Raw genomic sequence first — 576,716 nt, 5'->3', positions numbered from 1 at the left:
ATCAGGCTGGCTGAAGGTTTGCTGGCTTCCAGCTGTGCTGAATCTGAGCAGCCCCCTGCTTCCTGATCCAGCCCCTCCTCTGCCAGGCAATGTGCAGGGAACTGGAGTGGGGGGAGCTTGGAGCAGACAGAGCAAAGGGGATCATTTTGAGGAGGTTAGGAGGGTCTGTGGAAGATCAATGGAGGATGAGAGAAGATCAGCTGGGGAACATTATTTTATATGAGAGAGGGAGGGGGGAATGGGGAGGGAGACAGTGTTTTTGTGTGTGTGAGAGATGGCATTGCTACTCTCTGCACGTGTGTGTCTATCTCTATGCCAGATTGGATGGGAGGATGCAAGGGATGCAAGGGAGAGCACAACCAGAGCACATTAGGGGGACACTTGTATCTCCCCACTGCCCCACTGCAAGTCACATCCTCTTTCCTTTCATCTTGGATTATGTCTCTCAGATCCAGGAATCTTCAATCCTTCATGCTTCTCCCTTCTGCCTAGAACCTTGCCTTTTCTCCCTTCCTCCCCCCTTCCCCCCAGATTTCTGATCTTTCCCATCTTCCATCTCTGGTTCTCTCACCTTCTCCTCTCCCCAACCCCAAGATCTCTTCCCTGTACTGATACTTGAGATCCTTTTTTCTCACCCAGTAAAGGGAAAATTATACAAACACAAGAAAGATTTATAATCTAATATAAAAGAAAAATGTTTGTCAACATACTTCAGAATTTTCACTTTTTTTTTTTTGCCACAGAATGTACCCCTGAGCTACCACAGGAAACTGTAGGACTGTGTCTTAGACCTACTCCCTGTTGTCTGACTTTACTGTGTTGGGGGGGGGGGGAGGGGAAGAGGTGATAGCACTATCAGTGCCTAGGGGAAAGAAAAACCTAAATCCGTCACTACAAGTAAAATCCCAACAAGGGACAGATGAGCCAGGAGCTGAGAGACTGAGAGACTTCCTTTCCAGACATATCCAGGGCCAGGAGCACATGGCTGGACCACCCTCCTAAGAGAATGAGTTAAGTAATCTAAACTTTGCACAGAGAGTATCTTAGCAGAGGAGGAAGAAGGTTTATTTCCTTGCCTTTTGTCACAAAATAAGTATTTCGCCTTAACTGCTTTAGCCGTTCAGCTGATGTCAAGCGTAAACCCTTCCTGGCAGGTACTGGGAAAGAAAAACTGGTGAACAGTGGTCTTTTCTTTTTGTAAGAGAATGAAACCAGGCACGCTTTCTGTTTAGCACCAAGTAAACCATTTGGGGAAGTTCCCCAGGAGAGAGAAAGAGATCTTCCATACACTGCAGTGCTCATCTATTTGGTTTGTTATCTAGGCAGCTCCGCCATGAAGAGGGACTTCTTCATTTTCTTGATTGTTTTTTTTTTTTCACACAAATTTGTGTGACATTGGGATGGATCTGTCCCTAGCCCCTCTTTTGAGTACCCAGAGGTAAAGACAATTTTTGAAAGTTGTGTACTTCACTGCTTTCCCCCCCCAATCTTTCTCTATTAACATTCCTAATTTTTTTTTTTACTATCTATATATGAGTATGTTGGTTTCCCTAGCTTACCCAGTGTTATTTTTACATTGCTTGATTTAAAATAAGAAAACTGTAAGATTATATTATTCTTCACTACTGTACTTTTCCCATTTAATGTTCTGGATGGATTTACTGTCCTCTTGCACAATACTAGTAAAAGGGTTAATTACTGTTTTTTCTGGTGTGATGATTTTATCTGATCTGTGGGGCCACAAGTGAGAGGTTGTTTGGAAAGGGCACAGACTTGTGGTATCAGGGTGACCAAGACCCTGTCTCATCTCCCACTCAGGCTATGAACCTGTTGCGTCCGTCGGTCACAGACGGCTGCAACCGCTCTGCCTTACCTCTTTTCTACCCTTTTCCTTCTCCTTGGGCAAGATGGCTGCCTCTGGTGCTGCATGCCGAAACCCTCGGCGTCTCCAACTCAGCATGGGCGTCTCAGTTCGCCATGCTTCTTCCCATGGCCTCCTAGGGTGCGCGTGCGCACGTTGCCTACACTTAAGTACACGTCATGGCGGGAACCTCTGGGGCGTCCCCACCACATGACGTCAATACCTCCGGGTATTTAAGCCTCCTCTACGCTACCTTCTTTGAATTAGCAAGGACTTCGTTTTAGCTACTCTGACCACTTTAAGCTGCTCGCTTAGATGCCTCGCTACCCTCCGGGGATTCTCACTCCTAACGAAGCTCTCGGCACTCGCTCCTTGGGGTCCTCTCGCTTCCACCAACCCTTCGAGGTTTTTACTAACTAGACAACCGCTCCTCGGGGGGTCTCTCTCTATTTATTTCAGGATCTTCTGTGCTATCAGGTACTCGCTCCTCGAGGGCCTATCATTTCAGTGTATTCTACACCATGGACCTTTGGTCCCACCATCTCCATTGCCAGGAAGACGTCCGCACTACGTTCCTGTGAGTACCTCTATGATCCGGTTCTCCAACTCCACCCACCAGGTTTAGCTTTCCCGCACTGCGGACCTCTATCCACCTTGAACATCTGGATGATACTTCTACATCTGAGACTGTCTGAACGTATTGGCACCTTGCCGGACTCCAGTGCCTTTCCTTCCTGCCTCATACCATCTATCTACAGCAGTACAATAAAGCTTTCCACCTACAAGTGTCTGCTCTCTGAGTTTAGCCTATCGCTGTGGTTCCCCACGGGGCTTCTCCCCGTGGGAGGAGTCATCTCCACTGCGACTAAGGGTCCACACGATGCCACAAACACAACAGAACCACAAGATAAATCATATTAGTAAATGTAATTTCTCATGTGGTGCTCCCCACCCCAAGCATAGGGATAATTCATAGTCCAGACCAAAGGGGGCCACAACAGTATAATGTTAATATCCTAAGTAATAACATGTTTGTTATGTCACATCATTCTCCAATAGGTATGAATACATCATTACACGGAATTGACCAGGTAACCAATATTGTGGCCCCTATAATAGTTGGCCAAATAATGACTTTTGGCTCTGTGGTGAATGGCTATAGATTCATTGCTGGCTGGAACTTGCTGTCAATGTGCGCGGAGTATCTGCTGCTCTGGAAGGTTTACCAGAAGAACTCAACCCTCGCTGAGTGGAGCAAGAACTGAAGGAACTGAACACACAGCAAAGTATCATGAATATTAACAACCAACTTTAAAGAACCTAGTAGTGGTACTGCCTAAGAACATAAGAGTCAGACCAAGGGTCTATCAAGCCCAGCATCCTGTTTCCAACAATGGCCAACCTGGCAAGTACCCAAAAACTAAGTCTATTTCATGTTACCATTGCTAGTAATAGCAGTGGCTATTTTCTAAGTCACCTTAATTAATAGCAGGTAATGGACTTCTCCTCCAAGAACTTATCCAATCCTTTTTTAAACACAGCTATACTAACTGAACTACATGTCCTCTGGCAACAAATTCCAGAGTTTAATTGTGCGTTGAGTGAAGAAGTACTGGGATGGAGTTTTAATTAGATTGAAGGAGGAGTTTATCTGATTTATATTCCACTTTTCAGCACTTCAAAACTGATTACATTCATATACTATTGGTATTTCTCTGTTCCCAGAGGGCTCACAATCTAAGAGCCAGATTAATTAAATTAAATTAAATGTGAAAGTGATATAGTTTGTCACTGAATATATCTGCCCCATGGTTTATAATCTTATAGCTTAGTCTGTCATGTCCTTTGCAAGTACCAGAGTGGACATTTTACAACCTTTGTCATAGACCCAGGAATATATTGGAGTTTATTGAAATCCCGCCTCTCCTGACTCAGCACATGACTTTCCAACTAATCCTTATAATACAATATGCTGGACATAAAACAATTGTGCAGTATTCTTAACTAGTTAAAAAAATATAAAAGTAAAAATAAACAAATATCAACTAAATAGATTACTTCACTATACTTTCTACCAGGTTACTAATTTTATTTTTCTGAACCTTGGGTTACTTTCAGAAAAGCTTAAACTCCTCCTTCAATCTAACTAAAACTCCATCCCAGAAAAAAACAGACTTTTTAAGAAAGCACATTAACTTCAATAAAACCATGCACTAAGCAACGCTGAGCTGGATTCACTGCTTTGCTGCACAAAGAAACCACTTTTAATTTTTCTTACTCCCATAATACAGTTGGAAACTCTTGCCCAATTCCCACATGATAGTTCTTTCTCCCAAAGGAATGGCCTGTTTTTATAATAACATCTTCATAGGAAAAGCTATTCATGGTTAATTTGCTTATTAATTATTATTCCCTTGCCTCTTATTGGCTAACAGAGTAGAATAATTAATATGAGGACACCTAATGACTTTCATGTCCTAAAATGCATTAGATTAATTTTAATAAAAATATACTTTTTATGGTTACATCTGCTGACTGCTTGGAATTACATTTTTTTCTAGAAATATATTGGATCATTTTTATATTTCACAAACGTACATATGGTGATAACAATATCAGATTATCGCATGCACTCTCTGGTGCATACAGTTAGTGGTAGGGTTATAATTAAAAAAAAGGGTTAAGGGCTGGCCCAGTGATTCAGATGGCAAGTGATCCTGAACAATTCCCGAGTTGGGTCTTCCACTCCCTGTGCAACTGAGGATGCCTAGCCATTAACTTAATGCACCCTAATCCTAAACCGAACTGTAATCTTAACCCTAACTGTACTCTAAATCTTAACCCTAACCTAATTATAACCCTAATCCTAAAACTAACGCAAAATCTAGCTCTTACTCTTAACCTATACCATATCCTAGATTTATACCTTACTTCATCCCTTACTCTAAACCTAATATTTATCCTATTCCAAACCATAAAAGTAATCCTAGCCTTAACTCTAAACCTAACCCTAACCATATTACCTATAAACCTAACACTAATTATAAAACAAACGTTAATCTTTACACTACCCCTACCCTAACCCTATCCATATCCTTAATAGAAACATAGAAACATAGAAACGACGGCAGAAGAAGACCAAATGGCCCATCCAGTCTGCCCAGCAAGCTTCACACATTTTTTTCTCTCATACTTATCTGTTTCTCTTAGCTCTTGGTTCTATTTCCCTTCCACCCCCACCTTTAATGTAGAGAGCAGTGATGGAGCTGCATCCAAGTGAAATATCTAGCTTGATTAGTTAGGGGTAGTAGCCGCCGCAATAAGCAAGCTACACCCATGCTTATTTGTTTTACCCAGACTATGTTATACAGCCCTTATTGGTTGGTTTTCTTCTCCCATGCTGTTGAAGCAGAGAGCCATACTGGATATGCATCGAAAGTGAAGTATCAGGCACATTTGGTTTGGGGTAGTAATTTTGGGGTAGTAATATTAATGCTAAACCTAATTTTAACTCTATCTTTATCTCTAATCCTAGACTTTAACCTAAACCTAACTCTAGCCCTAATCCTAACCCTAACATTAATTGAAGAATCACATGTAATTCAAACCCTAACCCTAATTCTAGAACTAAAGCTAATTCTACTCCTAAAACCTAACCCTAATCATAAACCTAACCCTATCCCTTACTCCAGATAACATCTTAACCCTAATTCTAAACCCATTCACAATCCTAACTTCTACCCTAATTCTAACCTAACACTAATATTAACCCTAGATCTAACCAGAATCCTTGATTTAGTTCTAGCTCTAAATTTAACTCTTAACCAAATATGAACCCTCACCCTAGCCCTAACTAACCTCAACATTAGCTGTAAACTGAACCCAGTCTCTAAGTCTAACCCTAAACCTAGCTGTATCCTTAAGCCTATTCCTATTCCTAAAACTTACCCTAACCCTAACCCTAATCATTTCTTGAAAGCTAACCCTACCCCGAACCCTATCCATATCTCTTACCACAACTTTCCCCTAAACATAGCCTTGAACACAAACCTAACCCTAACCCTAAATTTAACTATGGCCTTAATCTGGCCTCAGACCTAAACTAACCCTAACCTAGTTCTAGCAAAAGCTCTAGCCCTAACCCTTACCCTAAATCTAACTTGATCCTATCCCAAAACATAACCCTACTTCTATCCTTAAACCTAGACCTAAACCTAACCCTCAATTTAAATCAAACTTTATCCTTAACTCTATTGATAACCCTAATCCTTGCCCTAAACCTAAACTTAAACCTGATCCTAGAAATTAACCTAGCCCTAATCCTAAATCTAACCCTACAAATTCCTGAGTCACAAACCTAATCTGAAGCTAATTCTGGCCTTAACCGTAAACCTAGCCCTAATCTTCACATTAAAATTACCCCATCCTAAACCTTAGCCCTAGCCCTAATCCTAATAAATCAGTAACATTAACCCTAATCCTAATCCTAACTCCAACCCTAAATTTAAATGTATCTCTTAATTTAACCTTAAACATAGCATAATGAATCCTAATCTCAGCCCTAACTCTAATCCTAATATTAGACCTAGCCTAAGCCCTAACCCTAACTGTAAACGTAAACCCAGTCCTAACCCTAACTGTAACTTTAAACCTAGCCCTAACCCAAACCTTAACCCTAGCACTAAATCTTATAAACCTGTTACTATAGCTATTACCCTAAACCTAACTTTATTCTAACCCTAACCCTCACCCTAACTGTAACCCTAATCCCATCAATAACTATAAACCTTACCTAACTATACCCTTAAATCTAACCCTAATTGTAACTATAAACCTAACCCTAATCTTAACTTTAATCCTAATCTTAACTATAACCTTAACCCTAGATTTACCACAAACCCTAAAACTAATTCTACAACACTGCAACTGTTACTGTTCTGGCAGTGGACCCTTGGTCCAAGGTAGAGTTAGCGCTACCTAGGAGAGTAAACTCTCTTAGGTCCCTACTGTCGGAAGGCGAGGTCTGATGATGTAGACGTGGAATGAAGACTTCACCCTGGAAGCTCGCGATTCCCCCAGGAGGAGCCTGTAGGAACCCAACTGCTGGGACTTAGGAGACTCCCTGGAGACCGAAGAAGATCTGGATGCAGGCACCTCCTGCAGGTCGTGTAATCTAGATAGCTGGCGCCTACAGCAGGTCGAAGTCAATTCAAATGTAGATATCTGGAGAATGGTCCGAAGCCGGTCTGAGGGTATAAGCCAGAAGAATGGTCCGAAGCCGGTCCAGGGGTTGAAGCCAGAAGAATCCGTCCAACGAGAGGAGAATCCGGAACAAGGACCAAGAAGAACAGGAACCAGACGAGCAGGCAGCGGACCAAGAACTCGAGGCACAGGAACTCACAGGACCAAGAGCCAAGATACCAAGGCAAGGTCTGAGGAGCAGACCTTGCCTTAAATACAGGATACCAGGAAGGTGTCCCAGAGAGGAGCCATGACCATTTCCTGTAATGGTCCCTTTAAATTACCCCAGCAGCCGTGTGCGCGGCTCTAGGAGACCCGGCGGGGGAGGAGTCAGCAGAAAGGAAGAGGCAGCCATATTGGAAATGGCCACAGCTGCAAAGAAAACATCAGCGGCAGCTGCCGGCTCCCGTGGGCGTCCCAAGAGGAGCCCAATGCCATGGGTGAGTGATCGGCTCCAGTTGCGGACCGCCGCGCCTGGCGGCCATAACAGCGACACTAAATCTAACCCTCATTGTAACTTTAACATTATCCCTAAACCTAACTCTAACCTTAACTGTAAACCTAACCTAGATCTAACCTAATTGTAACCCAACCCCTAATCTTATCCTTAATTGGAACCCAAACCTTAACCCGAATCCTAATGCTAATCCTTATACTAATCCTAACCCTAGCTCTATCCCAGAATTTACTTAACTGAAACCCTTATCCAAACTATATCCAGAACTCAAACTATCTCCCTGACACTAACTGTAACCCTAAACCTAAGCCTATCTGTAAATCTAACCCTAAACATAAATCTTATTCTACTTGTACCCAATCTGTAACCTTAACCAAAATACTAATCCTAATTTTAACCCTCTGTAACCCATATCCTAACTGTAAATTTAATCATAACCCATCCCTAACCCTAATTCTACCCTAATACTAAGCATAAATCTCTTACTCTAACTGCAAGCCTAACACTAACTGCTTCCCCAACCCTAATCCTTGCCTTTTCCTTATGCATAAATACAATTGCAACACTAACTGCAACTAAAACTCTATCATTAACTTTAACCTCAACATTAATTTTAACTCAGTCACTAACCTTAGCCCTCTCTGCCCACCTTAATTGTTACCCTATCCATAATTGCAATTATAACGCCAACATTAATCTTATTCCTAATTCTTACTGCAACCTTAAATCTAAATCTAAGTCTAACCCCAACTGCAACCACTACTGCTACCCTAAGTGCAACCTAATACTATATGGGTCCTTAAACCTAACCTGACTCCTAACCCCTACTGCAACCCTAACCCTAACTAAAACTGCTACCCAGTGAACAACTTTTAAAAGTTTTTACATGGGTGAGGACAAGTATATTGGACTTAAAATGGCTCTTGAAAATTGACCACTCTTATTGCTGGCATAAGTACAAATCCTGTTTCACAGGCTGTGCACTTTTAGCCACAGAAAAAAGTAGGAAATTTTAAGTCAAGGGGGAAAGTACATGCAGAGATTTCATTTTGATATATCCACATACTGTGTACTTTCACATGTGTACTTTGAAACTACTAACAATCATGTGCAAAGTACTCGATACAAAAGCACCCGTGTTCCCTTACCGCCTTACTTTTCTAAAGGGAAACACCATGGGGAGTTTTTATTTACAAATTAACTTGTGACCTCAAGTATTCTGAAAACTACCATCCTAACCAATACCCTAACGCTAATTGCAATCCCAACCCTACCTGTAACCTTTAACCTACTCTTCTGAACTATTTTGCCATGCTCTTTTTTTAAAATAAAAAAAAGTAATTCATTACAATTAAATTTTGGATTTACTACAACTCTTTTTTTGCAGTTGAACTGAACACTTGCTATGACTGCTTTGACCCTCCGCTTGTCTACAATGTATTTGGAAAGATGATTTACGCGTGCAGGGGTTTTAAAATCCGCCCCTATTTGTGTCTCTCTTTCTCCTGTTGACTCCCTTTACTTTTTCTGTCTCTATTTGATTTTGTTTCTTTCATCTCCTTCTTTCTTTCTCTCTCTCTCACTTTCTGTTTGTGAAGTTCACTGTTGCCTTTCTGTTTGTGAGTATCTTTTCTTTTCCTTTAAAACTCTCTGAAGGTATAAGTATTTTTTGGTCTAGCTAGACTTTCTTGTGGCTGAAATAAGAGTGTACACTTATCTGTGTCCTTATTTGGGTAATTTGAGTGTTAGAGTGCATTGGTTCTTCGTCCTCTCGCCGAGCCTAGGGTTCAATGATAAGGAGTGCTGTTTGCATTTGCTACTTGATTAGCTAAGAGACACTGGTAAATGCTATCTCAGGAGCTCTTTTTGTCAAAATGTGTTGATCTTCTCCTATGCTGTACTTTAAATAAATGTAAAACAGGATTTCTAACTGTGCTAATGTGATAAAGTCTTCCGGCCAGGGAAACTAAAATATATACTAAGTAGGGATGTGCAGGAGAAAAAATTTGTTTTCGTTTTCAGTTCATTTTCAGGAGGTTTTTTCCCACAAATTTCAGTTTGTGAATTGTTTCATTTGTGAGAAAAAAACAAATCAAACAATTAAAAAAACCCCAAAATGGCCCAAAACGAAAACGAGGTCTCCCGGGACCTCCCACCCGCCTGCCCACCCGAAAAAATGCTGGGACTGGGATCCCCTCCCGGCCCCCACTTACCTGGTCTGGTGGAGTTCCACCGGCTTTGGCCTAGATCCAGGTCAAAGCCTCAGCCTTGCATAGGCCGAGGGCACAGTAGGTCACTATGACCTCAGCCTACTCAAGGCCAAGTCTTCGACCTATCCTGGAGGCTGGGTCTAGAGGCCTAGGCCAGGACCCAAACCCAGGACCAACACTGCGATCTGGACTAAAGCTTGGTCCCTATGCCGGGGCCTTGGCCCGGACTCAGGCCTGACACCATGACCCAACCTGTGGGCCAGATCCCAATGCTGGGGCCTCGGCCTGTACCCAGACCCCAATGTTGTGACCCGACCGGGAGGCTGGGTCCCAACACTGGGGCTTCAGTCCAACCCCAGGCTTGTCACCATGACCCGACCCGGAGGCTGGGTCCCGATGTCTAGGCCTCAGCCCAGGATCAAGCCCAGGCCTTGGAGCCTAGGCCTGGGAACCTCTTCTTGGTTCTCTTCCTTTTTTGGCATTTGCAAGTCAAATGAGGCTGTCCAGAGAGTTAATTAACTCTGGCTCATTCACCCCAGTGGATAACACCATTTTGATGTATGGCAATGTGTAAGTTAAGGTAAATTTTTTTTTTGGTTTAATTTTCGGGAGTTTTAGCCAAGGCCCTGGCATTAGCCTGTGCCTCCGCTGAGACCCCGGTGTCATGCTCAGGCCTAGATCACGGCCCCTGCTTTGGGCCTATGCTCTAGGTGAGGCCCCAGCTTCAGGCCTAGGCTGAGGCACTGGCGTTGTGCTCAGGCATAGGCCACGGAGCCTGATTTGGGCCTTGGCCTATGCCCTAGGTGAGGCCACAGCTTCAGTCCTAGCCATAGGCCCGAAACATTAGTTTAAAATGAAATGAACAAATAAGGTTTGTTTCATTTGGGGGGGGTCCCCTATTCAGTTCAGGGCTCCAGAATGAAACAAATTAGCCTTATTTAATATAATTAAAATTATATTAATATATTTAACACTAAGTGTTGTCTTGCCAGCTTGGTGTCACTTAATACTAGCTATGGCTTCAAAAAATAAATAAGTATCCCTATTTTCTATTAAGACAAAAAGGGAGGTTTTGGCATATATTTTCTGACTCAAACACACAGAAAATTTCCTTTCATTCTGTACATTTAAACTGTCTCAGTTCAAGGTTGTCACTAGAGTCTTAAAGTTGTAATCTATACAGATAATACAAGTGCAGCTTTCGATTGTGATGGGACCTTAATGTTCTGTCATTACAAGTTATCCTGCACCTTTTCCTTTTCCAGACATACAAGTGTTTAATCTAGAACACCTTTGATCCTTTTATACTGAAGCTGTATAAAAGACAGGAATCACTGTTTTCTCCCTCTCTATGTTTTCTGTTTCTGGTATAAAAAAAAATTACTTTCACATAAATCTTCCTTTCCTGAATTTAATATATCAGGTTTACATAAGTTTTATAATTTTCAGTACACAACCCAGCTGTAAGATTAGGAGTGCTTATTTAAAGAAGAGGTGGGCTCTTCCCTTGCCTGGTCATATTTATTTTACCTGGGATTTTACTGGCAATAATGACAATATTCCAGAACAATACTCCTTCCAGGGAGTTAAAAGGTATTTTAGCCCCAAATAATGATTATAAGCTAAGGTATCACTTTACCTCATAGGTAAGAGACTATTTTTTTTTCAAAAATGACACCTCTTACACTTCCAGAATTCTTTATCCTTTCACACTTTTTCTAACAAATGCCAAGAAAATATCCTATGGCCTTGGTTAAAATTTACGTTTATCTGATCTTGTCCTGTCTCTTACCTGGGCATTATAAATTTGCATTAACCACTGTAAGTTTCACACACACACATCTCATTCAATCTTAAATGTGTTTATACCTTTCTTCACTGTCCTTTTTCCAGGAGAAATGGCACTGTCCTTTTTCCAGGAGAAATGGCACTTAACTCCCAAAAGTGACATTGCGCCCTTTACAGGTTCTGCAAAACACTACAGCTCGTATTCTTTCAAATACTAGGAGAAGGGATCACATCACTCCAGTCTTAAAGGATTTACATTGGTTGCCAGTCGAAAGCAGAATAATGCATAAAACATTATGCATTATCCATAAAATACTGTACGGTCATATGTCTGCATGGTTAAACTCTATGATAAAATTACATATCTCCCAGCGCAACCTCAGGTCTGCTAATAAAGCCCTTCTGACAGTACCTACAGTAAGGTCCGTGCATTTGAGCGAAGTAAGGGACCGAGCAATCTCTATCACAGGCCCGTTCCTCTGGAACAAATTGCCACAAGAATTATGGTTACAACAGAATATGAAGAGATTTAGACAAGATCTAAAAACTTGGCTTTTTAAACAGGCATTTGAAATGGTCACTGAGGTATAGGCCAGGTCTTTTCTTGTTCCATGTTCTCCTTTTAGTCTGTTTTTATCTGCTTTTATTATTAATTTTAGCCTCTATTTAGTAGCTTTATGAATCTTATCTTTAAATATCTTATGATGTATTTGTATTTCTTTTTTCCTTTATTAATGTCGTTTTAAACCATATATTGTAAATCGTAGATATAGAACTTGTTTCTGTGCAATGGCATATAAACATTGTATAAATAAATAAAAATAAAATAAATCCCCAGATAAAGTTTGTATCTGAGGCAATGGAGGGTAAAGGACTTGCCCATGGTCACAAGGAGCAACAGTGGGACTTGAACACTGATCTCCTGGTTTGTAGCTCACTGCTCCAACACAAGGCTACTCCTCCACTGATAAAGTTTTACAGTGATACAGTCAGGTCAATTTTATTGGTTAAACTGCCTACCCTGAACTTTATCTGAATTTACTTTGTTTTTTTAAAAGAAATATTACAGTAACACAGTCACTCATACTTCAAACAACCATACAAGAGATGTGTGCCTTCCTCTCTGTGTTCCACTGTTGTGCATTTCTGGGATTTTAGAGCAGTCTCTGAAAGAACTGGCCAGGTGCCTTCTGCTCTCCCACTTAGTCAAACCCAGATTAACTGAAATCTCCAACTGACACACGCAGAAGGATCAGTGCTCCTATGATGACCTCAGCAACAATAGTTGTAAGAGGTATTTTAGGCCCAGTTTTAATACACTTTTAACCTAAGGGCACCCCCCATCTTTGTATGAAGTTGTAGAAAAGAAAATTTTGGAATTTTGAGAACTATTTTGAGGCTGAGATGGAATATGAATTCTTTTATAAGTGAGAAACTTAAATATATAAGTCCGCCAGCCTCTTTGCAGCATTTTCTTCCAGCACTGGCTCACAAAATGGTGTTACTAGCTCATTTACAGAAACATAGACACACTTTCCTCAGAATTCCAGTCACAAAATGGAGTCTTATTTTTTTTTTTTTCTGAGAAAATTAGCTTGGGAATACACATTTTCTTTCTCTTCCAAATAGTTTGGAAAGGATTTTGAAGTGGTTTACATTTTTTTTCTATGTCATAGAGTCTCATTATAAGGCAAAATCCTTCATATGCCCATTCAATAAAGTTCAAGTCCTTTTCTCCCAAATTTTCTCTAAAAATGAAATATTTAGAAATATTTGGATGGTCCCCGTAATCCTCATATTAAGGTTTATGTACCTTTGATCTTAGAGGTTCCTTGCTTTTGTCCCATTTTGAGACATCTCTCCCCACTTTCATAATCATCTTATTAGGGCTCTCAAGATTCCTTTAACAGACTTAAAACATGGGATGAGTATACAGAGGTTTCTTTCCCCTCTCCTTTTTTTACAAATCAAGTCTATCTTGGGCACCTGTTTAAATTGGGTATTACATTCTGAGTCTCCAAACAACCTTTGGCTACCAGGAGAGGTCTCCCCCAGAAAAGCTTCAATGCTCACTTTGTCACAATTTTAGCTTTAAAAATAATTCTGGGAACCCCCCAAAATCAGGTCAGGTGACCCCCCCCCACTCAAGCTTTGAAAATTAGGTGGGAGCATCATCAAGGTCCCCCTGTTGCGCCAGGAGGTGGACCTTTGGCCTAGTGCAGGATTGATAGGCTCCCTGGTCGGACCCAGAGAGCGCCTGCCACCAGGAGGCGGAGTACAAGAGGAGACAGAGGCTAGCTGGAGCTTTGCCACTAACAACCCTAGGTACCCCCGGGTTGAGCCCTTGGGTACCCGGGCCGCCTGGTCTTAGGTGGGCCTCGCAGGATCTCCTTGATAGGAAGTTCAGGGGTGTGCCCACCACGGTCAAAGGTGTGTGTTCGATACTCAGGCCAGAAGCCCTGGGTGCCTGAGAAGGCCAGAAGAGAGTCTCTGAATGTATGGCAAGGATCAAGGCCAGATTCAAGGAAGCATGGTCAGACAATGTAAGGGTCAGAGCCAGTAATCAGTCCGTGGATAGTCAGGCAAAGCAGGGGTCAGGTTCCAGGCAGCGTGCCGATGTGGTCGTAGAAACAGGCAAAAGGCCAGAGGCAGGCAGCGATCAGGGTAGTCGGAGTTCCAGGCTGAGGTCGAAAAACCAGGCACAAGTTCAAGGAGAACACAGACAGATGAGCCGGGGAAGCAACTAAGCCCAAGGAAGGGAGAAGTTGCTAAGGCAACTTCTCCCTTCCTTGGGCTTTATCTCTTCGCACTTGTTTATGTTCTGTTTTTGTGCACACCCTCTTGTTATTTGTAAACCGGCATGATGGGGTTTCTAATCTCGAATGCCGGTATAGAAAAACTATAAATAAATAAATAAATAAGGCGACTCCTAAGTGTCAGGAGCCGCCTTATATAGTTCTCTAATGGTTATGTCATCGAAAGGGGCCAGCAGTCACGATGCACCGCAGGCCCTTTAAAAAAGGGGGAGGGGCGCGGGAGCTGCAGAGAAGAAGTCTGCGGCAGCATCTCCGCCGTGAAGCAAGGCCATGCAGTGCAGGGGAAGGCCAAAGTTGTGCCAACACGCGCCGAAGTGCCTCTCCTACCCTGCTCCAGAGCAAGGCTAACTCTGGAATGGAGCGGGTGGGCAGGGAGTAGGGCCGGTCACAAACCCCAGACCAGCCATCGCAACAATACCCCCTCCTCAAGGGCCCCCTCCAGGGGTTTGAGAAAGTTGAAATACATCGAATGGTGGTTCTTGGCTGGAGTACCGGGTTGCGCCCCTCTCAGAGTGGCCATGATGGAAGACTTGAAGGAATGATGGAGTTGTTCTTCTTTTGTTCCTCCAAGTGCAACTGAGTCTGCAGACTCAGAACCTCCTCTTCCTTATAGGCCAGGAGAGACACAAAGCCATTCATGGCCTGCTTGTGCCCCCTCTTGAGCATCTCAATCTCAGCCTTCTTTTGTGTCAGGTGCTCTTTCAGATGATTGAAGACTGTTCCCAAGATGGATCTCTGAAGGGAGGAGGGTTGAGTTTGAGCCTCCTGGAATCTCTTTTCAGGAAGGAGAGGATTGGGAAGAACAGTTGCTATGGTTAGGGTCTGAGGTGGAACTGCCATTTTCAAACAGCAATCTGAACATTGTGGACCCCAAAGAACTGAACAGCCGGTGGTCCAATCAAGGTATGGTTGATGTCTCTGCAACCAAGGCAAACCCAGGATTACCGGGCTCACTGCTGTAGGTAGAACATGAAGAGAGATCAACTCCGAGTGATCTTGGCCGATCTTCAGAGTAAGGGGTTGAGTGGCCTGAGATATGACCTCGGGGAGGATGTCCCTGTGGACCGAAGAGAGAGCCAGAGGTGGCGTTATCGGGCATGTGGGAATCTGATATTGATCTGAGATCTTGTCGAATAAAGTTTGCTCCTTCGCTGGAGTCCACTAGGACCTGAGTAGAGAAACTGATGGCAGGTATCTCCACTGAAGCAGGCAGCAGGAATAATGGTGAAGTCATGGTAAGACCAAGAGTGATTGTTTCAGGCATCTCTTGTCGTGAGGTCGTGCTCCTCCGAGGACACTGTGGTAAGATATGGCCTGAATTGCCACAGTACAGACAGAGGCCGAGCTGACGGCGACAAGCTCTTTCTTTATCTGGGAGACGGGTATAACCCAGCTGCATGGGTTCTTCAATGGGAGTCCTGGAAGGCAGAGGACGATCATCTGAAGGGAGTGGGTCCCTAGCACGGCTTTTTGGGTTAGCACGGTTCTCCTGGGAACGTTTCTGGAGACATTATCGATCTTCCCTGATAGGTCAATAAGACCTTCGAGAGAAGTGGGAAGTTCACGTGCCGCCAGTTCATCTTTAATTCTGGGGGCTAAGCCTTCCAAGAATAATGCATGCAGGCTGTTCCCCTGACAATTTAGTTCTGCAGCCAGGGTGCAGAATTCTATCACATAGTCGGAGAGAGAATGGGAACCCTGGTGTAGCTGAAGATCTGACCCCATAGTCGGAAGCCTGCCTGGCTCCTCAAAGTCTTGCTTGAAGGCGTCTTCGAATTGTGGAAGATTGGTCAGCATGGGATCCGAGCGCTCCCACAAAGGGGAGACCCATGCCAGTGCCTTACCATAAAAAAGAAACAAAATAAAGGTTGTCTTTACCAGATTGGTTGGGAATAGTGTCGCGACCGTCGCTGCCCGATGTCTCCACTCTGCCCACCTTACCGCATTGGCGACTCCCTCCAGGGTTGATGGAAGGCTGGCTGCTGCAGTGTCTTTTGGCCGTCCTCGTCCGGCGTCCCCAGATCGGCCCGACGCTGCAATCCGCCATGTTGACCTGATACCTAGGGGCGTGCACTTGGCGCGGCCCTGCCTCAAGTACCAGAAGTGACCTGAACCTCAGGGGCATCCCCCTGAGATGACTTTATCCGCTTCAGATATTTAAAGGTCTCTGAATTGCTAACAACTTGAGTTAGCAAGGATATGGATAACAGATACGGATAAGGATTTGTTCTATCTACGCTACTCTGCCTCCTCGGACTAACCAGGGGTACCTGCTCCTCGGGGGGCTCGTTCTCTCTTACTTTGTAGGCTGCAGTCTTGAACTGGTACTCGCTCCTTGAGGGCCCTCGTTCCTGGACTTCTTCAGAATTCACTTCTGCCTGGAAGTCATCGCTGTCTACTACATCTGTGAGTTACCATCGCACTCTCAGAGCTTTCCCTGGAACCAGGTACTCACTCCTTGAGGGCCTACTTCATTCCAGTTCCTGGGCTTCTATGAGACATTGTGTGAGTGTTACCATCAGGTTCTGTCCATGAACTCTGCATACCCTGCCTACTCACTATATTTCAGTTTCTCTACAGCTCTGCCTCCAGGGATTGCTGTTCCAGTATCTGAGGGACTACAGCCCAGCCGGGCATTCCAGCTCACTACTGCCACCTCTGGTGGTTCAGTATACTGTTTAATAATAGAACTAGTGTGTGTCTCCTAACTCTGAGCGTGACCGGTGGTCCCTCTCAGGATCTTCCTCCAGGGGCGTGGTCATCTGCCACTGGCCCAAGGATCTACCCACAACTCTCCTAAATAATAACAGATTGCTAACTCCATGGATCCGGCACAACTCAGTGCTTTCAGGCCATACTGAGCCTGGCCCAGCCCATTGTGGAGCAGCAAGACGCCTTGGAGAAACTTACTGCAGCATTTCATCAGCTACACACACACACAGAAGGTTCAAGGCACAGCCTCCAACCAAGAAGGTCAGTTACCGGAGGTAACTTTGAATACTGCTGTACCACTGGCTGCCCGATGTCTCCACTCTGCCCACCTTTCCGCATTGGCGACTCTCTCTGGGGTTGATGGAAGGCTAGCTGCCGCGGCGTCTTTCGGCCATCCTCGTCCGGTGTCCCCAGACCTGCCCGACGTTGCAATCTGCCATGTTGACCTGATGCCTAGGGGCGTGCGTGCGGCGTGGCCCCGCCTCAAGTACCAGAAGTGGCGCGAACCTCAGGGGCATCCCCCTGAGATGACATCATCCGCTTCAGATATTTAAAGGTCTCTGAATTGCTAACAACTCGAGTTAGCAAGGATAATGGAATGGATATGGATAAGGATTCGTTCTATCTACGCTACTCTGCCTCCTCGGACTAACCAGGGGTACCTGCTCCTCAGGGGCCTCGTTCTCTCTTACTTTGTAGGTTGCAGTCTGGAACCGGTACTCACTCCTCGAGGGCCCTCATTCCTGGACTTCTTCGGAATTTACTTCTGCCTGGAAGTCATCGCTGCCTACTACATCTGTGAGTTAACATCTCTCTCTCAGAGCTTTCCCTGGAACCAGGTACTCGCTCCTCGAGGGCCTACTTCATTCCAGCTCCTGGGCTTCTATCAGATATTGTGTGAGTGTTACCATCAAGTTCTGTCCATGAACTCTGCATACCCTGCCTACTCACTATATTTCAGTTTCTCTACAGCTCAGCTTCCAGGGATCGCTGTTCCAGTATTTGAGGGACTACAGCCCAGCCGGGCATTCCAGCTCACTACTGCCACCTCTGGTGGTTCAGTATACTGTCTAATAAAGAACTAGTGTGTGTCTCCTAACTCTGAGCCTGACCGGTGGTCCCTCTCGGGATCTTCCCCCGGGGGCGTGGTCATCTGCCACCGGCCCAAGGATCCACCCACAATGCTCCTAAATAATAACAAATAGTACCACTTGAAGAGTAAAATTCATATGGCATTGGTTCAGGAACCCTCGTCAACGTTTGTGATCCCCTGAGTAGTGTTGTGGAACTGGCATGGAAATGACTGCCCATCCACCATTGAGGTGGGACGGGCAGTAGCTGGCTTGTTACGGCAGTTACTACCCCAAACCAAATAAGCCTGATACTTCACTTTCAATGCATATCCAGCATAGTTCTCTGCTTCAATGGCAGGGGAGAAGAAAAACTGATACTTCACACATCCAGCAGAGCTCTCCGCTTCAACGGCAGGGGAGAAGAAAAAAAAGGGTTCGCACTCACAAAGCAGGGAGTAGCTGGCTTGTTACGGCGGTTACTACCCCAAACCAAATGTGCCTGATACTTCACTTTCGATGCATATCCAGCATAGCTCTCTGCTTCAACGGCAGGGGAGAAGAAAAACAACCAATAAGGGCTGTATAACATAGTCTGGGAAAAAACAAATGAGCATGGGTGTAGCTTGCTTATTGCGGCGGTTACTACCCCTACTACCCCTAACTAATCAAGCTAGATATTTCACTTGGATGCAGCTCCATCACTGCTCTCTACATTAATGGTGGGGGAGGAAGGGAAATAGAACCAAGAGCTAAGAGAAATAGATAAGTATGAGAGAAAAAAGGTGTGAAGCTTGCTGGGCAGACTGGATGGGCCATTTGGTCTTCTTCTGCCGTCATTTCTATGTTTCTATGTTTCTATGAGGTTCGGCGCAGGGCCAGTGTGGGGGATGCCGAATAGGGTAGTGGGACGTTTAACTGGCTTAGAAAATCTTGCCGAACCGCAAGGCGATTCACATCCGATACCACCTGGTCCAACGTAGACTGGAACTTCTGGATGACCCCGGGGTAGGAATCCAGTTGAGCATGCAGACGTTCCAGGGAGGAAGACAGAGTCTCGAGGCATCGTTGTTGTTCCTGAAGTTTGGAGGCCAGGCCAGGTATGGCCTGCAGTGCAGAAGACTCCGCCGATTCCATGGACTTAGCAACCTGTTACGCCACGAGGTGGACCCTTGGCCTAGTGCAGGATTGGTAGGCTCCCTGGTCAGACCCAGAGAGTGCCTGCCACCAGAAGGCAGAGCAGAAGAGGAGACAGAGGCTAGCTGGAGCTTCACCACTAACAACCCTAGGTACCCCCGGGTTGAGCCCTTGGATACCTGGGCCGCCTTGTCTTAGGTGGGCTTCGCAGGATCTCCTTGATAGGATGTTCAGGGGTGTTCCCACCACGGTCAAGGGTGCGTGGTCGATACTCAGGCCAGAAGTCCTGGGTGCCTGAGAAGGCCAGAGGAGAGTCTCTGAATGTATGGCAAGGATCAAGGCCAGATTCAAGGAAGCATGGTCAGACAATGTAAGGGTCAGAGCCAGTAATCAGTCCGTAGATAGTCAGGGAAAGCAGGGGTCAAGTTCCAGGCAACGTGCCGACGTGGTCGTAGAAACAGGCAAAAGGTCAGAGGCAGGCAGCGATCAGGGTAGTCGGAGTTCCAGGCTGAGGTCGAAAAATCAGGCACAAGTTCGAGGAGAACAGCAGACAGATGAGCCGGGGAAGTAACTAAGCCCAAAGAAGGGTGACTCGTGTCAGGAGCTGCCTTATATAGTTCTCTAATGGTGATGTCATTGGAAGGGGATGGCAGTCCCAATGCGCCGTGGGCCCTTTAAGAAAGGGGGAGGGGGGGGCGCGCGGCTAGGGAACTGCAGAGAGGAAGTCTGCGGCGGCGTCTCCGTCGTGAAGCAAGGCCATGCAGTGCAGGGGAAGGTCGATGACACGCCGACACGCGCCAAAGCGCCTCTCCTACCCTGCTCTGGAGCAAGGCTAACTCTAGAACGGAGCGGGTGGGCAGGTAGGAGAGGCCGGTCATGAACTCTGCAACCAGCCGTCGCAACACCCTCCACCCAGAATCACCATTTTTTAATTTAATTTCACCTTTTAGTTTTTATTTTATAAGATCTTGAAGTTTGCCCCATTTTTGTTGAAACAGGAAGTGCACATTTAGGTTACTTCCAGGTCACAGCCCGGCCCCACAGCAACAGCAGGGACCTTGCTCATGGTTCCCACCACTTAAAAATCACTCCTATAGCATTAGCAGCCTTCTCATCTGCTGCTACTGCTATACTGATAATGTTAAGGCTTTTTTTTCTCTCTTTTTTTCTTTAGATGCAACAATGTGGCCAAAGTCCCACTCCCACCTGTCACTCATTCCTCCTGGACTGGGACACACAGGCTGCTTGCTCTCCTTCCCAAGCAGCTTAGATCAGCTGATACCTATTTTTGATTTCTAAGATTCAGGGCAGGAACCCCTCCCTCTCGCTTCCTTTTATCTACAGTACCCTGCTGCTAGATAGTGCTGCTCGCCAAGGTAAACAAAGAGCAAAAAAAAAGAAAATGCTGCTCTTCTCATGACACTGCCTCTGCTCAACAGTACAGCATGAGCCAACAGCCAGGTAAATGTATTTTAAATTTGTTTTCCCAGTCTCTTTCTTCTTCCTGCTACTTTTTATGAGCCTGGGATGGCTCAGCATAACCTCTCTTCACTGAGTGGGCTATAATAACTCTCACTCTAGTCAGATAAATAAACTTTCAGTCTCTCTCTCTTTTTCTTCCTTCTTGCTTTTACAGCAATAGACTAGCTGCTTTTGATTTCTTGACTTTCCCCAGGGATGTGAAAGTCTCCCAGGGTACTGCAGCCCTGTCCCAGTGGTTCTCTAGAGCCCAGGTCAGTTATTATTTAAAAAAAAGAAAAGAAAAGTCATACCCCCCTTCTTTAATTTTTAATCCAGGGGTTACACCTGCATACCCCTAATATACATGCACTATTAAAAGTTTGCAGATTTCCAGGAATACCCACTGGAAATGCCATTACTTTACTCTGAATTGCCCATAAGAGTTCATTACAAATGTACAGTACACTGTTCTTAAGGATATTAAGCTCTTTGCAGGTTTGTGCTGTTTGTGTGTGTGTGTGTGTGCTTGCATAAGTTTCAGGAAGAAGGAAATACTTTAGTTCTTTAAACGTGTTTTTATCTTGATATTGCCAATCTTTTATCAGTTATTTATTTTACTATGAGCTCTTTTTTTTGTGTATTGAATCAAAGATGTATTTATTGGTTTTATTATCTTATTTTATTTATTTTTGTATAGTTTTTATTGTATGTATTCTCTATAAATGCTTTCCTTTTTATCATACCTGCTTTCATACATATATGCATGTTAGTGTGTGTATATATATATATATATATATATATATATACACACACTAACATGTATATATATACACACACACTTTACATACATACAAACATACTAACTGCCACCTGTTGACAAGTCAAGGGAGGATATTAGACCTACCCAGCCTGATCCCAGCACTCTCTCCTCCCAGCTTAACCAGACTACCATTCCCATTCCCTCCCCTCTCCCACTGGCACTGCATCCCTCTTCCAGCCCCTGTGGGAGAAAGCAGTTGTCAAATGTGTTTACCCCATCAGCCAGCCAGAGCTGGCTGCTGTTTTCTAGCTCTGCTGACATGCTTCCCTTTCCGTCCTCTTCCTGGTTGCTATGTGTGTGGACATGTCACCTGGCCTGTGCATGTACAATGACCGTCTCTGCTGGACTTTAACAGACAAGTGCCACCTCAATTATTAAGAGGGTTAATTCATTTACCAGGGCAAATTAGCTAGCTGAAAATTTCCCATCCTTTCCATGGGAAAAAGCACTTGCAGAGATCCACTTGTGGGAAAAAATAGGTGGGCTTGAAGGCATGGTGGGACAGGGATGCAACAGTGCATTGTAGTTTTGCAGAGAAAAAAAGTACCCACAGAAAAAGAAGAGGCAAATCTCTGCACATAATTTTCCCCTATGAATATATATGAATAAATAAATAGAAATCTCTGTCTCTCTTTCCCTATATATATTTGAAAAGTGAGAGTATGGGGTGTATATTATGTGTGGTTAGCTGCATTCTGGTTGCATCCTACCCTTGTATTTCTTTTGGGTGTTTGGCTGCAGAACCAAATAGTTTATAAACGGAGATGAATAATGTACAACTGTGTAATCACAATCACGTTATAATTGCATATAGAGAACTGACTGCTGAAAGCATATGTGTGGTTGCATAGCTATGTGCAGTCTTTAGCAATAACATTAAGCATGCAATAAGCCACTGTGCTGCATACATGTGAAAATATATGAATTTTGTTTTATTTCAGAGACTGGCAAGGTACTTTCAAAGATATTTCTTTCCGTGTATGTTATACATGAGTTCTCTATGTCTAAGTCAATGCTGAATTTTGATAGGCTTATCTGTTTTTCCACTAAGATTTTGCTGAGGGTAAAGAAACAATATAACTTGACACAGCTGTGGCTCATACTAGAGCAATTACTCCATTATTGCATTACGTATAATGTGGAAACTTGGACAGCTACCTTGTTATTTTTTTTCTCAAGAGAACAAAAAAGAAGGGATCTGAAGAGATAAGACTTAGATAAGACTGCACCTTGATATGTTTTTGGGGAGCTTCATTAGTGAAACGAAAACTCTCTTTTCAAGAAAAACATCAACAGAGCCAAGAAAGCGCAGTGGCATGCTGGAATAAGTAACTTCATAGAGAGAAACAGCGAAGGGACTTGTCTGGGATTATAATTCTGAGGATATTATTTTCACAGAGGTCAATATTTAAAAGCCACAGTGCGACTAAAGATAATCAGGAAAACTTTTAATGCAAAAAAAAAAAAAAAAAGTGTCTGTGAACATGATTTCCATATTATTTAAATGGGTCAGAAACATAAATCAAAAATTGTGTGTTACCAATTCATTTTCAACAGAGCCATCTGTGGGTTTGTACATTTGCCTCCAATAAAGGGTGGGCAAGAACAGCAAGCAGTAACCAGCATAATTTGCATTCCATTTCATATTTATATACTGTACTTTTCCAAAAGAGAACCCAGGACAGCTTATAACAAAACAATAATACAATAACAGCAATATAAAATACAAACAAAATTAAATCAAAAATACATAACACCCTTCAACCACCTCTCTCCCAAGGGATGGGTGGGGGAAGAATAAAACGCACCCACTACTAATCCCATCCCAGACAAATCACCCATTACTGTAAACTATTAACTAGCACCCTTGGATCCTCCCAGTTGCTTGGTTTGCTCCTTTGATGATGATCTGCCGTTAGAGACCCCCAGCATAGGGTGGCCTCTTGAACCCCACCACCAGCTCTGATATCGCAGTGAGGTGGGGGCCAGTTAATTCAGGTCCAGACAGTGTGGGGGAGGGGGGCTCGCAAGGTGGCACACTGGCCCCCTAACTGGAAAATTACAGGAATCACTGGTGAATGGAGGTAGGGGTAAGGAACAGGAGCAGGAAGCAGAGCGCCTCTTCAACCCCATTACTTGCTCTGCTGTCATCTGGAGGTGCAACCATGAAGTCCAGGTATGGCCAGCATGGATGAGGATGCCATATCATCCTGAAATGAAAACCTATTTCCTTGCATAGAGAAGAGATTTGTAGGCTTATGCTGACAGTAGTATTGACCTTCAGCATTTTATTTTGTTGATACGCCAGGGCAGCTAAAAGTTAGCATTCATTTTTGGTGACTCATGAGCTGCAGCACTAGGAATCTGGTTATCTGTGATCAAGGCTGGCTAATGTTTGTTAAGAAAAGCAAATCCACCCACAGTTTAAAGGTTTAGAGCATATTTTTTCCTAATGTTTTAAGATTTGCATTGCACAGTAAGACATTTTATAACAAATTGCCGTTTTCATTTGAGAAGCACTACATGCTTACATTTCTGAAATAGAAAGGCAGTACTGTATATGTTATTTGAACACTGCAGGGTTAGATGAAAATGCATGTTCCATGTGGAGTAGAGGGAATAGTTGGGTGGATAATGTGTATATGTTGAAACGACAGATCTTTTTCACTATGATTCCTTTTCTACTGTCATATAATATCTTAACTATGCATTTTCAGATATTTCTGATGTCAATAAAATATATGAAGGAGACTGCCCTTGAAAAACTGCTCTTTAGGGCTACTGGCCTACCCAGATCATGTATGGAAGAAGCTTTGGTCATATTTTTGATTGTGACAGTGTCTTTGGTTTGGTGTGATTAGATATGAAAAACATTCACCGGTGATTCCTGCAATTTAACTTCTGATTTGTAGGGTTTAACATGTGACTATGGTTATCCTAGTCAGGCTATCAATCTTGTTTTTAGATTTTCAAAGGTATTGCTTTGAACCCATATAAAGAAGCTGGTGTAGCTCATGACAAAAAAAAAAGGGCTAATACTAGGATACCACCTGCAGGGATATACTGTGACTTTAAGCCCCAATGAAGGTGAGATCCCTAGAGCTGAGCTACAGAGAGATGCAGTGGTAGTCATTGTTGGAATTGTTTATTGTGAAGCTTCTGCTCTTACAGAAACAGAGCAATACTAGCCTCTGTTGTATGCAGCCTGAATCCATGATGGGAGTGATGTGCAGAGACATCTATCTCCTCAGTTATTAGTGGCCTGCAGCCAAAGTCCCTAGAAAGAAAATGAAGAACCTTGCCTAAGAATTCACCACATCTTAGGGAGTCTCAAATAAATCTCAACCTAGAGATTGAGTAAGTTGTATATTGGGCCGATCCTTTGGTTAGCAACTAGATGGCCCTAGGTCCCTTACCATCAGGACTAATAACAGCATAATGGGATTTTCCATTCCTTTTTCAGTCTCTCCAATGAGCTGACTGTGATTGGCTATCCCAAGGGCATAAGGTGGAGCTAAAAGTATAGAGTGTGTGGTTTTTTGAGTTGGCTCTTATAGAGTAAGGAGCTATTTTTCCTTTTCCCTATTGAGTTTGGGGCTACTAACCCAACTTGGTATTTTTCCTGCGTTCAGAGATTTCTTATCGGTACACTCCCTGTCTGAGAGGGTCTGCCTCATTTTGGAGATAGATTTTGGATACATTTTTCTCATTCTGGAGAATACCCTGTACTATTTGGAGAGGGGCAACACCCCAAATCCAAAGAGCAGAGGCTGGAGACCTGTGAGATACCTCTCTACTCCCTAGAGGAAGCAAGATCAGTAACAGCACTACTCAGGGTGGGATACTTTTTGGACTTAAGAGACCTTTGGATTTTTCCCTTTTTGTTAGTGTGGAAGGTTTTTTTCCCCCACTCCTTCTCACAACTTTATGTAAGGAGATAGAAAACTTTGTTAAAGACTGGAAACATCAGAATTTTCCCCCGGAGAAGTCACAAAGAATTGAAAGACAGAGCAGAGCAAAACATCAAGATCTGGAGATTCCCACCTGAATCTCCACCCCTAAGGCACCAGGACACCCGCTGTGGGCAAAAGACAGAACTTTGGACTCAAGATTTTTTTTGTGGCATGGGGCTCCACCCCTAGGATTCCCCAACTTACTGGGCTGTTTGTACACAGATGAAGAAACAGTGGCAAGCTCCCTGCCAGGAGCTAGAGAGAAGGACACAAGCACCCCAGCAGAAAGATTATGCAAATAGTTCAAATGGACAGTTTACTTTGTGGAAAGTATGGCGCTCAGAGATTGACATTTTGGAAATAATCAGTAAACTTTATTTGAACACCAAGTGCCCGAGGAGAACAGAATACCAGAGAAATACACACACTTAAGGAGATACAATCTATCACCTCGGCCAAGAAGGATTTCCTTCACCCCCGCAGAAAGACCTCTCTCCCTGAGATTTGCAAAGAGAAGGGGTAAGATGGAGAGAGCAGCCTCCACTAACAAATACTTTTATGGCCCTAGGGGAAACAGCAACCCCCCCCCCGGCAAAGGTTTACATATGTTTATTGGAAGGGAAGGAGCGCTGGATTTCCAGACGTTGGACTTGTAAAGGAAGGAGTGGAGCTATTATGCTTTTTTAAAAAAAATTTCTGTACTGATTCTGCTGTATCCTTGTTTCCACTATGGAGTCTGTGGTAATAGACTTTAAATAATTGTTTCTTCTTTTCCTGTTCTTATAAATAATTTCGGCATCTTGGAACCATCACCAGCATGGCCATTGGATTGATTTTTGTTCGTGCAGGGTTTGGGTTCACCAGAGGTGGTAAGAGGAAAGAATTGTCACCAGCAAAGGGTTCTGATTGTGCCATGAGGGCCTGTGAAGAAGAGAAATTTCCATCTACAGTATTCCCCGGACAAGGAGATTTTCACCTTGGGCCCGGTCCACTACTACAATTCCGTGACCACTTGCGACTTGAATCAAGTATCCAGGGAGGGATTTGAAAACCATCCACCAACAACCAGTTACACTGGAAATAAGTAAGATTACATACTGTATATGGGTTCAGCCACACTTCCACACTACACCTCTCATGGCTGCCACGGCACCTCGATATCCTCCATCCACTGCTTCTTCCCCACACTCCTCGCTCTGCCACCACTGCTGCCCCATCCACACCTCTCAGCACTGTTGTCCCTCCACTGGTGATTCCTCGGCTCACCTTCACCCTTCTCACTGTTGCCACTGCTGCTCCTCTGCATCCACCACTGTTGCCTCACCCGAGTGCTGCTGCTTCTCTGTGCCTCTCTTTCCTTCCCCAGTTCCTAGGGTCATGTACTGCTGATCCCATTTCCCCTCCACCTTTGCCCAGTACTGCTCTTCTCCCTCCTCTTTTTCCCAGTGCTGCTTCTCTCTCGTCTTCTTTCCACCTGTACCCTCCTGGACCATACAAACTCAAGTCAGTTCTATGGCGCCGGTAGTCTCACGCCATTCTCAGGGTGCGGGAAAATCAGCCAGCACTGCTTTAATGGCACGGGATGCTGGTGCCATGCAACTCAAATATAATCAGCTGAGTGCATGACTCCAGGAACTGCAAAGGGGAAACATGAGAATGGGATAGAGGCGGAGTGAAGGGGGAGATGCAATTAAGTAAGAAGAAGGAGTGGGGAAGGTGAAGGGAAAGCAAGCAAATGTAACTCCCTCTCCGGGGCTCTCCCAGGGCACACAACAAGTCCCCAGGGCCACCGTCTCTTCCGAATCTCTCTTTCCCTTCTCACGCACAGCCCACAGCTTTCAGTAGGCCATTGGGGTGCTGGCATTCTTCTGATGGGGAGGAGGACTAGCTTCTGACACTGTAAGCTCACAGGCGTGGGGACCTCGACACAAAGTCTCTCATTCTTTCTGAAGATACAAACTCCCTTGTACTCACTCTTGGATGTCCTGCTTTGAGGGCTTCCCAGACTCAGAAGAAACAGGCTGGATACTTGAAGAGGGTGTTAAAACGTGCTTACTGTAACCAAAATCTTTAACGTCCAACTCAAAAGAATAAATCCTCATAGAATGTGTCTTCACTGTGAATCAGTGTCTGTTGTTAGGAGGAAAACCAAGAATCCTATTCCTGAGGTTAGGAAGCAGACTCACAGCAGGGCAAGGATTCCCTGTCTCTTATCTGATGTTGAAAATTCACCAGATGAGCTTCTGGTGACAGAAAGCCCAAAATACAATATACTCGGTCCACAGGAAAAATTCTTTATTCTGGTGGGCAGGAATGGTGGTTAAAAGATTCCTCCCCAAAACTATAACAAACTCTTTCAAACTATAAAGTCTTCTTCCTTCCCAGGGTACTCCTACCCCCCTGGTTCTCTGCAGCAAGGACGACAGCCCTTTCTCCTACTCTCCCTCAGGCAGGGGTGACCTCCCTTCTGGGTAATTGCAGGTTTCAAAATAAATTCTTTGTAAAAGGACAACATTTTCCCAAAACACTCTCTCTCTCTCTCTTCCAAGAACAATCCCTCCCAGCCCTGTGGGGAGACTGATAAGGGCAGGATCCTTTTTTTTTTTTTCCCTTATTGGCACAGGCTGTGAGGCCTAAAGTTACATAGGGAACCACTCCGTCCTCTTCCTCTCACTGCAGAAATAAACTAGCACCGCACCTCTGCACGTGCACCACCAGATTATATAGGGCAACGGTTCTCAACAACTGTGCCGCGGCACACTGGTGAGCTGCAGCAAGATCCCTATTGTGCCAGAGCGGTTCCCCCCCCCCACCCCCATCCTTTTTCCAACAGTAGTGGTTTCCCTCCCCTCCCTTCTCCTTTGATCCTCCACAAGCCCCTACTGCCTACCGTGCTTTTGATAAGCTCAAGCCACCAGCCATTGTTTTCTTCCCACTGCAGCATCCTGCCTTCCAATAAGCTAGTTGCTCAGTGTGCACCCGCTGCACATGCAATACTGCCTTGTTGGTGGCAACTGCTGTTTGGTTGGTGCACTGCACTGCCACTGCTTTCTCTGCAACTGCTTGGCTGCTCAGTACCTCCTCGGTAAGTTCAAATACTCCAATGGCAACATCAAAATGCCATATAATGCATTATATCAAAATGGCGCCAACCACTGGAGTAAATGCGCCGCAGTTAATTAACTCTGGCACGACTCGGCAGACGGGTCACTTGAAGAAGAAAGAAGAGCAAGTCATCAAAGCTGCTCTGAAGCCCAGGCTCTGGGACTGAGCCTGACCCTAGGCCAAGGCCCAGGTGTCAGGAACTGCTCTCCTGGCAGGCTATGGCATTGAGCCTGGGTCCAGACTGAGGCCCAAGCTCAACCTCCTGGCCAGGCCCTTGCATCGGGCCTGGGTCTGGGTCAAGGCCCTGGTGACAGTGGTAGGCCTGGGCCTCGTCTCCAGGCCTAGGCTGAGGCCCAGGCATCAGGAGCTGGCGGGTCCTGGCTTATACTGAGGCCCAGGAGTCAGGATCCAGCTCCAGTGTAGAGCCTGGGTCCAAGTCAAGGTTCCGGTATCAGGACCCAGCCTCCAGGCCAGGCCATGGCATCAGGCTTGTGCCTGGTCTCTGGCCTAGGCCGAGGCCTAGGTGTCAGGAACTTGCCTTTCGGGTGGGCCCCAGCATCAGGCTTGGGTCTGAGTTGAGGCGCAGGGGCCAGGTTGCAGGGTTGGGTCCAGGCAAGAGCTCTGGCGTTGGCTGCAGCCCAGGCATCAGGACCCTGCATTGAGCCCGGGTCCTGTCTTAGGCCTCAGCGTAGGGACCTGGCCTCTGGGATGGGCCCTGGCATTGGGTCTGGGTCTGAGTTGAGGCCCCATTCTTGGGAACCAGCCTCCAGGCCAGGCCATGGTGTCAGGCCTGGGCCCGCGCTCCAGCCTAGGCCGAGACGCAGGTGTCAGGATCCAGTCTCTGGGCTGGGTCCTGGCATTGGACTTGGGTCCAGGCCAAGGTGGCGGCATCGGGATCCAGCTTTCAGGCCACGCCATTGTGTTGGATCTGGACCTGGACCTGTGCTCCAGCCTAGGCTGAGGCATTGGTCTTAGGTAGACCGAGACAGAGGTCATGGCAACCTACCATAACCTTGGTCTCCGCAAGGCCGAGGCTTCTGCCGGACCTAGGCTACACCAGCAGATCCCACTGGACTGGTAAGGGGGAGCTGGGGCAGTTCTGGCTCTGGAATTTTTCCAGGTGGGTGAGAGGGAGGGACAGGAGGCCTTGGGAGGCCCCATTTCTGTTTTTTTTGTCCATTACTTTTTTTAATGTTTCATTTGTTTTTTTTTCACATGAATGAAACTAATTTATGGAAAAAACCTCCTAAAAACAAACCAAAAAATGAAACCAAAAATTTTTCCCTGCCCTGCACATCCCTAATTGAAACTAAGCAGCAGAATACCTCATCTCGGTCACACATGCAGAATATAGACAGACCTTCATCAAATACAAAGAGACCAAAAAGTATAAATAGAAACATGCAGACAAAAACTGAACTGAAACAACAATAAGCCAGACTCTGTATGTAGTACAACAACAGATAAACAGAAACATTGCCATTCTTCATAAAACGTCAAACAATAAAATCAAGAAATATAAAACATTGATCTTAAAAGTAAAACCGTACTAATAAAATGTGTAAATATTTCAAAACAGCAGAATGATGAGCCATGAAAAAAAAGGGGGCTGGGGGGCAATAGTGGACAGCCGGCCGTATCGCGGCGGAGCATTTTCACCCGTCACGGTTGCAGCCATGCTGCCCACTATTGCCCGCATATCGCCATACCAAAAGGTGTTGCCCTTGCTCCATTCTTCTGACTGTGCGGGCAGACACTGCCCCCTGCTCCTTCTGAATGTGGTGATTGTTTCTTCTTCTTCCCATCCCCACATGGACACATGTAACACAACTTTCTCTTCTGGGCCCACATGGGTGGGAAGAACAGAGAGGAGTAATTGCTGTGGTCCTGCCACTGCTGTGCCATGCCCAGAACTGTGGCATTCTAGGCAGCTGACTGTTCTGCTTAGTGCATCTGCTGGCCCTGAGATCTGGACAGAGGAAGTGTCCAGGCTCTTCCTGCTGGGCATTAATAGGAACAGATGACTTCAGAATACTAAAATGTGCCAAATTTCTGGTGAGCACTATTATTGCTTGTTTTATACATTGCTTTTATTCAAAGTCTGCCAGTAATATATTACATTTATACATATTTATGTATATACAGTAAGTGCCAGTTGTATATTGTCTTGTATTTCTTAGGTGCTCATTTAAGCCCAAATTTTCAAATGCTGGCGCATGCAAAACCGGGGGATATGCACATGACCGGGCTGTGCGCACGCTGAGCGCATTTTAAAAATGGCCCTGCCACACGCGTATCTCCTGATATGCGCAGAAGTGAAAGGGGTGAGCCAGGGGGTGGGGTCTGGGTGGGGTGAGGGCAGGGCAGGGGCCGACCAGGACAGTGGCCATTAGTCCCTGTCCTGGGGAAGCGGGCGCCGGCAAGCAGCCTGCGCACGGAACTTGCTGCTGCTCAAAGGAGCACGTAAGCTCTGAATCAAAACAATTTAGAGGAGTTAGGGTGGATTTAGGGGTCGGGGAAGGTAGGGGGATAGGAATGTTCTCTCCCAATTCGCTCCTTAATTGGAGTGGACTGGGAGGGAACTGGGAAAGGTCTACTCGCGTGGCCATGCGTATTTTTTTTTTAAATCCCTCCCCCTTGCGCTCATGAGATGCCACTCGCCTACCCAGACATGTGCATATTATAAAATTGGTGCGTCCATGTGCGCGCATGTCTCTTAAAATCTACCCCGTGGGGAGCAATTTGCAAGACTGCCTACATTGATGCAAAGTTCACGAGTACTTTTACTCATGGACTTTGCACCAATTCTCAAAGGGAAAGTATGAGCATATTTTCCCTTTGAAAATAGTACCGAGAAAAAGTTCCTACAGAGATTTACACCTGTATTTTAATGCGGATATTTTTTACTGTACAAAATAATGTATGCAAACTGGAAAATGTAACCTACGTGTGTCATTTCCTTCCTCCAACTTAAACAAGCCCCCTGAAATTCATACTCCATGCCCACATACAAGTTTGCAAGCTGTTGATCTCTGTGGGATTTTGTTTATTGTATAATGTTTTTAAAAATTTTTTTTAGTCATCTATAGTTTGTAATTGCATATTTATTATTTAGTATTATAAACCGCTTCAATTGTTTCTGAAATATTGTATAACAAATTAAAAATCTAAACTACCCGGGTTAGCAATTTTCAGACAGCCGTTTTACCCAGAAATGCTTTTAGAAAATTGCTTTCACAAGATACATAGAACGCTAAACAACTTAACATTGAAGTTCTGGGATTGTTTAATTTCCTGTTTCCTTGTGCTGTGGAATCTGTCAGGCTGCAAGTTTCAGAGTGCAGAGAGATGGGGGTCTAAAATTAGGACTTGCTCAACTTGCATGACCTTCTCAGTTAACAGACTTCTGATAGTCTGAGTCTTTTACCAATCCCTGACCATCTCTTTGATAGCAGCCGATACAAAGCTAGTGACCTTGTTCTTTGTGCTGCTAAATAAATAGCCACTAGGGGGCATTCAACTGCAACATAACCTCCATTTTTCTCCTGAGACTGAGACAGAAAAAGTAATCATGCAGTGTTTAATGTAAGGTGGTAGACCTAATTACTTTTGCTTTCCATAAGAAATATCTGCTGTTAACCTTTTGCATTTGTTTTTTTGGTTGCAAGACCAATATTTACAATGGGGATAAACTTTAGCAGTCACAGGATCATGTCTTCTTGGTCATACACAATGCCCTGTCCCAAGCTTCTGTTCCGAAAAATAAACCAGTAAACCATGTCCAAAGTATTGATTCTGTGGCACAACAGCTGGCAGCCAAAATCTAGCAGTCCAAACACTGCAAAAATAAAAGTTCTGGTGCATACTGCCAGGTGTCAAGAAAGATGGAGGTTTTATTAACCAGTGACTCCTACTTTTTTATGCTAATTGTTTTACATTTAAATTATCCCTTTTTTTGAAACAGACAGTATGCACCAGAATTTAGTTTGGTTTCAGCTAATGTTAGTGCATGGGGGAGTCTGTTTTTGCTCCTAGAAAACATTTTCCTTTCCCTTACAAACATGCAGTATGGGGCTTCAGCTGGTCTGAGTGCTCATCTTGCCTACATATGATATCAGCATAGGGTTAGCATGCCAGGGAGGTGCCACTCCCCGGTGGGAGGGGATGAGGTGAGGGTGTAAAATCCCTGCTCCCACGTGAAGCAGGGGCCAGAAAGGAGTTAGAGAGTCCAAGATCTGGAGTCTGGTTGGAGCCATCTCTCTACAGAGTGGCACCTGTAGGCCTGTTCCCTTCTCAGAGACATTTGAGGGAGGTTCCTGGAAGTCCAGAAGTTAAAGAAGAGGGTCCTGAAGAGCTGGAGATGAGTGCACTAGGAGGTGTAAGAGGAAGGACAGCCTGCCTGGGAAAGTTCACCAGCCTCAGAGATTCAGCTAAATCATCCCGAGATTCCAAGGGAGAGAGAGAGAGAAAGAGATGAGGAGCTTAAGGAAAAGATTGCAGCTATCATACAGGTACTGGGAGGGACCTGGGTGGAAGAGGTATCCGTCCTAGCAGCTGATCAGTTTTTGGTGAAGAGAGACTGAATTCTGTTTTTCTGATTTTAGACTGATAACTGCTGGGTGCACTGACTAAGTGTATTTTTTTGGATTTTGGTTTTGTCCTGCCTGCCATCCAGTTCATTAGTATTTAGTTTATTTTTGAACAACAGTAGTGTGTGGTGAACTGTTTTTTCCCCTTGTGCTTAACTGGTGAGCAGGAAGAGCCCCTGAGAGTACAAAACCCTAAGGGCCTTGAAAGGACTCCTCTTTTCTTCCCCCTGCGCAGGAACCCCAGAAGGTTAAGGGGACTTGCGTTGTCCATGCCCTCTCCGTATGCCCCCGTGCTCAGGGTCAGAATGGGGTGGGAGCTACATTAGTGCTAGAGGAGAACTATTTTAGCAGTGGTAAATGCATTCCCCTACATCAGAGCTTTCCAAACTTTTCATGTTGGTGACACACTTTTTAGACAAACATAATTTCACGACATGGTAATTCAGTCTACTAGTAAACCAGAGGTTAAAGGTTAAACGAACGAAACATATTTCGACAATTTATGTATGTTTCCTTAAATATATACATAAATAAAATGTTTCACGACACAACCTATCTCATGAAAACCTTAAATTTATATTAAAAATATATATTCCAAGATTCATGTTATTGTTATAATTTATGAGAAACAATAATAAAACAAATTGTCTGTCCCCCACACACTCATCTCTCTCCTCCCCCCAGCACATGTCTGGCCCCCACACTTATGTACCTCGTCTTTTTGATTGTTGCCAGTTAAGTGCTTCACTCCCTTCCATGATCACCAGACACTGCTGCTTGCAGTCAGTACTCCTCATGGCCAGGCCTCATCGGCAGCAGCAGCCAATGCAAGGATGTCTGGGCTCGTTCCACCCACCAAGCCCCCCAAAAAAACGCGATTGACAGCAAAAATCACCCAATAATAAGCAACCCATAAAATGAAAAAAAAAAGTGAATCTCTAGAAAAAAAAAGCCCAAACTCGCATCAGAGTTGACCGGGCTTGCGCGACACACCTGCACACTGCAGGCGACACACTAACGTGTCCCGACACACAGTTTGGAAAGCTCTGCCCTACATCTTCCCTTAAAATATTAAATACCTGCCTTTTTAAAAACCCGGTTTCTCTCAGTTTTTGACTTATTCCTGATTCTTCCTTGCTTTGTGTCCAAAGTTTTCTAAATGTTGTCTGACTATTTTGCAATAAGATGCATATGCAGTTTGTTAGGCTGCGAGGTTAGCTTCCAGCTGCTAGCGACGCATTACCTTCACAGCGTACACGGGCTGCATAAGGGTGTGTGCACTCAGATCCATCCGATACGGGTAAGAAGAGTCAAAATTCCCCAACGAATTTCTGTAGGCGAATCAGATAAAAAAAAAAATCTTTTCCATCCTAAAAGCGAGAAAGGGCCACAGTTCTTCCATTTAAGCAATGAAAACATGAAGAAGCAGTGCTGTCTTTTTAAAACCGGTGGAGGTTAGCGCTGCAGGTGTTCCAGCTGCTGCGGTATTTTTATTTGAGCGTTCAGAAACTGGGAGGTTTGGGGAAGGGCCTTGCAATAGCTTCAGCCCGGTTTTGCCGTGGAAGTAAAATAAACTTTCTTGTACAACGTGAGTATAGTGAAGTTTGTTTTTTTCTTATCATTCCAGTTGTTAATTTGATTGCTAAAAGACAGTGCCACCATGGCTTTAGGTGGAGAGCCAGTAAAAGTAAAAATGTTTTTCTTTTGGCGAGAATAAATGTTTTTTTATTAATGTGGGGTCAGAAGTTGAAGATCAGTGAAACTCAGCATTGCTGACTCTGTTCTGTAGAATTTTAGGAAATCTTCCAGGTTTTTTTTTGTGAATATCTGGCAAAGAGAAGAATACATTTTATCCAGTTTCAGTCCCTTCTTTTTTCTGATTGCAGTGCAGTATCTGCAAGTGCTCTTTTTTTATACTGATAAAAATGTCAGCTATGTCCTACTCAAGAGGTGCCTTCATAGGGGCTAGTTTCATAAGCTGCACTATTGAATAGCACATGTTTCACATACTTTTTCCCATACTAACGTTACTTCTGATGTAACTACAGATTTTAGTATGGATAAAAGTGTGCTAAACCCTGGTGCTGGCACTGCATTAACATAGCACACATCCATGTAAAAGAAGATGCTGAAAAGGTTTAGCACAGAGATCAGCTATTACTCCCTAAATAAAAAGCAGTGCTAAAAATTGTGCATTAAAAAACTTCTGATATTAATGCAGACGTTTTACTTCAGGGTAGGAGGTGAAGTTCAGTTTTTTTGCTGAGATTTTACTTCAGGGGTCAGAATTATTCTAATTTTCCGCTGGGCTGTTACTTGGTGTGCAATAGTAGATAAATGCTGCGCTGTGACACTGCTGGTATGACACAGGTCCCTCTGTTTTTTCTTGAAAATGGATTATATTGCCATATTTTTCATGATGGAGGTTTTACACCAGGAATTGATGGTGAGAGAGAAAGAAGAAGGAGGCTCAGGCACCTCCTGTTCAGACTCCAAGCAGGACACGAGGGGCTATATATATTTCATTCACTCACTACACTATTAGGGCTCCTACAGGCAGATGTAGTGCTCAGTTCAATGGCTATTTTGGACTTGTATGAGGTACTTAAGGCCAACATAGATTCTTGGATGGCTCATAGGCCTGGCATACAGGCCTTGATTTGTCAAGAGGCACACTAGGCCTGTGCAGGAGAAACCTGGGGGGTTGCAGGCTGGCTGAAGATTTGCTGCCTTTCAGTTGTACTGAATCTCACTCAGTGGAGAAAGCCCCCTTCTTCCTGATCCAGCACCTCCCTTCCAGGTAGCATGCAGGGAACAGGAGAGCCTGCAGCAGACGGATCAAAGGGGAATCTGGAGAGACTAAGAATGGCTGAATCTAGAACATTGGAGGGAGGGAAAAGAGGTTGGGGGATGAGAGGGGGATTGACTAGGAGACATAAGACCTGTGTATGAAGAGAAGTGAGTGTATGTGTATGTATGTGTCATATTGGGGGATGCAAGGAGGAGCAAGACCAGAGCATCCCTCCTCTCCTCCCAGCACTGAAATTCAAATCCTCCCTCCCTTCATCTTGGATTCTATCCCCCAGATGCTTGAACCTCTCTTCCTTCCTTCCTACCCCTTCTCTCCAGATCCTGAAACCCACTCCCAACCCTTCCTACTCCCTCTTCCCCTTCCACTGTCTCTCTGCTAGATTCCTATTCTTCCCCGTCTCCCATATCCCTAGTCCTTTCCTTTTCACACTCCTCCCCCTTTCTCCCCACCCCATTCCTGATCCCCCTCCCTTCTTTCCCCTCCCCCTCCCTATCTCCTCCCTGTACTGATGCGTGAGAACTTTTCTCCACCCAAGAAAACTAATATAAAATTATACTAATTATAGTTATGACGACTTTATTTTTATAATGTAATATAAAAGATGGAAATGTTTGCCAATTTACTTCTGAATTTTTAAATTTTTTCCCCAACAGAATCTACCCCTGAGCTGCCACAGGAAACTAGGGGACTGTGCCTTAGACCTTCTGCTCCCTGTTGTCCAACCTCGGGGGGGGGGGGGGGGGTGTGTGACAGCGCCAATGGTGCCTAGGGGTGCCAAAATTCGAAATCCATCACTGATGACATAAGGCCTGATCAAGCACTTGGGAGCACTGCTTTTTCTGGACTCTGGATCCTTCCAGAATACTGTGACTGTCATGGTTAAAATGGAGCAGTCTACTTTCTTCTGTCACTTTAGGCAGCAGCCGCGGGCAATGAAAAAGAAGATTCTCACAGTGCATTTTGTAGCTTCAGGAAAGGATGGAATGGAACATGATGACGCAGGCCTTCTATGCTACTGCAGACATGCCAAATGTGAAGGAAGCAATAGTCCTCACTCATGCTTCCCTATTACCTGCATTGAATAGGAAACGGCCTCCCAGGGCTTTCAGATGTATGTGCTGGAAAACTTCACCCGATAAGGTGTGTGTATGCACAGTCCTTATCCAGGACTAGGCCCCCAAGAAAAAGTAAATTAACTCCTGCACTCACAATCTTATAACTCTATGTCTATCCTGGGCTCCTCTCTTTGTTCAGGATTATCCAGGAATTTGTAATTTCCATTGTACAGGTGCTGGTCCTCCTCTTCAGTGGCAAACTGTATTCAGGGTTTGGCTTCTAAGCATTCTCATGCTCTTTCCCTTTTCTCGGGCTTCAAAGAAAGAAGCTTTACACAAAATCTGTTACAAACCTTCAGTAAGTTGGTGAGTCCCGCAAGCACAGTCTATAAACCATCACTAGCTACATGGGTGCATAAATGACTTTTAGGTGTTTCTCTGGAATCTGTAATTTTACCCTCTCCCTTTCATGAAATACCTTTGAAGCAGAACAAAAGTTCTGCTTTTCAAGACTCATAATTTTTTCTAATCACAGGGGCTCTTCTTGCACACTAGTCCAGTAAAAAGTCACAAAAACAACAAACACTCTCAAAGGCAAAAATTAAGTCCTTTATTGTAACTGATGGTAGAGTAAACAAAGCAACCAATATACCAGTAGATAGTGTACCAGAGCAAATAAATTCCAAAAATGACATAAAACATGTCTAAGTCTTTTTCCGCAAAATTCCTCCACCTCCCACTGTAGTTAGCTCTTATGGGAAGGAAGCCTTCTTCCCTGGGCCCTCTCCAGTATTTTGTTGGTAGAGCAGGCTGTCTTCTGTCTCTCAGAATCTCCTCTCAATGGAACCTCAGGCTGATCGGAGAGGTCAGTTAGAAGCTCCCTAGGGCCTTCCTCTGGCAAGCAGCTTCTCTCCGATGTTCCCAAAGAAAATCCTCTTGATTTTCTGTTTCTGAAGTGATCCTTGCTTCCTTGGACCTTCATTCCCAGACGTCCACAAGGACGCTTCTCTCTGCACACAATGGAATCCCAGTTCTTCACCTCTCCAGGACTCCTGAATTTCTTTCTCTCATAGGCACTGCTTTGCCAAAAGAGAGCTCACTCTCTATACCTGGGGAGGGGATAAGACCCACCCAATGGCCTTCAGAAGGAGAGAAACTTGCAGCTTCAACCTTGTCCAAAGGCTGGTTCTGACTCCCCCCCTGTGTCTCATAGGTGCAGGAATTTTTTGAAACTCAAATCCCTCCCAATGGGGAGTGGTACATCTCTCTCCATCACACCTATACTACCCTGACCTCGCAACAGGGGCAGGATCTGATTGAGACCCCTGACTCAAACCAATTAAAGCCACAGCTGCCATATAAGTGAAGGGCAAACTGCGTACAGGGTGCAGAATTTGACACCCTGATACAGGAACTTGTGCATAAAGATTCAGAAATAATCTAGTACCACTATTTCTCCTTAAGCATCATTTCAGTATACAATAATCTTGCTGGGAGGAGGGGTGATGAGAGGAGGGGATAAAGAGTAGAAGGCTCAAAGATTTATTGTATGCTCTTTTTACAAAGACATTTGATTGCTGTTACTCATTTTGAGCTTGATTCACTGAGTTTCCTTTTCCCACTCCACACAGAATGTTTTTGATGATTTTGTATAGTGCTCTCCAGTCTCCACTGCAAAGTTAGGAACCACTAGGCAAGCAAGACCAGATTTCTGAAGCTTCCATTTAGGCTCAGGAAGTGGCTTATTATTGTACAAATGAGTCAAAGCAGGTTCACTTATTCCTAATGTTAGTCAAGTTAGCAGCAATGCATTTTGGCACACCTAATGCTCCTTCCCCCGGTCTCTCTTAAATTCAATTAGAAAGATGTTCTCTTACATTTTTCAGTACAGACTACAACATCCAGAGTTAAATATAATATGGTTTTACTGATCATGTCAAAGTTTGCCACTCTTTGAAGTTGCAGAGGATGTGGTACTGTATATGGCGGGTTGAAGGGGCTGGCTTTTCTGTCCTTCATTGCATGCCTATATAGTTAATTACAGACTTTAAGAGCAAGTTAAAAGAGGACAAGAGAAAGGAATTTACAGTTTTGGCATGAAGACCAATAAGCCTACACACAAATATTTGACTATAATACAATGCTCTATCTTGTTTGCAAGTATTTCCATCAAACACAGTCAGAATTTCATTCTAGTAATAGCATTAGATCCCCAAATGCCTTAGAGAAAAATCCTGACTACATGATGTATATTTGTTAGAAAGATGCTACATATATTACATCATGTTGTACTGTGTCACATATAAAAATAATGCATTATTCTACATGTTAAACATAATTTTGTTCATAAGACATGCATAGATACAAAGTAAGGCAGAATATTTCTATACCACTTAGGACCGGATTCACTATGGGTTTATTTTTTTTACCCTCCTATGTCTGTGGGAAGGAAAGCTTAGTGAATCAGGCCTTTCATGATGATGCAGAAGAAAGCTGCAATTCTTGCGTCTGTTCTAGCTTTGGAAACCTTGCAGAACAAAAAAAGTGAAAATATATCAACAAAATGCACAATTATATCTAGGACCACGGATTCTACCATGGAAATTTCTGCTAAAATCCAGGGAGAGAGCTGGGGTGCAAAAAAAAGAAAAGAAAGAAAGACCAGCAACTACACGTATCCTCCAGTGCAGTGGTTATCTGGGGGCCCCATTCAGTACCAGGGCTTAGTCCCAAATCAGTCCTGCAAACCTAGCATGGATTTGCCAAAAGGAGGGGAGGATTAACTCTGGTGCCCTAGGTGTTTAGATGGTATAACACCAAGGAGACACTCAACAAATTATAAATAGTGTTTCAAAAATAAAAGTCTTTACTGAAAAAATAGTGCCATTTAAACAAAGTGGCAATTTACAGTCTTAGGAATCCAGAATACTGATACTGTGGAAACAAATGTAATAGAGTCGTTAATGAATGATTTGCATTATGCACACTCTGTCCATGGAATGGTAATCCTAGCTGTAGCAATTTAATGCATGCAATTGGACACGCTTTGAGTGTTGACAGACATAAGTCAATTTTCAGATTTTTTGATGCAGTTAGGCATATGAAGATGCTATTCAAGGAAAGACATTTTGCACAAAGCCAAGAACATTTTAATGTGGTCTTTTCCATATCTGCTAAACTGAGATATGATTTCTAAGATGCTGATATTCAAAAAATCTAGGCACCTAAAATAAGGAGTTGGGCATCTAGATCTGGCACATTGAAAATTCTCCCTATCTGAGCGCCTAAAAATAGGCACCTAAAAAGTGGGTGGAGCTAGAGGAAGGTTCAGTTTGGGGTTTTGAAGTTAGGAGCTCACTGATGATTTCCAGTGCTAGGTCCCTCACCTGAACAGCAGTCTAAATGTAAGTACATCAGTTTCAGACTCCTAAATGTAGGTGCCTATTTTCAGCCAACCTGGGATCCTAAGTTTTAAAAACTTAAGGCCTGATTTTTCAAAAGCATTTACATGGTAAAACTAGGTTTTACCCATGAAAATGCACTGTACCCATGTAAGTGGGCTTTTGAAAATTACTATAATACATGGCATTGAATTGTCAATAGGTGTTACGGTCGTGGAACCTTGAGCTGGTTGAGACTGTAGATAATATACTGTGGGACCCCACAGGAAGCGTCTCAGCCGGGAGGCGGCGCTGAAGATACTCTAGAGAAGACTTCACCACTGGAAGTCCGCAGTCCCCCCAGGTAGAGTCCGTAGGAACCCGGACCTCTTGGACTTAGGCAGGACCCTATGCAACCAAGGATCCGGGCAGCGGCCGAAGAGGTGGATGATGAGGCCGACTGGGCCCAGGAGGCTGGAAAGATCTTCACCCTCAGAAGCCCGCGGCTCCCTGGGAGGAGCCCGTGAGAGCCCGAGCCGCTGGGAATTAGGAGAATCCTCTGACCAACGGGTACCAGATACCTGAGGAGGTGGAAGAGGCCGAAGATGGAGTCCAAGAACGAAGCCGGGTCAGAAGCCAGAGGTACGAAGCCAAAGCCAGGGGCGTAAGCAGGAATCAGAGTCGTAGGACGGAGCCAGGTCGGAAGTCAGAAGTCAAACCAAAACCAGGGGCGGGAGCTGAAGACGAAGTCAGGAGACGAAGCCGGGTCAGAAGCTAGAAGTCTGAAGAAGTGATCCAAGATCCGGACGCAGCAACTAGTAGCTCAGAAGACTGAGAGAACCTCGTTGCAAGGCACTGAAGATGTCCAGAAGCAGGGTTTAAATACCCTGATAGCGTCTGACATCATCCAATGCAGGGCTAGGGTTTTCCCACGCTGGCCCCTTTAAGAGGGACTCCTCCTCGCGTGCGTGCGTGCGTCTAGGGGGCGGGGCCAGCCACGGTGGATCATTGGCGTCTCTCCCGAGGAGGGAGAGACGCGCTGGAGGCCATGCAGGCCCGAGGAGGACCCGAAACGGCCCGGGCCGTCCCCGAGGTAGGTGGAGGGACCGGGGCACGGCCCGGGACCGCAACAATAGGTTTTACCCGCGTTAATTGCACTTAATGTGAATAAACAACTTTTGAAAATTGCTATGATAGTATGCAACATTTACAAATGTAACTCCTTTGAAAATTCATCTGTTAGAGATTTATAGTCACTGTGCCAGTGAGTGAGAAAGTTAACTCACGTAACTTTAATTGGATATTCAGCGGCTCATACCTGGATAAGTGTTCTGCTGAATATAACTTACTAATGCACAGTAAGATTGCTTCAAATTATACAAATTTATGCTGCTCATATATTAATGGGTCCAAACATGAGCGATCATATCATTCCTCTTTTCTGTTCACTCCATTAGCTTCCTGTCCAATGGAGGATAAAATGTAAATTTACTATGGTAATCCACATATTATGACATAATATTTCTTATACCTGTCTCATGTCTACGTTGCATATTTATAATTCTATATTGTCACTAAGGTCTGCGCACTGTGGCCTGGTCGAGGTTCCCTCTCTGAGCTCAGCTCATCTGGCAGAGACTCATGAACATGCTTTTTTGATTGCTGGATCCCTCCTCTGGAGTACTTTGCTGGAGCAGCTAAGACCGATGACTGATACTGGGGCCATTTAAGGTTTTAAAATCATATTTGCTCCAGGACTGCCTTTGATCTAGATTCATAGATCCATCTGGTTGAGCTTTAATTGAGATTGTGCAGATTTGTGTTGTATTTTGATTTTTTGAATGCTTTGCTGTACCCCACTGTGAACTTTGAACCCTGTGATTGTTAAATCCCTTAAAAAAAAGTAATAAAATTATTTGGGCAAGTTTAGGACATCTTTTTTTCCTGACCAGACTTACTCAGTTAACTTTAATCACATAGGGGCCGATTTTAAATTTTACGCGCAGGGGGTACATTTGTGCACGCTTCCTGGCGCGCACAAATGTACACCCGGTTTTATAACATGCGCATGCTTCCGCGCACATGTTATAAAATCCAGGGTTGGCACGTGCAAGGGGGTGCACACTTGTGCACCTTGCGTGCGCTGAGCCCAAGGGGAGCCCCAATGGCTTTCCCCATTCCCTCCAAGGCCCCACGAGCTGGCCCCGCCCCTGGACTACTGCCACGCCCCTGCCCTGCCCCAGATCACCCATTTTCGAAAGCCCCGGGACATAACGCACGTCCTGGGGCTTGCGCACGCAGGGACATGTTTTCGGGGGTTATGCGCATATCTTACGCGCGTAACCCTTTGAAAATCTACCCCATAGTGCTGAATATCCGTGCTCACCAGCTGCATTTTAGCTTTGTCCCCTGAACGCTGGCTCTATTTGCCCAGCTCCCTTTTGTCTGAGTAATGAGTTACCCAGACAAAATGTTGCTATGGAGCAGGAAGAAATATTTAAGGTTTGGGTTTTGTCCGGTAACTCCAAAAGAATATCGCCTAAGTTGGGTTGAAAACTGGTTCCTAACTTAGGAACCTAACTTAGGTCTCTAAAATCTAAGAGCCGAGCATTTTTTTTTTTTTTTAATATCGGCCTCCAAGAAAACATCCCAAATGCTCAGAAAACAATCAACATTATGACATCAAGAAAAGAATCACTTATAATCTATGGCCAACCAATAGTTCATTCAACTGCAATGACTTCACAATGAAACCTATTAAACACTGTTATTAGAAACAGAGAAAATGTTAGAGAGCATAGACTACTCTTTCATTAGCAATTCTTCCCTTCCAGCATACACTGTTGATTTTATGTTTATTATAAAGTTGATAAGAGACATCTCGTCAAGCTTAAAGATATGTTTGAAAGTGTGTGGTAGTATTGTACTCAAATTTGTAACTTGCAGCAGTTTGACATTATCTTTGTGAAAACACCATCAAAGGACACATGATAGACAGAGGATACATATGCCAAATTCCCTAGAATTAGGCATATTGATTAATATTCCTTTCCAGCTTCAGAAATTGTAGTTATACCTATATCAGTAGCAAACAAAGGAGATCCAAAGATCAGGAACCAGGCAAGAAGTTCAGAAGCATGAACCAGGATGAAGAGATCCAGAGATCAGGAACCAGGCAAGAAAGTCCAGAAGCAGGACCCAAGAATGTGAGAAGAAGAAGACGTCCAGGGCCACACGAGCAGTAGATATAGTGATATCACCAGGAGTCATGTGCCAAGGATAACAGGGTTTTTTTTATAAGGGGGAAACAAGCTACAGAGGCAGGATCCAATAAGCACCTGGATCAGCAACTGCCAGCGCCTCCTCCCATCTGTACTGTTCCTAAGAAGATCACTAGTGGAGCAGCAAAAAACAGTACAGTGTTCTCTCCATTTTCCTGCTCAGCAGTGTCAGCAGGATATCAGAAAGTACTGATTCAGATGAACCATATCCTGGATTTTTAGAATCAGATAATATTCAACAGTCTAGATATAAATGTGCTATTCAGTGAGTAGCCACAATAGGCATTAAATGTTACTGCCAGGGACAAGAGCACCTTTCAGAAAGAGAAGATAGTGGAGAGCGTGAAAGATACCCCTGGCTTTGAACCTTTTCGTATACTCTCAATTCCATCCCCAGCAGTCATGGATGTAGAGAGGGTGAGTGGATCCCACAAGACATCAGAGGTGTGGAGGCACGTCACAGTTCTGGTGGCCAGCGTTTTGCAGAATGTATTCACTATTGGAAGGCCTTCTATAGAGAAAAGATAGTGCCATGCAGCATCATCTGCAAAATCATTTATTAGCCTTGGTTTCAGGAGAGGCCACCAATACTAATATGAGGGTCTTCAGCTTCCACTCAATGCAACAGCAGCAGAAAAGCCAGAGAAAAGGGAAAGTCCAGCTTTCAAGCCTGCCCCCAGCTCCTTCCTCCAGTGAGGTAACAATCAAGCAGCCCTCATGCCGACATCAAGCCACTATGGTGCAGATGGTGTGTGTTAAAGCATCTTTGTCTTGGTTAAGAGGCAGGCAGCATGAAAGGTGATGGCATGGTGCGTTTGGGAAATGGTTGCCTCAGTAACCATCTCCTGAAGATCATGGAGAACATGAGATTTAACAACATTTAATAGACAGATTGTCCCCACCCTGTACACTCGATGCTGTATTCACATGCAGGCGGAGCTGGCTAAGGTGGAGAGGAGTAGCATCCATTTCACCAGTGACAGCTGGATCATCCAGAGCACTGGGCATGTCTACATCTCCCTATCACATTGGTGGCAGCTGGACAAGGCAAAAGTAGGCAGCGGCTCTACTGGGGGTGGACCAGTAGGGTATAAGTGGGCTCTGTTGCACATTTGGGTGATGGATGAGAGCCATATTTTGGTCCATATATTAGCAGAATAAGAAGGATGATGGAGGACTGGCAGCTAGGCCAAAGATGCAGGATTTTTGTCCCTGGATGTTTTTGTTATAGTCAGTGATGCTAACATGAAAAAGCAGTGTAAGATGGGGGCTATGAGGGTATTTGTTGCTTTGCACCCACAGTAAGGGACAGCCTTAAGCTGGAGGCCAAGGAATGTGGCAGCTCAGTCATGAAGGAACTGATAGAGAGGTGCAGGAAAATAATGGGGCATTTTCACTGGAGAGTGAAGGATGGTTCACGTCCATGAGACACAGGAAGCAGCGGGGGCACCACTGCACCAGCCTTTTCAGGATGTAAACACCAAGTGGAATTATAGCTTTCTGATGAAGCAGAGTTTAGTGGAACAGCAAACAGCCCTTCATAATTTGACTCTGGAAACTGACATAGGTATGACTCACCCCTGGGGTCTCATGAGTGATTTCACATGGTGCAGATGGTACAAGTCCTGAAGCCCTGGAGGAGGGTTTCAGGTAGAGACGGGAACTGGCACCAAAGGCATTGCCGCTCATGGATTTCTTGCCACAGCAACTACAAAAAAGCTCAAATCCTTCACCTAGAAGAATACTTAGATGGTAGTCATGCTATGTGAATGTTGTGTCCGTCGCTGCTCGACGCCCTCACTCCGCCCTCTTTACCTCTGTGGCGACTCCTCCAGGTCTGATGGATGGCTGGCTACCACAGCGTCTCCATGCCGTCTCCTTCTGGCGTCCCCAGACCAGCTCGACGCTGCAAATCCGTCATCTTATCCTGATGCCTAGGGCGCGCGCACGTCCCGACTCTTATACCACGCAAGGGTGCGAACCTCAGGGGCGTCTCCCTGAGATGACATCATCTGCTTCCAATATTTAAAGGTCTTTGAAAACACTAACAAACCGAGTTAGCAAGGGCGATATGGGGATTGCTTTGGCTACTCCTCCCAAGCTACTCTGCCTCCTCGGACTTACCAGAGGTACCCGCTCCTTGGGGGCCTCACGCTTTTCTTTATTTTCAGATTACAGATAGGAACCGGTACTCACTCCTTGAGGGCCCATGTTCCTGTACACTCTGAAGATTCTCTACTGCCTGGAAGCTATCACTGTTACAAACAATTGTGAGTTACCATTGCTCTCTCAGAGCTTTCTCTGGAACCAGGTACTCGCTCCTCGAGGGCCTAATCCTTTCCAGCTCCTGAGCTTACTTGAGACCTTACGTGAGTTTTGTCATCTAGTTCTATTCATGAACGCTGCCTACTCTGCCTACTCACTTTCTACAGTTTCTCAACAGCTCAGCCATCCTGGGATCGTTGTTCCAGTACCTGAGGGACTAAAGCCCTGCTGGGCATATCAGCTCACTACTGCCACCTCTAATAACCTGTTTAATAAAAGAACTAATGTGTGTCTGTCTCCATACTCCAGCCTAGCCGGTGGTCCCTCTCAGGGTATCCTCCCGAGAGCGTGGTAATCTGCCATCGGCTATATCAGATTCATTACAGATTGCTACTCCTTAGCAAGACGATATCTGAGACTACAAGATCGCTAACTCCTTAGCAAATCGCTAACAGATTGCTGACTCCTCCCTCTCCAGGAGCCCACTACACAGAGCTTTCTCTTCAGATTGCTCCTCCTATCAGATTGCTCCTCCCATCAAGCATCTTCTCCATAACAGATCGCTAACTCAGCATGGAAATTCCTAACAGTGAACCAAGAAAGTAAAATCTCCAATCTATTGCTCCAACTTATTGGAAGGACACATTATTGGTTAAGGTGCAGGAACAGGAGCACTAGAGGCAGAGGGACAGTAGGGATGCTCTGCAGGAAAGAGTGGTCACCTCACACAGTAGTGCCAGCATGAGCAGCACCCTGTCAGTTACCACATTTATCCATCATCCTCTTATAGTCACTGCAAAATGGACTCTCTTGACATAGACCATAGTTACACTGTTTGGCAGCAGAGACTCTAGCACACTTTTCAGTCACACGCTACCTCACAGAGGCCATCGAGGACATCACCACAGACCCTTTGCACACTGGGCACATACTGCTGCTGTCTGGCCAAACCTGGCCAGGTTGGACCAGCATTTCTTTTCCTATCCACCAACCAATGTGCCTAGTGAACGGGTATTCTCAAATGCAGGGGAGATCAAGATTCCATATCATTCATGACTAGCACCAGAATTGGTGGAAAATAAACCTCCCATTGCTAGGTTTCCTTAAATTTCTATGTGAATGGAGGAACCAAATGTACAGCTGCAGTTAATCAGTACCCCCATTTTTTTTCCCATAAGTGACTTATTGTGTTGTTGCCAGTTGCCTCTTTTGCCATTGCTGCCTTGCTTGCTTCTCATGTCCTACCTCTCTTCTGGTTCATCTCCTTGCTGTCCTGCCTACTTCTCCTTCCCTTTTTCTCTCTTGGTTATATTGGGGTGTTTTGGCTCCAAAACAAAAAAGTTTTAAAAGCAAAACCTTTTTCCTCTGCACCTCTTTCCTGTGGTGTTCTACCACTGTTACTGCCTGTGCTGCTCCTGCCCCTCCTGTGCATTGAAGAACTCCTGCAATTCTGATACTGTTTCACTCCTCTCACGGTGCCTTGGGGTGTTCATGCCACTGCATTGGTACTCTTTGCTTCTCTTTTAGTGTCTTGGGGTATTCTTGTCATTGTTGATGGTTCCCTTTGCTCTTCTCAAGATGCTTGGGATATTCTTGCCACTTTTGATGGTGCCCATTGCCCCTTTTTCAGTGCCTTGGGGTATTCTTGCCGTTGCTGGTGAAGATATCTTCCTTTCACAGTACCATGGAATGTTCATGCCTCTGTTTAGGCTGATTTGCCCCATCGTGGTGCCTTGGGCTATTCTTGCTATTCTTGGTGCTGTTTTGCCCCACTCTTGGTGTCTTGGTATACTCTTACCTCTGCTGCTGATTTCTTCCTGCAAATTTCACTAAATTTGGATATAAAACCACAAATTTAGAGACCATGATAGGATGAACTGTTTCTCCCATTCTCTTTAATAGAAAATGAATGCCGAATGACACAAATATACAAATATTTTCTTTGGCCCCAAATCAAATGAAATAAATAACCAAGTCAAATTGAATGAACCGAATCAGCATTTTTTATGCATATTCCTACCTCATACAGATGAACACTGCTGTTATTAATGAGATTGCTATGGAGGCCTATTAGAGGGTCTCGTATAATGGGCCAGATTTAAGTTTAGGCAAAAGGCAAAAAAGTGTAAAAAGCCTGCTAGTCAATTAGTTTCACAAATCTAAAATAACACATCTTTGTCTAAGAATGGAATTTTCTGCAACATTTAGAAGAGAAAAACATGCAGATTTAAAAAAAAAAAAAAAATAATAATAAAATCAGTCACTTGGAATTATGTTGCCATGCCAGTTGAGTTCCAACTGTTTTAGCCCATAGTAACTCACCAAGTTGGGGACATGATACTTAGAACACCCAAGAAGGTATATTTTACTGTATTTTTCTATATACAGATTTTGGTCAAGGTCAAAAGAAGAGGAAATGAAGATAGATGCATCACAAAGTAAACAAGGAAACACATCCACTGTAAGGATTTATAGCATGGATCTAGGATGCTCTTAGAGAATTTTAATGTACTTGCTGGCAGAGATTCAGAAAACGTTAGCTGATAATTGAAACAGATTTGGGAAGTTTCTTAGTAAGAGAGAGATTATAAAGGCCAGTAATGCTACAGGTCGGTTGAATTAAAAATTCTCCTTGTCCGGTTACCTTATGACATAAAGGGGCCTACCTATTAAGCAGCTTTAAAACTGGCCATTACAGCTGGTTAATGCATCCGTTTTTTAAAAAATGTCTTCTTTAATATAGTTTACAGTAACAGCCAAGTAACCCCTTCAGCAAGCAAAATAATGAAAGCGTATACATAGTCTAGCAAAGGAAAATGCAAATACAAAAGAAATTAAGGTGTATCATTCGCATAACTCAAGTCCATAAAAGGTAAAAAGGGGGGTGGGGGAAGAGTCAAAAAAGAAACTGTAATAAACCAGCATGTTCAAATAGATTAGGAGGGTAATCTTCAAACAGCCTGCATAGGCACTATTCCCCCCGCAGACTTTCGCCAGAAGTTACAAAGTGGATTGCTGCGCATTATTCTGCTTTGAAAATTCACATGAGTGGTGCTGACATGCACGCCCAAATAAATTACACTTTGGGCTTGACATTAAGAATTTCATTCTTCTATATTCATTTTACTACTCATTCTTGTTAGCACAGAGAGGCAGAAGAGTGATTTTAAATAGTAGTTGCAAATACTGTTTTATTACCCTGATTTTTCCTGGCCGGTTGGGGTAAAAAATGAAATAAGCTGATGACATGATTAGGGCCATTATTTTTAACTTCATTTTAATGTGCCCCATCAGGAAACAGCCAGTTGATGTCACTTTCACGTTCTTATTTATATAGGGGCGGATTTTAAAAGGGCCGCGCGCGTAAATCCTTCTGGATTTACGCGCGCAGGGCCCTCGCGTGCCGGCGCGCCTATTTTGCATAGGCTGCCGGCGCGCATAAAGCCCCGGGACGTGCGTAAGTCCCGGGGCTTTCGAAAAGGGGCGGGAGGGGGCGTGTCCGTGGGCATCCCCGAAATGATGCGGCGTTTTGGGGGTGTGCTGCGGCGTTTCGGGGGTGTGGCGCCGGCCCGGGGGCATGGTCGAGGCCTCCGGACCAGGCCCTGGGACTGGAGGACGACCCTGGGACTGGAGGACGGCCCTGGGACTGGAGGACGACGCGCGCAAAGTTCAGCAGACGTAACTTTGCCGACAAAGGTAAGGGGGGGGGGTTAGATAGGGCCGGGGGGGTGGGTTAGGTAGGGGAAGAGAGGGGAAGGTGGGGGGAGGGCGAAGGAAAGTTCCCTCGGAGGCCGCTCCGAATTCGGAGCGGCCTCGGAGGGAACAGGCAGCGCGCGCTGGGCTCGGCGTGCGCAGGTTGCACAAATGTGCACCCACTTGCATGCGCCGACCCCAGATTTTATAAGATACGCGTGGCTACGCGCGTATCTTATAAAATCCAGCGTACTTTTGTTCGCGCCTGCTGCGCGAACAAAAGTACGCGCTCGCGCAAGTATTTAAAATCTGCCCCTTAGGGTTCAGTGTGGCATAGTTAACCGGTTAATAATAACCGGATCACTTTGGTTATTCAGCGGCAGCTAACTGTCTAAAGTTGCGGTTAGATATACGGCAGTCATTTGTGCGGCCACACTTAGCTGGGCAAATTGAGCCAGTTCGCACTGAATGTTTCGCTACCCATCTAAACTGGAAACTCCCCCCTCCCCCCAGGATGCCCTGACCTGACCTTTTTTTCTGTTTGGTTAAAACTGCACGCACAGCAATTTTCCTATTGTGTGGGCAGATTTTAGTCAGATAGGGGCAGGGGAGGGAAGGGATTACATTTGTAACTGCTTAGATTTATGGGATGAAAAGCCAATTTTCAACTTCATCAGTCTTTTCAACATTGACCTCCTAGGAACCACATCTGCCAGCAGCAGCATTGCCTAAAACTGTCAAAACAATGCTGAGCGATGTCCTGTACCAGTGGATATTTCACGGATGGGTCGAGCTTTCAGGATATCCCCAATGAATATACATGAGCTAGATTTCATACGATTCAGGTGCTGTGCATGTAAATCTACCTCATTCATTGTCGCTGAAACGCTGACCCATTTGCAGTGTTTGAGGACTCTTAGCGAGTATGCCCGTCGTGCTCATCATGGGGGACATTTTCAAACTGTTGGCTTTGGGACAAATTCCGCAGGTGCTGACTGGCACCAAGTTTCAAAGCAACAGTGCACGTGTTCTTTCACTTTGAAACCTGCAGTGAGCACAAAGTGCTCACCAGCATTTGCACCTGCTTTGTGTGCAAGTACTTTCTGCATGACACAGAATGCGCGAGGAGTTGAAAATGCAATCTCAAGGTGTTCTTTCTTTTTCTCCCCTGACGCCCCTGGAACACCTCCTCTAAAATGTGGAGCGATGCAGCATACTTTTAGTTGCACTGAGGCGGAGTAGTTTTCAGATGGTCGATTTCCTCATGTAAATCACTATTTAGCCACATGACCGGCACAGTTACTATAAACCAAAGCAAATAAAAAAGAAACAAATATATTGGTCTTTAACACCTCACATGGCTATAAGCACATGTCCTTCAAAGTACTCTAAGGGTAAAAAGGTTGCGGGGTGAAAGGAGGATGATAGTCACATTACTGCAGACTGCTTTTCCAACATCTCTCACATCTAGGAATGCAGAGAAAATGACCTCGATAATGATAGTATGCATCACTTTGCCTATAAGTAAAACCACATGTGAGTCTAGTAATGTGCCTGTTTGACTTTAAAACCCATGGAGGTATTGCTGCAGAAGTTGAAAGCAGCATCTATCATGATGCCTCTAGACATACAGATGCTATATATATATTTATTGTATTCATTCATCCATTGCCCATCTTACCACAGAAGTATTCAAGACAAGGAACAATAAAATATAGTCAAATACCATCATAAAATTAGAACAGGATCATAAATGATAACAATATTAAAATCCCAACATAAACCTAGTTAAAACTAATAAATGACATCAATATATATAATAGGGAAAGTAAAAATAAACTGAAAACTAGACACTTAGATAAACAGTGATTGAAACAGCAAAGCCTAGTTAAACTAACATTTTTGGAAGAGGGGTTGTACCGGAGAAGGCTTGCTTGCATGTTCCATTCAATCTTACTTCAGTCAGGGGTGGGGTGTACATTAAGGGGGTTATTTTGTAATAGCCCACTTAAGTAAGTTGGCAATTATGCAAGTAACATTTACCAATTTTCAAACCAAACATATGTACATCGCTTCATTTTGAAAATTACCTCAGGGAAACTACCTGTGTACAATTAAACCTACTAAAATGTATGCAGAGAATTTTGGAGAAAATGTACACGCATTTTTTTGAAAATGCAAACGTATGCATGTAAAAGCAAAGCTCTCCCAAACTCCACCCTCAGGAATGCCTCTGATCGATCAGGGTAAACTTATGGCATACAGAATTTGAATTGAGTTTGAATTTATTAAAACTTTTCTTTTGTACTTTTCAAAAAGTATGACATGGTGAATTACGGATAAAACATACATACAATAACTAAATATATAATTACAAATCAATACTTACAACAATAAGCATGACATTAAATTTGGCTGAACCTGGTAAATACATAGGGCTGGGTACATGCAAAGGAGCAAATTATGACTGATTGCCAAGTTTAAATGTTTGCTTAAACAAAAATGTGTTTAGAACTTTCTTAAATGTTTTTTTACATTCACTGGAGCGAATGAAGTCCAGAAAAGCATTCCAGAAATGAGGGTCCAAGGCTGAAAAGGCCTCTTTTGGGTGATATCAAACCGTGTGAGCTTGATTGAAGGTCAGTGGCGTACCGAGGGTGGGGGCAGGGGGGCCAATGCCCCTGGGCACAGGGCCATAGGGGGGCGCTGATGGCCAACAGAGGGAGGCCCATGTGGCCACTAGAGGACCTCATCCCACCGGTGGCTGGCCACTGTTCCCTCTAAGCTGTGCACATGTATGTGAAAAAGTCTCCTCCAAACCTTCCTGCCTATGTGGCCCCAGAAGAAAAATGTTGCCGGAGCCATGCAGGCAGGAAGGAGGAGGAGCATTGGCCGCATGCAGAAGAGGAGTAGTGTTTCTGGTGGGGCTGCTGTGGATCCCACCTCACAGCTGCTTGAGAATAAGAGGCTCGCTAGCAGGGCTGCTGCGGATCCCATCCCACGGCAACCTTTGAAGAGGAGGCAGAGAGGTGAGAGGGAGTCTAAGGCCCTGTAGAGTGTGTGTGTGTGCATGAGAGTGATTTGAGAGATTGTGTGCATGTATGAGAGTGAGTTGAGAGATTGTGTGTGTGCGTATGAGAGTTGAGAGATTGGTGTGTGCGTATGAGAGTGAGTTGAGAGATTGTTTGTGTGTGTGAGAGTGAGTTGAGAGATTGTGTGTGTGCGTATGAGAGTTGAGAGATTGTGTATGTGCATATGAGAGTGAGTTGAGAGATTGTGTTTGTGTGTGTGTATGAGAGTGAGTTGAGAGATTGTGTGTGTGCGTATGAGAGTTGAGAGATTGTGTGTGTATGAGAGTGAGTTGAGAGATTGTGTGTGCGTATGAAAGTTGAGAGATTGTGTGTGTGCGTATGAGAGTGAGTTGAGAGATTGTATGTGTGTGTATGAGAGTGAGTTGAGAGATTGTGTTTGTGTGTGTGTGTGTGTGTGTATGAGAGTGAGTTGAGAGATTGTGTATGTGTGTATGAGAGTGAGTTGAGAGATTGTGTGTGGGAGTGAGACAGCATGTGAGAGCCTCTGTGGGTGTGAGAGACGGCATGTCTAGCAGTAGAAGGTGTTTGTGCTGCTGCTACTGTGAGGTGACACAAGAATTTGAAAATATATTTTTGTGTGATGCGTTGTAAAAGAAACATTCAAGCTCTGTTGTTGGGGGAATTTCTGTGGATGTGCAGCGGGCTACAGAACTGGAGATGCAGGATTTATATTGGCATTCTTTCCCTTCATGTATACATGTCAGACTTTACTCTCATAGCCATATAGAATTAGTTGAATGAGGCTATCAAATAATTTTAATAGTAGTTTTTACTAGAAGTGTGAAACTAGCCAGCTTTTTAAAATTATGCAGAAGACCCTTTGAACTTTCTTATTATGACTTTTTTTTATAACCAATTTTAAAGCAGAGGATCATGCTATGGAGGTGGGTGTGATAGGAAGAAATGTCATTTTGGCTCCCCCCCCCCCACCCCCAAATCCTTCTTTCTAGAGATGCCACTGATTTTATGTGACCTTAAGCATTAGTACAAGAAGGATAGAGGGGGGTGGGGGTGCTGGAGAGGCACACATGCATTGGCCCCCGGGTGCTGGAGACCCTCGGTACTCTTGTTTTCAGACCTTAATGATGAGGAGGCTTGTAAATCCTTAGTAGAGTGTTTATCCGACAGTCAGAGATTTCGTAGATAATAAAGTGAACCACTGACACTGACACTGCCCCTTTGTGCGCCCCAGAACATAAAAGTAGAAACTACCCACTCTGACACCTTCTGGAATTCCACGCACACCTAACCCAAGCTCTCCTACTACAGCTCTCCTCCAGCGTCCATCCAGCCACTCCAGCATTCATCCAGCACACACACACAGATGCTCACATTCTTTCTCACACACACACATAGAACACATGGTCTTTTTCACACATGCACACACGCTCATGCTTTCTTTGATATATACCCAGGCATATGCTCTCTCACAAACACACACACAGTCCCTCTACCTCACTCATACAAGTTTTGTCTTCCTTTATTTTTAGCTGCTGTCGGGATCTCCTTTTCAAATTCTGCCTCCGGCGAGTTAGGCTCCATTGGCAGCATGTGGGACCTCCTCCTTTCTTGGCCGCTGGTAAGGGAGGTGGGAATCCCACCGACATTTTGCTAAATCTGTAATCTAGTGGCATGATGAGGCAGCTGCCCGGCGTTTTGGGGGCAATTTTTGCCGCTCCAGAATTTTGCTATTTGAGGCGGCTGCCTCATTATAGATTCACCTCTGGTAAGGAGTTTTGGGGTGCGCACACACGTTCCAGCCTCTTTTGCTGCAAGGAGTGTGGGGCCTCTGGAAGCTGGCGCTGTGGAGTCTGAAGTGTGGGTAGCTCGCTGCGATCCCTGGAGTTCTCTTCCATGGGCTGCTGGATCAGGTATGCAGATGAGCCTTCCAATCCCAGTTGATGATTTAGATATGAATGGCTTCCTGCAAAATATTGACTGTAGTGAGGAAAATTCAGCCACACCAACAGTCCAAAGGAAGGAAGGAAGATAAATACAGAACAAAACTCTTTCCCTGAGAAATCACAAACTTTTCACCACATTCTTTCTTTGAAATAGATGGACCATCCTACGAACAACCAACTTGAGTTTGCATCCGTAGTGGTTCAAGGTTTTTAAATCATCAGTCCATGTAAGTCAGTGTAATCTGTAAATGTTTAACTTGAAAATAAAACACACTTTACCTTGAAGCACTGCTGCACTTCTAACTACGTATGTTCTTCAACCTATAAGATGAACTTATGTAGTTAGTTATTTATAATGCTGATTGCAGATAACTTGTCTAATCAGTTTTTACATTTATTGTTAGGATAAGGTAATTTTACTATTATATATAGTGATGGCAATATTCCAAAGACATTTGCCTGGGTAAATGGCTATTTACCCAGATAGGGAGGCTAATTTTATAACAGTGCAGGTAACTTGTACACACAGATTTTATTTAGCATTTTCAAAGTGAATTTATGCACATAAGTTTGTTTTGAAAATGCTTGGGAAATTGGCTTGGTATATGAACTCGTGAAAAGTTATACCTCCTCTTCGGAGGTCCATAGGTGGGGGCGGACTGGGAATCTGGTGGGGACTGTGGTGCTGTCAGTGCCTACAGGTGGCAAAAATCAAAATCCATTGCTGAATATGTACAATGATTATGTTGTAGAAAATGGCAGAGTGCTTGCAGATTTCTACTATGCTATGATGTGAGTGAGAAGATAGATGCTCGATAATTGATGCAGTTTGTGACAGATGAGGATGCAGTGGCCAGTGCCTGTAGCCTTACTGGCCTGTGTAGTAGGGGGATCGGCAATAGCAAGGCAATTGCAAAGATCCAAGGATGGCGGACTGCATGTTAAGGGAAAGGTGTGTGACTGGTTTCTTCGTGGGGACAACAGCTGTGAGTGAAGAATGCAAAGGAAAACTTGTGTAGATGAGAAAAAGTGCTGTTTCTTTATATAGACACATGCTAGCCTTGCATTCCAGCAATTCCTCCTACCCTGCAGCTTGCTAAAACAATGGTGTCTCATTACCGGACTATGATAAGCAGTTTTTGATCTGTGTGTGCATGCACTAGGGTGAATAACTGTTTTATTCAGTATGCAGATAAGGCTGTGTGGTGAATAAGAATGTTAAGAATTGCCATACTAGTCGGGCCAAGGTCCATCCAGCCCAGCATTCTGAGGGGAATGGAGGGCTGAGAGTGCACAGGCCGGTGAAGATTGACATGGATCCTCTCTCCTCACCGGCCTCCTGAACCTACCCAAGAGAAAAAATATTGCCCCTATCATAAGCCTGCTCTCTCTTCTCACCAGTTATCATCCACCTTTGGCCCGAGGCCCAAAGGAAAATGTTGCCGCTGGCCCTGACCAAAGGTATGTTTGAAAAAAGGAGCTGTTAAATTAAATTTAATTAAATTTTATAGCCAAAGGTTCCACAGTTCCTAACGGGCTACAATAAAACATACATAATAAATAAAATAACAAAATCTAAAATGAATTAAAACAACAATACATACAGTATATATATTTTATTTGAGTTGTTAGGTTTTATGCCTTTATGTGTATATCATTGTACCCCACCTGAAACTGAGGGTGAGGGTTAGAAATCTTTTAAAATAAATAAATAAATAAATATAAAATAAGAATATGCAAAAAGAAATATAAATGAGTTTAGATAAGCCAGTAGATGATATTTAAAATAAGCTTAAATAATCTGTATGCAACCTAGACTAGTGTGAACAGGTTAATAAAATTATAATTAAATAAATGTTACCTGGGCTTTGCAGAAGCAGGGCTGGGAAGAGACAGCATGCTTTCCCCCCTGGTGTCAGCTGTTGGGGCAGAGAGAAGGGCTGCTGCCTGCCTTCAGTAGCAACCCTGCAATGATGATCTCATAGCCTGGACTCTTAAAGGGGACAGGTTACATCAGCACTGCACGGGCAGGCACAAAAGTAAAATAAAAGAAATCAAAGTAAAACAAAGCTAAAACAGAATAAAATAAAGGCAAGGGGGAAAAGAACAAGCAGCAGAGGGCATTTACCAAACTCCTGCAGCAGTGATAAGAAACTTCAGCACCTCCATAACAAGCTACTACAATCCCTCTCTCTGGGAGTGCAGGGGTACATTGGAGCACAGAGCACAGCAAGGACAGCAGCAAGGGATGCTGGGATAGCCTCTGCTACTCGGCTGTAAGAGAGGGGGTCTTGGAGAGAAAGATGAATCCTGGTAAGCAAGTCCATGTAGACCCCAGTGAAAATAGTTTAAAAATAAATGTTTGAACTAGATTGATGGTTGGAGTGATCAGTACTAGTTCCCATTGTAACCGTCTCTTTTCAGTCCTTGAGATCGATGACACCATCACTTGTGCAAAGCTGGTTTGGTGTGTTTTTGTGGCCAGGGAAAGGCCCTGTGCTGGAACTACAGTCTATGCAAGAATACAGTTCAGGATTTCACTGTGACTTCATTGCTGAGATTCAGGCCTGGCAGCTTGCCAAGTAATTAGAAATTATATTCGGGTAACCAATGTGGCTAACTCTGGTCTGCCCATAGGACTGGCCTAAAGTTAGCCAGTTTGACATAGGATAACTTTAAGATAGCCGGGGATATTCAGCAGCATGGCCGCTCCGCTGAATATCCCAGTTAAATTAGCTGGATAGCTATATCCGGCTATCTTAACTAGCCATTCTACAGCTGAATATCAACCTCGGTGCATTTAGGAAAGAGCTTCTCAAACTTTTAGCTAATGTGACCCTATTTTAGCACTTAAAAATTCAAATCGCTCCAGAGGACGACAAAACAAAATTAGGAAGGGCACAGTCCCCCTCTAACAATCAATCCAGCTGATCCCCTCTCTCTCTGTACCCTCTCTAGTCAATCCTCTCTCTCAACATCCACTCCCTCCAGAGGACCTTCTTTCTTAACCTCCATCCCTTCTGTTGATCCCCTCTTACATCCCCCAGCTAATCTAACCTCCCCATCCCACTCCCTCTCTTGCACTCCCTTCAGCCCTTTTCACATTACTCCAGCTGATCTTCTCACCCTCAAGCTCTTGTTATAACTCACAACTGGTCCTTCTGTCATCCTTGCCCTCTCACCCCATCCCCATTTCCAGCTCTCTCTCATCTTCCATCCCCTCTCACATCCCAGCCTCACCTCCTTCTCTCTAACCTTTTCTCACAACCTCCCACCCCAGCTGATCCCCTCTTACCTTCCAGCTCCTCTCTTACATCTTCAAGTCAGTCTTTTTTTCATTCCCTTCTCTCACCCTCCACAGCCAATCCCTCTCTGACTGATTCAACCCTCAAACCCCTCCTGGATCTGCGCCATCTCTTCAAACAGCTCTCATAGTTGCTGGGCTTCCTGCATGGAATACATTACCAGAGCAAGTGTGTATGATGTCATGTCAAAAAACATTCAAGAAAATTTTAAAGACTTGGCTGTTTAAGCAGGCATTTAAAACTTTGACTTAGTGTAAACTGCCCTGCCAGGGGAAGTCTCTTCTGCTATGGTGTCTGTATGTGAGCTGAGGGTATAAAAGGCAGAGACTTACGATGGAGCTGGCAGGGGACTCTCAGAAGCCCTCTCTCCAATTGGGTGTTGAAAGTGAAGGGATTGGACCCTACTCAATATCATCATCTATAGGTAGGGAGGGAGAGCAAGGGTAAAAGAGGGAAAGGGAAAAAGAGTACTGAATGACTGGATTTCTTCTGCCATATAGTAAACAAGATTTATTAGCAAGAACAGCAATAAAATGCAAAGAGCCATAAACAATGTTGATAACAATGCTGAAAATTTCTTTTATATTCAAGACATTTTTATATACACTAAAGATACAACTATTCATGAGATGGCAATATGTTCACTGTCCTTCAATTAAGAATGACTGTTCAAGAATAAAACTGTCAGATAAGTATTCTGTAAGTACTGTAAGGTGATAAGTATTCACCTAAAATATGAAGAGTATATTCAAGAATTTAATGCTTTGTATTCACTATCCTTTTGCAGGTATCCTTGTTCCAGCTGCCAGGCAGTAGCAAGAAGGTAAGTATCTTTTGTTTTAAGAATGTAGCTGCGTCTTGTTATTTGTGGTTTCCTATCTTAAACCTTTTCTGCTCAGAGTTGTCTAGTAGCTGTCTCTTTCTTTGTGTAAGTGTACACTCTTTAGGGTAGATTTTAAAAAATTGCGTGATTGCGTACTTTTGTTCGCGCACCAGGCGCAAACAAAAGTATGCTGACTAAAATCTGCCCACACAATAGGAAAATTGCTGTGCGTGCAGTTTTAACCAAACAGAAAAAAAGGTCAGGTCAGGGCATCCTGGGGGGAGGGGGGAGTTTCCAGTTTAGATGGGTAGCGAAACATTCAGTGCGAACTGGCTCAATTTGCCCAGCTAAGTGTGGCCGCACAAATGACTGCCGTATATCTAACCGCAACTTTAGACAGTTAGCTGCCGCTGAATAACCAAAGTGATCCGGTTATTATTAACCGGTTAACTATGCCACACTGAACCCTAAGGGGCAGATTTTAAATACTTGCGCGAGCGCGTACTTTTGTTCGCGCAGCAGGCGCGAACAAAAGTACGCTGGATTTTATAAGATACGCGCGTAGCCACGCGTATCTTATAAAATCTGGGGTCGGCGCATGCAAGTGGGTGCACATTTGTGCAACCTGCGCACGCCGAGCCCAGCGCGCGCTGCCTGTTCCCTCCGAGGCCGCTCCGAATTCGGAGCGGCCTCCGAGGGAACTTTCCTTCGCCCTCCCCCCACCTTCCCCTCCCTTCCCCTACCTAACCCACCCCCCCGGCCCTATCTAAACCCCCCTTACCTTTATTCCACGATTTACGCCTGCGAAAAGCAGACGTAAATCTGCGCGCGCCGGCCGGCTGCCCCGCTCCGTGTTCCGGTCCCGGGAGCTGGTCCGGAGGCCGCGGCCACGCCCCGGAACGCCCCCGGGCTAAAACCACGCCTGAGTCGCCGCCCCCAAAACGCCGCGTCACGCCCCCGAAACGCCGCGTCATTCTGCCACGACCCCTGACACGCCCCCTCCCGCCCCTTTTAAAAAACCCCGGGACTTACGCATGTCCCGGGGCTCTGCACGCGCCAGCGGCCTATGCAAAATAGGCGCGCTGGCACGCAGGGCATTTAAAATCCGCCCCTTTGAGTCTGTGTCTTTCCTGTGAGTTGGTCTAGCTAGACTGTAGGCTGTGGTACAGACTTAGCTCAAAGTCTGTACCTTGGTTTCTTTATAGCTGGTTCCTGTATCTTGATCCTGAAATTTTGGTTCTTCCAGGTCCTGCAATCGATGCAGATGCTGGATCGGCAATTTGTAGATCTTCTTTCTTCTTTCATCAATGTGTTACCTATGCTTTAATTAAATAAAATGGGGAGGGTCTCACTACACTGTCCATGACAATCATCTGAAGGTGTACTTAAAAGCAGTGCTAACTCACAGCCCGATCCAGTAAAGTCCGTGGGAGAGCGGACTAACGCCCGCTCTCCCGGCGCGCGCACCGGCCCCTCGCCGGTGCGCGCGATCCAGTATTTAAATTAGGCGACGCGGTGCAAATGAGGAAAAGGAGGCGCTAGGGACACTAGCGCGTCCCTAGCGCCTCCTTTTGGCCTGGAGCGGCGGCTGTCAGCAGGTTTGACAGCCGACGCTCAATTTTGCCGGCGTCGGTTCTCGAGCCCGCTGACAGCCACGGGCTCGGAAACCGGACGCCGGCAAAATTGAGCGTCCGGTTTTCGGCCCGACAGCCGCGGGCCGAATTCAAAAATTTTTTTTTTTTTTTTACTTTTTTTTTACTTTTGGGGACCTCCGACTTAATATCGCTATGATATTAAGTCGGAGGGTGCACAGAAAAGCAGTTTTTACTGCTTTTCTGTGCACTTCCCTGGCGCCGGAAGAAATTAGCGCCGACCTTTAGGCGGCGCTAATTTCTTAGAGTAAAATGTGCGGCTTGGCTGCACATTTTACTTACTGGATCGCTCGGGAATACCTAATAGGGCCATCAACATGCATTTGCATGTTGAGGGCGCTATCAGGTGCCGCAGGTGGGCCGCGTGTTTTCCTCCCCTTACTGAATAAGGGGTAAGGGAAAACACGCGTCCAGAGCAGGGTGACAGTGCGCTCCGACGGAGCACACTTTACTGGATCGACCTGTCAGTAAGGTCCTGAAGACTTGTTGGTAAAGGGAAAAATAAAAGAATAAGCAAGTTTTTCCATATTCTCTGTATGGAAAGAATAAAAAGTTAGTGTCTTTTACAGCAGTTGCACTGACTGTAGTTGCACTGTAGTTGCACTGACTGTAGCCGTGCGTATCTTATAAAATCCAGGGTCGGCGCGCGCAAGGGGCTGCACATTTGTGCACCTTGCGCACGCCGAGCCCTGCGCGTGCTGCCCGTTCCCTCCAAGGCCGCTCTGAAATCGGAGCGGCCTCGAAGGGAACTTTCCTTCGGCCTCCCCCCAACTTTCCCCTCCCTTCCCTTCCCCTCCCTAACCCATCCCCCCAGCCTTATCTACACCCCCCTACCTTTATCACGAAAGCTACGCCTGCCCTAGGCAGGCGTAACTCGTGCGCGCCAGTCAGCTGCCGCCACGCGATTCCCCGGCCCGGGAGCAATTTTGGAGGCCTCGGCCATGCCCCCGAAACACCCCTGGGCCGGAACCACGCCCCACGGAACGCCCCAAACGTTGCGCCACTACGCGAAATGCCCCCTGGCACGCCCCCCTAGCAAAGCCCCGGGACTTACATGCGTCCCAGGTCTTGCGCGCACCGCCGAGCCTATGCAAAATAGGCTCAGCGCGCGCAGGGGGGTGAAGCACGGGTAGCTTTGCTGGTTCTCCAGTTAACTTGGATTTCCTTTGCTAAGGATTATTAAATTCTACTGTTGTCCTGGGTAAAGTTTAACAGTTTCTGAGGTTGCAGGATGCTGCAGCCTTTACCACTGACTAGCTGTGGTAAAACTCAATCTCACACAATCTCAGAGATAAATTCTTAAACTATTCTAGAGTAACAACAGTAAAGAGTTCTTTCTGTAAAGGATTCCCAAAGATAAAATTGGATCTCTCAACAGAACAGGTGGTATCAAATTGTTCCAGTTGTTTTTCCTTCTTTGCTTTCTTTCTCTCTTTGAAGCTGTTTCTTTCTCTCTAATACTTTCTTTTTCAACTGTGGCTTTATTTCTCCAACCGCTTCAACTGCTGCCTTGCTTCTCAGATGCTACCTTCTTTCTGGCAAAAGCACATGAAACCAGATCATTTTTTTCTGACCCAGGGTATCCATCCTCTGCTGATGATTATCAGAGAAAATAGTACTCAGGGGTCCTCAGGGGTAACATTTATCATTACAAAAGCTTTCTCACCCCCCCCCCCCCCCCCGCTTACAATAGCCAGCAGGAATGATCATTTTTGGCATAGTCTAGATCAGTGGTTCCCAACCATGTCCTGGGGACCCCCCAAGTCAGTCAGGTTTTCAGGATATCCACAATGATTATGCATGAGAAATAATTTGCATGTTATGGAGGCAGTGCATGCAAATTTTCTCTCATGCATATTCATTGTGGATATCCTGAAAACCCGACTGGATGGGGGTCCCAGGACAGGGTTGGGAACCACTGGTCTAGATCATTGAAATAACTTTCAGTAACCTTAATTAACATGATGCACTGCAGGAAATAGGGTATCATTCCACTGGTCTCTTCACTTCATTTTCTCATGTGGAGAACACCTTGTGGAATTTCTAATTACTTGTCAAGCTGCCAAGTATGAATCTCAGCAAGGAAGTTGCAGTGAAATCCTAAACTGGATTCTTGCTTAGACTGGAGTACAAGCACAGGGGCTTTCCCTGGCCACATAAACATATCAAACCAGCCTTGCAAAAGTGATGGGGCTAGCACTGGTGACCCCAACACTCAATCTAGTTCAAACATTTATTTTTAAACTATTTTTTGTTGCAGGCTAAATGGACTGACTTACCAGGATTCATCTTTCTCTCCAGGACCTTCTCTCATACAGACGAGCAGCAGAGGCTATCCCAGCATCCCTTGCTGCTGTCCCTGTTATGCTCTGTGCTCCAATGTGCCTCTATCACTACAACAGAGGGGGCTATGGTAGCTTGTCACTGCTGCAGGAGCTTGTTAAGTGCCCTCTGTGCTTGTCCTTTCCCCCACTTGCCTTTATTTTACTCTGTCTTAGTTTTGTTTTACTTTGATTTCTTTTATTTTACTTTTTGTGCCTGCTCCTGTGATACTGATATAACCTGGCTCCTTTAAGAGTCTAGGCTATGACATCATCATTGCTGGGCTATTAGTGAAACTAAACTAGCAGCTCCGTATGAACTCTGTTTCAAACAGATAATACCAGGGAGAGACAGTACCAAAACAAAAGAGCAGCCCTGCTTCTGCTGCAGCCCAGGTAACTTTTTATTAATAATAAAAATGTTTAATCTGTTCACAGCAAGCCTTCCCAGATATGTAAGGGCATCTTATATATAAGCAGGAAACCCTTTCCAAAATATTGGAAGTCAAACAGGATATCAAACACTGCATTGATACTTCTTCCCCCTTGAGTAAAAACTCTAGATGTATCTTGTCATTTTATTGTTCTTATTGGGGCGGATTTTAAGAGCCCTGTTCGCGTAAATCCGCCCAGATTTACGCGAGCAGGGCCCTGCGCGCCGGTGCGCCTATGTTCAATAGGCCTACCGGTGCGCGCAGAGCCCCGGGACTCGCGTAAGTCCCGGGGTTTTCCGAGGGGGGCGTGTCGGGGGCGGGCCCAATGGGGCACCGTTTTCGGGGCGGGACGCAGCGTTTCGTGGGCGGGCCCGGGGGCGTGGTTTCGGCCCGGTGCAGTCAGGGGGCATGGCCGCGCCCTCCGGAACTGCCCCCAGGTTGTGTCTAGGCGCGCCAGCAGCCCGTTGGCGCGCGGGGATTTACTTCTCCCTCTGGGAGGCGTAAATCCCCCAACAAAGGTAGGGGGGGTTTAGACAGGGCCGGGGGGTGGGTTAGGTAGAGGAAGGGAGGGGAAGGTGAGGGGAGGGCGTTAGCGAATTCCCTCCGAGGCCGCTCTGATTTCGGAGCGGCCTCGGAGGGAACGGAGGTAGGCTGCGCGGCTCGGCGCACGCCGGCTACACGGAATCGGTAGTCTTGCATGCGCCGATCCAGGATTTTAGCGGATACGCGCGGCTACGCGCGTATCTACTAAAATCCCGCGTACTTTTGTTGGCGCCTGGAGCGCCAACAAAAGTACACCAACGCGCCGTTTTTGAAAATCTACCCCATTATGAATATCTTTTATTTACTTTTTTCTTGTAAACCATTTGTTTAATGTACTTTACTGATGTTATATTAAATTTAATAAATGAAATAAAATAAAACAAGAAAGTCTTACTCACAGTTATCCTGGTTGTTATCCAAATGAGCTTTTGGAAGAAAAGACCAGGCAGCAGGGAACAATCAGCTCTTCCAATCTTCCCCATTCTGGGGCAGGAAGTGTGGCAGCAAAAATCTTCTTTCCAGCTCAATGAAAACAAAGTCTTTACTCAAATGTCCAAAAATTGGAAATCTCCTGCAGTAGGTTACCATCGGCCACCATCCATGGGCTGTGAAATGGAGTGAGCATAATCTTCCTGTACCCCCGCTATTTTTGGACAGTGACTCTCCTGCTGCAGTGGCTAAGGTGCTATTAGAATATGGAGTTTCTGTTGTTACTCTGGCAGCCACTAGATCCACAAAAGAGGGGCTACAAGAGGAAAATTTACCCTCCTTCCTGTTGGGACTTCCAATAACAGGAACCAAGGTGACTGAAACCCACCCAACCACAACCAGTCTCCCAGGAGTAGAGAAGGAAAGAAGGATCTTTCAAGTATAACGCTCAGATAAATTCAAAGTTAGCTTAAAGAAAACAGTTTATTTACCCGTTTTCTTCATCAAGCAAGTACTGTAAATCAGCAATTCAACTTCTTGTGAACTTTTGAAAATAACATTCAAAGCAGAAAGTACTGCTGTTTTACAATAGTGGAATAACACTAAAGAACCTTTTTCTCTATCTCTTTTCCTTCTGGGATTCTTATTTCCTGTCTGGTACCGATACCTGCTAATATGGAGCTCTCATCAGATAAGGATATGTATATATATCTTTATCTCTGATTAGTAAAGTTTGTTCCAATTGAAACAATGTGAACGTAAAGCAGATGTTTATTTAAGAGCATATGATTCTTTTCTAATGCGCCACTTCACAGGTGTCTTTCTTTGCAGCAGATAAAAGAAAATATATCTCTTGTATATGCTCCTTTCTTTTTCGGCATTTCCTAAGTTTGTCTGAATCTGTAACACTGAGGCTTTGTCCCCTGTCTCTCCTTTGCTTCCACTGTGTGTATGTATCTCTTGCTTTCTTGTTCAGTCTAGCTAGACACTTAGGGGCAGATTTTAAAAGCCCTACACGCGCCGAGCCTATTTTGCATAGGCCCGGCGATGCGCGCAAGCCCCGGGATGTGCATATGTCCCGGGGCTTGAAAAAAGGGGCGGGGCGTGGGCGGTCTGGGGTGGGGCAGGGGCATGGCCAGAGGCCTCCGTAGGCCCTCTAGGCTGGGGGATCACGCGCCGGCACTTGGCCGGCGCATGCAACTTATGCCTGCCCAGAGGCAGGCGCAACTTGAAAAATAAAGGTCGGGGGGGGGGGGTTTAGGTAGGGCTGGGGGCGGGTTAGGTAGGGGAAGAGAGGGGAAGGTGGGGGGGGGGGGGTGGAAGGAAAGTTCCCTCCAAGGCCTCTCCAATTTCGGAGCGGCCTCGGAGGGAACAGGGAAAGACATTGGGGCTCCCCTAGGGCTATGCGCGCGCAAGGTGCACAAATTTGCACGCACAGGGTTGTATGCACAAATCTACACCCACGCGTGGGTATTAAAATCCGGCCCTTAGGGGCCAATGTAATAAGGTGCACTGAAGTTACCATGGGTTTGTGCGCGCCTATGTGCCCATTTGTATGCGTGTTTTTCCATGCAAAGCCCTATACAGGTATGTAATAAGGGTTTTATGTATGGCAAAAAAGCATGTACAAGCGCACTTACAGACTGGCATGCAGAGGAGGCAATTATCTATTCAAAAGTAATGCAGGAAGTCATGCTTGCAGGGAGATCGGCTTAGTGCGGATTTTTTAATGTGGGTTTTTAGCGCCTGGGTCAGGGCAAGGAGGTAAGTGAAAGCGCCGATGTGGAGACCAGTTTTTGTTGTTTTTGTGGGTCAGCCAAATGGCGGATGAAATGGGAAGAGAGAAGACAGCTTCTCAATGAGGCAGGATCACCGATCTTCATATAATGCTCTTGCCGGCAGTCGGAGTTCAGTCATGAAGTGGTTAGATATTGCTCTAGACACATTCAGATCAACTTCTGGACCACTAATTTATTCAATTTTTTGAGAAAGAAAGGGTTTTACCCCGAGATTCAATCGCAGGCGTTCACACCAAATGAGTGTCTGCGCAGATTTCTATGCAGATATCTGATTGTTTTACTACACTTAGCTCTTCATAATGGAGTCCAGTGTTGCGCAGTCTCCTCACGCTGTAGACCCTTGCCGATCTTTTCCTCTGGATCTTTGAGTGTGCTGTCTGTAGTTCGGTTCTCCCTGTCATCTCCATGTCCATCGCAGGTTTCCTAACTATCTTTAAATAACATAAAACATGTGTTCCCTAATTGCTCTATCGTGTTCCCCTCTTCTGAAGATGTACTACTAGTGTTGTTGCTAGATGTGGTGTCTTCACTGTCTAATTGAACTTGTTCTAACTTAGTAAAGAAATAAAAAATAACAGAGGGAATGATATTCACTCTTATGTTTTCTTGCATACTCTGTTACACTCTTCTCCTTTCACACTCTTTCTGCACTTAATTTCTGTCATTCAGAAGAGAAATGAGTTCCAGAATAGATATATTTTATTCCCTTTCTTTTCTCACTCCCTCATTTCTGTTGTTGTTTCTGTTATTCAGATGTTCCCTATCGTGATCTCCCCAGAAAAAGTGACTTTCCGTAATCCCTTCCTGGGCCCAGAACCAGAAGTCTTGGAAGGAACTTAAAAAATCATGAAAATCTTGGGAGCATAACACTGGAGACAACCCAATCAGATAGCTGATGTACTAAAAGGGGTTAAGTCTCCCACCTATCCTGGATTCCAAACCATGAGACCTGGAGTAAGAAAACCACAAACAATAAAAAGCTCCTACGCCCACACAACTTCAAAGTGTGCACTTCCACATTGATCAGACTGTCTTTATATAGCCAGGGGGGCTCGTCACTCCAGCAGATTCATTGGAGGTGCCGTTCCAGAAATGGTGCGCCCTTCCCTCTACTGCCTAAATTCTGATTTCTAACCCAGAGTCTGGAACTAGGACCATGTAGTGGTGAATCCAAAGGATCAAACAAAAACAAAAAAGACCCTATGTATTATTTTTCAAGCTGTGTCCACCAAAAAACAAGTGAAAAGAATAATCTTAATGATGAAACCGCATCAGCAAGCCAGACAACGGCAGTATCATAACTTGCCGTCCGGACCACTGGTCATTTGCGGTATGTTTGCAAAAAGGTATTTTTCAAGGTATTTTTCAAAGTCGCAACTATAATGTTCATTCCAAAAGACACATCTGTTCCCCGAAGTATAGTTGAAGAATCAAGCCCGATAACGGCCGGTGTTTCGCGATAACACTATCGCTTCTTCCCGGACGCGAACGTCTCAAAAATTTTTGATGAGTGCAGGACAGCTGCGGGGAACAGATGTGTCTTTTGGAATGAACATTATAGTTGCGACTTTGAAAAATACCTTGAAAAATACCTTATTGCAAACATACCGCAAATGACCAGGGTCCGGACGGCAAGTTATGATACTGCCGTTGTCTGGCTTGCTGATGCGGTTTCATCATTATTAAGATTATTCTTTTTCACTTGTTTTTTGGTGGACACAGCTTGAAAAATAATACATAGGGTCTTTTTTGTTTTTGTTTGATTTGGATTGAGAAGACTGGGTTTGGTTCTTTCTATTTGAGAATCCAAAGGATCACCACACTTGGAAGGGAATATAGTTTACCAATACTATGGGAACTTTGTTCCATCCTTAAATTTAGCCCTGGGGGGGAAAGTCCCTCCACTAATGTTTCACGTGCAGTGGGATAGCTATTATCGATCAGAATATTTTGTCCATAAAACTGAAGTAAAACATACGGGAGAACAAAACAGAAAGTTCCACTGTGCTCCATCTCATACATTTTGCTGCTGCAGTTCAAAGACATTTGTAACAAGATGCTAAATCCTTTTTTATCTTCAGTGTGACTGCTGGTTGCCAGTAGCTTGTATTGAGTAACACAGACATAACCACATCGCCAGTGCAAACAATCCAGAAGTAATATGAGATTTTCTGGCAACGTGGTTTTATTTGAAATATTCCGTAGTGGCAGATAGTAGTTAGGCGTCCAGCTGTGTCTATTTGTTCATAGCTCAAAGGGGGGAGCAGCCATGCCTAAGAAATGATAACAGACTACCAATACTTTTTCCATCACTATGATTTAATCACTTTGTGGCTTCATTTTGCTACGAGGCTATCAGGAAAAAAAAACGTGATAGAGAATGTAAATAGAGGAGGACACATTGACCCCTGGTGAGTTTTCTGAGGAATAACTGCAGGCCACTGTAATGTACTATGTTCTTAGGTGGCTTTTCATTGTGAGTTTCTAAAGAGCTTTGTTTGTGTTCTATACTATCAGTCATTGATCCACTATGTACTAATATGTTGGCAATATGAGAGAGATCAGTTCTCTCATTATCATCAGATCTAATTTTTAATATACTAGAAATAAAGTACTCAGAAAAGAATTGCATATTTCACGTGTCCTTATTGTAAAGCCATTTTACAGATCAAGCAATATATTTCAAGACATGTTAAGTAGAAACAAGGTTACATTCAATAAACATATATAAACAGGCCAAACTTTTACACTCGTTCTAAAACAGATGACTCTGCCTACGGGAGTCTAACCTCTTTCTTAGCATCAAGAAAGGCAGTAAATTGAGGGAGATCAAAGAAAACATATTTAGCAGACTGGAATTTAACAACACATTTACATGGGCAACGAAAAAAAAAAAGTGCTCCTAGTTGCGAAACAGCTGGTCGCATCAAGAAAAACTGTTTGCTCCTCTTTTGAGTAAACTTGGATTCATTGGAAGTTCTAACATTACGATTTAAAAAGGAAACATTTCTGAGTTTAAGAAATAGGTGTAGTAATAGTTCCCTATCTGAGTCTAAGGCTAAAGAGACCAGCAAGGTAGCAGAAGAAACAGAATCCCCTTCAGAAATTCCTAGAAAATCTATTAAGTAAATCAAACTCTTGACCAGGGATCGAAGATTAAACCTCAGTTGCTTCTCTCCTCATTTGAGGCAGATAGTATATTTTAGAAATAGGTGGAAAGTTTTGGTTCAGGATCTTCAACCATTCTTTGAGAAACCTCTTAAACAATTCCAGTGGTGAAAGGACTGCAATGTTTTTATAGTCTGTTTTCCTTGCCTATCACAGAAATACAGACGCTGCCTAATGTTTACTTTTACCAGGGGTAGAACTGCTGTTGTTGCACTTAGTACAGTGAACTGGGAAACACAGCCACAAAGGACCCATTAGAAGTTGGTAACAGTGGTGGCTCTATGTGAATTGTTTGCATAAGGGGAGCCACACAAGGGAGTAAAAGCCCCTTAGCTCATAAATGTGTCTCTTTTGCTGTGTGGGGCACTGAACAGAGTGGGCATTGTTGGTGAGGAAATTTTGTAATGCTCAGTGGGTGGTTTGAGCTGCCTCCTATTTTAATCACGGAAAGGGGCAGGAAGAGGAGGGGAACAATCCATGATTGGACAATCCTTGTGAAGATCTAGGAGACATTTCCAAAATGTAAGCACTGTGATGGATGACCTCTCCTCCCCCGGAGGCAAATGTAACCCTCCCAGTACACTCATCCACCCTCCAATCACCCCAACTCGCTCATCCCCATTCTATACCAATGTATTCACTCAACCTCTGATGCACCACCACCTCCAGTACAGTAATTCACCCATCATAGTCCCATCTCTCCTCTGTTGCACTCACTCAACCCAGCCCTGCTGGTCTCATTTGCCCTGCCCCTTTTACCCTGGCCAGCAAGCAGTGAGTGGAGGAATAGACTGCCTTCCTGCCAGCTGCTATTACCATTGCTGCTCAAAGCTTCTGGGTGGCATGAGGTGATTTATTGGCCCCATGGTGACCTAGTGACCAGGATTTGTTTAACCCTGTTATACATTATTTGTTGTCAGATCAAGATCGTGGCAATGGATCTGTAGATTGAAGTTGAAGAGGCCTGGTATCTTGCCTAACCAGGCTTTGCTGTACATTTCTTTACCTCCAACTCAACGAAGATCAAGTTTTGCCTGCACTGTTTTCAGTTCATGTAGGGTGACCATAGAGCTCCATGCCCAGGAGAACAAGCTCAGGCAGCCCTAGTTTTACTCCATTATATGCTTGAAAATGCAGGCTTGTTTTTGTCTGAGTACTCAATAAGAACATAAGAAATGCCATGCTGGGTCAGAGCAAAGGCCATCGAGCTCAGCATCTTGTCTCTAACAGTGGCCAGTTCAGGTCACAAGTATCTTGCAGATCCCCAAAAGTTGATTTATTTCTTGTATCTCACTCCGCACTGGCTTTCCCAAGTCTACATGGCTAATAACTGTTTATGAACTTTTCCTTCAGGTACTTTCCCAATCCTCTTTGGTAATAGGAACATCAGAACTACATCCCCATGCATGTGATAGGGTAAGCCAAAATGCAGGATGGGCTCAGCTTGTTACATGGAGCTATATGGTCACCCTAATGCTGTGATCTTGTTTGAGCTATTGCAGGGCATGGGATCTTCTTACGCAAGTAGGTTGACTCCAAGCTTTGCTAGTGCACCAGGAACAGATATCAGACAGAGATGCACATGCAGAAAGCAGTGAGGTACTAATTGCTTCAGAGACAGGCTGGAGATGCAGGCGGAAAACAGGCCTTAGAGACGCTCATATCAAAAGCAAAAGCAGCAAGATTAATTCTGAAATGGAAGTAATGTATCAATTTTAAATACAAAATATAAAGTAGAGACACAGCAGCGGTGCACAAGCAGAAAAAAAGGAGTATTTTGCTGGCACAAGGTTGGGGAACCTTGCACCTCTTCTCTATTTGAATACTGGACATTCATTAAAAATGGAAACTGTGCTATAAAGTATTTACGGTTTATATACTGACCCTCTCAAGAATAGACCTTTGCTGTTTCAGCAAAACACTCCTTTGAATCTTAAATACTACATCCCATGCAAGTACAACAATAAAAGTTTGAGATCTGATTTTGCAGATTTCATAATAAAGACATCAAAGGGGCCACTTGTCTTTAGACCTGTGATTCTCAGAAGTAGAAATAAGCCAAGTGTCTTTCAGAAGGAAAAGAAATTAAAAACATCTGCTAATTTAGGATTAAGTGGTTTCAGACACAGTCTGAAATGGCAGAATAGATACAACAAGAATAAAAAAGCAGTTGTCAGTCCAAGGTTTTATCGTAGTGAATAATATTATTACAGCAGTATCCTGGCTGGAAAGTACCTTCTGGGAACACTGTGTAAAATATTGTATGCTGATGCCCAGACCACTGACACATTGGAAAAAATTCCTTTGTTGGCTGCCTGACTTGATGAAAAAAATCAGATTTGGTTTGTGACCACATTCCAGATCTGTTTGTAAAAGGAGTCATTCACAAAACCATGAACTCCTGCTAAATGGACTAGTAGAGAGTTAAATGCTTTGCAAAAAAACACATTTGTTGAAAGTATTGCTTGAAGTTTTCAGTATTCCCAGGCCAAGGCTTTTTTGTGTTGCCGGAGAGCTTTAATTTTCCTGTGGATGACATTGTTTGCAAGCCTCTCTGCTACTGTTAACACTTTTATAATACTTTCCAACATACAGAGTGTTGGAAAGAAATATATAAAAGGGATTGATGTCCATCTGTTCATCTGTCTGTCCACAGGCACAACAATTCTGCAGAAAAAGAATGGAAATTCACCAAATTTGACATGCAGGAAGAAAATGTGAATATTTGAACAAGTTTGAAAACCAGAAACATTGGGTCAGTATTTTGGGGCATCCCAAAACAATCCCCCTTCTTTTCTATATGAAACTATTAGAGACTGCAGAATGTTGGAACAGTGCACAATTCCGGAAACAAACCCCTCCCCCATTACCCTTCCAGCACTTTAGCTCAGAGCTAGACAGGTAGACGTAGACAGGCAAAATAACTGAAGCACCTCTCCTGACACTTCCAAAGTCACACATGCAAACGCTATAAATACACATCCCTTCACACACACACTACTATACACACCATTCAAACACCTCACAACCCCACACCACCACGCATATACTTCTACACCCTTATATCCATCTCACACATTCATACACACACCCCACACATTTCTACATCTATTCTTTCACATACATCACATCTCCACATCCCAGTAACCCCACCCCCTCCTATGCACAATCAAACACACACACACACCCCTCCATACTGACAACCTACCAAGCACATACGTACTCTAATTCCTATACATATATCCAGCCACACCATCCAACTCACCTATCACCTACACAAATGCACAGACCCCTTAAATATACAACCCCTTGCACACAGCTCCTCCACATACTCACTCACATCCCTATCTACACATACACCTACACACCCCCCAATCACACGTCTACTGATACACTTTCACATCCTATCGTACACCCTCCCACACCATATATACACTTCCTGTAATTGCAACTCTCAACACATCTCATATCCACAAAAACATCCCCAACCCCCCCCCCACACTTACCATACCATTCACCCAATATATATACATATGCTCTGTTCATTTTAGTTCATTCCTATTTTTTGTAGAGCACCTCCATTTGTTTCATTCGTTTCAAAAAAAAGAAAAAATTAATTTGGCTTTGTAACCTGCCCCAAATATTCTGGAAGTTGTGGGATATAACTAATTCTAATCAAACAAACAAACAAATAAATACATTTATTTTAGTTGTTCATTTGTTTACCATTAAAGTCTAACGGGGGAAGCACTGCAGCTTATTTCAAAATTGGCAGTTTCATATTATTTCTAATAAAACTGGTGGGTAGACATGAGAAGGGTGAAGGCATGTCAATGAACATAAGAACATAAGAAAATGCCATACTGGGTCAGACCAAGGGTCCATCAAGCCCAGCATCCTGTTTCCAACAGTGGCCAATCCAGGCCATAAGAACCTGGCAATTACCCAAAAACTAAGTCTATTCCATGTAACCATTGCTAATGGCAGTGGCTATTCTCTAAGTGAACTTAATAGCAGGTAATGGACTTCTCCTCCAAGAACTTATCCAATCCTTTTTTAAACCCAGCTATACTAACTGCACTAACCACATCCTCTGGCAACAAATTCCAGAGTTTAATTGTGCGTTGAGTAAAAAAGAACTTTCTCCGATTAGTTTTAAATGTGCCACATGCTAACTGCATGGAGTGCCCCCTAGTCTTTCTACTATCCGAAAGAGTAAATAACCGATTCACTTCTACCTGTTCTAGACCTCTCATGATTTTAAACACCTCTATCATATCCCCCCTTCATCAATGTAGCACCAAACGTTGCATGAATAGCCTGAGGGACCATAAAGGGGCAAAGGGTACCTGGCATGGCAGTTCTCCAAGGATCCACAAAACCTTAATTACCGCGAACAGCAATGGATATTCTATTTGAACACTATGCAGCCTAATGGTTTGAATGCTTCTGTTGAATGGTACACCATTATCTAACTTTCTGTGACAGTAGTAACTACTGACGTCAATTTTTTGCATCTAACGTGTAATTTGCCCATTGGTTGAATGTCCTTTAAAAATGGTGCATGTGTGGCCCTTCTGGCAGAGGAAACATTACCGGCAGGTCGGTGAAAATGCCGCTGAAACTATCTAATGTAAGTACTGCATTGCATAGTGTCTTTTGAAACTGATGAAATATATTTCTTTTGCTTTGCAATTAACTTTTATGACGTTCACAGATATATTCGGCCCCTTGAAGAAGGCAGTTGCCGAAACATGGTCCGTGTCGGGCTGACACATCTTGAGCCTCTCCATACTTTGGACATATGGGCATTTCTTCGTATACATCAAGCTAAGTAGTAATGTTATTTAAAGAAGCTAATGCAACGTTATGCAATGAAACACAATAAAATACAATGAAATGCGAATCACTTTGAAATTTTTGTTACAACTGGACTTTGATTTCCCTGAGCATAAAAAATTCATTTAATGGCCTGTGATTATACCACTGGTGTAAATAAGTTCAGGCCATCAGCATTGACATGTATGCCCACGTATGAGGTCTATCAAATGATACCAAAAAAAATCGTGATCCACGGTGATTTATCTTGTTTGTAAACGTTTTGGTACTTTAGCCTCCTGTTAGTGCTATTATTGTATACGGCTATTACCTCCTTCTAATAATTTTCGAGAGAGTCTTTGTGGTTCTATTTTTAGTTCTCCAAGGCACCGTGAGAGAAGCAAAGAAGCAGCAAGAATGGGAAGAACATCTCAAAGCTAAAAAAGAGGGCACTAATAGTGGCATGTACCGTAAAAGGCAACATGAGAGACATAGTGGCATCAAAATCCTAAGGCACCATGAAGGGAGAACGAAGCAGAAAAGGTGGCAGGAAAATCCCAATGCACGGATAAAGGGACAAAGCAGTACAGAGAGTGGCATCAACATACTAACACACCATCAGGGGTGCTAAGCACTACCCACAATGGCAAAAACACCCCAAGGACTAGAGTCTGGGGTATGAGAGCAGGCAAAGTAACAGCAAGATCCTCAAGGTGCAAAAACTGGGTATTTGCTTTCCGATTGAAACTTTTGTCACAAACAGAATATAACAAAAGGTTTTTTATCAGTGGGTCTTTCCTGGTAATTTATTTATTTAATACTTTTTAAAAAAATACTTTTTTATACCGACATTCATGATACAGATCATATCATATCGGTTTACAAGAAACTAATTTGTGAAGTTTGATTTAATAAGCTTTAATAGCTTGACACAATCTCTTCCCTTTCTTGTTTTTCTGGTGTTGCATTAGTTCTTTCTTCCTACTGAAATCTTTCCCATATTCAGAACATGTAAAGGTCTCTTCTGTGCATCTTTCCTCTTGTGCCTGCATTTCTTCAGTCTGACTGAGGGGTTTTGGAGACAACACATCCCAGTGAGACACAAGCCAGGCCCTGCGGTGGAGCGCACAACGGCCCGACCTAGAGGCCCAGACTCTGATATTTTGCTAGCGGCAGGTCCGTCCAGAGGAAGGAGTCAACAACCAGGGCCTCAGGGGCTGCTAGCTTCCGAGGCAATGACACAAATATCTCAGATCCTAGCTCAGTTCTTGTCCTCAGTGGAACAAGGCACAGTGGAGAGTGAAGAAGACCGTTATGGTCATAGCCCTGCACCTACAGGTCTTCGTGACACCAGACAGCAGCTGGGGAGTCCCCTGAAGAGTCCCCACAGAGTCTCTCACTTTCAGAATCGGATACCACATCATAAGAACATAAGAACATGCCAAACTGGGACAGACCAAGGGTCCATCAAGCCCAGCATCCTGTTTCCAACAGTGGCCAATCCAGGCCATAAGAACCTGGCAAGTACCCAAAAACTAAGTCTATTCCATGTTACCGTTGCTAGTAATAGCGGTGGTTATTATCTAAGTCAACTTAATTAATAGCAGGTAATCGACTTCTCGTCCAAGAACTTATCCAATCCTTTTTTAAACCCAGCTATACTAACTGCACTAACCACATCCTCTGGCAACAAATTCCAGAGTTTAATTGTGCGTTGAGTGACAAAGAACTTTCTCCGATTAGTTTTAAATGTGCCACATGCTAACTTCATGGAGTGCCCCCTAGTCTTTCTATTATCCGAAAGAGTAAAAAAATGATTCACATCTACCCATTCTAGACCTCTCATGATTTTAAACACCTCTATCATATCTCCCCTCAGCCGTCTCTTCTCCAAGCTGAAAAGTCCTAACCTTTTTAGTCTTTCCTCATAGGGGAGCTGTTCCATTCCCTTTATCATTTTGGTAGCCCTTCTCTGTACCTTCTCCATCACAATTATATCTTTTTTGAGATGCGGCGACCACAATTGTACACAGTATTCAAGGTGTGGTCTCACCATGGAGCGATACAGAGGCATAATGACATTTTCCGTTTTATTCACCATTCCCTTTCTAATAATTCCCAACATTCTGTTTGCTTTTTTGACTGCCGTAGCACACTGAACCGATGATTTCAATGTGTTATCCACTATGATGCCTAGATCTCTTTCTTGGGTAGTAGCACCTAATATGGAACCTAACATTGTGTAACTATTAGAGATGTGAATTGTGTCCTCGATCGTCTTAACGATCGATTTCGGCTGGGAGGGGGAGGGAATCGTATCGTCGCCGTTTGGGTGTTTAGAGTATCGTTAAAATCGTTAAAATCGTGAACCGGCACACTAAAACCCCCTAAAACCCACCCCCGACCCTTTAAATTAAATCCCCCACCCTCCCCAAATGCCTTAAATTACCTGGGGGTCCAGCGGCACACTAAAACCCCCTAAAACCCACCCCCGGCACACTAAAACTCACCCCGACCCTTTAAATTAAATCCCCCACCCCAAATGCCTTAAATTACCTGGGGGTCCGTAGCGGCGGTGCGTAGCTTAAATTACCCCCGGGTCCGTAGCTAAATCGGGGGAAGGGGGAGAGCAGGAAATCCGGCACACTAGATCGTGGTGTCTTCAGCCGGCGCCATTTTGCAAAATGGCCGCCACAAAATGGCGGCGGCCATAGACCAATACGATTCGACGCAGGAGGTCATTCCGGACCCCCGCTGGACTTTTGGCAAGTCTTGTGGGGGTCAGGAGGCCCCCCCAAGCTGGCCAAAAGTTCCTGGGGCTCCAGCGGGGGCCCTGGAGCGATCTCCTGCCGTGAATCGTTTCCGTACGGAAAATGGCGCCGGCAGGAGATCGACTGCAGGAGGTCGAACGACCTCCTGCAGTCGAACGACCTCCTGCAGTCGATCTCCTGCCGGCGCCATTTTCCGTACGGAAACGATTCGCGGCAGGAGATCACTCCAGGGCCCCCGCTGGAGCCCCAGGAACTTTTGGCCAGCTTGGGGGGGCCTCCTGACCCCCACAAGACTTGCCAAAAGTCCAGCGGGGGTCCGGAACGACCTCCTGGGTCGAATCGTATTGGTCTATGGCCGCCGCCATTTTGCGGCGGCCATTTTGCAAAATGGCGCCGGCTGAAGACACCACGATCTAGTGTGCCGGATTTCCTGCTCTCCCCCTTCCCCCGATTTAGCTACGGACCCGGGGGTAATTTAAGCTACGGACCGCCGCTACGGACCCCCAGGTAATTTAAGGCATTTGGGGTGGGGGATTTAATTTAAAGGGTCGGGGTGGGTTTTAGGGGGTTTTAGTGTGCCGGGGGTGGGTTTTAGGGTGTTTTAGTGTGCCACTGTACCCCCAGGTAATTTAAGGCAGTTGGGGAGGGGGGTTGGGAGGGTGGGGGATTTAATTTAAAGGGTCGGGGGTGGGTTTTAGGGGGTTTTAGTGTGCCGGTTTTCCTGCCCTCCCCCTTACCCCGATTTACGATTTTTTGACGATAAATCGGGGGAATTGGTATTGTATCGTGGCCCTAACAATTTTTGACGATTTAAAATATATCGGACGATATTTTAAATCGTCAAAAAGCGATTCACATCCCTAGTAACTATAGCATGGGTTATTTTTCCCTATGTGCATCACCTTGCACTTGTCCACATTAAATTTCATCTGCCATTTAGATGCCCAATTTTCCAGCCTCACAAGGTCTTCCTGCAATTTATCACAATCTGCTTGTGATTTAACTACTCTGAACAATTTTGTATCATCTGCAAATTTGATTACCTCACTTGTCGTATTTCTTTCCAGATCATTTATAAATATATTGAAAAGTAAGGGTCCCAGTAGAGATCCCTGAGGCACTCCACTGCCCACTCCCTTCCACTGAGAAAATTGTCCATTTAATCCTACTCTCTGTTTCCTGTCTTTTAGCCAGTTTGCAATCCACGAAAGGCATCGCCACCTATCCCATGACTTTTTACTTTTCCTAGAAGCCTCTCATGAGGAACTTTGTCAAATGCCTTCTGAAAATCCAAGTACACTACATTTACCGGTTCACCTTTATCCACATGTTTATTAACTCCTTCAAAAAAGTGAAGCAGATTTGTGAGGCAAGACTTGCCCTGGGTAAAGCCATGCTGACTTTGTTCCATTAAACCATGTCTTTCTATATGTTCTGTGATTTTGATGTTTAGTACACTTTCCACTATTTTTCCTGGCACTTGCTGGGCTGTCTGGAGCTTGCCCTTGCCCCTCACTGTCTCAGACTCTATGTCACTCTCTGAACCTGAGCAGGGCATCTCCTCTCTCCAGTCTCCTGCCCCGGTTTCCTGACCACACCTAATCTTCTCCCTCCTCGATAGCAGGGAGTGCTGGTCTGTTTCAAACTCCCCTTTCACTCTTCTGGTTCCCTTTCTTTCAGGGATCCCTTCTCTAGTTTCAGGGTCACTCTCAGTGTTCGCTTCTAGTTTTGCCTCTTCTCCTTATTTGCCCCCCCCCCCCCCCGTCTTATACTTTGCAGCTGATAAATATGCATAAGCTCATGCATAATCACATGGTGGTGGAGGGTCTTTGCCACATTATAATTCTTTTCTCCCCTCCCCATTTCTTCGGGAGGGGGGATGTCACGCCTTTTTCCAAGCTATGTGCCAGAGTCAGTGTTTTCTCCATCTTAGACTGCCCCCCTTTCTTCCAAGGGTGGGGGTCCTTCTGACCTCTGGACTTGCTTGGCCGGTCCATGACTCCTGCTTAGGAGCTTAAGTTGTTGCATTGTCTCTCTGCCTTGGTTTTTATTTACATAGGCACTTACAAACAGGTAGATATAGACAGGGCCGGTGCAAGGGTATTAGGCGCCCTAGGCGAAACGTCAGCTATGCCGCCCCCCCGCCTCCACACACAATTAACTTACATTGTGCATTAATGAAAATAACGAAGTCTGTATTTATAACAGAACACTTATTTGACATTTTTATGCCATGTAAACCATTGAGATGATTTGTCTTATCGAGGGTATAGAAACTTTTATAAATAAATAAATAAAAATAAATAAAATAAACATAAACTAAAGCTATACTTGTTGCTCAAACAAAAAAAGCAGACACATCACATAATATTAAATAATTAAAATGGCAGTCAATCAAGAAAAATAAACTTAAAAAGCCATCTTTACTTACCCCCTCCAGCAGCTCTCTTACTCCTCTTCCATGCAGGCTGTAGTACACACCAGAAGCAGCAGTAGTGGCTAAGCTCTATACTCATGGTCCTCTTCCTTAAGGCCCATGTCTCTCACACACACACCATATCAGTCATGCCCCCATGACCAGTTTCTGTCTCTCACACACCAATCATCTCCCAAACAGTCTTTGACAAACACACCAGTCACCTTCCTGAACAGTTTCTCTCATGCCATACACACACAGGCTTCCCACTCCCGTGTTCCACTTACATATATGGGCTTCTCACTCTCATAATCACTTTCTCTTTCTCACACACACTCACCAGTCTCTCACTCTCATGCTTGTTCTCTCCACATGCATAGGCTTCTCATTCCCATAATCACTTTCTTTCTCTCACACACATACACAAACACACACACCAGTCACCTGATCTCTCTCATGCATACACACACACACAGGCTTCCCACTCCCATGTTGTCTTTCAGATATACAGGCTTCTCACTCCCATGCTGTATCTCACACACTCCCAGCTTTCTCACTCCCATGCTCACTCTTCACATGCACAGGCTTCTCATTCCCATAATCACTTTCTTTCTCTCTCTCACATACACACACCAGTCACCTGTTCTGTCTTACATATACAGACTTCTCCCTCCCATGCTGTGTCTCACACACACCCAGGTTCTCACTCCCATGCTCACTCTCTTCACATGCACAGACTTCTCATTCCCATAATCACTTTCTCTCTGTTACACACACACATACACCAGTCTCTCTCTCATTTCCATGCTCGCTCTCCAGGTGCACAGGCTTCTCATTCCCTGAATCACATTCTCTCTCTCTCACATTCACATACACACCAGTCACACCGTCACCTTACCAACCAGTCTCTCTCTCATACATGCACACACACACAGGCTTCCCACTCCCATGCTCTCTCTCACATAATCAGACTTCTCACTCCAATGCTTTCTTTCACATACACCCCCACAACACCAGGCTTCTTACTCCCATGCTTTCTCACATACCCAGAGTTCTCACTTCCATGCTTTTTCTCTCTTTCACACACACACACACACACACACACACACACACACACACATCAGTCACATCCCTGACTGTTTCACACATCAGTCATCTCCTTGAGCAGTCACTTTCATTGTCTCTCACATATACACATACATCAGCTCTCTGACCAGTTTCTCTCAATCACACACACATGCTCTCGATCAAATACATTCTCTCACTTACACACAGGCTCTCAATCACACACACATTCTCTCAATCACACACAAGCAGGCTGGCTGCTTTGCTCTCTTTCTCTCACTCACTTCCTCCCCCCCCCAGCACAAATGGTAGCTGCAACAGCCTCCTCCTCCAGCCCCCGCAGGCCAAAAAGGAAGAATCCCATCGGCCGCGGGAGGCTCATGCTGCTGACTCCTTTCCCGATTACCGGCTGCTTCAATTGCTCGGGGGCCGATGCTGCTGTCGCCGCTATTTTTTTCATGCGGCACCGCTCTTTCTCCTTCCCACGCATCACTTCCTGTTCGGGTCAGGTGGGGGCGGGAGGAAGAAAAGGGCAGCCGCGGATGCCACAGCTTTTTTTTTTTTTTTTTTTGCACTGCTGCCGTTCCCGCTGGGCTTGAACGTGCTGATAGCCCGGCGGCAACGGCAGCAGGGAAGAAAGAGCAGCGGGAGAGACCGGGAGCACGCGAACCACTGGGGGAGGTCAGATGGGTCTTTTGGGGCGGGCTGCCGGCAGCGGCTCTTTTATTTTTATCGGGGGGGGGGGGGGGGGGGCGGCGGCTTAATGCAGCTCTTTTCATTTTACCGGGGCAGCGGCTGAGCGCGGCTCTCTTAATTTTACCGGGGCAGTGCCGCCCCCAGGAAGCTGGCGCCCTAGGCGACCGCCTAGTTCACCTAGTGCTTCCGCCGGCCCTGGATATAGATAAAGTATCCTTCAGTGTAAATTCTCATCTGGGCAAGGTCTCTTCTTTTTCCACTGAGACAGAGTCTTGACCTGTCAGTATTTGGTCTGCATATTTCTTGGCTATTATGATTCATATTTGTGCTTTCAGTGGTAAAACATGGGATATCTACCTTCAGTTCAAAGCAAGATAGCCTGAAAGCCCTTATTTTATATTTCCTTTACCATATTTGCACCACAGTCTGTCATAAAGAACCAGCCTGAAGACTTCTGCCTCTCCGGTTTAGCCACCATCCCTCCAGCATCTTTCTTATTGCATGAGGTATGTGAGCTATGCACCAACTGGATGTGTAGCAAAGCCCACCTGCCCCCTGATGCTCCATCCCTGCTAGAGCTGCTGCCAGCCCCTGCCTCAGCCAGTTCCCACCAGTGTGCCCTCAGGGAGAGATAAAAATGCATAGCATTCATGGTGGTCCAGATATAGCTGGTGAAATACATACTACTCCCCTCTGCCTTAGCCAGATGTACCTGTGTGCAACTACAATACTGGTTGTACAGGGTGGTGATAACTTTCCGATTAAATGAAGTCCTGGAGCGTAATTTGTAATTGAGGGCTAACACATACAGCAAATGCTTAAAAGCCCACGTTCTCCACTACCTGGTTATCCAGGGCAATCATTTCACCGATGCTCTTTGTTACTATTTTAGATGCTGCCTGCCTCTCGCCCCAGGAGAATGCTACAGATTACCATTTCCTTTATGGTGTGTTGTTGCTTTGAATGCATGGCTTTGGACTGCTGGCCTGCCACCTGAATGCTAAAAATGGCTGTGGGGGTAGCTTGGGGAAGAGTCTTCCCCTTTTCAACCCCTTTCCTCTTGCTTTTATTTGGAGTGGCAGGAGGGGTCCCCTAGCTAGTACTGTCACCCTCTCCTTGTTAAGGAAATTTTAATGATAGATTGTTTGGATACTTAGGGGCAGATTTAAAAAAAACTATGCCCATGCGTACTTTTGTTCGCGCGACCGGCGCAAACAAAATTACGCCTGATTTTAAAAGATACGCGCGACTACACGTATCTTACGTGTGTACCCCTTTGGAAATCTGTCCCTTAATGAGTAGATCATGTATCCAAGAGTTTTAAGCCCAATTGGAGAATGGAATGACAGGTAATGTATACCCATGGACCATGTAGTACAGATTCACTCTGGAACCTTTCACACTCTCTGGCACAGATTCTAAGTCTCTGAGATAATATATATAACGGAATTTATTTATGTATAAATATGTATAAATAATTTTATATTTTCAAAGTTCAATTGTTCAGTTTTCAGTTCCCCATATTATATGAAATGCAAATAGTGGGCCTGATTTTAAAAAGCATTTACATGCATAAAACTAGGCTTTTGAAAATTGCTACAATATATGCCATTGAATTGTCCATAGGATTTGCTTGCGTAAGTGCACTTTATTTAAGTAAATGGCTTTTGAAAATGCCTACAATAGTTGTTGCATTTACATGTGTAAATCCTTTTGAAAATTCACTTGAGTGCTTCTAACTACCCAAAGTCCTTCCTTTCTTACTGCTACCTGAAGTGAAGTGTCTTGTAACATAGCCAGGAGTCCATATCGCCTCTGCATGTCTCCGTCTGGTCTTAGGCCCATTCTTCTGGTTACATCTCTGGGTGTGCTGCTTACATTTGCTTTGGGCTGGATCTGGGTATCTGGTCATATGCCCAAGGCTTGGTCATCTCTCCAAGTTGTCTGGATTGGGGCTGATGCCTTGCATTGCCTGGATACGTTGTCCTGAACATTTGCCAAGATATGTTGCGGCTCCAGCCTCACTATTTTATGGTGCTGTCTTATGCAATCAAGGAGCAAGATTGCATTAGGGATGTGAATCGTTTTAGGACGATTAAAATTATCGTCCGATAATTTTAATATCGTCTTAAACCGTTATGGAACACAATACAATAGAGATTCTAACGATTTATCGTTATAAATCGTTAGAATCGTGAGCCGGCACACTAAAACCCCCTAAAACCCACCCCCGACCCTTTAAATTAAATCCCCCACCCCCAATGACTTAAATAACCTGGGGGTCCAGCGGCGGTCCGGAACGGCAGCGGTCCGGAACGGGCTCCTGCTACTGAATCTTGTTGTCTTCAGCCGGCGCCATTTTCCAAAATGGCGCCGAAAAATGGCGGCGGCCATAGACGAACACGATTGGACGGCAGGAGGTCCTTCCGGACCCCCGCTGGACTTTTGGCAAGTCTTGTGGGGGTCAGGAGGACCCCCCCAAGCTGGCCAAAAGTTCCTGGAGGTCCAGCGGGGGTCAGGGAGCGATTTCCCGCCGCGAATCGTTTTCCGTACGGAAAATGGCGCCGGCAGGAGATCGACTGCAGGAGGTCGTTCAGCGAGGCGCTGGAACCCTCGCTGAACGACCTCCTGCAGTCGATCTCCTGCCGGCGCCATTTTCCGTACGGAAAACGATTCGCGGCGGGAAATCGCTCCCTGACCCCCGCTGGACCTCCAGGAACTTTTGGCCAGCTTGGGGGGGTCCTCCTGACCCCCACAAGACTTGCCAAAAGTCCAGCGGGGGTCCGGAAGGACCTCCTGCCGTCCAATCATGTTCGTCTATGGCCGCCGCCATTTTTCGGCGCCATTTTGGAAAATGGCGCCGGCTGAAGACAACAAGATTCAGTAGCAGGAGCCCGTTCCGGACCGCCGCTGGACCCCCAGGTTATTTAAGTCATTGGGGGTGGGGGATTTAATTTAAAGGGTCGGGGGTGGGTTTTAAGGGGTTTTAATGTGCCAGTTTTGCGATTTTACGATTTTTCGATTTTTCACGATTTTTCACGATTTTTCACGATATTTTACCCCCCCAAACGGCAACAATACGATTCCCTCCCCCTCCCAGCCGAAATCGATCGTTAAGACGATCGAGGACACGATTCACATCTCTAGATTGCATGTCTTTTATCTCATTGGCTGGATCTGATCATAAATCCACACACCTAAAATGTCAGGGCATCTGAGTTATTTGGGTCAAAAGAGACCAAAATGGTTCATCACAACATCACATGCTGTTTACCTCTTCTCCCATATGATCAGGGGATTGAAGAAGCTTCTGCATATGAGGCCTCCCCTCATTGGTTGTTTCTTCTCTTAAAATACATATGATGCTTATATGATCCTTCTTATTCTGCAGCTCTCATCAGTTGATCGATATCTAGCAAAGCTTAGTCTTTCAGGCTCACCTCCAATCATGTCCTCATTCTCGTCGATACTTGCCAAGTTCCAAAATGCTTCTGTTTACTTTGCTAGCACAGGGTCCACCTGCTCTGCAACTAACTATTACAGCGCTGACTTTTATATGTTGCAAAATATTCTAAAAGGCCCAAATGCTGGAAAAGTCTCTAGGCCTAGTATCTCTGGTTATTGTATATATTTAAATGTCCATTTTCTATAAAATGTCCATTTTTATCCATAGTATGCCCATTGTAGAAACTTAAACTGTTTGAATTTTAAATGTCCATTATTCCTTGCATTGTAAGAGGCTTATATGGTAGGCCAAAAATAAAATTGTCCATATGAGAGGCTTCTTAGAGACAAATAGGACATTTTTCAGGAGCTTATCCTGACTTCCTATCACTAATCTTAAATGTAATTCTCCACCTGAGCTTTAATCATAGCACTCCCTCTCATTATATTTGAGATGCCATAGGGAATTGAAAGTATAAAATCATATAGATAATGATATAGATCAACAATTAACTAATGTAAATACATTTGGAATAATTCCAGTATAGACAAACATAGTTGATTTTTCTCATATGTACTTGCTTTACATAAAAATCATCTGTTTGTATATGTATTTATAGAACATGTACAATCATTCATGGTTCCTCTTCCCAGCTACAGCAAGAGACCTGGAGAATAGTAATTAATAGGCAGCATGCCAAGCATGGATAGTTGGACCCTGCTTTGTTTGACACAGTGCACATGGCACTTCCTCATCTTCCCCCTCCTGAACTTCCTCCTTTGAGTGTTTTCACTCTCTCTCTTATTCTCAAGCTGAGTATACTATGCCCTGAGCAATGGATGTGGGACTCACTCTGAGTGTTGGGAGCAACAGCAATGGAGGAGCTCTGACAGCCACATATAACAGCCATGCTAACTGAGCTGTCTGCCTGCACCACACTGACTTCTCCTTTCTCCTGCACTTGTATATAGAAAGAACTGGCATATTGTAGTAAGCTCATGCATGTCTCCATCCCCCTATCCCCCTTTTTTTTTTAAGTTTGGGAAAGTAACTAGTGAGGCTTTCAGCACTTCCCTAACTTTTCTTTTCACCCTGAGTCCTCTTCATGTCCTTACTGCTTGCTCCATAGAGGCTGGTGTGCAAACAACAGTTTTGTTAATATAGAGTTTGCTTTTGATTTGAAAAGGTTGGAAAAAACCAGTTTACATAATGGGGCCGATTTTAAAAGTTTCACGCGCGGGGTACATTTGTGCGCGCCACCTGGCGCGCACAAATGTACACCCGATTTTATAACATGCACGCGCTACCGCGCACATGTTATAAAATCCGGGCTTGGCGCACGCAAGGGGTGCACACTTGTGCACCTTGCGCACGCTGAGCCCTAGGGGAGGCCCGATGGCTTTCCCCGTTCCCTCCAAGGCTGCTCCGAAATCGGTTAAGCTGGTTAAGTCTCCTGCCGATGTTGACAATGACGGGCTGAACAGAAGAAATGTGCTATCTTATATTCACTTTTACATAAGGCAGTGATCTAATTTGCAACAGTTGCAATGCCACCTCATTCGCACTAATCTACATGCAGTACATAAGAGGAATATTGTACAAGACCTTCATTTGTTGAAAGAACCCCTTCTTTATAGTGAAAATGAAGCTTTTGCCACAAGATGAACTGCTATTTTCAACAATTGTAGTTGGGATCTCAATATTTTGATCATGCATGCAGCATAGCAAACAACCAATGGTTAACAGATAAAGATCACAAATCTCTAATCTCAAAATAAAGCCTCTGTTACTACTGAGATCTCTAAAGGTTCATCTTTAAAGTTTTCAAGACGCAATGGATACTTTTTGAGATAATAGTAAAAAATTAAAGTTGGATAAATTCTGGTGAGACACACATGACCACATTCAAGATGCAATTTATTCAGGGATGGGGGTCGCATGCAGTCAGATTATCATGACGCCAGGTTTCAGAGGGCCTTTGTATGGGCTAGTAATTTCCAATGGGAGTGGTGGGATTTTCCTTCAGAAAAGACTGATGACAAAATCACTTGTGTTTTACCATTTTCTCCTCAGGTAGGAGAGAGATTAGGGCATCTATCTTTAAGCACTTATAATGTATTGCAACTCCAATCTGGTATTTGTCAAATTTTCATGAGTGGCCTATACACGTGGCCCTAATAATAATGATTTGATCATTCATTCAGATTTCTCCAGCATGGATTTTCAGGGCCACAGGCCACCAGATCAACATTTCCTAGGTAGCCATTGTTCCATCTGCACTGTTTCAATGGATACACAGACATTGACTTTCTCGCATATTTTGTTTACTTTACATCGAGATCATGTCACTGATTGTCAGTCTTCATGGATTTTATATGTTATTCACTGCCTGTGTGACTATTTTACCCATAGAAATACCTTTGAAATTTACCCTTTGAAAGGTGAATTTAAAAAGCCTGGCATGCATCAAAAACCGGGAGATACAAGCACAAGTTGGGTTGGAGCATATTTTAAAAGCCACTTGGATATGCGCATACTTGCTGCTACAAGCACAAATGAAATGTTAAAAAAAAAAAGTGGCAGGACGTAGTCATGGTGTGGGTGGGGCATGGGCGTTCCTAGAAGTTAACTTGAAAATAGGGCATACTTATGCGTACAGGTGTTAGGCTCCCCTGCCGTGTAACTTGACTTCTGCTATGGTTGACGTGCAGTTATAAAATAAAATCAACGGGAGTTTTAAGAGTCAGGGCTATCAGGGGAGAAGGGAAGCTATTAAACTAGGAGGTTTGGAAGTCCTATTCCTTACCAGGCAAACTGGGAGCAAACTAGGAAAACTGGTAATGGCATCTGTGCACCTGTCTTTTAAAATTCCCCAATTTATAATGTAGAAGCAGCATTTGTGCGTATAGGCGCATGTCCACTTAAAATTGCGTGCGGTCAGGCTATTTTATAACGTGTGCATATAGGCACGTATGTTATAAAATGGTTGCGTCCCTGGGTGCAGATCGATGAATGCGCGCACATGTGCAACCACCCGCCGGTTTAAAAGTTACCATCTAAGTTTAAGAGCATAAGAAGTGCCATACTGGGTTACGCCAAAGGTCCATCAAGCCAAGCATCCTGTCTCTAACAATGGCCAATCTAGGTCACAAATAGCTGGTAGGATCCCAAAGTGTCACAGATGTGAGCCCTTGGGCCTAGTGTGGTTGATTTAGCTTAGTAGGTTCACCTACTAGGCTAAATCAACCACGTTACAGCCCAAGGGCACATGCCCCAGTCCCAGTAGGGGCATGAGATGGGATTGGAGCTTCATCTATACCAGTCCCCATTCCCCACAGGTTGAGCTTCTGGGTTCCAGGGGCTGGCAGGACTTAGGCGAGTGTTCCTTAAGGGGCGGTCAGAGAGAGTCCAAGTTTGGGCAGTGGTCAGGGCTGGCAGCAAGGAGACAGGATCCTGGTACAAGCCAAGGTTGGGGCAGACAGAGTTCAAGGAGAAACCAGTGTCCATAGCAGAGGTAAGTACTAGGCAGCAGGCAAGAAAGTAGTTTGGATCCGTAGCAGAGGTCAGGGCCAGGTGGCAGGCAGAGACAGACAGACAGGTCAATACACAGGGGACCAAGACAAGGCAAGGCAGAGAAGCAACAAGGAGCAAGAGAACAATGAGAAGACAAGGAGGCAAGGTACAGGATACAATAGCAACACGTACTGCAAGGCAGAGGGTCCTGTTGCTGAGGCGAGCTAGGGGATGGCCAGAATTTAAATACCCAGCCACACTGACATCATCCAGGACTACTGCAAAAGTTTTCCTGCCACAAGGCCTTGAAATGCGGCATATATGCATGTACCTAGGAGGAGGCACAGCAAGAATGACAAGGCAGAAGATGGTAGCATCCCTGCCGCAGGGGGATCCCAGCAGCATCCAGGAGCCTTGGCGCAGTTGGTGGTAGGTGCGGTCAGTCGCGGGGCCACAAAGAATAAGTCTAATGCTTCTAGTTAATCACCAGGATAAGCAGTAGCTTCCCCAAGATTACATGGCTAATAGAGATTTATAGACTTTTCCTCCAGGAGATTGTGGAAATCCTTTTTAAATCCAGTTATTGTTTTCAGCACATCTTCTGGAAAATTTGTTCACTTTGTGATTTTGTGTGCACAAACCTATCAGGACAGAAGATGGAATTTATATCTGTTGGATTTATCTGACTAACTTTTGAAGTTAGCCAATTAATTTTTTGAACATTGACCCCCACCATACGCATATAGTCAGTAAAGAAACCTTAATGAGATATGACAAAATATTCCTCAATTAATCTTCATGAAACAACATAGATCATCTGTTTTCTGGGCCATCAGGGAAGAAGATACTTTTTATCTTGAACTGAATACTCACAGGAAATTGCAGTTTAGATTCTTTCACTGACTGCCATTTATCCTATTAGGAATTCCATATATAGTCCTAAATATGTTTTGCACAACTGCATTGTCTCTCTAGGGAAACCAATTTGTTTGGGGAAAATTGAAAAGCAAAAACCAAAAGCATGTTGCATGGCAATTAGATATACTGAAGGTATTATTATCTCTTCACCAAAACTACAAAGGATATATGAATGAGGTATAAAAGGTTACTGGATTTAAGGTTTTCACTATCTATCTTGTGCATCATACAGTATCTACAGAAGATCTGAAGGTGTGGTCAAGCTCTATATGACCAAGATTGCATTATTTTACTAAATGTGCAAAACATTTTTCTTTTTCTTTAAGAACGTACAACCACACAATTTTCTTTTTACAGAAAACAAATTTGCCTACTGGTAATGAGTATTCCATGTAGGTTCAGAATAATCAGCCACATAAATGCAGAGCCAATGCATAGCATTTCTTAGCAGGCTTTTCACAGCCAAGTAACAAGACTTCCAGCCCAGGGGCAGTCACACCAAATCTGTCCTGGGGACCTCATAGCCAGTCACGTTTTCAGGATAAACACAACGAATATGCATGAGATCAATTTACATACACTGAGTCTCCATGACATACAAATTGATCTCATGCATACTCATTGTAGATATCCTGAAAACGTGACTAACTGCGGGGTCCCCAGGACACATTTGGGAAGCCCTGGCTTAAAAAAAGAATTTCCAATGGGAGGAGAGAGAGAATGTATGGCTCATTATCTTGCTGTCCACTGAGAAGAAGACTCATTACAGATAAGCATCTTTATTTTCTCTGTAGACAGGTAGGATGAGTCAGCCACACAAGTAGGAATCTCTCGCTACGAGTTACCTTTTGGAGGTCCAAGATGGCAGCACACAGACAGACTGCACTCTGAGTTGCTCTTTATTTTCTTTTTCTGTCACTTGACTTTTGTCTGACTGTAATTAGTGTGGGGAAATACTTTAGTACATCTATCCCATAACTATTAAGCTATAAATTCAAATTTTCCAGACTTAAGAGACAGGACAGTGTGTTTCTAGATCTAAAATGTGCTTGACATAGACATAAAGAAAAGCTATGTTGTAATTATCAGAAAACAAAGTAGTATGTATTTTGTTCAAAAGCTCCAAATTCTTTTGCAAGAAAACTCCAGTGTCTCTGGTAGAAGTCATAATACCCAGCTCAGCTTGCGGGATTGTGGCTTCTAAGTATATGAACAATCTATTTCTAGGATTCCTCTTTTATTAGGTCACTGTCTGGGATACAGATTTTATATAAGCTGGCTCATCTGAATATCATATGACGGCAGAGTTCCTCCCAGTTTCTGAGAGTCCCTTGCTTCCTTTTGGCACTCATAAGTGAAGCTCCCTGAGTTGCTTAGTGAAATTCTTCACGTAATGGTCAAGCAAGCTTTACTTTCCAAGGCATTAATTAAATTGCTAACAAACTGCTAAAAAAAATATCTAGTCTGTTTTTCTCTTTAAGAACAGTTTGGTGCAAAGAATGTTTGTGGTTGAACTTAGAATGGAAAGAAATACCAAAGCTATAGAGGGAAGGGTAGCAAATCATTTGAGGGAAATGGAACTTTTTTTTTTTTTTAAATATTCCTTGTAATATCAAGCAACAAGTGACTGAATAATATTTGCACAGGTTGCATAGATCCTCATATTTTCAAGGCTCTCTCTTCTGGAATTCTAGGTAAATGTCCCTAGAGAAAAAAAAAATCATTTTGGTTCCTATCTTGGCTGTGGAACTGGAGACACCGAGGATTCAGATGATGAAGTGATGTAGCCTTGGAAAGAAAGTTCTGGACTCTTCAGCGAGCTGTGCCATAACTGTAGCCCCTGTCCTACCAGCTACCTGACCACAGGGGCTCATGTAGGAGTGCCGAAGCCATTTTATGCCCCAAGCTCCCTGGTTTCTTCTCCCGACATGGGGTGCGGTGGAAGGAGGAAATCTTCCAAGGCCCTTCTAGGGCAACAGCCCAGTATAAATCACTGTAAGTGTTAAAAAATAAATCCTTTTAGTAGTAAAACTTGATTGGAGGTGAAAAGTCACATTGGGTACATTGTTATTTAACGCACATTTACCACAGAAAAATAAAATGTCAAGAAATCACAATCTCAGTGAATTGCACAGCTGCAGACCCTGGCAGTCAGGCCTGGATTTGTCAATAGGAACATTAGGCCTGTGCATAGGGCAGCAAAAATCTGGGGGGGACAGCAGGCTGGCTGAAGATTTACTGCCTTCCAGCTGTGCTGAATCTCAATCAGCAGAGGATAGCTCTCTGCTTCCTGATCCAGCATGCAGGGAACAAATGGGAGAGAGGTTAGCCTGGAGCACAGAAAGAAAAGGGGGATCATTTTGGAACGATTAGAAGGGGCTGAATGGAAATAATTGGGATGAGAAGAGAGGCTGAGGAATGACAATGGATCAGATGGGGAGAAGTGAACAGTGTATGTGTGTGTGAGGGAGAAGGGATTGGTGCAGGTATGTGTGCATTAGATTAAGAGGTTAGAGAGGAGTTGTAAGAGAAGTAGGACCAGATTACAGTAGGAATACCTCCTTCCTCTTCTTCCCTTTTCCCCACCCACTGCAGTTCAGGTTCTCTCTTCCTTGATCTCAGATTCTATCTCCCAGATTATGGATCCTCCCTTATTTCCTCTCCCTTTGCTCTAGATCCTGGAGCCCACCCCCCCTTGCTCCCTTTCTCAATCCTAGAACCTCCCTCGTTATCCTTTTTTTCCCTCCCACCTCAGATTCCTGATTTCCCCCTTTCCTCTACCTTCCCCATCTCTCATCCTTCCCATCCCATTCCTTTCTACCTCTCCTTCCCCCATCCTCAGTCCTCTTTCTTTCTCTGCCATCCCCTGCCCTCATACTCCTTCCTCCTATTCCTAGTCCTTTTACCTTCTCCTCACCCTTCTCCTAGTCATCCTACTTTCCTCTCCCCATCCCTGGTCCTCTCACCCTCCCCTTGTCTTCTGTCCATCCCTGAGATCTCCTTCCTGTACTGATACTTAAGATCCTTTTTCCTCACCCAATAAAAAAAATAAATTATATGGACACAAGCAAAGTTGGAAAATGACTTAATTTTTAAAACATAAAAGATGGAAATGTTCGCCAACATGCGTCAGATGTTTCCAGTTTTGCCACAGATTCTATGACTGAGCTGCTGTAGCACAGTGTGGGTCTCTGCCTTACACCTCCTGCTCACTGTTGTCTGACCTTACCCAGGAGTTGGGGAGGGGATGGAAGAGAGGGCACAATGACAGCAACAGTGCCTAGGAGTGGCAAACTCCTAAATCCGTCTCTGCTGCCAGGAGATACTTTTGGGGAAGGAAAACAATCCTAGGCACGTCCCCTGGTAGTACCTACAAATCTGGATGCCGCTCGCTGGCAGTCGGTGAATTAGATTTAAATGCCCTTCTCTAGACAAAGACAGTTGAGCCTCTGATGGTTTCCTCTGGCAGCAATTCTAGGATGTTTTTCCCCAAGATTGACGATTCTCCACATGACCCTAGCTAGGAAACTACACAGCTTGAAGCAATCTTCCTGGACAGTTGGGAAGTCAGGAAATATCTCTTTCTTCCTTGAGGCCACCTTTGGATCTTTAATAAGTCCTAGTAGTCTCCTTGAACTCTGAGACAGCAAAAGCGTTCCCATGTCCTGACAAGCAGCGGCAGTTCTACCAATAGGCAGAGTGAGGCATCCGCCTTAGGAGGCAAAATTTTGGGAGCAGTAGAAAGTGCCCTAAAACACTCTTGTGGCAGCCACTTCACCTTGCTGTGAGATAAGTACTTAGTAATGTGCCCACGGGATTCCCAAGACCCCTTGAGGAGGAAGAAGAGCCCTGTGGCGGCACAAATAGATGATGTGCTTGCAGGATTCCCACCAGGCCAGAAGAGGAACCTCATGGCAGCCAAAAAATGGCATTGCTTGTGGGGTTCACAATATCAATAGTCCACAGCCTGCATAGATGTGTTCAATGGTAATTAGCAAAACGAACATCAAGAAAGCACCAGTCTTGTTATTACCACGTGAAATAAGGAACTACCAACATCTTAATGTGGTATAACAGGACCTTCACACCACCTCGCGGCAACTCAAACACTATGAGACTTTAGCAGTGCTGCTATAAGGGGCCACTTATAATCATCTGTCCAACAATATATGAATATTTTTTTTAGAATTTTTTCTTAGATGCTAATAAAAGTAAACTTCTCATTTCAAAGTTAAATTTCTCATTTCATAGTTAAAATAAAACAGGGATAGAACTTCCCTTAAAGCGTATTCAACGAAGTTCATGGAATTAGTCCACGTTTCCTCTGGGCATACTGAATGAGATCAGGTTCTAAGTATATGCAAAAAGCTATGCCTCTATGAATGAAACATGCCATTTAGACCTTTATGAAATACTATAGAGTGGCCAAATGGGCATTTACTGATACAGAATTTGAGCAATGACTCTTCAAGTCATTGTGAATCCTATTACATAAAGGGGTACATTTTAAAACATAGCGCGTGTGCGTACTTTTGTTCATGCACCAGGCGCGAACAAAAGTATGCCAGATTTTATAAGATATGCGTGTAGCCGCGCGTATCTTATAAAATCCGGGGTCGGCGCGCACAAGGGGGTGCACATTTGTGCAACTTGCGCGCGCCGAGACCTGCACGTGCTGCCCGTTACCTCCGAGGCCGCTCCGAAATTGGAGCGGCCTCGGAGGGAACTTTCCTTCTGCCTCCCCCCAACTTCCCCTCCCTTCCCCTACCTAACCCACCCCCCTGTCCTATCTAACCCCCCCTACCTTTGTCGCAGAAGTTACGCCTGCTCGAAGCAGGCGTAACTTTGCGCGCGCCGGGCCGGCTGCCGCGCACCATGTTCCGGTCCAGGGGCTGGTCTGGAGGCTGCGGCCATGCCCCTGGAATGCCCTTGGGCCGAAACCATGCCTGCAGCACTGCCCCCGTATGATGCGCCGGCCGCGTCACGCCCCCGACACGCCCCCGATGACACGCCAACCGCATCACGCCCCCGACACGCCCACCCCAAGAAAGCCCCAGGACTTACGCGCGTCCCAGGGCTTTGCGCGCGCCGGAAGCCTATGCAATATAGGCTCGGCGCACGCAGGGCTGTTTTAGAAGGGTTACTCGCGTACCTTATGCGCGTAACCCTTTTAAAATCCGGCCCAAGGTACTATAAAGTACTATGTTATGTCTCACAGGACATGATTTCTTGGGGGGGGGGGTTTTACAAAGGAAATGGGAATTTTCCTTATCATCAACAGCAGTGAAGACCAATCCTTCCATGAATGTTCTGGGTATGCTGCTTAGGTAATCACTACATGGCCTGAGGCAGGCAACAGGGCTACTTTAGTCAAGGCTTTTCTCAAAGGAGGAAGAAGACAGCAGGGCTCCAAAATATAAGGAAAAATGCCAGTGGCACAGGTGAAACAGAGGCACCATGAGGGAGCAAAGAATGACGTAGGCACGTGTATTTGGTGAGAGAAACTCAGGGGCACAAGATAAGAAGGAAGCCTAAGAAGGAAGAAAAATGATGTAGGAAAAATAGGGCAAGGAAAAGAGACTGTCATAAGATAAAAAATAAGGAAAGACATGCAGTCAAAGGTTCAAAAGAAAAATAAAGGCTAAACGAAAGAAGGAATGAACATCTAAATGGGAGAAAAAGAATGCAACAGAAAAACAGACAATAAAAATCAAAGACAATAAAGTGACTTGAATATAGAAAACAAGGAAAAAAGTGCAAGAGATGAGAGGAGATGAGAAAAAAACAAAAAATACCAGGAAATAATCCTCAAGAATTCCACCAAAATCGCAGTACTGACTGCTCAGGCTTTACTTTCTTGAGATGCTAGCACTACATAAGCAACTCCTCTCCCTCCGAGTATGACTTAACTCCCTAACCCCTATGGTGCTGCACACATTTCTCCAGGAAAAGCTCTGGAGTGCATTTGTGGAGGGAATGCAGAGTAGAAAACTATTTAGAAAAATGTGTTGCCAGCTAAAAATGTTATATGCCAGAGGAAAATAATTTCCCCTTATAATTTACTTTTTTGCTTGATTTCCAATGTTTTTTTTTTCTCCCTTCCCTTCCTCCAGCCTCATTCTCCCCTCTATGCCTCTCCCTCTATGCCCCTCCCCCTCCTGCCTCTTTCATCTCCCTCTTCCTTCCAGCTTCTCTTACCTTCTTACTAGCCTCTTCTTTCTCTCTATCCTCCCTTCCTCCCTTCTATCTTATTTTGCCTCTCCATCCCTCCCTCTTCCAATTTCTACTTCCCTCACTTCTTCCAGCTTATTCCTTCCCTCAACCATTCTCTTTTCTGTCCAACCTGTTTGCCACCCCTCCACTCTACCCTTCCTGGCCCACAACCTCTGTAGCCTCTTTCTCCCCCATTTCTAATAGCAATAACCTCTCCCTCCAGTGACCACATGAACTGCAATTGATGTCTTTCCCTTCAGTGGCTGTATAGACTGCTGTATAGACTGCATGGATCACAATTTTTGCCTCTGCTTGGTGGTGTCCTGGATTTGTTAATAGGCACACTAGGCCTGTGCCTGAGGCAGTATAAATCTGGGGGGAGGGGCATCAGGATGTCTGAAGATTTACTGCCTTCCAGCTGTGATGAGTCTCACTCAACAAAGAACAGCCCTCTGCTTCCTGATTCATCCCCTCCCCTCTCAGGCAGGTTGCAGGGAACAGGAGTGGAAGAGTGAGCCTGGAGCAGACAAAGCAAAGGGGATCATTTTGGGGAGATGACTAGGAACTGAATGGGGGTCAGCTGGGGGGGGGGGGCGCATGTGTCTTTGTGTGAAAGAAAGGGGAATGGGGGAGAGATGTAGTGTTTTTGTGTGTTTGAGAGAGAATGGATTGTATGCGTGTGTGTGTCTGTGTTAGATGGGGTAAGAGGTTAGAGAGGGGATACAAGGAAGTGTAGGACTAGAGCATGGTAGGTATACCAGCCTCTACCTCTCCCTCCATCCAATCACATTCTCTCTCCTTTGATCTTAGATTCTATCCTCAGATCCAGGAACCATCCTACCTCTCCCTTCTCCCCAGATCCTGGAACATGGCCTAAACCTCACCTCCTACTCCCTCCTGTCTTTCCTTAATCCAAGAATTTCCCACCCTCTCCCTTCTCCCATCCGTGCTTCCTGAGCTTCTCCTCCTCCCTCAGTCTTCCCCATCCCCTATCTCAGGTCCTCGCTCCTTCTCCTCTCTACTTCTCTGAGATCTCCTCCTGTACTGGTGGTACTTGCAATTTCTTTTCTTCACCCAATAAAAGGAAAATAAATTATACAGACACAAGCAAAATTTATAATGTAATATAAAAAATGGAAATGTTTGTCACTGTACTTCAGAATTTATGACACAGAATCTACCTCTGAGCTGCAGCAGGAAACTCTGGGGCTGTGTCTTAGACCTTCAGTGACTAGGGCTGTCAAAAGCATAAATCCATCACTGCTTGGTGGCCAAATGGATTGCAACTGCTACTTCTTCCAGTGGCCCATTGGATCATAAGTTCGACCTCTCCCTCTGGTGGACCACAACTTTGACATCTTCCATCCCACTCACAGTGACCTGAAAGCTGCTTGCATTTAGCGAGCTTGTGAGCAGAATTTTTGAAGGCTGAGTGCAAGAAAGAATCACAAAGGAAAGATGATAGGGATTTGGAGATATTGAGGTCAATACTCAAAAGGATCTGTTCATCTAAATTTGAGACTTAGCTGGACAAATCTGGAGTTTAAATATTTCTCCCCACTGTCTGGATACATTTTAGCCGATAAGTCATTATCCAGCTAAAACTTATTTGGATAAAAAAAGAAGCATTCCAGGGGCCGGGATTAAGCTTTTTCTGGGAGCATATCCCAGGAGAAATTTAGCCTTAGCCCAGCTATATTCAAATAACATAGCTGGTTAGGTGGCTAAAACTAGAAAAAATATTCTAGTGGGCCTACCAGCCCAATTCCCCCACTCATTCACCCTGTTTAAACCCCTTTTCTCAATCCTTCCAAAAAGATACAAAACATTGTAGACCTAATAGCCTGAGAAGCTTCACTCTCCCGCCCAGAATTTGTAAAATAAATCTTGAATCTAAGTCCCCTTCTCAAGCCCATCCTCCTCCCACCCTACTGGGTACCCCTGAAATCCCCTGCAGCTGCCAGGACAAGCGTCCATCTTCTGGCGGCGTCCAGCATTGCTTTGATGGCAATGCTGTTGGCATAAGGTATGTTTATTCTATTGAATATCCCTGACAACGTATCCAGCTAACTATAGCCAGAGAAGTTGTTCTTTAGCTGCTTTTCTGAATATTGGCCTCATTGTGAATAATAAAAGTAACAAACAGTACAAAGGTTTGAAAATGTCTTATTTTTATTGAAAATTGTTAATAAGTTAGATTACAAGGTTGAATATCAGGGAGATTGACCAGGGATGGGAGGATAAAGATGTGGTAGACAAGGGTAGCAGGGGACTGGGGAAGTTGATGCACAGTGTCTTGTGCACCTCCTTGAATATATTTGAGAAATTACTGTTGCATGCAGTGATAAGGTGTGAGCTAAATCCAATAACCAAATAGTAATACACATTAATTTTATTACTTTGAATGACAGGAAAAGTAACAAACAAACAAGTGTGCTCATCATGATGCAATTTTCTCATTCCAATCAATCAAATCCATGCGTGTTATATTAATTGACACAAACTCGTGTCTTAATAGAAATATGTGATTTGGAAACTTGTGTCTAAGGGAGGTCATTTTCAAAAGCATTTCTGCAGAAACAGGGTTTTATAAAAGTGCCTGGAGTCAAACTTATATGTGTGCTACCTGCTTACATTAAAGTACAAACTTAGATTGCGAGTCCTCTAGGGATAAGGAAATACTTACAGCTCCTGAATGTAATCTGCTTTGAAGTGCCGAAAAGCGAAATATAAAAATTTTAATAAATAAAATAAATAAATAAGTTTACCTGGACTGAGCAGAGGTGTTACTGGGGATGGTTTAAAATTAAGCACATATGCTTGAAAAGCAAAATGTATGTGTGTAAATTTTCTCCCCCCAATTTTTGTGCACATAATAGCAGAGTAATTGTGTGCAGGGAGAGATTATTTTCAAAGCGAACTTATTAACTTTGAAAATTGGTGTAACTTGGAGGAAGGGCGGAGCAAGATGGTGCACACTTGTTAGACCTCTCTTTTAACCTGCCTCTGTGTTTGTGGTATTTCTTACCTGATTATTGCTATTATGGTGAAGAGAAGAGGAAAGGTTTGCACTTTTCCATCTGAGCCGCCTTCTGTCCCTAGTTTGGGGCCAATAGGGCAGTTCCTTGTAAGACAGGTTGCCCAGTTGGAGACCTCCGTGAACATGTCTTGCAGGGGAGCGACTAGGGAAGTATTTTGCTGCCGCACTCTGTGACTTTTGACATCTTGCTGAGTTTGGAAGAAAGAAGGATTCTGGTGAACCCAGCTGGAGATACCTTTATGTGGCAAGTCTTGTGTAGACTGCGTCCCCAAATGATGACATCACTCTATCCGAGATACCTGGGAGAATTCAGATGGCTGTGGTGTTACCTGAAGTCACTGGCAATTCTGGAGAATCGACTGCTGATATCTTGGCGTTTGCCCAAGAAAGAGTCCCAGACGTCAGCCAAGATCAGAACAGAGCTGCTCAACAAGGTCTAGGTAAGAAGAAAGTGTTGGCGTTTTCTTTGATTCATCCACAGACTTTTATTATAGAGAAAATTTGGCTTGCTATCAAAGACTTGGGGAAATCTTTATCTGATCAGATGGCTCAGGTTACTTCCACTCTTCAGAGTCTAGATGTAAGATTTCAAGAGCAGGAGAAAGCTGAGACTGAATGTATTAATAGAGTGGAAAAGGTTGAGTAAAAAACTGAGCAATTGCAAACTAATGTAGCAGTCTTAATGAAGGATAACATGTTTATTCATCGAAAAATGGAACATTTTTAGAACATTTCCAAGGCAAAGAACTTGAGACTAACCAATTTTCCTAAGGTTGACATGATTTCTCCCAAGGAAATGTTCAAAAATTATTTCATAGAGATCTAGGTTCCAGCTGAGTCATTACAGTTAATTTTATGTGCTTTTTACTTGCCGTTAGTTAAAAAGAAAGGGGCCAATTTTCAGAGTTTAGGCTTCTAACTTTTGGAGTTAGGACTCTAAATTGACGCCTTTGAAAATTTACTAGGGATGAGTACTTAAATTTAGGATCCTAGTTTAATTAGGCTCCTAGATTTAGAATCCTATAATGTGGGTGAGTACGGGGTGGAGTTAGGATATGGAAACAAAGTAAGCGATTTAGCACTGATTTTCAGATCTAGGCACCTAATTTAGAGATCTAAATCTAGGTAAATAAATAGCAGGCCTAAATTTAAGGGCCTACATTTTTGGCCCATATATTTATGTGAATTTTCAGCTGAAAACTTAGGTACTGAAATTAGGCACCTAATTTAGAGAGCTAAATTTAGGAGCTTGTTTTTTTTTGAATATTTACCCCTAGAATCCTAAAATAACAGATTTGGAAATACTGTCATCTACTCCTTTAGATGAAAATAATTTAATGGTTTTTTGGAAGACTCTGGTATTAGTCAAATTAGAAAGGCTACGTTAATTGCTAATTTAGGCCTGGATTCACATTCTACCACAGAATGGTGAATTCATCGAAAACAGGGGGCGGGCCTGCGAAAGCCAGCAGCCATCGCACCACCACGGTGTTATCACTGCTGGCTTTTGCACTCAATAGTGCGACCGTGAAAGGTGGTGCTATTGGGCGCGCTATTGGTGACGATAACAGTCCTTACCTTATCGCCGCCAGCGAAGATACTGCTGCATCGCCTCCTCACCACCCCGACTCCACCCTGACTCCGCCCCTGGCAAGCTATCGCACGCGAAAAGGGACTTTTTGCGTGAGATAGCCTCTTATTGCTATGCGATACCGATAGAAAATGACCCCCTTAGTGTTGGAACCTAATAAAATGTGAACAATTAAACTTTTTCAGGCATCGAGATGAGCTTTTCTCTCAGTGTAAAATAAATTAGAACTTTTCCAGACTTATCTCATGTAAGGCAGCAGAGGAGGAAGCCATTTTTATTGTTAAAATCTAGAGTTCTTTTGTTTGGAGCAACATTTTTTTCTCAAGTTTTTTTCTAAATGTCTAGTTAGACACCTTTTCTTTGAATTCAAACAACTGACAACTTTTTTGAGCAATAAGACTGATCCAGAGGCTGGCCAAGTGATAGATCTTAGGACATAATCCTTCATAATGATATACTGTTGAACCAGCGAGTGTTTCTCCCAATTTTCTTTGCTGTTTGTAAATTTTCTTGTGGTTCCACTCTCTCTCTCTCTCTATATATATATTGGTGAACTTTTGTGTATTGCTTAAGAGTTTTCTTGATTTTTGTTTGTATATTATTGCACTATGTTTGCATTTTTCTACAAGAAGATTTATTCTTGGATTGTACTATATCTTTAAAAATACACAAAAAGGATTTCTTAATATTTTTTCATCCTAAAACTACCTTTTATTCTAGGCAGGGATTCTATTTACAATAAGAATAATATGTTGATGGTTACTTTAATCTGTGTTCAAGTTCTCATTATACTTGTGAAGGAGCTTTGATAGTAACTAATATTTTCTCCCAAGTATTTTTCCATCAATGGGCAGTGGGAGGGAGCTATTGATATTCAAAATTCCTCCCCTTGCCATAACCCCACCTTTTGGAGAGAAGGCATGTGTGGTATATAAAAATCCCCATGAGCATCCTCAGTCTTCAGTGGGAAGGCAACTGGAGAGTGGGTTGGTGGATTGGAGAGGCTAAAGATCATCCCTGGATCTTAAGCATCTGAGAATGATATGGAGGAGAGTTATTCACTTGGAGAAGAATTTTAGATTGAGATTGATCAGTTGAGAGGTAAGGACATTCCCCCCGTATCCTAAAAGGCTGTATCAAAGAATATTTTTGATCAGGTGACTAGTGAACAGCATGGGTGAAGAGAAGGATTGAGGTTTTTGAGAAGAGAACACAAGAGACTTGAGATTTTGAAGTTGGATTACAGTTGAATATTTTTTTTTCCCAGTTTGGGATTTTTTGAACGTGGAGATACTTTTCCATCTTGACCAGCCCATGCTGGAGCTGCACTCTATCCTACTCTACAAGGGGAGGTTATTTTTGCTATGCATGAAAGTGCTAGAGAAAGGAGAGTGTTGAGAAGATCTAGAATGGACATTGTTTTCATTGTAATATTTTTATTTTTTATTTTTCTGATTTTGGCCTGAATACTTTTAAGTTGCAGTAAATGGATTACTTTGAACACCACTTTAGACTCTGCTTATTTTTTTCTTATTTGTCCCAGTGCACTGGATGAATGGATGGACACTGGTATGATTATTTCTTTTTACCCCTTTTGATACTTTTGGCTTCCTCCTCTTATATTGGACACATGCATCTAGTGGTGATCATTGAGCAAGAGTGTGAACCGTTGACTATAGTTGTGACTGAACATACCAGGGGCCCAGGAAGACAGCTACTCCTCCATTCAGATTTGGATCCGGACCGATAGTGTCCCTGGATGATGTTCGTATGAACAAACAGGGTACCTGCTAAATAAAAGTGGTGCCAAAACAGTAACCCAGGATAAGAACATAAGAACATAAGAAAATGCCATACTGGGTCAGACCAAGGGTCCATCAAGCCCAGCATCCTGTTTCCAACAGTGGCCAATCCAGGCCATAAGAACCTGGCAAGTACCCAAAAACTAAGTCTATTCCATGTAACCATTGCTAATGGCAGTGGCTATTCTCTAAGTGAACCTAATAGCAGGTAATGGACTTCTCCTCCAAGAACTTATCCAATCCTTTTTTAAACACAGCTATACTACCTGCACGAACCACATTCTCTGGCAACAAATTCCAGAGCTTAATTGTGCGTTGAGTAAAAAAGAACTTTCTCCGATTAGTTTTAAATGTGCCCCATGCTAACTTCATGGAGTGTCCCCTAGTCCTTCTACTATCCGAAAGAGTAAATAACCGATTCACATCTACCCGTTCTAGACCTCTCATGATTTTAAACACCTCTATCATATCCCCCCTCAGTCGTCTCTTCTCCAAGCTGAAAAGTCCTAATCTCTTTAGTCTTTCCTCATAGGGGAGTTGTTCCATTCCCCTTATCATTTTGGTAGCCCTTCTCTGTACCTTCTCCATCGCAATTATATCTTTTTTGAGATGCGGCGACCAGAATTGTACACAGTATTCAAGGTGCGGTCTCACCATGGAGCGATACAGAGGCATTATGACATTTTCCGTTTTATTCATCATTCCTTTTCTAATAATTCCCAACATTCTGTTTGCTTTTTTGACTGCTGCAGCACACTGAACCGACGATTTCAATGTGTTATCCACTATGACACCTAGATCTCTTTCTTGGGTTGTAGCACCTAATATGGAACCCAACATCGTGTAATTATAGCATGGGTTATTTTTCCCTATATGCATCACCTTGCACTTTTCCACATTAAATTTCATCTGCCATTTGGATGCCCAATTTTCCAGTCTCACAAGGTCTTCCTGCAATTTATCACAATCTGCTTGTGATTTAACTACTCTGCACAATTTTGTGTCATCTGCAAATTTGATTATCTCACTCGTCGTCCGGCGCCTCGCTGAACAACCTCCTGCAGTCGATCTCCTGCCGGCGCCATTTTCCGTACGAAAACGATTCGCGGCGGGAAATCGCTCCCTGACCCCCGCTGGACCTCCAGGAACTTTTGGCCAGCTTGTGGGGGGCCTCCTGACCCCCACGAGACTTGCCAAAAGTCCAGCGGGGGTCCGGAAGGACCTCCTGCCGTCCAATCGTGTTCGTCTATGGCCGCCGCCATTTTTCGGTGCCATTTTGGAAAATGGCGCCGGCTGAAGACAACAAGATTCAGGAGCAGGAGCCCGTTCCGGACCGCTGCCGTTCCGGACCGCCGCTGGACCCGCAGTTATTTAAGTCATTTGGGGGGGGTTCGGGAGGGTGGGGGATTTAATTTAAAGGGTCGGGGGTGGGTTTTAGGGGGTTTTAGTGTGCCGGCTCACGATTCTAACGATTTATAACGATAAATCGTTAGAATCTCTATTGTATTGTGTTCCATAACGGTTTAAGACGATATTAAAATTATCGGACGATAATTTTAATCGTCCTAAAACGATTCACATCCCTAATAGCTTCCCCCCATCCTGACTTGGCCCCTCTGGTTGATACTAACAGCATAAACAGAGGATCTGCTACATATAATTTGGGATCAGTAAATACTGAACCCAAACATTCAGTGGTGAACAATTACAGCATGCATAAAAACCCACCAAGATAAGAAAAAAACACAGATAATTGTCTTTTGAGAATATCATAGAAAAAATGAGCTTGCCAAAACTTACTTAGTAGCAGTTACATGGTGTTAATATTTTACACCTTCACTTAAATATGTTCAGCTCAAACATTTAATCATAGATCTCTTAGGCAATGTAATTTAAAAATATTTTTTTAGTAAATTTTTGCATCTAAAATCTTCTCTCATTAATGAAAAAATTGACACTTATCTTTTCAGTTTTTGTGTCATGAGTCCATTAGAAGAGCCATGTAAAATGCAAGCCCACGCCAAGCCCGACATGATTCATGTTTCGTTTTTTACTTCTTCTACAGGGGTGACTTACTTAGGAAAACAATAGGCTCAAAGATCAATTATCACATCTAATAATTTTCTCACACACCAAAAAGCTTCATAGATGCCATGTGGTTGTTAAGAATTAATCAATTTGGGGCCTATGCCATAAAACTTGGGCTAAACAGTTTTTAGTTTGAATTTTGTAAAAATTTACCATGCAAAGTAAAACACCACGCATAGTGATGTGCAACACATTTTACCAGTTGGATATTAAACATTTTGGCACACTATCATGGCCACACTAAGTAGCATTTACAGTAACTAAAACTTCTATGTCGTGCACACTAGATTCTTGCTGAAATTGCCTATGCTAAATGGAATTAAAGAGATGATTAGCATGGGATATTCTTCATCCCAAAGGGCTTTTAAGGCACAATGTCTTCCCCTCCCCACCAACCCTGGCATGAAAAATAAGAAGCCTCCAAGCCCCAATCCTTCTCCCACCTCCTGGCACCAAATTGAGGGGCCTCTGAGGCCCGACACCCTCCCTTCCTTCTCCAGAAGGTCCTCCCACATCATCCAATGCTGACCAGGTGAATACTGGGACTGGAGGAAGTCCAGTTCTCTCTTGCCCTGACATTCATCTGGCCAGCATCAGATGAGCAGGATATGAGGAAAACCTTCCAAGGAGAAAGGAGGTATTACAGGGGAGCTTGGGCATCCTTTCTTCATGGGTCTAGGGATTGTAGGGGATGTCATGGCTTGGAGACCTCTTACTTTGATGCCATGGAGGTGGTGGGAAGGGGATAAGTATATTAAGCTCAAAGACCCTTTACTTTGGCACTGGGAGGGGGATAAGGAGGATCGGGCTCAGAGGTCCTTTTTCCTTGGTATGAAAGGGTTGGGACGGTGGAGAAACTGAGCCTTTTGGGCCTTGGCATGTTATGCTGTTGGTGTGGGGTGGGAAGGTGGGGCAAAATCCCTCTGCTCTTTCATTTTGGGTCTGTTAGCATAGGGGATTTCCTGATATCAGCCCTGCTATAAATTTAGCACATCTTCTGAAGCCAGTGCTACGTTTTGGGCATTAATGAACCCAAAGTAAATAACGTTTGAGGAGAGCTTTACATACGATGCTCCCTCATTGACATTTGGGTTTGCACTTAATTTTAGCACATGGATATTAGTGTACTGAGGAGCTGTCTTAACTTGCATGTTACGGCTTTATTGCACACTGCATGCTATTTTTAGTGTGCACGATTGGCCCTTAATGTGCATGTTAAGCTTCATTGCATAGACCCTTTTATATGTACAGTGTCTTGCTGTTCACCACTTAATTCTTTTCTTCACCTTCTTCTTCTTTCAGGATCATTTCTGAACTCTAGTTAACGTTTTCTTCACATCAGTGCATTCCCCTCAACTTTCCTCTTTCTCATTTCATCAATCCAGGTTGCAGCCTCTCTAACAGCGTTTCTTCATTTTGGAGCAATGTCTGTGTCATGACTCTGGCCTCCTAACTGCACATGGCAGTGGTCATCTCTCCCTGTGCTTTTGAAGAAAAGGTTTGTGGAAGTAAAGAATTCTCCCAGAATTTCCTGGGAAGCAATTTCTCTTTTACATATGGAATGATTGATGAGACTAATTCTTGTGCTGTAAAGAACTATTCTAAAACTTAAGAACATAAGAATTTAAAAAATGATGTGGTGAGACAGACCAATGGTCCATTGAGCCCAGCATCCTGTCTCCGATAGTGACCAGTCTTTCCCACCAGGAAACTCTCTTCCCTATTACTCACACGCCGAAGTATGAAGTGACAACACCCAAGTCTATTTGGCTAATCATTTTGTATGGACCTGTCTCCAGAAACTTGGCCAGACCTTGTGTAAACTCAGCTATGCTACTAGGCTTGACCACATTCTCTGGCGCCTTCATATTCACGTAAGAATGGCTTTGTTGTAGAAGGACAAAGTGATTTGGTGGAGTTCATCTAGATCTGGCCTGCACATTTGCAGTTTGAAAATGATAATTGTAAATATATCACAAAACAGGCAAAGGCATCTTTAGACAGAAATATTTGAGGGAGCATCAGTTGGGGGGAAGGAAGGCTCAAGCTAAGTATGGAAAGTGGCAAGCTAAAGTAACATTTACACACATCACCTCCACCCCCACCCCCACAGCACAGCCCCGTGCCTTTAAATTGTCTATAAAAGGCAGTACAAGAAAAAGTTCAAGGTCCTTCTATGCAATAAAACCAAATAACCCTGGCCAGTTTCAATCACTCAGTAAAACTACCTTTAAAATTATAGATAGCATCATTGAACCAATTCTTCTATATTGGAATGAAGTCTGAAGTCTGAAGTCTACATCGGATGGGATAAAATCACATTATAAACCCTGCTGCTCCATTTCTCTAAGGTACACTCTGCAACCACAGAACTTCCCCCAAAATTTGAGAGCAAAGCAGAACTAGCATACTTCTCCTTACAACTTACCATATAAAAAAATTAAATCAAATTCTGGTGTCACCTCATTAAGAGCAGCACAACTTCCCTCCACTTCCAGACACTTGTAAGTAACACAAAACCCTACAAAAGAGACACTCAGAACCTATATAGCAGACCTGCCATATCATAACAGCACAAACTCCCAGATTTCAAACAGGTACCAACCCTACCTATGACAAAGCAGCAATGCAAATATTACACCAGACCTTAGAGAACACCAATGTATCTCCTACTGGAAAACCTGCAGAGATGCTCCACGCTAACGGAATTCATCTCAGTCACATATGCAGAACATAGACTGATCCTCGCACAGCACCCAGTCCTTTTCAATTACCTCTCATCCCCTCTCCACCCTTCCCTAGAAGTCATTTTCTGCCAGGTCACCAACCCAGAACTGTTTGAACTTGCTTGTTTAACCCCATTGGGAAAACGTGGAAGGTGGAGGCTGCAAGTGGACACAACCCAGTACCTTTATTATTTAGAAAATAACCACTTCTCCTCCCCACCTTTCTGTACCATCACGCTCCACAGCCCATATCACACACCCCTTCTCATACCCACCACTCTTTCACTTCATCCCTATATCCTCAACTCCCCACTCTCCCACCCTGTACCTGAGGACTCTCCTTTCAGTCCCCAAGTCCATGCTTTTCCAGTCTCCCATCCAATTCCTGCTACCTCAACTTCCCCCGCCTTCCTATTTCTCTCCTCCCCTTCCTTCCTTTTTATCTCTCTTCTCCCCCTCTCCATTTCCCTCTTCCCTTCCTTCATTTTTCTATCACTCCCTTCCTCTTTCTCTGAGTTCTTCCTGTGTAACCACCCCAATCTCCAGCTGGCCCAACAGGCAGGAATAACAGTGTTGCTTACTCTCTTGGTCTGTTCTCAGCATGGACAATGGAGCGATCACAGCAGTCCAGGACAAGGGGACTCAAAGCACACACAGTGCTGCCTGCTCCTATGGTCTTTTCCTCCTTCTACTTGTGTGCTTCTGCTCCAGGGGAGGGAAGAGGGGGCTACAGACACCAGCAGCACTGCGCATGTTCTGAGTCCCTGCTGTACTGCAGCAATTGCTCTGCTGTTTGTGCTGCACTGCTAATCCTGCCTGTCTGGCCAACTGGGATCTGGGAGACGGGTGGCAAGCCATTTTGTGTGTATGTGTGTGTTGTGGGGGGGGGGGGGGGGGAGAGAGCACTTGCCACACCTTTCCCCCCTGTAACGATGCCAGTAAACACAAGATTTTGCAATAGGCCATTTACACATCTGGGGGATCAATATTTTTAAGTTCAGAATTTAACAAGATGAGCTCCATATTCAAAAGTCATTTAGACAGATATCTCACAAATGTGGCATATTCAGTCACTTATCTGGCTAAATTATAACAGGATAAAAAAGGGTTTTTTTTAGGGGTGTTCCAGGGAAGGGTTGAGTTATCCAGCTAACTTTGCCGAAAATCACATATAAGAACATAAGAACATAAGAAATTGCCATGCTGGGTCACACCAAGAGTCCATCAAGCCCAGCATCCTGTTTCCAACAGAGGCCAAACCAGGCCACAAGAACCTGGCAATTACCCAACCAAGTTAGCCGGATAACTTTGAACTTAACCGGCTATATTCAAGAGAATATAGCTTAATCACAGCTTGTCCCCCACCTCCCTCCCACCTGAGCTGCAAAGGCCCTATGGGGCTGAACTTGCTGCCCCCTCCCCAAGAATGCCCAGTTCACTCTTTAAAAAAAATGATTAGAGCTGGGAATACCCCCTTGCCCATCCCCTGCTCCTGCATTCTCTTTAATTGTGTTAAGCAGATCTCACCATCTCCAGATCTCCCCCCTCCCCCAATGCCCTCCACCCCATATCTTTATGTGTAGTTAGTTCTCCCGGATCGTGGTGGCTCCTACCATGATCCTGGCCCTGCGCTTCTGCTGGTGCTTCAGCCATTACTAGGCTTCTGTGTACAAGCAGCTTAGCAATGGCAGAAACACCAGCAGAAGCGCTGGGCCCGGATCACGGTAGGAGGATGTTTCTCCCATTGAATATGCAGGATAAGTTATCTGGCTTAACTTTAGCTGGATAATTTGTCCACCAAACGGCCAACTGAATATTGGCCTCAATATGTTCCAGAATGCAGTACAGCACTTAATAAATTAAGTATGACATTTTTTCATCATGCACTTTGCATCTTTTTTAAAGTCAGTGAAATATAGTTTATTATGTCATTAGTACATGGCAAAAATGTTATTTATCTTCTTGTTTAAGAAAGGATTACACAGTGTAAACGTATGCAAAACCATTGTCTTATTCAATCTCTTGCTCTTCCTAATATGTTCTCAGGAAGTAAAACTGCTGCACTGCTAAGATTTCAGCATTTGATCATACTGCTGTAAAGGATTAGTATTTATTCGTATAGTTAGTCAAATTTATCAGTTGCCTTATGTCTTTAAGAGCTCTAAGTGATGTACAAACTAGCAGGCCGATACAGTACAGTGCGCTCCGACAGAGCGCACTGTTCGCCTGCTCTTGGAAGCACGTTTTCCCTTACCCCTTATTCAGTAAGGGGAGGAAAACGCGCGTCCAACCCGCGGCACCTAATAGCGCCCTCAACATGCAAATGCATGTTGAGGGCGCTATTAGGTATGCGCGCGGGATACAGAAAGTAAAATGCGCAGCCAAGCCGCATATTTTACTTCCAGCACCGGAAAAGTGCACAGAAAAGCAGTAAAAAAAATTTGAATTTGGCCCGCGGCTGTCAGGCCGAAAACCGGACGCTCAATTTTGCCGGCGTCCGGTTTCTGAGCCCGTGGCTGTCAGCGGGCTCGAGAACCAACGCCGGCAAAATTGAGCGTCGGCTGTCAAACCCGCTGACAGCCACCGCTCCTGTCAAAAAGGAGGCACTAGGGACGCGCTAGTGTCCCAAGCGCCTCCTTTTGCTCGGATCTACCGCTGGACCTAATTTAAATACTGCATCGCATGCACCGACAAGTGGCCAGTGCGCGCGCCAGGAGAGCGGGCGTTTGCCCGCTCTCCCGCGGACTTTACTGTATCTGCCTGAAATTATATAAAGAACATAGCTTATAACACAGTAAAAAATCGAATAAAAATCAACTTAGAACAAAAAAACCCCACCATGACAATATAAAACATAGCAAATAAAAATTAGACTATACATAAAATGAGCAGTAGCCTACAAGCAACCTAAAAAGATAAAACTAATATAACCTCCTAATTAAGTACTTAGGATTGTTTTGATTGTACGGATGTTGTGGCCTTTTAAGAAGCAGCCTGAAGGCATCGGGATGTGTGTTAGCATCACAATGCCTAAAAGAAAAGTTAGCTACAGCTCCTGAGTTGTAACTAACTTTTCAGAAAATAACGAGGCTTGCTTGTTTGAGGCATGCCATGTTACTTTTATTTCCATAAAATGTGATATTTATGAGCTGCTTTGCATGCAATATAAATAAAATAAATAACATGTGTAAAGATTATGCATGCAAAGCAGCTCATTTAAATATGCACATTTTTCAGGAAAAATATTGTACAGTTATAGAAAAATATTATGTAATATTGCAATGAAAAGTATTTATTGCTCAGTAAATAGAGTTTTCATATGATAAATGCTGTTTTAAGCACATTAAATGCTTATCGTGTCTTAGTAAATGTACCCCTAAGTTTGGCCAACCTCGATATGACAATGGATACCTCAATTTATCTGGGCAAATTTTATCTGGATAAAAACAAAACTGCACCCAAAATGATTAAATTACATTATGCATGTGGAATTAAGAGTCTATGGAGGAATAATGGCCTGAGGCATGGAGTACCTCACGGGAATAATAACTAGATGACCCATCCTAGGTTGATTAGAGAAAAAAGGAGAAATAACTAGATGACCTGAAATGGGTTGAACTGAGGAAGAAGAAGAAACCTGTAGTCCTACTGTTCTGGAAAACCTTGAATTGAGGAGAACCAGATAGGCTTGAGCTGGAGATTCCAGGAAGTCTCTGTTAAGCCCGGAATGAGAGTTTTAAATGTCTTTATAGTGTATCTTCAATGTCAAGGGGGTAAGAGAAATTGATTGCTATGATGTGAGTATTTTATTCTTGAAATTAATTGAAGCTTCCATGACCATGGAAGTTGGGGGAAGAAGTCAAGGAGTAGCAAGTAGCCTATGTCTTTTGTAAAGTAACAGTTGAAAGTTTAAAGTTCTGAACAATACATTTTTGTCTTGAAATTGATGCTGCTGTAGTCTGGCTGTGGAAACCTGTGAACCCCTGATCTAAACAGTGTATGTTGAGTTCTTGAGTAACCGCACAAAAATAAAAGTTGGTTGTTTGACTTTACTTTGGAGTGAGTCCCTACTTTAACTGTGTGAGTTCCTGGGGAACAACACTGGAAGAACAGTCATAGAGGGGATACCCATGTTGTTTGTGTCCCTGTCCAACTCAGGAAAAAGAAATTCCCTCTCTTGCCTTTGGGCCCAGGTCCATACACTATCTACTTGACTCCGATTTCATTGAACCATACTGTGAGATCAGCATTGTGCTCCCAAACTGGCACTGGACCCTCTCATATTTTCTGTGCCTGTAACACGGCATGAGCTGTCTTTGGCTTGCTGGACAACAGAATAGACTGGACTCTGGCTATTCTTCTATAGACTTTTATTAAATTTTGCAGGCAAAATTAGACAAGCAAGAGCCTGCTTACCTCAACAGTTCTGGTAACAAAATGCAGTAGTTTTTCAGATAAGTAGCAAAGCTCCTGTTTATTCATTCTCATGTGTGGGGCCCACTATCCTCCCTGGGCCTTTCTTACCCCTCTCCCCAGGGAAATGTCCTGCAATCAGGATTCCCTTGTGGGCTGACTTAACGTGGACCAGGCTAAATGCTGGTCCTAGATTTTAAAGAGGATCTAACATAGTCTCCTTTATAGTGCCCTTCCAGGGAGGGTTACATTTAGTTTTCTGTATATCCAGACAATGAAAAACTCTATTTACTCAGCTCTTAGACAAAATACATGAAAATGTATTGCATTTGTATTCATTGTGAATTTTTGGGGGCCATTGAAAACCACAGTAATAATGAATTCCCAACAGGGTTAGTGTGAGGTATATTTCCACCCTGAAGAAAACCTTCAAATGACATCGCCTGTCATTTATTACAGTTATTGCATCCCACTGATATAGCATTGGCAAGAACATCTACTGGATGTTGAGCCCTATTAGTCATAGCCAGTACATCTTTGCCAATATCATCTTTCACCACAGGAGCCAGTATATCTTTGACCACTGCCACCAGAAGCACTGGGAGTCTGACGATGGCGCAGCCCAATGCTCTTCTCCCTGATGTCATCCCACTATGGCACTCTTGAGGAAGAAAGCAACGCTTTTATGATCTAGAACAGATTTTTCACTTTACCTCCTGCTGACAGGGCTTATACTGTTGTACTTCATTGGACTCATGCTATCTCCCTATTCTGCTACTCCTTTACTCTCCAACTGCATCTGATCTTACACGTCTCTCAGATATCTCAAAGGTTTCCATGCACAGGAGGGTGAGCTTTTTTTTAATGGAAAAGAAGCTCAAGAATGAGGGGTCATGAGATGAGGTTGAAATGGAGTAGACTCAGGAGTAATTATTGGAAATATTTCTTTAAAGAGAGGGTGGTGGATGTTTGGAATAGCCTCCCAGTGAAAGTGGTGGAGACAAAAACAGTATCTGAATTCAAGAAAGCATGGGATAATTACAGGGGATCTCTTAAGGAAGTGATGAGAATTATAATGCTAAATTAATTGGACAAATGGGCCATATGGTCTTTTTCTGCCATCTTGTTTCTTTCTATGTTCTATGTTTCTCTTCAGTCCTGCTCTTGAGTTTCTTTTACGCTGTAGCCTAGAACATAGGGAATTCCCCCAATGTTGTTGAGATGGTGAGACTTAAAGAAAGGAAAAGGTAACCGAATTTCTGCAGCTATGGATACACATTAGCCTCTTTCTCATCTCCACAACTCTAGCCTCCCTTTTTTCCATTAGCAGGGGTGGCGGGAGCCTATCCTTGACATTTACCACTCTCTCCTTTGTGTGTAGATGCTGGCTGGCCAGACTCCATGATCAATTTTTTAAAACTGGTGGGCAGTCTGGTTTTGCTTTATATCACAAAATCTGTGCTAACTGGACCCACTAACTTTAGAACTTACAATATAAATTGTATTTGCTTATACCATAACTCCCCTATCAAGTATCCCTGTGGGTGGCTTTCTGCACACACTGCTAAATCTGGCAGAATCGAGAACTCTATTAGTGTAGTTGGGGTTGCATCAGTTTTCCCATCCTCCCTTCAAAGTGCCTCTGAGTAAAATTCTTGGAAAATAAACTGTCTCAGCTCTCTCTCTCTTTAAAAAGTGGATCTTCCTAGCCTCCTTTTGGATACTTATGCAATGAGTCACAGTGTTGTGTAACCTTGGCTTTCCTAACATTTTCCATTCAGCGTGAATTATTCTCCTTTAACCATGCAGTAGCAATTTTCAACACTTTTGCTTGTAGAAGCATGAGGCAAAAACTTAAGTTCCACTTTTCTATATAAGTTGTGTTTTTTCATACTATTCTAGTGGTTTCCTGTTTGGCAAAAGGAATTATTGGAATTAGCAACTAGCCCATCCAGATACAAGTTTTTTTTAATTGTAATGTATCATGCATTATGTAGAACTAATGTGGAGTGATCTTAGTATGCTACTGAATCTACTTCTTGTGTTTATTAATGTGTAAAAAATTTTGAATAAGCTGGCGAGCCATATAGCCCAAGACATTTTAATATAGTGCAAAATGTTGCATTTATTAGATAAACAGATGCAATGAATAAAACAGAAAGGAAATATGAAAAGGACAGATTGTACCACAGCTAATGCTGAAAGCAGTTAAACTTTGGGATACGCAGGTGACAGAGTTCCTTCTGTTTATCCTGGTTCACTGAAATCTAGAAAAAATGTGGGCATATTTCTAGGGAATAATGTAAGAAATCTTGCCCACTGTGAGAATATGTTTATTAAACAGAGAGTAGATTTTACTGTACATAGGCATGATTAAAAAAATTAGAAGCTTATTCTAGTCATAGGTTTTGGACAGTCATGAAGAGTTTGTGATCCACTCCAGGATCTCAATAAATATAATCTTAAGGGTAAGGAGAGGGAAAGAGAGAGAGAGAGAGAGAGAAAGAGAAAGAGAGAGAAACTGACTTACTGACTTCTCCCATGATGCTTAGTAAACAGAACACGTTTTAAACATCTGACATGATCTCATGGAAAGTTTCAGCCAGAATTTAAAATATATATTATTGTGGTTCACATCATCTTAAATATCAAATACTTATTTAAATTTAAATATCTGTTGAACAAAAAAGCAGCTAAGGAGATGGAGACAGGCATGGGAGGGGCAATTTTAAAGCCATTTACTTGGATAAATAGGCTGTTTGAGAATTGTGCACCCTGTATGTGGATAAAAATATGTGTGGGGATCAACAAAGCGTGCAGTTTTACCAGTGGGGAAAGTAGGTGGGATCAGAGGTGGGGTTAGAATAGGGGAGGCAACAATGCATGGCATTTTGCGTTTTAAAAACCTTGTGCGCTGTTTTTCTGGGAAAAAGTGTTTACAGACAAAGCAGTTGAAAATCTCGGTAGGTGCTTTTTCCTGTGAAGAACCAGTGCAAAGCCTGCAGATAAAGGTAACCATAGTTTATGCAACTATACTCATAGTTTTAAAAAGTGCCACAAGGGACTAAGAAATTATTTATGGTTAACCTAAATTCATTATTTATTTATTTGTCGAGTTTTATATACTGTCGTTCGATATGATGACAATATAATAATCACACATAAATTAGTCCCCTTTACAAAAAAAATTAGAAATATAGCTTGTTTATATTATTTAATCTGGTGACTTAATAGAGATAATTTGGGAGATTTGGGGGGTTTTAAAGTTTATATGAAAGAATGCTTGTATAAAAACAAATATATCACAATTATAGTAAGAAGAAGAAGAAGAAAGGATTAATGTAGCAACCAAAGAACATCTCTGCTATAGAGGACCGGCATCATTCCTGGTGGTTCTGGACATGTGAGAAAATGCATTTCTGCAACCTCATGGAATGTTTTAAATACTAATAAATCACTCTGGACTCACTTCACCCTCATTCAGGGATTACAAGAATTTAGGGTCAAAAGTTATTTCTCATGTTGGATGAATACAAATAATTGTGTTCTCTGTTGGAAAAAGGCACTAAAGAGGCCCAGTGTTTGTTGGAGAAGCCACATAAACACCCTTTACGCAGATTTCCTAGACACTCTCCAGCACAGAATGCATTGTTCGTTTCATCGCAGTGTATATTAACCTCATTCTCCCTTTTTGGATGTGCTCTTCAGTCTCCAACATCTGGATCGGGACTGTGGAGAAAATGCACGGAGCATGTTCATGACAGGAAGTTAGCAAAACTCTTGTCCATACTTCAGTCATTACATTGCCTCATTTAAATTTGTTTTCAAACATGTAAGTGCCCTGCTGCCTAGGAGACAATGGGGGGAAAAAAAAAAGCAGAAAGCACATATTGAGAACTGGTTATCCCATATCTCAGGAAGATACAAAGCACTGCAGACTGCAGTAATGGAAGGAAAACATGTATCAAACTATTTTCAGGTGCCCACCCTACATTTTCCTTCGTTGCCTGAAATACTGACCAGCACATAAAGGCAGCAGCTTTAAACCTGTGTGCAGAAGTGCAAAATCTGCAGGTACTTCTTACTCACAGCATTTACGTCAATTTTGAAATGGAAAATTTCCCCTTTGAAAATTGACTCAGAACAGACCTGTTCCTGCTATGCTTATCTGAGAAAATATCTGCGGGTACTTTTGGATCCTCAGAGATACGTGCGTAAGTGGTAACTCCTCCCCAGCCCTGCCCTCGGGAATGCCTCTCCTATCTACGTGTAAAGTTATTTGCATAGTGACTCTATGTATAATTTATCTGTATATAAAGTTATGTGCCATTTTTAAGGACCCGCAGACTTTAGCCTTATGTGAGTAGTTATAAAATTACCCTCCTTGATGCTAGCATGCTGGAAGGCAAGTAATGTGTAAAATTAGTCTCTCGGAACGGTAAAAACTTGATAAGAGAAGGTGTAACTGAGCCTTTTTGCAAAGCAGTTTAGCAATGGCAGGCAGCGTTGGGAGTAGAAATCTCAGAGGATATTTCAAAACAATGCTATGAATTAGTGGAAAGTGCCAGACTGAGGGGATTTCATTTTAAATTAATACACATGCTTTCATCCACAATGGCATCTAAAGTTCCAAATTACTAACGCTGCAGGCTGTCTTAAATGTGGCTGTGCAGAGAGCCCACACATTCATTACATGTGGATATGCCCTCATCTAAAAAGACATTCTGGGATGCCATTTGGGAACATTTGGCAAGTTTATTAAAAGAGGAAGTCCCTAAAATGCTGAATTCGATAATAGGAAAAACATTTCCATACAGAACGCTTCTTTTTGCTGCTCTTAAGGAAATCCTGGTTAATAGCAAAGCTATGATTATTGATTCATTGGATGGAGAAAGATTCCCCCCAAATGTAACAATGTGGAGAATATAAATGCATGGATTACTAAGGATGGAAAAATGATCAGTGATTAACAATATTGTTGTCTCTGAAAATGTTTTCTTAGGATACAGGAGCCATTTCTCAAGTCTCCGACTGCAAGGGGAAGGAGTGAGCAGGTAAATACATTAAAGATTTAAAGGGCATGAGGCAGAACCACTTGGTATAGTTTTGGTGGTGAAGTAAGCACATGGCTACTTATGGATTATATGATGTTGGGTTTAAGGTTTGAGAGGATGGGAAGGGGATAAAAGAAAAAGGTCAATGTCTGTATGTGTATGGAAATTGCAGTCTTATGATGTATTTATGTATTGACCTTGTTGCAATAAATAAAAAGTTTGACATTAATAAAAGGTATGCATGCACTTTGCAGTAATGCAGGCAGTTTGAAAAATTGCCCCTCAAGGCTTAGTTTCTTGTACACTGGGTTAAGTGGTGTGAAAACTGGTCATCAGTGTGCATTTTTAGCCAATCATAATGCCAGGATTGTCTTCAGCAAAGCCCCAAATGTACTTAAGGGCATTAAACCCAGGAATTTGTGGAAGATAACACTGGGGCCTGAGGTGATTGGGCCGGACATCCACTACAGCAGCAGCAGTGGAAAATGAATCAAACGCCGGCCATTAAGATAAAGAGACTTGGAGAAGCTACAAAGGGACAAACCCCCCCCCCCCCACCCCCAAAGCTTAAGAAGACTGTACAGAGGGGAAAATGGAAGAAATAAAAAACATTTCTGAAGTAAGAATCAGACCGAGAAATAGGCAGTGCCAAAAAGGAGGGCATTGCTGAAGGAGGCGTCGGAACAGCTGACAGCAAAAGGAGAGAGGAAGGCGTGAGCTGGTGATGAATAGAAAGCCATGATCATACTGGCAGCCATGTGCACACAGTATTTGAGCACTGGAGCAGAGAAAGAGGGGGCAGCCCTGGCAAAAGCACCATAAGAAGAGTGGGAGGGGTAGGCCGTGTTGTTAAGAGGAGGCCTGGTGTGGCGAGGAAAGCCCTTAGAAGCGGCAACGTGGGATAAAGGAGAGAGAGATGAGAGGCTGGCCCTTCAAGCATACCTGAGCCACGTCAAGATAAAAGTGAGGGGAAAGCAAACATTGCAGAAGCAAGAATCACACCGAGAGTGCAGTCCGTAGCGCACCCAGAGAAAATCGCGGCAAAAAGAAATTAAGAGAAAGGGGCTGCCTGAGCACAGGAAGCATATTCCGGATGCAGAGAGAGAGAGACACCCAAAAAGGAAAAAAAACCCTGACTTGTGTCTCGGGGGAAGGGCTTACATATAGTAACATAGTAATAACAGCAGAAAAAGACCAAAATGGTCCATCTAGTCTGCCCAGCAAGCTTCCCAAGGTAGTAACTGCCGCTCCATGCAGGTTACCCCCATGTTTCTCTTAAGGGTAGTAATTGCCGCTCCATGCAGGTCACCCCCATGTTTCTCTTAGATTTAGCTTTTTTATTTATTCCCATCCTCTAGCCTTTTAAGGATCCATAGTGTTTATCCCATGCCCCTTTGAAATCCTTCACAGTTTTAGTCTTCACCACTTCCTCCGGAAGGGCATTCCAGGCATCCACCATCCTCTCAGTGAAGAAATGTTTCCCGACATTGGTTTTAAGTCTTCCTCCCTGGAGTTTCAAATCGTGACCCCTAGTTCTACTAAATTGTTTCCAATGGAAAAGGTTTGTTGATGACCATGGATCATTAAAATCTTTCAAGTATCTGAAGGTCTGTAACATATCTCCCCTGCTCCTCCTCTCCTCCAGGGTATACATATTCAGGTTCTTCAGCCTCTTCTTGAGGGAGTCGTTGGATCGCCAGTGCTGTCCCAATTTAGCTTCCACCCTCCCACATCTGCCTTCACGGACAGCCCTGAGGGAAGGGGGACACCAGGAGCCGGTGCAGCAGTTCTTCCCTTGGGAGGCAGAGCTCTAGTCTTGAGGACCAAGAGTTTGCTTTTCAGCCACACTGTGAGAGCACGGTGGTACTTCCTGGTGGATGGCGCCTATGGCGTGGCCGTATTGGCCATAGGCTAGCTACCGCTGTGGTGACCTGGAGCAGTCTTTGGCACAGCTACAGGAGAAACAGCCTGGAGCAGAGTCTTTGGTGCTATGGCACGCACAGCCTGAAGTGGAAGCTTAGAAACTGCTGTGGAGGGTGCAGCCTGGAGCAGAGGCTTGAAAACTGCTGTGGTGGATGCAGTCATGAGTGGAGGCTTGGAAACTGCTGCAGTGGGTGTAGCCTGGCACAGAGTATTGGAAACTGCTGCAGGTGCAGCCTGGAATGAAGTCTTGGAAACTGCTGTGGGAGAAGCAGCCTCTGATTTTTGGAAACTGGTACGAGTAAAGTAGCCTGGAATGAAGTCTTGTATGCTGTTGCGTGCACAGCCTGGAGAGGAGTCTTGAGTGCTGTAAAGATGGCTGGCATGGCCATAGGAGTAGTCTATTGCTGTGAGCCAAGATCCCATTCTGGGACCTTGGCCACCAATATGGCATCATACATGACCCCAGTTATGTGTTCTTCGGCCTTCCAAAGGTGACACTCATAGTCTAATGGTCTAGTTGAATAGCTACTTAGTTGCTGAATTCGATATGGCTTTTGTTTTTGCATAGAGCCATGGACACAAGAAAAGAACCCATAATACATTTTTTGTGAAGGACAAAACTTTGCTTGCCTCTGGTTTGGGCTGGTCCAAATTGCCAGGGAGTATCTGGACTTGGCAATCAGCACTGCCCTGGAAGGAAGGTGAGTGTTTGGAGAGGCAAGACCAATGTAGTTCAGAGGCTGGAGAAGAACCAAGGGAGAAGCATGAGGCAGGAACACTGGAACTGGGCACAAACAGGACACAAACATTGAACTATAAGACAGGAAGGTTTATCAAGCTGGAACATGATTACCAGGCAAGAATACCAGAACATACTTACAGGAAATTAGTAGTCACATGGAAGCACTTCTGCAGGTCTGACACCAAGAGGGTTGTTGGACCAACAAAGGGGTGGCAGGTTAGAGCTCTTTATATACAGCCTTCAATTTGGGACACACCTAATGCTGATCCAAAAGGGAGGCTGCAGGGGTGTTTGACTCTCCAGGAAAACACTAAAAATACTAGAACTTCCTGACAAGCGACTGCAGCTCTTTGGCAGGTCCATGGGCTGGAATCCTCAGTGCAGCAGGTTCACACCCCATTAACCCTCACACATGATCACACTATGTATCTTCCCCTTGGTAAGTTACATGCTCACACTATTTAACAGATGTATTTTTGGGTGTCTTGACATGATAATAGCAAGATCACATTATTGTTCACCTTTTTATTTAACCTTAACTGCACTAAATCTTATTGCACTGTATAGAATACCTCAGAAAAATCAATGTAATAATAATTCTAATAATTTTATTTCTTTTTCTTAATCCATTAATCATGTTCCAAATTCATTTAATTTTGGTTGTGCATAGGAATGTAATGATGTGAATAATAATAATCATAGTAGTACTATTTATAATTGTCCTAACAGTTAACAACAGCAATAATTATAATAATAATTTGCATTAATTTTATAATGGTTTATAATTACTTTTATTCAGAACTGTGAAAACAGTGACCTCTTAGATGAAGATTTTAGCAGATTTTTTTTTGTTTTGAGTGGTTGGACTTTGACAGTTTTTGAAAGGAAATCAGGAATGAGAGAGAACATAAGAACATAAAAAATTGCCATGCTGAGACAGACCAAGGGTCAATCAAGCCCAGCATCCTGTTTCCAACAGAGGACAAACCAGGCCATAAGAACCTGGCAAGTACCCAAATACTAAGAAGATCCCATGCTACTGATGCCAGTAATAGCAGAGGCTATTCCCTAAGTCAACTTAATTAATAATAGTAGTTAATGGACTTCTCCTCCAAGAACTTATCCAAACCTTTTTTAAACCCAGCTACATTAACTGCACTAACCACATCCTCTGGAAACAAATTGTGTGTTGAATTCAAAAGAATTTTCTCTGATTAGTTTTAAATGTGCTACTTGCTTACTTCATGGAGTGCCCCCTAGTCCTTCTATTATCTGAAAGTGTAAATAACCAATTCACATCTACTCATTCAAGACCTCTCATGATTTTAAAGATCTCTATCATATCCCCCCTCAGCCGTCTCTTCTCCAAGCTGAACAGCCCTAACCTCTTCAGCCTTTCCTCATAGGGGAACTGTTCCATCCCCTTTATCATTTTGGTCGCCTTTCTCTGTACCTTCTCCATCGCAGCTATATCTTTTTTGAGATGCGGCGACCAGAATTGTACCCGGTATTCAAGGTGCAGTCTCACCATGGAGCGTTACAGAGGCATTATGACATTTTCTGTTTTATTCACCATTCCCTTCCTAATAATCCCTAACATTCTGTTTGCTTTTTTGACTGCTGCAGCATACTGAGCCGACAATTTCAAAGTATTATCCACTATGATGCCTAGATCTTTTTCCTGGGTGGTAGCTCCTAATATGGAACCTAACATCGTGTAACTAAAGTAAGGGTTATTTTTCCCTATATGCAACACCTTGCACTTATCCACATTAAATTTTATCTGCCATTTGGATGCCCAATCTTCCAGTGTCACAGGGTCCTCCTGCAACGTATCACAATCCGTTTATGATTTAACTACTCTGAATAATTTTGTATCATCTGTAAATTTGTTAACCTCACTCGTCATAGTCCTTTCCAGATCATTTATAAATATATTGAAAAGCACCGGTCCAAGTACAGAGCCCTGATGCACTCCACTGTTTACCCTTTTCCACTGAGAAAATTGACTATATTTAATCCTACTCTCTGTTTCCTGTCTTTTAGCCAGTTTGTAATCCACGAAAGGACATCGCCTTCTATCTCATGAATTTTTAGTTTTCTTAGATGCCTCTCATGAGGGTCTTTGTTAGGGATGTGAATCGTTTTTCAACGATTAAAATTATCGTCCGATAATGTTTATATCGTCTTAAATCGTTATAGAACACGATACAATAGAAATTCTAACGATTTATCGTTAAAAATCATTAAATCGTGTTAGTGCGCACTAACTCGAGTTAGTGCGCACTAACTCCCCGTTAGTGCGCACTAACTCGATTTAGTGCGCACTAACTGAAAATGATACAAATAAACACTTTCCAGGTCACTGAAGGTCAGTTAGGAATGAATATGTGTTCCTATTGGCTGGCTGCCCTCTTATCTATTGATGTTACCAAGGTTACCACTGAGGTGATGGTTGGGGGGGATGGGAAATGGAACTGGAAACTAACGAACACCAACAGAAAATGAAACAAAGTGTTCACACTTCCCAGGTCAGTAAAGGTCACTTAGGAATGAATATGTATGTATGTATTCCTATTGGCTGGCTGTGCTCTTATCTATTGATGTTACCAATATGGTTGGGGGGATGTGAAATGGAAACAGTTGGAAGCTTGACAAAAAAAGTAATGTAATGATCAGCACTCACCTGACTAGAACTTGTTTGTTTATTATTTTTGTTAGCAGGCACCTGAAATGCTAGTGCATGTTGAATTTGCCAATCACTGTGCATTTTAGAAAGGTGGTCCTGGCTGGAACTGTACACAGTTCAAATATATGTAATTGATTGTTGGTAAGTGTATTTTTTAAGTAGCCACACTGGCACAAGTATGTTTACTTTTCCTCCTACTTAACTCACTAGCTCAGCTTTGTAAGAAGGGCTTCTCTGCTTGTGTGTTGTTTTTGTTTGGTGTGAGGAGAGCAGAAACATCAGATCTTTATTCAATCTACTACAGTCATCTCTTACAGTGCCCTATCCCTATTAATACCAGGAGTGTTGTGATCTTCCTGCACACACAGTGCCCTAACCCTGGCACCAGGGGGGTTGTGATTTTCCTGCACACAGTGCCCTAACCCTGGCACCAGGGGTGTTGTGATTTTCCTGCACACAGTGCCCTAACCCTGATACCAGTCTGAGACAGCTCCCTCCCTGCATTACTAGTGAGAGGCTGGCTTCACAGACAGGGGGGAGCTGCCTGACCCTCACTCCTGACTTCCCCCATGTCCCAGCTAGTGAATGGTGTGTGGGTGAGGGGGGGGGGAGGATGGTGAAGTCTGAGACAGCTCCCTCCCTGCATTACTAGTGAGAGGCTGGCTTCACAGACAGGGGGGAGCTGCCTGACCCTCACTCCTGACTTCCCCCATGTCCCAGCTAGTGAATGGTGTGTGGGTGAGGGGGGGGGGGAGGATGGTGAAGTCTGAGACAGCTCCCTCCCTGCATTACTAGTGAGAGGCTGGCTTCACAGACAGGGGGGAGCTGCCTGACCCTCACTCCTGACTTCCCCCATGTCCCAGCTAGTGAATGGTGTGTGGGTGAGGGGGGGGGGGGTGGATGGTGAAGTCTGAGACAGCTCCCTCCCTGCATTACTAGTGAGAGGCTGGCTTCACAGACAGGGGGGAGCTGCCTGACCCTCACTCCTGACTTCCCCCATGTCCCAGCTAGTGAATGGTGTGTGGGTGAGGGGGGGGGGAGGATGGTGAAGTCTGAGACAGCTCCCTCCCTGCATTACTAGTGAGAGGCTGGCTTCACAGACAGGGGGGAGCTGCCTGACCCTCACTCCTGACTTCCCCCATGTCCCAGCTAGTGAATGGTGTGTGGGTGAGGGGGGGGGGGAGGATGGTGAAGTCTGAGACAGCTCCCTCCCTGCATTACTAGTGAGAGGCTGGCTTCACAGACAGGGGGGAGCTGCCTGACCCTCACTCCTGACTTCCCCCATGTCCCAGCTAGTGAATGGTGTGTGGGTGAGGGGGGGGGGAGGATGGTGAAGTCTGAGACAGCTCCCTCCCTGCATTACTAGTGAGAGGCTGGCTTCACAGACAGGGGGGAGCTGCCTGACCCTCACTCCTGACTTCCCCCATGTCCCAGCTAGTGAATGGTGTGTGGGTGAGGGGGGGGGGGGGGGGGATGGTGAAGTCTGAGACAGCTCCCTCCCTGCATTACTAGTGAGAGACTGGCTTCACAGACAGGGGGGAGCTGCCTGACCCTCACTCCTGACTTCCCCCATGTCCCAGCTAGTGAATGGTGTGTGGGTGAGGGGGGGGGGGAGGATGGTGAAGTCTGAGACAGCTCCCTCCCTGCATTACTAGTGAGAGGCTGGCTTCACAGACAGGGGGGAGCTGCCTGACCCTCACTCCTGACTTCCCCCATGTCCCAGCTAGTGAATGGTGTGTGGGTGAGGGGGGGGGGGGAGGATGGTGAAGTCTGAGACAGCTCCCTCCCTGCATTACTAGTGAGAGGCTGGCTTCACAGACAGGGGGGAGCTGCCTGACCCTCACTCCTGACTTCCCCCATGTCCCAGCTAGTGAATGGTGTGTGGGTGAGGGGGGGGGGGGGGAGGATGGTGAAGTCTGAGACAGCTCCCTCCCTGCATTACTAGTGAGAGGCTGGCTTCACAGACAGGGGGGAGCTGCCTGACCCTCACTCCTGACTTCCCCCATGTCCCAGCTAGTGAATGGTGTGTGGGTGAGGGGGGGGGGGGGAGGATGGTGAAGTCTGAGACAGCTCCCTCCCTGCATTACTAGTGAGAGGCTGGCTTCACAGACAGGGGGGAGCTGCCTGACCCTCACTCCTGACTTCCCCCATGTCCCAGCTAGTGAATGGTGTGTGGGTGAGGGGGGGGGGGGGGATGATGGTGAAGTCTGAGACAGCTCCCTCCCTGCATTACTAGTGAGAGGCTGGCTTCACAGACAGGGGGGAGCTGCCTGACCCTCACTCCTGACTTCCCCCATGTCCCAGCTAGTGAATGGTGTGTGGGTGAGGGGGGGGGGGGGGAGGATGGTGAAGTCTGAGACAGCTCCCTCCCTGCATTACTAGTGAGAGGCTGGCTTCACAGACAGGGGGGAGCTGCCTGACCCTCACTCCTGACTTCCCCCATGTCCCAGCTAGTGAATGGTGTGTGGGTGAGGGGGGGGGGGAGGATGGTGAAGTCTGAGACAGCTCCCTCCCTGCATTACTAGTGAGAGGCTGGCTTCACAGACAGGGGGGAGCTGCCTGACCCTCACTCCTCCGGGGTATTGTGATCTTCCTGCACACAGTGCCCTATCCCTGATACCAGGGGTGTTGTGATCTTCCTGCATGCAGTGCCCTATCCCTATTAATACCAGGAGTGTTGTGATCTTCCTGCATGCAGTGCCCTATCCCTGATACCGGGATGTGTGCAAGAAGATCACAACACCCCCGGTATCAGGAATAGGGCACTGTGTGCAGGAAGATCACAACACCCCCAGTATCAGGAATAGGGCACTGTGTGCAGGAAGATCACAACACCCCTGGTATTAGGGATAGGGCACTGTGTGCAGGAAGATCACAACACTCCTGGTATTAATAGGGATAGGGCACTGTGTGCAGGAAGATCACAATACCCCTGGTATCAGGGTTAGGGCACAAGTTCTAGTCACATTGACTGATCACATTACTTGTTTTGTCAAGCTACCAACTGTTTCCATTTCCCATCCCCCATATACTGTCAGTAGGAAACTTGGTAACATGAATAAATAAGAGGGCAGCCAATAGGAATACATATTCATTCCTAAACTGACCTTAACTGACCTGAAAAGTGTCAAATTGTATCATTTTCAGTTAGTGCGCACTAACTCCCGTTAGTGCGCACTAACTCGAGTTAGTGCGCACTAATCGGAAAAAACGATTTTTAACGATTTTTTAACTAAAAAATCGTGCCTAAGACGATTTTCTTGCCCTGCCACACGATTTCTATCGTTAAGACGATATGGAAAACGATTCACATCCCTAGTCTTTGTCAATGCCTTCTGAAAATCCAAATACTCTACATTTATTTATTTATCTATCAGTTCACATTTATCCACATGTTTATTAACCCCTTCAAAAAAATGAAGCAGATTTGTGAGGCAAGATTTCCCTTGGGTATATCCATGTTGACTGTGTTCCATTAAACTTTAGAATAGTTTCCACTATTTTTTCCAGCACTGAAGTCAGGTTCACTGGTCTATAGTTTCCCTTATCGCCCCTGGAGCCCTTTTTAAATATTGGGGTTACATTCGCCACCTCCAGTCTTAAGGTACAATGGATGATTTTAATGATAGGTTACAAATTTTAATTAATAGATCTGAAATTTCATTTTTGAGTTCCTTCAGAACCCTAGGATGCATACCATCTGTTATTATTTGTGGTAGTTGTGGGTGGATCCTTGGGCCGGTGGCAGATGACCACACCCCCGGGGGAAGATCCCAAGAGGGACCACTGGTCAGGCTCAGAGGTTGGAGACAGACACACACTAGCAGTAGTGAGCTGGAAGCGCCCGGCTGGGCTGTAGTCCCTCAGATACTGGAACAGCGATCCCAGGATGGCTGAGCTGTAGAGAAACTAAATATAGTAGGTAGGCAGGTATGCAGAGTTCCAGTACCAAACCTTGATAGTAACACTCACACAATAGTCTCATAGAAGTAGCCCAGGTGTTGGAATGAATTTAGGCCCTCGAGGAGCGAGTACCTGGTTCCAGGGAAAGCTCTGAGAGAGAGATGGTGACTCACTGGTGTAGTAGGCAGCGATGACTTCCAGGCAGAAGAGGTATTCAGCAACCAGTCCAGGAACATGGGCCCTCGAGGAGCGAGTACCGGTTCCAGACTGTGATCTGAAAAACAAGAGAGAGCGAGGCCCCCAAGGAGCGGGTTCCCCTGGTAAGTCCGAGGAGGCAGACTAGCTTAGAAGGAATCCTTATCCTTGCTAACTCGATTAGTTAGCGTTTTCAGAGACCTTATATATCCGGAACGGATGACGTCATCTCAGGGGGATGCCCCTGAAGTTTGCGCCACTGCTGGTACATCAGTCGGGGCCGTGCTGCGCGTGCGCCCTTAGGCCCTTGTGAATCATGGCGGATTGCAGCGTCGAGCCACTCCGGGGATGCCGGAGGGAGTCGGCAGAAAGACGCCTCGGCAGCCAACCTTCCACTTGAGCAAGAGGGAGTCGCCAAGGAGGTAAGGAGGGCGGAGTGGAGATGTCGGGCAGCGATGGTCGCAACACCATCCGGTCCAGGTGATTAAAAAATTGTGATTTATAATTGTCAACTTGACTCATAATCTGTTTATTCATCCATGGATAGAGTTATTGAATTGTTATCACAAATCATGTTCATAAGGACCCAGGAAACAATGGAATAAATGACAAAGCCCCTATCATATTATGGTAGAGGCAGCCAGCTCCGGTACTCTAGAGCCATAAACAGGCCTAGTTTTCAGGATATCCACAATGAATATGCTTGAGATTCATTTGAATATAATGGAAACAGTACATGTAAATCTACCTCATGCATATATATTTTGGATACCCTGAAAACCAGGACTGTTTATGGTTCTTGAGGACTGGAGTTGGCCACCCTGTTATTGGGGAGTTTGCCAGCTAGTCCCTGATTTCCTGGGTTCCTCTCCACATGTTTTATAATTACAATTCATTTAACTCTAGCAAGGAATTTGGTCAGCCATTACAACTGTCATCATACAAAACTATTTTTTACTCATTTCTAATTCTTCTTCTTCTTTATCAATTAAATTTAACCAGTCTTAGGCATATAGAATCCTATAAATTGGCATGTATGATCTGGATTTTTTATTGTTAGTTTACCATATTTCATTTCACATTTTCGTATTGCAGGGTTTTTTATTTTTTTGTGGGTAGGGTGTGCGTGATAATGTTTAGATCACTGCAGATTAATGAAAGGGAAATAGAAATGTTTGTACAATGAACAAACTATGTGCCAGACATATGATCTGACTCCATATGGAGGCCACATTTCAGCTCCAAGAACATAGCATGCAATAATAATATTGGTCTGCTTTAAAGCAGCAGTAAATATCTGTTACATCTTACATACATAAAGCAAAACTGAAAACAGAAGTTCACAGAAATCTGCAGCTAAAAAAGTTTGATGCGTTTGTAAGAAAAAAAAAAAAGCCATTGTAGCTATTAAAAGTAAACTAAAACAGAATAATTGCGTCAACAAGTCTGTTTTAGACATTTGCTTATTAGTGCTCCTCCTGCCCTTGCTCTCCAGGTCTGACACGGAATACACATCACGCCAGTTTCAGAAGGCATGGTAGGACTCTTTGTTGTGAAAATAAATGAGAGCCACAGAGTGTCACTGAGAAAGGCTTCATGGGAAGAAGCAAACAAGCACAGCAAGCTTCAAGAGTGGAAATATGGTCTTAACCCTTACTGCGGTACGTCACAGTGTAGAGCGGTGGTTCACTGGTTCCCATCCTTTTCCAGATCAAGTCCCCCATTCCCCATAGATTTACACAGGCCTCCAGCCCCTCCCCCACACTTTGTGGGTTTTATTTGTACAGTATAACTTTCAGCATGTTGAATATTAAACAGTCTTAACTGGAAATTACAATTAACTGAAAGAAATACAGACAAAAACACAGGACAGCAAAAAAATATATAATTCAATTAATGTCCACAAAGCCCACATATAGAAAGAAGAAATTAAGCTATTAAGGAATAAAAGAAAGCAGTTTCATAGGAGTGATGATATGAGCTATAATATAGCGAGCATTAATTATGGTAGGTCTAACAATTCAGGATGACTGCCAGCAGATTATGGAGGCAGGTGGTTTGAAGGTTTATCCTTCAAAACATTTTTTAACTGTGATGGATCAAAGAAAATGCAATGGAGGTAATTTTCAAAAGGATTTGCATGTGTAAAACTGGGGTTTACATGAGTAAATGGGTTTTTGGGAATTGTTTTTTTTATGTGTGTAACTCATTTGAAGATTTGCTCCATAGGGATGAATTGTCAAAAGGTTTTATGTTCCTAAAATGCATAAAACTTTTGACAATTCAGCTCTATGGAGTGAATTTACAAAGGAGTTTCCCACATAAAAGTAGCGATTCAAATGCACATTTATGCATGTAAAGTGCATTTACATGTGCAAAAACCAGTTTTGTTTGCATAAATCCTTTTGAAAAAATAACCTTCAATGAGTATTTCCATAGGTAATAAACTTGGAAACTTCATAAACATTTGGGCATGTATCTGAACTACTTTTGACTTTAAATCCAAAAAAGCTGTACAATTTTTATCCATTGCCCTCACCACATCTGGGAACAATCTAACCTGCAAAATACAAAACAATACATTGTGATTTCAAAGGTAAAATTTCAATACCCAGTCTCAGTCAGGGTCCAATGTGAAATTATTATTATTATTATTTATTGTATTTGATACACCGCTCGTGCAAAACACATTTAAATGATTTACATTTTTAAAAACATACATAACCAGCAAAATTCACATAACATCAAAATCTAACATAATATGCAACAAACAAGTAAACTAAGGGGGTCATTTTCCAAAGCTATCACACGCGAAAAGGGACTTTTCGCATGCGAAAAATCTCTTTTCGCATGCGATACCTAGATTGGGGCAGGTTCTGGGCGGCGTACGAACCGGAAGAGGAGGTGTCGGGGCGGCACAAAGGCGGAAGCCGCAAAGACATTGCTGACGGCGAAAAGGTAAGGAGCCTTATCGCTGTCAGTAACGCGGCCAATAGCACCACCTTTCACGGTGGCGCTATTGGTTTACGAAAGCTGGCACGATAGCACCGCAGTGGTGCAATCACTGCCGGCTTTCTGTGAACTTAGAAAATCCAGGCCTAAGTTAATTATCAGAGTGGAGGTTTGATCCTCCTGATCAGTCTAAGGACACCTGAGGAACTTGCTGAGTTCCCACCTCTTCGGGCTTTTCTTTGAGAGAGATACTTGAGACTGGTGGAATTGCTTTAGAAGGTACAGCCAGGAGTTTTGGAAAGTTGGAGAACATTAAGCTCTTTCTTCTGACACTGTTCTTCCAGTTTTCAATTTTTAATTTACAGACTCACAGAATTTATATTAGCTTTTAAAGTGCTTCCATAGCAAAACTTAAAATACTGAAAAATACTGTGAAAATAACAGAAAGAAAAAAAAGACGAGAATAATAAACCCAAGAGTGAATAGTTAGTGTCACAAGCCCCCAAATAAGAAAAAAAGGAAAAATGAGGAGGGGGAGGTCCCTAAAAATAAGAAGAATGAAAAGAAAAACACGACAGCTGACAAACTGTCAACTAAAGTAATACATATTGGGAAATGTTACAGTATAACAATAAAACATCACTTCCTAGATGCTCCTCTGGGGAAACCTGAGTCTTGTGCATCAGGAATAAATTCCTCACTGGGCCTAGAAATAGCCTTAAGAAAGGCCTCAAACGGACTTGGATCAGAAAAAGTGTAAGTGTTCCCTTGCAATGTCACAACACATTTACATGGAAATTTAACAAGAAATGTAACATCCAGCACTACAGCTTGAGCACACAAGCTCAGAACGTCTTGATGCTTTGCTTGCATAGCCCTGGACATGTTTGAGAATAACCTAACTCCATGATCCAAAAACTCTGTATCACAATGAGAAAAGAAAATATGCTAAGTCCTGTACTGATCAGGGGTAAAGCCAAAGTAATCACAAGAGTTGCTTTTGAGTCACTTTCGTCTTGGGATTGTTCCAGTTTCTGAGTAATATTTAAACTGCAGGAATATGAAAGAAGTGTCAACCCTACCACAATAGCAAACATTGGGCTGGATTCATCATTCTTCGCAGAATGATGAATCCAGCAAAAAAGGGGGCGGGCCTGCAAAAGGCCGCAGCTATTCGCACCATGGTGGTGCGATTTTGCCGGCCGCAGCCTTTCACACAAATAGCACCAATTTGCCACGCTACTGCCGGAAATAATGTCCCTCACATTATCGCCAGCAGTGGTGCCGCGGCCGACTCCTCCCCCTCCCCTCCCCAACTCCTCCCCTCCAGCTTATTTGCATCCTATTGCACGCGAAAAGGCCCTTTTTGCGTGCGATAGGGGTTTATCGCGTGCATTAGGGCCTTATTGCATGCGATAAACATTTAGAAAATAACCCCCAATATTTATTATGTATGTATTTATTTTTTTTATAATAACAAAGTAGATTGGAGCTTTTTTATGTTTCTCTGATGCATGCTTCCGACATGCAGACCACAATATAGTTTTTGTGGTGTTGTCATCAGTGTGGGAAGGTGGACTATGTGTATGCCACAGCAATCACCCACTAGTGACCGTCACCTTCCAACTGCAAGGCAAAAAAAAAGCAATTTTGTAATTTTTAAAACAGTCTTCAAAAATTGTCTCTTACTATGGTACAGTGTGTTCACATAAATATTGCCTTGAAATGTTCTTTCTCTCATGCGAAGTTATGTCCATCAAATTCAACAAACTGCAGCTACTTTTGCGGGTCGTATGACATAGTGAGGGCAAAGGTAGCGCCGGCACCATTTTGAATATTGGCAATACGGCACGAGTGCAGGAGGTTGCTCCAGGACCCCCGCTGGACTTTTGGCAAGTCTTGTAGGGGTCAGGAGGCCCCCCAAGCTGGCCAAAAGTCCCTGGGGGTCCAGCGGGGCTCCGGGAGCGATCTCCTGCACTCGTGACGTCGGGAGCCAGGAACCAAAATGGCGCCGGCGCTACCTTTGCCCTGTCATATGGTAAGGGCAAAGGGCCACCGGTGGGAGATCACGGGAGATCGCGCCGGGACCCCCCCACTGGACCCCAGGTAATTTAAAACATTTTGGGGGGGTTCGGGAGGGTGGGGGATTTGTTTTAAAGGGTCGGGGTGGGTTTTAGGGTTGTTTTGGTGTGCCGGTTTTCCCGCCCTCCTCCTCCCCCGATTTACGATTTTTTGACGATAAATCGAGGGAATTGTTATTGTATCGCGGCTGTAACGATTTTTGACGATTTAAAATATATCTGATGATTGTTTTAAATCGTCAAAAAACGATTCACATCCCTAGTCTCCATATCTCAAAAAAAATATAGCAGAACTGGAAAAGCTTCAGAGAAGGGCAACCAAAATGATAAAGGGATTAGAATGGTTCTCCTATGAGGGAAGGCTAAAGAGATAAGGCTCTTCATCTTGGAGAAGAAATGGCTGAGGGGAGATAGGCTTGAGGTCTATGAAATCATGAGTGGAGTGGAACATGTAAATGTGAATCAATTGTTTAATCTTTCATCAAATAAAAAAACTAGGGGACACTCCATGAAATAATTAAGTAGCACATTTAAAACAAATAAGAGAAAATCAGAGTATAACCAAGAAAGAAGTAGGGTGGGAGAGCTTGGCTAGAATCCTAGAGGGGTACAACAAAACAGTTAGGTAGAAAACCAGAAAAGAAATGAGGATGAGGGAAAACCTGTATTTTATTATATTCACATTTTATTTTGGGTAAAAAACACCACAGTATAACCAAGATAGAAGTAGGTGGGAGAACTAGGTTAAGATCCAAGCAGCAAACAGCATGGAGGAATCAAAACCAAGAACTTATCCAATCCTTTTTTAAACACAGCTATACTAACTGCACTAACCATATCCTCTGGCAACAAATTCCAGAGTTTAATTGTGCGTTGAGTAAAAAAGAACTTTCTCTGATTAGTTTTAAATGTGCCCCATGCTAACTTCATGGAGTGCCCCCTAGTCTTTCTATTATCTGAAAGAGTAAATAACCGATTCACATCTACCCGTTCTAGACCTCTCATGAGTTTAAACACCTCTATCATATCCCCCCTCAGCCATCTCTTCTCCAAGCTGAAAAGTCCAAACCTCTTTAGTCTTTCCTCATAGGGGAGCTGTTCCATTCCCCTTATCATTTTGGTAGACCTTCTCTGTACCTTTTCCATCACAATTATATCTTTTTTGAGATACGGCGACCAGAATTGTACACAGTATTCAAGGTACGGTCTCACCATGGAGCGATACAGAGGCATTATGACATTTTCCGTTTTATTCACCATTCCCTTTCTAATAATTCCCAACATTCTGTTTGCTTTTTTGACTGCTGCAGCACACTGAACCGACGATTTCAATGTGTTATCCACTATGACGCCTAGATCTCTTTCTTGGGTTGTAGCACCTAATATGGAACCTAACATTGTGTAACTATAGCATGGATGATTTTTTCCTATATGCATCACCTTGCACTTATCCACATTAAATTTCATCTGCCATTTTGATGCCCAATTTTCCAGTCTCACAAGATCTTCCTGCAATTTATCACAATCTGCTTGTGATTTAACTACTCTGAACAATTTTGTATCATCTGCAAATATGATTATCTCACTTGTCGTATTTCTTTCCAGATCATTTATAAATATATTGAAAAGTAAGGGTCCTAATACAGATCCCTGAGGCACTCCACTGCCCACTCCCTTCCACTGAGAAAATTGTCCATTTAATCCTACTCTCTGTTTCCTATCTTTTAGCCAGTTTGCAATCCACGAAAGGACATTGCCACCTATCCCATGACTTTTTACTTTTCCTAGAACCCTCTCATGAGGAACTTTGTCAAACGCCTTCTGAAAATCCAAGTATACTACATCTACAGGTTCATCTTTATCCACATGTTTATTAACGCCTTCAAAAAAGTGAAGCAGATTTGTGAGGCAAGACTTGCCCTGGGTAAAGCCATGCTGACTTTGTTCCATTAAACCCTGTCTTTCTATATGTTCTGTGATTTTGATGTTTAGAAACTGAAACAGGTCTGCTTTAATTCTTTCTGCTTCTGGATACCCAGTAACCTTTCCTTTAGAATATTTACTATAGGGATGACCCTGTCCAGGGTGGCATTTCTGGAACTCAGATCCTCTGTGGCATCCTTGAAGGGTTTCAGGACTTGTATCAGTTGCCTCATCACTACCCAATCATGATGCTCCTGGGGGCAATCCAGATCTATCTCCATGTCCAGAGACAGGTCAGGAAGGGGTGCTCTGCAGCATCAGATAGATGGAATTCCAGCGGATGCCAACATCATGAATCAGTTGCTTATGAGGCATTTCAAATTCTTCCTACTTCTCACAGAGAAACTGCCCCCTCCCTCATGCTATTATGAAAATGTTCCACTATTTTCCTACACATTTCTATCAGGTCCTAATGAATTGGAATCCTGTGATCCTTGGGCCCTGTCCCAGGCCACCTCTCACTGCTAGGTGCAATAAATGTGCAAAGCAACAAATCTAAATATAGCCTCCATCTTCCACTACCCATATCATGTTTCCACCACTGTCTGTCACAAAAAACCTCTATGAACATTCATGTCTCTCCAGGCTAGCTGCTATCCTTCCAGCATCTTTCTTATGGCTGTTGGGATATTAAACAAGATATGGATAGTATCCATCATCTGGGTGTGCAGCACAGCTCACCTCGGCCCTGATGCTCGGTGACTGCTAGAACTGTCTGCCCCTGCCTCAGCCAGCTTCCTCCAGTGTAGGCAGGCATGTGGAGCATTCATACTGGTCCAGATGTCACTGATGAAATGCATGCAACTCCCCTCTGCCTTGGCCAGTTGTGTCTTCATGCAACTACGGCACTGATTGTACAGGGTGGGGATAACCTGCCTACTAACAGGTACATTTTAAAACCCGTGCACCAATTTTATAACAAGCGTGCGCAGTGGGGGGAATTTTTGTAAAAACCACGCGGTGACGCGAGTAGGCCTACCCCAGTTCCCTCCCAGACCGCTCCAATAAAGGAGCAGACTGGGAGGGAACTTCCCTAACCATAACCTTATTCTTCCTCCCTCTTCCCCTCTCCTCCCTGACCTCTAAACCCCACCTACCTACCCTAATTTGTTTTGTCATTGAACTTACCTGCTCCTCGGAGCAGGAGTAAGTTCCACATGCTGGCCGGCTGTTGGCGTGCACTTCCCCGGGACAGCACCGCGTGGCACTGTTCTGGCCAGCCCGTGCCCCGCCCCCTGCCCCCCCCCCCCTCGGCCCACCCCTTTTTTGCAGCCCGGCACTTCCAATGCGAACCGGGAGATACATGAGCGGCCGGGCCATTTCGAAAATGCGCTTAGCATGCGCACGGTCCGGCCACGCGCCTATCTCCCGGGATTTGTGCTCACTGGGCTTTTAAAATTGGGCCCTAGATACTATAGGCCATTTGTAATTGGGAGCTAAGATGTGTAGCAGAAACTTAAAGCCCAGGTTCTCCACTATCTGCAGGGGCTGCTCATCCAAGGAAATCATTTCCCTGATGCACCTCATCACTACTTTGGACGCTACCTGCCTCTTACCCCATTTTCACTATGGTGGTTTGCAGCTGCAGACCTTTGGCAGGGGGCTACTAGCCTGCTACCTGATCAGTGGAAGGGACTGTAGGTCAGCTTGGGGAAAAGTTTTCCCCTTTTCACTTGTTTGCTTTAGATTCTGCTTTGAGTGGCAGAGGGGGTCCACAGGCTAGTACTGCCATCCTTCCCTGATTCCAGTCCTAGAAGGTGGTGTGTCTGTGGGTGATGCTGCGTATCGGCATTTGTCAGATGTCCCAGTACCTTTCCTTGGCTGACGGCCTTACTGCGGTGAATACACTGAGCAAAATATGGGTCCCCACTCACTTTAAAATGCCTCCATACAACAGATGTCTTTTAGGATCTCCTCTCTGCATCCTTGAGGGCTACTGGTACTGGAGTTGGACCATGAAGAAAAAGGCCAGGGGAATTGCTCATGCTCCTTACCTGCTCTTTCTGGAGGTTGCTCTCAACACTGTCAGGATCTTCTACTTCTGTCACCCCCTCACTGAAGACTAAGACTCTCTGTCTAGAGCTCCCAAATTCTCTTTGGGTACTAGTTCTTTGGTATCTTCTGATCCATGAAATGCAGACATGCTTCTTTCTCAGAATCAGTTTTTGACAATACTGCCTTCATTACATTAGAAGCAGTAATCATGGAATAGCGCATGGCAGATTTTGAGTGTTGCACTTTTGCTGACCCTGTCTTTGCTCCTGTCCTGCTAACACTAGCCTTGGATGGCTTTCCCACCGTTTCCCCTCCTCCAAAGCATAAGGGAGAGGAATAGGTGGTGGTAGCACATGTTCTTCCAATTTTAATTTCTTTTGGCTTTAGCTGGCTTCCACCCCTGACTTTCTGTAGCTACAAAAGTTCATTTAACTTTAAGGGCAGAACTACCTTTTTTCTCATTGCTAATACTATTGCTTGTACTTCTAGGTAGGCTCTGCAGCAGCACCCAATCCTCTGCCTTTGCCATTCCCCCCTCTTTCATTTCCTCATGGTGGCATCATGAAATTGGAAGTGGGTACTGGGGGTTTTGATGTCACAATATACTTTATTGATATTGTACCACTCACGAGTACCAATCTAATATCAACTGTTTGTCCATCACACACACACAATCAAGTTGGCAGACTGAGTTCACTTCAGCAGCAAGCAGAGCTGACATGTCAAGTAGAGTTTGTCGCTTACTAGTGGCACAAAGTCGGTCTCTGTCTTTCTAGGGCTATCCTTCACAGTATATGCAAGTTCATGTATGTGATCTACTGACTGACTCCTTTTGCACACACACATACACACACAAAACCTGCCAGATAGAGAATAAACTGAGAAGGCTGACAAGACTGCTTTTCTCTTCACTGCGGCTGTCTGCAGATCACCAGTGCAATATACCGTGCAGACTCAGAAACAAAAAACCAGTTTTCACTGCTTCTGTATTTCCAGTCCACTATCCTGCTCCAGTGAATAAACAGAAAGCAGTACCCTTGTCTCTCTGTCACAGTGATTCAATGACTGTAGCAGTGAAGATAACAAAAAGCCCTTTGCCAATGCAATGCCTTTTCCAAAGATTTTCTTTAAGCTTTTCCAGCAAAATCCAACAGAGAAAATATAGTGATCCTATAGCTAGATGCCAGCTATAGGATCACTAACAAAAAGCTTCACCTCGATCGGCTCTCTATCCATCTACTTGCCTACTTCTGCTTGGCTCTGGCCATCTGCTACCTCATACAGGCAATGGTTGGTTGCTATAGTTACCAGTCTCACTACAGCATTTTTCAATGAGCCATATACTTAAATGGGAAACATGAATGAAATTAAACTTTTTGTTTAAATTCGTGGGCATCCTCCATTCATTTTGGGGGTTTATGAATGAGTGAAAATGGTCTCATTCATTGCATTTTATTGATATGTTTAAAACAAATGCATATCCCTAAAATTAATATGCTAAATACCACTAGGACTTTGTGTGACTGAAAGGTGATGTAATCACTTTGGGTAGATTTAATCTAATTACTGTTGCAAGTCTGGCTCATTTTCTTATGTTCCTGTGTTTCTAGACCCACATATAGCAAGGTTGGAAAGGTTACCTTTAGCAGCCTTTAACTATAGAATATGGAGAAGTCACATCTGGACTTCCCATATAATTTGGGTGAACCAGGTTGCCACAGACTGTCGCTCACAAAGGGCAAACCTTGTTCCTAAAACAGCATCCAAGAAAAGAACATGCTGAGCAGGATTTGCTCTGTATGACCAAATTGTAAAAATAGCACGGTCTGGAAACAATTTGGAATCTTCTTGCCACATGTACAGTTGCTGTAAGACATTTTTGAGGAAACCAACTAACAATTTAGTCTGAAAACTACACTTTAACCCCCTTCTGTACAGATCAAATATGTAAAGGGCTGTGAATGTGAACTGTTATAGTGGTTCTGAAATGTATGAAATATAATATTTCCGTTCCATTTAAATTACTTGAATGTACCTGGTGCTTTAGCACAGGGGCGAGCAAACATTTTAGCTTCACCCCCTCCCCACCCACCAAAGTCGGGTTACATTGTGTATAGAGAATAGATTTATATGTGTGTATTTATATATATATTTATATGTATGTATCCATATGTATTTATGTGTGTGTATATATGTATATATATATATGTATGTGTGTGTGTGTACATATATGTATGTATATATATATATGTGTCAAAGTCTCTCATCAAGCAATCAGCTGTTGAACCATCTGCCAAATAGGCAATCACGCTGCCAGCCAAAAGCACAAAATTCCAGTTTTGATTCTCTTCAGGGTGCTGATAGGAGCAATCAGATACACACAAACACAAAGAGAGGCAGATACTACACCACATCCAGATGGGCACCTCCCAGTAACAGCAGCACAAACTCCTTCCACAAAACCCTACAAAAAAGATACTCAAAATCTATACAGCAAACCTTTTAAATAACAGTATCAACAGCAAGAACTCAAACAAGAACCCTCCCTGTGAAAAAGCAGCACTGTAAATATTACACTGAGTCCCAGAATACCAATACAACACTTACTGAGGAAACAAAACAAACCTGATTGCTATAGATCTCTATACAGACGCTACACACTAGCAAAATCTCTCACCTTGGTCATATGCATAGAGCTGAGACAGACCCTATCAAATATAGAATAAAGGATCACAAATTGGAACTGCAATATGCAGACAAAAACTGAAATGGTGTTAGGATTCGTGGGTTTCGTGGACTCTTGACCCGAAGTGAGGGTTGTTACCACCTTTGGGGAGGAGCCCCACAGGTCCTCACCATCGGGAGGCGAGGTCAGCTACAGCAGGAAATAGTAGTGGTAGAAGAATAGAGCGACCTGCGTCACAGCCACGTGATCGCAGGAGCTTGTAAGAGTACTGTGAGGGATCCCGAGGAGCGGGATAAGAGACACAGTTCGGAGGGAAACCTACAGTACTCAGGCAGAACTGGAGATGCAGGTACCAGACCAGGAACCTCCGACAGAGAAGCGTTAGGCAGGCCCCAAGGAGCGGGGAGCACGAGACTGGAACTTCTGGAAGAATGCAGCAGAGACTGTCCCGAGGGGTGGGACTGCGTATTGAGAGAGGCTCTAGTGTAATGACGAAGGCTGTCCCGCGGAGCGGGGAAGCCCGAGTCGAATCTCTGAAGTAGTGAAGTAAGCAACCCTGAGAAGTGGGACTGCGCACGAAGGAATCTCTGATAGAGAAACGGAGGCACTACCCCGAGGAGCAGGGAGGCCGGTAGGCAGGACCTCTGGAAGGCACAGAGCTAGCCCGAGGAGCAGGGAAAGCCTGAAGACAAGGTCTCCAACTGGAGTGCAAGCAGGTCCCCGAGGAGCAGGTACCCGAGCCAGAGTCCAGAGTCATAGGAAGGTCTGATACAGGAACCATGGTCCGCAGAGACAGGAACAGTACCAGTAGCGAAGGAACTCGTTGCCAAGTCAGTTTGCAAGGGGTGAAGGTGGTGCTTAAGAATCCCAACCTTGTGATGTCATCAGTCGGGGACGCCCCTGAGGTTCCTGCCATTGGGCCTTCAAAGGGAGGCCCAGTGGTGCGCGCACATGCCTAGGAAGGCCCAGAATCGGCATGGATGGCGGCGGCATACCGGCTGCCACGAGGAGACTAGAGGAACCAGAGGTATGTGGCGGTAGCGGCTAGCCCCAGCCACGAGAAAACCCGGAGAGGAGAGCAGAGAGCACATGACGTGAGTTGAATCGGTCATAACAAATGGAGAACGCCAAGATGGAAAAACAGAACCAACATTCCTCATAAAACAATAAACTCACCAATCTTGCCTCTTCCAAAGCCCGGGCGCTTTCATTAGCTGGCCCTGCCTTATGGAATACATTGCCTGCTGATCTGCATCAAGAACTATGCCCGAAAAGCTTTAAGCAAAAACTCAAAACCTGGCTTTTCTCACAGGCTTACTCCTAGCATCTCCTAATATCTCCTAATAGCTACACCCACTCTCCTTTTCCACATACCCCCTCTTTCCCTTCTTTCAAACTCCCTAACTTTTCTCACAGGCTTCGCCTAATATCACCTAATAGCTACACCCTTCATCCTCCTCCACACACCCCCCTGTACCCCTTTTTTCAAACTCCCCTACTACACCCCCTTTAAAACCCTCCCTCCCCTTAGTCACGCTATCATTCCCCTCCTCTTGCAATCTTTATGCATCTTGCTGTGTTCATTATCATGTATATATTATTTAGCCTTGGTTATCTGTTATATATCTTATTTATCACTTATACTACCTCTTTAGTTTAAACTTATATACCCTTATCATATTTTATTGTCAAACGCCTCGCGTGTAATACTTCTGTTCAATGTACACCATCGTGATATCCTTGATGAACATTGGTATATAAAAACTGTTAAATAAATAAATAAATAAATAAATTCAAGAAACATAAAGCATCTATTATTATAGCAGAATCATGCTAATAAAAGAATAAATATTTCAAAACTACTGACAAATAGAACAGCATCTAGTAAAGTCATATATATATATTTTAAATTTCCCAACCACCCATAAAATATTTCAAAACAGCACACATATCAACTAGTACCCAATAATTAAAGCTAATGAGGATAAAAAATAGCCCCTGCTGTCCACACCTGGGAACTTGATTTCCAGTCACCCTGAGATTGTCGAGGTCTAGAGGGCTAGGGGCTCATCCAAAAATTATCCTCTCTCGCTCACACACACACTTGCATATTCATTCTCTCTCACACATACCCATACATACATGCTTTCATAATACCCACACACTCATACACAGGCTCTAAGTTCCTCTCCCCCCTCCCCCATGCACACAAAGGCTCTAATTCCCTCATAAGAACATAAGAACATAAGAAATTGCCATACTGGGTCAGACCAAGGGTCCATCAAGCCCAGCATCCTGTTTCCAACAGAGGCCAAACCAGGCCACAAGAACCTGGCAATTACCCAAACACTAAGAACATCCCATGTTACTGATGCAATTAATAGCAGTGTCTATTCCCTAAGTAAACTTGATTAATATCTGTTAATGGTCTTCTCCTCCAAGAACTTATCCAAACCTTTTTTGAATCCAGCTAAACTAACTGCACTAACCACATCCTCTGGCAACAAATTCCAGAGTTTAATTGTGTGTTGAGTGAAAAAGAATTTTCTCCGATTAGTCTTAAATGTGCTACTTGCTAACTTCATGGAATGCCCCCTAGTCCTTCTATTATCCGAAAGTGTAAATAACCAATTCACATCTACTCGTTCAAGACCTCTCATGATCTTAAAGACCTCTATCATATCCCCCCTCAGCTGTCTCTTCTCCAAGCTGAATATCCCTAACCTCTTCAGCCTTTCCTGATAGGGGAGCTGTTCCATCCCCTTTATCATTTTGGTTGCCCTTCTCTGTACCTTCTCCATCGCAACTATATCTTTTTTGAGATGTGGCGACCTGAATTGTACACAGATTCTCTCATACAAACGTAGGCTCTCACCCACTCAGACCCTCAGGCAGGCACCCATTCATTCTCTCTCTCTCTCACACACACACACATACACTCACACACACACACAGATCTCCAGGTAGGCACTCATTCTCTCTCACACACACAGACTGATCCCCAAGCAGGCAGTCATTCATTCTCACACACACATGCACACATTCACAAAAACGCACCCACACAAACTGACCCCCAGGCAGGCATCCATTCTCTCTCACACAACACATAGAAAGACTCCCTGGCAGGCACCCATTCCCTCACTCACATACACAAGCTCCCATTCATACACATACACACACTATAGGCAGGCCCCCTCTCTGTTTTGCTGGCAGCCTCGGAGCCTCTCTCATTTCTGCTGCTGCTGTCACTGCACCAGGTAGCTGTTGGAAAGAGCCGATCCCTCGCCGCTGCTCCTCGCACTGCCCACTCTGTTGCTTCCTCCTCAGTGCAGGCCCCGCGATATTAAAAACTGGCAGGACTAGCACTTTTTCCATGCTGATCTTGTGCATTACGAGATCAGCATAGAGAAAGTGCTATTACCACGTGCCTGCACAGACGGGGTGTCCTTTTCTTCTCAGCTGCCAGTGCGATGTGGTCCACTGGCAGCTGCATGGCCTCTCTCTCTGTTTTTCAGTCGTCATTGGGATTGGGTCCACCAGTGGTCACAGTCACTTTCCCTTACAGTAAGCCATTTGCGGCCCTCTGTAATCTCGTTCACGGTCCCGGGGGTTGGGCGCACCCCGCCCCTCCACACCCGTTTGTGCACCCCTGCTTTAACAGACCAATGAAGCAGTTGGGTCAAGCATGCTAGAATCTTGTTTTGAACGATTCAAAGCTGTTTTTTGTTTTTTTTTGCATAGAGGGTATGTTGAAGCCTAAGGCAGTAACATGATTTGAATTATCTATCTATCTATCTATCTATCTATCTATCTATCTAAAATTATATTATTAAAACAAAGAAGACAGATGTGAAAGAGGATATTTTATACACTGATGCCAAGGATGTTTTTTTTTTTCTTGTCTGTTGAGAAGTGGATGAATCGTGAAGAAGTTTTCCCATTCTTGCTTTTTTCATTGATATCGTCAATCCCAAAGGCCTGTCATTCACTATTTTGGTTGTGAAAGGATGTCTTGCATTCAGGCGCTTCTAAAATAGAGACATTACCTTTACTTACTGGAATGCAAGAAAAAAAGTACATTTTATGCATTGTAACAATTCAGCTAGTTCATCCTAACATTTAGGATGTGTGGCCCTGGATACATTAGAAGCTACTTATGAAGGTAATTTTCAAAAGAGTTACACATGTACATGTAACATACTATAGTAGCAATTTTCAAAAGGCATTTACCTGCATTAAGTGCACTTATTGCAGGTAAAATCTATTGACAGCTCAATGATATACAGTATATTGTAGCAATTTTCAAAAGCCCACTTATGCACGTAAAGTGACTTTACATGTGTAATACCCAGTTTTAAGCATGTAAATCCTTTTGAAAATTACCCCCAAAGTTTGCAGTTGTGATGAGCAATCTAATTTATCTTAAATCCAATCCCCAGCTAGATCTGGGGTTGGAGGCTAGAGTGGAAAAAAGTGGGGACAAGCCATGAATCAGTTCAAATAAATCTGCAGCTTCCTTGACTCGGCTTAGATCTTCATATTTATCCCATTCAGATTTGTTTGCACTGTTTAATGTATGAATATTTGCACATTTTCACTTACATTTATATTACTTGAAGATTTTCTCTATCAGATATTTAAATCTACAAATATTTTCTACATTAAAAAGGAATAAGAAAGTTCTATCAGGGCAAAACTGCCTCTGATTATCAGAATAAATTTGAACCAGATAATTGCAGAACTTAATCTGGTTTTCAGCTGGGTTCACCTACCTCAGGTTTGCAGTATTGAATCTTCAGCTATTTTAGCAAAGAGAGGAAGAGGGGATTGGGAACATCCTTCTGAAGCATTTACTTTTCTTGAAAATTATTTTTCCTTGAAAGCTTTTACTAAGGTAACACCAAGATTATATTTTATTGGGGAATGTTTCTGCAAGATCTGTTTATTCATTGCATGCTTTAAAGAGTAGGAAGGACATTCTCAAAGAATTATTTTTTGTAGTTGAGCAGTGTACTCCTGCATTGATTTCTTGGTAGTTTTCCAGAAACCAAATGATAAATCTCAAAAGCATGCTAAATATACATTCTTATGATACATAAAGTGAAATCTAGTAAGCTGACTGAAGTCATTTTTAAAATTTTAATGATCATTGTCCTTGGAATGAAAATTTGAATGATACTATATAATACATATCTTAGTAAATATTTACTGTAATATTTGAAATGTTATGTTTTTACTAGGGATTTGCAGGCAAAAAGTGTTTGTTGAAACGTTGATACATTGAAGGTGAGGGTCGATTCCGTTCAATATGGAAGTATGGAGAAATCCATAAGTTGTGGATCTGTCCATACGTTTCCCGGTTCCCTAAATAAAAATTTAAAACCCCCACCCTCCTTAATCCATGGCGCCATCTTGTGCTTCTACCACGTGACAGGTAGGTCATGTGGCAGGAGGTCGCTCCGGGACCCCCGCTGGACCGAACCAAAACTTTTGGCCAGCTTGGGGGGGCCTCCTGACCCCCCCAAGCTGGCAAAAAGTTCCGGTTGGGTCCAACGGGGGTCCGGGAGCGGAGGCGCGGAGGAGCTCGTGACGTCGGCGTCACGTGCTCCTCCGCGCCTCCACTCCGGGGGCCCCCCCAAGCTGGCCAAAAGTTCCGGTTCGGTCCAGCGGGGGTCCTGGAGCGACCTCCTGCCACATGACCTACCTGTCACGTGGTAGAAGCACAAGATGGCGCCATGACCATGTGATAGGGGCTGACCAATGGCACAGGCAGCCCCTGTGACACAGGCTATCGGCGCCGTGAGGAAATCGCAAAGGAATGCAGGGATGGCTTCCTGACTCCCCGCTGGACCACCAGGGAGTTTTGGTAAGTCTTGGGGGGGGTCAGGAGGGTGGGGGGTTTAAGTGTTTATTTAGGTTCAACGTATTCAACATAGCTATGTTGAATAAGTTGGAAGTCGCGATGCGTTGCGCATCAAACCTTTTTTTTCTCTTTTAAAAATATAAGTTGCGTTTTATATATGCATTCAAAACGAATGCACACCCCTAGTTTTTACTCTGCTGAGTTGTTATATTCATATTTTTATGTACTTACATTACAAGTTAAAACTTTGTTTCTTGTATGATTTTGTTACAATGTATACTTTGGTATATAAAAGAACGTAAATAAATAAATAAAATAAATAAATAAAATAAACACATAATATTAAATTTTATGGTACTAAATAAATCTAATATCGGCATTTCATCTCACAGCATAAATGTACACAATTGTGTTTCTCCAAATAACTGTCATTTATAGACATAGCCCTTCTTCTGGTTTGTGATCCTAGAGGACAGGGACACAGCAGGATCTTGGAGCCACTTCATCAATCTTTATCCCACTCCAACAAAGTCTAGGACCCCTGAGCAAGGTTCTTTTCCAGGGAGGGGGGCATAGATCCTTCAAGGCCCAAGGTAGCAGGGGTGACTCTTAGTTTCATTGTCCTGGGGAGGTATCAGGTCACTTTCACAATTAAAGGATGTGTCAAAAAATAATCTGGAGGCTCAGACTGACTGTATAGAATAAATATTTACCGGAAATAGTTTGTAATTGGATGTCCCTAGTCCCAGCCCTTGGGTAGACAGCTGCAGAGAGACAAACTATTCATTGTAACATCTCCCCCAGAGTTTGTCTGCAATTGAAAGTCCCTTAGGCACGGGGGGGGGGGGGGGGGTAGTTTAAGTGAGATTAGGGCAGATGTAGTTTGCTTTTAGAAGGGAAGGATGAGTATCATGTGTGCTCTCTGAGTTAGACCTGTTGTGGGAGTTGACCCTTGGACCAAGGTGGAATTGGTGCAACCTACAGGGAGGAGCCCAGTAGATCCCCACCATCAGTAGGTGGAACTACCTGGAGCAGAAGCCCAACAGGAACTTCACTAATACCAGCTCTTGTTCCCTTAGGTTGAGCACTTGGGTGCTCAACCTAAGGGAACAAGTCCAGCTGTTCCCTTAGGTTGAGCTCAACCTTAGGTTGAGCTCAACCTAAGGGAACCTAGGTCCAGCTGGCCCCAGCCGGGGCCAGCTGGACTTAGGCGCAGGCCTCTGAGGAAACGTAGATCTGTCACATACGGTGTTACAGGCCAGCATGGAGAGAAGTGAAGTCAGTACGGGCAGTAGTTGGGCAGGCGGCAGGCAGTGGAGACTGGTGCAGGCTGTGGTTGGAGTCAGGCAGAGATCGTTCAGTGTCATGGTTCGGGCAGAGGTCTGGGCAGGCAAAGTTCAAGCAAGACGATGAACACTCAGTGGTCAAAGGCAGGCAGAGGTCAAGCAGTGTCAAGGTACAATCCGAAGTCAAAGCCAGGAGTCCAAATTGAAGTCAAAACCAGGAGTCCAATCTGAAAGGATGAGGACAGATGAGATGCTGAAGACAGACGAGGGGAGGCAGACCACACAGATGAGAACTCGGGAGAAGACCAGACTTGTGAGGGAACCAGGAACAGGACACACAGTGGAACAGGAACCAGGAACGCAGAGGCAAACCACTACCCTATTACCGAGGCAAGGGAAGTGTTCAGGCAGGCTTTTTATAGAGAAGGCCCCATGATGTCATTAGTGGTCACTGTGATGGATTTCCTACCACATGCTCTTTAAACCCCAGTAAGTTGGGCATGTGAGCGCCTAGGGAAGCACTGCAGTAGGACATGCAGCAGCGTCAGCTTCAGCCCAACTGCTCCACGTAAGGCAGCCATGCCTCAGCCAGAAGGATCTGCCACATTGCAAGGAAGCTGATGAAACGGGCTCGGGCCGGAGGTAAGCCCAAAAAGCCATGGGGCAGACCTGTGGTCCACCAAGTGAAACAGTACCCCTCCTCTAACCCCCCCCCCCCTCCAATGGGTTTCAGTGTCTTGGGGTGTGAGGCGTGAAATTCCTTCAGGATATTTTTGTCCAATATATTGGAGATGGGCTCCCATGTATTCTCCTCCGGGCCATACTCATTCCATCATATCAGGTATTTCCACCTCTTGGCTCAACATCTTATGTCCAGGATTTATTTCACCCGGTAGGTAGCATCTTCTTTAGAGGATACTTCTTGAAGCTCTGGAGGTTTCCTGGAGGGCCATGTGAGAACTAGAGAAGAGAAATGTGGAACACGTTGTGGATTCTTGAGGAAGCTGGTAGGTGCAACTGATAGGTTACCGACCCCACCAGGTAGGTGATTTGGAAGGGCCCAATGTAATAAAGGGTGATTCTCATATGATGGGTGTTAAGTCAGACCTTGTCCCCTGGCTTAAACTGTGGCGCAGGTCTATGGTGGGCATCCGTGGTTGTTTTGGCTCTCTTTTCCATCTTCTGGAGCATCTCTTCAGTGCAGACCCAGAGTTCCTGGAGTTCCTGGGCAAACAATTAGGCCACAGGTGAGGGGATGGTCAATGGAATCAGTAACGGGGGAGATGGCTGTCTTCCATACACAATTTGAAAAGGGGATGACCCCATGTTAGAGCAGATGTGTGAATTATGGGAAAACTCTGCCCATGGAAGAAGCATGGTCCAATTATCTTGGCAATCATTTGCATAGGCTCTAAGGAAGCCATTCAGTGTCTGGCTATTAGTTTGAGGATGGTATGCCATCATATAATCCAGAGTGATGTTGAATTTTTTACAGAGGGAGCACCAGTACTTGGCTATAAACTGAGTCCCCTGATCAGAGATGATATGTTTGGGCAGGTCATGTAGGTGGAAGATGTGGTGAGTGAATAATTGGGCTAGTTCCAGCACCATAGGAAGGCTGGGAAGAGGAATAAATTGAGCCATCTTTAAGAACCGGTCGACTACGACCCAAATAATTGTGTAGCCATTAAAGAGGGGGAGATCTACCACAAAATCGGTATGGTTCCAGGGTTCCACATATGGTTTCAGGGTTCCACAACCCCAAGGGTCATCACACTAAGGGTTTCTACTGTGTGCAGGTGGGACAGGAGTCCACGTAGGCCCAGACATCTTACTGCATTTGGGACCACCAGTAGTATTGCTGGAGCAGTGCGAGAGATCAGGCTGTTCCAGGGTGACCTGTGACATGGGAATTATGGAACCACTTTTTCTTGGATTTTGCATGGAACAACCTTCTTCCCTGGCGGAATGGTCATGGTGGAGGCCAGGAGGATCCGAACCAGAGCAATAATGTGGCAGGGTGGATCCTGGATGTCCTCTCTCAGAAAGGACTGGGGCATCTGCTCAAACATTCTTGGTGGCTGGCTGGTACCTCAATTCAAAGTCAAAACATGCGAGAACAGCAACCAGGGTGCTTGGCGGGTGTTCAGTCATTGATCATGATGAAGATGATCTAAGTTTTTGTGATCAGTGTAAATAGTAGTGTGATTTTCAGTGCCCTCAAGCCAGTGGCACCATTTCGCAAGAGCAAGCTTCATGGCCAACAGTTTTCTATCCCTAATTCCATAACTGGTTTCCGCAGGGGAGAATTTCGGTGAGAAGAAGGAGCAGGGACGAAGGACCACCCCATATGGGAGTGTTGACTCAGTAATGCTCCTACCCCCAGCGAGGCCAGTATGATGGAGGCACAGTTCTTGTGGGAATGTGTTCTTTAATTCTTGGAAGGCCATAATGCCTCTGAAGGCCAGGCTTTGGTGTTAGCCCCCTTACAGGTGAGCACTGTGAGTGGAGCCGCAATCTGGGAATAGTTTGGAATGAAATGCCTAAGAATCTTTGCAGGGCATGAAGACCAGAGGGTTGCAGCCATTCTTGGATGCACTTGACCTTATCTGGATCCAAACTGAAGCCCTTGCTGGAGATGATGTATCTTAGGAAAGGAAGGATCTCTTTCTCAAAAAGGCATTTCTCCAGTTTTGCATATAGTTTTTTTTTTATCTTGAAGCCTCTGGAAAACTAGGCAAACATCCTGATGATGGGAAATGAGGTACTTAGAAAAGATGAGACTATCATTGAGGTACACGATGACACAGACCTAAAGGAGGTCTCTAAAGATTTTGTTCATCTTTTTCTGAAATATAGCAGGAATGTTACATAACCCAAAAGGCATCACCAGATACTTGTAGTGCCCATTATGAGTATTGAATGCTGTCTTCCATTCATTTCCATGTTTTATCTGAATTACATTGTAGGTCCTGGGGAGGTCCAGCTTTGTAAATACTCTAGATCCCTAGAGATAGTCAAAAAGCTTGGAGATGAACATAAGAACATAAGAACATGCCATACTGGGTCAGACCAAGGGTCCATTAAACTCAGCATCCTGTTTCCAACAGTGGCCAATCCAGGCCATAGGAACCTGGCAAGTACCCAAAAATGAAGTCTATCCCATGCTACTGTTGCTAGTAATAGCAGTAAAGGGTATCGGTCCTTCTTCGTTTTTTCATTCATCCTCCTGTAATCAATCAGGGGTGTAAGGAGCCAACTTTTTTGGACACAAAGAAGAACCCTGCTCCAGCAGAAAATGTGGAGGGTCTAATGAAACCCAGGTCAAGGTTTTCCTTGATGCACTCTGACATCGCTTTAGTCTCCAGAGCAGACAAGGGATATACTCTCCCTCGAGGTGGTTCAGTGTTGGATAGCAGATCGACAGACCAGTCGTACACCCTGTGGGAAGGCAGGATCTCAGCCTCCTTTTTGGGGAACACGTTGGCATACACCCTATCAAGGTTGTTGACAAGGGCAAGCACAGTAGTGGTTCAATGCTTTGTAGTCATGAATCATGGCACTAGGAGCCCCAGCTTGTCAGTTGTAGCGTACCCCAGTCAAAGTGAGGAGAGTGAAGTTGCAGCCAGGGTAGCCCCAGTACAATGGTATGTACTGCCTTGTCATGGAAGACTATATTCTCCACATGTAGGAAACTGGTGTGGAGGCGCAAGGGTAGAGTAGCCAAGTTGATCCAGCTGGGGAGAGGATCCCCATGAATGGAGGAGATGACAAGGGGCATCTTCCTGACAACTATGGGAAGCCGTAAGTGATTGATGAGGACTTTCATTATAAAGTTTCCCCAGCACCTGAGTCAACTAGTGCCAGGGTAAAAACTCTTGGTTATCCACAGTAATAGCCACTGGAAGGGTCAATTGAGGAGCTGGAGTTGTGAAGCCTAGGATTACATCCAAACTATATCCTAGGCTTGTTAGTTTCCCGGCTTCAGAGAGCAGTGCACAAGCTGGTGCTTGGTCTCGCACAGTAAAAGCAAGGGCCCAGCTGGCAGTGGTGGAACCTTTCCTCAGCAGTGAGGAGTCCCTGTCCAAGCTGTATCAGTTCTTCCAATTGTGCCTGGGCTAGAGCTATCACTGGCATGGGAGAAAGAGTGTATGAAAATGAAGGAGCCACCGTAAATTTTCTGCATTTTGAACGAAGCTCCCAGGCTCACTGCTGGAGTTGGCGGTCGATTCTCCTGGCCAGATCAATAAGAGTGTCCAAAGTTTCATGAAGCTCATGGGCGGCTAGCTCGTCCTTCTCTCTGGATGACAGTCCCTCTATAAAGATGCTAAGGAGGCTGTCTTCTCTCCAATTCAATTCTTTGGCCAAAGTCTGAAACTCAATGGCATAGTCCATTAAGGACCAATTGCCCTGATGAAGGTAAAGAAGGTCTGAACCCATTGTGGCCAGCCGGCCGGATTCATCAAAAAGGGGTTTAAAGGCCTTGACAAATTGTTGCAGATCTTGCAGAAGGGGATGCCCAGGCTCAACAAGGAAGAGGCCCAGACCAAGGTTTTTCCATCCAGAAGAGAGAGCATGAAGGTGGTCTTGACAGAATCAGTGGGGAACAGTAAAGACTGGAGAGAGACGTGCATGAAGCATTGGTTCAAGAACCTGCAGCACTGCTTCAGATCTCCAGTGTACCAGAGAGGAACTGGTAGATGTATCATGGATGCAGCATGGCTGGAGGCACTCCGATGGCTGCAGGAGGCAGAGAAGCAGCTGAAGTGGCAATAGCATCCAGGCAGGCACTGAGTTGCTCCATGGAACCCACCAGTAGCTCAAGAAACAGCTGCTGCTGCTAGATCTTCTATATGCCAGAAGTGGCCTGGAGGCCCAAGAGATCTGCCAAGTCCATGGCCTCAGCAATCTGTTGAAGGAGTGGACCCTGGAACTGAGATGGAGTTGGTGTAACCCAAAGAAAGGAGCCCTGTAGGTCCCCACCATCGAAGGCAGAGTTGGCTGGAACAATGTGTGCATAATTTTATATAGACTTGCGTATGTACATGCAAATGACACCTCTATCATGTAAGTAGGGGGATTCTAGTAGACAAGTGTGCCGATGCAATTACCAGTTTCCTCAGTTTGTTCCCAGTTTGCCCAGGTAAAGGATAGGACTTCCTAACCCCCTTAGTTAACTAGCCTACCTTTTACACTGTTGGCCCCAACCCTTAAAACCCTGCTAACCTCTTTAATTGTTTTTGTTTCAAGACTTATACGCCATCCATAGCAGAAATAAAGTTATACAGTAGGGGCCTCTGGCTTGCGCTTGTGTGCATAAATACTTATGTGCAGATTTCATTGAGATATCTAGGAAGACCATGCCCTGTCCAGACCACACCCATCCCCGCCCCTTGTTTTGGAAAAAAAGTTTTGTGCGCATAACGGGCGATAGTGTGTAATCGTGTGCTTTTTAAAATCTGCTTGGCACGCCCTGGCCCATCTTCTGCATGTATCTCCAGGCTTTGGTGTACATAGGTCTTTTAAAATTCACCTTTTTATATTTTGTGTCTATTGATTCTTTTATGAGGAATTACAGTAAACGTTAATTTGAACACCATCCAGTGAGTCCTGCCTGATTTTTTAAGTGTGCCTGTCCCAAAGAGCTATGGTAACACACACACACATGAGAGAATACTATTGCCTGGGCCAAGAAGGTTATCTTTTCCCCCATAGGGAAGAATCCCCCTGACCCTCCAGGTGAATGAAGAGATGGGGAAAGCATAGAGGAGCTAGCAACAGTTTACATCAGTTCTTGGCACAAAACAATAGGGAATCACAGGTCTCCAATCTTTTCTCAATCTGTGCAAGGATCTCTCAGTATCTGGGCCAGGAATGCTCTTACCCTTCCAGGGCTTGGAAAAGCAAGACTTCCTAGGTGGACAGAGGTATCCTAGGTGGTCAAAAAAAATCCCCTCCCAAAATACTGATGGAAAAATAAAAAGGCTCAGCTTTTGCACAGTTTCCTCAAAAGTACCTCACTCCTAGGGTGAGGATTCCAGATGGGATCCTCAGATACCTGGAGAAAGTACAGAGAAGGGTGACCAAAATAGTAAAGGGCATGGAACGGCTCCCCATGAGGAAAGGATAAAGAGGTTAGGGTTGTTCAGCTTGGAGAGGAGATGGCTGAAGAGGGATATGAAAGAGGTCTGCAAAATCATGAAAGAACTTGAATGGGTAAATGTGAATTGGTTGTTTACTCTTTTGGATAATACAAGGTCTAGGAGGCATTCCATGAAGTCAGCAAGTAGCACATTTAAAACAAATTGGAGAAAATTATTTTTCACTATACTTGCAATTAAGCTCTGGAATTCATTGTTACACAGAACTTATTGTACCCCAGTATACTTCTCTAAGTTCCTCCCTGGTTTGAGCCCTCTGTGTAGGTATAGTTGTGGGAGGAGGGGGCAAATACATACATATGTGGTAGTATTGTCCAAATGTGAATCAGTTTGGTTACAGGTAACCCAAGAGATATCCTTAGTATCCCTGGGCATGTCATGCCTATACTGGGTCTAATAGGCAGCTAGACTGGCTTACTTAGTCCTCATAAATCTCGTAAATTAGTGAATCAGATGTTGTTGGCAGCTAGGTTTACAATTTCAAACGTTTGGAAATTCCACCCAAGTATGGATCACTGGAGAGCACAACTACGTGATATGGTTGATAGGGATGTGAATCGTGTCCTCGATCGTCTTAACGATCGATTTCGGCTGGGAGGGGGAGGGAATCGTATTGTTGCCGTTTGGGGGGGGTAAAATATCGTGAAAAATCGTGAAAAATCGAAAAATCGCAAAACCGGCACATTAAAACCCCCTAAAACCCACCCCCGACCCTTTAAATTAAATCCCCCACCCTCCCGAACCCCCCCCAAATGACTTAAATAACCTGCGGGTCCAGCGGCGGTCCGGAATGGCAGCGGTCCGGAACGGGCTCCTGCTCCTGAATCTTGTTGTCTTCAGCCGGCGCCATTTTCCAAAATGGCGCCGAAAAATGGCGGCGGCCATAGACGAACACGATTGGACGGCAGGAGGTCCTTCCGGACCCCCGCTGGACTTTTGGCAAGTCTCGTGGGGGTCAGGAGGCCCCCCACAAGCTGGCCAAAAGTTCCTGGAGGTCCAGCGGGGGTAAGGGAGCGATTTCCCGCCGCAAATCGTTTTCGTACGGAAAATGGCGCCGGCAGGAGATCGACTGCAGGAGGTCGTTCAGCGAGGGTTCCGGCGCCTCGCTGAACAACCTCCTGCAGTCGATCTCCTGCCGGCGCCATTTTCCGTACGAAAACGATTCGCGGCGGGAAATCGCTCCCTGACCCCCGCTGGACCTCCAGGAACTTTTGGCCAGCTTGTGGGGGGCCTCCTGACCCCCACGAGACTTGCCAAAAGTCCAGCGGGGGTCCGGAAGGACCTCCTGCCGTCCAATCGTGTTCGTCTATGGCCGCCGCCATTTTTCGGCGCCATTTTGGAAAATGGCGCCGGCTGAAGACAACAAGATTCAGGAGCAGGAGCCCGTTCCGGACCGCTGCCGTTCCGGACCGCCGCTGGACCCGCAGGTTATTTAAGTCATTTGGGGGGGGTTCGGGAGGGTGGGGGATTTAATTTAAAGGGTCGGGGGTGGGTTTTAGGGGGTTTTAGTGTGCCGGCTCACGATTCTAACGATTTATAACGATAAATCGTTAGAATCTCTATTGTATTGTGTTCCATAACGGTTTAAGACGATATTAAAATTATCGGACGATAATTTTAATCGTCCTAAAACGATTCACATCCCTAATGGTTGATATTGAGAAACTTTGATTTGATTTAAAAGGGGAATCCTTTAAGTTAAAAAACGTTTGGGGTATATATAGCACCAATATTATGGCCAGCCTATGCCATTATCTGTGTGAAGTAATCCTATTTGACCTATAAGCCTGGGATTTTATCCTCTTCTATTATGGGCTGTTAAGTTATGACTTTGCAATACCTTGTATGTTGAATACATGTGCCCTCTTTATGCTGTAATCTGTTTCAGCTGTTATTACTGACATTTAATATATTGCATGCTGGAAAAATCTGTTAAAGAAAGAGTTTAAAAAAAACCAAACTTCACTGGTAATAACTCAGGAGAAAGCTTTCACACCCACAAAATCTCAGTTTTTCCAGGGTTTAACAATAGTCAATTTTCACATATCCAAGAAGAAAAAGCCAAAAGACATTGATTCATTCTGGTTTAGTACCTAATGGAACATAAATTGTATATCATTAGAATATATTAAATTTAGCCAGAATTTTCCCCAAAGGAGCCAAATATATAAATATATATTAAACAAGGTTGGAGATGCCACAGTCACTGGATCATGAGTTGGAAAAATTGTTGCCCATTAGTATTTTTTGACAGCAGCCCTTAAAAAGGAATTAAACCGGGTCAGAACCTTCTGTCCAAGCCCCATTTCTGCCAATTGGCCCAAAGAACATCATAATTTAATGTGTCAAAGCTACTGATAAATCCCATAAGTGAAGAATCACCTTTATCCATTCAACAAACCAATTTATCAACGAGAGGGAGTAATAAGTCTCTGTTCCAAAATCAGCTCAAAATCCTGATTGCCAGGGACTGAGCTAAGACAAAAGTGGTCACCTGCAAAAAGATCTCCTTCCAATTCATTTTCCAACAAATTCCAAATTAACAATCAGTCTATAATTGGAAGGTATCGAGCTATCCAAAGATGATGTCTTTAAAATTGGCTGAATAACAGCTAATTTAAAGCAAGAAGTGAGCAATTAATTATATATGTATGCCAATCCAGAAGCTTGACTTCAGCATTTTTCAACATAATAGAACGTCGAATATAAAGAGGGCAAATAGTAACCTTTAAGATTCTTAACAGGATCTGTGCCATAACAGATTTCAAAGGAAAAAATCTATTCTGAGAAGAATCTGACAGAGCTTCTCCAAATCCATGAGTGTAGAAATGTCTCAAATCTAAGCTGGACCTTAACTAAGAGATCTGAGAACGCAATGGTGTGTTCCTAGTCCTAAAGGCCCTGTAGCAAGATTTCCACCCTAGTGGGAGCCATTGTTTGATGAGGTATTGGAAGGGAGAGGGTTACAAGTTTTCTCATGCCTCTGTTTTATAGTGGAAAATAGTATTTTGATCATATTTAAACTATCCATGAAGATTTTCTTTGAAAATTCAGCCTGGTGGGGGAATGCATTACGAGTATGGGAAAATGAATTACCCAAGGAGGTGAAAATGTCCTTAGGTATGTTATATCTATGGCAAATTTCAAAATGAAAGTACATGCATACTGTTTCTTTGAAACTTGATGCAAAGATTGTGGTTAAAAAGATCTGTAGACATTGTCTCAGTGTGAACAGTTTGAAAAATGTCCCCATGAAAACCATGGAAATTAAAAGAGGAGTAAGACACACACATACACACACACACACACACACACACATATATATATATATAAGACTTGTAAGGTCTATGGAATTAGCTTGAAAATCAAGAAAATAAAAATTATGATAATTAGCCACAAGAATATTGTATAATAATCAGCCTCAAGAATACAATAACAAATAATTAATTGTCTGGGTCCCTCAGAAATGGTCCTGGGAAAGAGATAGTCAGAGGCACATTGGCTCTAATAAAGAGAGCCTGTGGCTCTTTAATTAATTAATCAATTAATTATATTAATTACGGTAATTGACTCATAGATCCATCTATAGGAAGGAAATGTATATACAGAAGCCAGAGCCAGCAAAAAATAAAAGAAAAAAAAAAGCACAAGAGCAAAGCCTGAGAACAGGGGAGAAAAGTAAACAAGATTTGAGCTGGGAGATAGCTCATCCCCACAAAACTTTAGCCGGAAGAAGGAAGGAGCAGAAAGCCTTATGAGACTGTTGGGGCAGATGGAGATATAACCTAGAAGGAAGAAGAAGCACTCCCAGTGTAACTGCAGCTAGTGAGAAAAAAATGTTTATTTTCAGTCAGAAAGTAAAAGAAATTATATGACAGAGTAAAACCCTTTAACCTTGGCAGATGTGGTTTATGTTCTAACCCAGTGATACAGCTCTACTAGAAAAAAATTTAGAGAAGAGGTATGCAAAAGGAGAAATTTGTGTGAAAGGAAATTTAGTTAAAATGAAATTTACCAGTAGAGTCATCCAGAACAATAGACTTTGTTGTAGTTAAAAGTTTGAAAGAAGAAAAGTTTAAATTGAATCTGTTTGATTGTGAATTTGGACACTAGATTAAAGGATCTGTTCAGTCAGAAGCTGGTGTTAAAACCAGAAGCTGTAACAACTGACTAGAATAAAGGGGTAGATTTTCAAAGGGTTACACGCATAATATATGTGCGTAACCCTTTAAAACCCCCTCTGTGCGCGCCGAGCCTATTTTGCATAGGGCAGGGCTGGGGGCGGAGCGGCGGTCCGGGGGCGGTCCAGGGGTGGTCCCGAGTCCTCCGGCACAGCGGCTGTGCTGGGGGACAGTGCACTGGCAGCTGGCCGGCGCGCGCAAGTTACACCTGCGGTAGCGCGAGCATGTTATAAAATTGGGTGTACGTTTGTGTGCACCAGGTAGTGCGCACAAATGTACCCTGCATGTGCTCCTCTAAAAATCTGCCCCAAAGTGTTCAAGTACTGGCTCTGCACAAGTACCCTGGCAGAGTGAACTGCGACTATAAAGAGCAATTTTTGAGACCCTGTACAGTTTTTGATTGGAACTAAATCTCCAAATTAATATTTGTGGAGTTAAAGTGGCGTTCCCAGGTGGGCAGAATCTCTTTAGATTGGTCAAAAAAAACCTTTCCAATCTCATAAAAATGGTAGAGTCTATGGCACAGTGAGTAAATCTTCTCTCTCTCTCCCCTGGGTAGTGAAAACACCTGAATGGGGTCCACAGTGATCTTTGATTTCCCTTACTCATGGTTAGCAGAACTTCAGGATCTCCTTGTTCTTACACAGTCTCTTTATTTCTTCTTTCTGGATCCCTGATGGTAGGGATCCCCTTGAAGCAAGCAGCTCTCTTTGTTTCAAACAGGAAGGAAGGGAAATCAAAACATCCTCTTGGATCTTGAAATCAAAGTCTGTTTTCCCCAATAGAATTTAACACCAGAGTTCCTCTTCACAACGGGTCACCACCACTTCAGGAGTAGGTCTTCCAGATCCCTAGAATCCCAGACACAAATGTCTAGGGGTGTGCATTCGTTTTGAACTTATATGTAAAACGCTACTTTTTTTTTTGTTTAACTTAAAAAAGTGATGAGGCGAAAACGATCAGATTTCCAACTTATTCAACATAGCTATGTTGAATACGTTGGAAATCGCGATCGTTGATCCTAAATAAAAATTTAAACCCCTCACCCTCCTTAATCCCCCCCAAGACTTACCAAAACCCCCTGGTGGTCCAGCGGGGAGTCAGGAAGCCATTCCTCTATTCCTTTGCGAGGAGCACGTGACGTCCGCGTCACGTCGGAGTGACGCGGCCGTCACGTGGTCCACCGCGGTTCTGCTCCCGGACCCCTCGTTGGACACAAACGGAACTTTTGGCCAGCTTGGGGAGGTCAGGAGGCCAGCTTGGGGAGGTCAGGAGGCCCCCCCAAGCTGGCCAAAAGTTCCGTTTGTGTCCAACGAGGGGTCCGGGAGCGGAACCGCGGTGGACCACGTGACGGCCGCGTCACTCCGACGTGACGCGGACGTCACGTGCTCCTCGCAAAGGAATAGAGGAATGGCTTCCTGACTCCCCGCTGGACCACCAGGGAATTTTGGTAAGTCTTGGGGGGGGGATTAAGGAGGGTGAGGGGCTTAAATTTATAATTAGGGAACCGGTGCACGTATGGACATAGACTCAACTTATGGAATTCTCCATATGTCCATATTGACCGAAATTGACCCCCCTTTTCGACTTATGGACTTATGAACATAAACTTTTTGTCTGCACATCCCTACAAATGTCCTCGTGTCCTGAGTTCAAGAAAGGTCCAGGTGTCCAGTGAGGCTCCTACCACTTAAAATCTTAAAACCTGAAAAAATAGACCTAGAGGGAAAATCCTAACCAGCCAAGGAATGGACTGGAAAAGGAAACCCCTCCGGATCCTGGCCAGAACTACCAGGCAGGGCTTGCTTGGCTCCTCTGAGTGGGCCTGAAAAAAAACCTAAAGCAAAACTCCTCTCTGTCTCCTATCTCATTGCAAACCTAAAGGGACTGCCATCCGAATTCTCTGTAGGGAGCTACTATATAGACTCTCAGGGAGACGACCATTCCAGACCCCTCAGAGGGAGGGGCTGCATTTGAATGGTAACTCCCCCTCACACTAACCTGCTAGCTGAACTGAGGGCTCACCCATGTCTTAATGGTGATCACATTATGTAATCTAGTAGAATAATAAAGGAAGAAAGAGGAAGGCAAAGAGCAGCCTGGAAAAGGGACATTAGAAAATAATCAAGAACTAGAAACACGAGTGAAAAAATGAGGAAATCTGAGTCAAGAGAGAACTAGCACAACATAAATGTCAACCTTTTCACAGCGAAGGTAACTCTTGATGATGATGATGATGATGATGATGATGATGATGATGATGAAAAAAGACCTATGCTCACTTTAAATTCATAATGCATCTCATAGCAGCAAATTGTTTTATGGTAAGAGCCTGGGAGAAATAGCATTCTTCAGATAGGAACCACTGGTTTAAAAACTGTGGAAGTGTCTAGGAATGGAGAAACATATTTAACAGTGCAATTAATGTCATGAAATTTCCTATGTTAAATAGGGCAAATCTCAGACAGAAATCCAATGCAATTGAGATGCTCTTGGCCTTTCTGAGCAACAAGCAAGTTCTACTTAATTCAACTGGTCAAATCTGAGGGATCTCATCTGAGAAATTTAGACTGAACAATTATAATCTCCTGCTTTCAGGAACTGCAATAAATGAAATCCTTCAGATTTACGCCTGCTAGTCTCTGCATAACCAGAGCACTGTATTAAAGAATAGCAGTTTACTTTTGCTGGAATTATTGCACATCATTTAATTAGCACTTACTTTTCGATTGAGCAGATTTTTGTTATATTTTGATTCCTATGTGAAGGAAGTACCAAGCCTCAACATTTTATGCATTGTATAATCTGCTTGGCAAATATAATAAACAATTAAAGAGTAAGTTACAAAAGAAGTCATAAAAAAAAATTATCTCTCCAGGTGTAGACAAAAAAAGAAAAAAATGTGCTATCATTTCAAATGAAGAATTACACCTCTAATGTTTCTTATCTAGGCTCTTTAAGCTGTGGGCATGTTATACTATTTATATACATATTTGTTTAAAAAGATGTTGCTGCAAGGGACGATTAGTGATGTCATTTGAGATTCTGAAGAAATGATTAAATAATACTATGCTTGAACTTGCCACACCTGTCTTATATAGCATTCATTAATCCAGAATTGTAAGATTAAAACAGTTCAAGGCAACTTGCCAAAACAATGTGTACTCTTCTTAAAATAATACCCCTTTTCTTTAGTTGGAGAAAACCTGCATATATTACTATCACTATAATTGAGTATATTATACATTTTGTCTTCACAACATTGCACACCTTCTCGTCATCTAAAGTTATTAGAAAATAGAAAGTCATAAAAGATAATGAAAACAGATTAATGCAAGAATATAGAATGTTGTATTGTCCTATTCCACAGTAAATGTGTTTAGTCCACACTACACCAGGGGATTGCTGTTTTTCCTTTTTGCTATTGTGACAAAATGCAGTCTTTTTCAAATGTAGCTCATTGTTAAATCAAATAATTGTTTGTTTGCTATTAGAGCATCAGAATTAGAGATTCCAACAAAAATGTGAAATCTAAACTTTTCCGCTCTGAGAAAATATTGTGACAAATGTTTATGTATCCCCTGTCTCAATCCAGGCAGGCAAACCACAAAGTCAAAAAATTAATGATATACCAATTGCTAGTACACCAGACTGCAACAGAGAGTCCAAAACAGCACAAAAAACAAATCTCAATCAGTTCCAGAAGCAATAACAACTGTCCTTCCAAACAGGTCAACTTTTAGGACAGGATCTCTCCTCCCTTCGTTCTTCCCAAGTTCCTGCTCTGCTAGATGTTTTTATTTTCTCTCAGCAGCTTCTTCAACTCTGGGGAGCTTCTGGCTGACTCCTCGTCAACCAGAAACTCCTTAGGACTACCTCCTCAGATGGGTAGCTTCCCTTTTCCCAAACTCCCACTGGGGACAAGCTCCCTTCTCAGTAAACATTTCTTCAAAACTTCTCCCAGGACAGATAGTGAATTTTCAACTCTTCTGCTCTCTGCTAACCTCTTCCCTTCAGAGCCTTTAGGGTTCTCCCTGTTGAACCCCAGCAATTCTTTTCCTTCCTGGTCTCAGTACCCTTCATGCAATCTCAATCTTCTTTTCTCCCTGAATCAGTGTCACATGGGAACAACAGTTTTATGAAACCTAGGACACCTCTCATGGGGCGCAACAAACCTCCTAACCCATTTCTACCTACACCGATCTCACTAGAAGGGGCAGGGTCTGTTGAGACCACTGATCCTACACTACTGGCATATCAGGTCTGTTGAGACCACTGTGGCCGTAAAAGTTAAGGGCAACCCCTTACATTTACTTAGGTGAATTTATTTTACCACAGATTTAAAGAGAGTCATTTTGATGACACAAAAAGAACTGAGGGCAACAAAGTATTAGTAAAAAGGATGTGTTCAGCTGAAACTCCATCAGTGAGAAAGATACTGGTCCCATCTAAAACAAGTTGAGATGGTCTCACTCACAGCATGCTGAATCAGATCAGAAAATTAATATTAGTTAATTTAAAATGATCAGTTCTCAGGATCTGGTTTCATCATTCCCATTAGGACCTAGGGTAAATACATTTGCAAGTCCGCAAAGTTTGAAGAATGTTTGTGTGACTATTTGCATCAAGAACATTTTACTTTTCACATGTCCTTAATCAGAACATCAGGTAAATTGAGATTTTGTACAACATGCAATTCAGATTTTAGCATTTAAAAAACAACTGGAAGCTAGGAATTTGTGCCTATGGAGCCAGAAGGTTGGGAGCTGGTCAGAGATGAGAGCCATGGGGCTGATAAGTGAAGATCCAAACAGCAGATGGTTGAGTCCGGCAATGGGCAGGCTGAGCTCTGATTGCACCATATATCACTTGTCTTGTGAGATAGAAGGAAATCGGAGAGAGCCTCAAGTCAAAGAACTTACTCTACTTGAATGAATAATCATGACAGCTTAATAACCTGTATCTGCACAGTAGTAAAATAAAAAATGGGAAATTTTCTCATAAGCAAGCATGAGCTTTTCAAACTGAATTGGTTAGAAGCCAAACATTTCTTCTGATTTTGTAGCAACTTGAGGTCAAAAGTTTACAGCATATCAGTTTTGCCTAATTTTGCTAATTCCAGTGCCAATAAGTAATAGTTGTACAGAATACGGTCCATTATCTGCTGTCTAGCCAGCTAACCCCTAGATTCATCAAAATGCTATAATAATGCCTTCGGCAAGAAAAAGGGGTGTGTTTATGGTAATTTTAGAATTACTGCACCACATGCTTTCCATAGGTAGAATTGTGGGGTGCAGTAAAGTTTTCACATCCTGCAATACTTCTATTTTGCAGCTTGAGAGACAGAGTGAGAGAGAGAGACTATTTAAAATGCCTTCATAGTAGTCAACTATTTATATTTCTATAGGAGGGCCAGCTAATAGCTCGAGGTGAGGTGGTGGTAGTTTAGGGTTTAGGGGCCAGTTTTATATGCAGAGTGAGATGTACAAACAGCACAGTACACCTTGGTGAAGATTTGACATCATTTGGAGTAAGGAAAGCCTCACAAAGATATTTCTATAATGTTCTCTCACCCTAGCTTGATGGACTCTATAACAGGTTACTATTAAGCTAGGGTGAGAGAACATAGTAGAAATCTCAACTTTGTGAGACTTTCCTGCAAGCTCTCTGTGGGTTAAAATATTGCCCCCTTGATATATAGATGGAAGATCTTGTAAGAAATTGAAAAGGCAACTTTGATATTGTCCACAGGACTGCAGGCCCTTTTTCAAAGGGAAACGCCTACCTTAGATTATTAAGAGATTCCAGTTGAAGGTATCTTTTGTGACCTGTTGATTAGTATGTAGCTTTGTGTCTGTTAAAGTCAGCACAAGAAGACTTATTGTAAAAACTGTATCTAGTTCTTCTGATTCCTTCTGACAAAAACTAAGAAAAGAACATTTTCTGGGTTGGGAGCTAGATTCTTTACTTTTTTGATGAAAAATGAAGTCCTGGTGGCCCATTTTCAGCTGCTGGTGGCTCGGCTAGTTAGCCGGACAAACATTGTTCCTGACCTAGTAAACATATCTGGCTAACTAGCAGGGTATGTTCAGCATCACAGTCACACCACTGAATATACCTGAATATCTTAAAGTTATGTCTAACTAGCTAACTTTGGGATATCCATACAGCCCGACCAGAGTTAGTCACATAGATTAAGTAGCTAACTCTGAATATCGGAGATAGCCGCATAACTTAAGAACTAACTCTGCTCTTCCCAGAAATGCCTCCTGCCTACCCCTAGAATGCCCCTGACTTATGCATCTAAATGGCTTTTGAATATCGACCTCCTGGTTTCTATTTTTTTATTTATTTATAAGTATTTGATATTCCATCTATTTCTAAAATTAGGCCAAGGAGGGTTACATGAATTTTATCTTACAAGCTATGATTTAGATTCTCTGTTTTTGGACAGGATCTTTTCATCTTATCTGTTTTGCGATTGTTTTTCATTTGTGTTAGAAGCTGCTTAAAAGTGTATTATTTTCTGCATATTGCCATTGAATTTAATGTTCCTGTACTGAAACAATTTGCATTTTGTTGTGATTCTGCCTGTTGTGCAGCCTCCCAACCACCAGAGGTCCTCAAGCAGCTGCTTCTACCCTCTCTCCAACTATAGTTTCTGTGACCTCATGTCTCAGTAGGGCCCAGCCTATTTAACCCCACTTTTGTATCTCCTCGAGGCCTTGCCATCAAGTCGGCTTGGAACCCTGTTTGACCCCATGTTTGTGTATGCTCTATGGCCTCCATAGGCCTTGCTTTTGCCTTGCTCAGTGGCTTCCCTAAGTCTTCTTGTTCCTAGTTTGCTCTGTGACTTTCCTAGCCTTTTGTGTTATCTGTCTGGTCTAGTCTTTGTCTTGCCCTGTCCCAGTATCCGACCATTGTTCTTGACCTAGTATTGTTTCAGTTATAGTCCTACACAGCCTCAGCCTCCAGCTCTGCCTGGTCTCAGTTTCCTATCAGTGTCCCAACCTGTTCCAGTGTCCCAGCCTGCTTTGGTGTGCCATGCCTCCCTGCACCCAGTTCCAGACTCTAGTTCCATGCCTGCCTCTGATTCCAGTCTCATCTCAGCTCTAGTCCAGCCTGACTTCAGTCTTCCATCCCGTCTAAGTCCTACAGGCCGCCAGAACCCAAGGGCTCAACCTGTGGGGAAGATGACTACTATAGGCTGAAGATTCCATAGCTTAGTTCTGTCTTGTCTTGTAGACCTGGACTGTTCCCAGGGTGGTTTCCCAGCCTAGCTGGGTCCTCAACCACAACACATTTTTTGTTTTATGTATTGTATAACTGCATTGAACAATTTTGGAGTTTGCGGTATACAAGAAATACACTGAAATTGAGAAAAGCTACCCAGTGAACACAATGTGGGCAGAAAAGTACCCATGTGCTTTGCACTTGTAAGGGAGCAGGTGCAAACACGTGTGTGACAGCATGCGTGGAGATTTCAAAATGCAATCTCTGTGCAAACTTTGATGCCCTTGCATCTCCCTGCCCCATTTTCACACAGGTAAAAGTATGCAGAAGCAACACATGCACTTTTATCTGCGTAGGGAAGGGCAAACACTCATTTACCCTGGGAAATCCCTTTGAATATTGCCTCTTTGAGCCCACAAGAATTCTTCATCACATCCAAAACATATCTTCTTAGATTAATCTGCTTATTAGGGATGTGAATCGTGTCCTCGATCGTCTTAACGATCGATTTCGGCTGGGAGGGGGAGGGAATCGTATTGTTGCCGTTTGGGGGGGTAAAATATCGTGAAAAATCGTGAAAAATCATGAAAAATCAAAAAAACGTAAAATCGCAAAACCGGCACATTAAAACCCCCTAAAACCCACCCCGACCCTTTAAATTAAATCCCCCACCCTCCCGAACCCCCCCCCCCAATGACTTAAATAACCTGCGGGTCCAGCGGCGGTCCGGAACGGCAGCGGTCCGGAACGGGCTCCTGCTACTGAATCTTGTTGTCTTCAGCCGGCGCCATTTTCCAAAATGGCGCCGAAAAATGGCGGCGGCCATAGACGAACACGATTGGACGGCAGGAGGTCGTTCAGCGAGGCGCCAGAACCCTCGCTGAACGACCTCCTGCAGTCGATCTCCTGCCGGCGCCATTTTCCGTACGAAAACGATTCGCGGCGGGAAATCGCTCCCTGACCCCCGCTGGACCTCCAGGAACTTTTGGCCAGCTTGGGGGGGGCCTCCTGACCCCCACAAGACTTGCCAAAAGTCCAGCGGGGGTCCGGAAGGACCTCCTGCCATCCAATCGTGTTCGTCTATGGCCGCCGCCATTTTTCGGCGGCATTTTGGAAAATGGCGCCGGCTGAAGACAACAAGATTCAGTAGCAGGAGCCCGTTCCGGACCGCTGCCGTTCCGGACCGCCGCTGGACCCGCAGGTTATTTAAGTCATTGGGGGGGGGGGTTCGGGAGGGTGGGGGATTTAATTTAAAGGGTCGGGGTGGGTTTTAGGGGGTTTTAGTGTGCCGGCTCACGATTCTAACGATTTATAACGATAAATCGTTAGAATCTCTATTGTATTGTGTTCCATAACGGTTTAAGACGATATTAAAATTATCGGACGATAATTTTAATCGTCCTAAAACGATTCACATCCCTACTGCTTATCATAGTATTGCATTCTTCACTGAAGAATGCAATACTATGATAAGCAGTAGGGATGTGAATCGGAATCTTCACAGAGTTGTAAGGAAAGTAAACTTTCCAAGTAGGGGCAATTAAGCCCAACGTAACACCCTGTTGGTAAATTAGTTAGGAGCTAGCTTCTTTGATGACATCCTATGGCTCATCTGTTGCAGTGGGAGATGTGCAAGCTTCTTCAAAATAAATCCATTGACTAATCTGACAAACCTGAGGGAAGTCTCAAGTTGTAACAGATTGGTTCAGCATTTCATTTTGAAGCACATTTATTGAATCTGCTGCAGAATGTGAAAAACAAGAAAAAAAAGAAGTGAATTGTATAGAATTTAGTAGAAGTTTTTGAAATTCTGAATCACATTTGTAAAACAAATTTCTGATATATTTTGAATTTTGTTCAAATGTGTTGATAAAATATGTAGAATTTTGTTAGTGGAACTCAAGAAAATCCCCCCATTTTCCATTGAACTCAAACCAGGCTGATAGTTGCCCATTTGGGGCTGATGTAAAACAGTGTGCTCAGCTGAACGCAGTGTTTACCCCGCGGTTGGACGTGCGTTGTGTAGGCGCGTCTCCACAGCCCCTTAGGCAATAACGGGATTAGCGCCTCTACAACCCGCCTCCAACGCGTTGCAATACTAATAGTGCTCATTACATGCAAATGCATGTTGATGAGGCTATTGTTATTAACCCCACATGCAAAAAAAAAAATAAAATTTGACCAATCCATACATTTTTACGCTCAGAAATTAAAGCCCGCCCAGAGCAGACGTTAATTTCTGATCACCCCAAACAGTTGTACAGAAAAGCAGAAAATACTTGTTTTCTGTACATCCTCCAACTTAATATCATGGTGATATTAAGTTGGAGGAGCGAAAAGTTTAAAAGATTAAAAATAAAAAAACAATTAAACAAAAAAAAAGAGTGCCAGTGGTCAGGTTAGGGAAACAGACACTCAGTTAACCAGCGTCAGTTTTCCGAACCTGTGGCTGTGCGCCGGTTAGGAAAACGAATGCGGATAAATTCAAAATCCATTTTCTTAACCCGTGGACAGTCGACCTCTCCTGGGTGCCCGCTGCCAAGGAGACACTAGGGGTGCACATTCGACCCTAGCGCCTCCTTGGCAGCGCGACCCCTAATTTAAATATTGCATGGCACCCCCAGGAGAGGTGCCTGGGTGCACATTAGGAACATTCAGCGCCTGCTTTTGGTGCATTTTTATTGCATCGGCCCCTTTGAGTTTTACCATGAAGTGCTTACATATCTCTAATCAGAGTGACAAACCAAATGAATGTTGCATAACATAATATTGTAAAGTTATAGCTGCTCTTGCTTTTCTTGGAGAAAAAAAAAAAAAAGCAGAATGTCTCATAAGAGTCATTTCAGGTTAAACTTGTTCTACATGTACAGTCCTCATTTCATGGTTTTCTCTCAAATTAAAATGACTAAAAATAGATTCAGCTCTTTCGGATGCCTGGAGTAGCATTCAATTAAACAGGCAGAAATGTATTTTGCCCACCTTCTGATTCTTCAGAACTGCTTTTATGTGCTACACTAAAGAATAATCCCTTTGCCAGCAGCGAATCAGCTGGCAAGAATAACCTTGTTTTAAATGATAAAACTGTTAGTTTGGTGCATACGGCATATATGTATAGTAACAGTGATCAAAGGCAGTCTCAAAATTATAGTAGTTCCAAAATGAAGAACTCCAATATCACAATGACAGGGTGTATGTCTCTGGAAACCATATGGTCAGATTTTACTAGTCTTTCTTTCCAGCCTGAAAAGTTCCCATATTTTAACGAGAGAACTGAAGTGTCATAGTTCATATATTTATTTACATTTATACACCACCCATTTAATAATATACAACTCCAGGAGGCCAACAAGAAATAATACAGTAATAAAAACAGCATAACAAAACACATGGTAACCCTTTCCCGGGGAATGTGTCCAATTCCAAAGGGCCATAAAAGAATTTATTAACTGTGGCTAACTCTTCTGTCCTTTCCCTAACTCCTCTTTCTCCCAGGGGGGGGATTCTTCTCTGTGGGGGGAAGGATAACCTTCTTGGCCCAGACAGTAGCGTTCTCACAAATGTGTGTGTGACCATGGCTCTGTGGGACAGGTACACTTACAAACCAGGCAGGACTCACCGGATGGGTGTTCAAATTAAAGTTTACTGTAATTCCTCTTAAAAGAATCACTAGATGCAAAACATAAACTATCCAGTTATGTTCAGTGGTCCCAGATTTACATGAGACAGGATTTAAATGCTCTCTAACTCTGTGGAAATGTCCCTCCAGGCAGGGTCTGGGAACATGAGTATCCTCCATGGTAAGGAAAGATGCCTTTCCACGGTACCTGAGGTCCACGTTGAATCCTGAACTTCATCTGGCGTCCCAGCGTGGAAACATCGTGGACTGTCTCCATATGTCCTTGATGATTCCTCTTCAAAAATAGAAGCTGACCTCCAAGGAAGAAAGGCCTGTACTGAAAACAGTTACCAAAAGTCTCCAGTTTAGGGGAAAAGAAGGGGCAGAAAAAAATCTCCCTTTCCCCAATGGTGGAAAAATACAAACTTGAAACAACTTGAATCAGGATCTCTGCTCACAGCTGGGTGTTGCAACCTCTTCTTATACTGGTTGAAAAGGTGTACAGTCCCTCCTGACCCTCCTGAGCAGGCATAAAGCCTGCCAGGAATGGAACAGATCAAAAATGTAGAAATCAATTTCTTTGTTTTTATTTCAATACCATATTTCTATGCAAAGTGTATGCTTTGTACGAATGTTGTAAAATTAATAAACAATAAATGGAAAAAAATGTAGAAATCAGAAAAAATGTTTAAAACTTTGTAAATATTCCTCTTCCTTCCAGCCCTTTTACCAGAACTGCAAGGCATGTGCCTGCTTTCTCCTATGTGAAATTAGTGTGCCTAACTCAGAGAGCACATATGATACACATCCCTCCCTTCTGAAAGCAAACTACATCTGCCCTAACCTCACCTAAACTAGACCCCCTTTTGCCTAAGAGATGTTCAATTCCAGACAAACCCTGGGGGAGATGGTGTAATGAATGGCTTGCCCCTCTGCAGCTGACTATCCAAGGGTTGTGATTATGGACATCAAGTGGAGACCCCAAGAGGTCTCCACACATAAAAATAAAACATCATAAAATATTCAATGAAAATAAATAAAAATCTAAACATACTATCATATTAGTTAAAAGCTAGAGAAAAAGCATGCTTTACTCGATTTACAGAAACTCAAATAGTCACTCAAAACCTGGACCTCTTTGGGAATAGAGTTCTATAGGTTCTGCCCAAATAAGAGAAAGAGCAGAAGCAAAGTAGAGCAACTGAACACAATTTCTATCATTGGTTAGGGCTCCAGTAAATGAAAATTAACACAGGTAGATTGTATTCCATGTATTCACCTTTAGGAATGCGTCATAAGAGCATAAGAATATAAGAAATGCCTTACTGGGTCAGACCAAGAGTCCATCAAGCCCAGTATCCTGTTTCCAACAGTGGCCAATCCAAGTCACATGTACCTGCCAAGTACCCAAACATTAGATAGATCACAAGCTACTATTCCTTATTATCTTAATAGCAGTTTATGAATTTAACTTCTAAGAACATATCCAAATCTTTTTTAAACCCAGTAACACTAACTGCTGTAACCACATCCTCTGGCAATAAATTCCAGAGTTTATCTATGTGCTGAGTGAAAGAATTTTCTTTGATTTATTTTAAATGAGCTACTTGCTAACCTCATGGAGTGCTCCCTGGTCCTGCTATTATCTGAGAGAGTAAATAACTGATTTACACTAAATTGTTCAAGTCCTTTCATGATTTTGTAGACTTCAGTCATATCTCCCCTCAGTCATCTTTTCTCCAAGCTGAACAGCCCTAACCTCTTTAGCCTTTACTCATAGGGGAGATATTCCATGCCCTTTATCATTTTGGTCGCCGTTCTCTGTACCTTCTCCATTACAATTAAATCCTTTTTGAGATGCAGCGACCAGAATTGCACACAGGGTCAGAGGCAGGTGGCAAGCAATCAGTGTCAGGTCCAAGCAGCGATCAAGCCGGAAGTCCAGGCAGGTAATGGATCAGGTGGGGGCCAGAAGGACACACTGAGGAAGAGCAGACCACGAGACAATACTGACCACAGGAGGATGGGACTGAATTGCCAAGGAGAACAGAAGGACACTGGAACACGAGGAATGAAGACAGGGATGAGGCTGACACTGTTGAGGCTGGACCACGGGAACACGCAATTTCAACTCACTCTACCCAAAGGAAGTCTACCTATTGCTAAGGCCCTGGGAGAACAGTGAAGGGGCCTTATATTTATTTATTTATTTATTTATTTAAACATTTTTATATACCGGCATTAGTTGTGGACATCATGCCGGTTTACAATGAACAGTTAAGCTTAGAAATTACATTTTAACAGAGAAAGCAAAACTGGGAGAAAAGCCCTGGGATGCGCGTAAGTCCTGGGGCTTTCCTGGGGGGACATGTCAGGGGCGCGTGTCGCGGTGGCGCGCCATTCGGGGGCGTGGACGTGGGCGTGGTTCCGGCCCAGGGCGTTTCAGGGGCGTGGCTGAGGCATCCGAAATCGCTCCAGGACCGGGGAATCGTGTGGAAGCGGCCGGCCAGCGTGCACGAGTTACGCCTGCCTGGGGCAGGCGTAACTTTCACGATAAAGGTAGGTGGGTGTAGATAGGGCTGGGGGGGGGGGGTGGGTTAGGTAGGGGAAGGGAGAGGAAGGTGGGGGGAGGCCAAAGGAAAGTTCCCTCCGAGGTCGCTCCGATTTTGGAGTGGCCTCGGAGAGAACGGGCAGCACGCGCAGAGCTCGGGTCCTGCAAGGTGCACAAATGTGCACCCCCTTGCGCGCGCCGACCCCAGATTTTATAAAATATGTGCGTAGCCTGGTGCGCGAACAAAAGTACACACGGGCGTAGTTTTATAAAATCTACCCCAATATGAGAGATGTAACTAGACTTGGGGGCAGATGGCAATCGATTGCATGGATGGAAGCGGGCCTGCAGCTCAGTTTGCTCACCTCTGGTCAAGGGTGTGTTCTACTATTTAGTTATTTAGGAAAAATATGAAATTTATGTTGCAGATTTCTTGGCTTAATTCTGCCAGGCTCCAGGACACATGATGTACCTCTGAAGGGTCAGTATAGTGTGCTTTTGGAAACTGTTGAAATACATCTTGAGGGGAAAGTGCCCAAGTGAGTCAGACAGATACTAAGTGGGCCTGTTTTGCAAAAAATCCCCCAGGATGATATTTTCCTGCAATCCACCCCTGAGCACTATTCTCAATATTTGGGTATGGAAACTTTGCAATGTTGGTTTCATATGGAAAAGAAACAGTCCTATTGTTTCCCTTCTGTGTTCTGTATATTATTTAAAACAGCCTTATTTTTTGTAGAAGTTACCATAAAATAAGTTTTCATATGTTGGTTTAATAAAAATTCCCAACACACAGACTCTATAACAAGCTAAAAGCTAACCAGTCCGAAAATATTTCACTGAAGTAATGATGAATCATATACAATTCCTAGAACTGTCTGGTTCTAATATATGCTGTAATGTCCTGTTTAGGATCGATGCCATATGATCATATTTTTGGTAGATCTTCCATCAGGAGGTGAAACAGTTAGCTATTTCCATCCCTGGGGATGACATCAGGCAGGTTTGTTTTGGCCAAAAGCCATATCACAAATGGCAGTTTCAAGACCACAATTACTTTTGTAAGCTCCTCTAAACCATGCTCCCAGTGGATCTGGTTGCAGAATATTAAGACAGTAATTACCTGATCACTAAGGCCTCCGGTAAATTGCAGTAGGGGCCTAATGTTGCAGGATCTGTAATGTTTGCAAAACTGTGATTTAAATAGGGTCTTACAGATCAGCTGTGTCCTGCCGCGAGGCCAATGATCACCTATTTCACACAAATCTACTCCTATTACTATTACTACTACGACTTCTACTTAACATTTCTTAAGCTGTTTGCATTATCTGCTACTCACCTACAACTATTTGCAATTCCTTCCACAATTTAGGAAGGACTCTACTAATCACTCCTATTGCAGTACATGAAACCCAACTGCTTCCTTTTATTGCTTAGATAAAAAAACATAATTCTCTGAGCAGAGGTGTCTTCTTTAAACTGGATAGATCTTCTCACAACTTGTTGTACAATTTAGAGTTGATTTTCAAAGCCATTGCTGCACATAAATAGCACTTACAAAATAGGCAGGGGCTCTGTGCAAGTTGTGGAAACTGGACCAGCCCAATTCCAGGAATCCAGAGACCTTGAGAGGTTTTCCCCAGCTTGAATATAAAACAAGGGCCACACTCAGAAGTTCTGGTAAGACTTGGTTTATTAACACAGAGCAATTCTTGTATAAGAGAGAAGATGAAATACTGTTATAACAAGATAAGGAAGTGCACCGTCTTTTATAATGACATACATTTATAGCCCTTAATTTCAGGATAAAGATCATACTGCAAATCACCAATAGATATCTAACACATCCTAGCCATGTAATAACTCATACATATGTATTATTCAACATGCTACATGCAATTTTACTGATCCCTTATGAAAGTTATTGTTGGACCATTAGCTTAACTTCTCCTTAATATAAGTAAAGTGAAAACAAGTTCTCATATATACTGGTTTCATCTAGCTAAGGACCAGTGTTACCTTCTGCTCTGACCTCTCACCTACTTAGTATCTCTAAATTTAAAGCATTACTAGCTATGATTCAATGATATATACTTTGCATATGTACCTTACACTATTGCAAGTAGAAAAGCATAAATTAGGTCAAAGGCAACAAGCCCAAACTAAAATTCCACAAAAACATACTCCTATTTATGCTCTGAGACTTGCGATATATAACCTCATCCATAGAACCCACAAATCAGAATCATACTCTACAGTGAAACAGACATATAGATACTGGAAAGGTAGAACAAATAAGGACGATGCGATATTGGTGAACTTCTTCCAGCAAGAGGAAAGTAACCATCTCCACAGGGTTGGTATGAAAATACGTATTACCACTGTGGAATACTTGTTCTACTAGAGGAAAGAAGACAGATATAAAGGCACAAATATACAACTTCTAAAAGAATATGAATGATCTTAAGTAAATAGAGAAGCCTCATTAATCCCTGTAAACTTTAAAATTATGAAATCTTGACTGTATTGCTACAACAGTAAAATGACAAGCCGCCATCCCCCATGGTCATTCTCAAGGCCTGTTTTCCATGGAAAAACACATACTGTACACATCTCACTTATTAGTAGTTGCACGGAGCTGTTTCATGAGCATACAAGACAACCTTACTTCATTCTGAGCATTCTTGGGTTCGAAAGAAGAGATGAACTGTTGGGCTTGATGAAATTAGATTCGAAAATTGATTCAAGCCGCTCCTAGCAGAAATTCAAGCTGCTCCTAGCAGGGAATCAGGATCACACTCGATGATCTGGGAGAGGAATTACACAACACACTGATGGCAGAATAATGAGTTAACAATTTCCAAGAGTAGGCCCAGCACTACTGCCACTACACTCCCCGCTGCAATCATGGATGGAGGGTTGGAAATAAACATCTCATCTGTGATGCAAAGAGCTACAAAAGTCTGAGCATTCTTTCTGACAATCTGCTTCATATCCTGGCTAAGGGGCATTTTATGTAGGAAATATTCAATAAAATCATGAGAGTTATAGAAGCCAACTCCCATTTAAATTTATTGAGAACCAATATATACCAGTTCAATGGGAGTGACAAATTTATCAGTGTAAGAAGTCAGTTTTCCAATGGTCAAGGGGATGGTGTCCCTGATCTTGAAGACCATGAGCATGCAGGTAGCCCCAGTACCTGCAGCTTGCACTTCTTCAGGTGCATGATATTTAGAAACCAATCCAGATAAGTCATTGTCACCAGGAAGACCTCCTCCTTGTTTTTCTTTTCTTCATCAACCTCCAACATCCTGGTCGACACTGTCATACACATACAAGGCAAACTCTCAGGCTTTACTCATTCGAAGTAAGACCCTGAGAGAAGGTAGCTCTCTTCCACATGAAGCAGTGTCAGCAAAACATAGTCAATTAGGAGGTGATCGTCCAAATAGTCTTGAAGAATTGCCTCTGCCTCACAGCAAAGCAGGTGAAATGCCATGACATATTTTCCTTCCTTTTGACTCAGAAGTTTAATCTTCACTGGGAGCCAATGATAAGGGTGCATAATGTAAGGAAAAGGACATCTGACTGTACCAGACTCGGAGGAGCATGTCCCAGCAGAAATCAGGGAATACTTCAAGGAGTTGGGCACTAATAGCCTTCTGTATCAGACAGAGTAGAGACTTTCACTCAGTTTAGTTCAGGTAACAATTGATCAGTGAATCTTGATGCATTCAACAGACGAGAGATGTTGGTTGTCTGTCTACCACCAGACCTTGAGGGGCATGTCCCATTGGACTTCAGGCGTGCCTCGTCTGTATTTTCTCAGAGCTAGGTCAGCAGTCTTTCGTCCCAGTCCAATTGTTGTATCTTTGAGGTGGAGGAGAATATCAATAAGACCTTACAGGGCCTTTCCAGATAGGCCATAAACTGTTTTGTTTATAGTATACTTTGAAGAGAAGAAAGGCTCTCAGTAGGATATTGGAGACTGGAGAGGTGGTAGATAAAGCTTCTTCTATGCCGCAGCAACTATTGGAGAATATTTCTTAAACTGTTGATATAACTAAGGAACAAAACGTGAAGTAAGTTTATCTTGCACGAGCTTGATTTCTACACAGGATGGGGCTTAGACATATGAATAGGGGGTATAGATTCTCTCATTGATATTTCACAAGGGATATAGCAATGCTGATGATTATGTGTTTCTGGACACATTTTAGTCTCTATATGGTTGAAGTGTGCAACAATACATGAAAATATGGGCACTTCCAGTAGTAATGCGCTTACATTCTATCAATTTTTCAATACAATCAGAAATACTGAAATATGGAATCAATTCTTTCAATACATTTTTCGAAACAATTTCTAGTAACCATACCTACAATAATCTGTAACATTTCTATAAAGTCTATTTACAATCGCACAAATAAGCCCCAAGGGGCATTTCATTTTCATTTATTAAATTTTATATCTTGTTTGCAAAACATGTTATCCAGGTGGTAAAACAAAACAACATTCAAATCTGTTAACAAATAGTATAATAAAACAAAAAATAATTAAATTAAAATTAAAATTGATTCAACAGACTAATCAACAGTGTGGAGCAAAAATGAAACACTGGCAACAGAAAACAAATTACTATTTGTGTTGGGCTGATGCTAAGAAATCAAAGTAATTAAGTTAAAGAAAAATTACCTAATCTAAAATAATTATACAACTGTTGCGCTCAGGAGTGGACCCTTGTCCTGGGGCAGAGGTGGAATGCCTCCTGAAAGGGAACAGGAGGTAGCTGCCCCCAGGGGGTGGAACACTGGAGGAGACAGAGGCTAGGAAGAGCTTCACCACTGGAAGCCCAAGGTTCCCCTGGGAGGAGCCCGTAGGGACCTGGGCCGCTTGGACTTAAGTGGACCTCGCAGGGTGTCCTAGGAGAGTGAAAGTCTGGCTTGCCCACGGAGACAGAAGGAGTGCAATCAGGTTCAAAGGTGGCTGCTGGTTGGAACAGGGAGAACCAGAACGGTGTTGGTGAAGACAAGGCAAGGAACAGAGCCAGAATCTGGAGACGAGGTCAGACAGGCAAAGGTCAATGTCCAGAGGTCAGTCTGAGGAGTGGTCAGCAAAGCAGAGGTCAGATGAGGTCAAAGGCAGGCTGAGGTCTTGAGGCAGGTGGCAGGCAGGCAGGCAGGTCAGGAACAGGCTGTGGTCTTTGAGGCAGGTGGCAGGCAGGCAAGCAGGTCAGGAACAGGCTGTGGTCTTTGAGGCAGGCAGGCAGGTAGGTCAAGAACAGGCAGAGGTCAGTACCAGAAAGTCAGTCCGAGGGTACTGCCTGGGTAGACAGACAGACGAACACAGGAACGAGCAGGATACAGGAACTAGGATGCAGGAACGAGTCAGGAACAGAACTGGAACAGAAGGATCCTGGAACAAGACTAGGAACAAGCAGGAACAGGTACAAGTGCAGAGGCAATCTTAGAACAAACCAACCCGATTGCCAAGGCAAGGAAGCAGAACCAGGAACTTCCTTATATCGGGGAATCAATCAGGACACCCTGTGGAGCTAGGATCTGCCCTTGGCCCTACATGAGTCCGGGCAGTCCGCTCGTGCGCACGTATGGGCATGGCCAACATGGCCGAGGATGCCAAACCTCGGCTTGAGGCTTGACGTGCAGTGGAAGGCCCAGCGACCGCAGCTGCGGGACACTGGGGCCTAGCAGGACTGGTAACTACCACGAGGGAGATCGCCCCGGGACCCGCTGTGGAACCATGAAGGTGAGCAGGCCTGCGCACGGGATGCCCGCGCACGGGATGCCCGCAGACGGGGTGCGTAACAAAAACAAAGTTATAATAAAGACTGAATGAGCCCTACAACAATAAAAAGTTATAGCATTTTCTGAAATGCCTGATTAAAAAAACAGGTTTGACTTCTTTTCTAATTTTAAATAATTAAATTCCATGTGAATGTCTAGGGGCAAAGAGTTCCAAAGTAATGGGGCCTGATAACTAAAAGATTAATCCCTAGTAGATGACAACCTAAATACAGATGGAGGAGGAATATGGAAGAGACCCATTTGAGAGGAATGAAGATAACATGATGGAGTGTAAGGAATTAATAATCTAAACAGATAAAGAGGGAGGCCATACTGAAGAACATGAAAGACTAAGCATAGAATTTTGAATCTAATTTGAAATTACACACATAACTAATGTAGATGTTGTAAAACTGGGGAAATGTGATCGAACTTATGAAGGCCAAAGATCACCTAGCAGCCATATTCTGGAGTAATTGAAGACGTTTCAATAAGGTAATTAGGGATACCCAAAAGCAATGAATTGCAATAATTAAATTTGGAAATAACAAATGCATGAGTTAATAGTTACAGGTCAGGTGGATCTAATAGGGGACATAGCCATCGAATATATCTCAAACAAAAAAATGATTTTTGAACTATCGAGGAGATATATGGTACCATAGAAAGCCCAGAATCGAGTTGTACTCCCAGTTTTTAAAGAAACAGGATTTTCTCAAATAGCTAGAGTAGCTGATGGGGTCATAGATTTCATGCTGAACCACATTGCCTCTGATTTTGTTAGATTAACCTATAAGCCATGTTTTTGAAGCCAGGTTGCAACACGATCCAAGCACTGGGTTAAAACTAAGGAGGTCTGGAGACGATTTTGAGCTCATAAAGGCAGTAACCTGAATATCATCAGCAAAAACCACAGTTCCGTATGAGGATTGCTAATGGTGAGAGGAAAAATAATAAAAGAGATTATAGATCCCTGGGGAACCCCAAAAGGCAAAGAAGTTGAGTCAGAAGCTTCTTGGTTCCATTCAACCTGAAAAGCCTAGTTGAAAGATAAGAAGTGAAGCAACGTAAAACAACATCATCAACACTGATTTCCTTAAGATGCTCAGAAAGTAATACATGACTGTGTTGAAGGCCGCACTCATATTTGAAAAGACTGTGAGGGACTTTCCCTGAATCCATGTTAAGTCATTGGTTATTGACATGAGTACAGTTTCAATACTCTGAGCTCTTCGAAAACCAAATTGAGATGGATGAAAAACATTAGTCTTGTTAACAAAATCATTCAGCTGGTCAAAGACCACATTCTCAATTATTTTAGATAGCACAGGTAAATTAGAGACAGGGCTATAGTTTAGATAGCACATTAGGATCAAGAGATTCCTTCTTGAGAAGGGGAAAAACTCTAGCAATTTTTAACTGATCATGAAAAACGCCAGAAGAAGTGAGTTATTAACAATCCAAGAAATAGAAGATGAAAGTGCGAGTGCTGGGTTTCTTAATAATTTTGATTTCATAGCAGAGATAGGACTGAATGAGGAAAAACCGAACTGAAAATTCAGAAGTAGCACAAGATGAAGAAGTGAAATCCTTTGTAGCACTAACAGTAAAATTGCTGCAAATAGAGTTAACTTTATCAGAGAAAAAAAGAAACAAAAGAACTTGCAGAACAATTCACATAGGGGTCGATTTTAAAAGGAGCGCGCGCATGTCCATGTGCACGTGGTTCCCGGTGCGCACACATGAATGCGCCGCATGTTATGAAATCCAATGGCCGTGCACACATGTGCTCTGGATTTTAAAATCTGCGCACACATGTGTGGGCGGCCCGCAATTTGCACGCATGGGGGGGGGGGAGAATTTTACAATGCAACACACGGCGACACAAGTAGGCCTTCCCCATTTCCTTCCCAGTCCACTCCTTAATTGGAGCAGACTGGGAGGGAACTTCCCTATACCCTTATCTAACCTTCCTAAATTTCCCCCTTTCCTTCCCGACCCCTACCCTCTACCCCCTACCTAACTCTTAGAAGTTTTTTTATTTTTCACTTTTGGAGCAGCAGTAGATTCCGTCCCGGCCCACCCCTCCCCGCCCAGACCATGCCTCCTGGCCCACGCCTTTGGAGAAGCCTGGCAGTTTGGCGCGTAACGGGGTTTATGCGCATGGCTGGGCCCTTCTGAAAATGCACACGGCGCACACAAGACCTGGCCATGCACATAATCCCCTGTTTTTACATGTATGGCTCTTTTAAATCGGGCTGATAGAAGGAAAAAGCTGTGGTGAATTAGATAATGTAGAAATAATTTTAAATAATTGCTTAGGATGAGACTCAGCTGCATCTTGTGAGAAATGAATTTCTTTTAACAGCTAGTACTTCTAACTAATAATGATTATTGGCCTTAGACAAACACTTTATATTTTCTATTGATTTCTCTTTGCACCATAATCTTTCAAAATGGTGAACTTGCTTCTTCAAAAGTCTGAGACCTGAATGATACCAACTATTTTTAAAACAAGAGGTAGCTTTGCAAATATGAAGTGAATCCACTTTATCAATAGCATGGAAAGGACATTATTCCAAATATTGACTTGTTGATAAGGAGACATTGATTCAAATTCTTCAGGGAAAGAATCCAGTTCTTTAGCCAATAAATAGATATTCATATATTTTTTAAATCTCTAAAGTGATAAATAGATTCATGTGACACAACTGAAGAAAATGTTCAATGTAAACAAAAAGTAATTAGTAAATGGTCTGACCATGGGAAAGAAAGAGAGAGGATAGAACCAGAGATCAACAAGTTATGCTTAGTAGAAAAAAATGAGACCTAAAGTATGGCCAGCATTATGGGTGGGAAAATCCACCCATAGACGAAGGTCTAATTCACCAATTAAAAATAAAAATTTCTATCAGAGACATGATCTAGCATATTATAGTAGAAATCTCCTAAAATTAAGAGATTTTGAAATTGAGTAGAAATGTCAGAAATCATTTCCAAAGAAGCTAGCATGGAGTCAGGGGATTTTAAATTAAAAGAAAAGCCAGTTGTGAGCGTGCATCCAAATGTGAGCATATAACTTATAATCTTTTACAAACATCATGCACTGCACATGTACTACCTCTATTTGTGACTAATCCTGCAATTGGGCCTATGGTTGGGACCCGCCACTGGCTTTAAATTTCCTCTCTCAATATATATATTTTAAGACCCGCGCAAGGGTGCACATTTGCGCACGTTTGCTGGCTCGCGCACATGGACGCAGCGATTTTAAAACGTACATGTGTATATGCATGTATATGTGCACACATTTTAAAATCAGCTATTCATGCATACATGTGCACACAATTTCAAACTGACAAGTGCATGTGCATGTAAATGGCGCCTCGCTCACATAAGTGTGTGTGTGTGGGGGTTTACTAGACACATGCGCCAACGCAATTACCTCTTTTCCCAGCCCATTCCCAGTTCTCCCCAGAAAAGGAGAGGACTTCCTAACCCCACTCGCTAACTCAGTTCCCGTTTACCCTTTTAGCCCCAAACCTTAAAACCCTGCTGACTACCCTAATTTTTTTTTATTTCACTACTTACACGCTGTTCATAGCAGAAGTGTTGGGTTTGTGGCATATTGTGGACTCTTGGTCGAAGTGGCGATGACTTCACCCACGGGTAGGGGCTCCGTGGGGAACCACAACGATTAGCTAGACTCTAGTAAGCAGACACTGAGGAAAGAAAGCCTTATTATACTGCTGTTGAAGAGTTGAATCTTGCCCAAGGAATGGACAGTACTGTAATCCAGCGATAACACAGTAGGCTCAGACAGTCTCTGTAGTTGATGGTCTCACCTAGATGTAGCAAAGGTGTGACAGTGTTCCGCAGCGCGGGATAAGCTGAGCACCTGAAAGGTGGAATGAAGAGAGCTGGAGCGTAGTGATACTCATAGAATAGCAGTGCTGATAACTTCCTTCAGTAGTTGAATGAAGAGAGGGACCCAAGGTCCAAGATGCAGGATACCCTGAGTAGAGTAGGCCCTTGAGGAGCGAGTAACTAGGAGCGTTGAGGGTTCCTGAAATAAATAGGTTTAAATACCTGGAGGTACTGACATTATGCGGTGGGGTCGCCCCCGAGGTTCCCGCCATGATATATTCAAAAACGTAGGCAGCGTGCGCGCGCGTGCCCTAGGAGGCCTCAGGAAGAAGCATGGCGGATGGGGGTGCCCATGCTGGCTCAGAGACACCGAGGGTTTTGGCAAACAGCAGTGGAGATAGCCATCCTTCCGAGGGAGGAGGAAAAGGGTAAAAGACAGGTGAGGCAGAGTGGTCGCAGCTGTCTGCGACCGACAGACGCAACAAGAAGTAAAGTTACGTGGTAGGGGACCCCTGTGTGCGCTTGTGCGCGTAAAGACTTACGTACAGACTTCATGCTATAGACCGAGCCTGCCCATGTCCTGCCCATTGCCCGCCCAGATCAAGTCCACACCCTGCCCCTTTTTACGAAAAAAATTTATGTCTGCGTACCGGGAGATACACGTGTACCAAGAGGTTTTGAAAATCCACGCAGCACATACTGGGCCGAGTCACGCGCATATCTCCCGGCTTTGGCCCCCTTAGGGCTTTTAGTGTCCAGAAAAAGAAGAAACAGCTGGTCAGGGAGCTGTATCATTGAAGGCATCCATGTAGCCATAAACACATCCCAAGAAACATGGGCAGGGCATGCAATCAACATCCTAGAAAGACTGAAAACTTATAGGGGTGTCACCTACAACCCTGACAGCACCCTTTGGCACTTCGTCATAGGGATGTGAATCGTTTTTCAACGATTAAAATTATCGTCCGATAATGTTTATATCGTCTTAAATCGTTATAGAACACGATACAATAGAAATTCTAACGATTTATCGTTAAAAATCGTTAAATCGTGTTAGTGCGCACTAACTCCCCGTTAGTGCGCACTAACTCGATTTAGTGCGCACTAACTGAAAATGATACAAATAAACACTTTCCAGGTCACTGAAGGTCAGTTAGGAATGAATATGTGTTCCTATTGGCTGGCTGCCCTCTTATCTATTGATGTTATCAAGGTTACCACTGAGGTGATGGTTGGGGGGATGGGAAATGGAACTGGAAACTAACGAACACCAACAGAAAATGAAACAAAGTGTTCACACTTCCCAGGTCAGTAAAGGTCACTTAGGAATGAATATGTATGTATGTATTCCTATTGGCTGGCTGTGCTCTTATCTATTGATGTTACCAATATGGTTGGGGGGATGTGAAATGGAAACAGTTGGAAGCTTGACAAAAAAAGTAATGTAATGATCAGCACTCACGTGACTAGAACTTGTTTGTTTATTATTTTTGTTAGCAGGCACCTGAAATGCTAGTGCATGTTGAATTTGCCAATCACTGTGCATTTTAGAAAGGTGGTCCTGGCTGGAACTGTACACAGTTCAAATATATGTAATTGATTGTTGGTAAGTGTATTTTTTAAGTAGCCACACTGGCACCAGTATGTTTACTTTTCCTCCTACTTAACTCACTAGCTCAGCTTTGTAAGAAGGGCTTCTCTGCTTGTGTGTTGTTTTTGTTTGGTGTGAGGAGAGCAGAAAACATCAGATCTTTATTCAATCTACTACAGTCATCTCTTACAGTGCCCTATCCCTATTAATACCAGGAGTGTTGTGATCTTCCTGCACACAGTGCCCTAACCCTGATACCAGTCTGAGACAGCTCCCTCCCTGCATTACTAGTGAGAGGCTGGCTTCACAGACAGGGGGGAGCTGCCTGACCCTCACTCCTGACTTCCCCCATGTCCCAGCTAGTGAATGGTGTGTGGGTGAGGGGGGGGGGAGGATGGTGAAGTCTGAGACAGCTCCCTCCCTGCATTACTAGTGAGAGGCTGGCTTCACAGACAGGGGGGAGCTGCCTGACCCTCACTCCTGACTTCCCCCATGTCCCAGCTAGTGAATGGTGTGTGGGTGAGGGGGGGGGGGGGAGGATGGTGAAGTCTGAGACAGCTCCCTCCCTGCATTACTAGTGAGAGGCTGGCTTCACAGACAGGGGGGAGCTGCCTGACCCTCACTCCTGACTTCCCCCATGTCCCAGCTAGTGAATGGTGTGTGGGTGAGGGGGGGGGGAGGATGGTGAAGTCTGAGACAGCTCCCTCCCTGCATTACTAGTGAGAGGCTGGCTTCACAGACAGGGGGGAGCTGCCTGACCCTCACTCCTGACTTCCCCCATGTCCCAGCTAGTGAATGGTGTGTGGGTGAGGGGGGGGGGGGGAGGATGGTGAAGTCTGAGACAGCTCCCTCCCTGCATTACTAGTGAGAGGCTGGCTTCACAGACAGGGGGGAGCTGCCTGACCCTCACTCCTGACTTCCCCCATGTCCCAGCTAGTGAATGGTGTGTGGGTGAGGGGGGGGGGGGAGGATGGTGAAGTCTGAGACAGCTCCCTCCCTGCATTACTAGTGAGAGGCTGGCTTCACAGACAGGGGGGAGCTGCCTGACCCTCACTCCTGACTTCCCCCATGTCCCAGCTAGTGAATGGTGTGTGGGTGAGGGGGGGGGGGGGAGGATGGTGAAGTCTGAGACAGCTCCCTCCCTGCATTACTAGTGAGAGGCTGGCTTCACAGACAGGGGGGAGCTGCCTGACCCTCACTCCTGACTTCCCTCATGTCCCAGCTAGTGAATGGTGTGTGGGTGAGGGGGGGGAGGATGGTGAAGTCTGAGACAGCTCCCTCCCTGCATTACTAGTGAGAGGCTGGCTTCACAGACAGGGGGGAGCTGCCTGACCCTCACTCCTGACTTCCCCCATGTCCCAGCTAGTGAATGGTGTGTGGGTGAGGGGGGGGGGGAGGATGGTGAAGTCTGAGACAGCTCCCTCCCTGCATTACTAGTGAGAGGCTGGCTTCACAGACAGGGGGGAGCTGCCTGACCCTCACTCCTGACTTCCCCCATGTCCCAGCTAGTGAATGGTGTGTGGGTGAGGGGGGGGGAGGATGGTGAAGTCTGAGACAGCTCCCTCCCTGCATTACTAGTGAGAGGCTGGCTTCACAGACAGGGGGGAGCTGCCTGACCCTCACTCCTGACTTCCCCCATGTCCCAGCTAGTGAATGGTGTGTGGGTGAGGGGGGGGGGGGGGGAGGATGGTGAAGTCTGAGACAGCTCCCTCCCTGCATTACTAGTGAGAGGCTGGCTTCACAGACAGGGGGGAGCTGCCTGTCCCTCACTCCTGACTTCCCCCATGTCCCAGCTAGTGAATGGTGTGTGGGTGAGGGGGGGGGGAGGATGGTGAAGTCTGAGACAGCTCCCTCCCTGCATTACTAGTGAGAGGCTGGCTTCACAGACAGGGGGGAGCTGCCTGTCCCTCACTCCTGACTTCCCCCATGTCCCAGCTAGTGAATGGTGTGTGGGTGAGGGGGGGGGGGTGGATGGTGAAGTCTGAGACAGCTCCCTCCCTGCATTACTAGTGAGAGGCTGGCTTCACAGACAGGGGGGAGCTGCCTGACCCTCACTCCTGACTTCCCCCATGTCCCAGCTAGTGAATGGTGTGTGGGTAAAGGGGGGGGGGGAGGATGGTGAAGTCTGAGACAGCTCCCTCCCTGCATTACTAGTGAGAGGCTGGCTTCACAGACAGGGGGGAGCTGCCTGACCCTCACTCCTCCGGGGTATTGTGATCTTCCTGCACACAGTGCCCTATCCCTGATACCAGGGGTGTTGTGATCTTCCTGCATGCAGTGCCCTATCCCTATTAATACCAGGAGTGTTGTGATCTTCCTGCATGCAGTGCCCTATCCCTGATATCGGGATGTGTGCAAGAAGATCACAACACCCCCGGTATCAGGAATAGGGCACTGTGTGCAGGAAGATCACAACACCTCCAGTATCAGGAATAGGGCACTGTGTGCAGGAAGATCAGAACACCCCTGGTATTAGGGATAGGGCACTGTGTGCAGGAAGATCACAACACTCCTGGTATTAATAGGGATAGGGCACTGTGTGCAGGAAGATCACAATACCCCTGGTATCAGGGTTAGGGCACAAGTTCTAGTCACATTGACTGATCACATTACTTGTTTTGTCAAGCTACCAACTGTTTCCATTTCCCATCCCCCATATACTGTCAGTAGGAAACTTGGTAACATGAATAAATAAGAGGGCAGCCAATAGGAATACATATTCATTCCTAAACTGACCTTAACTGACCTGAAAAGTGTCAAATTGTATCATTTTCAGTTAGTGTGCACTAACTCCCAGTTAGTGCGCACTAACTCTCGTTAGTGCGCACTAATCGGAAAAAACGATTTTTAACGATTTTTTAACTAAAAAATCGTGCCTAAGACGATTTTCTTGCCCTGCCACACGATTTCTATCGTTAAGACGATATGGAAAACGATTCACATCCCTACTTCGTCATACCTACTTCAATGATGTATGGAAAGTTGGTGTAAGCTAACACTGTTCAGCATGGTTCAAGGAAGGAATAGGCAGCGAGGAGTCAAAATGCCGTGGAACCAAGGCAGTGTACTAGTGCGGTACAAAAAAGGAGCAAATGGTATGACAGATAAAAATGTTGCTAGACTTGCTGAGTTCTTCACAGGGGATGTGGAGAAAGGGAGAGGAAACATGGGGAAGAGAAAAGAATGGGAAGCTTGAGCCAGCGTCACAAGAGCTTGGCAGAACAACGACGTGCCTTGAAGAGACTAGCAATGCCAACAATCTAAGGACTCTCAAAGAAAACGGGAACTGCAGGGAAAGACTGTCTCCACAACGTGAAGCTTGAGGCGTCAGGGCGTACAAGACACTAAGGACGAGAAAAACCCCAGACAGTAAATGAATGTAAATGCAAGATATTAAATAACCCATAGGGATAGAAACTTAACCCTACACTTCAACAGTCAACACAAAGCACAAACAGGCAAAGAGCCTTTGCCGCAATATTTAGTTTTGCAGATGAAAATCGCCAGAGGACGCTGGCGATTAACCAAAAGAGAAAAGGAGAACTTATAACTGTGGTGAGGCAGGGAAAGCCAAATGACAGATTGAAATATGTGGAAGAAAATAAGGAAGCTTCATGTGAAATAAGCTGTCAGGGTTAAAAAATAAACTGGGGAAAGGCTGCAGACTAGAATCCCCTCCTGAAGACAAGGTGGCAAAGTGGTCACTCAAAGAAGCCAAACTGAAAAAGAGACAGGGGAAGGGCGGCAAGGTATTAAACTTGAATACACCTTCCCCAAAGGGTTCAGAGAAGAAAAAAAGAGGAAGTAACGGAATATCCTATACACAAAAACTGACTCAATTGGCTGCCCGGTTATCAAAACTCACTTAATCAAAACTACTTACAGGTAGATTTTAAAACCCTGGTGCGTGCCAAAATCGGGAGTTGTGCATCCAAATCAGGCTCGTGCAAGCCAACTGAATTTTAAAAGCTGCCCAGAGAAGCACGTATCTCCTGCTGCATGCACATCTCATTTGATTCCGAAAAGGGGTGTGGTGTGGCTGTTTTGGGGCATGGCCAAGAGATGTGCGTGTAAATACTTATGTGTACTGGTCCACTGCTGCATAAGTTTACTTTTGCTATGGAGGACGAGTAAGCTGTAAAAAGAAACAAACAGAATATTCATTTTGGAGGGGTTTAAAGAGTCTGGAGTAACTGGTGGGAGTGCAGGCTATTAGACCAGAGGGGTTTGGAGGACCTAGCTCAACCCTGGGTGAACTGGTGGATGCACTGGTAAAGCTGGTCATGGCATGGACGTGTGCCAGTTTTAAAATACCCTGATTTACATGGTAGAAACGGGATTTATGCGCTTAGGTGTGCTCCCTTAAAATCAGGCACACATGTGTGCGTGCACAGGATATTTTATATCATGCACACATATGTGCACGCAAGTTATAAAATCGCTGCATCTCTGGACTTGCGCCGATGTACACACGATAATGTACACCACATGCCATTTTGAAAGTTACAGTCCCCGTGTCCTCAACCGAGCAGCTTTAATTTTTCTTTTTTTCTTGTAGATTGTAAGCAGATTGTTTCTTCTTCAGCTATTTTATTCACAGCTGGATGCTTTGGTATTCCAGAAAACCTCTGGACATCCTACAATGAGCTCCTCTTTTAAGAATAAGAGGGTTCACTCTTTGTTCCTCTACTGAGGCTAAGAATTCCTTTCTCTCAGGAAGGAATGTTCCTCCATGCAAACTCTCTCCTAAGGATCTCTCTCTCTCTCTCTTTCACTAGTCTTCTCTCTCTCTTTCACTAGTCCCCTCTAGGAGCACTCCACTCCAGGTTAACACAAGGGGTTGGCTTTATCTATTTATTTATTTATTTATTTATATTTATTTATTATTTTTTATATACCGACATTCGATCTAAGATATCACATCAGTTTACATTCAGGTACTGTAGGTATTTATGCTTGGAAAATGCCATTAATGTCCCTACAACAGTAAAAATTTAGAAAATCCATTGAAAATATTTAAAGGGCTGTCATGCAACACGTAAAAGCTGAGTCTATGCTGCAACATCACTGCCTTGAGGTGTTCCACATCATCTTCCAATTTCCCTCCAGCACCGTTCCGCCAGAAAACAGAAACTGACACAATATCCTTCAAGCCAGGCCCAACTGTGGCTCTGATTCATTGCTGCCTAAACCATGTGGAGCTGCTAACTGTTGCATATTAATAGACATCACCTGATTGGGCGATAATAACTTAAGAAAGTTTTCCATATGCCTTGGGATGTCTATTTTGGTTTTTTTGTAATGTTTTGGGAGTTTAAGATGATATAAACTGGGGTAGATTTTATAAATGTATGCACGGGCGTACTTTTGTTCGTGCACCAGGCGCCAACAAAAGTACGCTAGATTTTATAAGATACGCGCGTAGCCACGCGTATCTTATAAAATCCGGGGTCGGCGCGCGCTGCCTGTTCCCTCCGAGGCCGCTACGAAATCGGAGCGGCCTCGGAGGGAAATTTCTTTCCACCCCCCGCACCTTCCCCTCCCCTCCCTTCCCCTACCTAACCCACCCCTCCAGCCCTATCTAAACCCCCCCTTACCTTTGTTGGCAGATTTATGCCTGCCAAAAGCAGGCGTAAATCTTCGCGCGCCAGCGGGCTGCTGGCGCGCCATCACCCGACCCAGGGGCTGGTCCGGAGGCCTCGACCACGCCCCAGGGCCGGCGCCATGCCCCTGGTCCCGCCCTCGAAACGCCGCGTCACTCGCGGCATGCCCCCCGACATGCCCCCGACACGCCCCTCCATGCAAGCCCCGGGACTTACACGTGTCCCGGGGCTTGCGCGCGCCGCCGAGCCTATCCAAAATAGGCTCGGCGCGCGCAGGGGGGGGGTTTGGGGTAGGTTTTCGGGGGGTACGTGTGTATCATACGCGCGTACCCCTTTGAAAATCTACTCCACTGTGTTTTATTGCTCATTGTATTTTTAAGTGAACATAATCTATCATGGAATGACTTTTTGGTGGCAGAAGGTGGAATATAAATTCTGTAATTAAATACATTGACTGAAGGATAAGTACCTATAGAAAATCTGAATTCCAAGTTATGAAAATATAATCTCAGTTTCTGGCCATTATTTTCTACCTATGCCTGAAAACATAAATAAAGAGCTCAGTAAGATAGGGAACAATGAGTACATCCTATCTCAACGGGCTAGTAGATCCACTACTGGAAAAATGCAGCAAGTCTAAAAAGGCGTAACTCACTACAAAAGCCAAAGAGCAAACATGGTTAAAATAAATTCTACACATTTATATTTTATTTTTGTTTTTCTAATTTAACTTTTTGTAACTTGAGTGTGTGTGTATTTTGTGGGAAGGAGGAGACAGGGGAGAAAAATGCTGTGAAGTTTATTGTAGTGGCCACACTGAGAAGTGCAGTCTAGGTATGTCACACAACTGCAATCTAAAACTTCAGAACTGCCCTCCTGATGACCCGAACCCAGAAGAATGCAGCAATAACTCAAGAAGAATAATTCAAGGCTTTGTATCCTGCTGATATATTTCACATATTTTCATGAATTTTTTTTTTTTTTATATAATCACTATCAGTCTGATTCAGACTTTTGAATAGAGGTTGTTAGAGAGTTCGTGGAAATACAGTGCTATTTCATAGGAAAAGATAGCAGATACTCATTTTCTTATCTGCCATCATGGAAAATTCAGCCTTTCCCAGAGGCGTAGAACCATTCTGTATTCTGAATCTTCAATTTGATTGGAATAGTTAGCAGATCTGTCCCTGCTCATGTTCTCAAGAAAGAGATGGGAAATGTAGGGTGCAAATGTAATTGTAGGCTACCTCCAGGGAGGATAACTTTCAAACCTATTTGTGTTATTGAATGTAAGTGCTTAAGTGGATATGCAGAGATTTATCATAGTATTTTTATAAACTGTGTAGCCGGAGCTGTGCAGTTTATAAAATGGCAGGTACTTATGCTCCAAAAGTATGCGCATACATTTCCAGTGCAATAAAAGCACTTACTTTTCCTATCTATACATGTGTATATTTTAGGTGTGTAAAAAAATAGAACATGTATGCGTAAAACCAGGTATTTTGTAACATATGCACATATGATTGCTTTCTTACTTGTGTATTTGAAATCACCAGTTTGCTGATACCTCTGCCAGTTCACCTAGTTTTCTCTAGTCCACCTATACCCTCTACACTTCATCCTGAACTCCCAACAGTTCACTCAGACCTCCCACACAAAAACTGCAAAGACAAGTGTTACATTTAGCGGCTCATGGAACACCCCTGCGAGCTGCCTCACTCATTATGCCACCAGCTTCTCTCGCAACCAAATACCTCCAATGCCCACAGACGTCGCCATGCTGCTCACCCCCTGGCTTCCTTTAAGTGCTTAAAGGACATGTGGCAGGGACTCAGTTGTGGTACCCTATGATGAAATCATGGGCATCTTGCTACTTAAGGCTCCTTCCTGGAACAGCAGACCCCGCAGCAACAGGTGTCCTGTAGTGCCCTGTGCCCCCAGTGCATACTGCTTGGGTTCTTGCCTTGTTCCCGCATTCCTGTATTCTTGTTTTGCTCCTGTGTCCCTGCTTTGTATTTCTCTTGCCTTGCCCCGTCCTGCCCTTGTCTTTGGTTGTCTTGCCCTCCCTCATCTTTGCCTCCGTCTTCCGTATCCTTCCTTGGCTTGATACCCCAGTATTGATCTCTGCTTTGACCTGACCACTTCTTGCTGGCCACCTAGACCTGACCTTAGCCTCGGACTTGACAATGTCTTGTGCGCTGCCTGCCCCAATCTCTGGCCCGCCTCTGGTATCTCCTGCCTGCCGCCAGCCCTAACCTCTGGCCCGCCTCTGGTATCTCCTGCCTGCCGCCAGCCCTGACTTCAGCTTGTCTTTGGATTTTCATCTGCTTGACCCCCCCAGTGACCCACCTAAGTCCTTCCAGCTGCTAGAACCCAAGGGCTCAACCTGCAGGAGAGGCAGTTGGTGCAAGTGAAGTTCCAATTTGTCCCATTGCAGGGCGCGTCCACCAGCTGTCAGCATGGGCCTTGCGAGTTTCCAAGCTAGGTTGCACCAACCATGCCACAGTGCTAAGGGCCCACAGATACTGTACTCTTTGCAACAAGTTCAATATCAATTACACTAGATAATTATCAGGAATAAAATTGTGTGAATAAATTAGATAATTTATATGCGACTATCTCTTATAAAATAGAAACTTCCATGCATACCTCTTGATTTTACCCTTTTTTATTTATAAAAAAACAAATCTAACTGGAGATTTCACTTTATACTGTAGAAGATCTACAGAAAGAAATAATCTTTTCAGGTTTGATAGCTTTCATCCATAGAGTCTAAGGTCTGATTTACCTGTGGGGGAAATTTCTATGCACAAGACCTTTGTAGCAGATTTCTTACTGATGCGAGGGTATCCTTTTTCAGTAACTAGAAAAAGCACAAAGAGAACGGTTACTTCTTGACAAAAATGCCACATCTTCGTGTCTGGTGTGTACAATTAGGTATTCAGCAAGAGCAAAAGCAATTGCTTCATTAATTCATAAATAATGGGACATTTTAAAAGTGCACACTGTGTTTGAGACATCTCATGGGAGATACATGGCAAGATCCTACAACTGGCAAAATTTATAGACTGACTGGCGCAACCATTTTCAAGTCCTTGTACGTACCATAGTTTATTTAATCATTTGTCATATTCTAAAATTTATGTCGGGAGAACAAAGCGAAAGATTAGAACTTAAGTAACTGAACATTAAAGTTGTCTTTCTACTAGAAAAACACAGGCACCTATTGTGCAACATTCTATAGATAATTTTCATTCATTCAGGATTTGTAGTGGGTTATTATTGAACAATTAAAATCATTCCCTCGAGGAGATGATAGACAGTCTATATTAAATTTAAGGAAGTGATTTTAAATTTACACACTGCAAACAATTACATCTCAAGGTTTAAATATTGAGATAGAATGGTATTCTATAATTTAAAGAAACTAATATGAAAATAATTTTTGTGATTTGCCATCATTGCAGGGGCATAGGGTGACTACTGAAATTGGTGGTGCATCAGAAAATTTGCTGCTGCCATGTGACCAACTCTCTGAGCTGCCTCCCCAGCTTGACATCATCAATAAAGGCCAGGCTCAAATTGTCTCCACTGACATGCTAACACATGCGGCATTGAAATGGCCTTTGATGATGATGTCAGACAGTGGGAGGTAGTTCAGAATGTTGGCAGCCTAGAGCAGGAGCAGAGCTTTACTTTATCGGTAACTGACGCCAAGAGTTAGGATCAGCTCATGGCAATCTGTTGCCTGAAACAAGGAACAGGATAGGATGAGATGCCCACCACAACCCTTGCTCAGGTACCCAAAAGGTATATACTCTCTAAGAGACAGCCCACACCAACTCACCATACAAACGTAAATTCAAATTCTGGTGTCATCTCAGTAACAGCCACACACAAACCCTACTCACTGCCAAGAAACCTTTTGGTTTTCAGTCACCCTAAGATTGTCGTGGATTGGTGGAGAAGAGCAAGGAACATACAAACTTTATTCTTTCTCACATTCACACATAAAATCATTCAACCCTCTCTTCTTCTTACTCCCCTCTTCTACTTCTTAATGCCCCTTTCCTTTCACTCACTCACCCCCTCTTCCCTTCCCTCTGTCACTCACCCCTCCCTTTCCCTCATCTTCCCTTTCCTCTATCATTCACCCTTCCCTGCCACTTACCCCATACCTTCTCTCTCAGTCACTTATCCTCCTTCCCTTCCTTCTCAGTCACTCATCCCTCTCTCCCATTCACCACTGCGCAGGGTCTCTTCTCACTGGGGAGGGATGGGAACCCCTCTAGCGCATCACGACAGGGCGTTGCTGCGCAGAACCAGTGCAAGCGTTTTTGCTGCCCTGTGTGAACAATTATTGTGCTGGCTCCTCCTCATTTGATTTTTGTTTTTACTTTTAATTTGTATTCTTTTTCTAACCAGTATTAGGCACCCTAAGTGAATCTTACAGCTTTGTGCCTGGCCCTCGCCACACAGAATTTAAAATTATGCATTTATAATACAAGTTTTTAAATGAAAAAGGACACTGAAAGTACAGTCTTTTAAAGTAAAAATATAACAGCATGTATATTATATTTACACGCACTGCTGTAGTGTCAACCAGAAAACTGCATAAAAGTCAAAAAGACAATTGGAAAACATATGGTATTAGGACTATTGTAACAAAAACCCTACAAAGATGTGACATGTTAGCAGAATACTTAACCTCAGTCACACATACAGAACTGAGACAGACCCTCACCAAATACAAAATAAAGTGACCATAAACTATAAATGGAAAAGTGCAGACAAAAACTGAACTGAAACCGCAACAAGTCAGACTCTGTATGTAATGCACCAATGGAAAAACAGAAACATTATCATTCCTTAGAAAACACCAAGCAATAAAATCAAGAAAAATAAAGCATCATTCATCATAGTAAAATCATACTCATAAAAAAAATGAATATTTCAAAACAGATAATGAACAGAATAACATTGAATAATTTTAAACTCATATAATCTATTTTTTAAAATTTTCCAAACATCTATAAATATTTCCAAACATCATACAGATCAAATAACACTTGATTAATTAAAATCAATAAGAATAAAATAAATCACTCTCTCTCCATACCTGGAAACTTTTGACTTCCGGTCACCTTGAGATTGTCATGGATTATTGGAAGGGGAAGGGGAAGGGGAAGGGAGGTACACAAACTTTCTCCTTTCTCATATACATATGTTCATTCTCATGCTCACACAGACATAAAACAAATGCTCTTTCAAAAATCACACACACTCACAGACATACAGATACACACTGGCTCTCTTCCTCCCTCTCTCTCAGGCGCACACACACACACACATACACACACACTGGTTCCCTCTCTCTCAGACACACACTAGCTCCCTCTCTCTTAGGCACACATGCATGCACAGACACACAACACACACAAACACACATGCTGGCTCCTTCTCTCTCAGGCACACACATACACTGATTAAGTTTCTCAGGCACGCATTCATGCACACACACACATGCTGGCTCCCTCTCTCTCAGGCACACACACAAACACACATACACACACGGGCTCCCTCTCCCTCAGGCATGCACATGTGCTGGCTCCCTTTCTCTCAGGCACACACAGACACACACTGGTTTCCGCTCTCTCAGGCATACATGCATTGCACAGACACTGACTCCCTCTTTTTCAGGCACATACAGACACACTTTTTCCTCTCTCTCAGGCACACATACTAGCTCTCTCCTCTCTCAGTGTGCTGCAGCAGTCAAAAAAGCAAATAAAATGTTAGGAATTATTAGGAAGGGAATGGTTAATAAAACGGAAAATGTCATAATGCCTCTATATCGCTCCATGGTGAGACCACACCTTGAATACTGTGTACAATTCTGGTCGCCGTATCTCAAAAAAGATATAGTTGCAATGGAGAAGGTACAGAGAAGGGCAACCAAAATGATAAAGGGGATGGAACAGCTCCCCTATGAGGAAAGGCTGAAGAGGTTAGGGCTGTTCAGCTTGGAGAAGAGACGGCTGAGGGGGGATATCATAGAGGTCTTTAAGATCATGAGAGGTCTTGAACGAGTAGATGTGACTCGGTTATTTACACTTTCGAATAATAGAAGGACTAGGGGGCATTCCATGAAGTTAGCAAGTAGCACATTTAAGACTAATCGGAGAAAATTCTTTTTCACTCAACGCACAATAAATCTCTGGAATTTGTTGCCAGAGGATGTGGTTAGTGCAGTTAGTGTAGCTGGGTTCAAAAAAGGTTTGGATAAGTTCTTGGAAGAGAAGTCCATTAACTGCTATTAATCAAGTTTACTTAGGGAATAGTCACTGCTATTAATTGCATCAGTAGCATGGGATCTTCTAGGTGTTTGGGTAATTGCCAGGTTCTTGTGGCCTGGTTTGGCCTCTGTTGGAAACAGGATGCTGGGCTTGATGGACCCTTGGTCTGACCCAGCATGGCAATTTCTTATGTTCTTATGTTCTTATGTTCTTGGGCAGGCACATATGCAAACATACATACACATATACTGGTTCCCTCTCTCAGGCAAACATACACTCACTGGCTCCCCCTGTCTCAAGTACACACACACCCTCACACAGGCTCCCTCCCCCTCTCGCACACATACCCTCACACAAGCTACATACTCTCTCTTTTAAACACATACTTACATAAGCTCCTTCTCTCTCTTGCACACTTGCACACCCCTTCATATGGGCTCCCTATCTCACACACAAACATGCACCATCACAAAATCTCTCACTCATACACATCCTCATGCAGGCTCTAAATCACAGACACACACAGACACACACACATACCCACACACAGGGTCTCCATCATCTTTGGCCCAAAGGGGGATGGGCTCTGTTTGCGGCCACTGGACCTCCCTCAACTTCGGCTGCAAGCTGGATGGGTTCATAAGAACATAAGAAATTGCCATGCTGGGTCAGACCAAGGGTCCATCAAGCCCAGCATCCTGTTTCCAACAGAGGTCAAACCAGGCCACAAGAACCTGGCAAGTACCCAAACACCAAGAAGATCCCATGCTACTGATGCAATTAATAGCAGTGTCTATTCCCTAAGTAAACTTGATTAATAGCAGTTAATGGACTTCTTCTCCAAGAACTTATCCAAACCTTTTTTGAAGCCAGCTACACTAACTGCACTAACCACATCCTCTGGCAACAAATTCCAGAGCTTAACTGTGTGTTGAGTAAAAAAGAATTTTCTCCAATTAGTCCTAAATGTGCTACTTGCTAACTTCATGGCATGCCCCCTAGTCCTTCTATTATCCGAGTGTAAATAACCGATTCCCATCTACTCCTTCAAGACCTCTCACGATCTTAAAGACCTCTATCATATCCCCCCTCAGCCATCTCTTCTCCAAGCTGAACAGCCCTAACCTCTTCAGCTTTTCCCCATATGGGAGCTGTTCCATCCCCTTTATCATTTTGGTTGCCCTTCTCTGTTCCTTCTCCATCGCAACTATATCTTTTTTTAGATGCGGCGACCAGAATTGTACACAGATTAATCTCCAAGGCCATGGGCATTTTCTATCAGTCTCTGAAGTAACCAGTAATAAGCATGCTGTAATTTGGGATATGGTTCCAACACATCTTTACTGATAATTGATATTAAAGTGAAGTGATTGACAAAGTACAAATCCTGGTTTGATACAGTCTATTACTGAAAGACGTTGATTACAAAATTTAGTAAATTCAATAATCCACTTCCATTCAATTTTTCAAATCCCAATTACCATATGTATATTTTTATTTTCACTTATCGGACCTTCTTAACACCCCGCGGATAGAGAGCACTATTACTCAATATTTTACCGCTTCAGAGTAATCTTTAATCATCGGTCCAACAGTCTATAGCCTTTCTGAATTTTTCTCATTTTTTCAATTTTATAATGGCTATAAGCCTTTTCTTAAAAAATCCTAATATATTAGATTTGAAGTAAATATGAACCACTTCCCTTTTAGTGAAAATTCAAAGTCCAGAGTCTAGTCTGACATGATCATGTTTCGCGTCTCGCTTCATCAGGAGCCCTCCGGTATCCAACTTGGCACTAGGGATTATTTAACTCCTTTATTGCTCTCCTAGAAGAAAAATATTCATATCAACACCACACATTTCTGGGACAGCATACCTTCACTTTATATATTAGATGCTTACCCTCACTCGACCATCTCGTTACTATTACATGGCCTGGGGAAGTGAAAATAAAAATATACATATGGTAATTGGGATTTGAAAAATTGAATGGACGTGGATTATTGAATTTACTAGATTTTGAAATCAACATCTTTCAGTAATAACTTTTTGATTTGTTGATCAAGGAAGGATTATTATTTTTTTATAATATTGGTACAGTCTATTACATAATTCATTCCCAATAAATCTGTGACTAAAAATTTGATACTATCAGATTTTTCCTTCCATATTCCTTCCTAATTTCAGGGGTAATTAAGGAGCTTTCTTCCGAAATGGTAGATATGTTACTTAAATTGGGCTAGATGTCCCTTTTTATTTATCATAGCTTAATCAAGATGTCTTTAGTATACTTCCTATTGTTTCTCCAACCTTGCCAATTCCATTGGTGGTACCTGGATGGCACCTCTCAGCTCCTTTCCAGAATATCCTGATGATATTTCAAGTGGTTAACACCAGATGGGTGCCACTGTTCTCCTTCCTTTCTCCTTTCCTCTTCAGGGACATGGTTGGATACCCCAGACTCCTTCAACCTCCTGGGATCTATATTCTTCTGGCAAGGGGAATTTAGTTGACAACAAAAATAGAACCAGTTTCTAAAAATGCAAAATGAAAGAAAGAAGGGTGTATAAAACTTCCTGTTGTGTAACAGACGGCCTCGGAAGGCCTTGCATTCTGTTACATTGTGGGGTGTTTAGTGTGCCCTTGGGCCTCAGCCCGACCCAAGACGAATCCAGGACTGAGCCGAGGGTTGGCGACATGTCCCAGGATGGCAGAGACACGGTCTTACCCTCTGCTGGGTCTGCAAGCTCCCAGTGCCAACAACAAGATGATGTTGGTAGGTGAACGGTCCTCCGACCGTTTCGAGCCCTTTCAGACCTGCTGCTTGGATCGGCATGGAGCAGCAGGCTGGCCTGAGGATGAGGGCAGACGGAGTCCTTGACATGAAGACATGACACCAGGGTTGAAGCGACGGCATTACAGGCAAGGGCTGATGCGAAGACATGACACCAAGGCTGAGGAAGACATGACACCAAGGCTGATGCAATGGTACCAGAGACGAGACAGGAAACCTGAAGTCCAGACTAGACGAGAAGCTGGGAAGGTGGACATTGGCACTGTCTCTCAGGGCGCCCTACTCAGCCCACCTTCACAGGTGGACCCAAAGGGCTGGTCGCGGACCACCCTGTCCCACTACGCGCCCTACACAGCTCAAGAAGGCTGGTCATGGACCACGAGGAGAGCGGGAAGAGCGCAGGGAAAAATCCAGCTGAGGCAGAACTTCGACGACTGAGCCAATGTCATCTGGAGCTCCACAAAGGCTGTCAAGACAGGATGGCTCAGGAGCACAGGACACCAGTCCACTGCCGGCATCTCCACAGACGGAGAAGCGTCACCCTGAGATCCACGGCCGGCAGAACAGAAGGCTCAGGAGCTCTGGATCAAGGAACCAGGAACATCAGGAAGCGGGACGTCCAAAGATGAGACACCAGGACACCTGGACGAAGACCTCAGGCATGAAGACATGGTACAAAGCAGACGAGACGAGGAGCTCCACGAAGAAGATCAAGGACCTGTCGGAGCGCTGGCAGGTGGGAGCCTCCAGGGCTGAAGTTACTCCGATGCAAGGCCACCAGGAAATGCAGCAACAGCCCTTTTATAGGGCTAGCACAGGAAATAGTCACTAGGTGGGGCCCAGGGCATATCCAGCCGTGGGCCCTTTAAATTCAGAAGAGAGGCACGGCTGCGCGCCTAGAGGAAGCAGGAAGCAGCAGGACTGTGCAGGACCGTGGACAGTGGTCCTGCACAGACGTTGATGACACAGACGCAGGGCTGGGCCTGGAGGAAGCACCGAAGATGGCAGCGGCTCCAGCCGCTGTAGGAGGCCCCAGGGACAGCTCCAGCCACCAATCCAGACCGGGGCTTGCGGCCTCTGGCCACGAAGATGTCGACGATGTCGGCGGTGGCTCCGTGCCGCGAGATGGTAGAAAGTCCGCGGCTCCAGCCGCAGTGAAGCGGAGCAGGAAAGGCGGCCTCCGGGCCACAAAAGGGAACACAGTCTGCCACGCGGGAAGGCCCAAAAACGGCGGCATCCGGCTGCATCGGGGAAAGCAGCAGTAGCAGGGTAAGATGCCTGCTCGCGGGGGGACCTGCGGGCAGGGTTCCTAACACTTCCTTCCAAAGAACTTTAAAAAAAATAAAAAATCAAATTCCTAACCAAAAGGAAGAACACCTTTTCTATTTTCTAAACCCTGACCTTAAAACAGAAAGCTCAAGGATCCTTCTTACCCCACCTTCCCCCCCCCCCAAAAAAAAATGAAGGAAAGAAAAAGAGGAGCAGAAACAAAAGCATCCTCTCTCCTGAAAAGTTTAACTAAAAATCCATACCCTGAGATGGGGTATTGTTTTTACAAAAAAGTACTACCAATTTTATAAGACCTATCATATGATAAACATCACATAAAAATCCCCACTATGTTGTGCAACCTCACATATATTCCATAGAACTCACAATAACATGAACAATCTTATACTTTCTTGGCATAACCAGAACAGACAACCCCCACACATCCACCCCATACAAACTGCATTACATTAAAAAAAAATACATATCTCAAACCAAACAAAACCAGACAAATAATTCACCTGTATCAATTTATAGAAAAATGTATTATCATCCTTATATGCCTATAAAGTTTTACACTAAAATCTTATATATGCACATTCCCCTTCCCATCAGTAATTCCCAAATTTACAATGTAAACTGAGGGTAAAATTTCCTCTCTTGATCCCTAATCAAAGAACTTCTCCAAATCCTTTTGTTCTTCCTGACAAGGGTCTCTTGTTTTGCCACAACTATTGTAGCTTCTTCAGGGGAAATCTGTGAAATTGAAGATACCATATTTTAGAACCTAACTTAAGCTCATCAAAAACAACTGAAAATGAATAAATGAGGTTTACCACCATTTTAAAATATGGGGGAACAGATGATTACACTCACATGTGTTCACAAACCAATATATAAATAAGTAAACTCACTTGACTTCCTAAGGATTCTAAAAATATTCATGTCCTATAGACTGCCTTATAGCTGATCTCAAATCTTCATGCCCCCTCAACAATCTCCCACAAATTGCTATGCGATGTTATATAACATAATTGTTCTCACTGTGCATTAAGAAGTCTTATGTCCAAAAGCATTATTGAGATCCATATAGTTCCCGCACATCATCCCATCAGCCAATTAAACTGGCTATTATATACTCCGGCATCTAAAATAAAATCCATCATGTTACTTTAAAATTAAGTACCTACAAAATTAAGTACCTACAAAACATCAGGCAAACCATAGTCTTACCTTTCTGAACCCTTGACATCCTTGACATACCACCATTGATCTTAAAGCCGGTCACAGTGAGAGAAAGAGGAAAAAAATGCCGTTGCATGTTCACTGATTACCTCCCTTATAAAGGAGATTTGTACTATCACCTGATACTTCAACGACCAATCACAAATACTTATAATATATCTGAACCAATGAAATATGTCAGAGAAATGCACCCCACTCAATCTCTCTATTTAACCCACGGGCTTATAGGGTCTTCCAATAGAAACTAAATCTTCCAATAGAAACTAAATCTATACTAGCATACGGGAAATATCCTGTCCCAAATGGCCCTAATCTGATGGATCACAAAGAATTTTACATCCTGAATTGAACACTTGCTAGAGAGCCAATGGGATACTAGTGGTGCATCCATTTTACTTGTCTTTATACAACTTTTAATTTTTTTATTATGGGAAAATTATTGTGTGACTACTGACTGATATAAATAGCGCTATCAAACTTTATAGAGCCAAGCCCTGTAATTTTAGTCAAGAAGGGAAAAGAACTAATTTTCATGAGGTATATATGCCAGCCAAATATACCATAAAAATACCATGTTAAGAAAGCTTCTGACTGCAAAACTTTTCAAGAGAAAATGAAAGTATTTATCTTTTTGTAAAATCATAACTACAGGTCTTTTTGTCTCAATCTATAGATAGAAAGGACAATTTTCGAAGGAACCTAGCCAGGTAACTAAGGCGTGATACCCCAGAGTGAAAACTGCGGCCCTCAGAATGGCTAAATCTAGCCGGCTAGTTTCACTAGGCAGCAACTGTAACAAAAAATGGGCCGTGTCAGGGCCAGAGATGGGTTGGGGTGGGAAAACATGCATGTAGATTTGATTTTCAAATCTATTCATGTATTTTCAAGCAAACCTTTCTATTTGGCAATGAATAAATATTGGTGGTACAGCAAATACAAATCTCTCTAACATTAAAGACACTACGGATTAAAATTAGCACAAAATCAAATTATAAGACATTTTTATTTAGTCAGGTTTTTTTTTAAATGTAATTGCATACCAATGTTTATCCAAGATAGTGGAAAAAAGTAGTTTACCTTCAACTCCTAGACTTCCTAGAAGAGTACAACATCCCTTGGGACCTTCATTTTCAGTTTTTATTTTATTTTTACTGGGAATTTCAATGTTAAAACAAGAAAAATATCAGTGGAAAACTTTTTCCACTGTTTTTTTCCCCAAGAAATATAAAGTAAAAACTGAAAAAGTCTCTAAACATCCTATACCATTATCATTCCAGCTTCAGAAAAGGCCATGGTACAGAATCTGTCCTGTTGGCCATCACCAACAATGTTTACTTACATGCGGACCAAGGCAATGACTCCCTCCTAGATCTTTTCTGCTGCATCACCAGCTCCTGATCTGACACTTAAGTGACATTGGTATCAAAGGCACAGCCCTCAAATGGTTTGAATCATTCCTGACTAACAGAACCCAATCTATTACATGGACAAACAAACCATCCAAACCCAGAGATCTCACCTGTGGAATGCCGCAGGGCTTGGTCCTCTCCCCAATCCTTTTTCTTTCTTTTTTTTTTAAATAATTCTCTTTATTAAATTTTTACTAATACATCAAGAATACTTTCCAGAAATGGTAAAATAGTCACACCACAAACAAAATTAAATTTAGGGAAAAAGAAACTAACAATTTAGTCCTCAGTATAGAGAGAGGAAGGAGAGATGAAATGAAGAAAAGAATCTATAACAGCTGACTATATCATATGAACTTGAACTATACCCAGATTATTATGTAGCTACAGCAGGAGTGTTGGTTCTAGTAATAAGAAGAACTTCAAGTTGTTTAAGATCATAAACTGTTGCGATCCCTCCTGTTGCTGTGCCACAGGAGGCATCTTACCTTTTTCTTTTGGAGGCCACTTCGAAGCCAGGGCCTTGCCTGTGTACTATCCAGGATTTGCTCCAGGGCCTGGGAGGCCTCGATGTTCTGGGGCCTGCCTGTGGCTTGCTTGGCTCTGCTTGGACTTCCTGGTTTGGGCCACGCCCTCTCCCTAGGGGCCGGCCCGCAGCACTCTTCCTCAGTTGTAGGGCTAGAGAGGGGCGGTGCATGTGTACTCCTCCCAGGGAGTTGCCCGCATAATGCAGTATAAAAGAACCTTCACTCCAAATCCTCTTTGCCTTGCAATGGGGTTTCTTGCGGTTCTCTGTTGTGCCGTGCCCTGGAGTATGCTATTGTGTTAGCAACTCCGGTTCTGCCTGGGACTTGTTTCACTCCGTGCCCAAGTCTTGCGTCTGTCTGTCTGTCTTGCAGTAACCTGTTCTACTTCAGTTTGAGCTTGGTTCCAGGTTCCAGTAGCCAGTCCTGCTTCAGCTCCTGTCTGGTTCCAGTAGCCAGCCCTGCTTCAGCTCCTGCCTGGTTCCAGTTCCGAGCCTTGCCACAGTTCCTGCCCGATACCAGCTCCAGCCCGCTTCAGTTCCTGCCTGAGTCCGGATCCCTGCCTGCCTGCTCCAGTTCCAGCTTCCGTGATCTCCTACATCCCAGCGGCTGGGCTCCTATGGGCTTCTCCTGGGGGAGTACCGGCTTCCAGGGTGAAGCTCACCTCCAGCTCCTGCCTGGTATCCGCCTCCTGACCTGTCAATCATTAGAGACTATAGTACACCTCTCCCCAGTCTCTCACAGGTCGGCCCAAGGGTCCACTAAACAGCTCATTCACAATAGATTGCAAGGCCATGGACTCAGCGGATGTGTCGGGCCTTCGGGCCATCCCAGGAATGGCCCAACGCCTGCAGCAATTACAGCAATGCTTTGATGGGTTGGCAACTATGGTGGAACAACTAGCAGCCCGCCTAGATAAAATATCCACGAATCCTCTGCCCACCGATAGCTTGTTCCTCAGGAGCCAACCCATCTCGACAACACAGTTACCTGCACCTTCCCGTTACGCTGGAGATGCTAAGACCTGCCGTGGGTTCTTGAACCAGTGTTTCCTATGGTTCACTCTGTTGCCCTGGCAGTTCCCCACCGCCTTGGTGAAGGTGGCCTACATTCTTTCCCTGCTCGATGGAAAGGCCCTATTGTGGGCCTCCCTGCTTTGGGAACGTCATGACCCTTTGCTGTCTTAATAGAGAGATTATTAACAGAAGACATGACATTATCAATCCTAATTGTTAAAGAATGTTCCAGTCCTACTATAGCCAATTGTAAAGCCTTTAGTGGGTAATCAACGGTGGTTTAGGAGGATAAGCCAATGGGAATTTAGATAAAGCCCCAGGGTAGATGTTGAAACAATCCCAGGTACTTTAGAATCTGTAGGATTACTCCCACCATTGGATGGAGAAAACTGAACACTATGGACTAACAGTCTCTCTGCCAAAGAACCTGCAGATAAATCTCCTCTCAGTTGAAGTATATGTCGAGCAACAGGATTCAAGGAGAGATGAGCCTCACTATGGATGGAGGAAGAACCCCCCAAGTCCTTTTTGTCCTGTACTGTGTTCATCCGGGTGAAAAACAATCATAAAGCTACCAATAGTGGTTTGTAAACTGGCAGGAGTAGAAGCAGACCCAAGTGGGATGGGACACACCACTCCCTTCCTCTTCTTGCCCATATCAACCACGTAATGACTTAAATAAGCTGGATTCTCATGGAGTCCTTTTCCAAAAAGCACCAAAGGGTGCGCCGCTTTGGCGTGTAGCTTTGACAGCGTGCAGGCAGCAGGTCACTGCAGGATGCCTATCAATGATGTCAATCACACACTAAAGAAGAGATTATTTTTTATAATAGTTTTTTCAACATTTTATTTAAGCCACCGCATATTAAACACCTGTCTAGTCAATTAAAATCTATCTAGCTCACACTCTCCCCCTCATACATTCAACACACATTTCCCATAAAATCATGTAGATACACATTTCAGATTTATCATAATTTTTATAACATTTAAAGCAAATATGTATGTATGCACAAGTAAATGAGGAAAAGTATAATATACAAATGAGAATTTAATGGGTGCCAACTAAATAGACTGGTATGCTCTCTTACAGAAGCTATTTAGTTCATACTTGCTATTTGCCAGGCTGTGCTGAACTAGTCTGTAGCCAATTTAATGCTTTGGACCACGGACAGGCCCAGGAGTTGAGACAAATCCTATACTCCCTACTTGAGTCATCATAATGACTCATAAAATGTAATTCAGAGTATGGGACTTAAGCCAGACAAACTGCAGGGCTTGAATTCTTTGCCATATCAACCATGTCTGATTTATCCTGGTAAGTTCATAATAGGATAAAACATATCCAGATAAATCAGAGGCATTCGGGGGACATTCTTGAGCAGGGCTAACTTAACCAAATAATTTAGCCCGATAACAGTTATTAGGGTGTCTGTCTGATCATGCCATAGAGCAGTCCTAAAATTATCTGGATAATTTATTTATTCTTTAGTTGCCATAACTCTCCTAGTGTGAGCTTGCTTAACTCCTTATACCGATGAAGAACTTCAAACGTATTTTACTGAACGCTGTAAACGGTCGTTGTTTCAGACAAATGCTTCTTAATTAAAATAGTAGCTCATGTCCGCCCAACACTGGCCATGTTTCGATGCTTTGCGTCTGCTTCAGGGGCTGGAGAGTTGGTTACAGCATTTTCTTCATCTGGCAACTAAAGAATAAATTTATTGGACGTCATGAGAGATTTTTATTGTACAGAAAAATTATACAAAAAAATATAAGAAAACACATTTAAGTAATAAATAAAGTAAAAACGGTGTGGGTGCAGTTTGAGTTTTAGCCAGTTCAATAGTTATTACCCACAAGATCAGTACCGGACATTAGAGTTCAGAGCATGATGATTGTTTGATTCCCCGTTTTGTTTTGTTGTTACATAGGGGGCTTTATGATAGAGGCTCAGGTTTATTTATAGTTAAGTTCCATACTTACAGGGTCATTCATCAAAATGTGTTAGGGCGTTATGGCCCTAATGCCTGTGATAACACATGCATTATTTTTCACATTGTGTGCTGCATATGCAAATTTTGTCAAAGGGAAGGAGTTTGGGTGGGGTTTATGAAAATGAGGAGTGTTTAATGTTGTGTGTGATAGTGTAACACATGTTATAACACCAGAAATAACTATACCTTTTTTTCCTGGCATTAAGCTGTGTGATATGCCTAAAATGGGATTTGTGATATTTATTGTGAATCCTTTTTTGGGTGGGGGGGGGGGGGGGGGGGGAGAGAGAGAGAGAGAACCTCTGGGGTGGCACATATATTTATACTCTATTTAGACCACTGTAGGAGGGTGAACTAATAAATCGAGTCTAGGGTTTGGGGGGCAGTTTTACATGCACAGTCAGACATACGAACAGCACAGTACACTAGGGATGTGCAGAGGGACCGCATACGTTGCAATAGGTATTCGTATTCGTCGGGGGGCAGATACGTTGCATTCGCAAGAGGGGCCCCCGATACGTTCATGCATTCATTCTTATTCGTTTCCCAGCTAAACTTTAATTAACTACAACCCCCCACCCTCCTGACCTCTCCAAGACTTACCAAAACTCCCTGGTGGTCCAGCGGGGGGTCCGGGACCCATCTACTGCACTCACGCCGTCGGCTGCCGATATTCAAAATGGCGCCGATAGTCTTTGACCTTACTATGTCACAGGGGCTACCGGTGCCATTGGTCGGACCCTGTCACATGGTAGGAGCAATGGACGGCCGGTGCCATCTTGTGCTCCTACCATGTGACAGGGGCTGACCAATGGCACCGGTAGCCCCTGTGACATAGTAAGGGCAAAGGCTATCGGCGCCATTTTGAATACTGGCAGCCGGCGGCCCGAGTGCAGGAGGTCGTTCCCGGACCCCCGCAGGACCACCAGGGACTTTTGGCAAGTCTTGGGGGGGTCAGGAGGGTGGGGGGTTTGTTTAAATTCGCTCCTTTAGATGGCCGAATAATTCGGTGAAGATTCGTTGTATTTGTGGGGAATTGAGATACGTTTCGCTTCCCCACGAATACAACGAATATGGTCCTATACGTTGCAGATTACCAATACATTGCAAACGAATGCACACCCCTACACTACACATCAGTGAAGATTTGATGTGATTTGGAATGAGGAAAGTTACACAAAGATGAGATTTCTACAATGTACTCTCTCTCTCTCTCTCATAAATTTAGCACACATTGCAGTAAATACCTAAGCAAAGCATGCATTGTTATAACTCTAAAATTACCCTAACCATGCCCTTTTTTTTTTATTGCTATTCATGCAAAAATATAGCAAAATTATAGCAAAATGATGAATCTAGGCCTTAGTCAGGCAAATCATTTTAATATGGATCTCTCTGATTTCTTTCTGCACAACTGACTACCAAGTTTATATGGTCAACCTTTTGAACAGACATGTGTTTTGTGATAGTCAATGCTTGCTCCAAAGATTTGTGACATTATTAGAAGACATTGGCATGTGCTGGGAATTTATGATATTTTTGCAGAGGGTCCACATGTAGTTTTTCAAAGGGTTGCAATATTAAAAAGAGAGTAATTCAAGTTTCATTACCTATCCAGACCACCATGTCAACCAATCTGGATGCTGCCCTGAGGGGACATATAAATGTGGCAGTTGTTCTATGATATAGACTGCTCATTATGTACATCAGGCCGCAAGTGACATGGTACAATTATGTTTTTTCCCTAATTGCAAACCCATATTTGTAGTGTAATAGATCTGATATTTATGTAGATTGGGCTATTTTTGTAAGACAAAGAGAATGATGCATACAAGGTTGACAGAACATTATAGTTGCCTTTGCATGAAGAAGGATGAGGCTCCAATAGCTGAACATTGTTTACAGCATAACCATCAATTTGAAGATCTCCAGTGGTTAGTTTTGGATCAAGTGTGTTTGAATTGATGAAGTGGCAATTATGAGATGTTATTAAGTAGAACGGAGCAATGATGGATATTTTGGCTTCAGACACTGGCTCCATAGGAATTAAATGTAGACATTGATTGAATTGCCTTTTTGGGATTTTTGTTGCTTCTTTCTTTTTCTTTTACTTCTTCTTTTTCCTTTTTTGTATTTACATCTCAGGTCTAAATAACATGATAAAGAATAGGAACAGGCATGGAAACATTTTTTCATTTTGATTTGTAAATTAATTTTGTATGCCTCCACAATTCATTTTGTTCATTTGAATCAAAATAAATAATTTGTTTATTTGTGTCATCTATTCATTCATTTCCTATTAAGGTCAATGGGGAAAGCAATGTATCCTATTTTGGGCTACAAAATTGAGGTTTTCTATTAATATCTAATGAAATTTGCAGGTAGATATCATCAAAAGAGGGAGGAGCATTCCAAGACTCCATGACACCCAGACAGGGGAAAAGTGGCACTAAAGGTTGTGGGGCAGAGTTTAAAACCGCTTCTGTGCGCGCCGAGCCTATTTTGCATAGGCCCAGCGACGCGTGCAAGCCCGGGATGCGCATATGTCCCGGGGCTTGAAAAAAGGGGCGGGGAGTGGGCGGGGAGGTCTGGGAGTGGGGCAGTCCGGGGGTATGACCGAGGCCTCCAGCACAGCGACTGTGCCGGAGTTTCTCGCACCGGCACTTGGCCGGTGCGTGCAACCTACGCCTGGCCACAGGCAGGCGTAAATAAAAAAATAAAGGTGGGGGGGATTTAGGTAGGGCTGGGAGGCGGGTTAGATAGGGGAAGGGAGGGGAAAGGGGGGGGGGGGGGCGGAAGGAAAGTTCCTTCTGAGGCCACTCTGATTTCGGAGTGGCCTCACAGGGAACGAGGAAAGCCATCGGGGCTCCTCTAGGACTCGGCGCATGCAAGGTGCACAAGTGTACACCCCCTTGTGCGCGCCGACCCTGGATTTTATAACATGTGCGTGGCTGCTTGCGCATGTTATAAAATCGGGCATAGATTTGTGCGCACCGAGTTGCGTGCACAAATCTATGCCCACACATAATTCTTAAAATCCGGCCCTGTATGAATAGCACAAAGCATAAAGACAAGGCAAAGCAGCCAAAACAAAGGCAGCAAAACCCCAAGGCATCATGAGAGGATCAAAGCAGTACCAAGAGTGGCATGAAGAATCCAAGGCACCAAAAGAGGTGCAAAGCAGCACCAAGAAGGGCATTCCAGGCATCCACTACTCTCTCTTCACGGAGAGAGTGGTGGATGCCTGGAATGCCCTTCCAGAGGAAGAGGTGAAGTCCAAAACTGTGAAGGACTTCAAAGGGGCGTGGGATAAACATTGTGGATCCATCAGGTCTAGAGGACGTGTATAAAGAGGAGGCAGCAAAACACTGCACGGAGTGGCAGTAGCCACAGAGGCATTCACGGAGCGGGATGCCAGTGGCCAGTGGTTGGTGTTCCACCTTCACGGAGCGGAAGGATGGAGGGCTGCCATCTCCAAATTAAAAAAACAAACAAACAAAAAAAAAACAAAACAGGGGTGGGTAAGAGTACGTAAAATTAACGGAGAGTAATGCATAGCCAGCATAGCTCTCTGCTTCAACGGCAGGGGAGAAGTAAAACTAATAGTTCACGCTTATCCAGCATAGCTCTCTGCTTCAATGGCAAGGGAGAAGAAAAACTGATACTTCACGCTTATCCAGCATAGCTCTCTGCTTCAACGGCAGGGGAGAAGAAAAACTGATACTTCACGCTTATCCAGCATAGCTCTCTGCTTCAACGGCAGGGGAGAAGAAAAACTGATACTTCACGCATATCCAGCATAGCTCTCTGCTTCAACGGCAGGGGAGAAGAAAAACAACCAATAAAGGCTGAAAAACATAGTCTGGGTAAACAAATAAGTATGGGTGTAGCTTGCTTATTGCGGCGGTTACTACCCCTAACTAATCAAGCTTGATATTTCACTTGGATGCAGCTCCATCACTGCTCTCTGCATTAAAGGTGGGGGTGAAAGGGAAATAGAACCAAGGGTTGCTAAAAGCCAAGAGAAACAGATAAGTATGAAAGGAAAGAAGTGTGAAGCTTGCTGGGCAGACTGGATGGGCCGATTGATCTTCTTCTGCCATCATTTCTATGTTTCTATAAGAGTGGCATTAGTAGCCAAGGCATCCATGAGAAGAAGAAAGAAGCACCTAAAGGAAATATCTCACAGCAACAAAAGAGGGTCAAAGCAGCACACATTGTGGTGTGAAGACCCAAAGCACTATGACAGGCACAAAGCAGCTACACACAGTGGCAATAATACCCCAAGGCTCCAAATGAGGGGCAAAGATCACCAATAAAAGTGGTATGAAGACCCTAAGTCATCAAAATTGTGGCAAATGCTACCAACAACAGTGGCATGAAAACTCTAAGGAAGCATGTGAGGGATATGTGGCTGTGATACCTGTCACCCCATTGATCACTAATATTGATCTGGCTGGGTACGTGGGTGGGTGTCCCCTTCCTATCTCTTTGCTTCATACTAGTTCCTCTGGAAGCTGTTCATTTGATCAAAGAGGATGACCTTCCCCGATAGAAGTACCTTTCTTCATTCAGGTTTTTATCAATCCCTGTGCTCCACTGCACAACAACCCCCATCTCCCCACTCCATCTGCCAATTCACAACAATCTCGGGACATCTTGAAATCAAATGTTCCAAGATAGAGAAAGCCAGTAATATTTTTTAAACCTTGTTGGGTTTAATCATTGGGTATTATTTGATGTATCTGTTGTTTTGAATTTGTTTTTGGTGTTTGGAACATTTTTTAAAATTTTTATATGAGTTTTTAATGTTTAAATGTTATTCTATTTGTCACCTGTTTGAAATATTCTTTTTATTAGTATGGTTTTACTATTATTGTTTTATTTTTCTTGATTTTCTTGTTTGATATTTTTTGTGGAATGGCAATGTTTCTGTTTTTCCACTGCTGCACTCCATAAAGAGTCTGACTTGTTGCGGTTTCCAGTTTAGTTTTTGTGTGCACATTTCTTTTTATTCTTTATGGCCTTTTTACTCTGTATTTAGTTAGGGTCTTTCTATATATTGCATGTCTGACTTAGGTGAAGTATTTTGCTAGTGTAGTTTCTGTGTAGGTATCATTAGCAGCTTGGTTTGTTCTGTTTTCCTAATAGGAGATGTATTGGTGTTTTAAGGCATGGTGTAATATTTGCAGGGTTGCCTTTTCATAGGTAGGGTTGTTAATATTTAAGTGCTGGCACTTAGCGAAATTTTGTTATGGGATGTTTACTATATTGTAATTATAATTCAGTTTACTCATGGCTTTCTGAGCAACAAACCCACAACCACTAAGTGTTGCAGTAGGTCTAATATCATATGGTTCCAAGCGTCTTTTTTGCTTTTCTTTGCAGGGTTTTCTGGCTGATGCACAGCAAAGTCTGCAAATATAATATACATAATGAAAGTGATATTTTTACTTCAGAAAACTGAACTTTGAATATGCTTTTTGTGTAAAATTTATTATAAGTACATCATTTGTTATTGTATGTTGAGTGGGCTGGGTGGGTGGATGGGGTTGAAGTCAGTTGAGGGGGAGTGCAAGGCTGTATGGTTCACCTAGGGGCCTAAAACCCTTGCACTGACCCTGCTGACTATGACAATGTCAGCCGTTTCTGTTATTAGTATTCTCAGACAGCCTCCAGGTACAGACCCCTGACTGACTCAGTATTATTAAGACTGCCTCATCCGTCCTTCTCTTGACCTAAACATTAGAACCATTGACACTGGTAATATTTGGGTTGACTGTCAAGTTTAATAGTCTGTTCCTTTTTATTAGGAAAAATTCCTTCTCCTCTGTTTCCAGAGTTGAAAGTAGAGAAGAGCTACAATTAACAGTCACATTCATTATTCCTGCCTATAATAAAACAATTTGACTATGGATAGTTTATTGGATTGTGTTTGTTAAATGTGTTAATGCAAAAAACTAAAAATAATAATCTTTGATTGTCTCATTAACATTTTTATCCTGATTTATAATGTTTGCATTATCATAATCAGCTAGTACCATCCTATAAACCCCATCCATGAGTACATACATGACTTATAGAGGAAGTTTATGATTGCAATCATTTTTCCCATCTCTACATAAACTCTTATCCTTAATCAGCTTCAGAAATTTTCAATAAATTGTGAAAAATAAACTAGGTTATTGATTATTGTAAGTCATAGCCCTACCATTCCTTACGGCATAACCAATGAAAGTGAGCAGTACAATAGCTTTTAATCTTTAGTGATTTAAAAGCACTGAAACAGTAAGTCATAATTCTCAGTGCAGCTATTTGCATACATTTGCACAGATACAATCCATTAGTGGGAGCATTGTGATAGCTTGTGGTTGTTATAATATTTAATAACAAAGCCCAATAAATGGAATATGAGCTCATCCTTACACACCAAAAAATATGCACTGTACATTGGCAGTTGAAAAATAGACTCAAAGATTCAGGGGGTATACAATTGCAATAAATAATAAATATACCTCAGGACATCAGTGCATATAAATTAGACATAATCTGATACTGTTATACCATTACTTCCTAGGTTTCATATAGTGCTAAATTAGTTTACTGACAGAAGTTTACTACCTTTCAATGTAAATATATGTGTGGAATGGTTTACAGGCCTCCAAATCAAAAGGAAGAGCATGACAGAGATCTGGTTGAAGACATCCAAAAGATGGGAAAGAAGGGAGAAGTGGTGATCGTTGGAGACTTGAATCTGCCGGATGTAGATTGGAGAATCCCTTCTGCAGAATCTAACAATAGTAGAGAAATAGTGGATGCCCTGCAAGGGGCTTTGTTCAAACAAATGGTAATGGAACCCATGAGAGAGGGAGCTATACTCGATTTAGTGCTCACTAATGAAGATAATGTCTCTGATGTCCAGGTGGGTGCCCACCTCAGCACCAGTGATCATCAAACGGTATGGTTTCATATCACACAAAGGATATGTAGAAGAAGCATGGAGATCCGAGTTTTGCAGTTCAAAAACACGGACTTTGATGAAATGGGGAAGTACATGGAGGAAGAACTAGAAGGCTGGGAGAACAAGAGAGATGTGGAACAACAGTGGACCAAACTAAAAGGAGCAATTATCAAGGCAACTACTCTATATGTTAGAAAAGTAAAGAAAAGCAAAAGAAAAATGAAACCTATCTAGTTCTCAAAGGAGGTGGCTGACAAAATAAAGGCTAAAAGAACAGCATTCAAGAAATATAAAGGATTCCAAAGGGAGGAGCACAAAGAATATCTTGTAGAACTGAGGGAGACAAAGAAAGTAATCAAGACAGCAAAAAGTCAAGCAGAAGAAAGGATTGCCAAAGAGGTAAAGAGAGGTGACAAAACATTTTTCAGCTCCATTAGAGAAAGGAGAAAAGTTCAAAGTGGTATAGTGAAATTGAAAGGTGAAAAGGATTAATGTGTAGAGAGAGACAAAGAAATGGCAGAAATATTAAACAAATACTTCAGTTCGGTATTCACTAAAGAGGACACAGGAAAAGGACCATCGCTAGTTAATAAGAAACTGGAGGGGAGTGGAGTAGATGTAACTCCGTTTACAGTGGAGAATGTGTGGGAAGAGCTGGGGAAACTGAAAGTGGACAAAGCCATGGGGCCTGATGAGGTTCATCCCAGGATACTGAGGGAGCTCAGAGATGTGCTGGCGGGTCCGCTGTGTGACCTGTTCAATAGATCCCTAGAAACGGGAGTGGTACCGAGTGATTGGAGAAGAGCGGTGGTGGTCCCACTTCACAAGAGTGGGAGCAGAGAGGAGGCTGGTAACTACAGGCCGGTTAGCCTCACCTCGGTGGTGGGAAAAGTAATGGAGTCACTGCTGAAAGAAAGAATAGTGAACTATCTACAGTCAGAAGAATTGCTGGACCAGAAGCAGCATGGATTCACCAGGGGAAGGTCCTGTCAGACAAATCTGATTGACTTTTTTGACTGGGTGACTAGGGAATTCGATTGAGGAAGAGCGCTCGATGTCATCTACTTGGATTTCAGCAAAGCTTTTGATACGGTCCCGCACAGGAGGCTGATGAATAAAATGAGAAGCTTAGGAGTGAGTGCCAAGGTGGTGGCCTGGATTGCAAACTGGTTGATGGACAGACGACAATGTGTGATGATAAATGGAACTTACTCTGAAGAGAGAGCGGTGTTAAGCAGAGTGCCGCAAGGATCGGTGTTGGGACCGGTCCTGTTCAATATCTATGTGAGCGACATAGTGGACGATATAGAAGGTAAGGTTTGTCTGTTTGCAGATGACACTAAGATCTGCAACAGAGTGGACACGCCAGAAGGAGTGGAGAGAATGAGACGGGATTTAAGGAAGCTGGAAGAGTGGTCAAAGATATGGCAGCTGAGATTCAATGCCAAGAAGTGAAGAGTCATGCATATGGGGTGTGGAAATCCGAAAGAACTGTATTCGATGGGGGGTGAAGGGCTGATGTGCACGGAACAGGAGAGAGACCTTAGGGTGATGGTATCTAACGATGTGAAGTCGGCAAAACAATGTGACAAGGCGATAGCTAAAGCCAGAAGAATGCTGGGCAGCATAGAGGGAGGAATATTGAGTAAGAAAAGGGAAGTGATTATCCCCTTGTACAGGTCCTTGGTGAGGCCTCACCTGGAGTACTGTGCTCAGTTCTGGAGACCATATCTCCGAAGGGTCAGAGACAGGATGGAGCCGGTCCAGAGAAGAGCGACCAAAAAGGTGGATTGTATTCATCAAATAACTTATGAGGAGAGATTGAAGAATCTAAATATGTACACCCTGGAGGAAAGGAGGAGCAGAGGTGATATGATATAGACTTTCAGATACTTGAAAGGTTTTAATGATCCAAAGTTAACGACAAACCTTTTCCACTGGAAAAAAATCAGCAGAACCAGAGGTCACGATATGAATCTCCAGGGAGGAAGACTCAGAACCAATGTCAGGAAGTATTTCTTCATGGAGAGGGTTGTGGATGCCTGGAATGCCCTTCCAGAGGAAGTGGTGAAGACCAGAACTGTGAAGGACTTGAAAGGGGCGTGGGATAAACACTGTGGATCCAAAACGTCTAGAGGATGTGAATGAAGAGAGGGTGGCTCGCGGGAATGACGGCTACTACCTGGAGATAATACCCTTATTCAATAAACATACACACGGTTAATGCGACTCCAACATTGCTCTAAGCTTCAATGGCAAGAGGAAATGTGGAAAAAAGGATTAGCATTCACAAAAAAGTGGGGAGTAGCTGGCTTGTTACAGCGGTTACTACCCCAAACCAAATAAGCCTGATACTTCACTTTCAATGCATATCCAGGTAGCTCCCTGATTTAGTGGCAGGGGGAAGTGAAGAAAAGTGAATCTATATACAGACAACAACCAACAAGGACTGAATTACATAGTCTGGGTAAACAAATAAGCATGGATGTAGCTTGCTTGTTATGGCAGTTACTACTCTGAATCAATTAAGCCTGATACTTCACTTGAAATACATATGCAGTGCAGTTCAGTGCCTCAATGGCAGGGGGAAAGAAGAAAAGTAGATTTATATTCAGACAACCAACAAGGACTGAATTGCACAGGCTGGGTAAACAAATAAGCGTGGGAGTAGCTTGCTTATTGCGGCAGTTACTACCCCTAACTAATTAAGCTAGATATTTCACTTAGATGCAGTTCCAACACTGCTCTCTACATTAATGGTGGGGGTGGAAGGGAAATAGAACCAAAAGGTTACTAAGGGCCAAGAGTAACAGATAAGTATGAAAAAAAAAACCAAGTGCGAAAGCTTGCTGGGCAGACTGGATGGGCCGTTTGATCTTCTTCTACTGTCATTTCTATGTTTATATATATATACACATACAAATTCATGTTCGCTATGAGGTCAATAATCAAAGGCATTTCCCTGGAAAAACAGTGTTTTACATGTAGAATTGGGCTTTTTGATTATTGTGCCATTTCGTTTCCAGGTAAAAGGATGCACATTTTTCAACAACGCACATAATTTTATCCACAGAGGGGCCGATGAAATTCAAACACGTTGAAAGCGGGTGCTGAGTGTTCAGCACCTGCTTTCCTAACGCACTCCCAGGCACCCCTCCTGGGGGCGCCATGCAATATTTAAATTAGGGGTTGCATTGTCAAAGAGGTGTTAGGGTTGATTGCACACCCTTAGTGCCTCCTTGACAGCGGGACCCCCGCGAGCGGTCGGCTGTCCGCAGCTTTAAAAAATGGACGCTGAATTCATCGGCATCCGTTTTCCTATTCGACACAGAGCCGGGGTACAGGAAACAGATGCTTGTTAATTGAGCGTCCGTTTTCCAAACCTGACCGTGGGCACTTTTTTGAACTTTTAAAAAAACTTTTTTAAAGTACAACTTTTGGGAGTTCTCAGCAATTAACGCCTGCTCTAGGCAGACTTTAATTTTTTTAGCTTAAAAATGTGTGTTTTGTTGCACTTTTTTTTTGCATTGCGGGTGATTCCCTAATAGCCTCATCAATATGCATGTGATGAGTGTATTAGTTTCACCACGGGTTGGATGCATATTGTGGAGGTGCTAATTAGGTAGCACCTACACACCCCGTGTCCAACTGCGGGTTAAACCGTGTGCTCGCTGTATTGCATCGGCCGCAGAGTGTGGAGATGTTCCCAGGCACAAGGAAAGGGTGGCAACTGGAACAATGCACATAGTTTTAAGTGATGCAAAATTATGCATTTAGTTTTGTACAGAAAAATTACACTCAGAGAAAGCAGGTGCAGATCTCTCTGGATAATTTCTCCTTAGGCAACAATCAAATCAATGCTGCTGGCAGAGCTTTGCTTTCATGCCAACGGTTTGGATCAACGTGCTCCCATTTGACATTAATTCTACACTCTTGTGACAGAAATAATTATTTTATTTTATTTAACAACTTTTTAATATACCGACGTTCGTGGGGCACATCACGCCGGTTTACAAGTAACTAAAGCAGGCAGAAATTACAATGAACACGGGAGGGGTAAGGGGAGCAGGCAAGAAAGGGGAAAAGGGGGGGGGGGGGGGGTAAGAACATCAGAGGGAAAGGGCAGAAAGGCAAGAAGTGAGAAGAATCAACAATAAACAATAGGAACGGTTAACATAGAAACATAGAAATGACGGCAGAAGAAGACCAAATGGCTCATCCAGTCTGCCCAGCAAGCTATGCACATTTTTTTCTCATACTTATCTGTTACTCTTGGCTCTTAGTAACCTTTTGGTTCTATTTCCCTTCCACCCCCACCATTAATGCAGAGAGCAGTGTTGGAACTGCATCTATGTGAAATATTTAGCTTAATTAGTTAGGGGTAGTAACCGCCGCAATAAGCAAGCTACACCCATGCTTATTTGTTTTCCCAGACTATGTAATTCAGTCCTTTTTGGTTGTTGTCTGTATATAGATCCTCTTTTCTTCATTCCCCCTGCCGTTGAAGCAGAGAGTTATGCTAGACAAAACATATCTGCATCGAGATTCTTAAATGACAAAATAAGGCGTGGTACATATTTACAAAATTTCGTTAGCTTGGCTGTATGGCAGAAGGCGTAGAGAGGAAACAGAAGGATGGAGGGCGAGAAAGGCACCTAGTGGGGCAGAGGGTGTAATGTTGGGGGGGGAAGAGGGGGGTAATGCCAGGGTGAAGGATAGTGAAGGAGAGTTAGGTAAGATATAAGATGGAGGACAGCGGCCGATATGAAAGGGATGAGGGCTATGTTTGATTGACATCTGGGTAGGCTTGCCTGAAGAGCCAAGTCTTGATGCCTTTTTTGAAGGTGTGTAGGGAGGGTTCAAGTCGTAAATGGGGGAGAAATGAATTCCAGAGGGTGGGGACAGCAATGGTGAATGCTCTTTCTCTGGTATTGGAGAGGTGAGCGGTTTTAATGGGTGGGGTGTGCAAGGTGCCCGCCAGGGCAGTTCAGGTGGGGCGATTAGAGGTACGGAAACGTGGCATGTCTTTGAGCCATGCGGGATTATCTTTATGCATGGCATTGTGCAGGATAGTGAGGGTTTTGCATTGGATGTGGAAGGGGATCGGAAGCCCTTCCGAAAGAGGAGTTTAAAGAAAGGGGAAATAAATCTTTCTATAATTCTTATTACAACCTCAAAATAAATAGCAATGCACAAATTATAACCTTAATTGTTAAGCATATTCTACAAAATGGCCCCAAAAATGGTATGTAGTATATGTTGCCTTCTGGAACAGTCAGGGATTGTTCATAGATTTGCTATAATAGTTTATTAATGAAATAAATGGCATTAAAAATGATTTGTACTTCTTGAGCAACACATAAAACCGTCTTTTCTCTACTAATCAAAAATCTAATTCCTTTATTTATCCACACTTGTTTACATTATTCATATGATATAATGAGAAACATTCCCTGACAGCATAAAGTGCTTATGAGGATAAAACAGGAAAGAGGAGTTTAAAGAAAGGGAAAAGGAGCTCTGATTTGCTTGTTTACTATCAATCAGACCGTTGCCTGGCAGGGAGGGGATGACTATGAGCCTGAACAAGCTGAAAAGGGGCAGGGAAATCAGTGGAGGCAGCATTCTTCCTATTTAAAGCTGCATCCCTTAAAAAAAAAATCTGTTTGCACACTTTGTCCCGGAGCTGGTGCTGAAAAGAAAGGCGGACACTACTGGCTTAATGGTGCTAAAAGAACTTTAACTTTTTACACCTCTCATTCCACAAGTGGACCCCCACATGTCTAATAACTAGACATGATGATTCCGTTACACACAAGGAGTTTCCTAGTTCTTGCAGTTTTAATAGGGCAGCTTTTTACAGCCAGAGGACAAAATGAAGAAGACGATGGTAAGTGCTTAGCTTCTCCTTAATCTGCACTTGAAAAAAAATGTAAAGTTTCTGATCAGTTTTTCTGAATAGTTCCTAGTTTTTAACTACTTTAAGGTTGGCAGCGGTGGAGCCAGAAGTTTCCTACTGTGATTTAACAGATGAGAAAACAGAAAAAGCCCTGACACAGAGGCGTAGGCTGGGCAAACCTCAGAAGTTCCTCGCGTTTGTTTCCCACTGTTCTTTCCTTTAAACAGGGTAGGGGGGAAGTAATTTCCAACCTTGTACATTGTCTATAGATGATACTTGAGCTGTGTGCATCACAGTGACAATGAAACACTATAAAAGAAAACTCCTGCGATGGTATAGACAGATGACTTTTTTTTTTTTAAAGCAAGAACAGACCATATCTAAGCAGAAAAAGTGACTGAGCTCTGAGCCTGTCTGAAAGAGTTTGGGCAAGCAACGGAGCAGGCTTTCAGGGTGGAGCCTTTTGTATTTCACGGAGTTTACTTTTTGATCTGGGAAAGAACCATGCTCAAGCCCTGAAATATGGGCTGTATGTTGTTTAGTCATGACACTGTCTGACTTTAGACCAGTTTCTTCTTGCTTTAGGGACCAGGCTGGGTGCACTGCGTTTGGTTTATTTTATAGTGACAGCTGGGGCTGATAGATCCCAGACTCCTTGTTCGTCCCCTGGGATTTTCGTAGCCTAGCCTTATGAGACATGGTTATCTAGACCCTGGTGGTAATGCACCCTTTTAGACGTTCTGAAGACAGGAAGTTTACATGCCACTTATTTGGTATGCTCGTGTAACCTCGGTTTTTTTTCTTCCCCCTTTACATTCAAGCCATAAAAATGTTTTGAGAAATTTGCAGAAGCTGTGGGACTCTACCTTGCCAAGTTTGGGTGCTTCTGAGGCTTGAGATTTGTTCCTTAAATGATGTAAATAAATACAGCTGACAAGGAAGAATTTTTTAACTATACACTGATGATCCCTCAAGCTTCGCTGCGCAAGATCAAGACATTATAATTTAGAGATTAACACAGGGCTCGGTATATTTTTCTTAACTTAGTTTGTATTGCAGATTTGTTGCATATCTCAGTGTTAGGTAGGCACAATGAAAACAATATTACTGTGATAATGTCTTGATGTCTTCCACAAAGTTATAGATTAAAAAATTTCAAGTATCAGTTTTCCAGTTAAAAACTACCGATTCAGGCTTGAACTGACAGCGAATATTACCAATACCACTCACAAGTGTCAGATGTCTCTTTGTACAAAAAAAAATTCTATATTCATGATTTCCCTAGAGAAATTCTTCTCACATGAAAAATGAACCGGCTCACATTTCCTTTAGTTTATAGCCAGCCTTTGAGAAGAAAATGTTCTTTATGAAACATTTGGTGGTGTGGGAAAAGGAATTGATTACAAATGTTCAGAGGGAGCAAATCCAGCAGTTAAGCACATTTGATTTAAAGGACAAAACATTCCTGAAGAGTTAGCCCTCTGCTGGTTGGTCACTGCTATTTCATTTTAGTACTTAACGAGAGAATTCATTATCATTCTGCAGCATTCATTGCAAGACAGCGAGGAAAAAATATCATTTATTAGAATTAGTGGATTGTTTTCGCCTTTTCTTTATCTAGCGTGATAAAACATTTCAGCAGGAAAGGAACTCTTACTGGGTATTAAAATATTTAGATGGCTGGAAGTTAAATAGAAGAAAATTTGTCAGCAGCCAGAATGTAGAGAAGAATTCATGTCTTTTTGTTGTAAGACGTTTCGTGTCCCATTTGATGGAAAAAGTAATTTGATGCTTTTTTTTTTTTTTTACCAAATTTCTTTATAATGGTTGCCATACCTTACTTGTCCGAGAAGAGATGAGGCCTCCTTCAAGGCCAAGTCATTCTTGTCTATAGCACTATTTAATTGGTAAGCTGGTTGGTGAGCACAGGAGATCTGAAATCATTCTCATTAACAGTTTTCATACACTGTTCACTTTAAAAAAAACAAACCCAAACAAACAAATCTATTTATTTGCATTTTGGTATTGTTGCTATTTCCTTATTCCCAGAGGATTTACAACCTAAGGGCCTGATTTACTAAGGCTTTGCTCCCCTTCTGTGTCAAAAATGCTTAGTAAATGAGGCCCTCAGTTTGTACCTGAGGCAATGGAGGTGAAGTGACTTGCCCAAGGTCACAAGGAGCGGGAGTGGGATTTGAACCCTGGCTTTACTGCCTCAGCCCATTGCTCTAACTACTAGGCCATTCCTCCACCCTCATTTATTGTAGTCCTTATTTTGAAGCAAGTAATGCTTCTCTGTGATTGGCAATGTATAATAGAGATTCCAGTATTTGAGTAAACACGCATTTATATTTTTGGTTAGATTCTTAGTTTTTCTCTTATTATGAATGTGAAGTTCTATTTAGAAATCATTTCAAAGCTTTAATCTAACCTGCCAGATTTAAGCCAGCTAGATGTCAGCTCATTTTCAGCTGCAAACCTAGGTGTGTTTAACTCAGCCAGTAAAAATCAGGCTAACTTGGAAACTTGTGCCCTTTTTGAAAACTGAACTCTTAGCTCTTTCAGAAGAAACCTCCCTTCTCTGCTTTACCTATTATTCGGGTCGATCCTGTAAGGCCGCGGTAATAACAGTGCGGCAGTGTCAGGCGCACCCTTCCTCCCCGCACGCACAGTACTCTTCACTAACTCCCCGATACTCTCCTCTAAATGCATGCCGCGGCTTTAAAGCGGTAGGGAAGGGTTATGCCCGCGTAACCCATTTTACTGTATAGGCGCTTAATACAGCGCCTATACAGTAACCAGGGTGCGCTGGTACCTGTCATTTCAAATGTCATTTCAAATGACATTTGAAATGACAGGCACCATGAAGTGAAAAAAAAACAAAACCAAAATATGTAAAAACCTGAGTGTTCAAAAAAAAATAAATTTTAAATACCTGTTGGAGGGCCGCGTGGGTCCAGGCGGCTGGCGGGCGGTGGCGGGAGCCGGGTGGTCGCGTGTTTAATCTAGGCCGCGGGCGGGTGGGCGCCTGTTCCAGGCGGCGGCGGTGGGGGCGGGTGGACACGCGTTAGTTCGAGACGGCCGGCGGGCGGGCGGTCGCGTGTTAAATCTAGGCGGGTCGCACAGGCGTGCATTCATTCATCCAGGCGGAGGAGCCGGCGGCTTTCGCCGCCGGCTCCGCCTCAATGAATGCGCGCCTGTGCGACCCCTGCGATTCGGCGCTCAAGGCAGTCACAGCATTCATTCACTGCCGGTGGGGGCTGCCGGGGCAGCCCCCACCGGCAGTGAATGAATGCGACCCCTGCGATTCGGCGCTCAAGGCAGTCACATGCCGTGACGTCACGGCATGTGACTGCCTTGAGCGCTGAATCGCAGGGGTCGCACAGGCGCACATTCATTCACTGCCGGTGGGGGCTGCCGGAGAGGCAGCCCCCACCGGCAGTGAATGAATGCGCGCCTGTGCGGACCCGGCCTAGATTTAACACGCGACCACCTGCCGCCCACCGACCCTCTCGAACTAACGCGTGTCCCGCCGCTGCCGCTGCCGCCTGGAACAGGCGCCCACCCGCCCGCGGCCTAGATTTAACACGCGACCACCCGGCTCCCGCCACCGCCGCCTGGACCCACGCGGCCCTCCGACAGGTATTTAAAAATTTTTATTTTTTTTTCTGACAGGTTTTATGTGTCCCACATCATTACATTTTCTCGATCATCTCTGTATCGCTTTTTTTTTTTATTGTGTTTTATTGTTTTTGAGTGTCTTAAGCGGTGTCGATGGATTTGTTACTAGACTCACAGTCCTAACTCCTACTAGGGGGAGGCGGTAAACTAACACGTTACGGCCACGGCAAAACAGTGCGTTACTAATGAGATAACCTGAGCGCGCGTTATGGTATCGGAGGGGAATAGCTAATTCCTTCATTATACAGCTAATTCGTTCATTTACATGCCGGGTGGGGAAGGGTTACGCGTCTGTTTTAAGAAGCGCTACGGACGCGCAAAACTGGAGACTGTATCGCTGGTTTGCCTTACGCGTCCGAATTGTGCGCAGCGAGCTCGTTACAGACGAGAAATCTTCAAATGAATGTTACTGTATCGAGCTGTAAATTGTAGTATTGTATCCCTATATTGACTTATTTGTGTTGGCCTCGTTGTAATAGGTCACAAACAGTGAGTGACCTATTAGAGGTGTTTAAAATCATGAGAGGTCTAGAACGGGTAGATGTGAATCAGTTATTTACTCTTTCAGATAATAGAAAGACTAGGGGGCACTCCATGAAGTTAGCATGGGGCACATTTAAAACTAATCTGAGAAAGTTCTTTTTCACTCAACGCACAATTAAACTCTGGAATTTGTTGCCAGAGGATGTGGTTAGTGCAGTTGAGTTAGTATAGCTGTGTTTAAAAAAAGGATTGGATAAGTTCTTGGAGGAGAAGTCCATTACCTGCTATTAATTAAGTTGACTTGGATAATAACCACCGCTATTACTAGCAACGGTAACATGGAATAGACTTAGCTTCTGGGTACTTGCCAGGTTCTTATGGCCTGGATTGGCCACTGTTGGAAACAGGATGCTAGGCTTGATGGACCCTTGGTCTGACCCAGTATGGCATGTTCTTATGTTCATATGACCTGCTCGGAGCATAAATTCAATCCCCAAAACAACACCCTGGCCAAGCACTTCTTGAATAAACAGTACCTTTATTTTCCTTCAGTCTATGTTTATTCACAGATAAGAGAACATAACAATTCCATGCTCCTGAGGCACCAGGATCATTTAAGATATATACAGAGGGTATTTAAACACAGGCTGGCATAAACTCTATACTTCAACCAAAGGCCTTCAACCCAATATGTCCTGTCTATCTCTGAGTGCCTCAAACTGCATGTTCTCCTATTCCCTTACTGGGATATTCCCACCTGGAGTGGTAGCTCTCAACCTTCCACTGTCGCACTGACTGCACTATGCCTCTTTACTAGTCTATTGTCCCTCATAGTCTGCTCTCTTGTAGATCTTTAATCACTCTCACCTGTTTTCCTCAATTACTGGCGTGGTTCCTCTGAGGTCATTTCCCTTCTGCATGGCTTGATTTTTCAAACCATATAATCATTGCCCGGGGGAGGGGCACCAGCCCACTCTCCCATTGGAATAAAAGGCAAACACCTGTGCCCTGCATCTCGCAGGACACACTGTGTAACAAACTAAACTGCGCCCCGCATCCCGCAGGGGACACAGAAAAAAATGGCTTGAACAAGAGTCACAAAGTTGTGACACGGCTGCTCAAAGGTGTTCGCACATGCCCTGAGGCCTGGGGGAAAGGTAAGGGGAAGGGAGGAGGGGGGAGGAGAGCCCCTTCTGCATGGCTTCAAATTCAGACTTCTTGAAACTACATCTCCCAGCAGCCTCCTGTGCTCTGTGCTTCTTGAGACGGCAGCTACCAGCAACCTCCTGTTTTCTGTTCTTCCTTTCTTAAAATGGTACTACCTCTGGAGTTTTCTTCACAGTGACCACTGTGTTTCTGGCTGGCTACCTTCTATCTATCTCTGGGATGTTTGTCATTGTATGAGGTATTTCCCTCATCACATACCACTCCCTTTTCAGAAAGTGCACTAACACCCAGCATAAGTCACTATTCCCCCTTTCTGAAACAAAAACCTACTGTCCCGCAGCACGGGGCAAGGAGTATTCTTGCCGTTCTGCCACCTCCAAGACTTCTTTTAGCTCTACCACCATATTAATATTGCCTATGCTGAGTCCTACAGCATTTCCCTTTCCTGTATCCTAAGGATTCACCATCCTATATATTTAATAGTTCTACAAGCTAGGATATAACACATATTTCAGTACTTTGTTCTACATTTTTCTTTGACCCTTTCCAATGGATATTCATATGGAAGTCTTATAACCTGTAGTATTCTTGCTTTTCTTTACATTGTCTCCCTTATAACTTCTTGCTGCCATCCCTGGCTTTAGCCACTGCATTTTAGAATGAATCTTCCTCTTTCTGTTCTTTTCTTTGCATCCTAAACTCAGGATCATTCATAGTACATATTATTCTATTTATCATTTGTTCTGTTCTTCCCTTAATCTGTAAACAAACACCCTCTTGGATGGACCTACTATCAATCATCAGATTTTGGCCCATTTCCTGGCCTCCCTGCTCAATAGGAATTGCAAATTTGACCTTTCATGGTACCCCCACTAATCCTATTGTTTCTGGCTCATCCGCTGGTCTTTTTTAGCGTAATCTTAGTACCTATTGTGCTTTATAACCTATTATTAATAAACCCCTCTGTAGCAACTGCAGCATCTGTTCTATCCTGGTTTCCTATATGGTTTTGTCACTTATTCCCTTTTTCTCTTACTTTCCCCTGCTCCCTTATTATTTTCCGACCCAGCAGACACTATAAGCTCTCCCTATGGCTTTCTTTACCACTTGTGGTGCTACTCACTCCGGTAACCTTCTCTCTTGCCTAGGATATCTCTCTAGGCTTCCTCTGCCCAAATAAGTCTCCTGTATCTCATGCTGGGCCTAGATCTTCTGCTTTCTTCTCATGCCCACTTATGTTCACCTGGAGAGATTCCTCCATGTCCTGGGAATAGTTAATTTCTTCTTTACTCAGCTCTGACTCTATCACCTGCCGTTTCCTGTCCCACTCAGTACCATTCCATCATCATTAGCATTCTTTCATCTCTTCCTGAAAGAGTATTATGGTCGTCTGTGACTTATGAAGAGAAGGTGGAAACCTATAACATCTGCAGGCTGTACATGCTTTTGCTTCCTTCCTGTAGCTTATTTGTTTCCTTCACCATCTCATCTTCCTTAAATTTGAGAGACTTTTTAAAATTTTTTTCCTTCATTTCCTCTTTCTGTTGCTCCAGAACTTTAAGTTTCTTCAGTTCCTGGGCTTTGACCCTGGAGCTCCTACAGTCCTCCTATTTCTGTCTCTAGTTGTCTGTTCATTGTCTCAACTTCTTCCCTGTTCTCTAATTCTTCTCCCAAAGCTTGAATCAAGGATAGATTTTTGGTATCCTTTTCTTGGTCTTTTACTTCTATGGACTGTCTCCACCCTGTCTATATCCATTTGGAGGCCTCAAGAATTGTCCACAATATTCTAGGTGATGTGTGACCAATGTACAGAGGTAGCATCCCCTATATTTTGCTGCTGGTGGTTTTGCCTCTTTCTGTGAACTCCAACATGGGTCTGGAATCTTCTTTCCATCTCTTCCATGCAGGTTGCATTCAAAAAAAATGCTGCTTCTGTTACTCCTCAGGCAGCTTATCAAAGAAAAAGAAATCTTCCTTTGGGGCCCTACACTTCCACTTTGTATCCTGGCAGGACTAGCAATCCCCAGGTAGGTTTAAACAGGCTTTTAGTTTAGATGTACCCATATCTTCCTTGGTCAGTTGGGCTTCTAATTTTCCCCAGTCCTTGTTCCTGAGCCTAGTCTCAAATATCCAACCCCAAGGAGACAGACATACCCCTAAGTACGTATCACTAACACTTGACACTCAGCCACACAAAATAACCTAATGCTTGGAATGGCTGGAGATTAGGAAGAAAGAGAATATTTTTCCTTAAACAACCATACCAGACTTTCCTTTCTGGGAAAGAAACTTTCACGGCTCCTCTTGGTCCTCCCTGCTTGCTTGTTTCTCAGGCTGCTGAAATCACAACTCATTCTGGAGTCTGTTTCATGAATCCACCACATGAGAGAGGCAACTTACAGTGACCTGTTCTGAATGTCTTCCAGACTACCAAAACAGAAAACCTGGCTGTTCGCAGAAGCCTACCGCTGAAGGATCTCCTCAACCATCACTGACTCTCATTCTCCCACCCCTCCCCTTCCCCCCCACCCAACCTCACCCTTTCCTTCTCCCACTGGACATACCATGCTAATAACTGCCTAGGATAAATCTATGTTTACGTATCTTATAGTTTTTGTTGATTATATATTTATCTCTCTCTAATTGTTTCTTAGTTTAAATTCTGTACTGTCTTCCATTGCCCAGGTTTTACGCTCCCTGTTTAATGTAACTTTACTTTCTACCTTGATGTTAATTGGTTTCCCCTCAGTTACATTGTAAACCAGTACGATAAGACCTAGTCTTGAGCATCGGTATAGTAAAAGAAATTAAATAAATAAATAAATAAAAAATAGTCAAAATACATGCAGTAAAACAATTTTTTCCCTTCAGTCTATGTTCCTTTACCAATAACAGCACAATTCCACATTAATAAGGCATCCTGGCCATTTAAGATTTATATACCAGACATTTAAACAGTGGTTCCTATAAATTCTATGCTGTAATCAAATGCTGTATCCTGCTTTTTCCTGTCTCCCTCTGATAGCCTTAAGCCACAGACTCTGCAGTTCAGTTACTGGAATATCCCCACCTAGAGAGGTAGCTCTCTGCCTACCATGGTCCTATCCAAGTGACCCTTTTTTCCTCTGGCTGTGCTGTACGTCTTTGGCAACCTCTCTGCCCCTCAGTCAGCTCCAAGAAAAAAAAATCTGATCTTTAGATCTTTAATCACTCTTGCCTGTATCCCCCAATTACCGATACAATCTGCTGTGATCAAGTCCATCTGATTGGCTTCAGGTAAGTCTTCTTGGAACTACAACTCCCAGCAGCCTACTGTTCTCTATCCCTTCCATCTTAACATGGCACTGTCTCTGGCAGGTTACCTTCTCATCTCTGGGCTGTTTCTGACTGTGTAAGTTATCCACCTCATTACACTGTTATAGTACTACAGACCCTATCAATGTCGCTGAAAAAAAAGTTTCCGTTATGACATTCGAAAAGTAAAGATTAAAGTATTGGCAGAAGAATTTTCAGGGCCTGCAAGCTGCTTTTCAAAGGGAGACTCGTGATTCAGTGGGCTTGCCCCATTTACTTCCAATACTGTCCCTTTTCCCCATGGGGGAAAGAATGCTGGGGAGAGCACACATTCTTTCTCTCAGAGGGAGGAAGGCAATTTTCAAAGAGGGTTTTTACCCATGGAAATTCCTTTCAAAATTGTCTTCATAATAAAAAGTTCACTATGACTGTTAGCCTTAGTTTCTGACATTTTACTATAAAAGATGCTTTCTGTAAGACAGATCTTTCTACTGCAGGGCATTGGGCTTCTGTAGAACTGCTTAAAATACATATTTCTGGGTATTTTTCCCTCTAAGGAGACTTCAGTAGAAGTAATCTTTCTGCCTGTTGGGTTTTACAAACTTTTTTTGGCTGCACTTTTTCTCAGTCAGATTCCACAGCTGGAAATGTCGTTGATATGGAAAGATTTACAGCACATTTCTCTTAACTCAAACAATTCTTTTCTTATGATCCACTCCCCCATCTCCTTATTGAAAGAAACCTTCTCAATGACATTTATTCCACTGACGCAGGATCATGAAGAAAGTTTTAAAAAATATAATGGCTTAAAATGATACACTTGGCAGGTTTCTATCCACAGCACTGAGCAATGTAAATCTAGCAGCATGATTTATCAAGGTCTCTTCCCATGGACACAGAATGTGAAAAAAAAGCCTTAGAGACTGATATTCAAAGATTGCTCAGAGGTCCATATTCAATAAACTGGTGATGGGGTTATCCAGATATTCATCAGAACTTAATCAGATAAGCTTTCTGCTGAACGTCCAGGTATATTTTTTCTGGATAATTTTAGGATTGTTATTTGTGATCCACATGGTACTATCTGCCTGGTTAAATATGTTAGTCTCCCCTCACAATGCCTCCAGCTCTGCTCCCTGTTTGGGTAATTTTGTCCACACAAAAAATGTGTGTGGACAGTTGTCTGGACATAGGGGTATATTTTTAAAGGGCCAGATTTGAGGGTAAACTTCCTTTTTTACCCACATAAATCTTTCAATATGGACCTTTGAATGCCTCAGTTTAGGTTTCTAAGTTAGCTACCTAAGGGGGGGGGGGGGGGCATTTTCTGTCCCTTTTCGTGTGCGATAGCTAGATAGGTGCGGAGTTCGGGGCAGCGTCGGCAACGGAAGAGGAGGAGTCAGGGCAGCACCAGGGCAGACGTGGCGGAAACTTCGCTGAGAGCGAAAGCTTGGCAGTGATGACACCGCGGTGGTGCGATCGCTGCCAGCTTTCGCAGGCCCGCCCCTTGCTTCACGCCCCCCCTACCCCCGCATGATTCACAAACCAGTGCGAGCTTAGAAAATCCAGGCCTAAGTTAGATGTCTATTTTCAGCAGATTTTAGGGGCCTAAGATTTGGGCTGAATATAGACTCTTATTTTAAACTTTGAGGGCTAAAACTGAAATTCTTAAATTGAAGACCCTGGTGTTTCACTTAAATTATGCTGGAAATCAAGCCTAAGCTCTTAACATCATTCACAGGTCATGGGTCTACCCCTTGCACCACCTACTTTTAAAGTGCCTACATTTAGGCATGAGCCGGCCTTGCCTGTCAGTAAGATTCTCCTGGATTTTTCTAGTATAGACAGCGGGATTGGGTTTTTTCATTTTTTTTTTTTTTTAAATCTGCCACATGCTTTAGCTCCACCTTTTTTGTGGATTGTGGCTCAGGGATGTATAATGTACCCATGAGCATGCTCAGATTCAGAGGGAAGGTGACTATTGAAAAGGGTGGGCGAATTGGAAGAGAGAAGTAGAACTTGAGCTCATTCCTGGGACTCAGGAGAAGAGATATTTGGAGAGGATTGGATTTTGAAGATTTTGGAAGTTGGGATTTTGTGAACTAAGTTCCTGAGACAAGGGCAAACCCCCCGATATCTCAAAGGGCTGGGTGCTATGTCTTTTGCCTTTGCTACCAGCAACAGCAGAGGGTGAAAATTCTGATCTTTTGGAGATTTTCTGAGAAATATTTAAGTTTTGGACTGAGAGTTTTGGAATTAAACTGTTTTGAGATCTATTTTTGGACAAGAGGATTTTCCCCTCTCCAATCCTTATTTTATGCGGGAGCTTCACAGGGAAGGACTATTTGAATGGACACTGGTTCAGGTGGGAAAAGAACACCCAAGGGATATACCAGGGAGACATTTTTTTTTTTTAATGATTGTGACTTTTCTGATGCTTTCTTTTGATTTTACCATACTGATTGGGACTTTGATTTTTAACTGCAAGTAAACTCCTTGGAGCCCATAGTTCTTTTTGTACTTGGAGTCCCCTGGTGAACCTAATTGCCAGATGAGCATAACCTCTGACCATTGCCAAAGCTACTAGCACGTGGAGTGAGTAGAGAGAAGCAAGATATCCCCACAACAGCACCTATGGCCCAGGAGGTTATATATTCACCACGTCACCAGATGACCCCGGCTTTATGTAGCCCCCCTGTTCCAGCCAACTGGGGAACCCACTACATAGGCACCCAATAAAAACAGGGGCCTTTATTTAGGCACTCAGCAAGGGTGATTGTTTTTTATTTCGGAAGATGTAGGCACCTAACTCTTAAGTTAGGCACCAAGATTTCTTTTTGTATATTTTTGTTTATTATTTCAAAAACAGATTTACAATAAGCAAATCAAGAAGACTCCCCAAGTTACAACAACACATTCTAAAGAAATTAATATTCAGGAAAATTACATTAAACAACTAGGGGAGGCCAGCCCACAAGAAGAAAAGAGAAGGGGTAGGAAGGGAAAAAGGAAAAAAAAAACAAGGAGTAAATTAAAAGACCACCAGCTCTCACCACAAGGAAACATCTAGATCTTTTGAATATCAGCCTCTGAGTGAGCAGCCCCTAAAAGCAGATTTATGGCCATCTTATAATAAATATTGCAGTCTAGGCCCTAAATTAAGGTTCTGTGCCACTCATAATATGCCTTTTACTTTGATCCAATGTTGCCACTTACAGTGTACTTTTCGTTATGTTGTGATTTTGTTGTTACAGAGGAGTATCATTCTATTTAGCCAAGGGAAGTCTTGACTCACCAATCTGCTACTTTTTTTGAGGGCATATATAAACATGAGGATAAAGGTTGACAGTTGATTTAGTGATTCTAGATTTCCAGAAAGCATTTTGACAAAGTCCCTCATGAGAGACTTCTTAGGAAATTAAAAAATTATGGGATGGGGGCAGTGTCCTATTGTGGATTGCAAACTGTTAAGACTGAAAACAGAGAGTGGGGTTAAAGGGAAAATTTTCCCAATGGAGAAAAGGGATTAGGGGAGTGCCCCAAGATCTGTTCTAGGACCAGTGCTTTAAAATATATTTATTAATGACCTGGAAATGGGAGCAACGAGTGGGGTGGTCAAGTTTGCCAATGATACAAAATTATTCAAAATTGTTAATTTACAAGAGGATTGTGATAAAGTGCAAGAGGACTTGCAAAACTGGGAGACAGGGCATGCAAATGAAATTTAATGTGGGCAAGAGTAAAGTGCTGTACTTAGGGAAGAGTAACCCAAAATACAGCTGCACAATGCAAGGTTCCACATTAGGTTCACCATTCAGGAAAGGATTTAGGTGTCATCATTGGTAATACATTGAAATCATCTGCTCAGTGTTCAACCGCAACCAAGAAAACAAAAGAATGCTAGGGATTAATAGAAAAGGAATGCAAAATAAAAAAGAGAATATCATCATATTGTGTGTCCTCATCTTGCGTATTGTGTGCAGTTCAGGTTACCACAGCTCAAAAAAGATTCAGCAGAATTAGAAAAAGTACAGAGAAGGGCAATCAAATGAAATAGGGGATGGTTAGTAGTTGTCTACACAACTATATACATTTCTAGAAGATAGCAAGAACATTTTAATGTTTGGCAATTTGGGGTTGTTGGACCCATAGTGTACCACCATATAGAAGAGAAGGGACCTCTTGTGTTCCCACTTACTCAAGTATTATTATTATCCTCCTCCTTTTTCCCAAGTCTTACCCATGTGAAAAGATGCAACTGGGCTGGTAGGCACTGTTGGCCTGGGAGAGGGGGGTTCTGTTGTATCTAAACCATCTCCTTCCACTTTGCCAACACTGGGGTCCACACCCTCCTTGGAGACCCAACTCTGCTTTACCTCTGGATCTGCCACTGGGTTACCCTTGCTTTTGGGGACCGCTTGATCTCCAGATCTGCTGTTGTCCTTCTTTTCCCCTCCCTTGTTAGGAGGGTTTTCCCTGGCTTGGGTGTTATAACTCCACTAGGCTCATGGCTGTTTAGCATTTAGTGACTCAGGCTCTCTGTAGTTTCAGTTGTTAATGATTTTAGTGCTGCCAGTCATTTGACACCCTGCCTGGATAAGTCACCTTCTCTCAGCCAAAAGGGCCAAGACCCAGGCAGGACTATGGAAAGAGACCATGTGCATGTTTCTCCAACCTACCCAGTGTCTGAATACACTTGTTAGTCAGGGTGAGAATCTGTTTGCTTCCTAGTACTGTTCCCCAGTACACTTCTCTCATAAATCCCTTTCCCAGTCATAGTTCTGAAATTTAGGTGTTTGAATCCTTTGATATTTAGTGATATTTCCTGCAAAATTATCAGCAGTAGTTCATGGGACTGTGACATGCAAATCTCCTACCTGAATCTCTGACTCACATATTCAATGGTCATTTAAGTACTTTCACAGTAAGGGGTCTAGCAATATTTTCAATTTCCTGGGCTGGTGTCTCAAGTTATATAGTCACATTGTCATTTTTATTTCTCTGCTGCAGTTCACTTAGATGGTAGCATACTCAAACCTCCATCTTTTGTGAAGGAGGGTTTCAGGCAGTTAAATGACTTTACATCTATGTGGGCTGTTACCCTTTTAGAGGACAATTTTTTGGCTTCCTGTAGTGCTTGAACTGGCCTAGAAGTTGATTTTCTATGACAGCTGGAGCTGGAAAGGAGTCTAACTTGTATACTTTGTACCTATGGGGAGGATGAAAATTAGTCCCTGGCTTTTCAAAGGGAAACTCTTTATTTATGTGACAAATTGATATGCCACCTACATCCACAGCTCTAGGCAGCAAACAATATAAAAATGTTCATAAACAAAGTACACAATACACATCACAACCTTATATATGCCATAACATAACTTTCTATAACAAACAGAAAATACACACCCCAACTCACAAACCTAAGCAGATACCTGCTGAAATAAATATCTTGGGCAACTTTCTGAATATTTTAGTTAGAAGCAGGGATTCTGGTAAGAAATTCCACAGAATTGGTCCGGCCACTGAAAACGCTCTTTCACGAGTCTCAACCAGACATGTGATGGATGGAGGGGACATTCAGCAGGCCTTTCTGTGAACATCTAAGCATGTGTAGGATTATATATTTGCAGCATCGAGTTCATCCATGAAAATTAGCTCTCATTCAAGATTTTGTGGCCTAACAGAGCAATCTTATACTTTATATGCCATTCTGTTGGCAACCAGAGCAATTCTTGCAGGACAGGGGTAATATGTGTCCTTAAACCCTGCCTTGAAATCTGTCACATTGTAGAATTTGAAGCAACCATACTGTAGAACTGTTGGCAAACTAATCTAGATAGAATTACAGTAATCTAAACTTAGAAGCACCAGAACTCGCACCACAGCACAAAACTCTGAACCCAGCAATGGTTTTAATCTGTACGGCAGATGGAGCTTGATAAAGTCTACTTTTAAAATAGCTTTGATTTCATCACTCCTACTAAGATTCACATCTGGGACGACCTCTGAGCTTTTGGCGTTACTATTGGTAGCTTCAGATTCTCAAAATGAGATGGGTGGGGGGAAACCGGTACAATATTACACCTCTGCGATGCAATGATTTCAGTCTTCTTCAAATTTAGAGCCCATTTGTTATGTGACATCCACTACTTCTCTGCAGATAGACAAATTGACACCATGTCAAAAGTAGCAGACCAAGATTGTAGTAATGGAATAAAGAACTGTATATCATCTGCCTACAATCTATAGCCATAGCTATCATAAAGCCCCGTTAACAGCTTGCACGTTGGTGCCATGTATACTTTAAACAGCAAATTTCTCTTAGGAAATTGACTTGCAGTCCTCCCAGCACCCTAGCAAGGCTAGCCCGCAGAGAGGTAAAATCATTTACTGGTGGACTTTCACACCTGTTTTCGGAGGGAATGTACGCATGTGCTTTTCCCCTTTGAAAATGATCCCACCAAAACCTGCTGCACACACTTACACCTGCTAATGAGGGCACATGGCTTTATCAGGGGAGAACACATGCATACTTCTGAAACTGGAAAATGAAGTGCATACTCTTCCCCAGTCTCACCCATGGGAATGTCTCTGCGCACTGCAAGTAAAAGTGCCCGCCTATAGGCCCTATCCACCTACATTTATCCTTGTTTTTGAGCAGGCGATTTTGCAAAAGCCCATTTCTGCGTGTAAAGCACTGGTCTACTTCTGGAAATGGCCCTCTGAATGGTTAAAACCAAATTGTTTTTCAATGCCATATATCATCCGAGTCCGATACAGCTGAAGTGCAGGTTTCTTTTTTTATCACTTTTTTTTTTCTGGTCAGAATCAAACTTCAAAGGGGAAAGTGGTGGGGGATCATGCAGGTATAAATGATGTTTCAATTAAATGGAGCAGGGTAACTGAAATCTTTCCTTTTGATAAATGCGTTTCTTATTTTCATGGGCCCACTGAGCTGCGTCGCTTGAAGTGTGTTAGTAATAGAAACATTCCAGAGCATGTTGAAAGGAACCGAGCGGTGCAGTTAAATAAGCAACTTCAGTTTTCATTTGTTTTGTATCTTCTTGGCCTTCTTGCAGCAGTTCCTTGTAGCTTTAATGGAATGGTTGGGCGAGATCTCTGGATCCTTGCTAGTAGCCATCTTAGAGGTTTCCGGCCTGGATCTTTTCACTCCTGAGCAGTGGCAAAAGCTGCTTCTGTCTTCCCAGATGTTGTTGCAGACTTCTTCAAGACTCTTTCAAGAGAACATGAATCACATTTCTGCATCTTCTCCTTCAAACAGAGGGCAGGAACAGTCTTCTAAAAAGTGAATACCTGCAGAAGCTCTTCCACCTCATGTCCATCAGGAAATAAGCTCATTAGCGCATCCCCTCCCCCTTCATAAATAGAAAAATTCAACTAAAGAGCCTTAAAGGTCATTTAAATATGCTGACTTCATTCACAACATCTATTTTGTATCTCTGGCCAAGATATTAAGCCATGAATACCACTTTTTTTTGTTGCAAAAATTCAAGTGTGAAGCAGGTGAGAGGACAACTTTTCTTATAAGAATGGAGCCGAACAGCAGAGAGGATTTTTTTTTTTAAGTCTCATTTTAGGAAACATCTGGTGCCACATAGATTAACTGTGATCCATGTAAATGACCAGTGGGCTTTAGTCTTTGATCTTCTGTTCTCTTTCCTTCTTCATGCCCCTAATCACCAAGTGAATGTGTTTAAACTGACATCTGATCTGCGGTCATGGATATGATAAAGAGAGGATAAAACTGAGCATTTTCTAAGTTTACTTTTTTCCCCAAAAATGAGACCATTTTGGAGAACTGATAATGAGTTGAGCTTCTTTACCATAGTGATGGTTGTTCCAGGGCCGTCTCTAGGTTAAATAGTGCCTTGGTGCCCTCTTCTCCATCTCCCTCCCTCCCTCCAGTCATTCTCTTCCTCTCCTCCTCCACCCTGCAGGCATTCTCTGCTTTTTGTCTTCCAACATCCGTTTTCTCTTTTCTCTGCCTTCCTCCAGGCATTCTCCCCCCTTCTTCCATCCATTATATCCCCTTTATTCAGTCAGTTTAACACTTCTGGCATTCTTTCTCTCTCTCTCCAAGACATTCTGCTCATCCAGATATAAATTTCTCGTTTCCTCTTCCTCCTCCTTCCCCTCCAAGCACTCTATCTCCCTCTTATCTCCCTCCATTCTCCACCTAGCCTCCTTCCAGGCAATTCAGTCCCCACTTTCCCTCCCTCCCTCTAAGTACTTTCTTCTCCTGTCTCCACCTCTTCTCCCTACCTCCATGCACTCAATGTATTTAATATACAAACTCTGGAGTCCTCTCAGTAAATGCAACACAGATTTTCCACTAGCAGGCAGTTTGGAAATAATACAAAGCTTAAGTAAAAAAAAAAACAAAACATATTCCAAAGCTATAGACCAAACTTGCCATATTAAAACCGGACTAATTCTCAGGACTCAAACAGCAAAAAGCCTACCTATGAAAAGCAGCCTCCAAATATTGCAGTGGACCCTAAAATACCAATATATTTCTGACTGGGAAAAGAGAATAAGTCAGACTGCTACGGAATCTAAAGACTAGTACAGGGATAGGCATTTCCGGTCCTCGAGTGTGTTAAATGGATCTGGTTTTCAGAATAATCACAATTAATATGTATGAGGTATATCTGCATGCATTGCCTCCACTGTATGCAAATATATCTCATGAGTATTCATTGTGGATATCCTGAAGACCTGACCTACTTGTGGCTCTCAAGGACCAGGGTTGTCTATCCCTGGATTAATAAAGTACCTCACCTCTGTCAAACATGCAGAACATGGACAAACCCTCACCATATGTAGACTAAGGGATCACAAATTAGAAATAGAAAAATATAGACACAGAAACCTCAGAAAGCAGTGCAACACTGGAGAAAGAGAGAGAAATGCATTTCCTCCTGTACTGTGCAAAATACAAAGACAGCAGAGATGCATATTTCCCAAAATTGACATAGTCCAATCACTAAACTTAAAATATTTTCTGCTTTTTTTTTGTTTGGGCATTTTATTTTTTTGTAATCATGTCGATCCTTGTCGTTTTTTTTATTTTTTATTTTTTTTCCTTGCCTTCCTGTTCTCCATTTTTCCTTTCCAAGTCTACGTATTCCGTTCCATTTTCTGTTTCTTCTCTGTCCTGTTTGCATCACTTCTTCCCCTATATCTGTCTGTGACATTGATCTTTTCATTTTCATTTGCCTCCTTTCCCTCATTGCTAGATTTCACCCCATCCTTGTCCCCTACCCAGTTCTTGCTGCCCTAGCTTTTCCCCTACCTTCTATTAGCCCTCTATCTCCTCCTCACTGATCTCCAGATATCTGCCTTCATTGTCCTTTCCACGACTGCTGCTTTCTGACTCCCAAACCCCCACCATCTGCATGCTGGCTCTCCCACATCCCCTTTCAAGCTTTCCTATGGTCAACTCCTTATCTCTCTCTTCTTGCTAATTCTGCATCCTACCTTTCTTACCCCACTGTCCTTCCCAGTCCTCACAATCTCCCTATTTTCATCTCTCACCTACCTACCAGAATTCTATCTTCCACTCTTATTCCCTTCCTTGCCCTTTTTCCCACCTCTCTTCCTCATCTCCTCCCCATTCTCCTCATTCTCTCTCCTTACTCAGTCTCTTATTTTCCCCTCTCTTTCACCCACTTCCTAGATCCCATTTCCAACCTCGGTATTAGTGCAGTTAGTGTAGCTGGGTTCAAAAAAGGTTTGGATAAGTTCTTGGAGGAGAAGTCCATTAACGGCTATTAATCAAGTTTACTTAGGGAATAGCCACTGCTATTAATTGCATCAGTAGCATGGGATCTTCTTGGTGTTTGGGTAATTGCCAGGTTCTTGTGGCCTGGTTTGGCCTCTGTTGGAAACAGGATGCTGGGCTTGATGGACCCTTGGTCTGACCCAAAATGGCAATTTCTTATGTTCTTATGCACCCTTTCTCTAGCCTCATCTACTTTCTTCTGTCTCTCATCTTCTCACTAACTCAAACTCCTTCCCTGTCAATCACCCTCTTTCTTGGTTCAAGTCCCTTTCTTCTGCCGTCTTAGATCCTCCCATCCCTAATGCTCTCTCCAGCTCCCTCCAGCTCTCTCTCTCCTTTATCCTGTTTTTATTCAGATTTGGTCTGCCCCATCCTGATTCCCTGTATACTCTGCCTTCAATCCACCCAAAAGTTCTCTTTCTTACTGTCTGTTCCACCAGTCCCAGTCTTCTTCTTTTTTTCCTTTTCCCTCCCTCCTCATCCTAGGTCTTATCTCTTTCACCTGGATCCTCTCTCTCTCTCTTCAAACCCACATCTTGAGTTCTCTCTCATTCTCCCTGCCCCCTCCTACCCTATTTACTCTCTTTATGTCTCTCTCCCCTACCACCATCTTATATTAGCCTCCCTCTCTCTGCTTCCACCTCTCCAAATGATGTAGGTGTCCTGCTCTGTGCCCCGGATTCCAAGTATTTTTAATCTCCCCACCCCTTCCAGCTATTCTTTGGGCCTTCTGCAGCAGGCAGGAGTGGCATATAATGCATCAGCTTTCTCTGCCACATGGGGCCAGTTTTGTGGTTTGAGCTGTGAGGTCCCGTAATCTTTCAGCTCATACAGAAAGACTGACCCAGAGCAGAAGAGGAAATCAATGTGCTATCAGGTGCCATTCCTCCTACCAGCTGCATACATGGCAAGGGAGACATGGAGGCAGACGCAGACCCAGTTCACCGGGCTTTTGCCAAGCCTTAACCTCCTCAACTCTCGTCTTATACTGGGAGCCTATGATCACCACTGCTATCTCAGCCACCAGCTGATCAGCACAATGAGTGCTGGCAGTGACTGAGGCGCCCTTCATCTCATGGCACCCCGGGCGACAGCACAACTCACCTTACCCTAAGGCTGACCCTGTTTATAATATTGGTACCAACTGTTTATAATATTGTCTTCCCAGGGTTTCCTGCATGGGGGGAAAGATTTTTCAAGGCCCTTCGCGTTGCATTCATGTAATTCTCAATTTAAAGTTCTTGCATACTGCATAGATAGCAGCATATATGAGCACTGAAGTCACCAAACAAGGAAACATACTGAAATCATAGGATGGTTTCCAACAATACGCTTTACTGATAAGTTGTAATTGATGAAAAAGTTCTTTACAGCTGATTAGTTCACTTTTAAATGGTACAAGTGCTTCCAAATAAATTTGTGACTTGTGCAAGACTTATGAAGTCTTGTATAAGTTCAAGATGATAAAGCCAATTAATTTAATTCTTTAATTTAATGATTTCTTCCTTCCCATGGAAACAGGGCAAGTTGATGGCTTCCCTCCCATTGTAGGCAAAATATCAAAGATGGAATTATATTACACAGTCATGTATCTCCTACCTCCTCCACATTGTCTCCTCTTATGCCATTCAGGTCCTGGGAGGAGAATAAGGAGCAAGTCCCTTCTCCTCAAGTCCATTTTAGTATCAGTGTGATACCTTTTGCTCCTCTTCGCCAAATCTCCAGTAGGTGTTATGGCCTCTACTACTGTGGGTCCATTCAACTCCTTTTCTCTCCTCTCTACTTCTCCCCAGGATGGCTGTAAGTCATCCTTCTCCTTGGATATTGATGATCTCAGGTCCCTCTTACATGAAGGGAATCTCTCCCATTTGATGGTAGATCAGAAATTCAATTAGTTTAACTGAGTCTTGAGTGCTCCAAACTTAAATAAATCAATCTACAAATATAAAAGGGATTGGGAGGATGGAAAGAAACTCCTATCCAAATAAAATGTTCCATGCAGACACCTAACTTAATATTTAAAATCAGAAGACAGCAAGGCCTGCTGCCCCCACAAAAGAAAATAGGGAATCCACAAGGTAAAATGGTGGTCAGGCTCTATAAACCAGAGGGTCACATCAATTACTAGTTCCACATAGGGAGCTGTAAACCCACAAGGTTACTATTCTTTCTCTCCACCCTCTAATGGTGTTTCCTAACTATACTCTAGTAGGGAACTGACAGGATCCCTACATATATTTTAGCATAATAATCAATATAAATATGCCATTGCAAGAATGGTGTAGGATGATACTGTAAGTCATTTGTCTAGTTACAAGCTCTTAGTTTAATATTATCAATACTAGTACCAACAGAACCAATATTTTATACAATGAACTGTAGCATATTTTGTTGTGTTATTATTTGCCTGTTGGTTTGCTGTTTTTGGCAAACATTCAGGATGCAATAAAACTGATTACTCACTGGAGAGAACTTGGCACTATTAAATAAGCTTGCATTCAGGTCTAATCATGAGCCTTCTAGTCATCTAACTGCGAGAGATCAGGGTCATCATGGAGGTGCCTGAAGATGGTGGGATGTTTCATCATAAAGGAATGTGTTTTAATAATACTTTAATGATATTGTGTTATACTTTGATTTGATAAGAGACACAAAAGAATGATCCTGACAATATTGGAAGATAGCATGTCTGATTTCATTTACAAGCACTTTAGTTATTTTTATTACACTATCATTACAGCAATAAATTAGGATAATGGAATTTATTCTTCTAAGTAAGTCTTATAGAATTAAGGTGGAAAGCTCATTGCCAAGGAGGAGAGGACTTTTTGTCAAAATAAATTTTCTTCTACGTTTCCTGTTACAGAAGAAATAAAATAATATAAATTGAATTTTAAAAGTTAGTTGCTACCAAATACCGTATTTTACTGATTGAGAGATGACTTGTCATTTCAACATCATTCCATGTCTTGGCAGCTACCATGAGGTGAAATCATACTGAAGAAATGTATAATTTTTTTGGTAGTCATGATACTATTTAAAATAATTACTAGCAACAGATGCATTAGAAAGCTATAATTCTACTCCACAGGCGTTGTTTATTCAGCAAGACATACAAGTATCGAAATCCCTTCTGTTAAGATTTAAAAAAAAAAAAATTGCATAAGAAAACCTGCTATTGAATGGCAGTAGACAATGAAACAGCACACATGAAACCAGTGTTTAAGAAAATCATGCAAAGTGTACTGTACAATTACCATTGGAAATGTATACAAGATTAAAAGTGTCTGAAACAACATATTGTCTTAATTATGTATCTGTGTTTTGTCACTATGAATATGGTTAACTAGGTACATTCGGGTTTTTTAAGTTAATCATTCAAATTTTTTGTAGAAATACACTTACTATTGAATTTAACAGAATAGCTGTTTGGCCTTTGTATGACTTTTTCTCTAATGCTACATATCCTATACATATCAAAATTCAAAGTCCTGGATTTTCATAAGATGGGGAAATAAAGAAGTGCTTGCAGGGTGAGAAGGTCTAGGTGACGTAGAAGAACAGTGGGTTAAACTAAAAGGAGTTATTGTAATAACACATTTGATATCAGAGAAGTAAATAAAAGTAAGAGGAAAAAGACCAATATGCTTTTCATAAGAGGTGGTTGAAAAAGTAAGGCCAAAACAATTATCATACAGAGAACCCAATTTTATAGCATAGGGCTCAGATTCGTGAGCCATTATTTTGAAAGTGGACTTATCATGTAAGCCGGCTTTGAAAATTAGTGTGTATGTGCAAACCCTTGTATGGCATACACATGCAGATTTACACGGGGCTGGGGCAGAGGCCTGGTTCCACCAGATGGCAGATTTTTTTTTCTATTTTTTTTTTTTAAATGCAATGAATACAAAAATATCTGAAAATTATTTACTTTGATAGGTAATCTTTTAAATTTACCGTGCATATTAAAATAGCCTTTAGCACCGATGTACTAAGCTAACGATATCTGGATTGTAGCACTGCTAAAATGGTCACATTGTACCAAGTGTGTGTGTGTGTGTGTGTGTGTGTGTGTGAAAAAGGGAGAGGAGTGAGTACATGAGTGTGTGTGAGTGGATGTATGTGCGGGGAAGAAGGAGAGAAGTGAGTGTGCATGTGTGTGTTTGAGAGTGCAAGTATGTGTGTGGATGAGGGAGAGAAGTGAGTGTATGAGAATGAGCATGTGAATGTGCTAGTGTGTGAGAGAGTTTTATACAAGCTGATACTGCCCCCCCCCCCCCACCCCTGGTGACAATCTCAGGGGGGGACAGAAAATAAAAGTTCCCAGGTATGCTGATACCGTGCTTTCCTAAATAATGGGAAAGTGTTAATCGGCTCATTATCCCCCTATTTATTTTGAAGAAGACAGCATGTTAAAATTAAAGACGGCCTTAATACCACTTGGGTAGATTTTTCAACTGTGTCAGATTAGTAGTACCCAACATAACCTTTAGTGTGCATGATGACAGAAGATCATAGGGCCCATCTGTACCAACTGCTCAGCTCTACAATCCCTACCACTCCCTCAGAGATCCCCTGTGCTAGACTACAGATCCTGTCCTTGTCTCCATCTCCACTGGGAGGCTGTTCCCTGCATCCACCACCTTTTCTGTAAAATGAATCTTTCCTTAGATTACTCCTGAGTCTACCCCCTTTCACCCTCATCTCATGTCCCCTCATTCCAGAGCCTCCTTTTCATTGAAAGAGGCTCACTTCCTGTGCATTCATACCTTGGAGGCATTGAAATGCCTCTATTCCATCTTTCCTCTAGGGTATATACTAGATATAGCTAGCCTATGGCTATAGGCGCCACTGTTGGAAGGGTGCTGGCTGCAATGTAAGAGCTGGCAGTGCTGCACCCCTCTCCCCTGCTGGCAGGCCTTTAGTTTAAATAATTACAAGTTGCTCCGAGTCTTATCACAGTAGGAACTGCACTGGAATGAAGCAGTGAAGGTGCACGGGGATGGGAATTGGTCTGCACATGCTCTGCTTCCAGGGCCCCCCACCTCCCAACAAGAAGGGGTGGGGACACCATGGGGCCTAGAACGAAAGCATGTGCAGACTCTCTCCCATCCTTCTGCGCCTTCACCGTTTCATTCTGGTGCAGTTCCTGCTGCGATAAGACTCAGAGCAACTTGCAATTGTTTACATAAAAGGATTGCTGGCAGGAGAGAGAGAGAGTGGGGGGTGTACTGGACGATGGGAAATAAGAAAATCAGAAGGCCAGTTTGGGCCTGGTTTGAGTCCCCTCCCCAGAGGAGTGCTGGATCAGCCTGATGATGGAGGAGGACCCAGTCCCTGAGGAGTGCAGAGGAAGGAAATGCTGGGGAAGGGAATGGAGATAAATGATCAGGAAAGGGGAGGTGCAGGAGAGATACTGGGAAAGGGGATGGAGGGAAGATGCAGGGAAGTGGGTGTGGAAAGGAGAAAGATGCTGGGAAAGGGGGGAAGAGGGGAGATATGTAGTTGGGGAGAGGCTGAGAGAAGATTTTGAGAGGGGGAGATGTTGCAGGGGAAGAGAAAAGGGGGATTGATGCTGGGAAGAGAGGAGAAAGATGCTGGAAGGAGAGGAGGGAGTTAGAGACAGGAGATGTTGGGGAGGGATTAGTGAAGGGAGGCAGAGAGATAAAGGGGGAAATGAGAGGGAGGAGGGGTGAAATCTATCAGTGAAGAGAGAAAAAGGTAGAGCGCAGAGAACTATTTGTACTTTGCTCGATACAGAAGAAAATGTATTTCTATTTGTATTTCTCCAGCAGTGTTCTACATGCTTCTTTGGTTTCCCATTTCAGTTTTTATCTGAACACTTACAATTTGTGATCCCTTATTCTCTGTTGGCTCTTGCTGGGCCCAGTGCAGTTCAACTGGGTAGGCTCCAGCGCCAAGATCCCTTTCAAAGGAACATTCTGGGGGGATGGGGGTAGGGGCCCGGTGAGGCCTGGTGAGGCCTTGGCTGTGCTTGGGGAGGCCCAGCTGAGTAGGCTCAAGCCTTGGGGATAATTTGGAGAACCATAAGAAGGTTATAGTTTAAAAAAAAAAGAAATGGAAATATTTGAACACTTTCATGTATTTCCGTGAGAGGCTGTTTTCGGGTTTGTTTCATTTGGAATGAACTAAAAATGGCCTTATTTGGCCCATTTATAGTGTTTGTTCTAAATGAATGCACATCCCTAATATTTGTTAAGCAATTCTGTGTTTTCCACATCAGCCTCTACATATTCCTCTCCTTTACCTAACAGTCTCAGAATGCCACTTTTGCACTTCCCCCTAATACTAACATATCTAAAAAAAAAAAAGGTTTGCCCTTCCTCCTTTTTGCTGTATTGCTATTTTTTCTTCTAATTGCATCTTCTTTCTCATGACTACTTTACCAGGTTCTCTTATCTTTTCCAGATATTGTCGCCTGTCTTCCCTTTTCTGAGATCTCTTGTGGTTTATGAATGCTAACCTTTTTTTATTTTTTTTTTCCCTTACCATTTCAGCTGTTTCTTTAGAAATTAAAGTGGCATTTTATTTCTCCTCTTAACCTTTTTACTAGGAAAGTAAAAGATATTTGCCCTTTAGTTTTGCTTACTGCTCTTCTACTTCCCCTAACTTTTCCTATCCAGCTAACGACTCCTTGAGGTACTCCCTGTCTTAACAGTTAGCTTTCCTGAAGTCTAGGGCTCTTGCCTTAGAATGAATCATCACTGCCTGGGCTCTCGTACTGAATCACACATCCAGTCATTATGGATCCCAGATAATCATCCAGTACGACATTGGAAACATTGTCCCCATTGGTAAGCGCCAGGTCCAGTATCACCTCCCTCCTGTGTGGGTTCCATTACCAGTTGACAGAACAGTTCTGCTTGCAGAGAATACAGGGTCTCTCTTTTTTTCTTGAAGTCACAGCTGGGATGTCCCAATCAACATCTGGCAGATTGAAATCACCTAGCAATAGCATCTTTGCATTCATAGCAATTTTGTGAATATCCTTCATTTAAATCTGTCCATTTCTTCTACCTCTGAAGAAGGTTTCTATCGATATGAATGGTGTGATTTATAGACCATAGTGCATCAGACCCTTAAACTACAAATGTTGGAAATATTGTCATTAATCTTTCTTGAGATCCTTTATATTTCATTCCGCCTTTATTTTTAACATGTAGCTCTAATCCTTAATGAACTCCTTTGTTTGGTCCCTATTTTCCCTTCCCAAGATCCAGCTATTAGTGATGTCATAAACATAAAAGGAGAGAATGGAAGAAAAGGAGCTTTGCTGTTCCCTGAGGGTTTAAGGGAGAGGCTGCACATATGTACTCTATGTACTCTTCTACAGGCACATCTGGTCATGAAAGAAAGTAATGCAGAGTATAATGCAACTTTCTCTGAGAAGCTAATCTAAGTTAGGGAAGCAGAAAGCTACAGTAACTTAATAAATAATGGCCAAAATGGTCCATCCAGTCTGCCCAGCAATGTTTTAGGGTTGTAACTGCCATTTTGTGCAGGTTGCCTGAGGGTAACCATGCCCGACCTCAGCCATAAAAGTAGGTTAAGACCAGGCCTCCCATTCCCAACTTTATTCATTCTTTTCTTGTGGTGCACAGAGAGCCCACCCTGGCCTGCCCTACCACCATCATGAATGAGTTTGGTTGAACACCTGATGGCTAAACCATTAGTTAACTGTAAGATATGTCCAGATGGACCCTTTGACTGCACCACTAGCTGGTTGTAACTGCCACTCCATGCAGTTTATCTCCATGCAGAAATGTTTCATCAAAAATTGCCATAAGTTAATCCCATTCTTTATTTCCATCTTCTAGTCACTAGGGAACCTCTTTATCTTGCTTTCTTTTGAATTCTTTTACTGTTCTTATTGTCACCACCTCTTCTGGGAGGACATTCCAGGCATCCACCACCCTTTCTATACAAAAATATTTACTGACATTAGGGGTCATTTATCAATATCAAACAAAATATCACTGCAAAACAGTGAATTATGTGTAATGTTGGCTCCCATTGCCCGGGGCTACCATCAGCTTAAAGGACTAGACAGCCTAAAAATGACCTGCCTATCAGAAGTTCCTAACTCCCCTCCTGGGCTCTTGTGTGACCCCACCTCCCCTTGCCACCTTTGGAGGTGGCGTGGGCCCAAAAAGTTAAAGAATAAAAGCCCTTGTGGTGATGTCCTGCCCCCCTTACTCTAACTCCTCCCATTAGATGCAAAATTATCCCCTTCCTCCCCTAGACCCCTCCCTTACCAAAGACAACAGCCCCTGGTATTGGACCACTATGCCTCTCTCAGCCCCCTCCCCCAATAAAATCCATAATTCCTGGGGTCTCATGGACCCGCCCCCCTCTTTCCACCATCCCCCACCTCAAAGAATACTTGTTTGGCTAGTGGTTCATCCGCTAGCTTTGGGCCTGGTTGATGGCATTTTCCAAAAGCATATGCTATGGGGCAATGGCTGGTCAATGCCATTTTGGAAAAGGGCATCAACCAGGCCCGGAGCTAGCGGATGCTCCAGGCTTCCACTAGGCCACCAATGAGTCTTCTTTGAGGTAGAAGGGTCCAAGGGGTAGGAGGAGGGGTCCGGAGCCTTCCTAAACCACCAGAGCTTTTTCTTTGGAAAAGAGGAAGGGTAGTGATGTCCACTAGACCACAGAGATTATGGTTTATTTTGGGAGCTGGAGACCAGGGATGGTGTTGTCTGGGATTCTGGGGCAATAGAGTAATTTTGCATCTAATGAGAAGGGTTAGGATAGGAGGCGGGGCATTGCTGTGTGATCTTCTCCTTCTTTTTTTTTTTTTTTTTTTACTTTTTGGACCCGTGCCACCTCCAAGGTGGTGGGGGTCATGGAAGCCCCTTCATGGGGGGGGGATCAGTTAGTTTTGGGCCAATGGGCCCTTTAGGCGGCATCTCAGGGACCTTGGAATGTACATTAGTATCTGGAGGTCCCCAAGAAATTAACTACACCTCTTCCAAATGCAATAGAATAAACCCAGCTGGTTTTGTTTTATGCCAGCTGTGTTATTGTATTTGAATTAGATTGATTAGTAATTAGCTGTTTTGCATGTATTAGTGAATTCTATGCCTGTATGCAAAGCAGCTAATGCACATGGGGGAGGAAATCTTTTGACGTCATATGTGTTATCGCCATATCATGGCTTAGTAAATATCTACATTATTCCTGAGTCTACCCCCTTGGAGCTTCATATCATGACCCCTAGTTCTAAAACTTCTTTTCCACTGGAAAAGGTTTGATTCTTGTGCATTAGTACCTTTCAGGTATTTAAAAGTCTGTATCATTTCTCCCCCCATCTCTCCTCTCCTCTGGCATGTACATATGTAGAACCTTCAGTCTCATCTCATACGACTTTTGGTGCAGCCCCTGCACCATTTGGTTGCCTTCCTCTGAACCACTTCCAAGCTGTCTCTAGCCTTTTTTAGATATGGCCTCCGGAAATGAGAAATAGTCTGTATGCCTCTATTCTGTGAGGTTGGCTGTTAGAAGCCTCAGTAATAGTAATACTTATTTACTATGTATCCCCAATAGTAAGAAGAATAGAAAATATTCTAAAGTTTGAACTGTGGCTTAATAAATGGAGTTCATAGAAAGTTAATTATATTTTAGGTAAAATGTTTCTATTGCAATATTAATATTTGCTTTTGCAATCCAATTATTCTTAGGGGCTAATTTTCAATGGCATTTTGGTGGGTAAAACAGTGTTTTATCCAAAGATTTCACAGTGCATTTTGTTTTTCCTGCAGGATTTTTATTATGCTTCAATCTATTCCATCCTTAATATTAGTACAGTATTCTGACAACAAGCAGCACAATGGCACTTTTATTTATTCTTGACAAGAATAGTAAGATTTGCAAGTAGGAGACCTCCTTATATATGTAATTTTTGCAAGCTTAACCACGATTCATATCAAGAATAATCCCACGAAAGGTCTGATTTTACTAAGCTTTATCCTATAGGCAAAATGGGGTAAAAGCCCTAGTAAATCAAACTCTAAATGTATTTAAGATGGAATTATAATAAATAAATCAGATTAGTATTAAGTCAGAGTCCTATTAAGGAACATTCCCTGATATTCAGACAGTTCCATTATGGAGAAGAAACTGTAATGGTTTTATTCTGTCAGTAGCTGGTAGTGGAGAACCTAGTAGGAAACGTTTAATCTATTTATATCTTCAGCTTACCGCACATTCATAAAGACTCCAGGCTGGTTTACAAAAACAGTATATCATATACACAAAATTCTAGGAATCTTTTTTTCTTATTTGTTCTTAACCATTTTTTTTTTTTACTTATTTCCTATACAAACGTATAAAATTGATCATTTAATGTGAATGATTTTGATACAACTTCAACATGTATGTGTTGGGTTTCTTTTTAACAATAGTGCTTTTACAACATTTTTCTCAATCACTTATGCATCCCTCAAACACCACAAATATTCTAAAATGCTGAACACCTTATCAGGATTGAGCTGTATAACAATCCTAAACCAGTGTTTTGAACAACTGTATAAAGATCCCAAACAATGCTCTAAAAAAACTATAACAAAAACAGAAACCATAAAATAGAATAAAATTATAAACAAAAAAAGGAAACAAAACAGGGCAGGAGCTATAGAGACTGGCTCCTGCCTTTCTTTGAACTCAAGAGACCTGTCCTAAGAGTGAGAGGTTTCTAAACCATGAGCTATGTCCACAAGGGGTAGAAGGAGGCTCAGAACTGAGTAAAGATCCTTGAAAGCACTTAAGGAGTCCATAAATAAAGACATCCTGAAATAGTATTTTAAAGGAGGGTGCAGAGGAAGTAACTTTAAAAGACCTGCTCATATGAAAGAAATTTGCAGAGGGAAGAAGTGAGCGTTTCTCTGAAGCAGTGAGGTCAATGTGAGATCAGAAGGAAAACGGGAGGCTCAGCCCGATTGTTCACCAGATTAGGAGGAGATGCTAAACTGTAAGTAAAACTTTTAAAGAAAGGTGGAGAACGTAAAGTAAGGAGCTGGAGCTTGTCCTAGTCTTAAAGAGTTCACCCCTTTCTAAGTTCAAGAAAGGAGAAAAAGAATGGGAAAAATAATCCAAACTGTAGTTTCATGATGTTAGGTTCCGTTTTAGGAGTAATCTCCCAGGAAAAGAATCTTAAGCATCATCGCAGACAATACATTGAAATGCATGAGACTTGCATATACTGAGTCTCCATGATATGCAAACTTTATCTCATGCATATTCATTGTGGATATCCCAGAACCCCAACAAGATAAACATTTTTTCCAGATTTCTAAAAATGTCTAATATATGCAGTTTAATGTGGTACAGTAATCAGCTTTTAACTTTTCCATTATATGGAATGCTGGAAAGACCCTCATATTCACATCACACATGCACACCTTTCTCCCACATACCCACATTTCTACACCCTTATACACATACCCTCACATATATCCCCTCCACACACATCATACACAATACTCCGCACCACCTACACCCCCATCCCACACCCAGACACGCTCCTTCTATACATCTATGTTGGAAAGCATTCCCCAAATCATGCCTCTGCATGCTTTCCCTATTTGTTCAGTGAAGAAATATAACATAATTCCCACTGATATTAGAAGTTCAACTTATTTAGATACTATAATAAAGAAACCTGACAGTATAAATTTGTACAGGGTTATGAATACAGGCAATGAATATTACAGGTGACAACAAGCAGCTTGAATATAAAGCCAAACATAATAGATGACATGTATCTTTTGGTCTGACCCCCATGTGACTGTAAGAAATTAGGTATCATTATACATGTATTTCTATTTTTACAAAAGGTAACCAGCTAAGCAGGACTTCCCAAACTTTTAGCCAATGTGACCACATTTTAGCACTTGAAAATTCACAAGACCCCAAAGTATGATGAAAACAGATTAGCAAGGGTGTAGTCTACTATCTGCATTGTAGCTTATTCCATCTCTCAACATCTACTCTTTCCAGTCAATCCTTTCTCTCAACTTCCACCCCTCTAGCAGACTTCCTCTTTTGACCTCTTCTCCAGCTGATCCCCTCTTACATCCCCAGCTCCTCTCATCTCCCCAACCCATCTCCTCTTTCTCTCTCATTCCTTTTTACATCCCTCCTGCTGATCTTCTTACTCTTAACCACTTCTTATAACCCCAACTGATCCTCTCACCTCCCAGTTTCCCCTTTCCCTTCTCTCACAATTTCCAGCTGATCCCCAGGTCCTCTTACATAACCTAATCAATCCTTCCCCTCTCTCACTACCTACAGCCAATCTCTCTCCAATAGATCCAACCCCTCCTGCACCTGATCCCTCCCTTCAAATAGCCCCTTCTCCAAACCCTTTGGCCAAGGTCAGCAACAACAAGTTTTTTGGGCCCTGCACCAAATGTGAATGACAACTGGTGAGAGGTGAGGGCAGGCTGACGACAGGGGTGTGGTCTCCCTTGGTCCAGACTATGAATTACCCTTATGCTTGGGATGGGGAATACCACATGAGAAATTATAGTGTAAGTAGACAGTAAATCCAACCAGAACATTAAATGGGAAAAGTACAGTAGTGAAGTATAATATAATCTTACAGTTTTCTTATTTTAAATCAAGCAATGCAAAAATAACACTGGGTATGGCCTGTTAGCCAGGGCAACCAAGATTCTCATATGGATAATAAAAAAAAATAAACAAGGAACACTAATAGAGAAAGGTTGAGGGTGGGGGGAAGCAGTGAAGTACCCAGCTTTCAAAAATTGTCTTTACCTCTGAGTACTCAAAAAGGTGGGGGCAGGGGAACAGATCCACCCCATGTCACCAGTTTGTAAAGGTTGCACCTTGTCCCAAACATAAACTTGTGTGGGAAAAAAACGGTGTAGAAGATTTCTCTCTCTCTCTCTCTCTCTCTCTCTCTCCTTCCCTAAATGGTTTACTTGATACTAAACAGAAAGGGGGCCTGGTTTCAGTCTCTTACAGAAAGACCATAGTCCACCAGTTTTTCTTTCCCAGTACCTGCCAGCAAGAGTTTATGCTTGACTTCTGCTGAAAGGCTGAAGCAATTTAGATGAGATATTGAATTTGTGACAAAAGGCAAGGAAATATACCTTCTTCCTCTTCTGTTAAGATACTCTCTGTGCAAAATTTAGATTACTTAACTCAGTCTCTTAGGAGGATGGTCCAGCCATGTGCTCCTGGGACTGGACATCTCTGGAAAGGAAGTCTTTTCAGCCTCTCAGCTCCTGGCTCCTCTGTCCCTTGTTGGGATTTCACATGTAGCTCAGTTATGAAGCAGGAACAGCTGTCTGTCTCTCTGATTCCTCAGAGCACAGACTTCTGTTGCTCCCTCTCTATAATTAACTCTTCAGGGTAAGAACTGGTTGCAAGGTTACCAGATGCACTCCTGGCTCCAACCCTTCGCCATCCCCACCCCGCACACATACACAGGCGGCCAAATTGTGTCTTTTCTACCTTAAATGGTCTCCCAGTATTTCTTTGGCTTCATCCTTTGCTGGCCATCTGGTGCTGTTCTCTGGGCAGGCTAAACAATATAGCCATTTTCCCCAATTTAACTCTGTGAGTGCCGGATGCTGGCTCTTGTAGAACATTTGTCATTCACAAGAGAGCACACATGTTTTATATATTTTTATATTCCATCACCTTGGCTGCGGTGGCTTGCAGTCTCTGCAGGTTTGAAAACCCATTTTTGACAGGTCCAAAACACATCATTCAGATGCAGACACAGCTTGGTTCACTTTGTAAGGCTCCAACACATGCTAAGCTTGTGGGGGCAGGAACCTGGTTTATAGCAGCTTGTTATAAAGGCAATATTCTTTGCTTGGTTAGGTTTAGTGGTGGGTGAGGCTAGCAAACCAGTGGCTATCTCCACCATCAGCCTATGCACATGAAGCTCTCTCCTTCCTCCATTAGCTGTGATTATAATGCCTTATGTACTAGAAAGCATTAAGCCTTTTTAATAAACCTGGTATTATTGGTGTGGATATCTCTCTCCAACATCCTCCTCAGTAAAAACAAAATTCTAGATTTCATTAAGTTTTTCTGCTATGGCCTTGCCCTCCCTGAGCGCTCCTTTTACCCAATGGTTGTTTAATGGTCTTGCTGAACCCCTTGCAGGCTTCTTGGCTTGCATGTGAATGAAAAGTTTTTTTTATTTTAATTTTTGCATCTATGGCAAGCTTCTTTCAAATTCTTTCTTGGCCCGTCTGATTACTGTTTTAGATCTAACTTGCCGGTGGATATGCTTTTCCCTGTTTTCCTCATTTGGATCTGCTTTCCATTTTCTGAAAGGTGTCCTCCTGGCTTTAATTGCCTCTTTCAGCTCACCATTTAATCATACTGACAGTCGTTTGTTCTTCATATGACCTTTTGGAATACATTTTACTAGGGCTTGCAATAAGTATTTTTAAATAATGTCCATGCCTCATGCAAACTTTTAACCTTTGTAACTACTCCTTTTTTAAGTCCCCCCCCCCCCCAACTAATTTCTTCATTTTATTATAAACGTCCTCTAAAGTTAAATGCTTCTGTAGTAGTTTTTACTTAAAAGTCCTCCCTCCTGTGATTATTAGGGAGGTGCATTTGTTTTAGCAAAAAGTAAAAAAAAAACCCACAATGAATAAGGGCCAATTCATTTTTCAGAGAACCTTGAAATAAATTGAGGAGCCCCCAAATTAAACAAATCCTATTTGTTTAATTTGGTTAAAATCTCCTGTTGGGCCTATGCCTAGGCCCAAAGCCAGGACATCACCTAAAGCATAGGCTGAGGCTTAAAGGCGGGGCTGCAGCCTATGCTCGAACATGACATCGGTGCCTCGGCTTAGCCTAGGTCCAAGGCTGTGGCCTTGCATAGGCTGTGGCAAAGTCTAGTTGCAGCCTATGTCCAAGGGCGATGCTGGGTTCTCAGTCTAGGCATGGGCCCAATGCTGAGACTCAAGCATAGGCCTAGGCCTCCTCAAACAAATTTGCCAGGGTTGGGAAATTTCCCAACTTCCACTTACTAGATCCATTAGGGTTCCAATGCTGTGGCCAGACCAGGTACCAATGCCTGGGCCTTGGCCTAGATCAAGGCCTGTGCCCAGACCCAACACTGGGGCTCGGCCCAGAGGCCAGGTCTTGACACCTGGGCCTCAGCCAAGGCCCAAGCCGAGGCTCAATGCCAGGGCCCAGTCTGGAGGGCAGTGGGTGAATCATTAACTGAGAATAAGGACCAGGAACTTTTGGGGGAAGGGGATCAGTGGAGTAGTTAATGCCTTGGGAGGGGAATGGGAGGAATGAGCAGTGACTAGGAAAACAATATGTAGTGTATTTGGATTTTCAGAAGGCACTTGACAAAGTCCCTCATGAGAGGCTTCTAAGAAAACTAAAAAGTCATGGGATATGAGGCGATGTCCATTCATGGATCGCAAACTGGTTAAAAGACAGAAAATAAAATAGTATTAAAAGGTCAATTTTGTCAGTGGAAAAAAGTAAACAGTGGAGTGCTTCAGGGAACTTTATTTAGACTGGTGCTTTTTAATATATTTATAAATGATCTGGAAAGGGGTATGATGAGTGAGGTGATCAAATTTGCGGATGACACAAAATTAGGCAGAGTGGTTAAATCGCATGCAGATTGTGATAAATTGTAGGAGGACCTTGCGAGACTGGAAAATTGAACATCCAAATGGCAGATGAAATTTAATGTGCACAAGTACAAGATGTATATATGGAAAAATAACTTATGCTGTAGTTATATGATATTAGGAGTCACCATCCAGGAAAAAAGATCTAGGCATCATAGTGGATAAAGATTGAAATCATCTGCTCAGTGTGCTGCAGCAGTCAAAAAAGCAAACAATGTTAAGAATTATTCGGAAGGGAATGGTGAACAAAACAGAGAATGTCATAATGCCTCTTTAATGCTCCATGGTGAGATCGCACCTTCTGTGCAATTCTATTTGCTGCATCTCAAAAAAGATATAGTTGCACTGGAGAAGGTACAGAGAAGGGCAACCAAAATGATAAAGGGGGTGGAATGGCTCCCCTATGAGGAAAGCCTAAAGATGTTAAGGCTGTTCAGCTTGGAGAAGAGATGGCTGAGGGGAGATATGATAGAGGACTATAAAATCATGAGAGGACTAGAATGGGTAAATGTGAATCGATTATTTGTTCTTTCAGATAATAGACTAGGGAGCACTCTATGAAGTTGGAAAGTAGCACATTTTAAAACAAATCAGAAAATGTTTTTCACTCAACGCACAATTAAGCTCTTGAATTTGTTGCTAGAGGATGTGGTTAGGGCAATTAATGTAGCTGGGTTTAAAAAAGGATTGGATAAGTTCCTGGAGGAGAAGTCCATAAACTGCTATTAATTAAGTTGACTTAGGGAATAGCCACTGATATTAGGCAGCATGAGATCAATTTAATGTTTTGGGTACTTGTAACCTGGATTGGCACTGTTGGAAATGGGATGCTGGACTTGATGGATCTTCGGACTGACCCAGTATGGCAATTTCTTGTGTTAGTGTATGGAACAGTGGAGGCCTTTGGGTTGGGCAGGCAAAAAGGCAGGGATGTGGAGAAGTTGACTCTAATTCAAAAGAGGATAGTTGAATAGCAGTGGTGATGGGGGAAGAAAGAGTGGAGGATCTGCACTTAAGAGGGATTTATTAAAAAGCAAAGACCTTTGCAGTGAAGGGGGCAAAATGATGGAGTTGAGGATGGGGACCTGAGGGAATATATAGGATCAGAGGCTTTGGAGAATGGAGGAAGAGCAGCAGTATGCAGAAGTTTGAAGAGCAGAGGACAGAAGGTGTGGAAAAACTCCTGATGGGTGTGTGGTAATGGTGGTGGTTGGGGTGTGCGGGTGGGGGGAGAGGTGGAGGATAAAGCAATAGCTGCCATGGCGAAGGATTTTTGGAGACAACAATGGTGGACAAGGGAATGTGGAGAAGATATGTTGGTGAGGATATAGAGAATTGGCTGCAGCAGTGATGATGGTGTGGGTTGGGGAGAAAAGTGATAGTAGCTGAAGTGGACATGAAGGATCAGCAACAATAGGGATGCGTGTGAAGGAGAATCAGCAGTAGCGATCTGTGGGAAGAGGAGGCGGGACGATGGAGGATCAGGGTAATAACAGTGGTGTGTGTATGTGTGTGTGTGTGCGCGCGCAGAAATGAATGTGTCTAGAAGTGGGAATGATGGTGTTTGGACTGAATAGGGGACTGATAGAGCAGCAGTAGGTTGAGTCTGGCCCAGTTGCAGCCTTCCTTACTGAATATGTAATGATGGTTGTTTGGATGGATAAATCCCTGAGCCTACAGGAATGAGGTTATAGTACTCAGAGCAAGAGAAGATTTAGGCTGATTTTCTCTTCGTATATTGTAAGGGTCAATATGGGAATTTTTTTTTTTTTTTTTTTTAGGCAAATGAATTTTGTCAGTATATTTGATGGAAGATGATTTCCAGATGTTATATGCTTGTTTTGGCAACAATCACACAATTCTGAAACATAGCCTAGAATAAAAGAGAGGCAGTGAAGTGCTGATGCAGGAGAGACAAAGCTTAGGACTACCAAGGCAAAGAGAGCATGAAAATAGGGGAAATAGAGACAATAAATCAGTATGTGGATCCTTTAATTATAGTGAATGTTAAAACATTTCAGTATTCTGGAACCTGGCGTACTGCAGCATCACTTGTGTATCTTTCAAGTTAGGACAAGAATTGTCATTTCATTGTTACTGTATAGTGATAATGATGTTTCTTGCTATTTTATTTTTGAAGTGTGTGGTAGAAAGTCTGGATAATACCTTTCTACTGAACAAAGTTTCTTGTAAGCCAAGTGCATGTGTGGTTAAGCAGATAGTATAACTGAGCATGCTCAGAGAAGTGTCAGACTGCTGTAGCAGGCCAAATTGCCTGGTGCAAGGAATTTTTGCCTCCCTAAGCAATTACAACATTTGACAGTCCCCGGCTTGCTATTACTCCTTCTCCACACGCCTCCTGCCTTCTACCTTCCTTCTTCCAAAGCAGCAGGGCATCACTGAGGTCTGCTGTTATCAGTGAATGGTGCCAGGACGTCCTCCCTGAGCATAGGGACTGCGACCGTGCTAATTCCTATACATATCGGATTAATATTCTGCCACTTTTAACATTCCAGAACATGTCCTTGTGATTACAAGCAGAAGTGAAGCTGTGTGAATCACTTCTACAGTTCTGCAAAGCTTTTCCATGCTCTGTGAAATATTTTGAATTCTCATCCTACCATCAAGGATGAGTTTTTATTTTAATATTTTGATGAGCTTGACACAGTATATTGCCTGTGTCAAGGGATATTTATCTTTAATATTCCATGGAGTGGAATCATCTCATGTGATTTTTCTGGACTGGTGAGATAGCTTGTAGTAATTGGGAACAATGTAAGGGTACATATCGTCCCAACAGGGGGATCTGGTTTTCTTTCTTCCCTGATCTTGCTCTTGAGATCATTTGCAGCAGGTCTTATTTTCCTGATCCAGGATCTCACATAATGTCCGACAATGTATATTGTGAGAAGCAGTCTCATCAAACTAGTGAAAAGTGACACTGATACAGTCTGCTCTATTTTATAAGAGATTTTTATGAGAGTTGAGCTTCATGTTTTCTGCGGAGTATGTCAGCATCTTGTAGCCAGTTTGTAGGACCCAGAAATGACATCACTAACAAGCTGCTCATCCATTTTGCCTAGGAGTCCAAGCTGCGGCTGGTTTGCCAAACTTCTGTAGAATTGTGAGCGGTTGACTGTTGTGATGTCCCTTGCATTTTGTTCAGTGTGATGCCCTGAAATTCCGTCACAGCTTCAGTATCTCTTGTCGGCCTCCCTTGCTGTCCTGCGGCTTGCATTCTCTGCTCAAAAGCATGAATATACTTCAGAACTTTCTTTTGCACTTTGGATGTTGATTTCTCTGGGGCAGGCTCCATCAGCCACTCAATGGCTTCCACGTGACCTCATTTAAGGGGAGAAAGAAACCAGGCAGGGAGCAAACTTCCCCATCCCCTCATCCTATGCCTGGCAGTTCTCACTCCAAAATCCAGCCCTCCCTCCTGCTGTAAGGGTTGTGCTAGGCTTACTCCCTGATGCTAGTCATGCTGCAACATGAAGCAGCAGCCAGTGCACATTCACATCACATTCATTTTCTCAGGTAAGCAGAGGTGCTCCTGTATTATTTAAAGTTATGTTAACTAACGCCAAAGTATTTGTCTGGGTAAAAGCCAGGGAGAGAGAGAGAGGCAATGTGGTTGTTAGAGGCAGTGATTTCCGAGATGAGGGGGCTCTTTGCATGAGAGCCTGAGACTTTGGCATGTCTGAAAGTCCTGAACTCTGTCCTTCTCCCTGTTTCCAGCAGGGGCTGGGGCCAAAGCACGATTCACTCTGGCTCCAGTCCAGTCACCACAGATCAGGGGTCTTGGGCCAACTTAAGCAAATTATTTTGGGGAGACCTAGTCTCCCCAAGCATTTTTATATGTGCCATCTATGCACTATCCCTTCCTCCCCAAAAAGGCCCTGAACCACCATAAATCCTTCTTTAATGTATCTATCTCCTTTTCCCTCCAAAATAGGAGCAGCAGAGGACCAGAGCCTATCAGGCCCCTACGTCTTCTTGGCTACTTCCCGACTTCCTCTTGATATGATGTTTCTGCCATCACTCTGTTTTCTCTTTCTGGCCTCAAATGGTATGAACAGTGTTGGCTGATGTCCCCATTCTGTCTCTCAGATCTGATCAGTGGCTCCTTTCTCTTCTCACCTCATGTAGGCTGTCCCATTCTGCTTCCCTCTGATATTCTCTCTTGGCCACTGCTGCCTGCTCTCCTGATGGTTCTTATTCTGACCCAACCAATGGCAGTGGTGACCTGATACCATCATTCTCCTTCACTTCCCATGTGGGGCAATCCGTTAGAGTCTCCTGCCTTTTCTGCTGCAGCCGGGCCAACAGTGGAAGTATTTACCAGTTCTCCACTCCAAATTAACGCTCTGCCTAAAATGTAATCCCTGCGCCTGAGCCTTTAGAACCTCATACCATGACCTTTTATTCTAGAAATGTTTTCCACTGGAAAAGGTTTGTTCTTGTTGCATTAGTTTTATCTTTGAGGTATTTGGATGTCTCTTATCTTATCTCTTCATCTCTTCACTGTTCTAGGCTAGACATATTTAGGTCTCTAAATCTTATCTTTTAGGTCTTATGGTAGACAGTGAACCTTTTTTGGTAGCCCTTCTCTGGACCATCTCTAATCTGTCTATCATTTTATAGGTACAGCCTCCAGAATTAAACATAATATTCCAGATAAAATGGCATCAATGACCAGTAGAGATGCATTAGTATCTCCATTCCACTAGTAATGCCTCACTGTGTACTCTAAAAATAAAATATTCCACTATGTGGGTTAATCTCACGTCCTCATTGAAAAACCTAAAAAACCCACCTGAAATAATCCCATATGATTGTGTGGAACAAACCTGCTTATTACTTTAAATATTAAATGGGTAAATGGTGGTATTTTCATATATGCACTATTTTAAAGGTACCATTCTGGTAACCAAATATTGTATACAATTATAATCATAAACACACCACCAGCCATCATATTTTGTGTTTGCAATAATACAACAGTATTTTTTTTATTTTTAACAATTGGAATCTTGTGTCTGACTTCCTGTGTCACCATTAATTACAATAAGTCCAAAATGCATCTTCTCACAACACTCACTATGCTTAGCTTTTTTGGTCCATCGAAATACTTGAAAAAATTCTTACATAATTTAGAGATTATCCCCAATAGTGTCTTCTCTCAAAGAACGGTATATGCTTAGCTGTTTTGGTTCTAATGTCAAGGGTTCTTGATTTATGCATTTGTTAAATTTCAATAAAGAGATTAAATAAAGGAAAAGGTGCAGAGAAGGACAATAAAAATGATAAAGGAGATGAAACAGCTCCCCTGTGAGTTAAGGCTAAACAGGTTAGGGCTCTTCAGCTTGGAAAAGAAACTACTGAGAGGGGTTATCATAGACGTTTATAAAATTATTAGTGGGGTATAATGGGTAAATAAAGACTGGTTATTTACCCTTTCAGATAATACTAATACAAAGGGATATTCCATAAAAATAACTACCAGTAGATTGATTACTTTATTTAATTTTTTAAATACTGCACAAACTAGCCAAAGCCACCAGAGCAGTTTCCAATAAAACACATATAATAAGCAATACCTCAAAATACACTAATCAATTAATACAATCTGCATGCCTACCAACCACCTTTGCTTTGCTGTAACAATTTTTACTCACTCATCTTGTTAACTCAAAACCATGAGTTACAACTATATCCCTTTACTCATACCTAATCAATTTTCTTCTGGACAATCAAAATGAGGGAATAAAACTCTTTAGAAAAAATTCATAAATTTAGTAAATTCAACTCAATTACAAAAACCAGTAACTTGTTTCAGAGTACTGGTGCCATTAAGGTAATGCTTCTTTTCTGATCTGCTAACTTTTAACCACATTCACAATTTCGATCCAATGATCCTGAGAGGACCTGAATCCTCGCCCTGGCACATACCATTTTAACTCTTTCATAAATTTGGAACCTTACCCCACAAACATTTAAACACTGTAACTAGTAGTTTAAATTTTACATGTTCAACCACCAGTGACCAGTGAAGCTCAATTAATAGTGGCTTAGCACTGTCATAGTGGCTCCTTCCATAAAGCAAGTTTTCTGCACTATTTTGCAATAATTGCAACTTCTGAATTATTGCTTTAGGTGCTCCTAGTATTACAATATCTAATGAGCTCATAAACACAAACTGCCACCGTACGTAACACTGAAATATCTAAAAATGATTTCAATTGACAGTTTTTATAACTGTAAAAATGTTCTTTGTAACACTTGAGAACCATGTTCCCTCTGAAAAACTACATTCTAAATCCATCTCCAAACTCCTTACTTAGAAACTATCAAAGGACATCCTTCTAACTCTATCTGATATTGCCCATCCCTCCACTCCTCAAACATTGTTCCTACTCCCAATATCTCAGTTTTTTCCATATTCCACAGTAATTTACTTACCACCATCCATTGTACTATTTGCACTAAACACAACTTAAAAAATTAAATCACCTCTTAAACAGAATTATCAATAGCAATCCAAAACTGGATATTGTCAAATCATAGAAAGCACTTTATCAGCTGTGGAATCTGTTGCCAGAAGAAATGGTCAAGCTGACTAGCATAACGGGGTCTAAAAAGAGCCCTGGACAAGTTCCTGGAGGAAAAGGCCAGAAAACATTGTAATGAAGTAGATCTACTTTTTGGGATTTGCTAGGTACTTGTGACCTGGACTGGCCACTGTCAGAGAGAGGGATGCTGGGCTCAATAGAACTTCATCTGATCCAGCATGGCATTTTATATCCTTAATATAGTATGATTGGTCCTGATGACACTTCCCTTGGACCATGACGGGTTGGGCTCCATCGTGGCCCCACCAAGACCTCCCTCGGGCTGCACCGACTCTTCCCTTGGGCCACGATGGGTTGGGCTCCGTCACGGCCCTGCCGACACCTCCCTCAGGCTGCATCCTAGTTCTGTGGCAATCACTCAGCAGGAGCTGAGATTACCACTTGACCAGGGTGACCGGCACACTGGGGGATGCCTGGTCCCCCGATAGGCCAATCTGCCTCTGGATCCAGAGCATTTGAGACCATCCATTCCTCAACTGCAGTTAGAAAGCAAGTAATTCAAGGAAGAGAGGCCACATTACCAGTTATTGAAAAATACAATTGGATATTGTCTACATAACATCTAAAAAATACATTAAAAGAACTCGAGTACACAGTGAGAGTAAAACAAATGTTAAAAAGAACAGGGTATAAAACTGACCCTTAAGGAACAGCCACTGAAGAACCAAACCAGTTTGAATGGTACCTATCTTAACCTGTTGTTGCCGGGTACCTAAAAAGGACCTAAAGCACAGTAATATTTTGTCCCCAAGACCTAATTCTTTCAGCCTGGTTAATAACATAAGAATGACTGAGCTGAAGGATGAGGATATATCTAAATAAATGGCAATTACATTATCTACGAAATCAAATTTCCTTAATACAAATCATTGGCCATAATTAAATCTGTCTCTGTGCTTTGATGGTGCTAGAACCCACATTGATTCTCATGGAGGGTTCCCTTTCTGTCCAAAAAATCCTTAAGCTGCTTAAAGACTACCATTTCCAGTAAATTAGAGAGAGGCCTATAATCAGCAAGTTGGTCAGAAAGTGCATTCCCCCCCCCTTTTTTTTTTTTTTTTTAACACTGGATGAACTTATGATCTCTTAAGACACCTAAGAAAGGTTTATCAGATCCACTAAGATTCTAGTAGTTTTTTTAACAGAGAGAAAATCCACATTGGACAAAGGTTCAGGGCACAGTGAGAATTCTTAAGATCAACTAAGAACCTCAGTTTCTACTTCTGAGATATATTTGAAAGTATCCCAACTAATCTCATAAGTATCACTCTCTATTCCATTACTTACCAACTGCGTACCCTGAAATCTAGCCAGAAGGCTGTTGTACTTTGCCATACAATAATCTGCAAAGTCCTGGGCTGTAAACACTGGTCAAGAGCTTTTGATCCAAGAGTTTTACTAGCCCAATTATAATACTGTAAATAAGGGTAAAAATAAAATTACCTGCCCTGTCCTGGCATTGCTGGGGTCCTGGGAGGCCCTCAGAGGTGCCTGATGTTGTTCTGGGACCAGGGTGGCCTATGGACAAGTACCCTGATTTTTTAAATTTTTATTTGAGATCAGGAGAGAGCACCATGTACCTGCAGCCAGCGGCTCCAAGTCACACTTAAAAATGCAAGCAGCTGACAGCTGCAATCATGAGCAGGTGCCCTAGGGGCTTGGGAAGCTCCCTGGGAAGTTTAAATGGGGCTCTGAGCAAGAGGCAGCCTTCTGCTGCCAGCGGCGTCAAGTCACATTTAGAAATATAGAAACATAGAAATGATGGGAGAAAAGGACCAAATGGTCCATCCAGTCTGCCCAGCAAGCTTATGGCTGTAACTACTGGACATACAAGCCACCTTTATAATTATCAGTTTCCCAGACTAACAAAGTCAGGGTCCTTGTTGGTTGCTGTTTGAGTCCAATTCCCCGTTACCTCTTGCCATTGAAGCAGAGAGCAATGTTGGAGTTGCATCAACAGCATAAAGGCTTATTGGTTAAGGGTAGTAACTACCACACCAGCAAGTTATTCCCATGCACTCTTTTCTTCATTCACATCCTCTAACCTTAAGGGATCCATAATGTTTATCCCATGCCCCTTTGAAATCTTTTACTGTTTTTGTCTTGACGACCTCCTCCGGAAAGGAATTCCAGGCATCCACCAAACTTTCTGTGAAGAAATATTTCCTGACATTGGTTCTGAGTCGTCCTCCCTGGAGTTTCATTTCATGACCCCAGTTCTACTGATTTCTATCCAATGGAAAAGATTTGTTGATTGTGCATCATTAAAACCTTTCAGGTAGCTGAAGGTTTGTATTATATCTCTCTTCTAGGGTTTACATATTTAGGACCTTCAACCTCTCCTCATAAGTCATTTGATGGAGACCCACCACCATTTTTGTCTCCCTTCTCTGGACCGCCTCATCCTGTCTCTGTCCCTATAAAATTTAAAATTGAAATCGGCACTGAGCTGCAATAGGAAGACAGGCCAGCCACTTCAGGGATTCCTCCAACATGGCGGTGAGTCGCAAACAAGAGGTCGGCTGCTCTGGTGCCAGGAGGTATTGCGGGAGCCTGGGGAGCTTCCAGCGGCCTGAAGAAGTACTGCAATCATTTATTTAAAAAAACAAACAAACATGGGAGCCACTGAGTGTGGCTAGGGCCAGAGACATCAGCAGCGCTGGGGACGCTGTTGCTAAAAGATTGAAGGGGCAGAGAGCATCAGGGCTGTAAGCCACGCCCCGATGTGTACAGGTCCAGGGGTCCTCACTGACGTCAGTAATGAAATTGGCGAGAGGCTGTCCAGAGAAGTGCCTGAAGGAAAATTAAAAGCTTTAGTTTAATTGTTTTATAACTTTAATGTGTTTAAAAATTCACAAAGATGGTGTTTTTGGTGGGGAGCCATTGGAGAGGCAGACCATAGGAATCACCCTGGCAAACCCAATGCTAATAAATTTATTACGTTTTTAAATTTAATAAAAACTAATATCTTTGACAGTATTCGTCTTTTTTTAGGGATTCTTGTGACCTGACCACAATAAGAATTTGAGGATCAAAGATGAATTTTAATCAAGTTACCCACCTGTTTTCCCCAGAGGGTCTCTGTGATTAAAATTATTTCAGAAACTGGGTGATCAAGGGGTTAGAGTCACTTAAAGAAGATAAGGCCATCATGGAAAGATTAAACGATTTCTTTGCTTAAGTGTTTACGAAGAGGATGTTTGAGAGAGACCCGTTCCAGAGAAGGTTATCATGGGTGATTCAGATCAACTAAACCAAATCATGGTGAACCTGGAAGATGTGGTAGGCCTGATTGACAAACAGAGTAGTAAATCACCTGGACTGGGTGGTGTATACCTCAGGGTTCTGAATGAACTAAAAAAAGAAATTTCAGACCTGCTTCAATTAATTTATAACCTATTAAAATCATTCCATGTACCTGAAGATTGGAAGATGGCCAATGTAACCCCTATATTTAAAAAGGGATCCAGGGTTGATCCAGGAAGCTATAGACCGGTGAGCCTGTCTTCAGTGCTGGGAAAAATTGTGGAAACTGTTATAAAGAATAACATCACAAAACATTTAGATAGACATGATTTGATAGGACACAGCCAATATGGATTTACCCAAGGGAAGTCTTGCCTCACAAATCTACATTTTTTGAAGGGGTGAATAAACATGTGGACAAAGATGAACTGGGAGATGTGGTGTATTTGGATTTTCAGAAGGTGTTCAGCAAAGTCCCACATGAGAAGCTTCTAAGAAAACTAAAAAGACATGGGACAGGAGGCAATGTCCTTTTGTGGATTGCAAGATGGTTAAAAACAGGAAATAGAGAATAGGATTAAATGGTCAGTTTTCACAGTGGAAAAAGGTAAACAGTGGAGTGCCTCAGGGATCTGTACTTGGACTGGTGCTTTTTAATATATTTACAAATTATCTAGAAAGGGGTATGATGAGTGAGATGATCAAATTTGTGGATGACAATTATACAGAATAGTTAAATCTCAAGTAGATTGTGATAAATTGCAGGAGGACCTTGTGAGACTGGAAGATTGGGCTTCCAAAAGGCAGATAAATTTAACATGGACAAATAATCCTTGCTGTAGTTACACAATGTTAGGCTCTATCATAGGAGTTATCTACAATACATTGAAATCATCGGCTCAGTGTGCTGTGGCGATCAAAAAAGCAAACAGATATTAGGAATTATTAGGAAGGGAATGGCAAATAAAATGGATATCATAATGCCTCTGTATTGCTTCATGGTGAGACTGCACCTTGAATATTGTGTGCAGTTCTGGTCACCGCATCTCAAAAGAGATATAGCTGCACTGGAGAGAATGCAAAGAAGGGTGCCCAAAATAAGGGGCATGGAACAGCTGCCCTATGAGGAAAGGCTAAAGAAATTAGGGCTGCTCAGTTTGGAGAAGAGACGACTGAGAGGGGATATGATAGAAGTCTACAAAATCATGAAAGAACTTGTACAAGTTAAAAATCAGTTATTTACTCTCTCAGATAATAGAAGAATCAGGGGGCTCTCCATGAAGTTGACATGTAGCTCATTTAAAACAAATCGAAGAAACTTTTTTAAATTAATGCATAGTTAAACTCTGGAATTCATTGTCAGAGGATGTAGTTATAGCAGTTAGTATAACTGTGTTTAAAAAAGGTTTGGATAAGTTCCTAGAGGAAAAATCCATAAACTGCTATTTATCTAATGTTTGGATACTTGCCAATTACTTGTGACTTGGATTGGCCACTGTTGGAAACAGGAGACTGGGCTTGATGGATCCTTCGTCTGATCCAGTATGGCATATCTTATGCTCTTACATATAGTGCAGGAGTAGCTTAGTGATTAGAGCAATGAGTTATGAAGTGGGGAGACCAGGGTTCAAGTCCCCCTATTACCTGTTGTAACCTTGGGCAAGTCACTTTATTGACTCAGGGACAAACTTATAGGGTCATTCATCAAAATGTGTTATGGTGTTAACACATGATTAATACCATAACATGTGATAGTTGTGTAACTGCATGTCATGAAGTTAGCATGGGGCTAACTTCATGACATGCACTAATCGGAGAAAGTTCTTTTTTACTCAACGCACAATTAAACTCTGGAATTTGTTGCTAGAGAATGTGGTTCGTGCAGTTAGTATAGCTGTGTTTAAAAAAGGATTGGATAAGTTCTTGGAGGAGAAGTCCATTACCTGCTATTAAGTTCACTTAGAGAATAGCCACTGCCACTAGCAATGGTAACATGGAATAGACTTAGTTTTTGGGGTACTTGCCAGGCTCTTATGGCCTGGATTGGCCACTGTTGGAAACAGGATGCTGACTTGATGGACCCTTGGTCTGACCCAGTATGACATTTTCTTATGTTCTTATGAATACAATTTTTTTTGAAGGGGCAGGATTGGAGAGGGGTTTGGGCAAATTAATGAAAATGAGGGTCAATATCTCACCATGCAATAGCATAACACATGCTATTGCACACTTTTAACGCCAGAAATAACTACACCTTTTTTCCTAGCATTAAGCTGTGCAATATGCCTGAAACGGCCATAACTCAATTTGCAATAAAGATTACAAATAGCATTTCGGGGCTTGGGGGGGTGAGAGAGACAGAGAGAAAAGTTAAAGCTGTTCAGTTAATAACTTGAGTTGTGGTTTAGGGTTTTGGGGCCAGTTTGATATGCAGAGTGAGACGTACGAATAGCACAGTACACCTCAGTGAAGGTTTAACATCATTTGGGGTAAGGAAAGTCTCCCAAGATTAGATATCTACAGTGTTATAGAGTCCATCAAACTAGGGCAAGAGAACATTGTAGATATCTCATCTTTGGGAGACTTTCCTCACCTCAAATGACATCAGATCTTCACTGAGGTGTACTGTACTGTTGGTACGTCTCACTCTGCATGTCAAACTGGCCTCAAAACCCTAAACCGGCCTCAAAACCTCACCTTGCGTTATTAGCTGGCCCTCCTATAGTGATATAAATAGTTGACTACTATGAAGGCCTTATAAAGAGTCTTATCCTCTCTCTCTCGCCCCCTTTTTTTCTTATCGTGGGTGTTATCCATGCCAAATTGTAGCATTTTGATGAAATACCTTCAGTACCTGAATGGAATCTGCTTTGAAGGGCTGAAAAAGCAAGAAAAGCAGAATATAAAAATCTAAATAAAATAATGTACTAAATTTTTAAGGATGTTTTCCTTAAAGGGTTCCTAGGAGAACAAGAAGATTTCCTGAAGTAGATATTACTATTTCCAATAAATGACATTAGAGGAGTAGGGATCTTTGCTGAGGATTTTTATTCAGCATGTTGTACAACTACTGGGGGGGGACCATGTTTAGTAGTTTTTAGTTCCTGGAGAGACAGCCTAGCTATCAGGGCCCTTCTGCAACCACTGGGGGAGGGGGAGAGGGAGAGAGAGAAACTGGCCACTGTGCCTTCGTACTAGATAGGTATTTATAACTCTATAGGAGGCCCACCTAGTAACTCGAGGTGAGGTTTAAGTATTAGTGTAGGGGTTAGGGGCCACTTTGACATTCAAAGTGAGATGTATGAACAGAACAGTATTCTTGTGAAGATTTGATGTCCTTTGGAGTGAAGAAACTCACCCAAAGATGAGATTTGTGCAGTGTTACCAGTAACATCAAGTTAGGTTAAGAGAACATCAAATCTTCACAAGAGAATACTGTTCTGTTCATACATCTCACTTTGAATGTCAAAGTGGCCCCTAACCCCTACACTAATACCTAAACCTCACCTCGAGTTACTAGGTGGGCCTCCTATAGAGTTATAAATACCTACCTAGTATGCAGGCAATATAGCTAAATTCTCTCTCTCTCTCTCTCTCTCTCTCCCCCCCCCCCTCCAATGGGTGCAGAAGGGCCCTGATAGCTAGGCTGGCTCTCCAGGAACCAAAAACAACACAATAAAGCCCTATCACACAGCTTTACACAAATGAAAAAGGTATAGTTATGGCTGTACAAAACTGTGAACCCACTTCACCACAAAATCTTCTCATTTGCATCACATCATGCATTATGGTGCTTTCACACATGTTAATGGCATTTTCACATGCGCTAAAGGCATTTTTTGCTTTAGCACTTTGATAAATGACCCCCATAGTCAGTTGGATGTCCTGTTCTGATATAATTTAACTGAAGTACATTTTACTCAAAGGAAAAAATATTTCAGAAAGTCCCATAGACTTCAATTTGTGTACACTCCACCTGTAGATAAAGGTATTGCAGTGTTGATTACAGGACCTGTAGATAAAGGTACTTCTGTGTTATTTACTTAGAGGAAAAATCTTTGGAATTTGAAATGTAAAAAAAAATCCTATAACTTGTTCCTGTCTTTACTGGCAAATGTATGAGTGGAATGTGAGAGAGAGAGATTATTAAATATTTTTCTTACTCTATATGTTCTCACAAAGCAGCATAATTAGACAGGGTTGATATAATTATCTTTTGATTTCTGTTAGCAAAAACTCCGGTATCAATTAGACATCGAGACACATACTAGCAACATTGTAGACTGTGGAAGATTGGTGGTGTGAGGACGTCAGTCTTTATTATTGATTTGATTTGCGTTGGCATAGTAGGTCAACTACTGTATCCTGACTCTTTGTGATCTAGAGTGGTAATCCAGGTCTAGTTTGCGCTATCAAGCAGCATACTCTATTCCTCGATAACTAGCCACCAAGGCTTCACTTCATTCCTGAGCCAGTGCTCTTTATCCAGTGTTCACAAGCTGTACTTTCATAATTTATTACCTGGCAATGAAATAAAGGTAAGTGCACATCAACGAGCTGTGAAATTTGGTAAAATTGCACTAGTGCAACACATAGGCAAGAGTTCATAGTCACTGAAGAGTTAAACAGGGTTAAAGAGTAAAACTGTTCATTCTTACGTGAAGGAAAACCTGGAGGATTCCAGAATAGCCTGAAGAGTCTGTAATGATAAAAAAATTTAACACAAAAAATACTTATCTGATAGTATCTTGGTGAGAAGTTATCTTTGTAAAGGAACCTGTTTCTATTCAAAACTGTGTTTAAAAGTTAGTGAGAGTCACATATACAAAATTGTTTTGTACATCAGAATTAAATCATTTCTCATTGAAAATATTGACACTATTGAAATGTTCATTCTGTTCAATAATTACACATGTTTCTAGAAGTGAAGAACCTGAAAAAGGATCCATTTCCCAGCAAAATAAAGAAACCTAATTTGATTATAGAAGTGCCTCTGAGATTATTTTTCTATTTTGATTTATTTCCCAGTGAAAATACTCTGGGTGTGCAAACTATTTCTATATAACCTTTGAAAGAGGAAACCCCAATAACCTTACCATCTGGCTACCCACCTGACAGTGCCCAAAATAATTTTGTGCCAAAGGGTGTTTATAATACTAAAGAGTTCTTTTGGACAATTTAAAGAAGTCAATAGCCATGAGGAGGAGTAGCCCTTACATGCTGAATTTACCAGAGCCCTATAGTTTTTATGAAAATCTTGAACATATATCAGGTGTTCAGTTGTAGGGGCTCTATGCCATCTGCATTCTGCCTCCTTTTTTTTTTTTTTTTAGCTTGTAGGTCTTTATTAAAACTAGGGAACTCTCCCATTTTTAAATAGTATAGTTCTTTTTTTTTTTTTATCTGTATTGGGGCAATTATTTGGGTATAGCTGACATCAAAGACTGAATATACTTACACCAATAAGGCTGCTAGTGCTCCATGACAAAGATAATTGTTTTTGTTAATATTTACATATCCTGAGCCAATCACAAGTGCCTTTAATTACTTCTGGTCTTTACATTATAACTGCATCATTGCTGAATTTGGGAAGGGTAGTGTTTCCATTTGATTTCTCCCTTTCAGCACAGTCAAGGCAATCTTGAATATGGAATAGTCTCCTTTTCACCGTCTAAAAATGTTTAATACCAAATGTAGAACAATGACTTGCGACCTGGGCCTTCTTTACTTAGCTTTTATTATTATCATCAATGTAAATCTCAAAATATGGGGCAACAAATGAGTGGCACTGACCCTAAAACAGAGACAGTCAAACCCAGAGACACATTGTTTACTTTGAATCCATGTCCCTGACATCATTGGTCTTCTCCTCTTCTCTTGATCCATCTAACCACTCTTCAGAGTCCCCAGCAAGCTGCTATCAGGTCCCTCCCCATCCTGACTCATATTAGACTCTGATGTGTTTATAAGAAATTACATTACGAACATATATGAGCACCCCAACACAGTAGTCTGTCATCTTCTCTCCTTCAGACTCTCATACGGTTTGTGGTGGAGAACCTATGGCCTTCTCCTAAATCCATGCTGCCAGAGCCTGCTGTAACAATGTTTGTATCTGAGATAGAATCAGTAATAGCAGAGATGCAACATTTGTAAGAGAGAACAGGAAGTGGGAAGGATTAATCCTCAGATACCAAGACTGTTTACAAGTTAAAAGTTTTCTATACTAAACTCACTCTGTAGATTCCTAAACGTCATGCAAGCAGGACATCACACTGCTAACTAGGCAGTAAGTTGAAATCAGAGTGAAAAATAAGGTGTCCAATATGATCAGCCTGTGAAAACAGCAATTTAATTACCAACTTAGGGGGTCATTTTCTAAGCCTATCACACACGAAAAGGGACTTTTTGCACACGAAAAGTCCCTTTTCGCGTGCAATAGCTTGCTGGGGGAGGGGAGGAGACGGGGCGGCAAGGAGGCAGACGCGGCGATGTCTTCACTGGCGGCGATAAGGTAAGTTACGTTATTGTCGCAGTAGCACGCCCAATAGCGCCACCTTTCATGGTGGCGCTATTGGGTGTGAAAGCTAGCATTGATAACACCGTGGTGGTGCAATCGCTGCCGGCTTTCGCAGGCCCGTTACCGCTGGATTCACCTTTCTCTGTGAGAATGGAAAATCCAGGACTTAGGGGGCAACTTCCAAACTGTCTTTATCAGTACAAAAACTGCACCTATTCTCAAAGTGAAAGTACGTGTATACTTTCTTTTTGAACATTGCTGCATATGTACAGTATGCACGATCACTTGAGCCTTCTTTTTGCACAGGTACAATTTTGCTTGAAAAGTGCATCTGGATTTGAAAATACCATCTACATGTGTAGAGCTCCTCCCCAGACCTAAATAAACCCTTAGGAACATCTCCTCTTAATATGGCTAAAGGTCCACTTGTGGTTCCACAACACACGGACTTTTAGCTGCATCAAGAGTAGGAAAATTTCAGAAAACTGATTTGCTTGGGTAAAATGCTTTGAACCTGCAGAAATCACTTTGAAAATTCTACTCCCCATGTAGACCAATAAGATGGCTTAACAGTGCTACAATTTAATTGCAAGAACTGCACTATGGCATTAGCTGAAATATTCCTATGGGAACACCGTGCTAAATATGAATGTTATACTTCATTAATTGGGAACCATTCTTCTTAGGGATAAAGGTGAATGGAGTCTGTTAGGCACAGCTGAAGGTCAAATAAATCCCTAGCAAAGTTATTCTTCAAATTTTCTTGAGAAGCCTGCAATTCTGACTTGGTTGGATAAGAAATATAAATATAGGTTTTCTGCACCAGACTGGAGATCAACCATGCAAAAGTAGATGTGATAAGGCAGAGATAGTGTCTCCTCCAAACTTTCATAATGGATTTCAGGTTTGTTGACTTTAACAGAGTTGCATAGTTGGTTAGGACTTGAGGTTCATCCATTCCAGCTTCTTCCTGATTGCTTAGCAACTCTCTCTACAAGCCAGGGGCTGAAGAAAGTGCACTGTATCTATACTTCTGCAACAATGACACATTCCTTCTCAATCCCAAGTATGCTGATTGTTTTGAGTTTGTCTGAATTAGCAAGTGTTCCCCCTAGAATGTAAATGCCGTTTTAAGTTTCTTTAAGATACTTAAATTATTGAACAACTGCAATGGAAGTTTTGGCTTAACCTGCGCCCCTCTTAAAATTTCTTAGGTCGTTGAGAGGATTTCAAAGCCACTTATGCAGGTAAATGGTGATTTGTTTTCCCAGGTAAATTGGTTGCCAGAATTTGCAGTCTTCAGATCAGCTACCATGCATGAGTAGCACGGGATCTTCTTGGTGTTTGGGTACTTGCCAGGTACTTGTGACTTGGATTGGCCTCTGTTGGAAACAGGATGCTGGGCTTGATGGACCCTTGGTCTGACCCAGCATGGCAATTTCTTATGTTCTTATTTTGCCTCATTAAGAAGGGACATCCATCCTTTTGAGTGTGTTTTATGCTTGGGTAGTAAAATCATTGTGTACCGCCCCTCCCCCCCCCCCCCCCCCCCCACACACACAGACAGACATAATTAGTGCAAAATACATAAGTGCTTTTAGCATGCATACGTTATGCTAGCTATTTTTCAAGGAGCTTCCCTTTGAAATGTAGCTACAAAGTATGCATTCTAAAAGTACCTACATACCTTGCAGCTACATGGGCTACTTGAAATTGTCTTTCCAACCCCTCTCCCCCACTGAATGTTTTTGTGCAGACAGAATTCAATGTACCAGTAAGTGAACTTCCTTTGCCCTGGACATTCAAAATTGACTATACTGTTGCAGTAAGCTAAATAAAATTCATGTAGTGAAGAACAGTTTTCTATTACTGGAGAGAAATTCTATATGATATCTATCTATCTATGATTTATTTATTTAGGTGTTTTATATGCCTTCGTTCTAAAATAAGATCACAATAGATTACAAAATTAGCTTTCAGTTACTAGGTCAAACATCCCATTCTGTTTCAATGTTCATATCCTAGGTCAATATAACAACAAATACATTTTCTAGGTTATATTTATACATAATCTAATTCAACTCAACAGCAAATGGATATTCTGAGTCTATTTATCAATATTAAGTACCAGGTAATTAGGGTGCATTGATGTAGAATGATAACCTATCACTTCCATTTCATTATCCTTCTTATTATACTCAGTACACATTTAACATTGCTCAATACTTATTGCTCAGTCTGTTAGCATAGTTTAGGGGTCTGACAGTGATATTATCAGCATATTGGAGTTTTATGTTTGTTCATATGCATTTGTCTGTTATCTGGCGTAGAGACTCTGGAAGAGAGTTCCATAGTTTAGGGCCCGCTATGGAAAACATTCTGTCTCTTATTTGTGTTAGGTGTGTGGTCTGTGTTGTGGGCACCTTTAGAAGTCCTTTCATTTATGATCTCAGGGCTCTCTGGGAGTTGTATGGTTGAAGTGTCACTCCTATTAAACATGGGTTATTGTTGTTGATATTAAAAATGAGAGTTAATACTTTTATAATGAATTCTGGATTGTACAGGAAACTAGTGCAGTGCTATTTGCGAGGGGGTGATATGGTCAAACTTTCTCATATATATATTTTTTTTTAGTTAATTTTGCCTTACCTAAAATGTTAACTACTCGGAGCTCTTCTTATTTATATAATGGACTCTTATTTCCTTTTTTTAAAGAAGAGAAACATCTGTTCCTAGTCAGACTCAGCTACAGTACCGTCTATCCACGTCAGCAAGATAAGGCTCCAGTTTGGCTAGTCAAAGATTTTATATACATATATATCTGAGTGTTTGCGTGTATAATGCTCTCTGCTTATTTTGACCAGATGATTACATCATAAATCGTGAGTATAAAAGCCATCTGCAGTTTCTTGATCTCATTCTGCTTATGCTTTGGCTAATTTTTTAGAGCCTCCCCTCTGATCTGGGAGCTATAATTAGATATTGACAGTATTGGTAAGTGGTTTATATTAAATATATATATTTTTATTAGGTTGATCAAAAAATGGGAAAAAAATCCAGACAATCTGTTTTTAATATAGAATCATTAATTATAACAAAGTCTAACAGGAGGTTATTATAACTTAAATCTTATTCAACCTCCTAGAAGAAAACAAGGCTGGTTTTCTGAAAAAAAAATCTGATTATTCATCTTTCTGTCTTCTTTTGCAGTGTGCAGTAAAAAGTAGTATTGTGGTGAATGGTAGACATGGCATGAGCTAGCTTCGATGTAGTGTGGCTCGCTGAAACACTGCTGATGTCCTTTTCTTTTTGTGCATGTTATATGATAGTTTGATGTATGAAGTTATACTGAGTTCCCTATTTTATTGGACCAAAAGGTCCAAATAGATCATAGTAAACTGTCTTTTTATTCATACAGTTAAAAGCTGTCTTCATATGTTCATGAGATGTGCCACTTTGGCCCTCGTCTTCTGCTCTGACAGATGATTTGCCAGTATAGTCAACAGAACAGAGTTGCTTGGCATCTCTGCTATAGGTATCCAGGGAGGAACATCCCCCCTGTATCAAGGTCACAAAATCCTTTCTGAATTTCCAGCCATTGCTAATCAGAGTTAACACCATACCAACAAAATAGAATATGGAGCTGGCACATGTTCTCTCTGTCTCTAACGACCTCAGGCCAATCTTCTTCCTTACATACTTCCAAATGTACTTAGATGATAGCTTATGGAAATCAACAAAGGGAACGCAAAGAACTGTAACACACACAGCATGGAAACAAGTACGGCAGTACTGCAAAATGGTGCTGTCATTAGTCTGGCCGGTGCCATTTTGAAGTAGAGCACTGGTGGGGATAACTTCTGCCCCATTTGGATCCCATGGCTATGGGATAAGTTTAAAGAGCAGAGCATGTGGGAGTGGAAGGAATGTTTGGAAACCCAGGGGGAGGCTTTTTAAACATTTAGTGGCATGGATTTAGTCATGGGGGGGTGGGCAGGAAACAAAAAATGGATGAAATTGCAATCTTTTTTTTTTTTTTTCTTTAGTTTTGTTTCTATAATAAAAGTACATCTCTACTGAGAACCACATCCTCCTTTGTTAGCTTCAGCAGCCTCTTCACGGTCAAAGATTTCTCATTGGGGATGTCCCAGGACCCTGCTGGGACAGAGGGTGCACTAGTGCATTATGGATATTTCAATTGACTTGTAAGGAAAAAGAAGACAACCAAATAATTCTACCTAAGATATGAGTGGAATGTAAGGCATCGCCAAACTAGTTAAGTATGTGTAAATCAGTATTTCCTAACTTTTTTTCAAGCCACCTGCATTAGCAAGAATGTTGTGTGGAACACCAACCTCCACAGGACAGGCAATGCCGACATGGAGAGGAATCATATGGTCAAAGACACACATGAACTCACCACACTGGGCCAGTTCTTTCTATGTACAAGGGCAGGAGAAGGGAGAAATCTGTATGATGCAGGCAGTGGGATCATTTATTTAACTTGGCTGCTCTGCTGCTGCTCCCAGTACTCAGAGAATCACATCCAGTGCTCAGTTAATGATCTCCCTAACTCACTCAGCCTGGGGTTAAGAAAGGCTGGAATAACTCAAGCAGGGAAGCTCGGGAGGGGGAGGATGAGGAGGTGCTATGTGTGCTGAACAAAGGGGGGCCCGGCTCTGTCCTGCATGCTGCCTTATTAATTACCATGTTCTAGGATTAATACTGTAGCTAGGAAAAAAATAGACGTGCTTGATTAACACGTGCTCTCAGAAAAAAGCTCCTACATGTTTAACAGCCACTGCTGGTGTCTCTTGTAGTTGTGAGATGCTGAGAACAGAGCCCAGGTGCTGGTCTGGATCTCACCATTGGGCTGTGGTGACATTTTTTTTCCATGGCACATGTGATCAGGTCTGAAGTGGATGAGGAAACACTAGTGTAAACACTTACGTTTGTTAGATAATAGTTTACATTTAATAAGTTGAATAATATGCTGTCATTGTAACTCCAGTAAGATCCATTACTATTCTAACCATAGAACCCTGTATTTGCAATCACTTAAGAACAATTCCAGACAATATTTGGCTAAAAAAACAAACCAGTGAGTGTAGCTGGGTTTAAAAAAAGGTTTGGATAAGTTCTTGGAGGAGAAGTCCATTACCTGCTATTAATCAAGTTGACTTAGGGGCGGATTTTCAGAGCCCTGCTCGCCTAAATCCGCCCAAAACCGGGCGGATTTAGGCGAGCAGGGCCCTGCACGCCGGTGAGCCTATTTTACATAGGCCTACCGGCGCGCGCAGAGCCCCGGGACTCGCGTAAGTCCCGGGGTTCTCCGAGGGGGGCGTGTCGGGGGCGGGCCCGGTCGTCGCGGCGTTTTGGGGGCGGGTACGGGGGGCGTGGCTACAGCCCAGGGCGGTCCGGGGGCATGGCCACGCCCTCCGTACCCGCCCCCAGGTCGCGGCCCGGCGCGCAGGAGGCCCGCTGGCGCGCGGGGATTTACGCCTCCCTCTGGGAGGCGTAAATCCCCGGAGAAAGGTAAGGGGGGGGTGTAGACAGGGCCGGGTGGGTGGGTTAGATAGAGGAAGGGAGGGGAAGATGAGGGGAGGGCGTTAGAGGATTCCCTCCAAGGCCGCTCCGATTTCGGAGTGGCCTTGGAGGGAACGGGGGTAGGCAGCGCGGCTCGGCGTGCGCTGGCTATACAGAATTCATAGCCTTGCGCGCGCCGATCCAGGATTTTAGTGGATACGCGCGGCTCCGCGCGTATCTACTAAAATCCAGCGTACTTTTGCTTGCGCCTGATGCGCCAGCAAAAGTATGCCTATTCGCGGTTTTTGAAAATCTACCCCTTAGGGAATAGGCCTGCTATTACTGGCATCAGTAGCATGGGATCTCCATAACTTTCTGGTACTTGCCAGGTTCTTAGGCCTGGATTGGCCACTGTTAGAAACAGGATGCCTGACTTGATGGACCCTTGGTCTGACCCAGTATGGCAACTTCTTTTGTTCTTATGTAAATGGCTTCCTGTACACATTAAAAGTTTTAAAATCCCAAATCTGCAGCACATGACATAGCTTATGAATTAATCAGAGGTAGGTAGGAAGTACAAGTTCTTCTCATATTTAGAGGATTCTAAATAAATTAAAAAAAAAAATATATATATAGTGATGGTACCTTTAGAATATATATTTTAGTTACCCAAAACATATCTTTTACAAAGCTTTTTTAAAAAAAAGTTTTAAATTTTAGTAATAGTTTTAACATGTGAAATGTGATTAAACCATCATATTTATACATTAGACATTAAAATATAAGCAAACCATTCTCATATTATTCAACCATAATACAAAAAATACACACATTTCTAAATACTAAGAACAAAAAAATGCTAGAATGGTAACAAAAAAAACTACCTCCTCTATGAAAACACAATTAGAAATATATTAGTACCTAATATTTTAATCAATTATCTTCCAAAAATATATATAATTGTGACCTGACTTTGCTGTTAATTATTCCCTGAAGTAAATGCTCTTGTAACTTAACTTCAATATTTTCCAAAAATCTTTAAAACCAAGATGGGAACTGTTGTATCCCAAAGAAGTTATGTCCCAACACATACTGTGTTTCACTGACCTGCTATATTCTTAAATTGCAGGTTCTGCTGGAGTCACTGTCCATGTATCATTTTCTCTATGCAGGGAAAAGCCACTAGATCTATTAACACATGGATCATGAAACATGCATTTCTTTTTATGGCACAAGCAGGGAGAAGCACTGCTTGTTGTCCATTGGGAAGCAGTGACACATATGATTGAATATCTTAGATTATTTGTGATCAGTTGTATCCCCAAAGTAGAGGAGGATACAACTGCATTGTTAGAGATCTTTGGATACAGTTGCATCATTGGATCTTTTTGCATCATTAAAAAGGAAACAATGGTGGATATATACTTTACATAGTGTACACCTATGGGATCTTAATGCAGAAATAGAATAGGGTGCTCTATTTTGATTGCAGTGCTTATTCATGGGTAATTTAAATGCTATTTGTAATATGGTGTGAATGAAGAAAAATTGATTAGTGGCTTCTAGAAGTGAGTAGGTTTGATTTTGGATCAGAGGACAGTTCATTGGGAGATAATGACTTCCTAGGACTGATTTAGCTAGTCACCTGACTTCCCTTGCTTATAGTATAAAGGAAATGTTTAAAATGGAGGGCTCGCATTAGATTGGAAGTTGGAAAGGACAGACGTATTGGTCCTTTATGTCTATTTGAGTCGCTGCAGCATATAAGGGCAAGGTGAAAAGGGAGCTTTTTTTTGCCAATAGTTTGGTTTTCAATGGATAGCATTGTTACTGTGACTTGGTAGAACTTCCATTTATCCTGATTGATAGGTTTTTTGGAATGTTTTGGTTTGTTAGTTAAAACACAGCATATAGTACCTGTTGGAATTTGGGAGAGAGATTCTACATGGGGGATTAAAAGATGATGGTAGAGTCTGAATTTTTTTTATATCTGTGTTTTTCACATTAAAAATGATATTGGAAAGTGCTATAGCCTTTTATTGTTTGCATGTTTTATAAAACAATGACTCTGGTGGAACCTGTGGTTTAAGAATATGATGTTCCCCTGATGCAGCCGGTTGGTGAAAAAGACTGTGTTGGGAAATTAATTTATAAAGGAATATAGCAGTTCCTATTTTGGTTTTCAAGAATTTTGGAAAATATTGACGTTAGGTTATGACAGCTTTACCTCGGGGAATAGCTAAACAGCAAAGCCAGGTCAGAATGCTGTATTTTTTGGAAGATAATTGATGAAAAATTAAGCATTGCATATTTCATTGAGGAGGCAGTTTTTTGTAGTTACTAATCTAGTATTTTTTTTGGTTTCTTAGTTTTTAGATATACTTGGTGGTTGTTTTGTATTATGGTTGAGTGAGAATGAGGGAATGATTTGTTTTATTTAATGTCTAATGATAGTGCATGCATAAGATGATTTAATCACATTTCATGCTTTAAAGCTTTTCTAAGAATTAAAAAAAAATGTGAATAAAGTTTTTTTTTTTTTTTTTTTTTTTTGTTAGCTTTTTATTGAAAAAAAAAACCAAACTTTGGCTAAGTGAAATAGCCAATTGTGATGTTACCTTAGAGTTTGTGTACATGTTTAGAGAGGATAGTGTGAGTCCCTCTCTAAATATGATTGATGTGGATATTTTGTGTGTCACTTAGAAAATTGGTTTAACCTATTTTGGGGATTGGAAAGAAGTACAAACTACTTATGTTATTTGAATCTGCATAGCTAGCTTTGCATCTAACAAAATGCCCAAGTTACAAACTTCCTCGCAGTTTAGATTTCAATTCCCAGCACAAATGGAAAAACTGAGAACTCTTTCATAATAACGCTTCATTTATTTGGATTGAGTTTTAAATTTATGCCCAGATAGCCAAAAGGCAATTGCTCTTAAACATCCATGTAACATATTAATTGTTTCTATCTGATTCAACTTCATAGTGTATGGCAAGCTGAATGTCATTAGTGTAAAATTACAGAATCCCAAAGTTTTTTGAATTAAGGAAGCCAAGGGTGCCACATATAAATTAGAGGGGGGGAGAATGAATCCCTGAAGTACAGCACAAGTTATTGATCTCAGTTTGCAGCATTCAGTACCCCACATGTTGAGACCAATCTGTAAAAAAATGGCTTTAACCACTGCAATACAGTCTCTTTAAAATGCAAGTCAGATCATCTATTTAACAACAAAACATGATTTATGGTTAAATGAGCATAGATGATTCCATGCTTAATCTGCCAGTCAGCATCCCTCTCCTTCCCCCTAACATACCTACCTGCCTTTCTACCAAGTTTTTGTAATCTAAATCAGTCTTTCTAAAGCTGTTCCTGCAGTACCTCTAGCCTGTCTGATTTTCAGGATCTCCACAGTGAGTATATGTGAGATATATGCACGCAATGAAGGCAGTGCATGCAGATTTATCTCATGAGTATTCAATGGAGAGATCCTGAATATCAGACTGCCTAGGGGATACTTCAGGACTAACTTGAGAAAAGCTGATCTAAACAGTTAACAAACAGAGTCATTTTTCAAAACGCCTTGGGCCGTTATCGTGTGCAATGCCCTAATGCACATGATAACGACCGCATTGTGACAGCAACATTGAAAAGAGGGAAAGGGGAGGGGTTTGAGTGGGATTTTAAAAATTTTAGGCCTGGTTGCGCTGTGGGTGATAATGTGTTATACATTATCGCCAGCAGTAGTGCCAGAAATAACTACACCTTTTGCAGGGGCGCTATGGGGGCGATAGTGTGCGCTGCGGCCGCAACCACGGCAGGCAAAAATGCACCACCGCGATGACCCTGGGTGCACACTATCGCCCCTCTCCTGCCCCTTTTCTGGCCATGGCTCTTCATTCTGCTATATTTGAAGTGGAATGAAAAATCTAGGCCAAAGCTTTTGATGTTGCAAATTACTATGAGCATTTTGCAAATCTTCCCCATAATTTATTTATTTATTTAACATTTTTCTATACCGACCTTCATGGTTAAATACCATATCAGGACGGTTTACATCGAACAGGGGTAAAATAACTAGATAAAGGAAGAAAAAACAAAGTTACATTACAACGAGGACTGTGAACTTGGAAGCTTAGGAAGCTAGAAGAGAAATATAAAGTTAAGTTAAAGGGAGAGAAACAAATTCCGGACTAGAGGTAGTCCAGACTAGAGATAGTCCACATGTTAGAGTCGGTATCCATGCTGTCAAGGTATTCAGAGGAGGGGAGGATCCATTAATCATGGGTAGATAACGCCTAATGTGTATCCCAGGGTTCTGGGAAGGCTTGGCGGAACAGCCACGTTTTGAGTTTTGTCTTAAAAGTTAGCAGGCAAGGTTCCAGCCTAAGTTCTGCAGGGAGGTTGTTCCAGATGGCTGGGCCTGCTGTCGAAAATGCTCGGTCCCTGGATGCGATGAGTCGTGTGGCTTTGGTTGGAGGGGCTTGTAGCGTTCCTTTGGATATTTCTCTCATTGGCCTGTTAGAAGTATGGAGTTTTAATGGAATTTCAAGGTCGAGATAAAGGAGATTATAGATGAATTTGTGTATTAATGTTAAAGATTTGTGAAGGACTCTGTAATTGACTGGTAACCAGTGTAGATTTCGGAGGATGGGTGTAATATGATCATTCCGGTTGGTGCTTGTCAGGATTCTAGCTGCAGCATTCTGTATCATCTGGAGAGGCCTGATGGATGAGTTGGGTAATCCTGTGAAGAGCGCGCTGCAGTAGTCTATTTTGGCAAAAATCAATGATTGAAGAACTGTCCTAAAGTCGTGGAAATATAAAAGGGGTTTGAGTCTTTTTAATACCTGTAGTCTGAAGAAGCAATCTTTGGTTATAGTGTTAATCATACTCTTTAGGTTAAGACGGTTATCAAGTATAACCCCAAGGTCTCTAACTTGAGTCTCTAACTTCAATAATTAAGGAAGTAAGAATGGAATGGTTTCCTGTTTTCCTGACTACTGTTTATAATATATAGTTGCACTGGATAAAGTGCAGAGAGGGCCACCAAAATGATAAGGGGCATGGAACAGCTCCCCTCTGAGGAAAGGCTAAAGAGGTTAGGGCTGTTTAGCTTGGAGAAGAGACGGCTGAGGGGGAATATGATAGAGGTCTACAAAATCATGAAAGGACATGAACTGTTGGAAACAGGATGCTGGGCTTGATGGACCCTTGGTCTGACCCAGTATGGCATGTTCTTATGTTCTTAGATATAGCCAGCTAAGTAAGGGCCTGATTCACGAAGGGGTTTGTTAGCTGGCTAAGACTCATCTGCCTGATTTACACGGGATATTCAGCAGCATCATGGCTTTGCGTCTGAATATCCCAGTATTTGCTGCTACTTAGCCATATGTCTTATCTAAGTTTAGACCTGCATGTCTAACTTAACCTGTTAACTTAATTGGATAAGTCTGAATACCATTACATATCTGGCTAAGGGCTTGATTTATTAAGGCTTTTCTCCCATTCTGTGACTATGAGAAAATTGCTTAGTAAATGAGGCCCTGAGTTAGCTGGATAAGTAGTGCTGTCCTATTTCGTTCACTGCCTGCCCACTGACTATCTGGCTAACTTCTTAGCCAGGTAAGTTACTTATCCAGCTAAGTGGTGACTGCTGAACATAACCGGATATTCGGTGGTTGCCACTAAGTCTTACTTATCCGGCTAAGTAGAGTTTGAATATTGAAATCTATAGATAAAACTTCCATTATTGATTAAATTGTATGTATATGGTGTGTCTTTCTGAGATCCACACTTGAAATATCTGTCAGAGGAACACGTGATTAGGAAAATTTAGAATTAAATGAATCTAAACTATATTGTAATTTTCTTCTTTTAAAATTGAAATCAAATTTTCCTCTTTGGTTGTAGTATCTTCTTAGTCTGAAGTTTTTGTTTGATACTCACATTCACAATAGAACGCTGAGGAATAAAGTGTTTGTTTATTCCCTGGATTTATTACCTGCTTTTTTGAATAAGGAATTCACCTAAAGCGATTTACAGCATATTAGAATAGCAACATACAAAAAGAGGTCATTTGCAGCTTCCATATCAAAAGGTGTATAACAATTTGGGTAGAAGTAAATGTCGCATTACAACCTGACAGCTTAAACTAAACATACACTGACCAAGCTGTACTAGCAGCACAGCAGAGATACTAGTGATTAACTCAAAAAATAAATAAAACCATAACCAAACCATTAGTCTACCCCAGCACATTTAAGGGGGTAGCACCTCTGAGTTCATTCAGGGCATTAAAAGCTTGACAGAAGAGACAGGCTATTTGCCTCCTGAAGTGGGAATAGCCATGTATTTTTTGGAGGTCTTCTGGGAGGGCATACAGAGGGCAATGACTCCTCCCATGAAGGATCTGTTGCAGGTGTCTGATCTCTTTTGATGATGGAATTTACACTGAGGACCCGAGTGAGGATCTTAATTGTCTGGAGGGCACATATAAGAATAGCCTTTCACTTAAATAGATCTGTCTCCTCTTACAGCCTTCAACATTCACGTCAAAGTTCTGAATTTCAGTCTGTACAGTATTGGTAACCAGAGTAGTTTGTGTAGGATGGATATGATGTGGTTTGCATCCTTCTACCTGATGTGCAACAGAATTTTGTATTACGTGGAGTTTGTGGAAGGCCTAAGGCCATACCTGTTAGACCTTTGTACAGTGCGTTGCTCTAGAGCAGCCATGAAGTTACTGTGGCATAGACCATTGCGGTTAGGTTCTTTTTGATGAGAGGATACAGTCTGTGCGGGTTCCGTAACTGAAAGGGGCAGCTCAATATTTTGCTTGAATTTGTGGGAGCCTGGTGAGTTCCAAGTCCAGCAAAATGTTTTACTTGTGATTTAGCAGGAACTTGGCATAAATATAGATCCTACCTTAATTTCAGAGCTTATATTTCAAAAATTAAAAGTGACATCTCTAAAAACAAAATTGGGATATGTTCATTTTTTTTACTATTTGGTAATACTGAGGTACTTGTCATACTGTTGTGCTTCTTTACATAGATTAACTGCATTTCACTATAATCCTGTCTATTGGACTTCAGTGTGAAGTTAGCTTCTTTAGAACTCTGCTTCCAGGCTGCTCTGTCAGATTAGGTGCTAGGATCATATTACTCCATTAAAACAGAAAGAAAGAGGGTAAAAAACCTCCAGCTGCACTGACTCACAGCCAGATAGCAAGTTGATTTTTAAGGTTGTGCTGATTATTTTGAAGTCTTAGAAAGCTTTGCCCCCCTGCTGCCTTTCTGATTTGTTGATTTGCTATGAACTCTGTATTTGTGCTCTTCTTACATTGTCCAAGTCCTTTGATATCTTAGCTTGAGAGGATGAGTCATCAGGGTTTAGACTTTCTCACTGTGGCGCTGTCAGGGAAGGTCGAGGCTGCCCTGTCTCTTAACTGCTTATAGTAGGTTTCTAAATCAATTTATTTTGAAAGATGGGACACAGTTCATGTGCTCTTACACACTAAGGGGCCGATGCAAAAAAAAAAAGCGCAGAGAGCGGGTGCTGAAAAGTCAGTGCCCCCAAGGGGGGATGCCATGCTATATTGTAATTAGGGGGTCACGTTACCGGCGTTCTGCCGGTTATGAACACACTGATAACCTCTACTTCAGTTTCTATAACTGCAGTCAGCCAGTTGTGAAAACAGACGCTGAGTTTATCTGCGTCGGTGTTCATAACGCAGTCGGACATTTTTTTTTTAACTTTTAAAAGAAGTGCTCAGCGATGGAGGACGCCCGTTACAGCGCGGTTAGCGAAAGTGTGACTCTTTCGTCAGCGGGAGACGGGCGCGGAGAGAGGAACAGCAAGGCGAAGGATTTGAATGAAGTCAAAGTCTGCAATGGCGAAGCATCTGGAAGAATACAGGCTCAGCAAGAGAGCACGGGGCATGGGGCAGACTCCAATGAAAGCTCCGAAAATAAGGGATTTATATCCCAGGAAGGCACTGGGAATGCAGAAAATTCCAGGAGGAAGTATGTTACCCAAAGCAAGGCTCCTGCGGACCCCTCGGCCCGTCCTCGTCCTGCGGACCCCTCGGCCCTTCCTCCTCCTGCAGATCCCTGTGCAGACGGCTGGATCTGGTACAGAAGGAAATGTTACTTTTTCTCTGAGGACAGACGAGACTGGGACGAGGCCCAGAGCTTCTGCCTCTCTCACAACGCCTCCCTCGCTGTCATCGAGACCCGGCAGGAACTGAATTTCACCAATCACCATAAAGAAGTCTCCAATCACTGGATCGGTCTGAGAAGAGAGGAAGGGAAACCGTGGAAATGGCCGGATGGATCGGAGTTCAATAACCTGTTTAACATTTCGCAAGATTCTGATTGTGTCTTCCTGAATGATGCCAGCGCCAGTAGTGCCAGCTGCAGCATGCACAGAAAGTGCATCTGCACCCAGCCAGCACGGCCCCATTATAAGGAGGGTAGAGATCCTGCCAGACCTCTACCAGGAACCATGGAGAGAGACTTTTAAAGACATGGCTCTTCAGACAGGCCTACCCGTCCTCTACCCCCCACCATATAATTGTTTTCTGGAATCCCCGTTTTTGCCATTGATTCTTTGTAATTAGAAAATATAAGTTATTTAAATTTTTTTTTTTTCCTAACTTATGTACTTTTGGTTGTTTTTGTTCCTCCGTTTTTACCTGCAGTTATCCGTTCCATGTAAAGGCCCAGCCTATAATTTCCAAGTTAATTGTAAACCGATACGATGTGCAAACGGTTGTCGGTATATAAAAAATGCCAAATAAATAAATAAATAAATAAGTATAGAAAAGCAGTTTTTTCCTGCTTTTTATGTACTTCTTTTCAATGCGCTCCAGGCAGGCGTTAATATCTGAGCGATAAATGTGCGTCTGAGACGCACATTTATTTTTTTGCATTGGAGTGAGTGAGTAATAGCCTCATTCACATGCATTTGCATTAGGGGGTGGCTTAGCGCCTATTTAATCCGCGTTCGACTGTGGGTTATACAGTGCGCTCGGCTGAGTGCAGAATTCTTTTTGTTTTTTTGCCACAAGAACAACCATACGCTCAGTCCAAATGTTCTGAAGAACTATACATTCCCATGCCAAGCAGAGCATTCGGATATTGATAACTTAGATTGAAAGACCTCTCTGGGGCAGAGACCCTCCTACTGTACCTGAATTGTAAGTCGCCTTGAGCACAGGTGTGGGAAGGCAAGTAATTACATCCCAAGTCCATTAAATTGCAATAAGCACAGCTTTCTTATAAGCGGAATCTACAGTACTATCGCTATTACAATTTTAAAAGATATTTAAAAAGTAAATTAGAACCCTAGAGATGTATGCCCCATATCTCTTTATTTTTGTATATTTTGTCATTGATGTGAAGATGAAATTGTATGGGAAGGGTTAAAAAAACAACTTGCTGTAACTTTCAAATTGAAGCACTCTGTTTTGTCTGGTTCTGCCCTCTGAACGAGGCTGGGGGATTCAACATGGTGGACACAAAAGTCACAGGCACTTAAAAATTCTAGGGTGGCTGTATATGTACCAGTTACCAAGAGTATCGTACCATGGAGTGCCATGCCACAACCAGAATGTAAAATCAGCCACAATTTTCTGCCCCAGACTCCTAACGTTACTCATGATAGTCTATGAGCGCACATTGTTACAGATATAACCTTGCAATTAAACAAATAAAATTGAGTATAAATCTTATGGGAATGGCTGTAATTTTGCCCTCTGATTTACAGCTTCATGGTGAGACCGCACCTTGAATTCTGTGTACAATTCTGGTTGCCGCATCTCAAAAAAGATATAGTTGTGATGGAGAAGGTACAGAGAAGGGCAACCAAAATGTTCTTAGTGTTTGGGTACTTGCCAGGTTCTTGTGGCCTGGTTTGCCCTCTGTTGGAAACAGGATGCTGGGCTTATGGACCCTTGGTCTGACCCAGCATGGCAATTTCTTATGTTCTTATGTTCTAAAGGGGATGGAACAGCTCCCCTGCGAGGAAAGGCTGAAGAGGTTAGGGCTGTTCAGCTTGGAGAAGAGACAGCTGAGGGGGGATATGATAGAGGTCTTTAAGCTCATGAGAGGTCTTGAATGAGTAGATGTGATTCAGTTATTAAACTTACGAATAATAAAAGGACTAGGGGGCATTCCATGAAGTTAGCAAGTAGCACATTTAAGACTAATCAGAGAAAATTCTTTCACTCAACGCACAATAAAGCTCTGGAATTTGTTGCCAGAGGATGTGGTTAGTGCAGTTAGTGTAGCTGGGTTCAAAAAAGGTTTGGATAAGTTCTTGGAGGAGAAGTCCATTAACTGCTATTAATCAAGTTTACTTAGGGAATAGCCTCTGCTAATAATTGCATCAGTAGCATGGGATCTTCTTGGTGTTTGGGTAATTGCCAGGTTCTTGTGGCCTGGTTTGCCCTCTGATGGAAACAGGATGCTGGGCTTGATGGACCCTTGGTCTGACCCAGCATGGCAATTTCTTATGTTCTTATTATCCCACTCTGAAATAAACCAAATGTTTTAAGCATGTTTGTTAGCATGGGTTTTAATGACCCTTAGAGCTGGGTATCTTCTGTGGTTTAAATACCTCGATGTGCATTGGCTTTGGGCCTGCAGCTTTTCCCACAGGACATCGACCTCCAGGGTACGGCTTCATGGTTGGTTATGGTTATTACATCAAGGAGAAGCCCAGATGCGTTCAAGGTTCAGAAACAGAAAATTACAAATACACCACCGTATTAATCTTCAATGCAATGAGAGCTCTGGTTAGCTTTATTAAGTCAGTGAAATCCATGCTTATTTCCTGCAGACAGTTGCAGCAGATCCTGGACCAGCCATGGGAATCCAGATGTTTCTAAAAATGGCATTCTAATAGGGATGAGAGAACTGGTTAGGATTACATCCAAACCACATTATAAATATGGATTTTGGATAATCAGTGTTAGCTTGACTTGAAGTTCCATATTCATACAATTAAGATTTTTGGAACCTGCTTCCAATGTACATATTCACAAATTTTCATTTATCTCCATACATATATTTAGTATGCTGGTATGAGATGTTTTGTAATTATGCTGTATGTTGCTTTGTGTCTTTTGTTATGTTTCCTTGTATACCGCTTCAGGTATTTCAGATTGGCGGTTTATAAATAAATCTGGATTGGTTTGGATCTTTGAATATAGGTTATGCTACTATATTTAGCACCAAAAAGAAACATTAAAAAAAAAATATTGAAGAACCTTCTCCTCCCCTGTACCTCTCGGGCTGTCTCGAGATCTTAGAGCCTTGCTGCTGCTGCTTTTGCTACCTGGCCTGCTTCTCATGCCCTGCCTTTCTTCTGGTTTGGTGCCTTGCTGTGGTGTTGGGGCCACTGTTGCTACCTGGCCTGCTGCTCTTGCTCTGCCTCTCTCTTGGCTCCATGCATTGCATATATTGATGCCACTCCTCTTGCTGTCCCACTCTGCACTCTGTGCTTTGGGGTGTTGCTGCCATTCCTCTTGCTACCTTACCCTCAATGTCAGCGGGTTTTGATGTCTCTCCTTTTGCTGCCACACTCTGCACTCCTGTGCCTGGGCTGTTGATGCCATTCCTCTTGATACCTTACCACTCACTCTGTGTCTTGGGGTGTTGATGCCTCTGTGCATGCTACCATTCCTCTCACTCTATGCGCTGGGTCGTTCATGCCGCTGTTGGTGCTGGTTTCCCCTCTTTGATACCTTGGAATCTTCATGTCACTGTTTGTGCTGCTTTGCCCCTCTCTTGGCACCTTGGAATGTTCATACCACTTTAGTTGGTGCTCTTTGCCCTTTCTTGGTGCATTGGAATCTCCATGCCACTGTTTGTGCTGCTTTGCCCCTCTCTTGGCACCTTGGAATGTTCATACCACTTTAGTTGGTGCTCCTTGCCCCTTTCATGGTGCATTGGGATCTTCATGCCACTGTTTGTGCTGATTTGCCCTTCTCTCAGTGCCTTGGGGTGTTAGTGCCACTGTTGTCGGACACTCTCTTCATAGCTTGGGGTGATTATTTGCTGTTTTTGTCCCTTTTTTGGTGCCTTAAGAGTCTTTGTGCCACTGTTATTGGTGCCCTTTGTCCCACCTTTGGTGCTTCTGGACCTTCATATCTATTTGTGCTGTTTTTTGCTTCTCTCTCTGGGATGTTAATGCCACTTTTATTGGTGCCCTTTGCCTTCCTTTTTGGTGCCTTGGGCTGTTCATAACGCTGTACTGTTTTGTCATCTCTCAATGGGGCCGATGCAATAAAGTGTGCTCAGCCTAGCACACAGATTAACCCACAGTTGGACGCGCGTTTGGGACATGCTAGACTAACACCCAATGCAATAAGGCGATTAGCGCATCCAAAATGTGCGTCCAAACCAATGTTAGCTTATAGCGCTTATCACATATAAATGCCATGTAGATGAGGCTATTAGCTATTCCCCCAATGCAAAAAATCGCTGTGCACCTGATACGCACTTTTTAACACAAATTTAATGCCAGCCCCAGACCTGGTGTTAGGTCTTGCTGCGCTTCAAAGGCTGAACCACTAAAAAAACAAGACTGCTTTTCTGTGGGGAGGGCGGCCCTGCCAAGCACTGCTGTGAGAAGCCACACTTTCCTTTCTCAGTATCTTGACTCTTTGGGCTGGATATTTATATTTTATGTTTTTGTTTGCACTAATATAGATGTATTTTCTTCCTACTCCGCATTTGAGCAAAGGGCATCACTCTTCCCACTGCAATAAAGCCACCCCGCTCGCTCTCTCGTATTCCTGAAGGGCGAGAAAACGTACGCTTGTATTGATTGAGTGCCTGTTTTCCTAACGTGCGCTCAGCCACAGCTCCCCTGGGCACCCGGTGCTTTTTTAACGTGGCAGCTCATTAAAACATAGCATCATGCAGCCAGGAAAAGAGAGTGTGCATGTTGGAAAAAAGGGCGCCCAGTTTGGAAGTACATTTTTACGTGCGTGATATTGCATCGGCCCCAGTGCCTTTATCTTTATTAAGAATTTGGAGTGTTGCTTTGTCCCTCTCACGGTACCTTGGGTGGTCATACCACTGTTGCTGCTGCTTTACTGCTCTTATGGTGCCTTGGACTGTTAATGTCACTGTTTGTGCCTTTTCTCACTCTTTGTGCCTTAAAGCCTTCATGCTACGGCTGTTAGTGCCTTGGCATGTTCATGTGCAACTTTTGCTCCTTTTTTTGGTGCCTCAGGGTCTTCATGCCACTGTTGGTGCTATTTGCCCCTCTTCTAATGTCATGGAGTATTTATGTGGCACTTTTGCCCCAATGCCTGGTGGTGTTTATGCCACTTTTGGTGCCCTTTGCTCTACGTATTGCACCTTGGAATGTCTTCATCACTGTTTGTGATGCTTTGACTCCCTCATGGTGCCTTGGGCTACTAATGCTACTGTTGATGATCCTTTTTCCCTCATTTTTGGTTCCTTGAAGGGCCACTCTCTTTGCTGCTGATGCCTGTCTTCAAGTTTCATTAAACCTGGATAGAAAACCCCAGTGTTAGAGGGATGCTTTGCTTTCCCCATTGACTTTAATGGAAATGAATAAAATGACATCATAAATTAACTTGGGAACTGAAACAAACAAAATGATAAACTGGCAATCAAACCAAAATAAGCCAAACCAAAACATATTTTCTATGCACTCCCCTATTGGCTATTACCTGGATGGGAAATCACCAGGAAAGATATGGTGTTGTGGGCTGCAGAAGGCAATGACAAACCATTGCAATGTCCTGCCAAGAATGTTATGGTCAGTATGGGGAGCTGTGATTCAAGATGCTCACAGTCACCCCATCACAATTTTCATGGGCCTGTGCTTCTTTGCATGTGGGGATTTGCAGCATACACCTTTATAATCTCAGTTTTTGTTCATTCTAACAAATGGAATGTCATCTCAAACTGTATACTAGCTCTCATATTCTAATCTAAACCTGCTTTGCCTTACATTTACATTAGTCAACTCTTACTCTCACACATGTACTCTATCCAGATGTGCAAAATTCTAGTGCTTGACAGCTGCAAACAGGCCTGTTTTTCAGGATATCAGTCATGAATATTCAGCAAGCATATTTGCCTACACATTATAAATGTTTTCTTACACATTAAAATGAGCCTTAACATGCTATGCAAAAATGTTTATGGAGCTCACAGTAAAATTTTCTCATAGTAGCTTGGCCATGGGGTTAATATGGATGTTAACATAAAATCTAATATCTGTTAGCTGCAAACAAAATGCGCGTGCTGACTAGCTTTTCACTTTGGTCTGATTAATCCCCAAACAAGGCTTTTTTAATGGGATGGAGTGGTGTCTTTGTAGGAATACAGCTTTGCTGTGATCCCAGGGACCCCATCCCTGCAGCCAAGGAGAGTAGTGCACCTCCAGAGCTTTATGGAGGGCGTGCTTCCCTCAGAGCTCTAGGGTAACCCCTATCCAGAGAGGATGCTCTTCCTGGTGTTGACATAGGGTACCACAGGCACTAAAGCTGGCCCTGAACCCTAGGCAAGAGAAAGTGAGCCCTTTTTGAACCCACAGCATCATCTCCATTGGCTGCCCATCCATTCACGCATCCTATACAAGACTCTTACCCTCATCCACAAAAGTATTACTAATGAACACTACAACTGGTTAAGCCCACCCTTCCTCCCTCGTACCTCTACAAGACCTACCCGCTCCTCCCTTCGTGGAACTCTTATCCCCCCATCTATAAAATCCACAAGACTCATCTCCACCACCAATAGGGCCCTTTCCCTCGCAGGCCCTTCCCTGTGGAACTCCATGCCTCTTGACCTTCGCACCGAAACCTCCACACCCACCTTTAAAAAGAAACTCAAAACCTGGCTCTTCCTCCAAGCATACCCCCAATCACCTTCACCACCTATAAACACCTTAACCCAACCCCCATCTAGTACTAACACCCCCACCACAGGACCTACACCCATCCCCTCAAGACAACCTCAAACCCCTCACCTATCATGCACACAATAAATTATCACTTTTTAGCTCCGTAATTATCTCCTTACCCCTTTCACTGTTGCCCACGCGCATATTTCAAATATTGCACACAACCCATGTACATACCACTTGTTCATTGTTTCCCTGTACATATTTTCTCCTCACGTTTCCGTCTTCACCCCCCCTGCCCCCCCCTTTGTCTCGACCACTCCTTCCCATCCCTCCCCTATTTATTTAGTTATTGATCTGTTACTATGTTCTAGGTTACACAATGTTCCTTGTAAAGGCTTTGCCTATATATATCCTTGTTTTAAGTTATCTGTAAACCGGCACGATGTGCAAACGGTTGCCGGTATATAAAATTAAATAAATAAAATAAAATAAAAATAAATCTCCCTTGGCACACTATAGGCATCACACCTCTTCCCCAACCCAAGGGGCATCACACCTGAGAGAAGCACCCCTTCTGGCACATAGCATTATCTTGTGTTAACCCCCTGACGTGCCCCTTTTGCATAGCATCCCTGAAGCTCCATCCCTCACCAGCCATCCAGAGCAGATCTTACCAATCTGGAAGCATAGCCTTTTCACAGATAGCAGAGCAGTCAGAAGCGTCCTATCCACACCATAGTCTCCACAAATAGGGCTGTTTAGCGGGGAGGAGATTGGGAGGGATTCACTTTCTCATGCCAGGATGCATGAGGTAAGGAAATCCATCATGCTAATGGAATCACTGCTAAAACAGAGGATAGTGGAATTTTTTGAATCTAATGAATTGCAAGATCCGAGGCAGCATGGTTTTACTAAAGGTAAATTTTGTCAGACAAATCTGATCAACTTCTTTGATTGGGTGTCCAGAGTGTTGGATCAAGAGAGAGAACACTAGATGCAGTGTACTTGGAATTCAGCAAGGCCTTTGACATGGTTTCACACAGAAGACTTATAAATAAATTGTGCATTGTTGGGATGGATCCTTGAGTGACTGACTGGGTTAGAAACTGGCTGAGTGGGAGGTGACAAAGGGAAGTGGTAAATGACATTTTCTCTCAGGAGGGTGTGTTACTAATGGTGTGCCTCAGGGATTGCTCCTTGGACCTTTTCTTTCCAACATTATTGTGAGAGACATAACTGAAGGATTGTTGGGGAAAAGTTTGTCTTTTTGCTGATGATGCCAAAATCTGTAACAGGGTGGACATCTAAGAAGGTATGGAAACATGAGGAAGGATCTAGTGAAGCTTGAGGAATGGGTTAAGGTCTAGCAGCTAAGACTGAATGCTAAAAACTGCAGAGTAATGCATTTAAGATGCAAAAACTCAAGGGAAAGGCACAGTATTGGAGGTGAAATTCTTCTAAGCACAAAGGAAAAGCAGGATCTAAGGGTAATTGTATCGAACCTTAAGGTGGCCAAACAGGTGGATAAAGCAACCGTAAAAGCCAGAAAAATGCTTGGCTGCACAGGGAGAAGAATGGTCAGCAGAAAAAGGGAGGTGATATTGCCCCTTATAGGTCCCTAGTGAGACCTCACTTGGAATATTGTGTACAGTTCTGGAGACTGCACCTTCAAAAGGATATAAATAGGATGGAGTCAGTCCAGAGGGTGGCTACTAAAATGGTCAATGGTCTTCATTCTAAAGCATATGAGGATAGATTTAAAGATCTAAACATGTATACTCTAGAGGAAAGGTGAAATAGAGGAGATATGATAGACATTCATATATCTCAAAAGTTTCTATGCACAGAAGGTGAGCCTTTTTCAACAGAAAGGAGGCTTTAGAAAGAGGGGTCATGTGGTGAGGTTCAGAGTGGGTAGACTCAGGTGTAATCTTAGGACATATTTCTTTACAGAGAGGGTGGTGGATGTGTGGAACAACCTTCCAGTGGAAGTGGTGGAAACAAGAACAGTATCTGAATTCAAGAAAGCATGGGATAAATACAGGGGATCTCTAAGGAAGTGATGAGAATTATAACATTGGATGGATGGGCAGACTGAATGGGCCATATGATCTTTTTCTGTCATCATGTTTCTATGATTCTATAACCAGTCCAGTGTGAAATGAGTTATTGTAACCGCCAATTCAACCCAAGCTGAAAGAACATACAAAAATATATAACATGAAAATACAATTTACAAATAGTCCAAAACAATGTATGTAATAAAAGGGAATCAATTTTTAAGGTAACTCAGATACCACTAGCTATACTTTCAGTACTATGATGCAATATAGCAAACCCATGAAGGCTTTCTCAAGCACTTATACTAATGGCCATAGGAAGTACTCCAACATACATACTAAGCTCTAGAGCAGTTTTATTTTCAACCATACTTCTTTTGTCAAGCCTCATGTACATTGTCTATCACAGTATAAAATTCATGGGTTAATTTTAGCATGCAGATGTCCGTATTCAGTAGGTCAGGTTGTGGGCAATTTATCTGGTTAAAATTAGTCTGATAATGTGTCTTGTATATTCAGTGGGATAAACATCCCTCTGAACATAGGCGTCAGCTATATGGGTTCTGTGGGTGCTTGAGTACCTCCACTATTGTCTCTAGTATTCCTGTGAATCAAGAGCGGAGAACTCCATGCTTCAGGGCTGCGGGAGAGGGTAAGATGCAAGTACTTCTCTCTCCCTGCTACTTCTCTTGCTTGCCTGTACAGTCTAATGGCTGGCTGTGGAATGTCTGACCAATGGGCTGCAAGAGGACCAGAGAGTAGCAGCAGTTTAGGACAGACAGGCTTCCTGCCTTTTGATCCTTCCTGAGGTACAATAGAGATGATGAGGGATGCTGATTGAGGGACTGGGTTTTCCTGAGGTTCAATAGAGATGGGGAAGAATGCTGATAGAGGCACTGGGAAGAGGGACAGAGGAACTGTGAGGAGGGAAAGAGAGGGACTAAGACTGCTGGGAGAGGAAATGAGAGAAGGAATTCTGGCTAGGAGAGAAACTGAGAGGAAGAGGGACTGATGGTGAAGCTGTGTGAGAGGAGCAGACTGAGGATGAGAGGGATTGAAAAAGGTGACATAGGCTGAGAGAAAGGAGAAAGAGATACAAACTAAGAGAGAGGACATGGGCTGTGATCACCAGAGTAGCTGGCATAGGTATAGGAATGTGGTGGACCACCCAGGGCCTGGTCAGCCCAAACTTTATGCATTCGTCCTAGAACTCTAGCTGCTGCTGCTGGAGGCATTGCATGGCTTTCTGCCTGTCTGGCGCTGCTCTCATGAGACCTGCAGAACAGAGTAAGAATATAGGCACATGCTGGGGGGTGGAGCTTGGGTGCCCCCACCCAATCAAAAAGGCCTTCTGCTGCCCCTGGGAGCTGGGCTGAGGGGATATTCCCCTCCTCGGTCACAGGGGAAGGAGATTGATGGGGATGAGCTGGGTGTGGGAGAAGAGACACTGGTGAAACTTTCAGTGCTTCCAGGGATTTTGTTCTGACTACATGAATTTTCCCCATGTCAACAGTACCTGCCCCTCTCTGGATATTTAACTACAGCCTGGTCAGTCAAGGTCAGATCTCACTGTATATTTTTACTAATTTTTTGCTGGGGGTGCTCTAACTTTTGTTCAGTTCAGCACCCCCAATCATATTCAAGACTTGGCTCCTATGCTTATGAATATACTTGTTTAATGCTATATGGCTACATATAGCCGGATAACTTTAACCCCCAACTGGCCGTTATTTGAATATGGCCGATTAGACCTAAAGTTATCCGGCCTCATGTGACCGAATGACTAGCTACTTAACTGCTTACCTTCAGAGGTAACCGGGTAAGCAGTGCACCGTTAAAAAAAAAAAAAAAGTCAGGGGCCCCTCTACATGTTATCCGCCCACTGGCCCAGAATCCTGCACCAATCTCTAGAAGTGCTTTTAACCAAGGAAAATAAGATAGCCGCCTAGATGTTAATTAGCATGATCTTTTAACATCCATCTCCTACTATTCCTCTGAATATCATGAAGACTCTTTGGATTTAGTTAGCAATCTTCATAAGTCTAAGACATCATTTGGTATGCAGGAGATCTCCATAGCAGCTTTGGCCTATAATGACAAGTTGGAAGCTGTCATTCCTATAGATGTCGTAGTATCAAGACAAAAGTAGGTGTGGACAAAGGGTCTTTAAACCAGACAGATATGATGTCACCGAGGCAGTGCTTAGAGCTGGGCTGCGGGAAGTCTCAGGCAACAAAAATGCTGATGGAAAGACACTGCAGACGTGCTTAATTCTCCTCCGTCCAATCCACACTCACACTCAAGGAAGCAAGGTGCAAGATGCAGTCCAGTGCAGAAACTAGTGTCACTGCAGGGCCTTTAAACCCGGCAGAGATGATATCACAGAAAGGCCTTAGAGCCAGGCCAAGGGAAGTCTCAGCTCTGGAGCAGGCAGGCAGCGAAAAACACTGATGGAAAGGCACGTCAGAAATGGTTATGCTCCTGTAACCCCAATTCAGGGTAAGGGCTGAATTCTGCTGGGGCCATAAACATATCAGAGCGAAGTCCAAATATTACAATCACTATTCCTTTTGCCCTGGAGAGGGGGTTCTTGATCTCCTGTGGATGTAGATGGGCTCTCCACTAGATGTCCCTAGAGCCAGCTCTCGATGCAGAGGAACAAACTATTCATTACAGCATCTCCCCCAGAGTTTGGCTGGAATTGGATGGTCCTTGGGCACAAGGGGGGGGCTAGTTCAGTAGAGAATAGGGCAGATGTAGCTTATTTTCAGAAGGGAAGGTTGTGTTTCATGTGTGCTCTCTGAATTAGGCCCCCAGTCTGACAGAGGAGAAGAGAGACGCATGCCTTGCCAATTCCTGTAATGGGGCTGGAAGGATGAGGGATATTTAAGAAGCTTTTTACAGTTTTTCTGGATTTCTATATTTTGGCATGTTCCCCTGTATCCCCTGCTCAGGGTGGTCAGGAGGGACTTGTACACCTTTTTCAACCTGCACAAGAGGAGAAGAGATCCTGTTTTCAAGTTGTATTTTTCCACCAGTAGGGGAAAGGGAGATTTTTTTTCTGCCCCCTTTTACCCTGAAGACTTGTGGTAACTGTTTCCAGTATAGGCCTTACCTCCTAGGAGGCCAGTTGCTGTCTTTTGAAGAGGAATCATCAAGGGAGAAACATCAGGAGACCCCCCCAACTGGAGTTTCCACCCTGAGGCACAGGACACTGCCAGGTGAAGTTCAGAATTTAATGTGGACCTTGGATACTGTGGGTAGGGATCCGGTCACTGTTAGGATTCCCAGCCATCTTTCCTTACCATGGAGGATACCCCTGTTCCATCCCCTGTCTGGAGGGACATTTCCACAGAATTAGAGAGCATTCACATGTTTCATGTAAATTTGGAATCCCTGGAAGTATCTGGACACTGTTTTGCAACTATTGATTCTTTTAAAAGGAATTACATTAAACTTTAATTTGAACACCCATTCAGTGATTCCTGCCTGATTTGTAAATGTACCTGTCCCAAAGAGCTGTGGTAACACACACACACACATGAGAGAATATTACTGCCTGGGCCAAGAAGGTTATCCTTCACTCCCACAGAAAGGACTCACACCTTGGAGACTCAGGAAAGGGGAATGAGAAATGTGAGGATAACCCCACTTACAAATTCTCTTGTGGCCTTTCAGGATATGTGCCATCCATCAAGAAAGGGTTACAGAGGCAAAGGATATTCTTCAATGCCCAGGGCATAGCTGAAATCCATTCCTCATCTGTTACTATGGCTCTTTGGGGCAGGTACACTGACAGAACAGGCTGGACTCGCTGGTTGGGTGTTCAAATAAATGTTTACTGTGATTTGCTGCAAAATAATTTAAGATACATAAACAATATGATGTCCAGTAACCTCCAGGTTGTCTGGGAGTGCAGATTTAAGGTCTCTCTACCTCTGTGGAGGTGTCCCTCGGTGCTGGATTTTAAGACTGGCTTACCCTTCAAGCAATGAAATAAGTGTCCCACATTGGCTGGGAAGGCCTAGATGTAATAAGGTCCCTTTCCCTACAGTATCTGAAGGGCCCAGGGTACTCCCGATCTTTCAACCTGGCAGTACCCTGAGTCCCGGGGTGGAAACGCCTTTGGGGGTCTCCAGATTCCCTTTACTTCTCTTCTCTCCCTTGAACTCCTCTTCAGAACAGATAGCTGCAGACCTTCCTTGAGATGACGCCTCTCGCGTAAAGCTTTCCAGCTTTAAGGGTGGCAAGAAAAAGATCTTCCTTCCCCAACTCAGGTATACAAAAACCATAAACTTCTTTCTTCACCTTAAGGTCACCTCAACCCCCTTTTGGTCTGAGTGATGAGATATGCAGGACCCTCCTGGTCCTGGAAGTAACCTCCCAGAAGGGCACAGGTCTTAAAGAAAAAAGACTCCATAAACTTTTATAAAAGGTGGCACAACTCTCTTCTGCTCCATTCCTGTCCAGCCCTGCAAAGGAACTGGCTAGCTGTGCCTCTCTAGGTGTCTAGCTGTGGCCTAAATTGGGAGAGCACTTAATACGCTCTTGAGCCTCTCAGAAGAAACTAAGCTGTCATTACCATTAGCTAAACTCCTCCTCCCTTACGCTGTAGGAGCAGCCTTGGGGAGATGCTGTTAATAAATTGTATGCTCCTCTCCTAATCTCTCTACCCCAAGGTGTAACTAGTACCATCTAGTGGAGACCCAAAAGGCCTCCACACTCCTCTGACCAATCCACGCTCAAGGGGCAAGCTGACAAGGTGCAGTCCTGTGCAGAAACTAGCGTCACTGGGGGCCTTTAAATTCGGCAGAGATAATGTTATTGGGAGGAGGCGGAGCATCTATTTATGCTACTGTTAGTGCTGTTTTGCCTTTCTCATGGTGCTTTGGGTGCTTTTTGCCCCTCTTTTCGTGTCTTGGGCTTTTCATGCTTTGCCTCTCTTGGTGCGCCATGTTTGGTGTCCTGGAACTGAGCTGCTGATTCCTGTCTGCAAATTTAATAAAAACTTGGATGGAAACCCCCCAATGTCACAGTTTCCCCTCCTTCCCAGCAGTCTCTCTCAATCCTCCCAACCTAATAGCCATTGTGTCTTTTCTCAGTCCCCCCACCCCAGCAGTCCATCTCTCTCTGTCCTCCCTATCCAACAGTCACTTTTGCTAAATCCCCTCATCACTCAGCAGCATCCATCACCCCGGACTGCTCTGGGTGTGGAAGACCCAGTCTGGGAATCAAACTGGGCCTCGCTGCATGGAACTGAACACAACTTGCCAGTGAGCCACCAGGCTGGCCCAGATTTTTTGGGGAGTTTCTTTTTAAATAAGTGAGTCTTCCAGAACCTCTGTATAACCTTCTCTATTTCATCTTTATTAATGTGTTTTACAACAAGATTTTCAAGACACTTATTTGTTTCTCATTTCTTTTTCCCCACTGTTTCATTTGCATTTGAAACATCTAAATGTTTTTTTTTCTTTTTTTTTCTGTCTTTCTTAGGATAGCAGTAGATCTTAGATAACAAAAATGCAACTGAGTTTCAATGCTTTAAACTTTGGGTGTGGAACCATTCCATAGGCAGAAGAAAATAGTGCTGCACCAGAATGGCACTTATCCAATAGCATTTGAACCGGTGTACACTCTGCTTATTTAACATCACAGCGTTCAGTATAATCCATCGACTTCTACCACATAATTCCAGATGTTATGGTTATCATGAGTGTAACTCTGCAAAGGGATAATAAAATTATAAATATTATAATCAAGCTAATAATATGGTAAGCAGTTTGAGCAGGGGTCAGGCTAAATACTAATGTAAAGGGGGGTTTATTCAGTTTTCCCAAGATACTGAAGAACTCTCCAGTGATGGACTTAAGTTTATTTCCAGCCCTAGGCTCTGGCAATGAGTGTCAGTGAAGCAGCCACTTACCCTTCCAAAGCTGCAACCACCTCTCCTATTGCTGGACTGCCAATCACTTGCTTAAAGCTCCCAGCTCCTGTCCCTACAATGATTTGCCTCTAGCCCCTCCCTCATTGACCTCTGATCACTTCCTTCCCACCAGTCTCTGACTTTATGGCTACAGTTCCTTCAGCAGCAGGATGAGTGACCATTAGAGCTGAGCCAAGCTGTGCTCACAGGTCCTGCCTCTCCCAGGAGTGCCAGAAAAGGCAGGGGCACTGAAGTGCTGTGATTGCAGGCTGGCTCAATTCCTGTGATCACTCAGCTTGCTGTTGATATCAATCTCCACCACAGCGATGAAGGTCGGGGCAATAGGAGGGACATAATCAGAGGCTTTGGGGTGGCGGAGAAAGTGTTCAGAGGTCTGGGATGGGTAGGGAGGAACTTTGCTGCCCCAGAATTATTACACCCTAGGTACAGGCCTCTGCATAAGTCCAGGCCTGGGTCTCTGACTCTTGCTATCATTATTTTTAGGAATTTAGTTGGAAACGAAACAGGAAATTCTAACCAAATTTCCCATTTTTTTTTGTTTTTAATAGTTTGTTTTCCTTTTTTTGTTTTAAAAATGAAGGCTGAGCTCCACCACTGCTGCAAAAAAAAAATCTGGCCTTCCTTGATCATCCTCCACCCAAGTCATCCATCCCTGAAACCTCTTACCCTCGAAGATGTCTTCATTTTGTTTTAAATCTTTACGGGGCAGGAGCAACCCCCTCACCACAATCATTATTGAAAATGAATCTGGCAGACTGTAATGCTGCTCCAACCACGGTGCCCATCCTGCAGATGGCAGACTTTACCTCTGCCCAGGCCTCGAGACTCTGCTGCCACCATGCTGCAGGACACCGCCATCCCAACGCTGACTCCATCTCCCCTTAGGCATGTGCAACCCGCCGGCTCTTAAAGGCCCTGTGTTGCCATCTGATGACATCCCCAAAGCCTGGATATTTTAGCTTCAGTCCTGCACCTAGCTGACATCTCAGCAACAGGCCCTCCTATTTCCAACTGGTGTGCGTTGCTAGTTCCTGTCTTACTTCTTGTTCCTCGTCTTGTTCCAGTTCCAGCCTTGTCTTGCTCCTCTTCCTAGTCTCTGTTCCTTGTCTCTTGCCCTTTCCTGCTGTACTGTTACTGACTTAGACCACTGCTCAGATACCAACTCTTCATGACCGCCACCAGGCTTGGCCCTCTGCTCGGATACCGACTTCGCCTGACTACAGTCTGCTTTGACCTTCCACTGAGACTGCTGCCAGCCCTGACCACTGGAAGGTTCATCTAACTGTGGACCTTCTCCTATGTCCTGCTGGCCATGGAACTCAAAGAACCATCCAACGGGGAAAGGGACTGGTATAGGTGAAGCTGACTTCTCAGTCCCAGTCTGTGTGGACCCAGCCCGTGTTTCACGACCTGGTTAGTATCAACTCTGCAGCAGAACTAGGACTCCCACCCTGTGACACAGATGGAGGCTAGTGCCATTTTGTATGGAAGAAATGGAAAATGGTGCCAGCTTTGATCTGCTGACATTGATTGCAATAGCAGCTGCAGTTGGGCAGGAATGACCTGAAATGAAGACACCACTGGGGAAAGAGAACTCAGAGGCAGCTGGGGGGGATTGAGGAGTCTCCAGAGATGGGATTTTGGGGTTTTTTTGTGTTTTTTTTTTTTACAGCAGCCCAGCACTTTTTTTTTTTTTTACCTTGTTTCTTTTTAAAAATGTAATTTTTTGTTTTGTTTCGTTCATTTGAAATAAAATAAATGTGAAAAAACCCTCCCAAAGTGGAAAACAAAACAAAAGTCTGTACACGCACCTAAATAATTGTATTCACTAGCCTTCATGAATATCATTTTGCCGTAACTGTTTCTAAGCCTTGAATGTGTGCAAGTCCAGTCTGCAATTCATTACTGTGCAGTCCTCATTTCACTTTTCCCAGGATGCACTGGAAATAGTTTCCAGCCGGTTTTACTTCCATTCCAGGAGAGCTGAAAACAATGCATTTTTTTTGCATTTCAAAACCAATGTCTTTGGGCAAGAAATGCTAATGAAGGATTCATCTATAAAATCAGACCAGGAAACAAGTCTAACTCTATTCACTTCGGCAAATCCATGGCAGAGAAGGCTTTGCAGTACCCTCGCATAAAAAAGACAAACATAGTAAAACTCTAGGGGTTTGCACAGGTTTTTTTTTTCCATTTCCCTTGTTTGTTTCTGTTTTAATTTCAGATTTTTTTTTCATTTAAAATGAAAAAAAACAACCAACAAAATAAAAGCAGATGAAATAATAATAAAAAAAAAGAAATACTAAACAAAATGTCCCCGTGGGAGAAGTAACAAAAAACCCCTTCCAGGCCCCCACTTTGATCCTCCCTTCCCTCCTGAACCCTTGTACCATATTTTCTTTGTTCACAGGACAGAAACCATCCCTAGTCGCTCCTGCCCTGCTGGTGGTATGCTTAGAAGTGGGGCCAGCAGACTATGGCTGGTACCATTGTTAATTTATTCCATACATAATGGTATAGACCAGGGCCAGACCCAGGCCAGTGTCATTTTGTATGGAAGAGACTGACAATGGTTCTGACTTCAGTCTGCCAGTGCCACTTCTAAGTACGGTATTTTCTCTGGCAGGGCAGGTGCGGATAGGGCTTGCCCTTGTCCTCTAATAAAGAAAATATGGAAAGAGTTCAGGAGTGGGTGGGGATATTGGAGGGAGGGCCAGGAGGGATTTTTTTTGTCCACAACACTGGCAACATTAAAAAAACAAAAACCCAAAAAACAGAGCATGGGAATCATTACGAATTGGCCTTAGATCTAAATTCTTTTTTGAGATAGGAAAGGAAAGGAACAGCTCCTCCACTGAGACTGGAATGGCCCACCCCCTAGGGATATAAAAACCGCTTGCATCATTGCAAGGTGTGGTAATCTTTAGCTTCTAGAAGTATAGAATAGGGATGTGCAATCGTTTTGGACGAATTAGGCAATTTTAACAAAATTGCCTAATTTGTCCTGGTTTGGGGTCCCCAAAAAATGAAGATTTTTCCCACTAACCCGAAATTTTGAGTCTCCACAAAAGTCTGAACTGTGGGAAAAACTAAATTTCCCACTGTGGGCCGAAAACTAGCCCGAAGCAAAAGGTTCAGGCTTTGCACATCTCTAGGATATAAGTGACTTTTTGAGTTAAAGTTTATTCCCCTGTTTTGGCATTAGGTCCCCACAATCTGGAATCCTGTGTGAAATAGAAAGGGGGCAAGTACTTCACTGGTACTGGCCTGAGGGGTTGTTTATGTGCTTTTGTGTTTGTTTGGGGGATTTTCTCCTGAGAGAGCCCTGGTACCTCTGGCAGATGGATTTCAGGGAGTCCTTGGCCAGATTAGATCAGTAGGTAGAGAAGATTCCATTCCACACAGAGTCAGCTGGAACAGAAGGATTCCACTTTTGACTTTTTTTTAGTGAAGATTGTCTTGAGGAGGTTTCTTTTTTTTGGGGGGTGGGTGGGGGTGGGGCTGGGTTGTGGCCACCATTCCTGTCCTGAAAGGAGAAGATCAGGAGAGCTGCTAGTCGCATTTCATCTAAGACACTGTGAATCTTCTTGAAAGAACAGAACTGTGAGTTAGATCTTTGTTTCATCTGAGAACACCCACTCAGAGTTTTCACCCTGGGGAGAGGTAAATTGAGAGACTGGTGCAAAAAGTGAAACATTTTGAAGTCAATATTCAAAACTAAACATTTAAATTGCTAATTTGTAGTTAGATGGATAACTTGTGAGTTATCCATCTAAATGGCTTTGAATATTGACCTCTATATTTTTGGATACCAGTATTTTGGAAGGGGATTTTTTTTCCCACCCAACTAGGATATCCCTGTCCACCTGGGAAACCTTGCTTTTTTTTCTATGCCCTGGAGGGTAAGAGGTTTCTGGCCCAGATATTGAGAGACACCTGTACAAATAGATAAAAAGGCTTGGAGATCTGACTCTTCCATTATTGTGCAAGGAACTGACGTGAGCTGTGCCATTTTGTCAAGTAGGAACTTCTGCAGTAAAGAATTATTTTGAACCCTCAACCTGAGTCTCCCGAGTACTTTGTTGGCCCTCACATCCTTTAATAGTGAACTTGAACTGATACCTCCCCCAGGTTAGTGAAACTGAGTCACCCCTGCCACCTCAGGCTTTGGAGGATTTATTCCTCTCCCTCCCTCCCTCCACTGGAACAGAACCTTGCCCTGGGGTCCTACTCCCTCCCTCCACTGGAACAGAACCTTGCCCGGGGGTCCTACTCCCTCCCTCCACTGGAACAGAACCTTGCCCGGGGGTCCTACTCCCGCCCTCCACTGGAACAGAACCTTGCCCGGGGGTCCTACTCCCGCCCTCCACTGGAACAGAACCTTGCCCGGGGGTCCTAGACTGTTGGAGTAGAAGGAAAATTAAAGAAGTGGCCCCAGGACCCTCGTGTGCCCCTGCCCTCTAGGCTTACAGACCGGGTCAGGGGTTACATTGCTTTCTCGGGAGTAAACGTAAGCACATTGTGGTTCCCTGTGTGTATCTTTATCTGCATGCAGAGTGGGTGATTTTCAGACAGCTCTTTTAGGCCTATATCTTCTAAAACACTGCGGCATCGTGAATCGCGAGGTGCAGTGGGGCAGGCCTGCGAAAGCCGGCAGCAATCGCACTTCTGCGGTGCGATCGCTGCCGGCTTTCGCACCCAATAGCGCCATCATAAAAGGTGGTGCTATTGATCGCGAAATTGGCAGCGAAAAGGCTCCTTACCTTTTCGCTGTCCACACTGTCTTTGCGGCGTCCGCCACGACAACTCCTCTTCCGGGGTAGACGCCGCCCCGACTCCGCCCCTTTTTAGCTATTGCACGCGAAAAGGAACTTTTCGCTTGTGAAATGTCCCTTTTCACGTGCGCTAGCTTTAAAAAAATGACTCCCTTACTGAGTTAAATATTGTAGCTATTTAGACAAGTAAATTACTTTTGATAATTGCCCTCTAAGAAAAGATGAAGTAGTATGTGAGTTGTGAAAACCACAACCTTGAAAGCTCATCATGCACTACAACATATTTTTTTTGTTAGCCATTACATCTACTTCTGCATGCAGTTCAAGTTTCTCTTACTCATCTACAAGTACACTTACTCTGCAGCGTCTCATTACCTCTCCTTTCTTATCTCCTGTTATATGCCTTCTCACAAACTTCAGCACTGGGCAAGCTGCTCTTGGCAATGAAAGAGATGGACACAAGACAATTCCCAATGCCGGTTTCTATTTTGTTGTGCCGTATGCCTTGAAGAGCCTTTCTGAGTTACTGCACTATGCTCCTTCTCAGGTCTTATTCAAATCCCACTCGAAATCTTGCTTTGTGGAGGCTGCTTTCAAATCTTAACCCTTTCTTTCTCCCTGGTCAAAGCCCTTTTGATTTCAGCCATGTTTTCCATAATAAATACACTTACTGATGTCCCTTACTTGTGTTGGATTTATGAGCTCCAAAGGGCAGGGTTTGTCTCTTATGTGTAGTAGTGCTAGAGAAATGAAAGTGATATTAGTTGTAGAAGGAAGCCTCTGATTCTGGAATAACTTTTGATGATTTTAACCAGTCAGCAACCGGGGTTAAATAATCATTGAAATTGGAGAGTAAGTGCGGTGAAACTGTCACAGCTAGCAACGATCTGGATGTCATCAGTGTAAAGGTAGCCTGTAAATCCTAATCTTTGTATTAAAATGGCAAGCGGGGCTAAGTATAAATGAAAAAGAATGAGGGAAAGTATAGAGGCCTGAGGAATACCACAATTCAGAAGATAAGATGGCGAACTGATAAGCCTACTATCTGAAAAGAAGAAGGCTTATGAGTTTACCATGTCTGTCTGTCCATGTCACTGTAATGACCCTGGCTGCTGTGCGGCTCTCCTGCTTGCAGGGGCCCTTGGTGGGCTGCAGTCTGAACCTCACAGGCTTGCCTTGAAGGCACATGAAGCAGCCTGCTATGCCTTAAAAGCCTGCTTCACACACAGCCCACTGCCTTAACTACTCTTGCTCCTTGCTGTGGCCATCCTCATGCTTTTTTCTGCCTTGTCCTTTTTTAGGGTTGCCAACTGGCTCCAGATTTTCAGAACAGGCTGATCCAGTCCGGTTTTATCCCATTGTATGCAGGGACTTGTAGTTCTGACTTCCCTATTGCATTTCCTTATAAAAGCAAGACTACAAGTCCCTGCATGTAATGGGGTAAAACCAGGACTGGAAATCTGGAGCCAGTTGTCAACCCTATCTTTGTTCCTTCATATTGAGACTGTAGCACACCTCTTGGATCCCAGCATTTTGCCACCTCTCAGCAACTAATTTTGTACATTCAATTTTCCATTAACATGATGGGTAATTTATGTACCTCTAGAATCTCCTAACTTAAACTTTCAGATTCCCGCGGCCTTTACTGAATCGGCCCGATAGAGAGTGAGCACAGTCTACATTATTGAGTTGTTGACCATGGTAGCGGGAGGGTCCTCACCACAAGGGGGATGCGGTTTACACACCACCTATTAAGTAAGCAGAACAAACTAAACTGCCTAAAAATATCTGTAAAGTAAAAAATACCCATACCCACAAATATTGTACAAAAACCTTTAAAACTACATAGCTCCCTTTGTCAGATCAGAAACATTTACATCTAAAGACAGGTCCCATATCGTCTCAGTAGCTCACATATAGTATTTTTGGATAATATGTATATAGATCCAATAAAAGCTATTGCAATCTGCCAAGAATAGTTTCCCCCAACAGACAAATCTCTATCAAAACAGTAACTCCCAGGACTCGAAACAGCAATAATCCTACACAGGAAAAGGCAGCACTGGAAATATTACAGCAATAAAATATTTCAAAACAGACATCTCAAATAGCATCCAATAATTAAAACTAATAGGGATAGAAAAACAAAATCTGCTCACCATGCCTGGGAACATTTTATTTCCAGTCACCCTATACTGGATTAGAGGGAGAGGGAGGAAGGTGCACAAACTTTATCCTTTTTCTCTTTTCCATACTCACACTCTAACACACACATTCATTCACTCCTTTACACACACACTCCTTCACACTCACACACACACACACACACACAGAGGCACTGTCTCACTCTCAGTGGCTCTCTCTCCCTCCCTCACACACACACATACACACATTCTCAAACTCAGTGGCACTCAACACAGGCACTCTATCACTCAGTGGCTGTAATTCCCTCTCTCTCTCTCTCTCTCTCTCTCACTCTCACAAAACACACACAGGAACTCACATGTTCAGTGGCTTTCTCCCTCTCACATGTACACATAGGAACTCTCTCACACTCAGTGGCTCTCTCTCCCTCTGTCTCTCTCTCACTCACACACACACACACACTCTCTCTCTCTCTCTGCTCTCTCATTTACACATACAGGATTTCTCCTTTCACACTCAGTGGCTCTCTCTCCCTCCCACAAAGGTATTCTGCAGCACTCAGCTCTTATTCCCTCTCACATACATACACAGAGGCACTATCATATTCAGTGGCTTCCTCCCTAACACACACATGCAAACACATAAAGGCATTCTTTCATACTCAATGGCTCTTTCTCACACACATACACACAAAGGCTCACTCACTCTCTCACACACTCATTCTCTCTCTCTACAAGATCAAGATTGCCTCTTCTTCAGGCCACTGGACCATGGGTCTTCTCCTTCAGCTACCACAGGATGAGCTCCATAGTGGTCTGCTGGGTATAGTCTTCAGTAGCCAGTGGGTCACAAGGTCTCATCTCTACTTTGGCCGTTACACGATAGGCTCTGCGGCAGCCTACTGATACTTGCCTTCAACTGCCAGTGGGATCGGATCCACTAGCAGTTGTTGGTCCATAGTGGGACTCATCTTTAGCTGCCAGCAAGATGGGATCTGACAGCTACTGGGTAGTGGGTTCTCTTATGTTTGGGAGGGGGCCAATGCCACCCTACCTCACTCATGGTTCTGGTGTGAGCCAGATGAGGCAACAGGAGTCACATTAAAAATACATCTCCTGCTGCCGGGGACCTATCTCATAGTAAGAGCTGTGAGATTGGCCCCCGCATCAGCAAGAGATGACGCTCACTTAAATGCAATTCCTGCTGCCAGCTGTGGGAGCAAGGAGGTAGATCATGTGGTTGACTGCTGCATCTGCTCGGGCAGGTGTTTATCCCTGCTGGATCTTGTTTTTTAAATTAGGGTGGCACTTGCCACTTTGTAGAAATGCCTATGACTGTAGCTGGAAAAAAAACCCTGCAAAAAGGAAATTGATTAGGGCTGGTACTTCACTGGACCCATGCATACATTTTTACAACCCCTATAATGTAGAGCATACTTGTATATACAATCCCTATTACATCATGCATTTTTAAGCCCTATCCTCCAGATTCTCAAATGAAGCTGAAGTCATTAAAGTTCAATGCGCCACTTTTAAAGTGATATGTTGATTAATAGCTACTGTACATGAAATATTGTTACTTCACATGTTTGCTGTATTTCCCGGGAATTCTCTGGAAGCCGTTATACTTTGCAAACAAAGCAAGCAAACCTTATTCTTGTTTTTACTTTAAATTCACATATGATACTTCTTCTAAATCCCTGGCACAGATTCACCAACAGTCACAAACTCACAAATTATATCATTGTTGCATGCATGTTATACAGCAATTCTGATGACTTTTATAACATGTAGGGCTCACTATATCTTAAATTCTGAGTGCTTTCTTTTCCTGTGTGTGTAAAACACCAAGCCTCCCTAATGGCTGATCCCCATTAAGGCAGATCACCAAGAATCTGTGCCTAATAGAGTAAGTCTATTTATCATGCATTGATGGTGAAGTATTTACATATTTGTCCAGTTTTGATCTTGTTTCAATGGACATAGTATGAATCTCTGAATATCTTCAAATAATCTGATAAGCGCAAGTCTGCACATATTCACATAGCTCCAAACCACTCTGAGTAAATAAGGATTTTGAAAATAGTCTGAATCCTATTCAAACCAAGGTGAAGTTGGCTTTCACAACCCAAATAAATACACAGTTAATAATATAAAGATCTGAGCTTGGATTTGAAGTGAGTTGGCTGAAGTCCATCCATCCCTAATTTTAAGTCTGATATTTCATGACAGAGATTGCTGTTGGACAAAATGTATTAGACAGACTAAAAAAATTAGAACATAAATTGAACAGAATAGTCAATACAGATCTAGTAAGAAGCTGAAAAAGGACAAAGACTTTTTGTATGAGACTAAAACAAAACCTGAGCTAAATAACTTGTTTGCAAGGTCAAGCGATACTAGAAACAGTGGTGGATGATTCCTTTCTGGCTCCAGGAAATTGATTTTCAGTATGTGATAAATCATCAGATTTGTATCCAACCTTCAATTATAGAGTAATGTTCTACAACATCTTCTTGCAGTGCACTCATTTTTCCAGTTACACCTTTTCTACCGATTAACACTGCAGTTCTGGAGGACATTCCCAAGAGCTGGCTGGCACTACTTCAGGTATTAGTGCCTGGTGTTCAGCAGGCCACCTATTGATAATCTATATTAATAAGCTACATCTTTCATATGTTAATGTGAAGGCAGCAGTTGTTGATAAATTTGGCATATACAGAGAAACAAAGGGTAAGGATGTCATGTTTGAGCATACATCTTTTCTGTGTATACAGCTGACAGTGGAGCAAAGTCCGGCAGATTTGCCCAGCTGCAGTGCCTGATACTGGAAGTCTGTGTATTCTTGTCCAAAGGAGAGTCTATCTGAGACTGTAACAAGTCCCATTCCTTTGGAACCGCATTTTCACAACACTAAAATACTCTTGATTAGAAATGTGACTGTTGTGGTGGAGCATATGCCTTAGTATGCCAGACATATGTTTCATTTTAAAGCTGACAGACGCTAACATTTTTTTTGTAGAATCATATTAGTTTCTTTTTAAAACAGGGTTCTACAGCATGTAATAAAAGGAGAAAATAGTTTACCAGTGTATGCGACAATTGGGAATCTATTTGACTTTAAGAGATCGGACATGTGACAATTTATAGGAGGATAAATTCAGAATTTAATACTCTAAATAGGAGCTCCACTCTTACATTTCAAATGAATATATGCTAAATGATGCTACGGTATAAAAATGTCTATTTTTGTCTTTTCCCTCAAATTTTAATGAAAAACAATTACAAATTCCAATCTCAAAAATCAAATTGTTACATTCTTCAAATCTAAATGGAATAAACAGCAGTTAGAGCACTTTGAGCAATTCTGGTCACCGCATCTCAAAAAAGATATAGTTGCCGGAAAAGATACAGAAAAAGTGACCAAAATGATAAAGGGGTGGAACAGCTCCCTTAGAGGAAAGGTTAGAGGTTGGGTCTCTTCAGCATGAAGAAGAGAGTGCTGTGGTGGGATATGATTGAAGTCTATAAACTCATGAGTGGAATAGAATGGGTAAATGTAAGCTGGTTACTTATTCTTTCAAAAAATGCAGACTAGGGGGAACTCCATGAGGTTAGTAAGTAGCACATTGAAAACAAATCACTTAAACTCTTTTTCACTCAATGCACGATTAAGCTCTGGACTTCATTACTGGAGGATGAGGTTAAGGCAGTTAGAGTAGCTGAGTTCAAACTTTTTTTAAACAGATTCCTGAAAGAGAAGTCAAGAAACTGTTATTAACCAAGTAGCCTTAAGAAATAGCCATTACTTATTGCTGTCTGATAGCAGCATGGAATCTATTTACTATTTGGGATCTTGCCAGGTACTTGTGACCTGGATTGACCACTGTTGGAAACAGAATACTGGGCTTGATGGATCCTCTGTCTAACCCAGTATGGCAAGTTCTTATATATTCAGTCAAAGGTGAAATCAAAGAGGTATTCACCCAAAATATTTTTAAAGAAATATCATATTTCACAATGTGTTATTGTTTAAATCTAAGAATCACTTTGCTGGTCATAGTTAGTTTATATTATGTTCATAAATTATCACTATTAATGCTAAATTGTATGGGATACATGACTGAAGTTGTTAACTTTAATACTATTGAATTCACTCCTCAAATTTTTTATGGCAATCCTAAGTGACTTCAGATAAATCGTGAAATACATGGCCATGAAAGTTCATGTACTGCAAGATGCTTTTTTCTAACAAATTGTTATTAGTTTCTTATCCAATTCAGTAAAAACATTTTATGTAATGTAAGCATAAAACTACTCCAACAAAAAATGAAGCTGGTCACCTGAAAATGGCCTCCTATTCAATTATGATATTACAAAATGACTAGAGAACAGTGATTCTATTATATCCTATCTCTTATATGCAATATCAATACTAAAAAATGGAGAAAAAAATCTTGTAATAATACAAGGGTTGGCATCATTGGCAGCTATCCAAGGTAAAATCTGGAAGATAAACTATCACTGGATGTACAGTGTCTCATAGGGAAGATCTATAGTAACCAAGGATTTTACAGATTTACCAAAAATAAGCGCAATTTGAAAGAGCACAAAAATGGGCTTGCTGGACTTTTGGTCTGAGCTAGTATGGCAAATCGTATGTTCTAATGATTAGACTGCTTATTCGAAGTTTTGCACAAGGGATGACCACTGAAGCAGTGTGTTGCGCTGGTATATGATTAGAATTGGTGATATTCGGCCAATCGCGGTGAGTATTGATGGCATTTTATCACCCTACAAGGCAATGTTGGTGTGATTATTTGCAGTATCTCCTGCAGCTATCCTCACTGAGAAATTCTATTCTCTCTCAGAAAGAAAACTTTGCCACATCAATTCATAGTTCATAAATTTGACAAAGTGTAGTAGCCAAATAAGTCAGTGATTTTTTTGTGGCTGCAGGTTCTTTGGTGACTATGACTGGAGGTGTGCAAACAAGGGCCACTCCTGTTTACAACAAAATAAAACTGTGTTATATGATTCAAATATATCTGATTAAGTCTACCAATTAAGGCCAACATGGGGATCATTCCTTTTTTTTTTTTTTTTTTTTAAAGGAGACCTAAAAGCTTCCTCCTGCTCTCTTGGGCTGCCAGCTCAGTTGTCACTGACTACCTTAAGGACTCATTTACAGCTAGTTGGGTTTTCTCCCCCTTGCCTGCCCCCCCCCCCCCATTTTAAATCCCCTTTCTGTCTAGGTAAACCATGGTAGGCACAATCATCTGGGGACCTGGCTGAGATCACAAAGGCACAAACTGCTTTCCGCCAAAACCAAGCCCAAATGACGCCAGAAGCAGCCAGTAGAAGCCATTTTTGTTTGATTGCTGGGTCTTCCTTCTCCACAAGGTATGCAGGCTGCCCGAGTCTCCCAAGAACTTCCGATAGACTTCCAGGCTGACTGCTCGTCTCCCGCTTCCCACACTACTCTTTCTTCCAGCCACAAGCGTCTGGCTGTGGTCCAGAAACAGCAGTGTAGAGCAGCTGGGATGCCGCTGAATCAGCCATGCTGTTTGTGTCCCAAGAGATGCAACCCCCTTCTTTTTCTCTGCGGAGGCTTCTGGTGGTGTAACTTGAAGCCAGGAAGAGGGGGAGAGGGCCGTGGGGACACTGCATGGCTTTATGCTGACAGAAAAATAGACTTCCGCTGCTGCTGCTGCTGCTCTTCTTCTTTCTTCTGCTGCTCGCATAGCATTTGTACAGCCGGCTCAGCCTCCTCATTTTGGGTCTCCTGGCCACGGCTGTGGCTGTACTCTGCTTTGTGCTGCCAGTGGAGGGAGGAGATGTAGGAAGAGAGAACAACTATGCTCAGTCACAATTCGTGCTGCTGCTCTAGAGGCCTCTGCTCTAGGTAGGTCGAGGTGGTTACCAAGTAAGCGATGCAATAGGCTGAGAACTAGGGAAACTCCTTGTGTCCTTGTCTCATCTGCCCACTTATATTGTAAGTTCTTTGGGGATGGGCTTTATCATATCTGAATTCAAATATTTATTTAACTTTTCTCATTGACTGCTTCCCGGACCCAAAAAGGGACACAGAAGGCACCTTGAATACATTGGAAAGGCGGGTTTAAAATCTCCATCTCCATCCAATCTAAAATTCTTAGTCTAGAAAAAAAGGTTTACAAAGCTGGGAGGAGGGAGCCAGAGAGAAAGATGAAGTGTTGAGAAAGAAATGGGAGAGTAAGGGCTGTGAAGGGGCGTGGGAAAGGGCTAAGAGAGGGAGATACAAGCATGGGAAGATTTATTTATTTGACATTTATATAGTGCTAGGGATATACATTCATTTTAACCAAACTTGAAAAATGTAATGAATAAGGGCCACTTTGTTTCTTTTGGGGGTCCCCAAAATGAATTAAGGGCCTCCCCCAAATGAAATAAATCCTATTAGGATATTTTAACCAAATTAAACTATCTGGCCTACGCTTAAGCACAAGGCTGGGGTTTCACCTAGGGCATAGGCCAAACTGTGTCAGGCCACAGCCTACGTCAGAGAGTAATGCCAGGGTCTCAGTCTAGGTCTGGGCCTGATACCGAGACTTGAGAAAATACCCAGGCCTCTCCAGAATATTTTGTCAGGGTAGTGAAATTTCCCGACTGACACTGACCTGATCTATTAAGGATCCTGACACCTGGGCCTCAACCTTAGTCAAAACCTGGGCCCAAGCCCAACACCAGGGCTCGGTACAGGGGCCCAGTTCGGAGGCCACCTACACCCGTAGTTCTACTGTTTCCTTTCCATCAGAAGAGGTATAAATTTTGATTAAAACTTTTCAGGTATCTGAATGTCTGTATCATATCTCCCCTGCACCTCTTCTCTTCCAAGGTAAACATATTTAGATCCTTCAGCCTCTCTTCATACGTCTTCCAATACAGACCCAACACCATTTTGGAAGCTTTTCTCTGGACCACCTCCATCCTGTCTCTATCCTTTTTGAGATACGGTCCCCAGAATTGAACACAGTACTCCAGCTCAGGCCTTGCCAATGACCTGTACAAGGGTATTAACACCTTCTTTTTCTTACTGGTTATTCCTCTATGTAGCCCAGCATTCTTCTGGTTTTAGCTATTGCCTTGTATTGCTTCGCTGCCTTCAGATCACCAGACACTATCACTCCAAGATCCCTCTCCCAGTCCATCGACATTAGTTCTTTATGATTACACATCCCAGATGCATGACTGTTCACTTCTTGGCATTGAATCCCAGTTGCCAAATCTTTGACCACTCTTCAAACTTTCTTAAAACACTTTTAATTTTCTTTGCTCCTTCAGGCATGTCCACTCAGTTGCAGATCTTAGTTTCATCCACAAATAGACAAACTTTACTTTCTATCCCTTCCACAATGTCATTCATAAAGATATTGAACAAAACTAATCCTTGTGGCACTCCACTGAATACCATTCTCTCTTCAGAGTAGGTTCCATTTACCATTACACTCTGTATCCTGCCAGTTAACCATTTTGTAATTCACTCCATCACCTTGGTGCCCACTCCCAAGCGTCTCATTTTATTCACAAGCTTCCTATGTGGGATCGTATCAAAAGCTTTGCTGAAATACAAGTAAATCATATCGAGTGATCTTCTTTGATCCAGTTCTTTCGTCACTCTGTAACCAGAGGTAAAAATATGAAAATAAGATGGTAAAGATTTTTTTTTAAAAAGATCTGAGTCCTGGGGCTGAAAGAAAGCATTGCTGAGATGTGGCATGCTTTTTCATTTCTCTCTGAATGTTACTGCATGGAGGAGATGCACAGGCATCTGCGAGAACTCTCCCTCCCCCCCCTTCAGCCTGGAGGGAGGAACAGAGTTGCTGAGATTTTACCTTCATTTCTGCAAAAGCAGCCCCCCATCTTTTGGAGAGAAGAGCAGCACCTGCAGAGAGAGAGAGAGAGAGGTGGGGGCACAGCTACACTTTCACAGAGTCTGTTTAAGTGCCATTTTTCCTGGAAAAAGGACACTGAGGGAAGGTATGAACACACTTAAGATTGAATGGGGTGTGTGGTGTGTGTGTGTGTGAAACTTACAGTGGTTAAATGCAAATTTGATGAAGTTTGCCCAGATAAGAGACAGGACAAGATCAGATAAATGTAAATTTTAGCCAAGGCCACAGAATATTTTCCTGGAATTTGTTAGAAAGTGTGAAAAGCTAAATAATTCTGAAAGTGTGAGAAGTATTACTTTAAAAAAAAATAGTCTCTTACCTATGAGCTAAAGTGATATACCTTAGCCTATAATCATTATTTGAGGCAAAAATACCTTTTAACTTCCTGGAAGTTATATTGTTCTGGGATATTGCCATTATCTCTGGTAAAATCCCAGATAAAAACATAAATGGACTGCTTGACCAGGCAAGGGAAGAGCCCACCTCTTCTTTAAATGAGCGCTCCTAATCTTACAGCTGGGCTGTGTACTGAAAATTGTAAAAAATTAAATAAACCTCATATTTTTAATTCAGGAAAGGATTTATGTGAAAGCATTTTTTAAATATTACAACAATGAGCAGAAACAAACACAGAGAGGGAGTGAAAGAGAAAGGAGATTAAAGAAACCCTTTTAAAATCGCCCCTAAGTATCCTGGGATGAGCCCCATCTGGCCCCATGGGCTTGTGCACTTTCAGTTTTCCTAGTTCCTCTCATACATTATCTTTTGTAAATGGGGTTGCATCTGCCCCACTTCCATCCATGGTCTTGTCAACCAGCAACTGTCCAACTCCAGGGTCGTCTTTGAACTGCAAACTGAAGTATTTGTTTAATATTTCTGTTCTTTCTTCGTCTTTCTCCACACATTGCTCCTTGTCACCTTTTGATTTCACTACCCTATCTTGGGCCTTCCTCCTTTCTTTATGTAGGAAAAATGTTTCTCTCCTTGCTTTACCTCTTTGGCAATCCTTTCTTCTGCTTGACCCTTTGCTTTCCTGATTTCTTTCTTTGTCTCCCTCACTTCAGCAGGTGTTCTTATGGGATCCTATGTACTTTTTGAATGCTGTTCTCTTTGCCTGTCTGGTGTTACCCACAGTGGAGAGAACAACATTGGAAAATAATGAAAGACATTAAACATAAGAATTTAAAAATCAAGATGTACAGTATAGGAGAATGCCTATATGACCATAGACAAAAAAACCCCAAACATGACATCAGCAACAAATAATGTAGGTGGCTTGAGGGTCTTTAAAACTAGAAGGTGACTCCTGTACAAGTATAACTCAAAATCATACCAGCACTACGTACACAGATTTAAGTACAATAAAAATAATGAAGGAAAAATAATCATGAACCCCTTGGTGGGTAATAGGCCTGCAGGCAGTTTGACCAGCTAAAAAAAAAAAAAAGATATGTTCAACAGGTAACAGAATTTTAAATTTCGTTCCCAAATTTAAAGATTAAGCAACCGATCCTTAAAGACAATTATAGATGAGAGATCCATCATTTCAAGCCAAGGGAGAGAGAAGGGAAATATATTGCAGAAAGAACCCAATAAGCCATAAGATATTTCTACCCTTATCTATCTATCAGTTTAAAGCCTTCTTAACAAGCCAGGGTTTTGTCATATTTCTAAATTGACAGACTTATTCTAGAGGCAGCAAGTTCCACAATGTGGCTGCCGCACATGAAAATGCCTCTGCTTCATGATGGCCGATGAAACACCTTGAGTGAAGGAATTGGCAGAGGAGCCTTACTCATTCATGGTTTTCAAATTGTGGCCTGGAACATAAGGCAACACATGAGATTTCAAATACTGATGACTCGTGTCTTTCTGGACCTCAGATGTCAGGCAGACTGTCTTGAACTCTGTTCATCGGTGTATAGGGAGCCAATGTGAATTGATTAATACTAGGGTAATATGCTTCCCATGCCTGATCCTGGAGACAGTGCATTCAGTGGGATTCTGTACCAGCTACAAACTATGCAGTGAGCTGGGAGGGGGCACAATATACTGAGAACTGCAGTAACCCATGTAGGACAGAATTACCACATGAAGAATGGGGAATACTTATGGACTTATCTGGCTAAGTAGCGGCTGTTGAATATCCGGCTACATTTAGTGGTTACTACTTAGCCGGCCCATCGTGATTTGAAAAACGACCCCTAAGCTGGATATAACTTTTCTTAGTCTTATCTGGCTAACATACTGTTCCTAAACATTTATGTTTCAATATTGAGGCCCTTATGCTTAATACATTTTGGCACTATTGGAAACACCAAAAACTTAGAGGACTGAGCTCCTTGTCCACGAGTTTGGGTTCACCTGTGAGCTGTTGTGTTCCTGAAGAAATACAAAAAGTTAGATTGTTCATCCACAGATGGGAGTGGCTTTCCTGTCCAGCAAAGAAGAATGCTGTGAGCATGATCCACTATACCATCTGCTCAAACTTTTAAGAACCCACTCACCAATGCAAGGATCCTATTCATTGGCACCTGCATCTTTTTAATTTTATATATCCTGTTTGTAAAAAGGAGAAATACAGCTGAAGTTGGAATATATGAAGTGCTCTGCACTATGAATGAGAAAAATTATTGGACTCAGTGTAAGTGTGACCCGTCACTCAAAATAGTTGTCTTGTGTTGTGGATAAGTTCTTGAGGAGCCTATGTAAAATGGTGGTACACCATGATAGTGTGCCCTATGATGTTAAGGGTTATTGATTTTTTTTTTAAACTTTTTATTTATTATTTTAGAAATAATACAAAGCAAATGGACTTTGTACAGCAACTTTGGAGAGAAAATTATTTAGAAAAAAAGAAATTAAAGAAAAAAACAAAATTCAAAGTAACATAACATTTTCCTAAATGGAAACACAAATCCAAAGGAGGGAGGATTAGAAACTAGAGGAGGAGAATTTAAATACAGCAACAATAAGGAAAGGCGGTGAAATAGAACCCCATAGAGTTAGTAAGGATCAAACCCAAGAAGGTTCGTGGGTGACTAAGCGGGCATTTCTTCTTGGCCTCCAGAAAGTCCCGCAACTGGTCTGGTCTAAAGAAAACAAAAGTATTAGCATTTATCTTGAGAATACATTTACATGGATATAGAAGATGGAAGCTAGCGCCAATAGCCAAAGCATCTTGGCGCATATTCAGAAAAAAGGATTATTGATTTTATTTATGTGATATAAGGAATATTTCTGGTGAGATCTCTAGAGGTAGAGGTGGTTGTTGTTGTTGTTGTTGTTTGTTGTTGGGTTTTTTTTTAATCTGCAAAAGAACGAAGACTTGGAGAGAACCGTGTAAAGAAGCAGAGAGAGTGAGAGATTGGCTTTTGATGCTGCAGTGTATTTTTTGGTTTAGCTGCCAGCTGTGTTCCTGCTTTTTAAAAGAACCCTCTAAAAGGTATCATTGCCTGGAAAGAACTCGGCATCTACCACAAAGCCCCTAGGAGGACCATGGCCAAGTTCTTCAGACGTCTCACCATCTACCTGTAATCAAAAGACTAAGGAAACATAACTGGAATGTTTTTGGGGTTTTTTTGTCATTTAAAGTTTTATTATTATAAATATCAACAATACATGTCAGGCAGTGCTGGATGTTTCATCCAACGACTTCCCTTCTCTTGGAGGGCTTGTTTGATATAGACTTTCTAGTGTTGAGAGTCTGAAGCAATTTTAAGATACCGTGTATGGGCCAAAATAGAAGCTGGTTATGGGGGACGTTTTTTGCTTTAACATGCTGGGATGTCTGTAAGCTCCTGATTTTTGTGATTTTTCTTCAAAATAAATTAGCCTGCTCGAACTACCAGTATTGCCTTTGGCCTGAATGCTTTTTAATCTCAGGGTTGTGGGTTTGAGAGAAATAACAGGGTATGTGCCTGGTTTGCCAACTAAGAGATAAGCTCTAGCCAAAGAGAGGTTCAGCTGTCTAGCGCCTCCTGTCCAGTACGCCATGCACCTTGGGCCTGGTCCACTATAGCTGCTAGACCTCAATTTGTACATAACACAGGGAACCAGGGATGGGTCTGGAATCCACCTACAATTGTTTTCATTTTTGCCTTTAAACATTGATTCTTTTTCTGCTCTAAAATATTTATCTATACTATCATTTTAGTTTTACAGTTGGAGTGGGCAATGCAAATATCATGCTGGGCATAAAGTAATTCATATTGACATAGAAGGCTTTACATTGAGCATAACTATACAATGTATGCATATGTAAGCGTGATACGCCAGTGCACATCCTTCATCTGTACATGGCTAAGTTACTTTCTTGGGTAAAAATACAGCCCTGGCATGTCTGGAGTCAACCAATGTACTTCCCAAAAGAAGTCACAAAACCAGAATTTGAATGCGGTAAGAAGCTAGCAATTGTCCCAACAGAAATTGAACTCTTGCTATATTTTGCATCATATAAAAACTAGAGGTCTGCGACGTGGCACAACCTTCTTTCATTCTCTATGGCTGGTATATCGGAGAAAGTGATGTGGCAATACATATTGAGGGCACTTGCTAGATAGGCAATACAAGATGTTTGCGGGAAGAAAAACCACAGCTGATACAAACCTAGCATTTTCATCTGCTCAGTGAATGCAGCCAAAATGCAATGTCTAGTGTGATTAACCCAGGCCAGTAATTAAAGCAACAATACTGCAGTAGTTAGATTCCTCCAAAACTATCACCCTTCACATTTTCTGAAAATCTCAAAGCAGATCCCAAGGAATTTACTTTGGATTTTTCAGAGTGCCTTAAAATGTGATGGACCTAATGATGCTTTGAAAGTTTTACAGGTTTGTCGAATTGTTCGACAAACATATTTTGAAGACGTTTGCACATCTCTATTTCTGCTGTTACACACATGCCACATGTTGCTGGAAGCTGAGTTTTCTTTTATTTCCTTGCATAGTAAAATGGATTACTGTATTACCGTGTCAATATATTTTTCTGGTGATTGGAAGATTTATGGACTGGGTGAGATGTGATAGTACAAAGTTCTGTCTACAGAACAGTTACAGCATGGATCGGAGAGCAGTTCATGTTTTGCTACATTACCTGCCAAAGTGGCACAACCTTGTTCTATAAAACCCAAATGTGAATTCAAAAAGGCTGCGTTGGCACGCAAATCAATAATTTGGAGAGAGGGTACTGCACTCCTGTAGATACTTAAAGGCAGAAAAGCATCCCATAGGAGTGTGCAACTTTATTTTCCTCAGAACATCTTTTGTCTTCACTAAAGATGGTTGTAGTAAAGCTGCACAGTCCTAGGACTCAACAAAGGCTTAAAAGGACAGAAATTTAGACGCTGTGGGTTCATATGGACCACTTGGTCTCTCCAAATAAAAACTGGTCCCTGACTGATCCATTTCTTGCAGTTTCTATGTGTGTGTTTATGTTCTACCATAGGTTTTCTAGTTTCTCTTTCCCCAAAAGTTAATCCAGTAGAGCAGCAGAATAATGGTTGGCATGCAGGTGCTTGAAAGCGTTCACCAAACATAGCTTGACCTGTTCATTTCTTCTTGATAGTGTCCAAATGCATCGTGATAGGGTCGTGCTAAGCGATTGACTCTGGAAGCAGAGTTACCAGACTCAAGATGTAACTGAAAACTACTAGGACTCTTCTTCCACACTCATACTATAGTAGTTACTAAAAGTATTTACTAGAGCATCTACACTATTAAGTTTAGTAAATAATTCTAATATCTGTAGTTTTTTGCAGCTTTGCTTTGTTAGAGTTAGTCATCTAACTATGTGAAAAGTTAATTTATTCATGAGCTTTGATTGATAAAATGTAGTGGCTTTTCTTAGTGCACTAAATTTACTGCATCCTGTGGTTTCTGTTTCCCTGACGTTCTTTCTCCTCCCTTCCCCCTTTTAGACAGCTATCACAGTGACTTTTCTTGCTTTAGGGATAAGATGGAACTTCCTAATGTATATATTAAATGCTGCTTATTAGCCAGCCAGCCAACCAACATCCGAGAGGTGCTGGAACAAATTTCCATCCCACGGACTATACATTCTGAGGTAGATATTCAAGAGGAAATGACTACGTAAGTTAGCCGGATAAACCATATCCGGCTAACTTACATGAGATATTCTTCAGCACGGTTAATCTGCTGAATATCCCCATGTTTGCTGCTACTTAGCCAGATAAGCTTTATCTGATTAAGTTAGCCGGGGAAGTAGCGCTGCCCTAATCTACCCATTGCCCTCCCATTAGATATTCAGCTATCTATTTAGCTGGATAAGTGACATATCCAGCCAAGTGGCAGCTGCTGATCGCAGCCAGATATTCAGTGGCTGCCACTTAGCAGGATAAGTTGCCACTTATCTAACTAAATAGTGCTGCTTATTGGGTCCATTTTTCTGAAGCACCCTGTACTCTTACTGGTCCATGGAACAAGCTTCAGGCTTCGTTTTTCTTCTGGACAGTAAATGGCCTATCTCTGACTCATAGAATTGTTATTAATAGTTTAGTTTTAAAGCTATAGTTTGTGAACTAGACTTTAAAAAAAAAAAATGACACATTTATGCAATATCCTGGCCTGTAGTAGTAATGACAGCTATAGTCAGGCCTTCTAGAAGGTTAAAGAAAAGTGACCATGTAACCAGATCTAGTTATAAGTAGGAACAATTGTTGCTGGTCTTATTGCAGATTACCTCACTGATCATTTTTTTAAATTTGATGTTCACACAGTTATTTGTAGTTTTAAAATGAGACATGTTTTAATCTCCCATTGAAATGCAGTGGATTTGGAGAAATTTTAAAGATGAGAAAACACATGAAAGGCTTCTTTGTCTTCATCCAACCTTGAGAAACTTTCTCTTTTAGCTAGAAATTGAAATACTTGTTGGAACCTGAAAGTATTAAATGAAACAGTGTTTATAAAATTATTCTGCAAAATATGAGATTCAATTTTTTTTTTTTTTTTTTTTTTAGAAACAATGTACTTTGGAGATTAAACAAGACTGGAATCACTTTCTTTCCAACTTAAACTGTGTAATCGCTTTCTGATTATGTTTTGTCTATGAAGCTGAGGATAATTAAAGGGTCTCTGTTCACGTTTGAAGTGTGTTGCTAAAAGTCTGACGGCCCTTTGCTGAGCTGGAGCAGTCAACAAAGATTTCTCCAGCTTTCTGCCTGAGAAATGCAATGCAATCATTTTCCACTATCTTCAAAGCTGTTTTGGTGCCATTTCTTGAAGCCAAAAGAAAAGGGAGCACAGCTGAGGGTAGACGAAAAGCAAGGGTTTCTTGTTAAAGGAGGCGTGGCCCGGTGGTTGGAGCTGTAGGCTAAGCAATCCGAAGGCCAGACTTCATTCCCACTCATGCTCCTTGGGACATGGAGCGAGCTACTTCATTCTCTTTTGCCTCAGCTGCAAACGGGGGGGTGGATCATGAACTAAGCAGGGCTTAGGCAAACTAGGTGGTCACCAAGAGCACCAAAATTTGCAGGCAGCAAAATCCCACCAGCATGAAACCCAGAGGGGGAAAGCCAATACTGCCAAAGAAGGGAGTTGCTGTGTTGGAGCTGCCGCCAATAGGTAAGTTAGGGGTTCGCCTAGGGAGCCAAATACGCTTGCACCAGCCTTGATATTAAGCATTTTCCCCATAGCCACAAAATGGGAACAAACCTTTAGTAAATAGAACCCTTAGACAGTACGCCCTGTGGGGATGGGGGACACACCTACTTACCTGAATATGATTTGCCTTCAGCTACCAATGAAAAGGTGTGAGCTGAATCTAAATAGTGTTATATATAATACTTATTGCATCAGCCTGGAGACAAAAAACATGCAGGCTAAAAAAGTTACTATTTCCATATGTTGTAATTTGCTGCTGTGTCTGTAGAAAATTCAGCAAGTTAAAATATGGTCCCATATGGACCATGGCCCCTTTTGAGGATTTTACAGATCATAGGCATCTTATTTTAAATGTGGATTCAATATGCTGCAAGCAAACAACTGTCAGCTGTATTATGAGACACGTGAAACACACAGTACCTCCTCCTATGCACATGCAAATGTCAGCATGTAGCAACAGCTTGTCTGCTCATTCTGCTGTGTTACTATCTTGGAAGGAAACACCTGAGCTGTTTTTAAACAACGTGGCACATAAAAAGAACACGTTGCCTTAGAACTTTGACAAACATGTAAAAAATGTCTGCCAGTTATGAAAGCCAGCTTTCCAAACCACTGCAAACAATCTTCGTGATAAGCAGTGGCTTGTGGTATGCAGTAAGAAGCTACCTGCCGCATAGCTACCAACATCTGTTCAGCAAAGGAAAACAGACTCTACTTAACTGTGTGCAGGGCATACATATACTATGTTTATTCGTAAGCCATATATTATACCTCACTGTCACCCATAATATTATGTTTTTTTTATTTTTTTATAGAAAAGAGCATCTCCTTTTCCTAAAATCGCATTTTTGTTTTATCTGTTTGAAGAATGGAGAAGTTAGTTTAAGGAATGATGAACCAGCGCAGCATTATATGCTGCAATAACTTTTGAAGACAATATCATTTTTTTTGACCCTATTTTTTCAGGCTTCCAGCTCAATTGGAACCAGGACTGGGATCTGGCACCATGAGCTTTCAGTCACAACCACTAGGAGATTTTTTTCCCCCACATATTTTATATTCCTGGCCAACACTACAGCAACAGTTCTGGGTTAGGGGCCATGCACCAGGTCTCCTTTTGGAACCCTGCAATCATGAGCCCTAAATCTGACCACTAGATGTCACTGTTGCATGATGACTGACTTCCCCTGCTCCTTGGGACTGTGAATGCAGCCTTCACAGCACCTCTCTTTGACCCAGGGAGCAAAAGACCTGAGCCAGGAATTGAACCTAGGTATGGAAATGCATTGCACTGCTACTGAATCCTCAAATGGCATTATTTGTTCCATATGTTGATATGTCATGTTATATATAAGAAGCATTTTACTAGTGCTTGTTAGAAGATATTTCTGCCTATCAATCCTTAAGATCTGATACCTCATGAGAATCAGTCAAGTCCATGATGTGAATGGGAATGTCAAACTGATTGCTTTAAAATTATAGTTATGCACATTAACCATCTTGCCAGCAGGTAAGAATCAATTAACATATGACTTTATCTCCCATTGCTTCACATACTCACCAGACTGTAAACTCTTTGGGGAAGAGATGTCTTGTGCCTGAATACTTATCACCAATGTACAGTAATGTATATATCCAGTAGTGCTAAACATAAGTATTATATTAAGGATTACTAGTACTGATCATTTCTATAGCAATACTAGATGTGTATATATAGTAGCATACAGATATCTGTAGGAAACAGTCCCTGTGCTGTAGAGCCTGCCATCTAGTCAAGACCCAAAGAAAAGGAAGCTTCAGGAAATGCATTTATTATAGAAAATATGGTTAAAGTCCACAAGACTAGGATCAGGGAGAGCCACATTATTAAGATTTAAATACAACCTCAAAAAGGTGGATTTTTAGGTTTGACTTGAATGTAGCCAGAGTGAGAATGACACATCAACTCAGGTATGTTATTCTAGGCATATGTTGCATGAAGAGGGAGAGCAAAGAGTCTGGAGTTGGCAGAGGAGTTATTTGGTCTTAATGGCAGTAGAGGAAGATGTAACACAGCTGAATTCTGGATGGACCATGTGGATGGACCATGTGATATAGCCAGATGGTTCAGTGCCATATGCTTTGACATTTGGGTCAGAGTGTGGCGGGCACCATTTTCAAACTGGCACCTTGACCAGCAAGAGGGAGACTTGCTCCTTCCTGCCCCTGAAAAGCTGTGGTTGGAGTTTTTTGGGGGATCATAGGACTCTAAAGGGGGAGTTGAGGTCATCTGGGGGAAAGTCTACTGCATTGTTATAAGGCAGCCTCTCTAGCATTAGACAACATGCAGCAATGACCTATAGAGAACTGAGTAATGTAGCAGTCCTCCAGCAGAACAGCCTTACATCAGAGGGCATGCTTACAGGAAGCAGTCGGTGCTAGGAAGCAGCCACAGTAGCAGGCCTGAATAAAATCAAAGTTTTATAAACAAACTTGTGAACTTTTGATTTCCTGTCATCCTGAGATTGTCATGGGGGGCAGAGGGAAGCACACTAGCAGCATGCACACAAACCTTCTCACACACATACATGAACATTCTCACACACTTGCTCACTTCACTCTCTCGTCCACACTCATCACATACACACACACACACTTCTCTTCCTCTATTATACTCAAAGAGTGGTTGCACAAACTTTCTCCTCCATCCCTCCTACCCACATACACACTGACAGAAGCAATCTCCTTTTCTCTCACACATACACAGTAAATAGCACGTTCCCTCTTTCACACATTCACACACACAGAAGCACCCTCCCTTTTTCACAAACATACATACCCACAGGAGCACTCTCTGTCTCTCACATACATACACAAAGCACCTTCCAGATCTCACATAAAACACACACACAGAAGCACTCTCCAGATCTCACATACATTACACATACACAGACAGAAGCACCCTCCCTCCCTCACTTACACACACAGAAGAACCTTCCCAGTCTCATGCACACACACACACACACACACACACACACACTCCCTCTCAATCTCTCATACACACACAGGCCCCCAGCTGAGCTGCTCAAGTCTTCGGTCTCCCCCCCCCCCCCCGGCCTGGTCTTCAGCAGCAGCTCCTGTCTTCGTTCCTGCTTGTCTTGCCCCTGTTGCACATCCCCGTTCTTTTCCTTGTCCTCCTGCAGCATGCCTGCTGACGCTCCTCCTCCTTCGGGCCCGCGCTGCTTCAATCGTTTTTCCTTCTGCCCTTCTGCATAAGGGCGCCTGGAGTTTTCGTGTGTTGGCCTGGAGACCCGGTAATTCGTTCAGAATTCGGGAGTCTCCGGTCCAAATCCAGAGAGTTCCCAGGTATGGTTATAAAGCCTATGATTTTCTCTGGATTCTGCTACACAACCATCTCTGGGGGTGGGGTTATGGCTTTGCCAGGTGGTAGATTTGTTTTGTGGTGGGGGGAGGAGAATTGTTCTGTTAGAGGTGAACTGGCAGGGGAGGTGAAGCCGGAATGGTGCACTGCCAGGAGAGGGTCTTATGCTGAGGAGGAGGTCTTACCCCTCACTGAACATCAATGCCCACACTTTTTTTCCCCCACAATGCTTTGGAGTGTTGATGCCACAGCTACTGCTGTCCTGCTCCTCTCTCAATGCCTTAGGGTGCTGATACCACTGCGATGCTGCTCTTCCCACTGAATACCAGTGCCCAAACCTTTAGGGGGAGGGGGGTTCATCCCCACTGAACACCAGTGACTACTTTTTTTTTGCCCTCAGTTTTGATTCTTCTGCTTGCTTTGTTCCTCTCTTGGTACCTTAGGATGTTGCTGTTGCCCTGCTCTCTGTTTTTGTGCCTTGAGACACCTTTGCCTCTGCATCTGCCTGCAGAAAATTTCATGGAAAACCACAGTGTTGTAGGCAAAAATAGCATGCATTGCTTCCCCCATGGACTTTAATGGTTACTGCACTAACCATTGCTGAGCGGCGAGTGGCTTTCAAAAGCTTTTGATCTGAAAACCGATTTAAATGCTTGCTGTGAAATACTTCTCCGACTTAGCTATGTGATAGCTTTAAGGTGATCCAAGCCAATTTAAGTGGCTTCTAAGCCCCTGAGGCAGCTCTTCGAGCGAAACTCGGCTGGAGTCAGGCAAGATTCAATAAAGTCCTGTTTTATATCGATCCAACCACTTGTGTTTATAAATACCCATATGGCATTAGGCCTGTCGTAATACATGTTGGATTGGATGTGGGCTTGACCCTGTCAGAAAGCCACGAGTAAAGAATTACAATATAGTAAACCTCCCATACCAAAACAGCAATAACTGCCTGCACTCAAATAATAACAATCTTACCTATGAAAAAGCAACACTGCAAATATAACACCAGCTCCTAAAATACCAATACACCTCCTATTATGAAAACAGAAAAAGCCGGGCTGCTATACATCCCTACACAGAAGCTACCTGCTAGCACAATACATCACCTTAGTCACACATGCAGAATATAGAAAGTCTATCACCAAATATAGAATAAAAATAGGCCATAAAATGTAAATAGAAATATGCAGACAAAATCTAAAGTGGAAACCGTAAAAGGCAGACTCTATATACAGAGCAACAATAAAAATATCATTCGTCAAACATAAAAAAATAAAATCAAGAAATATAAATCAATCATAATATTAAAACCATTATTAATATTGAAGATAAATATTTCAAGACAGCTGAAAAATAAACATCCAATAATTTAAAAACTCGTATAAATTATTTTTTTAATTTCTTAAACACCAGTAAAATATTTCAAAACAGCAGCCACATCAAATAGCATCCAATAATTAAAACTAAGGTTAAAAATAAAATCTCCCACTCTTCATACCTGGGAACCTTTGGTTTCCAGTCACCCTGAGACTATTGTGGATTAGTGGATATGGGAAGGCACTCAAACTTTCCTCTCTATCTCTCTCTTTCTTTCTCTCATTAACAGAACTACCAAAGACTGCTTCCACAAATTACATATCCTGAAAAGAATAAAGCCACTTTTCCATGCGCATGACTTTAGATCAATCCTGCAAGCAATAATCTTCTCCAAACTAGATTATTGCAATTCTCTTCTACTAGGCCTCCCAGCTTCCTACACCAAGCCTCTACAAATGGTACAGAACACAGCAGCCAGAATCCTCACAAACTCCAGGAAAATCGACCACATCTCCCCCATCCTCAAAGACCTTCATTGGTTACCGATCCACTTCAGAATTATGTATAAAACCATCATGATTATCCACAAGAACATCCATCAACACATTCAACTGGACCTACAAATCCCTTTTAAAAAACATACATCAGACAGACCCATCAGGGAACACTACAAAGAATCACTACAGGTTCCACATGCCAAAACCTACCATCATAAATCCTACAGCTCAAGAGCTCTCTCATCAGCAGGTCCAATCCTTTGGAACTCCATCCCACCGGACTTAAGACAAGAACCATGCGCTCCAACTTTTAGGAAAAGACTAAAAACTTGGCTTTTTAAAAAAGCTTTCCCAGATCTGGATTAAATTCCCCACTCATCAGCATAAACACAAAAGTTAGGAACTGTAAAAAAAAAAAAAAAAAAAAAAAAAAAATCACACTAACTTCACACGCAGTCACAGCAACATTTTATTATACGTCACAACAATATCTTATCTAATCATTTTGCTACACATCTACATTTTATAATATTATACATATTTATTAATTGATACAGCTGGTTAAAATGCTTATAGTCGTTCTACAATTCTTCCCCTTTCATATCCAAGTTATTTTTCCATGTTTTTTGTAACTTTCTCACATCCAAAATATTGTTATAATATTTGTCAAGTTTCATACTATATTTGTTCTTGTATTGGGAAATGTTCTTTACTTTGTTACTCTCTGCCTTTACTCACATTGTTAATTGTAAACCGGGTTGATGTGATTCCTATCATGAAACTCGGTATAATAAAAATAACAAATAAATAAATAAATATCTACTCATGCTTCCTTTCTCAGATACACACAATCCCTCTTTCCCACACACGTGAGCATACACACACACACACACACACACACACACTCCCTCTTACACATATGCTCACACACAAGACACATGTTTTCTTGCTCACACACTCCCACACATTCATACTACCTCTCTCACATGCTCCTTTTGTGTCACACATACACATGTGCTCCCTCTCTCTCTCACACACACACACACACACACACACACACACACACACACATACACATGTACTCCCTCACACACACACACACATATGGACTTCACCTTCTTTTCTTCCTCTTGCTATTCCGACAGACCTGGGCCCGCCTCTTCACTTTGGCCTCCATTGGGTCGGGGATTGCAAGGTGGCCTCCGCTCTACTTCGGCTGCTGACAGCATTGGGTTCACTGGCAGCCCACAGCCTCTTCTTTATTTAGGCCACTGATGGATGGGATGAGGTCCACCAGACCTCACTATCTAAGCTCTTTCCCTCACTTCCCAACCCCTTCCCTCACTACCTCAGTTTTTCTCCCCCTTGCCTTGCTATCTTTCTCTTCCCCCCACTTTTCAACCCCTTCTCTCCCTCCATAGACTTTTCCCTCTCCCTCTATATTCTCCCCTCTTATCACACTACCTCAGTTCTCCCCATACCTGTCCCGCTAGAGATTCTTCTCCCTTTTCTCACCTTAGTGAGTCACTATCTCAGCTTTTTCTGTTCTCACCTTCTTTCCTGATTACCTCAGCTTTTTCCCACTTTCCCTCTCCTTTCCTCTAGAAGCTCTTTCTCCCCTCTTCTCACCCCTTCCTATACTTTCCCCACTTTCTTCCTCCCCTCTCCCTATACCCTTCCCCCACCTTCTCACCCAGTCACTCCCAGGCTCTTCCTCCTCCCAGTTACCAGTGCAGCTTATTACAGTCAGGATTCCCCTCTTGCCCCACGTGAGCCAGGATCAGCATTTGAGAGACGCTATCTTCTACGGTCACAAGGCTGGTCTTGCGGTAGGAACTGAGAAATCTCTTTGCTCCTCTTGTGAGACTGGCCCTGCGGCAGCAGGAAATGACATTCAAATGCTCCTGCTGCCAGTTTGCACGGGGATCTACGTGTTGCTGCATCAGATTGGGCAGGAGTTTGGGTTACCCCTGCCCAATCCGATAACTAAATTTGAGCTGGCAAGCATCCTTTAGCAGCTCCTATGCCATGGGCAGCACACGTCCTTTTTTTTACTTGCTGCCGATGTGGTGGAGAGTGCCAGGTGGGCTGCCTGATGCCTCCACTCCATTTTGGTCACTGGTATCCCAGACAGCCACCCCCTTGAAGCTGCTGCCCTGTGCAAGTACATGGCTTGTTCAGTGGGTTAGGCCAGCCCTGGGTGTGGGGGAATTGCTTTGGAAATTTGGAGTATTGATGTGTGTGTGTGTTGGGGTATGTTTGTTTTGGAGGGTGTTGAGTGGGTGTGGGTGTGTGGTTGCTTGGAGAGAGTGTGTGTGTGTGGAGAGGAGTGGGGATGTGCATGTGTCTTGGGAAGTATGAGACAGAGGGTTTGATAGGTGTCATCCTTCATTAGCATTGTCATGGTTCTTTTTCCCTTTCTGTCCACATTTGATAGCCTTTAACTACCTTCCAAAGTAAAGAAATAGAGAGATTTTTCAGAGACTTCATTCTTTGAAAATACTCTCCCAACGTTTTTGGTTTTTGAACTCTATCAATCTATTTCCATGTTATTCCAGTGAGACAAATTTTGAGAACTTTCCATCTCTTCTTTGGAGAGTTATTTGCCTCCAGACAAATGGATAGACTACAGGCAGATCTCTTATACATAATTCTTTCCAACATTCTATATGGTAAAAAGCCAAAAAAATAATAAATTATTTTTTAAAAATAAGATTTTCTTGGTTCCTATATTTTTAGCTGGTATCTAACTTTTCTAAATAGTGTTTTATTACTAATGTCAAAGTTCTCTATTTCTTTATATAACATTTGATCCAGATTAACAGGCTTATGCAATAAGATGCATTCGGCAGAACGCGCAGTTTAACCTGTAGCTGTGCACTCATTTTTTAGGGTAAACTTTACTGTCAACGCAGCGAGGAGGTTTATGCTCAAAATATGAGCGCACAACATTGTGCATTTCAGTTAGCACCCTTGCAGGGCAATTTGTTTTATTGCATTATTATATAGGTTTTCTATATAATTGAGTGTACACCGTTGAGATTGTTTCAGATTGACGGTATATATAAAGCAAACAAATAAAAAAAATAAATAATGAGGGCATTAGGGATTGCCTCCCAATGCAGAGCGGTGTGGTGGCTTAACTCTCATTTCCATAATGCTGGAAACTTTGCTCCTGGGCAGAGGTGGAGTAAAATTTCCAGCTATTAGTGGTAGAAATGGCTGGGCGAATTCCAGGAGCCTGTACTGAGAGTGTAAATGCCTAACCACCAAAAACCACACTTTAATATAAAATAGAGGGTGGGGATGTCTGCAGCAGTAGTTAGGAAACACTGTCCCAGAGCCCAGCTCCTGCTTCGTCCAGTGCTGACTGGCCAGCTCGTCTGCATCGGTCCCAAGCAAAGCGGCAGGGAGCAGAGCTAGAGGTGGCTGTGGAGCCAGGGGGTGCAGGGCCGCTCCCGCTCATCCTGCGGTGGCGGCAGCAGCAGAATAGGAATTTTTAGGTGGCAGTGGTGCAGGTTACAGCAGGGCTGCTGTCCTTCTGTCCTTATGGTGCATCCACACGGGGGAAGAAAGCACGGGGGATGGGGGAAGCGTCTTGCTGCCCCATGTACCACAGAACTGTTCAGACGTTTTCCTGAACAAATCTTCTGGGGGCCTGGATATGAAAACTGCAGGATATGGCTGCCATCAACCCTCTACCTGTACTGAACACAATTTTTAACTTGGTACACTTTTTAACATCTAGTGCATTAGCATAACATTAGCTTACTTCATCGGGAATTTAAAAAAAATAAAGGACCTTGTGCGTTAGAAATCTGTGTGCTGGAATTCAGTGCGCGGTCTGAATGCACAGCTTTTCTGCATCAGCTTGTAGCATGCATGAATTGCCTGCATGGCTTATGAGTACACTAACAGCCAAATTTCAAATCGGCCATGCGTGCAACTTCCGGCAGTTACGCAGGTGGCCGGGCCTCAAAAGGGCCCAGCCACGCGAGCAACTGCCGATTGGCGCACAAGGGCCAGGCCCTTAAAAAGGGGTGGGCCGGGGCCGTAGTCTGGGTGAGGAGGAGCAGGGGGCGGGCCAGGACAGGGCCATTGTGCAATGTCCTGATGACCCGCCCGCTGGCAGCTGCCCGGCGCGCGCAATTTACTTCAGCTCCTGCCCTGAAGTAAATTCAAAAACAAACAAACAAAAAAAAAAGGATAGATAGAAAGGGTTTAGGGGTGGGGAGGAGAGGGGAAGAGGGAGGGAGTTTAGGAAGGGGGGGTAGGGAAGTTCTCTCCTAGTCCGTAGTGGACTGGGTGGGACCTGGGGAAGGCCCGATTGCGTTGCCGCGCATAACTTGGAGACATTCACCCCCCCCTTTGCGCGTGCCCCCTGCACATGTGAGTGCAGATTGTAAAATATGGCACACGTGTGTGCGGCCACCTGATTTTATAATATGTGCACCCCGGCGCGTGCGTGTTATAAAATCGGCGCATCTTTTAAAATCTACCCCTAACTACTTAGCATTTTATGGTGCTACTAAACCAAGACTTATAGTAGCTTCTGCAGGGCAGGCACTGCACACAAGCATATTTTAGTTCTTGAGACAGTATGATAGCTCTCAAGTCCCAAAGGAAGGTTAGAGCGAGAGGGTGATGTAGATTGTTAAGATTTACGACAAAAATGCAGATTGAATTCTGGTGGAAAATGTGTCTTATGTTGGCAAAGAAAATGTACAGGAAATGCTCTCGGCCAAAACAATTCATTCACAGTGGTCTAGAGCTCTTTTTGTATGGAGAGCAAACCAAAGTGTATTAACAGACAGAACACTTGCTTTGCCAAAGCAAAGAGTTAGTTAACCATCAAGATCGTAACACTTCTTTTGATTTTGGGTATTATGTCAAGCATGAAAGTCTCTTTATAGGTCTGGTGAATCCCCATGGCAGCGTTGAAACATTCCTAGAGCCACGTGCTTGTGTTTTTTTTTTTTATCTAGAAAGAAAATTATAGATATTATAATATGCCACAGTCCCGTCAACAAGTGTCGGGATAGAGTGGAAACATTGTGTTTTTATTTATTTATTTAAAAAGCATTTTTTGTCCACCTAAGGTGACATGATCATGCTAAGCAGATCACACCATAACATAAAATAATAAATCACGTACATTCATTTACAACAATTTCAACAAACAACTTATTAAATAAAAGCTTCTCTGAACAGGAATGTTTTAAGTTGTTTTCTGAACAACTTTAGCCCAGACATCATCCACAAATCCAGCAGTAACGCGTTCCACAAGTTATGGCCTATAAAGGATAATGCTCTGCTCCTTGTGGACTGTAACTGACCTTTGCCCCATGGGCGGAGCCACTAAAAACCATTGAGTGTCAGATTCTAGGCCGCGAGATGGCTGGTAAAACTTAAAACATATACAGCACAATTCCCCTGTAAAACTTTAGAAGCCATAATTAATATTTTAAATTTAACCTGAAGCAGGAGTGGTAACCAGTGAAGTTGTTGCATGGACGTGAATGGACGTCTTGTAATTAAACGCGCTGTAGAGTTTTGCAGCAACTGTAAATCCTGCAGACGGTTTTGAGGTAAACCCACATACCATGAGGTACAATAATTTACGGAAGATAAAATGAAAACCTGGACCGCCATTTTCTCTCCATCCCTTCTGCTATCGAAACTTGACCGTTGGCATCCAAGGGCTAGATTAGAATAGGAGGTGTGTTCTAAGGCAGGGGTCCCCAAACCCGGTCCTCGAGGGCTGCAAGCCAATCGGGTTTTCAGGGATTTCCGCAATGAATATACATGAGATCTAGCTGCACGCACTGCCTCCAATGTATGCAGATCGATCTCATGAATATTCATTGAAAACCCACCTGGGTGGTGGCCCTTGAAGATCGAGTTTGGAGACCCATTTTCTATGGTTAACCTGCCAATGCTGTCTTCTAAGAACATTCTCGGGGACAATGTTTTGAAGTTTCTGCGTTGCTTGCAGGTCCTCGGTTACGTTGTGCCACGGCCCCCTTACAGCGTTCCCCTTCAGAGTGCATATCCAGCGGGTACTTCCAGAGCGTTGGACTTTGTGCCTGCTAACGCACATGCATGGATTTGAACATGAAATCCCCATCCCTGCCTCTCTGCCGCACAGATACTTACTTTAACCTGCAGAGTGGGAAGGCACGTTTCCGCCGACACTTTTAACCAGGTGTCTGCTCGGGGACCTGCGCAGAAGAATCTTTTGAAAATTGTCCTTCTCGTTTCACTGTCTGAGAATTTCCCCCTTGCGTGGTAGCCTCAAAAAATAAACTCGGTGAGCACTGGTTTGCTGTCCTTCCTTCTGAGATATCTGGCACCATTTCTAATGTAGCAAAGAGAAATGAAGCCTGGGATGAAAAATCAAGGCACAGCATATCAGTTACTCTATAAAATGAAGGTGCAGTGTTTTAAAAATCTGGGAAAGCCAGCAAAATTCAAAGATAAAAACCAAACATAGGCACTTGACTATTTTATTCAAATGATCAGAGACCTGCAAAATATTTGCAATCCAAATAATATTATGATTGTAACACTGCTTCAATACTTCTACAAAAACATTATTTCTAGCTATTCTTTCACAAAAGACTTTAATAGAATGAAAACTTTAGGGAGCATCCAGACTGGGAGGCCCAGGATTGGGCAGGAGGGAAGTCTCTCTCTCCCTAGGCTCTAGTTATGCTCTCCCTCACATCTCTCCCCCTCCCCCTCCCTACCCACAGTCATCTTTCTCGCCCTTCCAACCCCCATCCCTGGTATCCTTCCCCACCCTCCCATCCCTGCTACCCTCTCAAACACATACATTTTCCTGGTGCCGGTCTGTCTTTCACATCCCCTTGTCACTGATTCTCCCTCTAGCTCTCTCTCTTTCACACACATTCAGCCCTCTCTTGCCCTTCTCTCCATTGATTCCCTCTAACCTCCTCCACCCACAGTAGATCTCCACTAATTCCCACCTTTCAGTTCCTCCAGCCTGTTACATACCCACCCTGGCAACACACACATACACACACACACATGCTGCTCTCACCCCTCGGTCCCCCAGCTGATCCCTAACATCCCCGTAATCGGACCACATCCTCCACTGTGCGCTGCCAGCATGCCTGTCTCTGATGGGAATGCCGTCACCACTGAACCCTGGCCTACCGTTCCAGCGACTTAGCTCTCATTTTCCCCGCTGCTCCTGCCGCCCGACCAGCCCACTCAGGTGCCATGAGCACAAAGCTACAGCCTGTCTTTGTACCCCCGTGGCCCTGACTCTACATGTGGATGCATGTTCACAACAGACAAAAAAAGCCCTTATTCTACCAGAAGCTACTGCAGTGTCTCGTTCTTCCTAGACTAACAAAAAGTATTACCATGATAGACAAATCCCCTTCTTAAGAACTTTCAAATATTGACATGCAGGCATGGTAGGCAGGCAGAAAAACTGTGAGGACTGGAAGAGCATAAAAAGGATATGTTTTTTATTAAGTGGATGCACAGGGCATTATGCCCAATGAGCTACACATAGAAAGTCCCCACCAGGCCTGCTGGTACAAGTTTAGCAGACAACTTTAGGTCAGGAATACCAACAGTCTTGCAGCACTCCTGCATTTCAGCAACATCTGGGCTTTAAAATCTTTGCACTGGTAACAGTAGCTCTTTAAAGGGAGAAGAATGGAATTGTCAATCCCCTTTCCCCCCTGTCCTCCAGCAATAGCACTGATAACAGACTTCTTTGTGTGTTTAGGTGAATAATGAGGCGAGAGAGTTTTCCATCCCAGTGGCAACAGCAACAGGAAATGTCGCATTCTTTTATAAATGGGGTGACAAGGAAGGTCAGCAGCAACAGCACAGGGGTTGCATATTATCTTCCTTTTCTTGACCCCAGTTTCATTTGGTTAGATGATCCAATCAACTCAGATCATTTCCAGAGAGACACGGGGCTTGCGCTCAGTACTGGGGCTAAATGTCTATCAGTACTGCTCCATCTGTTCAGCTTGGAGACGAGACGGCTGAGGGGGGATATGATAGAGGTCTTTAAGATCATGAGAGGTCTTGAACGAGTAGATGTGACTCGGTTATTTACACTTCTGAATAATAGGACTAGGGGGCATTCCATGAAGTTAGCAAGTAGCACATTTAAGACTAATCGGAGAAAATTCTTTTTCACTCAAAGCACAATAAAGCTCTGGAATTTGTTGCCAGAGGATGTGGTTAGTGCAGTTAGTATAGCTGGGTTCAAAAAAGGTTTGGATAAGTTCGTGGAGGAGAAGTCCATTAACAGCTATTAATCAAGTTTACTTAGGGAATAGCCACTGCTATTAATTGTATCAGTAGCATGGGATCTTCTTAGTGTTTGGGAAATTGCCAGGTTCTTGTGGCCTGGTTTGGCCTCTGTTGGAAACAGGATGCTGGGCTTGATGGACCCTTGGTCTGACCCAGCATGGCAAGTTCTTATATTCTTATCTCTGTTAGCCTTGACAATGACAGGAGGGCAGGGGAAGGGAAGCTAAACCTCCAGGGCCCTGGGGGCATTAAATGTAGTCTCTTGAGTGCCAGTAAATAAGCAGGACACTGTGCTGGTGTACCTGAAAAGTGCAGCACTTGATACAGTTCTCTCAGATAATATCCATAAAGAAACTGCAAATAGTACAACTGTGGTTCCTTATCCTCTCCCTCAGGGTCTCTTCTTTATCCTTGGATAAACCTGTAAACCTGCCGTTCTCCTCTCCCAGTTTAAGATTTCTTCCACAATACCTGGGATGCACTGCCTGATCTTGAAATCTCCAATTTCTCCACTATGCTCCTCTCTCCTGGATGCCCTGAGGGTACTTTCTTAGCTGTCAGACACTTATGAGCTTCCAGAATGGTAGCTCAGATTCCCCTCTCTCCTCCTGGTTATGAATCCAGCTGGGTGTTCACTCCTCCATCAATTGCTGGAATGGTAAGGGAACCCCTTCAGCTAAGGGACACTGATGTCCAAGAAAGCGTCTTCCACTCTCGGTAGAAAGGGTGGATAAAACTTCTTCCCAACAAAGATTACACAGAGTAAATGTAGCCCCTACTCTTCCTGGGCACAGGAGCTTTCTCGGGCGTTCATTGGCCAGTACAGGACCCATGGGAAGAGTCAAGCTTTCAAAGATCTTTGGGGTTTTTTTTTTCCTCCTCTGGATCTCTTCTGCAAACAGTCCAGTCAAGGTCCAAAGAACCACACTCCACACTGATGTCCAAAAACAAAAGTCCTTTACTAGTTATTGATTGTCGGAAAACAAAATTCACATTCAGCACACTATGGCTTAGTGCAGCCAATACAGAAAATAAAGTCTGATAGCACAGAAAATAAACTCAGTCTTTCACATAATAGCAAAGGCTGCACACCCTGGCAGGTAAGCTCTCTGGGTTAGGCACCCCCTCCTTCCAGGCGTGACTCCTGGTACCTCTTTAACTCGGTAGTAGTCTGGAGCTTCCTCTGAATAAATCAGGAACTCTGGAGCTGATGCTTTCCTTCAGGCAGCAGCTCAGAGACAGATTTCCAAGTCTGGCAGTCTTCACTGGATTTAAACTTGAAACTCCACTCTTTTTTTTTTTTTTTTTCTCAACTTAAAAAAAGTGCTGTCCTGGCCAGATGAGGGGTAGGAACTTACACTTCTTCTCTACCTTGAGAGCACCTTTGTCTCTTCACAAAAGAGTCAGGAGTTCACTCTTTTCCGTTTTGAAGCAATTCCTTTGAAATGGATCTTCAGGTAACCTGGGAGTCTTCCTTTGGACTCCTCAGTAGAGCCTCTCTTGTCCTAGAGGCCTTGACAACCCAACCGTGGGCCCCAGCCACCCTTCTAGGAGGGACCACCCTCCCGTCAGCACCTCTCTGCTGAGCAAGGCGCCCCCTGAAGAACCCTGAACGGGAGGGCACGGGAGTTTTGTTAAACTGCTGACACCTCCCACTCGGGAGTGCCAAGAACCTCCCACCCCTGTTCTGACATCAGCACCTCATACGCTGTCTGAGACACTAAGGTCTCAAGGGCAGGTTTGAGACTCCCTAATGTAAAGAGCTGCAAAAATCACCAGAGATGCGCTACCAACCACTGGGTAAGAGATGGAAATAAATCTTTTGGGGCCTTTACGGAACAAACTTAAGAAAACTGAAAGGAAAAACTCCTTCTCTCTAAATCCAGACTAAAGCTCCACACAGACACTAGGGGGGTCACTTGCATATATGCAAACATAAAGAAACCAATATACCAGCTTCCAGCTGGGGTGCTGGAGCAAAGAGAGCACTTCCTCTACTCCAGGGTTTCTCAACTCAGTCCTCGGGACACACCTAGCCAGTCAGGTTTATAATGCGTATGCAAATCTATCTCATGCATATTTGTTGTGGATGTCTTGAAAACCTGACTGGCAAAGCATGTCTCGAGGACTGGGTTGAGAACCCCTGCTCTGCTCTACACCGCTTGACCTTGCTACTAGGCCAGAGGTTCCCAAACCTGTACTGGGGGACCTCCAGCCAGTCATGTTTTCCGGATATCCACAATGAATATGCATGAGATAAAATTTGCATGCTTTGTAGGCAGTGCATGCCAATTTAGCTCATGCGTGTTTGTGGTGTATCTTTGGATTAGCAATAGCTGCTAGAGCACAGGTGGGCAAACTATAGTCCACGGGCCGCCCATGAGCAATATCTTTAATGCTCTGGTAATGTCTCTTGAGCCCTGTCAGACTGCAATGACAGCACGAGGGCTGTAGGCAGCCATGTGCAAGAGCTAACTTTTCCCAGGGCACATCATGCAATGCAGTCCTAGTCTCTCTTCAGCCAGAAAGGAGCTGTGCAGCCACCCAAGGAAGGAGGGAAGAGGGGATGCTCCTGTGTTTTGGTGCTTATTGTTGGTGTTGTCTCCTTCTCTGAGAGAGTGTAATCTCTGTACCTGACCCAGGACACTTTCGAGTGCCGGCACCACAAGCAGGTTCAAAGCTCACAAGCTGACCCTCCCTGTCTTCTGATCTCGAGATCAGCAGGAAGTGCAGTTCCGTGAGGTCTGAGCCAATTTGCAGTGCCAGCACTGACCAGCAGCTGAAGGCTCTGCATCGGTTAAGAGCCACCAGCGCCATCACCATTTTAAAATGCCCCTCCCCCATCCTTGTGGCATGATGCTTGTCGTTGCACCTGCCCAGGGTCTTCCCCCTTTCCCCTCCTCACCCCCACCCGATGTGGCCAGCTATGAGGTCAGTTCTTCTGGTGTAGTTTTCTTTACCGCCCAGGGTCTGTGCCACCCGATGCTGGCTTAGGTGGGAGGAAGCCTGCAGCACCCTCTGTACAATGCGGAAGTGAATGTCAAGTTCTGGCTTGCTTCTGCCTTACCTCTGAGCCGCCCTACAACCCCCCACACCTGGAAACAACTTTGTAACTCAATGTGGCCCTCAGTCCAAAAGATATGCCCGGCTTTGTGCTAGAAAGCCAACTGAAACGGTTAAACATGATGGACTTCTGACCTCGCGTCCACCTAACCCACCACAGCAAGGCTCTCGTTTTGCTGTCCTTCCAATGCTTTGAAATGAATTTATTTGTTTATAAAAATTTGGAACCTGCACTGTCGACACTTCCAGGCGGCTTTACAGATAACATCCATAAAAAACATTTTAAACGTGTAATTATTTAAACAGCACATTAAACCAGAACATAAGACCAAATCAAAACATTAAAGTATTTACTACTGCCACAACCCTGCTGTGAACTCTTTTAGGACACGCCTCATAAGCCTTAACAAACAGATAAGATTTTGCTTAAGATGCAAATTAATGCGAGTAATATCTATTAAATGGGGACTCAATTCTTACTTAAGAGTATGTTGCAGGGACAGTACAGTTTCCTATTGGTAATCCGAGTACACGTAATAAGCTCATGGTATTGCACATCTGTTTTTACTAATTGGATACGGTTGCTGTTTTCTTACGTTAAGCACATTTTTTTGTGACCACAATTCTGTTGCCATGGAAAAAAATATTCCTGAAGGAAAAGCCTGTGCAGTTCCCTGTCTCACAGTGTTTCGTTTCTCCCCACATTCCCCCCCACTCCTGGATATTTTTGCTCTGTAGTAATATCCCATCCCCTTCATGTTGTTCACAATTCTTTATTGCCTATAGGCTAACAAACTTACTAATATGATTAAAGGGAATTATGGTCGGTAAAGTAAAATGAGAATTGCCATAGCTTGCACTCCTTCCTTGCTGCATTGTTAAGAGGATAGTGGCCAGGAGGAATGATCGGGCCTTAGTGGGTTAACTGAATGCTGCTGATTCAGGGGAATTGCTCACACGGACAGGAAAGCTATTAAAAAGTTAAGGTTTCGTATACAAGAAGTTCAATGGAAGGAACTCAAAAGTTACAAGACAGCAGAGACAGGGTGTGGTCTGTGAACATTGGCAGCACACAAGTCTGTTGATGTGAGCAGTTGTTAATGGTTTTTTACTGCCATCTAGTGGATGATGTGTAGAATAGCTTTCAGCAGTTTAAAACATTGATTTAACTCTGCTCCACTTCCATTTAAGTTAAATTTTTAATTAACTGTAATGGTAGTACACAGTGCTTCTAGATAGCTTTTAGGATAACGGGCCATTTGCTCATAATATTCAGCCTTCTTCTGACTGTCTTAGGCAATGCTTTTGTTCTTGGCCATAGATATTGTTAGGATCTAAGAATGTCTATGCCCATAACAATCTTTGTGGGAGCATGCCTTATAGCCAGTGATGTACTAGTCCAGATCTTTGTCACCCAGACCCCAAAATATTTCTTTCTATTTAATCCTTTTCAACTCTGCACTCTGGAATTACCATTTCTATCTAACTTTGGTAGTGTCTGGCATATCCATACTTATATTAATCACACTCAACGGCTCTTACACATCCAATGTACTCCGGGCACCGATATATAAACCATATAACAAACTGCTGATGTGCCTGGTTTCTCTTTAATTTCTTTTAATCCAGCTACCACACCATAAAGGACTATCTGAATTTTGTAGGACCACTACTCATAGGGTCAAGGTATTTTACCAGACTCTCTTTACGGTTTCAGGTCCATTTTACTTTATATATTTTTTTTTGTGAATTTTTAGTGAGTTTTACTTAATAATTTTTCAATCAATTTTCATATGTTTTTCTTATTCATACTGATGAAAGCTCCAAATAGTTACATTTAAGATGAAAGTCAATGCACTAACAATGTAATGAACACAGTCACTTTTTCAATCCCATGAACATAATTTTAGCAGTGATACTCATCTGCGCAGCCCAACACGATCGCGTTTCGGACCCCTACTCTCAAGGTCCTGCTTCAGGGGAAAAGATTTCCATGTTTGTTCCGTGACATTTCCAGGGCAATCATCACAAGTGTATTTTTTCAAAAGCTGTCTTCATCCAAGAATGTAGGTGCGAGTCCTGCTTGAACCTGCTTCTCTTTAAAAACCCCCTCCCACAACCCAATCTCCTGCCCCCCCCCCCACGCCTCTAATTGACCCTTAGCCATACATACATTCTTTAATACAATGGGATAACAAACACAAATATTAGATAAAAAGGCTGCAGCTTTATTTAACATATATATAGAGCCCTAGACAAACTGGTACCCGAGCCGGTATGGCATTTCCCAAAGACCGAGCTACACCATCATCTCCATTGCCCACCGTAATAACAGAGCAAGGCAGCATCAAACCTGGGGTCCCCCACCTTATCCCCAAACAAGGGGTCACCCGACCTGCGGTGTACGGAACTCCCTGCCCTACACCGCCCAAGGTGCCAGTCCACTGCTGCCCTGGATCATGATGCCCACCTGCACCACGTCCAAAATACCCCTACCGGCCCGAGTAACCACCTCCGCCTCCCCCCTTCTGCTGTGACATTAACCCAACTATTGCACATTTCACCATCGTGTGACTGCCTAAGACGTGCTGCTATCTGCCCCATTTGTGTTTTACAACCGTAAGCATGCCCCACTAGCTGACATTGGGTGCTATCTGTCAGATATACAAGCAGTCGAATACAGGTTAACCAAATGTTCTTACAACTACACAAGTGACTAACCTGAAACTGCTAATATTAATTACCTGACATTCCTGTTTAACAAGGCAAGCGGGGTGGGTGGGACGCTGGCTGGGAATAAAGAGGCCGGGTGCGCCTTGGTCGTGGCCCTTTAAATGGGCCGCAACATCATCAGCCCACGACCTCTCCTCCACGCTCCCCTCGCCCGGCTGCATCACCGTCACATCAAACCGGGCCAAGGAAGGAGGGGTAAGGGAAACCGTGCTGCAGCTCGCCACGACACTGGAGTCCCGCCAGCTGGACGCAACCGGGCTGCCACGCATGGCATGCGATTACGTGGTGGGCTCTGGGCATGGGGGTGCGGGCCCACTTATTAATTTGTAAGGTGTTTGAGGCAAAAAAGTCCATGCAAACTCATTATTACTATAATAACTTTTTACTTCTGTTAGAAAAATAAAAGGTGTGATAAATGAATACATGAAATCGTATTAACTGCCTGTTAATAGTTAACATTTCCACAGTCTATAATCTACATTTTTTAGTGTGAGGTAATGATGGATTTGCCAGATCCTGCCTTGCCTGTCACCAAGTGATTTTTTTTCCAAGATTTGCCAAGGGAGTTTTACCAGTCACCCAGAAATCAACAGTAAGCCATATTTACCAAGGCAGAGGAGACAAAAGGCATCATAAGAAAAGAATTCATGACCTCCACAGCAGAACTAAATGGAAAGACTCCTTGTTAATAATGCTGGCAATGATGACAGGCAAATACAGAATCATCCGTCCTCAAATGCAACATGAAAGGCCTTAGAAAAGGATAATTTTAGCACTGATGTTAGATTTCATGGAATGATAAACTGACAAGAACTGCATATTACTCTTTAGATTTCTAGTACAGACACAATCAGTGTGGGAGACAAAGTGATAGCTATGAGATGTTATGGTCTGTTTAAACTGAGTATGGCCAGGTTTGCTTCACCAGTGATTTAATGAATATAATATAAGTTTCCAGATTTCTCTGTCCAAACCGATGGGAATGGCTAGAGAATTTCAGTGAAGATTTGTGTATGGGTGAGATATGCCTACCTTCCATGAATCTTGGCGTCACAACTTGGGTAAGTGGGAGCAACCCCTAAACCCCACTTGAGTCCTCCCCTTCTTCCTTTTCTCTCTTTTCTTTTCAGCCAGTGAGGGGATGTGTTTTGGGCCCATTCGGTCAGTCATTTTCCCTCTGTTGGCCACAGCTTTGCCCACATTGGTTAAAGTTGGTTCTTATGTGGCACCCTTGGGAAGAGGAAGCCATGACAGATTTCATGTTGTGGAGGCCACGCTTTTCCAGCTTTAGAGATTTGTGAGTTTGATAAAGCTGGACAAATTGCAAAAAATCAAAGTGAATTTTCCACAAGAATCATAAAGTCTGGCATATCTCTCTGCGACTTTTATGTACATCTTAAGGGTTCTAAGCAAATTCATCAATATTCACGAGTGGATAAAACCATAATTTATCACTCATTTTTTATGCATGACAGGTCTCGCAGGCCTCCTTAAAATTTCGAATATCTGCATCTACATGGGCACTTTTAACACATGTACTTTACACAGATTTTCCAAGAGAAACAACATGGATAGTTTCTGTTTGAAAATTACCAAGTGAAAAGTAGGAGTGTTAAAAAGCGCCCATGTACTTTGCACTTACTTTTTGTGTGGGTGACCGAGTGGAGGCGAAATAGACTTGTTATCTGTATGTGCACTGTTTTACTTCCTTGAGTTTAATACAGTCGCAGGATCGCTTTTTAAAAATGTGGCTAAAAGTCCATGCATTATGTGAATATTTATCCATAGTTGATGATGGCACATTGTTAGTATTTGAGATAGCTGTGGGTGGATCCTTGGGCTGGTGGCAGATGACCACGCCCCCAGGGGAAGATCCCGAGAGGGACCACCAGTCAAGCTCAGAGTTTGGAGACAGATACACACTAGTTCTTTTATTAAACAGTATATTGAACCACGACGGGTGGCAGTAGTGAGCTGGAAGCGCCTGGCTGGGCTGTAGTCCCTCAGATACTGGAACAGCGATCCCGGATAACTGAGTTGTAGAGAAACTGAATATAGTGAGTAGGCAGGGTATGCAGAGTTCAGGAACAGAGCCTTGATGGTAACACTCAAACAATAGTCTCTTAGAAGCAGCCCAGGAGCTGGAAATGAATTAGGCCCTCGAGGAGCAAGTACCTGGTTCCAGGGAACGCTCTGAGAGAGATGGTAACTCACTGGTGTTGTAGGCAGCGGTGACTTCCTGGCAGAAGTTATATTCAGTAGCAAGTCCTGGAACGTGGACCCTCGAGGAGCGAGTACCGGTTCCAGACTGCGACCTGAAAAACAAGAGAGAGTGAGGCCCCCGAGGAGCGGGTACCTCTGGTAAATTCCAAGGAGGCAGAGAAGCAAGGTATGCGGAAAGCGAATCCCATCCGCAGCGATACCTGGAGGAAGCTAGGAATCCTTTCCGTTGCTAACTCGATTAGTTAGTGAATTCAGAGACCTTAAGTATCTGGTGAGGATGATGTCATCTCAGGGGGACGCCCCTGAGATTTGCGCCACTGCTGGTACTTGAGTCGGGGCCGCCCGTGCGCCCTTAGGCTTCTGGGAAACATGGCAGATAGCAGCGTCTAGCCAGTCCGGGGACGCCGGAGGAGGTCAGCGAGATGACGCCACGGTGGCCAAACTTCCATCAAGCAAAGAGGGAGTTGCCAAAGAGGTAAGGTGGGCATAGTGGAGACATCGGGCAGCGACAGTTGCAACACACATTTTCAAGTAGTGACGTGCATTTGTTCCGTTTGTTTTCAGGGATTTGTGTATGTAAATTGTTTATGCACACAAAATTAGATTTTGTGTTAAGTACAACTTATGCAAAAAAATTAAATTTTATGTGTGTAAAACAGCATTTCTGTGCATAAAATTAACAGAACAAATGGATATTTTCGAGCTCTAACACTAAATTTTCAAAAGGGAAAATTTGATAAAATGAGGAAAATAGAAAAAAAAACCTTTTCTAACTTTGTAGCTGCAAAGGTTAAAAGTATTCAACAGGCATGGACATTGTTTAAAAATACAATCCTAGAGCTGCAGTCCATATGTATTCCACACATTAAGAAAGGTGGAAGGAAGACAAAACAATTACAGTCATGGTTAAAAGGTGAGGTAAAAGAAGCTATTTTAGCCAAAAAAAATCCTTCAAAAATTGGAAGAAGGATCCATCTGAAGAAAATAGAATAAAGCATAAGCATTGTCAAGTTAAGTGTAAAACATTGATAAGACAGGCGAAGAGAGAATTTGAAATTAAGTTGGCCATATAGTCAAAAACTCATAAACGTTTTAAAATATATCCGAAGCAAGAAACCTGTGAAGCAGTCGGTTGGACCATTAGATGACTGAAGGGTTAAAGGGGCTCTTAGGGAAGATAAGGCAGTGGCAGAAAGACTAAATTAATTCTTTGCTTCCGTGTTTACTAATGAGGATGTTGGGGAGATACCAGTTCCAGAGATGGTTTTCAGCTGTGATGAGTCAGACGAACTGAACGAAATCACTGTGAACCTGGAGAATGTAGTAGGCCAGATTGACAAACTAAAGAGTAGCAAATCACCTGGGCCAGATGCTATGCATCCTAGGGTACTGAAGGAACTCAAAAATGAAATTTCTGATCTATTAGTTAAAATTTGTAACCTATCATTAAAATCATCCATTGTACCTGAAGACTGGAGGGTGGCCAATGTAACCCCAATATTTAAAGAAGGCTCCAGGGGCGAGCCAGGTAACTATAGACCACGTAGGGATGTGAATCGTTTTAGGACGATTAAAATTATCGTCCGATAATTTTAATATCGTCTTAAACCGTTATGGAACACAATACAATACAGATTCTAACGATTTATCGTTATAAATCGTTAGAATCGTGAGCCGGCACACTAAAACCCCCTAAAACCCACCCCCGACCCTTTAAATTAAATCCCCCCACCCTCCCGAACCCCCCCCAAATAACTTAAATAACCTGCGGGTCCAGCGGCGGTCCGGAACGGCAGCGGTCCGGAACGGGCTCCTGCTCCTGCATCTTGTCGTCTTCGGCCGGCGCCATTTTCCAAAATGGCGCCGAAAAATGGCGGCGGCCATAGACGAAAAAGATTGGACGGCAGGAGGTCCTTCCGGACCCCCGCTGGACTTTTGGCAAGTCTCGTGGGGGTCAGGAGGCCCCCCACAAGCTGGCCAAAAGTTCCTGGAGGTCCAGCGGGGGTCAGGGAGCGATTTCCCGCCGCGAATCGTTTTCGTACGGAAAATGGCGCCGGCCATACGCGTATGGCCGGCGCCATTTTCCGTACGGAAAATGGCGCCGGCAGGAGATCGACTGCAGGAGGTCGTTCAGCGAGGGTTCCGGCGCCTCGCTGAACGACCTCCTGCAGTCGATCTCCTGCCGGCGCCATTTTCCGTACGAAAACGATTCGCGGCGGGAAATCGCTCCCTGACCCCCGCTGGACCTCCAGGAACTTTTGGCCAGCTTGTGGGGGGCCTCCTGACCCCCACGAGACTTGCCAAAAGTCCAGCGGGGGTCCGGAAGGACCTCCTGCCGTCCAATCTTTTTCGTCTATGGCCGCCGCCATTTTTCGGCGCCATTTTGGAAAATGGCGCCGGCCGAAGACGACAAGATGCAGGAGCAGGAGCCCGTTCCGGACCGCTGCCGTTCCGGACCGCCGCTGGACCCGCAGGTTATTTAAGTTATTTGGGGGTGGGGGATTTAATTTAAAGGGTTGGGGGTGGGTTTTAGGGGGTTTTAATGTGCCGGTTTTTCGATTTTTCGATTTTTTAACGATTTTTCACGATTTTTCACGATATTTTACCCCCCCAAACGGCAACAATACGATTCCCTCCCCCTCCCAGCCGAAATCGATCGTTAAGACGATCGAGGACACGATTCACATCCCTATAGACCAGAGAGCCTGACTTCAGTACCAGGAAAAATAATGGAAACTATTCTCAAGATCAAAATCATAGAGCATATAGAAAGACATGGTTTAATGGAACACAGTCAACATGGATTTACTCAAGGGAAATCTTGCCTAACAAATCTGCTTCATTTTTTTGAAGGGGTTAATAAACATGTGGATAAAGGTGAACCAGTAGATGTAGTATATTTGGATTTTCGGAAGGCATTTGACAAAGTCCCTCATGAGAGGCTTCTAAGAAAACTAAAAAGTCATGGGATAGGAGGCAATGTCCTTTCGTGGATTACAAACTGGTTAAAAGACAGGAATCAGAGAGTAGGATTAAATGGTCAATCTTCTCAGTGGAAAAGTGTAAACAGTGAAGTGCCTCAGGGATCTGTACTTGGACCGGTGCTTTTCAATATATATATAAATGATCTGGAAAGGAATACGACGAGTGAGGTCATCAAATTTGCGGATGATACAAAATTATTCAGAGTAGTTAAATCACAAGCAGATTGTGATACATTGCAGGAGGACCTTGCAAGACTGGAAGATTGGGCATCCAAATGGCAGATGAAATTTAATATGGACAAGTGCAAGGTGTTGCATATAGGGAAAAATAACCCTTGCTGTAGTTACATGATGTTAGATTCCATATTAGGAGCTACCACCCAGGAAAATGATCTAGGCATCATAGTGGACAATACTTTAAAATCGTCGGCTCAGTGTGCTGCAGCAGTCAAAAAAGAAAACAATGTTAGGAATTATTAGGAAAAGAATGGTTAATAAAATGGAAAATGTCATGCCTCTATCGCTACATGATGAGACTGTACCTTGAATTCTGTGTACAATTCTGGTTGCTGCATCTCAAAAAAGATATAGTTGCGATGGAGAAGGTACAGAGAAGGGCAACCAAAATGATAAAGGGGATGGAGGAAAGGCTGAAGAGGTTAGGGCTGTTCAGCTTGGAGAAGACACGGCTGAGGGGGGATATGATAGAGGTCTTTAAGATCATGAGAGGTCTTGAATGAGTAGATGTGAATCAGTTATTTACACTTTCGAATAATAGAAGGACTAGGGGGCATTCCATGAAGTTAGCAAGTAGCACATTTAAGACTAATCGGAGAAAATTCTTTTTCACTCAACGCACAAAGGTCTGGAATTTGTTGCCAGAGGATGTGGTTAGTGCAGTTAGTGTAGCTGGGTTCAAAATAGGTTTGGATAAGTTCTTGGAGGAGAAGTCCATTAATGGATATTAATCAAGTTTAGTTAGGGAATAGCCAGTGATATTAATTGCATCAGTAGCATGGGATCTTCTTATTGTTTGGGTAACTGCTAGGTTCTTGTGGCCTGGTTTGGCCTCTGTTGGAAACAGGATGCTGGGCTTGATGGACCCTTGGTCTGACCCAGCATGGCAATTTCTTAAATATGAAAATTTTTTTGTTTGAACAGAAAACTAATGAAACAATCTTTCCCCATGCACAACTCTAATTTTCAGTCAGGTCATTTTGTCCAGGTAAATGCCTTTGAAACTTGCTTCCTCTCTTTTTTTTTTTTTTTTTTTTTTTACATTTCTGGTGAAAAATGTAAACTGTGGTTATGTGGAATGTGAAACAAGTATAATGATTTGGCAGAACTGCAAGTCTTAATGGAAACAATTCCTTAAAGCAGCTGCAGAAAATCTAAACCTTGTGAAAGATGTCCCTACCCCCACTCCCGAAAAATCCACCCAAACAAACCAACCTGCAGCTGGAAAAAAAACCACTGTGACTGTAACATTAAGAGAAATTTGTTAGATTTTTTTTACCCACATGGAGTGAGCAAAATGTGGGTAACATGCTGTTTTACTCTTGGAAATGGGCCCATACTCTATATAGGTGTTAGTTTATACTCAGGGCAGGGGAGGCAACTATGTGCATAGATTTGCCTTTAAAAAGTGCTAACACACAAAAAGCAGGTGCAAATATGTGCAGGTACTTTGGAGTGGGCAAAATTATGCTGGCAGTTTTGCTTTGATTATTGTGCCAAACCCCCAAGTACCTGTGGAGTTTGCAAAAGTATGGGTAGTTTAACTATCCCATACTGTTGTGAGTGCAGAAATGGAACACTTTTGCAAAACTTTTGCAGATTTCTAACATGGGGAATATTTACTAAACTGCATTAGGTTGTTACCGTGTGGTAAACGCCTTGTTGTAGTGATAATGCACGGTATTTTCAATATATGCATGTTATACACTAAATAGGCATGCTATATCAGTTAAATCAGTGAGTAGTTACTGTATTGTATTATTTTTAAGAATGTGTAATGTAAATTGTTTTATTGTTATTGTTTTATGTGTTTTTGTGTTGTAGATATGTTCATAAAAAACATATGTATGGAAGCCGCCCAGATCTTTGGATAGTGCGGCCTATAAATTTAAAAAATAAATAAATATAGCCTAAATGGTAATGAGCTGCTTTGTATGCATATGATTTGCAAATGCATTAACAGAAGCTCATTACTAGGCAATTTTATGGAAATAAAATAAGACAGCTTATCTTGAATATCAAGGTTCTGAAGCCACTAGGATTGCAGTATACTGCAGTCCTTGTGCAGAATGGGATTAGTGAGGGTGCTGAGTATGTAGCAGGATTAGGACTGTGGTGGGGAGAGTGGAGGAGGAGGGATGGAGAGGGGGACCTTGAGTTAACTTGGTGCCTAAGGGGGCAAGAGTAGAGGCCGGTGATGACCCTTTCTTTTCTCTTTTAACTGGACGTGGAGTGGTTAAGAACATAAGAAAATGCCATACTGGGTCAGACCAAGGGTCCATCAAGCCCAGCATCCTGCCTCCAACAGTGGCCAATCCAGGCCACAAGAACCTGGCAAGTACCCAAAAACTAAGTCTATTCCATGTTACCATTGCTAATGGCAGTGGCTATTCTCTAGGTGAACTTAATAGCAGGTAATGGACTTCTCCTCCAAGAACATATCCAATCCTTTTTTAAACACAGCTATACTAACTGCACTAACCACATCCTCTGGCAACAAATTCCAGAGTTTAATTGAGCGTTGAGTAAAAAAGAACTTTCTCCGATTAGTTTTAAATGTGTCCCATGCTAATTTCATGGAGTGCCCCCTAGTCTTTCTACTATCCGAAAGAGTAAATAACCGATTCACATCTACCTGTTCTAGACCTCTCATGATTTTAAACACCTCTATCATATCCCCCCTCAGTCGTCTCTTCTCCAAGCTGAAAAGTCCTAACCTCTTTAGTCTTTCCTCATAGGAGAGTTGTTCCATTCCCCTTATTTTGGTAGCCCTTCTCTGTACCTTCTCCATCGCAATTATATCTTTTTTGAGATGCGGCGACCAGAATTGTACACAGTATTCAAGGTGCGGTCTCACCATGGAGCGATACAGAGGCATTATGACATTTTCCGTTTTATTCACCATTCCCTTTCTAATAATACCCAACATTCTGTTTGCTTTTTTGACTGCCGCAGCACACTGAACCGACGATTTCAATGTGTTATCCACTATGACACCTAGATCTCTTTCTTGGGTTGTAGCACCTAATATGGAACACAACATTGTGTAATTATAGCATGGGTTATTTTTCCCTATATGCATCACCTTGCACTTATCCACATTAAATTTCATCTGCCATTTGGATGCCCAATTTTCCAGTCTCACAAGGTCTTCCTGCAATTTATCAATCTGTTTGTGATTTAACTACTCTGAACAATTTTGTGTCATCTGCAAATTTGATTATCTCACTTGTCATATTTCTTTCCAGATCATTTTATAAATATATTGAAAAGTAAGGGTCCCAATACAGATCCCTGAGGCACTCCACTGTCCACTCCCTTCCACTGAGAAAATTGTCCATTTAATCCTACTCTCTGTTTCCTGTCTTTTAGCCAGTTTGCAATCCACGAAAGGACATTGCCACCTATCCCATGACTTTACTTTTTCTAGAAGCCTCTCATGAGGAACTTTGTCAAACGCCTTCTGAAAATCCAAGTATACTATATCTACCGGTTCACCTTTATCCACATGTTAATTAACTCCTTCAAAAAAGTGAAGCAGATTTGTGAGGCAAGACTTGCCCTGGGTAAAGCCATGCTGACTTTGTTCCATTAAACCATGTCTTTCTATATGGTGGTGAGGGCTTAGCCTGGATAGGGCGTTTTTTTTTAAACATTAAGAGGTGAATTTTCAAAAGATGTGTGTGTGAAAAATAGCATGTGCATGCGTAAAATGGCAGATATGCATGTATATGCTATTTGAAAAACTGCAACATACATGCGGAAATTGAAGACCATAAGTAGATTTGCACCTGTAAAAAAGGGGTGTGCCAGAGGCATTCCAAGGAGAGGTGAACATTTACATGCATAAGTTTCTATTTTGCAACCTGCCAAAGTGACACATGCTGCTCAATATTTATTTATTTATTATTTTTATATACTGACATTCATCTCAATTGAGATATCACACTGGTTTACATTCAGGTACTGTAGGTATTTCTCTATCCCCAGAGAGCTTACAATCTAGTTTGTACCTGAGGCAATGTAGGGTAAAGTGACTTGCCCAAGGTCACAAGGAGCAACAGCGGGACTTGAACCTTGGTTGTCTCTTGAACCTTGGTCTCCTGGTTCATAGTCCACTGCACTAACCACTAGGCTATTCCTCCTCCCCATTCCTCCCCCAATATCTGGTGTAAGTGATTGTAAACATCTCAAAAGTGAAAAATGACTGGGTGGGGGGTCTGGGTGAAATGGGGGGGACTTCAGACTGAAAAGCTAGGAGGGTTTTCACGAGCTGCAGATGAACTGGGTGAACTGTCAGACTAGTTGGTAAAACTGGTTATTTCGTTGCCACGCACATGTTATAAAATCTCCTGACTTACTCATGTAAAAGCTGACTTACAGGGGTAAATGCATCTAAATAACATGAGTAAAATATATTTGCATATCCCTTTAAAATTTGAAGCACAAATATGCAGCTATATCATTTGCACACATTTCAGCTAAATTCCGACTTATCTGGCCTTTGCCGCTGCTAAGATGAACAATTTAGAACTTATCTGGATACTTTTCCTGCTATCATACATACCCAGATAAGTCCAAAAAGTGCTAATTAGATGGGCAAGTACTTTGCATTTTTCAGACTTATCCGGCTAAGTGCCTTTACTTAGCCACATAATTAGGAACTTATCCGGACAAGTGCCACTACATTTCCAGTTAAGTCTGATCTTGCATGGTTTGCAGTTTTTATGTATGTGAGCATGTATGCGTATATATATATATATATATATATATATATATACACTAATATTTTATAACTTGTGTGTATCATTTGCATGCAGGTTATAAAATACAGTAGTAAATTATGGTGCGCCCATATACTCACATATTTAAGTGCATGCGAGCAGTTTTGAAAGTTAGCCTCTAAGTGAAGGGGAGGGATCTGAAAGGGAGGGATCTGAATTGGACCAATAGGCCTGGGATCCTCATTGTTGTTTTTTTTAAAGACAATAGCCACTTAGCCTGCTATACTCTTTTGAATATAACCAGTTTAGTCTTAAGTTATCCGCCCACATATCAGCGATATTCAAAAAGAGCTGGCTAGGCTTTTTTTTTAAACTCTTTATTTATATCATTTCAATCTAATATTCCAATAAAACCCTGAAATAACATCACAGTGATAAATTATAAAATAAGCAAAAGAAACAATATTACACACTAAATTTAACAAATCACTGTCAGTACCATATGGGAAGAGTTACAAAAATATATATATAAAAAAAGGAAACAGCCACTCTCTGACACAGCCAGTTAAATTCAATCTGTGTCTAGCCAGCATCAGACTTACCATTCAAGAACCTTTTCAGTTGAATAGGATCATAAAAAATAAAATTAGATCCTTGCCATTTTACACAACATTTGCAGGGAACCTCCACTGGAAGGTAGCTCCGAGGTTTAAAATCCTCTACTTGTGTGAGAAAATTTCTTCCTTCAAAGCTGTCTTTTTGATGACATCAGGGAAGATACAAATCTTCTGCCTCAGAAAAGGGGGCTCTCTCATTCGAAAAAATAACTTCAAAGTCAGTTGCATATTGATTTCACGGGCATAGACAACCAACAAAGTAGCCCTACTTGAAATAGGCATATCAGAATTTTCTAGGAAACCAGTCAAATCAAATGTCTTGAACATCACTCACTGTTGCGGTTCTGGCCGCGAGCGCTGTGACCAGACCCTTACCTCCGTGTGTCTGGACCTGTTCCCCGCTTTCGCTGGCCTGGTTCCTGTCCTGCTCGGAGGTGTCCCGGCGAGGGCCGCGCCGCCGGGAAGCCTTCCATGAATGCCCGGTGTCTAGGCGCACGCGCGTGTGCCACTTGGGCGCTTTTCTCGGCCGTTTCCCGCCAATGGTGACTTCGCCCACTTCCTGACGTCAGACGCCGTGGCCTTGATAAGCCGGCCATGGCCACCCAGTCTTTGCCTTGCAACGGGCTTACCTACCAGATCCCTGTTGCGCTGTGCCCCGGAGCGTCCTGCTTTGCTATTCGCTCCATTCCTGCTTGCCAGCCACAGTACCTGCCTGGTTCCTGTTTACCTGCTACAGTTCCTGCCTGGTTCCAGAACCCGAGTCTTGCTACAGTTCCTGCCTGGTTCCAGAACCCGAGCCCTGTTACTGTACTGACCTACTGTCCTAGTCTGGTTCCAGTTCCCAGTCCTGATCCACTACCGCCTAAGTCCCAGCGGTTGGGCTCCTACGGGCTCCTCCCGGGGGAGCACCAGCTTCCAGGGTGAAGAGCACCTCTACGTCCTGCCTGAACATCTGCCTGTGGTTTACTAGAGACTTTTGAATACCTTTCCCAGTCTCCTGCAGGTCGGCCCAAGGGTCCACTAAACTGACATTCCCTAATACTCACAGACACATGAACATCGTTAACAGGAAAATAAGCTTTGACAATATTTGGGTATTGTCTCCTTGAAGACCCTGAGGACGTTCCAGTAAAACCTCCTCAGCATCTCCAGGGTAGGCATTGTAGAACAAAATGGAACATTCAGGAAACGCAAGTTAAATCGCCACAAATGATTACCCAAATAAACAGAGAGGAATTCAATTTGACATCACAAATAATAGTATAAGAAATATTTATTTTAGAGTTATGCAAAATTAAATACAAAGAGATTGAAATACCCAAACAATATATAGATTGCATGCATTACATATCGCCAAATTTTAAATTGTATTAGCACATCTTTAAAAAATGTGCATTTTATATATATGTTAACAGACAGAATTAAAATTCATATATGTCACATGCACACTCATTCATATACACCATTCACTCATATACTGCTAAAAGTAATGAACTATTGGTATCAAGGAGATAAAAAAACAACTCCCCTTCCACCGTTACATATATCAACCCATATATGGAGATCACAGGTATAACCTCTATTTTTTTTGTCTCATATGTAACCCCGTATACACGGAACCCATGGATAATGTCCCAACAACGGGCCCTATTGTTTCGCCTATATGGATTCTTCAGGGGGATAACTATTCGTTGTATTTCTAAAATGTATTCGTTGAATCAAGCAGTTTTATTCTGAGATGATACATTTATTTATTTATTTAACAATTTTATATACCGAAATTCTTGTAAAAGGTTACAAATCAGTTTGGTTTACATTGAACAGTAACAGTGCTTCCGAAGAGAGCAACTACATTGAACAATAACAGTTCGGATTACATTGAACAGTAACAATGCTTCAAAAAAGAGCATTAAAAGAACAGTAACAGTGCTTCAGAAGAGAGCAATTACATTGAACAGTAACAGTCCGGAATAAATTGAACAGTAATACATTGAACAGTAAATGCTTCCTAAAGAGCAATTCCATTGAGTGGAAACAGAGCTTCAGAAGAGCAGATTAAATTGAAGCAGTAACAGAGCATCAGAATAGAGTAATTACAATGATACTAGTATACAAGTTATTCCAATATCATACTTTGCTCTGTTTGCTACCATGGTTTTAAATGTGGATTAAGTCACAATCGCATTACTTCTCAATAGTATGTACTGGCAACAATCATTCTATATATCCAATGTTTCATCATCTATAAACACAGAAAATAAATATTTTACATACCGGTATATGCTTTATTCCTATCAATATACATCTGACTAACCTCGCACTTAACACTTACTGCCTGATTATTATACTAATATATATACACTTCCCACCACTCAAACAGTCACTGGATAGACAATCTAAAATGTAATAACATATCTGATAATACACAATTACAGAAGCAATTTATCAATACATTTTAATCTCATATAAATTGTATACTAACCTTACAAAATAGCTTTTATATTATTCAACAGTGCACGGTAAACCTTCCATGTTCAATGCAAAAATGCTGTACATGTGCATAGCTCATGCAAACCATTTTAAAGGGTATGAGCTTAAGCAAATGAATCACAGGAAAATGCTCAAAACATGGCTTTTTAATCAAGCTTTTAAGGATGGCATAGGCTAAGCGAACTTGGCATCATTTTTTACACGCATTTACATTCACTTGAACTGTGCTACGACAAATTGGATTGTTATGTTTTTATTTATTTTTTACAACAATCTTTTAATTTTATTGTTACTTTTAATACTGTAATAAGAATACTAATTTACATTAAAATTGAGTTTTATGTGTAACATTTTATTTGTACTGAATTTTTATTATGTTTTCCTATGCATTTTGATTTTATATTTAATGTAATTACTGTAAACCGATGTGACTGTAATTTCCGTACACTGTTATAGAAAAATTTAACAAAAATAAATAAATAAACAGCTCATACAACGTGTGATGTCACTTAGACAAGGCATCAAGCACAACCTAGTCTCAAGGCAACAAATGTAAATATAAATTGAAAAGTTTTTACTACATAAATTGATAAGTTAATATAATATGCTGTTTAAAAAATACATAATTATAAAAACCTGTATTTATAAAAATGTTGCCCACTCCACCTCACGATTTAAGCCATTGGGTTTCAATGTGTCCCGCTTATAAATGAATTTCTGTTCAGTCCGAATCAATTGTTGAGATATGTCACCCCCACGTTTCAGGTTTAAGCAGTAAAGAACAATAAACTTCAAATCCATAGTATGTTTAGTTAACCAATGTTTGACTAAAGGCACTTGTGTTCTACTTGTCTGGATGCAACTAATGTGTTCGCATATGCTTGTCCTTATACTTTTCTTGGTTTGTCCAATATAAATAAATTGGCAAGGACAAATAATGGCATATATAACGACTCAAATTGCATGTAAAACGGCCCTTCAAAATATGTTCACGAGACATACGCTGACCTTTAAAGGAGGATATACATAGTACATGGGCACAAATTGAACAGGAGACGCAACTGAAATGACCAAATGGCAACTGATCTTCCTGATTTCTAGTGGACATAGTAGATCTCACCAACTAATCTCGGAGAGATCGATTCCTCTGACGTGCAAAGATAGGAAATTCTTTATATCTTCCATCATCAGCTACTATATGCCAATGTCTATATATAATGCCCTTAATTAAAGCCATACAATTAGAATAGGGAATTGTGCACACAAATCTAGATATTTGAGTTTACGCCCTTCTAATAACTTTATTAGTATACCCTCTTTCTCGAAATCTCTCAGTTAATTCACCAGCTTTCTTAACATACACTGCAGCAATGATGTAAAAATTGTCCAATAGGTATATTTTCCTTTAACTGTTTCGGATGGAAGCTGGAAAAATGTAACAGAGAATTTCTATGTTCTTTTTCTATATAGTGTCATACTTAAACAATTCATACCCTTTCTGACCAAAATGTCCAGAAATGAAATTTCATTTAAATGATGATGAAATTCAAATTTGAAATTTTTATCTTGATTATTGAGCCAGTTCATAAATTGTACAAGGACATCATATGAACTTGTCCATGTAAAAAATCTCATTAATGAAACGTTTCCATATGATATACTTCATGAATTGTTTACTATATACATATTGATTCTTAAATTGGCTAACATATAGGCAAGCTACAGATGGGGCCTTAAGGGACACCATCGGTATGCCTTTAATCTGTTGGTATATGCTATGATCAAAAGAAAAATAACTATGGGTTAATACAATCTCAGCTAATTGCATCCAAAATTGGATGTGTAAATTGGACATATGACATTGCTCTAATGTATACTTAATGACAGACATAGCTGCATCTTGTGGGATGTTAGTATAAAGTGCGGTTATGTCCACTGTAACCAGCCACCAGTTATGCTGTATTTGATCAGTCTGTTCCAAACATTTAATAAATTGTGAAGAATCCCTAACATATGATGGAATATTACAAACAGTTGCAAAAATGGTCTAAATTTAGGTGGAAACCTCATAGATTTATGCATTTTAGGAACTAAATACAAGACTGGAGCTACTGGATGAGGTTCATACAAATACATAAACAATTTTTAATTGATAATCTTTTCTGAATACCTATTTTCAAAATGATATATATATTGGATTGAATAGTTAATGCAGGAACCAACTCCAAAGGCGTGTAAAACTGATCATCATTCAACTGTCATAATGCCTCAGATATATATTTTGCTTTGTCCATGATAACCACTCCTCCACTCTTACCTGCTAGTTTTATGACTATTGATGCTTCTTCTCTCAAAATCTTAATAGCAGACCATTCCTCATATGTTAAATTGTATCTGAGGGGGATATGTTTTTGTTCATTATTGCTAAGGTCCCTTAACAATAACCTTTCAAATACTATAAGTGATGGATCAATTGATTCAGGAGGCATCCATCTGGATGGCCTAGTGAACTAGGATTGTAAAGATTCACGATCCCCTGAAAAATACTTGGCTAGCCTTAAATGTCGGAAAAACTTGAACAAATCCACCCTAGTCAAAAATGGATCATACACAGTGGTGAGAATAAAAGTCAACCCTTTATTCAGTACATTGATCTCATGTGTCAAATTCCAGGAAGATAAAATAAAAAACTGAATTCATTCCAGAATGCACTACTGTCTGAATTGCCCCTGAAACGACCCAAAGTCTGTAATTGTGGGAATTGGTTTTACTTGTACCCTCTCATTTGCCATAGTAAAAAATATGTTGATTGTGACTATCTCCATACCTGGGAACTTTTGACTTCCAGTCACCCTGAGATTACCATGGATTAGTGGGGGGGCAGCTGCACAGTGGGACCGGATGCTCACAGATTTGCTCTTATAAACACTAGAGGTGTGAATCGTGTGATCGATCATCTTAACGATCGATTTTGGCTGGGGGGAGGGAAATCTTATCGTCGGGTTTTTTTGTTTTAAAAAATCGTTAAAAATCGGGGGAGGGTGGGAAAACTGGCACACCAAAAAAACCCTAAAACCCACCCCGAACCTTTAAAAGAAATCCCCCACCCCTCCCGAACCCCCACAAAATGTTTTAAATTACCTGGGGTCCATTGGGGGTTCCCGACGCGATCTCCCTCTCTCTCTCTGGCCACGGCTGCGTTGAGAAATGGCGACGGTCGCCCGTATGACATAGTGAGGGCAAAGGTAGCGCCGGCGCCATTTTGAAGATTGGCAATACGGCCCGCGTGCAGGAGGTCGCTCCCGGACCCCCGCTGGACTTTTGGCAAGTCTTGTGGGGGTCAGGAGGCCCCCCCCAAGCTGGCCAAAAGTCCCTGGGGGTCCAGCGGGGGTCCGGGGGCGATCTCCAGCAGGCGTGATGTCGGGAGCCCGGAAACAAAATGGCGCCGGCGCTACCTTTGCCCTGTCACATGATAAGGGCAAAGGGCCACCGGCGCCATTTCTCAATGCAGCCATGGCCAGAGAGAGAGAGAGAGAGAGGGAGATTGCGTCGGGACCCCCCCCACTGGACCCCAGGTAATTTAAAACATTTTGGGGGGGTTCGGGAGGGTGGGGGATTTATTTTAAAGGTTTGGGGTGGGTTTTAGGGTTTTTTTGGTGTGCCGGTTTTCTCGCGCCCTATTTAATGATACAATACAAATGCCCCTGACGATAAATCGGGGGCATTTGTATTGTATCTGCACTCTAACGATTTTGAACGATTTTAAAATTATCTGACGATAATTTTAATCGTTCAAAAACGATTCACATCCCTAATAAACACTCTTACATGTTCACTCTTTCACTGCTCATTCTCTCACATTCTCACATGTCCATTTACACCTTTACTTCTGCCATTCTTCCACCAACACACACACTCATGTCTCTCCCTCTTCCATACACACATGCCCACTCACTTTCACACCTTGCTCACTTGCACTCAGCTCTCTTCTACTCACCTACATTCAATCTCAGATCTCTTCTTCCTACACAAATACACACTCACTCTCACAGGCATGCTCATTCATTCTCTCTCCCCCACTTTCAAAACACTCTAGCAACAGCAGACTCTAACTTGGGCTCCTGGAGCAGCAGCGGCCTCTTCCTTCTCCTTCTGTGCTGCGGAAGTGGACGCTGCCTGTTTCTTACTCCTCATTTGATGCACGGGCAGGAAATCACAATGTTGATTGGCCAAGGCAAACAGGATGGAGCGGGCAAGTTGCTGGTTACAGGAAACAGGCTGTGGAGGAACAGGTGGTGTCACGATGAAGCGAAGTTAAGAATTAAAAAGGTCTGGAGATGGTAGAAATTAGAGATGTGAATCGGAACCGGAATCGGTTCCGATTCACATCGTTCATTTTTTTTTCGTGAGGCCTGATCGGGATTTTTTTTTTATCGTCTGCGCCCGAGCCGATAAACAAAAAGCCCACCCCGACACTTCAAAACAGCTCCCTTAGCTTCCCCCACCCTCCCGACCCCCACCCAAAATGTTTTAAATCACCTGGTGGTCCAGTGGTGGTCCCGGGAGCGATCTCCTGCTCTCGGGCCTTCGGCTGCCACTAATAAAAATGGCGCCGATGGCCCTTTGCCCTTACCATATGACAGGGTATCCGTGCCATTGGCCAGCCTCTGTCACATGGTAGGAGCACTGGATGGCCCACGCCATTTTTAAAGATGGCGCCGACCGTCCATTACTCCTACCATGTGACAGGGGCCGGCCAATGGCCGGGCTACCCTGTCACATGTGACTGGATGGCCTGCACCATTTTTAAAGATGGCGCCGACCGTCCATTACTCCTACCATGTGACAGGGGCCGGTCAATGGCAAGGACACCCTGCCACATGGTAAGGGCAAAGGGCCATCGGCGCCATTTTTATTAGTGGCAGCCAAGGGCCCGAGAGCGGGAGATCACTCCCGGGACCACCAGGTGATTTAAAACATTTTGAGGGGGGGGGGGGGGGGGTCGGGAGGGTGGGGGAAGCTAAGGGAGATGTTTTGAAGTGTCGGGGTGGGTTTAGGGTTTGTTTTTTGTGTGCCGTTTTTCCCGCCCTCCCCCAAAACGAAAAGAGAACCCCACGAACAATTTCGTGGGGTTTTCCTATCGGTTTCGGGGAGCCCCTGATTTCTGATGACTTTGAAAATATCATATGATATTTTCAGTCGTCAGAAATACGATTCACATCCCTAGTAGAAATCACTGTCGAGTTCCTCCTTTTTCAGCCGTGCAAGACCAATGACGTTCCTTTCTTTTTTCTGGGTTCAAGCAGATTGGTTTTGCTGCAGCACCCGGAGATTTCAGGTATTGGCCCAGAGACCCGGTAATTCTTTTAGAATTCCGGAGTCTCCAGGCCAAATCCAGAGAGTTCCCAGGTATGACTATCTACCAATGTGTCAGTCATGGGTGCAGCAAAAGATGCAAACTTTTTTTGTTTTTCACCAATATTTATTTCCTCAACCTCAGACAAATCATCTGAGGAGGATGAGAATGATTTAGGGTGATGTATTTTGCCCTTCTGCATCCATGGGTATACAAATCCCCTTGTATAATCCAATTGATCATGTTGAAATTTTGACATTTTTATCTTTTTGATATCCAATCAAAACTTCTCCATTTTACTCTGGAATGAATTCAATTTAGATTCTAACACAGTTTGCACCATAAATTGTTCTTGTAGAGGCCCCAAGGAATTTTTAATTGTCTCTACAATAAAAAGTATCAAATCATGTGAATATTTGAGTACAGCATTTATTTATCTATCGAGTTTTATATATCGTCATTCGGTTTCGTCAATACAACGGTTTTCAAGTTTCAATGGGTAAGATGTTAAGAGGTTAGGATGGGGATTAACATCGTATTCATATTGGTTAACACATTTTCTATGGATAAAGTGTTAGAAGGTTAGTAGATGCATTGACGTACATAGAGCGTTAATTTATACATACAGCGTTCATTTATACATACAGGGGTAGATTTTAAAAGCCCGGCAGGATTTACGCACACAGGGCACTTGTGCGCCAGCACGCCTATTTTGCATAGGCCACCGGCACGCGCAAAGCCCCGGGACGCTCGTAAGTCCTAGGGCTTCATAAAAGGGGCGGGAGGGGGCGTCTCCGGGAGCGTGCCGGCAGTCCAGGGGTGTGTCTGGGGGCGTGTCCAGGTCAGGGGGCGGTTTGGGGTGGGTCCGGGGGTGTGGCGATGGTTCGGGGGCAGGCCGGGGGAGCAGTCCCTGAACCATCGCCGATTTTGCTCAGCCTTGCATGCACCGACCCCAGATTTTAAAAGATATGCACGGCTACATGCGGCTGCGTGCCTATCTTTTACAATCCGGCGTACTTTTGTTTGTGCCGGTTGTGCGAAAAAAAGTATACTCGCGAGTACTTTTTTAAAATCTGGCCCACAGCGTTCATTTAAAGCGTTATTAAGATTGAGGGGGATATTCTTAACGTAGTAAGGGGAATATGGTGGGGTTCTGAATAAAGGTACAAAAGTCTTCTCGATTGCTAAATAACATGACCAGCATTTTCAGTTTTCCTAGAAAGAAACTTACTCTTGAATTAAAGAAACATAGAGGGGTAGATTTTTAAAAAGTACGCTGGATTTTATAAGATATGCGCGTAGCCGCTAAAATCCTGGATCAGCGCGCGCAAGGCTGCTGATTTTGGGCAGCCGGTGTGCGCCGAGCCGCGCAGCCTGCCTCCGTTCCCTCCGAGGCCACTCCGAAATCGGAGCGGCCTCGTAGGGAACTCTCTTTCGCCCTCCCCTCACCTTCCCCTCCCTTCCTCTACCTAACCCACCCCCCCGGCCCTATCTAAACCCCCCCACCTTTATCCATGGATTTATGCCTCCCGGAGGGAGACGTAAATCCACGCGTGCCAGCAGGCTGCTGGTGCGCCGAGACCCGACCCGGGGGCGGTTCCGGAGGGCGCGGCCATGCCCCCGGAACGCCCCGGGCCGAAACCATGCCCCCGGGCCCGCCCCCAAAATGCCGCGTCGTTCGGCCCCGCCCCCGACACGCCCCCTTCCGAAAACCCCGGGACCTACGCGCCTCCCGGGGCTCTGCGCGCGCCGGCGGCCTATGCAAAATAGGTGCGCCGGCGCGCATGGCCCTGCTTGCGTAAATCCGGGCGGATTTACGCGAGCAGGGCTTTTAAAATCCGCCCGTAATTGTAGAAATAGTAGAATATTGAGATTTTAAAGATTCCATCTGCTTAATGTGTTCTGAGAGAAAAGTAGAAAGTTCCTTAATCTGTGCAGAAGTATTACCAACAATTCCCAAAACAGAATCCATCCTCGTTAATGCTTACTCTAAGTTGGAGAGTGCAACCCTCAGGGCATCTAAGGTAATAATAGGAGGTTTGGACAAGGCAATATTCCTAGGGGTAGATATCAACACAGTCCACCTCATTTGATCTGCCCTTTGAGGAAAAAGAGGAAGGGCTTTCCAAGAGTGCATGACGCCAATCCCCAGATCCTGATATGATGCCACTGGGTGCCAAAGGAGGTGTAAGGTTTTCTGGACTCAGGGAAACCGAAGCCTCCTACTGAATGGAGCAAACTACTCCAAGTTCCTCTGAGCCTGCAACTTGATTTGGAAAACAAAAGGCATCCAAAATCAACTGGATTGAGAGAGAGGAAGCTACCTGAAACATGGAGGGTAACTGCTTCGGGACATCTTTCCTCTTCTTGCCTGTTTTATACAGAGCCAAAAATATGGAGAGGAGCAAGATGAAATCGGAACAAAGGGTTGCTCCTCTTTGACAGGCAGCTTTGGTGTGCGTCGGTGGCGGTGCACCACAGCACACTGCAGATTTATATTCCCTGGCCTCAAAACTCAGTTGGGGGGGGGGGGGGGGGTGCGTGGTGTTTCTCCCAGGAGCTCCCTCACGCAGTGTGCCAATGTTGTGGCTCCTCTCAGGCTCTCCCCCAGCCAGTTAGTTTTAAAGTTAACTGGCTAAATGTAGCTGGACAATTTTATTTGGTGAGGTTCAGTGGGACAATTATTTGGCTGAATATTCCGGATAACTTACCTGGCTAACGTTTTAGCTGAATAAGATGGCCATTTTTAAAGGATTTTTGAATAATGGGTCCTAAGTGACAGACTAATGAGAGAATAAAACTTTTTTTTTTTTTTTTTAATTCAAGAATGTTTTCATTTGTAACTTGTAAGACACCTTATGGGATGTCGATGTACAGTAAGTACCGTAGGAATTCTGCCAGTTCAAAAATGAACTATGACTGCTGAAGCTTGTAAAGGTAAATTTGGCATATTAATCTAAGCTAGTAACCCAGTGTAGTTGCCACATGGTTTAGGAAAGAACAGAATGACTGCGGTTTTCCACTTGCTTAGTAACTGCATGAATCCTGTCTGCCCTCAGCTGCTGAAGATGGTGACACACTACAGGAGACATACGCCAGACATCTGGGGAGAGTTTAAGAGTGCCAGATAATATTTAACACAATGAGCCATACTCAGTGGGGAGATCTGAAAAAATGCTGTCTAGTGTACATATTACAGCTGGGAAGTTTAACATTTCTCACAGTCATAAACTGGCAATAGCAACTAGCAAGCATTTTTACTGTGCATCGTCAACTTATGGTTTTCCATACTTTGCAAATGGATAGAAGCAACTGGCTAATCAATTTTGAGTTTTGCCAGAGTTCATCTGACAGTGGATATCTACTGGAATCTTCAAAAGTATTTGAGAGCAAATGAAATATTTTCAGAATGTATTTACTTTTCGTGTTAAAAATGGCAGTTGTTTGATAGGTTAACTGGAGCTCCACCTGGTGCTTATCATTCTTTCTGCGCAACATGTAGTAAACCTCCTGGAAAGGGTAACACTAATTGTGGAAAGAAAAGGGTGACAAAGCAGGGAAAGAAAATAATTATGCTGACATTGATTAGAGTAGATCGGGATCTCATACTAAGTCAAGCAGGGGAGGTGCTTCTTTACCTCGACAGTAGAATCCCTAGTGTGGAAACAATTCCCAAAACCCTGAGCAGGATGCAACTCGGCACTGCAGTGAGCATGGAATGTTCTTTAAGCCAAAAATGTTTACAATAAGTTGATCAATGTTTAGAATTAATAAAATCATTAAGGCCTTATTGATATCAAATTTGGAGGTATGCATAAAATGAAGCACAGGAATAGACTTTCTAAAAGAGCAATGTATCCCTGAACTTATTCACATATCTTGTAGAATAAGAAAAAATATGAATTGAATATATCCAGATATCAAAACTGATGTGATGGGGTGGCTGGTGCCATTTTGAAAAATGGCTGCCGCCGGGCCTAAAGCCTAAGGAGCACTCCGAGCTGCCGCTAGACCACCAGGGCTTCAATGGTTAGTGCTGTGAGGATCTGCAGGGTGGGTTAGAGTGGCAACAATTTGTATTTTAAGGAGAGGGGTTGGGGTGTGGGGAGCAAGGCCTCACCTGGGCTTTATCATTTTTTTAAATTTTATTTTAAAGCATGGCTGCCTCCAGAAGAGGCGGGGAGGAGCATGGGATGGGGTGGGACAGGGAGTCTATGGAGATCCCTGGGGTTTTGTTTTAACCTTTTTAGGGAGGCAGGGTGGGTACACACAGCTGAGTGGCTCCTTTAACCCATATCCCTGGGAGCATCAGGATGTGTGTTAATGTCTCGATGCTTCTGGGGGACGTTAGCTACAACACTTGAGCTATAGCTAACTTCATGTAAATTACGTGGCTTGCAATTTTTGAGTTAAGCTGTGTTATTTGATGTGCATGGTTTTGAGTATAATAAGCCAATTAGCTGCATTTGCATGCTAATCAGCTCCTTTAAATACATGTAGTGCTGGTGCAAGGAAAATGCAAGGCATCTCAAATATCTTGTGTTATCCGTGCCTTAGGCCGTTTACTGCATGGAAAATAGACTAATGTGGCTTTATGAATGAGACCCTTCAATTTTATGCTCTTTGGGGACAGGGAAATATTTTATCTGAAGTACTAATAAAATTGTAAGCTGCCTTGAACATTAATTGGACAGATGGGCTAAAAATCTAAATTATTGCTTTTGCTCCAGTTCTCTGTGACTCCTCTGAAGCGAATGGAACTAGTCACACGATGCCCTAGGAAAGCCTTTGTGTTGTAGCCGCCAACACCATACATTTAAAAAAAAAGAAGGAAGCTTTGGGCATTTGGCAAAGGAACCAAAGAACAGGCTAGCTGATATTTTGAGGAATCTCTTAATTAGTAGTGCTACTTAAAGTAACATTTTGTTCTGATTTTACTTTCCAAATCACGAGGATACTTCCCATTTTGGAAACCTGGATGTTTTTCTGTTATTTTCAAGCATTAAGATGTAACTGAATAGTGTTCTGGCTGCAGAACAGGGATCCAGCTTCTGTCTCCCCATTTCTCAGGCCTCAGTGAACTAAGGTCCAGGGAAGGGAGGGAAGATAAGGGGAACAAGGATGATATGATAAAAAGAGAGGAAACTTGAAAATATTTCACTGATTTCCTAGTTCTGACTTTGATACTTTTTCTCTTGAGCTGCTAAAACATGACTTATCTTTTGGCTCTGGATGATGTATAATATCAGAAGTTAATCATTTCTTGCATACAAATAGATCTAGTGATCTTCTGTGACTACTTATCTTTTTTTCAGTAGCTGACTATATTGTATGTGTGTATGGATGGAAGATCACAGAAACATTGTCACTGAGAAAAAACTGATAAGCAAGATGTATTGCCATCTATTGCGAAAAATCACCTTATTGATTTTATTTATGTATTAATCCCTGTGTTTGCTGTCTTTGCTGTGAAATCATAGAAATCCCCCACGGTGGGACTTTGATTTGGAGTAAAATTAGGGCAGATGCAAGAGTAAGACATTTTTAAGGTGAACCTTCAGCCTTATACTCTCTCCATCCACATTCATTTTCAGGCATGTAGGCTACCCTCCCTAAGATTACATTGATCCCATCAACACCCTTCCTAGATGAATTTTGTAAAAAAAAAACAACAAACCTAAAACAAAACATAATTAGACATAGGGAGAACAATGTTCATAATCCATTTATGCTAGTAAATATAGATGTACTTAGGTAAAAGGGCTTTTTGAAACTGTTCACTTTAAAATCACTGAAAAGTAAGCATGATTCAAAAGGAACGTATGCTCGTACTTTCTTTTTGATAATTGGTGCAAAGATACAGTTTTGAAAATTTCATCTATCCATAACTTTAAATATAAAATTTTGTTTTGTTTTTATGTATACACACAAACACAAATGTGTTTCAGACATCATGCCAGTGTCTGTCTGTATGCGTCATTTGTGATTTTTGTCAATAAAATGCAAAATATATATATATATATATATATATATATATATATATATATATACAATTAATAAATTAAAAGAAATTCATACTGCATGCATTGAAGATAATCTTTAGGTTCTGAAATGGCTGGTTGGGCTGAACTAGGTTTCCCCTTACTATTCGCCAAACAAAAACTTTTCAGATTCTTTTGTCACTTCAGTGGCAGAATTTGAAGTAACACAAAAACCTGCCATATATAGCAAACCTGTCATAATAAAACAACACTAACTGCTAGAATAGGAAACAGAGTAGGATTAAATGGACAATTTTCTCAGTGGAAGGGAGTGGGCAGTGGAGAGCCTCAGGGATCTGTATTGGGGCCCATACTTTTCAATATATTTATAAATGATCTGGAAAGAAATACGACAAGTGAGGTAATCAAATTTGCAGATGATACAAAATTGTTCGGAGTAGTTAAATCACAAGCAGATTGTGATAAATTGCAGGAAGACCTTCTGAGACTGGAAAATTGGGCATTCAAATGGCAGATGAAATTTAATGTGGACAAGTGTAAGGTGATGCATATAGGGAAAAATAACCCATGCTATAGTTACACAATGTTAGGTTCCATATTAGGAGCTACAACCCAAGAAAGAGTTCTAGGCATCATAATGGATAACACATTGAAATCGTCAGTTCAGTGTGCTGTGGCAGTCAAAAAAGCAAACAGAATGTTGGGAATTATTAGAAAGGGAATGGTGAATAAAACGGAAAATGTCATAATGCCTCTGTATCACTCCATGGTGAGACCGCACCTTGAATACTGTGTACAATTCTGGTCGCCGCATCTCAAAAAAGATATAATTGCGATGGAGAAGGTACAGAGAAGGGCAACCAAAATGATAAAGGGAATGGAACCACGCCCCTTGAGGAAAGACTAAAGAGGTTAGGACTTTTCAGCTTGGAGAAGAGACGGGTGAGGGGGGATATGATAGAGGTCTCAATTAAAGACCTCTATCATATCCCCCCTTTAATATGAGAGGTCTTGAACGAGTAGATGTGAATCAGTTATTTACACTTTTGAATAATAGGACTAGGAGTCATTCCATGAAATTAGCAAGTAGCACATTTAAGACTAATTGGAGAAAATTCTTTTTTACTCAACGCACAATAAAGCTCTTGAATTTGTTGCCAGAGGATGTGGTTAGTGCAGTAAGGGGTAGATTTTCAAAGGGTTGCGCACGTAAGATACGTGTGCAACCCCCGAAAGCCTACCCTGCCTCCCCCTGCGCTTGTCAAGCCTATCTTGCATAGGCTTGGCGGCACGCACAAGCCCCGGAACGCGCGTATATCCCAGGGTTTGCAAAAAGGGGCGGGGTGTGGGCAGTCCGGGGTGATCCGGGGGCGGGGCAGGGCGTGGCCTGAGCTTCCAGGCACAGCGGCCATTTGCCGCTGTGCCCGGGATCACGGGCCGACCGTCGGCTGGCGTAACTTCTTCAACAAAGGTAAGGGAGGGTTCTAGGTAGGGCTGGGGGGGGGGGGGGGTTAGGTAGGGGAAGGGAGGAGAAGGTGCAGGGGGGGGGGGCGGAAGGAAAGTTCCCTCTGAGGCCACTTCGATCTCGGAGCGGCCTCAGAGGGAACGGAGGCAGGTTGCGTGGCTCGGCGCGAGGAAGTCGCACAATTGTGCACCCCCTTGTGTGCGCCGACCCTGGATTTTATAACATGTGTGTGGCTGCGCGCGCATGTTATAAAATCGGGCATAGATTTGTTTGCGCCGGGTTGCGCAAACAAATCTGCGCCCGTGCACAAGTTTTAAAATCTGCCCCTAAGTGTAGCTGGGTTCAAAAAAGGTTTGGATAAGTTCTTGGAGGAGAAGTCCATTAATTGCTATTAATCAAGTTTACTTACGGGCCGATTCAGTAAAATCCGCAGGAGAGCGGACGAACGCCCGCTCTCCCGGCGTGCGCACAGGCCACTCGCCTGTGTGCACGATTCTGTATTTAAATTAGGTGGTGTGGTAGAAAAGGACAAAAGGAGGCGCTAGGGACACTAGCGCATCCCTAGCGCCTCCTTTTGACCCGGAGCGGCGGCTGTCAGCGGGTTTGACAGCCATCGCTCAATTTTGCTGGTGTCTGTTCTCGAGCCCGCTGACAGCCACGGGCTCGGAAACCGGACACCGGCAAAATTGAGCATCCGGTTTTCGGCCCGACAGCCGCCAGCCCATTTAAAATTTTTTTTTTTCCTTTTTTTTACCCTTCGGGACCTCCGACTTAATATCGCCATGATATTAAGTCGGAGGGTGCACAGAAAAGCAGTTTTTACTGCTTTTCTGTGCACTTTCCTGGTGCCGGCAGAAACTAGCGCCTACCTTTGGGTAGGCGCTAATTTCTTAAAGTAAAATGTGCGGCTTGGCTGCACATTTTACTTTTTGTATCACGTGGGCATACCTAATAGGGCCCTCAACATGCATTTGCATGTTGAGGGCGCTATTAGGTGCCGCGGGTTGGACGCGCGTTTTCCGCCCCTTACTGAATAAGGGGTAAGGGAAAATGCGCGTCCAAGGGCAGGTTAATAGTGTGCTCCATTGGAGCGCACTGTACTTTATCGGCCTGTTAGGTAATTGCATCTGTAGCATGGGATCTTCTTGGTGTTTGGGGACTTGCCAGGTTCTTGTGGCCTGGTTTGGCCTCTGTTGGAAACAGGATGCTGGTCTTGATGGACCCTTGGTCTGACCCAGCATGGCAATTTCTTATGTTCTTATGTGATGTTTGTAAGCCTGTGAATGAGAGTCTGTGTGTGAGAGAAAAAGACAGCATGCATATGTGTGATTGAAAGCCTGTATGTGTAAGCGTGAAAAGATAGCATGTGTGTAAATGTGTAATTAAGAGTCTATATAGGTGAGAGAGAAAAAGCACGTGTATATGTGAGTGATTGAGAGCCACTGTGAGCGAGAGAGAGAAAGCTGCCAGCAAACCATCCTTCCTCTTGCTAATTCAAAACAATCTCAGGTCACCTGGATTTCAAACATTGGCAGGTACGCAGAGCAAAGATTTTTTTGTATCCTTATTTTTCATTACTGGGTCTTTGTGTCTGCTATTTTGAAATATTTTATTGGTATCTAGAAACTTTTGATATGAGTTTTTAATTATTGGATATTCCGTTTATCAGCTGTTTCTAAATCTGTTCTTTGTTAGTATGGTCTTACTGCTACTGATTTTATATTTCTTGATTTGTTTTATAAGGCTGGGTGATGTTTCCTTTTTTCCTTTGCACTGCATACAGAGACTCTGGCTTGTTGCGGTTTCCAATTATGTTTTTGTCTGCATGCTTCTAGTTATACATTTTGGTCTCTTTATTCTTTGTTAGGTGAGGTCAGCTCATGTGATTCAGGTGAGGTTTTCTGCTGGCGTGTAGTTTGTATAGGGCTCTATAGCAGCCTGACTTGGTCCGTTTTCCTAATAGGAAATGTATTGGTGTCTTAAGGCCTGGTGTAATATTTTCTTAGGTAAGGTGGTTACTGTTAAGTGCTGGAAATTGGTGCTGTTTTGGTGTGGGATGTTTACTGTTTATGCAATTTCTGTTCAGACAGAATATGTATCTTTTCCTTGTGTCATTATTAACAATAAAAATAATACTGGGACTTTATTTTTTATTTCCGCCGTAAATTGTAACGAGCAGTGTGTCACCCATGTGAGCATGGTCTGTCAGGTGTGTCACGATGGGAAAAAGGTTGAGAACCACTGTTTTAATCTAAATATGTTTTACATGTAAACTGCTGTGAATGATTAGAAAAGCATGCATTATAAATATTTTAAAATAAATAAATAACAGAAACCTCCCAACAAATACAGAATAAGTGAGCACAAATTATAGAAAGAAATATTCAGCCAAAAACTGAACTCTTGTATACTTCATCCTCATCCCCTCCTCTCCTGTTTGCTGGAGGAGGTCGATTAGGGTGGGTTTAGGGATGTGGTGTGTGTTCGGTGCGCTACAGACCATTGCACTCTGGCCATGGGGGAGGGAATGAATCGGTAAATGTAAATTGGTTATTTACTCTCTCAGATAATAGAAGGACTAGGGGGTACTCCATGAAGTTAGCAAGTAGCTCATTTAAAACAAATCTGAGAATTATAAGAAAAAGAATTTTAAGCCCTGGAATTCATTGCCAGAGGATATGGTTACAGCATTTAGTGAAATTGGGGTTAAAAAGGTTTGGATAAGGTTCTTATGATTTAAACCCACCCTGAGTTGAAAGTGGTAGATGTATATATAGAGTGTCATATTCTCTCTCTTATATATGGTAGTTAAGCAATCTTGAAATTTCCTAAAACTTGATATCTCCAGACTTGCTACTCATCAGGACTAGCAGGTGTGGATAACACACTGCCGCACACCATGATCAGCTTTTCTAAAATTCGGAGTTACGCGTGTAACTCTTGGCTCCAAGCGGCTTATTAAAATTTGCATTGCTCACGAATGGCCAACATACGTGTGTATGGGGCTATTTTTGCATGAGCAACACTTTTAAATCTACCTGTAAGTAAGTAGATATATGTGAAACACATGACGGGGGATTTGAAATGCTACTCATTCTGTCCCTTTTTGGACTGATATTTAAGTCATCCAGCAAACACAAACTAAAATTTGTGGATCATGATCAGCAGAAATGTAATCATCTTTGATTTGTTTTGTTTTCTGATCCCACCTGGAAATTTGTGCCCTTCTAGGGTCTGCATAGACCCCCCCCCCCCCCCCCCCGTTGCTACCCCTGGAGACTACCAGAGAGAAAAAAATAAAGATTTCTTTTTTAAAGTTAAAAGTTCTAGAGCGGGTCCCACCTTGAATCCCCCAACCCTTCTTTTTCAGTATAATTTTCCCCATGTAGACCAGCCCCTCCACCCTCTGGCACCCCCCTGCACTTATTATTGTAGTCCTTGTAGTGTAGTGGGGGCCCTGATTGACCCTAGGCTTCAGGACTGGTGGTGGCTATTTTTCAAAATAGCATTGGCCTGCTGGACCATGTTCTATGAACGTCATCTTCTACAGCAACAATCCTGACAACTTGACTGGTCATGGAGGATAAAAACTGATATCAACCTTCATCTGCAAAGACCACTCTAAAAATACAAATCAGTCATCTGGCAAGACAAACAGACTACATTTCCAAACTAGTACTATGCATGAACCACCTAATTCAACTTTTGACTTGGTACGAAACTCTCCAAACTAGAAACCTAAACTCCTTCTACCACTTTGGAGGGCCACACAACTGAAGATTTCGTCAAATTCTTCACTGAAAAAATCCAAGTTATTTGTTCCTCCTTTCATCACTCCATCTCTTCTACCTCACCCCTGCCACCAATCAAGCCACGATTGCAACAATCTCACAGGCAAATTTTATTCAGCTCCCTCCAGACTTGATCCCATTATCTGACCAGGAAAATCCCTCTACTAGAAGCGGTAAAGATCCTGCAGCAAATCATCCAGTCCTTGAGCCCATTAGATCCAATTCCTTCAAGATTTGTCTGTAATCTGAAATATGACCTAGCCCCCTGGCTAACCCATATCTAGTAAATGTGGTAGGTGTCCACAGGGTGGGTTAGAGTGGGATGTGGGGGAGGCTGACCTGTTGGGGTTGGAGTGCAAATTATTCACTCAAAAGGGGAGGGGTTGGGGTTGGGTTCTGCCCCAGAACTTTTACCCTTTAAAAATCTTTTTTTCAAAACTGCTCCCTCCAGGGCTGATGGGGGTGGGGCTGGGACAAAGGGTTCTATGGAGACCCCTGAGGTTCTTTCAGTACCTGGAGGGGGGTTTGTTCAGGGTGGATTGACCACTTTAACTCATGGTGGTTCCCACAGTCCCAGGGCTGCCATCACATATTTTCTAGGAATTAAATAATGCCACATTATTCTGGCTGAAGGTATTTTACCACCGTGGAAATTACCACGCAATTCACAAAGTAGCGGGCGCCAAGTACTGCTGCTTTGTATGTTCCGTGGTATTTTTCCCTCTGGGAAAAATTCTGTGGCTAAGTAAATGAAGCCCTAAGTTTATATGTGAGGCAATGGAAAGTGAAGCGACTGCCAAAAGCTACAAAGAGTGTCGGCAGGATTTGAACCCTGGCTCACAGCCTGCTGCTTTAACCACTAAAGCTACTCTTCCACTCTTTGCAATCGTATTATAATTATATTGTGCAGTGCTCATGACTTTAAAGACTTACCCATAAGAGAGATTTTGTGAGGAGTGTGCTAATTTGGTCCTCATTTTCAGGATAACCAAACCATGTAAATGAACTTATTTTTTGTACTAACTATATCCAAATACATCTGAGTAATTTTTGTGGATATCCTGAAAATTAGGCCCTCCAGGACTGGCTTTGCACATCTCTAGCCTAGTCTTATGTTAACTCTCTTTAGACCGAAATCTTAAAGTAATAACATTACTAATGTATTCCAATGCAATTATTAAAAAGAACACCTCTGGATGTTGTACGTTCTTTCATGAATTAGTTTTGGTTTCTATCTTGCATACAGGGATGGTAACTTTCAAAGTGGCGCCCAGGCGCACATTGATGCATGTGCGTCGGCGTATGCCCGGGACACGGCAATTTTAAATGGGTGTGCGCCTAGGTGTGTAAATCCTGATTCTACTGCGTAAGTCAGGGTATTTTATAAAGGTGTGCATCCACCCCATTGCCAGTTTCACCAGTTTGTCCACCAGTTTGCCCAGTTAAGAGCTAGATCCTCCAAACTTCCCCTGGTTTAATAGCCTGCACTCCCCCCCCAGTTATCCCAGACCTTTTAAACCTATTAGAAATGGCTAGTCTGTTTTATTTTTTAAGTTACACCTCCTCCATAGCAAAGGTCAACTTATGCTGCACTGGAGCTGGGTGTGGGCCAGGGTGCATAAGTAATTACTTGCACATCTATTGGCCGCGCCCTGACATGCCCATGCCATTGTCCCACCCAGGCCATGATCCTTTTTGAAACTGGGTGAGATGTGTGTGCAGCAGGAGAAAAACGCGCGCATTTTGGGCGGCATTTAAAATTCGGTCATCGTGTGCAAGCTCAACGTTTGCATGCATCTCCCAATTTTGTCACGTACTGAGATTTTAAAATTCACCTTTAAGGTCCCACCAAATCCTATTTGACTTTGCCTTCATTCAAATAACTTAAAATGCAATGCAGTCCGGTAACAAAAATCTGACAGTGCTTTATTGTTTTTTTTTTATTTCTTGCAGATGTGGGTGATATAGATGATATCCCTTGCAGCCAGGATGGTCAGATGTACTTGAACCGAGATGTTTGGAAACCCTCCCCGTGCCAGCTCTGTGTATGTGACAATGGTGCCATCCTTTGTGACACTCTTCAATGTCGTGATGTCTTAGACTGTGCAAACCCTGTAATTCCCACAGGAGAGTGTTGTCCTGTTTGCCCAAGCTCAGGAGGCGGTGGTAACATACCCGGTGCAGGTAATAGTGGAAAACTGTGTTTGTGCTACAGTTGGCTATAGCATAAAATGGACTCGATACATCTCAGATATGTGCACATGTTGTCCTGATTATTTTGGAAGCCTGTGCCTTTAGCATTCTAATATATCCACCAAACGGTGCAGGCTGTTAAAAAGCTGTTGGTCTCTCTGGGTAACCTATTAATTTCTTACAAACACCTACGGGAAACTCCATTGTGTCACATGGAGCTAGTCACAGACTATCCCCCAACTGTCCTAGAGATGCTCACATTTATCTCTGCAGCATGTTATCTATACATGCACTCTGTGACCCCATCATGGATAGAGATAATGAATGCTCTATTTAGGGGAACCTTTGCCAAACAGAATCTGCATACTTCCAGACACAAAATTTACCTTGCATTGTATAGTTGGAAATACACAAATGCAATACTCATGATAGGAAAACACAGCATGGTGGTTGACAGGGAGTTTCTTGTATCCTGTTTCCTTATAGCAGGCATTCCGCCAGTGAACCATGCATACAGGGTATACTGTTAGTACTGTATAAAAACAAAGTGACTAAATATCACAAAAATAGTGTTCTCCAGTCCAAATTTTGCAAAGGAATTCAACGCATTACAGGAAATCACATTTAAAATGCATCTTGATTTTAAGTTTCTGAAACTAAAGTGATTTCTTTCTTTTCATTTGTAGGAAGAGGACCAAAGGTGAGTTCTACTTCTACAGTATCCTTACTGCTTTGCACATTTCATACCATTGACCCTACTTTCCCAAATGTTTCGGCAAAGACACAGAATGGATGAAGGGCTCATTTGTCACTGAGCAAATGTGCAGTACATTGGCATATGACTTTATAGTTCTGAGATAATATATTGATGAGTTATAACATTAAGCGTGTGCAGTAAAACTGTGCAAACTTTTAGCTTGGTTAAAGGAATTAATTTCCACATTTTGCATTATATATATTTATGTTGATCTATATTGCAGGGGCATAAAGGAGATCCTGGATCAATCCCAGTTGTAAGTACTTTTCTTTTTAATTTTTCCCATAGATATTAAAGCAGAAATGCTAACATTGATAAACAATGCAACAATTCAGCATGGATTTTATTAAGGTAGCAACCTATATTCCTGCTAACATGGCTAAATATTTAATAAAATAGCAAGAAACATTCAGCGTGGTCTAGCCCAGTGGCTGCCACTGTGGGAAAATGTTGGTTTAATCCTTGGGCTCAGCTTCTGCTCTCCAGGCTGGCTGAGGCCGGGGAGGCTCCAGAGGCCATGCTCACTGCACCTGTCGAGGGAGGGAGTCTCAGCCATTGCTCAAGGTTGACATTTGTAGAACTCATTGACATGGACACATTGTGGAAGCCAATAATATAATTGGGTCTAAAAAAAAAAAGTTTAGTTTAATCAAAGATTGATCAGTCAGAAGGAATTCAATACATCTGTCAGAAATATGCCCCTGGGTTTGGGTCTCCCCTAAACCACAACTGCCTCCCGATACTAAGAGGGGGGGATAGAGGAAAGAGGAGAAGACTGGGAGATGGTCCGGCGACCTCAGTGAAAGGTGGGACAAACTATGGGGGCAAGTGTTGGCTCCTTGCCTGATATAAATGGCTGGGATATGAGACACTGGACCAGTCTCTACCTCTTATTCAACTGGGTTAGATGGACTATTGCTGTTACTCAGTGTAACAGTATTTATGCCTTTATTCATTACGATAACAGCTATTGTATTTTGTTAAAAGTAGTACAATGAACTCTCCCGCTTCAGAGATGTGGCATTGGAGTTGATATTTTAATAAAAAGATATACAAGAATACAAATAACATATCTATTTCTATGCCAAAGATTAATTTAATTAAATGTATTTATAATTCGCCTTTTCCAATGAACAATCAGTACAGTTGAGGAGCAACATCTAATAAAAAAAAATCATGTACAATAATGTGAATAAAAGAGATTAAGTACAGCAGAGAGTGTAAACTAAAAAAAATGTTAAAACAGAATAACAGCATCCATTAATTCAGAGCCTTAAAAAGAATAATATTGCTTACAATAATAACATAGGCTAGCATTTCAGTAAATAATTTGATTTTAAAGGATTACCAAAACATCGTGTAATTCTGATATAGTTTTAACTGTAATGGCAGATCATTCCTAAGTAGGAGCCAGTCTACTAAAAGTTCTTAATTAGGATTTTGTTTTCTTACTGCCTTGACTGATGGCACTACCAATCTGGAATCCACATGTGAATGTAAAACTCTAGTGGGCACAAAGGAGGGAGTTACGCATGCAAATGTAAAATGCTAGTATAGCAATTTTCAAAACCCATTTACCCACATAGAAGTGCATTTATCACGGGTAAAACCTATTGACGATTCAATGCATATATTGTAGCAGTTTTCAAAAGCCCACTTACATGGGTAAACTGCATTTCCACGTGTAACACCCAGTTTTAAGCATGTAAATCCTTTTGAAAATTAGTGTAATATTTTTTCTTTCAAATATTTTGGAGCATTTCCCACTAGTGCTTGAAAAATCTGAATGCATATTTTAAATGTTATCTAGAAGGAAATGGGTAATGTATGAAGCAAAATCAACATAGGGGTAACATGATCCCACTGCCTAACTCCTGTCCAGATCATAGCTGCCGCATTTTAGACAAGCCTACCAGTAACCTTTTGGGCAGCCGAGTATTTGGGGGAAAAGAAGATAAGAAAACCAAAGAAAACAGATTTTTGTGAACTAATTATGTCCTTAAACTAGCAAAACTTCCAATCAATAAACTTAATGCCTGTTAACTTTTTCAGTTTTACTATGTTTTTGTATTTAAATATTTTATTTTGCTAAATCATTATAATTAATTCATTATAATGTCTGAAGAAGAATATTATATATTTCTTCCAGCATTAGTTTAATACAAAATATCATAAATAATCTACCTTCATCTGGAAATAAGTCTAATCCACTCAGTTTTTTGGGGGGTCATTACAAGAAAAAAATTATAATTATAATTTCAACAAACAATATTATATGGTAGATTCAGAATATTAATAACGGTTACTAAACTAGCTTAGGGTCATTGTGGGCCATGATTTATTACCCTTTTTCCAGTAGGTTCAGAATATGAAAAAATCCTTAGTAAATCAGGCCTTTTATACATTAGAAATATCTTATCTTAGCATACAAGGAGGGCAATTTTCAAATACCCATATAAGAGTCAACAAAAACACACAAAACGTACACCAGTTTTCAAAGCGGACTTATGCGCATAAGTCCACTTTCATATTTAGCCCATCAAACCCACCCTCGCAAAAGTTATAACTGCTTTTTTTGGTACACACACACAGGTTTCCTGAAAAGTTCCGCACAGATCTGCCAAACCCCTCCCGTATTTCTCCGCTCTGTCCATATAAGCTTTTTTGTGTTCATGACACATGTATGTAAGTTTACCTGCGTATCGAACAGACAGTTTTACAAAAGGCCTGCTTTATAAATAGATCCCTTTGAAAATGACACCCCTAGGTCCTTTGCCTGAAATATATAAAAAGAAAGAAATTAAGGAATAGAAAAAGCAATATAAGTTCATTTTATATTCAATAGTTTTATCTTTATCTTAGTGTTATTAAAAGAGAGTCCTGAGATATTTTCTCTAATGAAAGATTATCTATTAGTTTAATTTATTTTTTTTTCATTTAAGAGCATTTTAAGTTAATCTCAGTCCCAGAATATACATTTCTTCAAGAAGAAGTGTTGAATGCTTAAAAACTGCTGATCTTTTTTCCAAATTATAAATAAACAAAAACAACCACGAAAAATTCACAAGGTAGTGACTAAACCAAGGTGGTACTCAGCAGCAGTCTACATACAACACAGCACATGAACAAAAAAAACGGAAAGGAAGCATTATTGCTCAGATCCTTTTGACTATTGTGGGACATGCATTCCTCTTGTGATATCCAGTTCTAAAGGATGGAAGCACTGATTGTAAACTTGTACTTTTAAATCATAGCTTTAGTTAGAATGTTGCATAATTTCAAAAATGGTACACAGGTACCAGTGACTTTGTTTCTATTCTAAAATATTTACCTTGTGCTGTTTCCTTCTTTTATTAGGTGACAGGTATCCGAGGGCGTCCAGGACCAGCAGTAAGTAATTTCTTGCAATGGATATCATTAAAACAGTGTTTTCATAAACTCTGTTTCATTTCCCAAAATGTTAGAAAAAGATAAAATGTCAAAGATCAAAACAAAATATTTACAGAGGTATAGAATTGTTACTCACTGCCAGAATACAGTATTGATTTAAATTATTCTTCTCTCACAAACAACCTTTAAATAATGGCATTTTAACTAGCTTTTAAACTATCATACTGTGTCTAGCATAGGCTCAGAGACTGTACAATCACAGTGTTAGCCTTTTTCTGAAACTTAATAATTATGTTGAATAGTCAGTAGGGATGTGAAACGTTTTTTGACGATTTTAAAAAAATCGTCAGATATTTTTTAAATCGTCAGAAATCGTTAGTCGCGATACAATACAAATTCCCCCGATTTATCGTGAAAAATTGTAAATCGGGGGAGGGCGGGAAAACCGGCACACCAAAACAACCCCTAAATCCACCCCGACCCTTTAAAACAAATTCTCCACCCTCCCAAACCCCCCAAAATGTTTTAAATTACCTGGTGGTCCGGGGGGGAGGGGGGGGTCCCGGCGCGATCTCCCACTCTCGGGCCATCGGCGCCATTTTGGCTGCCACTAATATAAATGGCGCCGATGGCCCGATAAAAAAAAACAAAAACCCACCCGACCCTTTAAAATGACCCCCTAAGCCTCCCCCATCCTCCCGACCCCCCCCCCCAAAAAAAACCTTTTAAAATTATCTGGTGGTCCAGCGGGGGCGCGGGGAGCGATCTCCTGCTCTCGGGCCATCAGCTGCCACTAATAAAAATGGCGCCGATGGCCCTTTGCCCTTACCATGTGACAGGGTATCCGTGCCATTGGCCGGCCCCTGTCACATGGTAGGAGCACTGGATGGCCGGCGCTGGATGCCCAGGGACTTTTGGCCAGCTTGGGGGGCCTCCTGACCCCCACAAGACTTGCCAAAAGTCCAGCAGGGGTCCGGGAGCGACCTCCTGCACTCGGGCCGTATTGCCAGTATTCAAAATAGCGCCCACGCTACCTTGGCACTCACTACGTCACAGGGGCCAGCGGGGGTCCGGGAACGACCTCCTGCACGCGAATCGTGTTGCCGTATTGCAAAATGGCGTGCGCCAACCCCGGATTTTATAAGATACGCGCGGCTACGCGCGTATCTTATAAAATCCAGCGTACTTTTGTTCGCGCCTGGTGCGCGAACAAAAGTACGCGATCACGCAAGTATTTAAAATCTACCCCATTGTGTCTCTTCTCTCCCTCTCTCTCGCGCACGCGCTCCTTGTCTCTCTCTCTCTCGCCGGCGCCATTTTGCAATACGGCAACACGATTCGCATGCAGGAGGTCGTTCCCGGACCCCCGCTGGACTTTTGGCAAGTCTTGTGGGGGTCAGGAGGCCCCCCCCAAGCTGGCCAAAAGTCCCTGGGGGTCCAGCGGGGGTCCGGGAGCGATCTCCTACGCTCATGACGTCGGGGGACAGGAACCAAAATGGCGCCGGCGCTACCTTTGCCCTGTCATATGTCATATGTCATATGTCATGTCATATGACAGGGCAAAGGTAGCGCCGGCGCCATTTCCTATCAACGCACCCGTGGCCCGAGAGTGGAAGATCACACCGGGACCCCCCCACTGGACCCCAGGTAATTTAAGACATTTTGGGGGGGTTCGGGAGGGTGGGGGATTTATTTTAAAGGGTCGGGGTGGGCTTTAGGGTTGTTTTAGTGTGCCGGTTTTCCCGCCCTCCCCCTTCCCCTCCCCCTTCCCCCGATTTACGATTTTTGACGATAAATCGGGGGAATTCCTATTAAATATCGCCTCTAATGATTTTTGACTATTTAAAATATATCGGACGATATTTTAAATCGTCAAAAAACGATTCACATCCCTAGTAGCTTATACTACCAGTGTTGCTGTGAAACAAGGCTGGATACCACTAGGAGTGCTAAGATTGTACTGGTGGCTCTGTGGGTTTTGGAGGATCCTGAGTGGGGCGGGAGGATTTGCATTGGCATAGGGAGTGAATAAAACAAGGAGGCTGCTGATTTGGAGGGGTGCCCAAAGGCTGGATGTTTTTGTCAGAATCAAATGTGAGGGTTGGGGCAGAGGGTATGGGGAGGCTTCTTAAAAGACAGGCGTGCAACTTGTTGAACATATCATCATAAGGGATTTGGAGGGGAAGGGAGGTTCGGACATAATCTCTGACAGTTTTAGTCATTTAGGGGTAGATTTTAAAACAAGTGCACGGCTGTCCAAGTGTGCACGGTTCCTGGCGCACACACATGGATGCGGCAATTTTATAACACTCGCATGTTGCTGCACACGTTATAAAATATAGTTCCCGCATGCACTTGTGCACCGGATTTTAATATCTACATGTGCATGTGCGGGAGGGTTGGGACTCGCACTCATGGGTGGGGTGGGGATTTTAAAAGCCTCTGGGGTAGATTTTATAAATGTACGCGCGGGCGTACTTTTGTTCGTGCACCAGGTGTGAGCAAAAGTACACTGGATTTTATAAGATACGCGCGTAGCCGCGCGTATCTTATAAAATCCGGGGTCGGCGCGCGCAAGGGGGTGCACATTTAGGGGGATAGGAAAATTCCCTCCCAGACTGCTCCTTAATTGGAGCTGACTAGGAGGGAACTGGGGAAGGCCTACTCATGTCGCCACACTCTGGGGTAGATTTTCAAAGGGGTACGCGCGTACGATACGTGCGTACCCCCCGAAAACCTACCCCAAACCCCCCCTGCGTGCGCCGAGCCTATTTTGCATAGGCTCGGTGGCACGCATAAGTCCCGGGACGTGCGTAAGTCCTGGGGCTTGCATGGAGGGGTGTGTCGGGGGCGTGTCGGGGCGTGCCGTGAGTGACGCGGCGTTTCGGGGGCGGGCCGCGAGTGATGCGGCGTTTCAGGGGCGGGCCGTGAGTGACGCGGCGTTTCGGGGGCGGGCCCGGGGGCGTGGCGCAGGCCCGGGGGCGTGGTTGAGGCCTCCGGACCAACCCCCGGGTCGGGTGATGGCGCGCCAGCAGCCCGCTGGCGCGCGCAGATTTACGCCTGCTTTCCGCATGCATAAATCTGCCAACAAAGGTAGGGGGGGTTTAGATAGGGCCGGGGGGGGGGGTGGGTTAGGTAGGGGAAGGGAGGGGAAGGTGAGGGGAGGCGGAAGGAAAGTTCCCTCTGAGGCCGCTCCGAAATCGGCGCGCCATCACCTGACCCGGGGGTTGGTCCGGAGGCCTCAACCACGCCCCCGGGCCTGCGCCACGCCCCCGGGCCCGCCCCTGAAACGCCGCGTCACTCGCGGCCCGCCCCTGAAACGCCGCGTCACTCACTGCACGCCCCGACATGCCCCCGACACACCCCTCCATGCAAGCCCCAGGACTTACGCACGTCCCGGGACTTATGCGCGCCACCGAGCCTATGCAAAATAGGCTCGGTGCACGCAGGGGGGGTTTGGGGTAGGTTTTCGGGGGGTACGCACGTATCGTACGCGCGTACCCCTTTGAAAATCTACCCCAGAGTGTGGCGACATGAGTAGGCCTTCCCCAGTTCCCTCCTAGTCAGCTCCAATTAAGGAGCAGTCTGGGAGGGAATTTTCCTATCCCCCTAACTACCCTTCCTACCTTTTCCCTTCCCCTCCCTGACCCCTAATCCCTACCTATCTATCCCCAATTTTTTTGTTTTTATACTTACTGCCCCTTTGGAGCAGAAGTAATTGTCATGCGCTGGTCGGCTGCTAGCGCACGCTTCCCCGGGACAGGACTTAATGATTGCTGTCCCAGTCAGCCCCCAGCCCGCCCCTTTTTGATCTGCCAGCACTTCTGCATACACAGGCAGATACTCGCATGGCTGGGCTGTTTTTAAAATGCGCTTAGCGTGTGCTCGGCCCAGCCACGCACGTATCTGCCAGATTTTATGCGCGCCAGCGTTTGAAAATTCAGTCATTAGTGTAGTTGGGTGGGAGGGGAGTGATTGGGCTAGTAGGCTGGTTAATTTTAAAAGGAACATGCATAGAGAGATGCTTAATTTTTTTATCATGTGCTCAAGTACAGTGCAGTCATTATGCACATATTTTAATAACATACTTGCACAAGTGGCCAGAGAGAGAGAGAGAGAGAGCAATATAACACCCTAGGTATCTCCCACTATAAGAGGGGCACTTTCAACTCAGGTCAGGTTTTGGGGGGGATGGTGTTACAAGGGTCTACAGATCCTTGCTCCCTAGGCATATTGGGGCGGATTTTAAAAGCCCTGCGTGCCTATTTTGCATAGGCCGCCAGCGTGCGTAAAGCCCCGAGACGCGCGTAAGTCCCGGGGCTTTCGAAAAGGGGCAGAAGGGGGCGTGTCCGGGGGCGTTGCGCTGGCCCGGGGGCGTGGTCGAGGCCTCCGGACCAGCCCCCGGGACCGGAGGACGGAGCGGGGCTGCCGGCCGACGCGCGCAAAGTTACGCCTGCTGAAGGTAGGGGGGGGGGGGTTTAGATAGGGCCGGGGGGGTGGGTTAGGGAGGGGAAGGTGGGAGGAGGGCGAAGGAAAGTTCCCTCCGAGGCCGCTCCGAAATCGGAGCGGCCTCGGAGGGAACAGGCAGCGCGCGCTGGGCTTGGCGCGTGCAGGTTGCACAAATGTGCACCCCCTTGCGCGCACCAACCCCGGATTTTATAAGATACGTGCGGCTACGCGCGTATCTTATAAAATCCAGCGTACTTCTGTTCGCGCCTGGTGCGCGAACAGAAGTACGCGATCGCGCAAGTATTTAAAATCTACCCCATTGTGTCTCTTCTCTCCCTGTCTCTCGCGCACGCGCTCCTTGTCTCTCTCTCTTGAGCTGGTTAAGGCTAAAGTTTTTTGGGTGCACATACCTGGATAACCTTTGGCCTCCTCTGAGAACAGAAACACTTACTTGGTTAAACTTTGTGCTCTCCAGCTAAATTTAAGCCATGACTCCAGAAATTCTCTATTTTATCTGGATAAGTTTTAACTTAATCCATATTTAGGATGGGACATATATAAACCTCTAGATTTGAATGGCTAAATCCCAAACATAGCTAGGCAAATTACCTTGAATATTGACCTCAATAAGATTAAACTATTGGTTGCAATAGAATGTTAGTTTTTTTCCAGACTGGATTATTGCAATTCCCTTTATAATGGTTTGCCTAACTCTACAATACATCCCTTTCAAATAATCCAGAACTCTGCTATTCGCCTACTGACAGGTACTCACGTTCGAAAACACGTTCCACCCATCCTCAAGTCATTACTCAGGTTTCCAGTTCACTACCACATTCAACATAAAACTGCAGTAATTATACATAACTTGCTTAAAATATCTCCTCTTCCTGGACTCAGTCCACATTACGGATGCACACACTATCTTGCTCTTCACATTCCTCCAGACAATATCTGTTCGACATCCCCTCTCCTAGATTTACATGCCTCTCTGAGACAAGAGAGATTTCCTCTTCTATTTGTGGGATATATTATGGAATGCTCTACCCCATAACATTCATCTTACCCAAGATAGCAAGGAATTTAAGCAACTCCTAAAAACACACCTGTTCAGCATAGCCTTTTATGATATCAAATAAGGCTTTGACATCCTCTCCATGTTTTTTACATTTTTCTTTCTTCTTTTCTTTCTTCCCCTCAATGGGTCTGAAGAGTAGTCCCTTCAGATGAAATTTGTAGGATGATATTTTTGTCATATTTGACTGCGTTGTTGTTTTTATGAAAACTCCATTGTTTTTTGTACCCCATCTCAGACTTTTCCTGGATGGGTAGGTAATAAATACTTTTAACTCCATAACCAATTAAATAAATAAAAACAAAAATAAGAAATTGATTTATAGCTCATAAAATACTCATAAATTCTACAGAAATGGTTAATACATATTTTTGTACCCATAGCCCCATTTGTTTATTACTGATTCAATTACGAGATCAGAGTGAGGAAGATGTTATACTGTGATCTATGAACATGGCTGCTAGGATTAAAATATCATTTAAGGTTGTCCTGAGAGATGGGGGTAGAAGTAGCTGCAATGGAACACAAAGCTTCAGGTGATTGTGACATCATCAAACAAGGGGCGGGCACTGTCTGATAGTATCAGCCCCAAAGCAACCGTTTCTAGCATCCAGTGTATTTTTACTGTTCTGAAATTGAACAAGTAAATACAGGGATTTTAAATCAGTAAATGAAAACAAATATTTCCTCTAAATCACAGAAGGTTGATGTGGGCAGCCTGAAGGGGACCTCTTGCAAAATTATTTATTTATTTATTTTTTGCTGGAGATCTGCCAGGGCAGAAATAAGGAGCAGTGGTCTAGTGATTAGAGCAGTTGGCTAAGAACCAGCGAAGCCAGGGCTCAGACCCTACTTCTCCTGCTGACACAGCTTGTGTCCTTGCAAAAGTCATTCTATCTTCAATTGCCTTAGGTACCAAATTGTATGTTTCAGGTATAGTAGGTAGTTCCCATCAGCAGAAGGCTTACTGTCTAACTTGCCTTGAGCATAGGTTGGGAAAGGTGAGTAATAAATCCAAATAGCATTGTAGTACTTTAGTTCACAAGCAATTATGTCTTTCCCCAGTAGTTTTTTTTTTGTGTTTTTTTTACCAGGGTACGTTGTTGAAAATAACTCAGTCTGGAATATACATTTTTCTTCTTTTTGTTTTTTAAACATTTCTTATACTAAAAAGACGTGGGATAATTGATGGAAGTAATCAGAAGGAAACAGTAGTGTTACTCCTTGGTCATTAGCCTTTTTTGAACTTTACCTGGCTTGAATTAAGGTGCTGGACTATCTTGGACAAGCCCTGGGTAGGTAATCAATAGAGTGGATTGTTGCCACTTTGTAACTCTATGTATTTTTCAAATGGCAAGCAATATTTTTCTGTTTAAGCTTTCATTAAACCTTATTTGTTCAGGGATCTAGTTTCTTACATTATTGTAATCTATGGCTGGGCTTTTCCATCAAAGAGAAGTGATTTTATCAGAATACAGTTACACCTAAATTAATGTCAAACAAAAATGTTTAACTTTGCCTGGACACGATATGCTTTTAATAGATATCTAAAATAAATAGTTTTACTGCTCTAGAAAAGTGTATTTTTTTTATTCAACACGTTATGTTTCTTTCTTAATTTTAGGGACCTCCAGGCTCACAAGGACCACGAGGTGAACGAGGACCAAAAGGAAAATTTGTGAGTTTATGCTGACTAACATTAATTTATACGTTAGTATGGTGAAACTATTTGTTTATTTGTATGTTGCATTTACATCAGTCGACATTATCTGTTTCATGAGCTGTCAGCTACTGCACAGGTACTTGAATCCTCAAAGTCAGGGTTTACAGTAGGGGCTGATTCTGCTCCATGTTCCAGTCCTGAAGCATAGTCCAGCATTTCACAGTCCTTTGCTCTCTCACTTTCATCTTTGGCTCAGGGAGAGCAGGCTCCTTTAAAATTTGCTCTAAGAACTGAGCCTATAGATTTAGTCAGAATGCATTACTGTATATCTGACCAGAGATGCTGAAACCTCACTTTTCTCCTCATTTTTTTCACCTCATTTCAACTTAAGTAACAGGTTGAATGATTCCCCTAGGTATGTGGCAAATACAGTGGTATATCTACTAACTTGCAATGTGCATTAACGTGTGTATTATTAGTGAATAGGCCTCCTTGCTAATAATGGAAGCTGCAGTAAATATCATGTATTAACCAGCTTTATCCACTTGATGCAGTTCTCACCTTCAACAGGAATAGCAGAGTTCCTTAATTTTTTACCCACCCTGATATGGCCATATGGGAAAATCACTTTTTTAGGATGCTAAGCTGTGCACAGAGATTGGCTGTGGTGCTTACATTGGCACTTAATAATCTATACAGAAAGAAGGTAGAGCCAACTGGAAACCTCACAGGTACTCAGGGATATCCCTGGAAGAGGCTGCAGTGGTCTTAGAGTTTCCCGGGGTATTAAGACTTGAGAAAGGGAGACCATAAGTTATCCTGAATTATTTTAGAAATGATATTTCTGTGCTTGGAATGCAAGCTAGATTAAGCTGAAACCCATTATGCATCTTATTTGGAGATCAGCTGTGGTTTCTCTTGCTTCAGGGCTTTTTTCATCCAGAGAAATCTGAAGTTGGAAAAAGCAAGTGCAGTTTATCATGAGAACCACACTCTGGGTGGTTACTCTGGAAGGAAAGGAACCTTCAGAATGTGCATCCAAACATGTTTTCAATGATTGAAAACACCGCACTTTGCAGCTTATTTGCTTGTTTAAATGAGATTGGCAGAATATTCCCATAAATGAACCCTACAATCCATTAATATATGAAGCTATAATCTATGATTTTCAAAACATCATTTGTTTAAAAAAAATGAGGTATAATTTTGAGCTGGAAGTCCAAAGTCCTGGCAGTTTTCTCCTGTTCCTTGGATTTCCATTTTAGTTGGAATTGACCTTTACTGGGCTATGATACTATGAACATTAATTTGCAAGTATCTGAGGTGTTTACTCCATTTCATAAACCTTCTGCACTCCCATCTAGCAAAATGATCACAGTGACCGTACCTGATCAGGGACCACAGCCTGGTTCCTTCAGGAACATGGTGCATGTGCACCCTGCATCTGGCCACTAGGTGTTGCTGTTGAGTAGTGACACAAATTCTCTCTTCTTAGGGTCAGTGACTGCTGCATCTGCAGTATCCCCAGCTCCGGCCAGCCTAATTAGCAGAAGCTAGCGTGAATTAGACCTCAGTGTTTTCAATTAGTGCAAGGATGATATTGTTGGAGCTAAATTTCTAAAGTGACATTCACAGCTCAATTCCCACAGGATTTGTCAATAGGCACACTAGGCCTGTGTCTAGGATGGCAAACGTCTAGGGGGGAGAGGGGAGCAGCAAGCTGGATAAAACTTTGAATCTCACTCAGCAGAGCACAGCATTTTGTTTCCTGACCCAGCCCCGCTCCTCCAGGCAACATGTAGGGAACAGAAGAGGAAGAGGTGTGAGCCCGCAGGCCTCCCCAACTGCTCCTCTTCATGCTTTCTTTCTAAACAGGAAACATTCAGTAGTAGTTCAGCAGGCATAGGGTTGGGATCATATGCTTGCAGTATTTCCATGCTGCCAGCCAACCTATTGTGACTCAGTGGGGAAAATGGAGGAGCAAGGCCCATGTCGGTAGGGTGGGCTCTACTGGGCTATGCTCATTTCTCTTCTTCCTTTTTGAAAATTGAAGAAGGATGGAGAGCAGCAAAAAGAAAAAAAAAACCCATATTGCATGAGGTCTGTGTCCCTTAGAGCATGACTGCTAGGTCAGAATAGAGCTGATGAATGGTTCTGTAAAAGAACACCTAGCCAAGCTCCAAGTAAATGCAAACAGGAATTCTGTATGAGGAAGCACAAGGAGCTGGAGTTTTGGAAAACTAGGTCAAATTTGGCCTCTATAAATGTAAAACAGTTTTAAACATGTAAATGTTTTGGAAAATCAGGTCTTCATTATATTTGATTTTACATTTTGATTTTTATGAATTAAAGTTTAATATTTGAGGCACTCTCCAGCTAGTAGATGTCTGCTTCTACATGCCAGGTTGAGGGTATGTAGAATGGATACATAAAGAATGGCACCTTGTGTTATATCTAGGACAGTGATGGTGAACTCCAGTCCTCGAGTGGCATAAACAGGCCAGGTTTTTAGGATATCTACAATGAATAGGCATGAGAAAGATTTGCATACACTGCCTCCATTGTATCTCGTGCATATTCATCATGCATATCCTGAAAACCTGGTCTTTTTTAGAGATGTGCTTCGTTTAAAGATATCGGTTCGAGCTTCGGATCGGGCGCTCCGTGGAAAATTTCGTTTTCCCACGGTGGTTTTTTTTTTTTGGCAATTTTTGATGAAGTGCATTAGTGCGCACTAATGGGCCTTACTGTGCACTAGCAACCAGTTAGTTCGCACTATCTCAGCATTAGTGCGCAGTACACCGAACGAGATAGTGTGCACTAGCTAGATGTTAATGTGCATTAAGGCCCGTTAGTGTGCACTAACAGGTTAATTAGTAGGGATGTGAATCGTTTTTTGACGATTTAAAACAATCGTCAGATATATTTTAAATTGTCAAATCGTTAGAGCCGCGATACAATAGCAATTCCCCCGATTTATTGTCAAAAAATCGTAAATCGGGGGAGGGCGGGAAAACCGGCACACCAAAACAACCCTAAAACCCACCCCGACCCTTTAAAACAAATCCCCCACCCTCCTGAACCCCCCCAAAATGTTTTAAATTACCTGGGGTCCAGTGGGGGGGGGGGTCCCGGCGCGATCTCCTGCTCTCGGGCCACGGCTGCGTTAATAGAAATGGCGCCGGTGGCCCTTTGCCCTTACCATATGACAGGGCAAAGGTAGCGCCGGAGCCATTTTGGTTCCTGTCACCCGACGTCACGAGTGCAGGAGATCGCTCCCGGACCCCCGCTGGACCCCCAGGGACTTTTGGCCAGCTTGGGGGGGCCTCCTGACCCCCACAAGACTTGCCAAAAGTCCAGCAGGGGTCCAGGAGCGACCTCCTGCACTCGGGCCGTATTGCCAATATTCAAAATGGCGCCGGCGCTACTTTTGCCCTCACTATGTCATACGGATCTGAAACTAATTTCAAAGTGAAATAGATTTTAACCTCCACTCAGACAGGGCACATAAAATATGAGAGAATCTGACACCTGTGTGCCAAGTGCCGGTGTCTCGGGAAGGGTTCAGAGGGAAGGTGAGTTAAGCGGATGGTGTAGTGGACCCAGGCAAAATATCCTTAGCTGTTTAGGGATCTTGGGTTCCAAAAGAATCTCCTATATGACCCCCTCTGACTGGTGTCTCCTATTGATTCAACATTCACAATTATCAGGAAAAAAAAAACAGAACTCACTCTGAGGATATATTTCAAACATACACAACTTTTATTTCCTGAAATTACTAGTAGAATATGTGATAGAATAAGAAAAATCACTGATTAAATCAAGGCTCATAGATTTGTTCAGCTAGGTTGAGATAGTTGCAGTTTACACAGGAAAGATTAGGTGACTACAGGATTCAACAATTATATACACTTCTTCCCCATAGTTAGGAGAATCATGTAAAACTCCTTCTTTCCTACCCCTAAATCCAACAGTTTGAAGTACTATTAGCCAATACAATTATCACTTCTCAACCACTACTACTCTCCTTTCTATCTAAATGACCTTGAACATCACAACTCTGCCACTTAGTTTACATCATCAGTCATTTCCAGGACTTAGTACTTACCACACAGTCTTCTCCTCCTCGGATCAGAAGATTCTGTTCACTACAGAATCTTTTTCCCAGCTACCAGCCATGCTGTAGTCAGGAACTTCCTCGGATAAATAATAGCTCTCGCCCTTCTGAGGTTCTCCACTCCAAACTCTTCCCACAATATAGGCTTCTTGTACAGCTCCATCCCACCTCCACAACTCAGGTCGAGCTCACTGGTTCCTTGAAGAGAAATACCTTACACCTTCAGCCTTTCCCCCTTGAAGGAGAAGGTCCCTGCAAGGGAAACCACCTTGGGCTGAAATTGAGATAATGTTACCCAGATAATTTTAGATCAGTTCCTTTTCTGACCTAACTTTCCAGGCTAACCTTAGTTGGGGAGTGCTGAATATCAGCTTTCATTGTTTAAAATGTAATCACGCCCTGGGGATACTTTCATCACTGCCTTTTTTTTAATCTGCTAAATTTTGTGTGAGTAACTTATCTGGGTAACTTTATCCGGGTATATTCAGTGGAACTCTTATCCGGGTGTGTTCCACTGGGGAGCAACTTTCCCCAGTTAACTTTCTTGCTCACTGGCTTGCTAAATATGGACTGTTTTATATGTTTTCTTCTCTTCAGATACCCTCTTGGTTATCTGCACTGCTCACATTCCACTCAAACTCTTAAGATGAGCAATAATTATAGTACCTTAATTAAGGACATTAGGTGCCAGTTGGCTAATTACTTTTGGATTTATTGTGATTGTGGGTGTATTGATGACACAGGGCATTATCTTTATATCTGCAGAAGTGAATAACTGCTGCAAGGTCGGATGCTTCGAGTCACTTTACCAATCTGGAACAGAAACTTAGGAAATAAGTAGTTACTGCCTCTGTTTTTAGTGATATACACAGTAAATGCTGAAGGATTGTATCCACTTGTGTCACATATTCCTCAAGCAAGACCATGTTGTTGTTGTTCCATCATCTGTACCTGGATAATAAGTAGTTTTGGACCTAATCCCACCTGCCAGTATCTTGTTATTGAGTATTCTCCTCTTAGGAAAACCTCAGTTGTCTTTTCTGAGATTGTTAGCTCATAGTTTAATCTCTTACTAAGAAATGGAATGATACCATATAGCAGGGGTGCTCAAACCTTGGAGCCCTCCCAGCTAGTCAGGTTTTCAGGATCTCTCTAATGAATATGCATGCAATTTATTTGCATGAACTACGTTCTATGAATGCAAATATTTCTCATGCATTTTCATTAGAAATCTCCTGAAAACCCAACTGCCTGGCAAGGGAGGGGGGACAGAGGATCATTTTGAGCAGCCCTGCTGTACAGAAATCCACTGATGAATAAGATTCTCAGATTCTTCCCTTCCTTTGCTGGTTACTTCTAAGCAAAACTATTAATATTGGATAGAAGAAGTATACTGCAGGAATAAGCTTCCTAGGACCCAATTATTACCAATGTAATGTCTTCTTTCACAAATGTTGAGTAATTCTGTCCAGAGATATTTTTTGGAATACTTGTACAGTACATATGTATCTATTCTAACCAACCACTGGATGGCAGTAGCACTTCATGCAAATACAGAATATAAGACACTTATCTGATGATGAAAAAAAACATCATGCCCCTCAGAGAAGGCTCGGCACAGATAAGACGGTAACTTTTAAACAGCTGTGTTGGCACACATGTATGCGAGTATGTTGGCTCGCTCTACAGGATGTAGCCATTTTGTAACATACATACGTATATGCTCGCATGATATACAATAGGCGGAATGCGCATACACGTGTGCATAATTTTATATGCATGTGCGTATGTGCCTACAAATGCTGCCTCTACCGTGTAAGTGGGGGAATTTTATAAGGGGCACATGCCGACGCCATTACTAGTTTTCCCAGTTCACCCATTTAAGGGATGGGACTTCCAACCCCTGTAGGTTATTAGTCTCCCTGTTAGCCCCAACCCTTAAAACCCCGCTGACTAGCCTAGTTCTTTTTCATTTTATTACTTACATGCCATCCATAGCAGTAATAAAGTTATGCAGCAGAGGACCCTGGCACGCGCTTGTGCGCAAAAATACTTCCGTGCACATTTCATGTGAAAATCCCGGGATGCCCATGTCCCGCTCTTGCCCTTCCCAGACCATGCCTATCCATCATCACCCCTTTTTTTGGCTTTCACATTTGTGCACATATCGGGAGATATGCACGCACACGGGCCCCTTTTAAAACCCATGTGGCGTGCGCCGGCCAGACATACTTGTGTATCTCCCGGCTTTGGCAAACGCTGGGCTTTTAAAACTCACCTATAAGTGATTAAAAGTGTCTGATACAAATGGTTATGCTTGGGATTGTGAAGATATTTGAACTCATCAGTAATGCTTTCTTGTTCCGCTCCCCCACTCCCCCCGTTTAAATTCATGCTGATGTTGTGGGAGGATTTTAAGGGGAAAAGGAAAGTTTGATGAGATGGTACAGAAAATGTTTATCTTAAATGATATTGCATATCGCTGTGCCTTAAAAATATAAAACTACAAACTTGAGTATTTGACTATAACTGTGCGGAGTTTTAGAAGAAGAGACGAAGAAATTGTTAGCTTTGGTGCATCTTTTTTTAAGCTGACAATTCTCAAGCGTCTTGCTCTGACAGTATAGTCCATTCTTCAAGCAGCAGAAGAACTGGCCATGTAGTACATTGAAGAAAATAGTGTGGCTGCCATGTTAGACCACTTGCATATGCAGAATTAAAGGTCAAGAGATAATATTTGAACATATGGGGGAAGAGCCAGCTGTAGTGGTACATGTCAGTACCAACAGCATAGAACAGTATAGGAAGGATGCTCTGGAAGCCAAGTTTAGGATTTTAGGTAGGATGGCAAAATCCAGAATCTCCCAGGATTCAATGCTCAGAAATGCACGCCATGCAGCATGCCAAAGGCAAGCAGCGTCTCAATGCATGGATGAGGCAATGGACAGGGATGAGGGCTTTAGATTTGTTATGGACTGAGGAATATTTTGAGCAAGGGAGAGCCTATTCGATGGGCGGAGCCCTACCTTAACTAGGTTGGAACTCAGCTGATGGTGCTAACATTTATAAAGCAGACAGCAGTTTTTGAACTAAAGAGTGCCTGGCTAGGAAAAAGGCAATCTTCTAAGGATTAAGGATCTGCATTCATGGTACTTAAGTGGGTAAAACATGGTGAATGAATCATTTTTGGTTCGTTCCAAATGGAATGAATAAAAAACATATTCATTCTGAAAAATCAAAAAATTATTCAGATTTTACAATTTGATAATAGTGTGTGCTAGCAAATAGCACACCCTATTTACCAATATATCCATACTTCCACCATCCCCAAGCCTCCCTGCAATCTATCCTGGCTCATACCATCAGGGTTTTCAAGAGAAAACCCTGCCACTCCTACCCTGCTGGCTCTGATTTAAAAATGGTGACCGTCTCAGGGCTGACCTGTATCAAGTTGTTTTTCAGCCATAAAGCAATACAGCCTTAAAACATTATGACTGCAAAATATGTTTTAGGGCTGTAACATTTTACAGCTACAAAGCAAATTGGTGCTGGCTGGCCCTGAGACTGGCACCATTGTTAAATCGGAGCCAGTGAGGCAGGAGTGATAAGGGCTTCCTTCTGCCCCTTTTTACATTGGATACCCCCGGATGGGGTAAATGGGTTGGGGTTAGGAGCTGTGGGAGAGTGGGGGGGACATAATTTTTGTTTTTATTTTGGGGTTTTATTTAAATTACATATATATTTTGGTTCGGCAAATGAACTGAACCAAAAGAAAGATGAAAGGAAATGAGTTCTGATACTCTTGCCTATAGGTGAATCCCAGATGTCCATAAAATAAGATTGAAGAGTTAGAATTTATATCACCTGGTGAAAGGAGGATAACCAATGGAACACTGTGATATGAGGGTACAAATTATGCTAGGGAGATCAGACTGATGGAGGGGTGGTGCTATATGTCAAGGATGGCACAGCATAATGATAAAAATCTTGCAGGAAACAAAATGCAATGTGGAATCTTGATGGACAGAAATTCCTTGTTATGTGGACGAGCATAGCAGTGGGTCAGCATGGCCAGGATGAAGAGTCAGACTGTAAAATGCTAACAGAAATTAGGAAAGACATCAACAATATAACAAATGTGAGATTTCAGTTAGTCCAGTATTGATTGGGTAAATGTATTGTCAGGACCTGCTAGGGAGGTTAAGTTTTTGAATGCCATAAATGGCAGCATCATAGAGCAGCTGGTCCTGGCAAGAGGGAATGTATTTTAAATGCAGGACTCAGTGCATGGAGTAATGGTGGTTGGACCACTTAGCTATAGTGATCATAATGCAATAAAATTTACATAATCACTAGAGGGAGGACATGAAGTAAAACTACTGTAATAACATTTGACTTTAGAAAGGGAAAGTACACTACCATAAGGAAATTAGAAGAAAAACTAAAAGGAACCATTGCAAAAGTATTATTTATTTATTTCAGTTTATTATATAGGGATGTGCATTCATTTTGAACGAATGCGCAATCCGCAACTAATAGGTCCCTATTCGTTGCATTCGTGGGTCCGCGAAATTCATGGCAAACCCCCACGAATGCAACATATCATTAGTTTTATTCTTTTGGTTCACGCCATTTGAAATAGAAGGCCATGTGAGAGTAGGGGTGGATTGGCCTATCGGGGGATCAGGCTTTCCCCAGTGGGCTGGACTAGCGGATCACGTGGCCGCCTCTGCTCTGGGCCGTTGAGGGCACCGGGCCGAAGAAATGAAGAGACCAGGCTGACGGGGCTGGAGAAATAAAGATGGCCACTGCCAGCCGCCGCCGCTGGAGAAACGAACATGGCTGCTTCCAGCCGCCGCCGGAGAAATGAAGACCGGCGCAGTCAGCCACCGAAGGAGAGCAGGCCGGCGGGGCCGAAGAAAACAAGATCGGCGCAGCCAGCTGCCGCACGAGTAGGCCGAAGAAAAAAAGATGGCCGCTGCCAGCCGCCACCGCCAAAGAAATGAAGACTGGCGCAGCCAGCCGCCGACAGAGATGAGCTGTTCAGCTGGGGGCCTTTGTGTGTGTATATGTATTTGAGATTGGAAGGGTGCTTCTGTGTATGTGAGAAAGGAATGGTGCTTCTGTGTGTGAGACAGGGAGGGTGCTTCTGTATGTGTGTGGTGTATATGTGAATCAGGGAAGGTGCATGTGTGTGTGCATGAGAGAGAGATGGAGCATGTTTTTGGCTGGCTTGTGGCTGTGAGAGAGGGCATGGGTGTGATTGAGCCTGTTTGTAAGTGAGATAGAACATGTGTGTGATTGAGAGCTTGTGTGTAAGTGAAATAGAGAGAGCGTGTGTGTGATTGAAAGCCTGTATGTAAGTGAGAGCGAGAGCATTGTGTGATTGAGAGAGACTGGCCAGAGAGGTGACGTGTATATGTGTGAGAGAGACTGATCAGGGAGATGACTGGTGTGTGTGTGAGAGAGAGAGACTGGTTGGGGAAATGATTGGTGTATGCGAGAGACAGAAACTGGTCCTGAGGGTGTGACTGGTGTGTATGTGAGAGACAGAAGAGACTGGTTGTGGTCCGTAAGGAAGAGGACAGCTTCAGCATTTACTGCTACTTCTGGTGTGGCCTGCAAGGGAAAGGAGTAGGAGAACTGCTGGAGAGGGTAAGTAAAGGTGGCTTTTAAAGTTCATTTTTCTTGATTGACTACCATTTTAATTATTGGGTAGTATGTGATGTGTCTGCTGTTTGAAATATTTTATTGGTATTTGGTAAAGCTTTCAAAATTTGCATGAGTCTTTAATTATTGGATATTCTATTCATCAGCTGTTTTGAAATTATTTTATTAGTATGATTTTACTATTATGATTCATTTATATATCTTGATTTTATTGATTGTTTCATGAGGAATGGTGAAATTTTTGTTTTTCCATTGTTGCACTGTATAGAGTCTGGCGTGATGCGTTTTACAGTTCAGTTGTTGTCTGCACATTTCTATGTATACTTTATGTGGCTTTATTCTGTATTTGGTGAGGGTTTGTGTTCTGCATGCAAAGACTGAGATGAAGCATTCTTTTAATATGTGGTTTCTCTGTAGGGATCTGTAGTAGCTTTAACTTGGCCTGTTCTGTTTTCCTGATAGGAGGTGTATTTATATTTTAGATTCTGGTGTAATATTTGTGGTATTCTTTTTCATAGGTAGGATTGTTATTCTTTGAGTGTTGGCAGATAGTACTGTGATACGGGAGGACCATGCCGAAATATATCACAATAGGTATGATGCCATATGAATTCCAATATGCAAAGTTTTCTTGTTGGCATCACAACAGTGCATGAAATTATCACAATAACATATATATTTTATCTCAGAATGTCACTTTTCATGTAAAATATGTGTTAAATGCAAAATTTTAAATTGTGTATGGGGAGGTGGGGGTAGGGCGCCAGGCTATAAGGTTTGCCTAGGGTGCCTAATACCCTTGCACCGGCCCTGTGTACAGCAGCAACGCTTCACCCCACCCAGGCATAGTTCATCATGTTTCAGGTCCTAGCACGCATGTTAGACTCCTTGGTCTGTGTTTCAAGACAGGTCGGATGGACAGTACGCCCCTGTTGACAGTCGCGTCACATGCTGAGCCTCGTCTTGCCTTGCCTCCTTATCTTTCCCCTATCAACACCACAGCGACCTGACTACCTCCGCTCTGCCAGCCTGTCTTATCCTATCAACTTTCTGCCACTCTGCTTGCTGCCATACACCAGATGACTCACTCAGCTCCTTGTAGTGTTCTTGCCACTATCATGGTTCCTCTCAGTGTGTTTATGCTAGTCTTTCTGCTTGCTATGTTCCCCCTTCATTGTGCTGTAGGATGTTGATGCCACTTGCTTACCACTTTGCCTGTCGTGCTGCCTTCAAGGGTTCATGCAACTGCTATCGGTGCTCTCTTTGGAAGTTGTGCTGTGTTTTTGACACTCTTGCTGCTACTTTGCACCTCTGTTAAAGCACACTATCCACTCCTCGTACCCCTTTGCCCCTTTACAGTGCCTTAGGCTATTCATGCCACTTTGGTGCCACTTTGCCACAGTCTAAGTACCTTGGAGCTCTTTTCTCGTTCTGATGATTTCTCCCCAGAAATTTCATGAGAATTGATAAGAAAACCCCAATTCTGCAGCCAAAAATAGGCTGCAAATACTTCCACCATAGACTTTAATGGGAAAACAAATCAAATGAATTGTTTTTCCCCCCATGAAACGAATGCAACGAATTTGGGTCTTGGCGAAATGAATACAAATTGAAACAAATTTTTTCCTTCTGCACATCCCTATTATATACCACTTCAGAAATTCCCAAGACAAAGTAGAATGTGAACTTGGAGGAGCAAGGTCACCTGAATGGACAGCATCAACTTGGTGTAACAGGTGATTCATTATCCTCCCGCACTGAGGATGAGTCTCCAAGGGCTTGTGCCAAGTAGGGAAGGCTTAGATCGGCTGTCATAGTTGATGATTCAGTCATTAGGAATGTAGATAGCTGGGTGGCTGATGGATGTAGGATCACTTGTTAACTTGCCTGCCTGGTGGCAAATCTCATACATCATTTAGATAGGAATTTAGACAGCGCTGGGGAGGAGCTGGCTGTTGTGGTACATGTCGGCACCAATGACATATGAATGCGTGAGAGAGAAGTTCTGGAAGCAAAATTTGGGATTTTAGGTAGAAAGTTGAAATCCAGAACCTCCAGTGTAGCATTTTTTTTTAAATATTCCCTGTTCTATGCACAGGACCAGAGGCAGGCAGAGCTCCAGAATCTCAATCTGTGGATGAAAAGATGTTGTAGGGAAGAGGGCTTTAGTGTTAGGAAATAGGAAACATATTAGGGAACAGGGAACCTATTCTGAAAGGATGGGGTTCCATCTTAACTGTAAAAAAATCAATCTGCTGGTACTAACCTTTTAAAGAGGATGAAGAGCAGTTTTTAAATTGGAACATTGGGGAAAGCTGACATTCACTCAGCAATGAATGGTTCAGAAGTAGGTATCTTCAAAGGATACTAAAATAACAAGGAGTAGGGCATCCCAATAGGTTCCAATATATGTTCCAATATATGTAAGACATTGATAAGACAGGCTAAGAGAGAATTTGAAAAGAAGTTGGCTGTAGAGGCAAAAACTCACAGTAAAAACTTTTTTAAATATATCCGAAGCAGAAAGCCTGTGAGGGAGTCAGTTGGACCGTTAGATGATCGAGGGGTTAAAGGGGCACTTAGAGAAGATAAGGCCATCGTGGAAAGATTAAATGATTTCTTTGCTTCGGTGTTTACTGAAGAGGATGTTGGGGAGGTACCCGTAATGGAGAAGGTTTTCATGGGTAATGATTCAGATGGACTGAATCAAATCACGGTGAACCTAGAAGATGTGGTAGGCCTGATTGACAAACTGAAGAGTAGTAAATCACCTGGACCGGATGGTATACACCCCAGAGTTCTGAAGGAACTAAAAAATGAAATTTCAGACCTATTAGTAAAAATTTGTAACTTATCATTAAAATCATCCATTGTACCTGAAGACTGGAGGATAGCAAATGTAACCCCAATATTTAAAAAGGGCTCCAGGGGCGATCCGGGAAACTACAGACCGGTTAGCCTGACTTCAGTGCCAGGAAAAATAGTGGAAAGTGTTCTAAACATCAAAATCACAGAACATATAGAAAGACATGGTTTAATGGAACAAAATCAGCATGGCTTTACTCAGGGCAAGTCTTGCCTCACAAATCTGCTTCACTTTTTTGAAGGAGTTAATAAACATGTGGATAAAGGTGAACCGGTAGATATAGTATACTTGGATTTTCAGAAGGCGTTTGACAAAGTTCCTCATGAGGCTTCTAGGAAAAGTAAAAAGTCATGGGATAGGTGGCGATGTCCTTTCGTGGATTGCAAACTGGCTAAAAGACAGGAAACAGAGAGTAGGATTGAATGGGCAATTTTCTCAGTGGAAGGGAGTGGACAGTGGAGTGCCTCAGGGATCTGTATTGGGACCCTTACTGTTCAATATATTTATAAATGATCTGGAAAGAAATACGATGAGTGAGATAATCAAATTTGCAGATGACACAAAATTGTTCAGAGTAGTTAAATCACAAGCAGATTGTGATAAATTGCAGGAAGGCCTTGTGAGACTGGAAAATTGGGCATCCAAATGGCAGATGAAATTTAATGTGGATAAGTGCAAGGTGATGCATATAGGGAAAAATAACCCATGCTCTAATTACACAATGTTGGGTTCCATATTAGGTGCTACAACCCAAGAAAGAGATCTAGGTGTCATAGTGGATAACACATTGAAATCGTCGGTTCAGTGTGCTGCGGCAGTCAAAAAAGCAAACAGAATGTTGGGAATTATTAGAAAAGGAATGATGAATAAAACGGAAAATGTCATAATGCCTCTGTATCGCTCCATGGTGAGACCGCACCTTGAATACTGTGTACAATTCTGGTCGCCGCATCTCAAAAAAGATATAATTGCGATGGAGAAGGTACAGAGAAGGGCTACCAAAATGATAAGGGGAATGGAACAACTCCCCTATGAGGAAAGACTAAAGAGGTTAGGACTTTTCAGCTTGGAGAAGAGACGACTGAGGGGGGATATGATAGAGGTGTTTAAAATCATGAGAGGTCTAGAACGGGTAGATGTGAATCGGTTATTTACTCTTTCGGATAGTAGAAAGACTAGGGGACACTCCATGAAGTTAGCCTGGGGCACATTTAAAACTAATCGGAGAAAGTTCTTTTTTACTCAACGCACAATTAAACTCTGGAATTTGTTGCCAGAGAATGTGGTTCGTGCAGTTAGTATAGCTGTGTTTAAAAAAGGATTGGATAAGTTCTTGGAGGAGAAGTCCATTACCTGCTATTAAGTTCACTTAGAGAATAGCCACTGCCTTTAGCAATGGTTACATGGAATAGACTTAGTTTTTTGGGTACTTGCCAGGTTCTTATGACTTGGATTGGCCACTGTTGGAAACAGGATGCTGGGCTTGATGGACCCTTGGTCTGACCCAGTATGGCATTTTCTAATGTTCTTATCTTATGTAGCTATTTGCCTATAAGTAAAGAACAGTTTGAGTTAAAAGATTCCACATTATCCCTGTCAACTGCTAAAAACTTTGTATATAAAAATAAAAAATGTACCTTGAAATGCTTGCAGCTAATACTAGAAATCTAAAAAGTAAGATGGGAGACTGTATAGCACTGAATGAAGGGTAGACTTAATTTGCATCTCAGAGACTTGGTGGAGGAGGATTACCAATGGGAAAATGCTGGATCAACTTGGTGTGTGTGTGGGGGGGGAGGGGTGTCACTTTGTTAGGGATGGCATAGAGTTCAATAGAATAAAGAACCTACAGGAAACAAAATGCACAGTAGAATCTTTATGGGTGGAAATTCAATGTGTGATGGGGAAGAGTATAGTGATAGGGATATACTCCCACCCACCTGGCCAAATTGAACAGATGAACGATGAAGTGCTAATGGAAATTAGGGAACCCAACACATTTGGCAGCACAGTAATAATGAGAGATTTCTATTACTTCAATATTGACTAGGTAAATGTCACATCAGGACATGCTAGGGAGGTAAAGTTTTAGATGAAATAAGCAACTGCTTCTTGGAGTAGCTAGTCTGTCACCCAAAGAGAAGGGGAGCCATTGTAGATGTAATTCTAAGTGGAATGCAGGATTTGGTGCAAGAGGTAACAGTAGTGAGGCTGCTCGGCAACATATTCATAATGTGATGAAATTTGAGTTAATGACTGGATGGAGAAAATTAAGTAAATTTACTGCTCTAGCACTTAACTTTCAAAAGGGAGACTTTGATAAAATGAGTAGGGATGTGCAGGCAAAAAGTTTTCGTTGCGTACGTGATCCGTATTCGTGGGGGGTCAATTCCGTTTCATGCGGAAGTATGGAGAATTCAATAAGTTGTCGATCTGTAAATACGTTACTACTAAATTAACTACAACCCCCCACCCTCCTGACCCCCCCCCCAAGACTTACCAAAACTCCCTGGTGGTCCAGCGGTGGGGTCCGGGAACTCACTCAGACCCTCTGTGCTAGTTTCATCACGGCGCCGATAGCCTTTGTCACAGGGGCTACCGGTGCCATTGGTCAGCCCCTGTCACATGGCCATCGGTGCCATCTTGTGCTCCTACCATGTGACAGGGGCTGACCAATGGCACCAGTAGCCCCTGTGACATTGTATGGGCAAAGGCTATCGGCACCATTTTGAGTCCTGGCGTCGGATGGCAGGTCGCTCTGGGACCCCCATTGGACCCAAAGGGACTTTTGGCCAGCTTGGGGGGGCCTCCTGACCCCCACAAGACTTGTCAAAAGTCCAGCGGGGTCCGGGAGCGATTGGCGCCATTTTGAGTATTGGCGGGACGGCGATTTTGAGTCTCAAAATGGCGGCGATCGGCGCCATTTTGAGTATTGGGATCGGACGGCCGGCGTGAAAGGAGGTCGCTCCCGGACCCCCGCTGGACTTTTGGCAAGTCATGTGGGGGTCAGGAGTCCCCCCCAAGCTGGCCAAAAGTCCCTGTGGGTCCAACGGGGGTCCGGAGTGACCTGCCGTCCGACGCCAGGACTCAAAATGGCGCCGATAGCCTTTGCCCATACTGTGTCACAGGGGCTACCGGTGCCATTGGTCAGCCCCTGTCACATGGTAGGAGCACAAGATGGCGCCGATGGCCATGTGACAGGGGCTGACCAATGGCACCGGTAGCCCCTGTGACAAAGGCTATCGGCACCGTGATGAAACTAGCACCGAGGGTCTGAGTGAGTTCCCGGACCCCACCGCTGGACCACCAGGGAGTTTTGGTAAGTCTTGGGGGGGGGGGATCAGGAGGGTGGGGGGGTTTAAATTTTTATTTAGGCCGAATTAAACAGAAATCTGTTTAATACGTGGGGAGTTGCGATGCGTTTCGCCTCCCCACGTATTTAACAGATAGCAAAAAATAAGTTGCGGATTACAAATACGTGGAAAACGGATGCACACCTCTAAAAGTGAGGAAAATAAAAAAAACTAAAAGGTGCAGCTACAAAGGTAAAGAGTTTATTTATATCAGGTATGGACAATGTTTAAGAATCCCATCTTGTAAGGCCAGACCAGATGTATTCCATGCATTAGAAATGGCAGAAAGAAGGCCAAATTATTTCCAGCATGGCTAAAAGATGAAGTGAAAGAGGCTATTTTAGTGAAAAGAACTTCTTTCAAAAACTGAAAAAAGGATCAAACTGAAGAAAATAGGAAAAAGCATGAGCATTAGCAAGTTAGATATAAAACATTGATAAGATAGGCAAAAAAAAGAATTTGCAAAGAAGCTGGCCACAGAGACAAAAACTCATAATAAAACCTTTTTTAAATATATGCGAAGCAAGAAGCCTGTAAGAGTCTATTGTACTGTTAGATAATCAAGGGCTAAAAGGAGAACATAAGGAAGACAAGGTCATAGTAGAAAGACTAAATTAATTCTTTGCTTTGGTGTTTAATGAAGAGGATGTTAGGGAGATACAAGTACCGGAAAAGGTATTTAATGGTGATTATTTGGAAGTACTGACATGAATCACGGTAAACCTGTATGATGTAATAGGGCAGATTGACAAACTAAAGAGTAGCAAATCACCTGGACACCAGAGTTCTGAAAAAACTAAAAAATAAATATGTAGATCTATTACTAGTAATTTGTAACCTATCATTAAAATTATCTATTGTATTTGAAGATTGGTGGATGATCAATGTGATGCTGAACTTTAAAAAGGCTCCAGGGGTGATCTGGGAAAATATAGGTGAGCCTGACTTTAGTGCGAGAAAAACTGCAGAAACTATTCTAAAGAATATCACAGAACATAGAGAAAGGCATTGTTTAATGGGGCACAGCCTGCATGGATTTACACAAGGGAAGCCCTGCCTTACCAATCTGCTACCATTTTTTGAAGGGGTTACTAAACATGTGGATAATGATGATCCAGTAGATATGGTGAATTTTGATTTTCAGAAGCTGTTTGACAAAGTCCCCCATGTGAGACTCCTGAGAAAAATAAAAAGTCATGGGATAGGAGGTAATGTCCTAGTGTGTATTGCAAACTGGTTAAAAGATAGGAAACAGAGAGTAGGAATAAATGGTCCATTTTCTCAATGGAGAAAGATTTGCCTACATTGGATTTTACCTATCTCATGCATATTCATTATGAGGATCCTGAAAACCTGGCTGTTTAGGTGTGCCTCCAGGTGAAGGATGGGAAACACTGCTTTATGTAAAAGTGGCTACATTTATTGTCAGTTTTTCAGATAGTGGATTTTGAGTCATGATGGGATGGCAGTATTCCAGTATAGAGAGAGCCATAATTTTTTGAATGAATCCAATTGTCTTTGAATCAAGAATGAGTGAATTAACTTGATTCAGATATGATATAAAGCCGCCAACTTGCTGGGAATGGGAACTATGAATCACAACTGTACTACTGTAGTTTCAGTTTGCGTTTATCCATGTAGGCAAAGGAAGTGAGTCTCCCAGGCCTGTATATTCTCCTTTCTGCAATTGTAGGTTATAATCATTATACAGTTGTACATCTTTAGCATAATTATTCTTGCTCTTTCATCTGCACTGTATCTACCAATTACAATCCCTTTGAAAAAAGCATGCTGATTTTACTTAAGTTATTCTAAAATCATACCTTTATTAAACTAAAGGAGAGTTTCTTGGTTTATAGAAAAGGCACTGCACATCAAATGTTGGTAAATTCTAGATCACCTACCTTGCATGCTGTGAGGATATTTGACAGTTCCGATACTATAGTTATCTGTAATGCTTTTCTCACTGTTTTTGAGGCCCCCAAAATTTTCATGTGTAATTTATATATATTTGGTAACCATTTTGTTTTTAGATGATAGAGTTCTTCACTGAGGGATTAATATGTACCTCATTCTTTTCTAAAAGGTTCTTTTTGCAGCCTTTTTAAAGTTGGTATTTGTACCTGCGTGCACAGGTTTTGATACTCAAGCGGCTATTAAAATAAAGTTATGGCTTCTACTCACAGGTTCACTTTCAAAGGTTCTTCGTCAATGGGCCTAGTATTGTGCACACACAAAGTTACATCTGCTCGAAGCAATACGTAACTTGTGCATGGTAACTTACATGCATACTTTCAAAAATACAAAAGTATGCATGTAAATCATATCCTTGGCCCAACTCTGCTGCTGGAATGCTTATTCCTGATGGGCTGGATTTTAAAAAGGTTACGCACCCTGGGCCTATTTTCAAAAGGCCTGGCGACGCGTGTAAAGCCCCGGGACACGTGTAAGTCCTGGGGCTTTACCAAAGGGGAGGGAAGAGGGTGGGGTCAGAGACTCCAGGAACAGCGGCCATTTGCTGCTGGGCTTGCACGCCGGCAGTTGGCCGGCGTGTGCAACTTGCACCTTCCCAAAGGCAGGCACAAAAGGTAAATAAAAATTTTTTGGGAGGTTAGAGTAGGGTTAAGGGGAAGGGAAGTTCCCTTCCAGGCTGCGCCGATTTCAGAGCGGCCTGGGAGGGAACGAGGGAAGGCAGCGCATCTCGGTGCATGGAAGGTGCATAACTGTGCACCTCCTTGCATGCGCCGACTCTTGATATTATAACATGCACGCGCCTGTGCGCGCATGTTATAAAATTGGGCATACATGTGCGCACGCTGGTAGCACGTGCACATGTAGGCCGTGCGCGCTTCTTTTAAAATCTACCCCAATGTGTGTACAAGTACATGTGAAACTGAGTGGCATGTGTACTTTTGCCTGCTCTGGGCTCATTTGATTTTCAAAGCACTAGTTATGTGCATAAACCAAGGTTGAATGCACACAAGTTGGTTTAAAAATGCTTAAGGCCTAATTCATGAAGGTCTTTTCTCACACAGAATGAAAAAAAAATCAATTTGAAATATTGTCTGTCTCAAGAACAATTCTCTTTTAGGTCAGGAGATATGTTTGATTGTTAACAAATCTAGGCCTAGATTTATCAAAATGCAGTAAATATCACATGCAAAAAGAGAGAAAAAGTCACTTTCTCTCAATCTATCTACAAGGCTTATGTAGTAGTTAGCTATTTATGCTACTATAGGAGGCCCACCTAGTAACTCAAGGTGAGGTTTAGGTAGTAGTGTAGGGGTTAGGGGCCACTTTTACATGCAGAGTGAGACGTTCGAACATAACAGTGCACTCTTGTGAAGATCTGATGCCTTTCGGAGTGAGGAAACTCACACAGTGATTAGATTTGTATAATATTCTCTCAACCTAGCTTGATGGACTCTACCTGGGTAACATCAAGCTACATTGAGAGAACATTGTACAAATCTCATCGTTGTGTGAGTTTCCACACTCCGAAAGACATCAGATCTTCACAAGAGTGCACTGTTCTGTGGTACATCTCACTCTGCATGTCAAAGTGACCCCTAACCCCCTACACTACTACCTAAACCTCACCTCGAGTAACTAGGTGGGCCTCCTATAGTAGCATAAATAGCTGCTTACTATGGTGCCACCCCCAGAGGCTCTTTCTCTCTCTCTCTCCCTCCCCTCCCCCCCTCCCCACATCGGAGGCCCTCCCCCAGCCTAAAAATGCCCAAAACAGAATTTGCCAAAAAAAAAAAAATCATAAATTGTGTTATGGGCATATCACATGACATCACACAGCTTAACGCTATTGAAAAAGGTGTAATCACTTTCAGCATTAAAACTGTGCGATATTATGCGTTATGGCTTCATATTTTGCAAAGCCAGCCCACTTTTATAAAATTCCTGCCCCTAACTCCTCTCCAATCCCTCCCCTTTTAAAAATTTGCATCGCACCATGCGTTATGGTGCTTTTCGCATGCCTTAAGGCGTTTTTCACACGCGAAAATGCCATAACACGAGTTAATAGATGATCCTGCTAGTTTGGCATATATATATATCTTATTACATGTTAATTTTTATTTTAGGGTGCCCGTGGCCCTCCTGGTCTTGATGGTGAACCTGGTATTCCAGGTCAGCCCGGTGATCCTGGCCCGCCAGGAAACCCATCGCATCCTGGTCAGGTATGTGTTAAATGAAGCTCTAGATTGGATTATGAAGCATACTGAATTACACATTATCTTCTGCTCTGTCACACATGCAGACGTGCACAGATACTCTGTGCTAGAATACCTTTATAGAGCTATATTCAGCCACTGTCTGACTAGCATAGTTAGCCGGATAAGCTTATGCGGTTAACTTTGCAGGGATATTTAGCAATGTGGTTTATGTAGCTTTAAAGTTATCCAGCTGTATTAGCTGGATAGCTGGCTTTGCTCCTGAACATTCCCACCCCACTCTCGAGTTAGCTGCATAATTTATTATCTGAATAAAAAGTTATCCAGCTAACCAAGAGCGTCATTGTGGCTAGATTTTCAAATCCTGCCATTTGTCTGACTGGGTCCAAATTTATCTAGACAAATGGCACTGAAATTAGACCTCCAATTCTTTCTTCTTAAAGAATGTAAAAAAACGCTAACGTTGTAAGGTGCCATTCTAACAATATGATTCTAGACTTTATTATTATTTTCATTATGTCAGATTGCATTTTTGCTACTCTAGATGATAATTAAGCAAATTATGCACAATATGGAATGGCTAAATGAGTATAATGTTTGCTTTGATCTAGAGTTGTGATTGAACCACCTATTTTAACATGTAGGGCAAGGTGTACTAAAATATTTCCCATTTTGTGTACTAAAAATGATTTAATACACCTGGCTCTCAATATTCTTACATATCTAGCTGTTAAATAATAAAGAAAGAGTTCAATTATTAATATATTTTTAAATTTTCTTTGAAGTAGTGAAAGGTCATATAAAGTCATTTTTCCCATGTGTAACAGTGTGCTTTAGCTTGGTAAAAACGTGCTGAAACCTCACTGAAATTCCAAAGTAGATGAGGAGTCAGAATGTATCACAGTAAGGCAGTAGGCCTGTTGTAAAACACTGAAAACGAGTAGATGGGCATGCTTGAATAAATTTGTTTACTCCGATCCATCTACTCGTTTTCATTGTTAACAGCCACCTTGGATCGGCTACCGGTTTGTTTTCTTGGACCCTGTTGTAAAACACTCCATTTCTACAATGTGCTCAAGCAGAAAATAGAAAGTAACAGAATGCATATTAATTGATTTCTAATCATCACTTTTAAAATGATTATTTTTTATAGCCATTTTCATCACAGATGCAAGGAGGTTTTGATGAGAAATCTGGGCTTGGCTCTCAAGTGGGAATGATGCCTGGTTCAGTGGTAAGAGAATGTAAACTGCATCTATGAATTTATTCATATAAAAGCAAATACGTTTACACATACTGAAAAACCACGGTAATTACAGGTCACTAAGAGCCAGATTTTATAACATGCGTGCGGGCGTAAATTTGTGTGCGCAACCCGGCGCATGTTATAAAATCCAGGGCTGGCGCGCGCAAGGGGGTGCGCACTTGTGCACCTTGCGCGTGCGGAGCACTAGGGGAGCCCCGATGGCTTTCCCTGTTCCCTCCGAGGCCGCTCCGAAATCGGAGCAACCTCGGAGGGAACTTTCCTTCCATCCCCCCACCTTTATTTTGTGATTTACGCCTGCCTCTGGGCAGGCGTAACTTGCGCGCGCCGGCCAGTTCGAACCCCAGGCTGCTGTGCCGGAGGCCTCTGTCCTGCCCCCAGACCAGCTTCCCGCCCCGCTCGGCAAGCGCAGGAGCATGTTTTCGGGGTTACACGCGTAACCCTTTGAAAATCTGCCCCTAATTGTACATTTATACAGAGGCGTACCTAGAGTATTTGGCATCTGGGGCAGATACTTCTTTGGCACCCCTCCCAATATATAATTTTAAAATTTCCTAAACATCGATAAAATATTTCAAAATAGCAGACACATCAAATAGTACCCAGTTTTAAAAATCTCCAACTTTCCATATCATTCTAAGATTGTTGTAGACTGAGGGCACTCACACACACACAATATGCTCCCTCTCTCTCATACATACACACATACATGCTTGATGAGAGACAGAGGGAGCACGTGTGTGTGTGAGAGAGACAGGAGTGTTGTGATCTTCCTGCACGCAGTGCCCTAACCCTGATACCTGGAGTGTTGTGATCTTCCTGCATGCAGTGCCGTATCCCTGCTCAGTGCAGGAAGATCACAACACCCCCGGTATCAGGGTTAGGGCACTGCGTGCAGGAAGATCACAACACCCCTGGTATTAGGGATAGGGCACTGCATGCAGGAAGATCACAACACCCCTGGTATCAGGGATATGGCACTGAGTGCAGGAAGATCACAACACTCCCGGTATCAGGGATAGGGCACTGCGTGCAGGAAGATGACAACACTCCCAGTATCAGGGATACGGCACTGCATGCAGGAAGATCACAACACTCCCGGTATCAGGGATAGGGCACAAGTTCTAGTCACATTGAATGATCACATTACTTTTTTTGTCAAGCTACCAACCGTTTCCATTTCCCATCCCCCCAACCATCACCTCAGTGTGAACCTTGGTAACATCAATAAATAAGAGGGCAGCCAGCCAATAGGAATACATATTCATTCCTAAACTGACCTTAACTGACCTGAAAAGTGTCAATTTGTATCATTTTCTGTTAGTGCGCACTAACCCGATTAACGATTTTTTAACGATAAATCGTTAGAATTCCTATTGTATCGTATTCTTTAACAATTTAAGACTATTTTAAAATTATCGGATGATAATTTTAATCGTTGAAAAACGATTCACATCCCTACCAATTATCCAACTTACAATGCATGTTTCGACTTTAAAATACCCCAGCATTTCCCAACAGGCTCATATCGGTATGCTGATGACCATGAGGCCTGGTGAGGTGATGTCAAGAAAAGTGACAGGAAATTCCTCTCTTGAAAAATCATGTCGGTGCAATGACCTCTGGGCATGCTTGCACGTACCTCTTCAGACAAAACAATAAGTAATGCTTTAAATTTTGTATATACTGCTTTACAGTATTACTTATTACTAAATTTCAATTTATATTGATGAAAACCCTAATGCTGGAACCAGTCCCCTCTTTATAACGCTGTACTCTTGTGACAACGTTTCGACTTAAGACACTGTTTTCAGGTATCAGTTGTGTCTTCAGCCTGACTTCCTGTATTCTGGTGATCAGAGTTTTCAGCTGCCTATTTCCAGTGTCTGATCAGTCTTGGAACTCTGTACATGCCCTTCACTACAGGAGGAATACGTAGTGGCAAAGAGTGGAATGGAAACCTCTTCGTTAGCTCAAGTTACCCAACTGATAGCATAAATTAGTACTTAGTGGACCAAGCATATTTTAAAAATTTACTGAAGATATATAAAACAAAGAAACCTCAGTTTCAGTTTCAGTGTGGGAGATGAGTTGTGACAGATCAGTGTTTAAGGAAACTGCACATTGGGAGATGGACCTCTGTAGTGAAAATACCCATTGTCCTTGAAATAAAGTATGCTGTGTCAACTAGATAGAGTTTGAGACAATTTAAAATGATGCACAGGTGATGTATTTAATTTAATAATTGATTTAAAGAGTAATTATATATATTGACAATAAAAATGTCATGCGTTTCTTTTCAAGGGTCAAGTGGGACCAAGAGGACCCCAAGGTATTCCAGGACAACAAGTAAGTGATGTCATGAAATGGTATGGGAGTGGGAGCAATATTCCAAAGTCTAAATGTGTGTGTTCCTGCCTAAAAATGTGGTTTGGAAATTGCACCTCCCAGCATGCAGGTGAAACTGTGCACTTGTTTCACAGCCTGTGTACACTTACTGGCATGAAAAAGCAGGCGGAAGGAGGGAAAACATGCATGGTGATTTGCATATTTCCTGATTCCTTCTTTGCACATGCTCTCAAGCAGGTGCAAAACACCTGGGTATGAAAGTACTGGCATTGGGTGCACCACTGTAATTTTCAAAGGGAAACCGTATGGAGTTTCAAAATTGCCCTTCCAGTGCAAACACCCCAGGTACTTTTGCTGGATGGGTTTTGCACCAACCATCAAAGCAAAAGTATATGCCTAGGGAGGATAACTTGCAAAACTGCTAGTGTGCGCCCATATGCGCATGTATATGGATGCACAGTAATTTACTACTGTATTTTATAATCTGTGTGCAAATAATATTTGCAAGTTATAAAATATGAGTACTTATGTGCACATATATGTTTACATAGCTAAAAACCATGAGCTGCGCCAGTTCGGACTTATCTGGATAAAGTAGCATTTTATAGCCTTAATGGACAATGAAGGCTCTGCCATTACTTAGCTGGATACATTGGAATGTATCCGGATAAGTGCCTCTACTTATCTGAGTTAGTTCAAATTTGTCCATCTAAGTAGCGGGAAAGGCACTACTTAGCTGAAAAAGTTCGAAATTACCCGGTTAAGTGTGCACAACTCATATAACCATGCTGTTTGTCCTTCCAGTTTGACCAGGATACGTGTGTAGATTTTAATCACATTCATTTGATGCTTTCCCCCTCATAAGCTGGCTTTTGCAAGCAAAAGTCAGGGTATTTTTTAACATGTGTGCAGCAATGAAATAACCAGTTTTACCAATTAGTCTACCAGTTCACCCAGTGCATCTGCAGCTCGTGAAGACCCTCCTGGCTCTTCATTCTGAAGTCCCCCCAGTGCAGCCAGACCCTCTATCCTATCATTTTTTTCAATTTTACACTGTTTATAATCACTTCTATCTGACATTCAGCAGAAAAGTCTTACATGTATCATTTTCACAGGTTTTAAAATAGCAATTTACACGCCTACGTTTTGGTCCTTCCCTGGAACTCCCCGGCCCGCCCCTTTTCTGTTTGTGCAGTTTTTCTCACAATGCCTGATGTATGTATGTTACCATTTAAAACATGTTTAAAATATAAGCATTCTGCTATTGGATCATCATATTAAGCAGTCCCGGTCACAAATCTTCATTACTTTTCATATAATCATAGATCCTGTTTCATTATTTTTTTATTTCTATGCAAATAAAATTGTTAGCCAACTTATCTTTTAGTGATTGCTTGCTCTATTGTAATCCCAAAAAATCCTGACATGCAGCGTGTTTTGAAAACATATTCTGCATCAGGGGATTATCATAATACACGACTTTTCATCAATGGTTAGGAGCAAACTGAGCAAAAAGGACGCTCCTGACGACTGATGAGAAAGATATGTATTATGACAATCCCCTGATGCAGAATATGTTTTCGAAACTTGGTGCATGTCAGGATATTTTGGATTACAAAAGAACAAGCAATCACTAAAAGATAAGTTGGCTAACAATTTTATTTGCAAAAAAATAATGAAACAGGACCTATGATTTATATGAAAAGCAATGAAGGTCTGAGACCGGAAGTGCTTAATATGATGGTCCAGTAGTAGAATGCTTATATTTTAGATCTTGTTTGGGCATTGGTTGTGCAGGTATAAATACATAATTTTGATTGACTCCATCATGACAGCCATTTAAAAATATCACATATACACATGTGTGTGCCATTTTACACACACACGGGCTCATTTTTGCATGCACATAGTTGGAAAATCTACCTCATAGTTTTTTGCTTTGGTTATTGCCGCAGAAAAAGGAGCTGCCGAGATTTGTGCCTGTTTATTCTGCAGGTACTTCTTCTGGCGCAAAACAATGTACATAGTTTTAAAATTCACAAACTGTGCACATTGTTGCTTCCTCTAACTTTGTCCTGGCCCTGGGACCACCTCCATAGCATGCAGGTAAAAGTATGTGAGAATTGTTTGACGATGCATGTTGTACTTTTACTTGTATAGAGGGTGGTCAAGTTTCAAATAGCCCCCTTCTGCGGGTAAAACACTGTTGTTGCCTCCCCTGACCTGACCCCACCCTGGGAACATCTGTGCAATTAGGGGCGGATTTTAAAAGGCGCGCGAATAGCCTACTTTTGTTTGCGCTCCAGGCGCAAACAAAAGTACGCTGGATTTTAGTAGATACGCGCGGAGCCGCGCGTATCTGCTAAAAACCTGGATCAGCGCGCGCAAGGCTATGGATTTTGTATAGCCGGCGCGCGCCGAGCCGCGCAGCCTACCCCCGTTCCCTCCAAGGCCCCTCCGAAATCGGAGCGGCCTCGGAGGGAACTTTCCTTTGCCCTCCCCTCACCTTCCCCTCCCTTCCCCTACCTAACCCACCCGCCCGGCCCTGTCTAAACCCCCCCTTACCTTTGTTGGGGGATTTACGCCTCCCGGAGGGAGGCGTAAATCCCCGCGCGCCAGCGGGCCTCCTGCGCGCTGGGCCGCGACCTGGGGGCGGGTACGGAGGGCGCGGCCACGCCCCCGTACCGCCCCGGGCCGTAGCCACGCCCCCGTACCCGCCCCCAAAACGCTGCTGACACGCCCCCGAAACGCCACGACGACCGGGCCCGCCCCCCGACATGCCCCCGACACACCCCCTCGGAGAACCCCGGGACTTGCGCGAGTCCCGGGGCTCTGCGCGCGCCGGGAGGCCTATGTAAAATAGGCTTCCCGGCGCGCAGGGGCCCTGCTCGCGTAAATCCGCCCGGTTTTGGGCGGATTTACGCGAGCAGGGCTCTGAAAATCCGCCCCTAAGTGCACGCATTGTGGAATAATACATATATTTTCACCTGTAGTTTTCAAAAAGCCCATTTCAGTGGGTAAAATGCTGTTTTACCTGCAAAAAAAGGCTTTGCATATTGGCCTCACACTGTATAACTGGAAACATGTTGAGGGCAATAATCCAAGCCATTTCCACAAGTAAAACAACATTTCACCCACAGAATTGGGTTTTTGAAACTTGTCTATTCTTTATGCAAGTAACAGTAGGTACATTGTTCTACAACGTGTGTGCTTTTATCCTCATTCTGTGAAGGCATTCCCAGTGACAGGCTTAGGTCAGAGGGGGCAATAACTCACTAGTTTTGGATTTCCAAAACTACACACGTTGTTTTTGCTCAGAAAACGTACCCATGGATAAAGCAGGTCCAAATCTCTGCAGGAACTTTTTCCCAGGACAATTATCCAAGCAAAACTACTCGTGCAATTTTGCTTTGATTTTTGGTGCAATCCACTTGGCTAAAAAGTACTTGTGAAGTCTGTGCCAAGGCGGGCAGTTTGATTGTTGTTCCCTTTGCAAATTTATTTAAAACAAAAGAAATGTAGCCTGAGTTTGTGTATTCACATATTTCCTCTGCCTGCATCTGAAGATGGGACCATATAAGGTCTCCAAAGCTGATATACAGTATCTCTGTATAACTTTTATGTTCATACAATGAAAGTACACATTGTCCTTGAAATGCTGTAGGAATCTGCATTACCTATAAGGCACATAATGTCAAGTAAACACATCACAAGGTATCACAAACTGTAGAGAATCTAGGGGTTTTTTTTTCCCCCCCAGGATCAGATCTGCTCCTTGAATCCTAATTCCTCATGAATAATAGAAAATCTATTGTAGGATGCACACAGTTTTTTTTTCTATTGGTCTCATAATAGAACTTAAGTCAGAGGTTTCTGTCTGTATGGATTCTATATAGAATAATAATAATGGAGCACTATGCAAATATGGTATTACTTACTATGGGCCTGATTTACTAAGTTTAATTCCCATAGATAAAAAATGGGAAAATAGCATAGGTAAATAAGGCATTATATTCTGCATAATTAAAATAATTCTAATTTCCCTGTATTTTGTGTTTCTTTTAACTTTATTAGGGAAGTGTAGGTCCGCAAGGTGCCCCAGGAGAACCTGGTGAATCAGGATCAATGGTAAGTTCAAATATGTTTGCACCAACAGTTAGTTCTGCATTGTTGGTTAAGTGGGATGTTCAGGAATGGCTCTACTTATTTTGAATGGAAGAAAGGATATTAATCACCTAGAAATGTCCTGTTCATTGACTTAACTTTTCAGAATGTCATTAATACATATCCTGAAAAAACATTGTAAACAATAGATTGTAACTTTATATTGCCAAAGTTCTCTCTGGACAGGTCATTTTCTGTCAATTGACTCCATCAAACCCTAACTATGGATTATATAGTGAACCACTGTAACCTGTGTTCCTTCAGTGGAAGAAGATCAGAAGTATATGAACTTTGTCCGGAAATTCTTTTAGGACTAGTAGACCTTGACACTTAACTCCTGATCATATTAGCAAATGAAGAAAAAAAATCCTGTCTGGTTAAAGTCTTTGGTTTCAACTTGAGTCTTCAGCTCTTTCAAGCAGGGCATTTAACTGCCGATACAGTCCATTAGGGACTGTTGCTTTAATCAAACTCTTGGTAACTTGTTTGCTATGTTCATCATACTAGAGCAATTCCTCATTACTGAGGGAACCTGAATGATACATGCAGATCGTTTTGAATTCTGAAAATACCTTGCTGAGAACAATAGTTCTCTGAAGACAAGCAGAACAAATTCACACAAGTAGGTCAGGTGACCACTGCATGTGTTGAGCAGAACATTTTTCCTGAACTTCTGCTAAAGACTAAATAGTCTTTACTAAACATAATCAGGGTATCCCATACACTCGTTCCCCCCCCCCCCCACCTGCCTCAATTTTATTTTGTCTGCTGGCAATAACAGATGAGTTTATTCTGCTCCACAACTTAGTGTGTTTTATTGCTAAGATTAATACTTTATAACTTTTTAAATACTTTGTTTCCATTCCCTTAGTTTTCCTAGTTAGGTTTTTGGCTATTTTTGAGTTTCATTGTATTATTGCTACTCCCTGCATTCTGCTGATTCCAGCGTTTTTCTTCAGCAGTGCTGCATGCTCTTAGATCTGCCTGACCAGTCTCCCTTTTATCTTTCATGGATGTCTTCTCTATGAGAATTTCTTCCTTTGATTTTCTTCATTTATTTTTCTCACCATGTTGGAGGAGCTGGATAGCATCCTCAAACAGTAGCCTAAGTGCACACAGAAAATATTGTTAATTGATCATCGTAAAGTGAGCTACAAGCACGGTATTTGGGATGACCCATGATGTCCCTGGCTGTGAAATATGAGGTTGGGGCATTTAGATCCCAAAAGAGTAAGCTTCAAGTTTATTTCTCTGGTGAGATTAAGGTTAGAAAGAATCTAGCCTTGAAGGTTCATCACAAGATCCAGGGTGTTGACCAAAGACATGCTAGAGGCCAAGTTTCACCAAAAAGGTCTTTAACCTCTTTGGCGCCTTAGTTAGCTAGGTCAAAGAGTTGAGCTGTCTAGATCACACTACTTGAGTCTAAAGAAAGGCTTGAAAACCTGAACCAAGAACAGAATCTTCAGGCCCTGGACAGAAGTTTTGTTGCAGTGATCAGCTCACCAATGCATAACTCAAAGAACTTGGACATATTGAATTTTCCATGTGCTCCAATGTGCCTGTGCCTAGACGCTCCTTCAACCTCCTTCTCTGAGGTTTGCACTGGTCTTCCAAGGATTAGTTTTCCTATCTCTGCAACAGAAGATCTTCTCATAGGGGGAAGGTTAAGGTTTTTAACAAAGCTTTGGCCTAATGTAACCTCAGAGAGCTTTATTGTAAATGTGCTGGGCATGGGGAATTGTTAGTATAGTTATAAAGTTTAGAATATATTATTTTCCAAGAAATATTATATCGTAAGCAGAGTACTTTGAATTAACTGAAAAAATGTACTGAAGGAAAGTTGTCACAATATAAAAACACTGATTTTTTAGCACCCTCAAAGAACCTCTAATATGGTGAGAAGTAAACCCCTAATATCTGAAGCCATGTATATAAAAGTATAAAGGGTCTGCCCATAAAAAAGATGTCACCTGTTTTTGGATTTTGCTTCATCTTTTCATTATTTGTTCAAGACAGCTCTTACCTAGGGAGTTCTACTTATGACATTGACTTGCTTGTCTTCAAGGAAAGCAAAGTTGCTTACCTTTTAACAGATGTTCTTTGAATATAGCAGATAATCCAGTCACACAAACCCACCAAGCCCTACTTTGGGAGTTATTGTCTATCTTCCTTTCTTCCTAAACTTGACTAAAGGGAAACTGCGGCACCTGCAGAGCCATAGAGGTGCAGGAAGTTACTTGCATGTTCAGTAAAGACTTGACTTTATCACAAGGCTCTAGAAAAATGTTCCACTTGATTCATGTGATGCTCATGTGACCCACGTCTGTGACTCGCTGATCTACTGTCTTCAGAAAATACATAAGTACATAAGACTTGCCTTACTGGGTTAGACTAAAGGTGAATCAAGCCCAGTATCCTGTTTCCAACAGTGGCCAATCTAAGTCACAAGTACTTGGCAGGATCTCAAGAGATAGATAGATACCATGCTGCTTATCCCAGGGATAAGAAGTAGATTTCTGCAACTCTACCTTAATAATGGCTTATGGACTTTTCATCCAGAAACTTGTCCAAACCTTTTTTAAATGCAACTACACCTGCTTTCACCATATCCTCTGGCAGCAAATTCCAGAGCTTAATATATGTGTTGAGTAAAAAAATATTTTATATTAGTGTTAAATGTATCATCTAGTAATTTCATTGTGTAGTCTTTGTATTCTTTGAAAGAGTAAACAACCAATTAACATTTACTCATTCCAGTCTACTCATTATTTTATAGACCTCTATCTTTTTTCCCCTCAGCCATCTCTTCTCCAAGCTGAAGAGTCCTAACCTATTTAACCTTTCCTCACAGGGAATTGTTCCATCCCCTTTATCATTTGGACATTTTTCTCTGAACCTTTTGTAGTTCTACTATATCTTTTTTGAGATATGACCTAAACTGCACACAATACTCAAGATGTAGTCACACCATGGAGCGATACAGAGGCATTATGATATTTATTTTATTCTCCATTCCTTTCTTAATAATTTCTAGCATTCTGTTTGCTTTCTTGGCTCCTGCTGCACAATGAGTAGAAGATTTCAACCTATCAACAATGAGATCTAGATCCTTTTCCTGAATGGTGACTCCTAATGTGGAACCTTGAATTGTGTAGATATAATTTGGTTTACTCTTCCCAAAGTGCACCACTTTGCACTTGTCCACATTAAATTTCATTTTCCATTTGCATGCCAGTCTCTCAGCTTTGGAAGGTTCTCTTGCAATTTCTCACAATCATCTTGTGATTTAACAGCTTTGAATAATTTGGTGTCAACAGCAAATTTGATCACCTCACTTGTTGTTCCCATTTCCAGGTCGTTAATAAATATTAGAGATGTGCAGTGATACTGCACTTCAGTTCGGGCTTTATTTTCGGCCTGCCATGGGAAATTTCATTTTTCCCGTGGTTTGGGCTTTTTTTTTGTGGGGGACCCTGATTTTCGGGTTAGTGCACTAACTCCCCATTAGTGCGCGCTAACATTTTAAAGTTAGCGTGCACTAACCCGAAAACTGAATTTTTCCAAAATTTCAGAAAAATTGCTTTAGTTTTTTGGTTCTCCTGAACCAGGATGAATTAGACAATTTTGTTGAAATTGTCTATAATTCATGAAAAACAAATGCACATCCCTAATAAATATATTAAAAAGCAGTGGTCCCAGAACGGATCTCTGGGGCACTCCACTATTCACTTTTCTCCATTGAGAAAATGTATCATTTAGACCTACTCTCAATTTTCTATCTTTTAACCAGTTCCCAATCCACAATAAGACACTGCCTCATATCCCATGACTTTTTAATTTCCTAAGAAGTTGCTCATGAGGGACTTTGTCAAATGCTTTCTAGAAATCCAGGTACGCTGTATCAACTAGCTCACCTTTGTCCACATGGAGATTGATATTTAAAGGCAAGCTGGCTAGCTGGACATAGTTTATCCAGCTAAGTTACAAGGATAATCAGCAACATGGCTATGCCACTGAATATCCACGTACAAACACTAATAGCTGGATAAGTGCTATCCGGCTAAGTCTAGATGTGCTCAATAGCAGGTCTAGACTTGGTCAGTTAACTTATCCAAGAGATGATTATATATGATTTTAGTTTACTCTTTCGATTTATGATTTTATGTCGATTCTTATGCTGGGTTGTGTTGTCTAATATGTTGACTTTTATTCAGTTTGTTAATTGTATTTATTTTCATTATTGAATTGTATTATTATTTTCATGGATATTGTATTGTAAACCACCTTGAGTGTTTTGTTGGCAATACATAAGCAATTTCTAAATAAATAAATACATTCTTAACTTTTGCAGCTGCTTCTTTAAGCTCCTTTTCCTAACCATTTTCCTCAATTTATCATAGTCACACTTCTGAAAGTTAAATGTTGTCGCAATAGATTTCTTTAGTGTCCTCCCTCCAGTTATTAAGTCAAATTTGATTATGTAGTGATCACTATTGCCAAGTGGCTCCAATACTGTTACCTCTCACACCAAATCCTGTGTTTCACTAAGTGGAATAATTTTCCCTTCCTATTGGTTCTCACACCAGCTGCTCCATGGTGCAGTCATTTATTTCATCTAGGAACTTTACCTCTCTAGAATATCCTGATGTGACATTCACCCAGCCAGTATTGGGTCAGTGAAATTAACTTCCCTAATTTCTTTTAGCATTTCATTGTGTGTTTGATCATCCTGGTCAGGTGGATGGTAATACACTCCCACTGCTATTTTATTTTCCTTTTTATCTGGGATTTCTGTCCATAAAGATTCAACATTGCATTTTGTCTCCTGCAGAAATTTTATCCTGTTTGACTTAATGCTTTCTCTACTAAATAGCGCCACCTGTCCACCACCCCACCACCAATTTGATCTTTCTTATTTCAATATAATTTGTACCCCAGTATCAGTGTCCACTTGGTTATCCTCCTTCCACCAGATGCCTATTATATCAACCTATACACGCTAACTCTCCCATCTTATTTTTTTTAGACATCTAGCATTTGTATACATTCATTTCAAAATATGTTTTTTATTTGTATAATAACCTGCTTATCAGTTTACAGGGATAATTTGAAATCTTTCTGCTCTGTCTGCTTTTTTCATAAAGGCACCTGATCCACTTTAGCATTTATTGCAACTTCTCTACTGGGATACCCTAAATTTCCTCTTCTCTTAGTATCCTTCACAGATACATCATTCTGAACCCATGCACTTCTTAGCGACTGTCAGATTTCCCCCCCAGAGTACTGTCAGCTTACATATAAGCAATGTTGCTCTGCATGCGGTTAACACTGGCACATTTTAAAGCCAACATATCCATGCAAAGCGCCTCTTGTAATTGCAATGTCTGTCCATCTATGTTTCTGATCATATATATGGACTGGGGGCTCTCTCTATGAACTGATATACTTAAGAGTCAGTAGATGTGTCTCTTTTTAATATTGGAGCACTCGTGCCAAATTTCAGCCAAATGGGTAGGACAGAAGCCCTGATCCATATGGGAGGAAAACAGAGACGTTTGAGGACTATGAAACAGGATGTAGGGAAAGACTTTAGTTGGGACAGGCCAGGTTGGAGGTTGTGATGGGAGAAGGCTGTGACAGGGGCACTCAGCAAAAGCGATTCAGCTGGCTGCCAAATAAACACTGGGTGGCTGGTGGAGCCTATCACTCTAGCCACCAAAGAAGCTCTTGGTGGTTGGTCAATCCAATGCTGGCAGCAAAGAAGCTAGGGAAGTGGGGGTGACAGACGGAGTCAATCCCATCAACCTTAAAAGTGTGGCTGCGCCAGCTGGCAGCAGTTCTTGGCTGTGCTGATCTCATGCATTGGAGGCTCAGCATAGACAGTTGGCCCACAACTTTTGCAGGTGTGGTGGCAGCTGGTGCCATTGCACTCAATTTTGAGCAAAGAGAAGATATGGAAAGGATCAGATGGAGGTGGAGGGAATGGAAAGGATTGGCGGTATGACTGGTGAGACGGGTTTGGGAAGGTTTGGAAATGTGGGAGAGAGAAGGGCTTGACGGTTGAGGGAATGATAAACAGTAGTAGCAGTGTTAGTAAGAAGGAAAGGGATAATAGGGGGAAATTGGCAGAGGAAATGTACCTATTTTGTGTCACTCTATGTAGCCCCCATCCCAGTTAGCTCAGGAGGGTCACAGGGAGCTCACAGGGAGGATTAAAAACCATGCAACGTCCCATGACCTCCCCTGGTTTCTGCAAGGTGCGGGGAGGGGGAGAGACAGTCTTTTTAAGGCCCCTAAGATTTTGTATTACTCAGGGGCTCTCTGCACACCGGTCAGTCACACAAAAAAACGTCAGTCTTCACTCCAGATCTGTTGTTCAAAATAAAGTCTTTACTGCAAATTTGTAGCAGGGAAAACAGTACACCAGATGGCTGTGCATCCCAGCAACTGAAAAGTCCAAACTATAAATAAGCAGATCTCTTTCTGTTTCCTGCCTTCCTTCCCACATGTGTGATCTGTTTGGGACAGGTACCCTTCCACCTTGACCCATCCTGGTACCTTTTTTGTATTGCAGATCTTATCCATTCCTTTCTCTTTTCTCTTTGGTGAGCTTCTTGCTGATTTGCTTGGTCAGCCAACACTCTATGGATTTTCCCAGGCAGATTATTCTCCCTTAGGGCTCCTGGTAGCTTCTTTCCAGCAGATTCTGTGGAATCTTTTTTTTTTTTTTTTAAGGGACTCCTCAGCCTCTGAAACTTTCTCAGGCGCTCTTCTTCCAAACCCATTGGAGACCAGTATTCCACCCTTAGTTGTCTCTGGACTTCTTTCTCCTTTCAGGTCTCTAGCCCAAAAGGACATCCTTTCTTCCCTGTGGAGGGACAGACCTCTCACAAGTGTCCCCTGCAAGGTGAGCTACCTGCTCCCTCTTCCCTATGCTAAACCTGATTCTCAACTCTCCTTGTATCACATGGGCATAGGAGTTTTGTTAGTACACAAAGTCCTACCAATTAGGAGTGAGATACTGTACTAGTATACCTACAATTCACTGACCTCACACTACGGGGCATGCTCCGTTGACACCTCGGACACACACTGCTGCCAGAATGATCTGTTGAGGCCACAAATGCTGTACCAACCAAGGGCAAATTCAGGGCTGGTGTAGGTTTTTTGCTGCCTGTATGCAAACAATTACTGTGCTTCCCCCCCCCTCCCCCCCCCACACACACACACCAAAGAAAAAGACTAGCTCCCTTCAGTGATACAATCTTTTAAAACTGACACACACACCCCTCGTACCAATGGTTGGTGCAAGGGTATAAGGTGCCCCAGGCGAACCTTATAGCCTTACACAATGTCCTCCCGCCCCATTCCACACACACAGTTAAGAGTTATGCATTTATATTTTACATGAAAAATATCAAAGTACAGTATTCTGGGGTAAAAATATCACTGACATATTTACATGCACTGCTGTGATACCAATCAGAAAGCCCTGCAAAAAAGACACTTGGAACTCTTATGGTATTGGGCCTGTTGTGATGTGTGTTGTGTGTGGACTTGACCCTCTAAAAGCCTGAATACATTTCCTATTAGGAAAATGCCTCACCTCAGTCACACATGCAGAACATAAACAGACCCTCACCAAATACAGAATAGAGCAATTAAGTAGAAATACAAATGCACAGACAAAAACTGAACTGAAAACCACAAGAAGCCAGACAGTCTATGCAGTGGAACAATGAAGAAACAGAACCATCACCATTCCTCAAACATCAAACAAGAAAATCAAGAAATAAATACATAATCATAATATTAAAACCATACTACTAATAATATTTCAATAAAAGTTGATGAATAATAGATCAAATAATTAAAAACTCATATACAAGTTTTTTTTAAATGTCCCAAATACCAATAAAATATTTCAAAACAGCAGACACATCAAATAACACCTGAAAAATAAAACAAAAAATAATTTAAAAAATGCATGCTCTCCATACATGGGAACTTTTGATTTCCAGTCACCCTGGGATTGTTGTAGAGTAGTGGGAATGGGATGCACACATGTTCTCCTCTCTTTCTTATACATACACACACATACAAACTCATACACACATGTTCTCTCTCAGACAAACCCGCAGGTGTTTCCAGCTCTTCTTTGGTTGGGGTCTACCAGCAACCTCAGGCCCTCATCTTCATTTCAGATGCTGGCAGGTTGGAATCCACCAGCATGCCCCATTTTGTCTCTCTCCCTCTCGCGCTCTCTCTCTCTCACACTCACACACACGCACACACCCCAGGCATGCTCCCATTTACATGCACACACCCCAGGCATGCTCCCATTGACATCCACCCAAATCCGAAGCAAGCGCCCATTCTCACACACACATATCCTGCTCATCCCAGGAAGACTTCCATGCATGCATGTGCACACACACACACACACACACACACCCTAGGCAGGCTCCCATTCACACACCCATCCCAGTCAGGTTTCCATTCACACACACACACACACACACACACACACACACACACACACACACACACACACTCATCCCAGGCAGCCTCCCATACACATACACATACACACACACACACACACACACACACCCATCCCAGCCAGCCTCCCATACACATACACACACATACACACACACACACACACACACACCCAGACAAGCTCCCATTTACATGCACACACCCCAGGCATGCTCCCATTGACATCCACCCAAATCTGAAGCAAGCACCCATTCTCACACACACATATCCTGCTCATCCCAGGAAGACTTCCATGCATGCATGTGCACACACACACACACACACACTCTCTAGGCAGGCTCCCATTCACACAACCAACCCAGTCAGGTTTCCATTCACACACTCACACACACACACACACACACACACACACACACACACACACACACACCCATCCCAGGCAGCCCCCCATTCACACACACACACACATAGACGAGGCAATCAGGGTCCATGGGTCATTCCTCCTCCGCTGCTGCTGCTGCCAGCCTGTTCCTTTATGGAGAAATGCTGTTCTGCAGCTCTTCTTCCTGTGCTAATTCAATACTCGTGATGCTCTGCACGTGTTCAGTACCGCAGGGCTGGCACTGGAAGAGGAGCTGAAGGATGGGCTCCCTCTGCTGTGGCCTCCTGCTTCTGCCGCCAGTGGGACCGGGACATAACTAGCTTGCTAGTGTAAAGCATGCACAGCTAATTTAAACAAAGAAGAAATTAAGGTAAAGGATTGAGAGAGAAATAAAATGGGCAAGCCCAATAAACGAAGTTGTCAGGTCAAAATGAACAAAAAAAACCCAGAAAAAAATGCAAACTGAAGAGCAACTAAAATAAACCCCATAAAACCTAAAAGTCTGACTGAAATATTTACAGGACCATATGGTACAATCTTTATTTTCAAATATGGGAGACAGCAAAAAGTTAAAACTGAAAACAATGGAAACATCAGTGTGTATTTACAACAATTTTACTTCAGGCTACCAGAACATGTTAGACCAGACACAAGAAATACCCACATGTAGCTAACTACAGAACCTGTAAAACACACAACTCGAAAGAGACAATCAAAACAAGAGAGGTTCTGTTTCTGTACAAAGGTAAACGTGAGACTCATTGTTTTCACTGAAAGTTTTCATAACAATGTATTTCTGGGTTTCCATAAAATATGTTGATGGCAGCTGCATCAAAACAGCTGCCCCCACCCCACCCCCGTATGAAGAGATCTTGCAACCTCCATTTCTTTTCAGCAGCACAGGCCAGGTGCGCACCCTGTGCCGAGGACTGCTTTTCTTCCCTGCAGTCCCTACACATATCCGGGGCCTTGGTGCTTTCTACAGCTTGCTCTCTACTGCCGGGGTGGCTGCTGGCGAGGGCCTTCATGGTGGCGTTTGGGGCAGGGGGAGGGAAGGTCAGCGGTGGATGGGGGGAAGAAGGAAAAGAAGCAGCAGCATCATCGTTGGAGCTAGTGGACGGCGGCAGCAGCGCGTGCCCTCCCTTCAGCCGCCAGTGCGCGCGTGAGGAACAATCGAGGGAGCGCGCGAGCCTGACGAGCAAGTGGGGGTCTCATTTTTTTTTTCTCTGCATGGAGTGAGCTCTCACGGACTTGGCCGATTTTTTTTTTTTTTTCTTGTTGTTGAACCATAGTGGGGGAGAGGGAAGTAATGGATTCTTGGTCCCCTCTCGATACCGAACCATTCTCCACCGCCACCGGAATGAACTGAAACAGCTGCTGGTCCGATGTTTGTGCTCTGATGGCATGTCCAGTGGCAGCAGTACGGGCCTCTCTCATCTCCTGATGCTGCCCCACTGGGTGTGCTGCTCTGTGCAATTGCACTGTTTGCACACCTGGTGGTACCGGGCCTGCAAATATTGCTAATAAGGGTTAGATTTAGGGGTCCTCTTATATCTAATTCTGCAATGCATTCAAAGTGTCAACAATACCATACATAGGGCCTCATTTTCCACGGCACTTGCACGCAATACCAGGATGGGGGTGGAGTCAGGGCGGAGTCTGCCCTGGAAGAGGAGGAGTCGGGGCGTCACCGGGGCCGACGCTGCGGACAGCAAAAAGGTAAGGGCCTTTTTGCGGCAGCTTTCGCTCCCAATAGCTACACCTCCTATGGTGGCGCTATTGGGTGCGAAACCGGCAGCGATCGCACCACGATGGTGCGATCGCTGCCGGATAGCGCAGGCCCTCCCTCGTTTCGGCCCCCCGCCCCTCATCTTCTAAAGTATTGCAGGCCTGCGATACTTTAGAAAATAAGGCCCATAGTTCTCTGAATTTTAAATAAAGCATTTAATCTGGTTTTCCTGCTGCACTAGGGTACTCACTTGGTAAGTTCCATGTCTTAAGATGCATCTAGTAGAGAACATGACGTTTATTCAAAATCTACTTCCATTGCAGGCACGTATTGCAGCTCAGACATTCAGAATGGAGAAGTTATATTGTGCTACTTAATCCTAGCTATGCTTGGAAGTTGTTAGTTATTACCCCTTTCTTATTCACCACCTGTGCTGTGACTATGGCTTCAGCTTTGAGCAAGCATTTTAAAGTGTCCCAGACTAGAGTTTTACTGATTCCTGGTTCTGAAAGAAATACAAAGAAGTATGCTGCATGCCTGCTCAGCCTCAATTAAACCTTATTTTTACCCTGATCATTCATGTATCTTTTTTGTAAGGGTCCAATGGGTCCTCGTGGTCCAGACGGTCCTCCGGGCAAACCTGGTGAAGATGTGAGTGCTTTATTTTTTCATTTTTATTTTTTTATAGATCGATATATCTTTATCTGTATATATGAAGCAAAAGACGTTTTTGTTGCTAATATCAGCCATATGCAGACTATAGACCCTGTCTTAAACAGAACTGTGTGGAACAGACCTCTTGTATAATTGTTTAAAAGTACTGGAACTTACATTCAAAATTTGTAAGTGATCTATACTATTTTTCAGCTATTTTATTAAAATTTTAGAGTTTCTAGTCTTGGACATAGCAATTTTCAGAGAAATTAATGGGGTAACTAGTGATTTACTGAGTCCTGTCTGGAAATTTGCCTTCTCAGTCAGCTGAAAGTACCTGCAGGTTTCTAAGGCATGCATTACTTTTAGCTGCATTTGAGGGAGGCGCTTGTAAAGGCATAGGAACGAAGCACATGATGGAGCAGCAGTGAGGAGAATGAGCGAGACAGGAGCTACACAAACCGGAACAGTGGCCGCTTCCTATCTAAAGATGAAGTGCATGGAAAGAGAAGAGGAGTGGGGCTGCAGGCTCTCTCACTGTATCATTATCACTCATTTAGAAAAAGAGCCACGTTGGAGGTGCATGGTGCATGTCGTGGCTGAATGTGAATTCGATTTAGTTGCTGTTTCCATGAGCTTAGCCACTCATTCATTTCTGTAAGCTCAGCAAAGTCACCAGCCAAACGTGAAAGCCCCTAGAGCTAACCTCTGTATTTGTTAGATGGATTGCAGTCCTGTCACACCCTCTTCATCCACTGCATTACTGCCAGCATTATTATTTAACATACGTAGCTGCCTTCACTGCATCAGTGCCTCATTAACTGCACTCTTTACAATTAATACATGTAGCTGGCAAACCCTCTCCTTTTGTGAAAAGTCGTTCAGGGTTTTCTACCTGCTGATTTTACACAAATTTCAAAGTCCAAGCACCCGCATGTTCGTTCCCTGTGAAACCTGGCAGTAGTGCAAATAACCCACAGGGGATTTGCACTTGCTTTTCTGGCTGGTAGATTAGAAAATGCAGCCTTTATGCATCAGGTTCCAATCCCTCCCAAAACACCCCCTTCCCCCAAATGGAGCTAGATGCGTGCATGCTGTCTGGAGCATCGTGCTTAGTCTCAGGCAGATTGAGGGAAGGCGGTTTCCAGATAACCAGTTTATGTGGTAAATCCATTGCTTGATTATGCAAATAGCTATGAGAATTGCCCTCCATGTTGAAAAATATCCAGCTTTGTGACACAGTCCTCATTTAAATTTGCCTCAAGTGAGTTTGAAATGCAACTTATTTGAATTTCAGAAGCATTTGGTAAAACACATTTCAAACTCATATGAGGACAAGTTAGTGCACACTGTAGATTCCATTTATGCTGTGAATAGCAGAGATGGTTCAGTCAAGCAAATTGCTTGCTTGATTGGCAACCCATTATCTGTATTTCTGTGCGCAGTGATTGAGTGCACAGTGAAGTGAGGTTAGACCGTTCCAGTGCATGGGTCTCCCAGAGCCCTTTGAAGTGGCAGCCATGCCTTGTGTGGTCTTATCAGCCACACAGCTCTGGTCACAGAAAACCTGACCTTGTGGCACTTTTTAAAATGTCCCCAGTCCCTTCTTATAAAGAAATCACAACTATAACATTAATAGATTTTTTTTTATAGTGATATCATAGATGAAGTCAATAGTGTATCTTATTATATAAGGTCATCATTGCACACGTGATTGGCTTCCAGGACTGCTAAAGATGTGTGTTACCACACAGTTACATAACAAGAGACACCAGCACATTGTTTGCACATATTGCATTATCAAGGAATGGACTTCCATAATACAATATCTATGCTACCTGAATTTCATATAGAGGTATTATATATAAAGACTATAAAAGCCCATATATTGTAAATACTCAAACAGTGTTGTAAAATTTTTTAAAATATTGTCTTCCTTTTTAGGGTGAATCTGGTAGATCGGGACAAACTGGGGAGGTTGGATTTCCAGGATCTGCAGTAAGATATTTCTGCTTTACTGTAATGTGTATATTTATAAAAGGCATGCATTCAATGGAATACAATTTAGTTATGTTATTCTATTTTACTTATTGACCACCTTCCTTGATCAAAAATGATTTACAACAAATACATACTACAAAATATATCATAATAATAAATTATGATAAATTATCTAACAATAGCCTAATACATCAGTACAATAAAGAGTAGATCTAGTAATTCAGAAATCAGCCCAATCCAAATCCCACCCTCACTAGGGATGGGCAGGCTACAAGTACAAATAACTCATCAGTACAGCATTAATATAATCCAATCAATACAAAACCACACTCGCTGAAATATTTAAAAAATGTGACATTTACCACACACACATATATTGCTCAACATCATTTTGAAATTAAATTTTATTTAACGGAAACATGAAAAGCTGTGACTTTGGAATTGTTGGGAGATCAAATTAGGGGATGCGTGAAGAAGTCGAGCTCATGCACGCTGAGTGTATTTTAAAAGCCGCTGAGAGATGTGCATATCTCCTGAAATGTTCACATCACTAAAGTTTTCCAAACGTCACGGGGTGTGGACGCAGTCTGGGCAGAGCATGGGCGCTTCAGGGCGTGAACCTAGGATGTGCGTGTAAATACTGAGATGACCCAGTGCATGCCAAGACCCCCTGCCGTGTAACTTTACTTCTGCTATGGATGACGCGTACATTAAAAGAGAGAGAAAACTAGGCAGATCTGCAGGGTTTTAAGGGTCGGGGCTAACTGGGAGGAGTGAAGGCCGTTAAACTTAGCAGGCTTTGGAGGACCTATCTCTTAACTGGGCGAATCGGGGACAACGTGGGAAAACTGGGAATAGTCTGTGCATGCCTTTTAATATCCCTATATTTATGCGGTAGAAACGGCAATTGCGTGTACATGTGCACGCCCACTTGAAATTTTGTGCATATATGCACTCAGCCAGGCTGTTTTATAATATGTGCGCACATGTGCATGTAGGTTATAAAATGGCCGCATCCCTGGGTGCAGGCCAACATATGCACACAAATGTGCGCACGCACGCCAGTTGGAAACTTGCTGTCTATGTGCACATGCTTTTGACTTCTTCTCATGTCTCATAACACCTCAAGGAGACCAGATCCCTAAGCAGGATTCCTAACTGGCATTCTACATGCCTATTATTTAGCTCGCATAAATCCAGCTGTTAGTCAAACACACAGAGCCTGTATATTTTGAATCTGAATATTGGCTTGTTGTGTGGCAAAATATATGCACATACACATACATCCTCTAAAGCAATGATATAAAATTCACAAAAAAAAATCCAAATTCTTGCCCACTCTGTCAGGTTACTCTGGTGTTATACCTTTTTGATAACTTGTTTGTCAAAAGACAATTAAAAGAAGAGAGTAATTTTAGTTTCCAGGAGCATCCAATTCCCATGATGCATTGTAGGTGATGGCTCAACGCTACATAGAGCTGAAGGAAGCAGAAAGAGAGAGCCCTGGAGATGCAGACTGTTTTTGTGCAGCCATGGAGATTGAAACAGTTGAAATCTTGAAAATAAGTGACTGCATCTGTTTGCTGTGAAATGAAATAGTGTGTAACACATTTGAATTACCAGACAGCCGAGATGCATATCTTTTGAATGATATAAAGCATAGCATCTTAGTTGTATGATATGGTTCTAGAATATAAAAGCAAGAACTGTAGACAAGGTTATGATGTAGTATATGGCATTCATAAATCAAAATGAATAATTATGAGCTCTAGTCTCCTTTGTTTTACTTTTAACTCTATCTAATTGTAGTTGCTGTGTTTCTTTTTTGGTTCTAGGGAGTTCGGGGGTTCCCTGGTGCTCCTGGTCTTCCTGGTCTAAAGGGTCACAGAGTAAGCATTCATCTTTACATTTTTCATAGAGGTTCTTTCACAACTCTATCATTTGATGCCACCGGTAAATGAGAATCATATCCTGTCTGTTCTGGAATAATATATTATGTAGAAATCCTTATGGACAGTGTTGCTGCCATATTACATCTTTCTACTGAAAAGATGTGGCTGGGTGTGTCTAAACAAATCTTTCTCAAACCAGCATGTCATTTTGTGGTAAGTGATGCTTTTCCAACCGTACATCAGATGGCAAGGATCTTTCATATTTTATTTTTTTTCCTGGGAATTTATCAGTGTTTCTTACAACAGTATCAAAAATGGTAAAAAGTCAACGTAAAAACACGAATCAGAGTTTTTTTGTTTTGCCGGCCAGATGGGGGAAGGACCATTCACTCTTTCCTGTATTGCTGAGGGATGGTGAGGATGAGGGCCAGGAGAGGGAGATAGTGCTGGAGTGTGTGGATGGGTGACTTAGTACTGAAGGAGCGGGAAGGAGACCAGGCCAGTCATGAATTCTGCAAGAGTAAGATAAAATTCTGCATACTGAGTGTTACAGAATTAGGGCAAAATATGGGAAAGCCTGAATAACAGATTTTGTAAAGCACAGGATTTATTTATTTATTTATTTTTGGAGTGAGCACCTGGTCGACTGGTGAGCACCTGTTAGCACTGCCACTGAACTGTAGGGAAAATGAACGCTCCCTTCAAGCAGTGTCTGTATAAAATTATCTGATCCTGCACTTCAAATTAGTGGGCGACTTATGAGAAGCAGGTTGTAGTAGTCTAAGGAAAAGATGATGAGAACCTAAGAGGGTCATTTTCTTAGCTGTGTTAGGTGTTTACATCATGGTAAATGCCTTAATGCAGTGATACCACATGATATTTGAAATGTGGGCTACATTTTTCACCCCTGCTAACACAAGTATGGTAATGAGCTGCTTTGCATACAAATACTTTGCAAATATAGGCAACACAGCTCATTACTAGGTAATTTAATGCTAACAAATAATACAGCTTGCCTGAAAAATCACAAGGTGTATTATTTTCATGTGCAGGAGTTGTAGCTAACTGCCCCATCCCATCTCCCCATTCCTGCTACTCCTAGAGGCGGCCCCAGTGCACAACAGGTAAAAAAGAAGAGAAAAATGAAAACATAGCGGCACAAGCCCTCCCCCAAAACAACCCCTTTTTCTCAACATTTGGCCCCCCAAAGCATTACAGACCCCCCCCCCCCAAACTGCCAAACCTTCCTTGCCCTCTCACTGACCACCCTTGCAGTTGTATAACTCCCTGGTAGGCTCGTTGAGTCCCGTGTGCCGTGCAATGTCGGGCCGATACAGTAAAAATCGCAGGAGAGCGCCCGCTCCCCTGTGCGCACGATACAGTAAATAAATTTATTTAAATTAGGCCCGGCGGTAAAAAGAGGCGCTAGGGACACTAGCGCGTCCCTAGCGCCTCTTTTCGGACAGGAGCGGCGGCTGTCAGCGGGTTTGACAGCAGACACTTAATTTTGCTGGCGTCGGTTCTCGAGCCCGCTGACAGCGACGGGTTTGGAAACCGGACGCCGGCAAAATTGAGCGTCCGGTTTTCAAGCCGCGAGCCTATTTCAAAAATTTTTTTTTTACTATTTTAAACTTTCGGGACTTCTGACTTAATATCGCCATGATATTAAGTCGGAGGGTGCACAGAAAAGCAGTTTTTACTGCTTTTCTGTGCACTTTCCTGGTGCCCAGAGAAATTAGCGCCTACCTTTGGGTAGGCGCTAATTTCTGAAAGTAAAATGTGCGGCTTGGCTGCACATTTTACTTACTGAATCGCGCGGGAATACCTAATAGGGCCATCAACATGCATAAAGGGGTAAAGCTAGCGCGTCAAAAACGCGCGTCCAAATGCCGGCTAACAGCGCACTGTACCGTATCGGCCTGTGTGTAAGTTAAAATAGCACCAAAAGAGTCCCAAAGAAAAGGAAAGGGCTAAAGTAATGGTCAAAAAAATAAATAGCCCTTCCTACCTTAACATAACTAGAACAATAGATTCTTAAAGGTTCCTGGGTAATTTACATAATTGTGCCATCATAAGGTACTGGAGACAAAGAAGAGCTTTTGACTTGCTGGTCCACAATTTAATCATAGGCAGATGGAGTCTCACATAAGTATGTTTAGTACATTTTGAAAAACTTTAGAAAATCCGAAGAAGCTAATGTACAAAACCTCATCTGATATGGTAGATGTTTTAAAAAATCTCTGCTAAAGGGAACAAGGATGTGCAATTGGATCTGATGTTTAATCAAATATTTTACCTATTCTGAAATACAAGCAAAAACAGAGGCAACATTTAAGCAGCTGAACCCAGAAATTCCTCCTCAACCGGAAAAGTTTGCATGATATTTAAAAAAAAAAAAAAAAAAAAAAAAAAAGTGCATATGCTATTGTCCAAAATCACAAAATAGTCCCATTCAACTTCAATATTCATTCCATGAGGAAAACTATGTTGAGTATATAAACCCAATATTGTTCCCTCTTATTTAGTAGAGATGTGAATCGTGTCCTTGATCTTCTTAACGATCGATTTCGGCTGGGAGGGGGAGGGAATCGTATTGTTGCCATTTGGGTGTGTAAACTATCGTGAAAATCGTTAAAATCGTGAGCCGACACACTAAAACCCCCTAAAACCCACCCCCGACCCATTAAATTAAATCCCCCACCCCAAATGCTTTAAATTACCTGGGGATCCAGCAGTGGTCCAGAACGGCGGCGGTCCGGAACGGCCCCTCAATTGAATCCTGTTGTCTTCAGCCGGCACCATTTTGCAAAATGGCCGCCGCAAAATGGCGGCGGCCATAGACAAAAACGATTCGACGCAGGAGGTTATTCTGGACCCCCGCTGGACTTTTGGCAAGTCTTGTGGGGGTCAGGAGGCCCCCCCAAGCTGGCCAAAAGTTCCTGGGAGTCCAGCGGGGTTCAGGAAGCGATTTCTTGCCGCGAATCGTTTTCCGTACGGAAAAGGGCGCAGGCTATACGCGTATGGCCGGCGCCATTTTCCGTATGGAAAATGGCGCCGGCAGGAGATCGACTGCAGGAGGTCGTTCAGCGGCGGTCCGGAACCCCCACTGAACGACCTCCTGCAGTCGATCTCCTGCCGGCGCCATTTTCTGTACGGAAAACGATTCGTGGCAAGAAATCGCTTCCTGAACCCCGCTGGACTCCCAGAAACTTTTGGCCAGCTTGGGGGGGCCTCCTGACCCCCACAAGACTTGCCAAAAGTCCAGCGGGGGTCCGGAATGACCTCCTGCGTCGAATCGTTTTTGTCTATGGCCGCCGCCATTTTGCGGCGGCCATTTTGCAAAATGGCGCCGGCTGAAGACAACAGGATTCAATTGAGGGGGCTGTTCCGGACCGCCGCCGTTCTGGACCACCGCTGGATCCCCAGGTAATTTAAAGCATTTGGGGGGGGGGGGGGTTCGGGAGGGTGGGGGATTTAATTTAAAGGGTCGGGGGTGGGTTTTAGGGGGTTTTAGTGTGCCGGTTTTCCTGCCCTCCCCTTCCCCCGATTTATGATTTTTTAACGATAAATCGGGGGAATTGGTATTGTATCGTGGCCCTAACGATTTTTGACGATTTAAAATATATCGGACGATATTTTAAATCGTCAAAAAACGATTCACATCCCTATTATTTAGCTCTTTCTCCCGAGAAACAAAATGCACTGGAAAGTGGTTAATAATGGACCATTTCCTAGCATGTAGACAGATGGACTCAGGACCAGTGGGCTATGCACCTCTGCCAGCAGATGGAAAAGGGGTTCCACTAGCCTCCCAGGGATTTTTATATACTCACAAGCCGTTAAGCCCGTTAAAACGGGCTACATCCCTCTGTCTCTCACCTCCCCCTCATTCTCTCTCCCCTCACTCTTCACCACCCCCTACCTCCCTCCCTCCCCACCCTCCCTCTCTCCTCCCCACCCTCCCTCTCCTCTCACTCAGTCCCTCCCTCCCACTCAGTCTCACTCCCTCCCTCCCCCCTCTCTCCCTCCCTCTCACTCACTCAGTCCCACTCACTCTCACTCAGTCCCACTCCCTCCATCCTCTCCCTCAGTCCCACTCCCTCCCTCCCTCTCTCTCCCTCAGTCCCACTCACTCCCTCTCACTCAGTCCTCCCTCCCTCTCACTCAGTCCCTACCCCCAACTCCCTCCCCCTCACTCAATCCCTCCCCCTCACTCAATCCCTCCCCCTCACTCAATCCCTCCCTCCCACTCAGTCCCTCCCCCTCACTCAATCCCTCCCTCCCACTCAGTCCCTCCCTCTCACTCAGTCACTCCCTCCCCCTCTCTCCCTCCCTCTCACTCACTCAGTCCCACTCACTCTCCCTCAGTCCCACTCCCTCCCTCTCTCTCCCAGTCCCACTCCCTCCCTCAGTCCCACGCCCTCCCTCTCACTCAGTCCCTCCCCCTCACTCAGTCACTCCCTCCCAATCTCTCTTCGTCCCTCCCTTCCACTCTCTCTCTCCGTCCCTCCCTCTCTCTCTCTTCTCCCTCCCTCGCTACTGGCCGCTACCGCCGCCGCCCGCTACCGCCCGCTGCCGGTACCGCCGCCGCTCGCTACCGCCGTCGCCGCCCGCTGCTGCCACTGGACGCCGCCATTTTTTTTCTTTCTGACGCTGGCTCAGACCGACGTGCTCGCCCGCACATGCGCGGTAGAGCTGGTCTCTACTGCGCATTTGCGGCACGTCGGTCAAGCTTCGTTTATCTAGTAAGATGGCTGATAGATGCAGAAGGAATTCTGGAGCTAGGCAGCTCATTTACGTGCTAACCTCAAGATAATTGGGCTCATGCATTAACTTTCCCCCAATAGCATCGGAATGCTAACTACACCTCCTTCACTGAAATGCAAGCAATGTTTGATTTGCATAACAATGAGCTGCTTTGTATGAATTTGCAAAGCAGCTCATTACCATACCATATCTGTGTTGCATTGGGTTTGTGGACTGGGAAATGCATGGAAAATCACATTGCACCTGTTATTTCTGCACTAACTCCTTTTAACATGCAGCAAATACTATTGGTAGCTTACATGTTAATGAGTTAATATAATTTCATGAATGACTCCCTAAGTCTGCAGGACCTAGGATGCAATGTTTTTCACAGAAAAGCAAGTTGTGTAGCTTCTAGTCATGTTTCTGACAATACACAAAGTAAATGTAGCAGAAAACTTGGAATGCACTGTTGAACTAGCAGATAGCATGAGTTGAGGACAGGATAATCTGTTTTAATATATTAAAGATTAAGCATTATGAATAATTTTATGATTTATTATACTCCTAGGGACATAAAGGTTTAGATGGCCCTAAAGGTGAAGTTGGAGCTCTTGGATCAAAGGTAATATCTTTTTGCTTTACCTTTCATTCTCTGTTGGATATGATGGCATAGTTGGATAAGTTGAAGGCATTCAGAGTGGCGGGACATTTAAAACCTGCAGTTTGTCTGGCTAAGCCCAACACTTACCCATTCAAACTGTTTCAATATTGGCCTCTGTTTCTTCTTTGAAGTCATATGCTCGACATTAGTTAGCAACAATAGTAACATCCATTTTCTTATGGGTGTTTGACTTCAAACATCTTTTTGTAAGCTAGAAAATAATGTATGAGTTTAGAATGGCACCTCTCTAATTTCACATCCTTTTTGGTCACATATGAGATGTTGTTTATTTATTTATCTATTTATTTATTTATTTAGCCATTTTATATACTGCTGTTCCAAATGAAGATCACAACATTTTACAACATGACATACATATTGTAGATAGACATGCACATTGTCTTAATGTAATCAGAAGTTAGTTAGTGCCTTGTGCCTAAATAGAATTACAGGAATCAGGTTAAAAATAGAAAAAACCCTAAAAATAGAATGTAACTGTAAACAAAAAACAAACAAAAAAACCCTGCCATTTCAGAGGAGTGTAAAGGGTCTGGGTTAACTGGGGGGAGTGAAGGCTATTAAACTAGGGAACCTGAAGGACCTAGCTCAACACTAGGCAAACTGATGGATGAATTGGTGAAATTAGTCGTGGTGTGAATGCGTGCCTTTTTTAAAATACCATGAATTGCATGGTAGAAACCCCATCTATGTGCTTGGGTGCGCAAACACTTAAAATTGTGTGCAAGCCCAGGCTATTTTATAACATGCAATGCATGCAAATTATAAAATGGCCGAAGAACGACTGCCTGCTGGTTTGAAAGTTACTGTGCCTGTGAGTGAAGCAATGAATTCCAAAGTTCTGGGCCTTGGACATAAAGGGGTAGATTTTAAGAAGTCCGTGTGCATGTCCATGTGCATGGGGTTCCCGGCACACGCACATGGATGTGCGGATTTTATAACGGGTGCGCCAGTGCGTGCATGTTATAAAATCCATGGGCCACGCACCAGATTTTATAATCTGTGCAAGCATCTGCGAGCAGTGTGCACGGGATTGGTGAATTTTAGAAAATTTTGCGCGGCGACGCGATCAGGTCTCCCCCAGTTCCCTCCTAGTCCTCTCCAGTTAAGGAGCGGATTGGGAGGGAACTTCCCTATCCCCCTGCCTAACCTTCCTTCCCTTTCCACTCTCCGCTCTCTGCCCCGACCCCTACCCCCTACCTAACTAAAAGAGTTAAAACATTTTTTTTACTTATTGCTTCGTTGGAGCAGAAGCAACTTGCGCACACCGGCCAGCTGCCAGTGCGGGCTTCCCCAGAACAGCGTATAATGGCTGCTTTCCCGGCCGGCCTCTGTCCTGCCCCAACCCTCCCTGCCCAGACCTCGTTCCCCGGCCTGCCCCTTTTTCAGGGCCCGGCACTTGTGTGTGTATCAGCACTTATGCGCGTGGCCGGGCCCTTTTGAAAATGCGCACGGTGTGCACACGACCTGGCCACACGTGTAAGTGCCAATTTTTACGTGCGCGGCCATTTTAAAATTCAGCCGTAAGTCGTTTGTAGGACTTGTCCAGTCTTATTAATCTAAATGACGGGACATTCAGTAAATTCAGGGTCATAGATCTTAAAGGCCTCACAGGACAATACATTTTTAAGGAAGAATGAAAAAAACTAGTAGGTACAAGGCCATTCAGGCCCTTAGATACCAACATGAGAATTTGTCATTTTATCCACCAATTAATTGGCAACCAGTGATATTTCTTCAGGATCAGAGGTATATATTGGCAGATTGGGGTCCCAGCCACAATTCTGGTTGTGGAATTCTGGTTGCAATGGGAGAGGACAAACCCCATGTTAAAACAATAGACTGGTGGAGATTTCACTTGCGCCATTTGATTACACTTTTGTCTTATGGCACGCTACACTATAAAGAATGACACGGACTCCCGTTTTCCTTTGGATTATCACATTCTTTTTATTTGTACAAATGTTGAAACATTCATGAAATAAATATAAAAAACCCCCATATAGCAGGGAAAGCATACTGCTTGCATCTCTGCTACCATATCCTTATCTAGTTGGGTGTCATTCAAGCCCGGCGATGCGTGTAAGTCCCGGGGCTTGCAAAAAGGGGTGGGGCCTGGGTGGTCCGGGAGCGGGGCAGGGGCAGGGTCAGCGGCTCCTGGCACAGCGGCCATTTGCTGCTGTGCTGGGGATCGCGCACCGGCAGACGGCCGGGGATTGCGTGCTGGCAGTCGGTCGGCAGGTGCAAAAGGTAAAACAAAGGTCGGGGGGTTAGAGTAGGGCTAGGAGGGGAAAGGGTAGGGGAAGGGTGGGAAGGTCAGGCTAGGGGGAAGGCAGCACGGCTCAGCACACGCAAGGTGCACAATTGGCGCACATGTGTTATAAAATACGATATTCTTGTGCACATGTGTGGCAAATTTTAGTATCTGTGCATTCATATGCGGGCAGGTTGTATCCTCCACATGCCTGGGGGGGGGGTGGAATTTTAAAAGACAGAGCATGGCGACGCGAGTAGGGCTTCCCCAGTTCACTCCAATTAAGGAGCGGACTGGGAGGGAACTTCCTTATACCCCTACCTAACCTTCCTACCCTTTCCCTCTCCAATTAAGGAGCGGACTGGGAGGGAACTTCCCTATACCCCTATCTAACCTTCCTACCCTTTCCCTCTCCAATTAAGGAGCGGACTGGGAGGGAACTTCCTTATACCCCTACCTAACCTTCCTACCCTTTCCCCTCTCCTCCCCAACTCCTAACCCTTTCCTAGCTATAATAATTTTTGTTGTTTTTTTACCTTGCTGCTCCGAAGGCCCAGCCACGCACGTAGCCCTTTGAAAATATACTTGTTAATGAGCACAATAAGCATGTGTAGTTGAAATTAGTGAATAAACGGTTCTTCTTTTATGTAAGAGCATGATTTTCAATGTCATGTACTGTAGTTTAGTTAGTTATCTGCGAAGTGAAACTTTTAAGATTGCTAGAATAAATGCCCCAGTATTTTTACAATTTATTTCACAGTTCCTTTATATTCTATAGTGCTGTATAATAATAATAAATGGTCAAATTAGAGCATTAGATGTTTTGGCATCATTGAGGTTAACTAAAAAACCACTAAAAAATGATAGGATAATTATGGATTTAAGTTGGCTTTCTCATACAATGTTTTACAACTCACTAGGTTTATACTGTATAAATGGAAAGTGGAAATAAATGCTAAGGAATGTGCTTCAAGGTCAACCTAAGAAAGCGAGATGTGACTTGGTGTAACATTTATGCATCAGGGTAACCTGCAGTTACAGCCCTAAACAACTTGCTGGGCTGACTGGATGGACCAGTTTGGTCTTTATCTGCTGTCATTTACAGTGAGGTCCATATTCAAATGCCATTTAGATGGATAACATAATATATAACCTTCTAACTGGATTACTTGGCTATATTCAGCCCTCATCCTTTTAAATTCTAGCTGGGTAACTAATTAAGGCCTGGATTCACCATTTTTTCGCGGAATGGTGAATCCTGCAAAAATGGGGGCGGGGGAGGGCCTGCAAAAGCCGGCAGCCATCGCACCACTGCGGTGCGCCGGCTGCTGGCTTTCGCACCTTATAGCGACACCATAAAAGATGTAGTTATTTGGCGCGCTACTGGCGACGATAGTGTGTCTTACCTTATCGCCGCCAGCGAAGACATCGCGGAGTCCGCCCCGAGGCCACCCCAACTCCTCCCCTCACCGCCCCGACTCTGCCCCTAGCAAGCTATCGCACGCAAAAAAGGACTTTTTGCGTGCGATAGCCGCTTATCGCACGCGATAAGCAATAGAAAATGACCCCCCTAAGCTGGATACGGACTTTCCAGGGAGAAGCAGAATTAGTTGGATGACTTATCTTGCTAACTCTAGTTGGGCCGTAAGGCTGTCCTAAAGTTAGCCGGTTACACATAACCGGCTAACTTTAAGATAGCAGGGTATATTCAGGGTATATTCAGCGGGGTAGCTGTGCCACCAAATATACACCATTAGTTAGCCAGTTATGGCTGAATATGGATCTCTATGTTACTATGTTCAAGACTGCACAGTGACAAAGCAGCTGTGATGAAATCTCAATATGAGACTCCTGAGCTTTGCGCCATAACCAGAACCGTACATTGCATCAATATTAAACTAAATTATACCATGATTGAAAGTCAGCATTCAGATTAGTTTCCATCTGGAACTGTAATTTGCCTCTGGCAATTTAAAACCATCAAATTCATAAAAGTTTGATAATATTGTATTCTTGCCTGGCAGAGATTTTATATGCTATTTTGAGCTTGTATTATCAAACAAATACCTGCCATCTGATAGTCTGACCTTCTAACCAAGCCTGCATTAAGTACGAGACTGTATAATAGTATATTAAAAATAACAGGGGTTCAATTTAGTAATTTTAGTGTATGGTTAAAAATTAAAGGCCAGAATGCTACAGTACATTTTTTCATTATGAAAGCTCTATTATTTACTAAGAAAAGTCCAAAGCATTAAAATGTATTTCTTTTATAAAATAATGTCTGTTCTTTTCTACATTTTAGGGTGAATCTGGTCCAACAGGTCCTATGGGAGGAAATGGTCCTCCGGTTAGTATAAACAGAACTTCTTGTGATGTCCTTCTGATACAGTTGAAAGGGTTAAATCATAATCTAACGATAATCTATTCTGATAATTTTAAATTGTTTTGGGGTGCAATGGGGCACCTTTGCATATTGTATTATTTCTAGTGGAGTGCAGGCCAAAAAAATATTATTTTATGTCATGTTGTTTGGGGATTGATTTTCATTTTTGTTAATCTTTTCCCATTTTTTATATTTTGGAAACTGAGCATTGTTGGCATAATAGTGTGCAGTATTTCTGAATATTGTGCACTATTTACAAATAATCTATATGTAGATATAGATATAAATATACACACATATTGCATTATTTATTGTTTATTTAAAAGACTTACTGCCTGCATTAGTGTACTAAAATCCGTCCTTTTCCAAATTTCTGTACCCTACAAACCTTGATGGTGCCACTTTTAAAGATCTGTGATAGGGAATAAAGATCATAAGTAGGGAATATGCCAATATTCGGCTCTGGTAATGCACACCTTGACAGTGAGTGACAAGATACAGCATCTGAAACCTTTCAACTACCACTAAAACTCACTCTGAATTCAAATGGCAGCGATAAGGAAATGAAACACTGGAGGTCAGCTTGAGCGCAAGAAAAAAAATGAAAATCTAAAATAAATGACAAAATATCTTGCTATAAGAATATTCCCCAGAGAAGATAATGAGAATAAAAAGAACTTTCTGTTTACTCATTTTATACCATGTTGTAAATCATCACTTTTTGTTTTACACTTTCTCTTGGAAGGGCCCTAGAGGGATGCCAGGAGAGAGAGGGCGGCTTGGGTCACAAGGTACCCCTGTAAGTGGACCTTATTATTGGCCTTCTTGTGCTAGTCTTGAAATTTATATACAGTTTATTTGTTCTCTATAGAAATCAACATTTATAGTTTTTAAAGAAATTACATACTGTCTGCTTTTGGCTAAAATACAACATTAGACCAAAGATCTTGATGAGATCAAAAAATGACTGGGAATTCTTCCCATAAATGTACATTTTACAAAACTGTAGCTATCTCTTTTTTTTTTTTTTTTTTTTTTTTTAGGGTGGACGTGGTCCCAATGGGCTTGTTGGACTGGCTGGAGCAGTGGTAAGTTTTACAATATATTTTATTTCATTAGAATTGCTTTTTTTTTTTTTGTGTTCCCTTAAGATTGCTTTATCATAAGCAGCCGTAACTCTGACATTTCCCCTGGACAAAGGTATATGTATTTACATCAACAATAGTACACTTACACAGTTCTTATGGAGTTATCAAGACTTCAGCTTTATTTACAGAAAGCATAATAATATTATTAGCTGTTTACCCAAGCCCTAAAAACTCTAGGCCCAATATTCAACATCATTTGTCTGGCTAAGTTCAGGCTTAACAATATATCCAAAAAGAGAACCCACAGGTTCTTTCACTGTGAAAATATCTATTTCTATGTATATGTTCGTTGTTTTTATCTAATTTCACAAAAATTTATACAGATTTTAATAACCTACACGTCAAATGGGATTATGATGTCGCAGCACTCAAAAAATTTTTTTTTTAGGTGGTAGGTTGGGGTTTCATATAATCGTGTAGGCAACCCTGCCTCTTTCGAGCATGTTATAATCATAAACCAACCAACCTCCTCCTATTTTTTATGTTTATATGTGTTCATGCAAACAAAGCTTTTTTAGTGAATAATTTAAAAAATGGTTTCTTCATTCAAAATGCACGGGACATCCAGCAAACTATGGGCCTCATTTTCAAAGCAGTTTACCGCGTGCGATAATTTCACAAATCTCGTATTAGTAATTTGGTATTCAGGGGGCGGAGCATATGCAAAGCGGGAACCAGTTTATCGTGTGCTGCGAAACAGCCGCAGTGTTAGCGCAGCTGCCAACTACAACCCTCAAATTTGCGGTACAGACTGTGCTACAGGCCAGTAAAGGAGTATTGCGGTCCACGATAGTTCCAGACAGCCCATTTCAGGCTCTGAGAGAGAGAGAGAGAGAGAGAGAGAGAGAGAGAGAGAGAGAGAGAGAGAGAGAGAGAGAGAGAGAGAGAGAGAGAGAGAGACTTACTATAGTGCCTATGCCCTAGACAGGTATTTTAACCCCTATGGGAGGGCCACCTACTAACTCGGGGTGGGGATTAGGTATGAGCGTCGGGGGTTGGGGGCCACTTTCGCATTCCACATGAGACCTACGGAAAGAACAGTGGTCTCTAGTGAAGATTTGCTGGCCGTCGGAGTGAGGAAGCTCACTCCAAGAAGAGATTTGGGCTACGTTCTCTCCACCTAGCTTGTTGTTGCCAGCAAATCTTCACTAGAGACCACTGTTCTTTCCGTAGGTCTCATGTGGAATGCGAAAGTGGCCCCCAACCCCCGACGCTCATACCTAATCCCCACCCCGAGTTAGAAGGTGGCCCTCCCATAGGGGTTAAAATACCTGTCTAGGGCATAGGCACTATAGTAAGTCTCTCTCTCTCTCTCTCTCTCTCTCTCTCTCTCTCTCTCTCTCTCTCTCTCTCTCTCTCTCTCTCTCTCTCTCTCTCTCTCTCTCTCTCTCTCTCAGAGCCTGAAATGGGCTGTCTGGAACTATCGTGGACCGCAATGATTCAATTGCAAATATCATGAATTGCGCTACTGTTTTCGTGAATGGCGAAAACATCGCCGCACGCGATGTTTTCTCACTGCACGAAAGAAGCCTCATTTGCATTGGTAACGCCCCCTAATGCGTTACCAATGCGATATTGGAAAATGAGGCCCTATATGGACCTACATTTTTTTTTTGAGTGCTGCTGTAGTCAATCAGCCATTGTTGGGAGGTTCTTCTCTCTGTTGTGCTGAGGACAGCGACCGCGTTATGTGGCCTCAGATACTTAGTCAGGCTTGTCTATCTTTATTGTCAGTCATTAAATAAGCATGGGGTTCCCATAGCCAGTCTATGGGAATCTTTGCTACTGCCATTGCTTTCTAAGGTGCCACCTATGGATCTCATTAGCCAGCTGCTATTGACAGTATTTACACCTTGCCATTGGATACTAAAGTATGTTAACAGATGGCATGGATCCTGTTGAATTACAGCTATAATATCTGTTCACCATGGGAGAATTTGACCAATAACACACTTGGGGAGTCCAATTCTAGTACACAGTCCAAATCAGTCTTTATGCTATGCATAAAATATACTACAACTATATGACATTCTATATAGAAGGTTTTTTTCTGTCCTACAGGGTCCTATTGGTTTATCTGGTCCTCCTGGTTTTCCTGGCATTCCTGGTTCAAAGGTGAGAACTGATCTTTTTTTAACCCATCTAAAAATCACTTCAAATTTAACAGTAAAATATTACTATTTACTTTTTATTTTTAACAATTTGCAAGAAAATATTCTTTCAATAAGAAATTATTGAACTCATGCAAACATATATTAAACTGAATTTATTTGATCTACATAAGGACTAGTCAAGTTGATCTTTACATGGTTCATACCTCCTAGCTCTGGTTCTGTGGGTCACAATTGACGCTAAGGTCATTAAACCTAATCTGGTTTGGGCAAAAATCTGGATTAGCAGTTGACCTATGATAGGGATTCTGAAAACTATCAACCATGTCTAAATACTCTTGGTTAAAGACAATATAAAACAGAGAATATAGTAGAAGAACTTTAACATACAGTAAAAGAATGGCTAGTTGTATGAAAAATTTTCTGTATCTACTGTTATATAAAACACTTTTTAAAGACAATGGAGAATAAAAGAAGTCACCTGCAACGAAACTTCTAGTCCCCTGATTTCTATACTAGTCAGCAGTTCTTAAAGTAAGAAAAATTCACAGAGGTTTAGGTTATAGATTTACAGCAAAAATACCATTGCCACTTTGAAAACTGAATCAAGAATAAAGTGTAATAATTTAAGAGCAAATTATAATTAGAAATGAATGTCTCCACTAATGGCCTAATTGGGCAATGTCTTGAGAAGATTATGAAAATCAATTAGTTCAATTCATCATTGCTCCTACATTTTTAGTATATATGTGGAGCATCTTTCAGTCAGCTCCCAAATAATGGTGTGTGTGTGTGTATACATAAACATATATATGTAATGGAAAATGTGGTGTCTATCAGTGAGTTGACAATTGTTGGTGAGCATATGCATACCGCCTGGTCCACTAAAGAGCATAAGCAAGCAGTCTGCATTACGCGTGTAGCAGGTACACACATACATGCATATATATAGATATATATATATATAATATAAATGACAGCAGAAAAAGACCAACGGTCTATCCAGTTTGCTTAGCAATTTCATGGAAGTTTCTGCCGTGCCATACAAGTCACCCCATACTTATCAGTTTCCCAGACTGTCAGTCAGGGCCCTTGTTTCTTGCCGTTTGAGTCCAATTCCCTGTTTTATGTGCATAACTTGGAGAATGTTCCTGTGCTCCTTGGTGGATGGTGGGGGTGTGCACATGCACGCCCTGCAAGTCACCAACAAGTAAGATTGTCATGTGGTCGGGCGAGAGGAATCAAACGCTGGGTCAGTCTGGGGAGGATATTCGCAGCAAGCTAGGGTTGGGCTGCTGAAGGGGGAAAGAAAGCACTGGGATTAGGCTGTGGAGGGGAGATGGGAGTGTGCAGGGATCAGGCTGGAAGAAAGATATATATATATATATATATATATATATATATATATACACACTGTAATTTTCAACATAGAGAAACAAAAATCAGGAGTCTTACTCACACACAGATTATACATATCCCTCTCTCTCTCTAGTTTTTTTTCATTTCTGTAAGTGAACATTATAAAGTAGAAACAGATTGTTAAAAATGTTTATAAGCTAGGAGGGATGAAGGATTAAGTATTTCTTATGAGATGGGGCATTTTTTTGTACTTTTGCTTTTATTGTAACCCCTCCCATGCTTCAAAAATCAAAAAGTTCTCTCCCTGCCGTAGGAACTCCTTGGAGATGTGTGGCATGGCCTGGTTGGCCCTCAGTGTGAAAGTTAAAGGGAAGTAAGCAGAAGAAGCAGATCTCATTAAAGTACCATAAAATTAACATACAGGGCCATGTTGTTAAAACTCCCTTCATATACAATGAAACTTTGCAAATCAGATCCCACTGTAATTAACTTATAAGACTGGGAGATCAACTAAATAAAAAATGAGGAGGTGTTTAGGAGGAAATGTTGGATTGAATTTGAACTGGCAAAATGCCTCTGGTATTTTGCCATGGGATAATGAAGAGCAGACTGACCTAAACAATGGCCGTTTTCAATTGATTAAATGGCTCGTAAAGGAATTGGCCACCTTGAAATATTGGCTTTGAAAACCCCCAGTAGTATTCATTAAAAAAAAAACCCAAAACATGAAAAGATAAGTACAAGATTTGGCTCATTGCATGGGAACAAATGAAAACCTTCCTTAAGGAAAGGTTTTGGGCCTTCCAAGGGAGGATATTGCAGTAATCCCTAGGTTACGATCCTTACATCAGAGATTTTAGGATTATATTGAGCTGTTTACAGTTAAACTGTATAGAATATCATTTGTCAGATGCTGTAGAGTTCTTAAAGAAACACTCTTTTTCTTTATCGTTTTCATTGCTTGTGTTTTTGCTCTTCATTTTATTCCAGCATTTTCATTCTGGCTCCCTTGAATCCAGTCTTTATCGTCTTATATGGCTATGAGCCTTCGTTTGCAACTATTCAGGTTCCCCCGGCCCTCTTCTGTTTCACGCCCCTCCCCCATCCTTTTCCATCCATTACAGTGACAGCTCTCCAACAGGGGCCACAACCTGCAGCTCCTTACAAAACCTAGTACACCTGCTCCCTGAGTCCGGCCAGGGGCTGTGAAAATCTTTCTGTGCTTCTTTCCGGTAGCCATTTTATTTATTTTTGATGGTCACCATATATTCTGGGGTTTTTTTTTCTTCAAAATGTAGAGTTAGCAACTTCAGCCATGCTGTCAGTGCACTTGTGATGGCCTGAATTCACTGATCACTATATTCCTTGTAAATGAGCAAGTAGTGGTGCCATTGTTATTTGACCAAAATAGTAATCTACCCACATTTGTCTATCAGAATACATTCTTTCCATGCTGTACATTGCCTGTACCTTTAAACTATACTGATAATGCCCTACTTAAACATAGATTTTTATAAAACATTTTAAACTGAGTATACTGTAGTTTAATAAACAAATTATAAAGCAATAAAATTACTACTATATTTAAATTAGCTGGTCTGTTGCAGGTTATAATGCTTGAAAGAATACAGACTGACCTTACAGTGTCATAGTCAGGTTTAACAAATAAAGAATCACACATATAGCATATATTAGATAAGAAAAGTGTAACTAAGGGGGTCATTTATCAAAGGCTTATCACATGCGATACGGCCACCTAGAGGGGGTCCGGAGGAGGATGGGATAACTTCTTTTCAGACTGTGTGTGTGTTTTTGTGTGTGTGTGGCGGGGGGGTGTATGTGTTTCTGTGATTCAAAATTTAAATTGACAACAGGGGCGGAGAGGGGGCAGTTAAGATGGCTGGTAATGTATGCTCTCCAGGAATTTAAAGATACAGTTGGGAGCCACCGGACCTTCGATTTCTTTTATTTTTAATACTAACTGAGAGCGCTACTTACCTGAATATCTTTTAAAGATATCCGGATAAGTAGCAAGTTATCCGGCCACAAGTTATCCCCGATATTTGGCTAGGTTAGCCGGATATCTCAGTCCCTCCCTGGAGCACCCGTGGAACACCTCTTTTTTTTATCCAGCTAAATTCAAGCCAGATAACTACTTATCTGGCTATAACTTAGCCGGATAAGTAGCTAAATATGCCACATTTGCTATTTAGATGGATAGCTTTTGAGTTATCTGTCTAAATAGGTTTTGAATATGGACACCCTCTGTTTTTGGCTCTTGCAAGGATGCCCTGTCTAAACCTTCCTCTTTCTCTCACTAAATCTCAAGGGGGCCTATATACTAATTTGTGCTAGCAAGAGTGCCTGTGCTTCAATGTGTATTAATGTGGGCATTGGCTAACACCCATTCCTAGGCACATCATTGTGCATCATGGAAACCATTTTCAAACCATGCTGTGTAGGTGTTCATTTTACCCATGAACTCTCATCCAGTTTTCAAAGTGAAAGGACATGCGCACACTCATGTTCAAGCTTGCCATGGGTACGACGTGCCTGTGGACGTTTGCACCTGTTTTTTCTGCCAGTACTCTTTTCAAGGAAAATAGTGGGTGTACATTTGAAAAATTTTCCTCCCTGGCCAGAACACACCCTTAGCAGCACCTTCTATAAATGTGACTCAAGGGATTTATTTTTAACCACTCTGAAGGAGGCCAATATTCAGACAATTTATATAGAAACATAGAAATGACGGCAGAAGAAGACCAAATGGCCCATCAAGTCTGCCCAGCAAGTTTCACACTTTTTTTCCCTCATACTTATGTTACTCTTGGTGCTATTTACATGAGCAAACAGGCTTGAAAATTGCCCTCCCTCTGTCTGTTCATTAGTGTGACCACTGACTCCTTGATGGTGATGCCGAGGTGTATGTGAAATATATACCTCCAAAAAATATTTCAATGGTATCATTAGGTGTTGACGCTTAAATGCACTATCCAGTGATAATCTCTATGACCGTGAAAGGTGGTGCTATTTGGCACCCTACTGCCGACAATAATGTTAGTAACATTATCGCCAGCAGCGAAGACACCGCCGACTCCGCCCCTCCCCACCCCGACTCCTCCCCTCCCCCTAATTTGCATTCTATCGCATGCGAAAAGGCCCTTTTCGCATGCGGTAGAAGCTTATTGCAGGTGATGTGGCGGTATCACGTGCGATAAGCCTTTGATAAATGACTCCCTATGAGTGCTATAATAGGTACTTTAAACTTTCCTGCCAGTAGCCTTCACCATCTTCCCAAACACAAATTAGGGCCTCTTTACCCTACATCCAAATAGCTCAAAGGGATCTTGATCCTTCTCCCTCAGCAACATCTAGATAACTCAACCCTCTCAAATCCAAATCACCCATTCAAAAAGTCTTCTAAATTTTCACCAACAGGAGGGAGCCAGTTTCTCTTCTGTCGGTGATGCTGACACTTGACCCACACACCAACGCACTTGAATATGTTGCAGGGAATAGAGAATGTATGGGAAGGGGTGGGGGGGGACAGAAGATTTGGATATTTTAGGAGTGAGGGGAGGGATTTAGGATCTAGATGGTGGGTGGGACAGAGAGCTCCCACATTGGTGGATTTTCTCTTTTCCCTGCTCTAGGTCCCAAGCAGCCTGCATTTAACCTGTCACATTTCTCATGGCCAGTTAACACAGGCTGCAGGGGACAAAACAAAATGCAGCAACAGCTTTACGGTAGATGTGTTCAGTTTAACACGCCCAATTAAATGCTGCATCTCGTTAATTTTGTTCATGAAAGGGCTTCATTAAAACTGCCAGTTAACTAATACACAGATGAAGAGCATTCAGATGTTTGCAAATATGGACTATGATGACTGTTCTAGTTCATAATGTGTTCCCTAGAGGTTTTAATTTGAGAAATAGGAGAGAATAGCCGTCAGTTGCTCGTAAATTTCAGAATTATGATGGGAATGGAGTTCTTATGACTCAAAAAGAGCGGTGTTGGGGCCTTTCTGGGGATTTAAAATCAAACTGAAGAAAACTAGTAATTTGGGGAAATTTGATATTGTTTATACTGAATGTTCTGAACTTTATAAAAAGATTTTTACTAGAATTCAGATACAGTATATGAAAATGCAGAAAAAACTTTCCATCTTTAAAACCATTCCCTTTCTTGTTTTTTAAAGTGAGCCAATGTGTAGATTATTTAAGTATCTGCTCTGGGATACAGATTCTACAGGGTATAAAGTCCTCATCTGTCCATTTGTCAAAAATCTAAACAAAAGTTTGATTGTGTGCCATTTATCTTGAATGCATTAATCTATTTGAAACTTGGCAAATCTATCTTTCCACTTTGCCAGTGATCTTGGGATTTACTTTACATCTTGTTCCAGATTCATGCCTCTCTTTAAGATATCTTGTTGAGAGGAAAAACATTATTTCTATGATTATTAACTTGTTTACTGCTGGACACAGTCCAGTGCTTATCTTTGTATTTTGCATCTTTAGCCCTAAAATGAGCACAAAAACATTTCCTTCATTATCCCTGTCATTCAAAACATAGATTAACAAGAAGAGTTCTGAAACACAGAAGGACCTCATTATGGAAAAACCAAATGTACTATAATTTATTTGTATTTGTTCAACTTATTAGCTGCTTTATTAAAAAAAAAAACAATGTGGATAATAAAACATACACCATAGAAGTATTAAAATAAGAACATTCACATTATATACTACATAAGAATAAACAAAAACAGATATAATTACAAAGAAATAAAACCAACTAATAATCTCACACAAACAATTAACAAACATCAAAATACATAACTGTTAGGGAGCGCTAGGAGAGTGGTCCCATTTGAGGGGAATATGTGTCCTTGGACCACGGCACAACCCCAGAGACTCCAAGCCAATACCGAGGCAGGCGAGACGTGTCCAGGCATGGGTGGAAACAGATGGTTCGAACTCTCCACCAGACCTGCACGCTTCAGGAAGACCAACAACGCAATGGTGGTCTTTGAACGGTCCTCCGACCATTCCAATCGCTTTCGGACCTGCCGCTGGGTAATGGCAAGAAGCGGCAGGCTGGACGGAGGCCATGGACAGACGAAGGCCTTGGAACATGGAAGGCTCAGGCGAGGAATTTGGAACTCTGAGTGCTAGGAAGACTCAGACGAGGACTTGGAATGAGGAAGATCAGGATCAAGGTTCAGGATTAAGGACTAGGTTGAGGCTGCGATGCAGCGCGCCCTACACAGCCCACCACAGGATGGACCCACGGGACTGGTCACGGCCCACCCTTGATGTGAGGCAGACTCCAGATGAGTTCATGGAAGTTGAAGCTGGAACATGGCGAAGATTCATAAGAAGCCTGCACTGAGACGCGCACTTCACAGCAGCCCATGGCTGGTCACGGACCACGCTGGAGCAGAGCAGGTTCAAACAGAGTTTTAGGCATGGACAGGGCTGCCACAAGGGAATCCGAGGGCTGGAACGAGCCTCAGGGAACAAGACCAAGATGGGACTTGGCTACAGGGAAGGATGACCCTCCGGAGGCTTGTGCTGTGCACGAGAAGGCAGGTTTGTGCCATGACATGGCACGCCAGGTAAGGTGATGAGGAGGAACCAGGGGTTCAGGACATCAAGACAGGATCATCACGGAACATCAGGAGAGGATCACGGAACATCAGGACAAGTAACGAAAATTCAGGAATCAAAACAGGACATGGCATGGAGCTCCAATGAAGAACGAAGACCTGATGGAGTGCTGGAAGATGGGACTTCCAGGAGCGAAGAACTCCGATGCAAGGCAAAGCAGGAGTGGAAATAAAGCCCTTTTATAGGGCTGGAACAGAAGACGCCCAGGATGATGTCATCAGGTGGGGCCCGGGGCATATCCAGCCACGGGCCCTTTAAATCTTGTAAGGAGGCGCGGCCCCACGCCTAGAGAAGCAGACAGAAGCAGGGACAGCCCGATGGCGGCATCCATGCCACGAGTGAAAGTCCAGGGGCGACACCAGGCTGCAGAGCAGGGTCTAAGAAGTACTGGCGGCTTCCTGCCGCTAAAGGTAAGCTGACTCGCGGCTCCCAACCGCGAGAAAGGGTCTCATGTGTGGCAGTCCGGGCAGTGCAAGCGCAGCAGAAACTGCAGCCTCCTGGTCGCTTGGATGGACAGCAGTGTGGCGGTCCTGGCCGCGGAGGAGCGATGGTCTCGGTGGCCCTGCCGCGGAAAATCAAGGTGGCAGGAGCTTCGGCGGCTTCCCAGCCGCATCGGGGAGTGGCAGCATAACAGAGGTGAGAGGTTGCTTATGGTTGGCCCCGCAAGCAGAATCACAACAACAACAAACAAAAGAACTCTGATTTTATAGAATGAATCCCATCAAGGCCACTACAATCTTTCTCTAAAAACTCAGACATTAAAAAAGCTAAGGTAAAAAAGACACTCTCTATAAATTTTCTAAGAATAGAATAATCTTTCTAATCAAGTGGAATTTGCTAAGGAATTCCAAAATCTGGGTACACTGCACAAAATGGCCCTTTTGGAAATTCCAACCACTGTTATTTCTGCAGGAAGAAAATTTCTGGCAAGGATATATCATTGCAGGTATTGTGGACCTAACATTGCTGGAACCGTAGTGTTTTGTAATAAGCTTCTTTTGGGAATAAAAATCATACTTCAGTGCAGACTTGATGCTTAAGTATAAGTAAGCTGAATAAACAATGAATGGTTCTTAAATATTGGAATTAAGAGAATTATGCCGATGCTCGTGACATGGTTAATATTTTCTAGGCATGAAATATAGGCGACTGAAACTACAATGCTATGAATCTTTACTCATGTTTTCCAAATATTTTTCCCTCCATGCTTCTCCAGAAATAGCTCAGATGTAACAGTGTCAGAGGGGCATTGACTAGGGATCTTCTGTGATATTTTTAATTTCTGGCTAGTAGATGTTGCTGTTTATTGATGTCTAGGACTCTCTCCAGTCTATTATGCACTGTAAACTTCAAACATCACCTAAACTGATTTAAAGGTAGTCTCCAGATCACTTTGGAGGTAATTTTCAAAAGGATTTACATGTGCAAAAGTAGCAATATGTCATGCAATTTTTAGAAGCCCATTTACATGCCCTATGGAGTCAATTTTCAAAAGGCATTGGTGTGGATAAAAGTAGTCATTTTCAAAAGGCCATTTACATGCATAAAGTGCATTTATACATGCAAAACCCAGTTTTAAGCATGTAAAACCTTTTGAAAATTAGCCCCTTTCTGAGCCCTTCCTATTGTTGTCCTGTAAAAATAGAAACAAAGCAAAAAATAGTCCCTTTACTACCCTTTCAAAACAGAACCTGAACAATGACTCATCCTACAAAATGATATTACTCATCATCAATCCCACATTGAAGGAAATGTATAGTGACCGCAGCATGTTCAATAATAACGATGCTCAAGTACAATAAAAGGATGGAAATCAAAACTTGGCAGAATTTTCACTCATGCTGAAGCCCTAATTTATATCTAGTGTTGGAAAATACAATTTGTAGAAAGACACCATATTGTACTTTGAGAGGGTCATTTTGTATTGGGGTAAAGTCTATGCGTACCATTTATAAGCAGATCATCCCCAGATTTTTAAAGCAAACTTATGCACATACGTTTGCTTTAAAAATGTGCTCATAAGTGCCAAGATACATACTTTTTAACAGAAACATTTTATATGCGTAAGTCGCAACTGCACCCCAGCTCCGCCTCCCAGAATGCCTCTCCTTTGGTTAATGTAAAAATGTGCACATAACAGGGTTGCACATGTACTTTAATGCAAACTGAGATGAGGGCTATTTTAGGACCGCCTTTTAGTGCATAAAACTCCATTTTATGTGCGTGCATGGCTTTGAAAATTCAGGCCATAATCCTTTGGTTGGAGGCATAGAGGGTCATTTTCTATTGCTTATCGCGAGCGAAAAGTCCCTTTTCGCGTGCAATAGCTTGCTGGGGGCGGAGTCGGGGTGGTGAGGAGGTGAACACTGCGATGTCTTCGCTGGTGGCGATAAGGTAAGCACCATTATCATCTCCAGTAGTGCTCTTGGGTGCGAAAGCAGGCAGCGATAACACCGCGGTGGTGCGATGGCTGCTGGCTTTCGCAGGCTCCCCCCCCCCCCCCCGTTTTCGCTAGATTCACCATTCTGCGTTAGAATGGTGAATCTAGGCCATAGGAAGTGGGTGCCAGGCAGCCAGGCAGCAATAAGACCATCTAGAACCCAAGTTATCTTATCAGAACTGAGAGTTCCACGTTCAAAAGATTTATGCAGATAAAATCTGCTCTTATCCGCAGAAATCTGGCCTTTTTAGGGGGCTAATTTTTTAAGCCATTTCCATGCATAAGAGTGAGTTTATGCATGTAAATGGCTGTACTAATAGAAACTGGGGTTCATTTCATGTAAAAATACAATCATAACAAGATTGGGTTTTTTTTACGTGACCTACAGAGAGTCATTCTGGGGAATGGAGTTGGGATTTATACACAGACATGCACACTCACATACTTAGGCTTTTAAAGGTAAACATGCACATATAAGGTACACCCTGCTTGGAGCGCGTGAAGCTTTGTGTGATGTAATTTCTGCACGCATTCAGACAATTACCTCAGGATTTTCAAGATGAATCTGAGTGTAAGTTTGCTTTGAAAATACTCATTAAAGTCTGCGGATACAATGTACATGCAGTGTGCAGACTTTACCGCTTTGCAAGCTGTTGTAAAATTACCCTCCCTAAAGTATACGCTCTTTGTCCAGATAGATTTTCTCAAATCATATATGCAGACAAATTTACACAGGCAATAAGGAGGCAGGGCTGGAGGTGAGGCAAGGGCGAGTTAAAATATTTAGCTGGATAGTGCCTTATTGAGCATTATCAGTTTATGGCAAAATTTGTGCACAGTTGGGACTGCACAAATAGCTGTCCTATAGTTACTGTATCTGGGTAATTTTATATGGATCTTTGGAGGGAAACCTATTTTGTTAAGTTCTGCTGAATACCAAAATAAAGTTATGTGGATAATGGCATCCGGAAAATGTACCTGCTTGGCAGGTTTTTTTTTAATATGGATTTCTTAGTTTTTGTAAGCTAGAAAAAATAGTAGTTTCAAGGATTAATAAAATTATTTCATCTCACAAAGATATACTAATAATTACTCTTGAACATGTGGAATTTCATTAATTTTTTTAAAATAATATTTTGGTTCAAGTGGGATTATGGGTAGCAATTGTATACATGAGTAAGAGTTAGTCATCATCTTGTGATGAATGCCATGGCTTTGTTTGCATGTGACTAAAAAAAAATTGGCAGTTCATAACCTCCCCCAAAACAACCTTTCCAAAAACTTCATAAAAGAGAAGTCTCTACCAAGCAAAAAGTATCCATACTATGAGGAAAATAGTAACTTTGGGTAATTTGGCTGCATATCGGTAGATAGTTTGTGATTATTAATGCTTTCTCTTGTCGCTGGCTGCAAACATTTCATTTATCATGTGTTTATTTAAAAACCTTATATCATGCCTTTATCAGCTAGGATGAAAAGGTAATACACAGGGTGAAGTATTTACATTTACTGCACATTTAGAGGGTAATTTCCAGAGGCATTTCTGCAACTAAAACAGGGTTCTACCAGCAGAAATGGCCTGTTGCAAAACTGGGCTTATATGCACATGCATTGCTCTGGAGTGAGCAGAGGCACTGTGTGGAGTTGGAGAGGATTTTCCACTTATGCAACCACTACTTTTGCACATAAATGTTCCTGAAACAAATCTGAGGGCAAATTAGCAAGTTTAATTGTATGTGAGTAGTTCTGATGGAATAATTTTCTAAGGAAAGATTTATGTATTCTTTCCTTTGGAAAACTTGTGCAAAGTCTGCATGTAATTGCCTTCATGTTCATGCGGACTCTTTATTAAATTACTCCATTATTTTGCACTAAACGCAGTATTGCATTTTAGTACATCTATCTGTAAGAAATAAAACTTCATACCACAAGATAAATAATCTTAAACTACATAAATACTAACTTTAGAGATGGCTGAAATAGAAATATCTTTCCATAACAAAATGTTATCTCTAAGCCCTTTTGACTTGGAGCAAACATATATTCTCCATTAATGCATTTTGAAGCTACAAGAAAAGATAAACAATCAAAATAAAAAAAAAAATAATTAATGCTCCAGTTCAAGCAAGACTATGGGTAATAATGAAAACTTTGCAAAGGATTTCCAATCTTTTTTTGTCTAGTTTCAAGGAGGTCCCCATTCAAAAGCAATTTAGATGGATAACATAATAGTTATCAGTCTGAACAGCTTACCTGGCTATATTCAGCCCTTATCCAGTTAAATTCTAGCCGGCTAATAAGTTAGGTGGCTAGAATTTAGCTGGATAAGTTGGAGTGGTCCAAGGGCGTAACTGGGAGGAGTTGAGTTAGCCGGATAAGTTTGTCTGTCAAACAGGGTTATTCATCAAAGTGTGTTATGGCATTTAATGCCAGCAATAAAGCTATAAAGCATGCCTTATTTATCACAGTGCATGGTGTGAATGCAAATTAGCAAAATGTATTCAAAGGGGTGGGATTGGGAAGGGATTAATGAAAATGAGGGGCATTACCACACCGTGCGATAGCGAAATGCACAATATCAATATCGCAAGCCGGAAATAACTACACCTTTTTTGCAGGGTTTAACTGTGCAATATGCCCAAAATGGCCATAACACAATTTTCGATAAATATTGCAAACTCCATTTCGGGCATGGGAGAGAGGGGGAGATGGAGTGGAGAGAGAGAGAGAACCTCTGGGGTGGCACACATAGTAGTCAACTATTTATATCACTATAGGATGGCCAGCTAGTAACTCCAGGTAAGGTTTTGGTGGTGGTGAAATGTTTTACATGCAAAGTGAGATGTACGAACAGCACAATAGACCTCGGTGAAGATTTGACGTCATTTGGTAGGGCGAGGGAACATTGAAGTAATCTCATCTCAGTCTGAATTTCTTCACTCCAAATGATGTCAAATCTTCACCGAGGTCTACTGTGCTGTTCGTAGGTCTCACTCTGCATGTAAAATTGGCCCCAAAACCTCACCTCAACTTGCGAGCTTGTGCTCCTATAATGTTATAAACAGTTGACTACTATGAGAGGCTTATGAAGAGTCTGTCTGTCTGTCTGTCTGTCTGTCTGTCTCTCTCTCTCTCTCTCTCTCATATCTGGGCACTTTGCAAAGTACAAGTATCACAGGGCACAAAAACTTTAACACACATCACAATAAACTACCTATACATAGTGTGTGGTAATTCTACAATTATCAGAGCCACACCCCTTTTACTTATCTTGGGCATTATCCATGCAAAAATTATAGCATTTTGATGAATATAGGCAAAGCTTTGCTATCTGGACTGAGTCTGAATATATACCTTAAGAATTCTAATTTTGAGTATGAAAATGTATTCTGATTCTTGCCCATTTTACCTGAAAGCACAGTTACTGAATAGTAAGTTATCCTTCCAAAATTTTTATTTTCCAAAAAATCTAGAAAGTTAATTTCAGTGATTAGTAACCCAATTTCTCTAAAATATAATATTTGATTTAAACTTAATTTTATTCATCTGGAAGGCAATTTTCAAACTGTGTGCAGAAATATAAAATCTGTGGGTACTTTTTGCTTTCAGACTTTACATCAATTTTCAAAGGGAAAACGGTCTGTTTGAAAATTGGATCAGAAAAAAATATGCGCACAGACGTCTACCTACTGTTTATGCGGGTACTTTTTCCGACAAGATAACGTGCACATAAATGTTAATTCCTCCCAGATTTTGGCCCCAGGAATGCCTCCCCTCTCTGCATATACTGTAAAACTATGCATGGACTGGCAGGGTAAGCAATTTTCAGAAAGCTCATTTCTGCACATAAAATACTGTTTTTATCCATAGAAATGCCTTTGAAAATTGCCCTTCCTTTCAATAAATTCCAGAAAATCCAGAATATTAACAGGAAATAAAGTTACACCATATCCAAACTTCTTTGTTGTTTGTTTAAATCAACAAATGCTTGACCTGGAACGCTCTTTTAAAAGGGATACTAATATATTAATGATGAAATTTGGGAGGGGTTGTTGATAATAAGCTTTTACAAACAATTATTATTAGTTAAGGAAATAACTTGTGGTTGGATGCCTGCCTGTTTTGTTATCATTGAACAAGCAAAGAGCGGGTAGACCTTACTTCACTGGGACCCATTGTTTGCTTCCCTATGTGATCAGAGATACCAATAGACTTGAAGCTAGTAAGGACACTTCTGAGTCAGTCTTGTTTTGTATTGAGTTTGGTGGAGAGTCCTGTATGCTTTATAACAGTAGGGCCACAAACAAATGTAAGTCAGATAATTGTGCAAACGTCTAAACAATAAGCATGCCAGGCTGAATACGAGTCATAATATAGAATCAACAAAACCAGAATTTTTTATATATACATGTAGTAATTTTTTAAATGAAGAATTACTCAAAGAAAATATTTCATAAATTGCTAACTTTCAAGAGCACAATATCTTGTCACCAAGCAAATTTGGAATTATTCATCAGCTTAGTGGTGTAAACTAGAAATACTCAGTAAATGGGCAGTCAGAGCCTCAAATGTATCTGGAAATTTCAGCCACAAAACATTTGGTGAAAGGATTTAGTCAGTGATATGATGGAAGGGGTTCTCAGGGGCTCCCTGCAGCCATTTGCAAAATTTATTTTAAAAAAAGGGCACACTTATTGGAAAAGAGATGACCGGAGCCCCTGGATAAGAAAATGGCAGCATATCACTGGACCAAGTTTGAGGATTATTGCCAAACAAGTATCTGTAGCAGTGCTGAAAATACCGGTGGTGCTTGATAGGATCACGTTTTTACCCTTGTTTAATCTATATCAAGGATAAACATAGCAAACAATCTGACTTGACTAAAACTGAAAACAAAACATAAATGAAAATAATTCACAAAAAATGCCGAAAATTGATTCTATTTGCTATCTAATGAAAAGATTCTTTCTTCAGTCAGCTCTTTATATACCTCTTATTTATCTACAGACTTTTATTTTGCTTTGCTCTATTCCTGCATAACTTCAGGGTGAAGCTGGTCCAACAGGTGCACGTGGACCTGAAGGTCCCCAAGGACAAAGGGGTGAAACTGGAACACAAGGGCTAATTGGACCACAAGGCCTTTCAGTAAGTTTACCAACATGAATGCTCTGAACATCTATAATTACAGAAAGGAAGAATATTTAGATATAAAAAATGCCTTGTTTAATGTGATTTAGAAAATCATTATTGCGTTTGATGTTCCTATTTTTCTATTTCCTATTAGTGCATAGTAATATGTTTAATTTACTCTTTAAATCCCTAGTGATGTTTTCTTAATATAATTTGAATATAGCCTATTCTGAAGCCTTATAATCCATACTAGAAAAGCCAATAGATGAATAAAGAAAAGGTTTATAGGGTATTCACCATATTACAAAAGTATAAAATCATTTAGCATTGAATACACTACCATAGCATATCCAATAGAAACTGGATATTAACTTAGCTCCTCTCTTAGAAAGGGACATAAATATTTCACACATGTTCACATCAATTTATGTATAAATCACATAAGCGTTTTGAACATGCGTAGTTTCAACTTTTTAAACTTGATTAAAAGGTCAATATAAAAGTGCCCTCAGGAAAAGAAGAAAGGTTATATGCTATCCAGCTGTAGAGATCAACCACAACCTTGATACGTAGTCAGAAGAATATAACCTATTTAGAGGCCAGTGTACCAAAGTCTTCTAACATTGATCATTAACATGTGTAAATGGGGTGTGTTTTTCATGCATATTAAAGGATGGTGTTAATGAGATGCAAATAAGGCAGATGGTAAAGAATGTGCATGCAAGCACAAACATACATGAGGATGGTATTGCAAGAACATAACTACAACTTTCTGAGGTGAACTTAACATTTTTACCTTCATGGGCTTGCAGAGCCTTGTATATCTGAGCTTCTTTTATGAAGTGATATGTAAGGAGCTATTTTTCCCTAAGTTGCATCTCATTAGCACAAGATTTCAGGTTAAAAGCATTGCAAACCAGTTTGTACATGCTAATAGTACTGATAATGTGTGATAATCATTTAAAATGGGGTTTAACTTTAGTACATTGGCCCCTAAATATTTTGTTAGCTTAGTATCAGATTCAGACTCTTCCTCCTCCATCAGATTACAAATGAACTCCAAATTGAAACACATTCAAGTGAATTTCAAAGGGCCACGTGTGTAAATAATGGGGGTTATGTACATGGCCGGGCCTTGTGCGCGCTGCACTCCTTTTTGGAAGGGCCCGGCCACACGCGTAACCCCTGTTACACGCAGAAGTGCCGGGCCCAAAGAAAGGGGCGGGCTGAGGGGCGTGGTATGGGTGGGGAGGGGCAGGGCATGGGGCGGGCTGGGACAGTGCCATTCAACGCTGTCCTGGGGAAGCGTGCGCTAGCATCGATCCTGCCCAGAGAGATTACTACTGCTCCAGAAGAGCAGTAAGTAATCAAATTAAAAAAAAAGTAAGAAGGGGTTAAGGGTTAGGGAGGAGAGGTGAAAGGGTAGGAAGTTAGGTAGGGGTATAGGGAAGTTCCCTCCCAGTTCGGTCCTTAATGGAACTGGGGAAGCCCTAAACCTGTTGCTATGCATGGACTTAAAAAATTTCCCCCCTGTGTGCAGAGGAGGCCATCTGCCCGTATACGCGCGAGCAGAAGTTAAAATCTGCTGCACATGGGCGTGCAGATATTGTATTTCATAACATGCACACTGACACAGATGTGTTATAAAATAGCCGTGTCCATGTGCATGTGCCGGGAACAGCACGCATATGGACACGCACGCATGGGTCTTAAAATCAATCCCATTGTTATTTTCTTAATAAAATTCTAGTGCCATCATCTTTTAGACTTTTTCTGGTCAACTGAATAAACCAGGGATCTTATCCAAGTTCCATTTTCTAGCCATAATCACTCTAGCTGCCTGAAGTTTTCCAATTCACCATGATTTCGTAAAGAGGAGACAACCAAGTAAGAATAATTTAGAATCCAACACGGTTAATAATTCACTACTGTCTGCAAGCAAATGCCAAATTTTGAGATTTTAAAGCATTCCCACCTCTTGCTGAAACATGACCCTATTTTATCATAATTATTCAACATTTTTCATCCTTTTCATTACTGATTACATGTTTGTAAAGTCTATGCAGTCTATATAATATTTTATCTTACAGTTCTTCTCAAAAGCTAGCCATTGGAGATGTTCAAACCTTACTATCTTGATGTATTCTTCTTAGGGGCCAGCAGGAACAGATGCTTCAAATGGTGCTAAAGGTCCAATAGTAAGTCATTCTTAGTTACATTCTAAATTAAACCATTGAGTTAGAACTTCTTAAGCTTTGCATATTTGGGCAAATGTTTATGTATGATGATTTAAAGGAATGGAATAATTTTACTGAATATGAGATAATTACTTTCTACAGATAAGAATATATCTTTACTGTTAACAAGGCCATTTCATCAACATTTCTAAATTAGAATCTTAATAAACCTCATTGACCATTTATTAATACCATTTACTTCCATGAACTCATCAAGCCTCATTTTTAAATATTTACTATGAAGGCTAGTAGTGTCTTATACTATATCATATTCTATAACAGTGCTTCTGTCGGCATTAAAATCTTTCCAATTAGTTAGTCGTCTTCTTTTTTTATTCTAAGTATATGTTCCATTATCCTTTAGTTTTTCATTCTTTCTGCTAATTACCAACTCAAGTATGGTTTAGTGTTTATGAAGTTCTCGTCACACTGAGATATTTTTTTTTTAGGGATCTCCTGGTGTTGCAGGTCCACATGGCCTTTCAGGCCCACCTGGATCTCCAGGACCCCAGGGAAGCACTGGTGTTCCTGGCATCCGTGGCACAGTGGTAAGAGCATTATTTCAAAGTAACAGAATTAAGAAAATATAGGAGCAGATTTTAAAAGGGTTACGCGTGTACGTTACGCGTGTAACCCTTAACCCCCCCCCCCCCTGCGCGCGCCGAGGCTATTTTGCATAGGCTCGGTGGCGCGCACAAGCCCCAGTACGTGCGTATGTCCCGGGGCCTGTAAAATTGGGCCACGGACTGGGGTGTGTCCGAGGGCGTGGCGGCGGTTCGGGGGCGAGGCCAAGTGCCCCGACGGTAGACAGCCGGTGCGCGGAAGTTACACCTGCCAGAGGCAGGCGTAACTCAACAAAATAAGGTAGGGGGGATTTAGGTAGGGCTGGGGGGTGGGTTAGATAGGGGAAGGGAGGGAAAGCTGGGGGGGGGGAACAAAAAAAAAGTTCCCTCCAAGGCTGCTCCGATTTTGGAGCGGCCTTGGAGGGAACGGCCTAGGGCATTGTACCTTACGCGCGCGGCCTAGGGCTCGGCGCGCGTAAGGTACAATGTGTGCACCCCCTTAAGCGCACGGACCCCGGATTTTATAACATGCGTGCGGCAGCACACACATGTTATAGAATCAGGTATACATTTCTGCGTGCCGGGTAGCGCGCACAAATGTACCCCCCCGTGCGTAATTTAAAAAATCTGCCCCATACTGTGGTAATTAGGACTAAGAAAACTAATCATGTTACCAGTTAAGATGAGAGAATATCAGTTTTAAAGTAGCCCAAGAGAGGCCTGTTTTATTTTCAGCAGGGAAGAATGAGAGATGGGGCAGAACACAGAGGCAAAAAAGGAAGGTGGAACTAGGAAACATGGAAATAAGAAGAAAAAAGGGTAGAGAGTGGTGAGACTTTGTGTGAGATGGAGAAAAGAATGTTGAAAGTGAATAAAGGAAATAACTGGCATCTGTGATCTCCCTAAAGTTTCAGAAAATTTGCACAGTGGTAGTTTTTTAAAATTGATTTTGATTATTTGCTACTTACCATTTGGTTTCATCCATGATCTCCCACCATTGCTCACTTCTTAATACTATATGAAATCAACATAGTCAGGAATGGAATGAAAAGGCCACAGTTTTAATTGCCCAATTGTAATAACACCTAATTGTACCCAAGCAAACTATTTAAACTCTCGCCCCAACTGCCCGCTGTGTGTATGCTAGGCAGTCTGCATCACGCAGCTCATCCAACCTGCCATATTACCTAGGCTGAATTCTCAGGAACATTTATTGCAGGTTCACTCTTGTGGAACAACCTATTGGATGACATCAGGCGATTAAAAGTCATGTAATATTTAGAAAGCAAATGAAGTTCTTCTATCTTAAACAAGAATGCTGAATGAATTGACTTTCTTTGGGTAGAAGGTAATTTTGTGTACCTTTAAGCACAAAAGAGTATTTGTTAAGTTTCTGTCTGTTGTCTAGTTTACCTTAGTAGATTGGTTGGCATAGTGCTTGTTTTGTTATGTATGTACATTTTTAACCTGCCAAGTATGTAGGATTGTGTGAGCTATAAATTGTCATAACATAAAATAAAAATTGTGTAAGACTAAAGGCCCCTGTCTTGTTCAAGATAAGTATCCCCTACAGCTTGTCTGAATGCCAGCAGTCACTGAGTGCCTGGGTATTGCACCAAAGCATCTTCCCAATGGCAAAATATGACACCTGCCTCACCCACAAATCCATTGCATAGAAGTACCTCACTCTCAAGAGTTTCTGCTTTCTGAGGGACAAGGACTCCCCCCTTTGGGGGAAGCTCTGCTCACTGCAGTTCTTACTTATAGTCAACCCTTTGGCTTATGGGCACATCCCAGGCCAGGAGTAGCTGCTTGTTTGCATCCATTGTTCCCTACACTGCGAGCAAAAAAAAACTGATTTGTAAGTTCTCATCTGAATCTTGAAGCAAATTGTTAGCCCTGTCCGATACCTGATAAATGTATCCCATGTTTTCAATAAAGGCCTTTACATGTCACTGCCACCCACTCATGGTGCTTCTACTAGCCTGCAACAGAGTGGCTGCCAACAGAATTCTTCTTGGTGATTAACCTTCTAGAGTCACTTGCTCCATGATGGAAGCTGTGTCATTGGAGTCAATATTGTTGAGCTGGAGGGTGGACCCTTGGCATGGTGCAGGATTGGTATGGCCCTCCAGTCGGACCCGGAGAGCACCTGCCACCATGAGGCAGAGCACAGGAGGAGACAGAGGCTAGCTGGAGCTTCACCAATAGCAACCTGGGGTTCCCTCAGGTTGAGCCCTTGGTTACCCGGGCCGCCTGGTCTTAGGTAGGCCTCACAGGGTCTCCTAGAGAGGAAGCGCACGGTTGATGTCCAAGCAAGAATGTCCAGAGGTCGCAGGAGGCCAGAGGAGAGTGTATGAGTGGATAGCGAGGATCAAGGCCAGAGTAACAGTCTAGAATGGTCAGCCAAAGCAGGAGTCAGTACCTGTAGTCAATCCGGGAGTAGTCAAGTTGGGCAAAGGTCAAGTTCCAAGCAGTGGTCAGATGTGGTCAGTGGACAGGCAGAGGTTGTTTCCAGGCAGTGGTCAGAAGTGGTCAGTGAACAGGCAGAGGTTGGATCCAGGCAGCAGTCAGACAAGGTCAAGAGCAAGCAAAGGTCAGTACTGTGAGATCAGTCCGAAGGGTACTACCAGGAATGAGGAGACGCTGGAACAGGAGACGCTGGAACAGGAGGCACAAACTAGAGAAACTAGAGAACACTGGAGTATACGACCCGATTGCCAAGGCAAGGAAGTGGTGTCTGACCAATTCCTTAAATCCTGCTGTCAATCAGGGCATGCTGCAGAGGTGGGATCCACCCTTGGCCCTTTAAGAGGCTGGGCGGTCTGTGCGTGTGCGCCTAGGGATGGGGCCGATGCCATGGAGGACGCTGAACCCCGCCGTGAGGCCTGGACGGAAGACTGTGAGCGGGGGAGCCAGGGACGCCGCAAACTGGCTGCGGCTGCGGAGGAGGAGAAGCCGGAGCTCATGGACAGGAGCGAAAAGTGAGCAGGGCCGGCCATGGAGCAGACGCAGCTGGGACGCGCAACAGTACCCCCCCCCCCCCCTTCTAGGCCTCCCCCTTATTGGCCTGGGCTTTTCATGGTGAGCCCGATGGAATTCCGACAGGAGGTCCTTGTCATAGATGTGGTGGGAGGGCTCCCACGAGTTCTCCTCCGGTCCGAAGCCCTCCCATGACAGGAGGTATTCCCAATGGCCTCTTCGGCGCCGGACGTCTAATACCTCTTTTACTTGCAGGGTATTGTCGGGTTCAGCATCATGTTGAGTAGGTGCAGGAGGCTTTCGGGAAGGCCAGGACAGGAGTAGTGGTTTTAAAATGGACACGTGAAACGTGTTGTGAATCCCCATAGAAGCAGGAAGCTGTAGTTGATATGTAACTGCTCCTATGCATCGGATGATCGGGAATGGTCCAATGAATCTAGGAGCCAGTCGTTGTGACTGAAGATGTAGCCTAATGAGTTTAGTGCTTAGCCACACCTTCTGGCTGGGCTGGAACAGGGGTGTGGTGCAATGATGAGCGTCCGTGAAACGTTTAGGTCTTTCAGCAGCCTGACACAGTCTTTCCTTGACCTTATTCCAAAGGTTGTGAATCGTCTGTGCCGTGGACTGGGCTGCAGGCAAGGGCACGGAAAGCGGTACTGGTAGAGGCAGGCGTGGCTGGCGGGCGAATACTACTGAGAAGGGCGAGACATCAGTGGCAGAGGTGACATGGGTATTGTGGGATAACTCGGGGTCCATGGTGAAACCATGATTGGAGATAATGTAGCCCAGAAAAGGAAGATGAGTCTGTTCGAAGATACACTTCTCTAATTTTGCATAGAGACGATTGTCTCTGAGGCATTGGAGGACTGTTTGAACATGTGAGCAGTGGGACTTCAGGTCTTTGGAAAAGATCAGTATATCGTCTAGATATACCATGACAAATGAGTATAGTAGGTCCCGGAAGATCTCATTCATCAAATGCTGAAAGACCGCAGGGGCATTACAAAGTCCAAAAGTCATTACTACGTACTCGTAGTGGCCATTCCTTGTATTGAAAGCGATCTTCCAGAGATCCTCAGGCTGGATCCATACAATATTGTATGCCCCTCGGAGATCTAACTTTGTAAAGATCTGGGCTCCATGTAGGCGATCAAATAGTTCGCTAATGAGTGGCAGAGGGTAACGATCCTTGCGGGTCATGGTATTTAGCCCACGGTAGTCAATGCAAGGATGTAAACTGCCATATTTCTTCTTCATGAAGAAGAATTTGGCTCTTGCTGGGGAATCAGAGGGTCTTATGAATCCTTTATTCAGATTCTGTTTAATATACTGAGACATTGCTTGGGTTTCTGGCAGCGAGAGAGGGTAGGTTCTGCCCTTGGGAGCCATGGTACCTGGTAAGGGCTCAATGGGACAATTGAATTCTTGGAGTGGAGGCAGGAAGTCAGCATTTTGTTGGAGAACACATCTTTGAAGTCAGAATATGGAGAAGGTAACCCGGTAAGGGTTGTAGAATTCAGAATAGTAACTGCTGGAGACAGCTGTTGCAGACAGAGGTTCTGGCACTGGGGTCCCCACTGAATTAACTGCAGAGATTGCCAATAGAAGTGGGGTCTGTGTACCTGGAGCCAAGGAAGTCCTAGGATTACTGGATGCTTGGAACGCTTCAAGACGTACAGTGAAATTTCCTCTTCATGGAGGGTTCCCATGGTGAGGCGGAAGGCCACGGTGTGATGAGTAATGCGTCCAGGGAGGTGCTCTACCTGGATTGATGCAATGCAGAGAGGTACTTCCAGAGGTTGAAGTGGGATCTGGAGCAGTGTGAGGATGTCGTCCAGAATAGAATTGCCTTGTGCCCTAGTGTCAACGAGTGCGGTAGTGACAAAGGAGCGTGAATCCCTAAAGTGGGACACAGGGAGTAATAAATGGGGTCAGTAATAGTAGTGCCCAAGTTCGGGACCCCCGCCATGCTCAGGTGTTGCAGTTTCCTGGACGTACAGGACAGGCTTGCCGAAGGTGTCCGGAACCACCACAAAGGCCAAAGGCCTTGTTTCTGACGTCGAAGGCGCTCTTCAGGAGACAAGCGCCTACGATTGATCTGCATCAGTTCCTCTGGTGATGGAGGAGGTGCCGGTAAGGCCTTCAACTAGGGGGCTCGTAGCATGAACTGGGCGTGAGGCAGCAGGCCGGAGGACCTTTACCTCTTGGTGTTGCTGTCGTAGGCGATGGTCAATCTTGACAACCAGGGAAATCAGGTCTTCAAGAGATGTGGGAATCTCACGAGCAGCCAGCTCATCCTTGAGGGCAGGAGATAGGCCCTCTAGATAGATTGCCAGTAGTCGGTCCTCTTGCCACCCCAGTTCTGTGGATAATGTTCTAAATTCCACCCTGAATTCGGTGAGCAAATGTGAGCCTTGACGAAGGTGAAGAAGCTGGTGACCCGCAACCGCCTGTCGACCAGAGTACTCGAAGGTCCACTTGAAAACGGAAATGAAGTGGGAGAGGTGACAGAGGATATCATCAGAGCACTCCCAAAATGGGGAAGCCCATGCCAGGGCTTTCCCTTCAAAACGTGAGAGGATGAAGGTGATCTTGGTGGTCTCACTTGGGAACAGCGTAGGCTGTAGTGCTAATTGCATAAAACATTGGTTGATGAAGCCTCAGGAGAGGCACGGATCCCCATTGAAACGGGGTGGAGACAGGAGGGCCAATGATGCCCATGGGGGCAGGGTTTGAGCAAAACCCTCTGAGTTGGCCATAACAGAATTCTCTAGTTGAGACTGTAGTCTCCACAGATGAAGCTAATGCTTCCATGGTTCGCTGTTGTTCTCGGACAGGGATGGCCTGCAAGGCGGGAGACTCCGCCGAGTCCATGGCCTTGGCAACCTGTTGCACTGGAAGTGGATCCTTGGCCTGGTGCAGGATTTGTATGGCCCTCCGGTCGGACCCAGAGAGCGCCTGCCACCAGGAGGCGGAGCACAGGAGGAGACGGAGGCTAGCTGGAGCTTTGCCAATAGCAACCTGGGGTTCCCTCAAGTTGAGCCATTGGTTATCGGGCCGCCTGGTCTTAGGTGGGTCTTTCAGGTTCTCCTAGAGAGGAAGTGCAGGGGAATGCCCACCACAAACAAGGGTGCGTGGTCGATGTCCAAACAAGAATGTCCAGAGGTCGCAGGAGGCCAGAAGAGAGTGTGCGAGTGGATAGTGAGGATCAAGTCCAGAGTAACAGTCTAGAATGGTCAGCCGGAGCAGGGATCAGTACCTGTAATCAATTCAAGAGTAGTCAGGTCAGGCAAAGGTCAAGTTCCAGGCAGCGGTCAGACAAGGTCAGTGGACAGGCAGAGGTCGGTTCCTGGCAGCAGTCAGACGAGGTCAGTGAACAGGCAGAGTTCGGTTCCAGGCAGCAGTCAGATGAGGTCAAGAGCAAGCAAAGGTCAGTACCATGAGATCAGTCCGAAGGGTACTATCAGGAATGGGGAGACGCTGGAACAGGAGACACTGGAACAGGCAAACTAGAGAACATCGGTGTGTACGACCCGATTGCCAAGGCAAGGAAGTGGTGTCTGACTACTTCCATAAATCCTGCTGTCAATCAGGGTGCGCTGCAGAGCTGGGATCCGCCCTTGGCCCTTTAAGAGGCCGGGCGGTCTGCACGCAAGCGCCTAGGGGCGGGGCCGACACCATGAAGGACGCTGAGTCCCGCCGAGAGGCCTGGACGGGAGACTGTGAACGGGGGAGCCGGGAACGCCGTGAACTGGCTGCGGCTGCGGAGGACGAGAGGCCGGAGCTCATGGATGGGAGAGAAAGGTGAGCAGGACTGGCCGCGGAGCAGACGCGGCCGGGATGCGCAACAAACATAGTATCTGACTAAAAGATACAAGGCTGTGTTAGTGATGTGCTTTGCCCTGCATCCGAACCGGTGGCAAGTCATGCTACCCAAATTAGTGCTCATTAAGTGCAATAGAAGACAATATTTGTTGCAATAGAATTAAAAGCTATGGGCTAAGAAAGTAAAATAGGAAAGAGAGATGAAGATTAGGAAATAGGTATTGTAAGAATTATAGAATGTTATTTTCTTTTTGAGTAAGAATGCATTCATCTCTGAATTTTTATTATTTGAAACAACTTTACAAATATATTTCCTTTATTTTTTGATATGCATTTATAATGCTTCCAATTGTGTGTACAGCCAAATCAAAATCTTGCTTACTCCAGGCTTGCTTATTCTTAATTTTATTATAGTTTCTGAAATATACTCAGTGTTATGACTGGTGTGTCCAACAGTAAATAGCTAATATATAAAGATAATGATTTTCAATTGCTTAATTGTTTTGATAGGTCTTCTATAACCAGTCCTATCTCAAGGGAAGGGGCTACCAAGTTACATAGTAATGGAACTGTAAAAAGCAGTTCCAACATATGTAGAGAAAATAAGTTTCAAATGATCCCATTTTCTGTGCTTCTCTTGAAACATAAACACATTATTGACTTTAAAATAGACCAGAACTGCAGGCATTAAGCCAGTTCTGTCCTTCCACATAGACTTGATCTTTACTTTGTATTCGAGAGGAAGAGGCAATTATCAGATTTTGTCATTACATATCAGGTTTATTGTATGGTGATTGGTAATTTACTTTTGATGATGTCTCTCTGCTGATACCTAAGGGCCTTGTAAGAGCATTCCAGAGAATAAATTCTCAAATATTATACTTACTCTGTATTACTGTAATATTCCATTTGTACCATACCCTAGGGGAATACTGCAACTCACACACATTGAACAGAGCGGAAAAAGCTGTAGATTCTGGTAATACACGTGTCATAGTTGGCCCCGCTGCATGAGAAAACGACAGCATTTTATATATAGGGTTACTGTTTATACTGTTAAAAAAATATAATTGTGAGAATAAAATACAGTCTTTGAATTGCCAAGTGACAAAATGGAAGATCCAGCTTTGCTGACATCATAAATACTGGGCATTAACTGAATGGTTTGAACTGACTATTGTAAAAAATGTTTGCTTTTAAGGGAGATCCTGGCGTTCATGGCTTTAAGGGGGAAGCAGGCCCAAAAGGAGAACCTGTAAGTTTACCACAGTTCATTAAATACAAATGTAATATAGTGTAAAGATTGAATGTCTTTGTTTCAAATTGTTTGAGGGGAGTATTTCAATAAGTCACTCATGCTTTGACTTTTCTACTCAGAAATTACAGCTGTTCCTCACAGGTGCGAGTTGTGAGAATAAGGGGACAATGTTTAAATTACATGAAGGATCGCAAGCACATTTTCAAAGAGAAATCCCACGTGGGGTTTCACTTTGCAAATATGGCCCGTGGGGAGACAGTTGATGCAATCTACCTGTTTTCAAAAAGGTAAAATGTAATCATGGAAAGTCCTCATAGGACTTTCAAAATGAAAGCACAGGCAGACTTAATTTCTCCCAGCCTCCCTCTTTCCAGACTCCACCTTTTTTTGAATGTGGGTAAAAGTTACCTGTGCCATTCAGAGTGGGTACTGAAGGGGGGCAGGGACAATGTTCAGCATGCTTTTTCCTATAGATAAACAACTGTTTACCCATTGGAAAAGCTTTGAAATTTCCCTCTAAAATTTGCCTGACTGCAATGCATGCATTTTGTTAATGCCGTATGAAGTCACTCACTGGAGCTGCAGTGGGTTGTCATTCAGTGACTGGATGGCTCTAAGGAATTGCCACAAGGTTACAGAGCCTTTCACATTTAGTTCACCAGTTCATCTCAGTCTTTATCATCTGAAAGTTGTTCATTAAATGAGTTGGAGGTTTCCATTTGGTTTCTCACAGAAACCACCATCATGATTTGTCATCATTTGGCACCATTGTTGGCAGGGATGCCAATGATTACATACGTATGGGGACTGAATTTTCTGATGACCAGCAGATGCATTGAGCCACACGATTGGATCACGTGTGCCAACTCGGAGGGCTGTTAGAGAGCTTTCCTTTAAAACTTCTGAGCACCTGCAGTAATTTTGTAGTTCTGTATTTTTGCACCACAGAGGAGGATGACATCTCACAGACCTTCTGCTGCTGCCATTTAGGGTCCAGTTGCCTTTGCCAGGTGTTTTGCCTCTTCAAAGATTTGTTTTTACACTTTTTGACAGATTCTTTTGTTTTCTAACTCCTTGGTTTTACTAAATAGGCATTTTGGATATTTTAAAGTCTCATTGTTTTTGTTGCCATCTCCTCAGCACGACATATTGCTTATGCCTTCAGCTTGTTATTTGTTCAGTGATAGCAGGCTGCAGTGATTTCCTTTTCAGTGGATCTTTCTGTCTTCAAAAATTAATACCTTTGATTTTATATCACTGATTTTCAGCAGTCTCAACAGGATCATTCCTCTATTGTTGAGAGTTTTTCATGTTGTAGAACTTGAACTATCTCTCTTTCTTTTTTTTCCTGCCATGTAGCTGGCTGGAAAGCGCAACATCCTAGCAGACAGATTCAGTCATCACCTGGAACCCAGGAGTGGCCCCTGAACCCATAAATGCAGCTCCATCTCTGTATTTTAGTTTTCTACATTGTTTGTTACCTGGAGCTATTGTGGAAAGGTGGCATAGAAATTAAATAGATAGTGCGGGTACATAAGCACCCCTGATATCAGGTATGCCTCCTGGGTCACCTCTTCAATCTTGCCTCCCTGCTGAATTGTTATGGGTGTAAGAAAATGAAGAAGTGATACTGAGGATGCTCAAGTACTCACAGCACTCACAAAGCTGGAGCCTATACCAGGGACAGAGCATAGCAAGCAACATCCTCATGTGGGGGTCTAACAAAGATGTATCTGTTTCTGACAGTCTTGAACAGGTAGGTGCCAGTGTTCTGCTTCAGGAGATCAGAAGGCAGATGAGCAGCAGAGGGATTCTCTCTTTAGTGGAGAGCAGGTCTCTGGTATGCATATTCTCTGATACCCTTTGTAGCAAAAACCTTAATAAAACGTAAAAGTGACCAGAGAACTATGATCTTTATAGCTTCTTTTTGGCTGTTAGATTTTTTTTCGTGACTCTTGGAATTATCCGTATGGAAACCAATTTGAGATTTTCTAACCATGCACAACCAAAGCTTGCTACTTCATGCCAGCATCCAGTCTCTAGAACTCATGGCTCAATGTTTGCCATTCGATCCCTTGATTTCTCTGACAAGGTATCTCTTGTACTTCTGGCTTCTAGGAAGGAATATACCAGTAAGTTATTTAGCTTCAACTGGAGGAGGTTTGCCCTCTAATATGAAGAGAAGGCCTAAGATCTCTTCTCCTGTGCCAAAGATAAACTGCTTGAATTTCTTCTACATTCCTTAGAATCTGATCACAAAATTAACTTAGTTTGGGTTCATCTCACTGCGGTTAGCAGTTAACTCTATTTTGTAGAAGGTAAACCCATTTATTTATAGCCTTTAATTGACAGATTCATTGGAGACTGGCTTAATTTGAAGCCATCCTTGAAGATTCCAGCTGTGTTATTGGTCACCAGTAGGGTTGTAACCTAGGCGATAAATGTCCTCTTTTTAGCCCCTAGCTTCCTGTGACATCAAGTGCTTGATCTGGAAGGCCACTGTTGATGATGATCATTCAGTCCACAGAGTTGGTGAGCCCCTGGCATTAGTGACTCATCCACATTCTGCAAAATTTTTTTTTCAATGGTATGATGCTTTGCATGCATCCTCAATTTCTGCCTTAATCAGTCAAATGAGGGCCTTGAAACATGAGATCTATGCCTCCTTTGCCGAAGGTCATCTGCCTTCATTATTGAAACAACCCTCAGCATGAACAGCCTTAATCTGTTTTCTGACCAGCCACTGACTACGTATGGTACCACAGTCCCATTTTCATGATTTTGGATGGTCTTCCTCCCTATTGGCAAAATATCTACTCTTTTTTTGTTGAAGGTATCCCTTAGCTAGGGAGTCCTGTTTGTGTGATTAATTATCTTCTTGTCTGTAGAGAAAGTGAAGTGAAGTTGCTTTATTTTCACAGATGTTCTCTGAAGACAGAAGAACAATTGTTCATACAAATCTCACATTTTCTTGAAGAAGAGTTTTCTTCTCTTCCTTCATAGCTTGACTGATTTGAACTGAGGCAGATGTGGAATTGTTGGTGCTTGATAAATTTTGCTCATGAGCAGAAAAGGTTTTCACGTCTTTGCCAGAAAGCTCTGGAAATGTCCATCAGCTCACTTGGCAGTGGCATAACTCGCTTGTATGACCCTTTGTATCTCTTTATTGACATTTGTGAGCTAATTATAAATAAGTGATAGTAATCACACTAGCTTTTGATGAATTGAAGTTGTGTGCTTTGACAGGAAGATATTCAGATGTGTGGAAATGTTTCAATGCTAATACTAAGCATATGTATATTTTACATTGTATAGGGTCCTCATGGTCCTCAGGGAATAACTGGCCCTATTGGTGAAGAAGGAAAAAGAGGACCCCGTGGTGATCCTGGATCTGTAGGCCCACAAGGTTCAGTTGGAGAACGAGTAAGAAATCTCAGAGATAGCCATATGGAGGATACTTTTCAAACAGCCTGCTTAGGAATAAAGTCTGCAAGAACATTAGAAATACAGATTTTGCTGAGTATTTTCAAAACAAATTTACAGTATGTGCATAAGTTTGCTTTGAAAATATTTAAGTAATTGGGCAATCATGTGCACACATTACTTTGCATAAAGTCACTCCTGCTCTTTGGGGGGTGTAATTTATGTGGGATAATTTATGTGCATACTTTTAAAAATCAAAAAGTATCAATGTAAGTTCCATCTCCATTCCCAACTCCACTTGCTGGAACGCCTCTCTGCAGTTGGTGTAAACCAGAAATGTGCAATCATTTTTGCTGAATTGGAAAATTTCAAAGAAATAGTCCAATTCGGCATGGGTCGGAGGTCCCAAATCCCGAGATGGATTTTCCTTGAACTTCGGGGAAAATTCGTTGTTCGGGTTAGCATGGGGGGGAGGGGCACATTTATTAAAAAAAAAAAAGCAACCCAAACCCACCCAACCCTTCAAATTTAGTTAATTACAACCCTCCAACCCCCCAAAACTTGCCTAAAGTCCCTGGTGGTCCAGCAGGGGTCCCAGGAGTGATCTCCCATTCTCGGGCCGTCGGCTGCCAGTAAACAAAATGGTGCCGGTGGCCCTTTGCCCTTACCATGTGTCAGGGGTTACCGGTGCAATTGGTCAGCCCCTGTCACATGGTAGGAGCAATGGACGGCTGGTGCCATCTTAGAAAATGGCATGGGCCATCCATTGCTCCTTCCATGTGACAGGGGCCGACCAATGGCACCGGTAGCCCCTGTCACATGGTAAGGGCAAAGGGCCACTGGCGCCATTTAGTTTACTGGCAGCTGACGGCCCGAGAGTGGGAGATCGCTCCTGGGACCCCTGCTGGACCACCAGGGACTTTAGGTAAGTTTTGGGAAGGTTGTAATTAACTAAATCTGAAGGGTTGGGGTTTTTTTTTTTTGGCAAAAATTGCCGAGAAAAAAAAAAAAAGACCCGTTGGAAGGGTCGCCTGACCCATAGCCCGACCCATCAGAAAAAAACGAAGCACATCCCTAGTGTAAACATACACATGTAACATAGAGAGAGGATTGGTCAGCAGAAAAAAGGAGGTGATTATTGCCCCTGTATAGGTCACTGGAAAGACTTTATTTGGAATATTATGTGCAGTTCTAGAGACCGCACTTTTAAAAGGATATAAACCAGTTGGAGTTAGTCCAGATTGTGGCTATTAAAACAATCCATGATCTTTGTTCTAAAGCATATGGGGACAGACTTCAAGATCTAAACATGTATATTAGGGGTGGCCAACTCCAGACTACAAGAGTCACAAACAGGCCTGGTTTTCAGGATATCCACAATGAACATGAATGAGAGAAATTTGCATGCACTGTCTCTATTTTATGCAAATCTATCTCATGCATATTCATTGTGGATATCCTATAAACCTGGCCTGTTTGTGGCTCTCGAGGACCAGAGTTGGCCACCCCTGATGTATACCCTAGACTAGAGGAAAGGTGAGATAGGGGAGAAATTCAGACATTTAAATATCTACAAGGTTTCCAAGCACAGGGGGTGAGCCTTTTTCAGCGGAAAGGATTAAGGGGTCGTGGGATGAGGGTGAAAGGGGGTAGACTCAGGAGTAATCTTAAAAAATATTTCTTAACAGAGAGGGTGATGGATGCATGGAAGAGTCTTCTAGTTAAACTGGTGGAGAAAAAAATAGTATCTGAATTCAAGAAAGCATGGGATAAATACATTGGACCTCTGAGGGAGTGATAGGAATTGTAAAGCTAATGGGCAGATTAGATACATTTTTTTCTGCTGTCATGTTTCTGTGTAACAGAATTATGTGTATGCTTTTACATGCATAGAGCCCCAGGCTATTTTAATATAGCAATTTATGCACATAAAATCCAGTTTTATGTATGTAAATAGCTTTACACATTACCTCCACAGAGACTGAAATTATATATAGGGGGCCCAGTTTTCAAAGATATCTGGTTATCTGGATATTACTTATTCAGATAACATAGAAGGGATATTCTGCTGCACGGCTATGCTGCTGAATATAACTGGATAAGCAGCACTGCCCTGATTCACCCATTTCTCACCCATTGACTGTCCGGTTATCTACTTAGCTAGATAAATGACTCATCTGGTTAAGTAGCTGCCACTAAACATAGCTGGATATTCAGCAGCCACCACTTAGCCAGATAAATCCTACTTATCCAGCTATCTGGTACTAAATTCGCTTTTAAAATCGGGCCCAGGATGCTTTTATACTAATGTAAGTTTTACTGCATTTTATCATGATAAAACACTCATTAACACTTGCATTATTTAATGCACTTTAGCGCATTACTGCTTTAACATTAATATGGAATATCACAAATGTTAATGAACCATGGCACATGCAAATGCATGCAAAGCTGCTTTTTAGTATTAAAATGAGTTAGAGCTAATGCTATAGTTTAACTAGATCTCAGGAGGTTTAGTTAAGTTGTATCATTAAACTCTGTCTGCTATGCAAGGCCTGATGTGAGCTGTGATCTTCTCCCCCACTTCCAAGTTAACAGTAATGATCCTCTATCCCCTGAGTCTCTATCAAGACCTCCCCTCAAGCTCCAATGTATCCCCCTACAAGTTACAATTAAGGCTCCTTCCCTCACCCTATGGCCCAAGGATACTCTTACCCATTCAAATCAAGATCAAGACTCCACCTGTGTCCCTCTTCCTCCTCCCAATCAGATAACCCTCTGCATACTTATTTGAAGGGTGACAATGAGAGCCGGAGAAAGAGTCCCTCTTATCCCTCCAACTCTGACATATAAAAGATCTCATGTGGTCTTCTGCATGAGGTTGTCCAGCACTATTTTACATGTTAGATTTAGAAGGACTGGATGAGGTTTTACTGTTTTCTGCATCCAATGCTTGTCAGCAAATTTTGAATGGTGTGGGCAAGGGGTCACCTGGTTAGGCAGAGGGAGGGGGCCAAGGTCCCTGATCTTGACTTGGAGGGATGGCAGGTACCTTGGACCACAGTGGGAAGAGTCTTGATCTTGGCTTAAGTTGGTGACAGTTGAGGGGATACCTTCATGTTGACTTGGGGGTATGAAAACTTCAGCTCGGGGAGGGAGGGAGGGATTTGGCAAGGAGGGAGCTGGGAATCTTTGGCTTGGCATGGGCCTTATTCTTTAATCAGGGTGAGGAGTGAAGGAAGGGGAGATTGCAGCCACTATTAGGGCTTGTATTATGTTGGTAGACAACCCTGGTATGTTACCAGTGGTTGTCTACCAACCACTGGTAACATACTAGCGTTATCTTCCACAAATCATCCTTTAATCTTTGTAGTAAAGTTTTTGCTCCCTTTTTTATTGGATGTTAAATCTGCAGATAACATCCTTGTAAAAATCAGCCATTAACACAAGTTAACAGATTATTTTAATGTTGCTAAGTACATAGGTCCCATAGTCTATATAATTATTATTTATTTATTTAGATTTTTTTTTTTCCTAGATTTTTTCTATACCGGCATTCGTGAAAATGTCACATCAAGCCGGTTTAGCATCTAGCAGAATATTTTCTTGCTGTATTATTGAGGCTGTGTTGCAAAGGGATTCTTAATTTGGAAACAATAGAACTTTTCTCTAGAACTTGTTTTTACCTGGAAAATAAAGTATGCAAAAGTACAAACATGTAGAATATCAGTTGTCATATTGCTTCCTTATATATATATGCAGCTGAAACAAGAGAATGTATTCGTTAACAATCTCTGAAAGGTTTTTAATAACTTCTTTGCGCATAATTTTAGACAAAATATGCCACCATGGCATAAAAGCACCTTGATGATAATTCATAGCCATAAGATATCACTTACATAGGAGATATCTTCACATGACCCTCCTCTGGAGATAAAGTGTGTGTATTTCTTGAGGTGCTAAATTAATATCTTGGATTTATATTTACCTAATAACACAAGGGATAGAGTCTAGAATGCTTGCAAAAATGTTTTGGATAGGTTTGAGCATGGAAACCCTGTTTTTATTTGTGTGGCATAACATTTCTGGGAAATACATATTTTTATTGCCACAATTAAGCATTAGTTTTGTCCTAGAAACCTACAGATTGATGGCAGATTAAAAAGTGCCAAGTTTTCCTAGACTGCTTATCTACCCTACCCACTGTAATAGTGCAGATCTTGCCTTCCCTTTCTCGCTGTTAAGGCCTTCCATGTTTTTTTCTATATTGCCTTGAATTCCAATATCAATACTGTCCCATTGTCTCTAATGAAACAAATGCATACTATGACTCTAAGTGGATGATGTCACATGGAATGAAAATTCATTTTTCAAGTAAATGGCAAAAATCCTAATTTTCTTTCAATTTCTAAGTTGGTATAAAACTCTTTCCTCTCTTATGGCATATAACTTTTTTGACCAAGTGCAAAAAGCGCCCTACCTGCCTTACTTAACTGGTTGCAAATTTGTTAATGTCCTGATCGGAGACTGGATCTTGCACCTGAGGCTGGTTCATTTGCAACCATCTATCTTGGTTTAGAGAACATCAGGTCACCTTTCACACTTTGTCTGAATTGTTCTAAGCTGTACCAGGGTTTGTGCAATTTAGAAATTTGCTAAAAGAAAATGTTGCAAATTGTTTTTGAACCACTGCCAGTTTGGGAAGACAGTCCTTGAAAACCAAACTATTTGGTATTGTCCCATCTTTTTAAAATCCAGCATGCCCATCACTGTGAGAAAGTATTTATTTTTCATTTTTATGTTAGGGTGCACCTGGTAACCGAGGTTTTCCTGGTTCAGACGGCTTGCCTGGGCCAAAGGTAATGTAATAAAGGATTTGCTTACCATATCACTTGTATAGCTTCTTTATAGTCAGCAATGTTCCTTGCGAATACAGTACACATACTTTAGCAAAATAAATAGAAAATATTAACTTACAACAATATCATCAACATTCTTATGATATATTATCAGCTTCACCCAAATGACATAACATTATATAGTACTTGGCTATAATACAAATACATATAATGAGGTAGTCATGTCACAATAAATTGATTGCTAGCTATGCTGAAAATAAATACAGTGGTGCAAATGTGTTTAGCAAGTGAAGCAGAAAATAAGAGGTATGTATACCAGCTAGGTACCATTAATACACACAGCAGAGAACATCTAATTTCCAGGGACTGTAGAAATACTATTCATATAGGAAATTATGCAGCACAATGAGGATGTGTCACTTCTCCTTTATTTTTCTTCTTACTTACTCTATTTCATGCTCCATAGGGAGCTCAAGGGGAGCGTGGTCCAGGTGGTAACTCTGGGCCTAAGGGAGGTCTTGGAGATCCTGGGCGTCTTGGTGAGCCTGGCCTTCCGGGTGCAAGGGTAAGTAAAATACAAGACAGGATTTAAACAGGGAATCCAAATTGCAGTACTGAAGATGGATGCAGTGAAAACAGTGTGTTAGATTTGGATACTGTGCATCTTTTGATCTGCCTCCTCTGTGCTGGTTGACTCAGCCATCATCTTGGCAATACCTAGCCTTACTTTGTATATTGTCCTAATGCTACAGATTTAGTAGTGTCATAAGCCACTAATGTATAGCATTGGGATTTGTGCTGCATCTTTATGAAAGAAGACAGTTTACAGGGAGCATGGCAAAGGGGTTCTTTATTTATGCTGAAGATTAGGATGCAGTGGACCTCTTTTTTTATTAGTGTGTATCCTGTCCCACTGGCTAACAGGGCTTGATGGCTCACTGGGGAGTGCTGGTGCCACATTTTGCCACATGCTTCCCCCAAGAGGGGGAAAAGGTAAAGTCTTTCAAGGTCCTTAGACTTCCTTTAGAGGTTTTTCAGCTTCTTACAGTAAAGTCACAGGGGGTACACTTTTTTGAATAGAGCACATCAATAAAGAAAATAGAGTTCCAGAAGGAAATCCCAGATACAGACACTGGGAAATCTGCACCCCTTGTGGCAATAGGTACTCTTCACAAGGGACCCTCCCTGGGCACGTCCTAAATGATACTTGCATACTGGATACAGCCACCTTCCCAGTAGGAAACTGGAACTCCTCCTGATACACTTTAGAAACTCTGTGCTGATGCTTTTCTTTAAGCAGCACCTCCGCAGGACCTTTGCCCCTGCAAGGTAGTCTTCCCTCTGACTCCCCACAAAGAAAAAACCTTTCCTCCAAAACACTGAAGAAAACCACCTGACATTCAAGGAGCGTGGGATCGACTCTCCTCTTCCTTGAGCCCTCTTCTCTGACTCCTTGGAATATCTCAGAATTTCACTTATGAACTCCAAGACTATTCTCACCGATCCGAAAGGTCTGGAAACTCACCTTTGGGTCTACCGGCCACGCTCTCAGGAAAGGAGACAGAGAGGAAAGAATTGACTTGAGCTCAACGGAACCCATGAGTTTTGTTAAACCACTTAGTTCAGCAAGACAACTCCCACTGGGGGGCGTCAGACACATTACTACACTCCTGCTTCCCGTGTTTCCATCTACCAGTGTCTGTGGAGATACGGAAGTCAATAGTAAGGGATACTATGGTGATCGCTTTACACCAGTCCAACATAAGGTTTTTACACACAAAGAAGCCGATGTACTAACCTGTGGGTTGGTACTAATCTGTGAGTTAGTGGCCTGTTTCTCTGAAAGTTTTCTAAGGATGCAAATGAGCTTGGAGCTTATTTGCATTCGTGGCAAACTTTTGTGAGAAATCTTTTTATATGTTCTTTGCTGGTGGCAACACACAATGGTGACAACCCAGTCTCTGGGCAGGCCTGAACAAAAGCTGCATGGCCTGGTTCAAGTCCCCTGCACCCCTGTGGACTAAATCCCTGGTAGTCTGTGGGGAAGGGATAGCTTCCTCCCCATCCCAGCATACCCGTAAAAGTAATGAAAAAAAGGCCCTTGGTAAGCTCAGTCCCCTGTAAGCCCTGCCCCCTTGTACAAAAAATGGGCCAAAGACATACAGTTTGTCCTTTTGCCATTCTCTGATCTCCCCAAAACTTACTGGATAGTTGGGGGGGGTTTTCTGGAAGAAGGAGTGAATCCCACTTGCTCCTGCCACACCAGCTCCATCTTGAAAAATGGCGCTATCTCACGCCATGCACTCCTTTCTTCTTTCATGCAACGGAGAGCATTGGCATGGCATGAAGACTCACTATGGGGCTTTCGCCCATTTTTGTGCAAAGGGGCGGGAGATTACAAAGGATGGAGCTCGCCAAAGACCTCTTTTCCTTTCCATATTTATGTGCTGCGCTGGGATAGGTGGGAGGTTGCCACTTCCCCCTGGAGCATAATTGATTTGGACTGCGTGGGTGAGGGAACTTGCACTGGGCCATGCAGCCCCTTTAACACTGCGCACCCAGTGGTGCAGCAGCTCATTAATGTTGAATTTAGAGAAACATTTGCATGCAGCAGACTACACCCAAAGGGTTACTGTTCTTAGCAAGACTTTTGTGAAGTCACTTCGCAAACGTGGACTTCGCATGCAAAACTATTGGTGTTTTTGCAGGTTTGTGGGCATTTTATACATTTCTCCATGTGGAGCCCACTTTTGCAATACCATCTTGCACTTTAGTACATCAGCCTCAAAGTGGAGTTTTCATTTCTCGCAAATGAATTTGAAATTCATTTTATTAGCTATAAACAGATTTAGATAAATCTGTTTGGAATGCTACTGGAATGCATTACAAACACAGTTTAGTGAACATGAAATGTCTGTGCTTTAGCTGTGTGCTTTTGAGACCTTTTTTCCAGGCATCTGATTCCCATTCTGAAGATAAAGACCACTTAGCTGGAGGCAGAACACTAGACAGAAATCAATGGGTGACTATAGGAATTACTGAAGCAATGAATGACACAAGGTGATAGGAGTGCTCAGGAAGATGTGGACACACACCTTGGGTAGATAGGAACCTTCGGGTCCTGAAAAGTGCCCAGATCTCTACACATATTCATTCTATGGTGTTTTATCGAAATTAAGACATTTTTAATAAGCTGTAGGACAAATTGTTTGGTTTGAAAACTACACTATGTTTGTCCATTCCTAAGAGTTTTAATAGTAAATGGGAAAATAGTTCCAAGAAGGTAGTGAAAATGTTACTAACAATGCTCTGAAAAATGATTTAATTAGCAGATGTATCTATAAAAGTATTGTCAAGGAAAGTTTTAATTTAAAATGTAGTTTTACCGGAAACTGCTGTTCTCAAGCTCCTTTCCAGAGGGGACAGGCAGATACTCCATCTCTGACAGCTGCAGCTCCATAAAAAAAACAAGGCACCAGTAGGCTACATGCTATTTGTGCCAGATCCTAATAGATTTATTTATTATTTTTTATTTAATTTTGATTTTCCTTTTTTCCATCAGTCAGCACAAAATAGGTTACAATAAAATCCAAATATACAAAACATAATTCATAAAATCAATCAATAAAACATCATATTCATTGAAAAACAATGAATATACCCTCACCCATAACAAACAATAACTCCTATCCCAGAGTCTAACCAAAAACCTCAAATAGCCATGTTATACTTTTTCTGAATGCCAAATTGATCTCCAGAAATGACTTTAAGAGAACGGAGTTCCATAAAACTGGGGTGAAAAAAAGAAAAGGCTCTACACCTCATATCTGTTAATTTAACAGACAGCAGATTCTGTCAGTCTTGTTAATGAAGATTTCTCTGATTACATTTATCATACAAATGTATGTTTTATGTCACTATGGCCTGGATTTTCTAAGGTCTCAGATGCTACGAAAATGACCCCCTTAGTTTGTAGATTTTTAATGGGTTTGTCAAAACTGGGTGACGAAACTCATTTAAAGAGATTCTCACATCTTTACTTCAGACAGCATTGTTCAATATGAATCATTCATTTTCTAAAATGGAAGTTATAAATAGAGGGTACATGCAAGTATGAATTTGCCATTCAAATGCACCAAACCTGACAAAAGCTGACCGCCAGTGCCAATGCCAAAACAAAAAACATGAAGAGTAATAAAAAGAGAGCAAATTAATTTTCAAGATAATTGTTGAAAGTTGTAAGATGCAAGTTTGGTGATTTTTACTGGCAATTGTTTTAACCAATGCAATATTTTCATTTTCCTTTTCCTTTTCTACAAGTGTGGATATGAGGGATTGTAAAGAGTAAAAAGTAGGTTCAAACTGTGTGACTATAAAGATAGATTTGCATGCAGTGAAGGTGCTCACAGCCAATAATTAAGATCCCCGACTTCTACTCATTTATAAGACAATCAATTAGAATTCAAAGATCCTCGATTAACAGGGTTTATTACAGAGAAATGTAGTTTGATCCAGACAAGTGAAATGTAATATGTCTATAAAAATTGTTGTTCCTTTTGTGCCTTGCTTTATATTCTAAGTTGTATTATTATTTTAGGGTCTTACTGGAAACCCTGGTATTCAAGGCCCTGAAGGCAAACTTGGACCACTGGTAAGCATTAAGCACTGTTTATTCGCAAGAATTATTCAAGCCACATGTTCAGAACAATGCTTTTCTCAGATAATGCTGGAGTCCTATTTCAACTTCAAGGAATTTTTCTAGTCATACTAATTTGTTGGTTCTGTTTATCTAGAAGGATCTATCATTTTCCAAGGTTAATCATTTACGTATAAACTCTCATATGTCATGTGCTGACCTGATAAGCCAGCATCAGATTTTTTTAAATATATAAAATGTTTCTTGAATGATAGTTCATGTATACAATGTTATCTTTCTTAATGATCAACTTGTGCTTATGCTTGAGATAGATCCCTGCCCAGTATATTTGTAATGATTTAATTTAGTGCCAATCAAAATTCCAGCCAGGAAGAACATAAGGAATATAATACTTCCATTGGTAATGAAGCCATAAAGGCACAGAAAGAGATCTGGGATCTCTGATTATGACTGCTTTGCCATGCCCCAAAATATGAATTTTGTAAGACAAGTTGCATTCTCTTGTATGCTGAAGTAACGGCATCAACAAAAATTACAAAATGCACTACTAAAGGCTGGTTAGAATCCTGGAAATGTAAATAGGACTCTTTCCAGTAATGCTACATGCTTTGCTTAGATGTTATCATGATAAATATTAGACCATTTCTTTCTAGTTCGAGGTGGTGACAGGTAAAGGAGAAAGTTCCACATGATTTTTGTTTCAGCTCATTCAGTCTTATTCACACTCAGATGAGATAAGAATTCAAAATAAGGTCATACAAATGATTTCCATCTTATCTTTGAAAGGCTTCTTAGAGAATTATTAGTCTCACCTCACTAATTATTACTATTATTCTGCTGTATACAAGGGTAAACCTAATCTTCAAGATGTCTGCTCTCTTTCTTTCATTTATGGAACCTCTAGACATTATGTTTTACAGATTCTGAAATAGTCAATACATGCTACTTTCTCGCAAGCAGTACTTTATTCTGTGACTTTTTTTTATGTGAGTTTTGCTAAAAATATTCCTTTAGACTTTCAAAGCGCACGTGTGCACATGTTCAGCTCATGCCCAGGAATGTGGGAATTTTATAACATACATGCATGCATGTTATAAAATAGACCATGGGGGCAGAACAGGGGAAGAATGGGGACTGTCACTTGGGTGTTAGGGGGAGAGCAGGTGAAAACAAGAGCAAGGGAAGAATGGGGGTCGGGGGTTAGGAGAACAGGGGAAAATGGGGGCTGGGGTGGGAGATTAGAGAAATAATGGAGACTAAGGAGTGAGAGCAGAGAAGAATGGAAACTGGGCGAAGGGAAGAATGGGGTCTGGGGGTTGGGAGTGCAAGAAAAGAATAGGAACTGGGGTGAAAGGGGAAAAATGGGGTGGGAGAGCAGGGAAAGAGTGGGGACTAGGGAGGGGTGGGGAGAACAGAGGGTCTTGGTGACTAGGGGGAATTGAAGGGACTGTGGATTCAGAAGGGCAGGCAATCTGAGAGAGAGTGGGGGAGCAGAGCAGGGACCTGTAGATGCAGAAAGTGGGGACTCAGACTGAGCAGGGACATGGGGCAGACAGTAAGAACTTGGTAATTGGGTGAGTATGAGTTGGGGTATAAAAGGTGGCCTGGGAAAGGTATGAGTGAGGGTGTGAGTGACCTGGAGTACTAGAGCGAGAGTGAGAGGCAGTGGAAAGGGTCGGATGTTGTGAGAGAGGCAGTGAAAAAGGTACTAGGAGGCTCAGCAGGGCTCAAGAGACAGAAGAAAGAGGCCAGGGAGGAAATGAGTGACAAGGAAGGACCAGGGGCTGGTGAAAGGATGGGAAGCAGAGGAAGGTAGAAAATCAAGGATCTGTAAGTACTGAGGGTGGAAATGGGGGACTAAGGAGTAGGTGAAAAACAGAGCAAGAATAGGAAGCTGGGGAAGCATGAAAGATATGGGAATGGGTGAGAGTTATGGATAGGAAGCTGGTAGCTAGATGAGAGTTGGAAAAAAGGAGATTGAGGACTGGAGGATTAGAAAGAAGAAGAAGGATAAAATTTAGCTATGAATGGATAGAGAGGCAGAGAAAAGAGAAATGGAGAAAAATGTTGAAACGAAACAATCAGAGTCACAAACAAATGTAGGAAAGGAAGGGAAGAATACAGAAGGAAAGAGAAGAAATGGAAAATGGAAAGGTGATCCTGGAAAAGAACTTTAGAGAAGACCTAAAAAGAGACCAGTATCAAATTGACTACCCAACAAAGGTAGAAAATAAAACATTTTATTTTCAGTTTTTATAGAGAGGAATATGTCAGCTTTGGGAATGTACATTTCTTATATCTTTGGATGTTGCTTAGAAAAGGTGGGAATTCATTTCTATTTCTGTTTCTCTTTCTCTGTGTTGCACTGCTCATAGTGTCTGGCTTCTTGCGGTTTCCATTTTAGTTTTTATCTGCATGTTTCTGCTTCTAATTTTGTGGTCCCTTATTCTCTTTTAGGTAAGGGTCAGCATGTGTTTTGCTTGTGTGACTCTTGGTGAGGGATGTCTGCATAAGGATCTATAGCTTGTTCTATTTTTCCAGGAGGAGCATTGGTGTTCTAGGGCCTATAGTAATATTTATAGTGCTTCTCTTTGATAGATAAGGTTGTTGTAAAAGTCTTGAGTGTTAGTGCTGTTATAGTTTGGCAGTTTGCTAAAAAGGTTCCATGTGTGTTTTTGTCAGGGTTTTATGGTACATCAGAATGTGCCTGGTAGTGAAGAGAGTTTTGTTGTCAGTGAAATCTAGACCCTAATTAGTTTAATATAATCAAAAATCTTACAATTCAATAGAAGAGAAAAAGGCATGACATTATGGTTTAAAGCTACACACTCCTTTTTCAATCCCTATTGCTTAGCATTTTTATATTAGAATATTAATTTGGAATATTCAGAGTGTTAAATTAAATCTGGGAGTGTTCTTTAAGCTTAAGGGGTTTAGAGACGAGATCTGAATTGGTAGGGCATTTTTATGGTTGTTATAGAGGGATGATAACATGATGTGCTATTTTATTTTTTTAATGAATGTATATTATTTTATTGTTTGTATGATTTTGTTGTGCTGGAGGTGACCCTTGGCCTGGTGCAGGATTGGTACGGCCCTCTGGTTGGATCCAGAGAGCGCCTGCCACCAGGAGGCGGAGCACACAAGGAGACAGAAGCTAGCTGGAGCTTCACCAATAGCAATCCAGGGTTTCCGCAGGTTGAGCCTTTGGGTACCCCGACCACTTGGACTTAGGTGGGCCTCAGAGGTCTCCCGGAGAGGTAGCGGAAAGGTGTGCCTACCACGAGCAAAGGTGCAGGCTGGTGAAGAATGGAGGAACTAGACCTGAACCAGGATCACCGGAGACCTCAGGAAGGCAGCAGGAGATGAAGGTCCTCCAAGCAAGATAGGCAGCGCCTACTGGTCTTGTCTGATGTAGGCCGCGGGTAGTGTCCGAGCAGGCTGGTCTGGTGGTCACAGGAGCAAACAGAGTATCTGAGTGTAGTGCAAGGATCAAAGACAGGGTATCCATCCGAGGGTGGTCAGCCAAAGCAAGGGTCAGTTCCAAGATCAGTCTGTACGTAGTCAAGATGAGCAAAGGTCAGTTCCAGGCAGCAGTCAAGCATGGTCAGAAGGCAGGCAGTGGTCAGTTCCAGGCAGTGGTCAAACGTGGTCAGGCAAGCAGAGGTCAGTACCATGAATCAGTCTGAGGAGGAAGAGGAGGAGGAATGTAGAGCAGGAATCAGGAGAGACAATGGAACACAGAGGACCACGGGAACACAGGAATGCAGGAGCACTGGAACAAGACAGGAATGCAGGAACAAGACTGGATCAAGGAAGCAGGTAACACAGGAACAAGGAACAGCAAACTAGTTACACCGAGGTGTCGACTCGATTGCCAATGCGAGGCTCTGAGGACTGGGCCTTGCCTTATATACACAGACTAGGTGATGTCGTCATCGGGCGCTGTGGACCGGTTTCCCGTGCTGAGCCCTTTAAAGGGCCGAGCGGTCCGCACGCGCGCGCCTAGGGGTGGGGCTGACATTGAGGAGGACGCTGAGCCCCGGCATGAGAAGCACTGAGAGTCAGAAGGCCCAGATGAGCCTGGGGATGCCCGGGGACGCTGCGGGCGAGAGGTGCTGGCTGCGGCTGCGAGGGACGAGGAGCCAGAGCTGGTTGACGGAAGAGCAAGGTGAGCAGGCCTGGTTGCGGCACCAACCCGGCTGGGAGGCGCAACAGATTTTATGTGGTAGCTAAACATATACATCGCTTTGGAAACTTTTACCATAAAATTGGAAAGCAATGAATACATTTTATAAATAAATAAATTTAAAAAAAATATGTCGGGGTAGGTTGTAGAATTTATAATTATTGTTCACCACTTAGAGATTTTTTATAAGTAGTATATCAAACTGAATAAAAGAATAAATAAATAAATAATTGTTTGGGTAAAGGTTAAGGGTCACAGACATACAGACTTAATGGTCACACTTTTGGAGTCAGGATTGCCCTTAAGTTTACTTATAGAGTATAAATAATAGTGCTATATTTTAAGTTAAAAAAATTTGACAACCTCCAAGCTCCTGTGTGCATAGGATGAGGGCACAATTTTTTACTTGACCATAGGTGCCAAATTGCCTGGCTACTTCTCTAGTATGCATATATTTATGTGTTTATATATCTCTATCTGTCTATCTATCTATCTATCTATATATATATGTGTATATTTATTTTTATACACACATATAGTATGTATAAACACACACACACACTCTTCCTTCTTTAGATATATTCTGTTTATTTTTGTAGTGCATTATATAATGTATTATATAACAGAACATATATACATACCCTCTTCTTTTTTTGGACATATTCTGACTGTGTGGTACATCACATAATGCAAAACATTATAGTAGAGCAGCACATGGGGAAAATTTGGTAAGATTCAAATCCTTAATATTTCCTCCAGTCTTATATGGTATTTATTTTAGTTAATCTCCTTTTCTCAACTAGTCTGATTTCTTGTGGGGGTCCACTTAGAGAGCACTTTATGATGCTCAGCTTATGTCCTCCAGGTGTGATCAGTTTTATATATATATATATATATAAACCGTATATATCACTAGAATTGCAGAAGAATTCTGTGTTGCATTATTTCTTGCAAACAAACCCTTAAACATGGTTGATTTTCTTTTTTAGTCATTTATCCTACAAAGCTGGAAATGTAACCCCCTGCTTGGGGCACATAAAATGATGGAAAAGGTTTCTCTATTTCATAAGGGTCATCCCCTCCAAATTTGTGTAGGGGTTTCATAAAGTAGGTCATGCAGGTGGTGACGTGGACCTGTACAGAGGCAGCTGGGGTATGTGAAATACCAAATTTGTTTTCCTGACTGGACAGGGAGGACTCACAGGAAATTCCCTCCATGAACCCTGGTCCCATGTTTCCCATTAGTGCTGGCTTAAATAAAATACTGCAGATGTCACTTTTAAACTCGAACATCTTAACTTTATTCCTGGATTCACCAGCCAGCAATTATGTACATGGGTTGGGTTTTCAGTGTGGAATAATAAAAAGATACATGCTGAATATCTCAGAAATTCTTGGGTTTCAAACAGTGCTTCTCCCATGACAACTCTGATCCAAGAAATATATTGAAACCTTCTCCTTCTTGTGGATTTTTTCTACATCTCTTCATTTTTCTTAGCTCAATCCATGGAATAGAATTTTCCAGTTGAAAACTCTCATTTCAAACCCCTTAATACTCGGTTGATTTTATATTAAACCACATTGCACCCCAGAGGGTAGTCTAAATTCTCAGGTTCCTCCTCATGGTTATCTCAGTCCCTACCCTTTATGTAAGGAATGAAGGTTTATACCTTTGCCATTCCCCTTTCATAATTCACATTCAAAGGGAACACAATGCAATTTCTGGGGCAAATTGTAACTCTTGGTCTTTGACCGCCAGCACTTTCATACCACTCCATCCCCACTGCATGCAGGTTTTCCCCCCAGTATCTATCGGGCTTCTGGGGAAACCCTCAGTTAGGACTCCCCGACTCCCTCCAGGCTCGGTCTTGTTCCCAAGGAGGAGGAACTGCTGCCACTTCAGCCTAGGTGTAGGAAAAGAACCCATCTCCATTCCACGGCCTCTGGCTTCTCTTGAGGAGAAGAGCCACTGGGAGGGACCCTGGGCCCACCAGTCCATGTGGCTACACACCTTCATTACTGACATACTTCTGCATTTTAAGAAAAATACTTTGGGATTTGAATACAATATAGAAAGAAAAAAAATAAAATATATATTTTTTTAAAAGAATAAGGTTTATAAATAAAAAGAGAGGTTTTATTTTTTGAGACCAGTGATTGTACTAACTGGATTTGGATTCAGTTTCTACCATTTTCTGCCAGCACTGAGGTCTTTTTCCTCTCACATAAAAAAAAACACTAGTTTACTGAAAAGTTGTTGTTTTTTTTTTTTTAAGAGCAGGAGTATTCAAATAATTTAACACTAGCCTTTTTTTTTTTTTTAAATTATCCAATCAGAAAAACTCACATATATAAAAGAGCTCACACGTTATCCCCCCACAAATTCCATTATCACATAAACAACAATTGCTCTTGCCATAAAATGGCTAGTCTATGGTTATTGTGAGGTAATGCAACAGAAAACAAGTAAAACAGTTACCAACCAAGTCAAACATAATTGCAGAACATTTTGTGCTCCTGGAAACAAAAACAAAAAAAGGTCAGTTTTGGAGGTTTCCCCACAGAAGTTTAAAAGAAATGTAAGAGAATCTTTGTTCACCATGAGTTTTGTGGACACCTGGAACACACTTACAGCGGGGGTGGAAAGACTTAAAACTGACAGAATCTAAGCATATCTGGGAGAGACACAAAAGGACCATTGTGACAGGTCAAGGGTGGAAGGGGATCAGAGACAGAACAGAATCTATGCCAGAGTAGGTAGGTAAAAATAGGCACTAAAGTGATTTTTCTGCCAACATTTCCTTTTTGTCTGTGTTTAACTGCTCCATTTTTATCTACCATAACCCGTTACAAGTCTCTTTCAGGACTGAATTTTTAAAGCCATTCATGCACATAAAATAGAATATACATAGTGTGCATGTAAGTTCAGCTGCACAAGCTCTGCCCTCGGAGGAGCAGAGCTGAGAATGTGCATGTACAAGGGCAATTAACCAAGCACTTTGAAAGCAAATGTATGTGCATAAGTTTGTTTTGAAATTGTTAGGTAAAGTCTGCTTGTAAAAATCACATGCAGACTTTATCCTAGTTATAAAATGACCTTCTAAAAGCCTAGTCTTTGTTGAGAAATACCAAGAAAAGCAATTCACTCTTCATACTCAGACTTAATTGATCATTATGATAAATGTCTTCTGTGAGCTAATTTGAATGTTTTTTAGGGGGCTACTGGAGAAGATGGTCGTCCTGGTCCACCAGGCCCAATTGGAATTCGAGGTCAGCCAGGCGGTATGGGTGTCTCGGGTCCAAAAGGAAATAGCGTTAAGTACATTATTTAATCAATCGACTTGTACTTTAACTAATCAGTACTCTGAAAATAAAACATCCTTTAACATGTATTACATTTAAATAAAAAATAAATATCCTTTTTAACTACTAGGGTGATCCAGGAAAGCCAGGAGAACAAGGTAATGCTGGTGCCCCAGGACAGAGAGTAAGTATTTTTCCAATGTTTTAATGCGTTTATGTATTTAGTCTGAATTGTTTTACTAATGGATGATTGCATGGATCTATATTATAGAATTTTTATTTCTTTTTTCATTATGTCTAGGGAACGCCAGGAAAAGATGGAGAAGTTGGTCCATCAGGTCCTGCAGGTCCAGCTGTAAGTCAGTTTTGTTTCAGCAATTGTATAGTGGTCCCTGTTCAAAAAGGTTTGTCCGGCTGACTTTGGAAGATAGCCAGATGAATCCTGCTGAGTGGGTAAATTGTGTCTGGACAAATCTTCATCTGCACATATTTTACCCACTCAAAGAGATGCAGCACTAGAGGCATTCCCAGGCCACGGTTAAACTTCAGCCACTTGCGCTAACCACTAGACCATGCCTTCTTCCAATTTTTTCTGTAAATATAATGGAGTAACACAGTGATTCAATATGTCATGACATACATTGTAAAAGATAATATAGAATCCAAGTTTCTTCATTATTTATAGTAGTAATATCATCTAATTTCTTGAGAGCCTTTATCATAAAGCATATTCTATAGAAGAAAAGCGGGTGCTCAGTGGCAACATCAAGCAAAGGACACATTCAGTCTGCAGGAGATGTTGGAAAGGATGGAGAATGAAGATAATATTCCCCTGGGGTTGGAAAAAGAGACTTTCAAGTGACAGAGGCAATGCAATGGTTGTAGCTTCCATTAGAGAGGAAGGGACAAAGAGATGTGAGTTTCTGGAGTTACATTGCTGATGAATAGATGAATGTGAAGTGAGCAGGTGAGGGAGGGATGCAGACTGGAGGAAGGAAAGGAGAAGAAGGTATGAATACATAGGGCATGGGAGGTGGAAGGAAGTAGATATGGGGGTGAGGTGGGAGAGAGAAAAAGAGGAGGTATAGGGACATGGATTGATACTGGTATAACCAATTCCCCCGAACTCTGATAACCAACTATGTCCTGCACATTACCCCCATACTCTTATCTCCCCCCATAATTATTACAAATGCATCTTATATGTCAGTCTGAAGTACACCCTTAGATTTGGAATGTTTACCTTGAATGTTTACCTGTATGTATGCCTGCATTTGTAACTCATCCTTTGTCTGTGAGTGTCAAACCTCTACACCGTTATGAACTAGTGATTCTCACATGGAATGACGGTATATAAAACACTCAAATAAAATAAAGAAATAAATGTGGCAGGTTATTGGTGGATTGCTGTCAAATTGCTAGTTTTAAAGGCCCTGCCACCTGGAGGCAGCCTTTAGTATGACCTTATTATAAAATGCTAATCACTCAAAACAATTCATTTCAATTTCATTAATTACCATGCTTTTAAACTGCCTTCCTGTTCTTTAAAAAAAAAACTGCAGAAAGGAGTGTACAATAAAAATAAAATCAATTTAAAGCCCAATATGCACAATATTATATTTAATATTATATTTAATATTTAATATATTTAATATTATATTTACTCTCTCTGGGACACTGTTTTCTGCACAAATGTTAAATGTTGTTCTGCTTGTTTGTTGGTTAATAAGATATTTATTATTAGTTCTTTGTAATTGTTCACATTTGAAGCTCTGTTAATGTTCTATGTAATTGCTTTCATTTACCGAAGCACTGTTTTCTGTTCAATGTAAACCGAACTGATTTGTAAACCCTTACAAGAATTTCGGTATATAAAACTGTTAAATAAATAAATAAAATAAATAAATAAATATACATCCCTGATAAGTATCAACATAAAACTGAACAGAGTTTCTCTCAGCGATTGATCACCTCTTAAAATAATCAGACAGTCAGTTCCAAGTTCAGTAAATAAAAGAACGCCGCAAGACATTTTATGAGATCAATAATTAAACAGGGAGCACCAAAAGAGCCTGGCCTACTTTCACTGAATCCCTGATAAGGATTCTGACCTGGGATGCGTTAAGCCCTTACCGTCTTTCAGAAGACCAAATAATTCAGCTTTTGCCTGAGCTCAAAAGGAAGCCCATTCCAAAGTGTAGGAGCCCCTATGGAAAAGGCTCTTGCCCTTGCTCAAGTGCTTCACACCTCTTTAAGGGAAGGGACTAACAAAGAGCTCCGTGAGTGGAATGCATCCAGTTTTTCCTTTAAATAAAAAGGGCCATTATTTTTATTTCTTTCTCTGATCCACAATTCTCAGCAAAGAGCAATATTACATCCACAATCAAAACAGGTAGCATAAAACAAAAATAATAATAATAAAACCAAAACCAAAATAAAAATATGACAAAAAGCAAAACAAAATGCATTGCTTTTACATTGAGAATGGATGCTAATTGGGAGCTCATGTAAGGAACAAAATGATGAAATAGAAGTATACCTTGGACATCCAAATTCTGTCCTTGCTACCTCTAGCCTACATTTGAGCTGCTGAGAGAGGTCCACCTATAGACTTACTGTAGTTCAGTGCAATATCACTGCCAGATGGATCAGCATTGTAAAGGATTTCATATTCATAAAAGGGCAGAGCTTTCTTATGAGTCTATGTTTAAAGTAAGCAGTCTGGATGACCTGAGAAATATCAAACTCTAGGTGTAAGTGGGAATCAAAATTCATCCCCAAACTTTTCACTAGAGTAGAAACTGTGATGCTATCCACATCCAGGGAAAAGGTCAGTGGAGAGACCTCTGGAACATTCTATCCTATCTTAAGAATTTCCTTTATTGAAAAATTCAAAATCAACTTGCTCCTCCAGAACCAATTGGAAGTGGTTGACAGATTGTGGCTTAGCTGAGATAAAGCTGAAACTGTATCCGTACCCAGGAGCTAAAAGATCAGGATGTTATCTGCATACAGATAAGCTTGCAAACCTAAGGCATGAAGGACACTTCCTATTAGTTGCAGAAAGATGTTGCATGAATGGGGAGGCAGAGGTAAACCCTGCAGAACCCCACATTCTTCATAGGCATAAAAAAAGAACCTTTAGATTTACTGAAGCAGACTGACCACATAAAAATGACATGATCCATTGTAAAACCAGGCCACCCAGAGCCACCAACTTACATCTATCCACCAAGATAACATGATCCACTAGCTCAAACACTGAAGTGGAATCCATGATGACCAAGAGGGCCTGTTTCGATGATCCTTCTATTGTTTTTGTCAAAAACAAATGTCTTCCTAATATTATACATCCTTTTAGATTTTAGTATGAACTAGATGAGCCAGCCAAACACTGGCTAGTTGGCAACCCTAAATGGATATGGTAGATATTCGTAAGGTAGAAGTGGCAGGATTTTGCCAGTGCAGAGAAGGGTAGGAGAAGCAAGAAGATCTTTTTTTAACATATAGTAATATGGTGCTTTTGTCTAATTGAATTTACAGATAGAGCACAGTTATTTATATTACATTCCAGAATGACTCTACAAAGTTTGCTTGGCAGACCAACATCTGCCTTCTTAGAAATGTTGCTCAAATATTTTATATTGCTCTGCAATTTTATATTGTTATGCTTAGGTCTTATACTAAGATCCAGTCAATACAGACACTCCTATTTGATTTCAGCAATCCTTTATTATTAAATATATCCTGTGTAACATTAGACTTACAATTATTGCAAAGCTTAGCTTTAGTATCACATCAGAAAAATTCTCAGAGGCTGTAGATTTTGGAATGGATACTGCCTTCAGTTCACATGGGTGAAGGGTGCTGCTCTCATCTCTCTTCAAGCTATAATCCTTTTCTCGTTGTCAGTCGTAGGACTTACTTTATATACATTTTGTATATACATATAGCCCTTTGGTTGTTTTTTTTTTTTCCTCTTCTGCAATTATCCTTGCAGTTCACTTGTTGCTACACTGATTCTGTTAGTATTGACTAACAACCTGGATGAATTATTAGGGATATACAGCGGGATAAACTGAATATCCACAAATAGGTATCCTGTAGGGGTGTGCATTCGGATTGACCGCATTAGTAAAACGCAACTCATATTTTTTTTTTACTTAAAAAATTGATTCGACATAAACGATCGGATTTCCCACATATCGAACATAGATATGTTCGATATGTGGGAAATCGCGATTGTTGAGCCAAAATAAAAATTTAAACCCCCTCACCCTCCTTAATCCCCCCCCCAGACTTACCACAACTCCCTGGTGATCGAGCGAGGAGTGAGGACGCCATTTCTGCAATCCTTGGCGAGAAGCATGTGACGTCGGCGGCACGTCGAGTGACGCCGGAGGCACGTCGAGTGACGCCGGCGTCACGTGATTCCCGGCTCGTTCGCGCCGGACGGCTCGTTCGGCCCAAAAAGAACTTTTGGCCAGCTTGGGGGGGTCAGGAGGCCCCCCAAGCTGGCCAAAAGTTCTTTTTGGGCCGAACGAGCCGTCCGGCGCGAACTTGCCGGGAATCACGTGACGCCGCGTCTGAGTGACGCGGTGCCACGTGATTCCCGGCAAGTTCGCGCCGGACGGCTCGTTCGGCCCAAAAAGAACTTTTGGCCAGCTTGAGGGGGTCAGGAGGCCCCCCCAAGCTGGCCAAAAGTTCTTTTTGGGCCGAACGAGCCGTCCGGCGCGAACTCGCCGGGAATCACGTGATGCCGCGTCACTCGACGTGCCACCGACGTCACATGCTTCTCGCCAAGGATTGCAGAAATGACGTCCTCACTCCTCGCTCGATCACCAGGGAGTTGTGGTAAGTCTGGGGGGGGGATTAAGGAGGGTGAGGGGGTTTAAATTTTTTTTTTGCACATATGTACATATACCCAACTCATTGGATTTTTTTCATGTCCATATTGGCCGCAAGTGGGACCCCCTTTCGGACATAAAAAATATGAACATAAAATTTTGCTCTGCACATCCCTAGTATCCTGCTATACACAGCTGGATAATATTGAAACCTAACCAGGTATGTTTGAAAATCACTGGCCAGGTTTCAAATGTATCCAAGAACATGTTCCCAGATAACGTTAAATTATTTGACTATATTTAAAAAAAATATATAACCAGTTAAGAAGCACTAGTAACATTTAAATAAATAAAAGCTCCTGAGAGGACCTACTGACCTGATACCCCTCCCCCCTCACACCAGTGGCATTAATGACAGCCAATACTCCCTCTCCCCAAAACATTTCTGTCAAACATTGTGGAACTTTAGGCCTGGGAAGCCTCCTTCCTCTCTCAACAGTCAACACATAAATTAATCAAAGATCCCCAAAAGATTTGTATTAGTTCCTCAGAATCATCATGATCAAAGAATGTTTCCAGGGTTGGGTATATTCCCAATATCCTCCTCAATAAAAACCAAGGCAAAGAATTCATTCAGTTTTTCTGCTAATTGTTTTGTCCTTCATTAGCATCCCTCAGTCATCTAGCAGCTCTTCAGCTGACTCCCTCGCAGGCTTTTTGCTTCGAAAGTACTTGAAACATTTTTTACTATTAGTTTTTGTCTTCTTAAATTCTCCCTTGGCCTGTTTGACTACTGTTTTACATCTATCAGTGCTTGTGCTCTTGTCTATATTCTTCCTTTTGATATGCTTTTTGGCTTTAACTGCTATCACTTCACCATTATACCATCCTGGCAGTTGTTTGATCTTCCTTTAAAGTTTTAAAATGCATGGAATATATTTTATCTGGGCATCCATGATGGTATTTAAAAAAAAACAAAAAAAAACCCCAAAAAAAGAACAGCTTCGTTTCAAGCAAACTTTTAACCTTTGCATTCTCTCCCTTTAAGGATTCTAATTTACTCATTCTGTCATGCTCTGCCATTTAAAGTTAAGTAGTTTTACCCAGTGTCGTTCCTTCAGTGATTATGTCAAATATGATTGCATTTTGTTTGCTATTGCTTAGCAGCCACACCACAGTAACCCCTTGCACCAGGTTGTTTTTTCCAGCTGAATGTTAGATTTAAAGTAGCTTCCCCATTCATCAGTTCTAGCACTAGCTGCTCCATCAAGCAACCCTTTACAGCAGCTAAAAACAACCTCTCTAGCATGTCCCGTTGAAATACTGACCCATCAGTTGTTTTCAAATAGTATTCTTTGCTCTCCTCTCCTGAGGGGAATGGAAGAGACTTCAGTGGTACATGGAAGTCTGGAATGCATCAGTAAGAGAAAAGTGTGACGTGATATAAAACGTTACAGAATAGAGTTTAATTTGCCTGCTCAGATCAAGGTATTTTGGCTGTAATGATCTAAGAGATGAGCATGAAGAGGCTTAGCAAATACAGCACTATATGCATCTAGTACTGCTATAGAATAGCATTCAAATTATTTTATGGAGCCCAAGAAATCAGGGGATTTTCACTTAGTGTTGTAGCTCAACATACTGAACTAATCTGTGGCACAGGTAATTTTTTGATGGAATCCCTTTTTCCCAACATTTAGGAAAATGGACCAAATAATTTTCTGTCTTCTTTAGCTCTAATTTCTTTATACATGCTATAACTACTGCATCATATTAATAAAAAGCTTTAAAAAATTGAAATTCTTAATTCGTGTTTGACCAGGTGAAGGAAATGATTCATTATTTAAGTGTGTTCTCAATGGTTAAACCTCCAAAACAGTTGTCCATTTTATAGTGTGTTCAACTGCTGTCTTAATAAATAAAGTACATGATGTTAACATTCATTTCCATTTGTCTTTCCCAGCTGTTTTCTTGTTACTTCTTGAGTACAAGTATTTCAATTGGAAAACAACCCAGGAAGCTGTCTTGCATGCATTCATTTTTTCAGTTGTCAACATAGAGAAACCGTTGAGTTGCATCCTGCATGTGGTCAAATGTCTCTTTAACACATCTGCAGTGACTGTAATCTGGGAAGTCCTATGATATTAGAGCACAAAATACTTGAAAGGCCCTTCTGCTAGAATCCACAGTAGAGTCAAAAAAGATCTCAGCCGTTTGAATGAATTCTTCATAAGCCTAAAGGGACATTAGTGGTCTTGAATGCTTTATTTGGTTTGAAATCAAATAATTAAAATGAGTAAAAAAAAAAAAGACTTTTCTTATTGGCACATTTAATCCAAACAGATGTGAATGGTCCCTTGTCAAATTCATATTTATTTTTGTTTTATTATTATTTAATTTAGGGTTTAGCTGGTGAAAGAGGAGAGCAAGGCCCTCCGGGTCCAACAGGATTTCAGGTGTGGATAAGTTTACATCTTTTATATATTAAATTATGCAATTTGATACCTTAAAATATTCGGCTAAACTAATGTTAAAGCTGTAGTTCTGGCTAGCTGACTCAATAAGAGAATTACCAATTCTTTAGGAGGAAGGATATCCTCCTATTTGCCAAAAAAAGTTACTATTTTATTATTGTCTTTTTTCTAAAGGTTGATTTACTCCAGTGCATGTCACTGAGAGACTGAGATCCTTTCCAGGATTGGGTTAGTAAGAGTGAGGGACGTACTTATCCAAAGGAAGATTTCATTGAACCTAAGTAGTTGTGCAATCTGAGCCCAAATAAAGAAATGCCTGTTTTAGGCCTAGATTTATCATTTTGCTAAAACTTTTGCGAAAATAGCTCCCACGATATTAAAAAAAAAAAAGGGGGGTATGGTTAGGGTAATTTTCCAGGTACTGCATAGCTATTTTACTGCAACACATATTAAATTTTTCATGAGAGAGAGAGAGACACTTTGAAAGGCTTTCATATAAGTAAACTGCTTATACCACAGTAAGAGGGGCAACTAGTAACTTGCGTGAGGTTTTGGTGGTGAGCTGGGTGCACATCAGTGAAGATTTTATGTGATTTGGAGTGAGGAAAGGTGCACATGAGATTTGTACAATGTACTTTTGTCCTAGCTTGATAGCGGCTAGGAAGAGAGGGCATCAAGCTAAGTCGAGAGTACATTGTACAAATCTCATCTTTTTATACCTTTCATCATTCCAAATCATATAAAATGTTCCCTGATGGTAACTGTGCTGTTCGCACCTCTGACTGTGCATGAAACCACTGTTCCCCCAAAACCTAGCCCACTACCAAAACCTCACCCTGAGCTCAGAATGCCCCCTCTTACAGTGATATAAAAAGTTGACTAATATATGTGCCACCCTAGAGGTGCTCTGTCTGTCTCTCTCTGTCCCTCCACTCACCCCTCTCACTGCGCAAAACAGGATTTGTGATATTTATCGCAAATCTGGGTTTGGCCATAACACACAGCTATCACAGGCATAACACCAGGGAAAAAAGTGTAGTTATTTCCAGCATTAATCCCACAATAGCGCACATTATGTTTTCAGACACAAATGTTAAGCACCCCTCAGTTTCATTTACTCCTCCCACTTGACAAAACTTTTCAAATTTGCATACACATCTCACGGTGCGTTATTTATCGCATGCATTATGGTGTTATTGCACGCGTTAGGGCCCAAACGCCTGCAATGAGGCCCTGATGTGACTTGAAAAATGACCCCCTTACTTTTTTACCAATACCCGGGCTTTGGGATGATAGTAATTTTATTATATAACTCTCACATTCTTAAATTATTATGATTTATTGCTTTCAGGGATTACCTGGTCCTCCCGGTCCTCCAGGAGAGACTGGAAAGCCAGGTGATGAGGTAAGAATTCTAACAAGTGTTCAATTTCTTAATAAACTAATTGCACTGATTTGTCTTTAGGTAATTTCTGCTGCTATGGTTTACTTTGTTTAGAGCTAGCATGCTTCCTTATTAATTTATTTACAGTACTTATGATATTTATCAGGTGCCCTACTAAAGGTGCCATACAAGGATTAAATGATTAAATACTATCGGCCTGGCAATCGTTTGGTTTTCTAACCAATAGATGTTGTATCCAGCATTTATTGAATCAAATCATTTTCCTTGTTAAATGTTCCCAAATTATCAGCTGACAAGCATTTACTTGAAGTACTAAGTGTTATGGTTAGTGTGCTTTGGTGGATCCTTGGGTGCTGTGGGAGATGACCACGCCCACGAGGAGGAGCCCCGTGAGGAGCCACAGCACTGGGCTAGACTCGTAATGCACAAAACTCAGTTAGTTCTTTATTAAACCACTTGAAGAGAACCACCAGAGGTGTGAGCAGTGAGGCTGTCTGGTAGTTGCAGTCTCAGGGACCTCGGCAGGGGGAACCCTTCTCTCCTCATTGACGAAAGGAGGTTCCGCAGCAGGTTTCCCAGCAAGGATATACTGTGGATGAGATAGACTGAGAGTTAGAGTACTCACTAGATGTTTGCTGTTGGTATGCGATTCCACCAGGTATGTTGAAGAAGGTACAGGCACCGAGGCAGGGAGAGAGCAGGCTCTCGAGGACGAGTACCTGTTCCCTGTAAGGCACCTGAAATAAAGCAGAGGGCCCCCAAGGAACAGGTACCCAGGTTAGCAGTTACCCCGAAGGGCAGAGAGAGAGCTTCCAGCGGCAGCACGGAAGCGGCAGAGTAGCGTAGACTGGAGTAGGTCCAATCCGAGTCCTTGCTAACTCAAAGAGAGAATGGCAGGGAGGAGTTTAAATACCCCTCCTGGTATGAGGTCATCAAGGAGGCTGGTTCAGAGTTTCCTGCTCTGGGCCCTTTAAATCTCCCTGATGTGGCGCGCGCACTAACAGGCCGCAGGGGGCGGAGCCTGAAGTCGGCGGCATTCCTGCCACGAGGCAAGGCCTGCAGGCCCAAAGAGGCAGTGTGGCACGCCACAGACGTCCTCAGCGGTCCGCAGCAGACGAGAGGAGCCGACCGGAGAGGTGAGCACAGTTGATCATGGCTCCTGTGGCCGACAGGCATAACACTGGATATAAAGCAAAAAAATAAAAAATATTGGCGTAAATTTTGAGTAATCCATGGTACATTTACTGCATGTACTTTGCAGCTAATTTTCAATGGGAAACTACTTAGTTTCTCATTGAAAATTAAAACTAAAAAATGTTCTGAAAATTTCCAATTTCATGTCCTGTTATACTCTCCCATTCTAAACATGCCTAAAAGAATGCCCCTTTATTGTGGAGATAAAAGTAGGCATATTGTGAATCACCATGTTTACTTTATAGTAGTTCTGAAGATGCAATTTTTCAGACAGCCAAGTTACCTGGGTAAAATACAATTAGTTTATAACCTTTATTTCCCTTTTTTTTTTTTCTAGCAGAAATCTGTATGGAATATGCTGCTTTTCTGTTTGCAGCAGGCTGATAATATCTAGCTTTTAAGACATTTTTGAGAACATACATATCTGAGGCACAAGTAGTTTTTTGCTTGGTATTATGGGTGATACTTATTTTCACCCATTTGTCATACAAGTCATGACAAGATGATGTTGAATCCTGTTTGCAAAGATATGCATAAAATCTCAGAGGGGTAATCACTGCATTGCTTCATATGCTTATTTTAAAACAAATCCAAACTTCTGTTGGTCAAGGAACCCTGCCATAATATATTGTGACATTCTCTGGAACTCCAGTTCTCTCATCCTACTCCTCTCTTGCTCTTTATATAAAATTGCATGGAACCCTTCAGAGGTGCTTGATGAACCCCTGGGTTCCATGGAATCATGATTAAAAAAAAAATGATTGTCTTGGGCTTTCCATCGTTATTGTCCAGAAAACACCAAACACTTCAGGTGAAATGGTGATAGGAAAATTCTAGATGGGTAGAAAAAAGATTGAGATGCAATAAAAGAAATAAAACCAGTTAGCTAAAGGCAAAATGCTGTAAAAAAAAAAAAAAGGAAAAAATAAAATCATAAGAAAGCTGAGTTAAACTGTTGCAGAGAGGTAGGATTTAGGGGGTCATTTTCAAAAGCGATCACACGCAAAAAGGGACTTTTCGCATGCGATCACTAAATGGGGGCAGAGTCAGGGCAGAGTCGGCCCCAGAAGAGAAGGAGTCGGGGTGGCACCGGAGCCGACGCTGAGCAGACATCGTTGGCGGCGAAAGGTAAGGACCCTTATCGCCGCCAGTTTCTTGCCGAATATCTACACCTTTTATGGTGTAGTTATTCGGTGCGAAAGCCGGCAGCTAGCGCACCGCAGTGGTGCGATGTCTGCCGGCTTTTGCAGGCCCGCCCCCTGCTTCACCCACCTTCCCCCCATTACCCCGGATTTTCTAAGGTCTGCAACCTTAGAAAATCCAGGCCTTAGTTAGTAGATTAGAGCTGGAATGGAGTGAAGAAATTGGTCAGTTGTTCCAGAAGAATGAAGCTACTGAAAGTATCCAAATTAACAGTAACTAGAAGTAACAACAAAAAAATAAATAAACGGATGAAGAATTAAATTCAAAGCGAAGATAAAAATGTCAGTTAGAACAAAAGGGATCATTCAAAGAAGCTAAAGACTGAATGCAATGAAGAGTAAGGATAGACAAATAAGTAAATGAAAGGGATATTTTAAAACTAAGTCCTGGATTCATCATTCATTGTAGAATGATGAATCCTGCGAAAACGGGAGGTGGGGGCGGGCCTGCGAAAGCCCACAGCCTTTGCACCATGGCGGTGCGCCGGCTGCTGGCTTGCGTACCGAATAGCGCCACCGTGGAAGGTGGAGCTATTCAGCACGTTACTACCAACGATAATGTTAGTAACATTATCGCCGGCAGTGAAGCCACCGCCGACTCCTCCCCTCCCCCTAATTTGCATTATACCGCATGTGAAAAGGCCCTTTTCACATGCGATATGGCCTTATCGTATGTGAAAAGGCCCTTTTCACATGCGATATGGCCTTATCGTATGTGAAAAGGCCCTTTTCACATGCGATATGGCCTTATCGTATGTGAAAAGGCCCTTTTCACATGCGATATGGCCTTATCGTATGTGAAAAGGCCCTTTTCACATGCGATATGGCCTTATCGTATGTGAAAAGGCCCTTTTCACATGCGATATGGCCTTATCGCATATGTTAGGGCCCTAACGCACGCGATAATGCTTTAGAAAATAACCCTCTAAATTTGAATTTATCCATCTGCTAGAGGGAATATGATAATGGAAGAGGAGAAAGAAAATCCAAACAGAATATTCTTATAGAAACTTGAGTTGTGCGACAAACTATAGGATGGAACTGAGTATAGTAGTAGAAGAGAAGCATTTGGAAATATCATCATTCATAAAATCCTGAATAGAGGCAGCCATGAGGCCAATATTCAAAACTGAGAAAACAGATAACCTATCTGGCTAAAATTAGCTGAATACATTATCTGGCACACTCAGAGAGATGTTTCCTTGATTAAAGTTATCTGGCTAACTGTAGCTAGATAACTTTAAATCTTAACTCAATGTTTTTTGAATATTGCTGGTTAGATATAAAGTTATCCAGCTACACTTGGCAGGATGAACTTTAGCCTTAAACAGCTATATTGAAAAGAATATAACCAGCTAAATGCCAAGTCAACTTACTGGCCCTATCACAGCTCCTCTCTCCGCTCCCAACTGATCTCTAAATGCTTGGCCCTGTCGGCCCAAACCTGCAATCTCCTCCCCTCCACCCCCTCCATCTCATAAATATAAAAAGAAAAGGACCAGGGCTGGTGCTGGTCTCCCCCCTCTCACCTGCTTCCAGATCCTGTCAAATTTTTAACAAATAGTACCTGTTGCGCTTGGAGGTGGACCCTTGTCCTGGAGCAGTGGAGAAAGGCTCCCTGGTAGGGACCAGGGAGCACCTGCCCCCAGGGGGTGGAGCACTGGAGGAGACAGAGGCTAGGATGAGCTTCACCACTGGAAGCCCGCAGTCCCCCCGGGTGCAGCCTGTATGGACCCGGGCCTCTTAGACTTAGGTGGGCCTCGCAGGGTCTCCCGGAGAGGTAGTAGAGAGACGTGCCCACGAGCAGCAAGGGAGCATGTTCAGACTGTAGGCTGTAGGTCTGGAGGAGCAAGGAAGGCCAGTACAGCGTAGGCGATGACAAGGCAAGGGACAAAGCCAGAATCAGGAGACATGGTCAATGGCAGCCGGGGTCAGAATCAGAGGATCAGTCCGAGGAGTAGTCAATGAAGCAGGGGTCAGGTTCCAGAGGTCAGACGAGGTCACAAGGCAGGCAGAGGTCAGGATCCAGGCAGCAAACAGAATGGTCAAGGAGCAGGCCGAGATCAGTACCAGAGAGACAGTCCGAGGGTACTTCCTGGGGAGACAGGACAGACAGACGCTGGAACAGTAGAATGCTGGAACAAGACTGTGAATGCAGAGGCAAACTAGTACACTTACAGTGCCGATCCGATTGCCAAGGCAAGGAAGTGCAGGCAGGGACTTCCTTATATCGTACGTTCAACCAGGGTGCGCCGCAGAGCTAAGACCTGCCCCTGGCCCTACAAGAGCTCAGGCGGTTCACACATGTGCGCGTAGGGGCATGGCCAACACCACTGGGGACACTGAACTCTGGCGTGAGGCCTGGTGCACAGTGGAAGGCCCGGCGGCGACCTGGAAGAGCTTGCGGCTGCCGCTGAGGAGGCCGACCCGTGACCTGCAGAGGAGCTAGCGAGGTGAGCAGGCCCGTGCGCGGGCCGGGTGTGGACGGGGCATGCAACAGTACCTTCCAGCGTAACTCCTTAGAGGTGGTGGAAGTGCCACACCAATCTGGGTCACAGTAAGCCACTATCACGATCCGAGCTGAAGAAAGTACAGATTGAAAGTTCCAGGAGGGTGGGGAGCTTCCTGGGAGATACTATTTGTTACAAATATGATTGGATCTGGGAGGGGGGGGGAGGGGGGGAGACCAGCACCAGTCCTGGCCCTGGCTCTGGCTCTTTTCTTTTAATATTTATGAAATGGAGGGGTTTTGGTGGGGGAGGCTGCAGGCTTAGCTCAGTAGGGCTGATCATTTGGAGCTTGGGAATGTGATAAGGTCAGTAGCTCTGCAATTTTTTTTTTTTTTTAAATAAACTTTGTAGCTTGGCACTTAACTGATTAAGGCTAAAGTTTTCCGGGAACATATTCCCAGAGAACTTTAGACCTTCTCTCAGGCATGTCCTGAGGTAGCTAGATTACTTATTTGGCTAACTCCAAATATCGGTTTTAGCTGGATAAAGTTATTGGTTAACTCATCCTTGTCTCGCATCGCCCTAACACATACCATTTTTATTTTGCTAAATTTTAGCCAGATAATGACTTATCCAACTAACGTGTAGCCAGATAAATAAGGGGAATATTCAAAAGCTGATATTTAGCCAGATAACTTGTGAGTTATTTGGCTAAATGGCTTTGAATATTGACCTTCATATTTATTAGCATGGGGCTCAGGATTCATCATCCCTCTCACACGTTACACTTGAGCAGCTACGATTTATTGGAAATTCCATCTTCCCAGCTTTGCACCTAATTGAAGCTCGTGTGAGAGCATTTCTGGTTACTGGTCCAGTATTCTGGAATTCACTATCCAAACAAGTATGGGCTACTGCGTGCCATAAGACCTTTAAAAAGCAGCTATAAGCATAATTGTTCAGGCAGACATACGGCCTAAATGAGTGAGAATGGTTAATTACAGTATTAACCCAGAAAGAGAACAGTGGTAGGCTTTTGGTTTAAATGAGTAGTTATATAGGTTATAAACCTCCATCTCATAATAGTTGCAGAGGGAAAAACAATCGTTAATGTGTTTTTTTGTTTGTATGATATAGATTTTTATGGATGCTTTTTATGTAATTCACTGCAAACAGTGGAGCAAGTGGATAACATGTCTTTTCAATAAATAAATATTTGGTAAGGGAAGGCACAAGATTTGAAAATAAAAATGTTAAAGAAAGGTGAGGAATTAAATATCCAACGTCTCTCACATTATTATAATGAAATTGTGAGGCTATCTATCCCTAAATGGCAGAGTTAAATTATAGTTTACTTTATTTTGTAGTGTTGTCTCTGCTTAGAAAGAGTGCCTAATGAATACCTTTTATAATAACCATGAAGATCATGATTAATATTCCTATTATATGTATCACACAGACCCTTATTATGAATCTTCAAAATGGTTAAGGCCGTTTAGATTTGGAAATTTTCCTTGAGTTTTGATATTTAGGGTAAATGTCATGTCATGCTACATTTCTGTGTTTTCTTCTCAATCAGGGTGTTCCTGGAGACTCTGGAGTTGGAGGCCCATTGGGTCCACGGGTAAGTACTACACCATCTGCAAATGTAATGATTTGCCTTGTATGGAAAAGGTGTTTAGGTGAAGAGTTTTAACAGATGGCTTTTAATAGTAAGACATATGTTGTTGACGTCCTGTCTAGACATACTTTTCATGCTATGCCTTCATAAAGCAAATACCAATGTGTAAGTAATAAGTAGCACCTACTTTAGATAAATCTTGGAAAACGTTTTTATCACTGTAGCCCCTGTCCTGGACAGCTCTTGGACACAGGGGTGCATGGGAAGAATCATGGACTCATGGACCATCTGGGGCTCCACACCGAGGGGAAAAGTTCTATCTCTTCCAGGCCCTTTAGACTTTTCCTTTTCACGCAGGGACTCCTCCTGCTCCCCATTACAGTTACACGCAAAAACATCAGCACACTGCCTCTCCAATTTGATTAGAAATAATGTCCTTTACTGCAACTGATGGCAGGGTAAAAACAAAGTCCAAGGAATTTTGGCACACCACAGAACAAACTCCACTAGCACTGCAACACAAGTCCACCATGCAAAAAAATAAATCTCAGTCTTTTCTCCCGCTGTCTCCCAAACAAACAAGCTCTTAGAACAGATTGCAGAAGAGAGAGGTGGTTCATCAAGAGGCCCAAAAAGAGCATGTTACATTAGTCTAAACTCTAAATGGGAGGTGATAAGAGCATGGAGGAGATTTTAGTAACATGCTCTGAAAAGGAGGTGAATTTTAGCAATGTTATAGAAGAAGAAACTACACATTAGCAGTGTTTGGGATGTGTATAGAGGAGAGAGAAGCATCAAAGATGACCCCAAGCATATGAGCCAAGGGGTGTGAGAACACATCCACAGAGATATTAAAAAAGGGAAGAGGGGGAAGTAGGTTTGAGGGGGAAAGACAAGAAGTTCTTTCTTGGCCATATTAAGTTCAAGGTGGCATCGGGACATCCAGGCAACAATGTCAGATAAGCAGGCTGAGATTTGGGACTGAATTCTCAGTGAAATCTCTGATATAGAGAGGTAGATCTGAGAGTTATCAGCTTAGAGTATGCAATAATTGAACACTGAAAATTACAATCCAATCATGGGATTCTTGGCAGATTTTGAAACCTTTTACTGGTTCACCAAGTGAATTATCTAAAAATATTGAAACCACAGAGGTCCTTTCTTCACATGTCATATCAGTGACATTATTCACATCTGAAGAAGGGGTCTATGTGGTCTTAATAGCTCATGTGTAATATTTTCGATCCACATTGATCCAATAAAATCCATCAATGCATGCAAAGAATCCAGTTTACTCTAGAAGCCATATAGCTATTAGATCATTGTATTACATTTTCCTGTCACTAAACTGAAAATACATTGCTTTTTTTCTGTCTTTATCTATGTAGGGCTTTTTTTTTTTTTTTTGCATAGGTCTGATTTCTTCTTGTCTGTCTTTTCCAAATGCCTTTCCAGGCTCTCCTTTCCATTTTATTTGTCTTACCTTTCCTGTCTTCATTACTTATCTTCTCCTTTCATCTCCGTTTCTTCCTTTCTTTCTTCACTGCCTGTAAACCTCTCCCTTACATCACCATAATTTCACTCTGTCCTTTCACATCTGGATCTTATCCAGCTTGCTTCCTCACTCTCCTTCTAAATTTCATCTCTCACCCTCCAGTTCTCCCTGTCCCAACTCTTCTTTCCATTATCTAACTCAGTCCTCCATCTTCTCTTTATTGGTTTGGTTCCCCCATCAATATCATACTATTTGTTCCCCTTCTCCTCCAATAACAACCCCCCCATCTCTTTCCACCATCATCATCCCCACACTGACTTTCTCACTTCCTCTCAATCATTTCATTTCACTCTTCTTGTGTTCTCCCATCTCCTCCAGTATGACTGCTTCACTCCATCATCCCTGCTCTGATTCTCTTGCCTCCAGTTGTCTGCTTTCATGATTTCCTAACCCTTCTCTCTGATTCACTTTCATCCCCAAGGTAACCCTTTCTCTCCATAATATCATCCCTGGCTCTCTATCGTTCACCCTCTCCCATCACTCCTTCTGTGTCGCACATATCCACCTCTTCACAACTCTGTCTGTCTCTCTTTCAAACCCTTTTTCCTCTCAGTCACTACTTCTGGCTCTCTCTCACCCCATCCACCCCCATCATACCTAAGACTCTCTCTCTCTCAATCACTCCACACCGATCACTACCTCTCTCTCTCTCTGTCACCATCCTCTGTTTCACTACCTCTGATTTTGTCACCATTCCTCCCGCTTCACTACTTCTGAATCTCTCTCATCCACATGCCCCAGTACCACCCCAAGACCGTCTCTGCTCACTTCACCCCCATTTTTACCTCTGACTTTCACGCAGACCTTCCCTCTCTGGCTTTGTCTTGCATCCCCACTCCATTTCCACCAGCTCTTTTTCACCCCCTTTCCAGGTGTTTTCTCTTGCACTCCCCCACATACAACCCATCCTCCCATATCGTTCTTATGCATTCCCCCATCCTAGCTCTGTCTCTCATCACTTCAGACAGCCCAAGCTTACATTGCTGATTTCATTGAAATGGGGAGAAAACCACTTTTACATCTTTTTCTTGTGGACCCCCAGCAACGTTACCCATCTTCATGCGTTCTCCAGCATTTAGCCTTTTCCTCATTTCAACATTCACTTCCTTTTTTGCCACCCCTCCTGAACTCTCTGAAACATTCAACTCCCCCAAAATTATCTTCCTCTCACACCACCCCTCTCACACCATCCCTCTCACAACACCAGCATACACCACCTCTTCATCTCACCTCCACTTCAGCATTTACCTTCTCTCCCTCTTCATAAATAACTCACAGCTCCCTGATTTGTGCTCCAGATGTGCCCTACCTCCTCCCCAACTCTGCACTCAGCTGAATTTTGAGCCATGGACTCACAGGCTATATCTGTTTGTCCTAGCCCCTCCCCTCCTGTTGTCTCCCAGTGCTGCCTGTTGAAACAAAGAGACAGGCCAGGAGGGGATGAGACTTGAGGACACAGTAGAACAAAAAATAATCACTCCTATTTCTTCTCCAGCATCTCTCCTCCTGTTTCTCCCCACACGCTGCCTGCAGTCTCACACTTCCCATCTTGTGGGGACAGGAGGGGGAGGAGAGGGGTGGAGCAAACACTGCAAGGAAAAAAACCAAATGCTTTGCTCCCCCCTTTTCCCCTTTCTGTTCTCTGTAGGTTGCTTGGAGTGGAGGGTCTGGAGAGTAAAAAGAACTGTTTCTTACTGCCTGAAATTCAAAGACTTGGCCAGTAGATTCAGGGCACAAGTTCTGTATGAAAATGGCTAGTGATGCACCTGCTTTCATACTTCCCCAGTTCCTCTCTATCCAATTATTTCATTGTTCTGTTCTTCTTCTCTCACTTTGCCTTCCAACTTGAATACTGCCTGTTAGACATTATTTTGAATATGGTTTTTATGCATAGAAAAGCACATTATAAATTTAAAATTAAATTACAGAACAGGCTGTTATCAGTAAGTCAGAGCATGCATAATAAGAGAAGTATAAAACAAAAAAGTATATTTTAGTATTTACTGTTTGGTATTATTAAAATAGTTTGACTAAAGCAAGTGACCTATAATGTACACAACTGCTATGTGTGTTTGACACAACTGGTAACGGTGTATCCAAAAAAATGCTTTCTTTGTAGGGAGAACGTGGTAATCCAGGCGAGAGAGGTGAGCCGGGAGCTCCAGGACTTCCAGGTGAAAAGGGAATGGCTGGTGGTCATGGCCCAGATGGTCCAAAGGTAAATTCATTAAACAGGGATCATCTTCTGCAATGACTCCAGACTTCAGAATAATCGTATGCTTTCAGACTTTCAGATGAGGCACTGAATATGAAGCTTACAGTTTTCATGTGCTTATAAAACAGTTTAAATGTAATCCTGCTTGGTCAGTCCTGATGTCCGCTAATCTGGGTCAACAGGAAGAGGAGGAGAATGGTGGTGCCTCAGGCTTCATCCTGCTCCTTTACTACTACTACTCGCTCTTTGAACCATGTGGCATTATGGAGGATTGTACCACTCAAAATGTAACTCCAGCTCCTAGTGGCAGAAGAGGACGCAGCCAAAGCGCCACTGCTCTCCTCCTGCTGGCCCAGACTGAACACTCGCAGGGATCTGTAAAGAGGAGAGGAGAATTGGCGAATAACCTGTAACTTGTGTACTGCTCTGTTGTTCATAGCTGGGCCTATTTCACCCCAGGTAGTTTTTGTTACTGATTAGAGAGAACACCTGGAGTTATACTCTCATATTCTTCCACCAGTTGTATTGTATTTGAAAGTTATACTCTTCCTTAGAGGATTTATGGTTAATATATGGATGTATGTACATTCTTACGCTGCAAAAGAAAAAGTTTAAAAAAGAAAGAGGAGAAAAGAGAAAGGAATGAGTGAGGAATAATGGGAAAGGGTGACAGAGGAGAAGGGAGGGCCGATAGGGGATCGACTGGAGGGGGAGAAAGATGGACTGGAAGAAATGTGAGGAGATCAGCTGAGGAAAGACTGCAGGATGATGAGAAAGGGGACTGGCACTGTGTGTGTGTGTGTGTGTTTTGAGAGAGAGAGGGAGCCAGTGCCAGGAGTATGTATGTGTATGTGAGAGAAGGGATCAGTATCTGTTGTGGGTATGTGTATGTGTGTGAAAAGGCACCAGGAATGGGAGGGGGAGGTTGGGGTAGGAGAATGGATCAGGTGTGTGAGACAGAGGACCAGAGCTGGGGGAGGAAAGGAGAGAAAGTGAACTAAGGATGGGAAAAGTGCAGGACACTTCATTTCCCCCTATTATGGGACCCACTCCCACAGATTCCTGAACATCGACCCTCAACTTCCACTCCCTCAATTCCCAGAAACGTCTTCCCTTTCTATTCTCTACCTCCTCCCTCCCAGATCCTGGAACTTCTCTCCCCATACCCAGCCTCACTTTTACCCTCTGATCCCCATCCACAGTCTATTCTTTCTCTTATTTTTTATCCCTGGTCCTCTCTCCCTCTTCTCCGCCCATTTCCAAGATCCCGCTCTCCTTCTGGTTCTCCTTCCCCCATCTCTAAGATCCCCTCACCCCCATCTCCAGGATTTGCTCTTCCTCATCTCCCCAACCATGAGATCTCTTCCTTCCCAACACTGATGCCTGAGACCCATAAAACCTCCCCTAAACAAAATAAATTATACAGATGCACAAGCAATGTTGAAAAACTACTATATTTTTACCTGCTTACCTTCTGTGATGGGGAAGGCAATAATGAGCTTTTCCATGGGATTGCAAGCTCATTTTCAAAAGGAAACTCCTCATGGAGTTTTCCATTGAAAATCCCACTGGCGCAGATAACTTGGGCACAAAGCATTAATGCAAGTGCAAAGTATATGCCAGAAAGTACACACAGAGAGTTGATTATGCAATTTACTTTGGCTCTCCAACTTTTCCCTGTCGCTTTTTTTGTTAAGGGAATAACATGCATCCCATACTAAAGGGGGGGGGGGGGAGCAGGGAGAGGGGGAGAAAGGAAATAAAATCCAGTTTTAAGCAGATAAACCTGGGTTTAACCACAAAATATTGACTATTGCCCCCCTAATGATTTCAGATTTTCCCAGGCCAGTGCAAAATAGTTGCATTTAACATAGACTTTAATGTACATTTCTGCAAACATGCCACTGAATTCAGATTCTTTACTGAAGAATTTTCTGTCTTTTGCTGTTCTTCTGTCTTTTGCTGCTCAGTCTAGCCCTAAGCTGGGGGCTGTGGTTATGGTTTATAACTTTCCTCATAAAATAGAAAGTGATACTCATCCTCAATAAAATGTTTCATTTGTTATTATAATTGTCATAGGTTTGTTTGTTTTCTTTCATTTGTTATTTTTAAATGTTCTTTTTATTATGATGATTTTTTTATTTTGTAATGTTTGACTGTATAGAGGAGAGAGACTGTACAGGCAAGCATTTGACTGTGCAGGCAAAGAGAAAAGTAATGAATGAAGATAAATACTGTAACAGGTCCCTGGAGGAAAAGTCCTTAACACATTAGCCAGGTAGATTGGAGAAAGCTAGTGCTCTCCCTGGGAGTGAGTAACAGGAAATAGAATTATTTTATGGGATCTGCCAGGTTATTGCAACTTGGACTGGTCACTGTCAGAGACAGGATACTGGGCTTGATGGAGTTTGGTCTGACCCAGCATGGAAATTCTTGGGTTTTTAAGTTCTCTTGTTGTGATCTGTTTAGGCCTAATGCCTTAGTCACTTGTCATTAGAGCTTCAAGTATCCGTATACTACATAGTTGTTCTGTAAAACATGGTGCAAAATTACTTTTTTGATTAAAACATGAAAAATTATATGATGAGATCAGTAAAACCTAGTTTTACCCAATCGTACATGCTTAAACTGCAAAAGCACTTTCATTCTTAGTCAAAGATTATTTATAGTGGTAGTATTGTAAAATTTAAAATGGCATTTTGAATTATCCCACCTTTTTTTTTTTTTACATTTCAGGGTAGTCCAGGACCCACTGGGACCCCTGGGGATGCAGGTCCTCCTGGTCTTCAGGGTATGCCTGGGGAAAGAGGTCTCGCAGGAAATTCTGGTGCAAAGGGTGACAGAGTATGCATGTTTACTCTCACTGTTTCTTTATCTTTCTGTTTGTGGTTTAGCTGAACAAACCTGTTTTTCTTATTCACTCTGGCTGATATGGATTTTCTATAGGGTGGCATAGGAGAAAAAGGTGCTGAGGGTACAGCTGGCAATGATGGTGCAAGAGTAAGTAAATCTATTTATCATTTACACATTATTTGATCTGAAGATTTTTCTCCTTTAATTGGTTTTCTAGTGATGAATAATAGGTTACAAAATAACTAGAGTTTAGAGAATTTCCTCTTGAAAGATATAGTGGTCATTAGAAGGAACAATTACAAAAAGTTAATAATACAAGTTAACATGACTTTCAGCACTAACGGCTAACCCCTAGATTCATCAAAATGCTATAAATTTCACATATATAAATGCCTGTGATAAGGAAAAAGGGCATGGTTAGGATAATTTTTGAGTTATTGCACCATGTGCTTTACATAGGTATTTTTTCACAATGTGTATTAAATTTATTGCACCTGCAATATTTTCACTGCACAAGCCACAAAGGGCCTAGACAGGCATTTTTAGGGAGAGAGAGAGAGAACCTTTTCATAAGGCTCTCATATAAGTCAACCATTTATATCACTATAGAAGGGTCATCTAGTTACTCGAGGTGAAGTTTTGGTGGTGGTATAGGGTTTTGGGGTCAGTTTTACATGCACAGTGAGACGTATGAACAGCACAGTACACATCAGTGGAGATTTGATGTGATTTGGAGTGAGGAAAGGTACACAAAGATGAGATTTCTACAATGTTCTCTCACCCTAGCTTGATAGTACCCTGATAGAGAGTGCATCTCTCTTGCATTAGGTGTTAATCGCTTTTGTCACCAACTGGCCACTATTCAACTTATGGCCCTAATGCCATAGGGCTAGTAGATAGTGCCAATTTTAAGTCTGCCAACACATACATTGGAGCCTAGGTGATGCTCTGGGCTCCACTAGCCCATCAGGGCCACAAAGTTATGACTTGGGAGGCGTGATTTCAATGAGCTGAGCTAGGGTGGGGGATCCTGAGCCCTAGAGGGGAATTTGAAGGCTGGGGGAGGGTGTTTTTATCAAGAGATGGGGTTAAAAAGGGAGAGGAGGGTCTGGCACTGCATGATTTTATACTTTTAAGAAAAACAATTGTCTCTTGGAGCCACCTCTAGAGATCAGGGTGGGACAAGGGGGTGTGGCAAGATGCCTGGGGTTTCTAATTAAAGTTTAGGAGGTTTTATTTGGGCTGCTTTGGCCCTTGGGGGCCGGTATTGCATGGTAATTGTAGACAACCTAGCCTGTGGGTATTTTTCCCTCATGGTTTTGTTCCACCATGGAAAATACTGCACAGTTTCCTAAGCTTAGAAAACCCCATGGAAAATACCGCAGCTTAGTAAATGACCCCCTTAGATTGTAAGCCCTCTGGAGAAAGGGAGATATCTACAGTACCTTAATGTAACTCACCTTGAACTGCCAATGAAAAAGTATGATCTAAATAAATAAAATAAAAATAAACTTAATGCAAGAGTCAGTGTATATGTTATTTTTTAATAAAAATTTCTAATATTTCATTAATGAGTTTAGAAATAAAGTTCAGAAAAACGACTTTAATTGATATTTTTTGGTTGGACTAAATACCTTAGTTTCTAGCTTTCAAGAGGAGTTTTTCTAGTCAGAATCAGTTATTTTACATGTTAGAAGAATGGAGAAATTGAAGAATAAGTGTTCTGAGATATTAAGATGTCTTCTTCACAAGTACTGAAACATTAATCTATAGTATAATATAGTGTTATGTTCCAGTAAACCAGTTTTATTGTTACTTTTCTGGAGAGTCAAACATGGGGAAAGAGCCCATGTCACTATGCATACTGAGAGAAAAGCTTTGCAACAATATTTATTGACAATGACTGTATGTGTTTCTTTACTATGTATAACCTTATAAAACAACTTACATTGTATTTTTTCACAGGGTCTACCAGGCCCACTTGGTCCACCTGGGCCTGCAGGTCCTACTGGTGAAAAGGTAAAGAATTTCTAAAGATGAGTCTCTAGTTCTATTGAATTCTGCTGGAAAACATACAAAATCCAACTTGTATATAATTTCTAGACTATAGAGATGACATATATTGTCAGCAATATCTATTTCTATTTCATTTTTAAGGGTGAACCTGGCCCACAAGGTTTAATTGGTCCCCCAGGCTCCCGTGGTTCTCCCGTAAGTAAATATTTTTCAGCCTTTTTTAAATACTCATCATAAAACAAATTGGCTTATATTAGATTAAGTTAAAAGTATATTCTACTTCTGTTTCCTTTCATTTTCTTCTCTTACTTCTTATATTTAATATATGCTCCCAGTCCACTAAAAGAACATATGCTATACTATAAATACTGTTCACTTCTTCAGTAGAATGTGTTCAGTTAGTTTTTCATTGTGCACCTATGGGAAAAACAGAATATGATCATTAGTAGAGATATGCATTCAATAGAAATGAAATAGGAAATGACAATGAAATTTCCTGTTTAGTTTCATTTCGTTCTCAAAATAAAACTATTGAAAATCTGACAACATTTTATTGATTTCACATTTCGTTTTGAAAACCAAAAAAATAAAAGTCATCCATTAGGACTAGGCCCAAGCCCAGACACAAGGCTGGGGCCCACCTAGGAAATAGACTGAGGCCCAAAGCAAGGGCCACAGCCTATGCCCGAGCATGACATTGGTGGCTAGGCCCAAGGCTGGGGCCTCACTTAGGCATATGCCTTAGCCCTATGCAGGGGCCGCAGTCTATGCTGAAATGCAACTCCAGGGTCTTGGCCAACACCAGAACAAAGACCCAGGCCCCCAAAATATTTCTGGGACTGGGAAACCTTCAGACCCCCGTTTACCTTCTCCATCAGGGATACGACACCACGGTCCACACCGGGACCTAGTCCAGAGACTGAGTCCCTTTACCTGGGCCTAGGCTTAGGTTGGGGCATTCTGGAGGCTAGGTCCTGACAACTGGGTGTAGCCTAGGGCCAAGGTCTAGGCCCAGGCCTGTAGGAGGGTCTGAATGCCAAGGCCCAGCCCAGAAGCCAGGTCTCGATGCTGAGCCCTCGGCCTTGGACCAGATCTAGGCCCAGTCCCAGGACATGCTGCTGTCCTTTTCTTCTAACATCCTCTTCTTTCTTCTTTAAAATGATTGCCAGACACCAAAATGGCACCATCTTCCATCATTTTAAATAAGATTGAAGAAGATGTCAGAAGAAGAGGCTGGCAGTATAAGAGCCTAGGCTCTAACCTCCAGGCCTGGGCCAAGGCTGAGGCCCAGGTATTGGGACCAGTCCTTCGGAGCAGGCCTCAGCCAGGGTTGTCAACTGGCTCCATATTATCAGAACAGGTTGATCCAGTCCTGGTTTTACCCCATTGCCTGTTGAGATTTGTCCTGTTTTCCATATTGTAGTCCCTAAGAAAAGCAAGACTAAGTATCTGCATCGAGGGGAGTAAACCAGGGCTGGATCACCCTGTCCTGAAAATATGGAGCTAGTTGGCAACCCTAGCCTCAGCATCAGGCCTGGGCCCAGGCATCGGTACCTGGTGTCAGTCATGGGCCTGGGCCTTGGCCTAGGCTGAGGTCCATCCTCAGGACATGGTCTTAGGGCCAGGACCCAGTGTCTGACTGAGGCCCAGGCATCGGGACACAGACTTCAGACCAGGCCCCTGTGTCAGGCTAAGGCCCAGGCTGAAGCCCAGGCATTGGGACCTGCCTCTGATGTGGGCTCTGGTGTCATGCTTGGGCCTAGGGCGAGGCCCAGGCATCAGGACCAGGCCCTGGCATTGGACCTTGGCTGAGGCATTGAAACCAGGCCTCCAAGCCTGGTGTTTGTGGAGGTTCTAGACCAAGGTTGCGTTGACCTTCAAAGGCCTGAGCCTACGTATGGCTGAGGCTTCGGCCTGAGCTGAGGCCTCTTCAGTGAATCAGCCCTGGACTGGGTAAGTGGGGACATGGGAGCATCCTGACCTCTTCATTTTTCTGGGTGATGAGTACCTGATACTTCAAGAGGCCCATTTCTTTTTGTAGTTTGTTTTTGCTTTTTCTTTAATGTTTATTTCGTTTTTGTAAATTAAAGAAAATGAAATAAAATGAAATGAATTAAACAAAATGAAATTTGTTAAAAAAACACCCTAACAAAATTAAAAAAGAAACACATTTTTCCGCAACACATCCCTAAACATTAGTTAAAAATCTGCACACTGGTTACATATAAAGTTACTTTGCTATAGCTTCAATGCAAAGGGTAAATCAAGTCAAGAATTTTCAAAAAGAGTTTGAGCAGGACTTATCAGTGAAATCCCAACCAGTTTATTCTTTTTGCGCAATAAACTCCCAATTCAAATTATTTAGAGGGCCAACATGCCACTATATATTGGAGTCTGATATGCTAGAGAAGCCCTCATTGGCCAATCAGATGATCTGATTCAGTACTTTCCACCACAACAGTAAAGCCTGCAGGTTTGGAGGATTTGCTTAATAGGAAGCCTGCCCCACACACCTTGGTTAATGAGGTGAATTTATACAATGAGTTAAATGCGAAAAAAAATTAAAATGAGGAATTATTAATGAGTCCATCTTATACTGTAAATTGGTCATTTACTATGATGTGCAATGTACGTTTTGCTTCCATACTTAACATTAATATTTATTTTTTGTTTAGGGTTCTCGTGGTGAAAATGGTCCTACAGGTGCTGTTGGCTTTGCTGGTCCTCCGGTAAGAGCTTTGATTGGCCTGTTTAAAATTGGAGATGATATACATTTTCTTTGACCTTATTGAATACTATAGCTTAAACTTTTTGCTTAAAGTATTCTCTGAGTAAGGGACAATTTTCAAAAGGGATTTCTGCAGTTTAACAGGTTTTAGTCAGAGAAAAATCTTTTGAAAATTGTATCCTTCTCTACAGAAAAAAATGATGCTGTGACAATGAGTCAGGTGAAATATTCACTGGGATTTAAATTGTGAAATCCATGCATGCATTTTATCCCCAATACATTGCACCTGCAAAATACTCAGGCTAATGAATCCCCATAGCACTGGCCAGGATGGGATTTTCAAAGGGAAACTCTGTGGGTATAGGGTCATGTTCCAGGTAGTATAGTGATTAGTGATGTGCAATCGTTTGTGCCGAACTGGAAAATTTCAAAGAAATAGTCCAATTTGGCATGGGTCGGAGGACCTGAATCCCGAGATGGATTTTACCTGAACTTTGGGGAAAAAAAAATTGTTCAGGTTAGCGTGGGGGGAAGGCTCAAATTTATTTAAAAAAAAACCAATCCCACCCCAAACCTTCAAATTTAGGGGTTCATTTTCCAAAGCCCTAAATGGGGGCGGCGTCAAGACCAGAACAGGAGGAGTCAGGGCGGCACCGGGGCGGACGCCATGAAGACATCTTAGAAAATGGCACAGGCCATCCATTGCTCCTTCCATGTGACAGGGGCCGACCAATGGCACCGGTAGCCCCTATCACATGGTAAGGGCAAAGGGCCACCGACACCATTTTGTTTACTGGTAGCCGATGGCCTGAGTGAGGGAGATCGCTCCCGGGGCCCCCGCTGGACCTCCAGGGACTTCAGGCAAGTTTTGGGGGGGGGGGGTCAGGAGGGTGGGGGGTTGTAAATAACTAAATTTGAAGGGTTGGGGTGGGGGGGTTGTTACGGCGAAAATTGCCAGAAAAAAAACCCGACCCATTGGAAAACGAAGTTTTTCCATGGGTCGCCTGACCCGTAGTCCAACCCGGCATAAAAAAATGAAGCACATCCCTAATAGTGACATTCCTCATATACGGGCCGATACAGTAAAAAAATGTGGGAGAGTGGGCGAGTGCCCACTCTCCCAGCGCGCGCACAGGACACTCTCCTGTGCGTGTGATACAGTAAAAAAAAATTATTTAAATTAGGCCCAGCGGTAAAAAGAGGCACTAGGGACACTAGCGCGTCCCTAGCACCTCTTTTTGGACAGGAGCGGTGGCTGTCAGCGGGTTTGACTGCCGACGCTCAATTTTGCTGGCATCGGTTCTCGAGCCCGCTGACAGCCACGGGTTTGGAAACTGGACGCCGGCAAAATTGAGCGTCCGGTTTTCAACCCGTGAGCCGCGGGCCTATTTCACATTTTTTTTTTTTTACTTTTTTAAACTTTTGGGACCTCCGACTTAATATTGCCATGATATTCCCGGTGCCGAGAGAAAGTAGCGCCTACCTCTGGCCGGCCGATGCCAGTACTCAAAATGGCACCGATAGCCTTTGCCCATACTATGTCACAGGGGCTACCGGTGCCATTGGTCACCCCTGTCACATGGTAGGAGCACAAGATGGCGCCGATGGCCATGTGACAGGGGCTGACCAATGGCACCGGTAGCCCCAGTGATAAAGGCTATCGGCGCCATGATGAAACCGGCACCGAAGGTGTGAGTGCAGGGGATGGTTCTCAGACCCCACTGGACCACCAGGGAGTTTTGGTAAGTCTTGGGGGGTTCAGGAGGATGGGGGGTTTGTTTAAATTTTTATTTAGGTGGCCGTATAATTCGGGCGAAGATTTGTGTATTCGTGGGGAATCGCGATACGTTTCACTTCCCCACGAATACTACGAATAGTGCAATATACGTTGCGGATCGCCAATATGGCAAAAATGAATGCACACCCCTATGAGGTACATATTTATTATAATGAAAGCAAGAATATATTATGTATTTCTGAGTAGAGGCACATCTACAAAGTCAGGTACATAGGGTTTATGTGATGGTTCCAAGATTCTCTAGGCCTCTGAACTATGGTTTTTAAAAATATATATAATGTGATGAAATCTTTGTTAACCAATCTCAATAAATAACTTTTGGTCTTAAATATTTTTTGAATTGGATGTATCGAGCCCTATGAACATGTACAACTAGGTGATATACTTTTTATAAGAAGGAGAATAATATTTCTCAATTTCTTAATCAAGTTGCTGCTTTTTCTTTATGTATATAGTATGTGCATTTCTATTGCATGAGATGGTCTGCCTTGATCAGAGGTTCTCAAATCAGTTCTTAGGATCCCCTTAGCCAGTATAGTTTTGAAGTTAGCCTTAGTGAATATGCATGGATTATATACATTGAGGTTCATATTCAGAAGCATTTGGCTGGATAATTCACAAGTTATACAGCTAAATGCCGACTTTTGAATATTTTTGGCACTTCTCTGGCTAAAATGTAGCCGTATAATGTAGGAACATTCCAGGGTCGTTTCTGGCAAGAGTTAGGTTAACTGGCTAGCAGGCCAATACAGAACGGTGCGGTCGGTCAAGCGCACCGTTAGCCCCCGTTTGGACGCGCGTTTTTGACGCACTATTATTACCTCTTATACAGTAAGGGGTAATAGCGCATGGAAAATGCATGGCCTACCCTCCCGAAACTAATAGTGCTTATCACATGCAAATGCATGTTGATGAGCCTATTAGGTATTCACCCAATACAGAAAGCAAAATGTGCGGCCAAGCCGCACGTTTTACTCTCAAAAATTAACTCTTACCAAAGGCAGGAGTTAATTTCAGACAGCACCGGGCAAGTGTACAGAAAAGCAGGAAAAACAGCTTTTCTGTACACCCTCCGACTTAATATCATAGTGATATTAAGTCGGAGGCTCCAAAAATAAAAAAAAATAAAAATCTGCCCGCGGGTTGGAAAACGGACGTTCAATTTTGCCGGCATTCATTTTCTGAACCCGTGGCTGTCAGCGAGTTTGACAACCGACACCGGTAAAATTAAGCGTCGGCTGCTGGACCTGCTGACAGCCGCCACATCCGCCAATAAGGAGGCTCTAGGGATGCGCTTGTGTCCCTAGCGTCTCCTTATTAGCGTGGGCCCTAATTTAAATACTAAATCACTCGCCCAGCAGAGGTGCCTGGGTGTGCGTTGGGAGAGTGGGTGCTCGCCTCGGAGAGCCGGCTCTCCCACACAGTTTACTGTATGGGCCTGTAAGTTATCCAGCTAACTCTGGTTGTTCTGTAGAACAGATAGCCAGATAAATTTATATGGCTTTTTTAAAGTTAGACAGATATATTTAGTGTGGCTGTACCACCAAATATTTCTCCAAAGTTAGTTGGTAGGTTTATCTGGTTAAATTTGCAATCTGGTCGGTGAATTAATATGGATCTCATTTATATATATTTTTAGTGATGTTCTGAAGACTTGACTGGCTAGGTGGTTTGAGAAATACTGGCTCAGGTCACTCCTGAAATAGTTATAGTTTTAATCCTATTATGTAATTCATGTTCGTTTTTTTTCCTATTCACTAAACTGATTTTTCTTTTCATTCCTAATCCATTTAGGGTCCTGATGGCCAACCAGGTGTGAAAGGCGAACCTGGAGAGCCTGGACAAAAAGGGGATGCAGGGTCTCCAGGGCCACAAGGTCTTTCGGGGTCTCCTGGACCACCAGTAAGTGAAGAATAAATCCATGGTAGTGGATTATGATTTCGGGACAGATTTATTAAGCTTTTCTGCCCCCCATAGACATACAATGTTGTTCAGAAAAGCAGAAAATTCTGCTTCTCTGTACATCCTCTGAATTAATATCGTGGCGATATTAAGTCAGAGGAATAAAGATTAAAAAACAAAATTTTTTTTTTAAGTGCCGGTGCTCAGGTTTGGGAAACGGATGCTCGTTTAAGAAGCATCAGTTTTCCAAACCTGTGGCTGTGTGCCGATTAAGAAAACGGATGCTGATAAATTCAGCGTTTGTTTTCTAAACCTTTAGACAGCCGTGGACAGCTGACCGCTCGCGGGCGCCAGTTGTCAAGGAGGCACTAGAGGCGCACAATTGACCCTAGGGCCTCTTTGACAGCGTGACCCCTAATTCAAATATTGCATGGCGCCCCCAGGAGAGGTGCCTGGGGGAGCATTAGGAAAGCGGGCGCTGAAGGCTCAGTGCCTGCTTTCAATGCATTTGTTTTGCATCTGCCCCAATGGGAGAAATGTCTCAGTACATCAGACCTTTAGTTTTTTTTAGCCCTGAACCCTACCCTTCACCTTTTTTTTTGTCACTTAGGGTCCTCATGGTGTTCCTGGTCTGAAGGGTGGTCGAGGAACTCAAGGTCCACCTGTAAGTAGATTTTTGTTCAATTATTTTCACCTGTTTGTAATGTGATAAATACATTGTCAGTATTGTGCCACAAATATTTAAACCATGCTTGGTTTATCCTATAATAATACAGGGAAGCCCTCATTTTATTTTCCCTCAAACGAGTTTGAAGTATATTCTGTTTAAAATTCTAAAACATATTAATAAATGTGTTCAAAACACCATAGCCAATTTATGTGAAAAAAAAGTGGACTGTACTCTATCTAAAATGTACAGAGAAAACCAGAAGATATTAGCAGAGCTGTTCATTGCATATTCTAATTAAGTTGTCCAGTGCCTTAATATGTTATAATATGTTATTAGTTCATTTTGCTGACCTATCCAATTAAACATATATTTCAGGGTGCCACAGGATTTCCTGGCTCAGCAGGGAGAGTTGGACCTCCAGGATCCACAGTAAGCAAATTATTTTTTTACATTACTATTATTTATTATCCCTCATGTTAATAAAGGTCAGAATATCCCACTGTCGAGCTAGTCAAGCTGCCCCAAAAATTCACTTCATTATTTATTTTAGGTTTAGCTCGCATTTGTTCATTGGTAGCTCAAGGTGAGTTGCATTCAAGTGGAGAAAGTTTTTTCAATGATCTCAGAGGGCTTACAATCTAAGGGAGTGATTAGGGTTTTTTTGTGTAGTACACAGCATTTACTGCTAGGTAAAATGGCCTAGCTCAGACATAACATGCAAGTTTTCACATACTGTGTGTTTTCTTCATCCCCCTAAACCATTTGCAACTTGAGTGTGTAAATAAGCTGATTTGCATGCATACTGGTTCATAAATAGGGAGATTCTATGCAAATCAAGTAATGTAGCTTGCCTCAAAATTCAAAAGCTGCAATATTTAATTGAAAGTTAGCTAGACCTGAAGAGGCGTAACTAACCTTCCCTCGGAGCATCAGAACACTAACAATAGGGATGCACAGGGGAAATTTTTTTTTTTTAAATTTTAGATTCATTTTCGGGAGGTTTTTTCCCCTCGAATTTCGGATTGCTTGATTTGTTCAGTTTGTGAGAAAAAAATGAATCAAGCAATATAACCCCCCCCCCCCCCCGAAAAATGGCCCAAAATAAACAATGGGGGCTTCTGCCTGCCTTGAAAAATGCCGGGGCCAGGATTTGAAGATCAGCTGGCAAGGCCCAGGCCTAAGCCTCAGCTTTGCATAGGTCAAGGTTGCGGCGACCTACCACCGTACATCAAAATGATGTTGTCTGCTGGGATTGCGAGGGAGCAGTGTGAGGCCTGGGCTCTGGGCCTGAGCCTGACCCGAGATCAAGGCACAGGCATCAGGACCCGGTCTTTGAGCTGGGACACGATGTTGTGCCTAGGTGCTGGCTGCAGCCCTGGTGTTGGGACCTGGCCTCTGGGCTGGGTTGCAGTGTCGGGCCTGGGTCCTGGCTGAGTCCCTGGTGTGGGACATGGCCCCCAGGCTGGATTGCCTCATCAGGCCTGGCTCCGGGTTGAGGTCCCTGTGTTCAAACCTGACCTCTGGGCCTGGGCTCTAGCTGAGGCCCAGGGGTCGAGACCCAACCTCTGGGTAGAGTCATGGTGTTAGGCCTAGTTCTGGGCAGTGGCCTAGGTCGAGGCCCAAGCATCAGGACCCTCCCTGCAGGCCAGGTTATGGTGTCAGGTCTGGGCCCAGAGTAGGTCTAGACTTTGGGACCCGAGGCCCAGCCTTGCCATTGGATTCTCCCGATGGCTCAGGTAAGAGCAGCATTTGAGGCTGGAGCGTAGATAGAAAAAGCAGGATGAGCTGTTAGGAGCAGCATGGCCAGCAGGGTTACCCAGTCCTCATCAAAGAGAAAGCAGAGCTAGTATCAAGAGCATTGTGGCTGGCGGAGTTCCCCAAGCCCTAGCCATTTAAATACAAGCACTTCCCCATTCGACCATAGGAGGCCAAAGAAAGCTATTGCCTGAATCACCCCTCTTCCAAATGTGGTCACAGGGGTTGAAGACAGTTAATGCCTAGTTTAAGGAGGCTGTGCCTTTGTCCCCCATCAGGCCAGGATTACATAGATCACTGCCACAGAAGGTGAGGTGAGTACAAAAGGAAACTGAAAGGACTGGGAGAAGAGAGAGAGGAGAGAGTGAGGGGAGGTAGAAGAGTGAAGGAGATGTGGGGGAGTTGGAAGAGAAGAGAAAGGAATATACCAGGATGGGATGGATTTTGAAGTGGAGACAGGAAATGCACTTACCATGTACACCTGCTGCCACTCATCTCCCTCAAAGAATGATTGATGCCGGGTTTGCTGGTGAAGATAGGAATATATGTTAAGTGCATTTAGTCCCTGGTAAGTAAGTGCTAGGGACAAAGAACATCTTTGGAAAACGTGTATACAGTCTATAATATATCTTTCCAATCTTGTTCAATGGACATGCATTTATCTGGCAATTCAGGCCAAAAGTAAAACATAAAGAGAAATTCATTTCTTTGTCTATGTATACATGTATATACATATACAGTAACACTAAAGATATAGGGGTGGATTTTAAAAGGGTTACGCACGTAATATACGTGCGTAACCCTTTAAAACCCCTCCTGCGCGCGCCGAGCCTATTTTGCATAGGCTCAGCGACGCGCGCAAGCCCCGGGATGCGCGTATGTCCCGGGGCTTGAAAAAATGTGTGGGGTATGGGAGGGGTGGTGCGGGGTGTGGCCACTGCCACTGGGCCCGGGGATCGTGTGCTGGCACTTGGCCAGCATGCACAACCTACGCCTGCCCGGAGGCAGGCGTAAATAATAAAACAAAGGTGGGGGGTATTTAGATAGGGCTGGGGGGCGGGTTAGATAGGGGAAGGGAGGGGAAGGTGGGGGAGGGCGGAAGGAATGGGGAAAGCCATCCGGGCTCCCCTAGGGCTCGGGGTGCGCAAGGTGCACAAGTGTGCACCCCCTTGTGCGCCGACCCCGGATTTTATAACACGGCTGCGTGCAAATGTTATAAAATCAGGCGTAGATTTGTGCGCACCGGGTTGCATGCACAAATCTATGTCCATGCATAGGTTACAAAATCTGGCCCATATTGTACAACCCCAATACATTTTTTACTACTTTAAAATAAATTTTTCAAATGAAAATGGTTTTATTAAATTCCTATTAAGTATATTGCACATGCTATTAGACCATCACCCCTATTAAAAACCATTCATAGTTCAATCATAACAATCATACTGTATCCTGGGGGTGTTCCAGGGGTGTGGCTGAGGCCTCCGAACCAGCCCCTGGTCCGGGGAATGGCGTGCCGGCAACTGGCCGGCGCACGCAAATTATACCTGCCCAACTTTCTGAACAAAGGTGGAGGGGGGGGGGGGGGGATTCAGGGCCAGTGGAAGCACTAGGCGAACTAGGCCTGGGCCTAGGGCGCCGAGTATTAGGGGGCGCCGCGAGCAGTGTTATCCCGAGGGGAGCCAATGCCCCCGGGCGCAGGTGGACCTCATCCCACTGACGGCTGAGCAGCGACACATAGCAGGCAGATCGGCAGGGCCGTGGTGGAGCTCACATCACCACTGCCCGAAGAAAAAAGTTGCGTTTAAATGTGTAGATGCTCCTCCTCCTTCCTGCCTGCGCGGCCCCAGAAGAAAACATTGCCGGAGCCGCGCGGGCAGGAAGGAGGAGGAGCATCAGCCGCGTGCAGAAGAGGAGCAGCGCTTACGGGCTGCCACGAATCCCAAGTCACAGCGGCCTGAGAAGAGGATGAGGCCCGGTAGCAGGCCGCCGTGGATCCCACATTGTGGCGGGCAGCCCGAGAAGATCAGGGCCGCTGCAGAGCCCATCCTGCAGCGACCCATGAAGAGGAGGCCCAGATGTGAGAGAGAGGCTTAGGGTCTGTAGAGTGTGTATGCGTGCGTGTATGAGATGAGTTGAGAGACTGTGTGTGGGAGTGAGGACCAGAATGTTTGCAGAGACAGCATGTGAGAGCCTCTGTGTGTGTGAGAGACAGCATGTGACAGTGAGAACCTGTGCTTGAGCAAGACAGCATGTGGGAGTGAGAGAGTGCCTGTGTGTGTGAGACTCAGACAGCATGTGCCAGTGAGAGACTGTATGTATGAATGATTGTATGCGAGAGAGCATGTGACAGTGAGAGCCTGTGCTTGAACAAGACAGCATGTGGGAGTGAGAGAGAGCCTGGGTGTGTGAATCAGACAGCATGTGCCAGTGGGAGACTGTGTTTAAGATACGCGCGCAACCCTTTGAAAATCTACCCCAATATCTAGCAACTGGTAATACTACCTATTTGACTTTCCATCAAAGAGGCAAGGCCTGGTTATTATACAAAATAGTTTGGCACCTGCTTTTGTCCTATATTTTCCCTTCATTTGATAGTTTTGTGTATTTATGAAGAACAGGGAAGGTTATGAGATTGTACTTGATAGGTATGGGGACTGATATTCTATCTTCCTTCTTTTATGTTATGAAACATTTTTTCTGTTGCTTCTATGCACACCATAATTTTTGTATATATTGTTTTTTAAATTGTAACTCACCAAGAGAATACCTTTCAAACAACCGCATGCAGCAGCATGTATGTATATATATATATATGGCTGTGTGTAGATTTCCAATAGTATTTTATAACCCATGCATATTATAAAATACACGCATCTCTACCCTGCGACATACTCATGCTTATGTGTGAATACATTCAGTGTGAGTATTTCAATGCATTCAACCCATGTACTTTTCCTCCCTATTTTAAAACTATATGTGTATATATTTTACACATGAAAATAAAGTAGGACTCCCCTTAATCCCAATTTACGCACATAAGTCGGTATATTTTAAAACATTACCAATTCTATCAATTATTCCACCAGTTTGTCCAGTCCTTCTCCAGTTCATTGAGACCCTCCTAATTCTTCAGCCTGAGCTCTACTCATTTCACCCAGACCTCACACCCGGGGAAAATACACAATAAACAAATTTGACATCACTTTCGCAAGTTAATTAGGTGTAAAATTACATGAGTAAATTGATAAATCTACATGCACATCTTTTAAATTAGCAACTTGTGTGCGTAAATGTTGGCTCCGCCCAGGAATGCCCCTAGACCACCCCTTTATGCTAGTAAATGTGTGTGTGAAAGCAAAACTATGTGTGCGAGTAGATGCTTTTTATGCATGTATATTTTAATTTTTACATGTGGAACTCTTTGAAAGTTCATCCTAGGGCTTTAATAGAAGGCGTGTAACCAAATCGAACAAAATAAATAAACCAATCAGTTATGGTTAGATTGTGCTTGAGGACCATTCCTAATACGTGCTAGAGATACCAACTGTTAAAATCGCCAGGCTTGAGATAACCAGAGATAGGGCATTCTCGTTAGCGAGCCCCAGACCTTGGAACAGCTGACCTGTAGCCAATCACACCGCACTTCAATGACTGCCCTTAAAAAAGCATTTAAAAAATATTTGTTACATATAGCCTTCAGCAATTAGAGGTTTCCTCTTTTTTTCTTTGCTGTGGCTATCCTCTCGCTCTTTGCTATTGCCCAGATTTTTTTGAAGTTGTATTATTTAGCATATTATTTATGTATTGTATGTATGCTTGATAAGCCACTGTGAACTGTTATGGAATATGTGGGTTATAAGAATTTTATAAATAAAATAAATATTTGCATATGTGCAGATTAGTTTCCAAGTAATGAAAGTCTATTTATTATATACTATAATTCAAACCTTACACATTTTTTTGATACTTATTTTCTGGTATTTTAAACAAATCAACTGCGTTCAGAAGCTTTTATGCTAACTAATGTAGAACTTTGTAATATTTTCTAGGGACCTCCAGGTCCTGCTGGTCCTATTGGTGACCCAGGCAAAGAAGGTCCTCCAGGAGTTCGTGGTGATCCTGGTGCTCATGGTCGTGTGGGAGACAGAGGACCTGCTGGACCCGCTGGTAGCCCTGGAGACAAGGGAGACTCAGGCGAAGACGGGCAAACTGTAAGTTCTGGGAGGATCTTGGCTTCAGGTGTAATTTAAAAAAATAAAGGTACCAGCTCTGGTTGGGGATCGAAGGATGTATCAGTGTTGAGTGTCTCCTCCCCTCTCCTTCCTACAGTGCGTAGGCAACAACACTTGCAGCAGGGACTTAGAGCATACAAAGTGCTGCCAATCACTATGGTCCCCTCCTCCTACCCATGCACTTCCGATTTGGAACAGAAAGCATGCAAGTAAAGGGAGGAGGACGTTGCAGAGATCAATAGCACTTGCAAGATTTTGTGGCCCGTACTGATGTGGTTACTTACATGAGTCAACTGGCAGTACAATGTTTCGCTGTGGGGTCCCAGTGCAGTTCCACCTCTGCCCCCTTCCTCCCCCGTACCCATGGTACCTTCACCCCTGCCTGCACGGGTGACTACTGTAGCTCCTTCCTCCTCTGTGAGCAGCTAAAGCCAGCGCCTCAAGTCTTGGGCCTGTCTATGCTGGTTGGTAACATTGCTGCCTGCTCCTTTAGCTTCTGACCTGGCACTAGCACCACTACTTTGTTTTAACATTTGAGCTTACCATGTTAATGGTCTTGTGAAAGTTTTAAAGCTAGCTCAAGTTTTAGGTTTTGCAACATTTTAACCATCTTAACAGATTACAACAAAAATCTGCCCTATGCAGATGGAGGGTGATTTTCAAAACCATTTCCGCAGGTAAAACAGTGCTTTACCCATAGAAATGGGCCAGAAGAGGCAATGGGGAGATGGAGCAATGGGAGATAGAGGAACAAGATGGGGGATAGACAGACGAGAGAGAGAGAAGCAGAGGTGGCAGAGAGGTGAAAAAGCCTTGAGGAATGGAAGAGAGGCAGAGAAAAGATGTCAAGTGACTGGAAAAAGTATGGAGAGAACAGTATGATTATAGAAAAAGCACAAAGGCAAATATTTCTCATTGCAATTGTATACTGTTTTAAATGCTGTAACATAATATGTTTCTAATTGCTGTATTTGTCGTGGAAGAAACTAGAATTGTGTTACTTTTGAAAGAACCAAATAAAGATGTTATAGTAGATGATCCTTCAAGGCCTCTGGCATCTGAAGAAGGAGCCTGTTTGGTCTCAAACGTTCACATTCGACAACATTTTTTGCTCGTCCTTTCACTGGTTAACCTAGTCTGCTAAGGCTAAAACTCCAAGTATAACAGCTGCCAGCCGACATTTAGCAGTACTTTACTGTTATTATCTGCATATTTAGCAAAGGCCATTTTAATTATTGGCATTGTTTGGGGGAGAAGTGGGAAGGGGGTGTGGGATGCACCCTAACGTTTGCTTGTCTCAGTCTTCCTGAAATCCACAAGGCAAATCTGGGCTTGGTGAATTGCTGTGAGTGCCACAAGGGAGGACAGAGGTTGAGCCTAGGAATAGGAGGGTTTGGAAAACAGGACCAGAGCAGTGGGAAACAGAGTTGGAGCAAGGAAGAGCCCAAAGAATCATGATAGCCAGTGCTTGACTAGAGCAGAGGTAGGAGGAGAGAATAACAGAGAGAGTTGGCTGGCAGGAGTAAGCTTCCTGGCCTTATCTGGGAACATAGACCAACCCTGAATGTACTGCTGTACAGCCTGATCAGCTTAATCATATCTGAACTTTAACCCACTGCAAGACTTACAAGTGGCAATGCAATGCAACTTCATCTTTATGCACTCTTAGATTTCCATTGCCGTTCTTGCTAAAAGCCAATTCATTTTAATCATCACTTTTAATCTATGATTTTCTGATTTTAAGGGTCCAGATGGTCCACCTGGTCCAGCAGGAACAACTGGACAGAGAGGTATTGTCGGTTTACCAGGCCAACGTGGTGAAAGAGGAATGCCCGGACTTCCAGGAGCAGCAGTAAATAAAAATTCATTTGTTTATAAACTAATCTCTTTTTGATTTTCTTATAGCCTTCTTAACCACCACTTTCTCATCAGGGATGTAATAAGGCTGTGCACTGCAAAGCATTGTAGCACCTAGATATGATACCTATAGTGGGCCGGATTTACGCGCGCAGGGCACTCGCGCGTCTGTGCGCCTATTTTGCATAGGCCGCCGGCGTGCGCACAGCCCCGGGATGCGCGTAAGTCCCGGGGCTTCGTAAAAGGGGCGGGGAGGGGCGTGTCTGGGGTCGTGTCTGGGGTCAGGGGGCGGTTTGGGGCGGGACCAGGGGCATGGCGCCAGCCTGGGGACGTGGTCGAGGCCTCCGGACCAGCCCCCGGGTCGGGTGATGGCGCACCAGCAGCCTGCTGGCGTGCGCAGATTTATGCCTGCTTTCGGCAGGCGTAAATCTACCAACAAAGGTAGGGGGGGTTTAGATAGGGCCGGGGGGGTGGGTTAGGTAGGGGAAGGGAGGGGAAGGTGAGGGGAGGCGGAAGGAAAGTTCCCTCAGAGGCCGCTCTGATTTCGGAGCGGCCTCGGAGGGAACAGGCAGCACACGCTGGGCTTGGCGTGCGCAGGTTGCACAAATGTGCACCCCCTTGCACGCGCTGACCCCGGATTTTATAAGATACATGCGGCTACGCGCGTATCTTATAAAATTCAGCGTACTTTTGTTCGCGCCTGGTGTGCGAACAAAAGTACGCGCTCGCATAAATTTATAAAATCTATCCCAGTGTTTGTAGGAATATACAATCTTCAATCCGAAAATAACACCAGAGAATTAACAATACTGAAAATCCTGTAAAATTGTCAACAAGAAGTTACTAGACATGCCTGTAAAGTATAAAATAAGACTTTTTTATATGCATCTTTTTGCTGATTGGACATTCTTATGTGAATTCCCCTTAAGGAGCATTCTAATATGCTCTCTGTCTCCCATACATATAAATTATTTGCAGGCACAGATATTCATAAATGCTGGATAAAGCTAGTTTGCATCACTGTTGGAAATGTTATAATGAGGCCGATATTCAGCGCCTTTAGTCCAGCTAAGGGGGTCATTTTCTAACGGGATCGCATGCGAAAAGTCCCTTTTCACGTGCAATATCTGGATTGGGGCGGAGTCAGAGTGGCGGCAGCACCGGAAGGGGAGGAGTCGGGGCGGATGCGGTGGCGACATCGCTGGCAGCGAAAAGGTAAGAACCCTTATTGCCGCCAGTAACACACCCAATAGCACCACCTTTCACGGTGGTGCTATTGATTTGCGAAAGCCGGCAGCGAAGGCACCGCAGAGGTGCGATCGCTGCCGGCTTTCGCAGGCCCGCCCCCCCGCCCCCATTACCGCCGGATTCTCTAAGGTCTGCGACCTTAGAAAATCCAGGCCTAAGTTAGGACATACTGGAAAAATCCCCACTGGCTGACTGCTGCTGAGTTATCTGGCTAAATAGTTAGCCGGAGAAAACTTAGCAGGATAACTTGGAGGCATTCTGTGGGCATTTTGAGACATTTCAAGGCAAAATTCAGAATTAGCCAGATAATTTATATGGCTAACTCTGTTTGTGCACTAGAGCAATCATAATATTAACCGGATAAATTTATTTGGCTATGTTTAAGGTAGTTGGGTTATGAGGATGACTGAGAGCTCTCTTGTGGGCTGGAGCAGGAACCACGTTGATTCCAGCCTTTTCTTATGCAATTTAAACTTTTATTTAATATAAACAGCAAAACAACAACACAAAAGACTGCCTACCTTTGCAGTGAACTGAACTCACAACTCAAACTTCCCAGAGAGGGTTAGGCGCTCCTATTCCTGGAGACGCAGGGCTTCCTGATCCCAGCTGAGCTTATACTTTTATCCCCCTCCCAGCAGGGTTCTGCCTACAGAGCTCTCTCTCTGTAGGATTTAAGGTGGATCAGGCAAAATGCCTGGTCCTGCACAGGTTAAAAAGGAGAAATAGGGGCACTCCATCACACAGGTATATTCAACAGTGCCACTATTTATCTGGTTAACTTTGTTGGCCGCACGACGGCTGAAAGTGGACACCCATGTGTTTATCTGAGAAAATTATATACAATTTTTCTTCTCTCTGGTATTAGAACCAGGTTCAGAGTGTTGCTTCTTGTACTGTGACTCCGTTGAAGATATGGTAGTTGACTCACTAACATAAAAGTTAAATTCATGTAAACATCATCAGTGCAGCACTTTTAACTTTTATTGTACTGTAACACTTTTAAAAAAATCTATTTCTTGAGGCAGTTGAAAGCCAACATGTGTTGTCTTTATAGGGTGCACCTGGAAAACAAGGTTCAACAGGCACAACAGGAGACAAAGGCCCCTCAGGTCCTGTTGGCCCACCTGGTGCCAGTGGACCTGTAGGGGAACCTGGTCCAGAAGTAAGTCTTTTAGCTTCATAAGAAGACTACAGAAGCATGGTTGGTCTCATTCTGCAATGGCAGTACTAACAGGTTTTCAAAGTATCCAACAGTTTATTTCTTGATCTATTGCTTTCTCTTTGATGTGACTCTTGTAACATCAGCAGATGGAAGCTGCCAAAGTCCTCAATGGCACAATCTGTGATTGACTCTATTTACTTCTTGGGGCGGGGATTGTCATTACTTTTGAGTACTGTGTTTGTTTTTCTTTTCTGTACTAACATTTTAATTCTTAGTAATTTTGTTTGGAATAAAATGCATGCTAACTTTATAACATTCTAGATGCCAGTCGATAAAGACTGATTGGCCCATCTATATGCCTCCTTTTATTATAATTATTCTTGGTTTTCATAAGTTTTCCATGATGTCACACTCCAGTTCATGCCCTGTTGTGCTTTACATGTATTAGTATGATGATTATTAAATGACTTTCATTTTTTAATAATTTTTAATCAGAGAATTTTAAAATAAATATCAAGAACAACTTGAACAAGAAATGAAATGCATATGAAGATATATATTCATGCCAAGGAAATAAGAAATCAGAAAACAAAAAAATAAAGGACAAACATTGGTTAATACAGAACACAGCAAATTTTCCATGTGCATTTTTACTATTTAGTCCACAAACTGAGGGGGTCCAATACAGAATGTAAAACTAATTCAATCAAGAGAGGTAACAAAGAAGAAAATAAAACAGCTGCAGCTTCAGGCATACTGTAATGCCTTAAACAGATAACAACTGACTGTATAAGACATCTGTCTCACCATAAAAGTAATCTTAACAAGATCAGCTAGGAAACCACATGCACCTCAAAAGAAGTTCAAGAATATAAAAAGCAAATAAAAAGAAGTTCAGGAATTAAGGAAAATCCTAAATTGACTGGGATCCTACAATATAAATCTGTCATTAACATACTTCACATTTTTTAGAGAACACATAAAGAAACTGAGTGCCAACCTCCTGGCGCATTCAAAGAAAAATCTTTCATGTGTAATTTTACAGAGATCTGCAAACTACCTGATTTTTGCCTCAGAAATAAAAGGTTTATATGTGCGGAAGAAAGCTGCAGAATCCAGTTCCAATCTGGCTCAGAGGTAGATGAGACCAGCAGAGTAGCCCATCCTCTTTGATCTTCCATAGTTCTCTCCAGAGTCCTAGAATAGATTCTGGGTTGTCCATGGATCTGAATGGAGTTCTGATAAGAATCAGCACAGTAGAGCCCTGATGAACTTAACAGGCATAATGATGGGAATAGCAAAGCCGGAAGAACTTTCAGAAACAGTATCACTAGTACCTCCTTAAGGAGAAGATAAATATCTGAATTATAAATGGGGATGTTAATTTGTTAGTATTGCTTCTTTAAACACATCGAATTGTGCTGAGTAAAACACCCTCACTAAGTATAAGATTCTATAATCTCATCAACCTGACAGGGAAGTAGGTCTCCCTTTAAAATCAAATTAAGGGGCCTATGCTATAAAATGCTTGCTAAAAAAAAAAGTTACACTGTGCATGTTAAAACTGCACTTAATGGGTGATACACTAAACACTTCTGTGCATCCACTAAAATGGTGCTGCTATTGCAAGCACATTAAATTAGTGTGCATACTACCCCCCCAAAAGAGAGCATACACAATAGCTATATCTCAAAATTCCCCATGCTAACTGCCCCAAAGCGAAAGTTAGTATAGGGGATTTCATTCTCCTTTCCCCCAACACTGAAGGCAGATTGGCATCCCTTTGCTGCAAAGCTCAAAGGGCATCTGTGCCCCAAGGTCCCTCAATCCCACTGAAAAAAAGCAAGGGACATATGTGCCCAGAAGTCCTCCCACTCCCCTGACTCAAAGCACGAGGGGCCTCCATGATCTGTTGCTCTCCATATCATCATACAAAGCACGAGGGGCCTCCATGATCTGTTGCTCTCCATATCATCATAGAAAGCACGAGGGGCCTCCATGATCTGTTGCTCTCCATATCATCATACAAAGCACGAGGGGCCTCCATGCCTTGATTACCTCACCCCACCCCTAACACAGAAGACACCATGCCCCAAACATCCCCCGCCTCCCTGACACAAAGCGCAAATTTGGAAGTCAAAGGAACAAGCTGATGCCATTTATAAATAGGGCAATAGGGAACATGGGACTCATGCTTTCTCCTATCTTCCTCTATCTTTGGCATCATCAGAAGTGGTATGCTGGGGGAAAGCACCTTGAGGAGAGAAAAGGGCCATGGAGGTGATCAGAGCGTGGAGGCCTCTTGATATGAAGGGGGGCCAGTTTAGGGTAGCCATCAGGGCAAGAAGGCCACTTACACTTTGTGTTGAGGGAGTGGTTGGGCATAGAAGCTCTTTGCACTTTGTTGGGGGTGGGGGTGTGATTGGGACATGGATTGTGGCCAAGAGGTTTTGGTGTGTGTGTGTGGGGGGGGGGGGGGGTTAACCAGTATGCTAGTGGAGATACCAAGGGCAGAGTGCCCTCAGTGTTAAATATTAGTATGCTAGCCCTGCAGGTTAACATAAAGGTAGATTTTTAAACCAGCATGCGGGCATCCAACTCACGCATGTTATAAAATTTGCTACATGCGCTCCTGATTTTATATTGGTGCACGCATGTGCATGCGGATGCCGACTTGCTTGCACAAAGGGGGGATTTTCTTAGAAATACACAGCGATGTGATAGGGCCTTCCCCAGTTTCCTCCCAATCCACTCAAATTTATTTATTATTTATTTATAAACTTTTCTATACCGATATTTGTAGCGACATCATATCGGCTTACAGCATAACAGCAGGTGGAAAGTACAATGAACAGGTATGGGGGAGGGATTACATAGGAACAGTAAGCTTAGCAAAGAAATGTAGTCATTAAACCAGTAAAACATTAACTACTTAAATAACAATTATAAATTGTAATTATGACAGAACTATGTACAAGGGTTCAGTTAAGAGCTGGCATGACGAGTAGAGGGAGAAGCGGAGGGCTGGGATTATTGAGGGTACGCTTGTTTGATAATAAATAATTAATAATAAGGAGCGGACTGGGAGGGAACTTCCTTAACCCCCTGCCTACCCTGCCTCTCTTTTCCCCTCTCCGTCCCAACCCCTAAAACCCCTCTAGCTAGCTTTTTTTTTGTTTGTTTGTTTTTATACCTACCTGCTCTCCCAAGCAGTAGTAAGTTGCATGGGCCGGCTGACTGCCTGCACATGCTTCAGCAGGACAGCACCTAATGGCGCTGTCCCAGCCCACCCACGGCCTGCCCCTTTTGAATTAAGCTGGTCTTTGGCACATACCAAGAGATATGTGCGTGGTCTGGGCCTTTTAAAAATCCCCAAGGTGCGCATGTGGCCCGACCACATGTATATATCTCTGGGTTTTTATGTGCGCTGGTATTTTAAAATTCAGCCGATAGTGAATCCATATTTTCATGTGCCATTTTATATGCAAGCATTCACTAAGTTTAGCAGGAACCCAATAATGTCCTCAGATACCTATTTAGAATACATAGTAGGGCCTTTCTTTAAACATCCCTACAATACATGCTAAACTTTAGTGCACGGGCTCCTAAATGATCACGTTAAATAGTTTCAATATGTGTTGCATTTTTTTCCTTATTGTCAAGTGTAAAACATTTGTATAATTAATCTTTTTATTGATCTTTCAAATATTTATAGACAGTGATCGTATCTCCAAGAAGGACAAAAAGTTTAAATTGAAAGGCAGGCATTTCAGTTTTTTGAATATTGCATTTATCCTGGAGTATTGCAATAGTAAGACACTCAGTGTCACAGCAACTATCTAAAACTTTTTTTTAAGTAAATATCATAAATATTTACATTACTTTTTTTTCCAGGGTCTTCCTGGCAATGATGGTACTCCTGGCCGAGATGGAGCTGCTGGACCACGGGTAAAAATATTTTAATGTTGTAAAACTATTGTTGAAGATTTGTTTTCAGTTTCAGTGTGTTTGATAATAGGATTTATTGGTTTAATGCTGTGTTCAGTGTTATACAGTCAATGTGTGTGCAGCACACAGATTGGACCCAGCACCGACTCCTCTTCCACTCCCTCATCCTCCTCTATTGAGTCTTTTTTTCCAACCACTGCCTTATCCTCGAGTTGAGTGAGACGGGGAGCAGGCACTGAGCACTGGATGTGACTCCTTCTGAGTGTTGACAGCAGCAGCAGTGGAGGAGCTCTGGCAGCCTCCTGCAGCAGCCAAGGTAACCTGGCCAAACTGGTTGCCTGCCTGCCTGCACCACATGGAATTCTGCCTTCTCCTGCCCTTGTATATAGAGGAAGTTGGAGTCCAGTAGCAGGGAGGTCTTGCAGCAAAGAACTGAAGGGTTAGCATAGAAGGAGAAGGAATCTAGGCAAACTATGGATATGAGACTAGAGAGGGAACAGGAGAATAAGGGCAATGAGGAGCTAAGGGAGCAGGAACATCTGCAGGGTGAGGAGCTGGGGCAGGTGGCTGATTTGACCATGTTAAGACAGGTGAGAAAGAAGAGAAAGAAGGGAGTGAAGCAGAGAGGATCAGAAGAAGAAGAGAGGAAGGACCCCCAAGGCGAGACTCTTCTATGCCCAAAAACGGGGCCAAATTGTGGTTGAAAGACTAAGGAAGCTTTGCCGGAGAACGAACTGAAGCTATGGGTAACCCACAGATGTAACTTGTACCTCATCCTCCAATGCCAGAGCTGCATGCAGATAGCGGGCAAAAATTCATGATAAACAAACAACATTTATCTGCTCGCTGTGTGTAAGAGTATGTGTGGGTCTCTGCTTTGAGCTTGTGGTATGAAAAAGCCACCAGAGCCTCCTGCTGTGACCCAGGCAAATCAGTTGTTAATTTCACAAGTCACCGGAATGTTGCCCCATTGTGAGGGGTTCATGCGTGTTTCCGCCCTCTCTCCCCCTTTGTTTTAAATTTTGTAAGAGAGAGAGACTGATGGGGCTTTCAGTACCTCCTTAGCTCTTTTTTTTTTTTTTTGCCCATATCAGTTCTCTCCATATCTCTCTGTACTACCTCCTGCTCCTATTGTGTGTTGCACAATATTTCTGCTAGTTTAGGCATGCCTTGGGCTTGAAAAGGATAGGAAACACTGAGCTCGAACACTGAAAGCAGTCCAGCTTATACAGCAGACAGCGACAAGATGTCTTCGGCTAGTGTGGTGTAGACAGAAGACACCCCACGGACTGGGTGAGTCAAATAGCCCTTAGCTGCCAATACCAGTTGTATTACTCTGTGTTCCCACTTATTTTCTAGGGTGATCGTGGTGAGCCAGGATCCGCTGGGCTTCCGGGTTCCCAAGGTGCTCCAGGAACTCCAGGACCTGTTGGTGCTATAGGTGAAGCAGGACAGAGAGGCGATGCCGTAAGTAGTCTGTTTCACTAGCCTGATATGTTTTAGCAAAGAAGCACTGCTTACCTCTTTTCAGGTAGAATTGTATTTTTAAATCAAGCTTCATTATGATGGAATAACATTTGTCCTAACTTTTTCTTAAGGGCTCTCGTGGTCCAGTAGGTCCACCTGGTCGAGCTGGAAAACGAGGCTTTAATGTAAGTTCTCCGTGATAGTTTAAAATCTATATTATATATATATAATTGTATTAATGTATATGGCATACTAAAAAAGACCAGAAGCTCGAATACACAGCATCAGATTAGTACAAATCAAGAAGCTGAGGTTTTTTTTTAAGTGCAGGATTTTATATTTCGCAATGGTTAAATTACAGGGGCCACAAGGTCCACGTGGTGACAAAGGAGATAGTGGAGAGAGAGGAGACAGAGGCCAGAAGGGCCATAGGGGTTTCACTGGTCTGCAGGGTCTTCCTGGACCCCCTGTAAGTATTCTTATCTTTTCCTTATTTCTTGCATAGAAAATTTAGAAGTGTTGAACCAATTACATCTCTGAATTGTGCTTCCATGTTAACTTTTGCGAATCAAAGTAAATACATCATATATGATAACAGTAAACTGCAATGGGTGGGCTATCCATATAGTCCATCTCCCCCAGATTCGTAATGCACTAAAGTTTTCTAAATACATTATACTATAATGTTCTTCAATATGATTGGCCACGTCTTTGAAAGTGGCAGTTATAAAGGCAATGTGATGTTGAGCTAAGGAAAGCAAAGTAACAGGATACTGCTCATTCCCTGTCCAGGACCACTGTCAGAGCACTGTAAAACAACTGTACAGCCCGCTACTTGTGGTAAAGCAGTGCGTTTTATTCTCTCACATAACCTGCTCCTCTGTGGTGGGGCAACGCAATCGCTTCCTTAGTACAAGAGCACTTTACACACGTACGGCAGCAGTTTATATACAGGCTGGCATAAAACTACATGCAACAGCCTAAGACTCCCTTTACAGCTGTAGCCCACTGCTCTCTAAGCTAGACGTCAATCCACAGGCTCTCCGAGCACCCTGCGGGACTCTGCCCACCTGAAGTGGTAGCGCCAGCCTTACCATGCTCCTCCTCTGATCAGCCCTTGCTACTGTTCCGCCTTTAGCAGGCTCTGCCTGTCAGTCCCTTGATCCTCTGCTTGTCTGCTGTCCCTTTTCAGCTTTTCCAAAGAACTTTTTTTTTTCTCTTTACACTAAACCCTAATTAGCTACACCTGTGTCCATGGTTCCTGTCCACTTAGGACTACATTACCCAACAACCTCCTTGCTGTAATGAAATCACTTCCCTCTCTCTGTCTCTTTCTTTTTCTTTCATTTTCTTATTTGCAATATCCTTTGCTGCCATGAAGGCTAACTGAGGCTGAGGACTAGCCTCCCCATGTTCAGCTTTATTAATATTCTGTTATGATATATATGTTTTTAAACCAGTATGTAAGATTTGAAGACCGCATTCTAACTATGTGTAACGACATACCCATTTTAATATTTATGTTTATTTTTAGGGCCCAAATGGAGAACTCGGTAGTGCTGGAATTCCAGGACCATTTGGCCCTAGAGTAAGTTTATATTTCTTTATAGCTAAATAAAATATATGTATACTATTGCAAGGATGTTCCCTATAATAACATTTATTATAAGGATGCTATTGTCCAGGTTTGTTTGGACTAACACATAAAGGTGAATTTTAAAAACCCGACACATGCATTAATTAGGAGTTGTACAAATATGTTGAGTTTATGTGCGCCGAGCGGATTTTAAAAGCCCCCCTGATACATGCGTAAATGCCACAGCATGCACATCTCAGAAGTATTCAAAAATGGGAGAGGAGTGGGCATGGTCTAGGCGGGGCATGGGCATTTCGGGGCATGAAGCTGAGATATGCACATAAATACCTTTGTGCTCTGGCCAATGCCCCCTGCCCCGTAACTTTACTTCTGCTGTGAATGTTGTGTGATAAAATAAAGATAAATAGGCAGATTGGCAGTGTTTTAAGGGTCAGGGATAACTGGAGGGAGTGTATTCCTGCAGTTACATCAGGGTGGAGGACTATAATGGCTATTTTGCTTATAATTTCTGGAGTAGAGAAGGATAATGTTGGCAGGGTAAGTTGAGGCAACGATATGTAAGATACCTTGCGTGTAGTTTCACAAAGGTTTAGTGGCAGAGCTGTGAATGTGGATCAAATTGGTTCTCCAAGTGTCCTGATTTATCTATTTATTTATATTCAGCATTTTCTAAAAAAAATCAAGGAAAATAAATAACATTCATAAAAATTATAAATAAAACATAACATAAAAGACAAAAGTCTGACTCCAATCAGCAATCTGTATCCCTCTCAGATGTGACCTTCTAACACGCTAATGATCTCAGTGCTTGATCTTCAAGTGGCATTTTAAACAAAAAAGTTTAGTAGCTTTTTAAAGGTCTGCGTGCATATTATCCACAGATGATCTAATTCTGAGATGATATTTTTTGCTGTAGATGTATGGAGGAAGTTTGAGCTACACATCAGTTCTTATGGAGGTGTGCTAGATACCCCCCAACAGTATTTCACAATAGGTACTTTACAGAGTAAGCATAAGCAGCAATAGTGCAAAAAAAATTGGCTAATAGGAAAACTGTTAGTGGACGTTTAGGTATTAATTATTGAAAAACCCTCTATTTAATATCCTGTTTCATGCAGGGTCCTCCGGGTCCAGTTGGACCTCCAGGTAAAGAAGGTAATCCTGGACCAACCGGGCCACTTGGACCACCTGGTGTACGAGGAAGTACGGGAGAATCAGGACCTGAAGTAAGTTTACAAACATTTTTTTGAGAATGAGATTAGCTGGGAATTGGAAACCTGCTGAATAATTTGTACTGAGGTTGCATGAAATGAAACTGGACTAATACTAACTATTTCTATCACATCCCCCTTTCAATACATATCCACTTTGCTTTTAAAATACTATTTTTCAGTGTACACAGATGCAATTTACGTTCATCACATGCCATACGATGGGATTTATAAGCAAAAGAGAATTAGTTCTGTTATCCATTTCATTTCATTTCATTTGAAATCGTACACAATATTTAGTCTGCTTCAACAAAGTAACGGAAGGATGCATTTTCTGTAAAACAAACAAAAAAAATGTCAAGGACAAAGGGTCATGATATGAAATTGGAGGGAAGAAATCGCAGAGAAATATGAGAAAACCATCTTTAGAGAGGGTAGTATGGAGTATCCTTCTGGACAGAATTTCCACTTGCTGGGGACAGTTGGTGGGAGATGGCAAGTTTCCAAGTATGGGATGAAAGCTGACTTTATGGCTATACAAATAGAAGACAGTCAAGCTTGTATGGCTGTTACTGGGAGATGTCCTTAGCATAGTGGGCGGGGTTAAGAACATGGAAGGATGATGACCAGAGCTAGAGTAGTGTAGGGAGTCAATCTTAATCTTGTATATTTAACAACTGGATGATATCCTTAGCTAGAATAGTGCAGGCAAGGGCAATCAGTTGGACTGGGTAGGCCGAACAGTCCTTATCTGCCAACATCTATGTTACTATGTTTACAGTTTTACATGTGCAGTATTTATTGTACCTAAATATTTGACATTTTATGAGTAAAATAGTAAATGAGATGTTGGCATGAAATGCCTTGATAGTGTCTGAAAATATTAATTATACATTTTAAATCATATAAACAAAACATCATTCCATGGTAGAAAGAAACTATGTCCTGCATTTAGATGCTAAGGAGTGCAAAGAACAATATAGGTCCAATTTTTATCTTCATCAAAATTATTTATTTAAATGTTCAAAGTCGCCACTCCAATTTTCAAAAACATGCACAATTGAATGACTGTTTCAGGGTCCCCCGACACGGACCCCGTGTTTCGCCCGTAGGCTGCGTCGGGAGGGACAGTCTGTAATTATAATGAAAGCTAAAAAGGAAGAAGAACAATAGTACATAAATGTATAAGAAAGGACCAAATTAAGGGTACAAAATATATCTATTGGTGCCGAGACACATACCTTCAAGACAGCTGTGGAATTCGTACAGCTAAAGCGGCGAGGAGGGCGGGCGGCCAGACTAACCACTGCGTTTAAAAGGGCAATTTTGGCGCGATTTGAACCACCAATCAGAGCGCAAAAGAGCTTAGCCAATCAAAACAGGGCAGCACTACATTCACCGAGGGAAACAGTGAAAGGAATCAAAGAAATGTTGAAGATACCTTTAACTGATTATAAAAAGTACTGCCATTCAATCTCATTATTTAATCCTGCTGGATGCAGGCTATTAAGTGTGAAGATCCACTTCTGTTCTCTTCGGGTAAGCATTTCGGAGAAATTACCACCCCGACTTGGCGGATGAAGCACATCGATCACAAGGAATCTTAAATCATCCTCAGTGTGTCCAGCTGTTTGCCAATGGGAGACTACAGGAGCAGTTTCACGGCCGGTGCGAATGTTGGATCGGTGTTCAATGATACGCGTGCGTATCTGTCTCGTGGTTTTCCCTACATACAGTTTTGGGCTCCTGGATTGGCTCAATCAAAGTAATCCCCACTTAAAATTTAATCATTGCATCGATCCCATGACTATTTCATTTTTAGATGTACAGATACAATTTAAGGAAGGTTTATTTAGCACATCTATCTATCGTAAGAGTACGGACCGTAACACTCTGTTACGTTTTGACAGCCATCACCCTAGCCCTTTAAAAATGAATATCCCAGCTGGGTAGTTACTCTGGCTTCGACGCCTCTGCTCATCAAAAAATGATTTTATCACACAAGCTAAGCAGATGATGCTCCGGTTTGAAGAGAGGGGGTACCCCCACTGGGTCCTCTGGAAAGCTTTTAAGAGAGCATTATATGTTAATCGCGATCTGCTTTTTCTTTCACAACCTACAACAGAGGATTCATGCATTAATTGCATTTTGCCCTTTTCAACACATGTGTATACTATTACTTCTATTCTTAAACGCCACTGGTCCATGCTTTCTTTACATGAAATCTTCAACCATCCCTTACGTTTTTCCTTTTGCCGGGGAAAAAATTTGCGAAATATGCTTGTTCATTCCCATTTTCAGCCTATCTCCACTTTTGATTCAGGTAATTTTTCTGGCCACCAATCCTGCGGACAATGTTCACTATGTCCTTTTACTTTCTCCACCACTACTTTTGAACATCCTTTTACACATAAAAAATTTCCTTTAAGATTTTCAACTACCTGTCAGTCACGAGGAGTAATCTATGTGATCTTGTGTCCCTGCCCAAAACTGTATGTAGGGAAAACCACGAGACAGATACGCACGCGTATCATTGAACACCGATCCAACATTCGCACCGGCCGTGAAACTGCTCCTGTAGTCTCCCATTGGCAAACAGCTGGACACCCTGAGGATGATTTAAGATTCCTTGTGATCGATGTGCTTCATCCGCCAAGTCGGGGTGGTAATTTCTCCGAAATGCTTACCCGAAGAGAACAGAAGTGGATCTTCACACTTAATAGCCTGCATCCAGCAGGATTAAATAATGAGATTGCATGGCAGTACTTTTTATAATCAGTTAAAGGTATCTTCAACATTTCTTTGATTCCTTTCACTGTTTCCCTCAGTGAATGTAGTGCTGCCCTGTTTTGATTGGCTAAGCTCTTTTGCGCTCTGATTGGTGGTTCAAATCGCGCCAAAATTGCCCTTTTAAACGCAGTTGTTAGTCTGGCCGCCCGCCCTCCTCGCCGCTTTAGCTGTACGAATTCCACAGCTGTCTTGAAGGTATGTGTCTCGGCACCAATAGATATATTTTGTACCCTTAATTTGGTCCTTTCTTATACATTTATGTACTATTGTTCTTCTTCCTTTTTAGCTTTCATTATAATTACAGACTGTCCCTCCCGACGCAGCCTACGGGCGAAACACGGGGTCCGTGTCGGGGGACCCTGAAACAGTCATTCAATTGTGCATGTTTTTGAAAATTGGAGTGGCGACTTTGAACATTTAAATAAATAATTTTGATGAAGATAAAAATTGGACCTATATTGTTCTTTGCACTCCTTTGTGGACTGTGTATTGATTGTGGAGTGCAATTAGCTCCTTCTCTTATATCTGCATTTAGATGCTGACATTTCTAATCATTGACACTACCTTAGCACAATCAACACCCATATGACCTTCATCAGCATTTTCTCTGCAGAGCCCTGAATACATCCTTAACAAAATCCTTCTAATTACTACTTTTTGGGATCTACCGTGACTGGTCACAGTCATAGGCAGGTTGCTGGGCTCCATGGGCCTGTGCAGGCCATTTCTTTTGTTATGTAAAATATTGGAATGTTTGACATGTTTCCACCCACTTTTCTAGGATAGCTATTTAAAATACATTTTTAGATATTAGGGTAATCTTGCTGTAAGTTTGCCACCATCATCATTTTTCTCTGTTAGAAACAGTCATAGTACCATCTCCTACTGCCCGACTTCACCTTTTATCTGAGGTACAGAGGTAATTTTACATGTTACATGCTACCGGAAACAAAATTCTTCATAAGAAAATTAATTTTAAGATAATGCAAAGGATGAGAGAGCAGTGTTTTTCATATGAAAGTGTAAGCATGGTGTTTCCTGAATTTGAATCTTGGCAAAGAATTATATAACTATATCAATCACCAGACCCTTTGGTGAAATTAATAAATTATAGCGTTATGGAGAAAGGCTAAACAAGTTAGGGCCTTTTAACTTGGAAAAGAGATGACTGAGAGGGGATATTATTTACATTTATAAAATCATGAGTGGGGAAAATAGGAAATGGTTATTTACTCTTTCAGACAACACTGGGACTAGGGCATACACCATGAAACTAGCAAACAGCAGATTTAAAACAAATTCCATGAAGTATTTTTCATGCAATGCACAACAAGCTATGGAACCTGTTGTCAGAGGATGTGGTCAAAGCAACTAACTTTCGGGCCAATACAGTAAAAACGCGGGATACAGTATCTTAACTTATTTAAATTAGGCCCGGTGGTAAAAAGAGGCACTAGGGACACTAGCGCGTCCCTAGCACCTCTTTTTTGACAGAAGTGGCGGCTGTCAGCGGGTTTGACAGCCGACGCTCAATTTTGCCGGCATCTGTTCTCAAGCCCGCTGACAGCCACAGGCTCGGAAACCGGCTGCCGGCAAAATTGAGCATCCGGATTTCGACCAGACAGCCGCGGGCCCATTTTAAATTTATTTATTTATTTATTTTTTACTTTTTTAAACTTTCGGGACCTCCGACTTAATATCGCCATGATATTAAGTCGGAGGGTGCACAGAAAAGCAGTTTTTACTGCTTTTCTGTGCACTTTCCCGGTGCCGGCAGAAAGCGGTTTGGCTGTACATTTTGCTTACTGAATCGCACGGGAATACCTAATAGGGCCATCAACATGCATTTTCATGTTGCGGGCGCTATTAGGTTCGGGGGGGGGGGTTTGGATGCGCGTTTTGGACGCGCTATTACCCCTTACTGAATAAGGGGTAAAGCTAGCACATCCAAAACGCGTGTCCAAATGCGGGTTAATAGTGCGCTCCGCCGGAGCGCACTGTACTGTATCGGCCCGATAGTGGGGTTCAAAAGAGGGCTGAACAAGTTCCTGAAGGAAAAGTCCATAAACAATTATTAACTATGTAGATTGGGAAAGCCAGTGCTTATCCCTGGGAGCGAGATGCAAGAAATAGATCAACTATTGGGGGTCTTCTGGGTACAAGTGACCTGGACTGGCAACTGTTAGAGACAGGATCCTGGGTTCAGTGGACCTTGGTCTAACCTAGAATGTTTATAGCAACTATTATATATATATTTGCAATCCCTCTCCAGTTTAAGGGCTAGGAGAGAAGGGGGACATGAGGGTCAAGGGCCAATCCTTTAACTTTTTCCCATTTCAATACTGTCCAAGGCCACAAGAGGGGGAGGATTATATCCTCCAAGAGCCAAGATGATTGTGGTGACTCTCAATTTGTTGCCCTGGGAGAGTAACAGGTACTATCAACTTTAAAAGAATGTGAGTGCCAACAAAAGACTCTGGAGGCTCAGGCTGAATGTCCAAATATAAATCTTTTCTCTCAGATTTCTTAAATAGTACTTTGGCACTGTTCAAATTAGTTCTTGGGGGTTTGAAAATTTGCAGTTCTCCAATTTATTTGTGCAAGTGTCTCTCAGTATTAGGCAGGGAAACTCTCAGCATCCATGGCTTATATAAGTAAGGTTCCCAGTTGGGTAGGGTATCCTAGGCTGGGACGGAAAACCATTTCTAAAAATACTGATGGCAAAAAGATTACCGTCTTTGCACAATCTTCCCAAAGTATATCTCCTTCCCAGGATGAAGACTGGATTGGGTTCCTCAGAAATCAGAATAGAATTTTAAGTCTTACTCACAGTTCTCCACGTCAATGGTCTCAAAAGGATTTTTCTTGGGAAAGGTCCAGTAGCAGGGAACCCAACATCTCTCTACAGATGTTCCCTCTTCAGGCAGGAAGGGTGGCCACAAACTTCCTCCTGGGAACTCCGGAAAACTCTTCACAAAAAGGGCAATAAAATGAGAACTCCTCTGCAGTAGGTCACCATTTAAAATCTTCCCTACTTCCTGATCTAACCTAACTGGTGGATACCCCGAATTCCTCTAGCCAGGGGTACTAGGGCTCTTACAAAAGGAATTCTCAAAAGACAAAAAAAACATCCAAAAGTCTCAATCAAAATATAGAACCAGGACCAAGGCAGGCACCAGGGTACTAACCCAGGCTGAGGAACCCAGTACCCAAAGCAGGGGGACAAAGCAAGAAAAAACACTTCTGCTCTCTCTAACTCCTAACCAAATTGCCACATTGTGAATACTGCAGGAGGCTGGCCACTTCAGCAACCTTAGTAGAGAAGCCACTCTGAATGCTGCACCCCTCCCTCTGCTACCTTCTCTAACTCCTATCTCAAAAATGGGTTTACGACTAGGGCCTCTATTGTAACAATCCCAAAGGGTTATCACATATGTCATATTTTTCTATTTTTATTTTTTGTCACTGTTGCAAACTGTTAGGGTCCTCCAGGTGATGCTGGTCCTCCTGGTCCCCCTGGTCCCCCTGGCCTTCTTACAGCTGCTATTGATGACATCATAGGTAACTATGATGACAGCATTCACGAGCCACCTCCAGAATTCACAGAAGATGAAGCATTACCCGATGGCAACAAAACTGACCCAGGAGTTCATGCTACTCTGAAGTCTCTGAGTAGCCAGATTGAAACTATGCGGAGTCCCGATGGCTCCAAGAAACACCCAGCTCGCACTTGCGATGATCTAAAACTCTGCCACACCGCGAAGAAGAGTGGTATGTATGAAATGTGTCATTAAACAGAGCAACAAGAACCAACAATAATACAACCTCTTTACTATTTGTAATAGCAAACGTTTTGTATTATTTTACATGTGTGTTCTAAAGCATGGAACTGTTTATTTATTATGGAGATAATTTTCAAAGGGGTTACGAATGTTAAAGTAGCATATATCGTAGCAATTTTATGCATGTAAATCATTTTGAAATGTACCTCCATATTGTATATTTGCCTTCATTGTATATCACTTTGCTCCTGAGGAATAGGGGATAAATTAAAAAGAAATAGATAGAGATGAATCAGTTAATACAGATTAGATACCAAACTCTTCCAAACTAAAGACGGTTGGATTGTCCAATTATACTTGGGTGTTGATGTGACTCAGATGATTAAAACCAAGCTTACAGGATATGACACTGTATGCAATGGAGCCAGTTGACACTTTGCTCTGACATCCATCTTCAGCCCAGCTTATTAATACTAGGCCATAGGGGCTCATAACCCTAATCCTTTCTTTATAAAAAAATCACTGAGAACTGATATAAACAGTCCTGCAGTAAACAATGAGGGATCTCTCTGGGAATATCACATATATGCAGGTGCCAGATACTTCTGTCACCTTGATCCCTGAGGACTGGGAGGAGGAAAGAAAGAGCAGGAAGGATATCTAGAGAGGGTAAGCGTGAGATTTTAACGTTTTTGTATTCTCCTAATATGCTCTTGATCTTGAACGATTTATTCAGATTATGACTAGTGTAAGCCAAATTGAACTGCATATTGGTTACCATTTTGGCACAATTATACAGTGAGGGGCAGATTTTAAAAGCCCTGCGCGCGTAAATCCGGCTGGATTTACACGCGCAGGGGCGTTACGCGCGCCGAGCCTATTTTGCATAGGCCCGGCGACGCGCGCAAGCCCCAGGACGCGCATATGTCCCGGGGCTTTGAAAAAGGGGTGTGAGCGGGGTGCTGGTCCGGGGGCGGGACCAAGGCCTCCGGCACAGTGGCCGTGCCAGGGGATCGCGCGCCAGCAAGTTACGCCTACCAGACCCAATAGGGAGCCAAAGATCCTCTGGAGAAGGGAGAATTTGCAGATCTAATTTTCCTGAGTAAGCCATTATTGTTGTGTGGATGATTTGCTTTCCTTTATATAGTATGGGCTGTGGGGAGAATTTTGTAACCGTGCATAGAAATTTTGCAGGCAGTTACTTACATAAGTTACAGCAATTTTCCCAAAGTGAACTTATGCGTGTGATTTTGCTTTGAAAATTGTCCCGGAAGCATGAAAAAGCTTCCTGTACATGATTATGCTATTTAGTATGGGTAGTTTTGCTACGAACATTTATATGCACACTTTTTATAAATTAAAAAAAAAAGTGTGGAATAGGGATGTGCAGAAGGGACGGATTTGTCCGATTTGGTATTCGTATTCATCGGGACCCAAATACGTTGCATTTGTTTTCATAGGGGGAAACCCGGTTCATCCATTAGTTGAATTCGGTATTCGTTTTCCATTAAAGTTGGAAAAACAAAAAAAACCTCCTTCCTAACCCTTTAAATTTAATTAACTACAACCCCCACCCTCCTGCCCCCCCCCCCCCCAAGACTTGCCAAAAGTCCCTGGTGGTTCAGCGGGGTCCTGGAGCGATCTCCTGCACTCGGGCCGTCGGCTGCCGGTATTCAAAATGGCGTTGAAAGCCTTTGCCCTTACTATGTCACAGGGGCTACCGGTGCCCCTGTCACATGGTAGGAGCAATGGACGGCCGGCACCATCTTGTGCTCCTACCATGTGACAGGGGCTGACTAATGGCACTCCAGGACCCCCGCTAACCCCCTAACTAGGGATGTGAATTGTTTTTTGACGATTTAAAAAAATTGTCAGATATTTTTTTAAATTGTCAATAATCGTTAGTCGTGATACAATAGAAATTCCCCCGATTTATCGTGAAAAATCGTAAATCGGGGGAGGGAAAACCAGCACACCAAAACAACCCCTAAACCCACCTCGACCCTTTAAAACAAATCCCCCACCCTCCCGAACCCCCCCAAAATGTTTTAAATTACCTGGTGGTCCAGGGGGGGGGGGGGGGTCCCAGCACGATCTCCTGCTCTCGGGCCATCGGCGCCATTTTGGCTGCCACTAATATAAATGGCGCCGATGGCCCGATAAAAGAAAAAACCCACCCGACCCTTTAAAACCCCCCCTCCCAAAACCTTTTAAAATTACCTGGTGGTCCAGCGGGGGCGCAGGGAGTGATCTCCTGCGGTCGGCCATCGGCTGCCACTAATAAAAATGGTGCCGATGGCCCTTTGCCCTTACCATGTGACAGGGTATCAGTGCCATTGGCCGGCCCCTATCACATGGTAGGAGCACTGGATGGCCGGCGCTGGACCCCCAGGGACTTTTGGCCAGCTTGGGGGGCCTCCTGACCCCCACAAGACTTGCCAAAAGTCCAGCGGGGGTCCGGGAGCGACCTCCTGCACTTGGGCCGTATTGCCAGTATTCAAAATGGCACCCACGCTACCTTTGCCCTCACTATGTCACAGGGGCCGACGGCCGGCCCCTGTGACATAGTGAGGGCAAAGGCTAGCGGCTGCCAGTACTGAAATTGGCGCTGGCACTAGCCTTTGCCCTTACTATGTCACAGGGGCTGAACGTCGGCCCCTATGACTTAGTGAGGGCAAAGGTAGCGCCGGCGCCATTTTGAATACTGGCAATACGGCCCAAGTGCAGGAGGTCGTTCCCGGACCCCCGCTGGACTTTTGGCAAGTCTTGTGGGGGTCAGGAGGCCCCCCCAAGCTGGCCAAAAGTCCCTGGGGGTCCAGCGGGGGTCCGGGAGTGATCTCCTGCACTCAGGCTGTATTGCCAGTATTCAAAATGGCGCCGGCGCTATCTTTGCCCTGTCACATGGTAAGGGCAAAGGGCCATCGGCGCCATTTTTATTAACGCAGCAGATGGCCTGAGAGCGGGAGATCGCTCCCAACGTTCCCGCTGGACCACCAGGTAATTTTAAAACCTTTTTTGGGGGTTCGGGAGGGTGGGGGAGGGTTTTTTGATTATCAGATCAGGCGCAGCTGATAATTAAAACTCAAATCGGGCTGGGCAATAAAAATTTTAAGATTTGGATCGGAACCGGAACCGATCAGATTCCGGTTCCGATTCACATCTCTAGCCCTAACCTCTTCAGTCTTTCCTCATAGGGGAGCCATTCCATCCCTTTTATCATTTTCGTCACCCTTCTCTGTACTTCCTCCAGTGCAACTTTATCTTTTTTGAGATGCACAGTACTCAAGGTGTGGTCTCACCATGGAGCGATACAGAGGCATTAAGACATTTTCTGTTTTATTCATCATTCCCTTCCTAATAATTCCTAACATTCTGTTTGCTTTTTTTGACTTCTGCAGCACCCTGAGCCAATGATTTTAATGTATTACCTACTATGATGCCTATAACTTTTTCTTGGGTGGTAGCTCCTAATATGGAACCTAACATTGTGTAATTGCAGCATGGGTTATTTTTCCCTATATGCTCACCTTGCACTTGTCCACATTAAATTTCATCTGCCATTTGGATGCCCAGTCTTCCAGTCTCGCAAGTTCCTCTTACAATTTATCACAATCCACTTGTGATTTAACTACTCTGAATAATTTTGTATCATCTGCAAATTTGATTACTTCACTCATCGTATTTTTTTCCAGATCATTTATAAATATATTGAAAAGCACCGGTCCAATAAAGCATGTATGATTTGTCCTGAATAGGTGAATACTGGATTGATCCCAATCAGGGTGCGGCTGAAGATGCCATCAAAGTGCATTGCAACATGGAAACTGGAGAGACTTGTATTTCAGCATACCCATCCAGTATACCTCGTAAAACATGGTGGAGCACAAGAGGTGTCCATGACTTGAAGCCCATATGGTATGGTCTTGATATGAATAGAGGTACACAGGTAAGTAAACTTTTCCATTGTTACAGAATTCTTTATGGGGTCATTTCCCCGCAGTGTACTAAATCCCATGGTATTTTGTCGGTAAAGCACCACCAGGAAAAATACCACAGCTTAGGTACCCCAAGTGGTACCACGCAATAGTATTTAATTTTGTGCTTCTTATGTTGCACCTCACTACAACCTTTTGGATGTGAGTGGGTTATACATTTTTAAATAAATGAAATAAAATATTCTTAAAAGGTCTGAGAATCTCAAATATGCTCCCCTGGCCTCTTGAAAACCCTGGAGTTTTCGATAGACCCTCCTGGCTCACCCCCTCCACTGCTTGTTGAGAAAGCTGAAGTGTCAAAAATTTTTAAAAACTACATTAATACATTTGTCTGTCCACTCATCCCTCCCAAGCCATGCCTACTATGGTAAAAAAAATAAAGACCTTTACTCCAGGCTTCCCTGGGCCGGTATCATAGAGTACATGGTGACATATTGAGGCCTGAAGTGCCCCATATGGCACTGAGCTTAGCACCACTATTTTGAAACTAGGGCCAGCCAGCCTATTTTATACTTTTGTCCCATCATGTGATAGGGACAAAATTCTGAATGTGGCCAGCTGGAGCCATTTTGAAAATGTCAGTGACACGTTTGGAGCCCTAAGGGGCGTTCTGGGCCCCATTACATCATCACAGATACTAAGGTACTAGCTTGCAAATTTAAATGCCAACTTCATTATTTTATTGGTATCAGATTGAGCTGATTTGCATGAATTTGCATGAAAATAAGCTCACATGGTAGGAGCAATGAATGGCCGGTGCCATCTTAAAAAATGGTGCGCGCCATCCATTGCCCTACCATGTGACAGGGGCCGGCCAGTGGCACTGATAGCCCCTGCCACATGGTAAGGGCAAAGGGCCATCGGCGCCATTTTGATTAGTGGCAGCCGATGGCCTGAGAGGGGGACATTGCTCTCGGGACCCCTGCTTGACCACCAGGGACTTTAGGCAAGTTTTTGGGGGGTCAGGAGGGTGGGGGATTGTAAATAATTAGATTTGAAGGGTTGGGTTGGGTTTTGGGTTTTTTTTTCTGTGTGCCCTTTCTCCCCCCCCCCCCCCCAAACAATAAGAAAACCACACAAAATTTCGTGGGGTTTTCATATCATTTCAAGGCCCCCCCGAACCACAACAGAATAGGAAACATAGTCTATATTTCCTATTTCGTCTAAAACGAATGCACATCCCTATTAAGTACAGTGGTGACTTGCAACATTTGGTTATTCAGATCACATGAAATTGTGCCATATATCGTATTCAGTTGTGCATCATTATGTCACCCAGCTTCCATTTTGCAAGTGTGCAAAAATGTTGGTGTTCAGAGGGGAATAAACTAGCTTGACGAAATTCAATGTACCATTTACAGATGTAAAGGCATCTCAGAGGATTGCCTCTGAGATGCCTTTACAGCCTCAGTTCCAGGACTATGCACCACTCACCAGGCTTGTCTCTGAGATAACCTGTCTTTGCAATATTATATCAAACTTGGCTACAATTGTGACCTATATAAACTGAAGAACATTGATGGGAAATATGAACTTCATGATATATTAAGGTGATTTGTATTCATAAAAATCTGAAACTTCCAGGTTTATTGCAACAGAGTGATCACAACATTTTTTTGAAATTCTACATGTGTTGTATCTCTAAAAGTATGAATTAGCCCCAGCGTGACTGGAATATATATATTTTTTTCCACTGACTCCATAACTCTCAGATTCAATAATGCAAACTTTATTTCATTTTTTTCCCAGTTTGTCTATGGAGATAGTCAGTCGCCCAATACAGCAGTAACACAAATGACCTTTTTGCGCCTTCTGTCCAAGGAAGCTTCCCAGAATATCACATATCATTGTAAGAATACTGTAGGTTACATGGATGACAAGACTCAGAACCTGAAGAAAGCCGTCATTCTGAAAGGTGCTAACGACCTTGAAATCAAGGCAGAAGGAAACAGTAGATTTAGATATACTGTTCTACAAGATACCTGCACAGTAAGTTCTTTCTTTTTCAAAAAGAAATTTATATTGCACTATGCTGTTTTAAGGAGGTAATCAATGGTACATGGATGACAAGACTCCGGCGGAACGCACTGTTAACCCGCGATTGGACGTGCTAGCTTTACCCCTTATTCAGTAAGGGGTAATAGCGCGTCGAAAACGCGCGTCCAACCCCCCCGAACCTAATAGCGCCCGCAACATGCAAATGCATGTTGCAGGCGCTATTAGGTATTCCCGCGCAATTCAGAAAGCAAAATGTGCAGCCAAGCCACACATTTTACTTTCAGAAATTAGCGCCTACCCAAAGGTAGCACACTTCAAACAAATCACAGAAAGGAATGGATCTACTCTTTGGGATCTGCCAGGAACCTGTGACCCAGACTGGCCACTGCTGGAAACAGAATACTGTCGGAGGTCCCGAAAGTTAAAAAAATAAATAAAAATTTGAAATCGGCCCGCAGCTCGCGGGTTGCAAACCGGACGCTCAATTTTGCCGGCGTCCGGTTTCTGAACCCGTGGCTGTCAGCGGGTTCGAGAACTGACACCGGCAAAATTGAGCGTCGGCTGTCAAACCCACTGACAGCCACCGCTCCTGTCCAAAAAGAGGCACTAGGGAGGCGCTAGTGTCCCTAGCACCTCTTTTTACCGCTGGCCCTAATTTAAATATTTTAGTTTACTGAATCGCGTGCACAGGACACTTGCCTATGTGCGCGCCGGGAGAGCGGGCGCTCGCCCGCTCTCCCGCAAACTTTACTGTATCGGCCTGTCAGTATGTCTCCATGCTCCTTTCATAAGCACAACTCTCAAAAGCTAGTCACAGATGAATTACTGTAGTCCAATAAAAAGGTATCACTTACAACTTTTTTGACACTTATTTCTGCATCTTCAAGTTTACTAACCTGGCAACTACAATACTTTGCTCTAGAATAAATATGTGTGTTATGTATTTTGAGGACAATATTCAAAGCCTTTTACTTGAGTAAATAGACTTGCTTGAAAATTGTCCCCCTCAGTGTATCTAAAAAGGATTTGTGGGGTTCACACAACATTTATACATATTAAAATGAGATTAAGAGCATTAGAACAGAGGATGTGCTATGCGCAGTCGGACCAAATGTCCATTGAACACAGTATCCTGTTTCCAGCAGTGGCCAGTCTGGGTCACAGGTTCCTGGCAGATCCCAAAGAGTAGATCCATTCCTTTCTGTGATTTGTTTGAAGTGTGCTACCTTTAAGTTTCATGGAGTGCCCCAGATGTTAGTAAATAGCCTACCACTATTTATCTGTTTCTCCCCACCCATGATTTTATAGACCTCTATCACATGTCTTCTCAGTTGTCCCTTCTCCAAGCTAAAAAGCCAGAATCTGTATAGCTTTTCCACCAAAGGAAGCTGTTCTAGCCACTTTATTATTTTTGTTGCCCTTCTCTGTACCTTTTCTAGCTCTGCCTTATCATCCTGGGAAAGCGGTTAGGTCAGGGCAGTAAAGTTCATGTGCAAAATTGCATTTTTTAATCCACTGTTTGCTTACAGAAAAGGAGATGCCAATTACAAAATAACCTTTGTGCTTTCATGGACATGTCAATGAATTTTCAAAGATCTGCACAGCTAGTTTCTTTTTGAAAATTGGTTATAGGATCTGGGGGCACCAAAGTACCTACAGGCTTTGCACCTAAGCAGTCCTAAGCAGATAATTGCTCCTGTATATTTTTTTATTTGCTTTCTTTCCCTTATTGATTTGGGTGAATAGGAGACCCCGGTATTTTATTATATTCTTCAAGGTAGATCCCAACCCGCGAAAGAGGTAGATAAATATATAAACTGGTTATTTATGGGCACATTTGTAGTAGATTTAGTTTAGTTTATTTACTAGATAGATCGTCTTTCTCTTAGATATCAAGGGCAGTTAACATATGGTAAACATTTGATACATAATGCCCAGTCTAAATCTAGCTGTTTATACTTTAGGAAATTTTCACTCATTGCTGGGTTGGAACTGAAGATTTTTCTAAATTAACTTAGCAGGCTATAATATGGCTCGTTAGATTTAAACTGGGCACCCTTCAGAAAATGTAGCTAGATCCTAGAGACAGTATCTTGAAAGAATCCCCTAACTCCTGTCGAAACTCCAATCCTTCTATGAAACCCATCCCTCTGTGGATCCAGGACTGACCTCTCTTCCACACCAGGCAGCCTTGATCAGTCAGACCTTTCCCCATTGGACCAGTGATCCAGCTCCACTGCCCAGTGTAGATGAAATCTAAGCCTGCTGCTAGCTATTTCATAGCATCACCATGTAGAGCCTGGGCCAATATTTAAAACTAAGAGAGAGCTTTTGAACGTGTATAGAAGGTCTTGTCCTATTTTCTTGTTAGAATGGATGGGATGGGGATAATCAGGGTAAGGGAAAGCAGGCATATTCCCTTAAAGGTGAATTTTAAAATCCCGGCACATGCATCAGTTAGGTGATAGGCGAATATGTTGGCCCAGCGTGCACCAAGCGGATTTTAAAAACTGCCCAGATATGTGCATATCTTCCACTGCGCTCACAAGTGCATTCTGGGGTCCCCTGCTGTGTAATTTTACTTCTGCTATGGATGGCATGTAAGTCATAAAACAAAATAAAGTAAATAAATCAGTGGGGCTTTAAGGATCTGGGCTCACAGGGGAAAAGGAAGGCTATTAAACTAGAGGGGTTTGAAGTCCTATCCCTACCTGGGCAAACTGGGAATGAACTGGGAAAACTGGTAATGGCGTCGGCGCAAGTGTCTGTTAAAATCTCTCCCATTATGCGGTAGAAGCAGCATTTGCGTGCATAGGTGCACGCTCACTTAAAATTTCTCACAAATATGTGCACGGTCAGCCTATTTTATAAAATGCTTGCATATACGTGCATATGTTATAAAATAACTGCATTCCTGGGCAGGAGCCGGCAAACCTACGCACATGTGTGCCCACACGCCTGTTTAAAATTTGCTAACCCCGTGTTTCCAGGGCTATAACCTAGTCTGGTTTGCAGGGTAACCAATATGTGCAAATTAACATGGTTCCTAGACCAATTCTAAACAAATACATTTAATAAATATTCATTGTAGATATTCTGAAAACCAGATCTTTAAATGCTACTCTGAAGGCACTGAAGTTTTATTTATGCTTTTTATTGTATTTAATATGTGAATGTTTAAAATGTTTATTAATTTTCATAAAATCTAAGCAAGAATAACAAATAAGTTTGGGTTTTTTTTCCCCCAGAAACGAAATGGCAATGTGGGCAAGACTGTCTTTGAATACAGAACACAAAACGTGGCACGATTACCCATTGTCGATATTGCCCCTGTGGACATTGGCAGTACAGATCAGGAGTTTGGAATTGATATCGGGCCAGTTTGCTTTTTGTAAAAGAACTCCAAGAAACAAGACACCACAAGAATTTAACTGACTGAAGTTAATCCTGAGACTCTTGAAATAATGGCTGATATCTTATCAGCACTGTACATACCATTCCCCTTATAAAGCCTAGCCTTCTACAGAATATTTATTTTACTTGCAAGATCAAAGTGAGTTACAGCAACTTTTAAAGCGTCAGAACAGTAAAAATGGACAAATAAGCCCCTTCTGTTTGTGCTCAACCAATGTTGGTTAATTTTCAAAGGTAGTTTTCTATTTTTGCTTACGTTATCTCAAACATAATGCAGAAGTTGCATAATGCTTTAGCGAGGGATTTATAAATCTAGTAGTTTAAAATATAGCTATGTGAAAATAAGAGTTCATGCATGGATACAACTGAATAACAGAAAAGTAGAGCACTTTTATGAATGCTCATTGGCAACATTTGCAGTCAAATCAGCTTCCACGCTTTGGGACATTTTGCAGTTTTGTTTTGATTTTTTTTGCCAGTATCACCCACAAATGAGAACTGGTGTTTTCCGAAAGATTACCTTTCACTCCATCTAAATCATTTGACAGTCTGGCTGAAGCACTGAAGAGCAGTGCACAAATTCTAAATGAAGGATTTGAATTGCAGACGATAGTTCAACAGCAGCGTTTGCAGTACTTCAGTATCGTAATGCTTGTTTGTGAAGTAGAAAACACTGGTAAACAGAAATAGAATGTCATTTAACATGTTATGTAGATTCGAGTTTCTGGTATTTACCATTTGTAAACCGAGGCAGGGATTATTTATTTTCTCCCATGCAATAATACCAAAGTATAAAGATGACATTGAAAAAAATACACTGACAAGTATTCAAACCAGATGGAAATGTTAACATTACTTTTTCAATTCTGTATTGTGAGAATAGCTTTGCGGTCAATAATATGTTATGTGTATGGTGAATAACCTTCACCTATCAGCCTTCAATTGACAGATGCAAGAGCTCCCACCATTTGTTAGCGTAAGCTACCTCATCTCTAGAAGCTGGGATGCATTTAAAATTCTTTTTTTTTTTTTTTTTTTCAGTATAAAAGGTGCTATGCTTCTGTTGTTATTCTACAAATGGAGAGAGGCGGGGAACAAATATGATGGTGCTAAATTTTCTTTTGTAAAATTCCTGAAGAAAAAAAAGAACGTAATTTCCTGTATCATTTTGAAAGAGTATAACTGTAATGATGTTTCTAAAAGAACAATGTACAGTATAGTTTAAAAAATATTTTGGTCATACTTGTATCAGATATTTTCTCACATCTGCATGGTTTTTTTGTCATGGAAAGCATGTGGGTACAAAATGTACTTCTTCTCTGTTTCTTTATTGCCTTTGTTGGATCAAATGTTTTTCTGTTTGTTTCTTGAAATAAAGAGCTGGGCCATCCCAAAAGGAAAGCCATGAACATAGCTTTATTCATGTACCTTTGCAAAACATATAATTAAATACATGCTTCCTGTTATGTCACTGGTTTCCTTCTTGTGGAATTCCTTTAGACACAATTAGTCTGCTGTGAGAAACAAGGAATTATTTTGTAATTTAGTGTTATTTTACTTAGTTGGTCTTGTTATGAAATGTGTGTACCTAAGGTATTTTATGGAATGGATATTAAAGGGATTTTATCAACAAATATTTTAATGATAATATTCCAAGATGGCAGAGGGCTAATTGCAATAAGCTGTAGTCTACAGTTTATTATACAACTACTGTATTGATATTCATTGGAGCACCAGGAAACAAGAGCTAGTACCCTCACCTGAATAAAAATATGGGGACCTATGTACTAATGGTTGATAGTGGTAACTCTCACATTAAACAGGTGCTCATGCGAGCATTAGTCAATGCCCATGTATGACTGGCTTTAATGCATGGTGCATTAGTGTTACTGCTGTTCTCCACTGCTAATACAAATGACAAAAACAATTATTAAAATCACCTCATTAGGTATTAGCACTGGATATACTATTTGGCACTAATACTTATAAGGATTAACGCAACCTACCTACTGCAGCATAAGAATATAAGAAATGTCATCCTGGTTCCAATCAAATTCTTTCAATCCCAGCATCCTGTCTTTAACAGTGGCTAGTCCAGGTCAGAAGTACCCAGGAAATCCCCAAAACGTCTTGTTACTGATTCCCAGTGATAGCAATGGCTTTCCTTAGTCTTACTGGTTAATAATGTTTTATAAACTTTTCCTTCAGGAGCTTGTCCAAACCTCTTTTAAATCCTGCTATGCAAGTTGCCTTGACCACATCCACTGGCATCAGATTCCATAGTTTGATTACACATTGAATGAAAAAGTTAAGTGCACCTGAGGAGGTGAAGTTAACTGAGCTGTCTTAGGTGGACTGCATTAAAGCACATCACATCTCATAGCTAAAAAATGATACATTTGGGCCTCAGGGTCTTGATCTCTCCCTTCCACCCATCCCAACAGTAACATGTCTGGGCCCAAAAACTTCCTCACAAAGAGCAACACAAGTGTCTATCAGTTTGTAGCCTATGGAATTCCCCTCCCCCCACCGCCAACAATGCAAAGTCCTCTGCCTCTATCCCCCAGCCCTAGAAGCCCAGGGTTGTCAAGAAACCCTCCCTCTGAATACATATGGGCTCCAGACTCCTTGCGCTCCCAACAACCCCCTATCCTCCAGCTATGTAACGGAAATCTTCATGAGCCAAAGGGAGCTGATGTTCCACATTCCAGCAACAGTACTAAATTCAAAATGGCACCACTGATTCATTGACTTGCATGCCAAACTTATCAGAGTATCAGCAGCAACATTTGTAATCTGGATCCATTGATAAAAAGGGGGTGAAAGAGTTATAGAGGTTTGAAGGACCTGGAATCTAGGGATGTGAATCGTGCGTCTGACGATTGAAAATATCATACGATATTTTCAAAATCGTCAGAAATTGGGGGCTCCCTGAAACCGATAGGAAAACCCCACAAAATTGTTCGTGGGGTTCTCTTATTGTTTTGGGGGGAGGGTGGGAAAACGGCACACCAAAACAATCCCTAAACCCACCCCGACCCTTTAAAACTGATCCCTTAGCTTCGCCCACCCTCCCAACCCCCCTCCAAAACTTTTTACAAGTACCTGGTGGTCCAGTGGGAGTCCCGGGAGCGATCTACTGCTCTCGGGCCGTCGGCTGCCACTAATCAAAATGGCGCCGATGGCCATTGCCCTTACCATGTGACAGGGTATCCGTGCCATTGACCGGCCCCTGTCACATGGTAGGAGCACTGGATGGCCCGTGCCATTTTTAAAGATGGCGCCGGCCGTCCATTACTCCTACCATGTGACAGGGGCCGGCCAATGGCACGGATACCCTGTCACATGGTAAGGGCAAAGGGCCATCGGTGCTATTTTGATTAGTGGCAGCCGACGACCCGAGAGCGGGAGATCACTCCCGGGACTCCCACTGGACCACCAGGGTCTTGTAAAATGTTTAGGGGGGGGGGGGTTGGGAGGGTGGGCGAAGCTAAGGGATCAGTTTTAAAGGGTCAGGTGGGTTTTTTTGTTTATCAGCTCGGGTGCAGCCGCACGAAAAAAAATTAACGATGTGAATCGGAGCCAGAATCAGAACAGATTCTGGTTCTGATTCACATCTCTACTGGAAACCCATATTGACTTATGAAATGGGGAGGGGTGGTGGCATGTGAGTGATCTAGTGGTCTATTTGCCTTTGAGAGTGGAGGTTCTGTGTTCCCCATATTAACCAGTTGTTTCTGTTTGTGTCAGCTCAGGGAAAATTGAGCTTCTTAGCGCAGCAGGGTTGCTATGTCCATGCTCTCTTTAACACAATTGTTAATAACAACTGTGTTAATACTGCGACACTGTGCATCTCATTATTTTAGTACATCAGGGGTTAAAGTAGGCAGATGACATAGGGTAACTTGTCAGGTTTAATGCAGGTTTTTACATCAACCACATGATGATCAATAAGGGGTGAATTTTAAAAGCCCGATGCGTGCCAAAGCCAAGAGATATGGGCACAAGTTAGGCTTGGATTTTAAAAGGCGCCTGCATACACGCATATCTCCTGGTATGCACACAAGCCAAAACTTTAGAAAAAGGGGCGGGGCATGGGCATTGTCTGGGTGGGGTGTGAGTGTGTTGGGGAAGGCCAAGAGATGTTGTGCATAAATACACACAAAAGATTGTGCTGGGATCCCCTGCTGAATAATTTTACTTCTGCTATGGATGGCATGTAAGTCCTAAAACAAAAACAAACAAACTAGGCTAGTCAGCAGGGTTTTAAAGGTAGGGCTAACAGGGTAAAAGGGGAGGCTAATTAACTAAAGGGGGTTAGGAAGTCCTATCCTGGGTGAACTGGGAACAGAGTGGGGAAACTGGTAAGTTCATCTGTGCACATGTTTACTAAAATCCCTCCATTTATGAGGTAGAAGCGGCATTTGCGCACACATGCGTGCTTCCATATAAAATTTTGCGCACACGTGCACACGTACAGCCTATTTTATACCATGCACGTATATACGCGCATATGTTATAATACGGCTGCTTTCTTTGGCACAAACTAGCATATGCGCATACGAGTACCCACATGGCTGTTTCAAAGTTACCGTCTAAAGGGGTCATTTCCTAAAGCTAGCGCACGCGAAAAGGGACGTTTCGCAAGTGAAAAGTTCCTTTTCGTGTGCGATAGCTAAAAAGGGGAGGAGTCGGGGTGGAGTCTGCCCCCGGAAGAGGAGTCAGGGCGGACGCCACGAAGACAGTGTGGTCGACAAAAAGGTAAGGAGCCTTTTCACTTCCAATTTCGTGCCCAATAGCACCACCTTTTATGATGGCGCTATTGGGTGCGAAAGCGGCAGCGATCGCACCGCGGATGTGCGATTGCTGGCGGCTATTGCAGGCCTGCCCCCCACTTCGCCCCCTCGCCCCCCTGTACCGCACAATTCACGACGCCGTGGTACGTTAGAAAACCTAGGCCTAAGTGTGTCATCTTAAGTGGCATGTAATGTCTCAAACGTAATTGATAGATTATGATCTAAATTGTGTTTGCCTCCATCAAATTATTCTGGTTATGCCACATTCCTTGAATGGTCAATATGTAGTTGATGTTTGATTTGAGAGCCAGGCATAATTTTCATAGAAGACTTTCATATGGAGCAAATTTCTTTTAGCTAAACTCATAATACTTGTATGATTATCTTCATTATTCTTGGATGTCAACTATTGTAAATAGGGACTACTTACAGGGTCTCTTTCATGAAGAATTTTCTCCCATCCCTTGCCTAAGGAAAAAACTTTCATAGCTTGCTTTCACATGCTAATACTATATAAACCCAAGACATTGCACAATGCACTGTTTCTGGACTTGGAGCTGTATATATTGCTGAGTACATACTTTAACTGCTTAAAAAATTAGTCATATGGTTTATAGACATTTGTATTGGCAGTGATATTTGTGGCATCGTATTTCATATTTTACCCTAAGCATTAAGTTCATCAGTCATTTTTCAAATGACTGTTGAAATTTTATCATTCAACCTTATTCTGCATTGCATTTATGAGTATTGTTTACCTGAAGTATGTGCCAGTTGGTTGGCACAAAGTTCTCTAGTTACCAAAAAATTCAGACTTAGAAATAGTTATGGCAAAAAACATACTCAATTAATTTAAGAAATACAAATGCTCATGTTTTATATTCAAAAAGTGTAAATAAGAGTCCCACACTATTTCAGAAACCTCATTACTTGTCTTTCGTTCCTTAGAAATGTACAATATAGTATCAGCTTCATTACAATTTTATGACCCTCAGTATCCTTGGTCCCAATAATGCTGAGTCATATTTCTAACCAGAAATGGGGGTAAAGGAATACAGAAAATAAAAACTTTTCATTTCTAGTGCTAAAAACATTTTTTGCATTTGGAAGGGAATAACACAAGTTAAGTGGGAGTTAGAGATATTCACTTGTATTTTGGAGTCTTAAAAATGGAGGAGAAAAGGGTTTCATATTCACTGAACACTTAAAGGGCTTATGTACTAAAAGTTTTCTTCCATTTTTGCGTATGGGAAAAATGCTTAGGGGTACATTTTAAAAAAACAGCATGCATGCGTACTTTTGTTCATGCACCAGGCACAAACAAAAGTACACTGGATTTTATAAGATATGCGCGTATCTTATAAAATCCGGGGTCGGCACACGCAAGGGGGTGTGTACATTTGTACACCTTGCGCACGCTGTCCGTTCCCTCCGAGGCCGCTCCGAAATCGAAGCGGCCTAGGAGGGAACTTTCCTTCCACCCCCCCCGCACCTTCCCTTCCCTTCCCCTACCTAAACCCACCCCCGGCCCTATCTACCACCCCCTTACCGTTATTGTAAAAGTTACGCCTACCAGCGGGCTGCTGGCGCACCATCTCCCGACCTGGGGGCTGTTCCGGAGGCTTCAGCTGCGCCCCCCTAGCGAAGCCCTGGGACTTACGTGCGTCCCGGGGCTTGCGCATGCTGCTGAGCCTATGCAAAAGAGGCTCGGCGCGCGCAGGGGCGTTTTAAAAGGGTTACGCGCGTACCTTATGTGCGTAACCCTTTTAAAATCTACCCCTTTAGTGTATTGGACCCTAGCCTCATTCTTCCCGCTTTTGTAGCTCTACCGTACATGAAGGACTATTCATTTCCTAAATACATCCCTGCAGTTCACAACTCTGAATCCTATATTCTCCACCAAATATATGAATGGGCCCCATAGAAACCTCTCACAAGCAATCTTTTTCTTATTATAGCTACAAACAAAACAGGGGAACATCCTTCAAAATGAAATTGTAACAGATTTCACCACCTTTAAAGTAAGGATTGTTGATTTGTTTTTACTAAGAATGGTAACATTATGGAATATTTTGCCAGCTGAAGTAGTTGTGCCTACAACACCAACAGTAAATCAGTTCAGAAGTAAATGGGGCAAGATTTTAGAGGAAAACCAGTGTTTTTTCCTTCTTCCCCTGGATCACCATGAGAGCTGGTAGGCCATCAGAACAAGTCTGGACTTAATGAATCTCTGATCTTTGAATCTAAACCTACCGTCTTACTATGCAATTTAAAGATTTACCCAGATCTGAAAGATTTGCTCTGAAAGCAAACAATTGTTGTTCATATTCTAGCAAGTCACAGCTACTTAACTGGGAATAATAAAATTGGTCTTGGAGTACCGTTCATCTGTTAGGAAACTTATAAATAAACCTTATATGAATTATAATTCATATAGACAAGTCTACTAAACATTGTATAGCCTCTTAAAATAAGCAGAAAATGTACTTACCCTATGCCAATGCAGATGTTCATTTGATCCATATGGATCTTTTGTATTACATAAACAATTCTGTTCTATATGAGAAGCATATCCTTTTCATTCTGGTTCCTTGTTCTGCTTTATGTACCAGTCTGGAATTTAGAATAACCATTGAATAATTGCATCTGTGTATACCCTCGGAAAAAGAACAAATATGGAAAAAGCTAACAAACTCAGAAATCCTTTGTAACTGATGAAAGGAAAAGCCAATACTTACATTTTTTCTCCATTGGCTGCTATCAGTCAAGGCATGCCACTTCCTTGAATACATCAGAAACACGGATTAATAGTCTACAATGGTGAGCTGAACAGAAGAATGTGATTTATCACACTAACCAGACTTCAAACCAAGAAACAAGGATTTCTGGTTTTGTTAAATCTTATTGCTGAAAACATCAAGATATAACATGAGAAGTTTACAGTCAGCCTTCCGCTATTGTATGGCATGACTCCTGGATTGATATGGCTTTATTGTAATAATAAAGATATCCTGTAGAAAATTATAAACTGCATTACAACATAATACTGACATGACCACAGCTGATGAAAAGTAGGCAGGTTGAGGGCATCAGAACAAGTATTTTATGATGTTGGTCTTCCTGCCAGATCTCTATTCCTTTCCCATTCTTTTGAACATCCCTGCCTTATGTTCATTTTGTATGATTTACACTCTCCTCTTCCCAACTTAAAAGTAAAAGGTACTGCATTCAGCATCTTATGGTGACTCCTCTTCACTTTGGGGTAGATTTTAAAAGGTTGCGCGCGGGCGTACATGTGCGCGAGCTACCTGGTGCGTGCACAAGTATACCTATTTTATAACATGCGCGCGCAAGGGGTTGCACAATTGTGCATCTTGCGCGCGCCGAGCCACGCTGCCTTCTCCCATTCCCTCCCCCTAACCTGACCTTCCCACCCCTTCCCCTAACCTTCCCTCCAGCCCTACTCTAACCCCCCCAGAATTTTTATTTTACCTTTTGCGCCTGTCTCTGAGAAGGTGCAAGTTGTGCATGCTGGCAGCCTGCCGGCACACGAAGATTCGACACAGTGGCAATGGCCGCTGTGTTGGAAGCCTCTGGTCCTGCCCCTGCCCACCCCCTCCCTGCCCCTCCCTGCCCCACCCCGCCCCTTTTTGCAAGCCCTGGGACATAGACGCATCCCGGGGCTTTGCGCGCATCGCTGGGCCTTTATAAAATAGGCCCGGCGCGCGTAAGGCCTCTTGAATAATAGTATTTCAAATAATTAGACAGGCTTCCATGCCCATATAGTGGTTCCCAAAATCTGAGAGTTTCCTGTGGGTAAAAGATATGTCAGAGAGAAGGGCATGGAAAATGTCCATGACCAAACCACAAAAGATTAACTTTTCCAAAATGCAGTCATGTGCATATCAGCAAAGACCAGCAAGGCTGTGAGAGATCACCTCAAGATTTCTCATGGAATAATGTCTATAAGCCTACTCTAGCATTTTTATGGTTGCAAACAAAATCTCTACAACTGAGATTTTCAAACTCACATAGGTCATGTTTACCAGCTCCCCTAATAAGTGATAAGTAGCTACTGTTTCTCTAACAATCTGTGGTTATTCTTGTGAGTGCCAGCAACATCTGATGCTAAGTGATTATTTGTCTGGGATTGTTTGTTTTGTAAACACATTTCAAAGAGAGAAATGCAAGCATGTTGCAGTTTGAAGTTACAATCCCGCTGGGCCTTTACCATCTGTTGGCATTTAGTGGATCACATTCTGAATTTACTTGAAAATGGACTGCAGAAATATGGGGGAAAAAACATCCCTGATTATGTCATATTTGTAATGTCACAGCAGAGGAACTGCAAGTTGCATTATGACTTTAGAGACACTATAGTCAAATTTTCAGACTTTTGTTTATTAACATTATAAAATATAGTTAGTGGGGGTTTGGGTAGAAGTTTGAGGTGGATAAATAATGTTCCTCTCATGGATTTTTTTTCTTTTTTCATTGGGGAATGTGGGCTTCCAGGGGAAGGATTGTGGTGGGGTTCCACAGGAAAGATTGTCTTGCTAGGGGTCTAGAATACTTTCCTTGTTAGGGTGAAGAGAGGCTGGGTTGAGGGAGATGTTACCAAGATAGAGTTTTGGGGAGGTCATGGAGGCCCTAACTCCTAGCTTGCCTACCCACACTAGAAGTTAACTACATGCACTAGAGTTAAAGTTAACTATGCACACTAGAAGTTAACCCACACTAGAAGTTAACAAAAAAGTTTAAACAAAAAGTTAAAACATGGCTTTTCTTACAAGCATTTACCTAATGATCCTTCACCCTCATAATAGTAGTAGACAATTCCCCCTCATACCCCCTGCAATTTACCCTTTATTGGCAATGCCTTAATAATCTACCTCCTAATTTACATAGCTTCTTTTCTATCCATTCTATTCCTTAGATATTCTTCCTTTCTTCTTTTTATACCCTTCATGTCTCACATACACCAAATCCTTCCGCTTATTTTCTTAATTTATTTCTCTTTTCACAATATGTAGTACGAGGTTTAATCTTACTAGTTCCTCAACCTCGTAACTTTTTGCAACTTGTATTTTAACTTATTTTATTTAAAATGTGCTTTGATTTTTAACTTCTTAATCTCTGATTTACCTAGTACTTCTTTATCTTCTTCAACAGTTCCTTAGATATAACTAGTATTGTTATTATTTATAACCAGTTCAATTGTTCATGTGTAAAGCACCGTTGCTAGATGTTACTTTAATTGTAAACCGATGCGATGTTACTAAACGAATGTCGCTATATAAAAGCTACAAATAAATAAATAAAATAAATAAATGCTCTGATTAGTGGTTAAATTTCAAACATTAGGTGAGCTTAGTAAAAAGTATGGAAATGATTAATTAAGTTACTGCTGTAGTATTTTAATGCTTTGCATATGTGGCATATTAACATTTAAAATGCCCTCATATATGCTAAATGCATGCAATTTTTTCCTTACATTATGGGCTTAGTAAATAGTGTGTTATCTAATGCATATGCTAATGGTGGTTAGCTTGCTTGTTAAACAATATATATTTGGTATATAGGCCTATATTTGAGTTAGAATTTCAATTATATTTATGAATTAAATTATGGGAAAAGAGTAATCATTATTGAATTCCTCTGACTTCGGTCGGTGGTACAAGCTTTAGTCCTACCAACATTAGACTATTGCAATTCTCTCTATATAGGCTTTCCAACTTCTATCCAGAAAGTGTTTCAAATTCTGCATAACTCAGCCACTAGGCTGATTTCAGAGTGGAGTATGAGAAACTATGTTACTCCAGCTCTGTGTGAACTGTACTAGTTGCCAGTAAAGAGGCAAATAAAATATAAAGTTGCTATGATGGTGCATAAGAAGTTGGGTATTTGCTCTCTTTCATGGATTAATGCAATGCTTCATATATGTAATATAACCCATAAAGTGTGAGTTATTATATGTTTTGATGGTAGAGACTCAGTGAAGAACACTTTCTTTGGTGGTGTCTATTTTGTGGAATTTACTTCCAGAAAGCTTGCATCTGACCACATGAATAAAGACTTTAAGATCAATGCTTAATACTTTTTTCTATTCCAGCAAGCATTTTTATGACTGAAGGTAGTCTGTAGGAATATACCTGAAGTTTCACTACTATAATGCAAAATATGAATTCTGACTTCACAAGGCACTTGACCTGTATTTCAGCAGAAATACAGAGATGATGAACTTTGGCCAGAATACTAATATGTGACTGAGTTATCTAGTCTACCAGCACATACTGTTTAACTAGGCCTCTCTGAGATGATAAAAGAATCTCTCCACAAACAGAACTGACCTAAGACTATACAGGTGTATATGAGTAAGAACAGACCTAAGACATACAGCAGAGACCAATTCTGCCCAGCAACAGGACATGACAATCCTGAAAAATGGTCTTAACAGACAGGTCAGCTCACAAGTGAACTCTGACCCAGCCAGGGCAGCTCCCTGGTCAAGATCTCACAAGACCAGATCATGTGCTGGAGATCCCAGGTGGAATGGATGAATCTCCAGGGGGGTCCAGAAGTCTGAAGTGAAGAAGAGAACTCATTTCTGCTTTGGCTTTACTCTGTATAAGTTTTTAAATATGCATATCTTGGACTTTAAAAACTGCTGGGAGAAGGGCCCAGGAGGGGCTGTGAAAAAGGTCATTTACACCATCAAAAGATGGCACCCAAGCCATCGCTCCCTGCCCGTCCCTGCTATCAGGTGGACAAGCTTCTGTGTCCTAGAAGGTATATAAGAGGGTATCCTGCCTGCTGCCTAGTAGCCCAAGCCAAAACCTTTTCTTCTCCAGGGATCAGAGAAGTCCTCTTAGCCCAGCAGATAATGGAGCCACAGACACTTTCCCTCTTTGCAGAGTCAGCCTCCGTGAATTGTAGTTTATCTTATGGCTTCTCAACAAAGATATCTCCAGTGGTGAGACTCATAGTAACCTTCTCAAGTTATGGGGATAGTCATCTAAGCTTATTAATAATGTCCTAAGCAAGTCAACTTTATTATGATATGTACTGCTCTGAGCTCACTTATCATATGCCAAGCTTTAATCATTATAAGTATATGCTGTGTTAAGAATTGTGATATAAGTTTCTTACCTAGCATACGATGTTGCTTTTTCTAAGTAGTAAATCTGAAATGTCTGAGATTAGAAAGGTCTGATTCTGAGATAAATTGTTGTCCTTTTCTGGACTTTTCAGATCATACATAAAGTTAAATAAATGACAATCTTCAGTAGCACTGTCACTCCAAGGAAAAAAGAGAGAGAGAGAAGGGGGAGGAAAGTGGGCTATAACCCACAGGCTATAGGATACCCTTATAATTCCTTACAGGTCCAGTTTGAAAAATAGATGATTTGTTTGCAATTAAATTTTTTTTTTTGCTTTTATCTTTGTATTATTATGAGTGTTCTTTGTTGTATGCCATCTAGAACTTTGGCAATAGGTGACTTATAAACAATGCCCCTACCCTGAAGCTGCATAATTAACTTGCTGCAGCACATTTTACAATCTGCCACAGAATCAACATTCCTGAAAGATTTCACACGTCTTAATTAAACCCTTTGAGCAAAGCTGCATGGACCCTGCCTGCCTTGAGTTTCAGCTCTCTCTCTCTGCTCCTGCTCCATGCCCTTCCCTCACAAACAGTTATAGGGAACCTTCTTTTTTGATCTCTCTTTTCCCTTCCTCTTGTTCTAAAGGGAAGAGGGGGAGGTAAAGTTGGAATGAACAGAGAAATTAGTCAATGTTTGATCCCTGAAATGTCATTTAAATCCTTGTCAAACCAAAGATAATTTTGAGATAATTCCTGGATGGAGGAATGCCCTATAGAAGAATTTCATCTTCAAAGATTCTAATACCTGCATATGTGGCCAACCATATAGCAGCTACAAAGACCTGGATGCGTTTTAGAAGTCTGCAAGGGAAGTATCTCACAGTTGGCAGAGAGGGCATTAATTTAAATTCATAGAAGCCTTGATCAGTAGCAATACTGCTAACAATTTTGTGCTAATTCAATTCCATTTAGTATCTGTGATCATGTGCCCAATATGTGTGCACATATCTTTCTGTATAATGAGCAAAATGACAAACTGCTGACACTGAGGGCATTTTCAGTATACAGAAATTCATATATTCAGAAAGATGCCAAAAGACTTTCTGAAGAAAATATAAAAAGGATGGTTGCACTCTTTCACCGGAGCTGAGTACTGGTAAGGGTGAACTGGAACACAGGAACAGAATGAAGGTAAGCGTGGAGCTGTGTAATACGATGGGTTAAAAAAATGCTCTCAGAACAAACATTATGCTGTCCTGTCACTTTTTAAGCTGGGGACTTGTATTTTAAGTAAAAAGCAGTATCAGCAGGGCTTACACAAGTGGATGTGGGGGAGAGTAGCTTGTCTGTGCCTGGGACCTGATTCAACAGGAGGAGGAATGCCTGGCCAGCAGCCCTACAGAAAGGCTCCCAGACCCAGGTGCTGGCTCATCTACGCGCACACACACACACTTGTTTACAAAGCCCTATAAAAGTTCTGGGTCCTCTGGTGGGAACTTGGATCCTCACCTGTGCACTGACGAGTGGCACAGGATCTTTCCCGTTGAAACTGTATGCTCCTGTTTTTCGGTCGCACTGGGGTTCTCTGACCTGATGAGTGAAAGGATGCTGATTTGGTATGTATTATAGTCACGGAAAATGAAGTATGTGTGCTGTAAATAAAGCTATATTTTCATTACTGTATATCTCGTATCTTGTATCATAGTGTGTGTGTGTGTGTGTGTTTAGTACTGTGCGAAGTCTGCCTACCTCCCGAAATGAAGTATGTTTGCTGTAAATAAAGCTATATTTTCATTACTGTATATCTCGTATTTTGTATCATAGTGTGTGTGTGTGTGTGTTTAGTACTGTGCGAGGTCTGCCTACCTCCCATTCGGGCATCTTGTAACAAGCTGGATGCAGGTAAGCGTGGAACTGGAATACTGGAGCTAGGACAGGAGTAAGACTGTCTCGGACAAGACAGGACAAACCAGAACAAGGACTACACAGAACATAGAACATAGAATGCCTGAAGGCAGTGTAGACAAGGAAAGCGCCAAGGGACAAGGTAGAGAGAGGCCTAGAAACAGGGAGCGACCTAGGAGTCTCAGGGCTAGGCCAGATGCTAGGAAACAGGGAAGCCTGAAAATAGAAGAGACATGGGAGTCTCAGGTAGACCTGACAGGATAGAAGGCCGGGGGTCAAGGGATAGACAAGGAAACCAGGAAACAGAAGACCCAAGGCCAAGGAACAAGGCTCAAGGAATCAAGAGTCAGAAGGCCCAGACGTCATGCAGAGAAACAAGGAAAGGCCTTAGAAGACAGCAGAGTGAGAGTGGCTAAAACAGGGAACCAAGGTGGATGAAGCCTTGAGGCATGGGAAAGGCAGGATTAAGTAGGGCAGGAGTTTGGATATGGTAGGGGCAGGAGAGAAGGGCTTGGCCAGCCAAGGTTGAGAGCTCATGGAGATCCTCTGGTGGCATGTAGGCTATAGGACAGGCAGAGGCCAGGGACTAAGGCTGTGTTGGTAGTTTAGAGCTGGGCTCACTGGGGTCCCCTGGTGGAGGGGAGACTGCGCAGCAACAGGAACCAGAACAATTGAGAAGCATCATGTAAACACTGACACTGACTATGGTGGAGTTTGCTCCCTTCTTTGGAAGTGTCCAGAATATGCATATTTCACTTCACCTGTTCATGAGTGGGGCGTGGTATTTCTGTATATGAAGATCTGGTCACTATTGGTTGATATTGTTACTGGTTTCTGTTATTTTTGTCTATTTACATTTCATAAAGGTAATTGGGTGGCGGGGGCTGGATAGGGGATGGGGCGGGGGTGGGAGGGGCCCTCTTAATCTCCCTCTCTCCAGGAGGTACGGGAGTGTGATCTCCCGGTTGAGTCTATTGTTGGGGGGGTAATGCTATGGGGACAGAGTTGGGGAGGGTGGGAGGAAGGAAGGGGGTAGGGTATGGCAATAGGGGAAAGAGGGGTAGAGGGAACTACTGGACTCCTGATTGGTTTGAGTGTCCTCAAATTTGCTTACTTATCTGGTCTTCGGAGGTCTCGATGGTCAGGGATCTCTTTTCTCGAGCTTGGGCTCCAGCTGGGAGGGCTCAGGCTCAGCTTAAGGTGAAAAATCTGCTTTATTTATCCTCACTTTTAGTCACAACCTAATCGACAGACGCGGATAGTGTCATAGAATGTATGTGGCATTCACTCCCCCATTAAACGCTCCAAAATACTGACTCGCTTATGGTGTCTGGAGACAGACATGGGATTCCTCCAAGAAACTCACTTATCTGATTCAGAACATGCTAAACTGTGTAAATATTGGGTGGGAAGTCTACACTATGCCTCTGCTACCTCTCACTCGGCGGGAGTGACGATACTTTTTCATAAGACTTTACTTATTCAGGTCCATAAAGAAATTAAGGACCCGGAAGGACATTTTCTTATTCTAGTCACCAAACTATATCATCAGACTGTGGTGTTCTGCAATCTATATGTCCCCAATACTTATTCCCCCACTTTTTTTCAAGTTCTCTATCAACATCTGTTCCCATTTATAGCGGATACGATCATTGTAGGGGGCGATTGCAAAACGGTTAAGGACCCACAATTAGATGCCTCTCAAAATCGGCAGTGGGAAGTGGGGATGGGAAGGGGTCCTTCTTTTCTGGAGAATACTCTTCACTTGGTGGAAATGTGGCGCATTCTAAACCCAGGGGTGAAGGAATTCACTCACCTCTCCCGAGCGCATACCACATATTCTCGTATTGATTTTTTTCTCACTTGTAGTAAAGCTTTTTCAAAAGTGTCTGAGGCCAGTATACAGAATATTGTGATTTCTGATCATGCCCCCATGTGGATGGATATGACTTTTCAGTCTCCTTCTCAGTCTGCTAGGATCTGGCGTTTCCCCTACTATTTAATTGAAGACAGGAATTTTCAAAAGTACCTAGACGAACGATGGTCCTACTATGAATGGTTAAACCAAGACCATAGGGCCCAACCTCCACTTGGTATACTGCCAAGGTTGTTTTGAGAGGAGACATCATCTCTTACATTGCACATTGCCGAGTTACTCTCAATAAATGGGTTTTACAGCACACTAATCAGTTGAAAAAAGCTAAGGCGCAGCTTCTTCAAGTGAATACGGGTCTGGTGAGGGACACGTACCTCTCCCTCCAAAGCGCCTTAAATACACTGTTGCATCAGAGAGCACAAAAGAGTCTCTTATACTATAAGCTTCGCTTATATCAATACAGTAATAAGGCGGGTAAATTATTGTTCCAGCTGATCAGATCCTCATGTGCATCTTGCGCGAATAGCCTACTTTTGTTTGCGCTCCAGGCGCAAACAAAAGTACGCTGGATTTTAGTAGATACGCGCGGAGCCGCGCGTATCTGCTAAAAACCTGGATCGGCGCGCGCAAGGCTATCGATTTTGTATAGCCGGCGCGCGCCGAGCCGCGCAGCCTACCCCCATTCCCTCCAAGGCCGCTCCGAAATCGGAGCGGCCTTGGAGGGAATCCTCTAACACCCTCCCCTCACCTTCCCCTCCCTTCCTCTACCTAACCCACCCCCCCGGCCCTGTCTACACCCCCCCCTTAACTTTCTCCGGGGATTTACGCCTCCCGGAGGGAGAAGTAAATCCCCGCGCGCGAGCGGGCCTCCTGCGCGCCGGGTCGCGACCTGGGGGCGGGTACGGAGGGCGTGGCCACGCCCCCGGACCGCCCCGGGCCGTAGCCACGCCCCCGTACCCGCCCCCAAAACGCTGCCGACACGCCCCCGAAACGCCGTGACGACCGGGCCCGCCCCCGACACGCCCCCGACACGCCCCCCTCGGAGAACCCCGGGACTTACGCGAGTCCCGGGGCTCTGCGCGCGCCGGAAGGCCTATGTAAAATAGGCTTCCCGGCACGCAGGGCCCTGCTCGCGGAAATCCGCCCGGTTTTGGGCGGATTTACGCGAGCAGGGCTCTGAAAATCCGCCCCTCTTTGCGTATGTTTACGCACACAGGGCCATTTCTGCGCATAAATACCCCTATGCAAAATTCGGTGTATGCGCGCTTCTGTTATTTACACGCATAAGTGCTGTTTCCTACGCGCGTACCCCTTTGAAAATCCGCCCCTTAGCTTTCTAGCGAATGTCTTTTTTTCCGACTCGCACAAGTTTCGACATTTGCAAGTTGCTGTCTTCCTCAGGGTATATTTATTCCTTAATGAATGATTTTCTTTGTAAAACTGGTATCCAATTTCTCCGGTGCTCAATAGAGCCTCCGCTCCTCTCTACCATTCCCGGCAGCGTCTGTCTTATTTCCGGTTTCCTGTTCGATTTTTAATCCCACCTCTTGGATACTAAGTCGACCTATCAACTGTTTCTAAATCAGAGAAAACCAATCCAATTGGTCATTTAGTCCTGTTGGTTGTTCTGTATGGAGCTTAAAAATCCATGACTGTTCTCGATGGTTTAACACTGATTGCCCCCCGCCATTGTCCACTACATTATCAATAATGGCCCACTTCAATTGTTCATATGTGTGCTGTTTATCAATACAATGTTGAACAATTGGGGCTGTGATAGTTGCATTGTTAATTCTAGACCGGTGTTCCGCTATTCTCAATTTGACTGCTCTCTTTGTGCGTCCCACATACACCTTCGGACAGTCACAAACTAATACATATATCACTGCCTTCATTGTGCAATCCGTGTTTGATTTCCTATATATTTATACCCAGTCACCGGATCCATCCAAGTGTCCCCCTCTATGGTATTTTCACACACTGTGCATTTACCACACTTTTTGTGATAACATTCTGTTTTATTCACATTCCTCTTTAAACGTGAATGGATCACTTGGTCTTTAATGTTTCTCCCTCTACTTGTTGTAATGAGGGGTATATCTTGTAATCCACTATGCAATGCTACTATGTGCCAATTTTTCTTAATGGATTCGGCAATAAGCGTGGTGGAGGTACTTTGTGGTAGCACACATACCATCCTCTTCTGTTCTTTAGCAGGTTTGTATTGCAATAGAGAATCTCTATCGCTGTATCGAGCTCTCTTGTAAGCCTTCCGGATGACTTTTTTTGGGTAACCTCTCTCCATAAATTTTTTGCTGAGGATCTCCGCCTGCTTTTTAAATTCTTCCATGGTAGCACAAATACGGCGAATACGAAAAAATTGAGACACGGGTAATCCCCGTTTAAATCCCATTGGGTGATAACTCTCGTATCGTAACAAGTTATTTCTGTCAGTTAATTTTCTATTAACTGTAGTGTGAATAATTTCTCCTTGTATCTGTATTAGCACATCCAAATATGCAATGCTATTTGTGCTACTTGTGTGTGTAAATTTCAAATTTTCATCCTGTGCATTAATCCATTGCACAAATGTGCTTAATTGTTGCTCTGTTCCACGCCAAATAAAAAATATGTCGTCTATAAACCTGCACCAGTTGTTAATCAACTTCCACCACTCCGATGTATATATCTTGGTATGCTCAAAATTGGCAACATATAGATTGGCTACTGCCGGTGCTAAAGATGACCCCCATGGGTATTCCGTGCTCTTGGTGATACGTTTTGTCTTTAAAGACAAAATAATTGTTAAACAACACCAATTCAGTGAGTTGTAATAGAAAATGAGTAGGTATTCTATTACTTATATCATTATCCATTATCTCCCTTTTCACTACTTCAAACACTCTGTAACCCAGCTTGGCATTTAATATAAAAATTTAAAATAAACTATTGGAGGCGGAAGGTGTGTTAATGATTAAAAGAAATAACATTGACACCTGGATGGTGTTATAAAATATATGAAACCATCTCCTGCTCTCTAAAAAATTTTTTTTAGAAAGAATAAATTGGTATATAGAATTGTTGTTATCAACAGTGCCAAGGTGGTATATAGAGGGTCACCTATATGTAAAAAACATTTTGTAAAAATTATACACCGGGTGAATTGTAGTGTGTGGTCTTGATTATGGTCATTTGGTGAGGATCTATATTTAGAGAGATTGTTATATTACGTAGTAGGTCCGAATAGAAATTACACACCCACCATGGATACGTGGAAGAACATCTTCAGTTTCTCAGAGGAACAGATAGCGGACATTAGAAAGGAAAATTCATTGTTTTCAGAAGATTCAGTAGTGAGTGAAAATCAGCAATGGGAAGACTGGATGCGATTGAACAAAAAATCGATTAGAATGGATTTACATGGTATAACTCTAATCGAGTATATAAAACAACAATTAATACCAAGAGGGTTGAGAATTCAGAAAGCACCCATGTTATATACGGATGATCAGGAGTTTGTACATCTGTGGACATCTATATTAAATAAATGTTCCATGGATTTAATGCTTTTAATTATTAACCGAGTAAAGAGAGAAGTAGATGAACTTAAAATAGAAATAGAAGAGGTTCAGAAATCCTTGATGTCATTATCAACGTATGAAGAAAAATTAGGAGAATTTAAAACAACATTAGAAGAACTCCGAGGGACCATAAAAGAAGCCAAAATTAAGAAATTTAAAAGAGATCAGAATGATTATTCGGCTAATAAAATATATTTATGGATGTATAATAAAAATAAACCTCAGGGGAGACGAGTACATTTTGAATCATCAAGTGACAGTTCCGGTACATCAGAAGAGTCAGAAGAACAAGAGAATGAACCTCGGGTACAAGAAGAAAGGAAAGAAACAAAGAAAAATTTTTTGGAGGACAGACAAGATCAAAAAAGACACCCGAAGAAATTAAAATCAGCATTAACAAATCTGAATCGAACATCAGAACGGGTCACTCGAACCAGGAGTCAACAGCAATAATAAATTTATCAACAATTCAGTTAACAGAGACTCAAACCCAAATATTAAATAGTGGTTTATCATTTGTTCCCACGGTTTTCCATGACCCATTTGAAAGTCGTATAGCATTATACAGACTTATCAGAAAATTGAATTTGAGGATATATTTTGCAGATCAGAACATGGAAGCAACTGATATGTCCATAGTAAAACCGCGGTCCCGATGGAATCCCCCGGGACCAATGGATGCGAATGTCAAAACATTTCTACAACTGGTATTAAAGGACATAGATGAGTTTGAAAAACGGAAAAAATGGGTGCCACAGAATATTACAAAAGAGCAAAGGCAAGCATTGAAGACATTGGGGGATATGGAAGAGTTAGTAATTAAACCTGCTGACAAGGGGGGAGCAATTGTATTAATAGATCATCAATCTTATGAGCAGGCTGTTTTAGATCATTTGGCTGAAATAAAATATTATAAGGTATTGGAGGAAGATCCAAATTATTGTTGAAAAAACACATGGAAGAGATTGTAGATCAAGCCAGCTATTTGACAACTAAAGAAAAGACGTATTTAATACAACAGGAACCAAGAATTCCATTGATCTATGCAGTTCCAAAGGTTCATAAAGACATAAAAAAACCCCCGTATAGACCAATTGTGTCTTTGAATGGAACAATTTTGGAACCCCCCGCAGTGTTTGTGGATAAACATCTACAACAGTTGGTACAGAGCAAACCCTCATATGTAAAAGATACGATACATTTTTTGAATATATTGAAAAATGTGGAAGTAACAAAAGATACCACTTTATTAGTTACTATGGACATACAGTCTTTGTATACACAAATACCCCAACAGGCAGCGTTTGAAGTAGTGAAAAGGGAGATAATGGATAATGATATAAGTAATAGAATACCTACTCATTTTCTATTACAACTGGTGTTGTTTTATTCATGTTCTATTACAATTGGTGTTGTTTAACAATTATTTTGTCTTTAAAGACAAAACGTATCACCAAGAGCATGGAATACCCATGGGGTCATCTTTAGCACCGGCAGTAGCCAATCTATATGTTGCCAATTTTGAGCATACCAAGATATATACATCGGAGTGGTGGAAGTTGATTAACAACTGGTGCAGGTTTATAGACGACATAGTATCCAAGAGGTGGGATTAAAAATCGAACAGGAAACCGGAAATAAGACAGACGCCGCCGGGAATGGTAGAGAGGAGCGGAGGCTCTATTGAGCACCGGAGAAATTGGATACCAGTTTTACAAAGAAAATCATTCATTAAGGAATAAATATACCCTGAGGAAGACAGCAACTTGCAAATGTCGAAACTTGCGCGAGTCAGGAAAAAAAGACATTCGCTAGAAAGCTAAGTACTTTGCAGTTGGTCCCGGGACGGCTTATTAAAATAAAAAAGTGCTAGACACAGAAAAAAATTTTTTTTAACAATGGAACACAAACAGTGATTAAAAATAAAGGGTTTACGCTCTGTAACCCAGCTTGGCATTTAATATAAAAATTTAAAATAAACTATTGGAGGCGGAAGGTGTGTTAATGATTAAAAGAAATAACATTGACACCTGGATGGTGTTATAAAATATATGAAACCATCTCCTGCTCTCTAAAAAAATTTTTTTTAGAAAGAAGAAATTGGTATATAGAATTGTTGTTATCAACAGTGCCAAGGTGGTATATAGAGGGTCACCTATATGTAAAAAACATTTTGTAAAAATTATACACCGGGTGAATTGTAGTGTGTCATCTTACCACAGATCAACAACAACTCTTGATCTCTCCTATCATGATGGAGGAGATCAAATTGTCCATCCATAAATCTCAATGTTTGAAAGCTCCAGGCCCAGATGGATACCCTGCCGAATTTTATACATGCTGAATTGATAAGATTGCTGGCCCCCTGACACTTTTATTCTCAGATTTGGTAGCTAAGGGGAGCTTTCCCGAGAAGATGAATCATGCTCATATCACACTTATACCCAAGACTGGAAAGGATTCTCTTGCTCCTGATTCATATCGCCCAATATCGCTACTTAATTTTGATCATAAACTGCTGGCAAAAATCCTGGCAGATCATTTAGCCACTCTCTTACTTTCTCTGGTGGGCCCGCATCCAGTTGGTTTTGTGCGAAAACGGTACGCTCTCTTCAACATTCGTCAGGTACTTGTGGTTATGGTGATGTGCTGCTCCACCCATACTCCGTATCTTGCTATTAGCTTTGATGCAGAAAAAGCTTTTGACTGGGTGGAGTGGCACTATTTGTTTTTTATTTTGCGGCGAATGGGTTTTGCGGGGTTTTTCTATGAAGCTATCCAATTATTATATGATGCACCCCAAGCGTCTCTACTTGTGAATGGGGAGCGCTCTGAACCACTCCCACCTTACGTGGAACTCGCCAGGGTTGTCCTCTGTCACCCTTGCTTTTTATTCTTCAGCTGGAGCCCCTATTAGTAGCTATACAAAACGCTCCCAGAATTCGAGGGGTTTGCTTCGGCGGGGAAATTTTCAAATGTGCCGCCTTTGCGGATGACTTATTAGTTTTCCTTACGGACCCTTCTTCATCGTTGCCTTTGCCCTTAGACCTATTTGGTTCTTTTGGTGGTTTTTCAGGCTTCTGGTTGAACAGAGGAAAATCTTTGGCGCTAGCCTTCCCTGAAGCTCTTTGAGAGCGCTGGCGGGATCCTTTCCCCTTGCAATTGGCTGATATCTCTTTTCGCTATCTGGGAGTTTTATTATCTGCAGATCCTACCCAAGTCTATCAGCTGAATGTTCTCCCCCTTCTTCAAACTACATGGGAATTGTTACAATGCTGGACGCCCTTACCTTTGTCTTTGTCTGGCTGGGTCCATTTATACAAAATGGTTATCCTTCCTAAATGGCTTTATCTCCTTCAAAATTTACCCCTTTCTCTCCGGCGTTGGGAATTGGCACTTTTGGAATGTTCTTTAAGGCATTTTCTTTGGAGGGGACAGAAGGCTAGGTTGCCTCTCTCTTGGTTGCAGGAACGGTGGGGAGCGGAGGGGATGGGGGTGCCGAATCTACACATATAATTTGGCATACAATATGCTAGTGATCAGAGATTGGATTTTGGGCACTTCCTCACATACCCCGTCTGTTGTGGATTGTGTCTTAGTTGTGCCCTTGGAGTTGACTTATGTTCTTCAAGTGGAGCCTACGAAACTTTCTATGTTTCTGACTTCTTCTACCATTATTCATCCTATTCAGCAAGCGTGGGTCCAATTAACTAAAAGATTGCAGACAACTTGGGTTTGTGCATATTTGTTGCCCATATCTGGAAATACTGACTTTCTTCCCGGCTCTCAAACTGCCGCTTTTCGGCGTTGGCTACAAGTAGGCATTACACGCCTTGGCCATGTACTCACCAGAGAGGGTGGGCCACTTCCTTATTCTGAATTCCAGGACTATTATCGTTTGGGGGGGGGGGGGGCCTCGGTATTCCCATATTTACAAATACATTATTTGAATGCCATACCTGTTGCTTTCTGACAACAAGCCACATTCCAGAAATTGGAGCAGATTTTTCAATTGGACAAAATGTCCACCCCTTCTTTATCCTATTATTATAAACAACTAAGTAAGGTTTGGCGGGTAGAAATTTGTGAGACGCTGGCAGAGCGTTGAAGAGGGGAGGAGGAGTTTGTTGTACATCCTTATGTACTGCATGTCTGTTTTGGTCAGGTGGCCAGAGTTTTGCAAAATTCTTATTATAGAGAAGTCTAATATAAATTTCTTGGGAGGGTCTATATCTCTCCACAGATGGCTCATCGCCAACATCTTACTGCTACCGGTTTCTGTGGTCATTGTCCACAAGTCATTGGCACTTTGTCTCATGCATTCTGGGCTTGCCCGGCTATTAAACTTTTTTTGGACAAAAATAGCAAAGTATCTGGCCACCATATTAACCATTTCTATTCCAGTTGCACCTTTATGGCTCCTATTTGGATGTAACCCGCCCCTGCGGATTAGGGACCTGGGCGTTCGTCTCCTGCTACAGAAGGCATGTCTGGTGGGAAAGCGAGTGATTCTACTGAATTGGAGAGACATGGAACCACTGTCATTTTGGGCCTGGAGGAATTTCTTTTATTCACTCATGCATATGGAATATTTATCGTCCCACAGCTCGCCACATCACCGGAGTCATATCTGGCTGTTTGGGAACCTTACATTCAGACTCTTCCTCATCAAGCCCAGAGTAGACTGCTTAACGATTGTGTCACTTACTCTGGTGTGCGACTCATAGATGGATGCTTCTTGATTTTACCGGTTGTCGAGACTTTTGATTCTTCTATTGCCTTGGGACCTCAATCAGGGACTCATAGGAAGGGGGTAGGGGGTCAATGGGAAGGGGGGAGAATATATTATTGGTTGTATTCAGTAAAAGTTTGACTGATTGGAAACTGGGAGGTGTTGCAGTGCCACGCACCTCCTAGTCTGTTTGTATTTTTCTTATTGCAAACTTCAATAAAACGTTGTTACAAAAAAAAAATCATCTGCTCAGTGTGCTGCAGCAGTCAAAAAATCAAACAGAATGTTAGGAATTATTAGGAAGGGAATGGTTAATAAAATGGAAAATGTCATAATGCCTCTATATCGCTCCATGGTGAGACCGCACCTTGAATACTATGTACAATTCTGGTCGCTGCATCTCAAAAAAGACATAGTTGCAATGGAGAAGGTACAGAGAAGGTCAACCAAAATGATAAAGGGGATGGAACAGCTCCCCTATGAGGAAAGGCTGAAGAGGTTAGGGCTGTTCAGCTTGGAGAAGAGACGGATGAGGGGGGATATGATAGAGGTCTTTAAGATTATGAGAGGTCTTGAATGAGTAGATGTGACTCGGTTATTTACACTTTCAAATAATAGAAGGACTAGGGGGCATTCCATGAAGTTAGCAAGTAGCACATTTAAGACTAATCAGAGAAAATTCTTTTTCACTCAATGCACAATAAAGCTCTGGATTTTTTTGCCAGAGGATGTGGTTAGTGCAGTTAGTGTAGCTGGGTTCAAAAAAGGTTTGGATAAGTTCTTGGAGGAGAAGTCCATTAACAGCTATTAATCAAGTTTACTTTGGGAATAGCCACTGCTATTAATTACATCAGTAGCATGGGATCTTCTTAGTCTTAGGGTAATTGCCAGGTTCTTGTAGCCTGGTTTGGCCTCTGCTGGAAACAGGAAGCTGGGCTTGATGGACCCTTGGTCTGACCCAGCATGGCAATTTCTTATGTTCTTATGGAGCCTCTCTTCTGGGGCTAGGTGGCAGCAGTCCATTTATATTGGTTCTTGAGGAAGATGAGATACTGAGGATGTGGCAGTACCAGGCAAGAGTGGTTGTTGGAAGCGAGGTGACAAGGTGGAACTTCTGCATGCCAGACAGGTCTCCCAAGCTCTTTTCTGCATGTGTTGGTTTATCTTCTGGTTAGGGCAATGAGGGCCTCCAGCGAGGTGGGAAGCTCCCGGGCAGTGAGTTCATTCTTAATCTTCCCTAAAAGGCCTTCCAGGAAGATGGCAACCAGGCTGTCTTCACGCAATTTAGTTTGGAGGCCAGAGTTATAAACTCCACAGCTTACTCACCTAAGGTGTTGCGTTCGGGCCTGCTCTTCGCCCTCGCTCCACCCTCTCTACCTCTATGGCGACTCCCTCTGGGCCTGATGGATGGCTTGCTGCTGCGGCGTCTCCATGCTGCTTCTTTCTGGCATCCCCGGACCGGCTCAGCGCTGCAGATCCGCCATGTTCCTGATGATGTAGGGCACGCACGCTCCGAAGTATGTACCAGCAAGGGCGCGAACCTCAGGGGCATCCCCCTGTATTGACGTCATCCGCTTCCAACATAAAAGGTCTTCACTTGCGCTTACTATTCGAGTTAGCAAGGACTACGAATCTTACTCGGTCTAGAAATACGGATTCATCCAAGCTACTCTGCCTCCTCGGACTTACCAGGGGTACCCTCTCCTCGGGGGCCTCGTTCTCTTTTCTCTATTTCAGATTGCAGATAGGAACCGGTACTCGCTCCTCGAGGGCCCATGTTCCTGAAGACTCTGAAGATTCTCTACTGCCTAGAAGCTATTACAGATATAGACAATCGTGAGTTGCCACCACTCTCTCAGAGCTTTCCCTGGAAACAGGTACTCGCTTCTCGAGGGCCTAACTCTTTCCAGCTACTGAGCCTTCTTAAGATTCTATGTGAGATTGTAATCTACTACTGGCTATGTATTCAGCATACCCTGTCTACTCACTATCTATAGTCTCTCTACAGCTCAGCAACCCTGGGATCGCAGTTCCAGTATCTGAGGGACTTCAGCCCTGCCGGGCATACCAGCTCACTTCTGCCACCTCTGGCGGTTCTACTAACCTGTCTAATAAAAGAACTATCTGTGACTGTCTTCATACTCAAGCCTAGCTGGTGGTCCCTCGCAGGATATCCTCTTGGGGGCGTGGCATCTGCCATCGGCCCAATGATTCACCTATTTACTACAGTGTGCTTACTCCTCCCACTTCAGGAGCTGAGCATAACAGAGTGCTAGCTCTCATCTATGTCTCAACCCATCAGACATCAGAACCATAACAGATTGCAACTCAGCACGGAGATTATAACAGATTCCTAACTCCTCCCTCCAGGGGAACTCACTCATAACAGATTGCTAACTCCTCCCCTCGGGGGGAGAAAACCCTAACATAAGGTTTGGGAGCCTTGGCAAAAATGGAGTAGATTGGAAGCCATTGAGGCTGCTCGACTTGGCTCCTTGAAGATGGAGTAGAATTATTCCATGAACTGCTGGAAGTTGAGTAGGATGTGGTCCCTTCATTCCCAGAGGGAGAAGGCCAAGGCCAGCATTACTCCATCTAGCAGAAAAAGAGGATATAGGTCGCCTTGGCTTAGTCGTTGGGGGAACAAAGGAGCCTGTAGCTGAAAGTGCATTCTGTACGGGTTGAGAAATCCCAGACACTGCTTGGGATACCCTGCATATTGGGATGGTGCTGGCACCTGAGAAACAGGCCGACTGGGTGCTGGAGGAGGTGGCGGCACTGGTAAGGGCAGAGGCATTGTGATGGGTGAAGTCAGGGTGTCCAGGCAATAGTAAGGTGATCCATAGATGCAGCAAGGAGCTCCAAGGCACCTTATTGATCCTGCAGCTTGCGAGCTATACCAGGGATGGCTTGGAGTGAGGTCAAGTCCACTGAGTCCATGGCCTCAGCAAACTGTTGGGTCTGTGGACTCTTGGGCTGCAGTGAGATTTGCTCTACCTGCAAAGAGGAGTCATGCAGGTCCTCACTGCCAGCAGGTGGACCCAGGCAAAGTAGAGACCAGTCAGGGGCTTCTCCTTTACCAGACCACATTACCCTTGGGTTGAGCCTTTGTATGCCAGGGCCAGCAGGACTTAGGAGAAGGTCTCTGTTGAAGACTAATGATGTTGTCCAAGGGCATGCTATGGTAAGAGGCAGGTAGGGTTCAGGTGAGTCAAGATGCCAGGCAAGGGTCAAAACCAGGTATCCGTCCAAGATAGAGGACGAAGAATGGATAAAGTTGAGGCAATCTGGGTAGACAAAAGCAGGAACAAGTTAGAAGCAACATGCACTACAACATAGCTGAACCAGTTGGTGAATTGAGGAAGAGCATCTGAAGATCCCATAAATAGGTCCAGGAACAATGACATCATCAGTGGGTGCCACAGTCTTTTTCCACTGTGGGCCCTATAAATGAATAGCTGTCGGGCATGTGCACCTGAGGAGGGCCATTGGGAGGCAGCGGTCATGGAACAACTGAGGCTCAGCATTGGGGGGTAAGTAGCACAGCTCATGGGGGTTCTCCAGAGAGAAGGGTTTAGCTCATTTTCCATATGTAATCATAGAAAGTGGATTGAGCAATACAGACAAAGAGGGACAGAGGGAAAAGTACAGGGGAAAAGAGGAGAGAAACTTAATTCCCATACACAAAGAGAGAGAAAGGAGTAGAACTAGAGAGTACAGGGAGAGGGGCGGAGCTCAAATTGCATGCATACTGGATATGCAGGTGCAGGGCAAATTTCCTATTTATTATAATTAGATTGCAATATTTGTATTTAATTTTTACCACTCTGAGCATAGATATTCATGGAAGGCAGTCTATAAATGATGTAATAAAATGCTTTGGTACTAGTGATGCTGGGGAGCTGGTTAGAGGTCTGTGGCTGCTGGCCTTCTGGTTCTTCATTTGAAAGCTCATGCAATGGCTCTGGCTCCAACCGCAAGAGCTAGACCTTTTTATCTTCTTCATCTTCAGTTCCTTTCTTCTTTTCTTCTAGCTCCAAGACAGGGAGATTTAGCTTACTGTCCCTATTTTCCATCTGCAGAAGCATACAATTATCAACTGGAAGGATTATATATGCTATAGATTATCTGTAACTTGCTATAATTACCACAAATTTTGGCTAGATCGCATTGGCGTTGTAGAGTCTTACTGTAAGGGGTGATAAAAGTAATCAGTGTTGACAATTGGGTCCAGATTTTCAGGATGGGTTGACCCAGTCCTGGTTTTCTCCCATTGCATGCTGGGACTTATTCTGCTTTCCCTATTGCATTCCCTAAGAAAAGCAAGATTATATGTACCTGCATGCAATAGAGTAAAACCAGGACTGGATCAACCTGTCCTGAAAATCTAGAGCCAGTTGGCAACCCTAGTGATAGCCTGTCTAATGTACAGTCTCTTTTTACAAATTATAATGCTTTTAATAATACTTCAGAAAGAAAGATAACATATAATTTAATGGTTGCTTTTTTTTTTATTTCGAGTTGTACTTGTCTTTCTCAATTAATATTATTTTCAAATACATATGCAGGGGCTGTGCATGTAAAATCAGCACAGTAGACCTCAGTGAAGATTTGACATCGTTTGGAGTGAGGAAAGTCAGACCGAGATGAGATTACTTCAATGATCTCTTGCCCTAGCTTGATAGTACCCTGGTAGAGAGTCCATCAAGCTAGAATGAGAGAACATTGTAGAAATTTCTTCTTTGTGTGATTTTCCTCACTCCAAATGAAGTCAGATCTTCACTGAGGTGTACTGCATGTAAAACTGGCCCCAAAATCCTACACCACCACCAAAACCTCACCTCATGTTACTAGCTGGCCCTGCTATAGCAGTATAAATAGTTGACTACTATGTGTGCCACCCCAGAGGTTCTCTCTCTCTCTCTCAAAACAGAATTCCCACCCCTTTGAATAAATATCGTGGGTGTTAACACCATAATGCACTTTGATGAATGACCCATATGTTTGCTGTAATATTGCAAATAAAGATTAGTGGTTACCAAAAGGAACAGTTTATGAAAACTTTTAACAATGCACAAATATTTATCCTTCCCTTCCCCGGATGTCTTCCTTTATTAGGTTCATTAGGTAGCACAGCTGTTCAAATTGTTTGCATTTTCAGAGACAGTCAGATGTTTCTTGAAACTACATGAATATCATTCCTTCTGTAGCACATCTAAAGTTCTATTTACCCATTTCAGTGCCAGAAAGAAGCCAGAGGTGAATAGCAATTGGAGGGCAGGACAACAAATACACTACATTGGCTCTCTATCCATTTCCTCATAAAGCTCCTCTTACTCACCTACAAGAGCCTTCACTGTGCAGCTCCCATCTCTCTCCTCAACCCTCCTTGTGCATGCCGCTCATCGGGCAAGTCATTCCTATCTATGCCCTTCTCTTCTACTGCCAATTCCTCACTCTGTGCTTTCCACTTGGTTGCACCATATGCTTGGATAGACTTTCCGAGCTAGAGCCACATGCTCCCTCTCTTGCCTTATTTAAATCCCATCTAAAATCCCACCTTTTTGAGGCTGGTTTTAAATCTTAACTCCTGATTGTGCCAATTTCAGCCTTATTAAATTTTAACCATTTTCTTAATAAATGACATTTCCAAAGTCTCTTTTGCCTTTTATATTTGTCTTGAAAAGATTGTAAGCTTTATTGAGCAGGGACTATCTCTTATATGTTTTTTATAGTGCTGCAAACATCAAGTAGCAGCATTGTGGAATAGATGTGTTGAGTCATAATAGTAGCAGCAGTAGAATATATCATCTGACTTATTTCCTTATGCATGAACCTCATTATCCCTTTTCATACATGCAAAACTACTTTGCTGACATCAGTACCCTTAAAAGGCCATAAAACCATGCTGAGCATGCCTGGGTCATGAGGCCAGCATGATTTAAGGCCAAAAAATAAACAAAATGCCTATACACATTTTTATCCCTATACCATGTATATCATAATTTTCCCTGACGCAATCAATGGGAATCAACACGGGAACTGTTTGCACTCACAGACACATTAAAATGTTTATTTTGTTTGCAAATAAAAGCTGCCAGTGCTTTAACATGCTACAGAACAGGAAGAACTGCTGACATGCAAGGTCAGCATGTGTCCAAATAAAAAAATCACATGATTTTCCCCATCTTCACAATTCTTATTCTGCATTCTTCACTCACAGTTGCCATCTCCATGAAAGATGAACATTTATATGTACATTTTATGTACACACACCTTGTAATCCTCAAGCACTGTATTACTATCATGGTGTCAGGGAATAATGTCTCAAAAAGGGTTAGTTTTTGCACAAATCATGACAGGCATGAACCTCACTTGTAAACCAGGGTATGTTGGATATAATCTCAAGGTCTCAAATTTGCTGGTAATGCCTTTCTTAATACTTGCAATATTCGAAAGCAAGTCTACCTCTGGAATTCATAAAATGTAATATGTATTAGAGATGTGCATTCGTTTTTGCCGAATTGGAAAATTGCAACGAAATTGTCCAATTCGGCATGTTTCAGGGAGCCCGAAAAAAATCAGGATTTTCCTGTTTTTTCGCAAAAATTCGTCTTTCCGATTAGTGCGCACTAACGGGAGTCAGTGCGCGCTAACTCCCCGTTAGTGCGCGCTAAGTCCTGTTAGTGCGCACTAACAAAAACTAACAAAAAGTAACAAAAACTAACAAAATCTAATGGTTTTTGTTAGTGCGCACTAACAGGAGTTAGCGCGCACTAACGGGGAGTTAGCGCGCGCTAACTGGGAGTTA

The 576,716-nt window shown here is 42.9% G+C and overlaps 1 protein-coding gene, 2 long non-coding RNA genes and 1 pseudogene across 3 annotated transcripts in view; 3 read left to right on the top strand and 1 right to left on the bottom strand.

The window, feature by feature from the left end:
* Positions 1-32,855: 32,855 nt before the first annotated feature.
* On the top strand, positions 32,856-63,466 carry LOC115093763. The gene is made up of 5 exons (XR_003857400.1): positions 32,856-33,142; positions 54,289-54,377; positions 54,857-54,929; positions 58,795-58,830; positions 62,743-63,466. It is a non-coding gene; the product is annotated as an uncharacterized LOC115093763 (long non-coding RNA).
* A 107,138-nt stretch (positions 63,467-170,604) lies between these two features.
* Positions 170,605-171,116, bottom strand: LOC115094657 (annotated as a pseudogene).
* A 42,695-nt stretch (positions 171,117-213,811) lies between these two features.
* COL5A2 (collagen type V alpha 2 chain) lies at positions 213,812-547,381 on the top strand. Its single transcript, XM_029605983.1, has 54 exons — positions 213,812-214,055; positions 366,591-366,821; positions 367,517-367,530; positions 367,811-367,843; positions 370,945-370,977; positions 378,126-378,179; positions 398,268-398,363; positions 399,511-399,591; positions 401,926-401,970; positions 406,045-406,098; positions 417,345-417,398; positions 419,346-419,399; positions 421,238-421,291; positions 426,612-426,665; positions 431,282-431,326; positions 432,108-432,161; positions 432,406-432,450; positions 434,572-434,625; positions 449,139-449,237; positions 451,376-451,420; positions 451,909-452,007; positions 460,031-460,084; positions 463,403-463,510; positions 468,316-468,369; positions 468,836-468,934; positions 472,967-473,020; positions 480,431-480,529; positions 480,649-480,702; positions 480,820-480,873; positions 487,768-487,821; positions 489,191-489,244; positions 495,670-495,714; positions 499,386-499,484; positions 502,218-502,325; positions 502,428-502,481; positions 504,300-504,353; positions 504,492-504,545; positions 507,026-507,079; positions 510,671-510,778; positions 511,389-511,442; positions 511,824-511,877; positions 517,256-517,417; positions 519,183-519,290; positions 521,601-521,708; positions 525,603-525,656; positions 527,016-527,123; positions 527,255-527,308; positions 527,485-527,592; positions 528,658-528,711; positions 529,839-529,946; positions 536,204-536,492; positions 540,259-540,449; positions 542,248-542,487; positions 545,745-547,381. Exons 1-54 carry the CDS (start codon positions 213,962-213,964, stop codon positions 545,889-545,891), a joined length of 4,491 nt encoding a protein of 1,496 aa, XP_029461843.1. The 5' UTR covers positions 213,812-213,961; the 3' UTR covers positions 545,892-547,381.
* Positions 547,382-559,291: 11,910 nt separating this feature from the next.
* The window catches only part of LOC115093230, an 18,750-nt gene continuing 1,325 nt past the window's right edge, over positions 559,292-576,716 (top strand). Inside the window, exon 1 of the long non-coding RNA XR_003857240.1 lies at positions 559,292-559,427. This is a non-coding gene — a long non-coding RNA (uncharacterized LOC115093230). The remainder of the gene's footprint in view (positions 559,428-576,716) is intronic.

This window comes from Rhinatrema bivittatum, chromosome 6 (genome assembly GCF_901001135.1).
Source record: "Rhinatrema bivittatum chromosome 6, aRhiBiv1.1, whole genome shotgun sequence".
NCBI classification, from domain to species: Eukaryota; Metazoa; Chordata; class Amphibia; order Gymnophiona; family Rhinatrematidae; genus Rhinatrema; species Rhinatrema bivittatum.
The sequence above is the reverse complement of the archived record's forward strand: the minus strand, read 5'-3'. Positions and strand labels throughout refer to the sequence as shown.

Excerpts from the sequence above, each read along its gene's own strand:
- COL5A2 (XM_029605983.1), top strand. The coding sequence starts at position 213,962 with ATGATGATTCCGTTACACACAAGGAGTTTCCTAGTTCTTGCAGTTTTA. Across the intron at positions 487,822-489,190 it reads CGGGTCCAACAGGATTTCAG|GGATTACCTGGTCCTCCCGG; the intron begins GTGTGGATAAGT and ends TATTGCTTTCAG. Across the intron at positions 527,124-527,254 it reads CAGGACAGAGAGGCGATGCC|GGCTCTCGTGGTCCAGTAGG; the intron begins GTAAGTAGTCTG and ends CTTTTTCTTAAG.